The 522,779-nt window shown below is 41.2% G+C and overlaps 4 protein-coding genes and 1 pseudogene across 5 annotated transcripts; 2 read left to right on the forward strand and 3 right to left on the reverse strand.

Moving 5' to 3' along the window:
• The first annotated feature begins 14,636 nt into the window (after positions 1–14,636).
• PLD5 (phospholipase D family member 5) lies at positions 14,637–331,511 on the forward strand. The gene is made up of 10 exons (XM_040967871.1): positions 14,637–14,825; positions 157,825–157,961; positions 201,234–201,402; positions 224,408–224,519; positions 252,873–253,000; positions 311,786–311,983; positions 316,864–317,000; positions 322,459–322,627; positions 325,429–325,543; positions 330,379–331,511. Exons 1-10 carry the CDS (start codon positions 14,637–14,639, stop codon positions 330,636–330,638), a joined length of 1,614 nt encoding a protein of 537 aa, XP_040823805.1. The 3' UTR covers positions 330,639–331,511.
• Positions 331,512–406,147: 74,636 nt separating this feature from the next.
• On the forward strand, positions 406,148–409,258 carry MAP1LC3C (microtubule associated protein 1 light chain 3 gamma). The gene is made up of 4 exons (XM_040968074.1): positions 406,148–406,360; positions 406,465–406,520; positions 406,705–406,811; positions 408,645–409,258. The coding sequence occupies exons 1-4, from the start codon at positions 406,303–406,305 to the stop codon at positions 408,892–408,894; spliced, it is 471 nt and encodes a 156-aa protein (XP_040824008.1). The 5' UTR covers positions 406,148–406,302; the 3' UTR covers positions 408,895–409,258.
• A 33,608-nt stretch (positions 409,259–442,866) lies between these two features.
• On the reverse strand, positions 442,867–444,144 carry BECN2 (beclin 2). The gene has a single exon (XM_040968312.1). It carries the CDS (start codon positions 444,142–444,144, stop codon positions 442,867–442,869), a length of 1,278 nt encoding a protein of 425 aa, XP_040824246.1.
• An 11,616-nt stretch (positions 444,145–455,760) lies between these two features.
• Positions 455,761–457,155, reverse strand: LOC121148041 (annotated as a pseudogene).
• A 32,136-nt stretch (positions 457,156–489,291) lies between these two features.
• EXO1 (exonuclease 1) lies at positions 489,292–512,587 on the reverse strand. Of its 2 annotated transcripts, XM_040967913.1 has the most exons (15): positions 512,435–512,587; positions 511,958–512,175; positions 510,564–510,737; positions 510,239–510,358; positions 509,680–509,803; positions 507,743–507,880; positions 506,182–506,394; positions 504,902–505,089; positions 504,214–504,310; positions 500,641–500,866; positions 497,698–497,941; positions 495,146–495,686; positions 492,915–493,019; positions 492,479–492,672; positions 489,292–489,663 (listed from the first exon to the last, which is right to left on the reverse strand). In XM_040967913.1, the coding sequence occupies exons 3-15, from the start codon at positions 510,722–510,724 to the stop codon at positions 489,531–489,533; spliced, it is 2,484 nt and encodes an 827-aa protein (XP_040823847.1). In that variant the 5' UTR covers positions 510,725–510,737; positions 511,958–512,175; positions 512,435–512,587; the 3' UTR covers positions 489,292–489,530. The 2 variants fall into 2 exon arrangements, with proteins under 2 accessions (XP_040823847.1, XP_040823848.1); XM_040967914.1 differs by lacking the exons at positions 511,958–512,175; positions 512,435–512,587 and having other exon boundaries at positions 510,564–510,795.
• Positions 512,588–522,779: the final 10,192 nt, after the last annotated feature.

The raw sequence follows: 522,779 nt of genomic DNA on the forward strand, positions 1-522,779 counted from the left end.
CTCTAGGCACCTGCTTCCAGCAGGGCCCTATCTGTACAGATGGTCCCTGTTATGATCATCTAAGTCTAAAATGCTCCTAAGTCTGAAACTCTGTGGGACATCAACATGATACCAGAGCAGAATAACCCATAGCTGATCACGTGCCACAGACAAATTATAGGTGTACTAACAATTTTCAGAATGGCTCATATTTAGCATAGTAGCTAAAATGCTATTTGGAATGTTCACATTCCAGATCAGGGTACCTGTCTTGCTCTTGCTTTATGCCCAACTCAAGATCCTACTAATATGCTCTCTGGAAGGCAGCCCGTGACTGCCACCCATGTGGGAGATCCAGATTGAGTTCGGGGCTCCCAGCTAACAAAGGAGTGAACCAGCAGATGGGAGCATCGTTCCTGTCTGTCTCTATCTTTTTCTGCCTTTCAGCCTTGTCATTGCATAAGAATAAATAAAGTGCATAAAATTAACTTTAGGCTGTGTATATAGATGTACATGAAACAAATCAACTTTTCATTTAGATGTGTAAACCTACCCATGAGAGATCTAAGTATATGAAAATATTGCAAAATGTGAAAAAATCTGGAATCTCAAGCTCCTGCGCTCTCCAGCATTTCAGGGAAGGGATGACAACCTAGATCTCGGACTAAAGGAATTAGATTCTACAAATAAAATTTATCCTTATAGTTAGAACTTCTAATATTCTTCATGCCTAGGTCCTGACTTGGCAAATTACTACAAACTAGGATAAATGAGTTATGTACTATGTTGTTATTATAATTAGTATGTGCTGAATATTGAACATGTATTTCCTAGCCAAGTAGACCAAAACATTATCAGTGACTCTAAAAATAAGTGCAGCCACTGAAAGCTGGCTTCACGTTACCTATATTCACACATGGTTCAGTGCTTTCATAGCAAGGCACCAAATTAGATGCTTCATATAGCCTTTCCCTGGTAAATCATAGCAAATGTCTTAGGTGTCAATTGTAGCCCCAGGGAAACTTTGGGATGGAAGTAATAAAATGTAGGGGATTCCTTTTGAAGTATCTTTTACTAGAGGGGTTTTCTTGAAACTTAAAATAATTTTCTCTTTTTGTTTCTCTGATGGCCTGCTGGTAGAGTTCAGATTGCTATACCCAAAGGTCCGAGAAGAGAGGCAAAAGCAAATAAAAGAAAATGATTCATATACCAAGAGAAAAATTATTTTAAGCGGTTAGACTTCAAAAATATAATAAAAGTCTTGAGGTGAAGTCCACTGATTTCCAGGTGGTTCTAATAATACAAAAAAAAAAAGTGCATTGGGAGGTGGTGAAGGCGAGACAGAGAGAGGGAGAGTGAGCATCATGGTGAGCTTATTCCAGCACATAATCTTATCTCTGTTTTCTTCTTGGTTTACCCTCAGACAACCATCTTCATCCCCTGAGCTATTTACAGGAAATAGAAGTAGAATTTATGACACCCTTTGGTCAATGGAACAAGGTGTGTCATATGATATCACACTTAAAATTCCATCACCATTTCATCTCTTCTTCTTTCTTTATATTTTACTGTCTATCAGGAGTACAATATAACACATTTTTGCATTGAGTTATGATTTATGCAGCACGTGAAAGTCAACATACTGCCAGTTCTACCATCTCTATCAGCTGAGAATTTTCACCTCCCTTGGTTTTAACTTGTGAGCTCTCATGATGACTGTTCCTCTTGTTACTCAGCTCTGACAGCACACAGTGTGGAGTAGAACATACTCTGCCAGTACCTGTCCATCTCCTGAGAGGAAAGGAGTGGTGCCGGTAAGGCAAGAAAGCACAATGCCTTGGAAGCATAATTGAGTGAGGAGCTTAGTGTCTTCTAAGAATGGTGATAGCACTCAATTTTTGATCACATTCTGAGACAGCACAGTTCATAAACCTGTATCTTTCACTGCCACCTGTGTAAGCATGGAATATAATTTCCCATTTCGCTGGAGTTTATAGAGCATATTCGCAATTCAGAATTCATTGCGCTACATGAAAGCAAAAACTCCTTCCTTTGGTAGAACACAAAAAGTGATTGTTGTTTTTTCTCCCCTGGTAGGTTCAAACTTTGAAGAAATATAATAATAGGTGAAGTACTTTGAGAAAGAGCCAGAGGAGAAATTCCCAAAGTTTTCTTAGGCAGTGCTTTCCAGAATTTTAAACTAGGTGATGTTATTGGGATCCTGGATAAAGCATCTTGTTTATAAAATAATTATCTCACAAATAAACCAGTGAATGAATGCCCAAAGGCTAAAACATTCTAATCTGAGTTCCGGGAACCAACTTTAGGGCCATATAGAGGTTTCCTCTGCTTCTCTACTAAAATCTGCTTTTCTGTGAATTCTTAGGTGTGATCACTGCTTATGATTGTATTTGCCCTGTGGTCTTATTTTTTGAGAACTGAGAGTATTTGGTAATTGCAAACTGTTGAATTGTTTCTTAACCCTACATGTTTGTTTATCCAAGATGGTTATGCATATCTTTTCTTCATCTTTCCATTGATTTGTTGTTTTCTGATGGTAAAGGAATAAATGACTCAACAACAACAACAAATATTTGTACATTGTAACCAAGGCTAACTCAGCTAACAGCAACTTTAGTCAAGTCAATGAGCACCTCCTTGGGGGAGAGCAAAGCCGCAATAGGGTGGAAATGGGTTCCCCTACTCAGGCTTGTATTTTTGTTACATGGAATTCTCAGTGGGATGGGGTCAGTGAGGACTCTCCCTCCCTTTTCTCCCCTCTCCCTGTCTCTGTCACACTATCTCTCTTCTTCTCTGTCCCTCCCTCCTAGATCACCATGTGATCTTTCTTTTGCATGTTTTCTATTATCTACCACTCTTGTCAGATGCTAGATTTATAGGGCCATCTAATTGGACTGTGATTCTCTAAGACTGTGAATTTTCATAAGCCTCTTCTTTCCTAAGGAGCTTCTCCTAGGTGTTTCAAAATGGGAAAAGGCTGCCACATTTTTCTTGTGTATTTAAAGGAAAAAATGGGGAAAATACCAGTTACATTGCAAGAGGAGACACTGAAGGAGAAAGTAATATGACTTATAGAAGAAGCAGGTGTTGTCGTCCCCATTTTTATGACATACTCACACGAAGTCCTAGCTCCTCATTTTATCAAGCTGGAAATAAAGTATTAGAACAGTTAAAGATGTGGTTTGTGATTAAAAATAGACACTGGTAAGTTTTCTTCCTGCCTTGAGTTAATAAGTCAGAGATGTGAAACCATTTGGGATAGATAAAATAAAGATTGCAGATTCATCCCCAAAGCCAATACACAAGGCCAGTCACTATTTGGATGATGATGTTTTAGAGACTTTTGTCAGACATGTGCTTAAAGCAGATAAGCAAATCTGGGAAGTTTTTGACAGCTGGAATCCAGTCTAAATCTAATAAGTGGTAGCATGGTACAGATGAAAATATTCAGCATGGGGCATCTGGGTCATGTCCTATCAGCTACTATTTTGTCAAGCATCTATTGGCCATGGCATTTAACATCAGCCTTGCCAGAGATAGCACTCGGGGAAATCTGCCTGTTGGGAATAAAATCTCCTTTGCTGCTATGTATATATTCTTGGCTACTGGCTTACCTTCCTCTCTCTCTTCCTCTCTCCTTTTTCTTCTTTTTTCGCCACGTCATGGGTCTCAGATGAGGAAGGACACATTGTATGCTATGCCTGATCTGTCAACACTTCCCCCTGTTCTAGAACCACATAGGATTTTCAGTGTGGGCAGATAAGTGTGAGTGATGGATTCATAAGATTGCATTGAAAGGTCACAGTTTTGGATTTAGAATGTCAATAAGGGCCTCATTACATAATAACGTTATAGATGTCAAGTATTTATCAGTGTTATATTGCCCTTGTCATCATCTATTTCCAAACTAGTTCTCCCATTAATGGCCTATAATCTACTTCCAAGTTATATCTGGAAAAAGCAGAAAATAACTTAAACATTAAAGAGATCTCATGGGGGGCCCAGCACGATAGCATAGTGGTTAAATTCCTTGGCCTGCATCCCATATGGGTGCCGGTTCTAATTCCGGTAGCCCCAGTTCCCATCCAACTTGCTGCTTGTGGCCTGGGAAGGCAGTCGGGGATGTTCTAAAGTCTTGGGACCCTGCACCCATGTGGGAGACCCAAAAATAAGAGCTCCTGGCTTTGGATTGGCTCAGCTCCAGCTGTTGTGGCCACTTGGGGAGTGAACCATTGGACAGAAGATCTTCTTCTGTTTCTCCTCCTCTCTCTATATCTGCCTTTCCAATAAAAATAAATAAATCTTAAAAAAAAAAAAAAAGATCTCACGGGACAGGAAGGATTTGACAGGGGAAGGAAGTTGTCTCTGTCCATCCACTACCCAGAGACACCACTAACATAAGGAGATCTGCAGGAGAGAAAAGCTTAGTGATGGCAAGACCTCCAAAGAGTCTTGAAAGAACCCCTTGAAAGGGGAAAAAATGGGTCTTTCACCTGTGCTGCACGATAAGGGTATCAGGCCAGATAACCTTGTGGTCCAAAAAATTCTTTTTCTTCCCTCATGTCCTCTCCCATGTGGCAGGTGCTATGGTGAACATTAAAGATTGTTCCTCTGGGAAAAGAGGGTGAGTTCCCAGCTTTTAGGAGCTCTGCAGAAAGAGGTTCTGGTCTTTCAGCTTTCTTTGGGGATTGCTTCACCTGAAGAAGAACTCCTTGTTCGCCATCACAGCTCCTTCTAGGGGAGCAGCCCATTCAGTGACTGACCAGAATAAGTTCCAGAGGAATTGTCAGGACCTCACTCCAAGTCAGGACAACTCTGAAAGATCAGCCAGTTTGAGAGTTCCATGGTATCATCTAGGATAGGCTTTACTGGGATTGTTCAACCTCTTCCTCTGCCTCAGCCCCTCTTCAGGCCTTGTTCTCTAGCATTTCTTGCTTATTTATCTCTAATTCCAAGTGTGTTTCCAGGAACATCTAACCTGCAACATTGCTTGTCTTACACCTGACCTGTAGGGACATAGCCCTGAAGAGCAGCATCAAGGATGAAGCCACCTTCCCTTCTCATTACATCTTTCCAATCCTGAAGAAGACTGCAGTGGGAGTGGAGGCAGTACCCGATGCATGTAGTTCTTGGACAAGACTTTTTAAAAAAAACAGAATGTGGCTAGAATAAACTATGAAACCAGTCACGTTCATCCTTCATGAGCAAGAAAGAACCAGTCCACAGAGTTTAACAAAGAGAATTAGCTTTCTGTTCACTTTCATGAATTGATAGCATCTATTTTTAAAGGTATTGGGTTTTGAAATCAGTCCTGGGTTCATTTCCAGATTTTGTCATTTACTCGGCATATGTGACCTTGAGTAGTTCACTCATATTCTTGAAGTCACTGCTTCTAAGATATGAAACACAGGTGATAATAAATTGCTGCGAAGATTAAATGAAAAAGTACATACAGTTCTTCACACAGTGCCTGGCAAGGGATAGGCATCCAGATTTGCAGTTGCTGCCCAGGCAAGGATCTTCTGGGACAGTAAATGTGAAGAAAGTGATGTCTCAGGTCAAATTCTGTCTTTTTCTCATTCTCAGAGTATATGAAGATAAATCCAAAAGAGAGTTATTTCCTGTAACAAAATTGTTCATGGAGGACATGATTCTCTGCAGTTTCAACTGGTATGTTGCTATAATACAGTTTTCTAAAACATTACATGACAACTTGTCTTCAATTTACAAAATCTGCCTGTCAAGAAAATCAGTTTTTATCCCACTGTTGCTTCACAGATTCTTACCTGGCTGCTGGTATCTGACCAGGTTGAGATCTGAAGATTCTATTGACTTTTTCCCACCTGCTCACTTTCCCATCCGAGTCCTTTGTCTGGGAATGTGTGAATCTTCCTGTCTCTTCTGCACAGTAAAGGACTCTCAGCCAGATTTTCTGGTTACATCTAGATTCCATTCCATTGTGTTCTCCTGCTTTCCTTTCTCTATGAATCTTCTACTAGAATTTATAGCTTTGCCTGCCCATCATTCAGAACTGAACTCCATGATTTCTGATAAGGGCAAGTTAGGGAACATCCTTCCTACAAGCCTAAAAGTTTGTTTGTCTTCCTGTCTTGGTACATACGTTAGCATTGACGTTCTATCAAAATCCAGGAAATAGGCTTGCATTGCAGCTCAGTAGGTTAAGCCTGTGGCACTAGCATCCTCATATTGGATCACCTGTTTGTCTCAGCAGCTCCCAATTTCAATTTAGTAATAAAATTCAAGTTAAACAATAATTTCGAATAACCTTAAACACAGAGATGAATTATTTTATTAGGATTTCAATTTATATACAGTCAAATAAGCAATAGAGCAATTGCCTAAGAGAACTGAAAGGGGGGGAAATTTCCTGCACCATTTTCTGCAATGTTAAATATAACAAACTCATTCTGTACCTGTTCATAATAAAGTGAAGTCTGCAATGCTTATGTTAGTACTGTAAGACTGTGGATACTACTAAATCATAATCCTCAACTAGGGGATTATCAGGCCCGGCTGTTATTTTCATAGAAGATGCCCACTGCTTGCATCTCCACCCACCACACAGTGATATCTTAGCTACAACAAGTAAATTAGTATTATAATTTTGAACAAAGCCCTTGCTTAATAGAGTTAAGCAACTCTAAGAAACAACATCCTACTGATTTTTTCTGATCATTTGAACCTACATTCCACATTGTATGCCCAGGATTCTGAGAATGTTTCTTATCCAGCATCATACATTTCTGTCTCATTTGGCAATTCTCAAGTTAGCATTTGTTTGTCATTAATCTTGAATTTTGACCACAATCTTATGCTCTTTGTGGTTCATTAGAGTTTGTCTAGCTATAAAATTTTAAATTCTTTGTCAAGCTTTATCATTTCTCAGAATTTTGATTCCCAGTGATGCTTATCATAATCTAAGTATACACTGGAAACTCCATAAATATTTCCCAAGTTGAAGTTTTGAGTTTGGGCTTGGTAAAGTCAAATGCTATTTCTTTGCTAGCATAACCTAAATGTGTGGCCATATTTTCTTATTGAATTCTATCCTCATTTGGGTAATTATCTTCTACATGTTATCCCCAGTTAGCCCAACACCCAAAGGTATTCCCCGTACAGCTGTAAGTGGGTCACAATATTTGCTTATCTGCTGGTCCCACTACAGTAAGTCAAGTTTAAATCAGTGAGACAGGGAGACACACAGAGAGAAAAAGAGACAGAGATGCAGAATGAATCTTGCTTCTGCAAACTCACTCCCCAAATACCCACAAATATTGAATCTGGGCCAGGTAAGGGCTAGGAGCCAGGTACTCAGCCTGCACCCCCTAGTCTCTCATGGATGTCTGGTAACCATGTAATTGAGCTGTCATCTTCTATCTGCTAGGGTGTTCATGAGCAGAAAGCTAAAACAGGGAAGTGAGCCAGAACATGTATCTAGACACTCATCAACAAGACATGGGCATCGCAAGTGGCAAGCCTCCTGAAATAATTTTTAATCTTATTTTTCTGAGATCTTCATGGACTAGTAGACATAAATCACTAAAATCAGTGCTATTGAAAAGAATAGAACTGACTTGTGCATAAGTGAAGGAGAAATGTTAAAAGTGGGACATGAAAGGGTTTTAGTGTGCTACTCCAACTTGTATATCAGTTTCATTGTTTTTATCACTTGAAACCAATCCATCAGGTTGATATGCTGTCAGGAAGTCTTGGTTCATGACAGATTAAGTCGTTCTTCATCTATTATTTAGACTTTTACTACATTTGAAAAAAAAAGTGCTTACAGTGAAAAGAGATCAGAAGAAAACCACCACCAGCACAAGAGCGAAGAACTAGAACCAAATATCAAGAGGGTCCAGAAAACCTAAGAAGGCAGACTCCAGCAAGTGAGCATAAAGATGAACTCTGAGCTATTTGAACTTCTCTGGTAGGAAACGGGCTTGTTACATTCATATAAAGATAGTATGTAATAGGCAGGAGTTACCAATAGCGAACTCAGAGAAGCACTGAGACAGTACACATTGATTTATAATTGTGTAAGTGATTTACTGCAGAAAAATTGTCTACTGTATGGAAGTTCTAAGGAGTCAGAAAATTTTTATTTAGCATGAGTGATACTTAGAAAACGTTAGCAGTATTAGATAACGTTATGGCATTACCTGATTCTGTATTATTGTTCCCAATCATAGTAACAGGCTTTTTGAAAAGAACGAAAAGTTAAAGAAAGGCATGCCCAATAATGCCTGTAGTTAAAGTCAATTTTTCAGGATGCATAAATATAGTAAATATACATTATTCTCATATTATTTGATTTAAGATTAGATTTCGGTCTCAAGAATATGGAAAGTAGTAACAATCAGAATGCAACTGCATTATCAGTTTTTCTTCTTGAGTTGGGCATGCTTTAAACAATTGAACTTAGACACCCATCAGAGTGATTTGAAGCATTCATTCAATTAATACTTCAGATTTTGTTATAATTACAAGGCTGTGAGCACAAAGACCAAATGAATGGACAGTTTAAGCAATCGCCTGATTAATAAACCTATGCCATAAATTAGAAGAATTAAGATAGTTTTGTTTCATACCAGAAGCTTTTAGTTGTAATAATCTATTTGGTTAGCTATTTCAAATATATTTTATTTACTTCTCAGACGATACAATCGTTGCTTATACAATGAATCTATTCCCAAGCTCATTGCAAAGACAAACTTTATGACCATTTCACAGCAACTTGACAGATTCAATTAAGTAAAGCTGTTTGATTGAGTCTCCCCTGTCAGTCACCAGCTGTGCTGTTACTAGATGTAGGGTTTCTGATCCTCAGGAACACTCTGATGTCATCTGATATGGTTGTCCTTGTGTAGGTTATAACTTTTGTATCACAATATAAGCTTGCTCTATGAGGGTATCACCATCTGGGCTATTCAACCCCTAGCACTATGCTCTGGATTGGTCAAGGTCATTTTGGGGTTCTCAACCCATTGGAGGTGCCTGAAAAGGCACCTTGAATGTTGCAAAAAGGCGTTTAGAGTTGGGTCATCCAGAATTCCAACCAGAGTGTCACCTCTTGTTCCTGGTATTTCTTGAGCAAGTGAGTTGTCTTTCTGAGTCTTTGTTTCCTCCTGTATAATATCCTAGTATGGTTTGCAGGTCTTTCTTCAAATTCATGTACTGGAAATTTGCTCCCCCATGCTGTGATGATGCCAGGACTCCAATGAGAGGTGGATTGCTTCTTGTCACTATTGCAGCAGTGGCCTTGTGACTTCATGTTTCATTGTACCAGCAAGTCTATTGTATGAGCTTTCTGTTTTTTCACACACTTGCTGGAACTTCTGCTAAGTTAACACGTGGCATGAAGGCCCTTGCTGGATGCTGCGGTTCTGTTCATGGGCTTCACACTCTCAGAGATGTAAGCTAGGAAAACTTCTTTTTATTACAAATTCCCATCTGTAGTATTCTAACGACAGGGAACAGACCAGCACACATGGGAATTTTTTGGAAGAGACTTTGTGAGAATTGAATGATAGACCTTTTACCACCTGCCAGCACAGTGACTGGCACAGAAGAGATGCTCAGAAAGTAAGAACTGTTAGTCCAGAAGAAGTTTGTAGACAGATAAATTTACTTCATTAATAATTTAACATATTTAAAATATCCTTGTTATAATCTTCTAGCTAATCAATAGATTCTTGGCTAAAGAAAATAATATAGCATAAAAGATATTTTTTAGAGTAATGTACCATATTAATGCTTATGCATCATTTCAGAACATATTTTAAAGCTGAGACTATTTTCATTTTGTTCTAGTGGTATTATTCAAATTTTCTACAGAAATATTCTAATAGCTTGAGTGGTTGTGAAAGTAACATTATTTTAAGCTGTTGGATCTACTTAGCAACAAAGAAGAGAGTTATTCTTGGGCCAAAGTTTTATTGCTGTTCTTAAAAAAAAAAAAGATTCGCTTACTTAGATAAGTGAAGGCAGAATGATGGTGTGGGAATAGATCTTCTGTGCACTGGTTCGCTTTCCAAATGGCTGTAACAATTGGGACTGGGCCAAAGCCTGGGCCAGGAATTCCATCCAGATATCCCTGACACATGCTTGGCAAGGCCCAAGCACGCATGTCATTTTTTCCAGGCGTATTAGTAGTGAGTTTGATTGGAAGAATAGTAGCTAGGCCTCAAACCAATGCTCATAGAGTTTGTCAGCATCACAGATGGAGGATTAACTAGCTGTGCAACAACACTAATCCCTAATGTGGTTTTGCATAGGTTCAGGTAATTTGGGTGGACATAATGTACAGTGTCAGAAAATACCTATTAATTGAAATGTTTTATTTATTAGCAGTATGTCTTTGATAAAATTTAGTAAAGGGGTCGATGCTGTGGTGTAACAAATTAATTCTCTACCTGTGATGTCTGCATTCCATTGTGAGATGCTCTTTCTATTTCTGACTGCTCCACATCTGATTCAGCTTCCTGCTTCTTGCCTGGGGAAAAGGATGGCTCAAATCATTGCATCCCTGCATCCATGTGGGAGACTCAGAGTAAGCTTTTGGTTCCCAGCCTCAGGTCAGCTTAACTCTAGCTTTGGCAGTCATCTGGGGAGTGAACCAGCAGATGGAAGATGTCTGTCTTTCTTTCTCTCTGTAATTCTGGCTTTTAAGTAAAATAAATAAATCAGAAAGTACCTGAAAATTTGGTAAAATTAGTAAATACCTGATAAAATGTAGAAAGAGTTCATAAAATGCACGTGTGAAAAATACATTCCTTTGAGAGTTTGGATTTGACATTCTAAAAAAAAGTTCTTTGTGTACAGTCATTGCACCTGACTTTGAGACCGCATTCTTGTTGCTTCCTTGGGTTTGAGCAGGTCACTCAGTCTCCATGAGCTGCTTTCCATAAATGGAGCCAGACACAAACACCATGACTATTTTCAGAAAGTTTTTTCTAGGAAGCAAGTGTGATAAAAAAATTAAAATGTGCTACAAATGTAAATAATACAGAAATGTTAGATATTGTTGTTACATTAGAAGGTCAGTCACCAGGAAATATTAATATTGTATCCATAGGCAATTTGTGTGAGCATAAAACCTGAGGCTGAAAGTTTCAGCAAGCAGCCAGGAGAATTTTATTAAGTATTTCATAGCAACAGTATTTTACATGTCCAAGGCACATGCAAAATATATAATTGAGACAATATTAAAAAAATTCCTAATCACTGATTTCTGTCAAGGTTTGAAATCAAGATATTGATTATTGATATTATATATATATATATATATATACACCTGAATGTTCCATAAAGCTTGAATATATTATATGAAATATCCATGGCAACATATTTCTGTGATAAATGTAAACATTAACAAGATGGAAATGTAGCTGAGTATGATTTTATAATTATAAGCAATCAAGATTAATTGATATGACTGATGAAGATAGTTTATCATTACAATTATTCAGGAACATGCTAAGAATAACACAATATTCTATATTTTTATAATATTTTCCCATGTGTGATACTATTTTATTCCTGTAGTGATCATTTGAGCTGGCAATGTTTATTCCTCACTTCTGAGACAAATCTGAAGCTTATGGAAATCCAAAAAAATCTAAGAAAACCATAACTGCTAATTAAAGGAGGAAGGAATAAAATCTGTATATTCCAATGTCAAATCTAATACTCTTGGTGATAAGGAAAAACTATCCAAGTTGCAGAGTGTTAGCACCCATTCAGACATTAATTCATCACTGGTTTACTGGCTACTCTTAGGTCTAAGACACAAATGAGGACAGTATTGGATCAGCATGGCCCCAAGTCTGAGGAAGCCAATGGGACAGTAAGAATTTCATAACACCTGTATTGCATTTGGACATGTGAGGCTTAAGACAATTTGGAGAAGTCCTATGGGAGCTAGTTCAATAATCTTACATAATTCAATACTCATTTTAGTGCACTATTAACTTATAATTGGCTGGGTTCAGTAAAACTATCTTTTGGTTTCATACAATAGATTTAAAAATGGGTTCAATTTTATAGCAAATGTTCTCTTGAAGGTCAGTAAGCAAGTTCCACATTATATAAACAATCAAGCAGACAGGAAAAAAATTGTGAATAAGGCTGGCCCAGGCTTAGTTGAATGTACTGAGATTGGTAATACATCCTAAGTAGCATAACTGTAAAAAAGGGAGGATGTATGTTTTGCCTGATATTTTTGATCATAACAAACTGATTTGTTACAATGTAGATCTCAGTGGTTTATTGTAACATAGGGGCACCAGTTCAATCCTGGTGGCCCCGCTTCCAATCCAGCTCCCTGCTTCCAGCTCCCTGCTTGTGGACTGGGGAAGCAGTTGAGGATGGCCCAAAGCGTTGGGACCCCGAACATGCGTGGGAGACCTGGAAGACGCTCCTGACTCCTGGCTTCAGATAAGCTCAGCTCCGACCTTTGCGGTCACTTGGGGAATGAATCATAGGATGGAAGATCTTCCTTTCTGTCTCTCCTCCTCTCTGTATATCTGACTTTGCAGTAAAACAAACAAACAAACCAAACAAAAACCTTCCACATGAAAAAACTGGGTATAGTAAACAAACAAAACCTGACTATTCCTCTAGTGTAGGACACACCATCATTATTCTGATGTGGATATCTATTATATGTCAAGGTTTGGATGTAGCCGGTGCTCACAGTATAATCTGGTAAAACAAAAGGCAGAAACAGCGTTTGAGGAAGGCCAGGCTTTGCTAACACTCATATCGCCAAGACCACCTACTTGTGTGTAGTTAGATCAATTGTGTATTCATACTTAGGAGCAGCCCAAAGCTATGAAGACTGAATTACCACCATTAAAATGGAGAGGGTGCATAGTAGGGCAAATTGTGCCAGCAAATAGCAGAAGACACTGTGCCATGAAATGAATGGTGTTCATTCTGTAACTGTTATTCATTAAACCTGGTTCAAGGAAATGGCTTGCCGGAGCCTCAGTCTCCTCGCCTGAAAAGTGGGATAGTAACACTTACTTTGCAGGATAACCAGCACACTTAGTGATAGATAACCCACAACCCAGGGTACATCCACGTGTTAGAGCCACAGTTGGGCTCTCACAGAAGCCAACCTAGCAGAGCTGGAAATGGTGTGTTTGTATGCAGCTGTTTCCTTCCCCTCTTGACTGCTTGCAGTGTACTTTCAGCTGCCATTTTTACAATACCGTCTTCTCAAATAGGGAGTCTGAAAAGATGGACCCACCCTTTGTGCTTGTAAAAGTTTGTCAGATAATAACCCGGAATTCCTTTTTCTGAAGCCAGCCCTCAAGCCACACAGGCGAGGGGCCAGTCTGCCAAAGGCTAGCCAGTTCCCTTCGGCCTAGATGGTTCCCCGAAATATTCCTTGTATTGCTTTTAAAGTACCATCCTCTGCCGAAACTTCTAAACCCACCAGGAAAGCCTTAGTTGTGTAGTTTTCAGATGAAGCCAGAAAATGTTTTGGGATGTTAACTCCAATGATAGCAAAAAAAAAAAAAAAAAGAAGAAGAAGAACCACATTTAACATTGACTTGTCATCAAGCCATCTCATTCTTGATAATCACCAGGGTTAGCTGTTTTAGATTGAACCCGGGAGTGGAAGACACAATTTACAACAATCCTTGGGGAGAGTCAAAGTTGGCCCCAGGGACTTAGAAACAGGGAAAACACCTGCAGACCTTGCGCACTCAAGGACTTGGCTCAAAGCTCAGATGCAGCCTCGTAGAGCGGCCTGGGGGTGGGGTGGGGAAGAGGGGCACGGCGTCCAAGGGCTTGGGGCAGTGTAGGCAGCATGGGTTGAGCAGCCGAGAGTCCCCACCATGCCTACCTGCCCAGCTCCTGCAGCCGGGAGGGCTTGCAGCACAGGGGAGAGTGGTTTATGCACCGCTCGGGAAATCACCTGTCCGCATGGCCATTTTGGAGGGGAGGGGGTTGATCATTAGGCCCCGTCTGCTTTATATGCTTTGGACAACACGAAAGGGTACGCAGGTGGAAGTTAGGGAACTTTCAGGAAGCTGGGCAGTGGGAGGCCACGGGGTCACGGGGCGGGGGTGGCTCCCCGAGTTATTTGGCTCCGAAGTCCGCTCTGTGCTTCCTTTTGCAGAGGCGCCCCCTTCTGCACCGGCTGGGTGGCTTTCAGGTGCAAACGCGCCCTGAAGACGGTGAGCCGGCAGGGGAGAGGCGGGTCTGCAGCGGGGGGCCCGGGGCGCGGCCGCGGCTCCTCACTGCGCCAACGGGCCGCGGCCTTCCCACGGCACCCACCGCGCCCACCGCACCCACCGCCGCCGCCCCGGGCCGGGCGCGGGCAGCAGTCGGAGCCGCCGGCAGCCGGCGAGCGGAACCTCGGCTCCGGACCGCAGCAGCCGCCGGCCCTGCCCGCGCACAGGCTGCTCCTCCCCTCGCCTGCCTCGAGTCCCACCCCCTCTCCTCCTCCTCCTCCTGCCCGGCAGCGCGCTCCTCGTGCCCGCTCGTTCCTTCGCCGGCTTCTTCTGCAGCGCCCGCTCCGGGCCTCCCCCTCGCTCGCCCCCCGGCGCCCCGGCGCGCGTCCCGAGCCCGCTGCGCGCTGGCCGCCGCCCGGTCATGTCAGGATGGAGATCCGGCAGCACGAGTGGCTCTCGGCCTCCCCCCACGAGGGCTTCGAGCAGATGAGGCTCAAAAGCCGCCCCAAGGAGCCTTCACCGAGCCTGACCCGAGTGGGCGCGAACTTCTATAGCAGCGTCAAGCAGCAGGACTACAGCGCCAGCGTCTGGCTTCGGAGGAAAGACAAGCTGGAACACGTAAGGGTGACTGGCTCCCTGGGGCCTCGGCGCGCGCAGGGGGGCAGGGTGGGGGCGTGTGGGTCCCCTGTCCTGGCCGGGGGGTCCTCGTTGGGCACTGTCTTGTTTCAGTGACCGGTCTGTCGGAACGGGCTGGGGGGAAGTTCCCGCTCGGGCTCTGCCTGGCCGCTGCACTTTAGGACAGGCTACTCGCTATACTGTGTTTCTGGGGTACACCGGTGGGTTGAGCAAGAAGTGGAGGTGCTACGAGCGTAATTACGAACAACTCGGTGCTGCACAGTAGCAGGTTTTAGGGAGTCGTTTGCCAGTGTCTCGGCATGCGGGGCGAATTTAACCCAGTCGGGAAATTGACAAATTACCGAAACCCTAAAGTTGTCGCTAGCCACCAAGACGGAGTGAGTGCACGCACAAACTAGTTTTCTGCCGGGTGTCCGCTGGGACGAGCAGTTTGGGGATCTTCGCTCTCTCCGCCTGAGCCCAACTAGGGAGAGATTTGTGCGTTTCAAGGAGAGGAAAAGGGGGAGAGGGAGCTGGTTGTTTCTGCGCCGTTAACACCTGCGGCCCTGGAGCGTGGAACCCTGGGGATAGTTGGAACCTGCGCTCCAGCAAAGTACGGCTTCTAGCAAGCCAGGCAGTACTGGTCCTGGGCTTGAGCCTCTAAGGCTTGCTATGCATTCCGCCAAGGAAAATGTCCTTTAAAAGGGGGGTGCTTTAGTTGCTCCACAGTTTCAAATGTAACCCTGCAGCACCTTCCTCCACCAGGTGTTACAGTGAATCTAAGAGAACCATGTCAAGAGCGAAGCACAGGTTAGCTGTGGGGAAAATGCTGTTTCTTCCCCCCAGCGCTGCACAGCCCAGGTTGAGGCTGTTAATGGAATGAGGTTTCCTCATATTGGGTCGCAATGGATGCTAAGACCGCGAACTCCTGGAACGCACGGGTCTCCTACAGCTACACCTGAGTCTCATCTGTCCCGCCTCCCCTCCTCTACCCGCTTCCCCCAAGCTCCTCACCTGGGCTTTGCAACGCTTACAGGCTTCCCAATCAGAAGCTTGCTGAGAGCTGTTTATCAGGATGTGAAAGGAGCTCTCTGCGCCCCCCTTTTTTTTTTCTGGCGGGGGGATGGGGGCAATATGGGAGTCTTATTAAGTCACTGAAAGCTGCATTTTAAAGCTTTAAGTTGGATAGCCAGCTCTGGCTTGTGTGTAATGAGTCGTTTGCTAATATCAAAAGGCTCCTCTTGGATCCTTAGGAAACAGGAAGTAACTTAAGGAAATGTTTAGGATGTCAAGTATTTTTTGTTTGTTTTTCTTGAGAAGTAACAGCATACTTTAAAAAAATGCATGCTGCAAAATTAGTGGAAGGACTGGTGATGTTATTAAAAAGACAAGGTAGCATCTGTGTAATTTGGATCTTGATTTGGGTCGCTGATTTGGGTACCAGGAAAAGTCGTCTGGCCTTAGCATGAAGGTAGGGCACAACTTCGGTTTTGTTCTCCGCTCTGGGTGCTGCTGTGCAGCCTGTGCCCTTAGCTGATCTACTTCCTATATTCTCTTCCTGAAAACCCATAGTGCATCCTTCCATGTCTTCCTGAGTCAGAGACGCTGCTCCCGTTTCCCTGAGCTGCTTTTTCACTTTGAGGTGTTTCATCGAAAGTGTGAAGTCCACCGTGTGAGCTGTGGAGGTCTTACCTTTCTAACCCAGCCTAGGATGCTAGGTGCCCCCCGGGCCGAGAGGCAAGGCAGACCTGGTTGTTTGAAAGCAGAATGTCTGTGCTATCTCCTTCACTCAGATGTTCTGAGAGACAGCCTTGCATTCATGAAAAAAAAATCAATCTCATTTGTTATTTAAATCAGTGTAGCATTTGTTTTGCTTTCTCAAAGCCATTTCCCAAGACATGCTTTTTCTCTGATGTTTTGCTCTCTACCTACTCTCAACTAGATAAAGAACTTCTCTTCAGATGAATTTTTTTTCATGCTATTCTCTTTTTAAAAACATGAGCATTTTCAATGAGTTAAGGTATGAAAAATATTAAGCTCCTATGAAAAATGTAATTTTTATTTGAATCCAAGCACTTAGTTTTTAAAAAGTGTCATCTTTCATATGCTGGGAGGTTGCAGGGAGTTCAAATTCAAATGTGATATTTGAGATTTAATACCCCCTAAAAATGTACCTGATGTGTTGTTGCACTACAATGCTGACTGCAGTATAAACAACATCCCAAACCTGTGTGATGCTTTCTGATGCAGAAGTTGTGTGGACTAGGATGAGCGTGTCTTAGGGATTCTAAGGTGATATATGTGATGGCTTGAAAACACACTTCTGTTTAATCAAATGGATGACTACTTTTTTATTATCTAGAAGAATGAATTAGTAATTATGACAGAGATCATATGCCTAAAAACAGCCTACTCAGTTCTTTTGCTGGTGCTTTTAAAGCCAGTCTTGTATTAAGGGAATAAATAAGTTATGACTTCAAATGACAGTTGTATTCAGTCATCACAATAATGGAATTCCCTGAGATGAAATGTGGCATTGTGTGGACTCTGTCCAGACTTCAGAGGCATGGCTTAATCTGAAAGTCAATAATGTGATATAAAATGACAGTGAAAGAATTTATTTCCACCCTCTTTGGTAAAATTGAGCACAGTTTCTCTCCTTTTCTGGTTTAACAACTACAGAACTAGCATCCAGGTTGGACAAGAGAAAAGTGACGTGAATCGATTGAGGACTGGAATTGTTTGAAATGATCTTTGCATTGGGTTCCTGTCATTGCTTGGTGTGTACTTGAGATGAATGCCTATTGAGACCTATGTGTAGGTAGGGGATTCTTTTATTCCTGTGTCTTGGTTAGATGTCACGAGGAAGCTATGTTCTGCACTGTGAATTTTGCAGCTCCGCTTGGAAAAATCAAGAACAAAGTAAACTTTTTGGCCACATGGAGAATGTTGTCTTACTGTGAAAAAATGCTCTTTGTTCCTTAGAATCTTTCCCTTCCTCAAAATGCCTGTGGCTTTAGAAAGCATAGAATTAGAAGTTTTATTCACTGCAAGATCCTATAGTCACTTGAGTTCTAGTGTAAAAGTGAAGGATTATGGTCTGGAGTTCCCTCTAGGTTTAAGGAGCCACTCCGCCAGTCCCTGATCCATCCTTGTTGCCTCACTTTGAAGCTAGGCATTGAATAGGGTTTGGCTAATTCCAGAGGAAATTGTACCATTAAGTTGGAGTCGTTTGGTGCTGGGTACCCTTTTTGAACTTTACCTTTAGAAAGGGAGAGAGACAGACACTTTTTTGCTCATCTTCAGGGTTTTGTGCCAGTGTGACTACAGAGGCTTCTTGGTTTTATTTGTGACAGTGCGACACCCTGTTTTCTCTACTACTTCATTGGCTGTTACTAAAATAATAATTGTCTCTGGGTAGATACACCTGAGTTTAGATTTTTGACTCTGATAGACCATCTGTTAGGTGTCAGGGGCATCACTCAGTGCTTTTCCCTGATGTTTCTCAGCTGTGCAGGTTGGCTGGGGACTCAGTTTGTGTTGGCTTGCCTGATGGAGTCTCCCTTCTGATTGCCAAGGCTGCTTCAGGGGGTGTTGGGGAATGGGGAAATGGCTCAATGCTTCCATTAGGAATAATTCATCCATACTACATGTTTATTGATCAAAGGTTCATGGCCAAGACTCACTTCGACAGGACTAGAAAAGAGAAAGGTGACCAAGGCCCAGAAAGAAAATGAGCACATTGCCAATCAGTGCTGATTAGAACTAACCCAGCACATGGAGCAGTGTTTGGCCTATGTTAAATGCCCAGCACCTGGTTGTCATTACTTCTCAGGTGTGGTCTGGTTGTCCAGCTCAACCCTCAGAAGCCACCCAGAGAGCTTCCACACTCAAAATTGCCTGTATTTTTCACAACACAGCCTGCATTATTGTCCTGAGCCTTTGGAATATAGCTACTGTGGCCAGCAAGGGCAGCTCAGTATCCTGGGCCTGTTACACTGTGTCTTTATCTGGCTTTCAATCCGGTCTGGGAAATATGACTCTGGGCTCCAGAGGATCTGATTTGCTTGCTGCTTGTCCCTTCTGAAGCTGATTCTTCTGGTATATATCCTACATACTGCACCTTGCTCCATTCCCAATCTATGCCTTCTATCCTACTATGGGCTGGTAAGATTAAGTCAAATGACATTTCACTTACCTGCAAAGTGGCTCAGAAAGCCAATTTAAAAATGGCAAGAGAAAGCAGAAGAGAAAGTCAGTAAAAAGTAAAAGGGCAGAAACTGTAAGGTCACACTTGTAGTGAACCATAATATCTTGGTTTAGTAAATGCCTCAAACATGAAAATTTTCTTCTCCACATGTGAATTTGCATCAACTTGAATAGAGTTTGTTACCAATGAAGATTAAATAAATGCCAGTATACACTGCCTCTTGATATGAATAATTCACAGAATGAGCCGGGAATAAATGGATTAGAGCACACTTGGTCACAGTGGTCTTGGCTCACATTATGTAATGCCATTTGTGTCCCACAGAGCAGATCTGTGAATGTATTATAGTCCACAGAACAGGTCAGCAAAGCACCAGAAGACAAAGTTCAACCTAAAGGAATGAATCTTTAAAACGTTCCATTAAGAATCAGGCAGATAAGCGTACACAGCCTGGCATAACTTAAGAATGTGAACATTTACTAGGATTATAGATAAACAAAACAGACAAACTCTATGCTGAGGCAGGATTCTTTGCTTGTCTAACTGATCAAGAAATCAAAGTTTGGATGTCTGTACATAAGTTCTAATGGGTTTTGGTATTGTGTTCATTGTTACATTTGTCACTACGTAGTGAACACGTAGTAACCCACTAAAGAACTGCTCGCCCTGAGGGTTGACCCTGGGTGCTTCTGAAGGATCTTTAGTTGCTTTGAGCTCTGGTGAGTGTGGCTTGGTGACTTACTTAACATAATCATAGTTTATGACATACTTAATATGTTTAACTTGACAGGATCAAGAATACTGGATTTATATCTTTTTCTACACCTTTATCATGCACATTTGTCTAGAATGATCATTGTTAGAAAATGTTGTATACATGTGAGAATTGAAGAAAAGCTAATATATAGTTGTTAGTGCCACCATATTTATTGAAGCCAATGGAGTCAGTATGCAAATTAGATGAAACAGTTACCATGTAAAACTAAGAACCAATAGCAGTTATAATGGTGTATCAGTGTCAAATACTTGGAATAAATCTCACAAAAGTTGATAAAACCTTTTTTTATCCATCTCCAGATTCATCTATAGAGTAGATATAACTTTGATATCAACAAATTTGTGCATTGAAAAATGATTCTAAAATTTATGTGGTAATGCAAAGTGCAAAGAATTGCTGGGATAAGACTAAAGAATGACAATACTACATGACTGCTTTGGGACCCCAATTTTTTCCCTAAAATCAAAATAGTAAAAGCAGTGTGGTATTGACATAAAGATAAACAAATCAGTTAACAGACTAGAGGGTGCTGAGACTGGTTTCTTTTGTATAGGTACTTGATTCATGACAAAAATAACACTGAAGTGCAGAGAGAGAAAGATAGCCTTCAAAGAAAGTAAAGCAAGATCAGCTGTGTATATTAAAAGTGAATCTTGGGATGTGTGGTATAGCATATAAAGCCACTGCCTGTTAATTTCAGCAATCCCATATGGGTACCAGTTTGAGTCCAATCTGCTCCATTTCCCATCCAACTTCCTGCTAATGCATTTGGGAAAACAGTGGAAGATGGCTCAAGTGCTTGGACACCTGCATCCATGTAGGAGGCCAGAAGTTCCTGGCTTTGGTCTGGTGTACCCTGGCCACTGGAACCATCTGTGCCATGTATCAGCAAATGGAAGAACTATGTGTTTGTCTGTCCTCTTTCAAATGAATAAGACCAATCATTTAAAAAGAAAAAAAAATGTTCCTCAGGAGTATAGACAAGGACTTTAATCAACTCCCAAAATTTCAATTTTGCTCATATACATTGTATCTAAGGAAAAAAAGTGGATCTTGATTTCACTTTTACATCATCCACAAAAACCAGTTAAATGGTTCAGCAGGCTCAGTGTGATAGAGTAGTAGCTGCTAAAGTCCTTGCCTTGAAAGTGCCAGGATCTCATATGGGCACCAATTCTAATCCTGGCAGCCCCATATCCCATCCAGCTCCCTGCTTGTGGCCTGGGAAAGCAGTTGAAGACAGCCCAAAGCCTTGGGACCCTGTATCCACATGTGAGACCTGGAAGAGCACCTGACTCTTGGTTTCAGATTGGCTCAGCTCCAGCCATTGCAGCTGCTTGGGGCGTGAACCATCGGACGGAAGACCTTCCTCGCTGTCTCTCCTTCTCTCTGTATACCTGCCTTTCCAATAAAAAAAAAAATAAATCTTTAAAAAATGTGGTTCAGAAATTAAACTGATGAAATAGTATATTGAAGAAAATAATATGAATGAGCTTGGACTAGGAAAGTTCTAAAAAGCAGAAGTGGTGAAATAATACATTTTAAAGTAGACTGTGTTAAATTTGAATACTGTTTGTCTAAACAGTCCCACTGAAGGGGTAAGCGCAAGTCACACAGTTAAGCAATACCACTTCTGTCCACTATGACAGATTGTTATCCAGAAAATATGAAGAACATCTACAAATCAGTAAGATTATCATGGCCCACTAGAAAAGCCAGTCGGACAGTTGAACAGGAACTTTTCAGAACAGGATAACATCCCAGTGTTATCGCGTGCCTGGCAAGGTATCAGTTGTCATGGAATTGCAAGTTAAACCAAATCAGACCATACAGTCCCCAGAATAGCTGAAGTGAAAATGACTGAACTGAGTGTTGATAGAAATGGAAACATAGATGGCTGTTGTAGATTCTGGAAGGACTATAGTTCATGGAGCTGCTCTAGGAAACTGTAATTTGCTAAATGAAAGTAGGCACCTAGGACCCAGCCATTCAGATTCTGTGTGTCTGTTAAACAAGTACATGTATCAAAGACACAAATGCAAGTGTTTATTGAATTTTTTTCCAGCAGTTCCCAATAGAATGCAGACAGAATATCCAACCACAGTTGGACAGTGCAATGTAACATGAAACAGTTATCTAAAGCTTACATCTGCTTCTCTATTGCATGCAATAATGTGTGCAGTAATGTGTGTGACTCTTGCAAACACAGTAATGAGTCAGAGAGGACAAATAGAATGATTCCATTTATGTGGAAAAAGTAGTCAAAACTAAATTATGGAGCTAGAACTCAAAGTGCTTACTGCTAAAGGTAAAAAGGGCAGGAGAGGGTTTCTAGGAAACCAGTCATTCTCTATCACATATTTTAAGTGATGGTTGCATAGTAAATATTTACAGAACTGTATCCTTAAGATGTGCATACTTTATCTCTTATTTCAGTGAGACTTTGCAGTTTTAGGGAAGTGTGTAGTGTCCTTCATTATGGTTATTGCTTGTCTCCGGCTCCTTGGAGTCTCTGCTTCTCCATCTTCTTTCTGCCCCATAAGCCTTGGGCCATGACTCCCACTGTCACATTTGTCTCAATGTAGGTGACAACTGCTGTCATCTTTCTAGATGGCTCCTCAATCTTTTTCTCTCCTCCCTTTGCCAGCTGTTTTAGGCACCTTCCATGTTATTCTTCTGCACACATTCTACTGTGTTATAAATGAACAACTCCTTCGCTGGATTACTCCTTCTTTAATAAATTCAACTTGAACTTCCTATTGAGGGAGACTGAGGATTTTGGAGATGCCAGGCTTTATTCCTTAAGCAAGAAGCAGACATTTGACTGGGTATGTTATTTGGAAAGTCCAGGTTTCAGTATAACTGATGATATCAGGCAGTGTTGAAGAACAAGAGCATTGAAGTGGGGAGAAAAATGTCAATGTGGTGCCTGTCGCTATTGCCTAGGATGTTATAAGGTGATGGAAGTAGGAAAAATGATGAAACATAAATGCAAGAAGTGTTTTGAAATCAGAGTATGTAGGACTGGACACTAGATTGGATGTGGGGAATATGACAAGTTTATTCAATCAATTGATGCTTATTGAGTGTCACAGATGTGCCAGAAACTATGACTGTTATGATTGATATAGTACGAACAAGGAATATTTGGAAATCCCTTTGAGAATTGAAATTCTGCTCTATTCATCTTTGCATTTTGAACTCAAGCTATTGCTGTTGTCTTGGTCCATGTTATGATTGTTGTAATTAACAAGCATTCTGATGCTTGCTTCCGCAGTGAGCTGAGCTTCAGGGCTTTTAAGATTCAAATGTTTATGATTGGCCTATAAACTCAGGTTATTTATCATCTAGTTTTCTGCAAAACTCAACTGTCATGTCAATACTTCTAAACCTAAAGCTTGTGTGTCATCCCTCTTACTTGGTCCTCTAACAATATGAGCACATTTTTTTTTAATTGCCGGATTGTTGCCTTTAATGTAAAGCTTGAATTCAACCATAGTGTCCTATTCCAATCATTGTTCTCTTTATTCCCGGCATAGTACCTTATAAGCATTCTATATTGATTAATTTGACTATTGAAAGGGTAAGGGAATGAATTAATGAATATGTATGTGTTCAGTGAAGCAGGACGTATGCACTAGAGTGAAAAAGATAAGGTGACCTATGCTACTTGTGAAATATATGCTGTGCATGTTAAACGCAATAAGAAACCAGAGAAAAAGAAAAAAGAAAGACGTGTCATGAGAAACCATCAAAAAAACATTCCCAGAGCTGTGGCTGTCAGATGGAAATGACAGCAAACAACAGTGTGTCTAGGGCCCGGCGCAATAAAGTAGTGGTTAAAGTCCTCTCCTTGCACGCACCTGCATCTCATATGGGTGCCGGTTCTAATCCTGCAGCCATGCTTCCCATCCAGCTCCCTGCTTGTGGCCTGGGAAAGCAGTTGAAGACAGCCCAAAGCCTTGGGACCCTGCACCCGTGTGGGAGACCCAGCAGAGCTCCTGGCTCCTAGCTTTGGACTGACTCAGCTCCAGCCGTTGCGGCCACTTGGGGAGTGAACCTTCCGACGGAAGATCTTCCTCTCTGTCTCTCCTCTCTGTATATCTGCCTTTCCTGTAAAAGTAAATAAATCTTAAAGAATGTGTCTAAGCAATTCTATAGGTTGAGTGTCCATTGATTATTTTTTAAATTACTTGAGAATTGGAGGTTTTGCAGCCACTTTGGTGACCTAGTCCAACATAATAATCTAATGCTATTGTTTATAGTGGACCTTTTTAAAAAATTTTTGTGCATCTGTTTTACCAGTCAAGAAGAGAACAGTATTTTCCTGGAGTACTTTGATCTGACTTACTGCCTAAATATGCTGGTTCATGATGTAGCTGCTGCCCTGCTCACACTTGATCAGACTTGAAAACATTCTACAGCAGAGCATGTGTCAAAACTGCCAAAATCCCCTCTAAGACCTGCCAGTCTTGATCATTAAAAAGCTCCAAAGACTTCCTGACCTGAAAGTTTTCAAGCCTCTTTCATTCCCTAAGTCTTCTTGCTTTTGTTAGTGACAATGTGCACTTCATACTAAAAGTCTGTATACACTTTTACTTCAGAGTAACTCTGGATTTACGGAACAGTTATAAAGGGTAGTACGATCATTTCCTATCCAGAATACCACATTATATTTCAATGCCGTGTCTTCTCAGGCACCTAGGTTTGTGACAGTTTCTCAACCTTTCCTAATGGGTTATGCCATTTTAAAGCATGTTGGGGAAGTATTTTATAGACTATTGCTTACTTTTTGCTTTGCCTGGTTGTGTATGATCAGATTAGGATGCTGATTTCTTGGTTAAATGGCATTTCCCAGGTTTCTCCACTATCAGCTCACTATTTTCCCTTTTCACATTTGAAAGTGTGATGTTAAGTCCCAGGTCCCCACATTCAGCAATTCCTAGTTTAGGAAGAAGTTAAATTTATCTTTCAGAAAGATTGCGTTTCTTCCCCCGATGTGAAAGGATATGGGATTCTGATGAGGGGCTTTAACAGGCACACTAGATTGTTTTCATGTTGTCCGCTAATGAAAATTTTATGAGAATGAACATATTTCTTTATCCTAGAAATCTCTGATGACAAGTTATTTGAATAGACTTTTTGACCTTTGGAAAGAATGTGTTCACTGATAAAATTAGTTAGAAGAAAAAATCTTTTATGGAGAAAGACTAAAAGCATCCATTACGTTTAATTCCTACTAAACTAAGTAGGCTGATCTCTAGCCTGCCACCTCTTCTATTGCTGAATGTGTCTGCTTGAAAACACAACAGGTAAGTGGGATGTAGGATCAGCTGTGGAGTCAGTGTTTGTGTGACTAATCCATAGACATTTCCATTCTAATAGCAGAGTGTGTTTATAGCTGTGTTGTCTTAGCCGAGAAACTTGTTATAGAAAGTGACTTAATATAATCTTTGTCAGATAATTCTAAGATTAGTTGTCAATTTGAATAGAAAATAAATACGAGGTAAGTGGATTTATCCTTGCATTAGGATTGACTTCTACATTTCAAGGTAGTCATCAACAAAGTGTGGATATCCATATGGAAAATTAAGTGCTCTCTTGACTGTCACTGTTTAAAAAGATTGTCATTCTATCAAGCACGGCATCTTCCTAAAAAAAACAGTCAGATGTTGTGGCAAAGTTCCATTGAAATATAGAGGAGTATGACTAGCTAGTTAGTCACTTCTGCTCAACACCCATGATTCAGATCTGTGCCTTGAAATTTTGTACTTTACTACATTGAATACTAGGGCTGCTTGTTAAAATATTTTAAATTCTCCAATGCCAATGGCCTACTGGTTCTTCAGCTCTTCTTAGCCAGAAACAACATTTTCTGAGTGTCTAGATTTGTAGTGATCAGGGATCAAAAGAATTTCTAGACATTAGCTTTGTTGAAGATCCCTCTTCTAAATGACTTAAATGGCTGAAAAAGATAATGAGTCCCAGAGAGAGAGAGTCTCTTGTCTGGGGAATGTTGTCCTTGCCAAGGGCACTCTTCCTGCTGCTGCTGAATGACCTTCCATGCATGGCATGGTCCCTTGCTGCTCCCAAGGATGATGGCTTGCGTTGCGATCACCCTTTGTTCCAGTAATGCTGTCTCTTGGCTTCAAGGGTGTTTGGGGATGCTGAAACTGGGGTGATGCTGAGGATGGTGTTTGTTCATTTGCTGTGCTTATTTGAGGCAGAACTGTGCTGATGCCCTGAAGCTGCTCTTCTAAGTCAGCAGGACCTTCTTCCCACCTAGTAGAAGTGAGCCTCACGCTGATGTCTTGCTTTTGTGATAGAATGGGTAGTGAGTTCAGTGCTCCCAATGTTTTCTGTGAAGTGCAGCATTTTTATGGTTGATCCCCCTGTTTCTTCCTACAGCTTTGACTTTGGAGCATTGGAACTTGAAGGATAGGAATTGTATCTCTGGCAATTTCCCCTCTCCTCTACGGTCTGGGGGCATATCCTGATGTCCTGTTCTCCCTTTGGGAATCAGTTTCCTTTCAGGGAAAATCGTTATTTCTCCTCCTCTTTGTATCTCCCCAGGGGACCTAAAGTCAGCCCAGTTGTCATGGGTTCAGACCTGTGTCCCATTCTCTTGCTTGCAACTGAATCCCTCAACTTCTTCCTTGAGTGACACCTTCATGGGCAGCAGATGTGGATAGTTCAGTGAAATGAGAGAATTACAGTTTGGTTGTATTCATACTTAAGGATCTCTAAACAGAGAATAGATAACACGTGATTTAGAGTTAATTTCTTAGCTATACTTCAATAAGATATACATTGGCCCTATCTTCATCAAAATTCATTTATTCTATATATAGTGAGGAATAGAGGACTCTTAACCTGCTAGAGAAAGCATCAATGTATGTAGAAGCTGGCATTGTACTCAGTTGGCTAATCCTCTTCCTGCTTTATTGGCATTCCTTATGGGTACCAGTTGGTGTACTGGCTACTATACTGATATATATATATATATTTAAGAATTTATATATCTTTATTGGAAAGGCAGATTTACAGAGATAAGAGACAGAAAGATCTTCTGTCTACCAGTTCACTCTCAAGTGGCTGCACTGGTCAGAGCTAATCCAAAACCAGGAGCCAGGAGCCAACACCACCTCCTGGGTCTCCTGCGTGGTACAGGGTTCCAAGGCTTTGGGCCATCCTCTACTGCTTTCCCAGGTCACAAGCAGGGAGCTGGATGGAAAATGGAGCAGCAGGGACATGAACTGGCACTCATCTGGGCTCCTGGTACATGCAAGGTGAGGGGGCCTCTTGCTTTACTTCTAATGTGACTCCCTGAATATGGCCTAGGAAAGCAACAGAGAATGGCTTCATTGTTTGAGGTCCTGTACCCACCCAGGAGACCTGAAAGAGGCTCTGGCTTCAGATAGGCTTAGCTCCACTGTTGCAGCCATGGGAAGGCGAACCAGTGGATAGAAAATCTGTCATTCATGCTCTCTTGTTTCTGTCCCTTCTTTCTGTTTGATTCTGCCTTTCAAATGATATGAAAACAAAACAAAACAAAACAAAACCTCTGTATGTAAATACTTGCCACATTTCATTTGTTGAGCAAATGATTCTGGTATGCACCAGAATTTTACTTCCTTTTATGAATGACTACAGCATCCTCCCAGTTTCCCAAGAGAAAAATGGAAACATGTTTATTGTCTCCAGCAGGTGCGATTTATTTGCTTTATGTTTATTGGTCTTTATGAATGCTTCTATTTCTTTTCATTTCCAGCTCTTACACTTGTGCTTGTATTTGCTTTTATTACACCATCCTTCTGATTTAGAGAAGCTGGTGGCACAGGGTGAGGAAGGTAATGACTTCTCAACAGTCAGGTTGGTCTTCATGGGGACGTGACTGGGCAGCATAACTGCAGAGAGAATCCCCGAATCCATCACCCCCAAGCTCGTTGGGCACCTGGGGGTCAGCCCTTGTCTTTCATCTTGAGCGCCAATGATGCTATATTTAATTCACAGCTGCCATGGTAGCTGTCCTTTTCTCTGGCCCATTGTATGGAACTTAAGCACAAGTGTGATGTTGTAGAACCTGGCGTGATGTCAGTGGGATATATTAAAGCAATAAAGGAAGGAAGTGTCCCCATCACAGCACTACTTTAGAAATGCAACCTTTTAAAAAAATTATTAATGATTCCATAATGTAGCAATTAGGAATAATGCTATCATATGCTTCTGTGTGTATCACATAAATAAATATATGTAATTTTAATATGTCAATACTCAGTTAACACAAAGAAATGTGTCTTTGTTTAGAAACCTCTTCATGATAAACTAAGCCTTCCCGTTACACATCAACCTATTTCTTCATTGTTCCCTCATCTTTAGAATCCAATGAAAACAGCAGCTTCAACACATCAATTTCATTTTACTGCTACTATTCCAAGTACTCAGTTGTATGTATTGCTCTATAATTCAGACATGATGATTTTCTAGAAACTTTAAAAATCAAAATGACTGGAGAAACTTGTTTTAAAAAGGACTTCATGGGAAAAATCATGTTTCATGTAGAGAGAAAACACCTTTGACCTAAATATTCAAAGTGAGTTTCTTGCAGTTATAAATCTTTAAAATACATGTAAATTAACATACATGTCATATAAGCCATACAGTTATTTCATTTTAGATGTCACAATTTAAGAAACGCCTTCATGGATGGAGACTGTAAATGCAAAAGAGCAGCATGTTGATACGTGCTCTGTGATTAAAGATTAAATTGAAAAACTGTTTTGGTTCTGTTTAAGGTTGGTGATGCCTTCATATACTCTGAAGATCAGAGTCCTAGAAGGTACAGTCTCCTGCCATTGGAGAAGTTGAGCCTCGCATGATGCTAGTTGACGCTCATGCTTGCCCATCATCACCATTATTTTTATCAATTTGGGAAAGCCCCAAGAGCAAATAAAGAAAAATCGACCAGTTGCTTTTGACAAAACCCTGAAGTCTGGTGTAATTAGACCACACAAATGGGAAGAATCAGTTATTTCTGCAACTTCACATGGTTAAGGTCCCCATGTTCTTTGCAGCTTCATTCTCTGTACCCCAGCTTGTATCCTCAGGTGCTGAAATAACATCAACCATGTCATAGAACATATCTTCCTTAAAAAAAAAAAATTCAAGGGCCAGAAGAGAGGATTTGATCTTCTGTCTCCTTTTTAATGGTGAAGTACTATCTTTAGCAATATTCTATGTTTTACTATATTCTATTAAGTATTTAAAAATTAGTAGTCTTGATTACCATTAGTCAGTTTGAACATTTGATTGTGTAATTCTATCCTTCATAAATATGAGCCTTTTAAAATACATGCTTTAAAAAAGCCTTTTTAGAGGCGGTGCCTGTGCTTGCTTTCTGGTTAGCTATGGAGAGTTAGCAAGAGGACTGGTCCTGAATCACAGTCTCCTCTCTGCTGACTTCCTGGATGGTGCTCACCAACATGGTAAACCCAGAGATAGTTTGAAGGGAAAGATGATGTGATATGTTTTGAATAAGCTAAATTTGAGGTTCTTGTGGGGCACCAACACAGAGATATCTAATAGAGTTCTGTGATTGTTAGAAATTCAGGAGGTTATCAGAGTTGCAGACATTAGCCTAGGGGCAGTAGCTGCAATGATGAGTATAAATGAGATTAATAACTAAACTGTGACTTACCATCTCAGATTACTGTCAGGCTTGTGTTCTGCCATTTATGTATCTTCAAAGTTAATTTATCTCCCTTTTCCTCTGAACCAGCGAGAATCAGAAAAATGAATCTTGTTTGTCTATGTTGTCACAGCCATATAATGGATTCTGAAGTTTACAAGAAGTACTATTTGGATTTTTTCTTGCTTTGTTTTCCAGCCTTGCATATTTCTGAATTCTAATGAGAGAGCTTTGCTCTAAAAACAAATGTAAATAGATTTGGTTTTACTTCTTTGCTAACATTTCTAAAGAACTTAGAATGGCTCTGTGTTCCTGAAATTGGCAGAGGGCTGTCTTAAAATAGAGTAACCAGTAGCAAAACTAAGAGGGGAGAGAAGTGACCATCGTATGAAAGATAGTGCGGTTTATAATAACAAATTTTGATACAATATGAAGAGAAATGAGTACTATCCTTAGCTCTAATTCTGTCCAGGTGTTTTGCTGTTGGGTCGGATTTCTTGGCCTGAAACTTACAAAAGCACTCGTGGTTAGAGACTTAGGATACCCTAATAGGTCAGTTATTCTTCTGTTCTCTTTGAATCTTGTCTAGGTAGTGAATCTTACTTCAGTGCTAGGGAGTTTTTAGGGAGTGTCTACCACATATATCACCTGGAGACAGTTGGGGATAAAGTGGTATGAGACAGGTACCAATCTTGGAGTACATTGATTAAAAAGTTCATTTATTTTTATATAAATTTTCTCAAGTTTTTAAAGTGAATTTGTTTATATAAAATCTTAATTATTATTCGTCTAGATGGTATTTGGGACCAACTCCTAGTTGCTGTCCCTAACCTTCCATTTCTATTTTACTCTGCAAAGCCCTGACACTTAGTTATTAAAGATTCAGTTATTTAAGTATTTCCCTTCAATTATCATTTTTTCTTATAATTTTTGTTTCTCCATGGAATCTACTTGCTACATTTATTATTATTATTTTGATGATCTTTACATAGCTGATTAGGGCACAAAGGTTCAAGGGCTACAGGAAAGTGGCTAAGACCATTGTTTCCATATTCTGTCTTCCCTATATCTGGGGGTAGGGAGAGAAGAAGGGAGAAATCCTACCCAGCATCCCAGCCATCCAGGGACCCTGATGTGGGGCATGCTCTGGGGGCACTGTTCAAGTGGTTTCAATAGTTCAACTGTTCTGAATTGCTGCCAGTCTTACCATTCCAAGCACGATGAAATCTCTCCAGAATCCACTGGCTGACATAGTCCACCTTAGAGTATCTACTTGCCCAGATTTTCACTGCCAACACTTGGCTGTGGTAGTTGATCAATCCGTCTGTCCTCTGTCAGTACCAAGTCCTCTGAAGGCTCCAATGTACTGCCATATCCTCCATGTGCACTTGGACGTACTGTCTACCATTCCATCTGAGCCTCTGAGGAGGGAAACAGTGGATAGCCTCTTTAAAAGTACCTTATTAATAGAAAACACAAGAGTGTGCTTTTGATGCTGTGGTTGAGATGTCACCATGGTCACATGTGTCCAGTTTTAGAGTGCCTGGGTCAACTATGGGCTCCAAGAGATTTTCCAAATAGTTTTTTTTTCATCCAACCATTTGGGACCAGTGTTGTGGCATAGGTAGTTAAACAGGTGCCTGCAATGCCAGCATCCCAAATGGGTGCCAATTTTTTCCCAGCTGATCTACTTCATCCAGCTTCCTGCTAATGGCATCGGAAAGGCAGTGGAAGATACTTCAAGTATTTGGGCCTCTACCACCCATGGGAGAGTTCTGGATGAAACTTTTGGTTTACACCTGCTCTAGCCTCAGTTGATTTGGGCATTTATATATATGTATAATAGGTATATACATATATATATACACACACATATATATACACACACATATACATATATAAATATGTGTGTGTTTATATATATAATATCCCAATTACAGTTCGTAAGATTTTTTGGGAGAACTGAAAGAACATTACATTTTGTAAAATTTACCTTATGGTTCTCGGCTCAGTTTTTTTATGACATATTTGTACTTTTTTTTTTAAATAGCAGAGTTCCCAAAACAGTAGCTTTTGTGAAAAGGACTTAGTTTCTGTCTTATAGAAGTCCAGATGAAGGCAGCTCTTGGGCTTGGGCGAAGTTTCCAGCTGTTTTCTGTGACTCCTGAAGTGTGTGACTCTTGTCAGAGTCATGCCCAGGTTCCCAGATGCAGGAAGGGTGGGGAGATACGTGCCCCTGCCCCACAGAGAGCCGAGAAGGGACACCACCTGATTCCATATGCACTGTTGTCTGTGTTGCCTATGCTGAATTCCATGTCACACTTAGCTGTAAGGAAGGCTGACACATTTAATCCTCATCTAGGCTGACTAACATCCCAGGGCTGTTTTAAGAAACTGTTACAGGATACTCACAGTCTTTTAATGGTTTTCATATTCTTTGATCCTTTAGAAATCTCTAAAAGCACCAGTTATATAGATTAGTTTGTTGTATGTAAGGGGAGAAAAATGTAAAGGAATTATAAATCACAATAGTGGTAATTTTTAAAACGTTTCATTGATCGTCTTGTAGAAACAGTCTCTCCAAGTTGGGTGAAGTGGAAAGAAAGTGAATCTACCCAAAAACACTGTAAAAAGGAAAAAGACCTGCCATTCAGGAACCCAATCAGGGGATGTTTGATAAGGCTGCAGTAGAAGCTATTAAATCCTTACCTTATATAACATTAAATAGCAAAATCCTCCATTTAAAAAAATTTACTGGAGGGCCCGGCGCGGTGGCGCAAGTGGTTAAAGGTCCTCGCCTTGCACGCCCGGGATCCCATATGGGCGCCGGTTCTAATCCCGGCAGCCCCGCTTCCCTTCCAGCTCCCTGCCTGTGGCCTGGGAAAGCAGTCGAGGACGGCCCAAAGCTTTGGGAACCTGCACCCGCGTGGGAGACCCGGAAGAGGCTCCTGGCTTCGGATCGGCATAGTATCGGCCCGTTGCGCTCACTTGGGGAGTGAATCATCGGACGGAAGATCTTCCTCTCTGTCTCTCCTCTCTGTATATCTGCCTTTCCAATAAAAAAATAATAAAAATAAATCTTAAAAAAAAAATTTACTGGAAAGGGTGTCAATCTGTGCCTACTAAAGTTGAAACTGAGTTTTTCAAGAGTGATTGTATGGAGTATTATTGTCTGAAAAGCTGCCTTCCATCTCAGGAGATCAGAAATTGAAGCAAGACAGATCTTCCCTCCCTCTCTAACCTTATCTCTCTTATGCCATTTAAAAGAAAGTTAAGCTGATTTTAGTTTTCTGATTTTTTCCCCCATTGCAAAAATTTTCTCGTTAATAGATAATTTCCCTTGTTGTGAAATTTTGTGATCTGAGAAGTTTCCTGGCTGTGCCACAGAAACATGAAAGACTAAAGGATTTTCCCTGCTAATGCTCATTACAGAAACAAAGGGGAACATTTAAGTCCTGGCTATAATTTCTTTGTTATTTACATTTTACCAATTTGATGCCAAAAGCTAGTAAAGGCACCATGGTTACATAATTAAACAGAAAACATGACAAAATGTGGAAGGCTAAGACCCCATGCTAGTATTTCATCTACATTTTGTAATAACACATTAAGTTACCCTAGGGGTCTAATTACTAACGACATAATTGGTACTTGGTGGTTTTGAACATCTGAATGAGTAATCCAAACACTGTGGCTTTAAGTCTGTATTCTCTTATGCCACCATTAGAACAGCTTCAGATAAGGTTGTATGTAAATCTTTTTTCAAGATTTATTTATTTTTATTGCAAAGTCAGGTATATATAGGGAGAGAGGAGAGAGAGAGGAAGATCTTCCATCCAATGATTCGCTCCTTACGTGACCGCAATGGCCGGTGCTGTGCCAATCTGAAGCCAGGAGCCCAGATCCTCTTCCAGGTCTCCCACGTTGGCACAGGGGCCCACAGCTTTAGGCCGTCCTCGACTGCTATCCCAGGCCACAAGCAAGGAGCTGAATGGGAAGCATGACCGCCACGATTAGAACTGGTGCTCATATGGGAGGCAGGTGCGTGCAAGGCGAGGACTTTAGCTGCTGGGCCACGGTGCTGGGCCCCTGAGTTAGAATCTGAACCAGTAATTGCTAGGATCAGAAGTCAAACTCCTAACATTTTATCTCTAGACCTTTTCTTGTTCACATTCTCCATCCTCCCCGCCCCCCACATTTTTATTCTTTGCTCACTTATTCAACAATTTTCCTTGGGCACTAATATGTTGCTTACAAAGTTAACTTAAAGACATTCCAAAATAGACATAAGAGCTGAGTAATATTGAGCGTTATTATTTCTCGGCTAATTTTAGAAGGGTTGCCATGTCTTTGCTTGTGTTTTTCCCTGGGATGCTGCTTAGAGCCTGCGTCTTTACTGCTGTTTTCGTTTATGAACTGGTTAGCAATTCATTTCTTCTAAAACTTTTTTGGTCTGCCTAGGAAAAAGATATCAGTGCCCCCCTGCTGGGGGGATTGATGTCTGTGTAGCGGAAACCTTCTGACCTTGCCTGGGGGCACTGGATACTGGGGAACAAGCATTTGTGGAACATCTGCATAGTGCACAGCCAGGGACCAGAGAAAGGGTGATAGGGCAGCGCGGGAAAGCTGGAGGGAGACTTGGAAACTAGATAATGGGGAGATTTGGTGCTTGCTTCCAGAGATAAGAGTCAGCATCCAGTTTGTGTCATTTTCTGCTGATTCTGGGTTTCCATCATACTGGAAATGTTTGACTTGGTTGAGGGATCTGTGTGGGCGTTTTATAAATGTGTTCGGATGAAAGTGCACTTTCCTTTGCCTGTGGTCACTCTTACTTTCAAGACGACTTCATGCAACACAAAACCAAGGGAGAGAAAACTTACATTACAAAGCAAGAGTGTGCATGCACAGCCCAGCAACCCAGCCGTGAGTATGGCAAGAGCTGGCAGCTGAGGGGCCAGCAAGAATGAATTCTTTACCCCAAGACCCTGTTCTCGGGTCAGACCTGGCAGAGCTGCATGGTACATCACTGTGCAGGGAAAGTTAATGTGAAGAATGAGTAAAGATTGAAGAGATAAAAATGTTTTTTATAGTTCATTTGTAAGAGCAGAAAATTAAAGGAAATTTATGGGTGTGTTGGCTGATTTTCAAATATTGATGGGTCTTATTTAGTGATGGAGTTCAGCGATGAACCCATTGTAATTGAAAATGCTCCAAGTTGAAAATACATTGAATGCACCTAGCCTGCAATGCCTTTTAGCATGTGGCACATTATCAAGTAGGCAGCATTTCCCCTGTGAGTGGAGCTGAGGCAGCATGGCACGACCATTGTCCCACACATCGCTAGACTGGGAAAAGGTCAAAATTCAAAATCCAAAGATTTTTCACTGAATGCATTTAGCTTGTTCACCATCTTAGAACTGGAAAATTGAACCAATGTAAGTCAGAGATTGTGTGATAAATGGAACGTTTGCAGGAAGAAAAGGGGTGATGATGAGATGTGGGGATGTTGCTTAGGAATCCTCATTACATAAATCATTAATAATGACGAGGTAACTGAGGTTCTGTGGATGGGAGAGTCGGAAGTGAGGTTAGGACAGCCGATGGTCCTTCTGGAACAGAAAATGAACCTTGGATTGGATTTAGGGTGGCATGCAGAATACAGCTGCACAGCCCATCATTTGTGTTCTGTGAAACCTGTGCAGAGGCAGACTGGCTGGCTGGGGATCTGAAGAATGTAGTTTCAGATGCACATGTTGAACCAGCATGGGTTGTGTGACAGGGATGGACTTGGAGCCTTGAGACAGAGGAGCGATGGGGAACCCATGTCCATGGAGGCTGCAATGCAGTACGTGCTAAAAGCCTGCTACCAGAGTCTCTGCAGACCTGCCCGTGACAGATACAGGGAGTGTTTATATTGGGGCTGTCACATGCATTCAGTGTTTCAAGTATACAGAGTGAGAGCTGCCTGGGCAGTAGATTAGGAATCACAAGCTGTATACCCAGTGAAAAGGTTATGTGAGGGCCATCCTGCCCAAAGTTAGAATAGGGAAGAAACAGACCTAGGGAAGACACATCTAGGCATTGGATGGAGAGAAGGGGAAAGAAGGCGGGGGCAAAGGAAGAAAAGCAGGGATGCATACGATGTACATACAAGTGTGATTATTTTGTCTAATCATCCATAAAAAAATTTCATGTATTTTATAATAAAGTACTTATTAGAGCTAAGGAAAGATCAGAGAGTGAGCTTTTTTGAGATACCTAGAGACCACATTTTAAGGTAGAACTCCCTGCTGGCAGTTTTGCTATGAAAGGAGACTGCAGACAGGAATGTGAAAAAGGCAGCAGTAGAGGGCCACTGTTGTGATAAACTGGGTGAAGCTGCTGCCTGTGATGCCAGCGTTCTGTATAGGCACCCGTCTGAGTCCTGGCCACTCCACCTCCAGTCATGTGCTGGGGAAAGCAGCAGAATATGGTCCAAATACTTAGGAGACCTCGATGTAGTTTCTGGCTCCTGGCCCACTCCTGACAGTTATGGCCATTTAGGGAGTGAAAAGATGAATGAAAGTGCATTCTGGATCTGCCCATCACACTACCCATAGACCATTTCAGGATTGTGCCCTGTGCTCACCTCTGTTCTCTTCTGACTGTTGCACATTCATGCATAGACAGAACTGGGATCTGCCTTCCTCTGTATGTGCGTGTAGCATTGGATGTGAACTTCAGGAAAAGACCATTGGAGGTTTGTCCACTTTCATTTTGCCCTAGTCAGGTCCGTGGACTGATGCTTCTTTTTATTTCAAGAGGAATGTGGAGAGCAAGTGTTGAATCTACTTTTTAGGATGCCAACGTGCCATCTTGGAGTGCCTGAGTTTGAGTCCAGTTTCTTTTTGTTCTACCCTTGGCTGCAGTGGCTTCCTGCTACTTACCTGGGAGATGGGATTGAGTTCCAAGGTCTTGGCTTCAGTCTAACCTGGACCCTACCATTGTGGGCATCTGGGAAATAAAGCAGCTTTTGAGGGCATACTGACTATTTCAAAATAGGGAAAGATATTTTAAACAACAACAGCAACAAAACAGAACAAAACACCTTAAAATACTAGAGTGGTGTGAGCAGAATCGCATTGCATAGACAGCAACAATAACTGGTCAAGGAAGACTTGAATAAAATTTAGGACAATTGCTAACTTTCAGGGTAAACAATAAGTTCCAAGGTAGTAAAAGCACTTTTTTCTAGTTAGCCTGAGGAGATTTATTTAGATCAGATTTCTTTATTTTTTCATCTGCTTATATTATAGGGTTAAAAGTTGAATATTTGTGTCATTTCCCTCCTTTCCCAAATTCAGATAGCAGAATCCCAGCTCAAAGTGTGACATAATTAGGAGACAGGGCTTTGTGAAGAGGATTAGATCATTTGTAAGAAGAAATATGATGGAGGTAATTTTTCTTTCTCTTGGCTGTTTGAGTTTGCAAAGAGATTGCCACCTGCAAACTGGAGAAGAGCTGTTGCCAGATGCCAGTCTCCTGTTTTCTTGCTGTTGTGTTTCCTAGTCTCTGGAAATAAAGACATGAATGTTATGAAAAGCCCTCCCTAGCTGGAATCAAGAAGGTCCTGTTGTAGCAATCTGAGCTAAGACATAGAGGGAATGTAGGTTGCCTTGCAGACTCCTCAGAGTTGAATCCTAATGATACTGGAGCTGTATTAGTATGTGTAACATGTGTGTAATACATTGTGCTCTGTGTTGGTGGCTGTGGAGGAGAGACCATAGGAGAATGGGGGGTTATTTATAGAACTTTGATTGTTGGCATGGATATGTTGTTTGTTGGAACCCTCAGGAGAAGCTAGTTGGTATGCTAGAAATTGCTAGACGATGAGGATGCTAAGTAGACATATTGAGTTCGGTGTGTTACTTCCACAAATAGTAGTAGTGCCTAGTGAAAAGATAGATGGGGAATTTCAAGCTTGCAGTAAATATCTAGAGTTCTTGGGGATGGAGGTACGCAAAATGTTGACAGTTGCAGAGCTACAGGAAAGGAGTTGGGAGGCAATAGCATAATGAACCAAGTTTTGATAATACTGTATGTGTGGCAACTTATTCCAACAATGCCACAGAGACAAACTGTTATTACCATTCAGGGAAGCACTAAAAGATAACCTGACATAAAAATTTTAAGACAGTGTTGTAAAATGAGGATATATAAGACTCTGAAGTTTCATCAAATGGAGTGAGACATAATACTAGGGAATGAGATCAAAGAAAGTAGAGAACAAGATAAGACAATGGATTGTTTAGAAATTTTTCCTTGTGAAATAAAACCCAATTTACAGAATGATTGATATATCTGAAATACTTATATACAATACATAACTGATATTTTCCTTGTGTTCTTCAATGGAGAAGAGAAGAATGAGCTTCCATTTTTTCTCTTCTGGAATGATTAATAACTCAGAGAGCAAAGTACTTTAAAAATAAAGACCTAAAAAGGCTAGTCAGTTTATTTGAAAGGTCTAATTCAGGAAAGGAAGATGTTGTACATAGGATGCTGAGCTAAGAATGTGAAAATGAAGGAATGCTGCAGGTGAGGCAGGTGCCAAGAAGGTTTAAGCATGCAATAGCTCCAGTGGGAAATAGGAATTAAATTCTCATCAGGGGAGCCCTAGGAATATCTTTGTCAAGGTCGAGAAAAACACGTGTCCAAAGGGAAGAAACTACTAGGACCAGGGATGGATGTAGGAAAAATAAGGCCTCATGTGCAAAAAAAAAAAATCTGCTAAGTGTGGATGTTCAATTTTGTATCTTAGAAAGGCAGCAGGAACCTCAGTCTTGGGGTTCTCATTAGAAATGTGGATCTCAGGGGTTCTCTGCTGTTATTAGATCTGGGTTTGCAGGTATCAATTATAATTTGAGGGTACAGTGCAGTTTGGGAAGCATTGTTCTTGGGGCACTAAGTAAGTTTGCTGCATCAAGTCTTGAAGGCATATGGGTAACCTCGAGGTCGAAGCAGAAATAAGCATGCGGGAACCCTACAATGCAGATACGAGATCTAAAGAAAGCATGGCTGCAAACTGAAGCATCAACGGTAGTGACTTTCAGAAATAAAGTTCATGTGGTACATGAGCTGTTGGATGTGATACATGAAGAATCTTTAATATCAGTTGAAGAGAAAGAAAAATATGTGATTAAGATCACATATCAGCAAACAAAACTGGAGAGTCAAGGGTGCCTTTTGGGGGGATGTTAAAGAAAATTAATATGGATGCACATGATTGTGACATGAGGGAAATAACTCTTGGTTTATTGTAGAACGCTTTGGCAGAGCAGGGCTCTCCAGTGAGCCATCAAACAGCTTGCTGGTGTTGAGACTCTGGGCTTATTACAAATGAACACATACAAGCTTCAGGGTGAGTAATGCTTCTCACCCAGGTCGTTACCCACCCCACCCCCACTCCTCATTCCTGGGAGAAGAACTCAGCCACTTCATGGTTGCCATATGCAGGGGCAGCTGTGGGTGGGTCCCTGCCAGAGTTCTGAATCCGAGGACCCTCCATGGTGGATGCACTGAAATGCCTGAATCAATGGGAACGTTTCTTGCTGCATCTGTCACAGGTTCAGGGACAGAGAAGCTTCCTCCTTTCCATTTTACGGTTTAAATATTCTGTATTGTAAAGACTTATTTCCACCTGCTACCAGCATGTGCACCACAGACCACTGGCTAAAGTTGTGTCTGATGTGTGACTTGGTCCCTTTTCTCAGTAATATTTGGCTCAGTCCTATGACATCCTATTTATTCTGAATACAAATGTTGTCTCTGCCAAGAGCTTCTTAACCCTGGTGTCTGGACAAACTGACACAGCTGTCAGCTTTTTTTCCTTCCTTTCTTCTTGCTATAGGAAAGGTAAGGTAGTTTTTAGGGAATATTTTTCATTTAGAGAGGAATATGTTTTATATTAAATAATGGAAACAAAGTCTTAAGCATAAAATAAAAATCATTTATCATATCACTTCCTGAAGAAATGACTACTAATACTTTGTTCTAGCTTAGGTAAGGTCTTGCCTGCCTGTTTCTCAGTCTTTCTCTCCCTTCCCCTTAAGCCCCTTAAGTTTCCTACCTTCTTTTCCTTTCCCTGTCTTCTTGACACTTCTGATTTTTCCCTTTAGTTTTTTAGAACTAAAACGTATATCACAGTGTGACTTACATTCAACAAAATACACTCAGTGTTAGTGCACAGATGGACGAGTATTGAAAATACATACAGTGTAATGCAAGCAATGCATACATACAAGCAATGCCTCCATTGAGAGAGGCGATAACTCTGTCACCTCATAAAGTGATGAATGGTGGGCCTGGATGTTATTCTAAAACCAACCCTCTTCCAGTTTCCTGCCATTTCCACTTCCCATGCCTATTCCCTTCCTTGGAGATGACCTCTGCCTGTTCTAGGTCCATAAATAAATGGTAATAAACAACATCATGTACTCTCATTCCTTTCAATATGCATAACATTTTTTGAAATTGCTCTGTAGTGTGGCAGATATCAGTAGTTCATTTCTTTTGTTTCTTAGAGGGTTACTTTTTCAAATATTTGATTGCTTTCATCTTAGTGCTATTTTTAAAGTTTATTTTCAAACATGTGTCAATACTATTGCATTTTTTGTTAATAGGCTATCTTTTATAACACATTTACAGAATAATTGAGCAGAAAATAGAGAAAGTTCCCACCTGCTCCCTCATTTCCTCCCTGCCATCATACCAGCTACTTTCAGCATTGTTCATTCGTTTGTTATCACGGAGTCTTGTTCATTGAAGTCCATGGTTTACATCAAGGCACACTCACTGTGTTGTATATTCTATGGCTTTTGACAGAGGCAAAATGGTGCATATTCCTCATTACAGGGTGATGCTCATGAGTTTCCCTCTCCTAAAAATCCCTGTGCTTCCCCTGTTCACTTCCATTTCCCCTTAGCCTTTGGGAATCCCTTTATTCTTTCTAGTTTTCCATAATGTGCAATCTTTTCGCTTCTTTTCAGATTGACTTATTCCACTTAACAATTTAGGTGAAGAAGCTTCTGCGTCATTTTGTAGCCTAATAGTTCATTTTGTCTTATCACTGAATAAAGAATGTATGGATATATCTGTTAATTTATCCATTTATCTCTTGAAGGACATCATGGTTGTTTCCAAGTTTGGGCAGATATAAATAAAGCTGCTGTAAATATCTATGTGCATGTTTTTGTGTGAATCTAAGTTTTCTGCTCATTTGGGTTAATTCCCAGAAGTGCAATTGCTGGATGATTTGGTAAATAAATGCTTGGATTTGTAGCAAGCTGCAAGAACATCCTACACAATGGCTGTGCTAGTTTACATCTGCACCAGTAATGGTCAGAGTTACTGTTAATCCACATCTTCTGCACATTTAGTATTGTCAGTATTTTGGATTTAAGTTTTTTAATGGCTGTGGCATTTTTTTGTTTCTTTTAACTTTGGGTTCCTTTGTGTTGTATAATGTTGCACATCTTTTCATGTATTGATTTGCTGTCTGTGAATCTTGGTTTGTTGAAATCTCTTTTAAGATCTTTTGCTTATTCTTGGATTATTGTTTTACGAGTTCTCAAATATTTTGAATGCCAGTCGTTCACCAGGTATGTGCTTTATGTAATGTTTTCACAGCCAGTGGCTCATCTTTTCATTCTGTTGATAATATGATTTCATATGACAGCAGCTTTAAATTTGAATGGCATTTACTGACGGAATGACTTCTTTCATTGATTGCAACTTTGATGTTGGATATGAAACTCTTTGCCAAACCAAAGTTACCTAATTTTCTCTTATGTCATCTTCTGGAAGCCTTATACGTTTGTTTCACGTTAAAATTTATGATGTTTCAAGATCATTTTTTTAAAAAGATGAACACTTGGGTCTGGGTTCTTTGTAGCATATGCTGTGCATCTTGGAAGAGAACCAGCAAGCAGGCAAAGAAAGCTTGCTCACTCTCTGCCTTGCTTAGTGCTTTATTTCTGAGAAATAGTATATTTCATATTTTGCTACATATTACCATTTTATGCATATTCCTTAGTGGTTAATGGCCATTCCCATTGTTTTGTCTGTTGAGAGTAAAGCCATTTTCAACATCCTTGTAAATGTTCTTATTGAACATGTATTTGACTTTTTCTTTTGCTTAATCTTCATGTTTTTTTATATATATTTTTACATTTTATTATTGCTATCATTTTATGATGCAGTTCCATATTCCCTTATCCTCTCCCCCCACACCTAGTTCCTCTATATCATTACTAACATATAGTTCTTCATACTCACTCATATGTCCATCATTGCGGGCATGGACAATGGGAGAGAGTCCAGAATCCTATTGTCAAGATATGGTAAACAGTTTCATTGTTAAGTCCATCATTGTCAGGAAGCAGAAATGAATACCACACTGCATCCTCACATCTGGATGTTAGTCTCCATTTCACAGCTACTGTACATCCCCTTAAATGAAAAGTCATGATACAAAATCAACAATAGAAAGAAAAATAGAAATTTACAATGCCATGAAGTTAAATGACATGTTACTAGATATGACAGTCTCCATTACACAGCTACTATACATCCCCTTAAATGAAGAGCCACAAAACAAACTCAGCATCCGGGAGAAAAAAGAAATTAACACCAAGAAGTTAAACAACACGCTGAAGAAATGAAAATCAAGAACCTTCTTGAAGAAAATGATGCCACTGTATGATCTACAAGTCATTGAATGATTTAATCAGAAGAAGGTGTTTTGAAGAGAAGAAACCCAACAGAAAACAACAAAACCCATGCGATATAGTTTCCGCTTATCTTTGTTGAAGAGTGCCTCCTCCAGAAAATAAACAGATGGGTTTTGTTTTTTAATCCAGTCTACTAATCTATGATGTTTGATTGAGCTTAAGCCATTTACATTCAGAATTACATAAAAATGGATGGTGCTTTGGTCCTATTATTTTAGGAATGGGTTGTTCATTGCTTTAGTCTTCGTTGTCATTTTACTGGGATGTTCTTCCTATTTGCCTTTGGTTTTGGTAGGTGCTATTCCTCTTCTCTGTCAAGAGAACATCTTGGAGTATCATTTGTAGGGCAGGTTTGAAAAAGGCAAATTCTTTTAGCTTTTCTTTACTGTGGAAGAATTTTATTTCATGTTCAAAGATGAAAGAAAGGGCCGACAATTTTTTTCTTCTAGAATCTGGAATATGTCACTCCATTCTTTTCTTGCCTGTAGTTTCCTGTGAGACATCTCCTGTGAGCTTAATTGGCATTCCTTTATAAGTCAATTGATTTTTTTTCACATGCACATTTAAGGATCTTTTCCTTATGTTCAATTGAAGAGAGCTTGATTATCATATGTTTTGGTGAAGATCGTTTTTGATCAAGCCTGTTGGGAGTTCTGTGCCCCTCCTGGATCTTGTTTCCCAATTCTTTCTCCAGATTAGGGAAATTTTCCTTGATTATTTCATTAAATACATTTGCAAACTCAGCTTCTGTTTCTGCACCTTCCGGGACTCCCATAACTCTTATATTAGGCCTCTTAATAGTGTCTTTCAATTCTTGAATACTTTTTTTGGCCTGATCCAGCTCTGCTTCCAGCTTTTTGTTTGCTTCTCCCTGGTGATAGGAAATATCTACCAATTCTGAGATTCTTGCTTCTGCTTGCTTCATTCTGCTTTGGAGGCTCTTCATTGTACTTTTAATTTGCTCTACTGTGTTCTTAATTTCCGATATACTAACCTTGATTTGCTTTACTGCTTCCTTAAATTCTTTGAACTCTTGCATGAGCTTCTCATTTTTTATCAGAATCTTTATAATGAGTCTTATGTGTTCTGTGTCCCCCATTTTTCTCAGTGTCTTCCTCAGTTAACTCTGAGGTTGGCATAGGGTTTTGCTCCTTTGCAGGGGAGTTTTCAGTAATATTCATTGTGCCTTTGTCTCTTCTTTTGATCTTGGTCATTGTACTTCTGGTTAGCAGAGTCTTCTCCTTAGGGCAGGTTTCTAAGCTCTGTCACCCACAGGTCTACAATGCGATTTTACTTACTGCGGTTGGTACACAACTTTTTGCTTGCAGCCACTTGTGCCACAACCTCCAGCGAGTTCCAGGTCTGGGTTCTTATGTCAGATTTCCACCGTGGTCTCCACAGCCCCAGCTCTTGGCTCACCACTCTCCACCTCCTGTGATACCGTGCTGAGGCTGCACTGTTGTTTCTGCAACCTTTCTCTCCAGTTGGAGCAGGTCCCAGGATTAGAGAGATACTAGGTGTCCTATATGATTAGGTTGTTGGTGGTGCTGATCTTGTTGAAACCTGTTGGATGCTAGGTCTGGGTGCCACACGGACCTATTTTGACATGTACAATGTCACAGTCTGTATTATTTTCCTGCGGGACCTCAGCGAGTTCTCGTGAGCTCAGCACATGTGCAGTTCACTGTTGTCTCCTGCAGTCCCAAAGCTATTGCCACAGTGTGCAAAATGGCGCCTGACGTACCACCACTACAGTTCTTGATCTGCTGGCCATCCGATCTGAGGGCTACCCAGACCTGCCCCGGGTGGAACCTGTAGAATGCCATGTTGCTGCAGTTCACTGAGTCAGAAATGAGCTCACTCCCAGCTGAGAGCATGCTAAGTCCTTTCCCTTGCCCCTTCCTCCTTACACAAAATGGTGCCCAATTCAGCTCTAGGGGGCTGACAGGGCTATGTAATCCACTCTGTTCTCGCACTGCCTGTCTGAGATCTGCTGCTCTGTCTCTGCTCCTGGTCAAATTAAACCGGAGCAGCAGGATGGACAGTTCTTTGTCTGGGTTTAACTCCCAAGCTCCCAGTGAAAGTCCCTTTCCACCTGTTTGCTGGTGGAGTTCTGGTTGCTGGTGGAGTTCAGATTGCCGTGCTGGAGTATCAGTCACTGCAACACCACACCGTTGTGTCCGCTGCTTTCCTGTGTCTGACAGTCTCTCCAGGTACCCCTCTGCTGTTGTTCTGTCCTTTCCTATTTCCTGAAATATGTCCTCTCTGCTTAATCCTGATTAAATGTTTCTGCGTCTGATTTAAACGTGTCCTTACCCTATTCCTCTATCTTCATTCTCTCTGAACATGTATTTGACTTTTTCATAGGTAAACAATGAAGATTAGAATGACTGCATTATAAACTAATTATACTTTTCTCAAAACTACAAAAAAAAAAAAAAACCAAAAACCAAAAAACACAAAAACAAAAAACTACCAAACTGTTTTTTCTAAGTGGTAGACGCTCACCATCTATGTCCCAAAGTTGTTTTCTACACATTCTTGCTGACACTTGGCATGCTCAGCCTTCATTAATTTTAATGTTCTAATTGTGTCTAGTTAAATCTCATTGTGGTTTCTCAAAGAATAGTGTACTGTGTTTACAAGGCAAGCAGTGAATGAAGGAGTTACCTTGTAGGCTGGTTCACTTCCCAGATGAACACAACAATCAGAGCTGAGCTAATCAGAAGCAGAAGGTCAAGACCAAGCATTTGGACCATCACCTGCTGCCTCCCAGGTTGCTCATTAGCAGGGAGTGTGGCCAGGACTTGAACCTAGATACTCTGATAGGAGATGCGAACATGCACAGTGCTTAGCATAATCACTGTGGCAGACACCTGTCTCTCCACAGTGAGCTTTCACTGGCCTTTGCCTAATGACTAGTGAGTGTAAGCTTTTTATGTGGTTATTGACTGTTCACGTATCTAGTTTTGTGAAGTGCAGATATTTTGCACATTTTAAGGATTGTCTTTTCATTAATTTTGAAGAATAGTTCTGTAGTTAAATATAATTATTTTGTCAGCTTCATGTAATACAAATACTTTTCCCTAGCTCTGTCATTTGCGTTTTCATTTTATTAATGATATCTTTGCAGAGCAGACGTTTTCAATTTTGATGATGTCCAACATATCTTTTTTTTTTTTCTTTTCTGACTAGTCCTGTTTGTGTCCTCATTAAGAAAACCTTGCCTGTGCCAAAGCTGCTAAGATTATCCTCGGTGTTTTCTTCCAGGACTTTCAGAACTTAGGCTCTTAGGTTTACGTCTGTAACTTATTTCAAGTAAATTCTTACATATAATGTGAGCTAGGGATTCAAAGTTCATTTCTTTTCCACATTTTTATGTATTTATTCTACGCTCAATGAATTTCCTTGGAATGGTTATGTAATACTTAATGGTCATATTATACTTGATGGGTTTCTAGACTCTGTTCTGTTGGTCAGTGAGAGATGTGTGTGCCAGTACCACACTGCCTTAAGTCACTGCAGTTTTGTAGTAAGTCTGAAAAGTCTGTTGCATAATAGTAAAGCTGTTTTGGCCAATATAAATCTTTCATTTTGTAAATATTTTAGAATCAGCTTGTTAATTACTACAGTATGTCTGCTGAGATGTTGATAACAGTTACACTAAATATATAAATTAAAAATGGGAGCATTGAAATCTGAACTGCTCCCCAATCTATGGATATAATATATTTCTCCATTTATTTACATCTTTTTTGGTGTGGTGTTTACAGTAAACCAGTGTTTGATTTATCTTAAATCTTTTGTGCTTGAAAAGTATTCTATTAATTGTGTTCACCACATTTGCATATTGTATATATGAATACAATTCATTTTTACATTGATTTTGTATTTTGTGACTTAGCTCACTTAATAGTTACAGTAGCTTTTCTTTAGCTTCCTTGGAATTCTCTGTATCGATAGTTTTACTTGTCTGCATCTGATCATTATTATGCCTCGTGCACAGCTTGCATGGTTTCTTTTGCAGTCAACAGTCCAGTGTCTGAAAATGCATTTCACATATTTTGTGAAGTTTCCTGTTTGCTGGGGGCCCAAAGATAGTCTTTTGAAATGAATTTTAATGGAATTAATTCCACATATACTGTTTTTTATGCTACTTTTTCATTACACTCAGTTATTAAAAATTCCTAATATGAAAAGCTTCATAAAAAAAATTTCCATTTAATGGATGTTTAATATTCTATCATATGAATATTCTCTAATTTGTTCAGTTAGTCCTTCATTATCAGATTATTAGATTGTTTTCATTCATTTACATATTGCTCTTACAAACCTTTTATGACATCTTTTTATATTTTTGCAACTCTTTTTCTGGCGCAGTGCTACTCTCACTGCAGCATAATTTTCTTCCATGAGCCTCTCCACAGGAATAATGAATTACAATACTTTATATGTGCCCCATGCCTCGGGATATAATAAAAATTAACTCAACATCCCATAGGCAAAGTAGCACCTTTGCTTTCATTAACTTGCCCCCTTAGCTGAAGCACTGTCTCATTTGATTGTCAGATGCTGAGGAGGTGAGTTGGAAGTCTGTATTGCAGTAGGATAAACGAATAAAAAGAGCAGGTTTGGAGAGAGAGACCCAATGGCTGGTGAATTGCAGTGGCAGGAGCAGAGCTGGGGTCTCGGTAATCTTGCTTCTATTCCTGCCTACTCTGGATTCCCTGGTCTAAGTCAGCCACACAGAGTTTTTCTCAATTTCTGAGTAACTGCAGAACACAGCAAGCTTCTTGCAGTAGGCCTTGCTGCAACAGGCATTTCTTCTGGGACTCTGGGATTGTTGAGTCAGAGCCTTCTGAAGATCACTGTCAGTGGTGATTAGTGGAAACAATCTGGCTGCCCTTGACTATCTGCAGACCCACTCTTGTCTTTCATGTCCCATTTGGCACTGTGCCCAGCTTTAATGGTGTTCCACAGGGTTGCTTTGTACGTGTAAGCTTTGAAATGCGCTTTAAAGAACATATTATAATGTAACAGTTTTGCATAGCAAATGTTCGCAGATTCAACATCTGTGGATCCCAATAAGGACACCTTGGTGTTTAAAGCTCAATTTGCAGAGCTCTGTGGATCCATCTGTATAAGAAGGAACTCAAATCAAATTTCACCATTCATGTTATCTTCATGGACTCTTCCTTCAGTTCAGTGCACATGCTCCTGGAGTAGATTGTTCCAAGATTGAATCTATATTCCCTTATTGTTCCACTCATTGCTTGTATCCAGTCGGATGAACTGCACCTAGACTCCCCTTGCCACTTGCCAGGCTCTTGACCACCAGCTAAGGCTGTGTTCACATCATTGCTCAGCCTGGGATGTCTTTCCTCTCTACTTCTTTGTCTCTTCCCATACAACCCCCTTACCTTTGCGCTCCTCTTCCCTCCCATCCTTTCTCATCTGTGGCTTTAAATGCAGTATTTTGTGTCTTGTTGAAATTGAAGTATGCTTCTGTGTGGTGCTGGGAAATTTCTGCTCTGCAATGTTTACTCTAGGGTGGTTCTGTGTCATCTGGTAGGTCTAGAAGTTGTGTAGAATTTTGGAAAGCAGGTTTACCAGTTTAACACTTGTCTTTTTCTCCCTATGGCATGTATTTGATCAGTGCAGAATGCCCTATTTGTGGGACTTGGGTCCCCACCACCAGTAAGTATCCCTTCCCTGTGACTGAACACCTTCCTCAAACATCCCCCACCCTTTCCACAGAGCCTTTCTTCAGTTGCTCCTTCTAGGAGTATCATGTACCAAGTGTATACACCTGCTGTGAGCGAACACCAGTGGAACACAGTTTCCCCCCCCCCTCTGGATGTCCTTCAATTTTGATGTGTACCAAAGGAGAATAATTTTGGAGTAGGGAAGACCAGGACAGGCAAGAGATCCCAGCTTTGGTTTGGTCTTGATCTCGGCCGTCCTGTAATCTGTAAGATGAAGCATAGCTTGAAACATTAGTCATTAGTGAAACTGTTTTGAGCTCTTAAAGGCAGATCTCAGTACTTTCTATAATAAAACCTTCTAGCACTTTTTTTTAATGATAATAGTGTCAGGACTAGAAATACTTTTAAAGTCAGCTAACCCTAATGTTAGTCCTTTTTATTCTGAGCTGGAATACTGGAATCCTGGAGTTCAAGAGTCAAGTATCAAGACACTGGGAAATTGATTTGTCTTAGGGCCTGACAGAAGAGGATTCTGCACCTGTCTGTCTGGCTTGCAAATGCCTCTACCCCATGTCCCTGCCCTGCTGTCTCTTCACTTGGTGGTCCTTCCAGGCATATACTTGTTTGGTGTCTCATTCTCTTATTGTAAAGATGTGAGTCACATGGAGATGCACTCCCTCTTGATGACTTCCTTTTAACTTCATTATCTCTTTAAAATTCTGTATCTCCAAGTATGGAAACATTTCAAGGCATGGGGGTTGGGGAGATCTTTATGAGAATTGAGAATTTTCCTTTGTGAGCATTGAGGCCATGGCAATATGTTCGGCATGCTTTCCCTGTTTTGTTTATTCTCTAGTAAATAGGCACTTGTGTTCTGACCTGAGCAGGAAATTTTCTTATTCCCTCTCCTTTTTGTGTGTGTTGTGTGCATACACATCTGTGCATGCCTACATCTCTGTTACTTAAGTTTAAGGGTAGCTTTCTTTCTTGTTTGATACCCAAGGGAGAAAGCTTCCCCCGCCCCCCGCTTAGTGGCTCAAGCTTTTAAATTGAGCATCCATTGATTCAACACCTTTTTTTTTACCAGACGCTATAGGAGACATGAGAGACAGAAATAAATAACAGCGCTGCTCTCTGAGCTCATAAATTACAGGAGAATGCACAGATAAGTGAATATTTATAATGCAGCATGTTCCACACAGTAAGAGACCTATGGGCAAATGACAGCTGTAACACAGGAGAGTAGCTATCAATGTAGAACAGGCAGAGACTTCACAGAGATGGTGGTTTCAGGTCTGGGCATTGAAAGATGGTTAGTAATGTGTCTAATGGGTGCAGGGCAGCTCTATGAAGTATTTGGAGAACAGCTGTACATACAGATGCACAGGAAAAATGAGAGGTAGCAGAAATGATGATTCTGCAGTGAAAGGAAGGGACCAGATCAAGATGTATGCCATGCTGCTTTCATGTGTGATTTAAAGCAAAGAGGTAGCCTAGCCAGTTCCGTATTGGAAAGATCACTTTTCTGATGGAGAAGTGTTTCCAGAAGAAACTGATGGGGACAGTTGAGACTACTGCAGTATTTCGGATGAGGGACTATGAGAAGGAAAATTAAAACATGGGCGTGAACATTGAGAGGAAGGGATATCATTGAGGAACTGTTCAATAACTTTGGAGAGACTGGCGACATTGAATATGGGGCAGTGAGGGGAAGCAATCCCAGTTTTTGACTTGGGTCACAGTGCCACCACCTGAATGTGTGAAACAGAAAAGTGGTGGTGGTTTCAGGGATAACAGTGACTTTTGTGGCCACCTTGGCTATAAAACTGATAGCAGTCCAGGTGGAGGCAGAGAATGGTGATTGAAGGAGAGAGTGAAGCTTTCATCTCTCATTGCATCCCCGCCTTCCTCCTCCCGCCCCTCAGTCAAACTTAACTTTCCTTCAGGTGCTTATTCTAGAAAGATATCTCCTTGGAATTAATTCTGTTTTGTCTTAGTAATTAGGCTATTATCATGTGGCTTAACAGTGCGTTTGGTACCATGTTTATTTGTGTTTGAAATTCAACAGATTTACAGGTAATTACATTGTATCACATTGCCTTGGGAAATGGAATGATCTTCAGTAGGTGGAAAACTCATTTTTTAAAAAAGCCAAGCAGCTCTCGGTAGTCTCGATGGTTGTCTTTCTCAAGTTCTTAGTGTTTCATGGGGATATTCTCAGCACTTTGATACAATACTGCCTTGTGTTAGCTGAGCCAATCCTTAATGCATACAGCAGCCTTCTTTTTCCCTCTTGATGTTCGCAACAAAAGTGTGTGAATTCTTGTTTGTATCCTAATTACTGGAGCTAATCTATGATGTTCAGAAGCAATCCTTCATGTAGCCTGCAAGAATATTTTACCTTTGGGAAGAAAGCATTGTATCTTCATCTTGTTCAGTGGACTGCATAATATGTTGTAAAACATGTGTATACTGTTGTCTAATGCTGGAGCTACAATTCAATATTTCTTTTCTTAATAACCTCAGCAATAAAACTATATAGTGTTGGTGTACCTTCGCATTTGTTGTACTTGCTGTGCACTGACTCATTTATTTTCAGTTGGCCCTGTTTAAGGGAATAAATGTCACTTCCATTTGGAAGTTGAACCAATGGAGAGGTTGGTCTTGTTCAAGGATGTGCTGAAGATCAGTATTGAGTCAGAGCCCAGACTGTAGTTTCTTTTGTCTTCACAGTTTTGTTTCTGTCCACTTGTTTTTAATCTCTCTACTATTTTTGGGAATTTTTAACCCAGTGGAATGATATGTTAGACTTGCAAACTGATAGCACGGGAATGAATTTTCAAGTGATGTATTCCTTTGAGGACTGTTATTAAATACCACTGTACTGCTGAACGTTAGTATGATATTTTAGACTTACATTTTAGCTTATATTTTAAGTATTCTTACTTTATCTTTTCTCCTGTGCTCTTTCTTGTCTTATAAAAGCTCAAGTGTTTGGAGATTAAGAAAATAGAATGAAATATTTCTACCTCTTTATGAATTTCTTTTAAAAAATTCCTTTGTATGGGAAAGTGTATTTTGTAATAAGATAGCCTTTTGATACCAAAACAATCCAAATGATTTACAAACTCAGAATTTTTAAGTACATAATTTCCATTTTATCATATAGTTTTATAACACTAGTTCACATGCATTTCTGTATAGCTATAGATACTGAGTTCTAAGTTCTTTATGTGATGAACTTCAATAATCCACACACATTTGGAAAATATGTATTTGATAAAGTGATGACTATTAAATAGAAGTAAAATGTTTTAAATGTATGCTGTAGAAGATATTGTTGTGCAGTGGGTTAAGCTGCCAGCTGAGATGCTGGGAACTCAAATTGAGTGTCAGTTTGATAGCTTCATGCCTATGTGCCTATTAAGCAGTAGATGATGGTCCAGATATTTGAGTTCATGGCACACATGGCTGGAGACCCAGCTCTTGCGGCCATCTTGGGAGTGAATCAGTGGATGGACAGTCAGTCTCTTCTCTATCTCCTCATCATTTACCTGATATATATATATATATATAATATATATATATATATTGCATTTATTTCATATATTTACATGTAAATGTTTAAATACATAAATGATTTATTTAAATTTTATTTAGTCCCATCGCCCTCCACCCCAAAATACTCAGAGGTTTAGTTGCTGGAGCAAGTAAAGTTACTGTAAAGGTAACAGTTTCTTTGGCTTGAATAGAATTTAACAGAGTAAAACAATTGTGCCTTTGGATTCCAACAGCCTTGCAAATGCACAGGGAGATGTCAGCAGCCATTGTCCAGCGTTTGCAAGACAGACACTGGGATAATTCTGGGATTCGTCTTCAGACTCCTCACTGGCTGCTCTGGCAGCCCCTGCTGACATTGAACCAGATGCCTGGTCGTTCAGATACACCCAAAAACATGCTAGCAACTAAAATGTGTTCCTTATGTAGCAATCATCTGAAAACATCTTTGGAAACTATGAGATTATTGAGTCCATACATCTTCAGTTGTTCAAAACCCATAATTCCACCTAGCCCCAAGCAGTGCAGCGGTGGGAAATGTGTGCAGGCTTCGCTTTCCAGTTTCTGCTCTGTGAACACATCTAATTTAAGTATGAACACCTGCCCTTCCATGAACAGATCAGTACTTGCTTTTTCTGGGCCTTTTTAAGTTCAATGTTCTTACATTTTTTTGCAACACTAAGAAAAACACATAGTCTTCTGGATTATTGAAATCTATTTTCTGGTCATTCGTGGTTCCTTAAATTAAAAAAAAAAAAAGGAAAAAGATGGTCTGTGAAAACTGTTCAGTAAATGGCTTCAGAAGTTTCCATCACTTCACTGACTAAATGAACACCAGTTTCTTTCAAATATCTCACAAGCTGGACTAGTTAACAGTAGAAACATGGAGGAAACAAAAATCATAGTCTTGGTTTTTTCCTCCAGTTTTTTCTCCATTAAACAAGCTTGTTGACGTCAAAGTTCAGAACACATTTAGTTCCTAATGCGTGCTGCCACCAGCATGGCCATAGTTCTCACATAGAAACTCAGTTCTAGAAATGCAGCCAATGCCATTGGTTATTGTGTTTGAATATCTGGTATTTATGGTACTAAATATAGAGGAATGACTGCACTCGAGAGTTCCAGCAGGTTGTTTATACCTATTTTCTCAGTCATTAACTTCCTAAACTCCAAGGTGAAGAAGCACAGTGGCACATTGCTTTCCTGCTGCCTTGGAGGCAAGTGGAATGGGATAAGGCCCTCAGGAGCTGATTGGATCTGAGGAAGAACTGTTGTAAAGTGAGAAGAGAAAAATGAATCTGGGAGTGACAAAATGTGTTTGTTCCTGGGAGGATTTCCTGCATTCTGTAACAGAAAAAAGAGTGTGGGCTGGGGCAGAGGAAGAGGGGTTTTCAGGCTGAGGGTAAGAATTCAGAGGTTGAAATGGGCGGTGAGCCTGGATCAGGAAGGCGGCAGGTATTCTTCCAGGAGACCTGCCTTGGGAGTGTCTAAGGAGATGAGATGTGGAGAGTCCTGGCCAGCTTCAGGACAGCTCCACCATGAACCCCTTGCAGGAGCTCAAACCTATCCTACAGTGGTAATTACACTGTCATTGCTGGATAAACCACTGTGGCCTGGAGAGAAATCCGAACCATTATCAGTGCCAGAGACCTGACCACACTGGACGATGGGTGGCTGAGGAGCCTGCTAACCTCAGAGAGGAGCAGTCTAGGGCCTGAGCAGTAAGATACCAGCCAGCAGGCCTGGGGCTGTGCAAGCCCAGCTGTGGTGGCTGCACACGGATAAGACAAGGGCAGACAGTGATGCTGGAGTTCTTCATGGGGTAAATCAAGGTAGAAATGAGTTTTCATTTAAAAAGCAAAGTTTTTTTTCATGCCTGACTTTGGAAAGTCATTCATATCAATGATATTTAGCAAGTCAGAGCTTTTGCCTTTCCTTAATCACACTGTCAACAATATGACCCATCTTGTTTTTAACAGCAATAATAGTACTGTTTAGTACTAATCAATAGATACAGTTATGTAGGCAAATGCTAAGAAATGCTTATCAACATCACTAGGTTTTATAATGCTGTATGATAAAGTTTGCTAGGAATGTAGGAAAAGTTAGCCAGCTTTTCCCAAAGCTACCCAGCTGAATAGTTGATGGCTCCAAAATTCAAATTCAGTCCAATGTGGTTTTATAGCCATTCCTGGTGTACCGGGTGGCCATTTGTGTTTGCTTTTCCTGCTGTGTGATGTTGTATCCAAATAAATTTTTACTACAAAGAGAAATTAGTTTATGTGCATAGAGAGAAATAACGTCAGGTTTACACGATGGGGTACCTTTGCTTTGGAGAGCAGTTGTGATTTCTTGGGTTGCATTCTGCCTTTTACCTCTTGACTTTCACAGGAACCTGTTCTGGTTGCTCTGCCACAGTTCCAAGCCCTGGTTGGGAATTCCAACAGTGATCCGTGCAAACTGACAGGGTGACAATGCCAGTAGGGTAGAGATGTTCTACACATCTATAAGACAACTCAATAGAAAAAATGGGCAATTCTACTGCAATTCATACAGGGCTAGCTCTTTGCAAGTTAAAAGAACATTGGGATTCTGTCTTATGTCTGTCAGATATTAAAGGAAAATGATAGCTTCTAAAGTCAATTAGAGGCAGAAAAAAAAAACTGCCCCATTTGGGAGAACGAATGCATTTATAACTTTTCTGCAGGTTGATTTGGTATTATGTGCCAGAAAGAGGAGAGTAGGGAGTATGTATCTAATTATTAATCCTGAGTAATAATCATTATTATCACTATTAGAAACAATGCAAAGCAGGGCCCCCGCATGGATGGCAGTGATTCAACTAAATGAGGTGTCATCTGCTGCCACCCCGGATGCATATTAGCAGGATCTGGAATTGGGTAAAGAGTTGGCACTTGAACCAGCCACTCTGGTGGAGTGGATATCACAACCAGTGTCTTAGTTTTCAAGCCAAATGCTTGACCCCTTGGCATGTTTTTGAATGCCTATACAGATCTAGAATTACATCTGCGAGAAATACTGATGCTTAGATGATATTTGTTGTGATGCTGTTTAAAATAACAAACACACAATCCAGATGTCTCAATTCCAGGAAGATTATCAAATGATGGGATAGTTAGTCTGCTGTGGTGGTTTTTGAACCAGACTTTCTGAGTTTAAATCACGATGCTACCTCTTACAACTCTGTGACCTTGAGAAAGTTTTCTGTGTGCCTCAGTGCTTTTCTCTGTAAATGGAGTGATAACTAGTGCTTCTCCAGTAGTGGTGTTGCGAGGAATGACTGGGTTAAGGATGTGTGCAATCTTGAAGCCTGTCACGTAGTATGCACTCTGTGGTCTCTTACTCATGATGACCGCAAAGGAAAATTCCATAAATAAGTAAAATCAAAATTCTAAAATAACTTTTCTAACAGTAATAATTTCTCTATTTTATTAAAGTTCCTATTATTTTACTATACCTAATTTAAACAGACTATCTCATGTATGTATGTATAGTATAAGAAAAGATTAGCTTGGAGTCCTGTCTAGGTTGTCCACAGTTCCATGCATCTGCCTGGGAATGGACCATGCATGGATTTCTGTTTATTTTCTCCAAGTCCCATTAAGTCACTAAGGGGAGTGAACACACACGTACACACACACACACACATACACACACACACACACACACACACAGGTCTTTAAAAAGGTCTTGGGAATGTGTACTATGAGAAAAATGGTGTATGAATTTCAAGGTTTTTTGGTAGCAGACAAATACCTTTTTGTTTTTAAAGATTTATTTTCATTGGAAAGTCCGATACATAGAGAAGGAGAGGCAGAGAGGAAGATCTTCCGTACAATAATTCACTCCCCAAGTGGCTGCAACACTGGAACTGAGATGATCCAAAGCCAGGAGCCAGAAGTCTCTTCTGGGTTTCCCTTGTGAGTGCAGGGTCCCAAAGCATTGGACCATTCTCGACTGCTTTCGCAGGCCATGGGCAGGGAGCTGGATGGGAAGTGTGGCTGCCAAGATTAGAACAGGCGTCCGTATGGGATCCCGGCTCATGCAAGGTGAGGACTTTAGCTGCTGGACTACCACGCTGGGCCAAAATATCTTTTAATTCAATTTTCTACAAGCTTTTTGAATTTTTTATATTTGTATGTGTATTAGCCTGAGATATTCCACCATAAACATGTTAAATAATGGGCAGAATGTTACTGAGCAGTGCGTATGATAGCATCTTATGATAAAGTGAAAATAAAACCATCGTTACTGGTGATAAGTATATGCACGGAACTCTTCCCAGTAATATTTTTTTGTAAAAGGATAACTTTATTGAACATGCACATTGAATAACATTCAAGTTTTTAAAGAATTTAAGACAGCAGATTCATAGTCATGGCTTATATAAACACTATTGATTGCCAAGTAGACCAGGTACATACACTGACCTAACAGTGCTCAATCAAAATATATCTGTCTCTAAGCTATTTCCATATTGTAAGACTGCTAAATGGGAAACTGGTCAACAGATCACAGTCCTTTAAGAAGTCAGTAATCTTACTTTAGGAGTGGGATGAAAGAGTAGGGCTGCCATATTTTGTTGTATTGGAAATTTCTTTACTCTTGTCCACAATGGCCTTTTATCGCCTCTCATTGTTGGAGGAATGAGTATGTCACATGTAATGAGAAGTGGGTGTTAATCTAATCACACTGCTGGAAAACTTAGTCACAGCTGAAGAGTCGCTCTGTTCAGAGTTTGGTTAAGTTAGAGTCCCCAAGAAATACCCCAAATCTCTAAATCCCCGTGGAAACTCTACCATTTGGGAACGTGAATTGTTTCAAAACTGAAAATACTTTGGCTCAGTTAAAAGACCTTGTTATGAAAATAACAGATTTTCATTTCCTCTCTAATTTTATAACTCTTGGCAATATAACTTTTGTTTGGCTGGGAAATGTTTGAAAAGGAAATGAGCATATACAGAATTTCATTTTCCAAAATAAATACGATTTGATTTCTGCCTAGAGATTGTAGATTCTGAGATATCCTGGGGTGTGGCTAGGATGGGAACTGCAGCTGAACCTTGAGGGAGTGTCGTTCTCCCGGTCTCTAAACATAAGCACCGTTGCCTAAGTCACAGATAAACTGAAAAGATTTCAAAGTCTCTGGCAGAGGACATTTTGAGAAAGGTGGTTCCTGGGGATGCTGGCGAGCCCGGGTTGCAGAGAGGTGATGGATGGCTGTGCACGCACACCACCTGGTGGACCACAGAGGAACTTCATGGATTTTGCCAGCTCCACTGCAGTTTTACACTCCAAAGTTAGTGAAGAAAAGCATCTTTCTGAACTTGTAAGTCTGCAAGGTGTTTCTCTCAGAATAACAGACAGAGAGCAATTACCAAATAACTCTATTTGACCAGGAAAGTAAATTCTTGAAGGAATTTGAAAAAGACCGTTTTCTGTTATGTTTTGAAAAGTGAAAGAATTCTGTACTATAAAAATCATACTTTTCTCCCCTTGCCTTTAAAATTTTGAAAAATTAAAGTAGTACTTAAGATGAGTAGAATACCATGGCCATTAATCACGGAACATTGAGAGTTGACAAATATTGATGTTGTGTGATATTGAAGATTCGTGGTCCTTTTGTTTTTTTAACTAAAACAACACAGTATAATGATCAGGTCTCTTCAAAAGTACGTGTGTGTGTGTGTTTAAGCTCTAAAATTTTGTTTTGTTTAAAAACCTGTTTTACAGGCATGCACACACACACGTGTGCATACACATCTTCCATCCGCAGATTGAATCATCAGATGGATCCAGGGATGGGTCATGATCACATGTTCCATTTGCATCTCCCATCTGGGTGCCAAGGACCTAAGCACTTGATCCATCACTCTGCTAATTTCTAGGCTGCCATCAACAGGAAGCTGAATTTGAACGCAACTTGGACTCAAATCAGCGCTTGGATATGTATCACTAGGGCATCCAAGTGTAGGTTAATCTGGTGTGCCATAATACCTGCCCCTAAAATTTCATATTTAATTTACAAGCGATAACTGTATAATTTTATGTAATGCCATGTGATGTTTCTACTTTGGAAAGTTTACAAGCTAATTATTCCTCCATCGCATTATATGCTTTTCATTTGTTCGTAATGAGAGCATTTAAAATCTATTCCTTCAGTAATTTTGACATGTGCAATATACTAGTCTTAATTATAGTCACCACGCCGTGCAGTAGACCTCTAAAAATTACTCCTTCCAAAGGATCCTTTAAGATATCTCCTCTTCTCTCAACCCCCGGTAATCTCCCATTCTACTTGCTTCTATAAAGGACTTTCTCAAAATCCCCATATGAATGAGGTCATGTAGGATTTGCCTTTCAGGGTCTGGCTTATTTCTTGCAGTTTCATTCATGTTGTCACAAATGATAAAAATCACATTCTTTTATGAAGGCTGAATAGTGTTCAGTACTATTGAATTCAATAGTAACTATCTAGAGTTTCATTTAAAATTGTCTTTATATATTTTAGAGACAGGGCTCTTATGTACTGGTTCACTCCCCACACGTCCACCTTGGCCAGGAGCTAACTTGGTGCAGAACTCTGACCTGCATTACACTCAACGGGACCTGAACTGCTTGAGTCATTTCTTCCTCTTTCCAGGATGCAGATTAATCATAAAACAGAGGGGAGAGCAGAGCCAGGGCTGGGATCCAGACACTCGAATGTGCGATGTGGGCATCCCAGGTGGCCATTGAACTGCTAGGCTAATGCCTGCTGCTACATTTCTTCATACATTCTTGAACCTATTCCTAATTGCATGCTTCTTACTAATCTTTCATACCTTGGAATTTTATTCACTGCGGCTCAGAGTATGTCACTGAATACCTCTTATTGCCAGTCACTGGCCTGTATCGAGATATATAAAAGCAAGCAAAATTATTTCTCCTTCATGCAGCATGCGGCCTAACCAGGGTGACAGATAATGCATTCTCGCTGTTGTGTATTGGGAGAGTTAGCGCCATGCAAAAAAGTACAGAGTAATGTCAGGGGAATCAACATTGTAAATGGGGGTGGTCAGGAAAGGCCCCTTTGAAAAAAATTGAGCAAAGTTCTAGAACAAATTTAAGAGTAACCCACATGGTTGGTTGGCTTGTCCCCTCACCTCAAAAGTGACAGAGCAACAAAGAGAGAAGGGAGGGAGTGAGAGATTGATTTTTCTATCAATTGATTCACTCTCCAAATAGCCATAGTGGCCGAGTCTGGGTTGGGGTGAGTGACAGGGGTCCAAGTGTTTGGAATATCTTTTACTTCCTTTCCAGATGCATTAGCAGGGAGCAGATAGAGGATCTGGGACATAAGTTGGCATCCTGACATCAGATGCTGGCCTTGTAAGTGGTGGCCCCACTCACAGCACCACAGCATCAGTCCCACCCCCGTGGCAAGGCTAGAAGAGGATGTGACTGACATTTCTGATCAAGAGAGAGGCTAGTGTGGCTGCATGGGATTGAACAAGTGGGGAAAAAAAAGTAAAAGAGATGAAGAGGGGAGGAGTTTGTGGTGAAGCCCGAGGGCAGATCATGTAGAACTTTCCAGACCATTGTTAACATTTTGGCTCTTACCTGAGCAAGATGAGAAGCCATTGCAGGATTTGCTTGTTTTTCTGTATTGTCATTGTATTGAAAAAAAAAAGGAGATCAGGATCTCCAACATGCAGGTTCACTTCCCAAATGCCTGTGACAGCCTGGGCTCTGGACCAAGATGAACAACCCGACCCACCTCTCCCATGTGGGCACTAGGGACCTGGTAGTTGACCTGTCATTTGCTCCCTCCTGCAGGGTGCATATCAGCAGGAAGCTGGAACAGAAGCAGAGTAGCTCGCATTCCAATATGAGTACAGGTGTCCCAAGCTGCCAGTTGTCACACTCTATGCATGTCCCCATTGCAACATTTCAGATACACAGATAGCATGGTCAGATCAGCTGCTGTGTTGAAAATCCGTTCTAGGGAGGCAAAAATAGAACAAGGGAGACCAATTAAGATTTTACTGAGTAAACCAAAAGAAAGATGTTGTTCATAGCCTGACTGAATCAGGGTGATGATAAAAGGTGATTTAATTTTGGTTGTATTTTGAAACTAGAGCCAGCATGATTTTCTAGCAAATTAAATTTGGAGTATCCGAGGAAGAAAGGCTGGGGAAATTCTTGAAATCCACATTACCTAAAATGGCTGTTTTAAAGTGTTCAGTGGTATCTAGTACATCCATAGTGATGTTCTGTCATCACCCGCGTCTAGCTCATCCTCCTCGAAGGAAGCGCCGTGCCCATTCACTAGTCCCCGTGCACTCTCTTCTTGCCAAGTCCTCTGTCAGCCATTTATCTACTTCCAGTTTCTGTAGACTTACCTATTCTGGATATTATCATGTGTGTGGACTCCTTCAACACTGGACCTTTTTAAGTCTATTTTCTCTTATTTAAAATACTGTTTGGTTTTTAAAAAATTTATTTTTATTATTTTTTATTGGAAAGGCGGATATACAGAGAGGAGAGACAGAGAGGAAGATCTTCCGACCGATGATTCACTCCCCAAGTGAGCGCAAGGGCAGATGCTATGCCGATCTGAAGCCAGGAGCCTCTTCCAGGTCTCCCATGCGGGTGCAGGGTCCCAAAGCCTTGGGCCGTCCTCGACTGCTTTCCCAGGCCACAGGCAGGGAGCTGGAAGGGAAGCGGGGCTACCGGGATTAGAACCGGCGCCCATATGGGATCCCGGGCGTGCAAGGCGAGGACCTTAACCACTTGCGCCACCGCGCTGGGCCCTAAAATACTGTTTGTAAAGTCCATATATGTTGTAGCACATATCAGAACTTTACTGATTTAGGGTCAAATGTGTTTATTCCTCTATTCATGGACTTTTGAGTGGGCTTCCACCTTGACGGTGGGATAGTATCACTGTGAATATTCCTGTCCCAGCATTTGTTGGAATCTTTAAGTGCTTTGGGGTATATTCTACCTATGAGTAGAATTCTATAATCTTTTTTTTTTTCAGGCGCTGTCAATTTTCCACAGTAACTAGAACATGTAATATTTACACTGGCAGCAAGGGCTGATGCTTGCTATTTTCCGTTATCATTTACAATATAGTCACCCTCATGAGAATGATTTCGAAGTTTTGGGTCTGTAATCACAGAGTAGCCATAAATAGCATAGCAGAATAGGATGTAATAGGAAAGTATAGAATGATGTGTGACAGAATAGGGTATAATAGAATAGGATAGAATAATCTCTATCCAATTTGGTCACACTGATTTTGAGATGTTCAAATAGTAGTGGTGAGTTGGGAGTTAAAGCAGCAAAAGGACCCGGCACAAGAGCCTAGTGGCTAAATCCTTGACTTGCCTCTACCGGAATCCCTTATGGGTACTGGTTCATAACTTGGCTGTATTGTTTCCCATCCAATTCCCTGCTTGTATCCTGGGAAAGCAGTAGAGGCTGGCTCCAAGCCTTGGGACTCTGTACCCTGTGGGAGACTCAAAAGAAGCTCATGGTTCCTGACTTCGGATTGGCTCAGTTCTGGCCATTGTGTTCACTTGAGGAGTGAACCAGCGGATGGAAGATGTTTGTCTTTGCTTCTCTTTGTTTTTCCTTCTCTCTGTAAATCTGCCTTTCCCATAAAAATCAAAATCTCAAAGTGGAGGATGGCTCAAGGATTTGGGCAGGGCACTCATGTAGGAGATCTGGAGGAGGATCCTGGCTCCCAGCTTCAGACTGGCTCAGCACTGGCCATGGCAGACATCTAGGGAGTGAACTAGCTGGTGGAGTATCTCTTTTTCTCCCTGTACCTTCTTTTCCCTCTCTGTAATTCTTCCAAAAACAAAAATGAGAAGAAGAAGAGAAAAACGACGACAAAGGAGGGAAATGAGATGGCAGGGTATGAAAGCTCGACAACCCCCATGATGAGATTGTGGGGTTTATGATCCAACAGTGTTGGATGCAAGGACAGCAAGGGGAAAAGAGTCTGTTGAACTGGAGGTTAGTAAAGAATAATGACCCGAAGGATCATTATTGGGTGATGTGGCCCAAGGAAGCAGATTCAGAGCTAAGGGTTGGGGGGAAGGACAGGAGACTGTTTCAATGTGGCAGTGAGGAGCATGGCAAGCATATCCACAGAACTGGCATCCAGTGATAGAAGGTTGAAAGGACAAAACAGCCTTGACCTGTGGACTTCTTGGAAAGCGGTGGGCGCAGGTGAGAGGCCAGTCTGTTAGAGATGTACAAACGGATGAGGAACAGACAGTAATGCACAAATTATAGGATTGCTTTGTGTCACTTTCAAAAGGACAATGAAATATTTAAAGTCAAATTCTTCCCCCATGATTGCAATCGTTTCCTAAATACCTGATCTGTAACTTACATGACCCGTTCATTTAGAGAAATAACTGCTGCCGGTTACACTGACCTGTTAGGGAAATAACTGCTGGCTGCTACACTGCCACTCCATCAGAGAAGCAGGGCATGGAAGGCTCTTGGTAACTGTTTGCTGAATAAATTAATATAGATATCATTATGTCAGACTGAGATCAGAAAGAATGAGGCAGAAGCTCAGCATCTGTATGGAAATGTTGTGTTCCCTAGTCTGTTAGTACAGTTGACAAGTCTTTATTAAGAACTGAACATCTGCTGCTTGCTGGTACTAGCCAGGACAGGTAAGCTTTGTGCATCGTTCATGGTTCTCAAAGTTAAATTGGTACCATTCGTGGATATAAGATCCGATTTTTGAGAGAAGAGACTTGTGTATGATTTGATATTTTTATATTAGGCTACCAAATGGTCCTTAAAATCTTGCTTAGAACTGGAATCATTCTGCTTGCCGGAAGACCTTTTGTCTGCTCGTGTGTGTGTGTGTGTGTGTGTGTGTGTGTGTGTACGCATGTTGTGCTCATGTCTGGCCACAAGACATGCAAGAGCCTTTTCTCTCTTTGGGTTAATGTCTGGAGTGTGCATTGTGGACATACGGAAAGTGATGAAGTTTTTGTTTTTGTTGTGATTGATTAATTCTGTGGATCAAAGAATACTGGCTGGGTAAGTTGTGATGGGATTTATTTACTCAGAGAAACAGAATCAGTAAAAGTGCCCTGTGTGCCCTTAGTGGTATGTCTTTATGGATATTTCCTTGGTACTTTTCTCTTTCCTTTTTGTGTGGTTTTAATTTTTTATATTTATTTATCATTTTATGATTCAGTTTCATAGACTCTAGAATTTCCCTTCCCCCCTCCAAGACCCCTCCCCCACACTGATTTCCCCAGCGTCACTACAGTAGTATAGTCCTTCATAATCAATCAGCAGTCCATCATTCTGCCATTTCAGTGCATCCTAACATTGTAGGTATGGACAGTGTCTGAGGATCCAGCATCCTAGTGTCAAGATGCATTTAGCAGTTTCACTGGGAGTCCATCTTTGATTTGAAAGTAGAGATGTATACTGCATTGTGTGTTTACATCTGGATGTGATAGTTTCTATTACAGTTGCTCTACATCCCCTTAAATGAAAAGCCATAAAACAAAATCAAAAACAGGAAAATAGAAAATTGATGACAACATGAAGTTATGAAACATGCTATTGAATAACTAATGTGTTACTGAAGAAATGAAAATGAAATTCTACCATTTGCAATCAAACGGTCCCAACTTGAGACCATTATGCTAGTGAAATCCGCAAAGACAAATATCATATGTTCTGTTAGATATAAAGCAACCTTCATTGCAAAATACAAGCTCAATAGCCCTTTCAATATTGTTTTTACTACAATATTTTTTGATAGTTGTTTTATTTTCATTCATTCAAAATGTTTTTCTTAGTTTCCTCACGGATTAATGGGTCACACAGTTGCATTGTTTATTTCAAGAAGGTTTTTGATTATTCCTTTTCATTACTTTTTTTCCTTCTAATGCACATGAGCAGGAATTAGAACATGCTGGCCTGTCCTGCAGGCAGGGGCCGGGAGGGTTTAGGGAAACTGGAGAGCACCCACTCCTGAAAGGACAGCAGTTCCTGCTTCCAGGTCTGTGGATGCAATCCCACGGTGGCGAAATCTTGTGAGGTTTCCAACAAAATCATGATGCTATGTTCAGATCTCACCATGTTTATAACATGGCAGAAACCAATTAAAACATCCACCTTCCATGCATATGATGTACACAATGAGGAAAAAACCGGTATCAGTTAACATCCAGTTGCCATCAAGAACAGTGCTGATTGTAAGTTGGAATGTGTAGCCTTGCTCGCTAACTTGTGCACTCGATGTTTAAACACCCACATGTAGCTAGCAGCTGCCGAGGTTTACCTTCTCATCCCCGTAGGACCTCAACTGCGAGTTACTGAGTTAAACCAAGAAATATCCTCGAGGAAGGAGAGAAGGAAACACGGGTGGGGTCTTGGCAAACTTCTGTTATGTCTAAAAACACGAACTTCTGTATCAAGCTGATACTCTTAAATATGATCTATCTGTTAAGGATGAAATGTTTCTCCAGAATGACCTGAGAAGATCAGGTTCAAATTCAAAATTCTCCTTATGATCTGCCTTGGAACACTGAGGCGTTTCTTGTCACTGCCCAGCTCCTCTCTGCTCCACAGTGATGCCAGTGCATGGCTGAATAGAATGGAACTTCACATGATGAAAGCAGCAGGGACTGCTTCAGGACACTGCTATGGCTCCTCTGGTTGATGCTGATCCCTCATGCCTGGCGCTGCTTTTGACTTTGACACCTTGTGGAACTTTGCAACAGTTCCTGACTTGAGCACAAAGCTTCCCTCTGGGACTAGTACTACTACCTGATGGATGGATGTCTTTTGGGGCGTAGCTTGTATGCACCTACTTTCATTGCCTACACATTGAGGGATAATCACTTTCCTAAATGGGCTGGTGCTGAATTCTTCAGAGGCAAATTAGAACTGAACTTGGCTGCTGCCTTGAAGAGTGTTTAAGAGCTGAAACAAGGAATGGGTGCAGATGGGGCTTTGGCCAAAGGTTAATGGGGGAGAGTTCACTTCCTGAAGCTGCTGCTTCACTGTCACTAAATCCCTTTAAGCAAATGTCTCTTCCTGCTCAGGGCAGTAATTTATGGGAAAACAGCTGAGCAGTAAAAGATAAATCACAGAATGCTTTTGACCCATGTAAAAATCAATCCAGTGAGATCCATGTGATTAAAGCCTTCAGTGAAAAAAAAATACAGTATCTTAGTGCTTAGAATGTGTATTTGGATAATTCTACTCTAATTCATCAAATGAATAAATTCTGGCATTAGGATGAAAGAAAAAGCATAATGTTCACATTCTTGCAAAATGCACACCCACACCACACAAAGCGTGAGCAGTTTTATTTGGCGGGCTTCTGAAGCTTGTTTGGAGCAATCATTTTATCATTCTTTCTGATGGGAGGTATTCAAAACAGTATTGTAACTGATAATGAAAATCCTTTTGTTACCAAGAAAGGGAAACGGTACCCGTATTGTACTGTCACTCCCTCTTGTGGCCAAATAAAAAAGTACAGCGTCCTTGACAGGGAGAAAAGAATCCCAAAAGAATGAACTGCCAAGAATTGGAGCCTTTAGTAGGTTTTCTCTGTAATTCAGGATTGTTTGGTTGACTCCATTCTTTCTGCCAGATGTTTTAGGATTTGCAAAGCACTCTGGGAGATACCTGATCGCCAGCATCCCACTTAAAAGCATTTTTCTGCTGACTCTTCTATTTCCTCCTGATATGTCATGGTTAGATACTATCCTTTGATTTCAAAGATCATAAATAATGCTACAGTTGAATTGAGTATTTTTTTTTTACTACCGAGACATGTTCCTGTCTACACAAATGCTTGGCAATTTGTGAGGATGGTTGTGGGGAGTGATGCTTTCTTTGACTGGGTACCTCGATCAAACTTTTCCTCTGCCAGCATCATTTTAAGTATTGAAAGAGAAGCGTTTGAAACAGTATTAGAAACCAAAAGATGTTCCTATGTGCTTGATGAGTTCCTTCAGTAAATTTGCTGGAGGTTAAACTGGAAAGCCCTAGCTTGCCCATGTGGTTATTTCTAAGATAATTACGTGGCTGTGCTGAACTCTCTGAGCCTTGACACCTGAATTGCTCACCACTGTGGGGCTAGACATGGGTAAATAAGGTTAAACCTCTCCCGTGGTAGACCAAAGTGTAGAAGTGATACTGAGAGGGTGGGATTTGCAGTCCAAACTGCAGATGGAAGAATCGGGGGGAAAAAACCAAGTAGTTCTTGATGCCTTTTTCTACTTTTTTTTTTTTTTACTTTTTGGAAGTTGAGGGAGTGGGAATGGGAGTTGCTGGTGTCGTTCAGCTGCCCTGGAATAACTAGGAGTCTACTTTTCTTCATTTGTACTGGATTCTTGCACACAAAGAATGCCCTTGATTGAGGTTAGCAGGGAGTAGGACTCACAGTAGCCATAGCAAATTTCCAATCTATTGTGAATTCCTTTTGGGAATGACCCAAAAATAGTGTACTAATGCAGAACTGACATTTGGAAATACAGGCATTAAATGGGGGTGAATGGGCACTCTGTGGAAGGAGGTAATAATGTCTTACTGAGCTTCTCCAATGCATTGTAAGTATCTTTTAAAGGTGCAATAAAGATTTCATTTAAGAGAGATGCTTATAAGAAGACACTAAAGTAGATGTTATTAAAATGCATTATGTCTTCATTTGTCCGGGCTACTATAACAAAAAGCATCAATTTGGCTGATCTATATGCTGCAGACATTTATTGCTCAGATGTGAATTTCAGGGATGAGAAAGTGCTTGCAAGTCTGGAGTTGAATGAGGGCTCATTGTCCACTTCATGGTTGGCCCTTTCTCCATGTGCACTTGCTTGGTAGAAGAGGTGAACAAACCCCTTGCGCCTGTCTTCTCAGGGTACTAACTCCATTCCCAAAGACTTTGCTGGCCTGATCCTGTTCTCTTCCCAAAGCCCCACCTGTTAATACCATCCTATTGGGGGATTAGGTTGCCACTTAGGGGCTTTTGAAGGGGACATATACCTGTAGAACATAGGACTTTCATCCAAGGATCTCCCTCTCTCTCTTTGCACCCTCCGATACTCAGAAGGACTAAAGTAGTTCTTCACTCAGTGTTTCATTCCCTTGATCTCAGAAATTGTGTTGCTGTTCCTGGACATCTTAGCTTAAGGCCATGTATGGGGTGAGGCCTGACAGGTGCAGGGGAAAGCACTGGCTTTTTATTTATAAGGACATGTCTTCATTAACAAAAATATACAAACTATTGTTTCACAGAAAATTTCAATCTTGTATTTCTGCTGAAATCCCTGACTTGTCTTACTGGTGGTGTCTTACTAGACATCAACGAGGGCCTTGGACTTTGTGGTTTGGTTATTCTTTAATCTGAGAAGTCTCAACAATTGGACTAAGCATCCAGCCACTTTCTGACATCAATGGATTCCTCATTTGTTCAACAGGCAAATCATTTTCCATGAATCCTTCAACACAGTCCCCTGTTTCTTCTGCTGCATCCTTTTTCATTGAGAAAACCGTTTTAGGAACAGAAGCCAATGAAAGCAGAATCTGTCTGTTTGTGTGAGTGTGGGGCTCTGACATGGGCGTGAGGAAGGCACACCTTGGAGCTGACCGCACCTCCAGCCTGGAGTTTGCCATACAGTCCCCTGGGATGCCTCAGAAGGGATAATGTAGACAGGAGAGACTGAGCCCCCCAGTGACAAGTGACAGAAACATTCCTGAAAGAGAGTGCTTCGTGTCCAGTGCCTGGCAGCATGGGTGAGCACAGTGATTTGCTGCGCTTGCAAAGCTTCTTGGTGACTTGGGAACAAACTACGTGCAGGGCCTGTGGTAGGAGGCAGGATTGTATGGAGCCCTTTCATGAGGAACTAAAATGTCATTTTGAATAGTTACTTTTACCTTTTAGTAAATAAGATAACCCTGGAAGAATTAGGTGCAAAGGAGATGGCCACTGACTTGGGAGGCTAGGATTGCAATATGGGCTCCTGGCTCTGGCCTGACCCACTCTTGGGTGTTGTGGGCATTTTGAGTATGTCCTAGCAGTTGAGGGATTTTGTTTACATGTCTGTCTCTCCTGGTTGACTGCCTTTGTAAACCATAAATCATAAAAATAAATATGAAAGATTAAAATAGCTTAAAAGTAGTTTATAGGAATAGTGTTTGTACTGTGCATGGATGGTAATATATACAGATAACAAAAGCCAAGTCAGGAGCATCCAATGAGTCGGAGTCACACAAGATTACAGTCCTTGTACTGAGGTGAGTGCCAGATGGAGAAGAGAGAATGCCCCAGGTTGAAACCACAGAGGCCATTGTCTTGTAGAGGGAAGGAGTGAGCTTGCACCGTGAAGAAGGGAGCAGGGGGCAAGAATGGATAGGTTTTATTCCTGTTCATGGTATACTGCCTTTACTCTTCTGTTTTTGTTTTGAAGAAATTGGAGTTTATGTTCCATCCAGCTTATTTCCATTTTGCCTTTGAACCCACAAGAAGAGTAACTTAAGCCATTCTGGTTATCCTGTTCATCAGAGGCCTGGTCAGTGGGGTAGGAATGGGTTGAGTACTCCATCTTCAGTAGGAACTGCGAAATAGGCCTTCAGACCATTGTGTGTCTGCAGACTGAGCTGCAGTCCCTTCAGGAGCTGGAGTGGGCCATGCAGCTCACTCTGCACTAGGTGCCACTACTGCATGAATAATTGGGACACAATCTAGGGGACCCTTGAAGTACTCAAAGATGCATCAAATTAGGCAAGGTTGGCTCATGTCAGCTAGCTGCCAAGTGTCTGAGCAGTCATTTATGGAGTCATGTGAATTCACAGTGTCTGGAACCTACTATATGCAAAAAGTGAGGCACGTCTTGGCGAGATGCTGTCCTTCCCGGGGAACTGGTTTGCCGTGGGTTTTCAGAGGCAATTGCCTACAGGGAATGAGAATGTGGGTAATGTTCCTGGACCCTGTGGACTCACAGCTACTTCTTGAATGTTATCCAGCTTAATCCCTGGCCATCACCATACATTTTATTATTTGGGCTGAATTTTCACTGGAACAAATGCTTAGCTTTTCTGGAAGCTAATCCTGCCCTTTCTTGTCTTTTATGAGGGGACTTGAAATCTGTTTTTCTTTTTTTTTTTTAAAGTCATAAAAAAAACCATAGGCTGAGCTCAGAACAATCAGACTGATCAAAAAGGATTTTGCCAGTTTGTGAGACTGTGCCTACATTCTAACAATTGATACAAATAGGCATTTATTCAGCTGGTAATTACCTGGTAGTGGATAATGATCATTGTTTGGAAACTGAATTCTAGAACTCCCCATGAGGACCAAACTATACAGATGCTTAGCCTTCTTTTACAAATTGGCATAGTATTTGCATATTGTCTTACACATCCTTCTGTAAGCTTAGGAATAATAGTAAAATTGCTCATGAAAGACAGCTCCCATAAACTTGTCTACTCCTCAGATGATTAGAGTGGGGCTGGGCTAAGGAGGTCCAGACCAGATCCAATTTAGGAACCCGGGGCCTAATCCAGATCTGCTTCACAGGAGACCCAAACCCCAGGGATGAACCCTCAGTGCAGCCTCAGAATCTGCATTGCTAAAAGCTGGACCTCAAATCAGTGTCCTTGGATGTGTGATGCACGCATCCTAACTGCTGGACTGAATGGCTGTTGCTCTCCTATATACTTCAGATCACATCGAAATCATTGCTAATATCAAATACAATGTACATGCTATTGAAATCATTGTAATGCAGTATTGTTTAGTGAATAGTAACTGGAACCAAAGTTTGTGTTCAGTACAGACACACTTTGCTTCTGCTCTTTTTTTTTCCCAAAATATTTTCTGTCTCTGGTTGAATCCGAGTATTTGGTACCTGTAGACTTAGAGGGCCAATTGTGGATGCTGTACTGGGATACAGAAGTGAGCAAATGGAGTACAGGACCCATTCCACTGCCATTGATATGCAGGGACGGAAGGCCAGGTAAACCACTGTGCAGTCAGTAGATGCTTTGGCTGCTCTGTGCCATTTGTTGTTCTAAGGAGTTGCCCCCCTTACCTTTGGATGTGGTTAAATTGTGCAGTTGAGTTGCTCCAGGATAAATATTTCAGTGATACCCTGTGGTCAAGGCACAGGGAGAGCAAATAATGCAAGGGAGGAATAGGAGTGGGCAGTACAGAGGAGATTTGAAGTTTAGAAGACAAACTACCTGTCTTTCAAGACCTTCAAGTTTATTCTTAAGATAAGGCAATGTGTCATGCACAGACTACATGGTGCACGACATAGTTTTCTTCCCACCTGTTCAGTTGGACAGTCTCACTTTAGCAAGATTTGATTCAGAGTTTGCAAATACCTGCCAATGCCTGGGCTGCTCCAAACCCTGGAGTGCTCAGCAGCAGGTCCCCTCTTCCTGACTCTGCCTCAGGAGCTTGTCCCTTCCCTAGATTGCCATAGCAGCCATTTCTGCTTAAGTTGGAGGTGTGTGGATGTTGGCACGGCGCTTGCCTCCCCTGGGTCAGCCTGAGCTCTTGCTATCATTTCATTCCAAGAGTAACACAACACATGTCGGTTAAAAAGGAGGCAAGAGCGAGCTATGTGATTGAATGTAGCAGTCCTTGAGATGTACTCCAGTGCCGTGTGAGTGGTCCACGTTGCTGAGAACGCATTCCAGGGGGAAATTCTGCAATTGTGAGCTGCAGCCCTTTCTCTTTGCGCTTGGCTTGGCTGATTTCCAAAGGCTTGAGGCCAGCAACCGAGGGACTGAAACATAATCAGTGGCGATACATTTGCACCACATGAAACCTTCACTGCTTCCCAAGGTTCCTGCCGCTGTGGGCAGCAGCGGCACAGCAGCAAGAGCTCCTGGCTGCTGGACTCTGCAGGGAGGGAAGCTTGCATCGGCATGGTAAGAAACTCCTGAGTTTTCTGCAGACCTCATGTGAGACCTGGGAAGGGCTTCTTAGTCCCTGCTGGTGAAAAATGGCTGTGGGAAGTGAGAGGTGCGCTCAGGGCATTGCCATTGCTTCCCGGGGGGGGGAAGGGGGCAGGAACACCCTTGTCAGTAGGGAACACTGATTTTTGAAAAAGGATTCCTCTTGTGTCAAGGGTAATAATGCCTTATAATGAATACTGACTGTTTGCTGGGCTCTTCCAGGGTAGGATGGTCCCTGGTGATCTCAAATGTAAGCCTGGATGTATGCTGCCTTGGAAGTACACTCTTTGCTCTGAAACTAATCTAATGTCTCAATATTTGCAGGTGGGAATGTAAACCCATTTGTACTAAAGCAAGCTTTCTTTTCTGGCTAGCAAGTTGTCACAGCCGTGAGTGTCGCTGTTACTGGAGGCATTAAGTGTTATTAGAGCAAAGTTCTAAGTGATGATCTTTGCTTTTAAAAGTGGCGTATGGAGGCATCTGCAACAGGAGTCTAGGTTTTGAAAGGAAGTGTTGTGTGACTTTTGTGGAAGTTTATTTGACTTTACTCTGGTAAAGCAAACATTGCCTGGGGCAATGCACCTTCATGTAAACATAGGAGTTTTACTAATGCTTTAAAATTTGCCTCGGAAAGGCAATCTCATGTCAGGAGTGCAGTCTTCTCCCTGTGTGTTTTTACAAGGTGTCCCCTCTCAGTCAGCCATGAAACAGCTGGGGATTTGGGGTTGGAGGAGGGGTGAGTAGCCGAATCAATTGCTGTGAAGCGCCTAGACTTGTTCTTTAAAGATTTGTTTTTTTTAAAAAAGAATACTGGTAATAATAATCTTATATAACATTTAGAAGAAAGTAAAACCCATTATATAGAGGAAGTATCTGAAATGCACTCATTTGACTGCAGTTGGCCTGTTGCTAATCCAGATGAATGAAGAGACTGATGATGAGGGAAGGAGGAGGGTTTTGAGAAGTGAGTCTGCTGGCCCAAGAACTCAAAAAAGAAGCCGGAAGTCAGTTTGGGAAGCAGGTTTGTGAAACTGCTTCCTTTCATTTCCTGATCTCACTCCTCATTCCTCAGTTGTCCCTAAGCAAATAGGCCAGGATGTAGCTGCAAAGGCAAGATCTGCCCTTCTTTGTGCTCTGGCAAGCGCTGGCTGCCTTAGCTGTCCTTGGTGGCTCTTCTAACTTGTGAAGAACAAGGCACCACAAGCCACTCACCTACTTCTCTTTGTGACCAGCAAGAAGAGAGAAAAAGCCACCATATGCACCTAGAGGTTTAAATGGGACCCTCAGGGCTTTAAAATGTTGTGCCAGAGTTCTGGGGGCATGATAATTCAATTCTTCTCTCCATTAGCCTGAGAACATTCCTTTAAGGATTACAGAGGACCAGCAGAAACGCTCCTGGAATTCACAGCCACCAGCCTGTTGACCTGCACATTAGCATGGAGCTAGTGCAATCTTGTGCAGATACCAGGGGGCAAAAGAGGGAGCAGGTCAAGGAACCAGTGCCTGGAAATGCCGTTGTCTGGCTTGATGGAACTATTTAGGTATCCAAAGGAGCTGCCTTTCCTTTGGAATTGGGGGAGAATTCTGTAGGGGCTGAGAGGGACTGCAAACTGCATCCAGACCAGCGTGGTCTGATCATTTTGGTTAATTCTTCAGAGAATTGGAAAAAACCGAATCACTCAAATTCACATTAACGTGAAGCTTTGGTCTAAGTGAGCTCTGTAATATGGGAACACGTTTATAGGAGGGACTTCCTAACCAGTTAGCTTTTGCAAAAGGAACCCTATTTCACCTTTTACGGTAGTAAGAACTTTGTGGAAAAAAAAAATCAGTGGTTTGGAAAAAAGCACTGGTCTTTGATTAAAAGGGGAGTGAATTTATAGATTAAATTTTCATTAAGTCCCTTCCATGATGACAAGGAAACCAATCATGGTATTCATCATGCAAATGTGATAAGTTATCCAAGAGAAAAGACACTAAACTGTGTTTAAAATACTCTCCTTGACCTCATTCGAATCAGGTGCATGCCAGAGCTTGCTGGGAGTTATACTAAATTAAGCCTGCACTCCTAGGGCTCTGGCCTCTGTTTATTTGTTTTTGCTTTACTGATAAATTTAAAGGAAATACAAGTAATTAAATTCATGGTACATAATTGCAAACAACTTAAAGTCACCTGAAAACAAGGGAAGCTGTGGGTGTTCTCTAATAATGTTTTCACAAATATCAAGGACTTAATCTGCATGCTAAATGTTATTCTTGTTCTTGCTTTCATGTGTGGTACCCAGTGAGGGTACACAGGGCTAAGGTGCCACACAAAGCACACACAGCTGGAAAGAGCATAGAAGTGTCATTGTGGGAGCAAATGTAGACTGGCTGTAGGGCAGGTGTTCCTGCTCCTTCAGTGACTCATCCTTAGCTTTCCAAGAAGACAGTTGCTTGACAGTAAGTTACAGAAACCTCCAATAACTCAGCCTCAATACTTCAACATGTGTTTTTTCCTCTGTTTTTTCTGTGCCCTCCCCCATCTCCATTGTGGTTTTCAATCATTTGTGTAGCAATCCCATAGTCCAGGACCTTGTATCCATACTCCAGGCATTCTCCCTTAAACAGCTAACTGGGAAATGTCCAGTGTTATAGGCTGAAGGTTTTATTTTTGCTCAGATCTGGAGGTAAATTTCTGTGTTTATCCCTTTATTAGTTGTGTGGTTCTGAATAGTGTATTTCCCAAAACTCTTTATCTCAGTTTTCTTACATGAAAATGGAAGTAGTGACTCTTCTATCCTTTGAGCATTGGAACAGATTAGATCAAGATGTTTGAGTTAAGTGGGTTGTTTTTGTAGTCTGGAGATCCCTGGAATGGAGAAAGTTTAGAGGAAGCATTTGAGAATATTTAGATGCAAGATAATCAAGGATTTCCATTATGGTGGTGGAGAGAAAATGGAGGAACCAAGCCAGGACATATTCAGCTTTGGTATGAAATGTGAAAGACAAAAGCAGACAAAGGGTAAAAATGCATTTGCTGTCATTCTTACTTTATCTGGGTAGTGACTATTCTAGGTTGCTACAACAAAATATTCCAGAATGCACAACTCAGAAACATCAGAATTTTATTTCTTTCAATGCAAGATTGTCCTCAGCAGGTTTGTATTTGGTGATGGTTTGATCTGTGCTTCATGAAGGCGTTTTCCTGCTGTGCCTTCACGTGGCGGAATGAGGCTGGCTGGCTCCCTGGACTCGGTTTGGCAGAAATGCCAGTCATGTTTGTGGGAGCACAACCCTTAGAACTCCATGGCAAATCTCTTATCTTCTAAGATTATCCTACTGGGGAGGGGTTTGAGAGAGGGATGGGCATTGAGAATACAGCAGCGCCTTACACACACTATGTGTTATTCACTGAATAAGTAAATGAAGAAATAAGGAAGAAAAACTCTGGGAATCTGTGATATGTGCACATTTAAATATGTTAGGTATACAGCATATCTACAAATGTGTAATCTATAGAACTGACTAAAAAGCTATAAAACTCTTCTCACATAATTGTATTGATCATGTATTTGTGTGTTAAATATGTATTATATAGATTATATATGACTTCTCTGTATGTAATTATGAGTTTCTATAACTTTAAAGGTTGCTTAAAGTCTAATGAGGTGGCTGCAAGTAGTGACAAGGTTCTGTGTTCTCAGAAGAACACACTGGCTTAAGAGTAATTTCCTGAGGAGAAGGTCTACCCAGGGGATCGAGGAGATTGTATGTCGTATGTTTTTATGTGTACAGGCTTTAGACAGGTGATGTGTAGAGGATATAGCTGGAGATTTGCAATGCTTGCTGTGCTGTTTTTGAGATAGCTGATACCCTGTGTTCATGTTGCTGATTGGGAAGATACGGAAGAGAATGAGTGCAAACAAATGACCACTTGTAATGTTATATACTGAGTTATAGCAACAATATGGAGAATGGTATTATAGTGACAAGTTTCAGGGGATTGAATGTGCTGGCTGCCTTTGAGTTTCTCCTTAAAATGGTGTCAGGAGCTTTAAAAGGTACACATTCCACAAATCCACACTGTGTTGAAGATTAGTCTCTCTCCTTTATTTCTCTGTGGCCTTCTGTGAAGGAACTACTTTTGTTGAGCCAAAGGAAGTTCAGTGAGTGCTAAAAATAAGTAAATATAAGCACAGTTCAAATTTCTGTCCTATTGGTGATTTGCAATAGATCCCACACCGGTTCCATTAGGTAAGAAGACACAAGAGTAGCTGTGTTGAAGAAAATGCCATTGAAGTGGCTGCTGATGAAGGCTAATGTGGATAGTAAAATCAATGTGATAGATGGAAGGCCTAGAGTGAAGAAACTAATTAGTTGGATGTCCTCAGACTTCAAGTTTGTGATGAATGAGGTGTCTGGAGAGTACTCAGCCAATTGCAGGAGAAAAGGTACTGTTTGTGTTGACTTTTGAGTACAACTTTAAATCCCTCTAGAAATTCTTGAGCACAGGCCCACAGCCTGCTCAGATACCCCGGGTTGAGCTTGTGAGAGAGTACACTCTGCCTAGCTTTGGATGTTCTTGCTTCCGCACCCCTCATGCATCAGCAGTAATAACGTTCCCTACTCATGTTTGTCTCTCTACCTCATTTCTAACTTCCTGTCTCACTCTGTGGGTTTAACAGCCTAGTAGGTGGATTATCTCCTGGTTTGCACCCTGATTTGTCAGGTCTGGGCAGTTGCTTCTTGGCTCTGTGAAGTGCTAGTCCATCATAGAGCCTCTGTTTGCCTCTGTTTCGCTGCCAACATATAGCTGAGATGGTTGATTGACCTGTTCTGTCTTCTCTCTTTTCTTAGTTAGGGTTCTGAGTCCAGCATTTCAGTTGGGGAGATCTCCAAAGAAACTTTGTCTGAGGTGTTCTCAAACCAGATTCTTGTATGTGCTAGCAAGTATAGGGCCCAGCACAGTTTGTCGCCCTGATCAGCTGGTGGTTGCAATTGCTGGGTTGGTTCTGTTTTCACTCCCGACTTCCACTGGAACCAATGGGTGTTGTAGTCCAGCCTGGTTCTGCCTAGCACATGCTCGGCCCTCACATAAACCAGTGGGAGCTGCAGCCTAGTTGGAGCGACCCACAATAACCCCTACCAGGCCCACCCCCTACCCTGGTTTACCAGTATGTATAGCAGTGGTCCAGGCTGTCCCACACCCCATTCCACCCCAGCCGCTGTCCTAGTTTTATGCCCTCCCGTGGAAGTGGTAACCCAAGAGGGAGGAGCCCACTATTTCCCTCCCAGTCCTCTCCCACTCCCAGATTATGCACTCTCCAGATAGATCTGTGGTTTGACTTGACAGAATTAGACCCCAGTGCCAGCTTCTGCTTGCTGATGCTGTGGCTAAGCCCAAACAACCCTTACCCACTCTAATTTTGTTTGCACCAGTAGGAATAATCAGCCCAGCCTGGCTTTTCCCTGATCTAGTCCACATGTGGCATACAGGTGTTGCAGCCCTGCCTAGTCTGGTCTGCCCCCATCCCAGCCCAGGCTCTCCAGCAGGAGCTGTCCAGCAAAGGAACCCTCCCTTATTTCCCTGCCGGCTCTGCCCCCTCCCTTCCTTGTTCTCACGCTTGCTGGTTGGGCACTGTGGTCCCTTCCGTAAACTAACCTGTGTTTTGTTCATAGCTGGGATGCTCTTAATGAACTCCATGATGACTTACGCAGTTCATAGACACTTTAAGTGTTTGGCATAGCAAGAATAGCTGTATGAGTACTGCAGTTGGAAACTACACTTAAGGCTTCCCTAGGCTTGGTTATTTGACCTGGGCATTCATTGAAAACTCTGATTGGAGCTTAGGTTTAGGGGTGCATGTTGTGGTAAAGCAGTTTAATCTGCTGGTGTTCCTGGGGTCTTGGTTGAGTTCTGGCTTCTGATCCAGATTCCAGCTTCTTGCTGATGTACTGAGATCATAGCAGCAGGTGGTCCAAGGTTTTTTTGTTTTGCTTTGTTCTTTTCTTTGTTTTGTTTTGTTTTTAAAGAACTTAGATTTAATACTATGGAAGAACAATGAATATCCACTTTAATGATCTAGAACTTAGAAGCATGGCGTATTAAATGTATGTGAAAGTGCACTAGCCAAATATGGATTAATTTTTTTAAGGCACTAAAAATTAAATGCTGTGTAAAATCTACCTCATTTGTTCTAGGGTTATTTATGTTTCTTCTCCCTGTCCCTTTGTTTTGTTTTGTTTTATTTTTGAGTGGAGATTTATTGAATCAGGGGTATTTAAGTAAAAAAAAACTCAAGATCACATAAAAAGTGAAAGAGTGCACAAAATGAACACAGTCCTTTAATTAGCAGTCAAAGAACAGAACAACACTGGCTCCCTACAGCTGTCAGGTGGCACCACGAGCCTGATGGATAACCGCTACGCCGAGATCGACTGATTTTCAAGCTTTAAATCATCAACTTCATTATGATGCTTAAAAAGAAGCAAATAACTCCATTTGTGCAAAATTGAATTAATGTATCACTATCCAAGTGGGATTGCGCTCCCCACACTGCTGCAACCACGGAATTCGGAGAACATTCTCGAACATTTTTCTTAGGTTTTTTTTTTAATATTTAAGCAATTTTTATGACAATGAGTATTCCTATTTACAAGAAGAATATAAACATTTTAAAAATTTAGTAATTTTTATTTTATTTGAAAGACCAGGAGATCTTCCTGGTCTGATGTGTTCAGATACTTACAACACTGGCTTGGGTTAAGCTAGTTGAAAGCCAGGAACCCAGAACTCAATCCAGACCTCCTGTGTGTGTGACAGGGATCCAAGTGTTTGAGCCATCATCTGCTGCGTCCCAGTTATCAGAAAGCTGAATGTAGGAGCTGGGACCCCAAGAAGACACTCCCCTGTGAGATGTGGCGTCCCAAGGGATATTATAACTATTGCACCAAACCTCTGCCCCAGCATGAAAACAGTTTTTATAGGAGCCCTGATGTGTTAGAGTAAGCCCTTGGAATCTTTTAGAGTGAGCTGTGAAAAGGGCATCTTTTGAATCAGCTGGGAATGGAGTCAGTGTGACACTTTAGTGCACTTAGTAGGGAAGCGTTCCTAGCTCCTAGCAGAGTATTTCTCAGTTGTCGGCAAGAAACACAGAACAGGGTTCTTTTTGGCTTCACAGGAACCTGAAGTCTGAGCTTCTGAAAGTTCTGGAAAAACAGAAAATGGCAGAGAAAAATGATAAGTAGAATTAAAATGTGTCTCAGGTTAATTTTCTGGAATTAATTTAAACAGAAAATATTTAATAGTCTCCTGAGGGCTCGCATACTGCAGTGTAACTGATGCTCCAGCATTGAACGGGAGTGAATTATCAGGAGTTGCTGGGTATGTTGTCGGCTCCCTTGGGCCCTGACAGAATGTGAGCTCAGTGGCTCCCCTGCTCTGGGGGGCGAATCATGGCCCTGAGGACTCCTCTCTCAGAGCTTTCTGTTACTGTGACTCCTCAAATAGGAGCAGTCAGGAAATGCTCATTTTATCTTAAAAGAAGATAGAAAAGGCTGATAACTGTAAATGTAAAGGTAGCTTGGCATGGAACTGTGGAAATTAAAGAAGACAAGCTTAGTGACCCAAATTAATTTTTAAAAAGTCTTTTTATGATTACCTAAGAAACACATGGTGAATGCAAAATACATGTGAGATGATGAAAAGAGGGAAAATCGTGTTACTCAGGGCTAGTAGCAATCAGTTGCATGTATATTTAGTTCTAGCCTTTTTTATCGTAGACATGGGTACCTTTATGCACAGGCACAGTTTTTTGCTGATGGCAGTAAGTTAAGCCTTCAGTTATGCGACAGACCTTCAGAAAGCTGATGGAAAATGGAATTAAAATGTTCAGTGTATTTGGGATAAAAAATTGTTTCAATCAGTGCATAGTCCTTTTAGTAATCTATATTTTCCATGAGTGTTTTGAAGATTCCTCATATATTCACAGTATACTACACTGTACTTCACACAACTTAAGATTTTTTAAATTATTTTTTTTTAATTTGTCTTGTCATTTTAATGCTGTCAATAGTCCCAACAGGCAGTACGCTCTGCTAGGTAGGAACTGTGGTCCCTTTTATAATTCAGATGGCTAGGACATGGCATATTTAATATTTGCTGAAAGAACAAAATATTATGTAAGTTATTTATTCATGATTTCTTACTTAATTTATGGTCATGATTCCATGCCAATAAATAGAGCTCTACATCATTACTTTAATGTGCAAGGATGTTTTTTCCAATTTTCTCTCAAAATCATTATTTATGATAATGCTGAACAAGAAGGCTTGTACATACAAGTGTAAGCAATTTCCAGTACAATTCTTATGTTTATATAGCAGCAAAGGGACAGATTGTCATAATTTGCTTAAAAAAGAAAAGATTTATGTAGTGGAAAGGTAGAGAGGGAGGGAGGAAAAGCCAGGTCTGGGCCAGCTGAAGCCAGGAGCCTGGGTCTGCATTGGGTTTCCGGCATTCCAACATGGTGTGCAGAGAACCAAGCCCTTCTGCTTCTTTCCCTGCTGCCTTAGCAAGGAGCTGGATCAGAAGTGGAGCAGCCTGAACTTTACACAGCAATTGGATATTGAATGCCAGAGTTGCAAATGGCAGTTTAAACTGCCACAGAGTGGATAACAGTATCATTATTTTAGCAGTCATAAGCAGGGTAATGGAAACAAGACCAAGAGTGAGAGGAAGGTAGAAGTTTTCCATGGAAGAATATAGTTTTCTATGGTTAGTGTGTGGGTTGTATTTCATCTGTGAGTTGAGAGGCGGACTGGGAAATGGAGGAACAAAAGCATTTGGCTGAGTTCAGCAGTTTGGTGTCTCACACCCCTCATAGCTCAAAATGTTTCTGAACACAGACCATGTTGAAGGGTAAGGACTCCTTATGAGACTTTACTCTTCAAATGGTACAGTTGGTCTGTACTGTAGTTAATTAAATGTGTAGATGTTGCTAAGGGCCTCTCAGTCTGTACCTGGTCAGGTGTAATGATGTCAATCAGCTCATGCATACTGTGCTCACTCTTTAATGACTGCTGTCCCACCTGACACGCTATGTCGTCATTCCAGCCCACTCTTAGCAACAGAATTGAAAAGTTCCAGTTCATTCTTGTGACCAGTGACCCACTTTCAAGCTTCTAGGTGCTTGGCAAAATCAAACCTCATTACCTTTCACCAAGTTAGCTGACAATCAATGCCACTTACTAAAAACAAATAAATAGAAATATCTTCTTAAAAAATTCTTTTAAAAAACATGCTGGCATTGTGTGTGTGCTAAGCCTCCACTTGCAATGCTGGCATCCCATAAGAGCACTTGTTTTAGTTGTTGCTGCTCTACTTCCTATACAGCTATCTTAAAAGACAGTAGGTAATAGCCCAGGTACTTGTACTCCTGCCTCCTGTATGGGACACCAGGATGGAGTTCTTGGCTTCAGCCTAGCCTGTACTGGCTATTGCTGCCATTTAGGGAATGAACCAGCAGTTAGGAGGTTATTCTCTCTCACCCCCGCTCTGTCTGCTGCTCTACCATTCAAATAATTGAACACATACATCTTTTAAAAGTAAGTGGGAAAAAAAAACTTTCTAGAAGGTATCGTGAAATAACTGGGACTTAGCTGTGTGATCTGAGTGGACTTTATTTTCAAATTATTGCTGGCTTATATTTTACAGTTGGATACCATTTAACCCAGTTGTTCCTCACAGTGATATGCAGAGGATTTAAATACCTGCAAAAATACCCAGTCCTGGGCCGAGCACCCAGTAGGTACACAGGTCTGAATTGGGGGTTGGGGATTTCACACTGAACATTGGTTAATGGAGAGCTTCCAGACCTGAGGTTCTACAGTATCCCTGTTTTTCTTTCTCTTAATACTTGTAGAGCAAAAAGATTTTGTTTTTCAAATTTGTGTAGCATTTGTTATAAGCATGACCTTAATCTAGGAAACTGTGTAGCTTAAGAAAATATTGCAATCCATGGCTGTTAGATGGTCAGGGGGCCAGTCATTTCCCTGTAAAGAAATGCTATTGCTGTGGGATAGGACAAGCCAGCTTTTCACTCACTTTGGTTGGTCTTCAACTGGCATGTATGTGTTGCTCATTGATGACCAGCTGCATGCTCTTCATTTTTTCCTGGGCACACAACCAATCCACATTATTCTGTCCAGGCTGTTGCACTTGGCCAGCTGATTGAGATCAGGCCAGTTGAATGTTGACAGAGTGATGTTGGCTGCTTCCAGACCTACCCAGGAACACTCCCATGCATGGGCCTCTGTTTTTCCCCTTTTGCTGGCTGAATGCTTTGGGAAAAGTTCCTCAGAAGCCACATGTCAGAACTATCCTGTTGACCAAAGTCTGCTTCCTCTTCCCTGCTGGCAACTTACTTAGACATGACATGGGCAAGAAATAAGCTTTTGTCTGTTAAAACAATGAGAGTGAGTTGCCCTAATTTTATCAAGTCCTTAACTGAATTTCAGGCATTATGTTGGTGAAGTGAGATGATAAATGTGTAAATAGGAGACTCAAGTATAATACCGTATCTTCACCAATTAATTGAGAGTATGTGATTTGTATTGTCACTGATTGTGCTTTAAATGTACTCAGTTTAACCCAAAATTTTTCAACAGTGGGAACCTTGTATGTCATGAAGTACATTCCATACAGATACTTACATCCCAGAAGGTTAAATAACAAACCAGAAGTCACATGCAACTTTCTAGCAAAGGAATTCCATGAATTGCAGGACTTCTGGCCTAAAATCCCAATAACCTATTTTCTCTTGCTCTTTCTAACCCAATATTTTATAATAGTTCAGCTTTGTAACTCGAAGAAAACTTCTCTCTTTTATTCTTTTTGATTTCTGTACGAAGTTTTGGAAAGTTTCTTAGAATGATGGCTAAGTTTAATAGAAATATTTGACTATGATGCTGGATAGGATGTGATGTAGCCTCCTGATAGTTCAAGTTATAAAACTTTTTTTTTGAAAAATTGGGCATTAAGGCAATAACAAGATATTTTGCCAATTAGAACTTAAAGTAAGTAGCAGCCAAGCTTTTACCAAACTTTCCAAGTCCCCTAAAGACTTCGGCCAGTAGATATCAAATCTGTATTATTTGCTTGTATTCATAGGCTGATTGCATTTAGTTGACTTTATTATTTTTATTTTCTTTTGGATAAAAAGTTTTCTCCATCTGTGCACTTGAGCTGTTGTCTTTATAATTAACATGGTCTCATTGTAAGGATACGTGTGTGTGTGTGTGTGTGTGTGTGTGTGTGTGTGTCCTTAAGTAGGAAAATCAAGAGACCAGTTATATGGGCAGACCGTGACTGCTGGAGATCTTGGTAGATAATCCCTCCCGTGAAATGTTTATGACTGGCCCCTGCTCTCTAGTGGCAACATGTTGGTAATTGTGTTTCTAAATGGAATCTAGAAGAAGACCTACAGGATGGCCTGGTTGTCTGTGTTTCAAAGCAAAACAAGTTATCATTCAGTTGACTAGAGGATGAAAAGAAACCAGATAGAAATGTTTAAATGCACAGGATTATTTTACTTAGAGGGTAGAAGATCACAGAGTGATATAACATGTGTTTGAGTGTTTGAAGATGAGTTATGGTATGAGCTAATGATCAACAGACTTGAGTTACTACCACCAACAGAGAATAGATGGGAGTTCTAACTGCATTGGGGTTTTGGGTAAGACACAAGAATACCTTTGTAACTAGGAAATTTATTAGATGGATAATTTAATGAGTTTCAAGTGTTGTCAGTCAGTGATGTACTTTGAAAGTTAATTCTCCGCAGATCATTGTGCTTGTTGATGGTTTGTTCTTTTTTTTAAAGATTTATTTTTTATTGAAAAGGCAGATATACAGAGAGGAGAGGTAGAGAGGAAGATTTTCCATCTGATGGTTCATTCCCCAAGTGACTACAACAGCTGGAGCTGAGCCAATCCGATTCCAGGAGCCAGGAGCTCTTCTGGGTCTCCCACGCAGGTGTAAGATCCCAAGGCTTTGGACCATCCTCTTTTACTAAACTTGGGTTGCCTCTTGGGTCGACTGCTTTCCCAGGCCACAAGCAGGGAGCTGGATGGGGAGCAAGGTTGCTGGGATTAGAACCGGCGCCCATATGGGATCCTGGCGCATTCAAGTCAAGGACTTTAACTACTAAGCTATTGCACTGGGCCCATGGTTTGTTCTTATCCTTTTAAAAAATAAAGCACTGACTCATATTTCTTGTTTTGGTTTCATTAAGGTTCTATAAGGTACAGTTAAGTAGTAGTAGATTTCTGTAAATAACTTCACTCTTATATTTCTCATGTCAAGGGTGAAAAATATCTAAAATCAAAATAAATGTAGCTTCATTATTTGCAGTAGTTCTGTTATGTTCTATAAAGTCGTCATGAATGGTGAATTGCTTAATGCTGACCCATTGCTCCCAATAGAAATGCAAAGCTCTAGTCATAAGTTTTCTTCAACATGCTAATACGGGACCTTGGTTTTTTTTTTTATTTTTGTATGTTTCTGTTTAAAGACAGATTACATGATATGAATTGTTGATTCATTAATACTGATTCACAGCCATTAACACTATAGCTCAAGCATGAGCAAAGATTATCTGACACAAGTATTTTCTCTGTAAAGGTAAATCACAGTTTTCTTGGATTTAAGAATGCTAGACACCCTTCAAGCTACCCATAGGAGGCATTTTAAACCCACAGAAACCATCAGTGTAAACAGTGTGGCACTAAATAGATTGAAAAAGGGATGCTTCTTTATAATATAGTATAGCTGAAACAAGAAGGTGGAATGGCAGCTCCTGTGACCTTAGCTGAGATCATTTGCATCAGGGATTCCAAATTTTCATCATACTACCCATGACCACAAATGACTGCAGAAGCTTTACAAGCGTCAGTGTTGGGGTTACACATACATTTTAGCAAGTAGGAGAATTTGTGCAAAAATGAAATCCTGAGTAATGAAGATTAACTGGATTATATCTTCCGACTTCCGTTTCCTATGGTGCAGCTGTCTAAGCAGAGCAAGGAAAGTGAGTAGACCATACATGTGAGCACCATGTTTATGGCATCCTACTGTCTCGGGCGTCCTCCATTTGCTGGAACCCACAGATCCACATCTGCTCCTGAGTATCTCTGCTCTCTGCTACTTCTACACTTGCATGTCCTGGGGCTCCATTTGCCATGTCTAAATTCAATACCCATGTCATCTTTCATTTCTCTGCTTTCCCAATTTCAGTAAGAAGCCACTCAATCTAGATGTCAGCCCCGTTGGTTCTTGTTTTCGCTCTTCACATGTAGCCCATCCATGCTTTCTAACAGCTGTGTAGTGAAGAGCGGTGGGATAGAGTCCAGGAAATTAACTTTTAATGGAACACCTAGAAAGATGGAGTGGCTATTTACAAAAAATGGGAAAAAGCTGAGAAGGGAAAGGGAAGAGAATCATGACCCTGGATGTAGAGGTGGCACAGTTGGGCAGGACTGTGAGACATCAAGATTTCTCGAGTGAATGGGTAAGTGTAGGAGGCATTAGAGAAACAGTGCTGTGAATATTTTAAATGGGAAAGTTAAAAGCACAGAACAATATATTAAGATTAGGATATTTGCCTCAAAACAGGGTGGGAAGATGGACACAGCTCTGTCCTGTGATTAAATTATTCCTGGAGGTTCTCAACAAAACATGGCAAGAGCAACTGCTTCCGCAGAAGGAAACTATGTTAAAATGAAAGATCCAGAGATACCTGTTCTTTTCAATTCAGTCAAGCACATAACATCTTCCCTCAGAGCAAACAAGCTGGAAAAAGTTTATGTTGAACCTTCCTTCTGAGCATAAGCAATTGTAAAAAAAAATAATCAGAATTTCGGGGTCGTGCGTGTTGCTTCACTCCTGCAGTCAAAGGACTCTGACAGTTTCTTCTTACTTGTCTTCCCCCACATCTTTTGTGTCTTTTTGATAGCCTCCAAAAAGGGTTGACATTTTTGGGTCAATTTGCACCGTGCCATCTGCCACAGAGATTTTGACATGGGGACAAGACAGGCACTGTGTCAAGTTGGCAGCAGTTTCGACTGTGAGTTTCAGTTGGAACAATTCAAGCCCTGGATTGCAGACTCATTTTAAATGACCATGTTCTCCTGTGAAGGTTGGCGTTTTGCCTCTTTTGGCTTTGTTTCCCCTTCCTGTGGCTTTTCTCCTATGGGTTTCCACTTGGGTTTCCTGAATCACAATCCTAATTGTGGAAAACGGAGGAGGTGGCCTTTGTTAGCTCAGTGCCTGCCTTGTAGGGATGCCCAACCCTGTGCATGGCAAGCGTGCTCCAGCCTGCCAGGAGAATCTTGGACTTGTGTTGAGAAAAAAAACATTCCACTTTCTCTTTTGTGGTTGTGCTTAAACCTGAGTGTTTTGTAGATAAAGTTTTAGAAATCTCTTGGTGATCTTAAGCTTCAACTTGGAAGGATGGGTTTCTGCAGACAAGTCCTTGTTCATGAGCACTGAGTGATGGCTCAGAACACATATGATCCCTGCTGTATTGTGGTGTGGACTCTGTGGCTTCCTGAGCAGTCTCCTACATTGTTGGCATCCATTGTGGCCCTCCCCTACAGTAAGCTAATTTTCTCTCTTGGTTTCTAGTAGAAATATGTAGCTTCCCTGTAATGTGTATTTTGGGTATTGTCAGAATTTCTCACCAATACTATTCCCTTTTTTTCCCTTCTACTCTGCCCATCCTTTCTGTAATCTCTGGGTTTCAATATATAGATGATACAGAACCTGAACCAGAACAAAAATGTTGTAACGTGAAGTAATTGGGTGCCAGGGGGCCAGCCTTGTGGCATAACAAGTTAAGCTGCTCCCTGCAATGGCATTCCATGTGGGCACTGGTTCAAGTCCCAGCTGCTTCCCTTCTGATCCACCTCTCTGCTAATGAACTTGGGAAAGTAGCAGAAGAAAACTCCAGTACTTGAGTCCTTGTTGCACTCACATGGGAGAACCAAATGGAATCCCTAACTCTTGATTTCAGCCTGGCCTAACCCTGGCTGTTGTAGCCTTTTTGATTAGTGAATTGGCAGATAGAAAACTAGTTTATCAGTTTTGGTGTGGTGCTAAGTAAACAGTCTCTCCATGATGTCTTCCACTCTTGCCACTTGCATTATTTCCTGCTCCTGGTGGTCTTAACTCCTTCCTGTTTAGCTGTGGCTGGACAGAATGGTTCGTTTCTTGCCATTGTTTGATTTTTGTAACTGTCATGGGTTGATCTCTGGTGGTGGGATTAGTGATCCTTAAGTGAACCAAAGCGGTCAGGGACAGAGAGCTTTCCTTAGACTGCGGATTTCTGACTCCCTAACTATATGATCTTTATGATCTTCGAATGTATGATAGCTACCACTTAGTAGTTCTCATTGACATCAAATGAAAGTAGTTAAGAGATCTGGATCTCTTCAGCCTTGGGAACCCGTGCTAATGCAGGTGAAGGCACAAAGGTTATCTCCACAATAAGCAGAGGTTCCATTCTGCATACCTGTGGCCTGAATTTCTATAACTCTGTTGACAAAATTGAACTCTCAGGCAGGCGACAGACTTAATAAATTTTACTGTTCTTCCTCTTATATCAGTTTCCTCGTAAAGTAGCTTAAAGAAAAGGCATGTAAACAAAGCATGAATGAGAAATATAGCAGGATTTTGGGGAACCACTAGCACTTGCCACATGCACTCCCAATTTCATCATTTGGGATCCAAATGAGAATGAAGTAGAAGGAACTTTGGAGAGGTGTCATGTTTGGAATATCTGATTACCTTGTGGAACTTAGCTGTTATGAGACCTGCGCAATTCACTCAGGAGCTGAACACAAGGCTCGTGGTCAACTTGAAGGAGGAAGAGGCCAGAGGTGATGCTATATTCCAGATCATTTCTGTTCCTTAAAACAGAAGTGACAAGGAAAAATAAGCACAGAGGTCCAAGATCAGCTTCTCTGTGTGAAGGCAGTATGGGGGCAGGCTTGGGGCATAGGCTGATGGGTGCTGACATTAGAATTCATGAAGACACCATAATGGATGAGAACATGATGATGAAATCAGCAACACACTCAGAACTCTTGAGCAAGCAAGCTAGAAAGTGCCAGTCAGTGGCTACCATGAAGTAGGGGTTAGGGCTGCAAGCTGACCATTGGTGGGTAGGCAGGGCTTTGGGTCCTGACCTTGTAAGCCAGGACAGAATTGTAGAAACGTATACAGAGAAACCAGCAAGCTGCTAAGGACAGCAAAGGGGGCGGGGGGTGGCAAGTGCATGGGTGATTCGTGATCATTTCTGGGTGCAGTGAACTGATGTTTGTGTCCCTACCCCACCCCACCCAAACTGATATGTTATGATGGGATGAGCTCTTTGAGAGGTAATTAGATTTAAATGAGGACAGGGGATTAGTGACCTTTCAAGAGGGGGAGGAGACCTCAGAGCTAGCTTTGTTGTTTAAGCTGCTCAGGTTAGTATTTTGTTATGATGGCCTTAGCTAGAGTACTGCAATTGCTGTTCATGGTGATTCCGGGGCTGTTTCTGAATTCCTGGCTCCTGTTACATTCAAGCATTCTGATGAAGCAAAGAGCTGCTAAGATACTGTCTAAGCAGCCTTGCCTAAGGTCCCTCTAATGCTTTCTGTGGTCCAGTGAGAGTGGACAGCCATTACTTTATGTGTTAGAGATGCCCAGGCAGAGGATGACTTTAAAAAGCTACTTAAAGTGAGTTCTGATTTTTCCATGGAAGAAAATTGTGTTCGTGTCATAAATATTTTCACTTTATAGATTTTCACTTTATAGATCTATAAATGTTACTTGGGTAGAGGAGGAATGAGTCATTGAACATTTTAATTCATGAATTCTCATTTCTCCTTTTACTTGATGGTAATTTAAACATGCAGAAGTAGTGATTAGCTTGGAATATGGAAAGGAAACAATGATTTAGATGCCATGGGGAATATACTCTAGATAAGAAATTAAAATGGTAATTAGAAAACCAATTAAATTATTTTATATAATTTTCCTGAATAGTTATTGGTGTCTGGAACCATGTTGATGAATCCAGGAAGAATTTTTCCATTGTTTGCAATCTCTACATTTAAACTAAGCTGCTGAATTGTTTTTCTGTGGGTTAAATTATTTCTGGAAAGCTTATTTTCTCCCTAGTAAAGTGCAAAAAGTTTTCTGACAAACTGAAGTGAAACTGTTTTGGCAGATTTTCAAGTTGGGTCAGCATCCAGGGAAATTCTGGTTGGCTTGGATTTACTTGAACTTTATCATGAGCAAGTTTTCATTTCCAATTTAATATCATCTGCGCTGTTTACAGCACAATGGCATCATGAAGCGTGAAGGGACCATGGAATGGCATCTAGCTCGACAGAGTTATGCCCAGCTTGAGACAAGAGTGACTGCCGGTGCCCAAGTCAGAGCAGACAGCCTTGGCCTTCAATGCTAATGTGTACACCACCAAGCAGTGTGACCCTGGCCCAACTAAATGAAGACTTTCATTATTTCTTTTGTCGTACTTAACAGTGTTGATAAAGCAGGTGTAGAAATGTTTGTTATAATGCCTTTCCCTCAGCTTTTTCTTCCTCTTTCCTGTTCTAACTATATATTTAGTACAATTAAGTTCTACCAGGTTTCTTTGGGGATGGTAATTTTCAGTGCAGAATTATTGTGGGGACTTACGAAGTACTGGAGAAATGTAAGATAGAAAGTTTAGGGTTATGAAAGCAGCTGCGAAGGTTAAATATAATACTGGATGAATAGACAGTGTGCAGCTGAAAGCTGGGCTAATTGAGGCCATGCATTGTGCTTCTGAATTTTAAAGATAAGCTGACATTTTGCACAGATAGAATTGTCTGGTTAACTAGGTTAAGGAGTTTTTGCATCAGAACTAAGTCCCCTGTCCCCTTTTCTGAGGATTATTCACTGGTAACAATGTATTTCATAAATACGTTTTGTTTCAGAATAAATCCTTAGAGTTAGTTGAGCTGTTTTTCTAGACAGAGAATAAATATTTTCTCACATGGAACAAAACTGTGAGACTGTGATTGGTGTATAAGCCAAAGCAGGCAGAGGCAAAAACAGAAGTGATTTTGGCTTTCGTGTGTCATCCACCAGCTTTCAACAAAGTGCATATCCATTTTAGATGTTCAGTGTATCACATTGTCTAAAATAGTTTCTTAGAGGAAGTTTTGGTGGCATTCTGCTCTTCACCATCAGTCTGCTAGAATTCAGTGTGCCTTTTTAGGTGCCTAAAATGTATCAGAAGGTATTTGGAAGTTTCTGAAATCTTCCTTGGAGAAACTTCCATCCCATTGGCTCTAGGAAGTTCAACTCTACTTCATTCTGACTGTAATCATCTTCCTGCTTAATGCTGTAATCCTTACAACTCATTTTATTGCCATTTAAATTAGAGAAGCATTACCAAGAACACTGAAGAAAATCGGTTAATGATATTTAGCTATTGAAATGGGATGGGGGAAAGAATGGGAAAAATACAGCTTTCTTTGCTGCCACTAATCCAGAGGCCCTCTGCTGTCTGTTGATTCTGGTAGAAAAGATGGAACAGTTTTGCCAGTTAGTCATTCTGCTACAAAGAGTGCACAGAATGGTCTAAGAATAAACCTGTGGAGAAGGAAAACAATTAGCTCCCACCGGGGGTGATGGAGTTTCTGTGTAAGACATAGCAATTCCAAAGTGTTAAGATGAACTAGAGAGCCATTCATGTCTCTGTCTGCCATCCTATGCTTTTCACTTTCCTAGAGTGCACATGAATGACAGCAAGTATTTAATCACTGTGTAACGAACTCCTACAAAATTTCTATGCTTCTTAATAAATATGGCACAAAAAATTGGAATGGTTTCAAACAGGTGGGATGCTTTCCTCCGGTCAAATGTAAAGAAAGGAATACAGGTGGCAGTATTCTTCACTAATCCTAATAATTTAGTTCTTGGTAATAATATTGCCAGATGATATTCTTTGATAGTAACTCTAGAGATTCTTGGTAGCGCTTGAAACTTTTGGGTTTCCCCCCAGATGAATGTTATAATGTGATAGGTAATGACAATAGTAGTTCGCAATTATGTGTCATTTTGGGGGGTTCTAGATGTTGTAACAGCTAAAACTCAAAGAATCAATGAGTTTCTATAGTAGAAGTTATTTGAAATTTGTGGGTGATTGGGAAATGTGTTTCCTCTCCATGGTGAGTTACACACTCAGGCCCCTGCCATTTTGACAGTCTGAGCCTTTAACGTGCAGATCTTCATTAAGTCATACCACGTGAAGGCCGGACGTTCTGGAGGATGGTCCAAGGCACGTTCCTATTGGCGGTTCCTGGTGGTGATACACCTCAGTTAATTCTTCTCACCTTTTATTTTTTAAGACTTACTTATTTTTATTAGAAAGACAGATGTACACAAAAAGGAGAGACAGAAAAAGGTCTTCCATTTGCTGGTTAACTCCCCAAGTTATTGCAGTAGCTGAAGATGAGCTGATCCAAACCCAGGAGCCCCTTCTGGGTCTCCTATGAGGGTGCAGGGTCCAAATATTTCGGGCCATCCTCTGCTGCCAGGAGATAGCATAGCCGGCACACAAACTGGTGCCCATATGGAATCCCAAGGCTTGCAAGGTAAAGATGAACCTAGCAAGCCTTCGTGTTGGACCCTCCTGTCCCCCTCTATTGGCCAGAACTTGGGCATATGGTTGTATATAGCCTTGACCAGGAGAACTGGAAAACAAGCCCATGTTTTCATACACAAACAGTAGAGTTACTCAGTGATCTAAGAATAGATGTACATACGCTATTAAAAAAATGCTTTTTGCCTTTTTTCATTATAGTGGGTAAGTTGAAAATTAAAATAATTTACTCAGATTTATAGTTACTTTAAAAAACTGGGAAATCTACTTGGTGTGGTTGAAGTTTTTATTCTTATAGATGGGAGAGGTCAAAAGAGAGAGATATTTGGGGACTCATCTGAAGCAAGAAGTTTACTCTGTAGATTAAAGTTCTGACCTCCAAACTGAAGCATTTGCGATAAGACTGATAGGGGGAACCAGTTTGTGAGAAATTTCTCAGATAAAATTGGTAGGACTTTTCAGTGGATTTGCAGTATCAAGTAAAAGAATATCAGGGGTCAATATATGTTTTTTCCATCTGAGCCAGAAATTTATGGTTTATTTGGGAAGAGACAGACTAATGAACTCAGTTTTATTTATAGGAAATTTAAGGTGATGAGAGAATGCTCTAGAAACATTTGAAGTTAAAGCCGTAATTCATAGTAGAGAAAAAAAATTTGGGTAATGTGAATTTAGTCAAGTGTTTGAAATCATGTAATCAGCTTAGTTCTCCCAGGAAAAGAAAAGCCTGAGAGGAAAGAAATGCTACAGAGATGTCAGGCTGGCTACTAGCTGGTAACAACTGAAGCTTCTGGGACCATTAGCTGAGCTCCAAGGGGAAAGAATCCATTTAGACTGAGAGGGCTTATAAAATAAGTGCAAACCAAGGAGGATGGAGGGAAGCAGTGACTTTAGAGAGGGAATATAAACATGTCTTCACTCGTGAACCACAGTGAGGAACATTTTAAGTGCAGCTCCTGGTTTCAGCAATGTTGCTAGCAGTATTGTTTATTTCTGTTGTGATTTTTGTATATGATGTGACATTGAGTACGGAGTTGGCTGTGAACACATCAACAGCAGGGATATCAAAAACAGCCTGCCTGAAAGGTTTCAGCAAGCAGCGCTGGCCGTAGGAGAATAAAGCACCCACCTTGTATGCTGAAGGGCCTTTTTCCATTTAGCCACGTGCATTGAAATGCTGTGTTGTGCTCTGAACTCCGCTGACAGTTGAGGTAGAGCAGTGAACATGATCTTGCTCTCCTCCCTGGAGCTAAGGTGTGAGATGAGATTCAGCCAAGTGTGTTCCAGATGTGTCTCCTGGTGAGAGGGCTGGTGGGTTTATTCCTGTTTTGTAAATGAAACTGAAGCCCAAGACATGTCAGTGAGCTGCCGGAGAGTCACTGATGGGTCCTCAAGCATTGAGTAGCAATGAGATAAAGAGTATGTCTGACCACTCGTAGGCCTTGTTGTGGTCCTCTCCTTCCAGATAGGATGTTCCCTGATCTCAGCCCACTTCTGTCCTCCATGTTCCCCAGCACAATACTTTCCTTCTCTGAATGCCACATTTGTCTCACATTATTTCTGATGTGATTGATTTTTATTGTCTGTCGTACACAATAATGTCTTTCTACTTTTTAAATAATATTTGCTTGAAAAGCAGACTTACAGGAAAAAAAGATGAGACAGAAAGATGTTTCATCTACTGGTTCACTTCCCAAAAGGCCACAATGGCCAGACCTGAGCCAATCGGAAGCCAGGAGCCGGGACCTTCTTTCCCTTTCTCCTCTGTGGGCGAAGGGGGCCCACAAACTTCAGCCATTCTCCACTGTTTTCCCAGGATGTTAGCAGGGAACTGGATTAGAAATGAGTAGCTGGGGGTGAATTGGCACCCAGATGGAATGCCAGAGCTACAATTGGAGGATTAGCATGCTACAGCACAGCACCCAGCCCCATTTTTCTACTTTATTAATTCCAGTTTTTAATCTTCTACAAATGGTTTTAATGGTTGGTTATCATATAAGATGTTTCATCTATCTGCTTAGATTGCCACTTTATTGTGGACAGGAACTCTGGCCTTTACTAGTTTTTACCTGTAGTGCTAAGCACAGGAAGGCAGAAATGGGGATGATTGTTTTTTTAAGCAGCTGTGGAATCCAAAGCACTGCTGTAGCCCTGCTTTGTGAGTGTCATGCAGCTGTGCTCTACTGCTCTCTTATTGTGATAATCATTTCCAATAGTATGAAATCACTTAAGAGAAAACTTTTTTTCCCCTAAATAGATATTACTATTACTCAAGTAAGCACTGTGGTTACAATTTTGGGACAAATAGTGTGTGTGATATATAAATTTTATATATTTGAAATACACATTGAATATCTTGCCATTATTGGAAGTGACACCTTGTAATAATGTGCTGTGCTTACCTACCTTTTTTGGAAAATGTTTGAAAATGATCTTGCGTGGAGTCATGAGCTATGTTTTCTCTGCCTGGTTCCAGGAAGGTGAACTGGAAAGCCAGGCAGCACACAGCTTTCCGATAAATGGGCTGCACTGGCCAACTACGACTTGCCATGAATTTGGCATCTTGTGTTGTAGCAGATGTTCCTTTTCTGGGCATGCTCCTCCCCTTCTGTCCTCCTTCCTCATGGGGAACACATCAAGAAAGTACATGTACAGTTAGTGCCTTTCATTTATCTGGGATGAGGCTGAGCTCTTGCGTGAAAACTTAGTGGCCTCAGCAGAAATCAATAGATTTGTTTGTAAAAATACTTCGGAAGAAAAGACAGACAACTGAGGACCATCTAGAACCAGTTTCTTTTGAATATCTTTTGATATCTTTTGAATCAGTGCTATTGCTTTCTTTCATTGAAATAGGATATTATTGTGCCTTTGTACATGAGTTAGATACGTTCTGCTGAAGGAGAACACGGAATTTCTCAGACACATTTAAGAAGAAATTCATGAGGAATTGAATTTCATGAGGAAACCACATCATTTAAAATCATTTAGATTTTTCTTGATTTCTTTAAAGCTGAGCTCCTTTAGTGCATTCAAAAACTTATTTAAATATACTGAAAACAACATCATCCACAACAAAATTGCATATAAATGTCCTCTGAGGAAGTTTATGGTAACACTAATTCAGTAGTAATCAGGACTTAATTTCTAGGTCTCTGCTCTAGACCTCTGAGATCTAGAAGCTTTCAGAATTCCTCACAACTTATATAGAATTTCACGGGCTGCATCTTTCTTCACATTTTTTCACTTCCTGCCCTGTGGTCTCCTGTGTCCTCACTGTGGGACTTGGCTCTTTGACTTGCCCAAACAAGTGGAGCCTCAGTGGTGTATGTGTCATACCCCACTTTTTAGCAAAAGTGTTCATTGTGAGAACAAGCTTTAACTTAGCCACATTTGCTCCTCTTCCGTCTGAGGTTCACATCCCAATAGGGAGCTGTGTTTTCAGTTTCCAGCTCACAGTAACAGATCCAGGTTCAACCAGTTGCCTGGAGCATCAGTTATTTACTTAGGAAATCTTTAGGAAATGTCTAGGCATGGATGCTACAGTAAAGAACAAAAAAAGATACAATCTGTATTCTCATCAGTCTAAAATCCTGTAAGTTAGGCATCCTTAATAATAAAATAACTGAGTGATTTAGAGAAGGCAAGATACATATGCCTGTATTAATAAGAGAAGGATTGGCATGCCCTGTCACAGTTCTAATCATATATTTCAAATAAACTCCAGCGCCCTCTGAGGTGTACATCCGTAAACTCAGTAGGCAAGTTTGGAAAGCCCTGAGTGGAAACTGGATCTGTGAGCTGATATGGGGGCCCAGGAAAGCCAAAGTTGGAAGATAATGGAATTGGAAGCCTGCAGTGCTGAACTAGTTATAGCCATGAAAAGGTAGAAAAGAAGACAAAAAATGGCATTCAAGTTTTCTTGCAGTTATAAGGAGTGAGCTTAGAAGTTGACATTTGTGATGTTATTAAGATGTTTATAATGAACATCATCTTTAAAGAAACACAGGAGTAGGAAGTTGTGGAACATGGGGGTTGTTGTCTAACCTGGCTGTAGAGTTTGGGACTTTGTGAAGTGCTGGTCTTCACCAGGAGAAGTAGTAGGAGATGCAGCATGTTGGCTGAACAAGGTCTGGAGTCAGAGCCTGGAATCCCATCAGGCCTGGTGCTTGGTGACTGCCAGAGCTCAGAGAAGCACGTTAGTCCTTTAGGTCTTGATTTTGTTTGTGTGTCTGATTTATTCACCTCATAAAGGCTTTCTGAACATTGCTGAGATCATGCACCTGAACCACTGGAAATGGTTTTTGGCTTCTTGAAAGAAATAAATGAATGCTAACAGGTCCGTTTACACCTACAAGCAGAAACCCCAAATGTCACTGGTTTTGTAAGTCCTTGAAAAAGCCTGATTTCTGAGCCTGAGGTTTGCAAAGTAGTGCCACTTTGTAAAATGAGACTTGAATTTATCATCAGAGGGCCTCTTAAAGTGACTGAAATCTAAATGTCTTGGATTTAAAGTTAGCTCATGTCGATTCTGATGCAGTGGTGTCAGTTGAGAGACCAGAGCTGTGTGGTTATTTTTTATTCTGTATTTTTAAAGCGCCTATGAACAACTTGTGCCTTGTAAACCCAAGCCCCAAATTTCTGACCGATAGTAATAAAGTTCTCAACTTGCACTGTTAAATGGCTTTATTCCCTAAACTTCAGACATGTATGTATGCAACTGCCTATTCATTTGCTGCTCAGTTTGCATATCTAATGGACACCCCACACATCCAGATCAAAACTGTCGGTCTTCTCCCAAATTAGATTCTCTCGCAGCTATTCCCATCTCATGGCAACTTTCATCATCCAGTTGTGTGAGTCAGAATTCTAACTTTGATCTTTGCTCTCAAAATGTAGGTCCCAGTCTGATGACAAATATTGTGGGAAATGCTGTCAAAACACATTGAAAATCTGACCATTTTTTACTGCTTGTAGTACTACATCTTGGTTGGAAAGACATGGTATTTCCTCTCCAGATTGCGGTAGAAACTTGGTTTCTAGGTGTTCTCTCCCCACACTAGTATCAATTTAGCCGTCTGGTGATGTTTCTGAGTGAGTCACACTGGATCCCTCAGTGGTTGGTTTTCCATTTCACTCTGAGTAAGGGTCAAGTTAGGATTGTCGCCTGTAAAGTCCTGTAGGATATGGCCTCTTTGCTTCCTGCTATCTGCCCTTTGTTCCCCCATTTCATCCCATCGTGCAGACGTGCACAAGCAAGAGTCAAGCATTTTCCAAATCCAGGACTTGTAATGAATTTTCTCTGCCTGTCGTGTTCTTTCCCTGTGTTAGCCCATGGCTAATTTCCTTGCTTGGTTTAGGTCGTTACATGGGTTCTTAGTAACTTTCCCCAGACCACTGTGAACATTGTAGTGGGGCAAGTTAAGAAACGGCTTGGGAGGCTAGCACATATTATGTATGACTGGAGTTGAATTCCATCTCTCTTTTTAAAAATATTTATTTATTTTTATTGCAAAGTCAAATATAAAGAGAGGAGAGACAGAGAGGAAGATCTTCCGTCCAATGATTCACTCCCCAAGTGATTGCAATGATTGGTGCTATGCCGATCCAAAGCCAGGAGCCAGGAGCTCTTCCAGGTCTCCCACATGGATGCAGGGTCCCAAAGCTTTGGGCCGTCCTCAACTGCTTTCCCAGGCCACAGGCAGGGAGCTGGATGGGAAGTGGGGCTACCGGGATTAGAACCAGTGCCCATATGGGATCCTGGTGCATTCAAGGTGAGGACTTTAGCTGCTAGGCCACTGCACTGGGCCACCATCTCTTTTTTAAAATCAGCTCCCTAGTGCACATCCTTGAGATAGTAGATGAGGACTCAGATGCTTGAGTGTCTGCACCCATTTTGGAGACCTGGATGAAGTTCCTGGCCCCTCACTCTTGCATGATTCAGCTTCAGCTCTTGTGGTCATTGGGGAGTTTAAAGAACTCCACACCACCATTCTCTTTTCAAAATAACGTGTGTGTGTGTGTGTGTGTGTGTGTGTGTGCGTGTGTGTGTATTTATAATCCTTAAAAAGGGAATATTTATTTTAAAAGATTATAAAAAGGGAATATTTATGAAAAGGATTATAAAATACTATAAAGATACAAATACTATAAAACTATAAGATTTTTGGAAAATTTATAAGATTATAAAATAATATAAAAAATGCGGCTGTTTGTGGCTGTGAATTAACCATGTGAAATATCATTGATTTGACATTTTCACAATTACATTTTTCATATCCTATAAAGAATCCAAGATGTTTTTGTATACCATGCTCCCTGCTGTATATTCTTTTACCTGCAACAGGGTCCTCAAATAAATGTTTATTGACTGAATTAAAGATTAATTATGAATTTCAGGGTTAGTGTCCATTAATGGAGCAGACTTTTTTAGTTCTAGAGACAACTGTGTATCAAAAAAACGTTATCAGGACAATCAAATAATCAGTGCTTTGTTCACAAATGAGAATTCTTATTTTTGGCCAGTGGAACAAGGTTTTATTTTGTTGTTTTGGTTTTTAAATGGATTTAATTTGGCTAAAGGTGTTTGCTTTCATGACAGTGAGAGCTGTAGCTTATTAAGTACCCACTTAAGAATCCAAGTGAAATGCAAACAGATCCAATTATTGAGTTGTTTCGAATTGTATAGGATACAAATTACCTTGTATAAATACATGAATTTGTCTGTAACTCAGGAATCATTGCATGTTACTAGTTTTTGTAGTGCAGTAAGATAGGTCATTAATGGAAATGGAATAGCTTTTTCAAACAATGGTCAGAAAGCCAAGAATTTGCTCTTTTTACAAAGGATAGTTAGCTTGCCCCTAAAGAACAGTACTAGTCGGGCCCGGCGCGGTGGCGCAGTGGTTAAGGTCCTCGCCTTGCACACCCAGGATCCCATATGGGCGCCTGTTCTAATCCCGGTAGCCCCGCTTCCCTTCCAGCTCCCTGCTTGAGGCCTGGGAAAGCAGTCGTGTGGGAGACCCGGAAGAGGCTCCTGGCTTCGGATCAGCATAGCATCGACCTTTGCGCTCACTTGGGGAGTGAATCATCGGACGGGAGATCTTCCTCTCTGTCTCTCCTCCTTGCTGTATATCTGCCTTTCCAATGAAAAAATAATAAAAATAAATCTTTAAAAAAAAAAAAGAACAGTACTAGTCATTTTTGCTATCCTGTTAGGATCAAGCAGTTAGCTCAGTTTGATAAATTTTTTTTTGCAGTTTTAACTAACTGTATTAATCATGGACTCATAAACCTAAGAGATAATTATCTCCCTTTAGCTTCCACATGGAAGGATTAGATTTATACATTCTGTTATATATCATACTTGATCATTTTCTTAAGAGACTTACAAGGCAATTAGACCACCTGCTTTAGTGGTAATCTTTTTGCTTTGTAAATATGTTATTTAGACATTTTAAACATTTAAAGAAGTAGATGACAAAGTCTCATGAAACTCTAAAGAATCCATAATGCAACTTTGAAATTTATTAGCACATGAAATTTATCAATAATACACTTTCCTTAATATTTTCTTTTTTTCTTTCACACCAAGAATCTCATTTCCCAGAAATAATGAAAGCGATATAATCAGACTATTACATAATCTTTTCAACTCTACACATGATTACTTCAAAATGAAATTAAAATGTATTTTGATGCAAAAAAATTTTAAGTATATACATGAATTTTAAAAAGTATCCTCACCATCATTTGCTGCTATCTTTTAGATAATGATTGTGACAGGAATCCGTGAAAACCAGTTGTGGTTTTTTTTAAGCTGTTTTTTTTTTCCCTAAGATTTATTTATTTTTATTACAAAGTCAGATATACAGAGAGGAAGAGAGACAGAGAGAAAGATCTTCCATCCGATGATTCACTCCCCAAGTGAATGGCCGGTGCTGTGCCGGTCCAAAGCCAGGAGCCAGGAACTTCCTCCAGGTATCCCACACGGGTGCAGGATCCCAAAGCTTTGGGTTGTCCTCAACTGCTTTCCCAGGCCCCAAGCAGGGAGCTGGATGGGAAGTGGAGCTGCCAGGATTAGAATCAGCGCCTATATAGGATCCTAGTAGATTCAAGGCAAGAAGTTTAGCCACTAGGCCACGCCGCAAGACCCTTTTTAAGGAATATTAGATTTATAGATTTGCATTTTTTGATATTAACCTTTTGTCAGATTAGAAATTTGTAAATATTTTCGTTGCTAATGCTGCATTTCTCTTCTCTGTTGCCTTTCATGTGTAGAGGTTTCTGAGTTTGATAGAATCCCGTTTGTCTACCCTTGTTTGTGTTGTCTGTGTTTAGGGGATTTTGTCCGTGATATTATCACCTATCTCAATATCTTTTTTGTATATATGCGTGTGGTGTGTACTTCATTACCTGAATTGCTTGAGTACTGTATGTTCAAAAAGAGGAGTCAGTGTTGCATGTGCACAAAGAAATTAATGACCTTCCCCCCAATCAAAGATCTGCAACTCAGATATAATTGATGAATATTTTGAGCTGACCTACATCAATGTCTTCAAATGTTTCCTCTATATTTTCATTCAGCAATTTCATAGTCTTAGGTTTTACACCTAGGTCTCTCATTGATCTTGAGTTGTAATGAGAGGTAGGGATCTGATTTTATCCATTTATATTTAGAATTCCAGTTTTACCAGCATTTTTTTGAGAGTATTCTTACTCCAGTGTATGATGTAGACACTTTTCTCGTGGATCAGTTGGCTATATTATAGGGATTAATTTCTGGACTGTATTCTGTTCCATTGATGTATGTGTCAGTTTTGATGCCAATACCATGCTGTTTGCATCACTATTGCTTTACAGTAGGCTTTGGACTCCAATATTGGGGTACCTGTAGCTTGATCCTCCACCCACCCCCAAGATTGCCTTGGCTATTCTGGGTCTTTTGTGATTCTGTATGAATTTTAAGATTGTGTTTTCCAGTTCTATAACAAATGTAATTGGTATTTTGATGGGCATCACATTGAATCTGCAGATTGTCTTAAGTATTGTAGAAATTTAAATGATACTGATTTTTCCAACCCATGAGCAAGGGATGTATTTCCATTTTGTGTGTGTCTTCATGGTTTCTTTCACTGATATTTTATAATTTTCATTATGCAGATTTTTCACTTCTCTGGTTAATTTTAATCATAGATGTTAGCTTTTTGGGGTGGAAATCATGAGTGAGATTTCTTCCTTGATTTCTCTTTTAAAAAGTTCCATCGCTGGCATATGAAAAGACACTGTTTTTATATGTTTATTTTATAACCTACAACTTTATTGCATTGGTTTATCAGTTCTGACAGCTTTTTGGTAGAGTGTTTAAGTTTTCCCAAGTGCAGCATTATATCATCTGAATATATTGATATTTTAATTTTCTCTCTTACAGTTCTGATCTCATTTATTATTTTTCTTAATAATTGGTCTTGCTAATATATACAATACTATGTCAAATGAGAGTATGAAAGTGTGAATCCTTACCTTGTTTAGACCTGAGAGGAAATTATTTTAACTTTCTCCCATCCCCCATTCAATTTGATATTGACTATTGGTTTGTCACATATAGCCTTTATGAGATTTTATTTAAAAGTTTCTTGAAAATGTCTTATGAAAACAATTCACATATTTCAAAAAAAATTCTTCACCAGTATCAACTTAATTCTTTTTAAATATTTACTTATTTGAAAGGTAGATTTACAGAAACAGGAGCCAGAGGACATAGAAAGCATGAACATGCTTCTATCTGCTGTTTTACTTCTCAAAAGGCCACAAAGTCAAGGGCTAGGTCTGGCTGAGGCCAGGGACCAGGAGCTTCATTTGGGTCTCCCACAAAGGTGACAGAAGCTCAAGTACTTGGGCCATTTCCCATTGCACTTTGTCATCACATTAACAGCGAGCTGGATCAGCAAAAGAGTTACCAGGACTCAAAACTGTTCTTGAACCAGTGCCCAAATGGCATTCCAATGTTTCCCTAATCAGGGGAACTGCTCAAACCACAAGTGGGAGGCAATGGAACAGCCACAGCACGGGATCACAGGAGGTAGATAGGGATGAGCTGGGAGTTAGGTTTGTGGAGACAGTGGTGTGTCACTATCCTGCAGCAATTGACTTGGTGCACGGAGCCTATAATTACACACATGGACTACTGAATGATGGTCAATAGCCAACATTTTAGTGGCATCAGACTTTTTAGACCAAGGGTCACATAGGGTAAGGGAGGAGGTATTGAGTTTACCTACTGAACCCATCAATTGTTTCTATATCCTTGTGTGGAACTCTTTTGTTGGATATATCCCACCAAATGTTTTCATACAAATGCTATCCACTCAGCTGTTCTCATGTAAAGATATCCCATCATTTATGCGAAAGGTATCTGCTCGATTGTTCTCATACAAATGGTATCCAATCAGTCACACAAATAGCATCCATCCAGTTGTTCTCATACAGATATTATCCTATCAGTAGTAATCCTGTGGTCATTGACTGGGGTCACAACGTCCTTCTACGGTGGTGGAAGCGGAACACCACAATCCAGACCTGAACGTGAAGGGAGTGGTACAAGGGACTGCAAACAAAGAGCCCGGCACCAAACACACTAAGTAAAATTGAATTGTAGATCTGTGGATGACACAGCTTAGAAACCTGCTCTAGGGAGAAGAATCTGATAACCAGTAGAATAGTGACCAAGAGCAAGAGACAGAGGCACAATGACTATTACTGAAGATTCCTCTGCAGAGGAGCAAACAGTACATCGAGGAAATGGGGGATAAAGAACTTTAAAAACTGGTTATAAAGATTCTTATCAACAACGAGAATCACATGCAGGAATTTAAGGAATATGTCATATAGGAAATAGCATTTAATGAAATAGTAAAGGAAAATTTTCTTAATCTGGAGAAAGAATTGGGAAACAACATCCAGGAGAGGCATAGAACATCCAAGATTGCTTTTGGTCAACCCTGTTGGGAGTTCTGTGCTGTTTCCCAGTTCTTTTTCCAGATTAGGGAAATTTTCTTTTATTATTTCATTAAATACATTTTTAAAACCCAGCTTTTCTTTCTGCACCTTCTGGGACTCCTGTAACTCTTACATTTGGCCTTTTCATAGTGTCTTTCAATTCTTGAATACTTTTTTTTAGCTTGACCCAGCTCTGCATCCAGCTTTCTATTTATCCTGGTGTCAGGAAATATCTTTAAATTCTGAGATTCTTTCTTCTGCCTCCTTCATTCTGCTTTGGAGACTCTCCACTGTACTTTTAATTTACTCCACTGTATTCTTCATTTCTGATATATCAGCTTTCATTTGATTCATTTCCAGTGTGACATATTCCTTAAATTCCTTGAATGCCTGCTTTATGTGCTTCTCATTGTTGATAAGAAGTTTTATACTAAGTGTTTTAAATTCTGTATCCCTATTTTCTCAATATCTTCCTCAGTTAACTCTGAGGTTGGCAAAGAGTTTTGTTCCTTTGCAGGGAGTTTGCAGTAATATTCATTGTGCCTCTGTCTCTTCTTTTGCTCTTGGTCGTTGTACGTCTGGTTATCAGGTTGTTCTTCTTGGGGCAGGTTTATAAGCTGAGTCACCCATAGGTGTACAGTTTGATTTTACTTATAGCAGTTGGTACACAGCTCTTTGTTTGTAGTCACTTGTGCCACTCCCTCTAGTGAGTTCCAGATCTGGGTTCTTAAGTTAGATTTCTACCATGGTCTCCATAGCCCCAGCTCCTGGTTCACTACTCTCCACCTCCTGTGATACCATGCTGAGGTTACACTGTTGTTTTTACATACTTTTTCCCACTTCTGTTTTGAGCAAGTCCCAGGATTAGGGATACATCAGGTATCCTAAATAGCTAGGTTGTCATTGGTGCTAATCTGGCTGGAACCTGTTGGCCACTAGGTCTGAGGGCCACTTGGGCCTATTTTAATCCATACAATGCCAAAGTCGGTATGATTTTCACTGTGGGACCAGTGCAATACACTTAACTCAGTGAGTTCACTCCCAGCTCAGAGCATGCACAGCTCACTGTTGTCCATGCCATCCTAAAGCCTTTGCCACACTGTTAGAAATGGCTCTTGACGTGCTACTACTAGAGTTCTTGATTGCTAACAGTCAGGTCTGAGGGCTACCTGGACCTGTCATGGGTGGAACCTGCTGGATGCCACATTGTTGCAGTTCATTGAGCCAGAAATGAGTTCACTCCCAGTTCAATGAGTGTGCAGTCCTGTCACATAGCCTTTGCCTTCTCAAACAAAATGGTGCCTAATATGGCTCTATGGGTTGGACTGGGCTGTGAATTCCACCTTGTTGCTGCACTGCCCATCTGGGATCTGCTGTTTTGTCTCTGCTCCTGGTCAAATCACACTGACCAGCAGGACAAGCAGTTCTTTGTCTGGGTTCACCTCCTGAGCTCCTGGTAAACATCCCTTCCCACCTTGTTGCTGGTGAAGTTCTGACTGCAGGTTCAGTTCAGATCGCCACTTGCTAAATGCTGCTGGGCTGTCTGTCGCTGCAACACCCCACCGTTACCTCTGCTGCCCTGCTGTGTCTATCAGTCTCCAGGTACTCCTCTGTTGTCGTTCTGTCCTCTCCTCCTGGAATATCCCACTGACACATTCATGCTAATGTTTCTCTGTCTGTCTAAATGTGTTCTTACCCTATTCTGCTATCTTGATTCTCCCCCAGAGAAACCTATTTCAAGCACCAAGCTGATCTGCCCTTCTTCCATTGGATGCCCTGCCAAGGAAAATCCAGGTCCTTAACAAGTCTGATGATGCCTCTTTGCTTCCTCTGCCACTTCATCCTCTGCTATTTCTCCTTTATGAATTAGATTTCTGAAATCCCACACCATTAGTAGGTTATCTGGTGCAGCAGATTGCTTCAAATAATTTCTGATACATTTCCTGTGTTCTGCTCATTGCTTACCCTGGGTTGCTAACCTCTGAACACAACCCTTCTTCTTCCTACACAGTTTTTTCCTCCTGTGACTTTAGCCCCACTTCTAACCCCGTAATTCTAACTCTGCCCCATACTCCCATGTTGGCCTCAGATCACACGTGCTGCATTTGTGCTTCCTCTGACTACAAGTCTTGTGGAATGGATAAGGTTTATCCTCAGTAGACAGAAACCACCATAGTCATTGTTTCTTGTCTACATTTCTATAAATAACATTTTTGTAGAATAGAGAGTTGTTTGCGTGTCTGTTAGATCATTGTGAGAAGGAATCTTATTTAATTCCTCTTGTATCTATTTTAAGCCCAGGTGAGGCTGTCCTGCATACAATAGGACCTCAAGAATTTTAAGTTATTGGGTGAAAAAAAGAGATTGGGGATGGCATTGTGGCACAGTGGATTAAGCTGCCAGCTGTACCATCCCACATGAGTGCCAGTTTGAATCTTGGCTATTCTGCTTCCAATACAATTCCCTGCTAGTGCACCTTGCAAGGTTTGGGTCACTTGGGATTTCTAAAAAGATGAGACAGAAACACCAATGAGAAGTTACTATACAGCCATGTAAAAAAAAAAATAGTGAAGGAGAAGATGCAGAGACACTAAGATACTCCAGAATTGCTGATGGGACTATCAAAGGGGACAGCCCCTTTAGAAAAGAGTTTCATGTTTCCTATAAAAATAGCCATGCTATTACCTAATGATCAAGGAATTGTATACTTGGGCATTTATCCCAGAGAGGTGAAGATATGTTCACACAAAAATCTGTATACAAATATTAACAGCATTTTTATTTGTAATCGTCAAAAGCTGAAATAAGTACAGGAGCCAAACAAGTGTATAAATTGTGATACATCCACACTGTAAAATGGAGAGGAATTACTCAGCTATAAAAACATCCTTGAAGAACTAGACAAAATTATGTTAAGAGAATAAGGCTAATCCTCAAAGAGATAGATAATATACTATATGATGTGATTTATATAGAAATAAATATAGTTTATTACTTAACTTGAAAGGCAGAGAGACTATAGTCACAAATCTTCTAATACAGGTTCACTCCCACAGATGCCTGCAATAGCCACATAATTGGTTTGTATCATAGGAATATTCTTTTGTTTAAAAATTGCTTTTATTAGAAAGGTGTATTTACAGAGAGAAGGAAAGACAGAGAAGTATCTTACATCCACTGATTTAGTCCCCAAATGGCCACAATGGCCAGACTTGAGCTGATTCAAAGCCAGGAGCCAGCTTTTTCCAGGTTTCCCATGTGGGTGCAGGGTCCCAAGGCTTTGGGCCATCTTTTGCTGTTTTCCCAGGTTGTAACTAGGGAGCTGGAAGGGAAGTAGACCATCTGGAGCATGAACCAATGCCCATATCGGATGCCAGTGCTTGCATGTAGAGGATTAGCCAGTGGAACCATTGCACTGGCCCTCATAGTGAGCTTGTTGCCTGTGGAAGAAACTGGGCTGTCAGATCTGGGGGCTACCCTGATCTATATTGGGTGGAACTTGTTGGATGCTACATTGTTGCAGTACACTGAGTCAGAAATGAGTTCACTACCAGCTCAGTGCATGCACAGTCCTGTCCTGTCCCATAGCCTTTGCCTCCTTCAACAAAATGGTGCCCGATATGGCTCTATGGGTTGGACTGGGCTGTTCCCTGTTCCCACACTGCTGGTGTGTGACCCTCCTGCTCTGTCTCTGCTCCTGGTCAAATCAATCAGACCAGCAATTTGGGCAGTTCTTCATCTGGGTTCACCTCCTGAGCTCCCAGTGAACATTCCTTCCCACTTTGTAGTTGGTGAAGTTCTGACTGCCGATTCAGTTCAGATTGCTGTTCGATGAATGACGCTGGGATATCAGTCACTGCAACACCCCACTGTTACGTCTGCTGCTCCCCTGTGTCTGTCAGTCTCCAGATACCCCTCTGCTGTTGTTCTGTCCTCTCGTATTTCCTGCAGTGTGCCTTCTCTGCTTCACACTGGCTGATGTTTCTCTGTCTGCTTAAATGTGTCCTTACCCTATTTTGCCATCTTGATTCTCTGAAATGGCCTTTAGTAATTAAAAGAATAAAAACAGCTGTGTGTACTGGCCTAAAAGAATCTCAAAGACCTATTAAGTGAAAAACCAAGCAGCACAGTATGTGTTCTTTGATTCCATTATAGACTAGTGTGTATGCTGTTTGCAGCTTTTCCAAGTATTTGGTTTTTTTTTTATCAAAAATTTACTTGGCACTCAGTAAGAAATCTTGACTATAAATGATTGGATTTTATTTTACTTGACACAGTGTCTAGTGTTAGATCAGCATTTGGGGACTCACAAAATCATTGGTTGCATATATGAAGTAAATTTATCATTAGCCTTAGAAGAGACTGATGATTTTTTTTAAAGATTTATTTTTATTATTTTTTTATTGGAAAGGCAGATATACAGAGAGGAGAGACAGAGAGGAAGATCTTCCATCCGATGATTCACTCCCCAAGTGAGCGCAACGGGCCGATACTATGCCGAACCGAAGCCAGGAGCCTCTTCCGGGTCTCCCACGCAGGTGCAGGGTCCCAAAGCTTTGGGCCGTCCTCGACTGCCTTCCCGGGCCACGGTCAGGGAGCTGGAAGGGAAGTGGGGCTGCCGGGATTAGAACCGGCGCCCATATGGGATCCCGGGCGTGCAAGGCGAGGACCTTTAACCACTTGCGCCACCGCGCTGGGCCCGAGACTGATGATTTTTATTCGGTATAATTACATTGGGAAACATTTCTTAGTGACTAAGCGTAGTTCCCCATCAACTCTGCCAGTGAAGGCATGGGGGAGATGGGAAGAAATGAGGCTGACGAATGAGTCATTCTTTATAGTGTATTTAGAGAGAGGCTTCCAGATGCCAACCCATGCCAGGACTCAGGAGACACCTGGGACATGATACCCTGACAATGAGTCACTTAGTGCTCTGGCCTACAATCAGTCATCTCAGAGAGCATGACACAGAAGGATGGGATGCCATGGGAGAATCAGATGGCCTTATATGTCATTCTTGCAACTCATTGGAGGGATGTTGGAATATTGAGAACTCTCCACACTCTGGAAGATAATCAGGAGAAAGTCGTGAGAGAAGATGCATTTTAGTCATTAGGCATGCAGTTATACTCTCAAAACTACATTTTGTTGAATAGGGTGTAGTTGTGAAACTGAAAGGTTTTAGGTCAAAATTGTTGAATGCTAGCAATTTGATATTGTGCAATCCAACAATTCCATGTGACTGGGCGAGAGGGTTTTGGGCTGAGGTGGCATAGGTATGTTAGAGTGATGAGCAAGAGTGGATGCAGAAGAGCCACCTTCAAATCATAGACACTTTGAGCCACATTCTTCTTTGTTTTGGGGATGTTCTGTACATTTTTGGACATTTAGCAGCAGCCCTGGCCTTTGCCCATGAAAAGCCAGTAGTTTCTTCAACCAGTTGTGACAGCCAAAATGCTTCTGACATTGTCAAATATCCTCTGGTGAGTAAAATCACTTCTGTGACAAACATGGAGATAAGACATTTGAATCAAACCTTGAAGACCATGGAAAAGCACTGAAAAAGTTGATGAATATCAGGATGTGTGTGTGTGTGTGTGTGTGTGTGTGTGTGTGTGTGTGAGAGAGAGAGAGAGAGAGAGAGAGACAGAGAGAGAGAGAGAGAGAGAATGAAATAGAAGGAATTGTACGGGAGATATCGATTTACATGAAGCTATTGCAATCAGACAAAACTGTGAGCAGAATGGAAACACAGAAATATTAGGAAGAATAGAGATTACACAGGTTTGGAACTATGGGAGAGTATGTATGTGGTAAGGGTGAGCATTGGGCAAGCATAAAAGGAAGGAGTCCATGACCTAGAAACGAAAGTGAGTGAGTGAGTGACTATAGTAATGGCTGGCAGTAACCTGGAGGAAGTTATCAGTCACATGAGCATGTATAGAATCTGTTCATGAGGATGGGAAAGTAGGCATTGGAATGCCAACTCGGTCCCCCAACCTTCTGCCTGCCTCTTTCTGAGAGAGTATGAGTAAATGTTATTCTGCAGAAGCCAACTTGAAAAAGTTCATAGTTCACTTTTGACATGGATTCTGTATCTGATGTGTATTGGAAATGATTGGTTTTCCTACTACCTTGTATGTGGCATGCTCTTTCCCATCCCAGGTCGTCTCTTGGGTTGACCTTTTCATCTAAACAACTGTTCTAAGTGCTCATCATTTGTGTTTCTTCTTAAGGTCTTCAGAACAATTTCTTCAGAAAACCTTCCATGTCCTTACCCCACACTTCAAAGCAAGTTGAGCCCTCTCTATTTCATTCTATGATAGCATTTGATATTCCTGTTGTACTTCTTTGAATGCATTGAGTATGTAGTTATAATCATTCGTTTACTGTCTCTCTTGCTGTAGGGTATAATCTCAGTGACGGGAGGGTCCTATTTTTCATGCCCACCCTTCTGTTTCTGCACTTGACATGGTATATACCATTTACATCCAGTCTAAAAGTAGTTCGAACCCCTTATCTAAATTTTGGTGCTTTATAAATTCATATAAGTCTGGAAATAGTTGGTTTTGCAACCTGTGACTTCCATAGTTTTATATCACACAGAGTTGGAAGGAACATCAAAATTCATATTGTTCATACTTAACTCAGGGATTGAGAAGGAGGAAAAGAAAAATTCATCAAGAGTACACTAATGAGATCTTCCTTACAGGCCAGTAGGGCTCACAACCAGCCAGAGGCAAACTGGCTTTGGTAGGAATGATGGGGAATGTCTATACCATTGTCTCCCATCCTGGGTAGAGAACTGTTTCTGGTGGTGTAATGATGCCTCACTTCCGATTGGTGCCTGTGTGTTTGTAGGACACAGAAAACAAATGGCACTGATAGACCTGAGGGGAAATGCTGTCAGTTGGAGGAAAGTCAGAGGCCACAATAGCTTGGCCTCAGCACTACAGCAAGGTGGAAGGGGCCCTGGAAGAAAGGACCCTCTCCCCATGGCCAGTGGTCACCTGATCTGGGATTTATTAGGTGCAGAGCTTGCCAAAGCCACTGCCTTTCCCTAGGGGATTGGTTAAGCATCTTGCACAAAGAGAAATCCGCCTCCACATGTTTCTGTTTCTTCGGCTAGGACTAGAAGGGTTGAATAGGCAAGGTTGGAAGTTTCTACAAGACACCACCCTAGAAACTTTTCTTTTGTTGTTTTTATTTATTAACATGTAACTTATGACTGCGGTAAAATGCTTACAGCAGCTGCCATCATTTTTGCATCATAAAGAGCTCTATTTATATTTGCTAATCATAGTATAGCATTACTTCTTACAACAGGAATCACATTCATTCTCACAATTTATAATCTTTGCCATATTCACTGCTTACTCTATGCAGTGCTATTTTTCACTTTTAATTGGAACAGCCACTTAAATGCTTTCATATTGTAAGGGGGAAAAATGAACTTGGGCATTTAAGAACTTGTACTGGTTTATGGGAAGTATCGCATGTGGGAATAATAAATTAAAACCTGTCTTTCAGAGAAACATTAAGCTCATTTTGTAGAGTAATAAGACTAAAACATACATGTAATTATAGCCAACCAAATAATAATTAGTACTTATTAGTAATACGTAGACTTGCAGTAAATTGGTTAATGTTATATAATAGAAAGTTGGCACCTAAATAGAAGAATTATGGACATGTGACTGTGAATGACTATGCTACTGTGATGATGTAGGGGAAATCATTGATGGGAGGGGATTTGGAAAGAGGGTAGGGAAACCTCAGAGCCTAAGCAACTGCATTGTAAAAATTATATAATAATATAGCGGAAAAAAAATAAAGTTGGCCACCATGTATTTTATGAAAATTTTGTATTATTTTTCTTCCTTTTGTGTACAAAGAACTACCTTGACATCTATAGTCCTATAGCTACTTTTTCTGTCTTTATACAAGGCATAAAAAAGAAATCTCAAAGAAAAAATTCTTCAGAAAGCTAGCACTTAATGCAGCAAAGGTCAATGCAGTGAAGATTTGTACAAAAATATCTTATTTTTTATCATTCTGTTCTTAGTATGGGAGTACTATTGTTTGTTGCTTTCATTCTCTAGTTTATGTAAATTATATCCTCTAGCTTTCCTGTGGCAAACAATTTACCAACCTTATACCTGGAATGTATTTCATGCCGTTTTCCCAGCATGAATAGACTTGAACTGTTTTACTCGTTTTCTCAACAACACTGATGTTAAGAAGCATGCAACAGTATTGCAGAAGAGCAAAAGTGTAATACAGGTTGAAACTGATGCTGGAGAATATTTCATATGGAAAACAAATATGTACTTTCCCTTGACCTTAGAACATGAATTCAGCTTTATTTCTTTATTCAAAAATGTTTACTGATCCCTACTGTGAGCCAGGAACTTCTCTAGCCATTGGAAATACAGAGCTGAACAAAACAGGCAGGGTCTCTTCCCTCAAGTGGTCTGCAAGCAGAAGGATGGGGTAGATGGAACAATAAAAGCACTCAGACCAACTGTAGGCATGGGGGAAACAACAAGAATTGGGGATAGAGAGAGCAGACACAGCATCCTTTTGGATACGATGGTCAAAGGAGGTGATTATTGAGTAGAAATCAGAATGACCTGCAATGGTCTCAAAGGACAGAATTAGACACAGAGGGAACATGGTGAGTGGAGTTTCTGATGAATTTATGTAATATCCAGGTAGATTCTCATCCAAACACATCTGCCAAATGGCTGGAGAGCTATGAGATGGGAAACCTTAGGAGGCTATAAGGCTACGGAGTCCGCAGAGGCTGAATGAGTGGGCTCTCAAAGGCCTCAGGAAGGCAATTTGTGTTTCTCCTATGTCTGGGAAAAATAGAAGAGGAATCAGTGCGATGCTGTTTATGGTTACAGAGACCATTCTAGCTATTGGTTGGACAGTAGACCCAGGGGAGCAGAAGGGTATGTGGAGGATTATTGCAGCTTAGTGGACAAGAAGTGAAAACCTGACAGTGGAATAATATGGGCTGATTTGGGGATCCAGTTTGGAGGTGCTGCTGATTTTGATTAATGACTAAATCAATGTGATTGGAATGGAGAAGAGTCAAGGCTCATACCCAGAGGTGGGTCTTAAACAGAATGGATACTTACCCTGTTTACTGTGCTTTGTCTGTGAGTTTGAGATAGATGTTAGGGTGTTGATGTTGAATGGGCAGTTAAAGATAACAGTTCAGAACTCAAGGCGGAGGGTGGGGGTCTGGTTCAGAGATGAAAATTTAGATGTCATTGATACATACATGATATAGCTACAGTGCTAGCTTCCTTCTCTCTCTTTCTCTCTGTATGTTTTAATGTTTATTTATTTTTATTGGAAAGGCAGATATGCACAGAGAGACACAGAAAGATCTTCCATCTGTTGGTTCACTCTGAAGCAGCCACAGTGGCTGAAGCTGAGCCAATCCAAAGCCAGCAGCCAGGAGCTTCATTCGAACTCCCACACAGGTGCAAGCTCCCAAGGCTTTTGGCCATCTGCAACTGCTTTTCTAGGCTGCAAGCAGGGAGCTGGATGGGAAGTAGAGCAGCTAGAAACATGAACTGGCACCCATATGGGATCCTGGTGCATGCAAGGTCAGGACTTTAGCCAGTAGGCTCTTGTGCCAGGCCATTTGCATAGTTTCTGCAACTTTAGGGTTTATCTGCTCCCTGCAAATGGGCATCTTAGTGGGCAAGAAGTGAGAGCCTGACAGAGTGGAAGAATGTGGACTGCAAGTGGGATGCCTGTTCATCCAATTCTCTTTTCAGAAAAAGGCTTATGCCTATGGAAATACAATTGACAGGAGATTCTTTGGGGGCTAGAAGAGCTAGAAGAGAAGAGTGAACTGTTTCCTGGGATATGGGGTCAGAGAGTCTGTGCTTTAGGTCAATGCTGCATCACTCCTGCCCCACTCCTCAAACTCCTTATCTTAAAGTAATGGTAAGTATTATCCTTTACTTCATGGGATGATGATACTTTGTGTGCTAATATGTAAAAAGACTACATATATACCAGGCATGTTGTAAGTGTACTTAAGACTGAAATTAAATCTTCATACCCTGAATACATGGTCCTTAAGACTAGCAGTTGTGCATTCAATCTGAGAATGAACCAACAGATGCAACATTCTTTCTCTTTCTCTTTCCCTCCCTTGCTCTCTCTCTGATTTTTGAATAATTTTTTTTAAGATTTATTTTTATTATTTTTTCATTGGAAAGGCAGATATACAGAGAGGAGAGACAGAGAGGAAGATCTTCCGTCAGATGATTCACTCCCCAAGTGAGCGCAACAGCCAGTGCTATGCCGGTCCGAAGCCAGGAGCCTCTTCCGGGTCTCCCACGCGGGTGCAGGTTCCCAAAGCTTTGGGCCGTCCTGGACTGCTTTCCCAGGCCACAGGCAGGGAGCTGGAAGGGAAGCGGGGCTGCCGGGATTAGAACCGGCGCCCATATGGGATCCCGGGGCATGCAAGGCGAGGACCTTTAACCACTTGCGCCACTGCGCCAGGCCCTGAATAATTTTTTTTTAAGAAAAAAAGTTTAGTTTTGATTTAAAGCAGATAGCATGTTTCTTAATTTTTCTGTCTTTAATTCACTGATAAACTTTGTTGTAGCAGTAATAATTTTTGTCGCATTTAGCCTTATTGCCCTCCCTTCAAGAGTCAGGCACCATTTAATAATCAAGAAAATTTTTTTTTCTGTTTTATAATTTTTAACAATGCTTTTGAGGCAAAATATGGCTTTATTCTCTAGAAGTGCCACCGCTGCTTCTAGGAGGGAAGGAATGAGCTCAGCTGATTTTACATACCCAGCATTTTCTTGTTTTGTGTGTTATTTGTCCAGAGTACATTTAATTTGTAAGCATTTCAAAGACATGTAAAAGTGAGTGCCAACATCTTTTTCAAGCATAAATTGGATTTGATAGTGTTTGTGTCGAATGCAGGAATTCATTATTTCCTTTTGCACGTTTTCTCTCTGCTCATGCTGAGAAAACCTCTGGTAGAGTTGCACTTACTATAGCTCCTCCTAATCCATCAAGCAGTATTTATTGAGCTCCTACTATGTGTGGTGCACAATGCTATGCATGTGAAGAGTGCAAAGTCCTTGGGTTCTACAGCTTGTGAGTAAACTAATGAGAGAAGCTTTGAGAATGGGAAATACAGACTTAAATCTCACGGAAGGTTTTGGATGTGACCATTCAATCTCTTGCTCAACTCATCTTTTTAAAAATATAGCTTCCCCTAGTGTTGTTTTCTTCCTCACCTTGATGCTTGCCAGAGGGGAGGTTAACTACCTCCTTGGGTTGGAATTTTGTCCAATTTCAACCCTTCAAATTATGTCCTAGTATTACACAGAGATTTGTGTGGCTTCTACTTGATCTGTTGCATGCTGTGTCTATAAAAATGTCAAGATCTCCAAAGTCTTATTACCCTTCAAACACTGACTCTCTTTCTTTCCCAGCCCTTAAAGTCTTGTGCTACTCACAGCAGTTAGTGCTTATTGTTGAGGTGTCCTCCAGTTTCTATCTGTTGACTCTTGCCATTTGTCTCTTCATTTTCTTTCCTAATTCTTTAGTGATTTTTCAAAAAAAAAAATTGAAAGAAGCTATTCATTATGACAAAATTCAATGCGTGTAGGCAGTTAGCTTGTGGTTAACGTGGGTTCCTGCAAGAAAAAAAAACAGGCAGAAAACAAATCTCATGTAGGGGAAGGGAATAAAGAACAGTACATAAATGTCAAGTTGAACACAATGAGGCCAATTGTTCCTGAAAAAGTCACATTTCTTACACTTAAATCAGATTTATATAAATGGAAACCCATATCTCAGTAAACCAAACTCTGTAAAAATATTTTTATTTTGAAAGTATTCCTGTGAAACACATTTTTTAGCCCTTTACAACATGTGTTTAATTTCTTCAGTATAAATATTAAATACAGAAAATAGAAACAAAATATCCCAAATTTGTCTTTTTAAACTTTTCTGAAAGAATTCTTAACTACCAAAAACTGCAAGGTGAATTCTTATTTTGCTCCCTGTCTTCCTGCCCTCCTTTCTGCCTGCCTTTGGGCTTCCAGCTCTGTAAGAAGATGATTGGGCTGGAATGAACCATTCAGGCACAGGCGATCGTTAGTACTCCGAGTCTATGATGTGCCAGAGAGGCCATTTGTGTTGTCCTCTCTGGTCTGACTTCTCCCCTGATGCTGTTGCTGACCAGGCATGGTGCTGTTGATTCTCATTGCAGACAGACTTTTTGCTCTGTGCAACTTCTAACCCGAAAGAGCAGGAGGAAGCACAGTTAGTGCTATCAGGAAGCTGTTGCAAAGTCCGAAGGATGATGTTCACCTGAAGAATGCCTTAGGATTCCCTTTCCTGGCACTGCTCTAAGCAAGGCGTACTCCTTCCTAGATATTCCCTACACTCTCCCCAGGACAGAGATAGTAGCTCATGTTTGCCCCTGCATCGCATCAGTATTTATTTTACTCACATTAACCTTCCCCATGCATAAGGTGGATATCTTGTTTCTATGGTAACCCAAGATGGAGTAGTTATTGGAGAATCATGTGGAAACTTTTTTTTCCATCAAATTGATTTTTTGGCGAATAACTGCCATCATTTGTGTGATTAAAAAAATAAATACCTTTCTTCTTGATGTCTTTCTTTTGAAAACCGAATTTCCTGCAAAATATTTTGCTTTTTATCACTCTCCCGTGGTTTTGCTTTTTAAGAAAAGAACCTCTTTTTTGTCCTGGTTTTTTATTTGTATTTATTTGCTATTGATACTAAAATAATGAGTATGACCCCTTAAAATACATGTTAGTGATCAAGTGTAAATATAAGCAGAAAACTGAACTTCTAATTGAGAAGACCTTCTGTCAGTCTTGACACAAATGACAGACCCACCCTCTCCAGCTGGAGCCGTAATGACACCAAAGCAAATAGCTTTGTTCTCTTGTCATGTCAGGCATGGCCACGTTTCTGCTGTGAACTTGCAGTGTTTTCTGCAGGAGGGGTTGAGGTTGCCTTTTGCTGGGAAGAGCATAGTCACCCTGCAGGCTAAGGCAGGCACCCTTCTGCTGAACCTCACGTAGGACTGATTTCATGATGAACTCCACAGTGAAATAGACACTTCATTTTTTCGCTGTGAATTTACCAGTATTGAACCAGATATTTTGTATTCTGTCAACTTTATCACTCTATTGATCACACATCATCTCTCCAGCCTTTCTATATTTTCAACCTTTCACTAATTGGAGTAAACAATTATACCAGGGTCATTTGGACTGTGGCCATTAAATAAGTAATGCCTTGCAGTGTTTCACTGAAGGAGCATTTTAAAAGAATATTCTTTTACTTGTCACCAGAAGGAAGAAGATACAACAACTAAGTGTAAGAATTCATCAATAGTTGGGAAGAAAGGGAAATTCAAGCTAAAAACAAGGACACAGACAGGATTTCAATGTATTTTTCCTTTCCTTTCTATAGTTCTGGCTCGAGTACTGCCACTTGAGGGTTTTTGTTTGCTTGTTCTGCTTGATCAGGGGTTGTTATCTGCCCTGTTTAAGAAGGACCTTTATGCTTTATATCATTATTTCTCAGTACATCACACCTTTTGTGCACTTGAGCAATCATATACGATAGAAGCTGTGAGTCCTATGCAATGCCAAGATTGCACAACAGAGAAATTCTTATGACCTCTTCTGCTCATGACAAAGGACGGCGCGCCAGCTTTGGTGAGTTTCCATTCATCAGTGCTTGCCTTCTTGGAGCTCTTGAGGGAATGCTTAAGTACACGAGGGATGCCCATATAAACTCATGCTGGTTCATCTCCATGAAATGTTCACTGTAGAGAGACTTCAAGAATCTGTTGGGCCCTTCTTAAATCACTTCATGCTCAGGGAAGGGCATAGAAAGTCTTAGTGGCATATTGATTTCTTGGTCTGCTGCTGAGACCCAGCTCAGAAAATCAGACACTTTTTTTCCTTCAAAGAGTTTTTGAGAGCTGTTTTTCCTAGCACAGTGAGGTATTTATCACTCTTTGTAGTTTTTATTAAACACTGTTTTAGATATTGTGTTTTTCCTGGTAGCATCTTAATAACATAATTCTTTGCAAAAGACATACACACTTATTATGTGATGACTAAGTTATGCAAAGTGTTACAGATGACTAAAATCTTTTGAGAGAAGAAACAATTGTAAGATGTGTATTAAACCATAAGTGCTCTTTTTATTCATTAAAAATTAGCCACAAAGTAACTTGTACACCAGGGAGCTAAGCATTTAAAATTTTTGAATAATTATATTTCCATATTTAACATACTGATTTACATTATTCACAAATAACAGTTAAAAACTGGCTTGCAGTTGCATGCGATTCCTGTTTTTCATATTTATGTTCCTAATCCTAGTGATCCCAACTTCAGATGGAAGTCCCATCCAATACCATAACTTCTCAATGATCTCTTATATTCTTTTCCTCCATCTTATCTTAATAAGTAATTTCTATTATTACCAGCAACAATAATATCAGTAATATCTCTTGTGCATCTGACTTTGCACATGATTCATTACCTCTGTAATACCCTGCTACAGCACCTCAGTAATTCCTAGATTCCACATGGATCTCCATCCATTACTCTTTGACCATTTAGTCTTCTTATTTGATTATTTATTATTCCCCTTTAGTCTTCTGTACCTACCTTGTCAACTCCTGATTCCTTCTTCTCTTTTGAATCCTTGACCAATTTTTAAACCTGGACCTTACCTTCTAAGAACCTTCTGAGGCCAGGTAAATTGGAGAAAATATTATAGTTGTACTGACCGACTGCCATTTCAAGTTGTTGAGCACACATTTCGTAGAGGTGCTCGTTGGAGACACTGAGCCTGCTGTGTTTCCTAAGGCACTGACATGGTTGTTTCTGTAGAAGAGTGTTTCTCATACCTGCTGCTCTTTACCATCCCATCCCCTTCTGCAGTTACTCTTCCCTTAATGGCTGCATCTGTGACTTCACTGAGGAGAGAAAGGCTGTCAAACCAGAGCATCGCTGTCCCTAATGTCTTAGGGGAAACGCTTCCCACTTTCATGACTATATATATATATATATATGTGTGTAGTCTTTTTGGAAATTTCCCTGATATTATCCAAGACAGCCTAACAACACTTTGCTTGATTCCCTTACTCTTTTTTAGGCAAGAACTCTTTTACTTTTGGTTGTTTTTTTCTTCTTCTTTTAAGATTTATTTATTTTTATTGGAAAGGCAGATATATGTGGAGGAAGAAAGACAGATGTTCTTTCCAATGATTCACTCTCCAAGTGGCCACCACAGCCAGAGCTGAGTCAGTCCGAAGCCAGGAGCCCGGAGCCTCTTCTGGATCTGCCATGTGGGTGCCAGGTCCCAAGGCTTTGGGCTGTCCTTGACTGCTTTCCCAAGCCATAAGCAGGGAGCTGGATGGGAAGCAGGGCTGCTGGGATACGAATCGGTGTCCATATGGGATCCTGATGCATGCAAGGCAAGGTCTTTAGGCACTAGGCTACCATGCATGGCCCTGCTTTTTCCTCTTATCAATGATTTTCTTCTTAGGGGTCTCCTAAGACAGTAAACAAGTACAAAACAAGCCCTAACCTTTATGTTTCTATCAGTTGTAGTCCTCATATACTATTTCACTTTATACTAAAGGTTTTTAAGAATTTTCCATGCTTTTATCTGCACCTTTCAATTCATTAATTTTTGTTTCTCTCTTCATTGTACATGTTTTCTTAATACTTATACATGAAAGTAAATGATATGCATTTTTAATAAATTGACTATAGTTTATGAAATATATTTCTAGACATTGTGTCTTTCTAATCACATCTGTGTTTACTCTCTTCCCACCCACCCCTGCCTCAGGATGTAATCATTGTCCTGAGTTTTATGCTTTTAGACATTTAATTCAGTTCCACTGGTATAATTATATGCCCTTGCACTAACACTTTATCATTTTAATCACTCTATCCTTTTTAGCAGTCAAGTCTTGATAGCTCACAGGGACAACTTCATATTGTTAATATTCTTCAAGAAAATCTTGACTGTATTCTTGGCCTTACAAAATTTATATTTAGAATTAAGAATTGGTTTACAAATTACATACAGATAGAAACCTGCTGGGATGTTGATTACCATTCATTTGCATCTAATACATGGAATAATGATAATAATATTAAAGTACTCTTCTCAAGCATGTTATATCTTTGTTTAATTGTGTCATTTTAGGGTGCATTTTTATTGTAAAAATTTTCAAAAACAGTAAAATGAACACTAAGTGATTCCACATTGAAGTCCAACACTTGGTAAAATTTACTTTTCTGCTCTGAGGATATTACTTATCCTAGAAGTCAGGGAAAATGCTTCTCCCCTTCTCCTTCTAATTGTTATTTAAAGCAAGAATTTGATGTAATACTCTCTGTGTAATGATAAATCTATTTAGTTAATTTCATCTGAAAATATGTTGACAACACGATGCTTGCTGTGTTTCCCCTAAAACTAAGGGAAGCTTTGATACAACCTAACACCATCCTTTTACGTCCAGAAACACATATATATGCGCAGATCCAATATCTTGGTTGCCTCCAAGGTATATTACATAACCCTTATTTTTCAAATTAAAATTCAGTTAAGACCTGTCTATGTATTGCATCTTATTAATCTTTTTCCGGCTTACTACATTCTAGAGAAGTTTTGACATATGGTTTTTCATTGTATGTACTCTTCCAGGTCAAATTTATACAGATTGTCTCATATTCTGAATTTGCCTGAATATGGCTTTATGATGTGTGAATGCTGTTTGTCTTGTGAACTGAAGTATGGTTAAGAGGTTGAGTTCAGTTTGGATTCTGCAGATTGTCCTGTGTACCTGGCACTGTGTCATTTCACAAGGGACCTGTGGTCAGGTTGCCCCACTATTGGTGATGGTAATGTGGGTGACCTAATTACACCTGTGGTTACCAACTCTTTCTATTGCAAAAAGTGTGATTTTTCCTCCTTTAACATATAAAAGTACTTTCTGAGAAAATTGTTTTGGGTTGAATTGTGTGTCTCCTCTCCACTATTACCGCAAGAATGTCCTAACACTCTGTACTTCAGAAAGTGACCTTATTTGGAGAAAGGATTTTTAAAGAGGTAATCTTGTTAAAATGAAGTCATTAGGGTAGCATCCTTATAGTAGTGGCATCTTATAAAAATGGGAAATCTGGGGCCCAGCATGATAGCGTAGTGGTTAAAGTCCTCGCCTTAAACGTGCCGGGATCCCATATGGTCACCAGTTCTAATCCCGGCAGACCTACTTCCTATCCAGCTCTCTGCTTGTGGCTTGGGAAAGGGTCCTGCACCTGCGTGGGAGACCTGGAAGAAGCACCTTGCTGCTGGCTTCGGATTGACTCAGCTCCAGCCGTTGTGGCCAGTTGGGGAGTGAATCAATGGACGAAAGATCTTCCTGTCTCTCCTCCTCTCTGTATATTTGCCTTTCCAATAAAAATCAATCAATAAATATTTTTTTTAAAAGGGAATTGTGGATGCAGAGACACAGTGTACAAAGGGAAGATGGTGTGAGGAAGTGACCAAGGGAGAAGAGGGCAATCATGGAGTCAAGATGAAGCCTGGCACAGTCTTCCCATCTGATTCCTTGGCAGGAGCCAGCCCTGCTGATGCCCTGACCGCAGGCTCTGGCTCTCAAACATGAGACAGCATACTCTCGTGGTGTCAGCCCCTCAGTTCATGACACTTGACTACAGCAGCCCTTGAAAACCAGAAAAATATTTGTCACCACAAAAATATATCCTTGATCATGGTTTTCTAATTCTAGTATTCTGTGTTCATTTTATAAGTTTTTTCATTATCCAGGAATAAAATTATTGCTCTTGAAAAGTAGGAGTAAATGCTTGTATCTTTCCCCTTCATTTTAAGAATAGGGAATTGATAAGATAATTATATCTAATGATATAAATGTAGTATTCTCTATTTTATCATAAATAATTAACGTGTTTATAGAGCACAGTGCATTTTCTTGATACATGTATGCAATGCATAATGATTGAATACTACATTTGTTCATTCAAACATTGGTAATTTCTTGTAAGAACATTCCAAATCCATTTGTCCTCTTGACTAACGATTTTGAAGTTCATGGAAAGGACATTATTGTTAACCACAGTTACTCCTCTGTTTCGGAGAGCATCAGAGCCTAGTCCTACCATCTGTAGTTCTGTGCCTTTTTACACTGCCCCTCATTTTCCTAATTACCACTAGCATATTTGTGAATATCGAATATTTTATAGTAAATGATAATTAATCTTCTTCTGCTCAAATGTTCCAAATTTGACCAACAGGAACCTCTGTAAACTGGCTCTTGTATCCTTTTTGATATGCCCTATTGATTGTTGATAGCTTATTTTTTTGACACAAAAATATGTCCCAAACGCATCTTTTATTTTTTTCTTGCCTCACTCCTGAAGTTAGTGACTTGTCTAAAGAACAAGGAGTTACATCTGTTTTAGGCCTTTTCATTGGACCAGGACAGCAACTATGCTACTGCTAAAACATATGATTTCATTTTTATTTTCTTTCTTCAAATGAACAATCTGGTATGAGAATTTTCTTCATTTATTCAGCTTTTTTTAAAGATTTTTTTTTTATTGCAAAGGCAGATATACAGAGAGGAGGAGAGACAGAGAGGATGGTCTTCCATCTGTTGATTCACTCCCCAAGTGATTGCAATAGCCGGTGTTGAGCCGGTCCAAAGCTAGGAGCCAGAAGCCTCTTCCAGGTCTTCCATGTGGGTGCAGGGTTCCAAGGCTTTGGGCCATCCATGACTGCTTTCCCAGGCCACAAGCAGGGAGCTGGATAGGAAGTAGGTCTGCCGGGATATTGGAACTAGCGCCAGTATGGGATCCTGGTGCATTCAAGGTGAGGACTTTAGCTGCTAGGCCACTGTGCTGGGCCCCATTTATTTGATTTTACACTTTCCTCTTTAAAACAAAATTGTATCTTTATTTGCTTTCTTGTGTAATGTATGATAGTACTGAAATTATTGCGGAATATTATGCCTGTGTTAATTCCCTTTTCATATATCAAAGTTACACATACTGTATATTGCATGAAACATCTGGCTCATGGTTTTCTTCAAAGATTTGTTATTTATTTGAAAGGCAGTATTACAGGGTGAAGGAGAGACAGAGGGCGGAAATGTGAGAGACTGATTGCTCTGACTTCCATCTGCTGTCTCCTCAAATGGCTGCCACTAATAGGGTTGGGCCAGGTTGAACCCAGGAGCTAAAGACTCCTTCTGGGTTTCCATGTGGGAGGCAGGGACCCAAACACTTCATCCATCTCTACTGGTTCCTTAGGCCAGTAGCAGGCAGTGGGCTTGTAAGTAGAGCAGCTGGTACACAAGCTGATGCTGATATTGGATGCTGGCGTTGCAGGTGGCTACTTAACATGCTGTACCACAACAGTCAACCTATCATGGATTTTTTTTTATATTATAATATATTCTGTCCATCTCTCCAGTCTAGAGGTTTCTCTCCCCAGATGCACAGTATTATGTGTAAATACCTTATCCTTTATTCCATCATCCCCCTACTGTTGGATATTTCCCCTAGTATTTTGCTACTCAAAGAATCCCTGGCAAACTACCTTTAGCATGAGCGCTTTTCAGAGTGGAAGTGTATCTAAGGCAAATTCATACAGTGAATACTCTGTGTCAACAGAATTCATAATTTTTATTCTCATCCTTGGGATTAATTTAAGAAGAAAAGGATATTAATGAAAAAGTTAGGGACTCCTGTGATCCCATGGAGGGTAGGACAGCTAACTGCATGTCAGTTCTGGTCCTGGCTGTTCCACTTCTACGACAGCTCCTGCTAATGCACCTGGGAAAGCAATGGAAGTTGGTCCGGATACTGAGACCCCAGCCGCTGACATGAGAGTCCAGGATAGAGCTCCAGGCTCCTGGCTTCTGACTGTTCCAACTCAGCCAATGTCATTTTGGGCATCTGGGAAGTGAACCAGTGAATTAAAAGATTTCTTTCTGTCTTTCCCTTACTGTCTATATCACTGTATGTTTCAAATAAATAATTTAATCTTTAAAAGTAAAAGGAAAATAAATTAAATATCAGTTTCTCTTGCTGACAAGAGAACTGACTATTCAGACAGACATGAAGCATGTGCCAGTTTGCTTAAATTTTGTTGGAAGTGGTGAGACTGGGGAGGGCAGTGATAGAATGAAACTAAGTGGCGATTTCAGGCCCCTTGAATACTATGTTTTGAAGAAGAGAGAAATTGGATGTAGCTTGCTGTTGAAACCCTTTGATGTTCTGTTGTTTGATTAAGTAGGTTTTTTAATGTGGGATTTCAATGGATATAGACACCAATCTAGAGATTTCTGCCAGAACAGAGGGTACAAATCCTCCTCCTACCCTCCAGGATCCTGGAAATATTGAATCTAGGTCACTGTGAAGAGAGGGGCAGCAGCCAGCAGAACACAGTAACTGTGCCAGCAGCAAGTTGCACCCTCAGTACAAGGTGTGTACATGAGGAGGGAATGTGGCGTCCTGGTGTGTCTCCTTCATGCTCCCAGCCAGGAAAGTTATCTGGGCATCATTCAGGGGCTTGTTGGAAGGACTTTGGAGTACCTGGAAAGATAGTAAAGGGAAATGAAAGTTCTGCAGATTGTAAACTGGTATCTTAACATGAATACAGTGGTTCAGGATAATGCCATTCCTGAAGTATACTGGGTTTTGTCGCACGTTCCCATGGTGATGCTAAGACTTTTCTGGTGCATTCATGGCACCAGATTGTGCACTTTGACAGTGCAAGTCAAGCACTTGGGGTTTTCATTCTCTGGGAGGAGTTTTGCACCAGTGTCCTTCCTTGTGTTTAAACAAACGAACAAGCAAAACCAGTAGCTGGAGGAAATCTCAGAAAAATGCCCTAGATCTTTTCCAAAGTAACAAGCAATGTGCGGGGCTGGTTGCCAGGAGTGTGTTTGGAAAGTGAATGGTAATTGGAGGATGTGACTGTCGTTTCCTTCCTTAGTTCTACTGCTGTGCCTCTCAGATTTTCCAACATTTCACTTGCTCAAAGTTAAAATTTGCAAACAATTAAGTCTCTAGATTAGCAAGCACTGATGAAGAGAGGTTAGGAAGGTGGAGGATGATTGGGACAGGAGGGACTGAGGGATGTGGGGTTGCCTTCTTGGAGACAGACACAGGATACACAAAATCCATTCTCATATTTAAAATTTTGAAAGATATGAATGAACACTTGCATGTTTAACAAGCCATAAATGTACCCTCCTCTTTAAATTAAAGAATCTTGGTTTTTCTAGTGAGATTTTGCATCCTTCTAAGGATGTCTAAATTGCTACAACCAAGCATAATTTGTAGGTTTTGTGTTTATGGAAATGGACACAGACAGCTTCCGGTGGAAAAATAAAACTGTTGAAGTTTCTGAACAACAAAATAACAGAACAAAACAAACAAGAACCTCCAAACCTAGAGACAGGTGTTTGGTGCAGGACACTGCTTCGAAAGCCCAGTACCCCATATCTGAATTCTGCGTGCAGGTTGCAGCTCAGAATTTTTTTTAAAGATTTATTTATTTTTATTGGAAAGGCAGATATATAGAAAGGAGGAGAGACAGGAACATTTCCTGTCCAACGATTCACTCCCCAAGAGACTGCAACCGCTATAGCTGAACCAATCCGAAGCCAGGAGCTTCTTCCAGTCTCCCATGCAGAAGCAGGAACCCAAGGCTTTCCCAGGACACAAGCGGGGAGCTGGATGGGAAGCAGGACCACCAGGATTAGAACCGGCAACCAAATGGGATCCCTGTGCATTCAGGGTGAGGACTTAAACCGCTATGCTACCACACCAGGCCCATACTTCAGCATTGATCCACATTCCTGCTGTTGTGCTCCCTGAGAGGCACTAGATGATGGGTTAGTACTTGTGTACCTGACACCCATGTGGCTGACCAGGATGGAATTCCTGTCTCCTAGCTTCACCGGGAGTTTCCTGGATCCATGCAGGAGATATGGAAGAACCTGCTGGAATCAGCCTGGCTCACCCCTGACTGTCCTAGGCTTTTGGGAAGTGAACAGTTGGGAAGAAGATCTCTCCATCTGTAACATTTCCATTCAAATAAATAAACTAAATCTTAAAATTAAAGAACAAAGAAACTTATAAAAATCATACTTAAAGTGAAAGCAAAAGAAGTAAAAATAACAGAATGAATAAAGGGAGGTTTGATATTTTCAATGATGGGATAAAGGAAGTTCTTAAAGATACCTAAGTCTTAAATGTTAACAAGAATTTGAATTAATGAAGAAAAAGGTATAATTAGAGGCCAAAGAGAGTAATGCCAAAAGATGTGGGACTCTCAGAACTGAAGGAATTGCTGACTCCCTTTCAGCAGGTGCAAAGCAGGAGAGGAAAGGAAAGCATAGAAAGGTGCTAGACCCACAGTTGGTGAACAGCTGACTCTAGTGGATCCTGCAAATGAAAACTTTTATGAAGAAGATAATTCAGTCCTGACAGCTCTCACTTGAATCCTAAAGGGAAGAATTTTATGCCTGCAAATATTTTGTTAAAAACTTACCGGGGCTTGAAGAAATTTAAGAAATTTAACAGAGGAGTTGTAAAATCTACTTAAATGTGTCTAATGAGCACAAATACCTATTTAGATGAAGTATATGATTAAGACATATGATTAACTATGTATATATATATACACATATAAATAAATATATTAACTAATCTTACATTCTTAAGCAGGAAGACTTCTTGTAACTTTCTCCGTGTCATGAGAAAGATACTTTTGATTTGTGAATGCCCTCCAACCACCCTTAGCACCTCTTTAAGCTCTCCTAACAAGTTCCGTGAAGCCAAGTTTAGGAAGTGCTTTCCTCCCATCTGCTAGCCATGTCAGCAACTTTGGACATGGTTCAGTGTTTCTGCCCACTTGAAACACTCTGTTTCCTTAGTTTCCAAGACTGTCTTCTCTTGCTAATAATATTCCATCTCGCAGTGCTCCCTTATTGGCTAACTATCCCACCCCCATTTTTTAAATCTGCTTTGGGCTTGACCTTTGGCTAGTTTTTCATTATAATCTCCATTCTTTTACAAGGAAGTATCCTTTAGTCTCATAATATTGAGCTCCATCTTTAGTGCTGAGGGTGATGTTAATATCCAGCTGCCAATTTTACATTGTCTGTTGGATATTAGCATATCCAAAATCAAAATTAAAATAAGTCTCGGAGTCCCTAGGGATATTTTAAAGATGACATAAATGCAAACAGAGCTTCTACATACTGCAGAGTAGAATCACAAAGTTCATCCATGTAGTGGCTCAGAAAATAGGTCTTCCTGAAGCAAATAATTTCACTGCTTGTTTTGTTTTTCTGCCAAACTCTTAACCATCTGTCACCTGAGCAAACCCTGAAGATCATTCTGCACTCCTCCTTGCCCTTCACCATGCCATAGGATTTCCTGCAGACCTGCAGCTCTAACTTTAAGATGTATTTTGAATTTTTACATTTATCTCAAGTTATCTGTCATCCAGATTGGTAAAGAGGTGGTCTCCCAACTGTTCTTCTTGAATGCAATGTTTCTTCTTAAAATCCGTTTTTCACCAATAGCCAGAGACATCAGTTTGAAAAGTATAAACAACCTTCGGTTTGTCCTTTCCATAATTATTGAAGGTACCAGCTAAGCAAGGAAGCTCTTTGAAGGGGACCATGGTGATGCAGAGATGGGAAGTTGGATCCATTCAGGGGAATTGAGCAGAGATGGTTGATGATTAAAGATGCTGAGAGCCAGGTTGTTTATTATCAGTGAAGGCAGCTATTACTAAAAAAGAGAAGTGAAAATAAACCTAAGATGTGGATTAGAATTTGTGCATTAGAATGAAGTCATGATTTTAATTATTTAGAAATAGATGACAAAATATAGCAATGTGTGTATTTATTAGTATTGTGCATTAAGAGGGTGCTATAAGCCACATTACAGTAACATTGAACATTATAATGTCAGCTAGAAAGAAGTGGAAATCCCTAGAGGAACAATTAATTTTAGGCTTTGGGCAGAGATGTTAGGAGATACACCTCATTTTGTTGTACCATAACAGAAAGTACAGGAAATGGAGATATGTCAAGAGGATGAAGAATCCAGTGTGAAAGTGCCCTGAGTGGCTGTGGCAGGGGAAATTTAAGCATCAGAATGGTAATAAAGATGGCACAGAATCATACATAGATGCATAATAGGAATCTGAGTCTGTGCTAATACAAGCAAGTAAATAAGTGAATAAGCAAAAAGAGAAAGCTGTGTTTTATGCTAAAATGCCAACTGTTTAAACGTTTCAGGAATGGTGATGCTAGAAACTACCCCCCGGTTTGGGACCACTCCACATAGCAGGGTGACCTATGAGGGAAAGGGCCACTCATGGTACAGATCACTGGGATTTTATACATTTTAGAAGTAGGGGATGTGGAAAGGCAACAGCTCCTCAGCTTGCGCATGCTTGTGGCGTGTCATCGTGGTGGGTGTTGATCTTCCGCACACACTCGGCATTCGAGATGTTCTGGATGGGAATATCTACTTGTCCTCAGCACAGATGGCACTGAGGGTAGTGAAGCTTTCTTTGTTGTTTGTGGCACTGGGACTTGGTCTGCTGCTTGGTGTCCCAGGGTTATCAGGTGTTCCTGGCTTGTGATAAGCTTTCTTGTCCTCTGATGTTCTCAGCCCCTTCAGGCATCACTTCTGCTTGGCCCAACAGTAAACAGCTGCTTAGAGTGTAAATTTTGTTGCAGAGTGTTCCATAGTCTTACTGTGTCACCCATGAAGTGTTTCTTTTGTGGAGGAAATTGTGACTTCTTAGAGGAGAAGAAGGCTGATGAATATAGTCTTTTTTTTTTATTATTATTATTGTTGCTTACATTGTATTATGTAGTACAGCTCCATAGGCGCTGGGGATTCCCCCCACCCCTCCCACACCCCTCCCCCCATGGTGGATTCCTCCACCTTGTTGCATAACCATAGATCAAGTTCAGTTGAGATTCATTGCTTGCAAACACATGCCTAGCATAAAGTTCCGTGTCCTATTGTCCAGATAAGTTCAGTGGCCTCTTGGGGAGACCTTCTATGGTCTGAAGATAGGTCTAACAGAGTAAAGATCCGGTCAGTTAAAAGCCCCAACAAGGCCTCAGTATCATTATACAACATTATGGAATTAATTGACATAGTATTGGGTAAACAATATGTTAAAAATAATGCAAGTTCCATTCTTCGAGACATCTGGGTTGAGACAGTATCAATGACAGGTTCAAAAAATAACAAACAACCAAACAAAAATTACACGTTAAATCAAGGCAAACATGTGGTATCTAATCTTTTGGGATTCACTCATTTCCCTTAGCATTATAGTTTCCAGTTGTGCCCATTTAGCCACAAAGAACTGCATTTTGTTTTTTTTAATAGCTGAGTAGTATTCCATGGAGTAGATGAACCAAAGCTTTCTTATCCAATCTTCTGCTGATGGGCATTTTGGTTGCTTCCATGTTTTTGCAATTACTGATTGTGCTGCAATGAACATAGGGATGCATGTTGGTTTGTCGTAAAACAGGTGTTTTGGATATATTCCTAGGAGTGCTATTGCTGGGTCATATGGTATGCAGATTTTGAGTTGTTTGAGTGTTCTCCAGACTGATTTCCATAGAGGCTGTACCAATTTGCAGCTCCACCAGCAGTGGAGTAGGGTTCCCTTTTCCCCGCATCCTCGCCAGCAGGCGTCGTTGGTGTTCTTGTTTATGTGGGCCAATCTTGCTGGTGTTAGGTGGTACCTCATCGATGTTTTAATTTGGATTTCCCTTATTGCTAGGGAGCTGGAACATTTTTTCATATGTTTGTTTGCCATTTGGATTTGTTCCTTTGTGAAATGTTTGCCCATTTCCCGTGCCCATTTCTTGAGTGGCTTGTTCGTTTTGGTTTTTTGGTTGTTTTGAAGTTCTTTGTATATCCTGGAAATTAGCCCCCTATCGCCTATATCGTGTGCAAAGATCTTCTCCCACTCTGTGGGTTGCTTTTTTACTTTGTTGATTGTTTCCCTTGCTGTACAGAAGCTTCTTAGTTTGATGAGGTCCCATTTGTTTATTCTGTTCTCAACTGCTATTGCTTTTGGTGTCCTTCTTAGAAAGTTGGGACCTACTCCTAGGTCTTGCAGGGTATTTCCTACATTTTCTTGCAAGAGTTTGAAGGTTTCTGGATGTAGGTTTAGGTCTTTTATCCATGTAGATTGGATCTTGGTGTATGGTGATAGATGTGGGTCTATCTTTTTGTTTCTACAGGCTATCAGCCAGTTGTCCCAACAACATTTACTAAAGAGGCCTTCCCACTTGCTTGAGTTGTCATTGGTCTTTTTGTCAAAGATTAATTGGTTGTATTTGTGTGGGTTCCCTTTTGGAGCTTCTATTCTATTCCATTGATCTTCCTTTCTGTCTTTGTGCCAGTACCAGGCTGTTTTGATAACCACTGCTCTATAGTATGTCCAGAGGTCCGGGATTGTGATTCCCCCTGCTAACTTCTTATTTTTCAGGATGGTTCTAGCTATTCGTGGTTTTTTGTGTTTCCAGATGAACTTTTGAATCATTGTATCCAGTTCCGTGAAGAATGTTTTGGGCAATTTGATTGGAATTGCATTGAAAATGTATATTGCTTGTGGCAGTATAGACATTTTAATGATATTGATTTTGCCTATCCAGGAGCACGGGATGTTGTTCCATCTTTTGAGGTTTTGTTCAATTTCCTTTTTAAATAGTTTGTAGTTTTCTTCGAATAGGTCTCCTACGCTTTTGGTTAGATTTATTCCCAAATACTTCATACTTCTCTCAGCTATTTTGAATGGTATCCTGTTGGTTAGATTTTCTTCCATCTTGGTGTTATTTGCGTACACTATGGCTGTTGATTTTCGTTCGTTAATTTTGTACCCCGCCACTCTGCCAAACTCTCGTATAAGTTCTAGCAGTTTCTGTATTGAGTCTCCTGGTTTTTCTATGTATAGGATTATGTCATCTGCATATAGTGAAAGCTTGACTTCTTCGTTTCCTATACGTATGCCTTTGATTTCTTTTTCTTGTCTTATGGCCTCTGCAAGTACCTCTAGGACTATGTTGAATAGCAGTGGTGATAGCGGGCACCCTTGTCTTGTTCCAGATCGCAGTGGGAAGGGTTCTAGCTTTTCTCCATTCAGTATGATACTGGCGTTGGGTTTTTCATAAATTGCTTTGATTATGTTGTGGATTTTCCCGTCTATGCCTACTTTGGCTAGAGTTTTTAGCATGAAGAGGTGTTGGATTTTGTCGAAGGCTTTTTCTGCATCTATTGAAACTATTATGTGGTTCTTGTTTTGCAGTTTTTGGATATGGTTTATAACATTTATGGATTTCCGAATATTGAACCATCCCTGCATTCCAGGGATGAATCCTACTTGATCCGGATGAATGATCTGTCTGATGATTTTTTGAATTCTATTGGCTAGGATTTTGTTGAGAATTTTAGCATCAATGTTCATCAGAGAAATAGGTCTGTAGTTTTCCTTCTCTGATGGTTCTCTGTCCGGTTTTGGGATTAAGGTGATGTTGGCTTCATAGAATGAGTTTGGGAGGGTTGCTTCCTCCTCTATTGTTTTGAAGAGCTTGTAGAGGATTGGGGTTAGTTCTGTTCGGAATGTTTTGTAGAATTCTGTAGTGAAGCCGTCTGGGCCTGGGCTTTTTTTCGTTGGGAGATCCTTGATGACTGTTTCAATCTCTACCTCGGTTATGGGTTTATTTAATTCTGCAGTTGCCTCCGGACTGAGTTTTGGTAGGTGGTGGGAGTCCAAGAACTTTTCTATTTCTTGGTGGTCCTCAAATTTGTGGGAGTACAGTTCTTTGTAGTAATTTCTAATTATTTTCTTAATGATTGCAGTGTCTGTTGTTATGTTGCCTTTTTCATCTTTAATGCTATTGATTCTCACTTTCTCTTGTTTTTTTTTGGTCAATCGGGCCAGTGGAGTGTCTATTTTGTTTATTTTCTCAAAAAACCAACTTTTTGATTTGTTGATTTTATGTATAGTTTTTTTGATTTCTATTTGGTTTATCTCCTCCCTTGTTTTGATGATTTCTTGTTTCCTATTGTGCGTGGGACTCTTCTGCTGCTGTTTTTCCAGATCCTGGAGGTGTGAGGTTAGTTCCTGTATTTGGCGTCTTTCTTGGGCCTTGACATGCGCTCCGATTGCGATGAATCTACCTCGTAGCACTGCTTTGGCAGTGTCCCACAAGTTTTGGAATGTTGTATCAGAGTTTTCATTGGTTTCCATAAATTTTTTGATCTCATCTTTAATTTCTTCTCTGACCCATTGTTCGTTTAATAGCATATTGTTCAATTTCCAAGAGTGCCTATACTTCCTGGGGAGTTTTGAGTTGTTGATTTCCAGTTTCATCCCATGGTGGTCTGAGAGGGTACATGGTATGATACTAATGTTTTGGAAGTTGTTTAGATTCGCTTTATGTCCTATCATGTGGTCGATTCTGGAGAAGGTGCCATGCACCGCTGAGAAGAAGGTATAGTCTGTGGCCTTAGGATAAAAAGTTCTATATATGTCTACTAAGTCCAGTTGTTCTATTGTTTGTGTGAGCTCTGTTGTTTCTTTGTTGAGTTTTTGTTTCGTAGACCGGTCCATTGTTGTTAGAGGTGTGTTGAGATCGCCTACAAGAATTGTGCGGGTGTCTATGTCTTCCCTTAAGTCTGTAAGTAATTGCTTTACGTAAGTAGGTGCATTAAGATTCGGTGCATAAACATTAATGATGGTGATTGCTTCTTGATGGATCTTTCCTTTCACCAGTATAAAATGGCCTTCCCTGTCTCTTTTGATGTTAGTTAGAATGAAATCTATCTCGTCTGAAATTAGGATAGCTACCCCAGCTTTTTTTTCTCGTCTATTGGCGTGAAATATCTTTTTCCATCCCTTCACTTTCAGTTTCTTTGCATCCTTTCTGGTTAGATGCGTTTCTTGTAGGCAACAGATGGTTGGGTCTTGTTTGATGATCCATTCTATTAATCTCTGTCTTTTGATTGGTGAATTTAGACCATTTGTGTTGAGAGTTAAAATTGAGAGGTTGCAATTTTGTCCTGCCATGTGATTGTGTTGTGTGTGTGTTGTTGCCTATGTAATTGTCTTGTTCGTGTGGCCTTTAGTTTGGAGACCTTCTTATTTGCCAACTTTGTTTGTGATTTGCCTCCTTTTTGTCCGGGACTAGCGCATTTCTAAGGAGACTTTGCAGAGCTGGTTTTGTGTAGACATATTCTTCTAGTTTTTCTTTGCTATTGAAGTATCTGATTTCGTTCTCATATACAAATGAGATCTTTGCTGGGTAGATTATTTTTGGTTGACAGTTGTTTTGTTTCAGGACTTGGAAGATCTTTGTCCATTCTCTCCTTGCTTGTAGGGTCTCTTCGGAGAAGTCAGCAGTGATTCTGATGGGTTTTCCCCTGTATGTGATCTTTTCTCTACTTCGTACTTGTCTCAGGATTCCTTCTTTGTCTTCATTGGAGTAGAACTTGAGCACCGTGTGTCTGGGTGAAGATCTCTTTGGATCATATCTGTTGGGAGTTCTCTGTCCATCCTGTATGCGGGGTGGATTCGTGTTCCAAGTGTTTTGGAAGTTTTCCTGTATAATTTCATCAAGCACTGCTTGCATCCCAGATTCTCTTTCTACTCCCTCGGGGAGGCCGATGATCCGAATATTCAATTTTCTAAGGTAATCTTTCATCTCTTGCATCATTTTATTAGTTTTGCTGAGGTTTGTCTCCAGCTGTTTAATTCGCTGGGCACCTTCATTTTGTGTGTCTTCTGTGTCAGAGATCCTTTCCTCTGCCGCATTTATTCTGTTGATGAGGCTTTCAATCTTATTATCTTGGGCATCCAGTTTGGTTTTGATTTGTTGTATTTCGGTGATTATGCGGTTCTGGAAGTCTTCCAGCTTTGTGTCCACGTCTCTGAGAAATTTTAGCATTATTTTCATCAATTCCTTTGCTGGTAACACGTCCATGTCTTCATCTCGTATCGTCGATATTGATAATGGCTTTTGGCCCTTGTTTGGTGGGGTGCTGGCTCTTTCATCTGGAGCACAACTCTTTCTGGTGGTTTTTCCCATTGCGTTGGTGTATTCTGGTGGGGCAAATGGACCCGTGTGTTGAGGGGCCGTCAGGTGCTTTCCTGTAGAGATTGGAGCCTGCAGGCGTGGTGTTGCCAGGCGTGGTAGTTTTCAAGGCACCGTTGGTGCGTTCTCAGGGCCCGGGGCTGTAGAGCACCACCTTGGGGGCCCAGTGGATTCCAGGCACACTCTGGGCACCTCTTCTACAGGTGTGACACCCCAGGGCGTGGAGGGATGGAGGCGCTCTCTGGGTGTGCCCCCTGCACGGGAATCCACAGGGCTTAGAAGGTTTTATGTGCTTTCTCCCTGCGTTCTCCGTGTCAGGGACTGCAGGGTCTTTCAGAGCCCACCTGGTGCGTCTCCCACACACGGGACTGTGGGTGAGGCACTTTCCAGGCGTGGCTCTTGTGCAGTGAATCCACCACTCGTGGTGTGTGGGTGTTCAGAGCCCCTGCTCCCGTGTGGCTCCCCCACACAGGCCCTTAGCGGAGGAGTGGCCCAGGCGCCCTGTTATAATGACTTCACGGCAGGTTCGCACCGTGTGAGTATGGTGCTGGAGTTTTCAGAGCTCTCCTGGTGGGTCGCCCACACTCAGAACTGCGGGATGGTAGGCGAGGAGTGAGCAGTTCACTCTATGGGAGTGGTACCTGCGTGTCAGGGACACACAGCGCTACACTTCCCAAATCTCAGAGGTCTCCTGACACCTGACACCTGCGCTGCGGAGGCGGCTGCTGCAGGCGGGGCCGCCCAGTCCGCTCGGTGCAGCGTTCAGAGTCCTCCCGGTCCTCCACCAGGCGGGGTGTGGGGGACTCCAGACCCTTGCCAGCTGTCTCTGCGCACCGAGCCGCACTGGCCCCCTCAGCGCAAGAACAACCGAGGCGCCTTCCCAGGGCCCCTTCAGCCACCAACACCACTGAGCGTAGTTCCCAAGGCCAAGACCCGACAGTTTCAGGCTGCCTGCCCCGCGATCTCAGGGGCTGTAACCCCAGCAGGGGTCGAGGAATGCGAAGGCTGCCCCGTCAACCCCCCCCCCCCCCCCGCTCACCAAACGTCCGGCCGCTGCAGTCTGCCTCCGCCGCTGTTGAGGGCCTCCCGCCGGGGACGATCCCCCTGATCTCCCCGCCTCCGAGCTGGCCGCGTCTCCCGTCAGGCCGTTTTCAAAAGTGACTCAGCAGGTCTGGCGTGGGATGTCGGTTTCTCTGCCTTTGCCCTGCTCCGTTCTCGTTGTTCTTCCGAGTTGTGTGGATCTTTTTGGCTCCACACTGTCCCAGGGAGCTTCACGGACCTCTCCCTGCGGTTCCCTGCTGTTCCTCTTTGCTGCTTCTGTGAATATAGTCTTAAATGATCAAATTAATATCCTAAGTGATGGGACAAATAAAAATTGGATACTTCTGAGTAGAAGAATTCAGCATCACTTATATGATTCCTACCAGAAATGCATGACCTGGATCTAATTATTGAGGGAACATCAGGAAAAGCCATTGGGGAGTAAGGGGAACATTCTATTGAATAGTAAAATGTTATGTAACAATGTTATCAAAGTAATAATGTTATGAAGGTCAAGGGAGGCCTGAGAAAGTTGTTCTGGATTCAGTGAAATTGAAGAGACATGTCAATTTGGGATGATGGCTGTTCCTGAATTAGATCCATTGGAAAGGGTCTTGTGAATTCGGTTGGTAACATTATATCAAATTTAATCTTTCGACTTTGTGGATTGTGTTAATATGTGTCCTGCTGGTATATGGGAGAATATTCTTGCTCTGCAGATATTTTTGTCAGTCCATTTAAGGGTGATGAGGTACTAGGTCTGTAGTCTGTTCACATACAGCAGAGTAAAAAGTTAAATTGCATTATGCCAGTTTCATACCTTAACTTATTCGGTTTTTCTTTGTTCCCTAAGAATAAAATGTAGGCTCATTATCCATAGCTTGGAAGGCTCATAATCTGCCCAGCTTCATCTTTAGTTTTATCTCCTGAGCTCCAGCCGAGTGTGTTTCCATCTGAAACCCTCTGTGCCTGCTGTAACCATTACTATGTCCCCCTCTGCCTTTACTTAATTTGATGTTTCATTTTGCAGGTAAAATGCCACTTCAAGTAAGTATTCCTTAACTGTGCTGAAAAAATGGCTCAAACCCTACTTATCATTTTGCCAAATGTATGTTGAATGAAATGCTACACACACAGACATACACACACGCGCACGTGCACACACAATGTCTTGCAGTTTCAGATATCATTTACTTTGATAAAAGTTGTTTTCTACTCATGTATTGCTTTTTTTCATTTAGAATGGGAGTTGTAAGAGGACAGACATATATATCTTGTTGCTACTATATCTGGGGCTTGGAATAGTGTCTGAATGTTAGACTCTGAATGAATGTTTCATGAATGCATTTTTATTTCATTCTTGCATTTTAATTATTAGGCAATCAGTCTAATGCAGAACATTCATGATAGAATATAGATATGCCAAAGTCTGCTTTATGTGTGATTTAATTAGTTACTAGTTTGGGGAGCTGAAGTATAGCCAACCATATGCATTATTTCATTCCTTTTTTGAGAAGACAAAACTTATCTAAAGCCTCAAGGCTGATTATGAAATTATAGTGTTATTCAAAGACTTGGTTTTCCTTAAAACAACTGTTTACTGGACCTGGACTTCAGAGGCCAAGTTCCTATCTACAATAACCTCTTCTGTGTCTCATGACTGCCAGAGGCACGTTGCTAGCCTCTGCGGACCAAAGGTAGGCTAAGGGATTTAATGTCAGTTTTTAGAAGAGTATCACTTGTAAACATAATTTTCCAACACGGTGTCATCAGGAAAAATTCAATAGTTTGCCTTTAAATACAGCAGTGATTGTATAAAAACAAAGTAATAAAGAATATTCAGTTGTTTAACAGTATTGTATATAATTCAAACCTCTTACCTTGATCATTCCATCACAGCACTCCATGTCAATTGTATCATAACTTCAGTGTAGCGCTTTATGTTAACAAGGGAAAGCTTTTGGCTTCTTTCAGGTGGACACTGTCCTTTCAAAGGTTTTTGTGCGGTGAGTAGGAGAATGTATTTATACACATGTGTGTGCATGCTGAGCATACAAGGACTGTGGGAACACAGAGGTGATTACTTTTGTTTGGCTGATGCTATTTCTGAAGTTGGTAGCTGTCATAATATTGTATTAACCATGTTTCAATTTTTTCTTTCTGTGATGATGCTTTGATGTGTCAAGGCTCTGCTAATCTCAGAGAGGTTGCCTTTACCAAGACAAATTTCCAAAGAAAAAACCCAGTTTGCTTATAGACATGACTTTCAGGTGCAAGTCTATTCACCCGAAACCATAGCACTGTCTACCTGCTATCCACTAACTCACGCCATGCCAGTATTTCTACTCTGAATTGCTGAAAGACTAGATACCAGACAGTCACACTGTGGCCCTAAACCTGCTAAGATGACCCAAACTGTCCAATCCTAAATGGATTCAGTCCTGGTTCTCCTGCTTTGCCCATTTGCTGCTGTGGAAACCTGAATAAAGGCACTGACTCACACCTTCTTTCTGCCCCCCAGGTGTGTCCTTGTTTGGGGCTGAGTGGCCAGGCATGTGCCTACCCTGTGGGAACTGCAAATAGCCACTGCTTCTCCAAAGGCAGTAATCTCTGGATCTGTCACTTTGCAATAACTAATGAAAACAAATGCTGAGTTAATTTTAAGATCATTTTTTCAGCACAGAAAAAAAAATGCATACTTTCTGTCCCATCTTCCAAATCCCTAAGGACATCTGGTTTTATTATTTGGCACCTTTGGGAGTACTCAAAAATTATTTCATTCTCATTCTTTTTAGTTAGTTATTTTTCTCTCTTTGCGAAAGACCATATAAAGCAATGAACCTTGGATGAAGGTAGGATTTGATTATACTCCAACCCTCAGAGAAAAATTTAATTCACCAGTTCTTAGAAGTCAACAGAGGAGACATACGTTTGCACACAGGCAAGTACCTAATTCACATCACAAGATCATAACAGAAAATTTGTCCTGGAAATAAAGCAAAACCATCAAGATACCGATGTTATATCCTACAAAGTAACAGTCGTTCAGGTCCTAGGGTGATGATGGAAAGCAGATCATTATAATGATTTGAAAATTATTTGAAAAAAAGTTTGAAAATTTTATCAAATATCAGAGAGGAGAAGGGATGGGAGAGGCTGGGATATTTTCCTGTATATTTGAACACAGATGTAAGGTTTGAAAAGGTCAATGGGCTTAAGTGTGATGAGCTTTACTAAGCAATTTTTAGGACTTAATGAAGCAGTGAGTGGACTGGGGTGGGCTAGTGATAGGACAATGCAGAGAAGCCAAAAGAACTTACTGGGACGAGACTCAAAAAGGAGGGAAAGAGCCCTGTGTACCCTGAGGTCATCTGAGGATGTTGCTCCTTAGTTGTGATTCATTGAGTTGCTTTGTTGGATTTGCACTCAACATCTACCTAATCTTTCAGAATGATAGTGGTTCTTAAATTTTGTTAAAAGGGATAACTTTTCTTCTGAAATAACCCATGAGTAGACAAGAAGAGGCTACTGCCAGGGCCTTAATGACTAATCTAGGGAAGCGGGAAATGCCTTCATTGTCTCATTTGCAGGCATACTTCAGGGTTCAGGAAGTCTTTGTAGCACAATGCTGTAGATGCTGCTATGTGTGATCTAGCTCCTGCCTAATGCACCTTGTGCAGCAATGGGTGATGGTTCCAGTACTCATGCTGCTACCCACAATTTGGGACATGCAAATGGAGTTCCAATTTCATAGCTTTTGCCTGTCACATCACTGTCTATTTTGTGCTTTGGAGAAGTGAACTAATAGGTGGACGGTGTCTCTGTCCACCCCAATCCTTTGTCTTTAAATGTTTCAAATAAAAATAAATAAATCTTTAAAATAATAATAATGAGAGGGATACAGCACAGGAGCAGTGGCTAAAGTCCACATCTTGTATGCACCTGGATGCCATATAGGTGCTAGTCCATGTCCTGGCTGCTCCACTTCCCATCCAGCTCTCTACTTGTGACCTGGGAAAGCAGTAGAGGACAGCCCAAAGCCTTGGGACCCTGCACCCATGTGAGAGAGAGACCTGAAAGAAGCTCCTGGATCCTGGCTTTGGATCAGCTCAGCTCCAAACATTGTGGCCACTTGGGAGAGAACCAGCAGATGGCAGATCTTTCTGTTTCCGCTCTGCATATCTGTCTTTCCAATAAAAATAAATATAAATAAATATTAAAAATAAAATAAATGCAGAGTGACAGAGAAATAGAGGGAGCAAGACCTTCAATTTGCTGCTTCATTCCTTCAAATGGCCACAGTGGCCAGAGCTGAGCTGAATCAAAGCCAGGTGTCAGAAATTTCTTCTGGATCTCCCACATGGGTGGAGGGTCCTAAGGACCTAAGCCAACCTTGCTGCTCTCCCAGCATGTAAGCAGGAAGCTGGATTGAAAGTAGAACAGCCATGACCAGAAATGGCTCCCATGTGGGAGGGATGCTGGTGCTGCAGGCATAGGATTAGCATGCACTAGCCTGTATCACTCTGCCTTGAAACTAATGACTCTTTAAAAAAGAAATTTAAGGGCCGGGCATGATAACCGAGTGGCTGAAGTCCTCATGTTGCATCTGCCAGGATCTCATATGAGTGCTGGCTCTAATCCAGGCTGCTCTAATTCCCATCCAGCTCCCTACTGTGGTCTGGGAAAGCAGTGAAGGACAGCCCAAAGCCTTGGGACTCTGCACCTGCTTGAGAGACCCAGAGGAAGTTCTTGGCTCCTGGCTTCTCGCTTCAGATCAGCTCAGCACTGATTACCATGGCCACTTGGGGAGTGAATCAGAGGATGGAAGATCTCTCTCTCTCCTTCTCTTTGTAAATCTGATTTTCCAAAAACACAAAATAAATCATAAATGAATAATAAATAAACTTAGAACATGTTCATTTTGGTGTAAAAGGTTTTGTTAAAAAGTATTTTTACTTGAAATCTTTATAGAGAGAAAAGAAAAGAGATCTTCTGTCCATTGGTTCATCCCCCAAACAGTCCCAGAGGCCAGAGCTGAGCAGGTCTGAAGGTGGGAGCCAGGAGCTTCTTCTGGGTCTCCCTCGTGCGTGTAGTTTCCTAAGGCCTGATCCATCTTCTGCTGCTTTCCCAGGCCATAAGCGAGGAGCTGGATCAGAAGTGGAACCAACTGTCTCTGACATGGAATGTGAGCTCTGCAAGCAGATTAGCTTGCCATACAGTGCCAGCCCTGGTGTGAAAGTTTTTGAAATACATGCATAGTTTCATAATATGCATCTCCATGAACTTTCTGAAGACTGTATATTATTTTCAATGTATATGAAAATTTCAATCTGCATCACATTTGGAACAGTGAAGAATTTCAGTAAATGTCAGCTTGGTCTCTTTTGCCCAGAAATGTCATTCCATTGATTTATCATAGAACTCCTTAAAGCCCCAGTTTTCTAAAATTGCCTCATGAAAGTCACAGATGGCAAATGAAGTATGTTGCTTAAACTTACATCCATTATTAGCATGTTAGTGTAGACATATTTGCATATTTTTCATGAATTGTTGAAAAAATGAAACTATATAAGGTTAAGTTGTATGGTAGACTAAAAGCAATGCCTTAAGTCGTTAAATAGTGTGGAAATGTCTCAACATATGAATAGGAATAAATATGTGGGTGCAGTGGAAAGTGGATGGAGACATACATCCTCCCTTAGGTTTAGAAAAATGATGTAGGAGTTGAAAAGGAATAGAGTTGCTAGGAAAAGAGACAGTAGCTACAAAATAATATAAAACACGAGATGGGCTCCTATTTGACCTGAGACATGAGAGCCGTGCTCTAAGCCACTGTTGACTGTGTGTTTGAAATACTCTTCCTGGATGCTGTTGTGCCCCAAGTCCACATGGAGATTTGCATAGTATTCTTTTCTTGGAACAACATTTTGCTCTTTCTCAGACTTTGATATTTTAACAATAATTTTGTCACTACACAAGCTTATATGCATAGTTTTTTGCTTGTTTGTTTTACACAATCTCTTGGCATTAAGGCGCATGAGCTGAGATTTATTTGAGAAGGAGAAGACAGCAGGTATATGAAGGGGAACAGGCTAACAGTGAAATGGGCCATTGGAAGAGTAGTTTGATCGTTTATTGGAAGAGTAGTTTGATCACATTTCTCCTAGGAACATAACTGCACACGTGAGTGGTCCCAGTGCCCACCACACACATGATGGCAAGCAAAGGGCCAGGCGTACTTACAAGGAGGGGAAATGTGTTTATTGCTGCAGGTCTCAGCCCTGCTGGGCTAAGCTGCCTCCTGGACAGGAGAAGGAACGAGTGGAATTTGGCATTGGTAAATGTTGACTTTTGGACTGAGGAAGAAAGCTTCTAGGGTGTGGGAAATGAAGAACTGAGATGAGAGGAAAACAAACTGTAAGAAAAATTTTGTACTATGTAGAGAGTAATTGGTGGGAACCCAAAATTGTGAATTCTCACCTCACCAGTTAGTGTTAATTATTTCTAATCTAAATGTGTGTTTTTATTGTGGCAAAATATGCATAACTTTACATTTTTAACCACTAAGTGCACAGTACAATGGTATTAAGTATATTCATGTTGTACCACCATCACCAACATGTGTTCACAAAACACTTGTTGGGTTCTGCAAGCCTGAAATTCTGCACACCATTATCTCCTGTTTCTCAACCTCTGATAACCCCTGTTCCAACTTCCAGCTCTGAATTTCGCAGCCCTAATCACCTCATTAAATGGATTCATGCAACATTGATCCTTTTTTTCTTTTGTTAAAGTTTTCTTCACTGAGTATAGTGGCTTTCAAGGTTAATTACTGTAGCATGCATCAAAATTTCCTCCCCTTTTAAGGGTGAATATTTCATTGTATGTGGATGCGACATTTTACTTATCCCTTTGCTCATTTGAGTGGTCTCTGTCTTGTGGCTGTAGTGAAAGATGCTGCTAGGAGTGTTGAACACATATCTGATTCCTTACATTCCATTTTTCTATAAAGTAAGGGAGTTCCTGGATCCTAGGTGATCCTGTTGCTAATTGAGAGAGCACGATCCTAGCACAGTTTTGACTATCCCGTTCTGCACCGTCAGGAGCACACAGGGATCCGTCGTCGCCAGCACTTGCTCTTTCTGATCGCTTGATGCTGATGTCCTGGTGCTGTGAAATACCTCATTGCAGTTTTGATTTGCATTTCCTGTCTTTTCGTGTATTTATTGATCATGGACATATTTCTTTTGAAGGAATGTTAATTACTTTTTTTTTTGGTCATTTTTAAGTTGTTTTTGTTGCCACTGTGTTTGCTTTCTTTTTTCTGGGAGCTGTCCAGGTCTGGGTTATCAAGCCTGCTGTGTGAGCTTGTCATGGGATGAGGTTACCTCTCAATCGAGAGTATAAAATTACATCCTGGTGTGATAGCCTAGCAGCCTTGCATGCAGCACGAATTCCTAGGGGCACTAATTCATGTCCCAGCTGCTCAGCTTCCCATCCAGCTCTGTGCCTGCGGCCTAGGAAAGCAGAAGAGGATGATCCAAAGCCTTAGGACCCTGTACAAATCTGAATGAAGCTCCTGGCTTTGGATTGGCTCAGCTTCAGCCATTGCAGCCACTTGGAAGTGAACCAGTAGATGGAGGATCTTTCTCTCTCTTCTCTCTCTGTATAGCTGCATTAATAAATAATGCTTTTAATTGTATCCTGTTGACTGGAACAGCAGCAGATGTTCTCAGATGATTTTGTGCTAAGAGCCTCTGTTGACTATGAAAGACTTAAAATGTGCTCAGGGAGGCAAGCAGTTCTGAAGACTGATTTGATGACTGTGGAGAGGGTCATGCTGTTCCGATTTTTCAGGAAGCTAGATAGCACAGCTGTGAAGGCTGGACCCACATCACCCTGGGAAGAATGGACGATTATTAGATGCAGACAGACAACCAAAGTTGACTGCACAGTGATGTCTGAGGTAAGGGTTTCAAAACAGCACCATTTTCTGCCCAGATACAGCTGCAATCAAACCTCTTACCTGCTTCCACTCCCTGCAGACTTGGAAGGAAAGGCCAGGAGTGCTCTACAGGACTGGAGTGCATAGTCAGGAAGCGCAGGGATGTAAACCAAAGTAAGAGGTTGGTAAGGGTAAGAGCAGGACGTGGCAGACAGGAAGGAAAAGCAGTTTTTAAAGTGGGGAAGCCCTGTATTAAACAGGGGCTGCTGAAGGCTGGCCTGTGTAGGTGAGGCCTTGCTGGGGTGGAACCCACACCTGAGCCTCTCTGATGAATGGAGTCAATGACAGGTCATTGCTGTGAGATAATAAAGAATGTATCACCCATACTTACTCATTTGCTTTTGATATTGCAGTTTAGGAGTTTAGAAGGCGATTGCTTCTGCTTTGGCATGAGTAATAGGTATACGGTGATGGGGAACAGGAGGAGTGGAGGAGCAATTGCTATTAGTGCTTTTAATGACTCCTCCAATGGAAGATTGATGAGAAGCCTGCATGCGGCTCAGCTCAGCCCAGCCCAGCCCAGCTTTCTCTGAGCCTGAGGCTGTAGTAATCAGGTAAACCTCCAGTAGAGTGACTGCTGTGTGACTGCTGTAACCTGTAGAACTGATTGTACCTGAACCTATAGACTGATTGTAACCTATAGAAAACTGGGGCTCTGTGTGATGGTCAGATATCCTCTCACTCTGCCTGGGTCCACAAAGCAGTGTTTACGTAGATCATCCTGCTGTGCTATGGGCGTGACCATGCCCTGTGTGTGATTTGTGATGGATGGGCTTTTAGTTAGGAAAGGAGATTGATAAATAAAGCAGCACTAAAGAAAAGAGGAATGTTGGCATATGCAAGAGCAGCAAGCAGGCTGCAGTTTATTCCCAAGGAGAGGTTCTACAGACAAGATTCTCTAGATCTTTTAAAACATCCACAAAGATATTTAACCTCTGCCTGTTTTCCTGCAACTGCTAATGATCTCACCTGATTGTATTATAAAATGGCCTTTCTTTTCCTGTTGCCTCAAGAGGTGACCATTTGAAGTATTTTGACCCACTGTAACCAGAGCAAAGTGATGGTATATTTTGTAGGGAAAGCTCACGCAGTTCAGCTAGGGAAAGTGAGTCATTGGTAAGCATTATTCAGGAGGCTCAGAGTTGGGGGATTGATGAGAGATTAAAAGAAGAAAGGAATGGTGGTAGGCGTAGGGAGCAGTGAGGGATAAAGGAGAAAAGCAAGTCTGAAACAGTAAGAAGGGAGACAGAGATGCAGGTGGGCAGGGGAAAGCCTGTAGGGTGTTAGGGCTGAGGTAAGAAAGAAGGGTATGGAGCAGACACGGCAGCTTAGTGGCTGAGGTCCTTTCCTTGCTTGCACCGGGATCCCATATTGTGACCAGTTTGTGTCCCAGTGACCCTGCAAACTATCTAGCTCCCTGCTGTGGCCTGGGAAAGCAGTCGAGGATGGACCAACACCTTGGAACCCTGCACCTGTGTGGGAGACCTGGAAAAAACACCTGGCTCCTGACTTTGGATCATCTCAGCCCCAGCTGTTGTGGCCACTTGGGGAGTTAATCAGTGGACAGAACATGTTTCTCTCTATATATCCGACTTTCCAATAAAAATAAGTAAATCTTTAAAAAAAAAAAAAAAGAAAGGTTTTGTCACAGATTCAATATGCTCCAGTTCACTACAGGTCTCCTGGGTTCAATAGGATGTGCTCTCCTAGGGCTATCTCAGAAAGTAATGAACTGACTGGGTGTGTCCAAGCAAAGAAGAACAATGCTCTGGTCAGATTCTGAAGGAGTATGTGTGTTAATCAGATTAGAGGGGAAATTGAACACTGGAAACACCAAAGATACATTTTTTTTTTCACCTACACTTTTGTTGGACCCAGCATTAATTTGGACTTTGTTTTTCATTTTAATTACCTGAAATATTATTTTGTTTTAACAGCAGTATTTTCTCCCATACCGATGAAATACCAATTTTTACAGAGATCAGGAAGCTAATTAGAAAGGGAAAGAACCTTCAGTATTTGTTTATGTTAGGAGAATTCACTTACTTCTCAGCAACTTAACTTATTATCTTTCAACTAGACCTTACACAATTATTGTAAAAATAACATATACTTGTATCTGCTGTGTAATTGAAATGAATGTGTAATTTAAAATTATAAATCAAGCTATTCCATGGATTACTCAAGTGGAAAAAAAAGAGGAGGGGGAAGAAAACAATACTAGTTGACTGACTTTAGAACAATGCTTCTATCATATTAAATTGAGATTTGCAATTACTTTGTTACATTGAAATATTCAAAAACTTTTTCTGGCTTGTTCAAAGTAGAGCGTAAAACGCAAATTTCCAGAATCGACTTGTCAAGGCTTGCTGGCAATTGCTTGTCATTTTTGTTCATGTTTATATATAATGAATGAGAGGGAGCTAGAGAACCTTGACAGTGTAGCATTTCTCTGTTAAATATTGACTGCTTCCTGCTGACATGGCCTGAGTGTTCTCAATCATTCACTGATATTCAAAATGATTCATTTCACTTTATGGTGGGCACGGAGGAACATTTCTAATTTTTATTGTTGGACCAATGTGCAGGGAAGCCAGAGGGTGGTGAGTGGGAAATCCAGAATGGGCCTGCTCAAGTGGAGCTGTTTAGTCTAGCAAGTCACCATCACACCCACTGTGAGGGTTTTTTTTTTTCTTTAAGGTTAATTTATTTTTATTGGAAGGACAGGTTTACAGAGAGGAGAGACAATCATCTTCCATCTGCTGGTTCACTCCCCAAGTGGCCTCAATAGCCGGAGCTTTGCCAATCCGAAGGCAGGAGCTTCATCCGGGTCTCCCAAGTCGGTACAGGGTCACAAAGCTTTGGGCTACCCTTGACTGCTCTCCCAGGCCACAAGCAGAGAGCTGGATGGTAAACGGGGCCTATGTGACATGAACCTATGTCCATATGGGATCCTGGCGTGTGCAAGGTAAGGACTTTAGTCACTGGGCTACCGTGCCGGGCCCATGTTTCTTTTCATACTTGAGGCTACCAGCAATTACATATAGGAAACAATGGACTGACTTGAGGAGGCTTACTGAGTGTCCTTCCTACCTTAGCTTCACTAAGTATACTGAATGTTTTTGCCCTGGAGTCAGACTGTCTTCAGGTTCGAAGTGCCTTTTTTGTTCCATTTGTCTTTGATTGGCTCTGTTGTTCTTTTTGCTTTCTTGTGCATCGTTCAACTCATTAACCATTGACAGAAGAAACGAATGTGTGGCTAGGTCTCCAGTGTCCTACTCCTTTCAGATTTCTTTCTCAAAAATGGATAAAACAGCAAGTTGAATCCAGCCATCTGTGTTCCATGAGGTTCTGAAGTTCCATGAGTCTCCAAGTGTCCCCTGTAATTTTTGAAACATACATGAAATTTTATGCTTTGCCTAGTAATTGGAAGGACTTTAGGTAAATGTTGAAGGCTATATAAGGGTGCTGTCTGGTGGTGCTCAGCTGTGTCTTAGGAAAATTGACCAGTAATGTTTCCTGGGCTAGAAGCAGTCCAGGAATAGACTTCCTCATCTATCAGAGATGCTTTTGATCTCAACTAATTGAAAACTATAAATGATAACAAATGCAGGATGAACTGTGAATACCTTTAGCCTTACATAACCCACTGAATCTCATAAAACCTTTCTCTTCATGACAGATAAACACTGTGGTAGTTCCATGTGATTCCACTGAATCTTTCTCTATTCATCTACAACCATATATTCATTTTATGTCTATATAATGTCCCTTAGCTATTATAATGTATCAAGTCAAAATATTCCCATTTTTCTTTTTACCAATAATGCTGTAGTGAATATATTTTATTATACATTTGTGCACATGTAAGCAATTCTATGAAATTCTCCTCATGCCAGTGAAATTAAATGTCAAGGATATGCACATTTAAAATTCTTATAAAAGCTGTCTGATTCTTATCCAATCAAGGTCAGCTAGTTTGCATTTTTAACCAATATTGCTTTCCCCAACTCCTCCCATTTATAGCTGTCAATGTTAATTATTGCTAACTCATGTGCAAAGATATGTGATTGTCGGAAGGCATACATTTTTAGCTATTAGAATTCTTTCTCAGTCTTCTTACTGTTCTTTCATCAGAGACATGGATCTGATGTATATTGGCTTTCCAGGATTGATTCCCTGTTTCTTTTGAGATTTCTTTCAGGCGTGTTAGAACTGTTGGAAGATAGAGGACATTAAATATTGAAAGTCTGCTGGAGCAAACAGTAATTCATGAATTATCCAGCTGCAAAACACAGGAGGTTTGGGTTGTACTGAAGGTGAATGAGGGAAAGGCTTTCACAAAGTAAGTGTGGAAACAAGACAAAGTATTTGGTTAATGTGGAGCAACAGCCTTTTTTGGATCATTCTGTGGTGGAACAACACAGCAAGCTGGTTAGGGGTATGAGTGTAGATAGAACCCTCAAACTGGGTCCACTTGGCAGGCCAAGGGCCAATCACTGACATTTCCACTGAAGGTATGAGGAAGTGCATCTTTATTGCAAAGCTCAGGGGAAGGAGCTGGACAGCTATTGCTTAATACCCAGATCCAGCAAAGAGTTACAGGAGAAGTCACTGATTAAAATTGGGATTAAGAGGTACATGATCAGCTCATGTTCAAGTTACTGGATGATCAGTGTTGCTTGTAAATGTACTTTGATGCTTGGTGGTACTGTGCTCCTTAAGGAATTTATGATAGCCAGGTGGACTTTGACCTAGAAGGAGGTTACATGCAAGTTATAGTTGGCCTTTTGCCCCAGTCCTGGAGTTTCCCTGTTTGGCCATAGAATTATCCTGAGCAAACCTCTAGATATCACTGTCTATACCAAGGATTTATCTATTGGAGAAGCAAATGGCTTCTTGATTTGTTGATTAGAGTTTTGTTGGCCATTTACATCATTCCTCCAAGTCAATGAATTCCCTTTAATAGAGGATGCTCACTCGGGTCCTGGAGCCTATACCTGCCCCACTTGTTGCCCGCCCCAGTACTGGTGAGCATCCGTGAGTTCCGTGATCACACATAGCTCAGCCAATCACCATCTAAACTCTTGAGCTTTCCAGCAGGATTTGTAGTTCCTTAGGGTTAGGCCCACATATCCCCCACAGAATCCAACACTGGACATGGTTTGTCTTTTGCGTGCTGGTTAGTGCTATGACCCAGTCGAATATAACCCATCCCCTGATCTGACACTCACTGTCAGATACTGGGATCTAGCCCTGCCAGACAGGCCCCCAGCCATAGCTCGCATTTGTGCTGGCATGTAGTGGTCAGCCATGTTCCATGCTAACTAGTCCAACCCAGGACTTCCATGTGGGCTTGGAGTATCAGCCTGAGCCATACAGATCCTCACATCTCTCCACTCCAAACCACCAGATCTCAGTCCTCTCGCTTACCTGCAAGTTCAGTGGCCCTGATGTTGGGTGTCTCTCAGGATTCATTCCTGACCTACACCACGTACTGTGGCCTTATCCGTGGATGTCCCTAGGCAGTAATTCCATGCCTCCAAGATCCTCGAGCTCTCCAACAGGTGGCCAACAGGCAGAACCATGCTCCAGTTGGTGGTCTGGCTGGCCACAAGCCCAGAACCCTCCCCCTGCCTAGCAGTGGTAGATGTGTAACTAGAATTCCCCAGCAGGAAGCCTGGGCCAGCATGGGTCCTCTCAGCCACAGCCACATGGATGGGGGACCCAGGCACCCATACTGCTGCTCAGACTTTGATAGTCTGTCTTTGATAGTCTTTTTTTTTTTATGTTTTTATTGGATAGGAAGATTTACAGAGACAGAGATACAGACAGAAAGATGTTCCATCCACTGGTTCACTCCCCAAGTGGCTGCAATGGCCAGAGCTGAGCCAGTATGAAGCCAGGTGCCTCTTTCAGGTCTCCTATGCAAGTGCAGGGTCCCAAGGTTATGGGCCATTCTCCACTACTTTCCCAGACTACAAGTAGCAGGGAGCTGAATGAAAAGCCAGGACTTGAACCAGTGCCCATATGAGATCCCAGCTTGTGAAAGGCATGGATTTAGCTACTGGGCCCAGATTATACTCCTTTTAATAGTAAAATATTGTCATAGAATTATCCTCACTATAATAGAGATATCATCTGTACTTCATTTCTAAAAATTTTATAAACTAGGCAATAGCTTTGGAGTTGGTCTTGTGTAGTTGAGTTTTTGCTTGAGTTTTTATTCTGTCTTGCTATTTTGGAAAAGGTAGCTTTAACATTTCACATGTTCTTACTTTTTAGGCTAACTTGAGCTCATAATGTTGAATTTTTGTTTCATTTTGCAAATGTGTTTATGTGATATTAATCAATGAAAAATATTGGCAACTAGTAAACAAGATCCTGAGTTGTAAAATTCATTTGATATATTAACTCTTATTTTAAAAATTGTATTTAGTTATTCATCACTTATTCAACAAATATATATCAGGCATTGTGAAGCTATAAAGATTCTAGAATTCAAGGAACTCAATGACACAGATTTAAAAGTAGAAAAGCAATGTAGGGTCAAATAATGAATTCACATTTTTTTGTAAAGAAAAGAATCAACTAAGATTCTGTAGAAATAATTTTGATCATTGCATCTTTAAAAGTATTAATCATTTTCTGGAGTAGGAGTACTCTTTAGTGGCATTATAAGAAGTTAAACAGGCACAGACAAATAAGAAACCTCATCATGCTTTCATGTTTAATTTACAGTCAGGCTGAGGCATCTATGACCTTTTGCAGCATTTCAGAGGAATCTGAAGTTGAAAATCGAGAAATTCTGGTCTATTGAAGTTATGATTATGACATATCCCCCTTCTATGCACAGAGTACATAATATGCTCTAAACTAATAATAAAAATAGGAATTATATAAACCAGGGACATAGTCATTTATTATTAGTAGTAGTGTGTACGGTACATATTTAGAGGTTGTGTATTTTTATAGAACTGGGGAGCAGTTATATAAATGTGAATAATGTGTTACAGAATGATGTTATGAAGGCTGTGAAATCACTAACAAGAAGTTTTCAGCTGCACTGCAATCTTAGGGGACCGATGTTGTGAATACAGTCTGTCATTGATTGACATGTCATTATCTGGGGTATGTCTGATTACATTTATAGCTAGAAAGAGTTTCTTTAGAGGTATCCTTTCCCTGACTTCATGCATTTTAATATATTGTGTTTTCATTCATTTCATTTATTTATTCATTCATTTATTTCTAATTATCCTTTAAATTTCTTGATTGATCTATTTACCATGTAATTTTGTTTAACTTGCAAATATTTGAGTTTTCCAAAGATTACTCTGTTGCAAGCTGCTAATGTAATTCTGTTGTGGTCAGAGAACATTTTTTGTGTGATTGAAATTCTTTGAACTTTGATGAGTCTGGTTTTATGGCAAAAAATATGTTCCATTTTGGTAGACATCCTAGATGCTCTCAAGTAAAAGAGGGATGCAACTGCTTTTAGTGGAGAGTATATGAGTGGCAGTTTAGTAAAGCTGTTTGATGGTGTTGTTCAAGACAGATGCACACACATATGCACACATTTAAGTTTTCTTTATCTTTTCTACCCATTAATAAGAAAATAATTTTGAAATCAGAGTAGTTCCAAATTTTAAATTTTTCTTTAAGTTCTGTTGCGCTTTGCTCTGTGTATTTTTTTTAAAGATTTATTTTATTTTTATTACAAAGTCAGATATACAGAGAGGAGGAGAGACAGAAAGGAAGATCTTCCGTCCGATGATTCATTCCCCAAGTGATTGCAACGGCCGGTGCTATGCTGATCCAAAGCCGGAAACCAGGAACCTCTTCCGGGTCTCCCACATGAGTGCAGGGTCCCAAGGCTTTGGGCATCTTTGACTGCTTTCCCAGGCCACAAGCAGGGAGCTGGATGGGAAGTGGGGCCGCCGGGATTAGAACTGGCGCCCATATGGGATCCCAGCGCATTCAAGACAAAGACTTTAGCCTCTAGGCCATGGCGCCAAGCCAATTCCTTTATTTTTTGTAATAAGATGTTTTGAATTTACTTTATAATCACAGGCGTAATGCACCACTAAACAAGGTTGAACAAGTAAAAAACAGACAGCTATTCCTTAGGAACTTAGATAAGGGTTATAAAAATAATCAAATCATAAGATGTCAGTTTCACTGTTACACCTTTTTATGCATTCTGTATCAACTACAACAAATTAAAAAATGGTATCTGTTTCTTGAGACTAACTTATTTCACTTAAACATAATGGTTTCCAGTTGCATCCATTGTGTTTTAAATGACAGAATTTCATTCTTTTTGTGGCTAATTCCGTCATGCGTGTGTATAACACAGACACGCATGTGCTTTTATCTAGTTGTCATTTGATGGATATCTGGGTTGGTTCAGTTGTCTTAGCTGTTATGAACTGAACAGTTATACACCTCATTGAGGCACTCATTTGCACTTAATTCATGATAGTTATCCTGGGCATTTTTTCATGTGCGTGTTGGCCATGCGTTATTTTATCCTTTCAAAAATGCCTGTTCATGACTCCTGATATTATGTATGTTTTTTGTTTATTCTGTGATTTTAATATTCTTTTCATCCTAATAATTTTGTGTTTGATTTGCTCTCATTTTTCTTATGCATTGTTAAATCTTTTGCTTGATGCCTTTTCAATTTCTTGATGTAGATGCTGATTGCTCTAAACTTCCCTCTTAACATTGTTTTTGTTGTATCCCATACATAGATATGTTGTGCTGTCATCTTCATTTGCTTCAAGGATTTTAAAAATTTCTTCAATGACCCTCTCTCCTTTCAGGAGTATATTATTCAGTCTCCATGCTTTTACATACATTCTGGAATTTTCAAGTTATTATTTTTCAGTTTGATTTCTTTTTTTCTCAGAAAAGATGTATGGTATGATTTAATTTAAAAGCAAGTTGCTGAGCCTTGCTACATAGCCTAGCAAATGGTCTTTCCTAGAGAATGTTCCATGAAATGTTGAAGAGAATTTTATGTTTTGCACCTGTGGGATGAAGTGTTCTTTGGATCACAGTATCAGTTAGTCAGTAATACAAGTAAGTTGGTTACTTTTTCTTGATTTTTGTTTTTTTGGTCTACTTGGTCTGTCCATTGATGAATATTGAGTGTTATAAAGTCTCCCTTTGTTATTTTGGAGTCTGTGTCTCCCTTAAATCATTAACATTGGTTTTAAGTAGTTGGGAGTTCTAGCATTAGATTCATATGTATTTATTATAGTCACATTTTATGTTGATTTTCTCTCAATAATTACATCATGACATTCTTAGTCTCTTAATGGTCTTAGTCTTAATATCTATTTGGTCTGATACTAAGGTACCTGCTCCTGCTAGTTTTATATTTCCATCCACATAGAGTATCTTCCTCCACCCATTCAATTTGTGTCTGTGTGTTCTTTGGTATGGTGCGTTTCTTCTGGGTGGCAGATTGGTGGATCGTCCTGTTTAATCTGTTCACTCTATATCCTCAGTTGGAGAGTTTAGTTCATTTACTTGCAAAATTATTAGTACTAGGTAATGACCTGAGCTTTTGTTTTTCTACAAATATTCCTTTTGTTTGTTTTGGATGTCCTTTGTGCTATTACTAACAGCTTTTCTTCCTCCTTACTCTTTGACGATGTGGTTATCTTTCTCTGCTTCCATATATTGTGCATCCCTATCTATCATTTATAAGGCTGGCCACATAGTAACGAATTCTTTCAATTTTGGCTTGTTTCAACTTCATTTAGAATTAATAGCTTCACTGGGCCTATATTCTGGGCTGACAGTTTGTTTTTGTTTTTGTTTTAAGGACTTGGGTTTTATATCTCCATCCTCTCTAACTGGAGATTTTTTTTAAGGGTAATCTAGTGTCTTGTGCACATTTTAGGATCTCTCCTTTGTGTTATTTTTGTGCTTCTTGAATATCTATTTATGCAATTTAGGTAAATTTTATGTTATTTCACTGAGTAAGCTTTCTAAGTGGCTGAAGTGGCCACAGCTGAGCTGATCTAAAGCCAGGAGCTTCTTCTGGGGCTTCCCACAGGGATACAGGGTCCCAAGGATTTGGGCCATCCCTTACTGCTTGCCCAGAGCACAAGCAGGGAGCTGGATTGGAAATGTGGCAGCCAGCCCATGGGGTGCCCAGCCCATATGGATCTCAGTGCTTGCAAGGGGAGGATTAGCCAATCAGGCCATTGCACCAAGCCCATTTTTCTGTATGTATTACCCAGGTAATATCTTCCTTGTACTCGCTTGAATCCCCATGTATTGTAAACATTTTTCTATTCTGTGCATTTGTAACAGCAGTTCTTCCTGGCCCTGTGGGTGAGGGTGAGAGATTTATTCAACTTGTTCCTTTCAGGTGTTTATTCTCAGATTATAGGTGGTTTCTTCATATGTGTGTTATGGTGAAGACTCAGGGAGACCTTAAGATTTCTAGAGCTTGCCTTTCCTCTTTCTGATGAACTCCTCTCCCTAGTACTCTATTTTGCTAACTCTAGATGGTTTGATCTTTCTAAAAATTCTGCTTTCTCTTGTCAACTTAAAGGGATTGCTGAACTCATTTAGGATTCTCCTTTTCTGTGACAGGACATTTAAACTCCTCCAGTATGAATCTGCTATTAAGTAGTGTACCTTGAACTGCACTGGGAGCAGAGTCCCTCAAAGAAAGGTGACAAGAAGAGAAAAATCCCAAGGTGGAACCCTAAGAAGTACAAAATATATGTAGGAAATTGAATAATAACTCTGCTACAAGGATTTCCAGGGACAAGATCCTTATGTAGTATGTAGTCTAGATTTTCTGACAAGCTTCTGTAGTGCAGCCAGTATCCAGGAATTTAGTAAGTCACGAGGTAAGATTACTTTGATTCTTCTGTTTGACCTGTTTTCCCTGAGCACATTCCTGACAACCCAAGATACTAGTGCGTCTGAAATCATAGGAAAGTTGGAGGCTCACAAAGCTCAGGGCCAAGTATTCACCCTTAAATTCCACACTAATGACTCACTTGGCATCCCTTAGCTCAAAGGTCATGATGATAATGACGATGATGTTATAAGTAGAAAATTAAGAACTTTTGAAGACCAAAATTAAATACCAAGACTTTCTCCAACTGGATTGGTCACTTTGATCCGCTCACAAAACTGTCTCTGAACCCTAGTTTGTACAACACATATTCTTTGAAAAATATTTGTATCAGAACTTCCAGTTTTGAAAGTATAGAGAACTGTATGCATAAAATGTGTTTTGGAATTTAGTTATGATTTTGTTTTTTTTAATCATCATGATAAATGATGAAAAAGAAATCATTTTAATTTTGGTTACCTTTGCACGTTTACAGTTTATCTTTTAATGGCTTGTTAAATTGAATAAAAACCCAGGTTTGAAATACAGGAGGGGCCTTCCAAGTGTTCATGGGAATGCAATTATGATAAAACTACACATAGACTTTAAAAAGCTTTTTAAATTCTAAAATAACATCTCTTCATTCACTTACATAAACTTTTTTTCCAAAAAATTATTTATTTGAAAAACAGTGTTACAGACAGGGAGAGACAGAGATCTTCATCTGCTGGTTCACTCCCCATATGGCCACGGTGGCCTGAGCTGTGCTGGTCCAAAGCCAGAGTTTCATAGCTTCACTCAGGGATTTGTCAACAGTACAGGAGCTCAATTACGTGGGCCAGTTTCCTTGGCTTTCCTAGGCACATTAGCAGGGAGCTAGATCAGAAGTGAAGCAGCTGTAATATGAACCAACACTGCAGGAGGCAACTTTACTCACTATGCCATAGTGCCAGCCCCTCATTTACATAAGCTTTTTAAAGCTTTTTAAAATTTATTTGACAGTGAGAAGGACTGACGAGAAGAGTTCTCATCTGTTGATCCACTCCCCAAATGTCTGCAACATCTAGGAATTAGGAACTCAATCTTGATTTCCCGTATGAGTGGTGGTGTTCGAACCACCAGAAACATCCCCATTGCTTCCCAAGACTCCCAGGAAGTCGCAGGGACTCAAACCCCAGGATGCTGGGTCAGGAGACAGGCATCCAAACCACCAGGCAAGGCACCTGTCCCTCCACAGAATCTTTGAACTGCCCTTGTGTAGCTCCTCTAACTTTTAAATTTAATTATCTCTCTGTTGGTGAAGATCACTCTGTTGGTGGAAATCTCTCTATTTCTGTACTTGAGATAAAATGTATTCTGGAATGGTATCACATTAAAGTATTTTGAATGTGATCACAATTAAATTTACTTCTTGACCAAAAAAAGCAATTCTTTTTAGACTGTATGTAAATAGAGGTGGAAAATAGTCATTGATTGACACTAGATAATAACATTTCGAATTCTATTTGCTGTTAATAGGCAGAATTCCTATAAGCTTACAGTCAGGTTTATAGGTACTTAAAATCTTATTTCCCTTAATTTAATTCAAGAAAAGCAAAGTGTAGTTTGAACTGCTTTCTGAAATCATCTGTTAAGAATTTGAAATTGAATGGATCTCTTAGTAACCTGGAGATGGGTCTCATTTATGTCTCTGCTATTGTTTGAACAGAATCTCTCTCTCTTGATGAGCTGGAAAGTAAATGAGAATAAAGAAAATGGTGATATGAATTTCTACTGTGGCAGGATGCTGTTTCAAGGAGTCATTTAAAAATGAATAAATTCTAGTTCAGCTATTCATAGCAGAATGTAATAGATAAATTAAGAGAAGTTAATGGAAATATGTGAAAGCTTTTGCATTAAAGTGATTCCAGTAGCACAGAGATTAGCCACAGGTTTCCTTCACTGCTTTATCAAAGTATTCAAAACACTGAGAAACAAATTCATGTGGTTATAGCCTGAGCATTTAGTTTCATTAAAATTCACCCGTTGAGTACCTTGACTACCTGGGATGATACTTTCAAGCTGCTTCTTCAGGATGCTTTTAGGAAACATTGAATGGTGATGCCCTGTTTCTGCTGCACTCACGTATGTGCTTATCATAGTTTGAACCTGTCAAAGTCTTTTTCTTAGTTTCCATTTACAGTTTTTAGTGAAACATGAATAAAACACATGTTTAATCATCTCTTCTGGTTGCCCAAAACTTTTAGAATAAAGGAGACTGTGATGTGATGGAATAGTATGCAAAAATTCAAAAATTTCCTTTTAAAGAATGTTGAATGACTTTAATGATGATTAAGTGAAAAAATAGAATATAGAAACTTATATAAAGGATTATTCAGTTTTATCAGAGTTTTAGGGAGAGAGAGTACAGTAAGGAGCTGGAACAAAAGTTAAGGACGTTGTACCTGAATAGAAGTATGAGTGAACTTTTATGAGTGAACTTTTACATACTCTGTGTGTTTTTTTTAAATACTTAATATTTTCTGATTTTCTAGTAATAAATGCCAGGAGAAAATGCATCCAGGATTAAAATAAAAAAGCACTATTTAAAATTGGTTTTGGATGGACTTCAGGGGACAGCAGGTGGAGGGAGAGGATTCAGTGTGGATGGAAGAGCAGAGCCTTTTTACTCAGTGTCTAGCTTTCCATGGCTTCAATTATGTTTTCAACTTTAGTCCAAAAATATTAAATGGGAAATTTCAAAAAGAAACAATTCACCAGTCTGAAAGTGTGCCCCATTTGTTTAGTGGGATGAAATCTAATGGCCTCTCATTGTCCTACCGAGAACATGACTTAATCCTTTGACTGAAACATCTGTACTGTACATGCCACCCATTCTTACTGTACATGTAGTGGATGTGTTGGTCGTTAGATTGACTGTCATGCTTTCACAAGGTCTGTGTTCTAGTAATCCTGTGTAGAACCCCAACACCATATCACTGTGACTACATCGTTCATTTTACCACTTAGCTAAAGCATCATATCACACTATCACAGAAATGCTGAATATCATACAATAAGATCTTCTGAAAAAGACCAGTTTTGTATTTTGTATTATGAATTTTTATAATTGTCTTTGTTGATTATTTTTGTTACTCATTGTGCCAGATTTATGAAACTTTATCATATGTATGATGCAAAGAAAAGAAAAACCAGTACATAAAGTTTGCTATTGTCCATGGTTTCAGGCATTTCGTGAGGACTGGAACCTGCCTATCCACGGTTAAAGGGAGACTGGGTACTTCAGGGCTCATGTTCTCCAACTGTGGCCCCTAGAACAGTCAAATAAAAAGGTGGTTGGAATTTATCACAGATGTCCTCTCTCGTGCCTCACCGCTGACAGACTGTGTGAATTAGACCCTCGGAAGTGTAATGAGCAAACCCTATGGGGAGCTTGGATGTATAATGACGCTGCAAAAAAACAAAACAACAACAACAAAAAAACTGCTGCTTTACTCTGATGCTGAGCTTAGAGAGCAGTTTTTATTATAACAGAAAATGTCTTACATTTTTTCTGTATAGGACTCTCGTCCTGTGTTTGTGTGCCTCATTCTACCTGTCTTACGCATGCTGTCAGTGTTTGGGTTTTTCATTGGTCTTGTTCTTGTATTCGTCTGGTTTTTCCAAATAATCAAGGCACAGAACTGTTCAAAAAATACAATACTAACAACAGCAAAATTTCATTTAGTGCTGTTTTCCAAATACTCTTCTAAGTGATTATACTATCTCATTTAATTTTTCATAAGAACCCTAAAAATCGGTTATTACTCTTATCTCCACTTTACACAGAAGGAGGCTGAAGCCCAAGACTGAATAACTTGCTCACCTCCCAGCTCCAGGAAGTGGCAGAGTCCAAACAGATCCTGAAGCCTGAATCCTCCATCAGGACACTGGCTGCTTATTTCTCATACATTTAGGGAGGACTAGAGGATGAATGACAACTAAAGGCAAGACAAGTACATGATGTAGTCTGCTGACGTAAAGAAGGCCGCAGAAAGTGGTTACTGAATTTGCCTGTCTCTGGTGTAAGATGAGCTGTGAGAGCTACGGTCACCAAATTTAGAAGCAGACCCATTTTCAGGAAGGTCACAATTGAGTTGTTCGAGAAAAAATTGAGGTGACTGTATCCTGGAAAATTTGCTGCTTTAGTTTTCATTCCATTCATTTTTTGTTCTGTGTATAATAATTGTTTCTTGAACATTTTTGGTTTATCAGGCACTGTGCTGGTTTGCTGGGAGATAAAAACAGTCAAGTATAATTCATGTTTTAGGGATAACGCAGGTTTTTAGATAAAAGAACAAGTGGTTGTGTCTTCCTTTGCTTATACTCTCTTTATTGTGTGAGACAGGAGCGTGATGACAGACAGGAATGGAACTGAGGCTGTAAAGGGGGTTGAAACCTGAGTCAGGATTGGAGGACACAAAAGGAAGCATTCACTTGGGCTAACTGTTCATAATCACAGGAACACTGTTCCTTCCTAACTGATGGTACCTTCCTGTCATTTGCGGTCTGAGGCTTCCCCTTAACCAACCGGAGTCTGAGTTTGGGAGGTTGCTTGAATTTCTTGGGCATGATTTGACTATAGTGAGGAGGAGCAGGAGGATGGTAGGAGTCACTTTAACTGGTTCCATCAAGGTGAACTCTGTGTGTGCATGCATGCGCACATGTGTGCCATTACATGCTCATGCATACATATATATTTTCCATCACTGAGTGCATATGCTTGTTGCTCAGTCAAATCACATTCTTCAGTTTCCCTGAAAGCAACACTTAGCGGGTAGGCATTTAGTCTAGCAGTGAAGGTACCTACATCTTACATCAGAGTGCCTGGGTTCCATACCAGGCTCCAATTTCTGATTCCAGCTTCCTGCTAGTGCATAGGTTGGAAAGCAGTGATGATGGCCCAGTTAACTGAGTTCCTTCCACCCATATGTGAGGCTTGAATTGAAACCTCAATTCTGGGCTTCATCCTTCACCCAGCCCCCAGCCATTATGGCCATTTGAGGAACAATTCAGCAGTTGAGATCTCCACTTTCTATCTTCCTTCCTCCGATAAAATAAAATGAAAGTTGTTCAAATGTGGTTTTTAAAGAGTTATTTATTTTTATTGAAAGAGCAAATTTACAGAGAGAATGAGAGTCAGAAATATCTTCCATCTGCTGGTTGACTCCGAAAGTGGCTGCCAACAGCCAGAGTTGAACCAATCCAAAGCCAAGAGCTTCTTTCAGGTCTCCCATGCAGGTTCATGCCCTAAGGCGTTAGGCCATCCTTGACTGCTTTCCAGGACACAGAGAGCTGGATGGAAAGCGAAGCAACTGGGACATGAACTGGTGTCCATATGGAATACTGGCGTGTGCAAGGCGAGTATTAGCCACTAGGCTATAGTTCCAAGCCCCACACATATGTTTTTTAAATGCTTTTTCTTCTATCTCCATCTTATCTAAAAGAGAGAGAGAGAAAGAGAGAGATGTCTTAGTCCATTCAGTTTGCTATAATAAACTAGGTGACTTATAAAGCAGATATTTATTCCTCACAGTTCTGAAGACCAGGGAACCCACATTCAGAACAAGAGCAGTTTCAGTGTCTGGTAGGCACCCTCTTCCAAGTCCATAAAAGGTATCTTTTTGCTGCATCCTTGCATGGTAGAAGGGATGAGAAGTCTCTCTAGGGCTTCTTTTAAGGTTACCAATTTCATTCATGAGAACTCTACTCTGTGGAGTCTAATTGTTTTTCAAAAGACTCTACCTCTAATGCTGTCACCTTGAGGCTAAGATTTCAGTGTGTGGATCTGGGGGAAGACACCTGCATTTAGATCTTCAGATCCTAGAACAAAGAGACCAGACAAGCTTACTTGTCCCAGAGGTCATGGCTTCTGCCCCATTGTCATAGCCTTGTCTTCTGTCACATCTATCCATGAGCCTATAAGAGACAGGGATGTCTGAATTTCTAACCCATGAGCCTAAAGACAATGGCATTATTCCCCTAGACTTCGGGATTATATTTATAAATAAAAATCCTATCATGGGTATGAATGTTGTTTATGCTTTAAAATGTTTTAGGATGAATGTATCTGTTGATTAATCCATGGTGCTGGCATGTGTGTTTCATTTTCATAATGAACTAATAGATCGTTCCAAACTTCTAGACTTTCTGGATTGCCTTTTATTAGGAAGACGACACTTGTTCAAAAGTCTAGATGCTGCCCTTGAATTATGGAACAGATTCTAGTCTAATTCAGTGGGATTTGATGGCTATATTGAAAGTAGGCAGAAAGGTTTGAGTACTTTTGTGCAGAGAGCATCTCTCCTCTAACAGAGGTAGAAGTAATTGTATTTCAAAGGATTCCTCGTGGAATTTCAGAATGTCGTCAGATCTTGGGTTTCGGACACGACAGCAGTACCACTTACTGTGCTCCCCTTTTCTCTCTTTCCAGTCCCAGCAGAAGTGCATCGTGATCTTTGCCTTGGTCTGCTGCTTTGCCATCCTCGTGGCCTTGATATTTTCAGCCGTGGACATTGTGGGAGAGGATGAGGATGGACTCTCAGAAAAAAATTGTCAAAATAAATGTCGGTAAGAGGTAACAAACAAAACTTCTCTTTTAGGGGGTGGGCAAGAAAGTCAAAGAGGGCGCTGGATAAGGCAGAGAGAAAAGACCATAAACATACGTGACCTTCTGTATTCTCTTTGACTCAAGTCACAGCATGGCTCTGACATACTACTTTTACACCAACGCAATAAATATCACCAGGGATTTGATTTGCTTTACGGTCTGGTCATGCTCTAAGCCTGAGGACCATTTCTGTGGACCTTAGTAGCTTATGGTTGGTTCCTTAAGAACCTGGCCAAGGTGGATATTGAAGTGTGCATAAAACATTGTGCTTATGGATTCATCCAATGGGAATTTTATAGAAGGTCCATTTCCCCTCCAGAGAATTTCCAACTTCAAGTTGGAGATAAAATTTGTCAGCATGTCTGAGAGAAACATGGACCTCCTCTGCCCCAGTTTAGTACAGCTTGGTTTTCAGATGGGACTGGCAACAGCTTTACCATTCTGTGTGCGATTCCCTCAGTCAAACTGATAGCATTACGTTGTGTCATTTCTAGTTAGCAGAGTCTTCCAAGTATGGTGTCAACACCATGCTTCTCTTCAACTCTTTCCTGAGTGGCTACATTTCCTCTCAAGCATGGGGGGGGGGTGGAGATTTGAAAAGTACAAAGGAGAGGGGATACAGATGTCTGTTTTTACATATGAATTGCTACAAAGCTTAAGTGAGACCACCCCATTTTAACAGTAATTATGAACTTGCAGTTGTTGCCTGTGGAAAGCATTCATCTAAGAACCTCACTTTTCTGGCTTGAAATCAATAGCAACCTAGTCACATGCATGTGAATTTTTACTCTGGATGTTTTAACTCAAGACTGAATGCTCTGGCACAGGGAATGCCCTGAAAAGACAATTGACTTTTTCTTTTAACCCATAATACATTATAGTCCAGTTACTAGGCAACAAATATTATCTACAGAATAGAGCATATGAGAACAAAAGCCATGTAGATTTTTATTTCTACCTGTTCTGAAGGTGTTCCATAAATGTATTTACTTCCCAGTCTGAATCTGGGAGAAAAATTATATAGGGGCTTTAGATGGATATAAAAAATGTATTGCTGTCATCTTCTGCCTGTCTCATTTCAAATGTAACTGTCCCTTTGGACGAGGACAGATGACACATATTTATTGAGAGTAAACAATCCATTTCTCTCTGTAACTTTAGCTTGTAATAAAAAAAAAAATGTTGGGAACTTTAAATGCAAACTCTAGCACCTAGAAACTAATTATATGGAGGTTGATCTGTAAAACAACTTCCTTAGGACAAAATATCTCAACTTTTCAATCAGTATTTTCAAGCATCAGTAGATTTCAATGAGAGAGTGAATCAAGTTTAGGATTATATTACTTTTCACTAAGGGGAGCTTCTTGAAGTTTTAGCTAAGTTACACAATTGGAATTTGGGTTTAGGTACTAGTTTCTCATTCAATAGCTAAATTGTGAACACTTAGCACTGCGTCTGTCTATAGGACATTTTAATTACTGTCCATTCTCTTGGTTGCCTTCTTGCTGAGTAATTGGTGCCTAGATGTTATCTCTGTGTTCAGCCACCTTTTCTAGAACTTGCAGCCCTCTGAATCTTTCTTCTGAAGCCTCCTTCCCATGCACTGTGCTTCTGTTCTCCAAGACAGTTCAGCAAGTGCCTCTTGTGCATCTGCATGGAGCTGGTATCTGGCTCCCCTCTTACTTGCAGCCCTAGCAGGTTTCTAGACCTCCTCCTCTCTCTGATGTACAGGGGGAGGGGGCTGGATAATTGGGATGCCTTATTATTCCAACCCAGGTCACAGAGGGTTTTTTTTAAACTGCCTTTTTTGAATTAAAATATGGTGTACAGAGGAAAGTGTGTTCCACTGTCCTTCATTTCTGGGCCCCTCCAGGTAGGAATGTTCCTGACAAAAAATGGAAACTGTTTGAAGATGCACTTGTGGTCCGTGTTGATGTAGACTGGTCGGAAAAGCTGTACTTCTGCCAAAGCTCCAGGGTTTCTCATTTCAATTTTAATATTTACATACAAGATTCCAATCTTTCTTGTCATAACCCCATCTCTTTCCTGGCATTATCCCCTCTACACTCCTTCCCAGACTTGACCTTACTATGGTGATAGCTAGATTGCATGATGCTCAACTGTCAGTTACTAGGTCCTGTACTTTGGTATAATTTTTCTCTTTATATTTTTGTCCTGTGGTGCCATTACCATAAAGAGTGCTTCTTGCTCCATTGGACCTTGCAGTTTACTTTGCAGTTAGGCTGCATTTATGTTTATGGCTCTCCTCACTCCTGAAGGATAAAAGAATATCTGACATTCTGGTGTCAATCTGCATCGTCTCCCTGTTTGACAGCTGATTCCCCTCAAATCTCCTTATCTGTTGTATTCTTTTCTAAAAATACTAACTGAACCCACTTTATTTCTACTAACCTTTCTGTAAAGATTTATTTATCTGAGAGGCAGGGTGATGGGTGAGGTGGGAGGAGTGAGCAAGAGAGCACATCTAGCTGCCCCGTTACTGATTCACCCCCTAAATGACAACTGTGATGTTTCCCATACATTGTAGTTCCAATGACCAACTGGAACATTAGAACTTACCTCCAAGTGAGGCTCACATGAGAACACTTGTGAGGAGTACCCACCCTTTCTGATGAGAAGCTCCAGTTTGGGTGCGTAGCCATGTTTCATTATCCACCCTGGAATGATCTACATTAGTCATTTTGGTTAATTGCCAATTAAGAGAGGCACTACCAGAAATGAACTTTTTTCCACCATACCCTTTCTTTTTTTTTAAAGATTTATTTTTGTTATTTTTTATTGGAAAGGCGGATATACAGAGAGGAGATACAGAGAGGAAGATCTTCCGTCCGATGATTCACTCCCCAAGTGAGCCGCAATGGGCCGATACCCTCTTCCGGGTCTCCCACGCGGGTGCAGGGTCCCAAAGCTTTGGGCCGTCCTCGACTGCTTTCCCGGGCCACAGGCAGGGAGCTGGAAGGGAAGCGGGGCTGCCGGGATTAGAACCGGCGCCCATATGGGATCCCGGGCGTGCAAGGCGAGGACCTTTAACCACTTGCGCCACCGTGCCGGGCCCCACCATACCCTTTCTAGATGCACATAGAATCAATCAGCAACCTGCTCTTTCTCTACCCGAAGCCCGATTTTCGTGACAGTGTGGGAATTCTATAAAATATCATTAAGAGGGATGAGTAAACATACAGTGTTGGGTGAGTTCATGGGCATGTGCTACCTGGTAATTATGGACATTCTCCTGTCCCTTTGCTCCTGAATCAGCCCTAGACCTGAGTCACTGTTGATCTGGTTTGGCTCTCTCTTAACCACAAACCTGCATATCCAGTTTGGTTTGCTCGCCAGGTCTGAAGCATGAAAAATATAGACCAATTCTATCTCTATCCTGTATTTATCCAAATATATCAAGTTCCCACTGTTCATGAACCCAAGAATTTTGAACCCAGTAATTTTCCTTTTCCCTAAAATGAGTGGGCCTATTTAATATTCTAAATTAGGTTGCCAATGCGTTAGTTACTACAAAAGGTTTTTTTTTGTTTGTTTTGTTTTTTTAATAAATAATAGCCCGGATCACCAAACTTTGGTCACTGAAAGTATGGCAGGAACTAAACTTATTTTGTAATATCCTGCCACTTTAAACACAGATGTTTTAAACTTTATTTGAAAGGCAGTAAAATAGGGGTGGATGGGAGCAGAAGCTCCTCATATGCTTTTTCACTTCCTGAGGCCTGAGATAGTAAGTATTGGGCTAGGCTAAAACTGGGAGCCAGGAACTCATGCTAAGCCTCCCCCCAGAGTATTAAGATCCAACTACGTGAGCCATCACCATATACCTCCCAGGATGCATGTTTGCAGGAAGTTGGCAAGGACCAGAACAAGGACTCAAACCAAGGCACAATGATTATAGGATGTGGGTGACCCAACCCATGGCCTAAGTCTATGCCAAGCATCACCCAGTTACAGACTTTATACATGCATTTTTTTTTTAATTTTCAAGTATTTCTTTAAAAAGAGCTGAGTTGTCAACTTTGTACTTTTCACATGTCCTGTTTCTAAATCTATTCCTTGGGTCAACTGTTTTCTTAAAATAAGAAACCAAATCTAAATATATGATCAAATCTGTGTTAGTAATTCAGTTGCAGTTTCAGGGTAGACATACATAATTTGAATTGTCATTACATGACATTCCAAAGAGTGTATTGAGAGATACTTGTATGCATTGATAATAATTTCCTGGTGTTTGTCTTGTTGTATTGTGTTCTCTGTGTTAACAGGCTCAGCCTACTCCACCAGACTTTAATCATTGTTTTCCCTTTTAATCCCCATATTGTCACTGTTTGGCAGGTAGAGCCTTGTCTTGTATTTTCTGACACTGTAGGAGATAGCTTTGAGCAATGTCGCTTTCTGGCAACACTCAATGCTACTTTAAATATTCTTGGTCTGAACATGGTATTATCTACTCTCCTGGAAAGTAGTTTTCAGAACCGGATTCTAAGGTCTTAGCCTGTCCCCTAAGGATAATGATGTTAGACACAATGATAATTAAGAAAGGAACTCTTGGAATTAAAATTGTAGGCAATATTTGATCTCCCTTCTGCCTTCTTTCCAGCATTTTAATATGTAAGAATATCAAGTGTAGGACCAGATTACCTGTGTTTGAATGTGGCAGTATCATTTAGGAGCTAGGCAGTGTTTAGCAGTTTCTCAATGTTAGTGCTATGTTTCCGTCTATATGAAATGAAGAAAATTATGACATATGATTTGAAAGGTTTCTTTAAGGACTATATGCTGTTGTTTAATAGTACCTGACATAATAAATGTTCAGTGCATGTTGACTATTGTTTTTATTAGGGCATATGAATTCAGTGTGTTTGTAGTTTCCCTTTGGCTAGTAATTTCATCTTACTTTGCTCCAAAATGAGGAAGAACTTGTAATGACTTTTCATCCTTTCCCTATTTTGTGATTTTTCCCTTTATATTAACTTTGAGCTTATACTGAGAGACCCAGCCTACTTTAGAGTGTTGCTCTCAAGTTTTTGAAGACTCAGTTTGGTTTTTGGCTGCTGCTTTGATACTTGAGCACATTTTTGACCAATGAGAAGCTCTGACCTATGCTTACTCCCATCCTCAAAGGAATACCAAAAAATTTTGAAAGCCAAGAGCACCCAGTACTACAAATGGATGTCTAATACACTAAAGAACTACTGCTGATGAAAATTAGAAGAAGACAAAACTGGATATTGATTTACATTTTCTGCTGGTTTCATGAGTGAACCGACAGTGAATTCATTTCCTGTCTCATTTTTCTTGGTGTGTTTTTCCTTTTTCCAATGCTGTCTCTTCTACAATGTTCTAGGATCTGATGAAAGAGATGAGCACTTATGTTTAATCCACTACACCGAACAAATAAGCCATCTGATCTTTTTTTTTTTAAGGTTTATTTATTTTTATTGGAAAGGCAGACTTAAAAAATCTTCCATCCACTGTTTTACTCCCTAAGTGGCTGCAACGGCCGGAGCTGAGCCAATCCAAAGCCAGGAGCCAGAAGCTTCTTCCCAGTCTCCCACATGGATAACTGGTCTCTAGGCTTTGGGCCATCCTCTATTGCTTTCTTAGGCCACAAGCAGGGAAACTGTATGGGAAGTGAAGCAGCCAGGACGTGAACCAGCACTCATATGGAATCCCGGTGCGTGCAAGGCAAAAGTTTAGCCACTGAGCAATTGTGCCAGGCCCTTGATCTGCTTCCTAATCTTTCTCTTGTAAATTCCCACTGCCACAGTGTGCATTCCCTGAGTCCCTGTGTTGGGATTACTTCAACTGGGAATATAACATTACCTAATACAACACCTTTGGTTTGCTTTCCAATTCAGAATCCCTAAATCCCTAAATATCTTCACTTGTCTTTCCTTCTCTCATTTTGTTTTGGAGGGAGGGGCTGTCCCTTGATCTTGCCAAACAAACCCTTCTACCTAAATGCTTAGCTCCTGTGAGAGTAAATAAGACTGGCCACATGAGAAAAGCAGAGGGTGTTTTCTGTTTTTGCCATGGCTTAATGTTTCAGCTGTTTCAAGCGCTGATGGAGGCGTGGGAGAGGTGTGCAGTGAAGAAAAATAAACAGAACCTGCTGTCTGCTCTCGATTAACCACTCTTGTAGGGGCTTGGGCTGTGCTGCCTCAGTCTTATTCTATTCTTCATCGTTTCCTCTTTCTACAAATGTGAGACCATTTCCATAACAGTAGTTTCTGGTGGTGCTAAAGCCTTATGTTTCTTTCGTTGGATTCTCCAAGTCCCTAAAAAGAAAGAACTGATCTGTTTTTATGTCTAATATGGCATCTCATACATCACTATATAGCTACTTTTGAAAGTTTACAATCATTTGCAAGTAAAGCAAAGTATAGCACATCGAAATAGTACTATCCAGTGAAATAATATGCATTAGTTAGAACAATTTATTCTTCTACAGGAGAACGTATTTTGGAGGCAGTATCTGGAGATTATGAAAAAAGAGGCTGAGGTTTATAGAGCAGATTCCTAAAAACTCATGGAAAGAAGTTAAAGTTACTGAGAAATTGCTAAAATGAATTTATGATAATCTGACATTATCATTTTCTTTGCAATTAGCATTAGCTTTAAATAATTGTGAATAAAAGATAAAACTGTTTCTACATGTTACCAGAAATGCCCGGTGGGTTCTTTCCTCAGCTTAGTATAGAAATAAAAAGCCAGGAATCTGTTGCAAATAGAAAAGTTTATTTGCGAAGGGACCAGGAGAGCAGGGAAGGGAAGGAAGGGGAAGCACCTCCAGAAAGGAAACCTGAAGGTGGGGGTGCCTCTGGAAAGGGGAGGGAGAGAGAGACACCAAAGGTTTGAGGAAGGGTCTTGGGGTTTTAAGCCTTCCTTGACCCCTCCTTGTTGGGCGGGGAATCTATAGGTGAGATGTTCCCCATTGGTGGTCTCTTAATTAGGAAATGGGTGGGCAGTTGTGGTGCCACCCACCTGAAGGGATGGCCAAGACCTCAGCAGGCCTGGATGGTCTCACTACATATTTATTTTTGTATATTTGAAGGGCAGAGTTACATAGAGAAAGAGAGAGATTCTGCATCTACTGATTTAACCCAAATGGCTTAACAGTCAGGCATTGGCCAGGCTGAAGCCAGGAGCCAGGAGCTTCTTCTGGGTCTCGGGGCCCAAAATCTTGGGCCTAATGCCAGCACCAAATAAAAAATCTGTTTTTATTTGGAAGGCAGATTTAGAGAGAGAAGAGCTAGAAAGAGAAGGTCTTTTATCCGCTGATCTACTCCCAAACTGAGACCATACCTGAATCTGAGCTAATCCAAAGCTGGTTGCCAAGAGCCTCTTCTAGGTCTCCCACATGTGTACAGGGTCCCAAGGACTCGAGTCACCCTTTGCTGCTTTCCCAAGCTGGATTGGAAGTGGAGCAGCTGGAACGAAAGTGGAGCAGCTGGAACATGAACCGGTACCCATATGGGATACTGGCACTGCAGGGATGAGGATTAGCTTGTTGACCCATTGTACCAGCCCCTGAAGGATTAGTTTTAAATGAAGGAAATGAGAAATTTCCAAATAAACATAATTACAGACACTTTTATGCTTCTTGCTGTGATTTCATACAAAATGGCATGTGCTTGTATTTCCATTTCAACATTTTGATGGAATTCAAGTTATCTAAACTATGAAAGATTTAACTAGCCCCAATACACAAAAAATGCAAAGTATATCTCCACAGCCCCAATATCAGATTACTTTTAAAAGAATGTTTAATTTTAACATTTAACGTTTAAAGCAGGGAATCTAAAAGCATGACATGTCCTGATGGTCTATAATTACTACTTGGGGAAGCAGCAGAAGCTAATTATTGCAAAGTTTTGATTTTAATGAAACTTAATATATGATTAATGATGTTGACATTTCCTGTTGCCAGGTTCATTCTCCAAAAAGATTATTTGAATTTGGGATGTATTTTTTTCCAAAAGTTCATTGAACCCTTATAGGGTTCATATCTGATTATCACCAATAGTGCTGGGAGCAGAAAGTGCCAGTGTGTTTACAGCACTTGCTGTAAAAGAGAGTTTTGAGAAAGGGTTGCTGAGAAAGAGGGTTTCTGTGCAACATTATTCTCATTGTATGGACAACAGCTTCACTCTTGACTGCAGGCAAAAGTGATATTCACTAGAGGGGTGGAATGGAGACAAAAATTAAATAAAACCTAGATGTATTTGCCTGATGAACATTCTTACATTTTTGTTTATGTACCAGAACTTAGAAATTCTTTGTCATCAAGGTTTTAAGTTAAAGTATTGCTGTGACAACAAAGGCTATAATGACAAAATGAAGTTAACAGAAAGAAATCGAATGAGTTCAACTTCCAGAACTCTTAGCAGTTTGAAATTGAGAAGAGTTTGCAAATTTGGAGTGTTGTATTTAAGAATGGGGTCATGTTTCAGAGCACACACTTTAAACTGTGAATCTGAAAGATGTGGCTGCGAGCAATAGAGGAACCTTCAAAGCAATCTCCACTGTCAGTCCAAAGCTGGTCTTCAGAAATGACTCACATTTGAGGTTTCAGAACACAAAACTTAGCCTCAGAAGGCTTAGGGTCGACTTCACGTCTGTCCCTTCAAGCCTAGCCTTGATATTCTTATTTATTTATTGGTGACACTTTTCCTTTTATACTGTTATGAGACAAAACTCAGGCAACATACGTGCAGAACTTTGGAAGGTGCTTTCGAAAGTGAGGTATTACGTTAATATGATTTACTCATTTTAACCCAAATTTATAGTATCCAGAGTAATCATGCCATCTTTGATATAATCTACAGACTCATGATGCTGACAGTTTTGTAAAATTTTAGCAGTTGTAACAGAACTGTGCAAGAACCGGTTGAGAGACATTGGGGCCTTGGCCCACGCTAGTCAGTGGGTATCAGGTGCAGTGGAGAACCACATCCCATGGCATGCCCGACTTTGGCATTCAAGAGACCTGGGCATATCTTAGCTTGGTCCTCTGTTATGCCAACTTGGTTATATATACGTTTTTTAAGAGAAAATATTTCTTCATATAAAAATCAGAGTTACGGGCCCAGCACGGTGGCGCAAGTGGTTAAGGTCCTCGCCTTGCATGCCCCGGGATCCCATATGGGCGCCGGTTCTAATCCCGGCAGCCCCTCTTCCCTTCCAGCTCCCTGCCTATGGCTTGGGAAAGCAGTTGAGGACAGCCCGAAGCTTTGGGACCCTGCACCCGCGTGGGAGACCCAGAAGAGGTTCCTGGCTTCAGACCGGCATAGCATGGGCCGTTGCGCTCACTTGGGGAGTGAATCATCAGACTGAAGATCTTCCTCTCTGTCTCTCCTCTCTATATATCTGCCTTTCCAATTAAAAAATAATAAAAATAAATCTTTAAAAAAAATCAGTTACAGAGAGAGTGACAGAAATCTCCTATCCTTTGGTTTACTCCTCAAGAGGCTGCAACAGCCAGGGCTGAGCCAAGCTGAAGTTGCAAGGCAGGCACTTCATCCAGATCTCCCACAGGGATGGGAGGGACCTGAGGACTAGAGCTCTCTAATGCTGCTTTTCCCAGACCTTTAACAGAGAGATGAACCAACAGTGGAGCTTCCAGTACACAAGTGGCCACCAATATGGGATGCTGGTGTTGCATGTGGTGAGTTTACTCACTATGTCGCAAAGCTGGTTTGAAGTTGTCTTATTTCATGGTGGCAATAAGAGTACATATTACATTGTTTTATATTAAAAAATAAAGAGTGCAACTTGTTTGACTAAAAGGGAAAAAACATACGTAGATCAAAAGTCTCCATAAAAGTTAACCCATAAAATTAATCTTATATTTAATTTATCCGACTACACTTGCAGTAATATCCAAATACTCCTAGTACGTTTAAATCAATACTCTAATGTGTATAACTTTAAATGTGTGTCGATATATGTATATTTAGCTCTATTATATATAGATATGTAACCATTTTTTTACAAATGGGAAAATATAGACATGCTTTTATTCAATGAATAGGTTTATGTCTAAGACATGTCTATAATTGCATAATGGTCATTGTATGTATAGAATATAAGTTAAGTCCTGCATTGATTTGAAAAATTTTCCACATGTTTCTGAGCCCCGTCTATTTCTTCATCTGCAGTGTGCCTTTTCATGTTTGCATATGTTAGAGGTATGGTTTAATAGGGAATCAAAACATAGCAAAACATATCTGCAACCATTATAAGAAGCATAACAATAGTAACCAAGTAAATGACATCATAACATGGAAAAAATCTAATGTATTGGGACAGTATAATGATATTTTAGGGCTTTTCTTTTCCATTAAGTTAGAATTACTAAATTGTGAGAGGTATGCATCGGTAATTATTAATGTTTTCTTTTCATGGAACATTGAAAATTGATCACCTTGTGCATCTATAAAATGAACTTTCAGTATGATCACATTGCCTCAACATGGGCCAGGACTGTCCCTTATTATAAATGAAGCACTTTATTCTGAGCACTGTTTTGGAAATATTGCACACTGGGATGTTTAGTTTCCTGGCTATTATAATAGACGTTTGCTTTGCTTTATCATGCAATTCTCAGTGATTCTGACTAGTAACTGAAGTTAGAGGCAGCTGTTGTATCTTAATTTGGTGATGACATTATTCAGTCTCTATGCGCATTCTGGTCGTCAGTTCTTGCTAGGTAATGAATCCAGTGCTAAATTGCTCTGTGAGGATATCAGCTGAGTCACTACAGCCCCTCACAACACCTGCTCACAGAATACTGTGCCTCAGTCCACAGCCCCAGGCTTCTCTCTGGATGTTCCCATCTCAGACCTTTCCTAACAAGTTAGCAGTTGTTCCACTCCTATCCTCCTATCAGGACTGTGGTCCTGTAGACTTGGATGCTTGCCCTAGGACCCAGCAAAACAGAGACCGTTTCAGTGAACATGTCATTGAATATTGGTTATTTCCCTTGATTTTTACTACTCAAATAACAAAATGTCTGTTGCTCGATTTTGCAAAGCCTTTAAAGATATAAATACTTGTATTGCATTCTTCAGCCCAGAATTCCTCAGGACTTTTGGGCTGGGAGATTGTTTTACATATTCTGAGATCTGGAGGGAGTTCCTCTGCACAAACTTCTAGGAACATGAAATTCAAGTCTTTTTTGTTACCACCTCCATTGCCAACGGCTTTCCCGGGCGATTGCTGTCCACACAGCTTTCTTGGGAGTCCACCAGACTCTCCTGGGACTTGGTGCCTACTTATCTGTTGCCTGCTCTGATAGGCAGTCTTCCTTCCTGCCTCCATCCCTGGGATTTCTCCTGAGACATCCTGCAAGAGCAGTGTTCCTGCCGCCGTGAGGATCCCTGTGAGGTTACTGACGTGGGTGTTACCACACTGTGCAGAGCTGACCTCTGGTGGTGAACCCTGAGTATTGATGCGTCTAGTCATTTAACAGGTTTCCAAAGGAGTCTTGTTTACAAAATTTCTGTCTTGTTGCTTATTGAACGTGTAGACCATGACCACTTCCTGGTTTGGCTAAGTCCGTAATATTGTACTAAGCTGTATTGTGTCAGAATTATTTATGAATTTAGTAGTCTTTTCTGCATTGTTACATAAAGTAGGAAGCATAGTAGGAGATATTCTCACCCTCACCCCACCAGTGTTAGCAAATTAGGAATATTGGGCATAGGGCATTTTAGAGTTACAAAAACAACTGGCCTCAAATACCAGCTTGTTCCCAAAATAGTCTTAGATGAATGAGCATTGAGTTTGGACTTTGGTTTAATATTAATGAACGTTGAGTCAAGGGATATTTTAAATAATTCAAATCACTCACTTTATCTGTGAGTCAATATAGCCTGCAAATGTGATATTAAAAATTGACTATAATGTTTGGTATTTACTGTATCTCTTTTCAACTTCAGGCATTGGTAATTATACTCTCAAAGGCCCCAATTTTTAGTTTTCTCTTGGGAGTCGAGGCTTATTGGGAAGCTCCATTCAGAGGGCATGCTTTGGTTGATTTTGTTGTTGGCATCTTCATGATAGATGATATTGGCCAATCCTGCTCATGTCTAATTTTTTTGTTGTCCTTTTATCTGATTGAAGGAATTTGCCTCATTAATAAGACTTTGATAAATCAGGGAGCAATGACATTCATCCTTTTCATATATCGTCACTAAGTTTTCCTTTCGTGTTTAGACTCAAGGATGTCATGGAGCACAAAGTGTTTTTCCTTGAAAAAAATTTACTTATTTATTTTAAAAATGGTGTGACAGAATGAGAGAGAGAGAGAAGGGGGGGAGGGGGCTTCCCTCTGCTGACTCATTCTCCAGTGCCTGCAAAATTAGAGCTGGGCCAGGCCACAGATAGGAGTCCGGGATTCCATTAGGATCATCCGTGCATGTGGCAGAGTGCCCTAGTACTTAGGCCATCAGCTTCTTTCCTCCCAGGTGTATTAGCAGGAAACTGGATTAGAAACTGAATTACGAGTACTTACTCTGGCATTATGTTATGGGATGGGGTATTGCAAGCAGTGACTTAACCTCCTGTGCCACACACTAGGGTGCAGCGTCTTTTGCACCTGTCATTTAGTGCCTGTCAAGTGGTGTTCATTTAATTTGGTACAGTCAGAAACTTAAGCACTGAGACACCACATCTTATTCAGTGCACACTGTCTTCTGCTCTAGAGAATAAACCTGCTGGGATTGACAACTGTGTCTCAATTCTTGTTTATTTGGTAGCTAGCACAGTGCTGGTGCATGGCAAGTGCTGACATCAGGAAAAATGAAGAAATGCAGTGCTGAATGACCATGCCCGGCCTAGTAGCACACCAGACGGGGTAGGTGTTCAAATAAATATTGGACTAGAAAAAAAAGTGATGTGGAAAAGAGAAAACTCAGCCAGGAGGGAAAAGCCTCACATCTGCAGTGTACCTGCGGAGTGAAGCTAGTCAAGTCACTTACTGATTCCATGCTAATATCCGTATTTTCTCATCCCTATGATGAGATCATCCCAAATCCCTCTTTACTATGAAATGCCAAAAGATTGAGATAGTTAATGATCAGTTTCATAGAAAATGTCCAAAACTATCTACAGATTTTTTTAAGCTTTTAAGATTAGATTTCAAAATCCAACAGATTGATTCATTTTCCCATTCTGTCAAATTTAGCATTGCCCTTTACTTAAGGGCTTTGCTTAAGGACTATGCTAAAGCTGATGGATGCAAGGATCAGTTATGCTCTCAGGAATATTCATGTGATCACACAGTAAAGAAACGTGGACACCGCAACACAAAGATTATACACCAGAGATAGTGTTAGCAAATCACAGGAAGGGACCACTAATTCTAGGGCAGTGACATGGCAAGGGACAAGATTTAAATAACTACAGGCTTTCTAAATAAAGACTGTTCTGTGTAAAATCTTAAAGATACAAGAAACATGACTTTAACCCAGAAAAGTGAGCATTTGCTTTCATAAGACTGAATGTAAGTGTGGCAAAGGCAGAAGCTGAGGCAAATACAGCTGTGACCACATGTGAAGGCGCCATCCTCCAAGCTTGGGAATTTGAACTTGATTTTGAAACCAACTTGGAGCTATTGTGTATCATTCTATCTGCTTTTCAGGCAAGACTGTATTACAATTTGTGTAGTTTTTGAAATAGCCAATTTCTTTTCAAAGTATTTATCCAGATGCTAGCTGTGGAGCTGAGTGGTTGCTGAGATACCTGCCCTTGGGTTTGAGTGGAATGCCATAGACTGAGAAATTCTGTGGCTTTTCGTTCAGCAACAACAATAAAAGCCCTGTTAAAATCTATGCAATTTAAGGCATATGAGAACTACTGGATAAGTAAGATATTTGGGGTTCAGATAAACATTGATTCCCACCCCCCCCATAACTCAGTGGCTGTTTTTTTTTTCTTGGTTAGCTTTTTCTTCCATAAAGGGTTTTAAAATACATCCCTAATCCAAAAAATCAAAAATATTACAAAATGTGAAACTTTCTGAGCCACCAGCATGATACCACAAGTAGAAAATTCCACCCCTAACATCATGTGATAGCTCAAATTCATATACAACAGATATACTGCATATAGTTACCTCTCCATGCAAAAGAGGTGTATATATGTAACATAAGTGAATTTTGTGTTTACATTGGGTCCCATCCTAAAAGCATAGAAGTGGCTAAAGTCCTGGCCTTGCTTGCACTGGGATCCCAAATGGGTGCCTGTTCACATCCCAGCAGCTCTGCTTCCCATCCAGCTCCCTGCTTGTGGCCTGGGAAAGCAGTCGGGGATGGCCCAAAGCCTTGGGACCCTGCACTCATGTGGGAGACCTGGAGGAAGAGGCTCCTGGTTTTTGGCTTCAGATCTGCTCAGCTCCTGCAGTTGTGGCCAGTTGGGGAGTGAATCATCAGTTGGAAGATCTTCCTCTCTGTCTCTCCTCCTCTCTGTATATCTTACTTTCTAATAAAAATAAAATAATCTTTTAAAAAAATCTAGTGAGAAATTGAAAAAATAAAGTAGAAATAATGCAGAGAATGTTTTATATATCAAAGACACAAAGGAGATGGTTGGCTGCTCACATGAAATCAAGTCAAAGCAAACATTGGTTCAGAAATGCCGCCTCAGCATTGGTAGGTGTTGCCGCTGTGGTGCTGGCTTGGATTGACCCTGGAGGAATATTGGTATCTTTAGCTTTGTATTTTGACATGAAATATGTGATAAAGTTTCACAAGTAGAAACTGTTTTGTTTAGGATACTTTGTGTGGGAAGAATACTTTCAAGCATTTCCTGTTTTCAAAAGCTGTTTTACAGAGTTGATGTTTGTGCCGGAGCTCAAGGGCTGCCTGGTGACTAGGCCCTTGACTTTGCTTCAAGAAAGAATTCAGGAGTAGGTGGGAGAATAGTGAACAGTAAGCAGCACATAATGTTTGAGATAGCAAAGAAAGCAGGTTGAAAGCTACTTGGAAGGGCGTGATCCTATCACTGAACTGAGTCTGACATTCTATGGATCCATTAGCCAAGGGTGAAGTATGGAGGAGTGCATTGTAACATTAGGGAGGGATACGCACGGTTTCCTGGGAAAAAAATAAGAGATTTCCTGGAATTTAGCTACTGCTTCATTTTACCCCTTCAGTTTCTCCATATCCCTGTCCTAATGGCTGGCGGGAGTATCCTTCAGCTTGTTAGTGTTTTACCAAGCTATTGTGAGCTGTATGTCAATCTTAAACTTCAGCTACCTGAGCCGTTAGGAGCTTGTCCAGAAAGGGGTCTATTTATTCATCTTCAAAGTAAGGGGGCAAACTCTTATTCTGTAGATCTTGAAATAATAGGAATGCCCCTATGTAGCTGAACTGCTGTCTCTCTCTCCTTGCCTAATTGTCTTTGGGAATCTAGAAAAGTTGTGTTCTTCAAAGACTTATGGTAGTTCAACACTCTAATGATTTTCCCTTTAATTAGAAAACTTACCTGTCCAGCTGTATCTTTACTCCATGGTGTAATTTTTAATAGAAAAGGCATTCAGCTCTGGAGTAAGAACATTTGGGGGTAAAGAAATTTACATTGCAGAATTTAATAATCCCAAGGTTGCTGAATGCCAAGTAGCCATTATAACAGTTATGCCATATGCTAAAACTTACTGCTTTGCATTTTAAGAATGATCTCTTTGCCTCCTATTAAATGTGATATTAGTAGTCTTACTGTAACAATCTTAAGGAGTTAGCATATTTGAAATTTCTTGCCTTGGGCTTTATAGTCTGAGTTAGTTGCACTTGAGGCTGTTAACAGGGCTTGCTTTGTGTCATAGAAAGTTAACCCTCTACCTTGGATGCCCTATATGCATTCTGTGTTAGAGAGTTTTGAGTCACAGCTATAGCTATTCTGATCAGAAATGCTGTGTAACTGTATTTGGAGACTTTCTTGATATTCTTTTGGTTCTCACGGTGGTTTCAGAAGCACTCTCAGTAAGGGCTTACAAGATTGGTAGAGAAAAATGCAGCTCCCCCAGTATTTGTTTTGCCTATTGGTCTCTTCCAGGTCACAGGAAATGTGTAAAATCTGACAAGGGCTGGGGCCTGCAGAGGACCAGAATCCATGCTTGCCAGCACGCAATAATTCAAATTCAATTAGAACAAAAATAAATCAAAACATCAAGGAAGCCAAAGTATTCTTGTCTATGGGATCATCCCAGGCCATCTCTTGGACCCCTGTTTGAATGGATAGATCAGTATGTAAAGAGTATTAATGCAAAATATAAAGGTTGTTAGAAAATGATCAACTACATTTTGGACTCACTTTCATGCAGAAATTTTTCTGGAGTTTTATTTTCTGACTCTGCTTGATAAATATTACATTTTCAGCAAGGACTTGATTCAAAAAGTCACTTTGTTTTCAGCAAAGAGTAATTTAAGTGGTTTTGCTTAGCATGCAAATTAGCTTTTTATTTGAAATATGCTACAGTGGGCCATTCATAGCTAAGGGTCCTCCTGCATGTGTAGATTCAACCAGTTGTAGATAAGAGTGTTTATATATACATATACATGTATATGCACACACACATTCATGCTGCATCTGTTGTGAGCTTGTACAGATTTCTGTCATGGTCTTAAAAAAATACAGCCTGGCAGCAATTAGTTGCATTAGGTATTGTAAGTAATCTAAAGATGACTTGAGGTATACAGGAAGTTGGATGTATGTTATGTGAAGGTGTATGATTTACATAAGGAACTTCAGCCTCCATAGATTTTGATACCTGAGGGAGGTTCAGGAACAATTCTCCATGGAATACTAAGGGATAGCTGTGCCATCTGACTTTTCACTTACCTGAAATGGCAGTATCTGGATTTATTCCTGAACCTGGGACTTGGAGTGAGAGCTCCTTTTATGTCTTACCTGACTCGTTGTGCTGAAACTAGTGGTGCAGGGCAGCCGTTTCCAATGCATTCACTGTGAAGAGGAGGATGAAAATGGAATTGGGCATGTTTCCTTCTCTCAAAATTGTATTGTTCATTTTAGGCATCTTTCTTTTCATTTTAGGCATCTGATGAAGATAAAGATTTAGTGGTGGGCTGCAGCGAAGTGCTTATTCTTTGTTGAAAATCTAATGATTTCAAAGTATCCTGCTTAGAGCCCACTGCATTTATCAACTTCATTTCTTTTTTCATCAAGTCATCTATGACTTGTTTGCTTCCTCTTCACTTGCCATAATCGTTTTTGGCCATCTGGGAGCCTCTGATTCTATAATGCTGAGTCCATCTAAACGTTTTAGTTCCACAAGAGTGGAAAGTTGATAAAATTGTCATTTTTTTTCTACTGTTACACCAAGAACAAAGTGTTTTAATGCACTTTCCCACTGAGTAAGAATGTTAGAGTTAACAGGCTTATATGCACAGTTCTGAATGCGGACAACAGTTGCAACACCCCTAGGGGAATTCAAGAGAGAATGCAGACATTGCCAACAAAAGGAAACAGAGCCATCTGTTGTGCTCCCATTATTATCAGAATAACCTCTGATAAATCTTAAGGAGTTATATTAACTCTTCAAGGCAGTGGGACATCTCACATGAGTGTTGGAGAGAGAGTCTGGGAATGGATATCTATTTTAAACACATGTCATCAGCCTTTGGGAAGTCAGATTCCTATTGAGCGATTTTATAAGGTGATAAACAATTGCTGCCTTCGGAAACTACTAAAGAGTGCTCACACAGGAGGGCAGTGGAGATACCTGTGCAACTTCTCAAGCCACACACGTTGACTTTATATTTGCGAGAAGTCAAAAAAAGCCCCAATTCTTTTAATGGCCATCCAAAGATTATATTTCATTTGCTCTTTTTCAGTTTTCTTCTTCATCTGTTTCGTCGTCTTTTTAGTAAATAAATGGATTTGTTAATTTTAAAAAAAAATAGTATTGCCAAATCTTTCTTTTCATTTCACCAGTATGTATAAGCTACTTACAGAATGTTAGGCACATGGTTAGATATTGTTCGGCTTTAGGGAGTGAGGAGAGGGGAGAGAGAGACACCACCCTGTAGAGCTTAGGTTCCAGAGGGCAAGAATATAAACAGTCATAATGGAGAGAGGGAGAGAGAGAGAGAATTAGAGTCAGAGAGTTAGACATTGGTAAGTTGTGGGGGGAACCCTAAACAACCAAATGAAAGCACTAGGGAAACATGGAGAAACAAGAGCTTGTGACATCTTTGAAACAAGTACTTTGGCAGACTTCCCAGAATTGGGGAACTATTCTAGGTTAGACAAAAGACTTGAAGAAGCTAGGTATCAGGAGGAAGAGGGATCTTACAGAAGGAAATGGTAGAAGCGTAGCTGGTGTGGTGAATACAGGCAGGACAGCGTGGCCAGGGCAGAGTAAACCAACCTGTGTATTAATTGAGATGCTTTCTTTCAAGAGAAGCCTAAAACCTGGCATATAATCCTGGCCCCAAGGCTGTGAAGATGACATTTTGCTTTCTGTTAGCCTTCACCCCAAACTACCCATAGCATTGACTGAGAATGTCTAGATGGTCCATGGGATCTTTGTGATGTTATCTGTCACAAGGATGCCCATGGCTCTTGCAGCTCTTCACATTGTATAGGCAACCTCATCAACATGTTAAGAGTGTCTTTCTGCCTGTGAGTCACATGTAGTTTTACAGTGGAAAAAAGAAAATCCCAACAGAGGTCAGGATGGAACATTTTTCCCTTCTCTGGATCATATATAAAATTAATTAGTGGTTGTTTTGTTTTGGTAAGTTCCCCAAAGAAATAGATATCCTGCCCAATTGGCCTGCCTGAAAGTGAGCCACCAAGAACCTTGTAGTTTGCTAAATAAACATACATGTTTATTTTTGTCTCATGATATATTCAGTGGCTTCTGCCTCTTTACCATAATACTTCTGCGATTATCAGAGAACCTTCAAAACTTTCCATCAGTAATACTTCTTGATTTTCCTACTCCAGCTTAATTTACAGCTGTTTCACCAACTTCACATCCTGAACCGAGGCTGGCTCGTGACCAAGCTTTATTCTGTGGAGAGCGTCCTTCTCAGAAGCTGGCATTGCGCAGCAGTCCCTCCACTGTCAATCTGAGGGACTCTTAAAATAGCGTGAGTGCTCTGACATGCCCATGCTTGGGGTCTCAGGGGGCTCTACCTGGCCACCTCCTCTACTTCTTCACAATAGGTCACAGGGATGCTTCTGTTTTCAACATCAGGCTCATAAGTGCCTGTTTAAAATGTGGTTTTAAAAACACGTCCATTAGCACTGTACTTCACAACACACTGTTCAGCGTAAACCTTCAATTAACCCACTTATACGTTAAAAAATAACTTGCAATTTAACGCTATAAATAGGTATTGAAGTTTTGACATTTACATTTTAGGCAAGCATATCCATACTTATCTGTGTGTATACTTCCGCCAGTTGTATATCGACAATGATTATATGTAATGATTACCAACAATCCATCTGCAGGTGAGCTGGGATTATGTTTTTTCTACTTGAGTGAAGAGAGGTTAAAAACATGTTGCATTGATGATGTGATTATTGAAGTGGGATTTTCTCTTCTATTCCTTTTTGTACGTATTTATTTCATTGAAACGTCAACAGAGGGAGGGGAAGAGAAATATTTTTTTAAATTTTTCTTTCTATTTATTATTATCATTTTAGGATACAGTTCCATGGATCGTGGGATTTTCCTTATCCCATTCCCAATTGCCACCTCCTCACTGAGTTCCCCTATAGAATTACTATAGTACAGTTGTTCATACACAAGCATATGACCATCATTGTGGGCATGGACAATGGCAAAGTCCAGGATCCTATTGTCAAGATATAGTGAACAGTTTCATTGGGAGACCATCTTTGGAAGTAGAGATGCATACTGCGTTGTATCTTCACATCTGGATATGATAGTCTCCATTATACAGTTACTATAGATCCCATTAAAAGCTACAACACAGAATCAACAACAGGAAGAAAAATACAACTTTATAATGCCATGAAGTTAAATAACATGCCACTAGATATGATAGTGTCCATTACACAGTTATGATAGATTCCCTTAAATGAAAAGCCACAGAACAAAATCAACAGGAAGGAAAAAAAGGAAATTAATAACACCATGAAGCTAAATAACATGGTACTGAATGACTAATGTGTCACTCAAGAAATGAAAAAGAAAATCAACCTTCTTGAAGAAAAGGATGCTACTGTATGATTTGTGAGTCACTGAAGAATTTAATCAGAAGAAAGTGTTTTGAATAGTTAAACCTAACAAAAAAAAATCGAAAACCATGAGATAAGTTTCCGCTGATCTTATTTGGTGACATATGTCTCCTGCAAGCAACAAATAGAGGGGTTTTGTTTTTTAATCCAGTCTACTAATCTATGACATTTGATTGATGAATTTAAGCCCTTTACATTCAGGGCTAATACAAGTAAGTGGTAATTTAGTTCCATCATTTTAGCAATGGGTTGTTCATTCATTTAGTCTTTTGTTGTTATTTTACTGGGATGTTCTTCACATTTACCTTTGGTTTTGGTGGATACTATAGCTTTTCTCTGTCAAGAGAACATCTTTGAGTATCCTTTTTAGGGCAAGGTTGGAAGAAGCATATTCTTTTTAACTTTTTTTTACGGTGGAAGAATTTTATTTCATTTTCAAAGACAAAAGTTTTGCTGGGTATGTTATCCTAGACTGACAATTTTTTGCTTTTAGAATCTGTAATATGTCACTCCATTCTCTTCTTGCCTGTAGAGTTTCCTGTGAGACATCTCCTGTGAGTTTAATTGGCATTCCTTTATATGTCAGTTGATTTTTTTATATTCGCATTTAAGGATCTTTTCCTTATGTTCAGTTGAAGAGAGCTTCATGATCATGTGTTGTGGTTAAGATTGCATTTGGTCAATCCTGTTGGGAATTCCGTGCCCCTCCTGCATGTTGCTTCCCAATTTTCTAGATTAGGAAAATTTCCCCTTATTATTTCATCAAATGCATTTTTAAAACCCAGGTTTTTTTTTCCCTGCAGCTTCTGGGACTCCTATAACTCTTATATTTGGCCTCTTAATAGTATCTTTCTATTCTTGGATACTTGTTTTGGCCCGATCCAGCTCTGCTTCCAGCTTTTTGTTTGCTTCCTCCTGGTGACAGGAAATATCTTTAAATTCTGAGATTCTTTCTTCTGCCTCCTTCATTCTGCTTTGAAGACTCTCTACTGTACTTTTAATTTACTCCACTGTATTCTTCATTTCTGATATATCAGCTTTCATTTGATTCATTTCCTGCATGACATATTCCTTGAATTCTTTGAATGCCTGCTTTACATGCTTGTTGCTGTTGTTAAGAAGCTTTATAATAAGTGTTTTGAATTCTGTATCCCCGTTTTCTCGATGTCTTCCTTAGTTAACTCTGACGTTGGCAAAGAGTTTTGTTCCTTTGTAGGAGAGTCTTCAGTAATATTCATTGTGCCTCTGTATGTTATTTTGCTCTTAGTCATTGTACTTCTGGTTATTGTATTCTTCTCCTTGGGGCAGGTTTATAAGCTGAGTCACCCACAGGTCTACAGTTTGATTTTACTTATTGCAGTTAGTACCAGCTATTTGTTTGCAGTCATTATGCCATTCCCTCTAGTGAGTTCCAGGTCTGAGTTCTTATGTTAGATTTCCACCATGGTCTCCATAGACCCAGCTCTGGACTCACCAGCCTCCACCTCCTGTGATACGATGCTGAGGCTGTACCATTATCTATACAACCTTTTTCCTACTTTGGGTTTGGGCGGGTCCTAGGGCTAGGGAGACACCAGGTGTCTGTATAGCTTGATTGTTCTTGGTGCTGATATTGCCAGGACTTGTTGGCCATTAGGTCTGAGGGCCATGTGAACCTATTTTGACCCATATGATGCCATAGTTGATATTATTTACCTGCGGGACCAGTGCAATCCACAGAACTCAGTGAGCTCTCACAGAGCTTAGCACATGTGCAGCTCACTATTGTCCATACTATCGTAAAGCCTTTGCCACACTGGGAATGAAACTGGTGTTCAAATGAGATGGCAGTGTTGTAGGCAGCACTGTAATCCAGTTGTACCACAAGTCTGTCTCCGTGGTATTCTTTTTGCCTTGGCAGAATAAAAAAATAATTTTGTTCTTAAATTACTTTACTTAATTTTCTTGAAATATAACCCAAAAGCTTCATGCAAAAATGATATTAAGGGCCTGGCAAATAGCTTAGTGGCTAAGTCTTCACCTTGTACGCCCAGGATCCAATATGGTCACCGATTCATGTCCTGGCGGCTCCACCTTCCATCTTGCACCCTGCTTGAGGCCTGAGAAAGCAGTAGAATTGGCCCATTGCCTTGGAACCCTGCACCTGCATTGAAGTCCTGGAAGAAGTTTCTTACTCCTAGCTTCTGAGGGGTTCAGCTTCCAGCCATTGCAGCCTTTGGGGGGGTGAACTAGTGGAGAGGATATGTTTCTTTCTATCTCTTCTTCTCTTTGTAAATGTAACTTTCCAATAAAAATAGGTAAATCTTTTAAAAACGGTATTAAAAATATGCTTTAGGGTGGGTGTTAGGCATAGTAAAGATTCCATATGAGATGCCACCTACTTTATATTCAGAGTTCCTGGGCTCCAGCAGTCCCTGCTCCTCTTCTGACTTTAGCCTTTTGCCAAACTACACCCTAGGAGGCAGCAGGTAATGGCTCAAGTACTTGGGTCCCTGCCAGGTGCTGGTTTCAGAGTAGTATTGACCTAGCTGCTGCAGGAATTTGTGCTATAAACCAGTGAATAGAAGTCACTCATTCATTCTCATTCTATCTCACCCTCCCTCTATTTCCATTTCTCTCTCCTTTCCTTCCCCCCTTTCATATGTAAAAGCAATTGGCATTTTTTAGAGATAAGCTTTTTTTAAATATGTACCAGAAAAAAAAAAACATTGAAGTCTGTGCAGTTTTATATGGTATGCATTTTCCATGAAGTTTTTGAATACCTATCACATATCCAAACACAGGCACACACTCGCTTATGCATGCATCGCTGGATAAGAACTGGTCTGGAAACTCCCCTAATATAGGAGGTTTACTCCAGAGTTCCTCTGGCTCCTCTTGGGTTCATAGTCCAAGCCCTTCAGTAATATGCAGGAAACTCAGCAAGACTGGTTTATTCCTGTCACAAAGAGGGTGACTTTGTGTTCTTAACCCTCCTCCTTCCTTGCTAGAAACCATTGCTTTTCTCTATTTTCTTGATGTCCAGCTTCTCCCTTCTCTAATCAAGACCAGTTTCCCAACAATTATTCTGAAAAATGATAAGTTCCCTTATCCTTGTTGGTGCCCTGTATGTTTCTGCATACATAGCAAGCTTCCCACAGCTGCACATGGAGATCCATCGTGTATGTAATGGCCTCCATAAACCTGCCCTGAGAAATTATTGGGGCTAGCTTGACATGGAGTTCTGGCCTTGTGGCCTTGAGTATATTTGGTTAGGGTTGCCAAGTGGGCAGCATTTGGCAGGTGTCATTGGTGAGAGGCCTGAAGAAGAGCAAAGCTGAACTCTTCTCCCTTAAGAGAAATTTGGTAGGACTGAAGCTACCAGTGTGTAAAGAATGTACCTCGCAGACCATCTCCCTCATGCCTGGTTTTCAGCTTGGCAAAGCAGTGTTGTTAACCTTAAACTGTACACCACCCTGGCTTCCCTCGCAGTCTCCTTCACAGTTCAATATATCCTTTTGTCTTCCTTTGTACCAACATGACTCCTTTTTGTGTTTCTCTTCATAGGCAATTTACTTTTCCCCAATATTCCAGCCTCCCCATTCCAAAGCTCTCTCCCCCACCCTAATGCTGCACATGAAGACACCAGAATAAGTAGGTATTCAGTGTATTTGATTCAAAATAAAACACCCACCAAGAAATTTAGTCTCTTAGAAATTTAGGCAACTACCTTTTTAAATATTAGATCTTGAGACTTTTATTTCCAAAGATAAATTAAATGCCATTCTTTCTAATATATTTTTAATTTGAATTAACCTGGATTTCACTAATTAGTGGAGTTTTGATGTATACCTACCATACAGTAATTTTGTCTGTGAGAAAGCCTTGCTGTAGTCCTAGTCTAGGTAGCTAAAGGTTTAGTCATTTGCATGAGAGAAGCTCCTCCCTGGGTTTCCAGTCCCCTTCTGCCATGGCAGCAAGACTGGCTGTGGATTTGAATATGGAATTATTATAAGAGGTAAACCAACTGCCAGTTCTTATAGGAACACAGTGAGAAAAGTACTTAGTTCTATTATGTATTGTTTTGCATTACATTAAATGTGTGGAAACTAAACATTTTAGGTTGCAGAGACAAATCATTATCTCATTTGTTAAATTCTTTTGTGTGATAGCTATTCAGCTAGGAAGATACTGGATTGTCTTGACAGCTAGTGATCCTGAACAACTTTTATGTGTGTGTTGTCCCTTGCTATGTGCATTATGTAATTTGCCTTAAAGCAAACACCTGAGAAAAGTAAGCTTGCCTTAAACCCACCAAGGCTAATGCTCTTATTTTTTAAGATTAATTTGTGTACTTGAAAGGCCGAGTTACAGCAATGATCCGACAGCTGATTCACTTCCCCAGGTGGCTACAATGGCAGAGCTGGGCTGTTCCTAGGCCAGGAGCCAGGGACTTCTTCAGATCTCCCTATGGGTTTGGGGGCCCAAGTACTTAGGCCCCTTTCCACTGCTTTCCTAGGCTTATTCGCAGGGAGCTAGCTCAGAAGTGGAGCAGCCAAGACTCAAAACTGGCACCTGTATGGAATGCCAGCACCACAATCCACAGCTTTACCTCCTGTGCCACAATCTGCCTTTTGACAAGGCTTCTTAATATCTGAACTGCTTTCCATCATCAAAACTAAAGTGAATATAGTATTTTAAAATTCTTGAAGGTTCCCCCTTGCCTCTTCCCTATCAGGGAAGTTATAATTATTTAGACTCACAGCACATCATCTACAATCCTGAAAACCTGAACGATTCTGAATACTGTCTCAATCATTTGTGGTGGCAAAATCTCAAGTAAACTGAGTGCCTCTCAGAATACTTATTGATATTGTTAGTGTAAATCTTCATGTTTCCCTGCAAAGACACTGATTTATTTAATGATCAAGTATTGCTCAGAGTCTACTGAGGTTTATGTATTTGTGTACAGCATGTACATTCTGGAAGTCTGAATTTATATTCAGCCCAGCTCTGTTATGTGGTTACTAGCTACTCTGAGAAACAATAGGCTACTTCTTTTCCTTGGGCTCTTCCCTGTAGAAGTAGGCCCTGAAGTAGCCAATCTCCCAATCTTTTTCAGCCCTGCCCAGTACGAGGTGCTCTCCATAAAGCACACATTCATGTCACTTCCTTGATCCTATTATTTCAGCCACTGACAATTCTACCCTTAATATCATTGTGGTTATCCGCTTGCCTCTTCTTTTCTTGGTGCACAGACGTTAAGTGTTCTGACCAGTCTTTAATGCGTGTAGAAAAAAGAAAAGCTCTCCCTTGCTATGCTTTAATCATTATTATTTGTGTTACAGGGGAGTCTAAGCAACAGAAGTGACAATTATTTTTAAAGGTGTTCTCACTGCCCATTATATTAAGGATGATTTGGTTCTGTTATGAATGCTGAGAGAAATGCAAGAATCCTATGGGTCTCTCTGGGAAGATAGCCAAGATTATTGAGTCACACACATCTATTCACAGCATGTAAAAGAAAGGGAGAGGTGCCAAAATTATGGACTGTCTGTTCATGGTATATATGTTCAGAGAACATGACACCAGGCTTAGTGCTGCTTGCAGTCAAGTCTAAATCTTGCCAGCATCTTGCTACAGTAGATGCTGCTGCTGATGTATGTCCCAGCCATAGAATACTTTTAATTTAGAACCCCCTGATGAGGGTGACTTTTTTCTGCCTGAAAAAAAAAAAATCCTAATACCTTTTGGCATTTAAATATAGATGCTAAAGGAACTTTTGAATGACTTCTTATGCTTATTTAAAGTGAGGACCTGGTGCTATGCTCAGTGGCTAAATCCCTACCTTTCATGTGCCAGGATCAAATATGAGCACCAGTTCATGTCTTAGATGTTCGCTTCGCATCCCACTCCCTGCTTGTGGCCTGGGAAAGCAGTTTAGGATTACCCAAAGCCTTGGGACTCTGTGCCCACTTGGGAGACTGGAAAGAGGCTCCTGGCTCCTGGCTTTGGATCACCTTAGTTTGGCCGTTGTGGCCACTTGGGAAGTGAACTAGTGAATGGAAAATCTTTCTGTCTCTATTTCTCTCTGTAAATCTTCCTTTCCAATGAAAATAAAATCTTTTTAAAAAGTTTCAAAGTCAATTTTAACTTTTAATATAGTGACATGTTCTTTTGACCTTCTGCAGGTGAAATGAATAACACCCTATAAATTATTTATTCTATGCAAGCAAGAGCATGCTCAAAATATCCATGTTGAATAATGATAAAAGCCTTGAAAATCTTCATTTTCATCCTTAAACTAGAAATGAGTGATTAAATTCTGATTAAAGAATCATGGAGGGAAAAAAATTGGGGAGTGTGTTTCTTGTGGAAAGTTAAACTATAGCAAGTAATAACAATAATGATAATATCCACATATTCTCTGCCACCACTTTTTCTCAACTGAAAGTTTGCATTTGCTAAATACGGTTCTCCATGCATAGGAAGGATAGTTCTCTCTTATTTCTCATACTTTTATTTTTGCGTAGTTTATTCTTGCCTTAAAGTCATCATCTCTTTCTTTCGCTTTACTTCATACCTTCCTAATACACATCTCCAAATCCCAAAATAACATATAAAGAAGCAAATATCAGCCATGTTTGAAGTTAAGCGTGGTAGTCAGGATTAAATAAAAGGGAATGAAGACTAATCTATTTTCCTACTGAAATGAGTAGTATATTATTATCTCCCTGTTGGATAATGATTAACAGCTGTGTTAAAAGGTTCTTAAATATTTAAAAATGGCAAAGTGAATGACTCCAGGTAGTAATAGGTTAAAATCATTAAGGTTTTTAGAGTTGAATGTTTTTTTTAATTTGATTGGAAATACACTACTTAAACTCAACAGTGGTTTCATTACAAGAATAAATTATTTCTGGTATTATATAAAAATATACACATGTGTGCATATGCACATCAGTCCCATCTGCATAATTTGGTTTATAATATTCAGATTTTATGAGTTTAAAAATTATCATTTACAGCACTGTAAGACCTTAAAAATTGTCTCTGAAATCCTCTGATATTATACAGGAGTCAAGTTTCCTATGTTTTGTTTTCAAAGAAATTATTTGAGTAGGAGAAAGCCTTTGGCCTAGAATCAGCTTTCTATGACTCGTGGTTCAATGTTCCTTTTATTAAACCCTAATGTCTCCCTCACAGATTCTAATTACATCATGAATTTTTAAATTGCCAAGATTAAAGAATTGCAAGACTAAAGATTCTCATAGACTAGTTTTAATGAAAGCAAATATAAATTAGGAGGTGATTGGAAGTGCATCAGGAGCCTAAATTTATAGCTTCTACTTAAATTGAAAAGTTAATTATAGTGTGAATATGAATGAAAGGTTTATTGCTTATTATGTCAAATATTTACATATTTATAAGAAACTTTATAGAAAGTCCTTGAATGTTAATTTTTCTTTTGTCTATAGTATCTAACAACTCTATCATGTTGTTGTATAATGGAGCTCATGAGTTTTAAAATATCAAAATTCATCAAAACCTCAAGTAAGGAAATTATATCCTTCAGAACATAGAATACTGATTTTGAAGAGTTGACAACAGCTGCTGGAGTAAATTGAAGCTAGATTTGACTAATTAATATAATCCTTATAAGATTAAAATTTGTCAATATATTAATGGAGTACAGCAAATCGCTGCTACGTAGAGGCAATATATCTGTTTTATATACAAAAGGAGGACAAGGGAGGATCCTGGCTGGCAAGTGTTCAGCGTTGTTGGGACTTCCTGTTATCTTTATTCATTCTGCATCAAAGCTGTTGTTAGACCTGTATTCTAATACAGTAATGTGTATGCAGGGTAGCTGCTTGGGGGATGAGCTGGATGGATCAGATTTAGTTACCAGACAGAACAAGATTTGATGGCTGGCCTTGGCTTCATCCCATGATACTATTGCCCAAGCATTGTTGTCTTCATCCTAAAAGTGTAAATGTTAACACCTATATCACCGGTAGTACACTCATGTGTGTGAAGTGTGGGCTCATGGAAATACTCAATAGATGACATCATTACTGTCAGCAGCTTCATAGTTTTACTGTTTTTAAACAATGTGGTATATATTCACATTTTTCCATGAATAATTTTTAATGTTCATCATTTTCCTATTAATGAATCTTGCCTTTTTCAAATTTGAGCAGCATTATCCTTCTGGTGGATACAGACCAGATATACAAGCAAGAGGCTTGTGATGCTACATACTGCAAGGAGCTAAAACCTAGAAGTGTCTGATTTAATATTCTGTACCTAAAATCCAAGCCCTTTTAGCATCCAGAGATTTCCCTTCCAGGGATATTTCAAATTAATAAGCCAATGAGTGAAGCTCTGCCCTACAAGCCAACAGGGCGAAAAGAGCAAATGGCAACTCAGCCCAAGACATACATCTCTTCATTTCGATTTCTCCTCTGGAAAGCTTAATGTAATTTCTCTATCAAAAGTTTACGGGAAATGCCACTTCTTCACGAGACAGTAGATGTGCAAATACTATATTCAAAGTTTTAGGAGAGGAATTACATTTTATGTGGATATCTAATTTTCAGTTTGAACTTAAATACTTTTATGGGTATAAATTTGTGTTCTCTTGAGCCAATTCACAATCCTTTTCTCAGTGTGATATTTCTAGGAAATTTGAGAGGGGTAATCTATTTGCTGTGTGGTAGATATAGATTATGTTAGAAATAGCATTGTTTGGAGACCACCATCTCTTGCTTCCTGATATGTTTCTGACCCCTGTGAGAATGAGAACGTTTTCACCGGAGGAGGTTCCATTGGAACCATAGGGAATTCTGGGCCTGGACCCATGGGCATGCTGCCATATCCAGTCAAGGAGGGTCTCTGCTCTCTTTTGGTACTTCTTCAAGGCACCCCTCTGTGCTTTTCTACTCAGGGATACTCAGACCCATCTCTTCAAGAGCTCAGGATTTGGGGAAGATAAAGTGTATCAAGGAAAGTGGCCTGTGGGATGGCTTTGCATTCAGCCCTAGACTTGTTCTGTCCTGAAGCTCTGTCTTCTAGCTTAATGAGCAGTCCCGTCCAGTGTGGGCTTTACTGTGCTGTGAAGTCCACCCTGTTCTCACACTGCCTGTTTCGGATCTGCTGCTCTGTCTCCGCTCCTGGTCAAATCAAACAAACCAGTAGGATGGGCAGTTCTTTGTCTGGGTTCACCTCCTGAGTTCCCGGTGAACTCCCCTTCCCACCTGGTTGCTGGTGGGAACTACAGCAGCTGGAGAAGCTCAGTTCAGATCACCACTGACTGAATGCTGCTGGGCTATCTGGTCACTACAACACCACCTCTTTGTTTCTGCTGCTTTCCGGTGTCGTCAGTCTCCAGGTGCCCCTCTGCTGTCATCGTGTCCTCTTCTATTTCCTGGAAATTGCCCTCTTTGCTTCACCCTGGCTATTGCATCTCTGTCTGTTTAAATGTGTCCTCACCCTGTCCTGCCTGTAGAAACTCTTAATGAAGAAATTTGTTTCTTTAAAATCGTTCATGCTCAGTGCTACCATAAGGGATCTGAAACTGAATCAATACCCAGAATTTATTTGATCATCTAGCAAAATTTAGTCATTTTAAAAATTTCTCATCCCCTCTAGTGGGTCAACTCTGAAAATCTGAAGTCATAGTTATGCTGTGAAAAGACACATTTAGAAAATTATTTTTACCCCCTGGAAATGGCATATGTTCTGTGAGATGCTGCTGATCGCCCCTGTGGTAGACTCGAGATTAACAACCCAGATTGCCTTGTGTGCTGACCAGGTACAGGCCACAGGAAGGGTGCCCACTGTGGATAGCGAGTGGGACAGCTGATGAGCTGCTGGGCCACCTGGTTGACACTTCACCTGTTTTTCAAACATCGTCTTTCTGGTTCTGGACATAGTGTGAGTTATTTACAATTTTCCTAAACAAGAAGCTGTTATGTTCTCCTGGCACTTCCTCCCTGATCTGGTTTCTCTTAAGGTTTTTAGGAATCATGCTGTGATATAGAGAATTTACCAGAACAGGATGCCTGGATCATCAGTGGTTTACAGTCAGCTTCCCTTAGCCATAGTCAGTGGAGTAAATGTCAATCTGGCAGCTAAAAGGAAATTGCCAAATGATGAAATCTGTTCATAGGACCTCACATTCTGAGGATTTCTATGATTTGAAGTGGGAAGAATGAAATCTCATAGAAGCTCCCTCCCGTAGAAAGAAAGATGACTAATCAAGACTGATGATTGGGCAAAGAAATGAGGAACAGGAATTCCCCAGCAATATTCATATTCTAATCTACCTTAACTTCAAATATTTCCATGTATATAAATTTCCTTTCTCCAGCAACCAAGCTATGATTCAAGCAACCACCATCCTCTACTTAGACACTGGACTATACAGGGGTCTTTGGCTGTGACCCTTGTGTTCTCAACCTATTCCTGAGAATGTCAGGGACAAACCTCCTAAAAGGTAATTCAGATCCTGCAACCATTCCTCATCCTACCCAATCCATTTTGTGTCTTCGCATTATACCATACAAAACTATATCACTCAGCAAAGTCACAAAGTCTGTGAGTTTGGCTATTCAACAACCAGCTTGGCTTTTTCTCCCACTCCTCTCCATGAGACTCCCTACAGCCTTATCCATGCTGTGACTTTCTTGAATCATTTCTGCCCTAACCATCTGTACCTGCAGGCTTTTGCATTTCAGCTTGATAGCTTGAGAGAGGCCTTTGCTCAACTGTTAATGTGAGCAAGCAGTCCTGTTTGGGCCCATTGCTTGATCCTGTTTGTTTCTGTTTGCTTACGAGCGCTCGTGTCCTCCCTTATAGAACAAAACCCTACAACAGCAGGTGTTCTGCCTGGCTGCAGCTCACTCATCACAGATTTTGCTGTCCAACAATATTGGTTTAATGGAGAATGAAAACGCAATCCAAAATCATTGGAGAAGTGATTGAAGCATGATTGTGCCTTTTTGTAAAACATAAATAAATAAAAAATGAAAACCTGTGGAGGATGAATCTTAACAGAAAATGATCCTCCTAGTGAATCAGGAATATTTTGCCAGAAATCATGCACTGAGCTGTTTGTGGGCCTAATTCAGTGAACATTTGTTGAGAATTTAGGGTAGGATTAGGGCCAAATGTAGAATTGTGCCATATACATAACCTCTGAAAAGTCTGTTACAATCTGTAGCATTTTTTCTAGCTGTGTGTCCTACTGGTAGCCTAGCTCTCCTTACCTCCAAAGCTTAGAATCAAACCTATATCCCAGGGTTGCTTGTTGAAGATGACATGTAATTTATGACAGTACCTTCACATCGCAGTCGTGAAGAATAATCATTACAATTATTCTGTTGCTATACTCCACAAAAAGAAATAAACTATAATTGTCCTTAATGTGATTAATATACTTCTAGGCCTAGAATTAGTGAGGCTTTCACGTACCTCCATCTAGATTTGTACTAACAGGCTCTGATACAGTCAGCTCACATTGACCATTTTGTTTTCTGTTGTTGCTGTCTTCGCAAGGCACTTTAAAAGTTAATAAAAATGAAGTACCTGGTGCTGCCATTTATGAAAGCATTCAGATTTTGAAAGCCTAAATAAAAAAAGACATAGGATGCAGTTACAGTGATCTTTTCACTGGCCATGTTTGCAACAATTTGAGCATCATAGTAAGTAATGACAATGATAGATTATAACACTTCAAATTAGAAAACAGTAATCAAAGGGCCTATGCTAATAAAACAAAATTTTAAGAAATTGTAAAGAAAGAGAAGCATCTTTTTCTTATATTTATAGCAGCTTGCCAACTAGAAAATAGAGTAATTTGAAATATTGTTAAATTCAGTTAAGACCCAAATAGATACTAAATCACTGGGTATTACACCAGGGAACAGTGTTATTAATACCTTGTAAAAATGCCTCTTGATCAGTTGCTTATTATAATGAGAAAAAATGATTGTATTTAATGAGATGAATTTGTTTAATGAGAAACATGTTTAATGGAAAAATCTAGCAGACATCTGCTTAACCAACACTAGAACTAATAACACTCAAAGACAGAAAAACTATTTCATGTGCTTCTTGATGGTAAGCATATCGATGAACATATGTACCTATGTAGTCTTCCTGCCAGCAATATTTAATCCATATCTAAGCAGGAGTAAAAGTTAAAGAAATCTAAATCTGGCAGTCTTTGTCAAAAAGAACTTTCCTAGGATACTGTAAAATATCAACCTCTAGGAAAAATGTGGTCCGGGAGTCTTCTAGACTAGAGAAGATGGAAACATGACAAGTAAATCTCATGAGCAAACGTTAGTTTAATCTAAAATTCACAAAGTGATTGGAGAAATTTTAACTTTGGATGATAGCACCATGATAATGACAAATTGCTTGTGTATGTATGTACACACTGTCACAATATTTATTCTTGCATAAATATATTCAGTATGCTCTTCTGGAGACTTTTGTGAAATTTTCCAAAAGAAAATTATTGGATTAAATTTCTAATTATTTCCAGATCTAACTACAGTTATGCATATCTCAGGTCAATAATTAGGATGCTGCTGGGAGGTAGCACGGCCGAGCAGTCTAAGGCGCTGGATGAAGGATACTGTTGGCTCATCCATCACATGTTGCGAGCATCATTTTTGCTATTTTTCACAAGCCTCAGAAAAAAAATAATAATAAAATGTTCATTTCAGTTGAATTGAAGCCAGCGCAGTATGTCTGCATCACCTCCTTCCATGTCCAGAGGAAGTTGGTAAATCTGCCGCACAGGTAGCAAGTCATCAATTTCAATATCGGAGATTGCCATTGTCTCCTTGGGAAGGTTAACTTTTGTGTTGCCTGCCTGGGTTTTACGTGTGACAAGATGCCCACAGTGCGGGTATATGAAAAGTGATCACTGGTTCTGGGTGTAAATGTAACTGTGCTGATGATGTGGAGCCTGTCCGCCTGCCAAGCCCCTCTGCGGATTGAGTGCTAGTAACTGATCCGTTGCATCGGATGCTGAAAGAAAGCTGATGCCCGTTTTGAAAATGTCATGGAGGTTCCAGTTCTTGAGATGTAGATAGAATCGTTTTAGGAACTGTTTATTTTGAAATATTGAGAAGATTCGTTTAATTTATAGTTTTCAAACTGTGAGTCACTTTACAAAAAGAGCATCTGCCTTTTAGTTGCTGCTTAATTATAAAGGAGTTACACAGCAAGCACTTCATATGAATCCTGATCTTTGTAATAACCTCTCTTCTCTTTAGAAATGGAAACAGGTTTATGGAGGTTAGTGATCTGTTGAAGGTCACCGAGCTTCCAGCTGTTCTTGCATACCTTTTTCTCTTAAACATTTCTGTACAATGTAAGCAAAATCAAGTGTCAAAATGTATCTTACGGAGTGTAGTGTTGACAAAACCACAGGTGCACACAGGAAGCATTCTAAAGCCAGCAAATGCATGGATCTCATTTTTTTTAATGGTTTGTTAAAGGACGCTATAGCTATTTCTTTGAAAAGGAGCAATTTTGTTCCAATATTAAAAGAGACATATTTATGACCACACCTAGGTTCGGAAAATAAATACTATTAATAACAATACTTAGAATTCTATTTTATAAATCCCTTAATAATACAAAACACTGTAAAAAATATTTACTGTAGCTCTGATCCCTGGCTTCATAACTCAAATCCTTTGTGATTTATCTTGAAGAACCGTGAAAAGAGGCAGAGGGAGATTTTTGCTGTACCGTGTCCCTGTGTATTCAGTTTTTCCCCTTGGTACTAGGTGTCAGAAATAGTGCTACAGCCCCTGGGCAGAGTTCTCTCAGAGATGGTTAGCAGGCATTCTAGGGATTTGCCCAAAGATGAATTTTAATAAGGTCTGGGTACCTCTTTCTTTCTTAGCTTGAAATGTAGTTCAGCAAGGCCTGTGATGGCATGCAAATGAGTTCTGCAGGCATGCTAATTACATTGGCCCCTGGAGAGTAACCAGCTGGTGGTGGTTAAAGGAAATAAAATGATAGGATAAAAAATTCATTTCAATGCTGATTTCTAGAGATCCTTTCTCTTAGGGCTTAAGAAACAAGCCGTGGGCCACCAAAGGAGCAGTGTAGATATCTGGGTGCTATGAGAGAAAGAGAAAGTGAAGAGGCAAGCAGGCAGTGTTCTGGAAATCCCCGCCCTGGAATTCCTTAACAAAAACAAAACTCAAGCCTTTAGTACTGGCTCTATTTCTGTTTCATGTAAAACCATGGCTTATTTTGACATTTAGTAAAAAGCCAAGTAATAGTAGTATACATGTTTTTCTTCCTTAGTTTCCAGGAGATTTGATTCTCCTTTTTATTATCTCTAGCACTTTGCTGTTTTATTTCCATGACCCATTTTGCTTTACTTATCAGAAATGATTAGACCTTGCCCAGATTTAGCTTCCACTGAATTCCCTTGATGATTTTATTCATGTCTTCTGTTTCAATCACTGAAGAAACAGAAAACCTTCTAAGAAAATGTATCAAATAGCAAACAGAAATACACATTTCGTTATCCATCTGTTGAGAACTTATTAACTCTTCTCACACCGTGGAGCCTCTGACAGTGTAAAGAAGCCTGCAGATCCTTCTCTGAATAATATTTTTAATGTGTAACCTAAAATGGGAAAAAAATCATAAAAGAAATAATGTTTAAATTATCCAACTATTAAAACAACAGATTAGCAATGTGGTAATCTAGTCTGTGCTGTGTTCATGAAATAATAAGATCTGTTCACTGCTACAGTTTCAAAGTAGTGGTGAAGTATTTCTGAAACAGGAAATTCTTACTGGAGACAGAAACTGATAAGGGCTGTTGTTATCCTTGTAGTTTGTGGCTATTTTCATCACTGAACGTGATGATGACTTTTTGGTAGCTTTTAGAAATCCAAGTTCATGAGCATCATGGATTCTTTTAGTTGACCTGAGTTTCAGAACATCTGAAGATTCCCAAAGCAGAGTCATGGAACATTGTCTTGAGCTGCTATCTGCATTGACTACACCTCATACGACCATGAGTCTTACCAGCTTCATTTGCAGTCCATCTCCCTGCCATGTGCTATAGTGCCAGAGAGAACAGTTAAAGATAGCTCTAGTGTTTGGACCCTGTACCCACGTGGGACCTGGGCACTTCCAGCCCAAGCCTTGAAAGCTATTGGCATTGGTCTCTCTCGCTCTCTCTCCCCCTCCTTCCCTCCCTTTCTCTTTCTCTCTCTTCCTCCCTCTTTTCCTCCCTCCAACTCTACCTTTTAAATAAATAAAGTAAATTTTTTAAGAAACACTGAAAAATATGGAGAATCCAGACTTATTGATATGCCTAATGAAACCAAACAGAGACAAAATGGAAAAAAAAAAAAAGTGTGCTAGAGACCAGTTACAATTACAGAGCAATTTTTCATTTTTATGTGTTAAAGGTTTTTTTGTATTTTACTCTTTTTTTGCTTTTTTTAGATTCTATGTGATTTGTAGTTACACCGCTATCCTGTATAAAATCATTTCATAGGTTTGGTTTATCTGGACTTTGTCAGACGCCTGTTGTCTTTATCAAAGTCTTTTATATTGAAGTAAAATTAAAACTAATCAGAAATATTTGCTAAAAGTTGCTGGATTTTAATTTGAATCAATTTTGTTGAGGATTCTACTTTTGTTGAATTGTTTTAAAATACATTCATTTTTTTGGAGAGCCCTAATTGCTGATTGTCTTGGGTCATTTATTCATGCTTGTGTAGCTTCTGTTAGCATGCAAAAAAAGGCTTAAAATGTGGATGGAACTAAATATCTAGCTGCACTCCCTGTTGCTGTTAAAGTTTGCCAAGTAGATAAAATATTCTGCTGATTGATTGTTCCACCTTGGCTTCGGAGACCAATGCTTTCACCTCACCTCTATTGCTGCTTTGACGGTTCCTGCTGTTTGTTCTTATCTGTTTGGAGCTTTGCCATCACAAACATTTGGGTATTTCTTTCACATTAAAATTTAGGCCAGCTTTCTCTTCCTCTCTTTCCTTACTAACTTTGAATCCCCAATTTACATTGCATCCCATGTTCCTTTTTCAGGTAGAATGGTCTCCATCTCTCACCACCCAATTCCCTGTTGTCAATACTTTCATGAAACTTAGCAGACCTTCTCTGGGCATTTACCTTGTTAAGCACTGTAACATAATCATGAGTCAACAGAGCAAGCATCCGCCTTCACATACCCTGTAATCTGCTTTATAAAAGATGTTTATGCAAGGTAAAAAAACGTCATGTGCTTCACTGTGCGTGTTTAGGAACACAGTGATACGTCACCGTTTCCTCCATCATGCCTGCATTTCCTACCCATGCTCCTCCTTCCTTCCTTTCTTCCTTCCTTCCACGAAGATATGCTTTCAGTGCACTTCACAAGCACAGGCTTACCACTCCATTAAGTAGGTAATTTAACAAATAGGGGGAAAAAAAAGTGCTCCTCAAGAGTATAGCCAAAGGCTGTAAATGATGCATGGATCTCAAAATTTCAGTTTCACTCATGTAAAATGCATTTTTCAAATCTGTGTTAGTTACCTCATAACAGCGAAAACATATAAAATTGTCTTTTGGGGACTGGTTTATTTCACTAAGCATACAGATTTCTAGTCACACCCATTTTGTTGCAAAAGACAGGATTCTGTTCTTTTTATGGCTCAGTACTAATCCACAGTGTGTATATACTCCATTTTTTTTTATCCAGTCATCCTGTGCTGGGCATCTGGACTGATTCTATGTTTGTGCTTATGAAAATTAAACTGCTATATACATGGAAGTGCAGATGACTCATGCTGATTTCATTTATTTGGGTAAATTGCTAGGAATGAGATGTCTGGATCCTATGGTGGACCTATTTTCAGATTACTGAGAAATCTTAATACATCCCTCTGTAATGGTAGTACTGGTTAGCATTCCCAATCAGCAGTAGAATAGGGTATCTTTTTCCCCATATCCTTACCAGTATTTTTTGTTTTGATTTCTGTAGGATAGTATTTCTAACTGGCAGAGGTGAAAACTCATTATTATTTTTACTTGGATTTCCCCGATCTTACTGATCCTGAATATTTTTTTATGTGTCTGTTGTTCATTTGAATTTCATCATTTAAAAATGCCTGTTGTTGTCCTTTGCCCATTTTTTTAAGCTAAATTGTTTGTTTTCCTGTTCTTGAGTTTCTAGAGCTCTTTATAGTTGTAGGTTTTAATCTTTCATCTGTTGTATAGTTTCTGGATATTTTCTGACATTCTGTCAGTGAACTATCTCTTTCTAGGGGCTTATTTTAGCTTATTTGTCAAAGCTTAGTTAGTTGTAGTTGCACAGGTTGATTTACTTGGTTTCCGTTCTGTTCCGTTAGTCTGCATGTGTTTTTGTACCAGTACCAGGCTGTTTTGATTATTACTATCCAATTGTAAGTCCTGAAATATGAAATTATGGTGTACCTTGCTTTTTTTTTTAAGATAATTTTGGCTACTCAAGAGTTCTTGTATTTCCATATGAATTTTTGCATCTTTTTCTAGATCTGAGAATATTGTTGGAATTTTCTTTGGAATCACATTCAATTTGTCAGCTGATTTGGGTAATATGGACATTTTGATGTTATTAATTTTTCCAATCTGTTGACATAACAAGATTTTCTTTTTTTTTGGTCTTTCACTTCTTTCTTTAATGTTTATAGTTTGCATTATAGAGATTTCTCACATTCTTGGTTACGTGTATTCTGAGGTATTTAAATTTTTGTAGCTTTTTCAAATGATACTGGTCTTATTTCTTTCTCAGCTATGACTTTATATATAAAAGTTGTTTATTTTTTCATGTTGTTATTTCTGCAACTTCACCAAACATCTGATTTTGTGATGGTGGAATCTATTGGTTTCAATGTATATACATATTTGGTCCTATGTATAGATGATTGTACCATCAGCAAACAGTAATTTTGACTTCTTCCTTTCCAATTTGTATCCTTTTGATTTCTTTTTCTTGCCTAATGATTCTGACTAAAATGTCTGTGATTATATTTACTAGCAATGGTGAAAGTAGGCATCTTTGGTTCTAGATCTCAATGGAAATGTTTCCATGTGTTCTCCATTCAATATGATGCTTGCTGTGAATTTGTTATGTACCACCTTTTGTGTTAAGGAATGTTTCTTCTATACCCAGTTTTTTCTAAGTATTTTTTTTATCATGAAAGGGTGTTCTATTTTATCAAAATTTTCTCTGCATCTATTAACGCAGTCATGTTTGTGCTTCAGCTTTTTAATGTGATTATGTATTTTGAACTACCTTGCTACCAAGGATAAATCCCACTTGGCCTGGGTGATTGTTTCTGTTGTACTGTTGGGTTCAATTAGTTTGTATTCATAAGGATGTTTGCATCTATTTTCACCAGGGATTTTACTCTACAGTTCTCTTTCACTTTTTCTGGCTTTGTAATGAAGGCTGGTCTCGTAGAAGGAGTTTATGAGAATCCCATCCCTTTCAGTTATTTTGGATATTTTGAGAAGAATTGGAGTTAGTTACCGTTAATAAGTCCAGTAGAATTCATCAGTAAATTATCTGGTTATGGGTTTTTATTTCTTGGGAAGATTTTTATTACTGATTGAATTGCCATCCTGGTGATTGGCCTACTTAGGTTTTTTGTGTCATAATGACTCAATTTTGGTAAATTGCATGTTTCCAAAAATCTATTTCTTTTTGACTTTCTAATTTGCTGGACGTTAGCTTTTTGTAGTTATTCCAGATGATTGTTTGTATGTCTGTGATGTCCTTAGTAATATCTTTGATTTTATTCATCTGGCTCTTTACCCTTTGTTTTTGCTTAGTTGGCCCAGTGGTATTAAAAAAAAAGTTAATTTCACAGTTCTTTTGTATGTTTTTTTATGGTCTCTTTTGTTTATTCTCTAATTTGTTTTCTAATTTGGGGTTTGCCTATTTTTTCTACATCCTTACAATGCATTCTTAGGTCACTTATTTGGTGCCTTCCCAATGTTTTGATGTAGGCACTAATTGCTTTAACTTCAACATTTTTAATTTGTTCTGACTTACTTTATGGTCTTCTATATGATCTAGAGGAAGTGCTATGACCTGCTGAAAGAAAAAGTGTGCGTTCCGTTGCTATATGATGCAATGTCTCTGTGTCTACCAATTAGGTCTGTTTGGTCTGCAGTATAGATTAGCTTGGTTGATTATTTTGGTCTGGTTGAACTGTCAACTGATAAATGTAGGATTTGAAGTGTCCCATTAGTATTGCATTAGAATCCATGTCTCCCTTTAGATCCATTAGCATCTGGTATTGGGAATATACAGATTGACCAGAGCGCATCTTTCAGTTACACTGATCCCTTATCAATACACAGCAACCTTCTATTTCTGTTTTGGCAGTTTTTATGTTAATGTTCCTTTTCTGTTATACCAAGATGGCTACTCCTACTCATTTTTGCTTTCTTTTAGTAGAGAATCTTTTTCTGTTCTTACACTTTCAGTCTATGTGTCTTTGTTGGTGAGGTGTATCTTTTGCAAGCATTAAATGGATGGGTCCTATTATAATCCATGCTGTCACTTTGTATCTCATTTTCAAATTTTAAAATTGAATACCTAACATTCAAGGTTATTGTTGATAAGTAATGACTTGGCCCTGTTGTTTTCCCCATATATATTCCTATTATTTGCGTTGGATTTCCTTTGAAATTTTGCTAAGAGGTTCTCTGCCGTCATGCTCTCTCTCATCGATGATTATCATTCTCTGTTTCTGTATGCAACACATCATTGAGCAGCATGTAAAGGACTTGACGAGTAGTGACGGATTCTTTCGATTTCTGCTTGCTTTGGGAGATCTTAATTTCACCTTCATTTATAAATAAGAGCTTGGCTGGGGGGCCTTTTCTTTCTTCTTTTTTTAATCTGTTAGGATTTGGACTGTGTCTGCTGATTTTCTTCTAGCCTGTAAGGGTGCTGATGAGAGAGCAAACGTGAGTGTCAGTTGGGGACTCTTTGAAGGTACACACACATTTCTCTCTTGTGCATTTTAGAATGTGTTCTTTAGATTTTACTGTGGAAAGTTTGATTCTTTTGTGGTGAGGATCTTTTCTAGTCACGTTTATTAGGAGTTCTGTGTGCTTCTTGTACCTGAATAATATCCCCTTTCTTTCTCCATATTATCAATTTTTTCAGTTATTATTTCACTTCATATATCATCTAATCCGTTCTCTCTTTCCACACCTCCAGGCATTCCTAAGATATGCATGATAGATTGTTGATAATATCCAATGCATCTTAGATACTGCTTTTGATTTTTCCAATTATTTCTTCTTTTTCTTCTTCCTTTTACTCTTTTTTTACTAAGTTATGTTTGAAGATTTGTCTTCTAGAATGGATAATCTTTATTTTGCTTTGTCAAGTGTAGTAGGGCTTTCTGCTGTGCTTTTTACTTGTCATTTTGTATTTGTCATTTCTAGTATTTCAGTTAGATTTCTCTTCATGCATGTCATGTGTGAATTTTCTTTCTTTTTTTAAGATTTATTTATTTTTATTGCAATGTCAGATATACAGAAAGGAGTAGAGGCAGAGAGGACGATCTTCCGTCCGATGATTCACTCCCCAAGAGACCACAATGGCCAGTGCTGTGCCGCTCCGAAGCCAGGAGCCTGGAGCCAGGAACCTGTTCCAGGTCTCCCACATGGGTGCAGGGTCCTAAGGCTTTGAGGTGTCCTCGACTGCTCTCCCAGGCCACAAGCAGGGTGTTGGATGGGAAGTAGGGCTGCTAGGATTAGAACCAGTGCCCATATGGGATCCCTGTAGGTTCAAGGGGAGGACTTTAGCTGCCAGGCCCATGTGAATTTTCTTAATTCATGCATTTTCTTCTCATTCTTCTCATTTTAAGTAATCTTTTGATCATTTCATATTTTTTTAAAATTCCTTCTCAGGCTTTTTGTCAATCTATAGATTCTAATATTGAAATGCTATGTTCTTGGTGAGAATCATATTGTCTCCCTTGTTCATGTTTCTCAAGGTTATGCATTTAGTTTTAGTCATTTGTGGAGCTACTTGTTGGTTTTTTTCTTCTGCTGGCTTTTGTCTTTGAAATATAGAAGGTCTTTTCCTTCCGTGGGGATTCAAAGGTATGTGCTAGGTTTGGCCAGGAAGCTATGTTTAGTACTCAGGTGTGTTGCAAACACCAAGGTAACAACTACACTGGGGGTGATAGATCTCTTCAGATGTCATCAGGTGGGAGGGAATGACATCATCCCTTAGTGTGATCACTGCTCATCACCTCCCTGTCAAGGTGACCAATGTTTAAGGAGAGTCAGGAGCAGATCCTGCCAATCTGTGACTTTTAATTGGAGAGTTTAGGCCATTTATAGTCAAGGATATTATTGCTAAGTTACACACTCCACCCACCCATCCACAAGAACCAGACAATAATCTGTGCAGTTCTCCATATGAGCAGAGAGCACTTTGCAGTGACCCAATGCATGTCTTTAGGGAAATCTGAGCTGCTGAAGCTGCACACAGTGATTGCCCAGAGCTCCAGTTACACTCCAAGTGTTATATCGTAGTCACGAAATCCCCACTGTTATGGCTAACGAAGCTTCCACAGTCACAGAAAGCAGGAGATCCACTCTGAGTTCTGTGAGGCCATTCCATCCAGAGAGCTGAGGCATTCTGAGAGCCACTGCCTGTTGTTATCCAGCTAAGCAGTTTGAGTATAGGTGCCTGTAATACACAGGAGAGATGAGCAAATGCCAGGATTAAGTGAGTGCCCCACGCCCTTCAACCATCCTAGCCACTCTCCAAGTCATATAGAGCTCTGCTTGTCCTATTTTTAGAAGGCATCAGCAAATGTTACAAAAATCTTGTAGGTAAGTGAAAGGGAAACTGAATCCTGAAAGTGTGTATGTCTCTGGGCCACTTATGGACCATCAGATACACAAAAGCATTTCCCTAGCAGTATTGTTTTTATTTCCAGGTTGGCTAAAGGAAATGTCTACATTTAATAGACTCTCAGAATAATTTGTTGAGAAGTGCAGAAATTTGTTCTATACATATTCACTGATCTTGAACTATATATTTGTTCTGAGCATCCAACTGTGAATAAAGCAACCTAGGCTGAAGGAACTTAGTATCTACACGAAAGTTTGGAGATTTTCTACCAAGAATTGCAGAATAACATGCATTTATTCATCTAGAAAAATTATTCCTTTCTTTATTAAATTGTATATACCCTAAATGAGACATGAAATAAATACAGCCTGAGAAGCTATATGAAGGAAAACCAGTTTCAGTAGACAAGTACTATTTAATACATACACATTATAAGAAGAAAAATCAATTAGGACAGTGCTAGTTACAGTTCATACACTGATTAAATAAGCTTGAATATGATATGTTATACATAGCTTGTCTGTGACTTTGATAAAATTCTGCAAAAGACAGATTTCATATGTTTCTTCTCAGTATCACTTTAACTTTTTTGGCTGGGAAGCACCCAATCACGTGTTAAACAATAATCATCATCTTGATTTAACATCAGTATTTACCTAACATTGTGGGAGAAGCTGTGAATAAGCAAAACATAACTGTAGCAATATCTTCCATGAGAATTACACTGTTGCAATTCTGCAAGAGCAGATATTTGCTTAGGAAGCTCTGAGTACTTTTCAAGGCTTGTTTGGAATTGAACTTTCAAGATATGTACCTTGATCCTCTGAAATAAAAGTCCTCCCTATGGAAAAGCAGAATATTAACTCCTGGACTACAGTATATTAGCACAAGATTCAAGTAAGAGGGCTCTGATGGAAAAATATAAATTAGGAGGGAAGTATATATTCATAAATAGTAAACAGCGTTTTTATTTTGTCTCTGTATGCATGCATTAAGAACAATCTATGACTTCAAATTTGACTAGATTTTGTGTGTTTGTTTTTCAAAAATCTTTTTTAAGAATTGCCCTGGTGGAAAATATTCCTGAAGGCCTTAACTATTCAGAAAATGCACCATTTCACTTATCACTATTCCAAGGCTGGATGAATTTACTCAACATGGCCAAAAAATCTGTTGACATAGTGTCTTCCCATTGGGATCTCAACCACACCCACCCATCAGCATGTCAGGTAAGCTGCATCGCTGCATCCTCTGTATGTGTGATGATGTTACTTATATACATCTTACACTCTTCACTGTTCTTGTGTTGCACTCCTGAAGGTCAAGCTCATCCTTTTAAATCTACCAGTAACGCAGGGTTGTTGCATTTGTGTATTTGAGCTGTTGCTAAGTATCTAAGGGTGAGAAGGGGGAGGTCATATTTTATCTTTACCCACCATAATTTCTCTCTATAGTGTTGCTGTGTTACACAAGTACAGGGTGCTATTCGCATCATGATTTCTGTCAATGGCATGGCCCAATGTCCTGCTTTTTGTTTGTGGCTTGCATGTTTAGAGTTCTCATTTTGTAGCTGCTTGCCAGGTTATTCATTTGGCTAATGTGTATAATAAGTCTCATTGACGCTGCTGAGTTAAGTGCTTTTAGGTAGTGTAGGTAGGCTTCCAAGAATAGTTATTTTTGATCCTGCCACATTTGGGTAAATAGGAAAAAGAAATTGCTTAGTAGAGAATAGCCTGTAGAAAACTGACTAAATAATATAAATAGTTTTTTAATTGAGAGGTCTGTGATACATGAAATGTCATGTAATGTTAAGTTTATTTTTCTTTATGTTGGTGCAATCATAACAGTTTACTTTGAGTTATTATAACCAAGTATGTAACCATTAGCCTATGCTCTATGGTCTTATATAGGTTCAAGGTAAACTCAGTTTGTGTTTGTGTGTGTGTGTGTGTACAAAAACTGTTAGCATTAATTATTACCTCATCAGTACTTAGAAATATTTTATTAAATTATACTGTTTTAAAATCCATATTTATCAGAAATTAAGTTTAAAAAAAGACCAAAACAATAAAGGCTAAAGAACTAAAGAAGAATTTAATATGTTAACGAATTGTGCTTTGCAGTTTACCCCTTATGTTTAAGAAGGTGTTTTGGTGAATTGTTGTGTAATAGCCCAAAATTTGGTGATTTAAAAAATAATAATTACCTCTGACATGATATACCATAGCATACCTCTTAGATCCAGACTTTCATATGTCTTCTACATGTAAAATTCACTTGCCTTCTCTAGAAACCAGTTGAATTATATCAAGACTCAAAGACTAGGATTTCTCTGTATCAGGTCTGACTTTGATGAGGCTTATCATGTGGGCTTCTCTTGATTCAGAAACGTGAGCTACAAAGACTTGTTTCCTGATTCTCAACTCATTAAAATGTGTGACAGTGAGGGAAGGATAAGGCAGTTGTAAATACTTCTGTTCAAAGATTAGGAAATGAGATATATGTTGGTCAATGCTCCAAAGAGATTCTGCATACAATCTGGCATGTGACACCTGGTTCTTGTGGACTGGGAAAGCAGTCGAGGATGGCCCAAAGCCTTGGAAGACCCGGAAGAGGCTCCTGGTTCCTGGCTTTGGATTGGCGCAGCTCTGGCCATTGCGGCCACTTGGGGAGTGAATCAGCAGATGGAAGATCTTCCTGTTTCTCTTCCTCTCTGTATATCTGACTTTCCAGTAAAAATAAATCTTAGAAAAAAAAACAAACAAAACAAAAAAGAACTTCTTAGAACAGGCATTTGACCTAGCAGCCCATTGCAAGTGTGGGACACCCACATTCCACATCAAAGTGCCTGGGTTCGAGGTTTGGTTTCGTTACCAATTTCAGCCTGGGCTGGATACTCAGCTCCACCTTACTGCTGGTGCAGGTAGCAGTGATGGCTCCATTAACTGAGTTCCTGCCATTCATGTAGAGAATCTAGATGAAATTCTAGGCTCCCTGCTCAGCACTAGTTACTGTGTGCATCTGGGGAGTAAATCAGCAGGTGGGAGGGCTTTCTCTTACATTGTCTTCCTTTTTTTGTCTCCCTCTCTCACAGATAAAGATTTTTTAGAAAGAAAAAAAAGTTGAGCTAGGAAAAAATAATTACTCTACAGCCAGAAACATTAATATAGAAAATATTTTAGAAATTAAATGCAATAAGAGCTTTTTTGTCTAATTGAGAGGATATTAGGCTCTCTATTTTTCTCTGAATTCTGCTTATAGGATGCATATTTCCTTACTTCATGTCTTTATTTTTAATGCCATATTATCTTCACGAATACTTTGATGATCTGCTTGGAAAATCTCTCTAAAAAGATACAAACATTCACTGAATTGGGTTTTTGTTTGTTTGTTTGTTTTAATCTTTGACTTTGGGGCAGCACATAGTGTTGAAAAACAGCCATGATTCAGAGACCTTCTTTCAAGACTGCAGAAGACAATTCTTCTACCTTCCTCTCTCCTCCTTGGCAAAGAGACAGAGACAGAGAAGCTCTTACTGATACACTTCGCAGATACCAGAATGACTTGGGACTGGGACCAAAGCCAAAAGCCCAGTTCTCCCATGTGGGTAGCAGGCATACAAGTGGTTGAATCAGTCCCTGCTGCCTTCCCGTGTCTGCACCAGCAGGCAGCTGGAGTCAAAGGGAGCGCCTGGAATTCAACCCAGGCACTCTGATCTGGAGTGTGAGAGTTGGCTAAGTCTTAATGTCCCTAAGCAGACTCTCATCACTCAACAGTTTGTCCCCAGGATCCTGAGAGGATGAAGAGATAACCACATACCTCAGTGCGTGAACTTTCGGCACACTAACTTCATCACATTCTGTTACCGAAGCACATCAGGAGGCCAGAGTATGTTCAAGAGAGGGCAGAGGATTTTAGAGACAGCACATGTATATTTAAGTGATGGGAATTGAGAGCAACTGAATTAAGGGTCAGTATGCACTAGCAGTTTTGATCATAGGAGCAAGAAATGGTTCGAGTTTCCTTTGTCCTAGATAAGATCAGTACATACCCAATGAATGGCCCAGAATTGTGACTTAAAGTCTCATGCAGGTACTTAACCCAGGCCACTGGAATCCCAGCTGTTTTGGCTCAGGTCATTAGCAGCATCCTTCCACCTCATGTGTACGATTAAAGAGCCGTGTGTGTCAGACACACAATGGTAAGATTTGCATGTATGCTTGGACCTGGTACCCTGATTATCTCTCCTGTGTTATGCTGTATCTCAGAAATGCTGATTTTTTTAAATCCAATTTTTTTGTTGTTGTTTTTGTTTGTTTGTTTGCTAGGTGGCTTTAATGGAGTGGTGGTAGAAACTGGCAGATGAATTCATCTATGCAAAGTGCAGAGTTTTCATAGGCCAAGGCTGAGGCCTGGATGAGAAGAGTGCTTAGAAGTCTAGCTAGTGTTTGTTTGAAGAGAAGCTCTGTCCAGTGTGTGACTAAGAATGAATTAAGGTGGATTTTGCTGATATAGAAAGTTGCTAATGCTTAGAAGATCACTTAACTCATATCACTGTGACAACTGTCTTGTTGCTAGCAAATGGAATTCTTCAACCTGTTGCCAATAGCTAGAAAGATAGTAATTAGAAAGATAGTACTTAGAAAGATAGTAATTTGAACTGATGTCTTCCAGTAGGCTCCTAACTACAATAGAAACAGGAGAATAAACAGGAGTTTATTCTCAATTCCTAGTCTCTCAATTCCTAGTCTCTACCTGTTGTTCCTCTAACAATATGAAACACAATTACAGTTTCAAAGCCATAGTTTTTCTGCGGTTTTTTGTCTATCCCACGTTGCTTCTTCATAAGGCAAAGATCTACACTTGGAACAATAAAAGATTCAGAGGCTTTGTCTGCTTTGGAAATTAAGTAGATTCAGGGGCAGGGTGAGACTGATTTCTATGAACATTTCTCCCTACACCTGTCTGTGCATGAGCATGACGGGGAATAGGGAACAACAGAAAAAGGCTAAGCTGAGGACAGTGTTTGGGATGGTGGGGATGGTGGTTAGTGGTGGTGATTTCCAGTCTCACCAAGATGCTGGATGGTCACCTCATTCACTGTTCTATTGTTACTCAAGTGACTGCTCCTGCACAATAAGATACAATTGGTCCTTCCAGCCAAGGACCAGGCCTGGACGGTGGTCTCTAAGGATGGAGCAGGTTGGTTGCAGAACAGAGGGTGTTTGAGTATCTGATTTGGTATGTTTCACCCTTCCCCGTCTTCCTCCTTCAGCACACAGAACACTGTACACAGTAGAGCTTAGCGTGCAAAGGCCTAGGAGGACTTATCTAAATATCATGTCTTTTGGGCACGTAAAGATTATTCTCATTGTTTTATTTTTAAAAGATTTATCTTTATTGGACTGATTTACAGATACAGAGGTGAAAGAAAGAATCTTCCAACCACTGACTTGCTTCCCAAATAACCAAAATGGTTGGAGCTGAAGTTGATCCAAAGCCAGGAAACAGGAGCTTCCTCTGGGTTTCCCATCTGGGTGCAGAGTCTCAAGGACTTGAGCCATTCTCTGTTGCATTTTCTGGCTATAAGCAGAGAGCTGGATCAGTTATGGAGCAGCCAGGACACACACCTGGTGCCCACAGGGGATACCAGTACTACTGATAGAGAATTAGCAAGCTACACCACTGCACCAGCTCCGTAAAGTTTATTTTTTTAAGTTGTTTTCTCTTTTTTTCTCAGCCTCGCTGTGGATGTAGGGCAGGAGATGGATTATTAAGTAATGATCAGGAATGAATGGAAAACCAAGAAAAAGAAAAAGGTCCTGGCTGCCAACCTTTCTCTTTACATGCAGTTCAAAGACTCCCTACATCTAGCTATCTTCAGCTCCCCAAGTTTTACCTACTTGAAGAAAAAAGGCACTGGCTGAAAACTCAGTTTGATTTAAAAATTTGTCTGATGGAATGGAAAAGAAAATTCAGGATTCTATCTAGCAGTTCAGACTTTGCACAGCCAGTCTCTGTTGCTATGTGCATGTTTTTGTTTCATGTTTTGAAGAGTATTTTGAAAGGTACGGTGACGGGGGGGAAGAAGGGAAAGAAAGAAAGAGAGAAGGAGGGAGGAGGGAAAAGAGAAAAGGAGAGAGAGGGGGTGAGAGAAACAAGTGGAACAAAAAGTCTTACATCTGCTGATTCATTCTCCCAACTAGCCAGGGCTTGCTAGGCTGACGCCAAGAGCCAGAAGTGCCATCTGGGTCTCCCAATTGTGTGAGAGCCCTGAGTACTGCAGTTATTATCTACTGCGTGATAACAGGAAGCTGGATTAGAAGTTGAGTAGTCTGAATTCAAACTAGAACTTAACCAATGTGCCCAAATCCCCACGCCTCTTTTATTTGTTTTTTAATTTTATGACACAGTTTAATAGGTATTGGGGGTTTCCCTTCCTTTTCTTCCCTCCCCACCTTGTTCTCCTCTTCTATTTTTTTTTTTAATCAGGATCTTACCAAGAGTGGGAAATAGTAACTGAATGGCTTAATGCAAACACAAACGCACAAAATGCTAGAATAGTCTATACCACAGTTGTTCAAATAAACCTAAATTGTGTTTTCCTGAAGACATTTTGGTACCGAATACTGTCATTGACAAATATGTATGACAACAAAATTTGGCTCAGATGTACAGTTTATTCTCCTGTTTTTAAGGACAGTACTTTTCTATTTGGGAGAGAGGAGTAAACATGACATTTAATTCTAAACCAACAGTGCCTGAAAAGTCTTTAAAAAAAGCCTAAAAGGCACATAAATAGCAGGAAATATAACCAAAAAATGGCCCATCTGTGTTTAACACAGCAGCAAAGAAAACATATCAAGAAATATGTAGTCAGTGGCAGGCAGGCTGAAGTTATAGGACCCACAGTATTAATGTCTGGTCTGGGTGCATAACAGTTTTATAAAAATGACAGATGTCTAAAACAGGGATGCTGAATGCCTGCTTTTCTTTCTTTCTTTCTTTCTTTCTTTCTTTCTTTCTTTCTTTCTTTCTTTCTTTCTTTCTTTTGCAATTTTACGTGGCAACAGACACATTGATAGCAAATGTATTTTTTTGTTGTTATTTGTGCTTTGAAGAGATTGCTATTTTTGTTCTCATTGTGAGAAGCTCCTTTTGTTTTTCTACTTCTCACTGGGTGTCATTAATCCCTGATTGTTTCCTTTCGTGATAAGGAAACTGGACAGTGTCCCAACTCTGAATCACAGCAGGTGAAGGGCTAAGTTCCATGGTAACATTGTTCTAAAATCAAAATTTTTGTTTCTTTCTGTCTAGAAGGTGAATTGAGACCCTGAAATACTAAAATTGTAGGATATTTTGATTGCTAATTTATGGGATAAAATTTCAGGAATTTATGAAATCAGAACTGTTCAGAAAAAAGCTGGGAAATGTGACTTAACAAAGGCTTATTAATAGGACTGCCTAATTCTTGGGCTAAAAAAAGTCCCATGCCTTAGGAGTTCACTGTAAGGAACCAAATAAAGTAATTAATGAGCTGTAATAACTGAATCTTAAAGAGCTGTGTTTATGTGAAATCAATTAATTTATGGTCTACCCATGGGTTATGATTGTGAATGAAAGATACATCTCAGCTGATTGACTTGAAAAAGATTATTTTTTTTAAATGGAGCAGTATTTATACATGTTTGTAAGTGGCATATATGAAAGTCAGCAACGCAAGAGGTCATTTTGGAAAAATTGGATTCTGTCTCTTACACAGTCAGTGGTCAGCAGGGTTTGAAAAACTGGACCAATGAGTCAGGAGAGTGCCTTGGACTTCTTTTTACCTCTTTTGATATGCAAGCTACTGAACCTTCCATCCTCCATTTCCTCATCAGCAAAATCAGGAAACTACTTCATAGCCTTTTGTACATATTCAGTTGATATATGTAGGGTGAAGGCTAGTATTTGATGATTTTAGCACCTGCATGTAAACAGCATGCAAACACTTTTGTTTCACACAATTTGTAGAGATTTTCATTTTTAGTTCATAGCTGTTCTTATCATTTTTTCATAAATGACATTATTATCATTTTCTAGTATAATCACTTGAATGTTGACCTCCTCATGCCTCTTACCTGTCCAGAGAAAGGCTGTGGTTTGGTCAAGTACTCTATAGATCAGTTCTACAAGCACCTGCATGTCCCAACTCCATCATCTTGATTCTCACACTTCAGTGACTCTCTATGCCTACTTCCCCTTTATTGCCTCTCCTTACCATGCTAGGTAGGTCTGCCCTCCCTCCCAACTTCTGAAAGAGATTCTTCACTCTCTCATGTACACAGTCAGCATCTATTTTGCAACATAGGGTGTCACTGGAACCCAAAGGAGTTCTATGGAAGTATGATAAAATATCCAATCATCTCATGGTCTGATCATAAAAGATTTCACTATAAGGAATTTTTGCGAATGTTTTAACTAAGAAAGAGAAAAGCATGCAATTTCTTTTCATTTTGCTTGTAGAAGAGGCGTGAACATTGTAGGCCTAGACTAAATTTTTAAATGAAAACTTTTGAGCCTATTGTAGTTGATAGGTTGGAGTAAGACAATAGGGAGCAGAAGGATATTCTGATGGAGCATGAAAAACATGCATGCTGTCCTTTGTTTTGCTGTAGTTGCTAAAGGCCTATTAAGGCATATGGATCTCTTTGGGGTAATGGATTTGGGACTCAGGAGCAATGATATATTAAAAAGACACAGGGGACTAAGCATCTGGAGTCCCAAGCAACTTTCCTTATGTCAGTCCTACCTGGGACTCTGAACAACCTTCAAGAACAGACAATTCTGGGACTATTTTTGCCTACAACAATACTTGGTCTTCTAGTGAGTGAGACATAGTTTACACAATACAGTGGTTATCAATATGCAAGGCAGTATTCCTTAAGTGCTTCTTAGTTCTCATGGGTTTGCATTCCTTTTCTGTCATAACCTACGGTTGTTTTCTAGGAATAAAAGCAAGCCTAGGAAAGAAGTGGGCCAGAGAGCACTGTGGCAGACACCCGTTACCTAGACAACATTCTGAAGGGGCATTGTGTACCCCTGCCTTCTGGCGCTTGTCTCCAGGCCTTCCCAAAGATAGCGCACCCCAAGGTTCAGAGCCAGTTTATCAGGTCTTGGCATACACTCCTCCAAGCCCCTCAGGGATAGAATGACACATTTCCTATACTTTGTTTTGTCTTTTCTAAAATGCAGATATAGGGGGAAATAAAGCATGTGTAAATTAACAAAAGCGCAATTAGGATATGTTCAGTGCTTTGTTGTCACTTGGCTCAGTTCAGAATTGGTTATTTCGTTCATGTTCAAGTCCAAGAGCCTGGTTTTATGTATAGAAAGGGCAAATTAGTAGTCTTATTCAGGAGAAATGCACTGGAATGGAAAGACTCTGGCAATTGGCTGTGTTAGATACATTTGTTGGGACTAATGCCTCGGTAGACATGATCACATTGAGCAAATATCATAATTCCTTTGCTTCTTCATGTCCTCACCCATTTAATGGGTAAAATAATGCCTGTCTCACTTGACTGTGTCACGAATGTGATGAGACAGTGTTTGTAAACCATAAAATTATGAGTTCTTAAGATAGTTGCAGTTTTCATTTTTATGAAACGGAATGTATGACATTTGCTTTCAAGATTAGTGGACATTAAGTCTGTACATAGAGAGGATTACATAATCTTCGAGCAGTAACTGTTTGCATGAAAAGCAATCAAGGTAGTTCTGTCCAGAATACAAATTCAATTTTTTTTCTCAGGATTTAGGTGAAACACGGAGAAAGTAGAAGATATCTTTAAGGTTGATTCTTGCCCTCCTCTGTCAGTCTGTTCATATTTTACCATGGCTGTCACTGGATCACATGGAAAATTTTTACTACACATGAATGCTTCCCAGATCTGCTAGCTTAGAATGTTTTTAAGAGGTCCCGGGCTTTGGCACCTTTAAAAATAACAAGGGAATTCCACTGGCATCTAGGATAGAAAATCACTGCTCAAACAATCCAATTCCATAAGCATTTTTAAAAATTTATTTTCTTTGGAAAGGCAGATTTACAGAGAGAAGGAGAGAAAAAGAGAAGTCTTCCATCCAGTGGCTCACTCTGCAAGTGATCCCAATGGCCAGAGCAGAGCAGGTGTGAAGCCAGGAGCCAGAGCCTTTTCCCAGTCTCCGCCATGGATGTGGGGCCCAAGGACCTGAGGCATCTTCCGACGCTCTCCAAGCCCACAACCAGAGAGCTGGACATGGAGCAACTGGAATGTGAACTTATACACAGATGGGATCCTGATGACCATGGGCTCAGGATTCGCCTGTATCACCATGGTGCCAGCCACCAGGGTTCACTTTTCATAGATTTCCAGACAGGGTTGGGTTGGTCCCTTCCCTACCTTTTGTCGACCTGATTTTTTTCCCTTTCAGTTTATTCCTGTGTTTATTGCAGTTGTTCTGTCAGTGGTAGTGTAGATGAATAGGAGCTCACATTTGAATGTTCCACCCATTTCTGGATTGGAGTGGGGCAGTGTTATACTTGTTCCTGCGCATTTGTTTTCTAGCAAGTGGCCAGGATGAGAAGGGAGTGCAGTGATTGCTTGTTGAATTGAAAAAGAAGATGAAACTTTAGCTATTTCATCTGCAGAGTAAATACAACTTCAGTCCACATCCTAATGCCATGTCAGCATAAAACTAGCACACTTTTATGGTTAGAAAGAGTATCCCTTGTTTCAAAATAGCATCTTATACCTGCTTGTCAAAATCCATACTCAACAAGTACTAATTTACAAATTGGCATTCTCAGGTTTGAAATGTGGCAACAAAGTGACTTTGAATGTGACTTTGTTGCACAAGCATTTGTTGTGCTGTTTGCTGGGGCATGCAAAATCAAATACGCAATGGTTGCTAAGTCCTTAGAGCTCAAAATATAGTGAAAGAGATGAGAAAAACCGTTCTTGAGAGCAAAAAGAAATGGCAAAATAGCAAGGAAAGAGCTGCCGGTGAAGAGTGCTCCTGGCTGCACGGAGCTCCCAGGCCCCTGTGGACTTTGCATCTCTGCATTCCAGTCCTGTTCTGTCCCAGGAAGGCCTGCTGCTGCTTCTCTATGCTTCCATTTCCCATCTGATGAGTAATTCTCATGATGGTCTTGCTTGCTTTCCAATATATTTCCCAGGAAAATCATTATTGTGATATAAAGTTATAAACACTCTCATTAGCAAGAGTTTAGCCTGTCTGATTCTTTTTAGATCTAATCACATAGATATGAATAAATCATGAACCCAAAATACTCTAATTATTTAAATTAAATAATGATTTTCTTTAAGGTTCTTTTATGTGAGCTTTATTTGGACACTTGAATTCTTTTGCTCTCTAAATTCTGCATTTTCTGCTCCCATGTCATTTGTCTTCTTGATACTTTAAGTAGAAAAAGTAGGATTTTTTTCCTCATTAAAATATTGGTATCCCTGAGGGGTTATCTATTATCATTTCTTTTTAGATTGACTAATGTTTTTTAATGAATACCAATCCACACCAGTCATAAAGATGTCATTCAGTTTTCTATATTTCCCTAACATTTAATCTTTAAGTTAATGGAAATTCTATGAAAATGAAAGGTTTCTGTGCTTTGAATCCAGTTTTAACAGTATTTCTCAAAGATCAACACCCAGTGCTAACTATTTTGTCCATTCTTAACACAGATATTTTACTCAAGTAACATTTTCATTTAAGTTTCAGTTCTTTGCCTTTACTCTTTATTTTAACTTATACTTAGTTATTAACAGATTCCATGTGATATGTAGGTGCACTTATTTTTAAAAACAATTTACTTCTATTGGAAAGGCAGATAAAAGCATGTTTACAGAGAGAAAGATGTTCCATTACTGGTTCACTCTCTAAAATGGCCATAATGGCTAGAGCTGAGCCAATGTGAAGCCAGGAGTTTCTTCCAGGTCTCCCATATGGGTGCAGGGTCCCAAGGCCTTGGGCCATCCTCCTCTGATTTTTTAGGCCACCAACAAGGATCTGGATGGGAAGTGGAGCAGCTGAAACATGAACTGGCACCTAAATAGGATCCTGCACTTGAAGGTGGAGGATTAGGCAATGTACACTATTTAACATACTATATAAAATCACTTTTGGGCTCTGTATTTTATTGGTCATGTGAAAATATAAATGAATTTTATGTTTACACTGGGTCAAATCACTAAGATATCATTCTGTATGCAAGTATTCCAAAATTTTGAAATTCCAAAGTCTGAAACACTTCCAATTCCAAGCACTTAAGTACCATGCAATGTGTATAACCATTTTGGTCTTTTATTTGAGAATTGTTACTTTTTCCTTTTTGTTCCTTATTCTCTAAAAATGCTGCTTCAGCAAATATCTTTGTGAAAAACATATTTTTAAAGGTTTATTTATTTATTTAAAGTACTGGGGTTGGGGGAGAGAATCTTCCATCTGCTGGCTTACTTCCAAGCTGGCAGCAACAGACAGAGCTAGTCCCAGCAGAAGCAAAAACCTGGTATTTATCCTGGTTTCCCACACGGATGGCGGGCGCCCAAGTGCCTAGGCCATCTTTTCTGCCTTTCCAGGCACATTAGCAAGAAGTTCTTGGGGAGCAAGGACTCAAACCGGTGCTCTGAACATGAGATGACCGCATCACAAGCATCAGGCTAGCCCATTGCACCTCAATGTCAGCCCCAAGTACACGTGTTTTTCTCCTTTGCTCAGGATCAATTCTCAGAAGTAGATTTAGAGAACAGCCAAGCCTGAGTTGCCGCCTTCAGCTCCCGGGGTTTGCAGGGTACCTGTGAAGCTTTGGAGATGCCCTCTCTCCAGAGGGAGGTCTGGAAGCTCTGCTAGCTGGGAACATCTGATTATAGAGAGGCAGGTGTAATGCTGGTCTGCCCTGGGGCTCTTTCCTCGCACAGTCACATCCCTTTCCTCAGGAACAAAGCAGTGATACAGGACTGCGTTGCCACCCTCTTCAATACTGCTGAATGACAGGGCCCTAATAATGTTGTCTGCCTACCCTTTGCTGACTGAGTGGATGGCTGAGCCTTCACAAAGCTCCATTCTGACTGCTCCAGGGTTCCAGCTGCAAGGGTCCTATCACAAAGACACTATTGCTGCTCTGAATCCTTTGCTGCTCCACAAACATTATTGGCATAATGAGTTTGTTCATTGCCCTTCATCTGCCGCTGACAGTGTTGGCAATGTTCATGCCTATGGGGGTGCATAAATGAGATAACCATCATTAGTCAAAGCCTTGATGATGAACTCTTCAGTATAATTAAATCCCATAATGAGATAGAGTCTGTTAGTAATGAATGGACCAGCAGCCTGTATTCTTCTATGGCAGATACTATCTGAAGGCATCAGGTAGGTGAGTTCTCCTCAGCAGAGAAGCTAGACCCAAGCCCTGTCTGAACTCCTGAAGCTCTCATGGATCCATGGCTCCAGACACTCATGGAGAGATGAAATAGTCACTGTCCTCTGGTTTCAGAAAGGAAATTTCCACTAAGGCATCCTGGGATCTGGTGGGGAGGTGACGGGGAGGTGGCTGGGAGCTGGCTGCCATCCCCGCTATCTTCTTGAAATCCCAGCTTAAATCCCTTCCAATGCTGCACTGGGCTAGCTCATAAACACCTGCATCCCTTCCAGTTGTTTCCATTGCAAGTGATGCTTCTGCATCTCCAGCCACTTATTCTCTGCCAAGCCATGCACCAACCTTCTTGCCATGTGTCAGTCATCTTCCAGTCTACACTCCAAGTCCTATTTGGAACAAAATGTTGACTGTCTAGGCCTTACTAAAATGCTTCAGAGGGTCCTCACTGCCTGCTACCCTGTCTTATAAGGCCCTACATAATGTGCCCCGTGTTCTCTTTCCATCTCCACTCCTGCCCACTTTCTGGGCTTTTCCAGTGACTACCTGGAACTTTGTCTTTCCCTCTTTCTTTCAGAGAACTTTCCCTGAGTTCCTTCAGCTGAGCAATTAGTGTCTTTCTGTGTTTTTCCCTAGAGCTATACTCCCTTTAGCCTGAAATTTGCCATGTTTGTCTGCATTTATTTATCATCTGGTGCTATGTCTACTGTCTCTAGTACTTCCCAAGTTCCTTGAGACATAGCAGGCAACCAGGAAATGCACTGATGAATGTTTTTCCTTAAAGATTTGTTTGTTTGTTTTGAAGCGTTACAGACAGAGGGGGAGAAACAGAGAGTCACTCCCCAGGTGGCTGCAACAGCCAGGGCTGGGCTAGGCCAAAGCCAGGAAACAGGAGCTTCCTCTAGATCTCCTACATGGGTGACAGTGGCCCCAGCACTTGACCCACCCCACCTGTTGCTTCCCAGGAGCTGGATCATTAACGAGGAGCTGGATCAGGACACAAACTAGCACCCATATGGGATTTCAGCATTGCAGGCAACAGTCTCACCTGCCATGCCACAATGCTGGCTCTGAATGAATTAAAGAAAATTTAAGAAAGTGTCTTCCCTAGTCCTAGGGTATTTGAGAATAAAATTTGATACTAGCAAACACATAAGTAGATAAATGTTAATGTTGACATCCTTGGCCAACTTGATGTATTGTGCAAACTGAAAATTTTGTGAAATATGCATGAATAAATAAAACATCAAGCTTATAGCCAAGTGAGTTAGTTGACTAAATAATAAGTTGATTCTGAAAGGGTCTATCTATGGTTTCATCTCTTAAGTTGTACTTTAGAAAAAAATCAAGTATGTACCTTCACTATGGTTTTCAGTAAATCCTAAATGTTTTCTTGTGACTCTATCAAAAGACGTTTAAAATTTTTAATATTCACATTTCCTTTTTTTCATTTTGATTTGAACATTTATATGCATATATAAGTGAGGATACTTCAAAAGGCTGGTGGAATTAAAAGTTTCTTTTGGTGCAAAAAAATTTGAAATTCACACATAATTTTTAAAAACATGTATTTTACAAGAGCATTTGAAGATCCCTCAAGTGCATGAAAATGTTTTACAATGGATAAGATTATTTTTCATTCCACATTCTGTGATGTTTTTAAAGTATCCTCATATTCAGTTATAGCTTAAGTAGAACAGTTATACAAACATATACAATATACGCTCATTTTTATAATACATCTATTAATTTCTCACCTTTTATTTGTATACATCTACATATTACAAATGTATTGGCTTTTCATTTGTTTTATGGCATTTGGGGCTATGTAATTGTCAGTTTTTATAATGAGTGCCCATATGACTGCCAATACTTTTGGTTAGGTATTTGCTTTCTATGGCCAGTGTTGCAAAACACCACAGGCTTTATTTTAAGCCACAGGAGCTTATTTTTGCTCAGTTCTGAGGATTGAATGTGGAGCAAACCTGAAGGGTCAGTAGGGCAGTGCTCTCTCCAGGAGCTGTGGCAGGAACCCTGCTCTGTGCCTCACCCCACTTCTGCTGGCTGGAGGCGGTCCTTGCTGCTACAGCTTCCACTCTTGGAGGCCAGCATCTTCAAACCTCCTTCCACTTGCTCTGCATGTTGCCTTCTCTTCTAGTTGTGTCAAACCCTCTTTTGTCTCTGCCATATGACTCCCCCGTGATTGCATCCTCAGAGAACTCAGGATTATCTTCTGCCACAGAAACTTTCATCACAAAGATCCTAGGCCCAAGTAATGCAACATGGAGAGTTCTTAGATCGCTGAAGGTCATTATTTAACCCTCTACAGTTTGGTTAATGTTTTTCCTACTCTAAAACATTACCTATAGTGCCTGGACACAATTGAAATTATTAGCATGTATTCTTTCTGACTGGGAACACATTTTCATTTGGGATGTAATATAGAAGTCCTTCCACTTGTCCCAGATGAAACCATTTTATTGTTTCTATTTGCATTAAATTATATCATCTTTGCAATTGAAAAATCTTTTGCATCCCATTTCTGGATGTTATCTGCCTCTTGTCCTTGACCTGATGATTACTGTGATTTTATAGTATGTTTTCTTTATAATGCAAGTATTTATGGTTATAAACATCTCTCAGATCAAATACTGTTTCATGTTATGTTTTTATGATGTATTTACCTATTTGTAGATTTTTAAATGCACATATCTGCATTTAGTTTTTCCCCTTGGGTATATCTAAGAGAAAAGTTTTCAATTTCCAAAAAGCCATGATTTGTTTTATGAGTTACATATTAATGGCCTGCGTCTTACTTTGTGAGATTGTGAGTAGAGAATCAAATTCATAGAAGGTCTTATTATAAATTTTGTTCAGATTTTCTTAATGGTAATCATAGGACAAGCTTTTGTGAATGTCTAAGAAATTTTTTAGATAGTTTGATATGTGCACTGACAAAAATATGTGCATATATATGCATATAATCAAGCTCACTGATAGTATCTAATTTTCAAGTATTCACATTTATTTTGTTCTAAATATACTTGACTTTTAGAGATGTACTTTGAAATATTATATTATGGTCATGTCTTAATTGTATGTCTAGTAATCTATGCTATGTATTTTTGCCTGCTATGCCATTTCCTATGTATGACTCCAGCTATCAAAGCTCCGTAAGTTGTGCCATTATATAATTTTGACTTATCTTTTTTCATTTTTACAGAGGTTGTTTACCCTGTTCATTATAGATAAGTGTTCCTCAGCAGCAGCTGTTTTTTTACTTTTTTCTCCCATAAGCCAGTCTCGTAAATATACTGTATATATTTTGTATCTGTGACTGTGTTTTAAGTAATAAAAGGTAATATCTTTTCACCCTGACCCAAGCACCAGATCTCAACCCTTTGGAGCAATGTCACCACTAGTGGGAAGGCGAGTAGTACATTCTCAGTGTATCTCCTGGAATGTATCTTTTTCTATTTTAAGAGCTGTATTTAGCAGCAATATCAAGCACATAATATATCATGTTCTTTATTTCTTGTATCTTCTGGTCTTTGTATTTTTGGTGATGTTCAGTATCTTTCACTCCAGTTAGCGTCCTTTCTTGGCTATATTTTTCAAATGGGTTAGGGAAGCTAGTAGATTTCTTCAAATGTCCGTTTATTCTCCTGCCCAAAGTGTTTGAGTGTAAACAGGATTCTTGGGCTGCAGTCATTACGCACAAGGGGCCAGCTTAGTGTTAGAAACAGGAGGCACATGCCAGTCTATCTAATCCATTTTCCCTGATTAATAATTGCCCCTTCCCCTTTTTGGGGCATAGATTTTTAAGAATCTCCCCTCCGCCTTTTCCTGATGTGCACTAAGTTTCCATAGTGCCTAACGGTGTCTTCCTGCCTCCAATGTAACTCTACTTGCACGTGGCTCTTGGGCTTGTTGATTTAGATCGTTTGTCAGTTTGGACAATTGTTTCCAACTACTTTTGAATGTATTCTCTTGTTTCCTTGTCTCTACCATTAATCCTATGTTATATTTCCTCAATTTATCAGCCGTTTCCCCTCATAGTTCTCTTGTATTTTCCTCTGTGTGTGCTTACGTATGTGTGAGCTTTGAGTCGGTTCTTCCATTTGACTTTGAGACCAGTGACTTGGGGCTCACCCATGGCCATAGTTTTCTTCAGGTGCATCCTCATGTTGTTCTAATGTGATAGAGCATTAGTGAGAACCACCCTTGACCATCTTTGAGAACCTGTGTTTTGGCTATAATTCTGTCATCTCCCAAGGCCTCTGTTCAACACGTGCTCCTCTCTCTTGTGGTCAAGTCCGTCTGTACAAATGTTGCTATTTACATTTTTTAAGATTCCTGGGGAACCTTTTCTGCTTAGATGAAGGAAGAACAAAACTGTAGTATTATGTTAGAAGGATTACTCGTTCCTCTCTGATACCTCAGATCTAATACCAAACTTCTAGTCCCAGGCCTGGGGATGCTGCCCCAGAGTCTGCCCTGCCTCTTAGAAAACACATGGCTCTGAGACATCAGAATAGGGATAATGATGATTCTACTGGTCCTTGGACTTAACAGAACCCAGCTCTTCTGGCAATTGAGTACTCTGTGGCCCCAGAACTGGTTAGTCTGGGAGAGTCCATATACTTTAGCTGGGAACAACAGGAGTGATGAGAGACAGGCTATCTTTTGGGAACTTCACTTTTTCCCCAACATTAACATAATAAAATGGAAAGAGCTCTGCTGAATCCATAAGAAAGATTTAGGTTAAAGCACTGCTTTTGCCACATGTGACAGTGACATTATTTAATTTTCTTCTGCTTCAGGGATCTTTCTAAAAACTTAGAAAAATGACAGACTGTTGATTTCTAAGGTGTCCTCCAGCTATGACTTCCTTAGTATTTTGAGGGTTGTGCATTATTCCTTAGTTAAATGAGATGTTAAATTGGATGGTCTGCAGCTGGGTTACATGGATCTCTGGGGATTCTATAAAAAGGACAGAGGTAAATTCAAGGCTGTTAAGCTTAAGTTTTTGCTTGAACAGAGAGAGAAAACTATGAAGCAAGTCTGAAACAGCGCTGTATCTTAAATAATCTACAGAATTAATTCTTTGTTTAATTTTAAATTCATATTTTAGATAATATTTGCATAGTTGATTAGGGTGGGAAAGATCAAGGTTAGGGGAAAGTGGGTGTGATCATTGTTTCCAAATTTTCTATTTCTTCTTCCTGTATCTGGGTTAAGGGGAAGGGAGAGGCAAGTAGAGAAGCCATACCCAGCCTCCCAACCACCCCAGTACTCAGGGAAGGAGAACAGCCACCCAGTATCAACCCTAGGTCTCAATGTGGTACACATGCTGAGGGTTCTGCCCTGATGATTTTGATAGTTCTGAAATGCTGTTGATCTCACAGATCCAAGGATGAGGAAACCCATAAGATGTCCATTGGCGGACATAGTCCACCTTAGTCTCCATTTGCCCAGAATTTGTTGTTGTCATCATTTGGCTAGAGTAGTTGTCCAATTTGTTTTGCCCTCATTCCTCTATTATGGTTCCACATATTCCATGCAGGTTCCAGTGGGCTGCCTTATCCTCCATGTACATCAGGGCCTGCTGTTCACTGCTCTGTCTTTTCCACTGAGAAGGACCAGTTCTCACTGGGCTGCTCCTTGCCTTGATTCTGGTACTCACCTGCAGGGACTGCATTCTAACAAAGGAGTTCCCCAAGCTTCCCTATCAGGTCTCCTCTCAGTTTCAGATCTCGTACACACCAGTGGGTCCTTGGCCCAGGTTGGCTTAGTCCATCTCTTGTCCAGGCAGGATCAGTGTCCTTGCCCAACTGGCCCACACCCTTTTTGGTTCTTACTGTTGGGTGTTACAGTCCAGCCATACCTGGTCTACACCCAGGCACAGCTCTTACCAGCAGGAGCCAAGTCCTAGCCAAGCATGTTCTATACCCACCCTGGCTTTCACAAGTATCAGTGGATGCTGGAGTCCAGCCCAGCCTGGCACTCTCCAGACACAGTCCATACACACGCTGAGGAAGACTTCAGCCATGTCCAGTCCAGCCTCAGGTCTTACACATGGCATTGGGGACCATGTTCACAGAGGTGAGCCTACATACATCCCCACAGATTGTGCCCCAGATGTTGCTTGTTGGTTAGTGTCATTGGCCAGCTGCACATTGCACATCCCCTGTTCTGGCTCTCGTTGATGGATACTGTGATACAACCCAGCCCTAGCTTCAGTGTGTACCAGTGAATGGTACTCGGTGGTGGTCAGTGTTAGCTACCTCAGCTCAGGTCTCATATTGTGTGCTGGTGTTTTTGTCTGACATTTAAAGGTCCTCTCATATTCTCCCCACACACACACTCCTAACCCCTCGGTCTCAGCCTGCTCACTTACCTGCCAGTAGAGTGACTTTATTGATGGAAGTTCTTCAGTAATCTTTCCTCACCAGGACATGAGCCCTAAGCTCCCCATTTGCTTTCACCTGTGTGCCACCACACAGCCTAAGGGCTTCAGGTTACATTGGCATCCTGGCAGTCCAACCCAGCGCCCCCTACCACCACACCTGCAGGGGCGGTCCAAGGCTTGCCCACCCCAGCCCTGCCACTGCATGGATAGTTCAGGGCCACCCGAGCTTCACCCTGCTGCCATCGTGGGCTGAATCAATTCTTTCAAATGTGATTTTCTTCTAATTCCTCTTTAATACTTTTACTTTTGCCATTCACATTAACTTTGGGCATTTTAATCTTTCCAGGGGTTCTTTTGGATCAGCAAAATCCAAGCCCCACTCTCTTGACATCAAATTATGCATAACATGACACTCTAAAATATGACACTTTGTCATACACATTATTTTCAGGAAAAGGCAATTGAGAGCCAACAGATTCAGAAAAGTCTCTTTACTTTCCCTCACTACCTAAAAACAGAGTTTCAGTTTCCCCCTTTTGTTTGTTTATTATTTTTTTGTTTAGCTTACATTTTTAAGGATTTTTTTTTGTGGCATATCTCACCCACAGCACCATCATGCCATGTCAGCACTGGTTCAGGATTTGACTTTCGCTTCCCATCCAGCTCTGTGCCTGAGAAAGCAGAAGAATATAAATTAAGTACTTGGGCTCCTCATCCGATAGGAGACCCAGAAGTCTGGGTCCTGGCTTTGGGGATAAAATTTGGACCGTGAACCAACAGATGGAAGACCTCTTTCTTTGCCTCTACCTCTCTCTCTCCCTCTATAGCTTACCTTTTAAAAAGTGGGTTGAGGGCTGGGGAATTTCTCTTTGCAAAATGTATCTCTCTACTAAGAGGAGTGCTATTTCTAGTGACAGCTCTTTACTACTGAGTTGCTTTTGTCTGCAGAACATACAAACCCGTTTACCATATATTTCTCTACCTCATTTCAAACCCTGTTTCCATTGTCTAACCCAAGATGCTCACATTCATTTCTTCCTGGGGCTGTCATATACATATGTGTATGTAGGTAATTAAAATGTAGGATTTCTCCTCTTCAGTTGTCTTTTATCAATTAAGTTTGTGAGCCCTACAAATACACCTCCAACAGTAGAAGAAATGGCTTGTTTTACCTGTCAGGGATCAAAAGTGTCTCCTCTCTTAAGCATTCTCTTTAACACTGTAAGGTCCCCCAAACTGAAACTCTGCAAGTGGAGCACAGCTTCCCCCATTGAACTCTTCAGTTCACCATTAGGTTTTCATAGACTTCATACAAAAAGAATTAGCTTAAAGTAGGTCACCATCGCTGAGCCACTGTCTTTGAGATGATTTATTTAAGTTTGCAATATTGGTTAATATTTTTCACTAGGAAGAGCTGGATTTTAAATTGCTGATGTTTAAAAGTCAAGGGGCTTTTGTTATTTCTCTATTTTAAAAATGATGAGCAAATTTAATATAGGCAGCACTAAACCTTACTGCTGATCTCTGCATAGAATAGGTGTTTAATGCCTTTGAATGTTAATTAAATTTCAAATGTCTTCACACACACAAAATTATTAGACAGGGAGATAACATGGTAAAGACAGGAGATTTAATAGAAACTCAGCCTCTAGCTCAACTTCATTACAGTGAGCACTGGAATTAAAATTTTTAAGATTCCTTTCTGTAAGTAATTAGCATATACTAGTAACAAAAAGTTTTTAGGGTAACCCAGCAGTTTCTGTGGGTCTCAGAGTTTGTTTTCATTCATGTTTGAGGGTTTTAGTCTCCTTTATTTTAAATTGTGTGAAATATACACTGCAAATCAATAATCGGCACAGAGTGAGAAATGTAGTTCATGATGCCTTGTATTCCATTTATGCCGGATATAGCCTGTAAACGTAGAGCAAAAGTAAATGAAATAAATTGTTTTTAAAATTCTGTGCCATGGCTCATGGATCTCAGGAAAACGTGCAGTATATTTCTTAGTGAAAGGGGAAAATGCAAATTTAGGTGAATATGCAATAAATCTAAGTGTAGGCTGTACCAATCTGGGCAATTCTGACATCCCCAAACCTTCCACAGTGTCAGGCAGACGCATAGTCAGTTCCTTGGAGAAGTACCAAAATCAGCCATGAATGAGTCCATCTGTGATGTGCCACAAAGCCCCACCATGTGGGTATTCCCTCTTGTCATGCTTCTATCCAAGCCCTCATGTCTGCATAGTAAATTTGAAGCTGATAAAGACACTGCAAATTGGCATCTATTTCTCCCCTACCCTCTTCCCTCCTGCCTCCTTTTTAGGGAAGTATATAACTCTGATGCACTCCTTCAGCACACTACACAGAAATGCCTTATTTGGGATAAGGTGTCTCCAGGTTCTGGTTTACAGAATAATTTGGTTGCATTTGATGAGTTCTAATTTGGGCAACCTATATTTCTACACTTAGTTCAATTAAAAGAAAGTCTTTCTACGTGACCTGGAGCAAGTGCCTCTCCATCCTCCTGCACCCTAGGGCTGTGGACCTCTGGTTGTTCCAGACAGCTGTACACCAGAGCACACCTGGGTTGTGCCGGATCACCTCTCTGCTGTTGGCTGTCTCCATAGTACAGCCACACCAACCCTCTGTGCCTCCTAGGCCTTAGAGTCTTGACTTTCTTTTTTTTATTTATTTTATTTATTTTTTTTATTGGAAAGGCATATATACAGAGAGGAGAGACAGAGAGGAAGATCTTCCATCCAATGATTCACTCCCCAAGTGAGCCGCAACGGTCGATGCTATGCCGATCCGAAGCCAGGAGCCTCTTCCGGGTCTCCCAAATGGGTGCAGGGTCCCAAAGCTTTGGGCCGTCCTCGACTGCTTTCCTGGGCCACAGGCAGGGAGCTGGATGGGAAGCGGGGCCGCCGGGATTAGAACCGGTGCCCATATGGGATCCCGGGCGTGCAAGGCGAGGACCTTAACCACTTTTGCCACCACGCCGGGCCCAGAGTCTTGACTTTCAACTTGTCTCTTCTAAAACTGAATTTGAGGGATCACTGCTTTGCATTTCCCCCATTCTGACTTCCTCTTTCTGTATAGGCATTATCAAGTGTTTGTTCTTCTCAAAGTAAAATAAGACTTGGCCATTTAGGTGCCATTGAGACCAAAGCCAGTCTGGTCCCTACAGGCATTTGTGTTTATGGACCAGTAGCAAAGAACTGCAAAGTCATTGAAAGAAGACTCGTTGCCTTTTATGATAAGAGAAGTCTGTCCAAACACACAAACGAAAATAAATCAACTCTGTAGTCTGCTCCCATTAGATACTGGGAATGTATAGTTAGCTAGAGGCTCCTGAAGATGGAAACCATAACAATTATGTATTCATTAAAAATTTGTAAGGAAAACCTCTATTTTGGGCCCAGCAGTGTGGCATAGCTGCTAAAGTCCTTGCCTTGAACATACCAGGATCCCATATGGATGCTAGTTTTAATCCTGGCAGCTCCACTTCCCATCCAGCTACCTGCTTGTGGCCTGGGAAACAGTCAAGGACAGCTCAGAGCTTTGGGATCCTGCACCCGTGTGGGAGACCTGGAGAAAGTTCCTGGCTCCTGGCTTCATATCAGCACAGCACCGGCCATTGTGGTCACTTGGGGAGTGAATCATCAGACAGAAGATCTTCTTCTCTGTCTCCCCTCTTCTCTGTATATCTGACTTGTAATAAAAATGAATAAATCTTTAGAAATAAGAAAGCCTCTATTTTGTATTCTAGTTTTTATTTAAGTTATGTTTAGGCACAATGTTAAATTCAGTAAGATAAGTTGCAAACAAGATAACTTCAGGTAATTGCTGATCAATAACCATAATTCCCCATAGTAGCTAATATCTGAAGCATGGTTACTATTATCTCCTTTAATCTCACAAAAGCTTCTTGAAGTAAATGTTAATGTTATGTGTTTTACAAGGAAAAAAGGGGAGATTAGTAAGAGTAAGAAACAGTTTGTAAATTAGAAAACCAGCTGCAATCCAGGTCTCTCTGGCCCCAATGCAACTGTTTAATATTCTCCACTGCCTCTTTTGTAGATAACTACAGATGTTGCCTACAAAAATGACAGTACGATTTACCATGACAGTAAAGTGGTAGATCAGCATTGTAGCATTGAAATAAGTGTTGCAGTGATTGCTAAGTTGCACAATACTGAACAGGATAGAACAAACTGTGTTAGTGCATCTACTTGATATAAACACTTTGGAAAAGAATTTTATAAATCTGGGGTGATTATCAGTTGTTAAAGTGCTTACCTTTTAAAACTTAAATGGATGTTTTAATTTTTAGTGACTGACTTCTCTTTGAAATGGCATACATGTTTAAGTCGGCCTTCCTGTTTTTCTTTGTTTCTGAATATTTTTCCCAGGGTCAACGTCTTTTTGAAAAGTTGCTGCAATTGACCTCTCAAGATATTGAAATCAAGCTAGTGAGTGATGTGACAGCTGATTCAAAGGTATTAGAAGCCTTGAAATTAAAGGGTAAGGCCAAGGTTGATGTTACTTTATCAATGAGTATTCTGTTAAAGTAGCTTTAATTTCTTTTAAGATAATATATGCTTCCTTTATATTATTACATTATACTTGGTATACTTATTACTGCTTTGAAAATAGTTCCATTATAGCTTTTAAATAAACTAGTTAATTAACACCACAGTGATTTAATAATAAGGTATTGTTACATATTAGTTTTATACAAAGAAGTCTACTGATTAGAAAATTATTAACTAGAAGTTTTTTTTCATTTCCTGAATATCCGAGTGTTGTGATTTGAGTCAAAACCTTGTGCTATCAGAACAGACATTAGATTTCTGGGTTTTTCTTTTTTAAATTTTCCATCAAATGAATTTCTATTTGTGCTACCTATTCTTTGGACTAACATAGGAAAGCCCCTTGAGTCTGTGAAGTGCTGCCTCTTTTATGACTCTTAAGGGAGCCTCCACGAGACTGTCAAGTGCATGGTCACTTTACCATTTGTTTCATAAACTCATCAATACAAAAAAAAGTGAAGCAACTTTGTAATATTTTTATTGATTTATATTCATTTAAAAGACAAAGAGAAAGATGCAGAAACAGAGGGAGGGACGGCAAGGAAGGAGAGGGTAAGAGAGAAATACAGAGACCAAGGCATCTGCTATCCGTAGGTTCACCTCCCAAATGCTCACAATAACCAGGCAAAGGTCAAATTGAAACCAATGGCTGGCAGTTCCCATGTGTGGCAGGAACCCAAGTATCTGGGCTATCGTCTTCTGCCTGGCCAGGGTACACATCAGTAGGATCAGAGGTGGAATCTAGATTGAAAGCCAAGCACTTGGACATGAAATATAGGCATCTTTGCAGGACCTTAACTGCTGTCCCAAATGGTCATCCATGAAGTAAGTTATTTTGTTATAATCCTCTCCAACTGAACTGAATTGTTCACTCCCCAGTAGTTTTGATTGCTTTGTATAGATGTTTGCCTGGAATTGACTATCTGACTGGAAGGCTCAAAAAAAATAAGCATGTGGGATCCAGTGAACTGGAGAAGCTTGAGGGGAAGAGTGTCTTCACACAGGTGTCAGTGAGCCTTGGCATTTCACCTGATGACTGCATCTCACATTTGTGCTGTTCAAATGTGCTATGCCTTCTTCTGCTCATCTTGCCTGCATTTGTTAAGTAACAGTAGCCTCTGTAAGATAAGACAAACAAGAAAGCATGTAGATCAGTCCAAATAGCTTTTCCTACTCAGGAAAAATAAGTGGAAAGTGACAAAGTGCAGACAAAGACATAACCAAGTAGAGGACATAATCTTGCCACATACTTGCCCATTATCACACAGGGTATGATCTTTAAGACACAGGGAAGTCAAGAGAACTTCGAAACCATTACTGGGTCTGAAAGCTATTACAATATAGTCCTTTTTGAAAAACTAGAAATTGCTTACTTCAGTGGATTGTTAGATACAATCAGTGTACATTAGATATAGATGTCTATATTGTCATTTCAAACAATCTGAAATTGGTTTCCCACTCTCTGATAATCCATTATCCAACATATTTTTAGAATTGGTTACTTTTGGTTAATGAAGGATGCCTGTGTTTGCAAATTATTTGTCTCATGGAATCAATTTATATCTGCTTTGAGTTTTATTATCCTGCCAGGATGAAAAACAGATGATTTTAAAAAGAAAACAGGGTACCTGAGAATTATAGTACGTACTGACTATGTGTCTGCTGGCCATAGCCTTGTAAACTCAACCAAACTTTAAAGCTACAGAGTATTAAAGGACATAATAGACTTTAATAGGTGTTGCTGTATATTTGTTATTCTAAAAAGATAATACACTCTAGCTTTGAAGCTTGTGGGTAAAAGTCTGACTTTAATTTCTATTATGTATAGTGAATTAAAACTTTATTTTAGTCACTGCTTTTCACAGAGAGGGAGATATTTATATTTCTAAGCGCGCACACACACACACACACACACACACACACGTGTATATACTGCTACTCCTTCATCAGTTGATAATAAATAGTTTTTATTAAAGTGAGAAAACAAGTGGTTTTTTTTCTTTCCCATAGTAATAGGACTCTCATTTCTCATAACCATTTTCTGCTATTTCCTGCGTATTTATAGTAGGCTCATCAGATATTTCATAATATACATAAGATGTACTAGATACACAGCATATATACATTTTTTAAATACAAATACTGTATTTCTCTACTCTCATCCTTGGAATAAATTTATTAAATGCTAACAGTGCATGTTAGAAATAATATGACAGTATTTTTAAGTCTGTGCTTCAATACCTGGCTTAAGGGAAATAATTTAATTTCTTTAAAGAGAATTCTAGTTTTTTACTAATATTTCAGACAGTTTAAAAATAACCCACAGAAAATAGGTAATTGTCAAATTGGCCATGAGGTTTTAGCTGTGAGACAATTACTGGATGTTGAAGCTAATGAAATATACTGTGAAAAATGATAAAAGTGATGCCTCCCAGTAGTTGATAGGATTTTAAAGATTTATTTATTTGAAAGAGGGAATTACAGAGAGATGCGAATGGGAAAGCAAGAGAGACAGAGAGAGAGAGAAAGAGAGAGAGAGAGAGAGACAGAAATATCTTCAATCTGCTGGCTCACTACCCAAATGGCCACAATGGCAGGAACCAATCCAAAGCCGGAAGTTGTTCTGGGTCTCTAAAGTGAGTCCTTGGTGCCCATTCTGAGAGTTGGACCTTCATATTTTAAATCTCAATATTTTGTTACAAAACTACTTAAATTTTTGTTAGAGCTGCATTCACTCTATAGGTAAACATCAGCAGTATTGATTCTTTCAGTTCTTTAAGTGAAAAACTACAATAATCCCTCTTAGCACTGCTTTAGCTGCATCTCACCTTGTTAATAAGACCTAAATTTCTAAGTTGTTTCTTATTACAAGAAAAAATTCTTACTTCTCTAGCAATTTCTAGTTTGGACCATGAGCTATTTAGAATTGTAATCCTTGATTTCCCAACATTTGGATGATTGTTCCATTTGTGTGTGTGTGTGTGTGTGTGTGTGTGTGTGTGTGTGTGTGTGTGTATTAATTTTACTTTAGTCCCAAATATATTCTGTATGATTTTAGCCATTTGAAATTTGTAGAAAATCACTTTGTGAAATTAGCCTGTAGAAATGATTTGCTTTATAGATCTGAAGACTTCTTAATGGCCTTTCTGCAGCTTTTCATTTTTTTACTTTTGCATTTGTCATCTCTTGCAGTAGTCTCATCCAGAGAGTTAGTGTAAAAGCCTCCTCATTAGAGATAACAGTGGAGATAATGAAGTGAGCTTACCTTGGTTCATACATTGTCTTGAGAGGTAAACCTCCAAGTGAAGCTGAATAACATCTCAGGTGGTGGTTGGAATCCTGTGCTTCCTTCTTCCCATCTGCTGCCACCATTTGGCTTGCTAAGAGTAATGGTGACAGTTCTTTTAAGTTGTGTTCTCCTGTTCACGCCTCCCGGTAAATGCCTTTGATACCTCACTTCTCACCAAACCTGGCACTGGTGACATCACAGCAGTATTGCTGAATATATTATGTTACTAATAATGTTTTAAATTTCTGGCTATAAATTTTCATGTTCTTGAAATATTATTTGTCAACAATACCTGTGTCCTTTTTGTCCTTATATTTGTATAATTAAGAGTTATTTTGTCAACTGCTCTGTTAAGGTGCATTCTCTGCGGGTGAGTGCAAGAACCAAGGCAGGGAGCAACCCAGATCAGGCCAGGTTACAGTACCCACTGGTATACATGTGGATCAACTCTGGGGTTGGGCCACCCACTTTCCCCTAACCTCTGTCCTTCCCATCCTGATCAGCTATACAAACACCATAAAAAAATGTTAAAATTAAAATAAAAAAATAAATAAAGTGAGAAAGCCTGGAGGAATGTAAGACAAAGAAAAAAGTGTTTTGTCTATAAAACCATAGCAATTCCATGCATTTTTTGGAATATGACCATGATATTTAAAGTCCATATTTCCTAGCAAAAGATTAAAAATAAAATAATGTAAAATCAGAAAATGTGTTTCTATTTGGGAAAAAACAGGCTTTTATTTATTCATGTCTGGACAATAACCTAATTTAATGAATGATGAAATAAAATTATAAAAAATTTAGAGTTAGTGGCCTGGATATTATGACTACATTAGAAACGTTTGGGTTCTAACATCTTCCCTTTCACTCTGATATACACTATTTACTGTTAGTGATGTTCTAAATAGTTGAAAGTTAGTTGTGATTTCCTAAATGTAACACTCTTTTTTCTGGCTCTGAGTCTGAGAATATACTTTTTTCCGTTCTTGAAGTCCTCTGCCTCCTCCTGTCAATTTGAGAACATCTTTCCATCCTTTAGGGTCTGCGTTTACCCCTTCCCCATAGTTTATGCCTTGCAGCATTTATTGTGTTTGCAAGTGTGGTCTTGTCATCTTCTTTCCCTCCATTGGTCATTATTTTTCATTCCATAAGGAGTCCTTGAACATCTGTGCTGTATCAGCTTCAGAGAGAAAGTGGAGTAGAACATGAGCCCTCACCCAACTACAGAGCTCACAGTGTGCTAGAGAGAAACGGTAAGCTGGCATAAACTGAGGAATGCCTGAAGCATCTACTGAGGTCTAGCTTTTCTGAGTCACCTTTTTCATCGGTGATTGACACTCATCCACTTGACACTTCTGACGGTTTTACGAAGCACAATACTCCTCTATTCTCTCCTTTCCTTTAAACAAAATTTAATTTTTTAGGCTTACTGGAAAATGTCAAAGGAAGCTTTTCAAACAGGATCTTGCTCTTATACACCTGTCTCAAGATCCTTACATGATCTTCTGACTGAACATTAAGCTGTGAGAGTCCTGACATGTGCCCGAAATCACCAGGCAGTAATTGGCTCGACTTGTCTCCAGGTCTAGAGCACTCATACTGTTCAGTGTTGAAATGTAAATCCTGCAGGTTTGGGGATCAATTACAAATGGTAATAAAGCTTCCTGCAAAATATTAAGCAATGAATTAAGAAATTCATCTTGGAAAGTATTACTATTAATAAATTAAAGCTGACCATTCCTGATAGCACACTGAGACAGATTCTAAAACAGATCTGCTGTAACAGTTTCTCTGTATCACAGTCACCATATTCAAGGAAGATTTGGGAGAATTCAGGCTATTCTGGTTTTAAACACAGGGGGATATTTTTAACAGAATTCTTGATGACTAGTGCAATTCAGAAATGGGAGTTGTTCCTATCCAAAATATAAACAATTTCCATATTGCTTTGCAATAGAAAGTAGAATATGTAAATTTTTTTGTATCTACCTGCTACCAGAAAGCAATGTAATCTTCAGAAACCCGAAATATGCTGGAGAGAAGTGTCTGCTTCTGTAGACAGAGACAGTGTCAGAAATCATATTCCCAGGTACACTGCAAATTGCAATCCAAATGAAAAGAGAGTAATGATATGTTGGTCCCAAACAAGAAAGGAACATACAACACTCAGTAGTAGACAGAGCAGAGCATAAGCGGCTTCTCTCTTTTTTCTTTTCTTTGTTAATTACGTTGCATTATGTGACACAATTTCATAAGCTCTGGGATTCCCCCAACCCCTCCCCGTACCCTCCCCGCAGGGTGGATTCCTCCACCTTGTTGCAGTATTACAGTTCAAATTAAGTAAAGATTCTTTTGTTACAAACATATACCAAGCATAAAGTCCAGCATCTTATCGCTCAGGTAAATTCAACAGTTTCTTGGGGAGACCATCTCTGGTCTGACGGTAGAGCTGGCAGAATATCATCCCGATCAATTAGAAGCCCCAGCACAACATCAACAATTTACAACATTATGGAATTAATTGACATGGTATTGAGTAATCAATATGTTAAAACAATGCAAGTTCTTAACCACATCCTGTGACTACTTCATTGACCCTTCAATTTTTGTTTGTACTTATGCAGCTTAAAGTGGCTATAGGGTACTATTCAGCTGTCTTGTGTCTGTTTCCATTTTTGTATTTAGCAGTTTATTGTGTTGACGTATAATTTTGCTGAACTTGGTAGATTTTAGGATAGTCTAAACTGTCTTGTAAATCTAACAAGGCCTTTGTCAACAATTGAGGTGCAGAACAGTTTTAGGAGGGTTGTGCAGAGAAATCTTCAGTACCCTAGTGAGGAGTAACTAATCTTTGTGTCCTATCTAGCAAGGTATATGTGGATCCACACTGATCATTTCCTGTTTGGTTCTAAGCTTTCCTTGTATTTCTCTATCTATTCTATTTGGGAGGGGGGGCCCTCCGGAGTGACCCTGAAGGTCATTGCAAGAGAGGGTGGGGATCCAAAGTTGGAACTAAGTAAGGACCAGAAAAAGCTCCTCTCCCTAGACCCGAAGGAAGTTTGCTATTCTTCTGTTTCTGCAGATGCCTCGGGGCTCCTAGCTGTTGTTCCGATTTCCTTGGATCCTGTGAGGAAGGATTTGGGCTTCTTCCATCCCATGTGGTAGTTCTAAACAGGGCTGGGTGACCTCAGATTTCTCGGCCTCTAAAGGCACTCCAATTCCCCATGTTCTTGTCTGTTGGGATGTAGTCCTTGGTGCCCATACTGATAGTCCTTGGTGAGGATTCGAGTCTTCAGGGTTGGGATACAAGCCTCCTCCTGTCCACCTGCTCCACTCTGGGGTCCTCCCCTGCTCTGTGCATATGACCTCCTGTTAAGAGGTTGTCAGGATTGCTCTTGATTCCCACTGTATGTCTTTGTAGTTTAACTATTGTTTAATGCTGATTCGAGTCTGTTGTCTATGAATTACCTGTTATGTTTCTGATAGGTTATACTTTATGTCTTCCTCACACATTCTAAGGAAATGGAAGATTTCTCTGCTCTCCCGAAAAGTGCTTCTCTTGATATTACCTGCTAAGGGAGAGTGGCCACATAAATAATGATTTGAACACATGGATTAAACTCTGTCACTCGATGTTGTTTGGTAACATATAAGAAAAGAAAGCTTAACATGTATTTTTAATTGAAAAATTTAAAATGTGTGTATCATGGACAAATGTTTAGAAGTAGATGTACATTGTAATATGACTACATGAAGCTAATTAACATGTTGTAGCTCTCTATATTGTTTTCAAGCGCCAAGGATATTTAAAAATCTCTCTCATCAGTTTGAGAGTACAGTGCACTGGTTCACAGCTGTAAAGTTCATGCTAGAGCTTAGGGGACCTCTCCACTGAACATCCAGACAATGCCACTTCCTTCCCATGGTGCATCTCACATGAGTTCAGGAGGGTTACTGTGTTAGAATCTAGGAGCCTTTTCCTCTCTCCCCCTCCCTCCTGCATGCAAACCTACAAGAGGTTCAATCTAGAGCTCAGACTATGTTGCTTAGATATGTTTTATTATGCCTTCTGTGTTGGAAAAAAAAGAAAGAAAAACACAGTTGCTTTATGAATTTTGGGTTGGATGGGTCAGAAGAGTGATATGTTTAGACTTTTTTTTTCCTGTTGGTATCTTTTGGGGATGGGAAGAGAGAGAGATCAGAAGCTTATTTTCTCCTAGTTCTGGGATCTGAAGCTCAGGACCAAAGTTCTTACAGCATGCATGATAACGGTGTGGTCTCTGCTTCCTCCTTGCTGCAGCCTACAGATGGGAGGGATGCCAGGTCCCCACATGGCAGAAGAGAGTGAAGGGCAAAAGGTGGAAGCAGATTTCCTCCAGTGCCCCACCCAAGGAGACACCTATCCTTGATGACTTCATCACTTTGCAAAGACCCCCATCTCTTAATCTCCCTGCAGTGAGAGCTATGTTTCTGCAAGTGAGCTTTCTGGACAGACTATTGGGATGGGGGGGGGAGGTAGAGAAGGATTCTAATCTGCTCCCAATGAGATTTGAGAATTTTGATTTTGCAAAGATGTTACCTTGCAGCTCTGTGCTGAGAAAGTGGCCCCAGAGAATCATGAACATCTCTGATATTTCATCATGGGTAAACAGATCCTTGAGCTTTTAAGGATCAAAGTGACAGGCGCATACTGAACAGAAGATACATGTTATCTTTAGAGTAATTGCAGGAAAGCAATTAAATGTTGTCTTAGAGCCATTACAGGAAAGCAATTACTTAAGCAAAAAAAAAAAAAAAAGTAAAATTCCAGTTTTCTCCAGTTTTTCATGCCTGCTTGTGGAAATAATGCAAAACATGCCCTTGGAGCAAATGTAGCTGTGGCTGTGCCCAGCCGTCTGCGCCACCTCTCATGGCTTCCCTTGTGACCAAGTCAGACATTTGCTGGGTGACTGGCTCACACACAATCTTTGGTTTAAGTTAAACTGACAATTGTGACTTCCCTTAATTAGCAGTACACACTATGCAAATGAGCTAATTAGGCAGGGCCTTACCCATGTGGGCACAGGCTCCTAATGAGCACTGGCTGGGCAGCTTTGAGTCATTTGATTTTTGAATTCCCACAGTGTTGAATATACAGGAGGTTTGTAATGGGCATTTACTTGTGACCCATTTGTGCATTTAAACCAGAATTTTAGTATGTGAAGTAAGACTACAGCCCTTTTACTCTTGTTAGTGATGCTGTACCTTTAATTACTCTGTTTTGCTCTTTTGATGGCATGAATAAAAGAAAGGAAGATACCTTCATCAGATTCTAAACATGATCCTTATCTTTGCTGTTTTCAATTTTAAAAAGGTGTATCCATTCATGAGCCCCATTTTTGTTCTCATGTTCACAGATGAGGTTTAATAATACCTAACAGGAAAATGTATTTATGTATCTGAGCTTAGGAAAGTGTGGAAACATTTAATGCCATCTGCCCCAGTTTCTGATTTGAACATTTCACAAGGTGGTTTTGGAACTACTTACTCCAAATCATTGTGGAGTATTTGAGTTTTTATGCTTATTGAGGGTTTTTCTTTTACTTAGGTCTTACCACTTCGTAATTACTGCAAAATATAATTGTACAAGTAAGTCTGCTTGCGTTAATTTATTGTAAGAATTCATCAGTATGTTTAGATGGTCTCCCTACAGCATGCTTTGTATTATCCTAGCATTCATTTCCATAGTCTAAAAGCTTGCCATTGTTAAGGAACCTGATGGGTTCAGAGGGTCTTTTGTTGTTCCTGGGAAGGATGTACTGATGGCCATCATGAAATGAGAACCTGTGGGCAGGAAGCTGATGAAGCTGCCTTCTATCGAACCAGCTCTGCTAATGGCCCAGACAAAAGCCAAGGTGTCCTTGCTTTCATCCAGGCATGTTTTTTTTCCATCAGACCTTGCTTTGTTTCATAGCTTCTCACAGTGAATGCCGCTTGGACCCGTGTCTGAGTGCCTGCAAGCTGGTTCTGTTCACCACAATCAGGATTCAAGGATTTCTGTCCAGCGTTCCTTTAGACCACATCACAATATTCAGCAACAAGGTGGAAGGTGCTGCTTGACCTATGCTTGTTTGGACAAGGAATGCTTTAATGACGATTAGCCTAACTGATAAAAAATGCAGGGGCGAGTAACTGTGTGTCATAGACAAGAACTATGTTCTGTATGATATAATCTTAGGAAAGTTTCTCATTTCTCTGAGGCTTAGTGTCCTTTTCTGTAGCATGAACTAATAGTGACCTCCATGGGGGCTACGATAACTAAATTAGCTACTGTAAAAGCATTTGGGGGCAGCTATTTGGCACAGGGTTAAGTTGCTGCTTGGGACGTGTATAAGCCTTTTTGGAGTGCCTGATTCAAGTCCTGGTTCTTCTGCCCCTGGTCAAACTTGCTTCTAATGCATCACTGGGGGACAGCAAATATGCCAAAGTGCTTGGTACCTGCCACGCTGTGAAAGATCCAGATTCAGTTCTGGGTCCCAGGCTGCAGCATAGCTCAGCTCTGACTATCCTGGCTGTTGCCAGATTTGGGAAAGTGAAACCAGTAATGCAAGATTCTCTTCCTCCCTTTCACCTTCAAATGAAAATATAAATTTAAAAGGAAGCAAGGTACTGATACTTAGTGAATATTAAACTGTTAATAAATGTCTTTCATTATAGCCATTGTCTTAATTTACCCAGGTTTCTTATTCTAGTGTTCAATCAACTTATCTTAGTCTAGAATGTATTGGTTTCTGCCCCTACAGCACACAAATCCTGTGAGTCATTCATGAGGAAGACCTCAGTTCTAATGCAGCAAGTTCATTTGCCTTTGCTGTTATGCAATAATTCTTTCTGCCTCCATTATGTAGAGGGGCTGATCAAGCTGTTGATGCCCATACTCTTTCATTCATGTATTCAGTCTCTTCAAAGAGCTTTCCGGTTTAGCTTTAGGCCACTTCCCATGTGGCCACAATTTCTGGGACTGGACCAGGCCTAAGTTCAGAGCCTGAAACTCTTTCTGTATCTCCCATGTGGATGACAAGGATCCAAGTACTTGAGACATCACCTGCTGCCTCTCGGGTGCATTAACAGGAAGCGAGATCTGAAGTAGAGGTGGTTCAAATTTCCAAGCTCTCTATGGTTGCATGCAGGTATCCCGTGGTGGCTTAACTCACTGTGCCATAGCTCCCACTCCTTACTTTTATCTTAATATCTAAGAATTGTGCCAAGCACGGCATCTCATGGGAAATTACACACATTACAGAATTTTATTCCATCTGGTGGTGGCTTGTAAGCATTTTTCTGTGTGATTTTTGAATAGATAATTAGCTTAGAAGAGCCATATAGAATCAAAGTTAATAGTAGTTCAGTATGTGCTTTAATAATAACTATACACCTTGGCAAAAAAAAACATCAAGACTTGAGTTGCTCACTGTGAGTCATGGTGGGGTCTGTGCCATTGAATGGTCATGATTAGTGGAGGGAAGAATATAACCAGCCTCTTATTCACCAGGCCCATTGCCCTCAGATTGCTACCGGAGCTATTCAGAGTTAGTGTCACCAAGATTTCACACAAAGATTTTTAGTTCCTAAAATTGGGAAGTGTAAACAATGGGGCATTTACATGTAGAATATCCCCCTACTGTCCTCCACAAGTCATGATGAGGAAATGTACTTGCCAGTCTGGGAGCATGTTCAGATTCTCTCATTAAGTGGAAAGCAGTAGTCTACAAAGCAGAAGCTAAGCTACCTATAGTCTCATTTTTGTTCAAAGATAGTCTATTTTTGTATATGTGAAAGATCTCCCCATGTATTAATAGAGGTTCCCGTTGAATGATGAGATTACAGCTAAATGTTCTGCTTCCTTTGTGTGTGTCCTTTCCATGCAAGTCTAAGTTGTAGACCAAAAGTTCAAACTGGGGAGTGGGAATATGTCCCTGGCTTTACCATCTGTGTGACTGCTGTGAGTTACTTAACCTCCCCAAACTTCACTCTTCTGATTTCTGCAGTGGACTAACAAGAGTAGCTACTGCATAGAGTTGTTCTGAAGATGGATGAAATAATCCATAGTCAGTATGTAACATAGCCCCAGCACATGACAAGTACTTTACTGAAACACTCAAAAAAAAGAGCATATTTATGAAAGGGGAAATGTTGTGAAGAAAAGAAAGGAGGGAGGGAAATTTGCTCTGTAAATGGTGTGTTATGGTACAAGCCGGTAGCCGGAGCTCTGTGGTCATAGACCTCAGTGCTGGGTCGAAGCAGGTCTGCACTTGGGCTGTGTGGCATGTATTCCCATTCCCTTCTATCTCAGAGAGGGCCCCTCCTTTCCCAAAGGACTTCTCAGCTGAAAATACCAGCACATAAATATTTGATGAAAATGAGTTAAGACTACCAGTGGAGACTAAATCTTTCATGTGGTCTGCAGGAAGGGGAGGCATGCCAAGGAAGAACTAGACAGAAAGGCTCTAACTCTGATAGGTTTGAGAGTGGGTCTGTGCTCTCCCAGGGAGTGAGACTTCTGCTCTCCCGGGGAACATGCCCCACTGCATACTGTGTCACAGCACCGCGCTGTGCTCAACAGTCAGGCTTGATTGGAGGCTGTTAGGTTCCACAAAGGGACTGATGAGTGAACAGAATTACTCACAAAGCAAAGCTGATGAAAAGGCAAATGCCAAGCAGTGAAGTACGCTGCTGTGTCTTTTCGGTGGATTTCCTGTGATTAGGACTAAATAAAGGTGGTTCATACTTCACTTTGAGAAGGGCAGTATTGACAAAGCTTCAGTAACACCTTTACTGTGTTTTTATTTCTCTGGGATATAATGTGTACTTATCTTTTACATTAACTTTCTACAAAAGGTTTTTTTTCTTTTTCTAATCCACACAAGTCAATATTTTAGTGGCTCAAAATTTTTTTTAAAAATGGGAGTGCCATATGTTGGAAAAAGAACAGAATAGTAATTTGGAGTAATTTTGAGGCTCCTAGTGTAATCAGTATTGACAAAACTTGCTCATAAGCTGTATGGCATTTTACATGATTTTGCCTGTGATTATAAAATAACTCAGTAGCATTTTCAGAAGTAATGTGAGGTTAATTAAGGTTTTAGGTTCCATTTGAATTTATGTGTTTGGAAATCATAATCTGATTGGAAATTCAGCTTGAATTTTGCTTCTTTGCCAATAAAATTTATATAATAATTGTATATATTTATAGGGGCTGCAATGTGATAATTTAGTACATGTGTGCAATTTGTAATCAAATCAAAGTAATCTCCTTTTTTTTTAAGATTTATTTTTATTATTTTTTCATTGGAAAGGCGGATATACAGAGAGGAGAGACAGAGAGGAAGATCTTCCGTCCGATGATTCACTCCCCAAGTGAGTGCAACGGCCGATACTATGCCGATCCAAAGTCAGGAGCCTCTTCCGGGCCTCCCACGCGGGTGCAGGTTCCCAAAGCTTTGGGCCGTCCTGGACTGCTTTCCCAGGCCACAGGCAGGGAGCTGGAAGGGAAGCGGGGCTGCCGGGATTAGAACTGGCGCCCATATGGGATCCCGGGCATGCAAGGCGAGGACCTTTAACCACTTGCGCCACCGTGCCAGGCCCAGTAATCTCCTTTTTTAAACCTTTCTTAATTCTTTGTGTTAAGAATTTTCAAATTCCTTTCCTTCTGGTTTTTAATCTATAATACGTAATAAGTTACTGTGTAGAAGTTAGTTTTCTGATTGGTTGAGATAAGACATCTTTACCTATAGTTGCCCCTGGCTTAGAGTCTACTGACGTTCAACAAAGAGTGAGAAACTCGGATCCTGACCCTGGAAGTCTCAGAATAGTACTGAGCTATGCGGCGTTTGGGCAGTGCACTCTCTATAAAGAAGCACCAGTCCCTTCCAACACCTCACTTCCCCAGCAGTGGTGCAAATCAAGCACCAGGTATATACATTCCCTCAGCTGCATCCCTACAGGGGACTTATATGCATCTACCCTGATTTGAAGTTAATGCTTCTCTGATTGTCTCTGTTCTCACTTGCTCAAGTACCAGTAAGTTTTTGCCATCTACAAATTCCTGTTCGTATCTAATCTGCCTTACATGTCTAGAATATAATTGTGTGCAAATATGCTTTGCCTCTTCATTGTCTTGGTGCATCTCTCCTCATCCAATAAACAAGGACCAGGTCATCCTGAATTATCTCTGTCAGATCAGAAGTTCTTGGAGGGGGGGAGCAGCTTAAGGCGCTGGTGGGGCTTTCTACAGGGGCATTCATCATACTCAATTATAGGTGATGTAATACATATCCCCTAATTTCCTGTGCTGTCACAAGAAGTAACTTGTATGAGCATTTTCCCTCTTTATTACCTAAAAATGTTAAAAATAACAATAGTGCATGCCCAACCATAGGCTGACATATCAAGTAAAATATGCCTAACACAAACATATTTGCATAATAGAAAATATATTCCATCTGAAGTTATTGTGCGGCTTGAAAAAGGTTTAGAGAGCCTGAGAACTTGCGAAGAGCAGCTTCTGTGACTTGTAAGCTGCATAAGGAGTTGGAGCTATCAGCTGCCATCAAAGCACCATGGTTTTTGAGGACCTTATATATTAGCTGTACAATCCAGGAAGCACATGAAGTGGAATAGAGATGAGATTATAACGTTTCAAGTTAAAAATCATAGGCTCTGTTGTATCTTGAGCAAAAGCAGCATTAGGGTATGCCAAATCCCTCCCTTATTTCTTACTTATTTTATTACTTTTAATCTATGGGAAAGACAGAGAAAGAGAGATACAAAGAATCTTCCATTCTTTGGTTCTCTCCTCAAATGCACACAATCCAAAGCAGGGAATCTAAAACTCAGTGTACGTCTCCCATGTGGTTGATAGGGACCCAAACCTCTTGAGCTATTACATCCTGCCTCCCAGGGTGTACGTAAACAGCAAGTTAGAATCAAAAACCTCTGGGACTTGAGCCCAGGCATTCCAATATGAGATTCAAGCTTTCTAAGTGGTATCTTCAAAACTGCACCAAACACATACCCTAAGTTACCGTAAGCAGCCAGTGAGGCTCAGGCAGAGAAAGAAGTCCCCAGATCTCTGGCATGTGCACTGTAACTTCTGAGGTCACGGGTAGCAGAGAAGCTTCCACCTGTAGGAGATCCAGGATGGATAGGATCTGTTCCAGGAAGTTTCCCACACTCTGTATCCTTCTTCCATCTTCTGTTCCACCGTACTGTGAACTATAAGGCACTGTGTTAGTTGAATTCTACTCTGTCCCATGTATGTGGAAGTGCCAATGCTCAATAAATATTTACTGACTTGAATCTTAGGACAAGAGTGTCCTTTTGCTCTCCTGAACTGAGAGTGGACTCTGTTGGCAATAAGTATCTCTTCTTGAATTATACATTTTCTTGCCCTCTTTGGATGCTCCTTGCTCTCCCCGGCCTATAACAACCAGTATCTCTATAGCCACAGTTAAATCAGCCTTATTTAATTTGCCCTTTAGAAGGCGCTGACAATGTCATATCCATTGTTGGATTCCAGGACAGAGTTATGCACACTGGTCCCTTCTCTGATGCTGGGTCAGAGTCTCCCTAAATTGTCTGTTTCCACTGTCTCTTCCCAGCAGTCTTTACACTCTTGGAAGTCACCATCCGGCACCTGGCATATGTGGTGAAATGTGTGCCAGTCCACCATTGGTTGCACAGCAAGCTGTCTGTCTGGCAACCTCAGATGCCTCCTTTTCTCAAGTTGACTGTTTCAAACTGTTTGGCAACTCAGATAAAATGCCTAAGAACTCTTGTTTTTTCACATATATGCTTAGTCTCTGCTGGATAAAGGATGGGGAAAGGGGTTTTAAAACATTTGAGAGAGAGAAGTGAGGTTCAGACTACCTATTAATTCCTACCTAGAATCATCAAGGAAGAGAAGAGATAATCAAAAGTTCACTTGCTGTACAATCTCCAAATTAAGAAGTCAGACTGAGCAAAATTGACCCCCTCTTGTAGATGCACATGTGTGACATACACATATACACACATCTGCAGCATATTTGCAATGTATTTGTGAAGAATAACAATTACAAGTAATAGATGTTGTTCTATACCCTTTTCTCATTTAACTGTCAGGCATCGTTAAGAGATAGATGTTGCAGTTTTCACTTTATAGACTAAGAAACAGACACAGAATGGTGAAATAATGCACCTGAAGCCTCATGATTAATGGGTGATGAAAGATGCTTGATGTGTTAACATAAATCTTGCAGAGTGGCACCAGCATGTGACTGACTCAACATTATTAAGTCTTTGTCAATTACAGATTTAGCAAAGATGTTAACAAGTGACCAAAAAAAAATTTACATAGTAATGTTCAAATAATATTTAAAAAGCTTAAGAAATCTGCTTATGGCCTTACTATGTACAGAAGATATTTATTTTTGTTTGGAATTTGATGAAAGGCTGAAAAGGAGGGCCTGTTTTCACTCCTGGATCCTAGGAAAAACTTTGCATTGTGAAGAAAAAATACAATTCCAGCTGTGTGATGTTACACACGTTATTCAGTTATTTATCAGTGCAATTTCATTCTTTACACTGTCAAAGTTTCTGTATTCTAATTTGTACAAAATGAATTCTGTAATATCCAACCTGATATCTTTTGTTGTTTTGTTGGAAGAATTAGATAAGTAGCATTTACTCTAATTACTCACATATTCAGATTTAAAACAATCTTTCAATTTTTAATTTATATACCATGCTCATTCTATTGTTATTATAATCATTGTTTTCAGTTACCAGAAATTTTCTTAAATCAGTATTTCTGTTATGTCCTTTACAATGGAAAGCACTTTACATTTCAGATCATTCATTTCCTCTCACTTTTTGTGGTGCCTTTTTTTGTTTATTTTATTCTATATTTCAGAAAACGTGTGATATGGTTGATATGCCCACGCATTTTACCCTTCCTTACTCTGCTTAACATCTAGAATTGTTTTTTTCAACTAAAGCATTAGTTTTGTTATTTGCCCTTTGCATATGAGTCTGCTGCCATAATTCTGTTTTTGAACACATGAAAACTTTTTTTCAAGTTTTTGGGACTGTGTTTAGCCTTGTTCTTCATGCATTGTGTTCTGACCTCTATAGCTTCCACTGAAAAGGCAGCTCTCATTTCATTGCTGGTCTCTTAAACACACTACATCCATTTTCCTCAGGATTTAAAAAGCTTCATCTAGATCCTTGCTTTCCAGCATCATTTACCTGCAATAGGCCTAGATGCGTCTTTCTGTTGGTCTTAGAGTATGGATGACCCACACACCTTTTGTTACTTTTGGAAAGGTTGTAGATAGTATCTCTTCAAATATTTCTTCATCTCATTCTCTCCTTTATACATTTTTCTGAAGGTCAGTTTTCCTTGAATGTCAATTATAATTCAGTTAGACTTCTTAATCATGTATACCATAGCTCTTGATGTTTTTCTATCTTCCATTCTTTTTCTGTAATATTCTTCCATGGATACAGTCTAGCAATTTGCTAATCTTCCTTTTGGCTGTGCCTAATATCCAAATAAAGTTTTTGAATTTCCATCTGAGTGCAGTTTCCTTACCCTAATCAACAGATTTTAGCAGTTCCCCTATTTGTCATTTTTTAACATGCCCATGTAATCATGTTGTCAAGTCTAGAAAGCACCCCATAAGCTTTCTTCTGAGAAGGTTTGAACAAAAAGGTCATTTGTCAGCTGGAAATGACGATCGGTATGAGAAAAGAACATTGTATTCAGGTATTTTTGTCATGTGTGCGCTATTTAATTTTTATGTGTGTTAATTTTATAACCAGGGACTTTCAAAAAAATACGCTAAGTCCTGAGTACACACAATCCAGGGTTTTCTACCCTTTAGAATTATGTCTGGGGTTAAAATTTCCCATGAGATAATATGAAGATAAAGGCTCCAAAAATATGTTTGGATCTGACCAACAACTTCAAAAGAAACCTAAAGCCTTATGTAGAAAATTGCAGGGAAATACAACATTTAATGAGGCTCTAATTCCTGGGTCATGCTCAAGTCATGACCTTCAAATGCTTTTGTTTTTCTTTTCTATGGCGAAATTAATTGAAAATTAGCTATTAAGCTAGTAGTAGTATCCGTCATATTTCTTTGAATTTGTATTCAATTTAGCATTTACCTTATTGTAACTACCGCTTTTATATCTATCTCAGCTTTCCTCATATACTGATTTTTGTGCTGTCTTTTATTAAGCTGAAATGGACCTTAAAGTCTGTGAGGTGCCTCTGATGAAAAGTATCAGCATCCAGAATGAGGAAGGAAGCCAATGCTGTTTTAATCAATTTTTTTCCTTTTGTCTTCATCAGCCAGCCCTTTACGTCATGCTGTCTCAACTCTCACCTTGAGCATTCTTTTGTTTTTCTGGGTCAAATTTTATCCTTTGAGTTTTTCCATTTCCTGTACCTTTGAACCTGGGACTCTCCAGCTTTCCTTACATAGTCAGCTTCTTGAAGAGCACCACATCACAGAGGTGGTGGGTGGAAGGTAGGAGACTGAGGTGGAAGGGAGTTACAATGCTACCTTACAAAAACTAAAGAAAAGAGCTTGAAAATTACTTTAAAAATGCCAACTCCATTCTTAGGTCACTGGGTTCACTCTAGATAATTCATAGCCATTAGCCACTCAGACTACGTCTGTTAAGCACAGCCCTTGAAAGAACTAAATATTATAAATCAGTAATAACATGTGGATGAAACGATGTTAGGTAGTCAGTAAGCCATGTGGATAGAAAATCAAGCTAAATGGTAATGGTGCAGAGCAGGTAAAACAGTTTGATTTAGCTGTTTCCACGCCAGTGGGAAGATAGATATTCCATGGTCTGTCCGGGGAAGGGATGGAGCTGTGAAAACTATGGTAGCCAGTTCAGAAATCTGAAATAGGAAAGAAATGTTCCCAAAGATGGAAGAGTTCCGGCTACTTGGCATGTGCAGTGTGAGATACAGGGTGGACCACTAATGCACAGTCCTGAAGCTGTTGACACTTGCAAATCTTGGAGTGCACATTGATCCTGGGTAGAAAAATCTAAGAAACCTTCTCCTCCATATCCCTTCCTATGGCCATGAACAAGACGGTAGGAAAAACCATAGGTGGCTTCCTGTGAGGCCTTTACCACCCAAGTTTTACCCAAACATACTTTATAAGCACCAAATTGTATTAGTAGCTAATGTTTGTAGAGTATTAGCTGTCCATTATTGCCTCTCTGAACTTTCTCAGCAGCTTTAAGAAAACTCTCCTTTTATCATCTGCATTGTGAAGATGGGGCTTTGAGAGGACGTTAGTGTAGATGCATAGCTTGGATGACTATGACATTCCGCATTTCATCCGAATCCAAGGCTCACAGTCAGTTGGTTGCTGTTGTCTGTTGTTACCTGGAGCTTGTGACGGAGAAAGGAAGAAGGGTTTCTTTGCTCTGTTGGTGTTTAGCCTCAGGTAGTCACTTATAGGTAGGCAGAGTGACCAGATGCAAATACAACACGTTTCTTCAGCCACACAAGCAACAAAAGATGAAAGGATTGTTTTGTAATGCTAATAGTGCCCAAATGAGATGTATTGTCCTGACAGATTCCTTAGAAATTATGCAAAAGAGCATACAAAATGCAAGTAAACACAAGATCAGTTTTATTCCTTTGAGTTACAGCTGCCCAGTCATCTCCATCACTCAGTCCATCAACAAGGGCTGCATTTCTTACTGAGAACCCACAGTGAGTACCAGACCCAGAGGAAGTAATAGTTATTTGACTAATGCTCAAACAGTGTTACACGGAACACAAAGGTTTTATACCTGCGCTGGACCTTGGGAGGGTTTCAAGTGAGTAAAACACAAATCTTTGTTTCCATTTCTGTAAACAAATACAGGCAGATAAGACACATGAATAACTGTCATCCAAAGAAGGATGGAGAAAACTGTTCCTCAGGCTAGGATGGGCTTGGATCATTATTATTTGTTCTGAGATATAACAGAACCAAAGAGCCTGGCAGGCATGCAGGGCAAGCTTATCTGTAGCCCGAGGCAGCTTTAGGTGTGCTTTCTGAACTGGCATTGGTGCCAGCATCTCCCAGTGAGTTAAGCTCCCGGAGTGGGCAGAGCCCTCACAGTGCTCCTGCACCCCTCTTGACAGGAGCCTCCTTCCACTCCTGCCACTCCACCTTGGATCCCTTCCTTGTCCCCCAGATGTTCAAAGCTATTGCTCATTCAAATGTAGCTTTGTCACTTATACACTTTTGCATGTCACAAGGCTTTTATTTTTTCTGCTAAAAGAATTCTTTGACTTGAATAAGTGTAATTTCTTTACTGAATTCTCAAGGGGAATTCCTTGCATATTGATTTCTTATACAACATATTTCCATTATCCGATGCTCTCTCCAGGATTCACATATTTTTAAAGTTCTTTTGATGGATCATGAACTTCCTAACAATGGTAGCATGTTTTGAACACTTTACCATAGCACATTGCAGGTCGGTGTGTCACTAACTGTGGAGGACAATCCCCTTCCTCTGAACAAGGCACACATTTTCAGCCCTCAGTCCATCTGCCAAATGCCACCACGGCCAACAATTAGGAAAGCTGAAGGGGTAATGGGAATCAGAGACTCCATGAAATGCAGGAAGGAAGTGTGGCAAGTTTTTCGTGCCACAGATCCTATACCTGTGACTGCAAAATGCTTCTGGAATTCAGTGCTTTATTATTTTCAGGATTATTCATTGTCCTAAGCAGATGTTTCTTGGTGACCTTTCCTGGATGTGGCTAGCATTTCCTAACCTACATATTACTTTATAAACAGCCTCACCATCCTGGTTTCTCTTTGTTCCTAAATAGGAAGTGCACCAGTCTATGTCTAACCAGACAATAGAAATCACACAATTGTATAAACAAAGGGAAATTTACTATAAAGATTTGCTTCTTTCTTATGAGAAAGTAGTGATTGTGTACAAGAAAATCTGTGTGTTGCTCTTGGGGTGAGGGCTTGGAATTCCTTGGAGACATATCTGGCAAAATGTGGCTGCAGCCCACTGGGTAACAGAGACATTGGCTGGTCTGTGTGGTCTGTAGTCTTTGGGTGAGCAGAAAGCAGCCCTCCAAAATGAAGGCCACCTGCAATTTCTGACCAGCTACATGACCCTGAAGACAGAGTGATGACCTAGTGGACATCCTCCTCTGGGAAACCTGGGCAGTCAGGAAGACTCAAAGCGACAGTGTAGTGTAAGTATGACCCAAATATTGTGTGTGAGGCATTATTGCTACTTATTTGAAATTCTAGTTTAACTGAGAGTCTTATTTTTCTGAACCTGGCAATCTTACCTCTGGGACACAGGCAAGGCACAGATGTGTTGTAGCAGGTAGCCATGTATGAAAGCAAGCAGAAGGAATCCGGGCTATGGCACAGACTGGAGCACTGGAGCAGGAGTTCATTTTCTGGTGTTAGCACCAGGTCAGGTGTGAGCTGACAGACTGCACAGGGAACATATGTTCTAGGCATGTGGTTGTCAAGGAGCACCAGGATATCCCACATCTACCAGTGGGAGACAGTAAGAGCCCCTCCCTCCTGCCTGTCCCTCCAGTTCCTCTACTACCAAAGTTCAACTTGTGCTCCTTGTGGAGGAGAAATGTGTAAAGAAATTTCTTCTATTGTCACAGAGCAAATATAGAAAATGAGTTTGGAACTGAGAGACAGTGAGTTTTTAAATAACACATGAAGCCAAATTCATTGCCTTTCCAACTGCAGAGGGCACTTTAACAGTTTTGAAAGGCAAATGGAGGGAGGGAGAGAAGAAGGGAGACAAAGAAAATCTTTCATCTGCTGGTTGACTTCCTAAATGTCCACAGCAGCCACTGGGTGGTAGGAACCCAAGTACTTGTGCCATCTTCCACTGCCTTCAAGCTTCATTTGCCTGAAAACTGATTGTGAATTGGAAGTTTACCTCAATTCCAGGCTTTCTAATATGGGGTACAAGCATCCCAAGAAGTGGTTTGAACCTTCTGTCTTATAATGCCCACATGGGATTACTTTTATTTCCTCACTGTTTAAGGTCTCCTTGCTTAGGTGTAGACTATGGATTAACTCAGGCCGGGAACACAGTCCAGGTCTCCCCTAACAGGGTGAGGGACATGATCACTTGAGTCACTGCTTGTCTCGCAGAGTCTGCCTTTGCAGAAAGTTGGAGTCAGGAGCAGGAACTTGCATGCAGGCACTATAGTATTAGACAAAGGCATTTTAATCAGGTGTTAACCAACAAGCCAAAAGCTTGTCTCTAGTTTGTAAATGAGGCGTTAAAACTATAAACACAAAGGTTCAGTTGGTTGTGCTGCAGATGCTTGACAAGTTTCACAGCTGTGAGTCCACTTTTCCAACAAGAACTGGAAAAAGAGGAATTCTGCAGCTGAGAAAGGAAAGACCACTGGAACCTGCGTGTAGACAATATCAAGCCAACCTTCTCACTCCATCTTTTCTTGGTAAATCCACACTGGTAGAAGCAGTGATGCTTTATTTTGCCAAAGTATTATATCTGTCATGGAACAGTTAATGAAAATTCTGTTTAAAAACCATTTTGTGGTAGAACAAAAGATTTCTTTTGATGCAAATCTCCCTTTGAATCTCTGAGTAGCATTTAGGTTTGATTGACTTCTAACATAGAGCTTTTAAGCTGTTTTTTTTTTTCCCTCTCACAAAAGCAAATATAATTTCTGCTGTAGACCAGAGAGAAAACCACTCGTGCTGTTGGGCATTTGTCTCAACAGTTAAGGTGCCAGTTGTGAAGTCCAGACCCTATGTGTGAATGCTTAGATTCATCCCAGCCTTGTGCTGGATTCCAGCTTTCTGCCAGTGCGAATCCTGGGAGATAGCTGGCGGTGGCTCCATTAGTTGAGTCCCTCCCATCCACGTGGAGAGACTGGGTCAAGTTTCATGACTTCTCACTTTTGCCTGGCCTGTTCTGAGCTGTTGTGGATCTATGGGGAGTGAAACAGCAGGTGCCAGATCTCTGTTTTTCAAATATAAATAAGCAAGTTTATTTTAGAATGATAAACTAGACAAACATTGATGTGAAAGCAGTTATGTAAAATCTCAGGGAAAATGAGAAATTTGTGAAAATATAGGATGTATTCCTTTTTTCAAAAAAGATCGCGGTTTCCAACAGTTCATATATAGGAATGCAAACCCTTTGAAGCATTTCTTTTAACCCATTTTCCATGTCCATTTGGATTTCTGTGACAAAATATTGTAAGCTTCATGGCTTATAAATAACAGAAGTGTGTTTCTCACCATTCTGGGAGTGAGGAAGTACAAGATTAAGACACCAAAGTGTTCATTATCTGATAAAATACTTCCAGGTTCATAGACGGCTATCTTTTTGCTGTGTCCTGGCATGGTAGAAAAGGTTAGGGTTCTCTCTTGGGTTTCTTTCATAAAGACATAAACCGCTTTCATGAGAGCTCTGCCTCTAAGCCCCCAAATGCACACAGAGCAGAATCCCCACAACCTTTTTGTATGTAGCTTGAGAAATATATCACTTAGAAGTCATAAGGATGAAGAACTGAACCTTCGGGTAGCTACAGCCTCCCATACAAACAGCAGGGCTGTCGGCTGTTCTGAAAACTTGTTCCCACTCCCAGCACTGATAGCCACAAGGGGAACTTAACTAAAATGTTATTCCAAGCAGATGTGTTACGAACAACCTGCTTGCCTCGGAGGTGTGAACAATGATATCTGCATCTCTAAAGCTTTTTATTAAAGGGAAGGTGGACACGGCTTCAGAAATAGGAAGAAATGTAACGAGTTCCTGCACTATGTTCCCAGATAATCTCTGCATGAAGCCTTTTCTTTCATTTGTTGGAGAACCTGCCACTTCTGTGGTACCAGCACTTTCCTTAATAACACACACATGCACAGGCATTCTCTCTCTGCCTAAAACCCTGAGGCTCACATCCTTATTTCCCTTCACCTCCTTTCTGTAGCCTGGGGACATTACCCATTTCAAATTCCCAAGTTCCTCAGGCTGGATGAAGACTTAGGGACCTTACTAGGTTATATAATGATTTTGTTATTGATAATGACGCTGCATACAATGCACCAACATTAATCATGAAGGATATAATTTAAGAACTTGAGAACTTTCCCTAATGACTTGGTCAATGTGCCATTGTTACTGTTAAGTGAGGTTGGTTTCTTGGCAACTTTTGAAGAAAAACCATTATTTTCCAGTGATCCATTGATTCATTCAGCTGATATAGGTATTTACTGAATGTGTGTGCTTGAGTCAGCCCCCCATGATGCTTGTATCCTGAGGCTTGTTAACCTGTACCCTAACGTGAAAGACAAATGCTAACCAGATGACTCTTGAGATGAATGGTCACCAAAGACAACTACAAACAAATTCAGTTTTCTGAGCCCTGCCCCATGCAGGTGTTTCAAACTGCTATCTCATTTGTAGTTTGCAGTACTTCTAACAGGTCTCCTTTTACTACTTCTGCATTTTCTTCAGGACAAAACTGAAGCAAGGAAAGGTGAATGACTCATTCAGAAACACTCAGCTGCTAAGTGGCTCACCAAAGCTCATCACTGGGCCCTTTATTCTATGTCAGAGACTATCTAGAGGTATCTTCTGTAACATTTTTATTCCAGACCTTTCCTCTTATTCTTCTTCATGTCTTTTACTCTCTGTCTTCCCATCCTTAGTTAAGCTTACAGAGGGAGTTTACAGCTGAGAAAGGGACAAACATAAAACAGGCAGGATGCATCAGATGCTAACAAACTTCAGGAGATGAGCAGGAAAACCTGAAGAGGTGAGAGAATTCCCAAAAGGTTGCATCTCGAGGCCTTCATCTGGACCACCTGTACCCCCACCTTACATGGTTGCTGGACTTGGATCCCTCACTCATTCAGCTCTCTGATTCTTGTTGTCCTTGCCTAATATGTGGTCTAAATTTTATCCAGTGTTCCCCCTCAGAATGAATGTCAGTGTTACTGCTGCTGTCCTGCAGCCAGGGCTTGACATGGGTATTCAGAACCATGGCCATGGGTAGCACTGGGGAAGGTATTGGACTCAGGAAGACTGAAGAATTCCTGACAATTCTTAGAGTTGCAGAAAGCAGCCAGTAGAGGAGGTCCATCCAGTCATGGAATACAAAGCTGGATATAGTGAATGTTGAAAAGGAACCCGCCAGTCCTCCCCTCTTCTGGGTTCTGCCACAGCTTGATAAAGTAACAGATTCCATTTCCTTTGGGATGGAAGAAGACAATATTGCCATTTTTTTTTTCTGGAAAAGGCATGAAAAAATTGAAATTCTTAGTTTTCAAAGAAAGGAATGATCAAAATGATAACATTTAGAAGTTTTGTTTAAAATCATGTTAGTTAGACCTGTTTAACTTTTTTTTCATTTTGTTTTGAATTTGGCTTGAAATGGAAATATTTTCAGACTTTAATTTTTTTAATAGAGCCATTTATTCAAAAAGGTGGAGCTGGAGAGAGATGTCTTCCATCCACTAGTTTTTTCCCCAAATAGCCACAGTGGCCACAGCTGGGTTGATAAGAAGCTAGGAGCCATGATATGAAGCAGGGGCCCAAGTGCTTGGGCCATCCTTTGATTTCTTAAATGCTGGGAACTGAATCAAAAGTGGAACAACTGGGACTCAAACCAGAGCTCCTACGGAATGCCAGCACCACAAGTGGCAGCCTTACCTACTGGATTGTTATTCTAGGTTACTTCCTTCACAATTCCAGCTCCTCTGCTGTTTAGTAAGGACTCTGATTACCCTGAAAGCCACTGCTGAAGTGCTCAGTCAGTTCATCAGAGACACAAAGATCACAGATAGGAGAAGAGAGTCATGCACATGGAGAAAAACACACACAGCACATTGCCAATTTTTGTTCATTCATTTATTCCTCCAAATATGACCAACTCTGTGCTAGTAGTTGGAGTTAACGAAGTTCATCCTGTCATTGAGTTCACTTCCTTCCGCCCTTCGCTCCCTTCCTCCCTCCTCTGCTCACTCCTTCTTCCTTTTTCTCTTCCTTCCCCCACTCCTTTCTTTCTCTTTCTCCCTCCCCTTTCTTTCCTCCCTGCTTTGTTTTCTTCCATCCTCAATCTACCCTTTTTTCTTTCTCCTATTTTCCTTTTATCCTCTGTTAAAGAAGAATGTTGAAGACGGCCTCTCTAAAAACCAGTCTCTTCTGGTAGACTTATTTCAAGCATCAGCTTAAGTAACACCCCCATAGAATGCTGGAGTAATTCTGATTGCTGTGTGTCTTTGAGCAAGAAGTGTGAAGAGCCCTGCATTTATAATAAAACCTGAATCTCAGCTACTTCATACTGTAGGCATCAGGAAAATTGGTCCCTTAAACTGACACAAGGCTATTTAACCAGAGAATGAACTCATTTTCTGTCATTTATCATTCTTTATAAAGTAATATACAAGTATAATGAAATGTTTTTAATGATTTTAGTATTTCATCTTAATGGCTAAGCTTGAAGTAAATTGAATATAATTTCTTAAAAACATTAAGAGCTGGGGCCCAGCACAATGGACTAGTGGCTAAAGTCCTCATCTTGAATGCCTTGAATGCACCGGGATCCCATATGGGCACCAGTTCTAATCTTGGCAGCTCCACTTCCCATCCAGCTCCCTGCTTGTAGCCTGGGAAAGCAGTCAAGGACAGCCCAAATGGTTGGGACCCTGCACCCATATGGAAGACCCAGAAAGGCTCCTGGCTTCTAAATGACTCAGCTCTAGCATTGCGGTCACTTGGCGAGTAAATCATCAGATAGAAGATCATCTTCTCTGTCTGTCCTCCTCTCTGTATAGCTGATTTTACAATTAAAAAAATAAGAATTGGTTTTTCCCTTTTAAATTTATTTATTTATTCAAGGAGGGGAATTACTCTCTGTTCTAGAATCACATGTGACCCCATAATAAGATACACAACATCCATAAATTATACATAAGTACAGTTTCTTTCTACTTTTAAAGATTTATTTTTTTTTATTGGAAAGTCAGACCTATAGAGAAGAGGAGAGACAGAGAGGAAAATCTTACATCTGCTGATTCACTCCCCAAGTGTCTGCAATGGTGGGAGCTGAGCTAGTCAGAAGCCAGGAACTTGAAGCTTCTTCCAGCTCTCCTGTGTGGGTGCAGGGTCCCAAGGCTTTGGGCTGTCCTCGACTGCTTTCCCAGACAACAAGCAGGGAGCTAGATTGCAAATGCAGCAGCCAAGATTAGAACTTCCCATCCAGCTCCCTGTGTGTACAATGTGAATGGCTTTGTCATCTCCAAAGTCCAGCAGGTTGGGGTATGGAGCTTTCTGTCAGCATAGAGCATCGGATAACTGAAAAAGATGGAGGTGTGGACTTTGCCATGAAAATAGACCTTATTTATATCTTCTGAGCCCCCATGCTCCCTGGCGCTGCCTCAGCCCCGGAGTCTCAAAGGCAGGCTTCTTTGCATGCATCCTGGCACTGACACATCAACCTTGGAAAAACCCTCATTCTCCACGCAGCATAATGAGGGGCATGACCTGAGCAAGTTTGGGGGAGAGAAGGAAGAAGCAATTCATAAGTGTATGCTCTGGCTGCCAGCCTCCCACACTTTTAAACATAACTGATGAGCCCCTGAAGATAATATTTTTCCTGATCCATTTTGAATATAGAATTATTTTATGCTTAAGCATAATTAAGGGAATATAATTTAGGCAGACTTTGTTCTTAAGCAAGTTTAGGTTTGAAGTTGTTTTGTTTTGTTTTGGTGGGGATAAGTATGTCTTATTTTGAAGCCTGATAGTTCCTGAAATCAGCCGTTTCTACAGGAAGCTTAACTGTTGGACTACGAGATAGTTATCAAAGTGCACTGTCCCTCTGGAAGCTGAATATCCTAGTTGTTAGAACAATATGGGGAGGCCAGAGGGAACAAGAGCGCTCCTAGAAACTAGTCTTGTGATTCCAAAGGCAACCCATGCACAGTTGCACAACATAGTTTTGGCAATATCTGGATGCGTGAAAGTTACAATTACAATGCGGGAAACTAGAAGGAAGCTCCCTGTTCCTGATTCAGATCAGCTTGGCTGCAGCCATTGTGGCTATTTAGTGAGTGAACCAGTAGATGAAAACAATCAATCAATCAATCAATCAATCAATCTGTGTGTGTGTGTTTCTCTGCCCTCAGCAACTCTGCCTTTCAAGTAAAACTTTATTCTAAAAGATGCTTTTAAAAATGTAGTAAGCATATTCAAGGAATTAAAAATTTTCCAAAGCCAGAGAAAGTTTCAATTACCCAGATATAAGAAGATCAGAGGTCATTAGTTATTCAATCCAATTAAGATTACCTAAGCTATAGTATAACCAAGATTGAAGGTAAAGGATGCAAATGATACATAAAGGAGTCCTAAATTCACCTGACAGAATATTTCTCAAAGAAAACCTCAGGAGGGAGTAAGAAGAGATTTTTTTTGTAAAAAAAAAAAAAAAAAAGTAAAGGCAGGTGAAGTGGTGAAATAACGGGTGTGAAGCACAGAAGGTCAGTTTTTTTGTAGGGAGGTGAAATGATGAACAATACTGACATCTTCCTTGATTGCAAAAATTATATTAAGATGAATCCAAATTTTTAAATATAGTGTATGGTACCCCTATCTCATGATAGAGCCAGGGTTTTAATATAAATCTGGGTAACTTGAGAAGTCCTGATCTTGTGACTGTGTTCACAGCCTCCCCCACAAATAAACAAAGAAAATCTTTCTCCCCTCCTTTGTATTTTTTTTTCTTTTGGGGAACAAATGAGTGCCTTAAAGCTGTTCATTCCTTGTACCAACTGTAACTTCAATATTTGACTTCCCTGATGGTTGGTTGATGGCAAGCCAGGAGTGTCACTGCTGCTAGATGACTGGTTGCCAGTTCCATAACTCGAAGCAGAGGCTGACAGGCTCTCCTTGAACTCCTAGGGGCCGAGGTGACGTACATGAACATGACCGCCTACAACAAGGGCCGGCTGCAGTCCTCCTTCTGGATTGTGGACAAACAGCATGTGTATATCGGCAGTGCTGGCTTGGACTGGCAATCTCTGGGACAGGTAATCTTTCCACATTGTCTAAACTCCAAGTTCTGTCAGCATCCAAACGGGGGGCTGAGCCACCTGTGCCGTGCTTGAGGGAACTAAAACCTTCAACCTTGCTGACTTCTCAGTGTGTAGGTTTAAGTGACTCACTTGTGTTGAGTGTTGATAAGATGAACCTTTCCTTGTCAGAGTCAGTGTTGCTAAAAATGAAAGGACAAAACAGAGCAAGAAACAACTGCCCTTGCTTCCTTGCTTTGTGAGTCACGTGCTGTTCCCGCAGGCCTGAGTGCATGTTGATATGTGATTTGTGTTTCCAAAACCTGAATCTTCAAGGTGATGGCTGTAGATTATGTTCATAGCTTCCGTTCGTAACAGCCCAGGGATGTAAAGAATCAGTGCACATGAGAAAGCACTGGGAGGCAGTCCTCTATTTCACATTGGTTCCTTTCCTTAAGCCGGTTAGCACCATGTCACTGTCAATAGCAACGTCAGGTGTTGTAATGTGTTCATATGCTGCTGAAGGTGGCATCAGTTTAGATGTGTCACTGATCTGGGCTCATGCCTTGGTTGATCTGAGATGCTAAGCTGCACAATGAGAAGGAATAAACAGGGTAGATATTTTAGGTTTCTCTCCTTCAGCTCAAATATTACTAACAAAGTTATACTTCAAAAACTTTGGATGAATACAATATTTCTTAGATCTGGAGTAAATGTAATACAGGGATTAAGACAGAAATGTAATTTACAATACACCATGAATTCACAGATAGGAAAGCATGAGTAAGTGCTGACACTCAGAACAGCTTCTTATAAAGAAGAAGGATGAGTGTCTGGCTCACCAGCTGGTGGGTGCAAACTGTGCCTGAGGGAGAGCCACCTTGTGCTGGTTGGAGAAGAGTACCTGACCTGACTATAAGTGTAGGTTGGTGGGACCTTGGCAGGTGTTGATAATCTTAGCCATTTGGGCTTCTCTTGTGGACACTTGCATTTGACTGCTCATTGTAAATTTAAGAGCAGGTTGGATTCCTGGGATCAGAACAAGAGGCAACAAGGAAAATAGAAGAAATCTTTACAGAAAGGCTCTTTGTTTACGTGCCATGTGTGGTACTAATGGGTTTGTAGATTTTTTTTTTCACTTGTCATGACACCTAATTATAATCTCTACCTTCCTAGTAAACGTAATATTGGAAGAGTGCAGACGCAACAAATCTCATTGCCTAGCTTTGTCCTTTTTCTGATAACATAAAATAAAATGCTCATTAATCAGTATAAGAAGCATTTAAAGATGGTTCTCGTGTTCTTTCAGTCAGCAGTTGAGTTGGCAGAGTGGACATTTCAGACCAGCAACTTAAGACCGAGATATAATTGTAACAATTTAAGACTCGGATGTAAATCAATCCAAAGTTCCCATTTTCTCATTTTTCTGTGCTAAACCAAACCCTTACAAACTACAATAGATCTCATTCATATTCTTTTAGCATTTTTTTTAAAAATTTTCATCTTGAAAAGAGGTATTTTTTCATGGAGTTGGATGGGTGAGATAAGCTAGTAAATAGGTAGGATTTAAAACTCTGGCATATGAGCGTCTAGCAGTCCGTTAGCTTTCCTGCCTCCATACGTGAGCTGCCCGCCTTCTTGGGACCTCTGTCACAGCTACACCTCCCCTTTTCTGCCCTTTCACACTTGTGCACAAACACTGCCTGCTGTCTGCCACATCCCATCTGCCCCTTTCCATAGTTCCGGGAATAGTGTTATTGCACTTAGTCATCCACCTTGAACGCATCTGCCTTTCAACTCTACTTGATTATGTGGGACTTTTCTTGATGTGATGAAAGACATTAGTCAGCAAGACCCATATGTTAGAGCAGATTTTAATTTGTGCAAATTTCTGTGCAGGGCTAACAGTTATGGAAGAGTTACAATGCATTTTTCAAGTGTCAGATTCAGCCAGGGTCATTAGCTTTGTATTTTGTGAGGTTATCCAGTGAAATCCACAATCTTTGCTTTCAACTGTTATCTCAGATCTATGATAAGTAAGATAAAACTGGTGGTAACAACAGCTTTAGTGTACTGGGGTCTTTATACTGGGCATTCTTCTAACTGTGCAAATGATATGAATTATTCAAAAATCACAGCAACCTTTCTTGTAAATATTACTGTCACTTTATTGAATCAAAGAAGAATCTGAGCACAAGTTTGTCATGTATCCAAGGTTGCCTTATAGGACGTGGCAATGCTAGGATTTAAACCCAGGCTGTTCAGTTCTGAGTCTCTCACTCTTATTAACCTGTTACTATTTAGTATTTTTCTTTATTTGTTTTAAAAAGTTATTTGTTTTCAGAGAAAGGAAAGATGAGAGAGATCTTCCATCTGTTAGTTCACTGCTTAAATGGCTACAATGACTGGGGCTGGGCCAGTCTGAAGCCAGGAACCTAGAACTCCATCCAAATTTCCCACATGGCTGCCAGGGTCCCAAACACCTGAGCTATCCTTTGCTTCCTTCCTAGAAACACCACAGGGAACTTTTTTCGAAGAGGAAAAGCCAGCACACAAACCAGGCACCCTTTATGGATGTGACAATGCTGGCTTCTATTTATTGATTTGAGAGGCATAGAGAAACAAAGATGGGCAGAAAGAGCCCCCACCTGCTGGTTCCCCCATGGCATCTGGGAACTGAAACCAGTAGCTGGGAACTCAATCCAGGTCTTGGATTGAGGGCATGTGGAACATGGTCATCCTACTGCTAGGCCAAATGCCCACTCCCACTTAGTTTTAAATTCTTTAAGAAAAATAATTCTGTTTTTATATTAAGTTACAGGTTTCTTCTCTCTTTTATATTTCTTGAAGAAAAATCTAACAACATTCATTCACTCACACCTTTCCAGTTGCAATGCCAAGGTGAAGTGGTAGTAGAATGACACCTACTGTTGCTTAATCCTTCAGTTCTGCAGTGACACTTGCTCTCTGAGTAGAATTTCAAAGACCAAGAGGTCAGCATGTGTTGGCTTTTATACTCCCTGCAGCCTCCACACCATCAGGTACTCCCCTAGAATTCTTGACCACTGGGAGTCTTGCAGGAAGAAAGTGAACCCCACCACAGGCCTTCCATGGAGGGACTTGGTTTTATGACTCTCAGAAGTTCCTAAAAACAGTATGGGGGAAACAAAAACCCAGCTCTTAACAAAGCAAACAAAAGACCAAGTGCTAAGTGAAGCTGAAAGAAAAAGGCACAGCAGTCTTCAAACCATAGGGCTGTGGAGGCGTGATGCTGAAATAAGAAAAGCTGGGAAAGAAAATGTGAAAATCATGCTTTTAGAAAAAGTTACATTTATAATTTTTTGGAACAAACTCACTGAAATGAACCACTGGCGTAAAGTTGAAGGTCAGGTTTAATAGGTTCACTGGTCACAGAAATCTGACATCCCTAGAGTGGGGAAATTTTTAACTAGTGTTTTATAATGTAATTCGAATGAATAGGAACAGGTTTATTCAAACTGTGTTAATGTGTGTTTAATCTCAGCTTACCTATAGTGTGAAAGGAGCTGATAGTTAAATATGAAAAGAAGCCAGTTCTTGGTATGCAGGAGCATGTGAGTCCATTGCTAATAATAATAGAGCTCTGTTTCTTAGCAACATACTGGACAACTGGCAAGACAGAGCTTAGACTCTCGTGGTAAAGATAATTAATAGGTATTTATTGTACATTTACTGCATTCAAAGAATTGAAAAAAAAAGGCACTGATCACAATGTTACAGACCAGTTTGCAAATATAGTTTTCAATCATTATTTAAAGTGGACATGATCAGGTAAGGTGTGTGCCCAATAACTGCATTAGCAACTTAATTTGGGGGACCCAGTACAAAATGAAAAGGTGAGGTCTCATGTTTAAAAAAAAATGATGAAAAATTTTCAACATGGTGACGAGAGCATGAAGCCCAACATGGAGCGCTTCTAAAGAGGGGCCCTACCTCAGAGGAAATTAAGGAGTACCACACTAAGTACTCTGGGGCTTGGGAAGAAGAAAATTCCTACAGACTATAAGAGCAAAAGCCACAGACAGAAGGTGGAATTGAAGCTGGTGGGCACAGCCATGTGAGTGAGGTGAACAAGAGAGGAGCATTGGGAGAAAAAAATGTCAAGTTGTAGGCAAATGTGGGATGTTAGATCCAGAAACAACTTCTTGGAAGAGCAAAATGTCCCAAACTGAGAAAGGCAAGAATAATCTAGATGTCCAGGGTAGGGCATAGGTTTGGACTTGCCGGCCCAGTGGCAACCACTGCCGATCTGTAATTGGTGCATGACTGCGCTGGAGCAATTACAGAGAAAAATGTACAGGGAGCGGGGAAGAGGAGGGACTGACTGCTACAAGGGAGGGGACGCAGAGGACTAAATGATAACTGTATAGGTAGATCCTGTGTGACAACTTTGTGAGATGGCAGTGTCCAGTTGTTTGGTCAAACATGGAGCTGGATATTGCTGGGAAGGTGTTTACTAGATGTGATGCCCATTTTTATCGGTAGATTTGAACAAAGCACATCTTTCTGTGGGATGCAGATGGCTTCATGCAGTGAGTTGAAGGGTTTAACAATGAAGAGGTGGGTTAGGTGATGGCTCCTGAAGATGAAGCAAGTCTTTTCAAGACTGCAGCATAGAAACCCTGCCTGAGTTTGCAGTCCACTGCCTGTCCTACAGATGTTAGACTTGCCAATCTCCCAGTTATGTATGGGGCAACAGCTTTTTCTGTGTACACATGCACAAATGTATATGTATGTATATGCACACACACACACAATATACACATGGGTACTTCTCCAAAAAGTTTGTGGAAAATGGGATAAAAGATAAGGTGTTTTAGTGCAAAGCTTTTTGAAATTGATGCATGTGAAGTGTTTTCCAGGGTTTGTACAAAATGCATATGATGAAAAAAACTATGCATGAATTTCAAAAAATATTTGCACCCAGATAAACTTGTCTTTTAATTCCACTTTGCACAAACTCTCTGAAATACCCTCATATGTGTCCTTGTGAGTGTTTATGTGCTGTTGTGTATGTGTAGTCAGCCCACTGCATCTGTGGGTTTTAATCTGTAGATTCAACCAAGCACAGAGAAAATTATTAGGGGAGAAATGCATTTGTCTTGTATAGATTCTGCCTTTCTATTCTGACTTATTCTATAAGCAATACAGGACAATAACCATTCATGATGCATTTACAGTGTATTTGCATTTATATAATTTATACATTCTATAAATAATCTAGAAATAATGTAAATTATACCAGAGGGTATATGCATATCATATGAATCTGCACCATTTTATGTAAAGAAATTGAGTGTCCTTAGATTTTTGTATGAACCAACCACCTGTGAATTTCAAGGGACTTTGGTATGTTTACTGATTCTATTTCTTTGGAGAACCTAGGCTGCTACAGATGGTAGCTACAAGAACTGGAAAGTTGAGACATGGAGACATACCAGGCTGTGTCACTGTGACTGATGGGCTTGAGATAAGAGCCAGAAGGAAGACAGACTGGACATTGCTTCCAGCATCTGGAGCTAGGCCAGCATGGAGGACCATTCTGTGCACAGAAATGCAGACTAGCAGAACAAAGGGGCGTACTGATTGGAGAAACGGCAGAGACAGACCAAGGTGGCTAAATTTAATAGCTCAGGCACCCCAATAGTCCTCACTAACCTTAAAGCTACTGCTTAAGGATAGCTGCTATTTCTCCTATTTCTAGCTAGACAAGCACAAGCCATAGTCCTTATGCCTCACTGAACACTGCCACTTTTTTCAAATATTCCCATGGGTTGAGATTATAGGTAGATAATAACAGTGGGAAAACGCATCAGTGCTTAGCATGTCTTCAGTTCCCTTTCCTTCTCCTTCCTTCTCCCTATTTTTTTCAATTAAAAGAACAAAGGGCTGAGGCAGATTTTGACGATCCAGTGTGCTTGTCAGTTTACAGGAGGAGGTCACTGTGCTGTGGCCCATTATGTTATCCAGTTCCTTGCTGTCACTGAGCTGACGTTTTCCCTGGAGTTGATGAGCTTTGAAAGGCATGTTTTAGCTCCTACGGAAGTGCACATAAGCAATACAGGTAACTAGGTATCAGAACCAAAAAAAAAAAAAAAAAAAAGCAAGTCAACTGCAAATACAGGGGAAAATCATTAATATTCCTTAGGAAGTGGGTAATGAGGGACAACACATGATTAATTCTCCCCATGCTCATTTTAAAGATTACCTGCACTTCTCATAAAGATCATTTTTGTTTGCATATTCATTTAAAAGTAAATGAGGGGATGAAAGTCTCTGTTTTTAGTAAAAGCATACTGCATTTACAATAACTAAATCATGCACATTTTCTACAATTTTAAAATTTGACAAATAATATTGTTCCAAAGGCAAATAAATAGCAGGTTTGGCATGGTGGCTCAATTGGCTAACCCTCCTCCTTGAAGTGCTGGGATCCTGTAAGGGCACTGGTTTGTGTCCTAGCTGCTCCACTTCCGATCCAGCTCCCTGCTTGTGCCCTGGGAAAGCAGCAGAGAATGTCACAAGCGTTTGGGACCCTGTACCCATTTGGGAGACCCGAAGAGCTCTGGCTGTTGTTACAGTCACTTGGATAATGAACCAGCAAGATCTTTCTCTCCTTTTCTCTTTACATCTGCCTGTCCAACAAATAGGAAATTCTTTACCCTGGTCTCCTGTGGGTAACACTCTTTGAAAGTTAGCTTACTCTGCTATAGTCTGCTTATACAATTACATGACAAAATTAAAGCATCATTTGATCTCCTCTGTTTACCTTTTCTGAGCTGAAATGTAGCAAAAAGGCCAATTCTAACTGAACGTTTTTCTTTTCAAACATTTTTGTCTAACCTCTCTTTGTCCCTTTAACCCCTACTTCTTCATTATGTTCTAAATGGCGTGCTAGTCTGACATATCCATACATGGCATGTCTTAAGATCTCGATCTTAATCTCTTTTTTCCAATTGCTTTTAATCCATGTTGAAATGAAATATGTAGAATTCACATATGATGCTTAACATTCCTAGAAGGTGATGGCTCAAATACCATAGAAGATAGCTGTATGGAGTTCTTGGCTCCTGCCTTTGGTCCAGCCTGGGTCTGGTGGGAATTTAGGGAGTAAACTAGTATGAAGAGAATTCTCATCTGACTCCCTCTCCCCTTCCCTATCAGTCTGCCTTCGAAATAAATTGATTATTTTCTTAAGAGGTAGCCTATAGGTCTGTAGAAATTTTTGTCTCCCGTCCTCTTGTCACCATACTTCTAAAAGCAGAGGCTACATCTACATCCACTGTTTTGCCTACTTTATTTGGCTGTTTATAAACTTATTTTGCAGTGTTATATTGTGGTTGGAATTTGGTAGGTCTAAACTTGAATTTTTTTCCATGGCTTTAAGTTGTATTATTCAACTTGGATAAAATAACTTAATCCTGAGTTTCCATTTGTACTTCTCTACAGTTGAGTTAATAATACTGTGCTCCAACAATTGTTAGGGAAATCAAATGCAATACTAAAATGTGCCTAACACTATGTGTTGCAGTATAGTTGCTGCTCAATACATTAGAGTAGGTGATTAGAATTCATTTCCTTTCTGGATTAGAGTGTTCAACCACAATGGATTAGGGGAATTCCTAAGGCACTTACATGCATTTATTATCTTCCTCAAAAATTTCACAGATCTCCCCAGATTTACCCCTAAATACAAGGCCTGGTTAGGGCACGTGTCCCTCTGAAGAGAACAGTCTTCAATGTTTTCTCCATAGAACTTCATCCTACATGTTTTAGGTGTGGTTATCCATTCTGTGTGTAAAACTTGTAGTTTAAGACTGACATTAATGGTAATATCTAGAAAGTAGGTGATGGAATGAATATATGGCACAAATCTGCAGAACAGAAGTACAATCTTAGATTTTAGAAACCTGGTGTAAAGATATTTCAGTATGTCCAAGAGACCATTGTCAAAGACAGAAAGTTGAAGAGGAATGAGGCAAAAGGTGAAGACAACTCAGATGGGGATAAGCAGGGCAAGCACAGGAGTGGGGATGCTTTATAGTGGGAAAAAAAGAAGTGGATTTCCGTTGCTGTTGCACTGGTGGAAACAGGATCTGAATGGGAGAGATTGGCTACCTTGCCCATTTGGGATGGCTTGCCATATGGGCAGGGATCTGACTGTCTGGGATGAATGCTGCATTCCATAGGTTGGCCTCCTGAGCTGGTCATTGCATGTTGCGGGCTTGTGGTTCTAACTTGAACACGTCCTGATTCCTTTTCATATGTGTTTTTCAATTTTATTGCATCATGGCATGAATTAACAAAATCACATCCCGTAATGACGTAATTCTAAGTATCATTTGCAAACTCTCATTGAAAAATTACAAATTAAAGGAAAATGGATTTAAGTCAAGGTAAGGAAGAATTTTTTGACCCTAAAGCCATCCAGCAATGCTCAGGTCAGCCTTACAAACAAATTAGTTCTATGGCCCAGGCATGGAATGGGAATCAGTGAGGGAAATTTTCTAGGTACCAGAAGGGTTTCCATATTACTACGCAGGAAAAGATGACAAGAAGTAGGTGGCTGTGGCTTCTTCCTCTAAGCCTGTAAGCTCAGAAGATGTGAACTAAGCATCATTATTGGCACCAACATCATCAGTCTACTAGCATAATCAGCAGGCATTAGGACACCTCTCGTTTCTCACCAGTGTAAATGTGTCACACCCAGGAGCCTGGCCACAGATACTCAGTCTTTCAGCAGGGCTTGGTGGCAAAGCAGTGGCTGTCCCCAAAAGCTGGTCCACCTCAATGGAGTACCATCCCTGGCATTATCCTCACACTACTTAAAAATATGTTCGTTAGAGGATAATGCAGAAAAAAAAATTTTATGAAAATTCTTAAAAGTAATATTGACATAAAATTCAAAATTCAAATGGCAAAGTTTGCTGAATTTGAACCCACAGATTTTCTTGTGCTCAGTGAATGTTTATTAAAAATGTTTCACAGGATTTCTTTGAGGGCTCAGTCAGACCTAGGAAATGCATTTATTTTAACAACTATATTAACAAAGATTCACTTAGGTGAATTTTATTGCCCATTTTTCTTACTTCATGGCTTTCATAGTTTAATTGGAAAAAAATGGCATACATTATCTTGATACAATGACTTGCAAGAACACTACTCTTAGACCCATAAATCATTCGGCATACTTCAACTGTTACAGCTCAAGCATCTATTATTATAATTAGCTGTCACTTCAGTCTTTTATTGTTGAATTCACTAACACCAATTCTGTCATATTTTTAAAGGCCTTTCTGAAGCTTTAATTCATTCTGCAAACTGTGTGTAGGAAATGAGCTCCATTGCTTTGCACTACTTTTGTACGACCTTCTTAACCCCGCCACCCACAAATTGCTAAATTATGTCTGTGTTGTTTTCATCAAAGTTGAATGTACCATATTTGGAACTTAGGAACTGCCTCAGAATATTCTTCCCCTTCTGAATTGCTTGAGTGCTAATTAAGTTTGTTCTGGAAATGATGGGTCTATATTCCATTCTCAGACTCTTGTGGGTGAAATCTGGCTTCCTAACAGCAAGATTAAGATAAACTAACACATGGATACAATGTTAATAGGGTCATAGTTCTCAGTAAGAACTTTTATACATTTAGAACTCTCCCATGATAAGTGATTCATTTACACTTCACAGCAGGCCTCTGAGACACAAAACAAACTTGAGAATCCTTACTTGCCAGACCAGAAGACTATGTCTTAGCTGCTAGAAGAATGGGGTTATTCAGTCAGTTAACTACACAGTTACAACTTGAATTGAAGCTTCTGGCTTATGCAGCCTTTATTTTCTTGTGCTGCATGGTTTCTCCAAATAATTGGCTAAACCAGTGATTGAAATATAAAATAACATCCTAAATGTACAGTAGCATCCCTAAGTTTTAGAACCTAGGCATCAAAGATGTTTAATTGGAATTCAACAAAGAAACAAACCAGGATAATTCAGCTGGATCTCCCCAAAGTTACCACTTCTACTGGTGGCGCCACTTAGACCCTATTCTGGATCTTTTTATTCTTGGGTTTGCCAACGATCTAATTAATTTCCAACCCATGGCCATTCAAAGAAGAGGAAAATAATGGCAGCCCAGGCAAGTGAATGCAGTCCCACTGATAAGAATAAACACTCTGGCTATTGAAATCAGCACACTAATTCTAGAACTCCAGAATATGTGAGTCTGTAAGTGCCAGTGTGTCCCACATGCCTCACAGCAAGCTGCAAATTGAAAGCAAAAGTCTGTCCTCTTGCCATTTCATGTTCAAGACAAAGGAAACATGTTTCAACATTTTAGAGAGCAGTTCACCAAAGGACGTGAAAATTTAGGGTACAAAGCAGTATACTCTCATCTCTGGGATATGTACATCTCTAAACTACCTCCATCCTATAGAGAAGTGTATGCTCCAAGCCATGCATGTGAGCCATTGTGTTTGGTTTAAATTTCTCCATAACCAAGCAAAAATGTAAAAAAGCATATAAAATTAATTTTAAAGGTATTTTATGTAATGTGGTACATCCAAAGTATTATTTCAGCATGACATCAGTAAAAACACCTAATGGTCTGTTTTTCATATTTTGGTAACAAGTTTTCAGAATCATAGGATTTCACACTCACAGCCCATCTGAACCCTTCGACGATTCTGCAGCCACACGTGACTTGTGGTGATCATATGGGTCAGTCTCTCATTCTCATTAGGAAGCAAAATAGTCTCTTTTCTGATTTCACACACAGTTTAAACCGCAGACAGGTTTTTTTTTTTTTTTAATTTAGAAAACCTAATTTTTTTCAAGCAATTCAAGGAGTTGTTGTTGTTATTGTTGTTAGCTATCAGCTCTAGATGCTAAGCAAGTTTAAGTAAGAATGTTTTGGTGGACCTGTTTTCCAAATATTCAGACTATGTGTTTCCTCGTGTGATCATAGGTTGGAGGATATTATCTAACATTATTCTACCCCCATGTCTGTGCGTATGTGTCTCTCTCTCTCGTTCTCTCTTATCTATCTACTAGCTACCTATCTGCCCATTATCATCTTTCCAGAGGATGAACCTGGAAAAAAAAACATGAAATAAGTAAAGGGAAGGAATAAGAAGAGAGTTTGGGGCATTGCTATTGTAAAATCTTGGGTATTTAGCTACAACTGAAACATGTTTAAATGCACTGAAATTGTATATTTCTTGTTTGTCCCATAGTTTGGGTGTACAACTTGAGATAATCATTTACTGAAACAATAATGACAATGAATAAACAATCACCCAAATTAGCTCTCCGTGTCTATAACACCCCAACCCATTTGATCTCTGAAACACATTCTGGATGCCCTGTCAACACGAACACATCACATCATCAATTTCAATACTGATGTGAAGTTGGGATTGGAGGTCTAGCCTGAAGCAACAGCTATTGCCATAACTTAATAACTTACTTCTATGTTATAGACAAGTACATTTAGTTTACTATTGTGTAAGAAAATGCCGTACACAATCATCGTTGAATGTCATTTTCATACCTATAAATTACAGTTTTGTGTGCTGTGTATTACTTACCATAGATCAGAGAAAAGATAATATTTTGGTGGTTTTTTTTTTTCATAATCTTCATAATTGATTAGAGCACAAAGGGTCAAGTGCTACAGGGAAGTGGATGAGACCATTGTTTCCACATTATTTGTATTTCTGTTTCTGGAGTAAGAGAGGACATAAAGGGAGAAGCCCCATCCAGCCTCCCAACCATCCCAGGGTCCCCAACTTGGGGCTTTTCTCTGGGGGCACTGCTTAAGTGGTTTCAATAGTTCAACAGTTCTGAATTGCTGGCAATCTCACCATTCCAAGCATGATGAAATCTCTCCACAATCCACTGGCTGACATAGTCCAGCTTAGGGTCTCTATTTGCCCAGATCTTCATTGCCAACACTTGGCTGGGGCAAATGATTGATTTTTTTCTGTCCTCTGTCCTCTATTGTGGTACCAAATATCTTCTGCAGATTCCAATGGGCCGCATTTCCTTCATATACACCTTTATACTGTCCACTGTTCCGTCTGAGCCTCTGAGGAGGCTCATCTTTGACACATGCATGCCATGTTCAGACCATGGAACCTGCACTTCTCTTCATGATTGGGGTTCTGGAGATCAGTTCAGTTGGAGGGGTCACCAAAGAAACTCTAGCTGAGGTGATCCCAGACCTGATGCTTGTGTTTGCATGCCAGTACAGGGTCCCCTGTACTGTCGCCCCAATCAGCTTATGCATATGCTGGTGGTTGCAATTGCTGGGTCAGTTCTGTTTCCAGCCCTGTCTTATACACAAACCAATGGGTGTTACAGTCCAGCCTGATTGTGCCTACCTCACACTCAGCACTCACACAAACCAGTGGGAGCTGCAGCCTAGTCAGAGCGACCCAGAATAACCCCCACGAGGCTAGCCCCTGCCCTGGTTTCCATGCTTGCCATTATGTTCAGCAGACTAGTCCAACTGTCCCACTTTCCATTCAGCTCTCAGACATGTCAGTGGGCATTGAAGCCTAGTTCAACCCAACCAGCCCCACTATGCAGCCCACACACATGCTGCTGGGTACTGTTCTGTCCAGCCATGTCTGCCCCGGTCCTGGTTTTCATGCTCACCAGTGGGAGTGGTAACCCATGAGGGAGGCATCCACATTATTTGTCTTTTAAGAACTGCCTTATTTCACTAAGCATGATGATTTCTGCTGGAATCCATTTAGATGCAAAAGACAAGATTTCATTTGTTTTTATTGCTGAGTAGTACACTGTAGTGTATATATACCACATTTGCTTTATCGGGTTATCTATTGATGGGCATGTAGGCTGATTTCATTTCTTCTCCATTGTGAATTGGGCTGGAATAAACATCGGGATACAGATAACTGATATGCCAATTTCATTTCATTTGAACTCCCAATTGTGAGATGACTGGGTCATTGTGTAGATAGATTTTCCTATTTCTGAGGATTCTCCCTAATGTCTTCAATAATCATTGCAATAGTTTACATTTCTTCCAACAGTGCTCTTCATCAGCATTTATAGTGTTTTTGTTGTTTTTCTGGTGATAAACACTCTAACTGGATTGAGGTAAAAGCACATTGTGGTTTTATTTTCATTTCCCTGATGGCTAGTGGACCTGAAAATTCTCTCATAAGTCTGTAGAACATTTGAACTTCATCCTTGGAGAAACTCCCTGTTCATTCTTTTGTCCATATCTAAACTAAATTGCTTGTTTTGTTGTTAAGTTTCTTGGGCTCTTGATAGATCATGGATATTAATCCTGTATCACATGTTTACTTTGTAAATATATTCTACCGTTCTATTGGCTTCATTTTGTTGATGATTTCCTTTGTGGAATAGAAGCGTTTAGTTTGATGCATTTCCATATATTTTTGTTTTGATTGTGCTTTTGGAGTTTTTTTTTAAGAAGTTTGGATTTGTCTGTATTGCAGAGTGTTCATGATGCTTTCCTCTAATAATTTGATGGTATCGTCTCAATGATCTAGAGCTTTGATCCATTTAGAGTTGATTTTTAGAAATGGTGTAAGGTAGGGGACTTTTTTCATACCTCAGCATACATAACACTTGATTTTCCCGGCATCATTTGTTAGAGACTATCCTTTCTCTATGGATTGATTTTGGCTTATTCCTGAAAAATTAGTTGGCAGTAACTTGTGCAGATCCCTAGGAGTTCTGTTCTGTTCCGTTTTTTTACAAGTCTGTGTTTGCTCCAGTACCAGTCTGTTTTGTGTACAGCTGCTCTGTAGGACATTTTGAAGTGATGCCTCCAGATCTGTTTTTGGTTTTGAAGACTATGTTAGCTGTTTTGGGTCTCTTGTTTTCCATATGAGTTTAAGGGTTTTTTCCCTATGTCGGAGAAGTACATCATAGGTGTTTTATTGGGATCAGTGGGATCATATTGAATCTGTAGATTAGTTTCAGTGGTATGGACACTTTAATATTCTAGCAATCCATGAACATGGAAGGCTTTTTTTGTTTTGGTATCTTCTATTTTTTCTTTAATGTTTCATAATTTTCATCATAGAGATCCCTCACATCCTTGATTAAACTTATTCCGAGGTATTTAAATTTTTGTAGCTATTGTGGATGGGATTGATCTTAAAAGTTCTTTCATAAGCCATGGATTGTTTGTGTATACAAAGGCTACTGATTTTGGGGTGTTGAAAGTTCTAACTATACAAGATGTAGAAGCTTGCATTTTCTTCCTTAAAGATTTTGCATTATACTGAGAAGACAGGCTGTAATCATATGTTCATAACACAGTTTGAAGAAAGTGTAACTCACAAAGACCATGAGAAAGTTAGACATGGGTTCTTCCAGGAGGTGATAATAAACTGACCTGGAAGTTGGCACAGAGGAACTGGATCAGTGCAGGTGAGAAAGGTTTTGATTTGCACAAAGACAAAAGGAGGTAATAATGGTTCAAATTAAAGGCAGGTAGTCACCTGTACAGCTGAACAGGCAAAGCCAGCAGGAGTGGAGAAGACAGAAGGGGGTCCTTGAATGTTACGCAGAGTAGAATTGACTTTAGTATATGGGTCAGAGATGGCCTTGAAAGGTTTGAGGCAGAAAAGGGACAGTCCTGGGGTAAAGGATTGAGAGGGACTGAAACTAGAATTGGGGAAACTTCTGTAAACATGGGATGGGTTAGAACCATGAGCTTGGGTGAGTAGATTACTTGGTCTTGAGTTTATCCCTCCTCATTCCACATCTTTTGAAAGAAGCCTGAGAATCTGAGTCAAGGGAACATGAGTCAGATCAGCCCTGTAACTCCTACTAGGGGAAGTGTAACATCATCCCATTTCTGAAAACATGGAAAATCCTCAAATACCTCGGAGTACATGTGTGCATAAGTACCCAGATGCACATGCAACAGTCTGGGACCTGTGTACAGTGATCATTTCTAGAGCAGGGAAGGTGCAGAGTACAAGACTTTCCACTTCCTGTTCTGGAGATATCAAGCACTGCTTGAAGGCTTTTGCCTGTGCCTCGTAAACAGATTTATTCAAGCATAGCTATTGTAATTCTGTCCAGCCTTAGTTCAATATATATTCAAAAAAAAAACAATTAGTGTATAGCAGGATGTGTGTAAGTATATCACACCATGATAGAACAGTATTTGCCAAGGAGAAACATTTGGGGCCATATCATGCTGTTAGAGGTCCCGTCACAAAAACTGAATTGCCTCTCTATGGCTTGGGATCCTCTTCTATAAGATGTGAATGCCTGATGGCTGGACTTGCTGTGAACATTAGCTGAGAGCACACTTGGCAGTGTTTGCACAAGCATGGCACATGGAGTGCTGACTGCATGCACTCTGCTGCCTTCCCTCTGGGGTGGAGAAACAGCTGCACTGCCCTGTCTCCAAAGACCCGGCTGCTGGAGAGTCTGGGCCTCCACCTCTGCTTGGGTGAAAAGCAGATTATTGTTGTGCCAGAGACAGCCCAATGACTTTATGTAAAACCCAGTCTTTGTTTTTTTTCAGTCTAAGCATTGAAAGTTTCTAAACTAAAAAGGAAAAGTAATTTGTTCCAATAAAACCTTTGTAATCTTCTGAGCTCCTAAATAGGAAGTGCTTCCAAAATGCTGTCTGAATCCACTAATGGATATCAGACTGAGGACCAGTGTCCTACCCCTTGGGACTCTATTCCTGACTCTATAACTTACAAACCCTTGCCATGTTTTCACTGTGGATTAACATGGTCACAAAATATTTAGTATGTATTCATTAATAAAGTATAAACATTTTATTCATCTCCTAGCTGTTGTTTGATAAAGGGATGGTCAGGTTAACTTGATTTGTTTTGTCTGGGTGATATTTTCCCATCTTGTGCACCATCAGCAATGGTGAAAGTTGCTCAGACCGTTTCAGCAATCTCTGCCATGTTACTCTCTGTCTCCAAGCCTGTCTGGTCCTTGTTGACTTTATATCTATTCATCTGCCTTATATAAGATGTATTTACACTGCCTGCCTCTCCTTTTTCTGAACTCTAGCCTTTGTATCCTTATTTATCCATTTTTGAACTTAAATTTCAAAGCGAAAGACAGAGTTTATCATGAAATGAGAGCATATTATGGGAGGCATTTTGTGGGGGGAGAAGAATAACAGCAGATTTTCCCTCATCCCTGAGGTCCCCTTCCTGGCAGAGGTCTCCATATGGAATCTTCCATGACATGGAAGAAAACGCAGACATAGGAGGGTGGAGAAGCTGGCCCTGCACCCTTCTCTAACTCTGAAACTGGGCGCCAGACAGTCTCAAAGACTGCGTCTACAACAGATGGAAAACACCAGACTTATGGCAGGCTTAAGTGTTTGTGTTTTCAAGTTATTTTTAGTTGGCATTGTCAGTTTCTTGGTGTCACTTGCATTTATATGCAGCACCAAGAAAAAAGTGAGCGAGATTGCTAAAGGGAAGATGTGTTCCATGGGTTTAAGCCTAGCAAGCTACAAGACAGAGGAGGCAGGCCTAGGGGCATTTTCAGAGCAGAAAAATTCACTGCAGGGAGCTCAGCTCTCCTTGCCTGCTACACCAGGAGCCCCACATAGAATTTCCAGACTCAGTGAGGGGAAGAAAATGTTGCCTCCCCTAGCAGGGACAGGCCTTGGTGGCATACTGCAAGTGACAAGAGACAGCTCTGCCTAATGGTTTATCCCTGAATTTCTTTTCCTCTGCTGTCATCCCAAGTCTGCCTTCCAAGTCATCCAGCCATGATCCAAACTGTGGGACATACATCCTTGCAAGGCTCTGACAAAAGTGATGCTCAGATGCTCTGAGACACTCCGAGTACTCAATGTTCGTCTGTCCATCAAGAACAGAAAAGTGAGAACTGTGGATTCAGGGTCCTTTCCCAGGATGATGCCCCCGTGTCAGGTTATGGTGTTTAGTATTCGATATTGAAGAGATTTATGCTACTTTGTTCTGAGTAATTCCACAGCCTGTTTAGCTGCTCTCAAGATAAAATGTGGGTAAAATGCTTTTACAGCAAATATCCTGACAATGGAGATTTGGGAAGTATAATCCTTCCTGTCATAATCTTTCCTGTGCTTAGTTTAGAAAACACTTTGCTTTCTCCTCAGTCTGTCTCATTTTCCCACGGCCTGGGAAGAAAAATGCAACCTTTATTATTCTGGCTTCACAGACATGGGGCTGCAATCTAGAAATATTAAAAGGTCATCCCAAATACATGCTGCTAAGAAGTGTCTAAAGCCAGGTCACAGCTCCAGCCTTCTCTATGGACAATGACCTTGGCATTGCTGCCACAGCTAACATCCTAAAGAATGACCCTCAGAGTGATGGTTTATTGTTGTGCCTATCACACATGCTCTATGGGGAACCAACAATGAGGCAAAAGCTTCCTTTGGTCCCAATCCCAGAAGCAGTCAGTCTGTGCAGTCTCCCTAGGCTGGGTGACATGGACAAGGTGAGTGAGCCCTTCCGTGGGGACACCAGCCTGACTGTGTTGCCTTCTTCCCTAGGACTCTCTCCTTCCCGGCACCAATTTCAGACTCCCATGTTTTTAATCTTCCCCAAACAATGGCATATTTTAAGAACATTTCTAGAGGGGGAAAAAAGTGAAAAATGTCTCCCTTTTTGTGAGTTGATATGCTGACTCATTTAATCTAGGTTATGCAAGACACCATAACTAATAATATTCAAATTTCAAAAAAAGCATCGCTCCTATCTTCCATGAGTTTACTGATTGGAGGGAGAGTCAAGCTCTACAACAAACAGAAAATAGAAATAGCCAGTGCTAGAAGCTGAGAGAGGAAGTGTTGTGGTGAATGATGCTTGGCAGGTAGTAGTTGGATTTTACCCTATGATTTGGAAAGATTTTTCTGAGGATGATGTGCTACAACCTAGGTGATGAAAAGGGTCAGCATGGGAGATGGGAGGGGGTGTGGGACCAAGAGAAAATTCCAGGAAGAATAAATGACTTGTGGAAGGCCCAGAAATCTTTTTTAGATTTATTTGAGAGTTTGAAAAAGACTGACCACTCATCTGCTGGTTCACTCCCTAACGCCTATAGCAGCCCAAACTGGGCAAAGGCCAAAGCCAGAAGCCAAGAATCCAATCCAGGAGTTCCACATGGAGTTCCATGTGAATGCCCACATGGCTGTTAGGCACCCATGCCATCATTGCTGCCTTTATGTCTGTATTGGCAGGAACCTGGAGCCAGGCATAAAACCCAGATACTACCAGTGTGAGACGCAGTGCCTTAAGTGACATCTTAAACACTTGGCCAAAGGCTTACTCCTAGAGAAATGTACTAACTTGGTGTGTGCTGGAACTGATAGAAGTGACCCATGTGATAGGTCAGCACATTTGGCTGGAGGGTCATAGAGAGACTTCAAGCACCTCCTCTTGGAAATTCTACCTTCTTGACAGTCTATGGCTTGTGTCCTATCCTTTCCTTCCTGTTTAAGGACTTGGGCAACTTCAGGTCTAAAAATAACCTATTTAGCTGCCTTTAATATTCCACCAAATCATTTTTAAGATTTATTTTATGAATTTGAAGGAAGAGTTATAGAGGACGGATAGACAGAGATGGAGGTCTTCTATCTGGTTCACTCCCCAAATAGCCAAATGAGCCCAGGGCTGGGACAGGACAAAACAAAGAACCAGGAGCTTCTTGTGCGTCTCTTTTGTGAGTGCCAGGGACTGAAGCACTTGGAGCAACCAGACACAAACCAGTGTCCTTATGGAATGCCAGCACTTTAGGCCGCAGCATCACTCAAAGAGCTACAGCTGTGGCCCCTACTTTCCTAATATTAACTAGTGTTGTGCCGGTTTTTTGAAACCCCCAGATAATCATCAAGTCTGAAGTCGGTGCTAAGGCAAAAAGGTGGTTTATTCAGGTTAGCCTAGGTAACCCAGCGACCTCCCCCAGCCCAGCATGGCTGGGCGGGGGAGGGGCAGCCGCAGCCGAGGCTGCAAGGATCCACAAGGAGGACAAAAGAAGCGTGAGCCAGAAGAGCCAAGCAAGGGCGAGAGCCCAAGCCCCCCAGTTCTTATACATTTCAGGCTATTAATTATACAGTCATGATTTAGTAGGCTTCTATTGGTGGGTTTGAAACAAGCAACTTTCAAAAAGTACAAATCGATGAGCTATTGGGCTGTGAATCTTATCAAACACCAGGTACCTCCTTCCTGAGGAGTGGTCTGCCTACGTGACCTGCCAGGTGTCCTGCCGGGTGCCACGTAGACTATCAGGCCTGAGGTTCACACAGCCCCCAGCCAAGCCATTAAGGCGGAATCACAAAAGGCAGGAAACGCCTAGGTTCTTCACTAGAAAAAACTAGTGGGTTGAATGTTCACGATACCTCCAAGTTAAAAATTATAGCCATCCCAAACTGCTGATTAAAGCCTAAGGGAGCATCACTGAATGTTAATTCCATCGTTGCTAGTTCACCCTAGCAATTTCTCCCTGGGCTATGTCACTTTATCCCCCTTTTACCTCTTTTAGAAGTTCACAGATTTCAGGTAAAGCCAGATCCAACAGAGCTGTCTCTGGCTGCACCCTGACAAAAATCAAAAGTGAACAAAGTTCCATGATGTCTTATTTCCAAGCTACTAACTCTTTGATTTATGATTTCCCTGTGACTTCTGGAACCAAATAAGCATAAATGGCCATTTTTGCCTTTTAATCTTTAAGAAATTAGAAATTCTATCTAAGTGGATACAGGTAGACTACACATTTGTGCTGTGAGACACTTTTGGCTGGCAGCTAGTAGACATCGGTAGGCCATGGCACTTTGGTTCAGGAGTGCCTGCACACATAGAGCATGTAACAGGAATGAGGACCGAGAGGGAGGGGTCAGGAAGGCCTTCATGGTGGCGCAGCCTTTGAGTTTTGCTTTGAACCTCACCACACCACATCCCTGCTGCCTCTGGCCACCTGCCGTTTTTTTTTACCTGAGTCTATTGCTACTCCCATTCTTCCCCATTGACTATCATCCTATCACACGGACTTACTTCCTGTTTTGTGGTTATACCAAGCTCTTCCCACTTCACAGGACTCATAATTCGCCATCACTCACTTTCTCCTCCCTGTAGGGTCCAGCCTTCCCTGTTCCCCAGTTGTCAGTTTAGCAACTTCCTATCATGTTTTCTTTCTTTCTCCTCTCAGTATGTAGCTGGAGTTGCCTCCAAAGGAAAAGCTTATCCATTTCCTTTTATTTCAGTGATATAACCTCTGTGATATACATTAGAAAATAAAAAGAGAGACCCATAAAAATTCTAATTAAGGTAGCTTAAAGATCCTAGAGGGGTTCATGAGTGTGATTAGATTATCTGAGGGGGCCAGTTTTCCCTCTATAATCTCTCTAAGGAGAGATTGTAGCAGGCAAGCTTTGGGGTACTGTCTTCCTGCTGTTCTTACCTAAAAACAAAACAGGATTTGTGTTTAGCCATCTAGGAAATAGCTTCACTTTAATTTTTCCCCCTCTAGAATTAAATTATACTTTCTGCTGTGCAAAAGTATAGCCCAATTACCTGGAATAGTGGCACACAGAAGGTGCTCACTCAATACATTGCTGAATGATTGGTTGGTAAACATTCCACCCTAATATGTGGAGAATTCTAAACTTTTATCATCACATATTTTCTTTTCTTTTGCTGTTTAGATATCAAAAAATATTCTTTTTGTTTGTAAACAATTTTGCTTTGTTATTTTTTGGGGGGGGTATTTTGGGTTTTTTTACATTGCATTCTCTTGTTATTTAGCAATCTAGCCAGAATCTCCATTTGGAAAAACTCCACAGTGAGTTTCAGAGTTTGTATGTACTTGAGACTTGCATAGTAGATGCTGCTTCACAATTTTGCACCTTCAGTCTGCTGGAGTTTGTTTCTACAACTCTATTTTGAAATAGTAAGACGTGGTTGATGCATCAGTCTGCAGTTGGCTTCAAGCCATTGCCTTCTGAAGGCTTCTGTCAGGCACCAGGCTGCAGGACACCTCCCCATCCCCAGCCACAACTATGACCAGCAGCACTCAGCAGTCCTGCTAACCATTATTGTTCCCAAACTATGTTCTTGAGCCTTTTCTCTCCCTTGAATTCTGCCTCAACCTTTAATCTGCCAGTGATGTCTTACACATATTAAGTATCTTGGTGCTCAAATCCTTTCCCAATTCCAGATTCAACTTATAAAGACAGATTTCGCCCTTCTTCATATCTACTGTCCAACCTTATCTGTGCCTTGAGCATAGCTGTAACTCTCTCTTCTCTGTACTCTTAACAGCCCCTGACCTAGTTGTCTTCAGTGTCTGTAAATTGACTCATCATCATCTAAGCACTTCATTTCAAGATTACAGTACTTTAACTCCGTTCCTCCTTTCTTTCATCTTCACATTTGATGTATCCAGTTGATTCGTGAGTGATATAAATCCATGCATTCAGAAAGTTCACAAATAATTTGTATTAACAAAAAAATACTATACATCAATTTCAAGAAAGGTTTGTACTGAAATAAGCATATATTTTAGTTGTAGACATTTTTTGATAATTTTTACATATTTGATTAGGGTGCAAAGGGTCAAAGGTTAGAGGAAAGTGAGTGAGACCATTGTTTTGACATTCTCTTTTTCCTTCCTATATCTGGGGAGAGGGGAGAGGTAAGGGGAGAAGCAACACCAGTCTTTCGAACCATCCCAGGGTCCCCGATGTGGGGCATGCTCCAAGGGTCCTGCTCCAGTGGTTTTCATAGTGCAGCAGTTCTGAATTGCTGTCGATCTTGCCACAACAATTGTGATGAAATCTCTCCAGACTCCACTGGCTGACATAGTCCACCTTAGAGTCTCCATTTGCCCAGATATTTACTGCCAAAATTTGACTGGGGTAGTTGACCGATTTGTTCTGTCCTCTGTCCTCTGTTGTGGTACCAGGTGTCCTCCGCAGGCTCCCTTGTACTGCCATATCCTCCTTGTACAAATAGATATGCTATCCATTGCTCCATCTAAGCCACTGAGGAGGCCCAGCTCTGACACATGCACGCCACAGTCAGACCATGGAACCTGCAATTTCTTCCATGGTTAGAGTTCTGAGTCCAGCAGTTTAGTTAAGGGAGAAATTTCATCTGAAATGATCCCAGATCTGATTCCTGTGAGTGTCCAGACCAGACCACAGTCCCCACTCTGGCCCCCACACTCACCGGTGGTACTCACAACCCAACCAGGGCTTCCTCTTAGCTTCCCAACCAGGTCTAATGCTAGCCATAGATGTCATGCATGCCAGTGGTTGCTCTGACCCAGCTTGGCATAACCCCTCCCCTGTCTTGTCCTTTGCCTTCAGATGCAATAGCCTGTCTTGGCTTAGCCGGCCCCTAGTCCTGATTCTCACGGGCGGGTACTAGAACCTGGCGGGTACTGAACCAGTTCAGTCTGTTCCTGTCCCTGGCTGATGCAAACCAGAAGGTGTGGCAGCCTAGCCCAGCCTGACCTGCACTCCATCCTGGTTTCTGCACTTGCCAGTGGGCTATGGTTTGCTCAGCTCTGCCTGGTCCACCCTCTTCCAAAACCAGCTCACATACTTGCAAATGGATAGAGCTACCCTTCCTAGCCTGCCCAACACTCATGTCTGGACCATCAGTGGGACCTATGACCCAATAGGGGAGTTTCCCAGGTTCCCCCACTTGGGCCACTCCTATACCCAAATCTCATGCATTCTCAGGGTGCTTGGCCCTTACCTGACATGGCCTGCCCCATTGATCCTGGCCTTTGTATGATCTGATACAGCCCAGTCTGCCCTACACCCTATAGAGGGTGCTCATGTGGGTGCTGCAGCCTGGACCTGCCCCACTTATTCCCAGCCCCAGTACCAGTGAGCATCTATGAGTTCCATGAGTTCTATCTCAGCCCATTACCATCCCAACTCTCAAGCTAACCAGCGGGACTTCTAGTTTCAGAGGGTTAGGTCCACATATCCCCCACAGAATCCAATCCCAGACCTGGTTCTCTTACATGCTGGTTAGTGTCATGGCCCAGTCTAATGTGACCCATCCCTTGATCTGACACTCACTGTCAGGTATTGGGATCCAGCCTGCCATTCAGGCCCCCAGCCATAGCTTGCATGTGTGCTGGCATGTGATAGGCAGCCATGTTCCATGCTAACAAGCCCAACCCAGGACTTCCATGTGGTCTGATATATCAGTCTGAGCCATAAAGATCTTCAAATCTCTCCCCTCCAAACCACCAGGTCTCAGTCTCCTCGCTTACCTGCAAGTACAGTGGCCCTGTCATTGGGTGTCCCTCAGGATTCATTCCTCACCTACATGTACAGTGACCTTAACCATGGATGTGCATAGGCAGTATTTCCTACTCTCAAGACTGCAGAGCTCACCACTGTATGGACAGCTGACAGAACCCAGCTCCAGCTGGTGCTCTGGCTGCCCACAAGCCCAGAACCCTCCCCCTGCTTAGCAGTGGTGGATGGGGAGCTACTATTCCCCCAGAAAGAAGCCTGGGCTGGCATGGGTACCCCCAGCTACAACTGTGTGACAGGGGGATCCAGACACCTGTGCCATTGCTCAGACTTACCTGGACTTTTTTGGGGGGGAGGATGGCGGGGGGGGTTGTTTTGTTTTGTTTTGTTTTGTTTTGTTTTGAGAGACAGAGAATAAGATACCTCATATCTGCTAGTTTACTCCCCAAATGCCCAGAGTAACAATGGTGGGTATTGGAACCAAAGCTTGGACCTAGGAAAACAATCCAGGCCTCACGCGTTGGTGACAGAAATCCCATTACTTGACCCACCACTACTGTCTCCTAGGATGTGCATTAGCAGAAATCTGGAGTCAGGAGGCAGAGTTGGGAATTGAAGCTAGGTAATGTGATATGGAACAAGGATATCTTAACTTCTAGCTGCCTCCTAAAGCACATCAGAAAACCGCAGAGGATGACCCAGATGCTTGGGCCTCTACCAAACACATGCAAGACCCAGGTGGAGTTGTGAGACTCTGACTTTGCCCAGGCCCTTGGCCTTCTTGTCCTTGTGGCCATTTGGGGAGTGATGGAAGATTCTTTTATTTCACTCTGGTTAAATAAGTATATGAGAGAGAAACTCGAGATGGGGGAAGGAAGGAAGGATAGAAGGAAGAACAAGGAGAGGAAGAGGAAAAAGAAATGAGTTTCAAAATCATATATACAGAATGATTTGTGTATGTGCATCATAAGATTATAGAGTATAATCTATAAATATTGTCTAAAAAATGACAACAAAAATTAATATTGGTTTAAAAAGAGTTTGTTGTTTGATACAACCAGAAACCCATGGGTAAACCCTGCAGGACTGAAATCCCGACTCAGTGAAACCATCAAGATCCTTGGTCTGCCTCTCTGCCTTGGTCTTCAGGTTTGGTGTCAGATGGTCCAAAGGTAGCCAAACACTCCTTCATTCTCTTCGTTATGTTCCTGCACACAAGCATTAGGAACAGCAATGGTGGAAAAGGCAGGGAGCAAAAAAACGCCACCCACAGATCCAACTATATTGGATAAGAGCAGTTCCCCAGTTTTCTCTGTTACAGCTCATGGGACCTGTCCCACTGGGGAGGGGAGAAGTGGTCTATGAACACTGGGGAACCCACCAACAATGTGTGCCATTGTAGTTATGTTTGTGGAATTTAACGATCAATTTTAACTTCCTTTGACATTAAAATAATATCTATGTATTACTTTTATGTTAGTGAAAAATTGAGAATTGTAAACAGTATTCTCTCATGTTTTGAGAACAAAGGTATTTCTTCCATAAAGCTATTTCTCGCATTTCTTTGTTTCTTTACTTGACGTAGTATATGAAAAACACTTCAGTTTTAGAGTTGGAAAACCATATGTTCAAATTTCTTATGTGTTTGTGACTAAACTGAATTATCTTTCAAAGCTTCATTTTCCTTTTCTGTTAAAGTGGTTACACTAATATGGATTCCATTGAAGACTACATGAAGTTAAATGAGAAAATACAGAAAAGACTTAGTAGCTTTTCAATAACTAATTTCTTTTCCCTTTTTGAAAACTCACAGAATGCTGCATCTTTCTCCTGGTACCTGTATTTGGCCCTCTATTTTAGCTGTTTCTGTGGTTTTTCATTTCTCAGCATTTTCTTTTTAGAACAATACAGAATAATTCTCACAGTAGGTGACAACCCAATATGTTAAAATTGAATTGCTATTTTCTTAAAAAAAAAAAGAAGAAGAAGAAGAAGAAGGTGGGGTGGGGTGGCAAACCCTGATTCTGTTGCTGCTTCCTGGCTGTTCTGAGTTGCAAGGTGGGCAATGAGTGGGCTGGCAGGCAGCCAGGCTCCTATTTCTGGGTAATCATTCTGGGTTGTGCCGACAGATGCTGGCTCTGCAATAGGTGGCAGGAAGCCACAGGGGTCCGGGGTCTTCTGGAATAATGTCAGCACCCAAGCTGTGAATCTTTCTCATTCTTTCCAAGAAAAGATACAGAGTAAAGCCTCAAGTTAAATTCAAAGTGCCAACCCTAACAAACATATTAGCAAAGAACCTTGTTTTTTAAATTGTATTTCAAGGATAGAGCCCATATAGATTACATTAGAAAATGAAAAGAAAGACCTCTTCAAGTCCCAATGTAGAGATCCCCTTAAAAGAATCTTAAGTATGATTTCCTGGAAAGTAACATTTCCCTTCTATACTGTCTTTTGTCATAGGCAAGCTATGTAACACTGTCTTATCCTTTTCCTTATTATATCTGAAAAATGTATATAATTTGTTTGTGGCCATCTAGAAAATTGCTAGTTACTTTTGGTCTTCCTTCCCTAAATCATAATGATTACAAGAAGATAGAATTTTATTAATGTATCATAACTCTTTTAAAGAATGTATGTATCTGATTATTCCAGTTTAGAAGTTTCCAGACAGATGTGCTAATAGTTGCTGCTGCTCAGCTTTATTCGTCCTTGTTCTCTTTCGTTCCTTGGTTTTGGACACACCCAGCCTGTGGTAGGCTCTCACTGCATTTGGAAAATGAAGCACATTCATTATGCTAGCAATGTGAGCCTGGATTGCTTTGATGACATAAAGCCAGTTGGGATATAACCTCATTCAATTCAAGAACACTCTGTGACAAATGTATGCGTTCCCAGGTGGACTCCGAATGACATAAACACAGGCAGACCATTGTCCTAAGTCACCATTGCCTAAGTCTTCAAACACTGTTGCCAGTGATATGGTGCCAAGTGAGTGAATCAAGCTATGAGGCTTAGCAAGCCTGCTACAAGGTGCAGATGAAAAAGTGTCATTTGGGGGAGAACCTGCCTGGGCTCAGGGGGAAAATTCTGGAGGTCGGCACAGGGTTTGGACTCTAACAAGGCATCTTTTGATCACCTTTCTTCTTGGGAATCTTCTGTCCAGAGGAAGAACAGCTAAGTCTTCCACACTTCCTTCCTTCCGTGTTCAGCCCCTCCCTTCTCTGACTCCTGCTTTTCTCTAACAGTACAGCGCAGTAAGTCTTGAATCTCAACAGTAGACTCTACTGAGTCTCAAGATTCACGTTTCAAATTCCTTTGGATCTTAACTGCCTCAGGGCCAGAGGACATCTTATAAGTAAGGTTCTTAAGCCCTGCACGGTAACATCCCAAAACTGCTGCAGAATCACAGAAGTAACACAGGAAATTTTATATTTCCAAAGCAAACACAATGCAGTTTCTTGCACTGGTCACCACAGAAGCTCCTGTCAGGAAGTAGTTCATCATTGTAATGTTCTTAGTGAAGCTAGACTCTTGATGATCATTTCAATAAAATATAGGTGCTGGGTAAGGTATTTGTTGAACAAGAAATAAGGCCGTGTACAGTCTGATGCCAAGGTTTGAGAAGTTGTGTGGCGTCAGATACACACCTCCCACTAGCAAAAATTGTATTTAATTTTAATTCCTAGGGATTTTTTTCTTTCAATTTATGTGTACAGTTTCTTCAAATAATTACGAAGCTGCAAGAAGTCATGTGGGCCTGCGTAGCTAGGTATTTCTTTTGGTTTGGGGTGCTGGAAAAGAATTATTGAAACTCTAAGGGTTTGATGATAACGCAAACTTTGGACTCCGCTGCCTAGAATTTAGTCCAACCAGTCTGGACAACTTTTTAAAGATTTAACATTTTTAAAAAAAATTTTTTATGATACAGTTCCTTAGGTTCAGGGATTTTCCCTTCCACCTGATGATACTAAAATTATTTTAAAAGAAATTGTGTGAGAATAGAACCCTTAAACTATGGTTAAACAAAGCACGTCATAATTTGTCATGAACTGTACTCATTACGGGAAGATTAAAAATTGCATTTGGATTTTACGTCCCAATTGGGATAAGTGGTAAACAATGCATTGTCAAACATCACAGACTGTACTTGATGTAAATGTGCATGGTGTAGCACATTCAATTGACATGCCCTCTTTTTAAAAAATTGACTTTGATACAGTTCCGTAGGCTCTGGGATCCTGATGGAATTGAGAGATGCGCCAGATATAAGTCTCCTGCTGTCAACAATACAGCTTGTTGTCTTATAGCGAACTTTTAAGCATACTCTTAGATGATGATGTAAGACGCAGTAAATATATAAACAAATGACATTATCATTTATGATTAGCAAGTGTTAAACACCGTGTAGCTGTGTGGTTGTATTTTTATGCAACTGTCAGTACAAATTTGTTTATTCCAGCATCTCCAGAAATATGTTAGGAATCCATTGCGTTTCATTGTTGTTATAATAGCACCAAATGATCAGAATTTTTCAGCTCTATTGTGATTCTATGGGATACTGCCACATGTACAGACTATCATTGAAATATCATCACATGATGATTCACTTGTTTAATATGGGAATAATTGAGTTAGAGATGCAGCTACTGGATACTATATTAACTAAAGTAAAATATAACATCTCTGTTACCTTTTCCCTTTATATGGTATTATGGATGGCATTCATTTAGCCCTTGACTTTCTGTGAGTTTGGAGCCAAAATGAAAGTGATATGCAATCAAAGGGTGCAAATGAAAATAAGCCCCAGACCAAGCCTCGTGGTAGCGCAGTGGCTAAATCCTCACCTTGCATGCCCAGGATCCCATATGGACACAGATTCTAATCCCAGCAGTCCCACTACTCACCCAGCTCCCAGCTTGTCTTCTGGGAAAGCAGTGGAGGATGGACTAAAGGATGGATCTGGAAGAAAGTCCAGGCTCCTGGCTTCAAAATAGCTCAACCCTAGCCATTTTGGCCATTTGGGGAGTGAATCTGTAGATGGAAGATTTTCCTCTCTGTCTCTCCTCTTCTTTGTGTATCTAACTTTCCAATAAAAATACTTTTTAAAAAAAGAATAAGCCCCTAGAGACTATATAGTATACGTGATGACAATCTCAGCATCTTTTCAAAGTGAACTGTTTTCAAAACATTTAAAATTGTATGCATTTGAAGAACACACTTGGGAAATTTCAGTAATCTCCCTGGAGTATTAGAGATAGCTATGAGTCAGCATCAGATATTTCAGGATATTATTCAGGGTTTAACCTGAATAATGGGGTAGCTGCAAGTTATCTGCCACTGGGAGAGACACATTCACTCCCAGAATTTAGAGCTTCCTGGCTTACTGGGAGCAGCTGTGGAGGAGACAGAGATGATTGACTGCCTCCAAGTCTCTTAATGTAAAGACTGATCCTACAGTCAAACTCATTAAATCACAGGGGGGACAATAAAACTCACTGGACATGTGTGCCAACAGTCTCTTTAAATCCTGGTAGAAGGTATTAGCATGTCTCAGACTGAGTAATGATTCAAGCATTTATCCTAAAATGCAAAACTTAGGCAAGGCTGTTTAAAAATCCACCTTTCCAACATTGTTCTGAATTGTGAGAGAAAAAAAATAAGGAGAAACAGCAGATATTTGTGAAGTTTTTCTTTAGAGAAGAGATTACACACAAATTGGAAAGAAGATTGGATAACTACAGATGTCCTTAGAAGCCAAATTTGAAGTTTTAGGCTTAGCTTTTAAAAACTGGAGTGCCATTGAAGATTTGGCCTTGAGTTAATCAGAGTTATCCCGAGAGATGAACTTTAAAACAGCATGAGGGAGGCACTCAGAGAGTGGAGATTGGTACTGTTAAGCCCTTCATTGGAGCTACTTCAAGAGCAGGTTGGACTCTGGAGGCAGAGGATAATGTGATTATAACATTCTCTGTAACAGTGCTGCCTGGTGTAGACATACAGGGAGAACAACATAGGTATTTTGAATTTGCTACATCTTAAAATATTTAAAGAGTAAAAGTAGTGGGGAGATTCAAGATGGTGGAATAGGGTAAGGACACCTTTAAACAGGTGGAGAAATATTTGCAAGTGTGACACAGAGAGGGCACTTTCCAGGAAATAGGAGAAGACAGAACAGCAGCAGAGGGGTACCTGGAGACTGACAGACCCTGGAAAGCAGCAGACACAACAGTGTGGTGTTGCAGTGAATGATATCCCAGCAGCATTCAGCAAACAACAATCTGACCTCCACTGACAGCCGGAACTCCACCAGCAACCAGGTGTCAAGGAACATTCACCAGGAGCTCAGGAGGTGAACTCAAAGAACTGCCCATCCTGCTGGTCCATTTGATTTGACCAGGAGCAGAGACAGAGTGGCAGATTCCAGATGGGCAGCGTGGGAACAGGGTGGATTTCACAGCCCAGTCTGCCTCCTAGAGCCATATTGGGTGCCGTTTTGTTCAAGGAGGCAAGGGATATGAGGCAGCACTGAACGTGAACTGAGCTAGGAGTGACCTCATTCCTGGCTCAGTGAACTGCAAAGACGTGATATCCTACAGGTTCCACCCACGGCAGGTCTGGGTAGCCCTCAGATCTGACAGCCAAGAGATCAAGAACTCCACTAGTGGCACGTCAGGTGCCATTTCTTGCCGTGTGGCAAAGAATTTAAGACTGCAGGGGACAAAAGTGAGCTGAGCAAGAGCTGAGCTTGGTGAGAACTCACTGAGCTCAGTGGATTGCACTGATCCCACAGGAAAATAACGCCGAATATGGCATTGTGTAGGTCAAAATAGGTCCATGTGGTCGTCAAACCTCATGGCCAAACTCATCAAGTAATCATTATGGATTACTAGACTGGATTAAAAACAAAACGCATCTATTTGTTGCCCACAGGAGATACATTTCACCAACAAAGAACAGCAAAAGCTATCTTATGGATTTTGATTTTTTTTGTTAGTTTCGTCTCTTCTAAACACTTTCTTCTGATTAATTCTTCACTGACTCATAGATCATACAGTAGCATCATTTTCTTCAAGAAGGTTCTTGATTTTCTCTCTTCATTTCTTAAGCGACACATTAGTCATTTAGTAGCATGTTACTTAACTTCATGGTGTTATTTTTTTTTTCTTCCTGTTGTTGATTTTGTATTGTGGCTTTTCATTTAAGGGGATCTATAGTAACTGTGTAATGGAGGATATCATATACAGATAGGAGGATGCAATGCAGTACGCATCTCTACTTCCAGACAAAGATGGATTCCCATTGAAACTGTTTACTATATCTTGACAATAGGATGCTGGACTCTTTGCCATTGTCCATGTCTGCAATCATGGACATATGATTGTGTATGAAAAACAATATTATAGTAATCGTATAGGGGAACTCAGTGAGCAGTGAAGGAATTGTGAGGGGATTAGGGAAATCCCAAGGCCTGTGGAACTGTATCAGAAAATGATAATAATAAAAATGAGTAAAATTTTTAAAAATAAATTTAAAAAAAAGTAAAAGTACTCTAATGCACAGTATTGAAAATACTAATATTTGGGCCTGACGCAGTGGCCTAGTGGCTAAAGTCCTCACTTTGAACATGCTGGGATTCCATATGGGCGCCAGTTCTAATCCTGGCAGCCCCGCTTCCCATCCAGCTCCCTGCTTGTGGCCTGGGAAAGCAGTCAAGGATGGTCCAAAGTCTTGGGACCCTGCACCCGTGTGGGAGACCTGGAGGGAGTTCCTGACTCCTGGCTTCAGATCAGTGAGGAACCGGCTGTTGCGCTCACTTGGGGAGTGAATCATCAGACGGAGGATTTTCCTCTGTCTCTCCTCCTCTCTGTATATCTGCCGTTGCAATAAAAATAAATCTTTTTAAAAAGAAAATGCTGACATTTCAATATGTAATTGATAGAAATGATCACCTGGCATTTCTTCCTACTAAGTCCAAATCTGGTGTGTGCTAAACTTGTGAGTATTTCTCAGTTTGGACTCCACATGTTTAAGTGCTGAGGAGCTGTGCGTGACTATTTGCTCTCAGAGCCTTACTGCTCTGTATTCAATCTTTGTATCAGCAGCATTGGTATCTTTTAGAGCTTGCTGGAAAATGTAGACTTCTCATCCTTCACCTTCCAACTACTGAATCTAAATTTTTTTTTATTTTTTTTAAATATTTGTTTTTATTATTTTTTTATTGGAAAGGCGGATATACAGAGAGGAGAGACAGAGAGGAAGATCTTCCATCCGATGATTCACTCCCCAAGTGAGCGCAACGGGCCGATACTATGCCGATCCAAAGCCAGGAGCCTCTTCCGGGTCTCCCACGCGGGTGCAGGTTCCCAAAGCTTTGGGCTGTCCTCGACTGCTTTCCCAGGCCACAGGCAGGGAGCTGGATGGGAAGCGGGGCTGCTGGGATTAGAACCGGCGCCCATATGGGATCCCGGGCGTGCTAGGCGAGGACCTTTAACCACTTGCGCCACCGCTCCGGGCCCACTGAATCTAAATTTTAACAGAATGCCCAAGGAGATCTGCAGGCTGAAGCTTGAGAAGCACTGTCTAGGAGCCGTGGTGCTCTTGCTTCTCAGCGTTTGATCACGGGTCAGCAACAGCAACAGCTGCATGTGGGAAATTCTTGGGCTTCGGCACAGACGCATTGAGCAGAAATTCCAGGACCAGAAATTGAGGATCTTTGTTTTTTAAGATTTATTTTATTTTTTACTGGAAAGGCAGAGTTAGAAGGAGATACAGAGAGAAATATGTTCTGTCTGCTGGTTTACTCCCTAAGTGGCCGCAATGGCCAGGGCTGAGCCAGTCTGAAGCCAAGAGACAGAAGCCCCCGCCCCCCAGGACTCCTATGTGGATACAGGGTCCCAAAGCTTTGGGCTGTCCTCTGCTGCTTTCTCAGGCCACAAGCAGGGAACTGGATGGGAAGTGGAGCAGCTGGAACATGAATGAACCAGCACCCATATGGGATCCCAGGTATGCAAGGTAAGGTTTAACAACTGAGCCATTGTGCCAGGCCCTGGAAGTCAAGGTTCTAACAGGCCATCCAGGCTATTATTATGTAGCAGGTTGGTGAACTCTTATTCTAGGACTTTTTGCTTTGCCAGCTATATTGTTAAGGTTTTCCCTGTGTGCTGTATAATTTAAGAGATTTCTTCTCTAACAAATTCTGTTTCTTAAATAGCAATGTAATATCCCACTATCATTACTTAGAGATGCTTATCTTCATTGATATCAAAATTAGAGGAATGGAAATGCATGTAATATCTCATTAAGTATGTACTGATATACATATATTCAGCTATTGAAATATCTTTAAATACAAACATCTGATCGGTGTGCAGTAAAAACTATTGTTTGCTCAAAGTCCCCATGCTTTCAAACTCTGTATGGATTACTTCACACATTCCCCATCAACTCCTGTTTTAAAGACTTTAGTTATTTATTTGAAAGGCACAGTGAAGGAGTAAGAGTGAGTTACAGAGAGAGGGACAGTCTTCCAGCTGACAGTTCACTTCCCAGCCATCCACAATAGCCAGGGCAGGGCCGAGCCGCAGACAGGGGCCTACAGTTCCATCCAGTGCTCCCAAGGGGTGGTAGAGACCTGGGTCCTGGAGTTTCCATCAGCTGCTTTCCAGGAATGTTAGCAAGAAGCTGAATCAGAAGTGGACCTTGAACTGGCACTGACAACAGAAGCAGGCATCCCAAGTAGTAGCTTTATACTCTGGGCCATATTCCCACCTACCTCCCTTCTGCTCTTTACAATGTAGTCAAAATATCTATGTTGTAAAGATGTGTACCCTTTTCTCCCAGGACCTGCATCTGATCAGGGACCAACTCTGGTCAGTTAGCCAAAGCCTACGTACCTACGACTCACCACGTTACCTCAGCCATTGCTCTACCGTTTAAATGATTTATACTAAGAAGAGAAGTGTTTGAGATTTTGTCTTGCGTTTTTTAAATTTGTGATGGTCTTCGGAACACTAGAAGCAGTTCACAGGTTAGCTATGAACTGTTCCCTCTGTCTCTCTCTGTTTCTCTGTACACACATAGTTCTACCTGTACAAGGTTAGAAGCCACAGACCAGAGTGGAACAGGCTTCAATAGACCCATAGTAATTGCTCACTACCCTCAACAGGGCAACCATGGCTCAGTGCGAGGAAGTATGAGAATGGGGGTGGGGCTACATTGAGTCTCTACCTATCAAGAGACAATTCTCTGACCTTGTTTAAAGTTGTTCGTGTATCATCAACAAACTGAGCTTTCGCTAATATTATCATTTTAATGGTTTTCCATAATACATTTTGTAGGTGAGCGATTCATTCCTCTCCCTTCCCTTCTTTCTTCCTCACCCACCCAACAATTTTTCCCATATTGTCATAGCAGTGGTAGTACCTTAGTGCAAGTTACAAATTTAACTTTCTTACATTTAAACATACCATGAAATGATAAGTACAGGAAAAGGTAGAAAACCTGTATCATATTTTAGAGGTATATATAGAAGCTTCATTGGGACTCCTACCTTTTGGAGGGAAGTAGAGATACATACTGCATAGTAACTTTACTGTCCAGTATGTTTGTCTTCCTTGTACGGTATGTGTATATTAGTAGATATTTATTTTATACATATATATATATACATGTGTGCATATATTGTACTTTGCATTTTGGTTATCTTATGTCAAAGAGAACATATACTATTTATCCTTTTGAGTCTGACTGACTTTACTAAACATAATTTTCCAGCTGGGACCACTTTGTTGCAGATTCATTCCCCTTTACGGCAGAATAGTATTCCATCAAGTAGATGTGCCACAGTTTCTTTATCCATTCCCTACTGGCGGGCATCTGGGTTGCTTCCATGTGTTTGCTATAATAAATTGTGCTACTATAAATATAGGGCTGTAGGTTGCTCTCTCAAATGCAGATTTCATTTCCTTTGGATATAATTCCAGAAGTAGGATAGCTAGCTCATGTGGTAGGTCAGTTCTCAGTACTCTGAGCACTCTCCACATTGACTTCCAAAGTGGCTGTTTTAGTTTATATTCCCACCAACAGTGGATCAGGGTATCTTTTTCCTACATTCTTGCCAACAATTGTTGTTTGCTGATTTCTGTAAGTAGGCCATTCTCACTGGAGTTAGGTGGAACCTGTGGTTTTAATTTGCATTTCTCTAATATCTAGGGAGCCTGAGCTTTTTTTTTTTATATGTGCATTAGCTCTTTGAATTTGTCCTTTTGAAAAATGTCTGCTCATTTCCTCACCCATTTCTTCCCAGAATTGTTTTGCTGTTGTTGAGTTTTTGGAGCTCTGTGTAGATACTGGATATTAGCCCTCTGTCTGTTGTGCAGTGTGAGAAAATTTAATACCATTCTATTGATTGCCTCCTCACTTTATTGACCATTTCCTCTTGCTGTGCAGAAGCTTCTAGGTTTGATATAGTCTCATTTGTTTATTTGGGCTTTACCAGCTTGTGAGTTTTGTGGTTTTTTCCCAAAAAATCTTCACTCACGCCTATGCCTTGTAAGGTGGTACTTAAGTTTTCCTCTAGTAATTTGATGGTATTTGGGTATAGGTTTAGATCCTTGATCCATTTAGAGCTGATTTTTGTGTAAGGTGAAAGTTAGGGTTTTTGCTTCAAGTGGATATTCCATTTTCTCAGTAGCGTTAGCTGAAGAGGTTGTCCTTTCTCCCTGGGTTGTTTTCAATGTCTTTGTTCTTAAAATCTGGCATTGTGATTCCTCCAGGTTTGTTTTTATTGTTTATGATGGCTTTGATCATTTTGGGGTCTTTTGTGTTTCCATATGAATATTTATTTTTAGAACAGATTTATTTTTTATTGAAAAGACAGATCTACAAAGTGAATGAGAGACAGAAAGTTCATCCATCTGCTAGTTCATTCCTCAGATGGCCACGATGGCTGAGCCGAGCCAGTTCGATGCCAAAAGCCAGGAGCTTCTTCCAGGTCTCCCATGTGGGGCAGGAGCCCACGGCTTAGGGCCATCCTCCACTGCTTTCCCACACCATAAGCAGGAAGCAGGATCTGAGGTGGAACAGCCAGAGTGTGAACTGGCACACATTTGGGATGCTGACGCCTGCCAGGGTAGGATTAGTCAGCTGAGCCATTGTGCAGGCCCCTGCATATGAATTTTTGCATCATCTATTCTAGCTCTGAAAAGAATGCTGTTCTTCAGGTTTTTTGGCAGCTTCTTAGTCAATAGGACATTTTGCAGAAGCTCTATGGATTCTTCCCTATGTTATAGACTGTTATATTGATTGAGACTAAGAAAAATCTATCCATTCCCTAAAAATCCAACAGAAAAAATAGCTCCCCTACTTGCATCTTCTCATCACATCCCATATGGTTCTGTGTGAGCAGCTTATCTATATGTGATAGGTTATGAAATTAAATCAAAAGATTATATCAATAATCACATACATTATCTGAAAAATTATCTTTTGGGTCCCCTAAAGTCCTTACCTTGCATGCACCAGAATCCCATATGGGCACCAGTTCTAATCCCAGCAGCCCTGCTTCCCATCCAGCTCCCTGCTCGTGGCCTGGGAATGCGGTCGAGAATGGCCCAAAACCTCGGGACACCATACCCATGTGGGAGACCTGGAGGAAGTTCCTGGCTCCTGGCTTCAGATCGACAGAGCACCAGCTGTTGCGCTCACTTGGGGAGTGAATCATCAGATGGAAGATCTTCCTCTCTGTCTCTCCTCCTCTCTGTAAATCTGACTTTGAAATAAAAATAAATCTTTTTTTTTGAAGAAGAAGAAGAAGTCAGTAGCTATTTGATGGTGCCAAGTTTAGTCCTTTTCTGTAATTAGTCATCATTTTTGCTTCATTCTGTGACAGAATCTGCAGTTTGACAGCAGCCTGTACTTCTGTAAGAATTACACTGTGAGTTGAGTGTTAACTAATACATTCATACCTGGCAACATGGTTTGAATGTCCCATGTTCTAAATAGAATTATTGAAAGCCTATGTTTGAAAGTACTAAGAAATCCAACATCAAAATAGTAATTAGAAAGTCTGTAGCTAGACGATGATCTTAGAACACCCTGCGTGACCTTTTCTTTTAAAGGATTTATTTTATTTGAAAGTCAGAGAGATGGGGTTGGGGTAGGGGGTTGTCTTCCAGGTGCCAGTTCATTCCCCAAGTGTAATAATAGCCTGGGCTGAGCCAGGGTGAAACCAGGAGCTTGTGGATCTGCTGCATGGGTGCAGGTGTCCAAGCACTTGGGTTGTTCTCCACTGCTTTCCCAGGCACATGAGAAGGGAGATGGATTGTAAGGGGAGCAACTGGGCCTGGAACTAGTGGCCACATGAGACACTGGCATCTCAAGCACAGCTTTACCTGCTATACCACCACACTGAATCCCTGTGATGACTTTCATCTCTCTTCTCTCATTTAAAAAAAGTCCATGTTTAATTATTTTAAGGATGGATACCCTGTTAAAGCAGCTCCACATGCAACTGTCAAGCAGATGTGCAGCCACAGATTGCTGCTTTAATTAGCCGATAACTCATTCTTAACCAATGTGGTATTCATAATTACATTGGTGCCCTTAACTAGGTTAGAGAGGTGCCTCCAAAACCTTTAGAATCCTTTCTTCTCATAAACAGAACGAAAGGATACTGTAGGTTGTCATAATCCTGAGTTTGTGGGCTTTAAAATTAATAAGGAGTCATTGTGTTATGGTTTACTTATCGCAGCCTTGGGCTTGACTAAAGCTCTCATCTTCATTTCTCATTTTGGATGATCATTTCTGTCTTCTCGCCTCTGCATAGACAGCAGAGTTATTGCAGCCATGAACTGCTTTGCTTGCCATCTTTTTTAATACATACATAGTTTTGAAACTATCCTTGCAGCAAAAAAAATCATTAAGTGAATAATAAAAACTTGAAGTTCTTTTCATCAATGACATATTCCTATTTCCCTGGCACTATGAAGACATTCATAGCTGATTTATTAGTCTAATTAATTTTCATATTTTCCAAGTTCAACCAAAGCCTTTCTTTAAAGAGTATTGTTTCATTTATCCTGATAATAACATGGGTAAACAAGCCTCTACACAATTATTAAAAGACTAGCTGCTTCATTAAAAATCACATCATTATTCCTGGGTATTTGTTTCCGTAAATACTGGAAATTCCAGCCCCATTGATTTGGGATTGTGCCCTATCACATGATATTTTGAAAAATGTTTGCCCAGTGCATTTTGCTGTGTGACCTGGTGACAAAACCAGATCTCCCCCACAGCATCACCATATGCATGGAGCAACATCAGTGGTGGATTTTACCTCCTGATTCTCAGCAGTGAATGGGTGAATGCTTACTGGAGTGTTTCCAAGGCAAATTGTAAATCAGTGAAAAGATATGACCATGTTACCTCAGTACATCTTTGTAGAAACACAGGTCTAATATGCCCCAGATGACTTCCTTTTGTTTTGATACCATTCGCAGATTGCTTTCACATGGGCTATCCGTGCCCATGGAGGTATCTGCCAGGTATGCACTCTGGGGATAAGCCTTTGCTCTGCTCCGTGTCTTGGTTGCCAGTATCTGTAAACTGGGCATGCAAACCCCGAACCCACCTCATAGTGTTCTTGTGAGGGTTTGAAGAGGTCAAGTATAGGAACTACATAGAACTTGACCAGGCCATTGTTAAAGATTGCACAAAGGTTGGTTACAATTGTCATTGTGAATCCTACTCTCTACTGCTTTCCAGGTCACTGCTGCTTTCCAGGACTCTGCTCTGACCAATGAGCACAACTACCTTTTGACCTCTCACTCTCAAAAGGCTACTGTAAAGCAAGGGAGTGATGTTGAGCTATCCTAGGGATAATCATAAATTCACTCTAATTCAGAAAGCTAAAAATATATCTCAGCTCCCGGCTCTTTGTTTTATCAGCACTAGTCATATGTATAATTCACAACTCAGTGAGACAGGTAAGCACGCCGAACTCCTAGAAACAGCAACTTGCAAAAGTCTATCACTACTCTGTGAATTTTAAACAAGGATGAGTTTTTCCATTTCTCAACATTGGCTCCCTTCCTTAATAACTATTATCCACCAGCAGCTATTTAGTCAATATCTGTGTGTAAAATAGACTCCATTCCTTAAGGGGTCTTATTAAGATTCTCTATTTGAAAATAATTTCTAATATTCTTTAGTAACTAAAGATGCAAAAAAATCACTTGCTAAATAAAATCAGTGTCTCCCTTGACATTTTTGCTATTAATAATCTTAGCATTGGTGTGGGGGTTGAGAATTGAATGCTGCTTCTGTGCCAAGGAGAATAGCCTGGTGAAATTTAGCAACCCCCTGTGGCCCGAGTGTCTGAGTGTGTTTACCTGCCCACCTATGTGAAAGTCAACAGAGGCAAGTGTGTTCCAGGGTGACACCAGCTTTTGTGTTCATTGCGTGCATCTGTCAGATAAGGACCTGAGGGCTGCTCATTAATTCGCAAGTGTTGACTATTGTGGAGGACCACAGTGTGCTTATTTACACTGCTCATGTCTCACAGCTAGCTATTTGGCACCGTCTGCACCTCACAGCCAGCTAGTGACTGGCAGGCATTGGTTTACCGTGAGAGCACACCTAAGCCATTTATGATGAATAGGTGAACAGGCTTTTCTTAATTCTTATGATAAAAGTTACAACTGGTGCTGGAGAAGATTTCGTCCCTTCTTGCAGAGGTCACTGAAGACTCGAAGGAGTGAAAGCAGTTTGTGGTAGAGCCAGGGCTGCCTCCTGAGAAACACAGCTCCAAACGCATCATTTGGTTTTTCTTGTCTAAGTAAAACATTGAGCCCTGTTGGGTTCTCTCTTGAAGATCCCTTTGCTTCCAGGAAAGGATTGTAAGTGAAGAAAATAAAGGAGAGAGGGATGGGAAGCTATTTCCACTGGAGCAGACCGCTCACCCCTTAGTGAACTGCCCCCCCCCCAAGCTTTCCTTCCTCCTTTATAGAGCAGTCCTTTCCAAGATGATACATTTTCCAGGTAGGCTTCGTTGATCCTGGCAGGTGAGAAAAGTCAGACATGTGGCTGTCCACAGGCGGGTAGAAACAGAATTTGCATTTTAGTCAGAGCAGCAGGAAATCAATAAAAGAAAAATATCTTTAACGATTTACAAGTAACATATAAATACCTAAAAGTTAATCGTATAAATACCTGCAAATTATCAAGCCAGTCATAGAATTGCTAATCAGGTGTCTAAGTTGAAGAAATAATTGGAAGTTCATGTGAGATACCTTACTAAGGTCTTCCCAAAAGTGATGCAGTAAAGGATTTAAACGTGAAAAGAATCCTGAAGCAGTGTACAAGTGGGAGGAATCTTTCTGTCCACACACATCATAAATTCATCATGTCTTTGGAGTAGATTTAAGTCACTGAGCACTTGACTCACATTTTGCTTTAAAAAAAATTTGTTTGTTTGAAAGGTAAAGTTAGAGAAAAAAAAATACAGAAATTTATCTTCCATCTGCTGGTCTGCTTCCCAAATAACCATTAATAGCCAGGGCAGGACCATGCTAGGCCAAAAACCTAGAATTCCATCCAGGTCTCCCAGGTAAATAGGTGGCAGGAGCCAAGTACTCTGATCGTCTTCTGCTGCCATCTCCGGTGCATTGGCAGGGAGCTAGATCAGAAGTGGAGCAGCTGGGACTCGATAGGCACCCGCATGAGAAGCTGATATAGCAGGCGGTGGCTGCACCACAATGCTGACCCCCCACTTTTACATTTTAAAAATGAATTTGTATTTTCCAAAAAGACATTTATGAAACTGCCTTTGTCTGTTTCTAGTGTGTTTTTCCTGCCCTGAATTCCATGGCAAGTGAATTGTCTAAACATGGTTCAATGTTTGTAAGACATCAAAGCATTTGGACAGTGTTCATGCCTCAAGAATGATGCTGCAGAGCACTCTTAAGTTTCTAAAACATCTGACAACTCACTGAAAAAATTGATAAATCTTCCAGGCATGCATGGCTCAGTTTGAAGAAAGCTGGCATTTTTATATATGAAATTACTCATTTCCTCCACAATTGCATTATATATGAAAGGCAAGGATATAGAGAACCAGGCAGAGTGACAGATCTTCCATCTGATAGTTCACTGCCTGCTGCCTGCAGAACACATGACTGGACCAGACTAAGATCAGGGGCCTGAAGTCAATCTTGGTCACCCATGTGGGTAACAGCACTGAAGAACTTGAATCATCATATGCTGTCAGCCAGGAATGCGTTACCAAGAAGCTGTGTCAGAAGTAGAATAGCTGGGACCCTAACCAGACTGTCTCTTATGGACTGTGAACAAACTAAGAAGCAACCTAACCACCATACATAAGCTCTCACTTGGGCTTCTGATAGTCCATGAGATTTACAGATATTTGGTTTCCAAAAACTGATGGATTTTCTGTAGAATTCATAATTGTGTGTAACTGAATAACTTCTCTTTTCAGATGCATGACCAATGTCTGCTGATGATAGATAGCTAGAGGCTTGTTTGCAACTGCTTGTCTGAAAGGGAAGAAAAGCAATGGATATTCTTTTTTTAAAAAAACACTTGATGTTATTCTTGCTCTTCTTCCAACTCCTTGGCCATCACATCCACTCTCTTCCTGTCTCTTTCATCTTTTCTACCTCCTTTGCCGAGTGTGGAGAATGCAAATCCAACTCAGTGCAAGTGTTTGAGATACAAAATGATCTGAAAAATCCTGGGGAAAGAATGAATGGGCAGTGGGTTTCTCATTTTGTGCATGGTGAAAGTGATAAAAATGTGCAAAATCAAGATTATGAGAAAGTGTTTCCTTAGTTCTCATGCAGCTTCCACAGCTATCTTTGCCTCTCTCTCTCTCTCCCTTCCTTCCTCCCTCCCTCCCTCCCTCCCTCCCTCCCTGGTTCTCTCTCTGGTTCTCTCTCTCTCATATTCTCTGTCTCTCCCTCTATCTTCCTTCTTCCCCACACCACTCCACCCCATGTGTATGTGTATACAGTTTTTTAATTATAATACAACTGGGATAAATTTCATACAAGATTTTTATCTTTTCAATGATAATTAAAATGGGAAAAATGCTTGCTTCTTTGCTCTTTTTTTTGCTTATATGTCTATGGATTCCTAAATTCTTTGCATAATCCTAAAATGTGTATGGCATCCAGAACCCAAACACATCTGATGAATACCACTGTATCCCAGAGTTGGGATGTACTAACTTGGAAACCTCCAGAGTTTCTGCCTATTATTTTTTTGAAAGCATCATATTAATTATTGATAATGTAATTTTTGGATTTGCTGCACTTGTTTATGCAGAATATTAATGGGGGACCTATATATCTCTTCTTGTAACCATATTAGAGGGTATTTTATGCTCATGCTACCACATACCCTGCTATGAGATATTTTTTATATAAATAAATTGCTTTTTATTTTTTAATTATTGTCACATTATTATCATTTTATGATACAGTTCCATAGGCCCTGGAGTTTCCCTTATCCCCTCCCCTAATACAGCCCATCCCTCTGAGTTCTTCATATCATTAAAACAGCATAGTTCCTCAAAGACGGTCTTAAGTCCATCATTGCTGACATGCACAATGGCAGAGTCCAGCATTTCATTGTCAAGACATATATAACAGTTTCACTGGGGGTCCATCCACAATCCAGAGGTAGAGGTGCATACTGCACTGTATTCTCATATATAGACATGTCAGTGTCCGCTACACAGTTACTATAAATCCCCCCAAGTGAAAAGCCATACAACCAGAAACAGAAAGAAAACCAGAAATTTACAATGCCATAGAGTTAAGCAATATGCCACTGGATATGATGGTCTGCATTACACAGAGGGTATACATCCCCTTAAATGAAAAGCCACAAAACAAAATCAACAATAGGAAGAGAAAAATAGAACCTTGCAAAGATATGAAGTTAAATAACATGCTACTAAATGACTAATGTGTCGCTTAAGAAATGAAAAATCAAGAACCTTCTTAAAGAAAATAATGCTACTATATGATCTATGAGTCAGTGAAGAATTAATCAGAAGGAAGTGTTTAGAAGAGATGAAACTAACAGAAAAATCAAAATCCATGAGATACAATTTCTGCTGCTCTTTGTTGGTGACATATGTTTCCCGTGGTCAACAAATACATAGGTTTTGTTTTTAATCCAGTCTACTAATCCATGATATTTGATTGATGAGTTTAAGCCATTTACATTCAGGGTTTATATGAATGCGTGGTAATTTGGTCCTGTCATTTAGCAATGGGTTGTTCATTGATTTGGTCCCCTGTTGTTATTTTACTGGGATGTTCTTCACATTTGCCTTTGGTTTGGGTGGGTGCCATTCCTTTTCTTTGTCAAGAGAACATCTTTAAGTATCCTTTTTAGGGCAAGGTTGGAAGAGGCATATTCTTTTAACGTTTCTTTACTGTGGAAGAATTTTATTTCATTTTCAAAGGCAAAGGAAAGCTTTGTTGGGTACATTATCCTGGGCTAACAATTTTTTTTGCTTTTAGAATCTGTAATATGTCACTCCATTCTCTTTTGGCCTGTAGAGTTTCCTGTGAGAGGTCTCCTGTGAATTTAATTGGATTCCCTTTATATGACAGTTGATTTTTCTCACGTGCACATTTAAGGATCTTTTCCTTCTTTTCAATTGAAGAGAGTTTGATTATCATGTGTCTTGGTGAAGATCACTTTTTGTCAACCCTGTTGGGAGTTCTGTGCCTCTCCTGGATGTTGTTTCCTAATTCCTTCTCTAGATTAGGGAAATTTTCCCTTATTATTTTATTGAATACACCTTAAATCCCAGCTCCTCTCTCTGCAACTTCTGCAATTCCAGTAACTCTTATGTTTGGTCTCTTAATAGTGTCAATTTTGGAAGACTTTTCTTTAGCTTGACACAGCTCTGCTTCTAACTTTTTATTTATTTTTCTCTATTGACAGGAAATATCTTCCAATCCTAGATTCTTTCTTATGTCCCCTTCATTCTATTTTATAGACTCTTCACTGTACTTTTAATTTGCTCCACTGTTTTCTTAATTTCTGATATCAGCTTTCATTTGATTCATTTCGTATGTGATGTATTCCTTAAGTTCCTTGAACTCCTTAATTATGTGCTTTTCGTTGATGAGAACCACTTATAACAAGTGTTTTGAATTCTGTATCCCCCCAATTTCAGTGTATTCCTCAGTTAACTCTGAGGTTGACAAAGGCTTTTTCTTCTTTACAGGGAAGTCTTCAGTAATATCCATTGTGTCTTTGTCTCCTCTTTTGCTCTTGGTCATTGTACTTCTGGTTAGCAGGTTCTTATCTTTAGGGCAGGTTTCCAAGCTGTGTCACCTACAGGTCTGCACTTCGATTTTACTTATTGTGGTTGGTACACAGCTCTTCGATTGTAGTCACTTGTGCTACTCTTTCCAGCAATTTTCAAATCTGGGCTCTTATGTTAAATTTCCCCCATGGTCTCCATAGCCTAGGTCTTGGCTCAGCACTCCACCTCCAGTGAACCGGCGCTATTGTCACACCATTGTCTATACAGCATTTCTCCCAGTTCTGGTCCGCATAGTTCCCAGGATGATAGTGCATGCACAGCTCACTGTTCTCATGAGCCTTTGCCATGCTGTACAAAATGACATCTGATATGAAACTCATGGAGTTCTGGATCTGCTGGCCAATAGGTCTACGGGCTACCTGGACCTATTTTGGGTGGAACCTGAAGGATTCCACGTTGTTGCAATTCACTTAGCCTGAAATGAGTTTTTTCCCAGCTTCGTTCATGCACAGTTCTGTCCTGTAGCCACTGGATCCCTACACAAGATTCCGCCTGATTTGGTTTTAAGTGGGGATTTGGGCTGTGAAATCCACCCTGTTCCCACACTGCCTGTGTGGGATTTGCTGCTTTGTCTCTGCTCCTGGTCAAATCAAACAAACCAGCAGAATGGGCAGTTTTTTTTTTCTGGATTCACCTCCTGAGTTTCTGGTGAACTCCTCCTCCCACCTGGTTCCTGGTGGAGGTCCGGCCACTGGTGGAGTTCAGATCACCGCTTGCTGAATGCTGCTAGTGAATAGGGTCACTGCAGCACCACATCATTGTCTGCACATCATTCTCCTGGTGACCCTCTGCTGTTGGTCTCTCCTCTCCTCTATCCTGGAATGTGCCCTCTCTGCTTCACCCTGGCTAGTGTTTCTCTGTCTATGTAGACGTGTCCTTGACCTTACCCTATTCTACCATCTTGATTCTCACCAAGATATTTTTATGCTAGGAATAATGTACATGCCTCATGACTCCAGTGTGTGTTATGCTGTTTATTCTTTCTGATTTAGCAGAAGCCTAGTTTGCAAAGCTCATTATTTTAAGTGAGCCAGAACAAAGCTCCTTGTAGCTTTTTAATACTGCAACCTTGATCCCAAAGGACAAACTAGAACTAAATGTTTGCAAGAAATATTCAAAAGTCTCATGCAGTAACATTCTGTGTAACTTACACCCAGGTCTCATCCCTGGGAGATTTTTAACACATTAAAATCCATATGCAAGGCCAAGAAAGAGCTACACATGAGAAAGAAATGCAAGATCCTGGCTTCCTATGTGATGCTGTGCTGTTTTGTTGTTGTTGTTGTTGTTGTTGAGGCTCCTCAGGTACCAGTTGACAACAAGCATGTTGGGCTGCTTCCCAGATAATGGTTATTAGCCATCGTCTTGTGGCTTGTGGGGTGATGAATTAGTCCTCTGCCTAGTTGAGAGGATTGATGGAGTGTGACAATGACAAAGCACTTGTGCAGTGACAAGGCTCAGCAAAAAGGACCTGGTGTTTTCCAAGGGAAAAGACATGCTCCTTCCTACTGAGTGGAACACCAGTGTTTCGACTTCTTTCATGGGGATTTCAGTCTTCATAAATATAAACAGGAAATGTAATTTTATATGAAATTATGAAACCCAAAGGAGAATTTAACTTTCAATCTCAAATTGTTCACTGGACAAATGCCCTCATATTCTTGACTCTTCATTCTTTAGATATTTTTCAAAAACCTTTGCCAAATATTTATTTTTGCCTACAAAGGAGGCAATAGCTAGCCTTTGAAACATGCAAAAGGTGGGCCCAGCACAATAACCTAGTAGTTACATTTCATCTTGCATCCACTGGAATCCCATATGGGTTCCAGTTTTAATCCTGGCTGCTCTGCTTCCTATCCAGTTCCCTGCTTGTTGCTGGGAAGGCAATTGAGGATGGCCTTGGGGCCCTGCACCTACCTGGGAGACCCAGAGGAAGTTCCTGGACTCCTGACTTCAAATCAGCTCTCTCTGGCCGTTGCAGCCACTTGGGAGTGTGAGTCAACAGATGGGAGATCTTTGTTTCTTCTCTCTGTAAATGTACCTTTCCAATTAAAAAATAAAATCTTTTAAAAAAGGAAACATGCACAAAGTGACAACCTGACCATGTCTGCCCCGGTGTGTATATATTCTTGAGCTGTAGAGCTTACAAGCACTTATGGCATAAATCAGAGCAGGACTGTCTTCCTTTGCCATGGTAGCTCCGACTCTCAGGAGGCTGTGTCTCAGGATTCTTTGTCTTGAGATATCACAGGGACTTTTCCATTTAAGTTCCCAATTGCTCCTTCCAGAAATCTATTCTCTTTTATTGATGTATATTATGTCTGGAAAGAATCTTAGCTATGCAAATTAGCAAAGGAAGAGAGGAAGAGAGCTCTTCCCAAGGCCCCACTGCCCCGGATGTGCATATGGCCTCATGCTGCATATCCAATACAAGACCACTGGATACACGATTCAGGATTCACAGTGGTTCCATCCCCCCAGTACATTCCCTTTTATAATGCAGGAAACTGAAAACAGGGAAAAATACAACTCAGATCCTGCCACTTCACTGTCTTTTTTCTGTTTCTACCAATCATTTTCCACAGAAAGACTTCTAAATGATAGCAAATCTGAATATACCTAGAACATATAAAATTATGCATTCAAGTATTTCAAGTAGTCTAGTTTCAATTTTTGTGATATGAAAAGATACACAGTATGAATACAATATTTTTAGATTTACTGAGACTTGAGTTTTGGCCTGATACATAGTCTATCCTAGAAAATATTCCATGCTTGATGAGAGGAATGCATATTCTTTAGCTATTAGGTGAAATGTCCAGTATCTTTTAGGTCTGTTATGGTTTAAATCTGATGTGTCTTTGCTGGTTTTCTGTCTGGATTATTTGCTCATTGATAAAAGTTGGGTGTTGGAATCGCCCACTATTATAGTGTTGGAGTTTGTTTCTTTGGGTCTGTTTTCTATGTATTTCTGGGTGGTTTTGTATCGAATGGGATATAGTTATGATTGCAATATCACTTTGCTATATATTCATTCATAAAAATATAATGTTCTTCTTTTTCTCTTTTTAAATACATGATTTAAAGTCTGTTTTATCTGATGTGAAGATAGCCACTACTGCTAGTTTTTTGTTTACATTTGTCTGGTATATCTTTTATGAACCTGTGTCTTTCAGGCATCAAATAGCTGGGTCTTGGTTTCTATCTATTCAGTCAGACTGAATCTTTTGAATGTGAAATTTAATCCATTCACATTTAAGGTTGATGTTGATAGAGAACTAACTCCTGTCATTTTGTTGATTCATCACCGTTCATGAATTTGATAGTTTTCATAGTATTTACTTCTAATGCAGGATTCCCTTCAGACTTTCTTGTACAGCTTGTCTGAAGGTGCTGAATTCTCTCAGGTTTGTTTTGTTTTGTTTGTTTTTAAAGATTTATTTATTTACTTATTTATTAGAAAGTTAGATACACAGGACGAGAGACAGAGAAGAAGATATTCCATGCAATGATTCATTCCCCAAGTAGCCACAATGGCCAGAGCTGAGCTGGTCTAAAACCAGGAGCCAGTAGCTTCGTCCAAGTCTCCCATACAGGTACAGGTCCCAAGGCTTTGGGTCATTATCTACTGCTTTCTTAGGCCACAAGAGCGAGCTGGATGGGGAGTGGGGCAGCTGGGACATAAACCAAATGGGATCCTGGTGCATTCAAGGTGAGGACTTTAGCCACTAGGCTACTGCGCTGGGCCCTGTTTTGTTTGTTTTTGCGGATTAAGGTAATATATTCCTTTTGCTTCACTTCCAGAGTGAATATGACATTGTTGTCTGCAATTTTTTTAAGACCTTAGAATATCATCCATTCACTTCTGGCCTTTTTCAGTTTCCACTGGAAAGCAGCTATTATTCTAACTGGTTTTCCTTTATATGTAACCTGACAATCTCACTGTCATTAGAACTCTCTCACTGACCTTTGGCCAATTTGACTGCAATATGCCATGGAGATCTGTGTCAGCTGAGTCTGCCTGGGTCCTTTGTACATCTTGATGTCTGTGTTTCTTTCAGGACAAGAAATGCTCAACTATTATTTCATTTAATAGGTTTTCAATGCCCTTTTCCTTCTGTTCTCCCATAATATAAACATTTGGTTGTTGAATGGTAACCCATATTTCATGTGGACTTTCATTATCCTTTTTAAATCTTTTCTCCTTATTTTTATCTAGTTGAGTCATTGTAAAAGTCTTGTCCTCCAGGGCAGAAATTATTTCCTCCTCTTGGTGTATTCTGCTGTTAAATCTTTCATATTCTTTATTTCACTGATTAAACATTTAATCTCGAAAATATGGTTCTTCTTAAAGACTTTTATTTCTTTAGTGAATTTTCCTTCCATGTCACTCATTGATCTCTTCATTTGTTTAAATTATTAATCTGTATGCTCTGGAATTGTCTTGTGTTTTCTTGCAGTCATTACTTTGAATTCTATCTGTGACATTTCATAGATTTTCTTCAGCTCAGGATATGATTCTGATAAAGTATTGCTTTGTTTTGGAGGTGTCATGCTGCCTTGCTTCTTCGAGTCTCCTGTGTGTCCATGTATCTGGTGTGTTAATCATTTCCTCTTAATGGATAGGTTTTATTGAGAGAGCGCCATGGTTTAGCTGAAGGGTAGGCTATCATTTGGCTTGTTGCTTTGGCTTTGGCTCTAGGTAAATCTCTGAATGATTTTTGCTTCAGTGGCAGATGTGTCTAAGTGACACAGTGGCCTAGTCTGCTGCTATTCAGAGGTCAGAAATGTGACTGAGGTAAATGATTCATCAGTGTACACAGTTGAGTGTCAGTGAGACTGGGGATTGTCATGGCCAGGATGGTGATCTCGATGCTAAGAGAAACAAGGGAACTTTCCCCTTATTCCATTGATAAGCCTGGGTGATGACAGGGCTTGTAGCATCAATACACAGTAGAACTGTATGATATGGATGGGCCCTTCCTTAGGTCCTACTGGGAAATGCTGTTGGTGCTGGAACTTAAGAACCAGAAGCCCTAGTCCCAGGACCAGGGAAGGTGAGCTCAGCCATGCCTCAGTGCTACAGAGCAACCACAGGTATAGAGGAAGGTATGGTTCTGGACAGGTAGAAATCAGGCAACTTCTTCTAGTGTGTTTGCCATCCTGGTGTTACAGGATACAATGGGGTGATTACTTAGATCTTTTGGGGTGGAATCCACTTGTCTGGAGCAGAGAGATAGAGATAAGAGCACTTCAGATACAAGACAAGCCTTGGCTCCTGATCCCAACTTCCCATTGATGCAGCCTCTAGGGGGCAAGGAGATGCCTCTGGTCATCAGTTTCCGCCTACGAAGAAAGGACATGGATTGAGTTCCTGGCTCCTGGCTTAGGTCCTGGCGGGATCATTGGTCATTGCACTGGGGAATAAACTGATGAATGACTTCTCTCTTTCTCTCTTATTGTCAAATATTTTAAAATCAAGAAAGAGGAAGCAGCACTTTCATCTATCCTGCAAGTGAATCTCATATAATATTTGATGGACCCCAGGTCCAGAAACCACAGGATATAATTCCATGATCCTGTAATTCCCTTTCCTGATGGGACCCTCAGTTTCCATCATTTTAATGTGAGGCTGGGCTGGCTGTCTTCTAAACATTTTATGTTCTCTTCCATAGCTTCAATCAGTCCTGTCCCTTCTGGCAAACATTGTTACTCCCATTTGGTAGATGTGAAAAATAAGACATCAATAAGTGAAGTTGTATAAGCCACCCACTGTGGTAGTGAAGGGGCAGGAGACTAAGCACATTTGTCTGTACAGAAGGCTGTCTTTGAGCTCCAATGATTCAATTTTTTTTATTTTCTTTATCCCTGGTAACAAAAATTTCACCTTGAGGGCAGACGCAAAATCAAGTTAAAGCTCCTAGTAATTAAATTTCCAGCAGTAACTCAGAATATAAATCAGCAGCTAACTGGGGGCATGTTCACTGTTCACAATCGCAGGTTCTTTTGTCTTCGTCAGGAGAATTAAAGAAATACTTGTTCACATTTCTATAAAAGCCATTTGAAACCACAACCTAGACATCTGTAAATGATGAATTGAGCTGTGGGTAGGCTCACTTGTATTAATTATTCCGAATTACAGCCAAGAATGATGCTAATGTGTCTCCCTTCTCCGTTGTGGTGACGAGAGCATCCATCACACGTCTTCCCTGGCTTGTGCATCACCAGTAAATCCAACCAAACCAAACCTTCCCCCTTTGTGCTGCCCTGTGGCTGCCCAAGCAGTCTCCGCTGAGTTCACCCGTGTGTTCCTTTTGATAACTGCCTTGCATGAATTTTGAGAAAATAGATTGTTTCCACAGTTCCCTTTTTTTAAAAAAAAAATGTTTTAGTTGACACATACTATTTCTACATCTTTATAGCACATAAAATTGTTGATTTGATACATACATAGGATGTGTAACGATCAAATGAGGGTAATTAACTTTTCTTTCTTTTTGAATATTATATCTATATGTAGGAACCTTCTAACTCTATCCTTGAGTACCTTAATCCATGCTTTATTTTGAAACCTAAGACCTCTGTAACAATCAGAATGTGCACGCATAAACAGAAGAGTGTAGTCCTCACTGTTACAGACCATCCTCCATGTACTTCATGTGGTAACTAATGCTTTCTGAAAACAAAACACTAACCTGGACTCTGAGAACTGTAATCCCATGCCGTACTTTCTGCCGTGTACTGCATATGTGCAAGTCTGTTTATCTCTGTGGGCGTCAGTTTCCTTGCCTGTAAAATGGGTTGTTGTGGGGTTTAAAGAATGCAGACATCTAAAGCCTTTAGCACAATACAAGGTATACAGAGAACGCAGTGATAAATTAGTAATCCTGTCATTGAAATTTTTCTCCAGGCAGTGGATGATAAAATCTCTGGGACTTACATAAAACACACTCTTACCAGAGTTTTCTCAAATTTCATAACCTAATGCAGGGAATGGAATGAATCATGGATATAACTCAAATTTTATTACCCTAGGTCAGCTTCTTGGCATGGCACTGCAGCTGGTTGAGGCCTTAAGCCTCTCTTAACTCTATGAATTAATCTGTAACACTATGTTACTTTTTATGTCATTATGCCCATTTTACAGAAAGAAGAATCTCTTCATAATTTTTGTCTAATTTACAGTGAACTGATAGACCTCCAGGTTTATCAGCATAATTTTACTCAAAGAGTTGAACCTTCTTTTTTTTTTAAATGTATTTTTATTAGAAAGGCAGATTTACAGAGAGAAGGAGAAACAGAAGAACAGTTTCCATCTGTTGCTTCACACCCCAAATGGCTGCCACGGCCAGAACCATACTGATCCAACACCAGGAGCCTCTTCTAGATCTCCCATGTGGGTGCGGGGACCCCGCCTTTGGGCCGTCCTCCAAATGTTTCCCAGGCCATAAGCAGGGAGCTGGAACAGAAATAGAGCAGCCAAGGCAAAACCTGGTACCCATATGGAATCCCTAAGCTTGTAAGAGGAAGATTAGCCAATTGAGCCGTTGTACCAGGCCCAGTTAAACTTATTTTTGACTGTAGTGATCAACTGTGAGGTTGAACTGCAAAGCCAGGGCAGTCCATCAGGAAGCCCAGTGACTGGCCAGCTAGCAAGGTTGGCCAGGGATGGACAGGGCCTGTACTCATCACTGGCACTCCAGGTTTGCCTCATTGCTAACATGACATTAAGCAATTGGATCATTTTCCTTTGATCACCTACATGTTAATTTCTCAAAAGCCCACATCTGTTATTTTTTGCAGTGTCAGCATTTTAAGGTTTGTTCCTTTGCATTAATGAAAAATCTGCAAAAACAAAGACCAGCTTCATTTTGTTTTGCTTTGTTTTTCTGTCTTCAACAATAGCCAGAAACAAAAAGTTGAAACCAGATATGGGTTTGAGTCATTCTGAGATTAAGATCCTCTTCAGAGGAAGTTTCATATCCTTTCCACCACTAGAAAGCATGGCTTGCTTCCCTCCATTGCCTTCAGCTGCCCAAGCTATAATGCAGCCCCAGAACAGGGATGGCAGAATCGAGCTCATGGCAAGACAGCTGCTTGGTTTGCACACAGGGCGAAAGGGACTGTAAATCTTGTGTTAGACTTATAAAAATACCATGAGCTGAAGACAATCTAGATGGGCTGCCAGCAGGGAGAGTAGTCACCTGAACCTTGGTGATGATAAATGATACTGGAGGCACGTCTGGGGTGTGATCCATGCTGAGAATGCCTGTGAACGTGCGTCTGTCCTTCTAGTTACACCTAAAGGAGCCAGCATCCCTCGTCTTCATGGTGTCACTAAATAAGCATTTGTATCTTATGCCTCTAGATTTTCCATAGGCTTCGAAACATGTGGCTCACCACAGTTCCAGGTTAAAGTATGTGATGGGATATACTCCACAATGAATATACAAGACACAGTGACTAAAAAACAGGGAAAACACTGAAAATATCTCGAAAGAATTATTTGGACTTAGGTTGTAATGGGTGCAATGTCCCTCACAGCTGCCTCTCCACAGACACACATGGGCTTCCAGTCAGTATGGATAGGGTCAGGTTGAGAGAGAAATTGTGCATGATAAATGTTTCTGTTTTCCCTCCTTTTGGGTGGAGGTGAAGGGGGCCATGGACCACTCCTTGCTGTTGGACTCCATCAGCACCACGGCATGGAGATGGTCATGGAGGGAAGAATGTTCTGAGCGTGGTACTTCAGCAGCCTTGATTGTTTTGAAAAGTGACTGGCTTCATTGCACTGGAGGTGAGATTTTATCTTAGCTGCCCATGTCTACCTTGGAGCATCTGCTTTTCTCTTTCTCAGTGACAAAAACAAGGTTTTGGAACTTTTCCAGAAACATATGGTTAATGAGATGGAGAGCCAAGATGTTAGTAAAATCCAGGTTCCCAAGCCCAGTGCTTTAACAGTGGTTCAGTGTCGGGCTCAGCGCAATAGTGTACTCGTTAAAGTCCTCACCTCGAATGCTGCAGTTTCCCATATAGGTGCCAGTACTTATCCTGGCCACCCTGCTTCCCATCCAGCTCCCTGCTTGTGGCCTGGGAAAGCAGTCGAGGACGGCCCAAAGCCTTGGGACCCTGCACTCACATAGGAGACCTGGAAAAAGGTCCTGGCTCCTGGCTTCTGGCTTCCACTTGGCTCAGCTCCAGCTGTTGTGGCCACCTGGGGAGTGAACCATCAGACAAATCTTCCTCTCTGTCTTTCCTCTCTGTATATCTACCTTTCCAATAAAAATAAATTAATTAAAAAAAATACAGTGGTTCTATCTCACTTGGCTTTCATGAATCATCTTCTTGGATTTCCCAGGGGAATAGAATTAAGCATTGTGGCATGTTCTGTGGAAGAAATTTCACTGAGTCTTAAAAAAAAAAACATATTAATTTGTTTTATTGAAAAGGCAGATATATAGAGAGGAGGAGAGACAGAGAGGAAGATCTTGCATCTCCTGGCCCATTCCTCATGAGGCGTCAGTGGCTGGAGCTGAGCCGATCTGAACCCAGGAACCAGGAGTTTCTTCTGGGTCTCCCACGTGGGTGTAGGGTCCCAAGGATTTGGGCTGTCCTTGACTGCCTTCCCAGGTCACAAGCAGGGAGCTGAAATGAAAGTGGAGCAATTGGGATTAGAACTGGCACCCATATGGGATTCTGGCACTTGCAGGGCAAGGACTTTAGCCACTAGGCTACCATGCCAGGTCCATCACTGTCTTAAAAAAATTGCCATTGACTTGACAGTTCAAGCCTAATATAATGTTGACACACTGTATTTCAGTGACAGCCTTTCCCCCTGCCTTCCATGGGTTTGGGGTTGTTTCCTATCTGCTTATTTGGGGCTAAGTACCATTGTCTTCCAAGTCATCACTTTTATGCCTAAGGAACACTTCTTGTGGGTGATCTCCAGCCTTTAGCTCCAGCCACCCAGTTTGATAGCACAAGTATTCCAGATGGGGCAAGTGACCTCCTATCCAAATTATTTCTCCTGTGCAGTGGCAAAGGCTGGGGACTTTCCCAGTATATGAGGGCACACATAGCCTGAAGTAGATAAATCAGTGGAAAGGAACAGACTAACAAGTAAACACACCATGGGTTCAGATGTGAGCTCTGCTGTAAGTCCACAAACTACCTTGGGAAAGATTAATGACCATCGCCTTAGTACTCTGTATACGCTGAAAACTAGACTGTCCTACTCAAATCACATGGCTCTGTCATTTAAAAAAGCATTGTTTATACCTGCCTGGTGTTTGCTTGCATTCCTGTTATATTCTGTGCTCTAAGGAATCAGGTCTGAATATTCTTTGCCATAGCTCCAAAATGTACCATGGTATTTTGATTCATGGAAAAAGAAGATACAGATGTAGTTATTGATCTGGATATTGATATAAATATGGATTAAAATTTTAGGTCCAGATATGAATAGATGTGGATCTGGACAATGGATCTGGGTATAGATAGAAATATATGGGATATATATGGGTATATATGGATCTAGCTATGGTGGTTCACCTGGATGTGGATAGAAATGTAGCTTTGTAGATGAGATTGTAGGTGTGAACATCAATTTAAATTAAGTTATGATTATGAATTTATGTATATATCTGGACATGATTTTAAATATAGATTGTGTTTCATTGTTACAGTGAAATGAGGCAGAGTAACTTGATAAAGAAGCTTATTGTAACTCATACTTCCAGAAGGTCACGTGCCAGGACTGGGCAGACATCCACTGGCTTCTTCTCTGGTGATAGTGTTTGTACTGACAGAGTCCAAGGTGGCACAGGACTTAAGATGGCAACAGGGAGCATGTGTGTCTGCTGCTGCTTATAGAATCACTAATTCAATCATGGGGTGGATGCCTCACTTTTCTGGTACTAGGAACTCTGGGTTGCAAAGGGAGCTTATTTTTATCTCTGTTTTTATCTGTGTTTATTTCTAAAGCCAGACTTTCATTCAAAAGTAATTTTAGAGTAAGTACTATGAGGCCATCCCTGGAAATAAATATGAACATGTCATAATTATTATATATGTAATTATATATGTATAACCTGCATATTTTAGATGAAACATTCTGTGGGACACGTATGAAAATGGATATTACTGGTTATTTAAGTTTATTCAACAAGTCAGTGAAGTTTAAAAGAAAAAAAGCAGGTTCGAATAGACTAGAATAGACAACTGGCTTTAGTTGTCATTTAGATCAAGCAATTGTAAAACCATTTTTTGTGATTTTTTGTGACAAATGAAGGTTGATGGTGGATTGGATATGAAAAGGAATGCTTGCTGGTTTTTAAAGGTATGGATAATTCAGCGCATACAGCAATATGCGATGTTATCTATAAATATCATAACCTTAGTGAAAATTTCATCTGTTTTTGAATGCATTAGGAAGGTCTGAAGGGATATGCTGTAAGCTGTCAATAGTTTTTGTCTACTTTGTGGGAATATGTTTTTATTCTCGTATTCATCTGTTTTCTAATTTCTACAGCGCATTTATAGTGCGTTTTTTGGTTTCTACAAACATACTTATTTTAACTAAAAAATCCACTGATACACTCCCATCTGAGACAGGAGCTGCATTCAGGTTCCACTTGACTGCCAGGAATTCAGATATTTCAGTCATTACCCTCTGCCTCCCAGTATGTAAATTGTGAAAACTTGGATTGGAGATAGAACAGAAAATCAATCCCATTGAGACACTTGAGTGTGGCAAGTGGACACTCCAAGTGCATCTTAACTGCTGGAGCAAATACTCAAGTAATCTGTTTATTTACTCAGCAGATAGACAGACCATCCAATGAGCATAGCTGGATTGGACTGGACAGAAGCCAAGTCCAGTAATCCACATCTCCCATGTGGGTGGCAGGCACCCACTTACTTGGGCTATGACCATAACTCCCAGATTCTGCACTAACAGAAAGAGCTGGGAATTGAACCTAGGCAGTTCATTATGAGATGCAGTCTCTTAAGTGGTAGCATAAATATCTATTCCCAGACATGTATGTTTTTAATGCAATGTTTTATTTTTACATATTATAAAATAATAGAACATGGTACATCAGAGATATATACCAATTAGGATGATAAAGCAAAGATGAATTGGCTACAAAAGGTTTGCAGAATAATACAATAATATAAATATTATATACTAGTCTTTGCTAAAAGCAATATAGAATAGTGATTATGTATACAAGCTTCTGAGTTACACCAAAACTCACATCCCAGCTGTGTCATTTACCACTGGGAAAATAACTCGAAAGTTTCAATTTCCTCCTGTGTAAAATGAGATAAAATTCTTTCTGCCTGACTTAGTCTTAAGATTAAAGTTGGGCAGGCATACTGAATTAGTTTCCTAGGATTGTCATAAAAAATGACTATGGATTTGGTGGTTTCGGAAAAAAAAAAATTGTCTCCCAGTGCAGGAGACTGAAATTTGAAATCCGGGTATTGGATCTATGATTTGCCTCCTTCTAGCTTCTGGTACTCAGCAGCAGTCCTTGGAAGTTTTTGGTTTGTAAATGAGTAAAGATTTAAGTAAGTTAGCCAAAGAATAAGCAAGGAACTGAGTCAAGATATAAACTTCCTTATCTGGCTTTAACATCTAGGCACAAGTCATCAACAATCATGCAGCAGCTAGAGGGAACTGGTCTTGATGAACAGAAGTTCTCTGGACAGTATCAAAAGGAAGGTCTGTAGGTGAAAAGGGCTGCAAAGTTGGCAGTAAACTTGTGTCTTGAATATGGCTTGTAGCCAGATCCCCTCAGATGCAGATGGTTCAAAGAAACTAAAGAGCTTCTCCTTGCCTTTATGTCTGCTGGATGAAAGATTCTGAGCTTCAGTTCACATCATTGGTCTCAGAATCCAGCAAGTTTGTTTAATTGTATGGCCCTTTCCAATAGTGGTTCCAGGCGAGGGCAGGAGACCATTAGCTCCCAGACTCGTTCCTGTGTCTTGGCTTGTGTTTGGCAGGCATGGAAACATGGTCAGAACACCCTCATCCTGGGGTGCAGCTACTTACCCACAGCCAAGGTTCAGAACTCAAACCTGTAACTGAGGAAACTTGATAAACAGTGGAGTGCTAGAAGTTTCTAGAGGAGAGAATGTGGCAGCATTGATTCAGTCTGGAGAAAGGCACCAATCCCAAAGGATAGATGCAGAGTTTGATAGGCATGGGGCCCTGCTAGCAGCTACTCTGCTGACAGGAGAGTCCTGTCTTCCTCCTCAGTGAGGTGAGTCCTCAATAGCAGTTACTCTGGGCAGTTTCCAAAATATCTGAGACTCAAAAACAAATAAGAACATGTGTCTTCCTGTGCTACTGCTTGGGCTTGGGGATCTGCCATCTTTGCCCTTTTCCCACCACTGCCCTGCACAAATGTCCCCATCCCTTCAGGTCTCTGCCCTGCCATCAGACGCACAGACAAGTCACATGTACACACTCGGGCATTCATTCTCCTCTTTCTAGTCGACTTTCAGCCTCACAGCTCTGAGAATCTCTCTCATGTGCCCTCCTCTGTTTCCTTTCATAGCCTAAGTTTTAATTGTCTTTAAGTACTTAGATATCTAATTCTAGGAATGCATAGTAAAATTCATGTGCACATGACATAGATACACAGCATCTGTGGAGATGGGTTCCAGCACTCTAATCCACAGGTGCTTGAAGCCCTTGTATAATATGGCATTGCAAATGTATAGAACTTATGCATCTCCTCCCTCATATTTAAATCATCTCTCATCTACTTTTATAAGGGTAAATGCTATGTAGGCAGTTGTGTACATACTGCTTAGGGAATAATTACTGCTTAGGGAAAAATGTCTGCAAGTATTCAATACAGACATAAATTTTTCCAATTATTTTTTGACTCCCTTTTAGTTGCATCTACAACATGGAACTTAACATAGTATCAAATATCTGTGTGAGGACCCACACATACAGAGGGATGGTATTACATATAGGAACGTTCATACCTTTGCTGGTTCTGCTTTAGAAGGAGAAATACAAACATGCCTATGCCTGGTAAATAACTTGGGCCGTTTCGTTCTATGCACAATGCAGCTTACAAAATGGTGATACATGTACATAGGTGACAGCAGAAACATCTTCATGCTGCATGATCCTGGGAGCCCTGTGTTGACATGTGTGATCTATCCTGCCACCCTGGGCAAACAATCCTTAGTAGCTGATGGAGGAATGGTTAGGAGGGAAATGTCCAGTTGATTCTGGTTCCCCAGGAAGCCAAGTTTCCTGGCAAACCCCTCACCACCCGACTCACAGAGGTATGACACAATTTTTACAAATGGACTCAGATGCAGCCAGTGTGGCCGTGTTCCTGGGTGTATCTGATGAGGAGTCAGAATACTGGCATCCCCCAGATTCTTGCTTTAAACTCCAACTTTGAGAATGTACTCCTACTTGCCTCTGAAAGCTTTACTCTCTCCTTATTCATGCATTGAGAGAGACAGTGAAAATGATCTCTCTGGTCTCTTTGTTGAGAGAGTTTACTGGTGTTTTATTGAGGTTTGTGGAACATTACTAAGATTCGTGATTGCTAATATATTTTCAGCAATTGCCATTTGATTAACACTGTTCTAAGTGTCCCTTAAGTCTCGTAACAACTATAGGCAATTAATACTATTACTTCCATTTTATGGAGGAAGATGCTGAGGGCCAGATATTTGTTGTTTAAGGTCACACGACTAGGAAGCCATGGGCCTGGAACCTAATTCCGACACCCATGACTGTAGTCTGTGCTCTGCTGCAATTAGAAGTCAGCCTTTCTGTTGCTGCATAATCTAAATGCTCGCGCAAAGTTTAGTTTTAAGAAAATAAAATCTTAAGAATTATGGGAAACTAGAGGTGAATATGAGATAATTACCCATAACAGCCCACATGTAAAAGGCAAGCAAAAGTTCTTGAAATATCTATGCATTTTTAAATATATCACTTCTGTACATCATTATGTGACTATATCTGCATACTCCTGTACAACAAATGCAAGGAGAAAATATATCACTATTGCATTCTTTATGCATCTTTTTCTCTGAACATAGCACCTAGTACACAACCTTGATGCTTTCAATTTTAATTTCACAGATGAAAGAACTTGGTGTCATCTTCTACAACTGCAGCTGCCTGGTCCTAGATTTGCAGAGGATATTTGCTTTGTATAGTTCATTAAAATTCAAGAGCCGAGTACCTCAGACCTGGTCCAAGAGACTCTATGGAGTCTATGACAATGAGAAGAAATTGCAGCTTCAGCTGAATGAGACCAAATCCCAAGCATTTGTATCGGTGAGTTGCCCTCTTTCTTTCCTTCAGAAGCTCTCACTTAAGTCAGAGCATTTCAGCATGGTCCTAACTTGGGCACAAACAAATCAGATAAATTCACCTCCTAGTGGAATTTAAATGTATCCACTCTCGTGTGAATCATTTGCTGTCCCTAATGAGAAATTTGTAGAATCATTTGTAATTTCAGGTATCTTATCTCATTAGACTCCCCCCGCTTCCCACCCCAGCCTCATCCTGGAAGGTAGACACAGGACTATGACTGCTACAGATGAAGACAGTGATGCTTACCTACCAGGACCAAGTCCATCAGATGGACAATGGCAGGAGAGGCACCAGCTCCCAGGTCTCCTGACATCAGAATCTAACAACCTAACAGGAGGTCTTACATCAGTGATGTTCAGACTTGTTTTTAGCTGTAGAAGCCATTGATGAGACAGGTATGAGGGAAGGCCAATGTAAAAAAGAGATGAAACCAGAGCAGTTTTACTCTATTGGGGCTGGTGGGAAAGGTTACAAACCTCCAGCTCACACACAACCTATACATGCTCATCTCCCCAGGCCACCATGTCACTGCCCGCATGACTTAGCTGCCTTGCAGTGTTACTGGGAGTGGGCTGTGTGAGTGTGGGGACCTACATCCCCAAACTTAAGCTTCTGGGAGTCTGTTTGAAAGTAGATTGATAATCCCACCTCTCTCCCATTCCCAGACTCACACTGAATCCAGGAGGGACTTTGAGTCTAATTTGGATCAAGCTTCTGAATTGATCCAGATGCTTAAAGAAACTTCTCGTGGATATGCTCCAATTTAATATTGTTTATCCAGTGATTCTGTAGTACTTTTATGCCAACAGTTCTTACCTAAGAGCATTTTGTCTTCTCAAAGCGCAACCTGAAATTTTAGAAACGTTGTATTAGAGGAAGAACAAGGTAGTCTTAAAATCACATAATTGTGAATAGCAGACAATAGACTATAAGTGAATTTCATCAAAAAGAGCTAAAAGAAAAGGCCTTTTAGTTTTCTGTGAGTGAAGTTCAACGACATAATAACCAGTAAGTGGCATATCGCAACAGGGAATTTTGCTAACAAAATCATTGCAAATACTAATTTTTCTTGCTCTCCTCAAGGTAACCATAGAAGACAAAAAGGCCAGGTAGTATCCCCAGGTTTTGACTAAGTAACATGACACCCAAGCAAGGGGCACATGCTCAGCCCAAACCCAGCAGAACAGATTAGATTCAGATTAGATTTGAGACATTTGCTGGACAAGTGAATACAACTGTTTTATATATGCAACTTCTTGCCCATGAAAAGTTTTGTTCTGCTGATTCTAAAGTTAACATTTATTATACACAGAACAGACCTAAGGCTTTTGATAAAACCTGAAGTGGAAAGCCTTTGTTACATTTTAGGGCAAATTTAGAAATTGCTTTTTAATAAAGAGATTGCCATAAAATGAGCCATGAAACATTTTTTTTTCAGCGAATTTTGTAAATCAAGCAATTTTACAGTTTTAAAATTTGTTATTTACCATTCGTAACATCAAGCCTATATGAATTGAAATTCACTAGATATTGACTGAGCATCATCATTGAAGAGATAAATTACAGGAGCCTTTGAAAGTCATCAAGCCTCTGCCACTGGAAATAGTTTTATTCAGTCACAGCGTCTTGATCTCATGTCTCCTATTACCATTTATCACACTTGCATAACCACTTATTCATGATCATCTTTTCCACTTCTTTATAAGACTTTGAAGTTCACATACAATACTATTCATAGTTAGTATTCCCAGCACCTTACTTGGAACTCTGTGAAGCAATGAATATTGGATTGGTTTTATTAAAAGTAATATTAACAGAAAGTTTCTGAAGCTATACGATTTTTTCAGTAACATAAGTCCAAACAAATGCCAAGACAAATTTAATTAAATTCATTGTACTTGCTGCAAAATATCAAAAAAATAGTACATTTTGTAAGATGACAGTGCCAAGACTAAAGTAAAAATATAAAAATGGAATAAAGACTTTAAGAGAACTCATTCCCCAAATAAGATTTCAGATGATTGATAAAATTTATATGTAACTGTTTAATTAAGTTACAACTACTCATGATGTTTTGATGGCAAACAAATAGATATTTGGCTGCATTTGATTTTGAGTCACATGGGGACAGGTAATTCTAATGAAATCAGAAGAAGTGATGGTCAAGGTTCTCTATTGTAAGCTTTTTTTTTTTTTTTGCTAAGATAAAGACTAGTTCAAGTTCCATTTTTATTATTTTTCATTTTCTTCAGCTGAATATTTTTATTAAGGCCTGTTCTTATCAATATAAGTGTATGACAGACCTAATTTTTTGTTGCTTATTATTCTATTCACTCACTGATTGGTATACTGAGATATTTACTGAGTAAGAGTAGACATTTAGTAGAATTTGATGTTACCATGCAAAAAAAATCTCATATCATATGCCTCTTTAACACTTTCCAGTACCATAAAATTCACTCTTTAATGTACATAAGTCAGTGAGTTCTATTATAGTCAAACTTTTACAGCCATCTCTGCTATTAAATTTTAATTTCTCTTCACCATAAAGAAAAGCCCTTTTACACCTCAGTCGTCATCCAAGTCCTTGGCATCCATTAATCTACTTGTTTATGGACCTGCCTTTTTCTGAACTGACTTCCATTACTCAGCATGTTTTCAAGGTTTATACCGTAATGTGGCCAATGAATTTCCATTGTATGGATATAACACACACTGTTTAACATCTTTTAGCTGATGGACATTTGGTTGTTTCTTTGGAGGCTATTCTGCATAGTCATACTATGAACATTCATGTAAGAATTTTTATTTAATTATGTTTTCCATTATCTAGCGTTGGTACTCAGGAGTGGAGTTGCTGAGCGGTGTAGTAACTCCATTTGAAAACTGAGAAATGGCCAAACTGTTTTTTCAAATTGGCTGTACCATTTTTCTGTCTCACCAACAATAAATGAATATACCATTTGTCCACACCCTTGCTAACATTTGTTACTTTGTACCTTCTTTTAGCTCTTAGTAGATAAGATCTCTAGAGTCTTGATTTTGATTCATAGCTTTAATGTGGATGTTAGCCATATTTTGCATATTAGCCATATGTTGAGAATTATCTAGCAAACTATTTTTAAATTAGGATTTTCTAAAAATAGAGTCTGAAGACATTTTCATATTCCAGATAACAGTGCCTTATCAAGCACTTGGAAATATTTTCTCACCCTGTGAATTCTCTTTTCATTTGTATTTAACATATGCATTCCAGAATTATGATATGGATTTAAAAAAAAAAAAAACAGGGCACGGTGGCGTGGTAACCTAGCAGCTGAAGTCCTCACCTTGAACGCACCAGGATCCCATATGAGTGCCGGTTCTAATCCCAGCAGCTCCACTTCCCATCCAGCTCCCTGCTTGTGGCCTGGTAAAGCAGTGGAGGACGGCTCAAAGCCTTGGGACTCTGCACTGTCTGGGAGACCTGGAAGAGGTTCCTGGCTCCTGGCTTCAGTATGGCATAGCACTAACCGTTGCGCTCACTTGGGGAGTGGATCATCGAACAGAAGATCTTTCTCTCTGTCTCTCCTCCTCTCTGTATATCTGACTTTCCAATTTAAAAAAAACCAGCAAATACTTATGAAACGAGAGACCTACCTTAACAGCTTTATCCTTTACAAAGCAAATACTTAAAATATCCTTATAAAGCAAGTATTAATCTGAGACAGAAACATGGATTAACCTGGGTGTGAAGTGGCACAAGAATGCTTGATAGTAAAAGATTATCACAGACCTAATATATGCAAGAGGGTATATCTTGTCCCTCCCCTTTATTTCATTGTGAAATAAAGGATTATATTGTGCCAGGTTCAGAAAATTTGCTGAGAAGTACTAAGAGGGAAACTCACCAACCTTCTGTAAGAGCTGTTGACGCTAGTTAGGATCCTGTGCCCGAGTTGTCATTGTGTTGTGCATCATTGGTCTGTGTGCTCTTTGTTCATCTCCACCTCAAACAGCGGACAGAGAACTCTGGAACACACTAAGGACAGACAGAATATCAAGGGAACTGATACCTTATGTCTAGACAACCATTATGGAACATGGTCCTCAAAAGTATGACCCTAGATGTGCCAAATGACCCAGCTATCACACTCCTAGAAATTTACTCCAAGAAAATGAAATCAGCATATCAAAGTTATTTGCACCCCAATGTTTATGGCAGCTTAATTCACAATAAGTAGACATCTTGGTTGATTCCCTATCTAATGACTAAGGAAAATTTGTCATTGGTGTATGATGGAGAGCTACTCAACTATAAAAAATGAAATCCTGCCTTTTGCTATAAAGTAGATGCAAAATAGGCTTAGTGAAATAAGCCAATCCCAAAGCAAATATTGTACATTTCTTTGATATAAAATTTTTATATGAGTGAAATTGACATACAAAAGAAAAATTGGGGCAGGCCTGCTGTACGGACCACTTAGATTTTGTGTTTCAGTGCCTGGTTCAAGTCCCAGTAATTCTTCACTTCTAATAGGTTCCTGCTAATGCTCCTGGGAGGCAGCAAATGACGCCCCAAATTCTTGATTTGCTTCATTTGCCTGGGAGACCCAAATGGAGCTCTAGGCTCAGACTCATGTGCTGCACATTTTGGGGGGTAGGGTTGAAAACAAAAACAAACCAGACTTGAGGTCCAACCCAGCATACTTCATTTCCATCATTCCTCATCTTTGACCATACTGAGCCTATCTTTAGTGGAAAGTCAGAAAGCAGACTAAAAGCTCATTAAAAAACACACAATGAAAACACTGGTTTCCAAAAATTAACACTCTAAAAGCTTGGTTTCTGTGTCTTCACAGAATTCTCCCAAACTCTTTTGCCCTAAAAACAGAAGCTTTGACATAGACGCCATCTACAGCGTGATAGACGATGCCAAGCAGTATGTGTACATCGCCGTCATGGACTACCTGCCCATCTCCAGCACAAGCACCAAGAGGTCAGTGAATACCCAGCCTCTCCAGGGCTGCACAGTGAACTAGGGCCCCAGAGGAGAGCAGTCTGCATGCCCAGATGTGATAAGTCTGTGTTGAGTACACCATTCAAACCTGCCTGGGGTGCATTTACAACTTACCCATGAAGCATTTCTCATCCATGCAAGTCTGTTATTTTATTATTTTTTTTCCTAAGATTGTTTGCATAGTTGAGGGATTCACACCAATGTGGGCCTCTGATTATGGTCAGGAAGGTTTGACTGCAGTCATCTTGATGGGAAAGAAACCTTGCCTGGGGTGACCTCAGGCTTTTATATGCACCAGCCAGTGCAGGGTCAGGGGCAGTCCATCACCTGCACCAGCCAACCCACATATCGGGATGCAGGTGCTGTGGTCCAGCCCAGACAGCCCACCGCAGACCCTATCCTTACACATACCAGCAGGTGCCAAGACCTATGAGGTGAGGTGATCCCCAACAACCTCTACCAGGCCTGTCCCTAGCACGTTTTTGTACATGTCTGTCTCAGCTGCAGCCTAGCCCAGACCAGCCTTTATTCCAACCAGTGCTCATGCATACCCAGTGGTGAGGAGTGCTACAGCCCTGCCTGGCCTGGCCCACACCCTGCCCCAACTCTTGTGCCCCAAAGGGGGAGCTGTGGTTTTCTAAGTTCTCTTACCAGGCCTGTTCCCAGCCCTGGATCCCACTCATGCTAGCAGGTGTAGCAGCCCTGGTTGGTATGGTTTGCTCTCAGTCCTGGCCTTTGCATGTGCCAGTGGATGCTGCAGTGTGGTCCTGTCTGACCTCCCCCAGCTGCAGCTCCTTTGAGTGTCAGGTGGGTTCTCTGATTCCTTTGGCTCAGCCTATCGCCACCTGCAGCTCTCCATGCAAACAAGCAGTGCTGCAATCTCAGAGGGAGCTCACAAGCCCCTACAGAATCTGCCCCCAGATCCAGTGGTGCTGGACATGGCCCACCCCCTGTTCCCACAGTTACCGGTGAGTATTGCAGCCTAGCCCAGCCATGCATGCCCTGTAGCCCCAGCTTTTGTGTGTGGCAGGCCACATCTCCCATATGGGTGGTTACTTTGGCCTGATAGACATGCGCTTTGGTTTCCCCTCTCTAAACCACTCCAGCTCAGTGCAGTGGCCTGATCAGTGAAGACCCCAAAAGTCATTCCTCTGTCACATGCCCTCAGCCACTCCTACATGTCCTCCTAACCCCTTCCTCAGACAATCTTCAGCACCTCTGCCTGGGGTCTGGGATAGTGTGACCTGGCCTAGCATTCGCTGTCTTCCTGGCCTAGAGTTCCTTGTTTTCCCCATGTATCTTAAAAAAAGAAAAAAAAAAAAAAAAAGAAACAAGTAACTATGCTGGCCTATTGGCATAGTTTATACCAATTTGGCTTTAACTAGCCCAGAATTCCTGCCAGCAATTGGCTGCTTTTCCCCCTACACTAGTGTAACACTTGCTTAATTACAAGGTAACCTAGGCAGTTGCCTACAGTAAGTCCATTTTCAGAACTCCAAGTTTCACCCTACAGAAAATAATTTTGATAGCTTAGTGTCATGATCATGAGAGCAACTTTAGGTTGTTCTTAGTTTTAGAATTATTTTTAAATATCATTTGAAAATTATCAATGCAGATATCCCTGAAGGGCATATTCCAACAAGACATCTATGGGGAGTTGCCCTAAAGCAGGCATCACTTTCACACGTCATGAAGACTGCTGGGAGTATAAGAAATTCTCATATCTCAATGTCAAGGAGAAGGTAATTTAAAATGTATGTTTTAGGCAATCTATTCCTCTGTGTGAGAAAGACATCATCCCAAAAATGTTTTCTAATACTTTATCACTGTTCAGGCATGCAAATAACATAAAATAAATTCAGAGGCACAGTTTATGACAAGCTTCTTGGAAAATCAGGCAGTGCATAAATCGTCACCATGCATAGGTCGTCCCACTTTTGGTTTCTTGCTGAGAAGGCAAAGATTTGGGTGCTTGCCAAAGTTTTACATAATTAATTTATTCTAGGAAAAGTTTTTGAAGGTTGTATTTCTGGGAGCGAAACAAGTACTATATAATTGAGAAAATCACAATTTTAAAATAATCATTTCCTGAGCTTAAATGTGCCCTGTATTGCTTGAATATTTTCCGTATCACAAATCCCACATACGCATATTATGCAAGTTCTATATGCAGACGACTGCAGGATTGCAAAAAAAAAAAAAAAAACTATTTCTTCAGAAAGTGATTGCCTCTGATGCCAGTCAGTGGAACAGCATTTTTTAAGCTTTAAGATGCAAACTATTCCTAACTTTTGCTTTAATATACTGAGCATACTTTGAACGTTCCTGGATGCTTTCCCCACAGCACCATCCTATTTATTTAGTCCCTCATTGTGTTTTTCTTATTGCGTTGCTTGCCTGGTTTTAGAGTTCGTGTTGGGCGTCGACTTCACCTTAGGAAGATTTTGAAGCAAAAGGTTTTGCTGAGTCTTTCTCTTATGCAGAGGGAGAATGAAATCAAGCCCATGGGGCTGTCAGTCTCAGAATTGAAAGCTTTTGTTCCACGGAGTTCTGTGAGCAAAATTGATGTCCTTTGTGGTGAAGGAAAAGAAAAGGAGTGCAAGGCTCTAAAATATCATAGAAATATAAATGTTAGAGAACACGGACACAAAGTTAGAAAAGCACTAGACAGCTGAATCTGTTTTTTTGTTTTGCTTTCGGTTATTAATTTATCATTCAGTTGTGTTCAAAGAGAACTTAAAAATTAAAGATTTTAAATTTAAGAAATATAAATTTTCTCAGTGAAAACTCATGCAATAATGGTTCAAGCACCTAGGTTATGATTAAATTCTTCTCAAATGAATGAAACCTTCTGAAAGTCAAACTGATTACTCATCTAAATAGTCCCAGAAAAGTTTTTCAGGAGTGAATTCAGTGTTAATAGACAGACAAGTACATAATAACATAATTCAAGATGTTAGCAGAATTAACTAATTTATAGACCTAACTTTGTACACTGCAGAAACTGAGAAAGTCCACACGCTCCCAAATGAGAACTGGTTGACAGCATGTAAAAAAATAAAGTGCACCACTATGTGTACAGCACTAGTGTTAGAGGCAAGCTCTTCTTTCCAAGGTAGAAGCTGAGACAATGATGTGTAACCAAACAAATCCGACAGCAAGAACATCAGACACCCTGTTTCATCCTGAAATAGCAATCAAGCTGTTCAATCAAGCAAATCACCTCTTTTTTTAAGTCTCAGTTTGGGGGAGTTCATTATTATTTATTCAGTCAGAGGAACTATATCTTTCAGAAGCCAGAAAATATATGAAGGACTGATGAAATCATAGGCTGATTTTTCTTTGAAGCTTTGGTAGTCCCCACCAATCTCCATATGCAATTTTGCTATCTACAGTTTCACTGAGTATCAGACTGCTGTGCTCCAAAAATCAGAAATGCAAAATTCAAGGACAAAATAATTCATAAATTTTAAATTTAGCTTCTTAGAGCATATTGTTTGAATTATTCTTATTTTACTAATTATTGGCATTGTTGTTACTATGCCTAATTTATAAGCCAAAGTATCACAGATATGCATTTAGAACAACAGTGTCTAAATAAGTGGTTGGCCATTGTCAGTGATTTCAGGCATGTATTAGGGACTTCAGAAATTACCACTTAGGGATATGGAGAATCATCATCTTGGTATTTTTCATTTATGGATTCAATCAAATATTTGAGCATGGTGATTAGAGATTAAAATGTATGGTTTCAAAAGCTCACCCTAATAAGAATAGATTGACCCAGAATAGATCATTAGAACACAGAGGTGTGGACCAATAGGTTTATATGTGCAGAATATTAAATATGCTCATTAAAATGGTATCTGTGACAGTTTCCATATTAGAGGAAGCTTATTAGAGATGCCACCTGAATGATGCTTAAAAATTCTTAGGAATTAGTTAGCCAAGGATAAGAAAGGTGCATTTCTAAGTAAAAAGGACAGCATGAACAGAAGGAGAAAAATATTCTGGCAGATTTGGTGCTGGGTCATGGAACCCAAGGTAAGGTGGTAAGATCAAATTGGAAATAGGACATGGACCAAGAACTGGGAAGGAGGAGCTGACTTCCAGGTAGTCATGTGACTTTATGCAGTCCCCATCATTTTTTTTTATCTACAGTAATAAGATAACCATGTTGGCTTTTCCATGGGAATCATTTCATGGTCTTGAAAGATGTTCTTGGTACTATAAGACTGGATGCACAAAATCCAATTTGGAGCACAAGCTTAATATGACTTTTCCCAGGTCTCCTCACCTTTACAGAAATGGAGAATTACAGTGCTGATCCATGATTTGGATTTTTCCATGCATGAGAGGAAGGTAGAGGGACAAGTATTCTTCAAGTGATCAAGTGATTCTTCAATAGGAGGAGGAGCAGAAGGGCCAGACACATGGTGGGGATGGGAGACTGGTGGCTTATGAGAGGGGAAGGGAGATTCAGTGTGATTAAGAGAGTGGGGGCTTGAAGAATAGGGGTCAGGGTGCAAGGTTAGGGCAAGTGTTAAATGAGTGGACAAAACACTGATAAATGACACTGAGGCAGATAGTGATAAATACAGCATGAGTCTTAAGACAGGAAATGGTTTTGTTCTTTGTGAGAACTGAATGACAGTTCTGGCAGTGTTACAAGATGAACCACATCCTAACCAAGTAACAGTTGTGAAACTACATGACAAAAGTTGAGGAGAAACTGTGGTGCTAGGATATGGTTACTGCAGAGGGCTAAGAATTCAGGGAAGAAAGCTGAGCTTAGGGGAGAACCTGTGTGCCTGATGGAAGCTATGGTCAGGACAGACCACACAAGAATCATCTGGAAATAAAAGCATGGGAAAGGTCAGATCAGTAAAGTCAAGCCATGCCGAGGGGGTGTGTTATTAATGATGAGAGGCTGGAGTGGCATTGGGGATTGAAGGAGTAAGGGTTCTTGATGGAACGACAACTCATATGGAATGAAGTCCAAGTAGAGCTGGGCATGAGGGGAAGTAGATTCATGATAGTGGTCCAGATGTCTACATAAGACTAGACCCATACAGTTCAAGGTTCTAGTGGATGAAACATAACATTTAGACAGGGATAGCTACTAGTACACATCATCTCTTGAGACTTTACTGAAGAGACTCGTTTTTTTGCAACCTGCCCTATAAATTGGTTTACTCAAAGGGTCTTCCAGAAGTTTAAGGAAAATATATATTATGAAAGTGCTGCATGAAATGTCAAATTTTTATGCCAAAGCAAACTTATCTTTTCATCCCACGACCATGATCTCTTTAGGTATCCTTATATTTTACAGAACAAATAACCAGAGTAACAGAAATGTACTCTGGTATCCTGTGAGTCTTTCTCCTAAAGCTAAATTATTGTCTTATTTTTATTTATATGGATCCCATTTCTTCAGGACATATTGGCCAGACTTGGATGGAAAAATAAGAGAAGCATTAGTTTTACGAAGTGTGAAAGTTCGACTCCTCATAAGCTTCTGGAAGAAAACTGATCCTCTCACATTTAACTTTATTTCATCTCTTAAAGCTATTTGCACTGAAATAGCCAACTGCAGTTTGAAAGTTGTAAGTATTACATTGTAAGTAGTATTGAGCAGAAAGAATGTATACTGTGCAAATCTGTGCAAACTACAGGCATACATGAACATGTGAACTTCCAGTACAAGCCAGGGTGACACTCTTTGGGAGTGAAAAATACTTGCAAAGACAGGATAAATAATGTTTCAAAAGAGTCATACATGGAAAAGGAGACTGGGACCCAAGTTTCCTAATGCCCTCTAGTCTCGGTCTCTCTCTCTCACTCTCCCTCCCCCCCCTCTTTTTCTCCCTCTCCCTCTCTATCACACACACACACATTCTACTGCATACTTTCCACTTTAAATCATCTGTTATTCTTATGTGTAAAACTATAACCAACAGGCCTAGTTAGTACTGGACATAGAACACCAAGATGCCTCTCGCCCTAATAACCCCACATTGGGGCTCCCATGCTAGGGAAGCAAGGAACAGGTGTCTCTAGCTCACCATCATATTTCCACTGCCTAACACGTTGTTTGTCACACAACATGTGAATCACGTGTTGAATTAGTGAGTACCTGGATAAATGAAGTTAAAGAAGAGAGCTAACGAAGGCAGGAAGATTCTATAAGCCAGTGAAGGAGGAAGCAGAGCTCAGAATGAGACCTGAGAACAAGGCCTAGTTAGTCATTTTCTGCCATAGTGTAGCTCAGTGAAGTCATGCATTTCAGAATGTACAAGGTCAGAGGAGCACTGCTGTCAGACTTACCACGTCTAGAGGGAGCAGAGCATGTCTGGGCCTCTGGTACAGTCTGGTGCACTTGTTCTCGCCTTCTTTCTCGGTTTCCCCTTAGGCCATATCAGGGATGCCCACTGCTCTCCCTTCCTGACCCCACAGTACTCCTGCTACTAAGGCCACTAACAGTTGACATCTCTATGGATTGTTAACTGCAAAGTGCTTTTGTTGGAAATTTGCAGGATAACACAAAAGAAGCAGAATACGTCAATACTTTTCAATAGTTTCATTTCCTTTGGACTCAGATGTTCACAATCTTTGAATAAAGCAAACACTAATAATTCACTAGTTCCCATTTTGTAAGAGGCTGTGCCTTGCTATGCATCAATTATAAGACAAGGTAGAAAAGGTAGTTACAGCCCCAATGTATAGAAAACAGGTTATTCTCCTTCAAAGAGTTTTCATAACTCATTTCTTGAGTTGATGTTAGGTTATGCCTTATTCTTTTTCAAATCCAAATTAATTCTATAAATATCTTCCTAAAAATATTTACGTGTATTTATTTGAGAGTTAGAGAGCCCCTATGTGCTCATGCACTCCCCCAAATGCCTAATGGCTGGGACTGAAGCACTCGAAAGCCTGGAACCAGGACCTCATTCTGAGAACTCAACAACTTATGTCATTCAGGGTGAGCATTAGCAGGAAACTGGAATCAGGCATGCAGCAGCCAAGACTCAAACCTTAGAGTCAAACCAGGCACACCAACATCAGACCCGGACATGCTAAACAGCATCCTACGACCTAAGCTAAATGCCAACCCCTATTATAGTACCTTTTTGTAAAGGGAACAGGAAAATATATCAACATGTCCAAATGCTGTGACTCCTCATTTTGAGTGATGACACCCTCAATGCTCATATAAACTCATGAGTTTATTACTTTATCGCAAAAGCTTTTAAGTCAGTTACTAAGTTAGTTTGAAGAGCCTATAAAAGATTTTTGCAGAAAGTAGGAACTGAGGAAATTGGCTGAATTACAGTCCTTGTAACCAGGGTAATGTTGTCTCTGTGCTGAGGCATAGATAATTCTTAGTAGATTCTGAGCTGTGCACTATGGAGCTCAAAAGTTTTATTAACATTCAGAACTTTTAAGGACAGGAAGGGAACTTACTGATTACCTAGCTTCTCATTTCTTCTCTAACCTGGAAGGAAGGTAAGAACCAACTTAGTGTTTTCTCAAACCAAATTTGAATGCTAAACCCTTTGAAAGCTATAAATTGCATTCTTTTCTCCTTGCCTGGTTATTGCTTTCAACACATAGGATATCGCAAGTATAAGGCATTTCAGAAAGATTCCAGGCGTTAAATAGTGAATGTTTTCCAATGCGGAATAGACCTGAGACCTCCAGCATCGACTAGTGTCTTCCTGTGAAATCAGGAGCTTCACTGTGAAAGTTCATCTAAGCACTTACATTCAAAAGTGTAGGCCTGGCCACCCCTGCTGTTAGCAACCCATCTGTTGGATGCCCCATCTCTAGCCTTGGGTGATTTGGGGGTCATTAATGTTGAAGCTAGTATTCATAATCTGAAATTGTGATTTTGTTTTTTGAATTTCCTTTCAAAGTAACTTTTAAACATAGGTGTTTAGACAAAGGTTTGTTCCTGTGGCACAATCTCTTGATCTTTGCAAATCCCTAGTTTATTCAGCTATTCATTAACATAAGGTGTGTGACATGTAAAAATATTCATTCAGTTCATTGGCATGCTTGGCAGAAAGCACCCACAAGCACATGGCAAATGCCAGTGCACCCCACTGAAGAAGACAGTAAGAATTAAATAAGCTTCTGATTCTCACCTTGTTGAAAGAATTTTTTGTTCATTTGATAGCTTTTTTAAAAGTGTTGATTATAGACCTAGTTGAGCATGCTAATTTCCTCTTATTCCTATATAGATTTAGAAAAAAAAAAGCTCCTATTCAAAGCAACAAAATTGTGGTTTTAACAACCCAGTATGAGGTCTATTGTTGATATTTGGATAATACATTCATTTGTGTCCTTGAACAAAACCAAAACCACTCTTTATTCACCTGCTTTTCAAATTTTTTTTTCCTTACAGAAATTTTTTGATCTGGAAAGAGAAAATGCTTGTGCTTCAAAAGAACAAAAGAATCACACCTTTCCTAAATTAAATCGCAACAAGTACATGGTGACAGATGGAGCAGCTTATATTGGTAGGTGTCAGGGCTGGTAGCCTGCTGAGGGTTTACTCTAACAATGGTCATCCAGTTGGTCTGGGTGGGTGGGGGAACGTGGCTGTCGGATCCTTTGCAGGTGAATGGAAGGACCTGGAGGTCCCAGGAGACCATATGTGATATCTTCTCAGTAGTATTTTATAGAAATTCTTTGGTTCACCACCCTCATTCATAGGCAAAGAGGTGAATGGTGACACTAGAGCCAGCATGGTACTTGCCCCCCTGCCCATAGCACCATGCCGGCCTTTTTGAGTCCAGGGAGGCAAGTGTTAGAGCCATTCAGTACCACCAGAATTTACACTACCCAGACATGGATCCCACTCTTGCCATTCTCATCTGTCTTGGGATAGTTTACTTGAGCTCTCTAAAACTTCAGTTTTCTTAACTGCAGAACGAGACGGTTAATAAATTATTACTACTATGTTGGATTAATTTAAGTGGGATAATCTAATAGAATGACATCTGATTAATGTCAGCTATCACTATGCAAGCAATGAGCTAGAAGCAGAAATCATTATGTACTGGTAGAATTATTTGCAAATGTATCAGATTTATTCCTATGTTCCATGATGTATGTGAGATCAGGACAGCACCTTAGCTGATCCTATCATAAGTAGAATTAAAATTGTCTATAAAGAAGAGCCACATAGCAATGAAAAATAGCAGTGAAGTTACTGCATAGTGCAGGTGAAATGGCAGCTTAAGAGCAGAAAAGAGAGGTATCCTCCTTAAATACAGACATGGAATCATAACCAATTTTTCTATTGCAAACTCTGAGTAAAAAAAAATGTTTTTAACTTTGTGAGGCACTTGCTTTATCTTATTTTAGCCTTTTAGACATAATGCCAATAGGGAGGGCAGCCTCTGTTACGCAGTTTGGACATGAGGAAAAACTAGGCCACAAGCTGTATTATTTTATCTTCATATCACTAACAAAGGGTGGGTGCTATTGTTCCTGTTTTACAGACAAGGAAACTGAGATTGATTACAGAACTTTCTACCATTTTCTAGCTACCAGTGCTAAAATTCAAATATAGATTTGTATACTTCGAACCAAAACTTCAAGTGCTAACCATGCGGATATGAGTAAGGAAGTGGCTAGGGCTAGAATCCTTGGCGCATAACTACTGCTATTGGCCATTTGGACAGGTTACTAACTGCCAACTCAATGTGAACATGTTCCATCTTTTCCCACATTTAATGGCTATGGTAACACATTATTAAAGTATTAGAATATTTTAAAATATATGTCATTCTAGTTTTTCTGGAAAAATGATTACCACTGTTTTCTATGTCAGTGACTCAAGATATAATTATTTGAGTTTGCTTTCAGTTTGTATAATGAAACCAACTTTTAACAAAATGCCAAAACACAAACTCAGAATTATTGAATTTTTAAAAAGGAGAGACTTTGAGTTAATTATTGGAAAACTTGGAGGTGGATCAGGTTTCAGAAACAGAAGAGGGTAAAGAGTCAAGGTGTTGAGTATGCATCCATTAGTGACTTGTTCCTGTATCCTCACACTCTTTCAATAGTTCAGTTTTTGGTTTGGAATAGACACAACTGTATTTGAATGATGGCCTTGAGAGTTAAAAACTGAAGAATGGTAGAAAGCTCTGTTTTCATTTAAGTCTCAGTTTCATTGTCTATGAAGTGCAAATAACAGTATCCACCCTTTGATAGTAGTATGAAGATTAAACAAATACATGCAAAGCTCTGAACATTGCACCTATCTAGTTCCCTTGCTCCTTTCCTTCATCTTCCCTACAAAAATACAGCTTTGAATGAATACATTTTACACAGTACATTATACCAAAGCATTCATTCCCACAATATTGATTCCCTAAGCCACATTCCACTAATATAATTCTACTATAGAAAGCATCACAGAATACCAAGAGAAAATTTATTAACAGCATGTTCTGGAAATTGTCACTGTTACTTGTTGAGAATGCATAGTTAGGAAAACCTGCACTATTTTCATGAAACTACAGTTCCTTTAAGTTTTCAGAAGACTTATAGAAGATCTACAGAAGTGTCATCCTTCCAGTTTTAAATTGAGTGAAGTAAGGATTGAACACATGAAGCAGTACCATATAGTTTCCTAGTAAGGCCTTGCATCCGTACCAGAATATCCTTAGGCGTGACACTGCTGGCAGCTGGGGCTTCAACATGCACGTCTGGAAATTAAAAAACTGCATCATCCCAACTGAAAAATGACTCAAGCATGTATAGGATTGTGATGTCCTACCAAATCACTGAGAAATCAGAGATGGAAAAACTGGATCATGGGTGTAGGAATGTCGGCATTTGGAGGCTTTTCAAAGGGCTGTCATTCCCAGGAAGAATCTAATTTAATGAAGCCTTTTGAGAATCCTTAAAAATGCTGGGACCTCAGCTCCATCCAGTGCGTTGAAGGAGAATACCAGTATTTATGGAGACCTGACAGTACTATGTGTTATTTGAAAGATGGGTCACTAACTTACAGCAGAAAGTCATCCAAATGTATGCCTTTCATAGAGCCACTGGCAGCACCATTGTGGTGTTTATTGAGGTGCAAAAAGGTGATAAGTTGAAATGGGGGAAGAAATTATTCTGTGTGTCAGATCTGACTTGGCCCAGTATTCTTATAACAGTGAAGAATAAATTTAAGAGTAGAATGTGAGAAAAAGGAAACATCTTCTAATATTAAACATTTAGAAATGCTTCAGTTCCCTTTACGGAACCGATTCTTAACCAAAGAGAACAAAACTTAGAGTTTAGATCAGACTTTAGCTGACAGTAATTTATGGAATAACTGTCAGTCTTGATCTGGACCAAATTTTTTTATATTATTATTTAAATATATATTTATTTTTATCGCAAAAGCCTGCAACAACCAGCACTAAGCTAAAGCCAGTAGCTAGAAACTTTTTCCAGGTCTCCCACATGGATGCAGGGTCCTAAGACTTTGGGCCATCCTCCGCTGCTTTCCCAGGCCACAAGCAGGGAACTAGACAGAAGAGGAGCAGCCATATGGGATACTGGCAGATGCAAGGCAAGGGCCTAACCACTAGGCTATCGTGCTGGCCCTTAGAATTCTTTAATAAGACTACATCTAGGCTTATGATATTGTAGAGACTCCATGGAGTCAGGAGACGTGCACCCACGACTAGCCACAAGACATTAGGCCAATGTATTCATCTCTGATCTGCTCCTCAGCCTAAGGTGGAGGAAAATCCTATCAACCATATGAAGTAATGATACAATTGCAAAGTATAGTAGTTTGCTTATAGCAGGCACTTTGTGATAATTTTTTCTGCTCTCAAACTCTCACATATTCCAACTTCATCCCCTAATCCTCCCCTTCATGTCCCAATATCCTAACCACATCATGTGACCTTAAGAAGTCTTCCTCCTCTTGGTAGGGAATGGCTTTCCCTCTCCCTAATCAAGTTGCTATGTATCTTTCATTACCCAATGAAACGCTCCTTTCCCAACACTTCTAGCCCGATTTAGAAATTCCTTCTCCCTTGCCCTTATGGTCTGTGTAAATATAGTTCTTACATTATTACATACGCTTTGTATTATACACATTGAATTTTCTTCTTGGACTCCTTGTAAACAACACAACCATCTTTAGTTTCAGTTTATATTCACAATCCCTAATGTATAAACCTTGGGCATGTGGTAACATACATAAAATGATAGACAAACTCAAAAAATGTCCTTGGGAAAGAAACCTTTGCTCGCCCTTTCTCCTCTCTCCCTGTCACCTTCTGTCGGTTACATACCAGAGACAAGAAATTGAGAAATGCATGTGGGAGTTTTGGGTAATCCTGTGCTTAAATTAACTGCCCACGTACAGCAGTGGACTTATTAGCCTTCTCTGGGGCAAGTCCAAGCCTTTCTACCTGATTTGGCTGAATTTTGTCCCCTTAAAACTATGATGTTGAAGTGCTAGCCCTGAGTATGTCCAGATTGTGGCCTGCTTCGTAGATGAGGTCTTTACAAAGATAAACATGGGACTATTAGGCCGGGCCTGATGTTCTTACGAAAAGGAAAAATTTGGACACAGAACATGCATAGAGAGAAAACAAGAGAAGAGAAGGAGAAAATGGCCATGAGCAAGGCAGAGAAAGGGCCCTGGAACTGGCTTTTTTCAGTCCTGAGAAGGAATGAGTCTGCTGATATCATGACTTTTTTTTTTTTTGTAGAATTGTGAATCAGTTAAGTCTCCCAAGGCTGGGTACACTCAGCAACACCAGGCCATCAGTGTGGAAGACCTGTTCCCACAGCCACTGCCTTAGTTCTTGGGCCAAGGTGCCTGTGCCTGCCTGGGAAATGAATTGTAATGTTTTTGTCCTGGTTTAAGTCCGAGTTCTTTACTAGCTTCAGCGTTTTCCTTGATGTGAAGGTTTCTGGGCATTTTAATTAGAATTCTTCCTCTTTATATGGATTATATGTTGTGTCAGACAGTAGTAATTGTTCACAAGATTTTAAAGTGCTTTCCTATATATTTTAAGTGTTACTGTATTTAGTGCATCCTGTGAATGTCAATACGAAATTACATTTGCCAAAAAAGAATAGCAAATTCCCTGGTTTTAGTTTTAATTGCGGCAAAACTGAAGAAAATGCCAAAATAATATGCAAATATTAGTATGCCATATGGAAGATGTCTTGTTATTTTTTTGGACCTGTCAACACAATTCAACCTCTCTCTGTCATTAGTCCTGGATGTTTATGATTTTTTTAAAAAATACAATCTTTGTATTTCGTGACATTGAGAATGCTCCCAGGGGAGCCTAACTCCTACCACTGTTTTTGTTTGCAGGAAATTTTGACTGGGTAGGGAATGACTTTACCCAGAATGCTGGCACTGGCCTTGTTATCAACCAGGCAGATGTGAGGAACAACAGAAGCATCATTAAGCAACTTAAAGACGTGTTTGAAAGGGACTGGTACTCGCCCTATGCTAAAACCTTACAACCAACCAAACAGCCAAACTGCTCGGGCCTGCTCAAACTCAAATTCCCCTCAAACAAAACTGCCAGCTACAACACAAGTGGGAGAGAGCCCTTGAGTGTGCAATGAGAACAAGCAAACTGACCAAACAGCTCTGAATTTCTTATTTATACCTACAGGACCTGAGGAGAGGAGTGAAGAACAATTTAATATGTCTTTTTTTTTTTTTAGGGAAAAAGCACACTTACAAAAAATGTTCTCTGAACATGTGATACCTAACTAACAGTATCTTAGCGCCGTATATACTGCATTGAAGACTTTTGTATTTGTTACTTCAGACAGAGAATGTCATCCTGGTTTAGACGTTAGTTTTTACAATTGCATACAAATTTTAAGACTTGGATACTTGCTTCCTGTTCCTCTTTGGTCATAGGACCCCTTTCCTGCTGACCCACCTGCTCAGTTCTTAGGAAGCCTCGCATGAGGCGAGTGCTTTCTTTAATGCAATTCTGAGATCTGGTTCTGGACGTGAAGGGGGAGATTTAGCAGAAGAGACTGAGGACTCCAAGTCTCTGTCCTCGTGAACCCTCTCCAAGACTCGTACAGTCAGCTAAGCATGAGCAGTTTATATCTCATGCCAGCCTTCAGAACCCTTGAAGAATACCAATTTTACTTCATTTTCATTTTCTCTCAATACCACAATTTTTTTTTGCATCACTTTCTCTTACAGAATGTTCTTATTACATAGCATCCCTGTATCCACCTCAACATTAGTTCCAAGTGTGATAACATCTTTTGAAACTGTATGAATTCCTCAGAATATATAAAGTGGCAGTGTTTCATTTTCAACTTTCAGCTGCATTTTCCCCATATCAAATAGATATTTTCGAACCACAGCCAGCAATATGTATCCTTTCTCTCAAGCTCAGATAAATTATGCAGTCACCTGCTAATATCCAGCAAGCTATTAGTCTGCATTTTGAGAATAAAGTAGTTTTTCACCTTTTTTTTGTTTAGTTTATGGCATTGATAAAGGGAAGGTCTGTATGCTTCAGTGAATTTTAATCTCTTTAGAATCATTATGCTGTTAAGAGTATGCCAGCAAAGGTTTATAGAGCTATTTAATATACCCTCTGCTGTTTACTATACCAAATGCTTTTCAGAGAAATGCAGTTTAAATACTGTGCTTGACATATTTTACTAAGAAACAAATACTAGATTATTGTTCTATAATGTCATTGTGGTGGTGTTTTATATCTATACAACCTATAACCCTGTATTAATGGAGACTGTTGTGAGACAAGAGAGGCATGACCTCCTCCGAGCCCAGAGCAGGTGGCCAGGATGTGGCTCCTGACTCTGTGACTCAGAGTCCCTCACTCCTTGGTTTCCAGTTTTTATTGGTAATGTAGACAGTAATACTCACCTACCTCGCAAGGATTTGTCATGGTAGGAAATATTTATAACTTGTTTTGAAATCAAAAGAACTTATATAAATGCTAAGCATTATAATGTATACTCTTTTTCTTGAAATAATCTTTATGGTATCCTGATAGAATCAACACCTGGTCCAGGAACCCAGGAGGGCAAACAGATCCACAGCTTTCAGTTGCCAATGTGGATAAAAGGATGCAACAACAAAAATGCCAATGGAATCTGGACTGTCAAAATTTAAATGTGACATTTTATTGGGTCATTTGGCAAAAATAGCAGAAAGCTAGGCATTATGTTAAGGATCATTTTTTTCCTAGAAACAACCTGTATATGTATTTTCACAGAAAAGACAAGAAATCTCAGTATTTTTTTTTCTAGAGAGCTTGTTTAGAATTTGCCTAACAATGAAGAGAGGACCTGCAAGTCTTCCTGGTTCAGTTAGCTTAGAATGACTGGTCATCCAGTGATCGCATAGCTTTCCTATTGTTTCTATGTACTGCTTCAGTCAACAGAGCTGGAATAAAGCTCTTTTTAAGGGTAGCCTGTGTTTCTGCCTGACTGAGGAATCCTCAGTGAAATTCTTCATCAGTAACTGCCAGCCACTAGTACTCTATAAATATGTACCATGAACCAATCCTTGTGTGAGCTGACAGTTATCCTGCCAGTCATGCCAACAAAGTAAATGTGGTTTTGGTGATGACTTAGAAAAGAAAACAGAGAGTAACAGCGGAGACAAGCCAAGTTCCCCCATGGAAAAGCAAAAGCAACGTGGGAGGGATTTGTAAAGTTCACATGAAAAGTAGTTGTTTCCTTGTTGTGTCCTGGTGCATTTGTCTTAGGGTCAGGACGAGTGAAGGTTTGGTGTTAAGTGGCCCCATTCACTGTTACTATCTTTCATACATGGCAGGAAAAATGTATGCCACCCTTCACAAAATGAACATCATCACAGTGCGCTGGGAACTATGTTCTTGCCATGCACCAGCAGAGCCCCACTCGACCCAGCCAGCCACCTCATCGGAGCACTCTGGGTGCAGCAACTACTAGGTCACCAGGGAAATGGACCCTGCAGCATGTCAATAAAGGGTCTTTCTCTGCTAAGAGAGCATTTCCTCCTCTAGAACTTTCTCTTCAATCTGGATCATTTTTCTACCCTTCTTCTGGTGGCCTTTCTCGGAGACTTTACGCAGAGTAAATGACCAACTTCCATTTCTCCATTCCCAAATACTCCAGGAATTATTTTTAAAAGAATTTAAAAAAAAACATGAAACAAAACCCCTCTGAGATCATGAGGAATGAACATGCCAGAAATTATGAGCAGAAAGGTGGCTCCTAGCCTCATTTTTTCTTCCATAAACATGCAAGAAACTATTTCCCAAGGGAATAAAGGAATTTTGTTTGAAATTTGAAATTATATTTTGGATTTGTATTTCTGTGTTGCTAAATGTTTATCTAGTGCCTTATTTATTCTTGTGTTAGTTTTAAATAATGTTGCACTGTCCAGAGATATTTCTGCTTATTGTGGAGTCTCATATGATCTTTTGATAAGCCCACCAGTTATAAATCTATATAAGCATGAACCATTTTTATGCATCCTGTGCTTTTCCCACACCACATAACTTATCAACCCCAAAACAAATAACATATACTGTCAAATTAGCATGGATGCTGTTCAAGGCCTTGTCACTGGCCACTAGTATATTGAATAATTGAATCATATTTTCCCATACCATTGGAGAGAGAGAAGTGGAACATTGCAAAGATTGTATCTATACTCTGTAAATGCCATACTTTGCATGAAAAATAATGCAAGTGAGGTATGTAGAAAAGGTCCCCACAGTCTTTGAAGAGCCTTGTAAAGGGATGTTTCATGGACTTCCAAGGTCCCTGGTGATGCAGAATGAAAAACTAATGTCTGAAAAGTAAACAAAAGGCCAGTGGAAAAGCTTCCCAGCTGTGGAGCTCTGGGCACCACGTTTCTCATTTGGGCTGAGTCTGTACTATTGTTTGTCTCACATCTGATTTGGATTTGTGTGAGATGGGTCTGACCCCCTTTACGAATGATCTTACCCTTTGCAAAATGTGCTTTGCTGATGCAGTTATAACAGCGCTTCAGTGAACTTGGAACTGACAAAAGCTCATTTCCCACAAGCCTGTAGCTATTCTCAAGTGACTTCGATTATGTCTGAGTTTTTTTTTTTAATTTCAGAAAGTTTTATTGAGCTAAGTTCCAAGAGAAAACAAATATAAAGATTAAACTGTTCTTGATAAAATCAGAACCAAAGCCCATCTGTCTCAGAAATTCTACCCCAAGATCTTCTCTTTTGTGTTCTCATGTATGGCCATTTATATGTCTAAAATTTTATCATGTTTAACATTTAGGAATGTCTAAGAAATGGCCTTTACTTGCAGTAATACTGGAAAATATACTTCCTGTCATGGAAAATACTTTCTAGTTGTTTATTTATATTCAGTCCCTTGCAAACAGCTCACACATAAAGGACAGATATGCAATTATTTCTTTTTTACCTGTGCTTGCTCCCAATGAACCTCTGCATTTTGTTGTAAATGTTTTAAAGGAGAAATTAGTGTAACTGCCATATGGCTTATGATAGATTGGATAAATTTACTCACATTTAACACTTTGTCATTTGCAAAACAAGCACTTTTCCTTGTCTTTTTATATATGAATAACTGAATAGGCAACTTACCACTTTTACCTTACTGACTAAAGTTTGTGGAGGCTTTTTAATGCCTCTGAGGTCAATTTCAACTCATAGCATGCTTTTCTCACTTGAGAGAATTCCAATCTTTAGCTGAATTCTGAAGGTATTTAAAGAAGTTTCTGAAGAATATCTATCTAAACTGTAAGAACTTGAAGTTTCTCATTTGGGGCCCTTATTAAGTCTTTTTCATGCAGAATTCTGAAAGGTCCCTGGTCTGCTTCTATTGGCATTGTTTTTTTTTTAACTAAAAGTCAGGTGCCATTTAGTAGAAAAGGATGCATTTTCTTTTGCTATGGTCAACTTCTAAACCTCTAATGCTGTTACAAAGGATATCATAAATGTTTAGTGTTCCTTCATTTAATAGGATAAACTTGTACCTGAAAATGTCTATATTAAGATTCCTAAATAAAAGGGGTGTGATCAAGGGCAGAATTTGAGGAGATTATTAAACCTGTCAAAACTTTCACATAACCAAATGCTAAGTTTTTCCAGAAGTAAATCTTGTAAGAATGTTTTTTCCTACAGTAGGAGAAGGCATTCCTTTTCCCCCTCAGCTTGATCTAGAAGCTGTACCCTGACAATAAGTAAGGAAAATGCAGCTGGCCACATGAGCTCTGGGCCCTGGACACAAGGGGGCATCTTTGTGACACTACTTATCTCTATCTAATAATCACTCCTAATGCATATTAATTTTGATTAAATAAGTGATTGTGTTTTGTGAAGAAAAATATTTGTAGAAAGCACACTGTACTCTGTTCTTGGGACAGTAAATGTTTTTGAGAACACGAATCCAGCTACCTCTGTTTACCCACCACCGTCTTCTGGCCCTGCTTAATTCCGTAATCAAATATACCTGGGCTCTTCTCAGAAAACCCATATTGGATCTCAGATTGAAAGCTTAGCTTGGCAGCCATCTAAACCAGTTCCCACTACACAAATGCCACTCCCATTCTGTTGCTCAGAAGTTGGGGAACTACTCAATCCACCCAGGATATAAAAGTTTACTGATTTACTAAGAATTAAGATTTACAGCAAAGCCTTGCCTTGGAAATGTAAGGTGAGTAAGCTTTGTATAAAAAGAAAGGTATAATTTACTTTTGGTCATTTGAGAGTTTAGCAAAGGCTAATTAATAAGGCAGGCTTTGTGAATCTGCAGTAGTCAGGAAACACAACTTGATTTTATCAGTGACTTTCTAAACCCTACAATTTCATGGTTTGGGTCAGCTGATAGTTTGGCAAGAGACACTCAGTTGCAAAGAGTTTAGTGAAATTATAGTAAAGGTGAAGATTGTACTGTATTTCATAGGAGGAAAAACTGAGTAAGGAGAAAAGGAGTCCTTTTGGAAGATGTAGCCACAAACCCATTCCTTTTGGCCTCAGACATGGTTAAATATACATATTTTATACACACACACACATTCCTCTCTCAGCCCTTTTCCAGGGGTGGAAAATTCAAACGAATATTGGAGATATTTTTAGACTCTTACAAGATACAAAAGCACACAAGCTTGTCTTCTAATTTAGAGTTTCCACTTGAGTGGACAACTGATCTTGGGAATAATAACCTCAATTTCCCTGATTGAAAATGTTGAAATTAAATGCAGCTTTCCAATGTAAGTAGGGGATAAAGATCTTTCAGTACAACTCAAAAAATGGAATCTAACAGTCATGTGAATCAGAGCTTACTGTATCAATGTGCTTACTGCCAATGTTTCTTTAGAAAGTTTCTTTAGAAAGAACACATTAAGAAAGGCGAGACCTGTCAAAATGTAATATGACAGACAACAGTGAAGTTCCAGAAAAGTTACAATATTGACAGGGAACCAGAAAAATCCTCCCTGGAAAAGTGTCATTGAGAAATAATACTCCCTGGTAAAGTGTCAGATGTTACTCATATTTGGTGGGTGGATCCACCATTTTCCTAATGTCCTGGGGAAACCATGCCTACAGAAGCAAAACCATGTTTGCTGTATTATGAGCCACTCACAGGAGCCTCACAATTGCACTAAGGAGATTCATTTCCAGGCCAAGTGGAGACCTAAGAAAAGAAGATAGAGATAGTAGTCTTTTGGTTGGACACTACCTGGTTCAAGCCGGCAGAACCCTCCCGTAAGGACTGGACAACAGAAAATAAACCAGGGACAGAGCAGCCAAAATGGGAACAGTCACCAGAACGGGGCCACCTTAGAGCAGAATGATTTCTCTGGTCAAGAGAACTAGAGTTCCTGTGATTCACCATTTCTGCTTTTAGGATACTGGAGATATGATGGATTCCTGAACAGTGAGTCTGGACTTTGTAGCTACTGGGTTGCTTTCTTATCTTCCTTACTTTCTTATGTACTGGCATCAATAAACTCATATTACCTGAAATAACTTATCAGTGTGATGGGATTTTTGCAGTTGGAGGGCAGAAATTTGTCAAAGCCTAACATACACTTAAAACAAAGGGCTTATCTAATTGACTTCAAAATAAAAGAGGAAAGGAAACATTATGGTATATGCTTATTTGGGTTCGACATGAACTCATGGGTGTGGTTAGCTGCATAATAAATAGTGTGGACCTACTTCATAAATGTTAAGTATCAAATCAATACCAAACAAATATCCTGGAGTCATAAGGATTAATTAGTAGCACTAAATGTGGAAACAAAACAAAATCATTTAGGATATGATTATCTGATGGAGAGGGTTGTTAGAGCTGGAATAGAAATTAGAACTTCTGAAGCCCAAGCCCATTATATTTTCATATGAAGAAATGAAACAGAATACATGGTGAGTTAAGTAGAGACAGATGCATTATAAATTTAGATAATGTTTTAAGATATCCTAATGATTGGTTTGATGAATGCAAAGGTGCTACTAATTTGCTGAATGTTTAAGTTGGTTGTTTATGGAGCTTTTTAGAACTTACAGGTAATAACCTTGGAGGTCTGAAAAGGAAGAAGTATCATTAAGATGCTGTAAGGCATACTTTAGCAATAAAAGTTCTCCAGGATATTCACAGAAGCCTCAGTTCTCATCAAGCCATGAAGAAAAATGTTTTTAAGATTAGTGAACGGAAAACTTGCGTGGTAAAGTAAAATATTACACATTAAGAAATGAGTTCATGTGCTTGCCTCAGCAGCGCACATACTAAAATGAGAAGAAATGAATTCATGAACTTCCAACAGGCTTCTTAGGTAGGAAGACTTTGGCATAGCTCAGTTGAGAATGCTTTAGGTATCCATTGTTTTGGACATGGGCAAGAACTGAAGTCTACTTCAAATGAGTGTCTGGACCACCTTTGAGAAAGCTCTCTGAATTCCTTACATTTCTCATAATTTGCCCCTGGCTAAACATAATCAGCTGATTGATATATCTTAGGTTTTTTTTTTTTTTTTTTTTTTTAAGATTTATTTTTATTATTTTGTTATTGGAAAGGCGGATATACAGAGAGGAGAGACAGAGAGGAAGATCTTCCATCCGATGATTCACTCCCCAAGTGAGCGCAACGGGTCGATACTACGCCGATCCGAAGCCAGGAGCCTCTTCCGGGTCTCCCACGCGGGCGCAGGTTCCCAAAGCCTTGGGCCGTCCTCGACTGCTTTCCCAGGCCACAAGCAGGGAGCTGGAAGGGAAGCGGGGCTGCCGGGATTAGAACCGGCGCCCATATGGGATCCCGGGCGTGCAAGGCGAGGACCTTTAACCACTTGCGCCACCGCGCCGGGCCCTATCTTAGGTTTTTAGAGTATATTTTTTAAAATGCAGTTGACACATAAAGTCTTCCATTTCTTTAGGATATGTTGGTCTCTTTTTGAAACAAATACTCTATGCTTTTCTTTGTATCTTGCCAATTTCTCTTGAAAATTTGTGCCCAAAACAGAGGCCTTTCAACAAGATATCATATACTCTAAAATAATTATTTTTCATTTTCATGCATAATGGGTCTCAGAATAAAAATAGCATAAATAATACTTATTTTATTTTTGAAATAACACATCGGAAAGAGTCATCCATTGTAATATATGTTGAGCTGTAATTCCTTCTAATACTGGATTTCTTGATGATGATAATGGGCTAGACATGGTCCTTGCCCTCATGAGAACTTAATCTAAAATGGAAAAGAATCTCAAAAAGCAGAGTCTAGATCAAGTTTTTGTAACGAATTTTGAAACATTTTCCAGCCCTAGTGCCCTGACCAATTCTTCAGGGACATACTTAAAAGATAATCCTAGTCAAGGAGCAGTACATCTGTGTTGCCTAATACAAAGGGGAAATAATAGAACAATGAAATGCCAAAAAACATTGGGAATAACCATGAAAGTTAGATGCTTAATTTTTATTGTATTGAAATAAGCTGCATGGAAAAGAAAAAAATTAGCTATCAGTGTCTAGATAAATGTTTTCCTAGTGTCTGAGTGTAGGGTTTAAGACAAGTAGGAAGAATGAAATGCACCAATAACCAGTTGGCCCATCCACAACAAGTGCACACACATCTGCATAAACCCAGAGGGCCGATCCTCACTGCTTACTGCCATGAAGGGGTAAGGAGATTAAGGATAAAGTGTGAGTAGTGGGAGCAGTCCATCTTAGACTATGGACAACAGGGGCATCTTTTATGATAATTATAAAATAATTTTTTTTTTACTGTCACCATGCAACTCTAAATAATCTCACTGATAGAATTTTCCCAAAGATGACTATTTTATGTTAAAAAATTGTATTGCTTCGAACAATAATGAAGGAAAGTCTGATCAATCCATTTGCAGAAAACAATCCAAAAGTCTGGAGGAAAGATTTAATATTGCAGAGAGTCAAGATGGCAGAATAGGGTAAGGACATGTTAAAACAGAGAAATTTTAGCCAATATAAAGCAAAGAGGGCACATTTCAAGAACAGGAGAGGACAGAACAACAGCACAAGGGTTCCTGGAAACTGACAGACACAGGAAAGCAGCAGACACAACCATGTGGTATTGTAGTGACTGACACCCTAATGGCATTCAGTGAGCCACAATCTAAACTCTACCAGCAGCCAGAACTATACCAGCAACCAGGTGGGAAGGGATGTTTACCGGTAGTTCAGATGGTGAACCCAAAGAACTGGCTGTCTTGCTGGTCTGTTTGATTTGACCAGGAGAAGAGAAAGAGTGGCAGGTCCCAGATAGGCAGTACACAAACAGGGCGAATTTCACAGCCCAGTCCACCACCTAAAGCCGAATGGGCCATTTTGTGCATTGTGGAAAAACTAAGACTATTGACAACAGTGAACTGCACATGCACTGCACTGGGATTCACTGAGCTTAGTGCATTGCACTGGTCCCATAGGGAAGTAATACTGACTTTGGAATTGTATGGGTCAAAATAGGTCTGTGTGACCCTCAGACCTAATGGCCAAAAGATTCTGGCAATATCAGCACCACCAACAACCACATAACTATATAGAACACCTGGTGTCTCCCTAATCCTGGGAACTGCCCCAACCAGAAGTGGGAGAAAGGTTGTACAGACAATGGTGCAGCCTCACACAGTATCATAGGAGGTGGAGACTGGTGAGCCAGGAGCTGGAAGTACGGAGACCATGGTAGAAATCTAACATAAGAATCCAGACATGAAACTCACTGGAGCGAATGGCACAAGTGACTGCAAACAAAGAGCCATGTACCAATTGCAATAAGTAAAATCAAATTGTAGACCTCTAGATGACAGAGCTTAGAAACCTGCCCCCAGGAGAAGAATCTGATAGCCAGAAGTACAATGACCAACAGCAAAAAAGAAAGAGAGACAGAGGCACAATGAATATTACTGAAGACTCCCCTGCAAAGGAGTAAAAGCTTTTGCCAACCTCTGACTTCACTGAGGAAGACATCGAGAAAATGGAGAATACAGAATTCAAAAACACTTGGTATAAAACTTATCAACAATGAGAAGCACATAAAGCAGGCATTCAAGGAATTTACAGAATATGTCACATAGGGAGTGAATCAAATGAATGAGGATATATCAGAAATGAACACAGCGAAGCAAATTAAAAGTACAGTGGAGAGTCTCCAAAATAGAAGCAAGCAAGCAGAGGAAAGAATCTGAAAATGAGATGTTTCATGTCACCAGGGGGAAACAAAAAGCTGGAAGCAGAGCTGGATCAGGCCAAAAAAAAGTATTCAAGAATTGAAAGACACTATTAAAAGGCCAAATATAAGAGTTATGGGAATCCTAGAAGGTGCAAAACGAAAAGCTGGGTTTTAAAATGTATTTGATGAAATAATAAGGGAAAATTTCCCTAATCTAGAGAAAGAATTGGGCAGCAACATCCAGGAGGGGCACAGAGTTCCCAACAGGGTGGACCAAAAACAATCTTCACCACAACACATGATAAGACTGGCAAACTGGGAAGTAGAGATAATTTGCATATGCATTTCCACTCCTGGATAAAGGAGGATTTTTTTGGTAACACAGTTAAAGTGTACATTGACAATATGATACTAGATTTTCTGCCTCTACCTATGCTTACAATGCCATCATGCACTTAAAATGTCAAAATTGTGTACTAGGCCTAGACTAATATACTAAGCCTGACCAGCCTGTACACACTGTGGCTCATGCATAAACCAGTGGATATGGTCACTTAACCTAGACTGGTTCTCCCCCTAATCCAGCTGACATACAGGCCAGTGTATTTTTGTAGCCCCACACAGCCTGGTCCGCCCCAATTCCCAGTTTTCACACTCACCAGAAGGAGCAAATCCCCTTACTGGCCTCACCTCTTTCCCCCAGGTGTTACATGTGCTGTTACATGCTGCAACCCAGTCTAGCATATCGGCATTCACCAGTGGGTGCTGCTGCTTGGCTCAGCCTCACCTGCTCTCAGTCCCCGATCACGCTAGCAGGTGCTACAGCTCAGGACAGTCCAGTGAGCCCCCGTAACGTGAATGGCTGAGGTTGGCAGCCCAGCATAGCCTGTCTTTCTCCCTGTCTTGGTTCTCACATCTGCCGATGGGTGTTAGAACTTGCCCAGCCTATAGCTCTCACCCACCAGTAACAGCTGGAATTGGGGGTGGGCCAGGCCAGGCCCAGCCAGGCTACAGCACCCACTGGCAAATGCCAAGATGAGGGAGGCCATGCCAGACTGTGCCACAGCACCCAACCAGCACATGTGAGAACCAGGGAGGAAAGGGGCAAAGCCAGTAGGCAAAATGTGGAGAGTGTGTTGGGATGGGGGCAGACCAGACCACGCAAGACTACAAAACCTGTGGGCCTCATGTGAGCTGGATCAGGGGAAAACAAAACTGGGCTGACTGTTCCTATTAGTTCAAGCATAAATCAGAGTGGGTGAGGGTTGGTTGGGCTCTGCCAGAGCATCAGCTGGCAGAAGCTGCCACTGGGGGCTAATTATGTCAAGTTAAACTGCAGAACCACCTGGAGAGTGTATATCCCAGGAGTGGGAGTGGCCCAGTAGGGAAATAGTGGGCACCTCCCTTTTGGGTTATCACTCCCACTGTAAGCATGAAAACCAGGACTGGGGCAGACATGGATGGACAGAACAGCATCTGCCAGCATTTGTATGGGCTGGATATTGGGACTGGATGGGCTGAACTAGGCATCTATGCCCATTGACATGTACAAGAGCTAAAAGGGATGCAGGACAGACTGCACAAGTATGCTGTATGTACTGGCAAGCACAGGAACCAGAGCAGGGGCAGGCCTGGTGGGGCATATTGTGGGTCACTCCAACTACGCTGCAGTTCCCACTGGTGTGTGCAAAGGCAAGTGTGTGGTGGGCACGATCAGGCTGGACTGCGACACCCGTTTGTTCTTATGGAACACAGGGCTGGAAACAGAACTGACCCAACCATTACAACTATCAGCATAAGCTGATTGGGGCAACGAATTGTGCCAGATGCTGTACAGGCAAGCACATACAAGAATCTGGTCTGAGATCACCTCAGATGAAGTTTCTTTGGGGATCCCTCCAATAGAACTGCTGATCTCAGAACCCCAACCATGAGGAGAAGTGCAGGTTCCATGGTCTGACCATGGAGTCCATGTGTCAAAGCTGAGCCTCCTCAGAGACTCAGATGTAGCAGTAGACAGCATATCCAGGTGCATATGGAGGATATGGCAGTCCATCGGAAGCTGCCGAGGACATCTGGTACCACAACAGAGAACAGAGGACAGAACAAGTCAATCAACTACCTCAGCCAAGTGTTGGCAGTGAAGATCTGGGAAAAAGGAGACTCTAAGGTGAACTGTGTCAGCCAGTGGATTCTGGAGAGATTCCATCGTGCTTGAAATGGTGAGAATGGCAGAATTCAGAACTGTTGAACTATCAATACCACTTGATCAAGACCTTTGGAACATGCCCCACATCAGGGACCTGGGATGGTTGGGAGACTGGGTGGGGCTTCTCCCTTTATCTCCCCCTTACTCCAGACACAAAACAAATAAAAATAATAATAATGTGGAAACAATGGTCTTACCCACTTCCCTGTAGCCCTTCACCCTTTGTGCCCTAATCAACTATGTAAAGATTATCAACATAAAATAATTATAGGGTCCAGCAGTGTGGGCTACCGGCTAAAAGTCCTCACCTTGAACGTGTCTGGGATCCCAGGTGGGCGCCGGTTCTAATCCCGGCAGCTCCACTTCCCATCCAGCTCCCTGCTTGTGGCCTGGGAAAGCAGTCGAGGATGGCCCAAGGCTTTGGGACCCTGCACCCATGTGGGAGACCCGGAAGAGGCTCCTGGTTCTCAGCTTAAGATTGGTGCAGTACCGGCTGTTGTGCTCACTTGGGGAGTGAATCATCGGACGGAGGATCTTCCTCTCTGTCTTACCTCCTCTCTGTATATCTGACTTTGTAATAAAAAATAAATAAATCTTAAAACGAAAAAATAATTACAAAAAAAAAAATAATAACCTAGCCCAGTCTGGCCTGCTCTCAACCTTGATCCACACATATGCCAGCAGGTACTGTAATGTAATCTGGGCTGAGCTGTTCTCAGCCTTGGTTCTTGCACTCACTTGCATGGACTGAGTCCTGACAGAGGAGTTCCCCAAACTCCTCTATCAAGTAACCTCCCAGAGGCAGACCTCACATATACCAGTGAAACAAGTCAGACCCAGCCTGACTTGGCACACCTTCTGTCCTGGCAGGAACAGTGGCCTCACCTGAAAAGCCCACATCAATTTTGGCTGTTATTGTTGGGTACCAGAGCCGAGCCCAGCCCTGCCTGACCCACCCCCAGACCCAGCTCCCGCGTAGTTCAGAGAGTGCCAAGAACTACCCTAGCCTGTCCTATACCTACCCTGGCTCCTATGAGAACCAGCAGGTGCTAGAGCCTAGCCTAGTCTGACACATTCCAAACCCAGTCCACACCCATCCTGAGATACTACAATCATGTCCAGCCTAGTTCAGTGCCCCCATTCCAGCTGTCACACTCACCAGTGGGAACCACAACCCAGCTGGGGCATTTCCTTAGCTCCTCTACCAAGCCTGTTCCCAGCCACAGATCTAGTGCTTGTAGTAGTTGCCCCAATCCAGCCAGCATATCCCACCCCCATCTTGGCCTTCTCCCATCTAGCATGGCCTGGCCTGCCCCCATTCTCAACTCTCACTTGTGGGTGTTGCATCCAGGTCATACCCAGTCTGCCTTTATCCCAGACTTTCACACAAAATGGTAGATGTGATAACCTAGCCTAGCCCAGCATGGCTATCACCCAATCCTGGCTCCTACACATGCCAGTGTGCTATTGTTTGACCTAGTTCTCCTGCCCTGTCCCCTACAGGGCCAATCCAATACCTGCCAATAAGTGAAGCAGCCCTGTCTGGCCTGACCAAACCCAAACCTGACTCACATGCTCACCAGTGGGACTGAGAGCCCACCAGGGAGTTCCCCAAGTTCCCCTACCAGTTCCACTCCCAGATCCAGATCTCATGCATGTCAGCAGGTGCTAGGCCCTTACCCAGCACAATCTGCCTCCCAGTGTTGGCTTTTGTGTATACTGATGAATATTGCAGCCTGGCCACCCCATACCCAATTCTTGGGTGCACCTGTGGATGCTACAATTTAGCCCAGCCCTGCCTGTTCCCAACTACAGTATTGTTGAGTTCCATGGTCATTCTTAGCTTGACCCATCACCATTCCAGGCCTTGAGCAAGCTGGCTGGTATGGGAGTTCCACAGGGGTGAGCCCACAATTCCGTTATAGAATCTGTTCCCAGTTTTTGGTTCTCTTGCATGCTGGTTAGTGTCACAACTCACTGGCGGATACTGTGCTCCGTCCCTCCAGCCATGAATTTCATGTATGCCTGTAGATAATGATTCATACCAAGAATCCCAGCTCGGGTCATGCCTAGTTCAGCCCGTGACAATTTCCAGCCCTCAAACCAGCTGATATGGCTGGTCCCACAAGGGTGAGCCCAAGATCCCCCACAGTATTTGCTCCTAAACCCAGTTCTTTTGTGCGCTGGTCATGGCCCAGCCTAACATGGTTCAGCCCCTGCCCCAACACTCACTGGCTGGTACTGTGGATAAGCCCTGTCAGGCAGACTCCCCAGCCATGGCTTTTGTGTGCTGGGAGGCAGTTGATAACCAACAACCAGAATTCAGGTCTCCACGTGGGTGACATTGGTTTGCCCCTGAAAGGTTTGCTAGTTTTACTCCTCCAAACCACCCAATCTCAACCCCTTCATTTACTTGGAAGTACAGTAGCCAGGTTGTGAAAATCCCATAGAAGACATTTCTCACCGATCATATTCTCCATCAGCAGTCCTCCCTCCCACACATTCCTAGACCCCTTTTTCTGAGCAATCCACTGCCCCCCATGCCCGCTAGTGTGCAGATCCCCAAGTCCAATTCTGTAGCAGTGTGTCGTGCCTGCCCAGCACGCATACAAGCTCAGGTGTGGGTTCCCAGACCCCATCTACCAGCATACTGGTGCCTGGACTGCACCTATCTTTTAAAAAAAAATAAAATAGGCAACTATGCTGCCACACTGATATAGTTAACAGATATAATTTGGCATTAACTGGGCCCATAATATCTGCCAGCAATTAGTTGCTTTTCCTCCCAGCAATGTAACACTTGCCTAGATACAATGCAACCTAGGCAATTGTTTTTTAGCTGGAATAACATTTTTGGAAGATTTATTTATATTGGAAAGGCAGATATGCAGAGAGAAGACAAAGAGAAATATTTTCCACCCACTGGTTCACTTCCTAAGTGCTGCAATAGCTGGAGCTAAGTCAATCCAAAGCCAGGAGCCAAGAGTCTCTTCCAGGTTTCCATTGTGGGTACAGCTTCCCCATGGCTTTGTGGTGTCCTTGACTGCTTTCCCAGGCCACAAGCAGGAAACCGGAAGGGAAGTGGAGCAGCCAGGATATGAACTTGTGCCTATGTGGAATACTGGTGGATGCAAGGTGAGGACTTAAGCCATTCAGCTACCATGCAAGGCCCTAGAGAGAAACATCTTTATTTTTAAGATTTATTTACTTATTTATTGGAAAGTCAGATATACAGAGAGGAGAGACAGAGAGGAAGATCTTCCATCCGATGATTCACTCCCCTAGTGAGCGCAACAGCCAGTACTTCGCCGATCCAAAGCTGAGAACCAAGAACCTCTTCCGGGTCTCCCACATGGGTGCAGGGTTCCAAGGTTTTCAGCCGTCCTCAACTGCTTTCCCAGGCCACAAGCAGGGAGCTGGATGGGAAGTGGAGCTGCCGGGATTAGAACCAGCGCCCACCTGGGATCCCAGGCACGTTCAAGGCAAGGACTTTTAGCTGCTAGGCCACACCGCCGGGCCTGAAACATCTTTTAAAACCTAATTTTTCAGGCCCTGCGCAGTAGCCTAGTGCCTAAAGTTCTTGTCTTGAATGCTGTGGAAACCTATATGGGTACCAGTTCTAATCCCAGCAGCCTGGCGTCCCATCTAGCTCCCTGCTTGTGGCCAGGGAAAGCAGTCGAGGATGACCCAGTGCCTTGGGACCCTGGACCCATGTGGGAGACCTGAACGAGGTTCTGGGCTCCTGTCTTCAGATCGGCACAGCTTTGTTCATTGCAGTCACTTGGGGAGTGAATAATCAGATAGGAGATCTTCCTCTCTTTCTCTCTTCATCTCTGTATATCTTAGTTTCTAATAAAAATAAATAAATCTTAGAAAAAAAACTAATTTTTCATTGGGATTTTTCCATGCACTGACATACATTAAATTGTCCAATTATATATGTTATGTAAATATCCTCTTATATACATGATATTCTAAAATTCAAAAACTGTTGTAATATAAAAATTTCATTATAACAGATCTTTATACACATGCTGAAGTACTACACATACTTTAATGTTGAAATGCTGTAGTTTGTGGATAATTTTAGTTTCTCAAACATGCTGTAATTTTACAGTATGACATGCCACAGCACTTTTTTTTTTCTTGATGGAACTGAGCCAGTGTTCACACATGTTATTTTAATAGCTTACTATATAATGGCTGCTAAAATCTATTGCTAGGACAGACTGGACTGGTCTGCTACACATACTGGCAAACCAGGGTAAGGGATGGGCCTGGCGGGGGTCATTGCGGGTCGCTCCTACTAGGCTGCAGCTCCCACTGGTTTATGCTAGGGCCGAGTATGTGCTGTTCAGAACCAGGCTGGACTGCAACACCCATTGGTTCCAGTAGAAGGTGGGGCTGAAAACAGAACCAACCCAGCAATTGCAACCACCAGCTGCTCGAGGCAATGGACTGTGCTGGGCCCTGTACTTGCTGGTTCATACAAGAATCTGGCCTGGGAACACCTCAGACAAAGTTTCTTTGGCAATCTCCCCAATTGAAATGCCAGACTCAGAACCCTAACCATGAAAGGACAGAAGATGGAACAAGTTAATCAACCACCTCAGCTGTAGGTTGACAACAAAATACCAGGCAAATAGAGACGCTATGATGGACAATGTTAATCAGTGGATTTTTCAACAACCTCATCGTGTTTGGAGGGGCGAGATTGGCAGCGATTCAATACTGGTGAACTATTTAAGCCACCTGAGCGTATATCTCAGAGCACGCCCCACATGCAGGTGGGTGGGAAACCGGGTGGGGCTTCTCCCTCAATATCCCCCTTTACCTCAGATACATGAAGGAAACAATATGGAAGTAATAGTCTTACCCACTTTCCTGTAGCCCTTGACCCTTTTTACCCAAACTATCTATGTAAAGATTGTCAAAATTTAAAAAATAATAATAAATAAAAAAAATAATAAAATCTATTGCTGGACATGTTCTGATAAAAAGAAATTTAAATGTGTTTCAAAAAAAGATTTCTATTGGCTTTTTTGAGAGGGAATGGAAGACTCTCTTATCATAGCAATGCTTTTGTAATAAGAATTGGAGATCTGCCTCCTCTCTTGGAACCAATGATATTGGAAACAACTCTACCCAAGGTCAGGTAAACAAGTTAAACAACATAAGCTTGCATAGCAAAAAAAAAAAAAAAAAAAAAAAAAAAAAAAAACCACAGAATACTAGAATACTCTTCACAGCTTCAACACAGTATTAGTTTATTTCTTGAACAATGATAATAGAAAGCAGATGATGATATTGGATTCCTTTCACTCTTCTCTAGGTTCTTAGAATTCTTTCCACTCTTACCATACAGAAAAAGAGGTTTCTTTTTAAAGAATCATTTCTGGGTTTGGCAGAGAGCTGACAAATAGGCTATATCAGCTCAGAGAACTAATCTAACGGGCTAGCTGAATGCATCAATCAAACAGGACTCATTTCTATGATGCCTACAAGAAGCAAACCTCACCAAAGATATACAAAGACTGAAAAAGGATAGAGTGGTAACCTTTGCTTCCAAGAAAAAAAATCCATTTCCAAACAAATGTAAATTTTAAAAACATCTACAGAAGCACCCATTTCAGTGTCAGAAAAGATAGACATAAAGAACAAACTGTTGAAAGTATCAAAGCAGGGCGCGATGTAATCTTTAAGAGATCAATCCAATAGGGAAGCATAACTATAGTAAATCTAGATGCACCTGGCTATTAAAGTAAATGTTAGTGAATCTAAGGGGGTACATAAACTGCAAAAACAATAATGGGGGTCATTAATACCCCATCTTCACCAGTGAACAGATCAACTAGAGAAACAAATCAACAAGTAACAGAAGTAGTCAACATGAGAGATCAAATAGACCTAATTGATTCCTGTAGAACATTTCATCCACAACTGCAGTGCATGGACCTTGCCTTTAGAACACATGATAGATTAAATACAAATGTTAAAAAATTCAACCTTAAAGCTTTTAAAATTACACTATTTGTTTTATGCCCAAATAAAGCTGTAAATAAACAACTTAGGAAATTCTAAAAATATACACATGCACCGAAAGTCTGAACAATATGGTCCTGAATGACCATTGGGTCACAGAATAAATCAAAAGGTAAATAACTTGTAGAAATGAATGAAGATGACAACACAACAAAACACGAAAATCTATAGCAATTAGTGCCTGCAACAAAAAATAATAAAGGCATCAAGAAAAAGATCTAACAACACATCAAGAATCTAGAAAAAATATGAGCAAATAAAATCTAAAATCAGGAGAAAAAAAAAACAAAATTAAAATAAAAATACAAAATGCAACCAAAATGAAAAACTAATTTTTTTGAGAAAATAAAATGGATAGAAGACCCAAATAATGAAATTGCTGCTGAAGAAGAAGATATTGCAATGGATACAACAAATACAAACAGAAGCATCATGAATTGCTGCAAATGCCTCCATACCAACAAATTGGGGAGTTCAGAAGAAATGGATACGTTTCTGGACACACATGTAATTTATCAAAATCAAAGACATTAAAAGAATAAACAAGAACAAAGGCAGAGATTGAATCAGTAATTAAAACAAAATCCTAACAGGCAAACACAGGACCAGATGGCTTCAGTGCTGAATTCTACCAACCTTTGCGAAAAGAATTAACTGAAAAGCAACCTAGACAATAAACATAAAGCTGGAGTAATCACAATAACTGATTTCAAGATATATTAAAGGATAATTGTAATCAAGGTAGTACAGTACCAGCACAAGAATAGACATGTCACCCAGTGGAATACAGTAGAGAAACCAAAGATTTGACAGATGAGCTAAACTCGCTCCCTAGAGAAAGGAAAGTCTCTTTAACAAAGAGAAAATTACATCTCCATATGTAGATGTATAAAGCAAGACCCATACCTCACAATGAACCCATACCTCAACTCACAACAAATCTGTGATCTAAAGCTAAGACCTGAAATCATCAAGTTACTAGTAAAATCATGGGGGAAATAATATAAGCCAGGGGCATAAGCATGGATTTCTACCAACAATAAAAGGCAAAAATAGACAAATGTCATCGCATTGAGGCAAGAAATTTCTGCATAGTCAGGGAAGCATTCAACAAACTGATGGAAATGAAGGGTAAACTGACAGAATAGGAGAAAATATATGTAAACTATGTATCTGGTAAAGAATTAACATTTGGAATATATAAGGAGCTCAGTAAAACCCTATGACAAAACAAGTAATCCAGTTAAGAAGTGGTCAAATGGAAATGAACCAGAATTTTTTGTCAAAGGATAAAACACAAATGACCAACAGGTGGAAAGATGCTCAAGCTCACTAGCCACCAGGGAAACGCAAATAAAAACCAAATGAGTACTGTAAGTACTGTAAGCAAAATTAATTTTGGGCAGGGACAATCCACCCAAGTGCGGATTGGAGTAACTAGCAAGGTGACTCCAGCCCCACCCACCGTCTCTGTGTCAAAAGCTGTGCATCAGACACACTTCTCAGAGAACTTTCTGAATTTGCAGCTAATCTTGGGGAAGAGAAAGAAAGATCCAATTTGTGGTTTTTATGGTGTTGATGTTTTGTTTACCTCACTAGCTTGAGAATTTTGTCAGCCTCTGAATTTGCACATTTCATATGGTTAGTTTTCTTTGAGCAGTGTTGATCAAGCCAAGCTAAGTATTTGCCATGAAATTCCAATGAATCTGGAGCTCAAAGCAAATCCTGTGTTTGCTCAGTTAAACATTCAGTGCCCACTCCCGGTACACATATTTTAAAGGTCAAAGTAAATGTTTTTATAACATTGAAGCATATTTCAGACATAAATAGATTGTAAAATAATTTTTACCAAATTTAAAAGGACTTTTTTAGTTAATACTCATGACAATGCTAAAATTATCTGAATAACATTTCAAATACCATTATATAAAAATATTTGTGTATGTGTACAAAAGTGTTGATAAACACTAATCTTTAAAGGTTAGAGTTCCTTTATTTGTAACATATGTGCTCTTAAAAGCAATGGGATGTGAAATCATAGGAGTATTGTGTTGCTGTTAATAAAAATAAAACCTTTGGCTAAAAACAAATGAGATTTCATGTCACCCAAGTTAGAATGGCTCCCATCCTGAAATCAGAAAACAAATGCTGGTGAGGAAGTAGGGGAAAGGTACTCTAATACATGTTTGGTCAGAATGTGAACTAGTAGAGTTATCCTAGAGGACACTGTGGAGATTCTGAAATCTGAAAACAGATCTACCATATGACACAGCCATCCACTCCTGGGAATTTATCCAGACAGTGAAATGGGCATTTGATGAAGTTATCTGTACCCAACTGTGTCTATAGAAATTCAGCTCATAAGAGTGAGGCTATGGAATCAATCCAGAAGTTCATCAGCTGGTAAGTACAGATATACAATGGATACACACACACACACACACACACACGCACACACGCTGCTCAGCCACGAAAAAGAATGAAATCCTGTCTTTCACAACAAAATGGATGCAAATAGAGAATATTATGCTTAGTAAACTAAGACAATCCCAGAAAGACAAATGTTTCCTTTGATGTGTGATAGCTAGTATAGATTTTAAAAAAAGCATATGAATCAAATCTGCATGTTGATAATTGATTGTTGCTTATAGCCCACACATGTATACATATGCTTCTATATTTACTATTTGTTGGATTCTTTAGTGGATGAATAAGTTTTTGATTATAAGGTACACTGAAAGTATGTCATTACAAAAATGGAAAGAAAGCCACAAGGTGTTTAGAATGGAAAGTACTGTGATGCTCTTAAAACTGTATCTTTAAAATGCAGAATGGGATGTGGGACAGACTGGATTGGTCTGCTGCACATACTGGCAAGCATGGGAACCTGGGCAGGGGGTGGGCCCAGTGGGGGTTACTGTGAATTGCTGTGACTGGGCTGCAGCTCCCACTGGTTTATGTGAGGGCCAAGTGTATGGTGGGCAGGATCAGCTGGGCTGCAACACCCATTGATTTGTGTAGAAGACAGGTATAGGGACAGATCTGACCCAGCAATTGCAACTATCAGTGTGTGTGTAGGCAGATTTGGATGATGGACAGTTTCGCACCCTGTACTGGCAAAGCACACACAAGAATTAGGTCTGGGATTACCTCAGACAAAATATCTTTGGGGGTGCCCTCAATCAAACTGCTGGATTTAGAACTCCAAAACATGGGGAAAGTGGCAGGACCCGTGATCTGACAATGGAGTGCATGTGTCTGAACAGGGCCTCCTCAGTTACTGAAGATGGTGCAGTGGACAGCATATCCAGATACACATGGAGAATATGGCAGTACAATGGAGCCTGCGAAGGGCACCTGGTATCGTAACAGAGGATAGAACAAATTGATCAACTACACCAACCAAGTGCTGGCAGTGAAAACCTGGAGACTCTAAGGTGGACTATGTCATCCAGTGAGTTCTGCAGAGATCTCATCATGATTAGAGTGGTAAGATTGGCAGTAATTCAGAACTGTTGAACTATAGAACTATATAAACCCTTGAGCACAATCTTAAAACATGCCTCCACATCAGGGACCCAGGGATGGTTGGGAGGCTGGGTTTGTCTTCTCTCCTTATCTGCCTCCTTCCCCCAAATAAAGGAAGGAAAAGAAAAGAAACAGTGGTCTTACCCACTTTCCTCTAGCCCTTGACCTTTTGTACCCTAATCAACTATGTACAGATCATTAAAATTGAAAAAAAATCTATGAAATGTATTTTTATATGAAATTATTTTTTAAAAACAAAGTCTAATTTTAATAATTGTTTCATTAAAAAAATCTAATCCAAGATTTTTTTGGATAAAAAAAAAAGGTGGATTTGGGGAGACAACTAGTGACTGTCTCAGTGAGTGACAGAAGTGACTAGATATGTGCTCTAATTCAGAAGGAACAAGCTAGATTATAGTCTCCTGGGGTACTACAACAAAATACTCCCAATTGAGTGATTTATGAACAGCACAAATCTGTTTTCCTAGTTTGAGCTTGAGAAGTCCAAAAGATGCTAGCAGACTTGGTGCCTACAAGAGTCCATTTTCTGTTTCCAAGAAATTTGCTTCCTTGCTGCCTCCTTCCCTTGTTGAAAGCACAAGGGAGCTCTCTGGGGCCTCCTTCATATCAACACAAATCCAATTAAAGGAGTGTCACCTATTCACTTACCTGAAAACTTCCTACCTGTTAATACCATCACCTTAAGGTCTGGATTGCAACATAAGAATTTGGGAAACAAATAAATACTCAGAACACAGCAGAAAAAGAGGAGGTCTGGCTCCCACTGCCACAGCCTAATAGTTGTTAGCTGAATTCCAATTCCATAGGGCCATGGCTTGGCTATGTCTTAATTATATCCCCAGAAGACTATCGTGTGCCGGAGTCCAGCTCCAGCTGAGTTCGGAGCTCGAGAAGGGTGCGTGAAATAGGCGTAGAAAGAAGAAAAAAGAGACAGACCACTACAATTCCAACATCATTGTGGACCACGCGAGAAAGCTGTCTGCTTTATTTATACAGAAGCAGTACATGGTTTTCTTTTAGGGCATTTTGACATAGCTCAAAGGAGGGCACAATTTACAACAGCTTGAGAGATGAGTGAGGGAGGACCCCACATTCCTTGCTCATCTCGGCTTGCCAGCCCCCACCTACTCCCCTAAAGTCTGGGTCCCATCCTTGGTGCCGCCTGTGACAACTGGACCCCTACCTTGAATTATGTATGGGAAAAGGGCTGAGACCTTGGTTTATGGGGACTGGGGCATTGACACCAAAGGTCATTAGGCCTGCAGGCTCACACAGTTTGTTAACTAAGCAAGAGTTACAACCACAAAAAGAATTGCAACTAGCAATGAGCCATGTTTACTCCATTTAGGTTTCCACTCTACAATGGGCAAGTAAATGTTTCCAAAGATAACCCTACAAATAGTTTCACCTTAAGACAGGGAATTATCCATTCTGATGTTGCAGCCAACATTTTCTCAGTAGAGGACACATCTTATTCAGTAATACATTCCTACTACAATTCTTATTCTACAATGTATCCATCACTTAATGAGAGAAATACATCAAAAGAGAAAAATCTAAGACAAAAGGTTTCAAACATTAAATCCCTCTACAACTGCAGGTTCTACAACCTCATAAATGATCAAACAATAATCAAAAGTATATATGATGGAAGTAAAATCACCTTATATTTCCTCTAGTTAAAAATTATGAAGGCAGTAAAGCAACTACATTTACTATGTTCTAAAGTAACAGAGTTGAGAGTTGCAAGGACAGGCTAACCGTTAAGGTCACAGTAACTATATTTTTGCCATAGCAGGATAGCCTTTAGGGTCCCAGTAACAGGATAGCTTTTAGGGTCCCAGTAGCTATATTTTTTGTCATAGCAATTTCAGTCCATACTCCCATCACTTCCATTAGTTTGTAAAATTCTAATCAAGCCATTTCCCAGAAAGCATGCTAAATGTTTGGGCCAGATTTCAGAGCAATGGGTAGGCACACAATAAGGTGTCTGGAAACAGCATGGGCTTAATTGTACTCCTGTGTGCAGTTAAAGGCCCACTCACCAAGACATTATCAGTAACATTAACTTTTAAGCTCATGTTGGTTGTAAAAGCCATCTCACAGGGGCAAACTATGCCTAATAGATTGCAAGATTCTTAGTGGGGTGGTTGAGTGTCCATGCGAAAGGGGGTGAAAACTGTGTCAAGGTGGTCAGAGAAATCCGCCAGGCCCTGCCAAACAGCTGGAAGCTCCCCCGGGCCCTGCAAAGCAGGGGAGCTGTTCTCTTCATACCTTGGTGTTATTCACACCTACTGCACGGATCCCAGCAATTGTGATTAGAGGCTTGGTAGCCAGGTCACTGGTACTGGAAAGTAGTACAATCTTTACGAGGTGAGACTACATGGGAGGTTTGTAAACTGCTGGGTGCATGTTCCCAGAATTTAAATACTCTGTGACTCAAGTTCTCGAGAAAAGATTGGGATAAAAGGTGCCAAATTTACCCTATCCAATTCTCTCTGCTTCACTGTGTGAGCCTTCCTCTCCACACACTGTTGGTATCCACCATGAAGTCTTTGTCAGAGTCCCTTTACTTCATAAATGACCTGTATCTCATATTTCATTATTGTGATGACTAAGTGAACAACACACCTAGAGTAATGAGAATTGTGATTCATTGTGGTACTTCCAGTCTACTTACTTTGAGTATTGCTATTCTAGATACCTCATCTAAGCAGGATCACTAAATACATGCCATTTGTGTCTGGCTTATTTCATTTAGCATCATGTTTCACATACATTTTAAAATAGCATGGTTGAGTTGTACCCCTTTACCCAGAGTCAGTAAAATTGTGAGCACAGAACCATCATGTCTTACAAGAGTTCTGACCTCTACTATAAGGAATTAAAAGGCCTGTTTTAGACTAGATTTCTCCCTTCTCCAAGCATAAACTGGAACACAATCGTGCCCAGATGGTTATGTTGGAGACAGATCATTTAAGGATGCAATAAAGGGGGCCCGGAGCGGTGGTGCAAGTGGTTAAAGGTCCTCGCCTTGCACGCCCGGGATCCCATATGGGCGCCGGTTCTAATCCCGGCAGCCCCGCTTCCCTTCCAGCTCCCTGCCTGTGGCCTGGGAAAGCAGTCGAGGACAGCCCAAAGCTTTGGGACCCTGCACCCGTGTGGGAGGCCCAGAAGAGGCTCCTGGCTTCGGATCGGCATAGTATCGGCCCGTTGCGCTCACTTGGGGAGTGAATCATCGGACGGAAGATCTTCCTCTCTGTCTCTCCTCTCTGTATATCCGCCTTTCCAATGAAAAAATAATAAAAATAAATTTAAAAAAAAAAAAAGGATGCAATAAAGGTTAAAAGAGGTTGTAAAAGTAGAACCATGGTTCAATAGAAGTAGGAGACTCAGATGGAATTGCTGTCTCCTGGTTTAAGCCTGGCCCATTCCAGGCTACTATGGGCATTTGGAGGGTGAACCATTATATGAAAAAAACAATCAGTCACTCCATCTCCCTCCTTCTGAGTAAAAAGGTTATTTGAAATTCTGTCACCCTAAGTAAGAGCACTGACGGTTTTCTGAGGGAGTATGACCACTGTCCTTTAGAGCAGACCAGGATTATCTCTAGTCCCTGCAGAAGCAGAGAGATGCTTTCAAAGTCAGGCAAATCATCTCCTTGCTCAGTTTTTAAAAGTAATTCCTGAATCTCACAGGGTTTTTACTTTATATGTACCCATCTGTAGCATCTCAAGTTAAATGTCTCTAGCAAATGTTTTGAATTTCTAATTTTAAGAAAAGGTGATGGATAAGTGAGATGTCCCATATACATCTATGAAAAACCAGATTCTACGCCTTAATGTTTTGGGAAGTTAAATGTACAGCTATCTTCAGATTTAACTAAAATCATACTTACCGATTGCGGTGTTCATTTAATTTTTGCTGTGCAAAAAAATGCTGGTAGTGCTATTTTAGGGACATTGTTATTTATAATTGAGGTCATCAACAAGGTACATTCCTGATTAGATTAGATTAGATTAGATTAGATGATTTGACTTTCTTTAATTTTTTGCCAGTTTAAAACTTACTTGTTCTGGACCAGAGAATGTGACAAAATTAATTGTATAGATCCTGCACACCTAAATGTGCATGCATCTTCTAGGATAATTCTTGGAAACTTTTAAAAGCAAAAACCATTATTCAGATTGCTTTGATTCTAAAAACAAATTCTATCTGGCAGTAGGACTTCAGTTTTAAGGTTGTAAAATCTCCAGAAGCTGTTCATTTGCATTTCTATTTGCAAGCTAACATAGTTCCAAATTTAAAATCTAGCTTAAAGAAGAAACATGGAAGTACCAAAATGTGTGCAATTATGCAAAACTTTTAATTCTATTTTCTGCACTGCTTCTGTTGTCTTAAATTTTAGATATTTTATTTAAAATCTTTATTAACATCTTGTTTATTTAATGTTTTTGTGATAAACCAATTAAAATTCTTATGTTTGCCTATCATTTTCTACAATTGGTTTTATTTTTTGTTGTAAAAATCATATATGCCCTTTGTGAAAAAAAAAGTTGAAACAATGCAGAGATTAATAAAGGAAAAAAGTTTCCCCACAATCCTATTTTGAGTGTATGGCACATATTACTTTAGAATAAATTCATAAACAGTTATTTTGAAAACTTGCTGGTGTCTGAGTAGTGGTATAGTGGATAAAACCACTGATTGCATGCCATATGGGACTGGTTGAAGTCCTAACTGCTCTACTTCCAATCTAGCTCTCTACAACGGCCTGGGAAAGCAGCTAAAGACAGCCCAAGTCCTTGCGCCCATCTGGAAGATGCACTCATGTAGTAGACCAGAAGAAGCTCCTGACTCCTAGATTCAGCCTGGCCCAGCCCTGGCCATTTGGGGAATTCTGTCCATTTAGAGAGTGAAGCAATGGATGGGAAGATCGGTCTCTCTCTTCCCCTTCATCCTTCCCTCATTCTCCGCATTCCTCCTCATTCTCTCCCCTGTACCTCCTCCTAAGTACGTGTGTGTATTCTTCTACTTTCAGATAAACAAATCTTAAGAAATAAAAAGTGAAGCAAGTTCCTTTTTTATAAGACCGTTGTATGCCAACACCTACTCCCACTTTAAAAACATGTCATAATCACCAGTTGATACTGCTTTTCCCCTTTAAAAACATCTAACTGTAATACACAAAGGAAATACACTGAGAAGACTTCATGGCAGTGACATCAGTGAACGCATTTGTATGAGTGCATGAGTGCATACTTTGCACTCAGATCTTGGTTTCTAATACTGTTCTCCCCAAAGAAGAATCAGGCTTTTTGGAAAGATGGTTCATTATAGGGCTGATGCAAGTAACACACAAGATGAGGCGAGAACAACTTGAAAAAAATCAAAAAGCCAAAATAAAACTGCTTTAACATGAAATCCATAGTGACAAAACATTGGCAGGTCACAGAAGCCAACTCAAAGAGCTCTCAAAGGCTAACACTGGAACTTCTGAGAAAGTGACTATTCTATATCGTCCTTAGATTCAGTAACTTTCCACGCTTATTTAATTCAAGTAACTTTTCTCTTGATCTTATAGGCATGCAATTTGATATCATTTTAATATCATACAGCTCACATTTAAACATCTTACTATATCACAATGTCTGGCATCTTCAGCACAGGGTTGAATAATAGTAATTACAGTAGGCATCTTGGCTTCCTTTCAGCTTTCACAGGGAAAACTTTTGATAATTTAGCTACTAAATATGTTTACTTTAAGTTTACAATAGCTTCTTTGTAAATATAAATATGATATCAATACCCATTCTTACTACAAGAAGCTTCCTTCTCTCAACTCCTGGGGTTTCTTTTTCTGTCCCACATTGTCACAGTTATTCTCCCAAATTTCAAAATAAACCATACATATCAAGATCTTAACATAGCTAGGATTTGTTACAAAGTATGATTGTCTACATTGTTGAGATATATACATGGAAAATTACGTTGAAAGATTAATGTCATCTAAAGAAACAAGCAGCACAGTAAACTCAATTGTAACATACTCTTACTACTCCCTGTAATGTACAAAAGAATGAAAAAAATCTTTGCACACTATACAACAGATAGGGGACTAATATCTCTGATTTACAAAGAGCTTCAAAGACTCAATGACAGAAAAAATAAACAATCCTGTGAAGAAGTGGGTGAAGCAAGTGAACAGACAATTTTCAAAGTAACAAATTCAAATGGTTAAATGACATAGGAAAAAATGCTCATTCTCCCTAGCCATTAGAAAAATGCAAATAAAAGCCACGTTGATATTCGCCTAACCTCAATGAGAATGGACTACAGTCTGAAATCTACTGATAACACCTGCTTGCAGGGATGTAAGGGAAATGGTATCCTACTCCACTGTTAGTAGGAGTGAAGGCAAATGCAGGCACTATGGAAGACAGAATGGTGAGTGTTCAGACAACTGAAAATTGCTTTATTGTTTTGACATAGCTGCCCCACTCCTGGGAATATATACAAATCAAGTATTACCTGTATGTAAGGAAGTGACATGCAACCCTATATTTATAGTAGCACAATCCACAATATCAAAGAGATGGAAACAACCTGATGCCCACTGAAAGAGGAATGGATAAGGAAACTGTGGTACATCCATGGAATACTACATGTAATACTCTATGGAATACTATACAGCAATTAAAAATGGAATTCTACAATTTACAACCAAATACTCCCCAATGGAGATCATTATGGTCAGTGAAATAAGCCAGTCCCTAAAGGACAAATATTATACATTCTCTTTGATTTAAGGCAACATTATGCAAAATACAAAACAAATAGATATATGGGTAAACAAACATGCATGTAGTCTCAATGTTGAACTGTATAATGGAGACTAGCACACAAAGAAGTGAAGATATGTTGTAGTAAGTAACTGAGTAACAGGAGGATTACAAGTGAAACAATACATCTTGCTAATATGATTCTAAATTTTCTATCTTTGTCTATCTAGAAGGCCATGATGAAATTAAATGCAGAATGTTAATCCTGTAACTGTTACTAAAGAACTATGATATTGCAATAGTATGTAGGAAAATCATGAGAGAACAGAGATGGAAAGGGGGTAGGCAAAGGAGGGAAAACGTATCACAGAAAATAATAAAGAAGGAAGAGGAAGAGGAGAAGGAGGAACAGAAAGAAGACGAAATAAGACCCCACTTTCACCTTATACAAAAATCAGCTCTAAGTGGATCAAGGATCTAAAGCTGCACCCAAACACCAACCAACCAACTGCTAGGGGAACACATAGGGAACACCATACAAAAACTGGGTATAGGCAAAGACTTCTTGAAAAAGACACCAAATATGCATGGAGTTAAGGCCAGAATAAACAAACAGAAATACAACAAACTAAGAAGCTTCTGTGCAGCAAGGGAAATGGTCAATAAGGTTCAAAGGCAACCAATAGAATGAAATAAAATCTTTATATGCTACACAACAGTTAGGGGACTAATAACCAAGATCTACACAGAGCTTCAGAAACTCAATAATAGCAAAATGAACAAGCCTGTTAATAAATGGGCAAGGAACATGAACAGATATTTCTCAAAAAATGAAAATGAAATCCAAAAAGCCAATAGTCACATGAAAAAATGCTCAGGTTCCCTAGTTATTAGGGAAATACAAAGCAAAACTACAATGAAATTCCAGCTAATTAGAATGAGAATAGCCTACAAACAAATCAGCAAACCATTATTGGCAAGGACGTGGAAAAAGGTATCCTAATCCACTGTTGTTGGGCATGTAAATTGCTGCAGTAACTTTGGAAGTCAGTATGGAAAGTGCTCAGGAAACAGAGTTGATCTACCACATGATCTAGCCAACCCACTCCTGGGAATATATCTAAAAGAAATGAAATCTGCATTTGAGGGAGCAACCTGCAACTCTATTTATAACAGTACAATTCACAACAGTAAAGACAGAGAATAAATCCAGATGCCCATCAACAAACTAATGTATTACTCAGCCATAAAGAGAAATGAAATCTTGCTGTTTGCAAGATTTACTTCTCTATGCTTAGTGAAGTAAGCTGGTCCTTAAAGGACAAATGTATGTTCTCTGTAAGACAACTAATAAGCAATGTAATATATGTGTATGTGTGTTTTATGTGAGTGTGTGTGGTGTGTGTATATATGTATATATGTAATATGCATCTGTACTTCTGAATAAATGTAAGACTCCCAGTGAAACTTTTAAATATATCTCTAAAATAAGATATTAGTTTTTCTACCTTTGCCTGTACTTATTAGGTCATGATACATTTAAAAGCCAGAAAGTTAAACTTGCAACTTGTACTAAAGGACTACACTGTTGTGAAAATAAGGGGAACTGAGAGGGCAGGGCGGGAAGAGGAGGGATGAAATCCTATGCCTACAAAAATGCATTGTGGAAAACACATTTTTAAAAGGCAATTTAGAAATGAACTCAAAGACCTCAGGACATCTCACTAAAGATTCAAAGGAGCTGTCATTTGGCATAGCAGTTGGGATGACTCCATCTGACGTCAGAGTACCGGAGTTCAGTTCCAAACTCTTGACTCCTGCTTTGAGCTACTATAGACACAGGGATGCAGCACTGATGACTCAAGAAAACAGGGTTCCTGCCATTCATGTGAAATTCCTGGTGGAGTTCTTGACTCCTGACTCCTAATTTCAACCAAGTCCCAACCACTGTGAGCATTTGGAAAAAGAAACAGTGTGTAGGAAAGCTCACCATTTCTCTCCTCTCTGTCCTTCTGCTTCTCAAATAAATAATGTACAACTGGCAAAGAATCCAGTGAAAGGATATTCCAAGTATATGCCACCAAAGAAATGCAAATGAAGACTAAAATGAGATGAGATACTATTAATATGCTACTATGTAAATGTCAAAAATTTGGAACACTGATGATTCCAAATTGCTGCTGATATGAAGCAATCTTCTAGTGCAGTGGTGACAATGGACAGCCTAATTTTTGAGATTATATCTAATTTATGGAAGGTTTGTTGAATCCTGACAAATTCTTTATCCGCATCTATTGAGAAGACCACACACCTTTTGTTTTCATTATGTTGTTGTGATTCATGACCTTTATTGGTTTGCAAATGTTGACCTACCCTTGTATTTCTGAGATAAATCTCACTTGTTCATGATGTATGATCTTTCTGGTGTAACTTTGAATTCAGTATTCTACTACTCAGTTGATAATTTCTACAGCTAAGCAGAGACCTGACTATTCTACTTTCAACACAGCTCCTTGCCTGGGACAACAGCAGAGAATGGCTCAAGTACTTGGGCCACTGTACCTGCACAGGAGACTCAGAAGTTCTTGGCTTTTGATTGGCCCAGCTCAGGCAATTACAGCCATTTGGGGAATCATTCAATGAATGCAAGACACTAATTCTTTTTCTCCACCACCCCTGTGTAATTCTGCCTTTCAAGTAAGTAAAAAAATATTTATTTTAAAGGTGGATTTATGAAATATATTCACATTATATATAACAAAGTATTAAAATACAAAAAAATGTTATGCAAAGCTTTAAAAAAAAGTTTGGCAGGCATTGTGGCACAGGCATGGCAAGTTAAACCTGTGCCACCAATGTAAGCATCCCATATGGGTACTGGCTCTTGTCTTGGAAGGTCTACTTTCAATCCATCTCCCTGCTAATGCACATGGGAAAACAATAGAGAATGGTCCAAGTCCTTGGGCCCATGCAATCCATGAGGCAGATCTGGGAAAAGTTCCTGACTCCTAACTTCACCCTCGCCCAGCCCTGGCTGTATGGCCAACAGGGGAGTGAAACAGAAAAAAGAAGCTTGCTTTCTCTCTCTCCCTCTCTCTTCCCCCCATCCTTCCTCCCTTTCTCTCTCCCTCTTACTTTTTCCTTTCTAACTTTGCCTCTCAAATTTTTAAAAAGAAAGGAAGGGAAAAGAAGAAGCAAGAAATACATCAACTCTCAAATTTAAAGATTCTCAATGAAACTGTTAAGCATACCTTGAAAATAGGATACTAGATTTTCTACCATCACTTGTGCCTATGATTCGGTGGTACATTTAAATGCAGGATGCTGGACTTGAGACTATTGCTGGACTATACTATTGGGGAAAACAGTGTGGGGGTGAGAATGAGAAGGGAGAGGAGGTAGGGAGAAAATTCTCCCCATACCTATAAAACTGTATCATGTAAAATAATAGAAAGTAAAAATAAATAGATCAGGCCTGGCATGATAGCATAGTGGTTAAAGTCCTCGCCTTGCAGGCACCGAGATCCCATATGGGCGCCAGTTCTAATCCCAGCTGCTTCACTTCCCATCCAGCTCCCTGCTTGTGGCCTGGGAAAGCAGTGGAGGATGTCCCAAAGCCTTGGGACCCTGCACGTGTGTGGGAGATCCAGAGAGGCTCCTGGCTCCTAGTTTTGGATCAGCCCAGCATTAGCCATTGTGGTCAGTTGGGGAATAAATCATCGGATGGAAGATCTTCCTGTCTCTCCTCTCTGTATATCTGGCTTTCCAATAAAAATAAAAATATCTTAAAAATAAATAAATAAATAGATCTACAAATTTCAAAGAGAAACAAAAAAAAAAGGAAGGGAGGGAGGAAGGGAAGTGGGTGGCTGCTATATTGTGCTGACAATGCTGCATCTCATTTTGGAGCTGAGGTTTGAATCTTGGCTACTATGCTTATGAAGTAGCTCCCTCCTAATGTATCCGAGAAAGCAGCAGAAGATGGCCCAAGTCCTTAGGGCTCTGATACACACAAGAGATACTCTGATGGAATTCCCAGACCTGGTTTCATCCCAGCCTAGCCCTGCCCATTGCAGCCACTTGAGAGTAAACCAACAGATAATCTCTTTTCTCACCCTCTTGTGTTCTCTGTCACTCTACCTTTTATATGAATAAATTTTAAAAATAAATAAGTACAAGGAGAGGCAACCTAAATCTATGACCTGATACTATAAAATTACTACAGGAAAATATACATGACACTCCGCAAGATATAGCATAAAATAAAGCTTCATGGAAAGATTCCAAGAAACACAGGCAATCAAAATTTTTACAATGATATTGCATCAAGTGAAGAAGCTTCTGCATCACTAAGCAAACCATGAAAAAGTAAAGAAGCAGCCAACACAACAGACGAATACATTAGCAAAGTACACAACTAAAGGAGGATTGCTATTCAAGACCTACAAAGAGCTCAGGAAACTTAACAGCATGAGGCCAGCATGGTGGCATAGCAAGCCAGGCTCCACTGTGACGCTGGCATCCCATGTGGGTTCCATATCTAATCCCAGCTGCTCCACTTCTAATCCACTTCCTGTTATGGACCGGTACAAATCAAGCCATTGAGGCCATTTGGGGTGTAAACTCAGTGGATGGAAGATCTGTCTCTTTCTTTCTTTCTTTGTAACTCTGCTTTTCCAATAAAAATAAGTGACATTCTAGGATTTGATTATTGTGTATAACCTTTATTTGAACACCTGAGGGAAAGGGTTTATGCTTTTATTTTTTTAATCTTAGTTTCCAGTTACAAGTTATTGAAATATTTAATCTCCTTGTGATTGTGAAATGAGATGCAAGTTCTAGTTTAAAATCTAGGGAGAGGGGCCCGGCGCGGTGGCGCAGTGGTTAAGGTCCTGGCCTTGCACGCCCAGGATCCCATATGGGCACCGGTTCTATCCCAGCAGCCCTGCTTCCCTTCCAGCTCCCTGCCTGTGGCCCGGGAAAGCAGTCAAGGACGGCCCAAAGCTTTGGGACCCTGCATCCTCATGGGAGACCCAGAAGAGGCTCCTGGCTTCGGATTGGCATAGCATCGGCCATTGGGCTCACTTGGAGAGTGAATCATCGGATGGAAGATCTTCCTCTCTGTCTCTCCTCTCTGTATATCTGCCCTTCCAATAAAATAATAATAATATTTTTTAAAAAATCTAGGGAGAAAAGGAAGATGGAGATAGTGTGGGAGGGTGGGAACAGAGACGGGGAGGGTGGGAACAGAGACGGGGAGGGTGGGAACAGAGACGGGGAGGGTGGGAACAGAGACGGGGGAGGGTGGGAACAGAGACGGGGAGGGTGGGAACAGAGACGGGGAGGGTGGGAACAGAGACGGGGGAGGGTGGGAACAGAGACGGGGGAGGGTGGGAACAGAGACGGGGAGGGTGGGAACAGAGACGGGGGAGGGTGGGAACAGAGACGGGGAGGGTGGGAACAGAGACGGGGGAGGGTGGGAACAGACGGGGGAGGGTGGGGGACCCAGACAGGGGAGGGTGGGGAAACATAAACAGGGGGTGGAAAGTAGAGTGGAAAATATTTGTAAACTGCTCATTTGTGATATGTGAAAACTGTCCACTTGATAATCTTTAAAAAAGGACTGTGCCAAGAGGTTTTCAGAGACAAACTAGACAGGACTGTGACCGGGAATAAGATATCAGGGAATCCTTGTTACTTGATGTTAAATGCTAGTTAGAGATGCAGCAACTTGGGCTCTGTTCCATGGCACGGAACCAAAATCTGTATTTAAACACCACCACAGGTGATCTTTACAGAGTCACAATTTCAGAAACAAGTGTTGCTGTGGATGAATGGATCTCATATACAGGATTCTGTGTATGGTGAGAAATAAAACTGAAAATGGAGATTTGCCTCAGACCAGAAGGACCCTGAAGTCAATGCTAAGGGATAACGTTTTAGGTATAAAAGCATGAAATCATGAACTCATTTTTCCCAACTAAGCAGTGTGCCATGATTATATCTGCCATTATCCTGCACTGTGTGTATCAGTGACTATGACATTGGCAAGTCAATCATTTTCACTCCAATAAACAGATATTAAGCCTTCATTTATCTCCCAGATAGCCTGTTTGTAATTGCCTCGAAGGCAGGAAAACGGCTGGGGCTATTTCTCAAGGATACAGACATTAATCCTCTATCTCCCCCCTCCACTGATGGCTTTTTACTACCCTCATGGCTACAAATCTTACTCATTTCTAGACTAATCCACTCCTGACTGTCTACCTGACTGTATACCTCTGAAAACTCAAAACAAAGAGAAAGAACATTTTGGTATGATTTTACTTGTTATAACAAGGATAGGACACTGCAAAACTTGTACAGTGGTGGTCCCAGAAAGGAGGTAAGCACTGTGCTCCAGTAGATGCTTGCCTGACAACCTCCATTACCAATAAAGAAATGACTTAGTCTCCTGGATGATGTTTACTGCTCAGTGATGTGTAACGGCTACTTACTTAAGTGACTTGAAGACAAATGAGGGAAGAAAGCCTGGTTGTCAAACATAGCAAATTCCTACAAGAAATGCCTCTTGCTGTTCACCCTCTTTACTGTACTGCAGCTTGCTACACTGTATATATGTAAGAAATGTCACATTAGCATTCCAGTAAATTGTCCAGAAATTGGAACTCAAGTACATTAATATTCATTACTGGGGGAAGGAATTCTAGAAACATCACCAAAGGACATTTTTGCATCCTGCGAAGCATTTTCATATTATGTTCTCAGTTACTCTCATGACAATCTCTGATAAACTTAAAACCACATTTTACTACTAGCATTAGTCTTATAGTTTTGTACATTAACAAGAGGATCTCAGAGAAGTTCATTCAGAGGAAGAATGGAGTGGGGGTAAGTTTATGCAACTATTCATTTGACTAATTTATTCACACGTAAAGCAATGAAAAAAGATCTTAACTTGTTTCACTATGAGACAATGCCATAGTATGAAGTGTCAAAATAATTTCTGTTCTCTGTTAAGTATCTACCAGATCTGATTGTGTGGACTGGGCACACGGAGTGGATGAAGCAGCCCACCCCCTGACTGCTTTTTAAGTGGCCGACACCATCTTTATTCCGCGGGCTTTGCCTACTGGCCACCTGCCAATAAGCTCTGGGGAGTTGGGTGATGAAATATTGCCTAGGGACATCCATGGACACCATATGTGAAAGTGAGGAATTAATCCTGGGGACACCCAACAACAGGGCCACTGTACTGGCTCATGAAGGGACTGAGACCTGGTGGTATGGAGGGGAGAGACTGGAAGATCTGTATGGGTCAGACTTATTCACCAGCCTACATGGGAGTCCTGAGATGCGATTGTTAGCACAGAGCATCACTGACCACCACACGCCATACCACATGAAAGCTATGACTGGGGGCCTGTCTAGCAGACCTAGATCCAAGTACCAGATTGAATGTTGGAACAGGTGATAGGTCATATCAGGCAGGGCCATGACACTAACCAGCACGTGAGAGAACCAGGCCCAGGGGTAAATTCTGTGGGGGATAACTGGACCCTACCCTATGGAAATACAAGTCCCACTGGTTAGCTCAAGAGTTGGGGTGGTGACTGGCTGAACTAGGAGTGAACATGGAACCCACCAACACTCACAGGTACTGGAGCTGAGAACAGGCTGGGCAGGTCCAAGCTGCAGCACCTGCATGTGCATCTTAAAATAGGGTGCAGTGCTGGCCAGCCTGCAATATCCACCAGCTCATACAAAGTCCAAGATGGAGGGGAAGGCTATGATGGGCAAGGGCCTGGCACCTGCTGGAGCATGTGAGATCTGGGTCTGGGAGAGTGCTGAGTGGGTAAATTGGGAGACTCCCCTACCACGCCATAGCGTGTGTTCCAGGCCTAGGGGTTGATTTTAGGAGGCGATGGACCGGACAGGGCCGAGTAGATCTTAGCCCAGTAGTGAGTGCAGAAACCAGGCTGAAGTGCAGGTCATGCCAGGCTAGGGTATCATACCTACTGGGTCACATGAGCCAGAGACAGGAGTAGACTGAGCAGGGCCAGGTTGCACCACTCGCCAGTGAGAGTTGGGACTGGGGCTGGCTAGGTCAGGCCAGGCTACAACATCTGAAGGCAAAGGCTAAGACAGATGAGGGCTATACCAGGCCAGGTCAGCGCAACCACTGGCACACGTGAAATCTGTGGAGGCGAGCAGGCCTGCCTGGGGAGCTAGGGGGACACCCTGGCTGGGTTGTGATCCCCATTGGAGAGCACGATGGCTAGGGTAGGGGTTGTGGTCTGATCTGGATATAGCTGCAGAATCCATCAGCATGTGTGTGGGCTGGGTATGGGATGCGCCAGACTGGGTTAGAATCCAGCACCCACTAGGACTCATCAGAACTAGGGTAGGTATAGGACAGGATAGGCTAGGTCTCTGTCCCTACTGAGCCATGTGTGAGCTGTGTCTGGGTACGGAGCAGGCTTGGCTGGGCTGTAGCGCCCAACAACAAGAACCAGAATGGATGAGGGCTGGTGAGGAAAGGCCACTGTTCCTCCTAGGACAGGAGGTGGACTAAGTAGGGCTGGCCCATGGAACCACCGGTGTGAGCGAGATCTGGCATTGGGAAAGATCCAGATGGAGGATCCTGGGGAACTCCTCTGTCGGGACACACTCCCTGCAGGTGAGTGCAAGAACCAAGATGGGGAACAGCCCAGACCAGGCCAAAATATAGTACCCACCAGCATACAATTGGGGCAGGTCAGGGGCAGGCAGACTGGGTCAGTCCATAACACCGTCTGGTGAATCCAAGTACCAGAAAGGAGTGTGGCTTGGGCCAGGCCAGGGTGCAATACCAGCCAGTCCACACAAGGGCTTGGACTGGGGACTGGCATGGTTGGGCTAGAATAGCCCCACCAGCATGAGTTGGAATTGGGGGTGGGCCGGTCCTGGTCCAGCTACAGCACCCACTGGCAAATGCTGAGGTGGAGGGCTGTGCCAGACTGTAAAACATGGGGGAGGGGGGTGGGAATGGCCCCAGTGAGGGGGCTGCAAAGGTTCCCCTGCTGGGTCACTACTCCCACTGACAAGCATGAGAGCTGGGACGGGGGCAGACCAGGCTGGGCAGGGCCACTTCCGATGGCCTGCATGTGAGCTGGATCAGGGAAAAGTCAGGCTGGGCTGACTGTACCTTCTGGTGCATGCATAAGCCAGTGTCAGTGTGGCTGGCAGATGCTGGCACAGGGGCCAAATTCTGTCAGGCGCAGGCATGGCCTAGACAGACAGTGGCACCCTCTGGCACCAGTGTGGACTGGATAGTGGGGTTGGTTGGGATGAATTGGGCTTCAATACCCAGCAACATGTACAAGAGCTGAATGGGATGTGGGACAGACTGCACAAGTCTGCTGTACATACTGGCAAGCACAGGAACCAGGGCAGGAGTGGGGGTTTTTGTGGGTTGCTCTGACTAGCCTGCAGCTCCCAATGGTTTATACGAAGGCCAAGTATGCAGTGGGCAAGATTGGGCTGGGTTGCAAAACCCATCGAGTTTTGTAAAACATGAGGCTGGAGACAGAACTGACCCAGCAATTGCAACTACCAGTGTGTGTAGGCCAATTTGGGTAACAAAAGGTGCCAGACTCTGTATTGGCAAACACACAAGAATCAAGTCTGGGATGGCTTCAGATGAGGTTTCTTGGGTGATTCCCTACCAACTGAACTGCTGAACTCAGAACCCTAACCATGGAGAGAATTGCGGGTTCCATGGGCCAACTGTGGGAGTGGATGTGTCAGATCTGGGTCTCCCTAGTAGCTCAGATGAGGCAGAAGACAGCATATCCATATGTACATGGAGGATATGGGAGTACATCAGAGCCTCCAGAGGACACCTGGTACCATGGCAGAGGATGGAGGACAGAACAAATTGATCAACTACCCCAGCCAATCACTGGCATTGAAGATCTGGGCAGACGGAGACTCTAAAGTGAACTACAGCAGCAAGTGGATTCGGGAAAGATTTCATAGCGTTTGGAGTGGTAGGATCGTCAGCAATTCCCGACTGCTGAACTGTCAAAACCTCTTGAGAAATTCATAGTCTTGTAAACTTCTGGTTTTTTTTTTGTTGATTTTGTATTGTAGCTTTACATTTAAGAGGGGTGTGTGGTGACTGTATAATGGAGACTATCATGTCCAGATGTGAGGATACAGTACAGTGTGCATCTCTACTTCCAGATCAAAGATGAACTACTAATGAAACTATTAGCTCTATCTTGACAATAGGAGGCTGGACTCTCTGCCATTGTCCATGCCTGCAATGATAAACATCTGACTGTTTATGAAGAGCTATGCTATAGTAATAACATAGGAAAATTCGGTGGTGAGAGGGGACTTGGAGACGGGGCAGGAGAAATAAAAACACATAAATAAATAATTTTTTAAAAAGCAAATAATAAAAAGTAGCTACCAGATGCAATAAATACATTATTGCAGAATCTTTAACTTCAGGTTAGACATTATCATCCTCACTATAGAGCTGAAGAAAGTAAAATTCATAGCACTTCAATACTGTTCCTGTGGTTACAATTTGACATCCGATTTTAACTTCAAGGCCCAGGCTTTGTATTCTACAATAGCTTCTCATTACCAGTGCCTTGTAAGTGTCTGACATTGCAAGAGAAAACATCTGGTGTGACTTATTGATCCTCATCCACTTTCAGGGAAATGAAGTAGTCTCAACCTCCATTGTCTGAGATGTCATCTTTTGAACAGAATTGTCAGTTATCTTTCTCTTGTCAATTTCAAAAAGCTGGTATTAAATTTCTTTTCTAACCACAAAATTGGTTCTCCAAGTGGAATTTAAATTGAGACCCGAAGTTTTACTGTATTGATTATTCATCCATCTAATAACCATCCATCCAACCTACTCACAAAATTCTTGTCTGCCTCCATACTCATTAGGTTATGTGAAAAAAAAAGACAAAACAAAACAACAAACAACAGTATTAGAGCAGAAGCAATTTATGACTGTCTTGTCAGATCACTAACAAAGACAGATGCAACAAAAGTCAACACATTAGTGCTGGCAGACAGAGCTTAAGTGAACTTGGCTTATTACTTGCAGTCTCCACTCTGCAGGTGATTACCAGCACTCCAGCAGCTGTCAGAGAGTTAGTCAGCAAAGAAATCCTCTGTTTTATGAGATACAGATTCTAAATTCTGTCACTATGAACCAATGATGTCCCTGAAAATTCATTATTTAGGAAATGAGAACTTAGGGAAGAGCCTGACTACCTATTCCTCTTACCATCCTTGGCCAAGAAGTTAAAGCAGATTCTACAGGATTACTGGTGATCTATTTGCAAACTTCAGATAAGACTTCCAGAAAACACAAATGTCAAATCAGTTCATGAGACCAACCATGACCCATTGCAATCAGGCAGTCAGACATCCTCAGTGTGGCTACAAATGCCACAGTGCATTTGAAATAATCAAAATGAAGCAAAAGCATTAAAAGCCAAAAGCTCCAAAACCAAACAAGCATCCTGTTAGAAGTGGGAAGTCAGAGGTGACCTTGAGAGTAGAAGCCTCCAGAAATCCCTGGAATCTTTGGAGAGAGTTACATCGATTGAGCAAGGTAAAGCAACCCCAGCAGAACCCAAGTTATCTTTCACAGGCTCCTCCCTCCAGCTCAAATCAAACCCACTGCTCTGTCCTACAGACTCAAAGTGTCCTGAACAAAATGAAGAACACATGACTAAAATGTTTCATATTGTATCTTACCCAAGTCCATATATTGAAATCCCCAGTGGGAAAATAGTTGGAGGTGGGGCTTACATGATAAATAACCAGGATTTGATGAGAACAGGAGAGTAGAGTTGCCATGCTGGGATTAACAAACTTGCAAAAAGATAGAGCCATCACTCTGCGTGTGCACATCAAAGAAGGCCATGCAAGCAACCTACCAAGAAATGGGCCTTCCTGCAAACCTGACCTTGCTGACCCCTAGACCTCGGGCTCCTAGCCTACAGAACCATGAAAAACAAACTGTTATGTAAGCTGCCTGGTCTATCGTGTTAGTTTTAACAGTTTAGATTGAGATCCAGAGCCAGAAAGAAGCTAGACAAGGTTTAATTAATGTAACTATGCCCTTTATGATGTTGGTTAAGAGCAGTGATGCATTCTTGATGGTCCTTGGTGTAGGTTTACTGGTATTCTCCTTTCTATTCTCTGAAAACTCCAACCCCCCACTCCTCCTCTCACTCCAAATGAGTCCAAAATGCTTACCAAAGGACTCTGGACTGCCCATTGCCCTGCGTATCTTCCACATTTGCTCATATTCTCTCTCTCTCTCTCCCTCTCCCTCTCTCTTTTCTATCTTTATCCTTTTGCTCTCCACTACCTCCTGCTGCAGCACTGACACAAGCACAAGTATACTGCCTTATTGAATCCCATCTTTTAACTCATTTTTTTAATTTTGAATTTTATGGTACAATTATGTAGGGTTTGGGATCTGCTCCCCCAAATTGTTACAATAGTATACTCCTTCATATAACAAGTTACAATTCCATCAGTCTGTTATTTAAGTGTGCCCCAACATTGCTAGTACAGACAATGTTAGACAGTCCAGTCTAGATATGCCCAACAGCTTCATTGGGAGTCCCATCTGATTTGGAAGTAGGGATGTGTGTTACATTGTATTTTCGCATCTGGGTATGGCAGTTTCTATTACTCCATCCTTATACATTCCCTTAAAGGGGGAGCTACGAAATAAGGTCAACAACAGATATAAATACGAAGTTAAAACAAAAAATACAAAAAAAAAAAAAAACACCATAGAGTCAAATAAACATGCCACTGGATAACCAATGTATGGGTGACGAAAAGAAAACATAAAAGCCTGATTTGCATGATGATTTCCTTATATTCGAGAGAATATAGGGTATTTGTCCTTTTGGGATTGACTTATTTCACTTAGCATGATGGGCTCTAGTTGGGATCATCTAGTTGCAAATTGTACGATTTCATTCTTTTTCATGGCTAAGTAATATTCCATGGAGTAGATGTACCACAGTCTGTTTAGCCACTCCTCTTTGGACAGGCATCAGGATTGTTTCCATGTCTTTGCTATTGTCCTGCTATATAGAGTTACAGATCCCCTTCTCATATCTAGTTTTCATTTCCTCAAGCCCATTTTCTATACACCCATTGATCTAGCATGCGTCTCCTTCATTATCCCTTAGCCTCTCATATCCCAAAGATATGCCTTTCCAATCTCAGTCACTTCTCTGGCACCAATTTCACTAAACATCTCCCAACCTCTTAAATTACTGATGGCAATTGACAAAATCAACTATTTTAAACACTGTTCTGACACTGCAAAATAGTTAAAGTCACTCATTGCCTGAAGTACCAGCATCCTATAGGTGCACTGGTTCAGGTCGTGGCTGTTACACTTCTGATCATGCTCCCAATTAATACTTCCAGGAAAGCAGCAGAGTATGACCTACATGCTTAGTTCCCTGAACCCACATGGCAGATCAGGAATAAGCTCCTGGTTTGGCTCGGCCCAATCCCAGGCCATTGTGGCCCTTTGGGTCTTCTCTCTGTAATCTCTGCCTTTCAAACAAATTCAATAAATAAGACAATCCCTCTATTATGAAACAAACTAGCAAAAAACCCCACTCTGTCCTTTGGGTCTTCCTGGGTATCTGCCTCACACATGCCCCTGCATTTATCCCTTCCATATCAAACTCCTTAGCAAGCTGACCCATGACTTCCTCATTACCCTGTTAATGTTCCCAGGAGTCTTTCCTGAAGCTCTGCCTTCCCCTTTCCTCCTTGTCTCTCCTCTCATCTTCCGTTCTCCTGTTATCCACTCTCTCTACATTTTGGCACACATCCCAGATTCCACTAACATTTCATATTCTTCTTATTAAGCATGGCCTATCTTTGCCTCACACTTCAAAACTTCAAAAGGCAATTCCTCTATCAAAAGGAGTAACTACTCCAGAGAATCAAGATGGTCACATAAGGTGCAGACATGTTCGAGATGATGGAGAATCATTAGGGTAAAGCACAGAGCAGATTACAGAAAAAGATATGGGTCAGTCAACAGAAGGGTAACTACAGACCCCCTGGACACAGGGAAGAGGTTTACAGGCTTATAGGGAACAAAAAACCAACTAGCCACTGGTAAGCAGCAATATGGACTCTATGGACAACCAGGGATCCAGTGACAGTCACAGATCACCTCTTGCAGCAGCCAGGTAGGAGCTTGGTTTCACATGCAGAGCTCAGGAGGTGAAGGCAGGGTGAGACTCACTAATCCTGCCAAATACTTTGGCAAAACAATGAACAGAAGGGGAGCTGCAGACTCCATGGGGCAGACTGGTGGCAGGTCAGATCTCACAGCACAGGGATCAAACACCAGAGCAGGCATGTTTCCAGCTAGTCACACCAGGCTGATCCCATGGGGAGGACAGTGCCAGTTTCGCATCCTGCAGGATCTATGGCCAACAGCCCCAGGCTCTGACAATGCCCAGCCGGGAGCCATCTTGCATGTCTAGACAAGATCAGCACCACTGACAATTAAGAAGCTGACATCTTCCTAATCCAGGACACTGAACATAAAAATTGACTTATAGACCTATAGATAATACATCTTAGAAATCTGCACTAAGGAGAAAAATCAAGCAGGATTGCAATGTCAAAAATTAAAAGAGACAGATGCACAATGAATGTTACTGAAGACTCCCCAGTAAAGGAGCAAAAGCCTCTACCAACCTCAGAGTTAACTGAGGAAGACATTGATAAAACAGAGGACACAGAATTCAGAAAACTCATTATAAAGCTTCTGACCAAAAATGAGAAGCACATAATATAGGAGTTCAAAGAATTTAAAGAACTTATCACACAGGAAATGAATCAAATGAAAGCTGACATTTCAGAAGTGGAGAGTCTCAAAAATAGAATGAATGAAGCAAAAGAAATAATATCAGAATTGGAAGATATTTCCTGTCACCATGAAGAAACAAGCAAAAAAACTGAGAGCAGAGCTAGACCAAGCAAAAAAAAAAAGTAATCAAGAATGTAAAAATATGATTAAAAGGCACAACATAAGAACTCTGGGAGTTCCAGAAGGGACAGAAAAAGAATCTGTGATTAAAGTTTTATTCAATAAAATAATAAATGAAAACTTCCCTGATCTGGAGAAAAAATTGGAAAACAATACACAGGAGGGTCACAGAATTCCCATCAGAGTTCATCAAAAGTGAACCTCACCAAGACATGGGATAATCAAGCTCTCCTCAGTTGAACATAATGAAAAGATCCTTAAATGTGCATGTGAAAAAAATAAAGTGACCTATAAAGGAACCCAAGTCAAACTCACAGCTGACCTCTAAGAGGAAACACTATAGGCCAGGAGAGAATGGAGTGACATATTCCAGACTCTAAAAGGGAAAATTTTTCAGCCCAGAATAACATGTCTGGCAAAGCTCTCCTTTGTCTTTTTTTTTTCTCCTTTGTCTTTGAAAACGAAATAAAATTCTTCTACAATAAAGAAAAACTCCAAGAATTTGCCTCTTCAATCCTACACAAGGTTTTTCAAACAATAGAAAGAGAGGCAATCCTTCCAAACTCTTTTTATGAAGCTAATATCACCTTAATACCAAAGCCAGATAAAGAAATAGAAAACTACAAAAAACTTTAAGAAGATCTTGAAGAAAACTTCAAAAAATGGAGAAACATATCATGTTCCTGGATGGGTAAAATCAATACCATCAAAATGTCTGTACTACCAAAAGCAATATATACATTCAACGCAATCCCAATCAAACTACCCAAAACATTCTTCATAGAACTGAAAAAAAACATACAAAGATTCATCTTAAAACAAAAAACCACGAATAGCTAGAACTGTCCTGAATCTGCATTAGTCATTAGCAAAAACTAGAAAGACATACAGTGGGATCCAAGAGCGATCCTGACAGCCTCTTAAAAGGAAGTCGTATGCACAGAGCTGAAGGGGACCCCAGAGTGGAACAGAGGAGGACAGGAGGAGGCTTGTATCTCAACCCCAGTGACTGCTGGATCCTCACCAAGGACTATCATTATGGGCACTAAGGACTATATCCCAACTGTCAAGGAGATCACAGGGAATTGGAGTGCCCTCATAGGCCAAGAGCTCTGAGGTCAACTATTCCCTATCGGATCTCCCACATGGGATGGAAGAAGCCCAGAACCCTCCTCACAGGGTCTAATGACATCAGAACAATAGCCAGGAGCCCTGAGCGGTCCTCAGAAGAACAGTAAACTTCCTTCAGGACTCAGGAGAGGAGGCTTTTCTGGTCCTTACTTATGTCCAACTTTGGCTCCCCATCCTCTCTTGCAATCATCAGGGTTGCTCCGGAGTCCCCCAAAATTAAATCAGATAGACAGACCAATAAGGAAAGCTTAGAACAAACAAGAAAAAGTCAGACACAAAGATCAGTTATTCCTCACTATGGTATTGAAGATTTCTCTGCACACCCCTCCTAAAATTGTTCTGCTCCTCAATCATTAACATATGACTTGTTAGGGTTATAATCCTGTTTGGACTATCCTAAAATTCACAAAGTTCGATAAAAATCACGCTTGAATACTATAAGCTGCTAAATATAAATATGAAGGAAAAAAAAGACATGAAACAGCTGAATAGTACCTATAACCATTTTAAGGTTTATAGCAGTTGATGATGCATTAACTAATTGAGATGTCAATTAAGTAGTTACAAGATGTGGTTAAGAACTTGAATTTTTGAACACATCGGTCACTCAGTACCATGTCAATTGACTTCATGATGTTGTAAATTTCCATGTTTCTTCATGTTGTTGAATTTGTGTTGTGGCTTTTCATTTGGAGGGGATGATAATCTGCCAGCTCTGCTTTCAGATCAAGGATGGTCTCCCAATGAAACTGCTGGATTTATCTGGACAATAAGATGCTGGACTCCCTGCATGGTCCATGCCCACAATGATGGAATTATGACTGGTTTTAAGCTATACTGATCTAATAATATGGAGGGAATCAATATGGGGGAAAGGCTTGGGAAAAGGTTGGGGGAAATCCCAGAGCCTATGGAACTGTGTAATAAGACGAAACAAAAATATAAAATAAAATAAAACAAAATAGTTGAGAAGAATGTTAAAAACCTAGGAATTAAGCTAACTAAATATACAGAAGACCTCTATGATGAAAACTATAAAACAAACAAACAAACAAACAAACAAACAAAGAAATAGAAGAGCCTGAAAAATGGAGCAACTTATGTACCTGGACTGGGAGGATCATCATAAAAATGTTCATATTACCAAAAGTAATATACAGATTCAATACAATCCCAATCAAAATTCCAACAACATGCTTCTCAGAAATAGAAAATAAGATACAAAAATTCATCTGGAAACACAAGAGACCCCGAATAGCCAAAGTTATCCTGAAGAATAAGAATCAGGGCCAGGCACAGTGGCGTAGCAGCTAAAGTCCTCACCTTGAACATGCCGGGATCCATATAGGCACCAGTTCTAATCCCAGCACCCTGGCTTCCCATCCAGCTCCCTGCTTGTGGCCTGGAAAAGTAGTCGGGGATGGTCCAAGGCCTTGGAATCCTGCACCCACGTTGGAGACCTGGAGGATGTTCCTGGCTCCCTCCTGGCACAGCATCAGCTATTGTGGTCACTTGGGGAATGGATCATCAAACTATAGAACCTCTCTGTCTCGCCTCCTCTCTGTATATCTGACTTTGCAATAAAAATAAACAGAAATCATTAAAAAAAAAAAGAATAAAAATCAAGCTGGAGGAATCACAATTCCAGTCCTCAAGACATACTACAAAGCAGTGGACATCAAAAACAGTCTGTTACTGGTACAGAAACAAAGATCAATGGAACAGAAGGGAGTCTACACATGCATAGCCAACTGATCTGTGACAAGAAAACTGAAAACAATCCAGGCAAAAATCTTGGCCTATTCAAAAATCCTGCTGGGACAACTGGATAGCAGCTCGCAGAATTAAGAAGCAAGACCCGCACCTATCACATTATACAAAAATCAGTTCTAAATGGTTCAAGGACATAAATCTGCACAAAGAAACCATCAAGCTATTAAAGGAAAACATAGAAAGCACTCTCCAAGAAATAGGAACAGGGATGGACTTCTTAGAAAAGACATCAAAAGCACAGGCAGTCAAAGCCAAAATGAGCAAATGGGACTACATCAAATTAAAACGCTTCTGTACAGCAAAGGAAATAATTAACAAAGTGAAGAAGCAACCACCAGAATGGGAGAAAATTTTTGCATACTACTCAAGTGATCCAGGATTTACAAAGGGCTTCAGAAACCTAGGGACAGTAAAAACAAACAAGCAACAACCCTCTTAAAAAAAATGGGCATTAGAAATGAAGATATTATTTAAAAGAACAGATTCAAATGGCTAATACACATCTGAAAAGATGCTCAGCTTCCCTAGCCATCAGAGAGATGCAAATGAAAATCACATTGAGATACCACCTACATTCAGAACTCAACTAACAATACTTGCTGGCGTGGATGTGGGGAGAAAGGCTCCTTCCTTCACTGCTGGTGGGAGTGCAAGCTAGTACAACCAGTATAGAAATCAATATGGAGAGTGCTTGGAGAATTACAAATAAACCTGCTATATGACCCAGCTATCCTGCTCCTAGTTACACACCCAGAAGAAATAGAAACTACTGGATTGTTCTTCGCAGTTTCCTTTGGTTTGGGTGGACACTATTCCTTTTCTCTGTCAAGAGAACATCTTTAAGTATCATTTGTAGGGCAGGTTTGAAAGAGGCATATTCTTTCAACTTTTCTTTACTGTAGAAAGATTTTATTTCATTTTCAAAGACAAAGGAAATCTTTGCTGGGTATGTTATCCTGGGCTGACAATTTTTTTCCTTTTAGAATCTAGAATATATCGCTCCAATTTCTTCAAGCCTGTAGAGTTTCTTGTGAGAGGTCTCCTGTGAGTTTAGTTGGCATTCCTTTATATGTCAGTTGATTTTTTTCCACGTGTGCATTTAAGGATCTTTTCCTTCTGTTCAATTGAAGAGAGCTTGATGATCATGTGTCATGGTGAAGACTGCTTTTGGTCAAGCCTGTTGGGAGTTCTGAGCTCCTCCTGCATGTTGTTTCCCAATTCTTTCTCTAGATTAGAGAAATTTTCCCTTAGTATTTCATTGAATACACATCTAATCCCAGCTACTCTTTCTGCACCTTCTGGGACTCCCATAACTCCTATATTTGGCCTTTCATTGTGTCTTTCAATTCATGAACAACAACAGAAGCCTAAATCAGGGCCCGGTGGCATGGCCTAGCAGCTAAAGTCTTCGCCTTGAATGCACCAGGATCCCATATGGGCGCCAGTTCTAATCCCAGCTGCTCCATTTCCCATCCAGCTTCCTGATTGTGGCATGGGAAAGCCACAAGCCACTGTCCTCTACTAGGACAGCCCAAAGCCTTGGGACCCTGCACCCGTGTGGGAGACCAGGAAGAAGTTCCTGGCTCCTGGCTTTGGATTGGCACAGCACCAGCCGTTGCACTCACTTGGGGAGTGAATCATCAGACGGAAGATCTTTCTCTCTGTCTCTCCTCCTCTCTGTATAACTGACTTTCCAATAAAAATTAAATAAAGTAAAAAAATAAATAAATAAAAAGACTAAATCAATGAACACATTGCTAAAATGACAGGACCAAATTACCACCCATTCATATTAACCCTGAATGTAAATGGTTTAAACTCAATCAAATGTCATAGAATAGTAGACTGGATTAAAAATCGAAACATCTATTTGTTGCCTGCAGGAGAAACATTTCACTAACAAACATCAGTAAGAACTATATCTCAGGGATTTTGATTTTTGTTAGAAGAAAGTGTTTTGAAGAGGTCAAACTAATTAAACTCTTCAATGACTCACAGATCATACAGAAACAGCATTTTCTTCAAGAATTTCTTGATTTTCATTTCTTCACCCACACATTAGTCATTTAGTAGCATGTTATTTAACTTCATGGTGTTGTTAATTTCTTTTTTTCTTCCTGCTGTTTGTTTTGTTTTGTGATTTCTTTTAAGAGGATGCATAGTAACTGTGTAATGGAGGCTATCATATCCAGATGTGAGGATACAATGTAGCATGCATCTCTACTTCTAGACAAAGATGGACTCCCAGTGAAATGATGGACATATGACTGTGTATGAAGAACTATACTATACTATACTATAGCAATGATACAGGGCAACTCCGCGAGGGGGAAGGGAATTGGAGAGGGGATAAGGGAAATCCCAGGGCCTATGGAATTGTATCATAAAATGATAATAAGAAGCAAAAAAAAAAAAAATGAAAGCTACATGTGAGAAGGGGATCTGTAATCCTGTATTTATATAGCAGCACAACCTACAATAGCAAAGACAGGGAAACAACTCAGATGGCCCATCCAAATGGAGTGATTAAAGAAACTGTGGCATATACAATTTGCAACTAGATCATCCCTACTAGAAACCATTATACTCAGTGAAATAAGTCAATCACAAAAAGATAAATACCATATATTCTCTCTAATATAAGGAAACCATCATGCAAATTGGAATTTGTAGTGATGTAGTAATAGAGACTACCATATCCAGATGTGAAGATACAATGCAACATGCATCTCTACTTCCAAAAGATGGACTCCCAGTGAAGGTGTTGGACATATCTAAACAGTGGAATGATGGACTGACATTGTACCAGCAATATGGGGGCATACTTAAATAGTCGGCTGATGAAATTTTAACTCCTTATGAGGAATGTACCATTGTGACAATATGGAAAAAATCAGTCGAGGGGTAAAAACTGGTGGGGAGGGGAATCCCAGACTATAGAGAAAAATGATAAAATTCAAAAATTAAAATAAAAAATTGCTAAAAAGGAATAAATACTCCTCCTTTTAACCTGATCCTTCTCCCAGACTCCCTTTCCGTCATCACCCAATTCTGGAGTAAAACAGAATTTGTATCCTCATTTCCTCTCTTCATCTTCCCCCAAACTTTCAATCAGCATGTCGCATGGTTTCCATTTCTTCAATACCACTCTTACCTTGTCATTTCTTTTCATCGCTGTATCCACAACCATAGTTCATGCCACCATTTTCCTCATGTGGATTCTTCCAGCAGTTTCTTCACTGCTTCCCTTCTAGTCTTTGACCATAAATTAGTAGATTCATTCTTTCTACCATAGTCAGAATAATCTTTCCAAAATATAACTACGTTCTTCCTTTACTTAAAACTCAACAGTCCCATAAGCTTCCCCAAGGCTACATTCTGCACCCTATAAATAAAGCCTGTGAGAATGCCCATGCACATAGTGGTTGACAACAAATGTTAATTCTTATCCCATTCATTTCACTGATGCCAAATATGTACTCAAACATGAGGAATTTGAAATACATGATCTCTTTCAACTTAAAAATATATATATATATATATATATTAACACACAGCAACACCTGAAGTCAAATATAGGCATTCTTCAACTTCTAACAGGGTTCCATACTGATAAACGCCCTTTCAACTTTGGTATTTTCAAGTCAGGATGCATGAAAAACAGCTCACCTTTGAACACCACAGCCTTGTCATGCAGCACACTGTAGTCTCTGCTGTGTTCATTTGTCAACCCCAGGAGCTGCAAGTGCTGCTGTTGCCCTCCTGTCCAGCATCAACACAGGTGGTGCCACACATCATCAGCCTAGGGAAAAACCAAAATTTACACTTAAGGTCTGATTGTTAATGAAGCATATTGTTTCTGTGGCACTGTAAATAAAAAAAAAAAATAATAATCAAGGTAAAACCAGGTGCAGTGTGCACCGATAAAGCTCCAAGTCAAGCACAGCTGATTTATAAGGCTACTGTTCTGGTCCAGTGTAGAAATAACTTTTCGCCATGCATGCACCCTTCAACCTAATGACTTATTTCTAGAAGTTTGAATTTTAGAAACTGTTTGGATTGCTAACTAAGATTCATCTAGGGGGAAAAAAGGTTGGCCATAGTGCTGTCTTAAATTTAAAAAAAGAGAAGCCATTCCACCCATAGGGCAATAGTTAAATAAATTATATAATCTCTGGAATGCCTCGCCTAAAGATATGGTATAAAAAAATTTCACGGAAATTGTGTACAACTTAAGGTTTATCAAAAGGTAAAAGGAAATTAAACATAAAATATACCCTAGGATTTTAGCTTTGAGGTTTTTTTAAAAATGGTATATTTTATAAAAGTAGTTACATACCAAAACATTAATACTGTTATTTCTAGGTAGCAGTGCTAAAGGTTATTTCTATAGTCTTTGTATGGGGCACATATTTTTGGGCCCAGCATGATGGCTTAATGGCTAAATCCTCACCTCACAAGTGCTGGGATCCCATATGGGTGCTCATTCATGTCCCAGATGTCCCATTGCCTGTCTAAGTCCCTGTTTATGGCCTGGGAAAGCAGTAGAGAATGGCCCAAATCCTTGGGACCCTGTACCCACATTGGAGACCTGGAAGAAACTCCTGGCTCCCGGCTTCAGATTGGCTCAGCTCTAGCCATTGCGGCCATTTGAGCAATGAATCAGTGGATGGAAGAGCTTTCTTGCTGTCTCTTCTCTACAAATATGACCTGCCTTTCCAATAAAAAAATCTTTTTTAAAGCACATATTGTATTTATAAAGAGAAAAGTCAGAGATGCTATTTGAGTTTGTGTTACATGACATGGAGAATTACTTAGTGTTCATTAAGACATTGGAGAAGTTAGTGCAGCCTTCCCCACTGCAGTAATGATTATTGCTTCCCAATTTCTTAAACTATCTATGCAAGAGCAAGCTAAGAAATGCTGGTGAATTGCTGCACATCAAAGAATGAACTGTGTGGGCTTTGGTCTATTAGTTCATGGTAGAAAATGCCTCTAAGGGATTTCAGCCAGAGACAGGCTCCATGTATATGTGCCGGATCAAAAGTCACCGTAATAATGGCCCAGCCTAGCTCTGAGAATGGAAAAGTGCTTGCTTTAATCAGAAATGAAAGACTCCTTGCACATTGCCTCTGAATGCCCAGCTTAGGGTGCTGAACTCAAGAAACCAGCAACATCAGAGGGCCCAGAGCTCCCTAGAATTGAGGGTGTGTGGCAGTTTCTAAAGCGGGAGGAGTGGTGCACACTGGAGGGCAGCCACCCCGCTGCTGGGCTCTGTGACTGCTGTCATTCCTGTCAGTGGATAATACAGCCTCGGCCAACAAGTTCATCACTGAAACTTAACTCTCAAACTCCTGGTTGATCCCAGTGTGGGACCCACTGATTCAATGGACAATTGCAGAGCCTATGCATAAGATGCACTTTAGATCATGAGGAAAATAAATAAATAAAAAAGATGGAAGAAGAAATCCGATGACCAGGGAAGCAGCATTATAATTCTTGGCATATATTAGCATTTGTTATCTTCTCAGTTTGGTGGCATGTAATTCCTATTTTAACATAGCTCATTTTGTCCTCAGTACAATCTCAATAACTTTTCTTATGCTGTTAACCAGAAAACACAGACTCCCCCTAAGTTTTTCTCCTCCTGCTCTTGGAGCTAAGAGATGAAGCGAATGGTAGCCCTCAGGACTCCTGAGAGCCTGGCTGCTGTGCATGGCAATAAAAGGGAAAATGCCTAGACCACCAGTTCATTCAACTGAGAGAAAGGGGTAGGGCAGTTGAAGGGAGAAAATAGGATTCATTTTGTTTTAGAAACTGCTGTCCTAGGGTTGAATTGACTAATCTACTGCCTGCAAGTGCCAGCATCTCATATGAGTTCTGGTTTGTGTCCCAGTTGCTCCACTTCCCATCCAGCTCCCTGCGTGTGGCTTGGAAGAACAGTGGAGGATGGCTCAAAGCCTTGGGACCCTGCACCCATGTGAGAGACCTGGAAGAAGCTCCTGGCTTCTCGCTTTGGATTGGCTCAGCTTTGGCCATTGGGGCCATTTGGGAAGTTAAAAAGTGGATAATATTTGTCTGTCTCTTTTTCCCTCTGTAAATCTGAATATTAGTAAGAGATCAAACTCTGGAGTTTACCTTAGTTGAGTATGATAGGCAGAATAACAGCCCCCCAAAGATGTTCAACACCTTGGTAACCAGCTAAGTTATATGGCACCAAGAGGGTGGGAGAGCTAAGGTTTTAGATGGAATTACGGAGGCTAACCTGCTACCACTCACTACAGCAAACTGGTCAAACATTTGCTTATTAGACTGATGGCACCTTCCCCTCATAACATTCTCCACAAGACTGCAGTATCTATTTGCAATTTCTTGGGTCTCCACCCTATGGCACTTTGCTCAAAGGATATGGACCTGTGATTGAGGTAATCATTGCAGCCCTTCAACAAGGAAAGGTCAAGAAAACTAGAAACGGAATGAGAGCGCAGATGCTGCAGCCAAAGGTGAGCTTGATGAAAGGAACCATAAGCCAAGGAATATGGCAGCTGGTAGAAGCAAAGAGGTAAGAGAATGCGCTGCATCCCAGAACTCCAAGAAGCAACAGTGACACCTCAGTTTAACCCCAGTGAGAGCTATATAGAACCTTGCATTCTAGAGCTGAAAGGGAACAAATAGGTGTGGTTTAAACCCACTGCCTTTAAATAATTTTTCATAGCAACCGCAGGAAAATACTGAAGGTAAAAGAAATCCCTGATGCAATTGACCCTGAACTAAGATCTGACATAAACTTCAAAGTTATCTTTGTGAAAGGGGGAGGAAATAATCCAGACCTGAAAGGAGAAGTAAGACAGTGAGAGGAGTGGTGATGCTATAGGTCATAGGAGGGACCAGCAGGTATCCAAGGAGGCAGGGCCAGACAGCCCATGGCCAGCATATTAGTCCTGCTAAATGTAATGGCACTTAAGCGTAAGGATGGCATCATTAAATTTTGCTCGATAAAATTATTAGTTTTAGATTAATCGCCTATCTGACTCCACCCTATGCATCTTACATTTATACTCAGAAATATAAAGTGGCTAGGGCCCAGAGTGATAGCCTAGTGGCTAAATCCTCACCTTGCATGCACTGGGATCCCATATGGGCCCTGATTCATGTTCCAACTGATCCACCTCCCATCCAGTTCCATCTATGCTGCCTGAGAAATCAGTGGCATATGGCCCAAGGCTTTGGGACCCTGCACCCACGTAGGAGCCCCAAAAGAAGCTCCTGGTTCCTGGCTTGGGCTCAGCTCAGCTCCAACCATTGCACCACTTGAGGAGTGAACCAACAGAATACTTTTCTCTCTATTTCCTCTCTGTACATCTGCCTTTCCAATAAAATAAAAATATTTTTTAAAAAGTACAAAGTGACACCAATCAAAGACAATAATTTTTAGAAGCAGGTACTCTGGAAAGTCCAAAACCAACTACAAATTTATTGTGCATTATCCCCATATATTCTCTCATTTCTCATGAATAAGTGATTAGAAGTTGATACAAGAGGCCAGTTTCATGGTGTGGCAAGTTAAGCTGCCATCTGCGTTGCTCCCATAATGGGAGCCAGTTTGAGACCTGTTTGATCTACCTCCAATTCAAGCTCCCTGTTAGTGAACATGGGAAAGCAGCAGAAGCTGGTCCAGGTGCTTGGGTCCCTGCACCTATGTGGGAGACTGGAGCAGCTCTGAGCTCTGGGCTTCAGCCTGGCCCAGCTCTGGCCTTTGTAGCCATTCCACCAGACTGAAGATTTCTGTCTTCCCCTCTCCCATAATTCTGCTGTTCAAATAAAAATAAGTTGATACTAACATTGTAAACAGGCCGATTAATACTGTTTTGAACAGCTGGGATTTATGACTACAGTAGCCTAAGTTTTGCTTTCATATTAAAATCTCAGAGAAATCTGGAGTTAACAGGTCAGGAATTTTCTGTTGACCATTAAGTGTGGTATGACATCTAGTGGCCAAAGTTACTAATTTCATCTTTCTTGGCATGATTTAAACAAGATACAATTAACGTACCTTGAAGCTCTTAAACACTGTGGAATTACTAAGTGTAAAATACTAAACTCAGGGCTGAAGGAAGATTCAAAGAATAAAATTGTGTGATTTCTGTTCTCCTTGGAGCTTATTGACTCAGTAGAGGCCAGAAAGTAAAACAGATGTTTTCATATTTTAGTACCAGGTAGGTGGTCTAGTACTGCCACTACCTGCTCCACCCTCTAGTATGATTTCTTAAAAGCAGCAACACCTATTTTTTTTAAACTTGGGTGTGGGGGGAGGCTCTGTCCCCTAAGCTGGTTCACCTAGTTTACTTCCCAGATGTCTACAATGTCTGGAGCTAGGCTGGGTCAAATCTGGAAGCTAGGAGCTCAATCCAGGCCTCCCACACGAGTGGCAAGACCCAAATACTTTAGCCATCACCATGGTTTCCCAGTGTCTGCATTAGCAGGAAGCTGGAGTCAGGAATCCAGGCTGGGTCTCATCTCTACAGGTCCCTGAACTGTTAGAGCAGTGTCCACTCCAACAGCAGGTGTTTGGCAATTAGATGGTGATGAAGGAGGCCTCAGCTACAGACATATTTGTGGGATCTGTCAGTGAGCTGGTTATTACTGGGATTGGGGGGTGAGGGGGATGATACATGAGAACATTGATAGTAGTTGATATTTACTGAGTGACTACTCTATTAACAAGTATTTGATCGGGCCTGGCGGCGTGGCCTAGCGGCTAAAAGTCCTCACCTTGAAATGTGCCGGGATCCCATATGGGGGCCGGTTCTAATCCCAGCTGCTCCACTTCCCATCCAGCTCCCTGCCTGTGGCCTGGGAAAGCAGTCAAGAACGGCCCAAGGCCTTGGGACTCTGCACCCGTGTGGGATACCCGGAAGAAGTTCCTGGATCCTGGCTTTGGATCAGCATAGCATCGACCGTTGCGCTCACTTGGGGAGTGAATCATTGGACGGAAGATTTTCCTCTCTGTCTCTCCTCCTCTCAGTATATCTGGCTTTCCAATAAATAAATAAATCTTAAAAACAAACAAAAAAAAAACCCAAGTATTTGATCTAAAATGCTCAAGGCTGGGATGGGTATTTGGTGCAACAATTTGCATGTTGCTTGGGATATCTGAACCCTTACCGGGGTGCCCGGGGTCAAGTCCCAGCTGGGTTTAGCCTCAGATGCTGCAGGTATTAGAGGAATATACTAGTGAATAGGAAATAAATATAGATAAAAATTTATTTTTCAAAGTACCAAATGTCTCAGCTGTAGCCAATTGCCTAGGCTGCCTTGTATCTAGGCAAGCGCTACCCTGCTGGGAGAAAAACAGCCAATAGCTGGCAGGCATTCTGGGCCTGGTTAGTGCCAAATTTATATTAACTATTCCAGTATGCCAGCATAATTGCTTATTCCTTTTAAAAAAAAAAAGTGGGGAACTCTGGGCCCAGAAGTGCCACTCGGGCCCCCGGGACGGTCCTTGTAGACTGCCCAGGGAAACGGTCAGGGGAGCGCTGGAGAGGGGGGACTGAGAGCGTGTTTAACAGGGAAGGAATTGTTCTTTTTTGTGGGGTTGGAAGGAATGATTTCTGGGGTCTTCCACAGAGCAGGCCAGTGCACTCACAGGCAGGCAGAGCAACTGAGACAATGGTCTAAAGGGAGGAAACTGGGAAACCTGGACTGAGCAAAACAGCATCACCCACTACCAATTTTGCAAGCCAATGAACTTGCAAAAGCTGAGTCTGTGGTGGCATGGGGAGGGAGGGATGCTTGGCTAGGCTAGGCTAAGCTACAGTACCTGCCTGTGAATTTTGGAACAGGGGTGAGTCATGTCAGGCTGAGCCACGGCACCCACCAGAATGCAAGAGAAGCAGATATGGGGGCCGATTCCATAGGGGGAATTGTAGGCTTGCCTCTGTGGGACTGCAACAACCGCCAGTTTATACAGATAGCTGGAGGTGGTGATGGGCCAAGTCAGCCTAGACCATGGCACTCACCCGAGAGGAATACACCTGACACTCGTGGGGCTGAGAGAGACCGGGGGGGGCCAGGCAGCAGCACCCACTGGTACATAGAAAGGACTGGGACTAAGGGCAGATCTTGCCAAGCAGGGTCAGTGCCCCTACTGGAACACATGAGATCCAGGGTTAGGAGCAGGCCTGGTAGTGGAATCTGGGAAACTCATATACTAGGCCATAGCTGTGGAACAAGAGAAGTGGGACTGGGGAGGACCAGGCAAAGCTGCAGTACTTGTCAGCATTTGCACGGGTTGGGTCTGGGGACAGGTCAGGCTGGACCAGGCCTTAGCACCTGCTGGCAAGTATGAGAGCCAGGAGAGTGTGTGGTCAAGATCAAGTTGGTGGACATAAATACATGCCAGTTTACATGAGAGCTGGTGGCAGGCTGTGTCCGACTGGACTAGACTGCTGCACCCACTTGCAAGAGCTGAGACTGGAAGTGGGACAGGTTAAGCCTGCTGGCAAATGCCAAGATTGGGAATGAGCCATCTCCATTGCTGGGCTGCAGCATCTGATGGCACACACTAGACCTAGGGCTGGTAGCAGGCCTGGTAGGGCAACTCTGGGGATATTCTTGCTAGGTTGCTGTTTCCAATGGTGAGCATGAAAACTGGGACTGAAGGGTGGGCTGCTCTGGGGGCAAGCCAGGTTGGCCTAGGCTGCTGCATCCACTAATGTGCACAAGAGCAAGAATGCGGCAGGCCAGCAAGACCAGGCTGCAGCACCAGCTGGCAAGTGCCCAGACTGGATGCAAGTTATGTCAGACTGGACTGCAATACCCCCGGGTAGGCACAAGAGCCTGATGAGGGAACTTGGGCACTCCCCTAATGGGGCTGTACCTATCACTGGTGAGCACAAGAACCAGGCTGAGGGTAGACCAGGCTGGATAAGGAAGTGCCAGCTGGCAGCAAACTTGAGTGCCTGATCTAACCCACAGCACCCAGGAGTGTGCTTGAGAGCTGGATGGGTAATGGGCTGGGCTGGAATAGGCCACAAAAGAGGTGGGCACATGCGAAAACGAGATCTGCTGGTAGACCTTGTGGAGGTTATTGGGGATTGCCTTGACCAGGTGTTGGTACCTCAGGTGTGCCTGAGGACTGGGTCTTTTGGCACGCTAGCTAGGCTGAGCTACAGTTTGTGTGAGATGTAGGGCTGATGGAACTGCCCAGGCAGCTGCATCCACTAGTGTGTGCATTGGCTGGTGCAAGTGATAGACTGAACTGACCCTGCACTGAGCTGCACAGAAGAATCAAGTCAGGACACTCCAGGCAAGTTTTCTTCTGGGACCCCCAGACTAGACACCAGGACTCAGACTCCAGCCACAAGGAACATCACAGGATGTGTGGTCCAACCTTAAGTGCTTGTGCTGGGACCAGACCTCCTCAGCTGCTGATGCTTCTGCAGTGCACAGCATGTCCAGCTCATCTAGGCCAGCAGGGGACGCTAAGTGCCACATCAGAGAATGGAAGACAAAACAGGCTGGACAACTCTCCTGGCCAGGCTTTGTAGGATATTCCTGGGTCTGTGGATGTACTAAAGGACTCAACCCTGAAGTAATGAAACCAACAACGTTTCAGGGCTGTTGAAACTATTCAAGTAGCACCTTTGGAACACCCTTGCACACACTGGAATCTCTAAGCATCAAAGGACCGTCCCCCATTCCTGGGTGCTGATATAGTTCGATAACAAGGAGTGGTCCTCTCTGCCTTCTCCCCTGCAAACACAGGAGGAAAAAAAGGACTAAAACAAGTGTGCTACCCACCTTCCTCCATACCTGTCCCTCTCCACCCTAACCAGAGGCCCACATGGGCATGCTTCCCTCTCAACTATGTAAACAATATTAAAAATAAATTTTTTAAAAAAGTACCAAATGCTGTGATAGCAAGAAGAGGATCCACAGGAGAGTTCTAAGTTACTGCTCTGGAAATTCCTAAGTTTGATAAAGTGTTAAATCCCAAATGCCAGCAAATTCAAATTTTACTTTAAGTGAATTGTACGCTTTTAGTGTTTCTAACATTATAAGATTCTAAATTGGACACCCTTAGAGAAACTATTCATCTTCTGTGAGATATTTGTCCAATTGTAAAGTAGGATAAAAATGCAACTCACAGAAATGTTCTGCATAGTGACTTACATAATGTGTGAAAGGGGATTTCAAGGCATAAAATATACCCTAGGTTCATATAAAGCATTACTATTAAGTGGGAAGCATGGAGGCATGTTTTGTACAAAGGAACATCTTAGACAGGGCAAATCATATCCAACAATGGATGCAATGAGGCTGCGAGTGAGACCTTAGTCAATTTACCAAGCATGTTAATTTACCAAAACTGGCTTTACTACTGTACGCTTGGTTATAGGCAACAATGGCGTTTCTTGCTCAACTTTTTATATACTTTGTTAACTGAACATTTCAGATAGGAGATTTTAATATTTTCCTTAGTTTACCTTTATGCTACTCTGATTTCCCAGCATTTGCATGGGTATTACACATGTTTCAATTTTTATTACTTGGACCCAGTTCTTAGAATCACATGTAGGTAGCTGTTGCTACACAGATGCGCTCTACAAATTGTGTTATTATAGTTTTCTTCTTTACGTTTCTTTCGACAGTTTTACCAATTCATGAAAACAAGATTAAACTATTCCAAATGCTTCTTCTTTGAAACTAAATATCAGCATTTTATAAATAATGAGATCATTTTAGCAAATTCTCATCTTTTTTCTGACAATTCTGAATTTAACTTAATTAAAATTCTCACTTCTTTGGTATGCTTCCTAATTGAAACTTAACATCTTTCTCGTTTAAATTACATCTAGTTCAAGTAACTAAAATGCATTTAATGTTTTCATTTAAATATATTTCAGAGACTCAAAGTGGCAGAACAGGGAAATGGCAGACTGACTTCGACCACAAAAGACACTGGAAGAACATGGTATCTCCCATGTTCTCAGGGGACAGTTGGAGAGAAGTTTTCATTGGAAATCCTACAAGACAGAAGGGACTCCACTGAAGAACAATGACTGCACAAATACACACAGCTGGCAGATCGTTAGAGACTTCCACAAGTGGCAGCCACATGCCACCTTCCTGGGGTAAAGTGACAGGAACCAAGCCCACACACACCATTAGTGACCTTGTTGGAGGAGAACCCCATGGTTCCCACTAACCGAGTCCCATTTTGAGAGTTGACAGGGGGCAGGGCACTCACTCAGATCCATAAGGGAAGGCAAGATGCTTTCCTCCCATCCCCTTGCCAGAGTGCCTGGTGGCTCCATCTTCTCAGAGCAAGACATGTGACAGGCTGCCACACCAGACACTACTAACGGGCTTTGTCCAAGAGAGAGCTCCACAATCCCCATTTCCTTTCACCAAAGCATCAGACTCAGCTTGCTGAAGCAGAACACCAAACACCTTCAAGTGGGCAGGTGTCTTGCTCCACGGACAGGGAGACCTATGAGACTGTGGATCCACTGCAGCGAGTGATTGTGGAAATCCTGGACTGTACAAGTTACATGGCAAGAAAACTGAGTAGGGCATGGGGTGTGCTGCATCTTTGGGAAATAGCCCAGTCTGAGAGCAAAAGCTTAGAATTGAGTGCTGAGGAGGACACTGTAGAGGGCTCCATGTTCACTCTGCAGGGCGCACAGATCCATCGCATAGTTTGCACACCTGAGTAGAAGGGGTCTACAGATACAATGAGCTCACCTAGGCAGAGAAGGTCTGATGCTATCAACAAGCCATCCAGTGAAATCATCCCCCAACTACCAGCAATCCAGGAGATCTATCTGTACCTTGGGTTTCATTCTGGACTGTTACCACATGACAAGTGTTGGCCAGAGCTCCCTGGACCCACCCAATGCATATCTACCTCAAGAAGTCTGCTCAAGGCTCAGACACACACCTAAGCTACTGAGCAATGCTTCAGGGAGCAGAGCCTTCAAAGGACAACAACAAATGATTCCCCAGATACATAAAAGTAAATGTAGAGGGCACAGTGTGGTATTCTAGTAGCTAAAGTCTTCACCTTGCATGTGCCAGGATCCTATATGGGAACCAGTTCTAATCCTGGCATCCCCACTTCCCTTTCAGCTCCCTGCTTTGGCCTGGGAAAGCAGTTAAGAACAGTTCAAAGCCTTGGGACCCTGCACCCACATGGGAGACCTGGAAGAATTTCCTGGCACCTGGCTTTGTATGGGCTCAGCGCTGACCATTGTGGCCACTTGGGTAGTGAATCAGCAGATGGAAGATCTTCCTCTCTAGCTCTCCTCCTCTCTGTAAATCTACCTTTCCAATAAAAATAAATAAAACTTCTTTAAAAAGTGAATGTAGATCGCTTCTCAGCAAGATCAAGTGTAAAAAGAGAAGGTGGAAAGGGAACTCAAAAAAATGTAAGATTTTGCAAAACTCAGGAAGAAATTGCTTGAGTTAAGAAAATATATACATGACATGGATAAAAATTTCTGAAGGTATATAAAGAAAATCAGAGGTTGGCACTGTGGTATAGCAGATAAAGCCATCACCTTGACACCATCATCCCTGTATGATGTCACTGCTAATTGATGTCCTCACTGCTCAACATCTGATCAAGCTCCCTACTGACAGCCCGATGAAGCTCATGGTTTCAGGCTAGCCCAATCACAGCTGTTGCATTCATTTGGGGAGGGAACCACTGGATGGAAGATGTGTGTATGTTCCTTTCTCTGTATTGCACTCTTTCAAATAAATAATTCGATAGAAAAAATAAAACTTACAAATTGGAAACAAAAAATTAAATAGCTTTGGCAAAATCAAGATGGCAGAATAGGGTAAGAACATGTTTAAACAGAGAAACATTAGCCAGTGTGAAGCAGAGAAGGCACATTCCAGGAAATATGAGAGGGCAAAAACAGCAGAGGGATATCTGCAGGCTGACAGACACAGGAAAGCAGCAGACACAGCTCAGGTGTTGCAGTGACTGAAACACCAGCAGCATTCAGTCAACAGTGATCAGAACTCCACCAGCAACAAGGTGGGAAGGGACATTTATCGGGAGCTCAGGAGGTGAGCCCAAAGACCTGCTCATCCTGCTGGTCTGTTTGATTTGACAAGGAACAGTGAGCAGCAGGTCACAGACAGGTAGTATGGGCACTGGGTGGACTTCAAGGCCCAGTCCACCTACGAGAGCCCAATCGGGCACCATTTTGTTTAACGAGGCAAAGGCTATGGGACAGGATTGTACATGCACTAAGCTAGGAGAAAATTCATTTCTGACTCAGTGAACTGCAACGATGTGGCATCGTACAGGTTCCACCCAAGAAAGGTCCAGGTAGCCCTCAATCCTGATGGACAGCAAATCAACAACTCTAGTAGTGGCACATCAGGAGCCATTCAGTACAGTGTAGCAAAGGTTTTAAGATTGCATGGACAACAGTGAGCTTGCACACGCAGCAAGCTGGGAGCGAACTCACTGAGCTCAGTCTCATAGGGAAAATAATATTGACTTTGGGATCCTATGGGTCAAAATACATCTGTGTGGCCCTCAGACCTAACAGCCAAAAGATGCTAGCAAGATCAGTACCGCCGAGAGCCTAGCTATATAGGACATCTGGTGCCTCCCTAATCCTGGGAACTGCTTGAACCTGAAGTGAGAGAAAGGTTGTAAAACAACAATGCAGCCTCAGCATGTATCACAGGTGGAGCTACGGAGACCATGGTGGGAATCTAACATAAAAATCCAGACCTGGAACTTGCTGGAGAGAGTAACACAAGTGACTACAAACAGCTGTGTACCAACTGCAATAAGTAAAATCGAACTGTAAACCTGTGAGTGACAGAGCTTAAAAAACCTGCCCCAAGAGGAAGAATCTGGTTACCAGAAGTACAGCGACCAACAGCAAAAGAAGAGACAGAGGCACAGTCAATATTACTGAAGACTCCCCTGCAAAGGACCAAAACCCTGTGCCAGCCTCAGACTTCACTGAGGAAGACATCGAGAAAACAGAGGATACAGAATTCAAAAATATTTGTTACAAAGCTTCTTATCAACAACAAGAAGCATGTAAAGCAGGCATTCAAAGAATTTAAAGAATATGTCACACTGGAAATGAATCAAATGAAAGCTGATATATTAGAAACAAAGAATACAGTGGAGCAAATTAAAAGTGCAGTGAAGAGTCTCCAAAATAGAAGGAAGCAAGCAGAAGAATCTCAAAATTAGAAGATATTTCCTGTCACCACGAGGAAGCAAAAAGCTGGAAGCAGAGCTGGGTCAAGCTAAAGAAAGTATGTAAGACTTGAAAGACACGACTAAAAGGCCAAATATAAGAGTTATGGGAATCCCAGAAGGTGCAGAAAGAGAAGCTGAGATTAAAGTTGTGTTTAAAGAAATTTCCCCTTAATATTTCATTGATCTATAGAAAGAATTGGGAAATAACGTCCAGGAGGGGCACAGAACTCCCAACAGGGTGGACCAAAAACAATCTTGACCACAACACATGATAATCAAGCTTTCTTCAATTGAACATAAAAGATCCTTAAATGTGCACATGAAACAAATCAACTGACATATAAAGGGATGCCAATTAAACTTACAAGAGATCTCTCACAGGAAACTCTACAGGCAAAAGGAGAATGGAGCAACATATTCCAGATTCTAAAAACAAAACATTATCAGCCCAGAATCATGTCCCCAGCAGGGTTTTCTTTGTCTTTGAACATGAAATAAAATTCTTCCACAGTAAAGAAAAGTTAAAAGAATTTGCCTCTTCCAAACTTGCCCTAAAATGTTACTTCAAGATGTTCTCTTGCAGAGAAAAGGAATAGCGCCCACCCAAACCAAAGGAAAATGAAGAACATACCAGTAAAATGACATGAGAAGACTAATTCAAAGAACAACCCATTCCTGAAATGACAGGATCAGTTACCACCCATTCATATTAACCCTGAATGTAAAGGGCTTAAACTCGATCAAATGTCATAGATTAGTAGACTGGATTTAAAAAGTCATCTATTTGTTGCCTACAGGAAACATATCTCATCAACAAAGATCAGCGGAAACTATCTCATGGATTTTGATTTTTTGTTTCACCTCTTCAAAACACTTTCTTCTAATTAAATTCTTCAATGACTCATAGATCATACAGAAACACCATTTTCTTCAAGAATTTCTTGAATTTCATTTCTTCACTCAGTCATTTAGTAGCATGTTATTTAACTTTATGATGTTGTTAATTTCTTTTTTCTTCCTGTTTATTTTGTGACTTCTTTTAAGAGGATGTATAGTAACTGTGTAATGGAGGCTATCATATCAGATGTGAGGATACAATGCAGTATGCATCTCTACTTCCAAAGATGGATTTACAATGAAACTGTTTACTATATCTTGACAATAGGATGCTGGACTCTCTGGCATTGTCCATGCCTACAATGTTGGACATATGAATGTGTATGAAAAACTATACTATAGCAATGATATAGGGGAACTCAGTGAGGGGGAGGGAATTGGGGTGGAGATAAGGGAAATCCCAGGGCCTATGGAACTGTATCATAAAATGATAAGAAGTTAAAAAAAAAAAAAACTAAAAAAAATTTTTTTTGAATTTCAATAGCTCAAATGAAAAAGCCAAAAGCCTTAACAGACTTAGTAAGGCAGGAAACATTCAAGTTACAAGGCAAATCTTCATAATTTCTCCTCCATGTGAGATATTTCCACTTAAAAAAACCAAAAGCAGTGCACTTTCACGATCTATGGTATATACCAAAACAAACAACCACATATACCTGTCTCAGGAGTCTTGAAGGGATGGAAAAAATAATCATTTAGAAAATGTACTTAGTAAAATAATAGCAGAGGGTCCGGCTGCGTGGCCTAGCAGCTAAAGTCCTCGCCCTGCACGCATCAGGATCCCATATGGGTGCCGGTTCTAATCCCAGCTGCTCCACTTCCCATCCAACTCCCTGCTTGTGGCCTGGGAAAGCAGTCGAGGACAACCCAATGCTTTGGAATCCTGCACCCGTGTGGGAGACCTGGAGGAAGTTCCTGGCTCCTAGCTTCGGATCGGCACAGCACCAGCCGTTGCGCTCACTTGGGGAGTGAATCATCGGACGGAAGATCTTCCTCTCTGTCTCTCCTCCTCTCTGCATATCTGACTTGGTAATGAAAATAAAATAAATCTTAAAAAAGTAAATAAAATAGCAGAAAAACATTCCCTACATGAAGAAAGATATGGATATCCAAATATAGGAAGTAAAATAAAACCCAAAGACACATAGTGTACCATATGGGCACTGGTTTTGATCCCAGCTGTTCCACTTCCCATCCGGCTCCCTGCTTACGGACTGAGAAAGCAGTGGAGGGTGGCCCAAAGCCTTGGCACCCTGCGCCTACATGGGAAACCAGGAAGAAGTTCCTGGCTTTGGATTCACTCAGTTCTGACTCTTATTGCCATTTGGCAAGTAAACTAGCAGATGAAAGACGTTTCTCTGTCTCTTTCTCCATAAATGTGCATTTCCAATAAAAAATAATAAAGAAAAAAAGGAAATGAGATTTCTGGCACTAATGCTATGATGAAGAATACCAAAATTTAGTTCATAAAATTTAGTGAAAATGCTTTATTTCATACAAGCTTCTGAATATAACTTTTTATTACTTTATGAGCAATCTCGCATGAGCTTTATATAATGTTAACAACTCCATTTAAATTTGTTGAAAATTTAACAATTAGGGCCCAGCGCAGTAGCATAGTGGCTGAATCTTCACCTTGCATGCACCGGGATCCCATACGGGCACTGGTTTGTGTCCTGGGCTGCTCTGCTTCCCATCCAGCTCCCTTCTTGTGACCTGGGAAAGCAGCAGAGGGCAGCCCAAAGCCCTGGCACCCTGCAGCTGCCTAGGAGACCAGTAAGAAGCTCCTGGCTCCCGATTGGCTCAACTCTGGCTGTTGTGACCAGTTGGAGAGAGAGAGCCAGTAGACAGAACATCTTTCTCTGTATCTCTCCTCTCTGTAAATCTGTTTTTCCAATAAAAATAAATATTTCTAAAAACAAAATTTAACATTTAAATAAATGATGTTAAAATCACAGCCTAAATAAGGAGCAAAAACAACGGTCGGTCATTTGTTAATTGGGAAAACTTTCACCAGGACTCTTGGCAACTTCATGTATAGTGTGTATAACAGCAGAGGGCAATAGAGAGCCACTGTCCTCTGTGTGGCCCTGTCAGCTTGCACACCTGGGCAGAGTAGCTTAGTATTCCTGTACCTCATTGGGACCACGAGTATTCATTTTGTAAGTGGATGGTACAATCAAGTTTGAAAGTAATTCAAAGTTACAAGCTAAGATGCGACTCTGAAGTAGATAGCTGTGAATTTCACTGGCTATGAAATATAAACCAAAGCGAAGACTTCAAGGGATTCAGTTAAAGAGGCCTCCCAACTCTCAGACAGCTGTGAGTTCACCCGATGTGAATAATTCTGCAATGCTGTACGCCTGCCAGTGGAACATCCCCAGCTGTGTTCTTGGCTTAGCACCCTGAGGCCTGTCCCCACTGCTGCACAATTGAGGCTGCACACACAGAAGAAATGATTCATTTCGACCTTTCCTGTGCGAGAGCACACTGCATCAGACAATTCTAATTGTTGGCCGAGAACAAGCCTAATCTCTTCAGCTTTATGAAGTTTATGTTCAAGGTTAAATTAAATGTGCTTGGTGGGGAATATCCTAGAAGAAAGAAGTCAGGGGCTGGCATCACAGCATGGTAGATCTGGCCACCACCTGTTTAAGTTCTGCTGCTCTAATCCTGGTCCAACTGCCAGCTAATCTGCCTGTAAAAAGCAGAGGGTGGCCCAAGTCCTTGGACTGCAGCAATCCACTTGGGAGATCCAGTTGAAGCTCTTGTTTCTGTTGTGGGAATTTTGGGGAACCAGTGGATGGAAGAGCTGTCTCACTTCTCACTGTAGGCCCACCTTTTTAATAAACAGATCTTTTTATGGAACAGAAAGCAATCAAGGTTAGAGAGATTGTGCGGGGCAAGGACAAGGATGAGATAGTGTGAGAGGGATTCGGATCTGCCCATGAAGAGGCTTTTGTGGACTTTGTACTAGCCTCTAAGCATTAGGAGCCACAGTTAAGGCTTTTGTTTGTTAGTTTTAAATAGGGTTTCTTTCCCTGCTCTATCATTATACTATTCTTGCGTGTGTGTAGTATGTTGTATGTGTAGTGGATGCCAAGGCCACAGGGATGACCTGGACTTAGCGGCTAGGATATGCGAGTATCTCTGGATCCCTCAGTTCTGTACATTGCATTCTTATCTTGCCTTGGGAAAAGCCTTGGAGGCCGTTAGCCAGAAATAACCAAAGAGAACATGGAGAATATCATCTGTAATGGAAACATTTGCTCACACCCTCTCCTGCCTTCCCCTTTCACCGACTCCTACATAATCTGTAGGTTCAGAGCCTGCAAGTCCTTCTACAAAAGGGGACACAGGAACAGAAGAGCTAGAGCCCAAGTTGCCTGGATCCTTGTCAACAGTGGCAAGAACATTAGATTTACAGTGCTAGCGATCTGCTGCGAATGATACCGAGATCAAGGATCTAAAGCTCCCTTACAAAACAAATGTGCTGTGTCTAAAAATTCTCAGGACTTAAAAAAATGAGTAAATAGTGTTACAAGGCTTTTGCAGTTATCTTTTGTTCTAAAATATGTATTTTTATTGAAAAGGCAGAGTTTAAAGAGAAGTAGAGACCAAGATAAAGATCTTCCATTTGCTGCCTTCACTTCCCAAATGGCCACAATGGTCAGAAGTGAGCCAATCTGCAGCCAGGAACTTCTTCCTGGTCTCCCATGTGAGCGCAGGGCCCCAAGGCTTTGGGGACATTCTCCACTGTTTTCCCAGGCCATAAGCAGTGAGCTGGATGGCAAGTAGAGCAGCGAGGCCATTAACTGGTGCTCATATGGGATGCTGGTGCTTGCAGGTGGAGGATTAACCAGTTCAGCCATTGCACCAGTCCTGCAGATATCCTTAAAGGGCTATACACCCCATTATAAGAAGCTACACCCCATTATAAAAAGGTGGGCATTTTGTATTCCAGTTGTCACTTGGAACACCTGTATGCCGAATCAGAGGGCCTGGTTTCTAGACCTGGTTCTGCTCCTCACTCACACATTGAGTTGTTTAAGGCCGAAACCAAGAGGAATCATTGGTACCTCATTTTCTATCACTTCCAGTTCACCAAGAATTCTCATATTTTCTCCACTGCCCTTCCTAAAGAACTTTCTGAAAGTGACACTTGTGTTATTCTCCCTTGATCTGCTTAAGGCCAATATTTATCTCTCCTTCCCTAAACCAGCACAACAGTCTACCGCCTCCAATCCTACCTGAACACTTGATTCAAACCCCAGCTTGAACCCATTACACGCTCCTTCAGTGGCTTCAGGGATTTGCACAGACTTCCTAGTGCCATGGCTCTGGGGCCCATGGGGCTTTCCTCCTGGTATTCAGAGTTCCCAGAAACAACAGCGTCTAGCACTTCTTAAAATGCAACAGTTTCTGTCCTTTATACCCACCTCTCAGTATCTGCAGGACATCTGCTGTAGAACCCCTGTGAAAATATCAAAATCCTGGGATACTCAAGTCCCTACACAAACACAATGATACAGTGTCTGCATTAAACCTTCATGCATACTCCTGTGTTCTTTAAATCTTCTCCATGTTGCTTAACAATTCAATATAAGGTGCATGGTTGTTGTTATTCTACTTTTAGGGAATAAGAAAAAGTCTACACAGGTTCTATACAGATGAAGTTTTTAAATATATATATTTGGTTGACCTCATGGATGCAGAACTTGCAGCTGGGTATACAACACACAGTTCCTCCTGCCTCAAACACTTCTCTATCCGTATTCCCATGCTTTGTCTCCACCTTGTTCTGTCTGGTTAACAGACTTATGACTTATCCTTCCAATGGAAGCTTAAGCCATCAACCCAATGCAACATCTACTGAATCAAATCTCCAACAAATTCTCTCGCAGTACCATGGACCTTGTCATCACATGCACAGGCAGCTTCGTGTTCCTTTAGGCCTTGTCTGTCCCTCACACCATGAAGTGGCAGACTTTCTGCCTGTTTTTACTTTCTCAGAAATGACGTGGGGAATGGGCATTTGACACAGCAGTTAGAGGTCTCCTGGGACACTTCCATTCTATATTGAAATGTCTGGATTCAATGTTTCTGCTTCCTCCAACCCCACCTTCTCTCTAATGTGTACCCTAGATGGCATTAGTGATGGCTCTACTACTTATATGTCTGCAACCCATATAGTCCATCCCCAGCTGTTGCAAGCATTTAAGGAATAAATCAGTGGGTAGAACGTTCTCTCTGCATTCAAAAAAAGCAATGTGTTAATTGGTTGATGGTAAACAAGAATCTACTAGGTCACCTATGACATGGTAGATATCCAATAAAAGTTTGGGGGAAGAAAAAAAAATGAATAGTTTTGAAGTCCAATTAATTGTCTGCATTTATATATAGAAAGCTGAAGCTTAATGACAAGAAATAACCTCCCAGAAGCCTAAGGCTGACACAGCTGATGAAGATTGTATTAAGAAGTTGCATGGTGGGGGGTCAGACTAGGATGAATTCCCAGGGTTCCAGAGCAGCAGACCTCTGGAGGAGGCCACCTTTGCAGCCTGCTCCAACTCCTAAAGATGCTACAAGCATGTGCTAGCAGACCACAGGACCCACGCTGCTTCCCTTGAGCCAAAAGTCAAGAAACGCCTCTGACTTGGGGAAAACATCTTGGTGCTCTCTATTCTGACCGACTCGAGGGAGGGCTGTGGTTTTTCCCCAGCTGTTCTTGAGACTCTTTCACCTCTCACATGAGCGTTCCTTGGCTCTTTCTACTCGCTGGTTTCTGAGGGATTAGTAAACCCTAGAACATCTGATACCGGCACACCACTTTTCATGTCAAGTGGTGGTGTCAAGTTGGGGGTACACTGAGGCCGAGTCAGGAAAGGGGAGGAGCTGAACTTTCTGGGCAGAGGATAGGATGTATGAAGCAGGACCACAGTTCGTCTGTCCTGGCATAAAGGACCTGGAAACAGCCTGCTCAGCCACAGGCTCACGCAGCCTTTATGTCCAAGGAATATGCTTATGGTTGCAAGCTAGTTATTTGTATTTGGGGAGAATTTCACGCACATGTTTTCTTTTGATCCAAACTAGGAAATTCCTGGAGAAAGAGATAAATATTCTGGGCATGCACAGTCCTAACCCTTGAGCTGCTAGGAGAAGCATATCTAAGACAGCGTGTCCCCATGATAGTGATGGCTCTATTTTTAAGCCAACTTTTTAAATTCTGGAATAGAAAGCATTATATCCTAATCGATCTTAGTGTATGATCATAAGCTCAAATCTCATAAGCTAAAAGATCTTGAGCAAATTACCTCATTTGTCTCAGCTGCAGGTGGGATTTTTCCCCTATGAAGGATTAAATAAGTGAATTAACCACGTCAGTGTCTAATGTGTCTATATGCCCCACAAATGTTAGTTTCCATTCCCAACATAATGACTTACACATGACATATTTTAGGACATGAACAGAATGATGATAAAGACTGTAGCAGATGTTGATTTTCAATGCTCAGATCTGCCCAGGAGTGAAGCATCTATTTTTCCAGGAATCAGACGGACAATGGAAGGAGGAAGTAGCCTGTGGTTTGAGAACTACTGCATAAGCTAAATGTATAAAATGGAATTGCACAGCTATTCCTGGGGACTATGGATATTTTCCAGAAGTAACTGAAAAGCTAAAAGTCATTAATCACCAGGTACTGAGGAAGTATGAAACTTAGTCTCCTTTGCAGAGACTCAGATCCTATAGCCACAGAATAGAAAAAGCTAAGGCTCAAGTCCAGAATGTAAGAGTGATCAAACTTCAGAGAGCGTTCAACTCGGTCTTGGTGTGCTTTTCCAAGATCAGGACCCTCATTGGAAGTACTAGACTCTGATATTTAAGATGGATACATCTGGGCCTGGTGCGATAGCATAGTGGTTAAAGTCCTTGCCTTGCATGCCCGCGATCCCCTATGGTCGCCGGTTCTAATCCTGGTGGCCCTGCTTCCCATCCTGCTCCCTGCTTGTGGCCTGTGAAAGCAGTTGAGGACGGCCCAAAGCCTGAGACCCTGCTCCTGTGTGGAAGACCCGGAAGAGCTCCTGGTTCCTGGCTTTGGATTGGCTCAGCTCCAACCGTCGTGGCCACTTGGGGAGTGAAATCATTGGATGGAAGATCTTCCTCTCTTTCTTTCCTCCTCTCTGTATACCCGCCTTTCAATAAAAATAAATACATCTTAAAAAAAAAAAAAAAGATGGATACATCCAGGTCAATTCAGTTGAAAATATTCTTGTGAAAGAGCTGGTCTACTCTTTTTAGGTAAATACTTCCCACTTGGCTAAAGACCAGCCAGAGATATTTGTTCTAGAATACAATACATACTCTTGAGCAGGATATACTCCACTCTGCTTAAAGGCCACTATGCTAATAACTAGGTTTAGGTTGTACCATAATCCAGCTGGTATAATGGCCAGTAGAACCAGTGGGACATACCCTTCTGTCATGGGAGCTATAGGGCCTAGCCTACAATGTGGACCTCAGGACACAGGAGAGGACAGATGGAACTGGGTTCTGAATATGACCTGTCCCTAAGTCAATGTGACCAGACATAGTTTATAGTACAGAGGTACTGTGGTGAGAAAAGATGTAGTGCTATATCTATGGTGAACTTCAATCAATGAATCACAATGTAGATTTTCAGGATTCGCAAGCATAACTACAATATTTTCTCTAAAGATTTTTGTCATTTTATTTCCTTGATGATACAACGTTCCTAAATACTTTCCACAATAATCACAGCTTGTAGACAGAAGGGATGGACAGGCACCACATTATGCATTTCCCAAGGAACCAACACATCCACTTCCTAACGGCTAGCCCATTGGGACATTCCTTAGGAATGATGAAATTCGGAACACAGAAAGCAAGACCACTAGAGAGAACTAAGGTGATACCAACAGGCAGGGACCAGAAGAGAGACACTGGTGGTTACAAAACCTGTACACAGCAGGACTATGGTAGCAAAGGGTTGGCAAAAAAGAATGATTCTAAGCATCTACCCTTACAACTTCATTTATACACTAAGTATAGTGATTTCATGTAAGATTGCATTCTATGGGTCACAGGTAGAAACATTTTATGGAAGTTTTTATTCACATTACATATGAATGAGCAAATGTCTTAAATTCTCACTCTCCCCCGCCACCTACACACACATTTTGAAATTGGGTTTCCTTTGGAGTAACTAAAGAGAAAATGCCCGCAGGAGAAAAATGGACAGTTTCAAATGCTAAAGGATCAAGAATCACATGAAACAGACTATGGCAGGAGGCTCTTGTATGATTGCTGACACCCCAAAGCATTGCATGAGCACTTGGACAGACTCCAGATTGCAGGAGTTGGGGTGGAGAGGCAGTGAGCTAGTGGAAAGGGTGAGCTTGGCCAGTTCTTCAAAGGTCCAGGAGGTGAGAGCAGAGTGCTTAGGCTATTAGCTACCCAGTACATGGTTAGTATGAAAGAACTCTTGTGTACTAAGCTGCAAATGTGTCATTCCTTATATGTGTGTGCATCATAAATTTCCATTCAGCCCTCATCCAAGTCTATAAGAGAAAAGAAAGCATATTCATTTTGCTAATGGATAATATGCATTTAACAGGTTAACTCTCTTGTAAGAAACACAACCTAAGTCCATTTCTGAAGTTCTGTGCATGAGACAAGTCTAGTAGAGTCGAGGGAAGCTTGACTGGCTGCTATTTCAAGAAAGGGGAGACTTTAACCCTGATTGTAAGTGGGTCGAAACAAATCCTTCCCAGTTCCTACCTCAAGCATCCCACTCTCCAAGCAGCTCTCTCCAGCATATAAACGTTCCGTCATTCTCTCCCGTCCTCCAGTCTGAAACAAGAGATACAGAGCTAGGTGGGGTGATTGCCGGGGTTGATGGGAATCAAAATGATCTCTGTGAGCTTGCTTTGTACGTAGGCCAGATCAGCGTCTAGGAAGCTCACCATTTATCACTGCCTATGTTCAATCTGTCTCATGCACAAAGTTGGCATTTTGTTTAAAATCCCAGCAAGTGCAACTCACCACTGAACATGGGCACTTTTGCTCTAGCTATTTTCCATGGCTTTGTATTTTATCCCTTCCCTCAAAACCATGTTACATTGGAGTGATGTAGCTGGAATCATGCCCCATGTGAAAGGTACCAGTTCACACACAGCCCAGCAAGCACCAGTCAGGAGCCAGACCAGATCGCATAACATCCTGGGCACTTGCTCCCCACAACAAAGAAATTATTCAATGAAAGAAAAATCTTTCAGTCTATGTCTCTGACTAAATCGTGCATAGGAAAACAGGTAAATTTTACTTTTCCCATGTTGTTGATTCTCCTACCTGCACTTCATCCTTGCTAACTCCTGAAAGGCAAGGTGCCTGTTGGAGATAATACGCCCCGTGTCCCAGCTGAGAAAGCGAACGCTCAGCATGTTGGAGACATCTCACGCCCTCGTGGTGATTGACTAGAGGCTGCAGCTGTGGTTCGTTCTCCCCTGCCCTCAGCCCAGTCCTATTTTCTTCTAACTCTGCCTTTGGCCTTCCGATCTGAACTCACATGAAAATTCCTGGGTTTGTGGGAGATAGTGGGAGCTTTGAAGAAAGAAAAATACATACACTGAGAATCAGATTTAGTGCCAGGCACCATGCGGGCTGCTTTACCTAATGCCATTCACCAAGCTGGGATTTCTCCAGCTTGAGAGATAGGCACATTAGATGAGATAGGGAGAAATGTCCAAACCAGAGACAACTCAGGACCTGTACCCCCAACCAGCAGGAAATAGCTACGGGGGCTGAATATATGTCCTTCAGCAACCCTTAAGAAAAATGGTCAGAAGGCCTGGCACAGTGGCCTAGTGGCTAAAGTCCTAACCTTGAACGTACCAGGATCCCATATGGGCACTAGTTCTAATTCCGGCAGTCCCGCTTCCCACCCAGCTCCCTGCCTGTGGCCCTTGAAGGCAGCTGAGGACGGCCCAAAGCCCTGGGACCCTGCACCCGTGTGGGAGACCTGGAGGAAGTTTCTGGGTCCTGGCTTTGGTTCGGCGCAGCACCGGCTGTTGCAGCCACTAGAGGAGTGAACTGATGGATGGAAGAACTTCCTCTCTGTCTCTCCTCCTCTCTGTATATCTGACTTTGCAATAAAAATTTAAAAATAGGTCTTAAAAAAAAAGGTCTGGAATTTCAGAGGGAGGAATGACAGGCAGAAAGTTAGCTTCTAGTCACAAACTGGAAGCTATACCTGTGCAATACTCTCTGTTAACCAAATGACCCTCTCCCCGGGATATACTCCCCCAGGAGACCTGAGACAGCTTCACTTTCCAGGCTCCTAGGAATCCAAGAAACAAGTAGGAGCACTTTTTTCCCTTAGACACAAGATGAGAGTGGATCTCCCACTCTCTCCCTCCTTGCCCACTCTCTGAATATGGCCTAAAATACACTTTACAAAGTTCACAAATAATCATATATCCATTCTACCGAGTTAGGCTTTAACATAATCGTTGGAAGTCATAATTAGTAAAGTGAAATAACTTACGCAAGGTCAGAAATTAAGGTGAATCATGGGAGAGTCAACCTGAAGCCACCTCCTCCTGGTGTTGGAGCCTAAGGCCTGGCCCTGAGAGTCGGACGACGGAGGTTGGATCCCACCTTACTGCAATGAGTCGTCTTACTCTCTGCAAGCAGAGCCTCACACCAACTCTTCCAGCGTGCAGGGCACCTGGGGAGGTATAAGTAATACGCAGACTTGACCTGGTGGGCCTGCACACCTGTTCCAGATGATCCTGCGCACCTGAGGTCATGCCCCTCCTGCAAACGGGAAGAGCAGGGTGCCTCTCTCTCTTCAGTGAAGCACCTGAGGCCTATCCCTGACCCTCGAACTAAAGCCCCAACGATCCACGTTTCCACTCACCCTGCCAGTGGAGAGAATATGCTATTTCCTTCCTGCACTCTGTGAGTTCACTCAAAACCTCTTCATTTTTCTATGACTGCTGGGAAGTCAGAGTATATACAAGCACTCTTCACCACGAAGGAAATGTAAACATGCTCACTCAGAATCTGAAGGGCTCCTTGAAGAGGCATAAGCTTCTGGAAGCAAGTTCTGGGAGCTGACAGAGTCACCTGTTGCCTGTTAATGATTGTGAGCTCCTAGGCAAGTCAATTAGCTTCTGCGTGCTTCTGTTTCTTACCTCTTGAAGAAAGATCCTAGACTTGCCCTTCCTTCCTTCCGTTACGGCATAGAAGCAGCCACATACCCTGTTAAGTACTTGCACCTTATGGCTCAACTGAATTTGAATCCCAACTGCCTCTTACTAGTTGTGTGGCTTACGCTTAACCTTTCTGGATACAGGTTCTGTTCTGTGAAAAGCAGCAAATTACACAGCAGGCTTCAAGCAGAGGTAGCTTGAGCCTGTACTCACCTCAAGCTGGTTCAATATGGAAGTGCAAAAACCACGGCAGCATAAGGCAGTTCCACCTCTCCAAAGTCCTCTGTCCAGACTTAGGCTGTTGGAGTGTGTATCTAATGATTTCATCATGAACCCTAATTTCTTTAGCAAAGAAACATATTGAACTGGTCAAGAGCAAAGTTACCTTCTTTGACCAACAAACAGGTGGCTAATTCCATTTCCATCCTCAGCTCTGACCTCCTGCTGCTGGGGGTGGGGGAAGAGGAATGGAGAGGGGAGGGTTAGAGTCTGGCAAAGGGAGGGTTTGGATTGGTCTGATGTCACTCAGCCCTATTTAAAAGCCTCCTGTAGGCTCCTGAGAGCTGCGTGGATGCAGCTGGGGGAATGAGTTGTGGCTTTTTTTTTTTCCTTCCTTTTACAGACAGACCCAGACACAGCTGTTGCGCAAAATGCCACCTCTACAGAAAAGCCCAAGCCTCAGACCTTTCAAGCAGAGGAAAAGTTTAGGTAAAGCTCTGGGGCAGCTCTGTGGGTAACTTGAAAAAAAAAGATGAGAGGATACAGCCTTCTTTAACTGGCTACTTGTTCTTTCCTACCTGAAATGGTCACAGCAACCAGACAAGAGGAAGTTGCTGGAATTCGGGCCAAGTTCCCAAATAAGATCCCGGTAAGAGGCCACTGTCCTTCCCTAGAGGTGTCTGTGATCCTGTTGTTTGAAGAATACAAGACTAACCAATGGTCTCCTCTCTGTTCCTAGTCCCTAAAGACACTGGATGGGGCTGGGGGGGGGGGGTCTGAGTCCCATTCTAGACGTGTGTCTTAGGAGAGATTCATGCTAACCTTCTTGGCAGGTAATAGTGGAGCGCTACCCAAGAGAGAAGCTCCTGCCTCTGCTGGACAAAACCAAGTTCCTGGTCCCCCAGGAGCTGACCATGACCCAGTTCCTTAGCATAATCCGGTAGGTGGCCCAGTTCCAGTGTGCCTGTGTGCGTGCGTGTGTGTGTGTGTGTGTGTGTACTTGCTTTATGTGCATGTGTACATTCTGCAAGTATCTGGAATTTTGCTGCTTTCTTGGTTGTTTAGGGTATGTGGGCATTCCAGACAAAGAGGGCCAAGACATTTTTTTGTGACTCATCTATTACATTCTGTTGTGCCCTGAAAAGATGCTTTGCGAATTATTCTATTTTAAACAAGTGGGGAGAACCTCTCAGACAACAATCAAGAAACAACAAAAGCTGCCAACATTTCTAACAAGTTTCTAAGAGTGGTTTTGGCTCTGAAACTCGTCCAGACCACTCTTTCAGATACTGTCTGAAAACAGTCTGCATGATGCTGGCAGAGACCAGTGCCTTTCCCCAAGGGTTGTATGTGTATCTGGCAGACAGAGACCTCTTCTTAAAACAAGAGTCCCTGCCCTGCTCAGAACACTGAGAGATAAGGAGGCTCCCCTAAACATGTTTCCACCCTGGGCTGTGATAGAAACACAACAAAATAACTAACCACTTTTAAAATTTCAGAGGGTTAATAGGTGTCACCTGATGCATGAATTCAATTAAAAATTGATTTGTAAGTAACTACAGCCAGTGAATGTCTGCATGGGGTTGGAAGTCTGGAAGCTACTTAACCTCTGCAGCCTGCTGCTTGGCCAGCTCACCCTGATTATTTGTCTTCACTCTATTTTGCTTCAACAAGTTGAAGTTGCCAAGATAGGTTTAGCTCACTGTGAAGGGAGATGCCAAAAGAAAAATCAAAGTTGGGGTGAGATCCCAACGCACTAGTTGATCATTAGATGACCCCATCAGGGGTAGAGAGCCCTTTGAATTCTGAAAGTCATTCTTTTTCCAGTTAGGGGCCCTTATCTCCGCAACCCCTGATCTTCATCCCCATCTCAATGTTTGCAGAGTACCAGCTATATCCTGTGTGCCATGTGTGTTTTGTAGACCCAACAGTGAACAAAATAGACAATAATGCCTGGCCATGGCCTTCTCCCTCACAGAGATGCCCAAATACTTATCAAAAGTGAACTCACAAAATGTCTCAGACAGGTACAACCCCTGGAAGCACAAGCTTTTCTCTCTCAGCCAATAGCAATATCCCCACCTGCTAGTTTCTCACTTTCCCCACCCCATTGCAGAATGATTGGCTTTTACCCAAAGGCACTAGGCATTTGCCAGAGCAAACATCTTTGGGATTCTGTTAGGTGAAAGTATTTGGGAATAAAATAAATCAGAGTCGGGTCACTTCCCATCTCCCTTTAGTGTCTTTGCACCACATCCAGGTGCAAAGCTCTGAGTGAAGTGGGAAATTGTGTATGTTTCACTAGAATAGATGAAAGTGTGTGAAAGGTGAAATGGAACCTTCCCTTGGACCTGTATTGATTCACTGTCATCCTCTCAACTGAATCCGGATTCTTTGCCGCTGACATTCAAAGTGCGTCCAATTAAACCTTGCTGCTTCTCTGTCTCCTTGGTGGAGGGACAGAAATGGCAAGATGAGGAATGAACACACTTCAAGGCAGTAGATGTCCTTTAAGGTTGCTTGTGAGAAGCTGAGGAGACTGTGCATCAGCTTTGCATACCGCCTTGGGGAAATAGCTTCCAAGGCAACCTGGAACTCAGCTGCTTAGCATTTTTGTGCTGTCATGTCCTCTCCCTTTCCCTTTTGATTCAGCTTTGAGGTCCTGGGGTTCTTCAATCTCCAAGGAAACAGCTGGGAGGATTCAATCTTGAACCTACAGATTCCCAGCCTGCTTCCCATGTCAAAGATCCCACCACCCTCCTCTCCTTCCCAGGAGCCGCATGGTCCTGAGGGCCACCGAAGCCTTTTACCTGTTGGTGGACAACAAGAGCCTGGTCAGCATGAACATGACCATGGCAGAGATCTACCGGGACTACAAGGATCAGGACGGCTTTGTCTATATGACCTACGCCTCCCAGGAGATGTTTGGCTGCTTGGAGTCAGCGGTTCCCAGCAGCGGGAGCAACCATGGGAACAGACCTGAAATTCCCTCCAGCCCACCTCGGGAAGAATTTGTCCTCTAATGGCCGCATCGGACACTGTCAGAGGGCTACTGCTGTTCCCCTGTGTACCTGTTGGGCGGGTGGGAAGCAGGGTTGCCTGGGGTAATTGATTCTACCCAGTGACTCCAAAGCTGTGGCCCTTTCTGGTTCACATGCTCTGTGCTTCATGTTCTTCCTTTCAAAATAACATGCACTGCTTGCACAAGCTTTGTAGACAGCCAGTCTCCTCTGAGTATGACATGGGGAGCTGCGGTCTTCAGAGGTGGAGTGGGGAGGCCCTTGAGAAGTTACTTTACTCCCCCCTACCTGTGGGCAGCTGTGGAGCAGCTTGGGCTTGTGGAGTCAAGTGTAGCCAGTGTGAACCATAATAAACTGACCTGGGAGTGTCTTATTTGTGTTATTTGAAAGATTATTCTATGTTTGCAAATAAAGAATCTTGACTGAATTTAAACTGTAATACTGCAACAAGATGGAGGACTCCACCATGGGGGGAGGACATGGAGAGGGGTTGGGGGAATCCCAGAGCCTATGAAATTATGTCACATAATGCAATGTAATTAATAATTTAAAAAAAAATTATTCTATTTCCCTGGCATTTACACTACCTGGTTATTTCCTCACTTCCTTTCTATCTGTGCCACATATATGTGTGCCAAGGTTGGAATTTCTCAATAGAAACTCATTTAAGCCATTAAATGTTTACTAGGTATCAAGCTTCATTGCAAGCATTCTCCTTTTCTCAGTTAACTACTGTTTGCCATCATGTTAAAAAAAAAAAGATTTTAAAATTTTACTTGGAAAATCAGACCTACAAAGACAGAGAGGGAGAGATCCTCCATCTGCTGATTTAATCCCCAAATGGCCACAAGAGCCAGAGCTGGTCTTATCCAAAGCTGAAAACCAGGAGCTCCTAGTTCTCTCATGTGGCTATAGAGGTCCAAGTACTTGGACCATCCTTTACTGCCCTCTCAGTATATAAGCGGGGAGCTGTATAGGAAGTGGAGCAGCCAGGTCTAGAATGGGTACCTACATGGGATAATGGTATCACAGGTGGAGGCCTAACTACACCTCTACACTGGTCCCTATTTTTCATCACTTTACTAATTGGGAAACAGACCCAAAACCAATAATGATTTCCACATTCTCACTTCATAGTCTCCTAGGACTTGACATTGGGGAGTCTGGCTTTAGCAGTCATGTTCCCACGTGGCCTCCCTCAGGTTCCATGGCAGTGCTGACCTTGGGATGTGCTCCCTCCACAGATCTGCTGCTCCCTGCTCCTGGCCACTGTAGGACAGCCTCAGCCCCACTGCCCTGCCAGCTCCAGTCAGTTCCCTTCTCATCTTTCTGGCCACCTTTTCCATATACCAAGTAAAAGCACTGTCTTCCAGACTTGCATTCCAGACATACGCTTGTTGCTTCATTTAACCAATGGATATTCCTCTCCCACAAATATGCACTGTCCTATGGTGGTCGTCCCAGTGTTGCTCCTCTTGCTCTCACCTTCACCAGCCCTTTGAGTCACAGGATCTTATGATTGTCATCATGCTGCAAGTGCAGAGGTCCTCCCCTGCACTGGTAGCTGGGTAAGTTCTTACGTTCAGGGTGGTCTCCAAGATCCCTCTTGATGTAGCTTCCCCCATCTATTAACCTTTCTGGTTAATGAATGTGATGCTAAGGAGGGTTCAGGTGTCTTATTTCGGTTTGGCATTGTGGTAACCAGCCAAAGCTCAGTGTACAAAGCAGCCGTTTCGCTATGCTCATGAAGTCTGTGGTAAGAGGATTTAGGAAAATGCTCCATGACACCTGCAGACTCCACAGAAGACCTGAAAGGCTGGGTGTGACTTAGAGGGCTGGGAACGAGAATCATCTAGAGGCTTCTCAATTACTTTCCTAGACTGGGCTGAGTCATGGCTCGCCCAGCTGGGACTGAAGACTGGCAGGACTCCAAGTGGCTTCTCAGCAGGGCGGCTGGGTTCCAGATGGGAACCTCTTCAGAGGAAGCAGCTGGATCCCAAGTGAGCCAGGAGAGCCAGGCAGAAGCTGGCCTGTCTGTAGGAGGTAGATTTCCATCATTTTCGGATGTTTTGGCATCTATTCCGCTACTTTAATTGGCAATTTATATTTCTATGAATTATCACATTTCTTTAAGGCAATTCATGATTTCTCATTGATTTTATTATAGCAAGTCACATATAAGAATAACCACCTACTTCCTGTTGATAATGTTATGGCAGATTATCTCATGTGGATATTTTTTATGTGATCATTTACTCAGTGGCTTGAGGCTCACAATGTAAAAAGCTCTTCCCTCTGTAACATGATTAAAAATATATTCCCAGGGACAGCAACGGGGATTAGCACATAAAATCACCACCTGCTGTGCTGGCATCCTATATGGGTGCTGGTTTGAATTCTGGCTGTTCCAGCTCTGACCCAGTTCCCTGTGAACAGAGCTGGGTAAACAATGAAGATGGTCCCTGTACCCACATGGGAGACCTGGAAGAAGTCCCTGGCTTTGGAGCAGCCCAGCTCTAGCTCTGAGACCTTTCAAGCCAGCTGATAGAAGATCACTTTCAGTTTCTCACCACCCCAATTTCTATAAATCTGACTTTCAGAAAAATGAATAAATCTTTAAAATGGTTATATTTTCATCCTGAACTTACTTCTACTTTTCTCACTCCTCTTGCATTACTTTTACACTTATTTGAATCAATTAGAATTTATTTTGGTAAGAAAAGAGGTTTGTCCGATTACATGTTTTTCAGGTTGCTACTCATGAATTTATTAAATATTCAAATTATCATGCATGAATTTACTCTTTGAAGCTCCCGAACGCACTTAGGCCATCCTCACTAAGGCTCTTTAAGAACTCTGAAGTGGAACCCAGCACAGTAGCCTAGCAGCTAAAGCCCTCGCATTGCACGTGCTGGGAACCCATACAGGCAAAGATTCTAATCCCAACAGTGCCGCTTCCCATCCAGCTCTCTGCTTGTGGCTTGGGAAGTCAGTCGAGGACAGCCCAGATCCTTGGAATCCTGCACGCATGCGGGAGATCCAGAAGAGGCTCGGGGATCCTGCCTTCAGATCAGTACAGCTCTGGCCATTGCGGCCACTTGGTAGTGAATCAATGGATGGAAGATTTTCCTCTCTGTCTCTCCTTTTTCTGTATATCTGACTTTCCAATATAAGTAAAATAAATCTTTAAAAAAAAAAAAAAAGAACTCTGAAGTGCTTGGGCCCCTTCATCCACATAGGAGATGCAGGTGCAGCTCCTGGCCTCAATCTGGCCCATCCCTGACCGCTGTAGCTGGGTCGGGGTTTCGTACGTAGCAGAGCAGCTCCCCCTGACTGCTGTAGCCATTAGAGAGTGAACCACTGAACAAAAGACTCCCCCCTCCCGACTCTACCTTTCAAATAAATAAAATAAATCTTTCAAAAAAGAAAGAACATGGACTCTTAGCTCCCAGAAATAAATACCTTTAGGTAGACAGGCAGTACTTAATGATAAACTAAAAAAACAAAACAAACAAACAAACAAAAACCCCTATAAACCTACAGCATTGGCCTTAGATGGAGAACACAGAACTATGGAATTTTGGTATAACTGACTGTTTTCACAGACTAGGAAACCATTTATTTATTTATTTTTGGTGGGGTGGAGGTATCTGCGGCAAGGTTTTAGTCATTCTCTCCCCAACTCATAAAAAAGTGAAGGCCAGATGGAAAAATGCAGCTGTTCGGTCACAACCAGCACAGGAGTCGCAGCTAACTCCAGAGTCACTCGAGTGCCTGGACTGGAGGTCAGCAAAGCACTGTTGATGGACTGATGACTGAGGGCTTGTTATTATTATAACTGCTGCAGGAATGTACCCATGCTCACTGGTTTCTTGCTGTCTCTGGAGTCTTCATACCAAAATGACAGAGTTGAGACCAACCCATGGCATAGTACACTAAGCTTCTGCCTACAGCACTGGCATCTCATATGGGCACCGGTTTGTGTTCAGATTGCTCCTCTTCCAACCCAGCTCCCTGCTTATGGCCTGGGAAAGCAGTAGAAAATGGCCCAAGTGTTTGGGCCCCTATACCCTCCCACGCAGGAAACCTAGAAAAAGCTCATAGCTTCTGGCTTTGGATCAGCTAAGCTCCAGCCACTGTGGCCATCTGGGGAGTGAATCAGCAGATGAAAGCTCTCTCTTTTTTTTTTTCTTTGTAAAAATGTGCCTTACTCGCACACAGGAGTCGGGTCTGGGATCACCTCAGATGAGATTTCTTTGAAGGTGCTCCCCTCCCCCAGCTGAATCACCTGACTCAGAACTCCAACCATGGGGAGAGAGACAGAGCCTATGATCTGGCAATGGAGTGCATGTGTCTGAGTGTGGCCTCCTCAGTTACTGAAGACAGTGCATACTCAGATACACATGGAGAACTAGACAGTCCACTAGAGCCTGCTTAGGACATCGGGTACTACAGCAGAGGAAGGAGGGCAGAATAAATTGGTCAACTACCCCCAGTGAAGCTTGATAGCAAATTTCTTTGCGAATGGAGACTGGTGGACTGTGTCAGCCAATGGATCTTGGACGGATTTCCTCATCCTTGGATCTGAGAGATTGACAGCATTTCAGAACTATCGAAATTACTTGAACAGAACCCTCAGAGCATGTTCCACATCGGGGAACCTAGGATGACATCAGGTGGCCTTTCCCCATCCCTGGGTACTGAGACGGTTGGGAGGTTGGGTGTGGCTTCTCCCCTTGTCTCCCTTTCCCCCAGATATAGGAAGATGATAAGGAAGCTGTGGAAATAGTGGTCTCACCCACTTTCCTCTAGTCCTTGACCCTTCCCACCCTAATCAACTATGTGAACATCATAAAAAAAAAAAATCTGCCTTTCAAATAAAAATAAAATGTTTTTAAGAAAAACAAGAATAAATAAAATGACAAAGTTAAGTAGTTGCCAAAAGATCAAATGTGAGGACTTCAAAAAGTTTGTGGAAAAATGGAATTAAAAATTAAGCCAATTTGGTCAAAAATACTTTGAAACCCATACATATAACCCTAAAATATTTACTGTCTAACATTTTATAGAAAAAATGCTGTCCTTGTACTAGGGTTATACTAACAGTTCTATCATCAAGATACCCTGCAGGAGGTGGGAATAAGTCACAGCAGAGTCTTGTTGCTGTTATTTGGGTCATGCATGAAGGTACATCTATTAGACTTACTGATTCTGCACTGCCTACCAAGCCCTTACCTGCAGTAGTTTAACACATACGGGCACATGCAAAGAATCCTTCATAGATCACACATGCTCTTGTTCATGGTCTTACTGTTATAGGTCTCCTCCATGCTCATTTACCTTTTGCTTGCTTCTAAAATATGCCCAAGGTACTTCTAGGTGGATATTGTTTTGTGTTCCAAACAGAAGGCACAAGTTGTACCTAGTTCCCAGCAAACCCTCCAGGTGGGAGCACCTGAGTTGGTCGTGGCAGTTAGACCAAGCGGAGGGTGGAGTCTCCCAATCTGCAGAACTGACACTGGAGCCAAGTATTCTCTGTCATGGGAGGTTGCCATGTGTACTAACAGATGTTTGTTTACAAGTGTCTCTGTCCTTTATGTAACACATGCCAGTAACACATGTCCCATTATAAAGAGACCAAAGGTCTCTCACAACATTGCCAAATATCCCTGAGAGTGAGTTGGGGGAAACGAGACTGCTCTCTGTAAGAACTGTGGGTTTAGAGCTACTCAGTTTCCAAATGTGACTGATGCATCAGCATAACCTGAGGACTTGTACAAAAACCAACCTGATGTTCCTCACCAGAACTACTGAATTCAAATCTGCAACTCTTCCTGCCCCAGTGACTTCTACGCACCTTGACATTTGAGAAGCCCTGCGTCATAATCCTGCTGCTGCCTTCTCCCACCTGCTAGAAAAGTGGCATCATCATGATCCTCTATGTTCACCTGGTTTCTGGCTCAAGTTCAAGTCAGTGTTGGCTCAGCACTGTATTCACAGATAGTATGGTATCCTAGAAAGAGTTGAAATTTTGTCATTAGATAGGGATCATAAAACAGTTCTTCCTTGTGTCTCTGGAGATTATTTAATCTCTGTGCCGATTCGCTCATCTGAAAAAACTCCCAAGTCTACACTTCAAAACGTGAAGATCTTCATGCTCTGCTGATGTGGGCAATTCAATGTGAAAGATGCAAGCAACCTCATTTCTTCTCTCGCATGAAAGAATTTTCATGTGGACAATTTCAGTGTGCAAAGCAAGATTTATTTCATTTTAAGGGAGAGGTCTCCTGCCAAAGTGAGAGGAGAGGGAAGATCCCAGAAAATGCTGTCTTTAACGCACCATCTCAGGGAGGGAGACAAAGGGTAGAAAAAAGGGGAACTCATTCCTGATGGGACATTGGAAGGTGTGACTGGTGGCTTCCTCCTCCCACCCTGATAAGAAGCTGAAAGCTCAGGAACCAACTCTTTGATAGTAACTCAAAGAGAGGATTGGTATGGGCTGTGTCTCCTTGCTTTTGTCATGACAACTCTATGTGATGAGAATTGATATTCTGATTTTTGTCTCTTTGCTCTTCCTCAAGGAGACTGGGGGACAAATCTAGGGAGAATGTGCCCATGGAAGGGTAAAAACTGAAGAAAAGCAAGATTTTGTATCTTAAAAGGTCACTTCACCAGGCACCAGAGACCCTAACTGCCTACTGGCCGATCTGACATGATAACAGACTGATATGGAAAGATCGGCACAATGTAAGTTTCAAAGTTTTTGATCATATATACTTTACTTTTTTAAAGATTTAATTAATTTTAGTATTGGGAAGTGAGATAAACAGATAGGAGGAGAGACGGAGAGGAAGAACTTGTGTCCGCTGATTCACTCCCTAAGTGGCCTCAATGGTTGGAGATGTGCCAATCCGAAGCCAGGAGCCAGGAGCCTCTTCCAAGTCTCCCATGCAGGTGCAGGGTCCCAAAAACTTTGGGCCATCATATACTGCTTTCCTAGGCCAAAAGCAGGGAGTTGGAAGGGAAGTGGGGCTGTCGGGATTAGAACCGGCGCCCATATGGGATCCCAGCACATGCAAGGCAAGAGCTTTAGCCATGCCCAATTATATATACTTTCTTCAGAAATGATGAAATGACAACAGTTGCAGATGATCAACAGGACTGAACATGAGATTCCGTCATCTACCAGAAAACCCTGGTTAATTAAGAAACAGTCTACTAACCTTTCAATCAGAAATCAGAGTTGAAAAATGCCCACAGTGAGTGCAAGTATTGCTTTGGTTTTACTGGTAGCTAAGGAGTCCTCTGCCCATAAATCTGAATCCCCCATGTTTTAAAGTTCCTAATGGGTATCTCTGAAACTTCCAAAAAGGCTACCTCTAGCCAAAAGGTGATCAGATAATGTTATTGGGATAGTAGCGAGAATATGAAACAGGCCTTCTTGACATGAATGCTAACCAACCCATGTTACTGCTGGTTACTTTGCTAAAACTTCGAAAGGAACAGAACACCAGAAACACAGTCCTCCCACTCCTGCACTGGATGGCAACTGGAGCTCACAGATTGTACCGTCATAAAGAGACATTGGGCCAAGAGAAACTCTGGGAGCAGGGATGGGGAGTGAGGACCACAGGCCACTGTAAAGGAGCATGAAGTCAGGAGAGAAATACACAGCGAATCTCCAATAACAGAATTAACGCCTGACTCAGCCATTATTTTGACATTCTATGTCCAGAGGTAAGCACTTCATGAATATCAACTGACCTCCACACACCTGATTTGGAAAGCATAGACACCTTCATTCTTCTGATGCCTTCAACTATGGTATCAGATCATTTGCAGCAATCCAAATTGGATCAACACCTCACAGACAATAGTATAAATCCTTGGATTTATAGTAGTGGGTTGAACTGATTCAGCTTCCAAGTTAACAAGAGGGATGCCCTGGGTCAGGGAAAGATTTTCAGTTACTGAAAAAGACCAACTCCAATTGTAAAATCAAATAGACAGTATTTTGTGAGTTTAAATATCATGGCTTCCTCTAAGAACCATTTTCTTTGAGAATCAACCCTATGCTTTCATCCTCAGAAATGTTGCTTTCTGGGCCCAATGCAGTGTCCTGCATAGTGGCTAAAGTCTTCACCTTGAATGTGACAGGATCCCATATGGGCACCAGTTCTAATCCTGGCAGTCCCACTTCCCAACCAGCTCCCTGCCTGTGGCCTGGAAAAGCAGCCAATAAAGGCCCAAAGCCTTGGGACCCTGCACCCACGTGGGAGACCTGGAAGAAGTTCCTGGCTCCTGGCTTTGGATCGACTCAGCTCCAACCATTACGATCACTTGGGGTGTGAATCAATGGACAAAAGATCTTCCTGTTCTCCTCCTCTCTGTATATCTGTCTTTCCAACAAAATTAATAAATAAATCTTTTTTAAAATGTATTTTTTAAAAATGGTGCTTTTTTTTCCCTTATTCTGTATCTTCGCTGCTACCTCACCTTTCTTGCACTGTTGCTACTTACTGGTTCATTTTGTTTTGGTAAGGCCCCTCCCCATTTTTTTGTTTTGTTTTGTTTTTTCCTTAACATTTCAGCTTCATGGCTCATTTTTCTCCCATGCCTGGAACATCTCTTTAGGAGTGAATTTCTGAATTCCTGATATTTATTTTTTCATGATTAAATAAAGTCATTTGACTAGTTACATATGTCTTTTGTGGGTTTTGTTTGTTTGTTTGTTTGTTTTTAAGATTTATTTCACAGATGGATTTACAGAGAGGGAAAAAGAGAGAAAGGGAGAGGAAAAAATCTTCCATCCACTGGTTCATTCCCCAGATGGCCACAATGGCCCAGAGGTACACTGCTCCAAAGTCAGGAGCCTGAAGTTTCTTCCAGGTTTCCCACATGGGGATGTTGTCAATTGACCACAAAATTCGTCCCCCAAAATGAGTCAGAGGCAGACTCTTAGAAGCTCATGAGTCTTTATTCACTGGCTGGTACCGATTGGTGGACTATCCCATTCCACCACTATCCAATCAGAAAGAGCTGAAGCCCACTTAGTAGGAGCAGCGGGACCAAGCAATACTTCCTTCTAATTTGGCTTACAGAAAAAAAAAAATTGAGTCAATCAGCTTACTGCTTATTGCCTCAACTGGTTTTTGGGTTTGTTTTTTTTTTTTTTTTTGTAAAGATTGGTTTATTTTTATTGCAAAGGCAGATATACAGAGAGGAAGATCTTCCATCCAATGATTCACTCCCCAAGTGACCGCAACAGCCAGAGCTGAGCCAATCCGAAGCCAGGAACCAGGAACCAGGAACAAGGAAATATACATATGTCTCAGGTGACTTTGGAAAATCTCTTTATAGTTGTATAATGGCACAATCAAGTCGAACCAGGAAAATCCTCTGGGTCTCCCACAGGGGTGCAGGGTCCCAGGGCTTTGGGCCTGTCCTTGACTGCCTTCCCAGGCCACAGGCAGGGAGCTGGATGGGAAGTGGAACTGCCGGGACTAAGATCCCATATAGGAAGCCTGTGCGTTCAAGGCGAGGACTCCAGCCGTTGGGCCACTGCGCCATATCACCCTGGACGTGCCCGATCTTGTCTGAGCTGTAAAACAAAATATCTCATTCTGGAATGAGATAAGCACTTTCACTAATCTTTTGGGACTTTCCAAGACCCTAAGTTGTCAGGTTATGGAAATGTCCCAGAAGTGTTTTAGAAGACCTAGCCTAACTGTTGCTGTTTTCTATTGTGTGGGCTGTCACAGGTACAGTGGACCAAGGCCTTGGGCCCTCTTCTGCTGCTTTCTGAGGCCATAGCAAGGAGCTGGATCACAAATTGACAGCCATATATGATCCCGTAGCCTTAGCCTACTGCACCAAAGCGTCAACTCCTTTACCTCTTATTTTAAGTCAGTAATATTTACTTGGAATCAATAATAACCCTAGAATTCTTAGTTATCATTCACTAAGACCTTGAGAGATATTTGTTAATATCACTATCATTACCATTTTAAAAACAAATTTAACTTTCCTAAAAGTGCAAAACCAATAAACCTTAAAGATTAAATACTGCTTTCAATTATCAGTGTCCTAAATAGTGCATAAGATAAACACTAAAATAAAAAAGAAGCAGCCAAACATTTTTAACTGAAATTTTAACTGAATACCCTGTATTTTTATTTTCTATAGCAGACAACTCAAGTTGTAGCTCAAACATGGGTTAAGGATGGCTTTATCCTCTGGGACTCTAACCCTTGCATAGCAAGTTTCAAATAAATAGAACGGGACCCAGCTCTTGGGTCCCTAGACCTTCCAATGACTGTTCCCCACTCTGATTTACTGCAAAACACAAACTCACGCTTCAAAACCAAGGCCCACTGGCTTCTACTCTCCAAGGCAAGCATGGCCTTGTGTACAGCCTTTCTTGTTCTTCCTGCAGGCAATGCACATCTTGTTCACACTTTTATTGCATACTCCATATTGTCTTCATTATTACAAGGTCTGCTCCTTGCCTTCCAGAATATGAAATATGAATTATATTCGCCCGTGTGAACATATGAACTATGTGAATGAATGATCAAATAAACTATTATTAAAATAGTGAGCAAATATTTCTTGAGTTCTTTGTATCGACTTTTCCAAGCACATACCTACTTATAGGAGGGTAACAGGGAACTTGATGAATACAAAAACCACAAGTGAAGAAACCGAAAACCAGTGATGGGTGCAACAGGACTTTGATATTTATAACTCCTTCAGACTGGGGAAGGGACATTGGGGAAGGGCACAGGCAACCACAGAACCTCTGGAACCATATCATAAAGCAAAACAAAATATGTTTTTAAAAATACTCCTTGGGCCCGGCACAATGGCATAGTGGTTAAAGTCCTTGCCTTGCATGCCCTAGATCCCATATGGATGCCGGTTCTAATTCTGGCAGCCCCGCTTCCCTTCCAGCTCCTTGCCTGTGGCCTGGGAGGGCAGTCGAGGATGGCCCAAGGCTTTGGGACCCTGCACCCACGTGGGAGATCTGGAAGAGGCTCCTGGCATCGGATTGGCTCAGCTCCAACCATTTTGGCCACTTGGGGAGTGAATCATTCGGCGGAGGATCTTCCTCTCTGTCTCTCCTCTTTTATTTCCAATAAAAATAAAACAAATCTTACCAAAAAAAAAAAAATACTCCTCAGACACTCTAAAAAATTTAGATCTTGAAATCAAATGAATTAAAGGGAGAAATAATGAATAAATATATTTGGTGATCACATATGCTCAGAGATCCTGTGATAGTTCTGTAAACCTCTAAAAAATACTTTCAAATCTAAATCTGGAAGAATTACCAGATGTTTGGTGTGGGACAAGGGTGTGGTACGACAGTGCAGGGGGATTAGGGTGGATGAGAACAGAAAAGAATGAAGTTACCCCTCCTTATTCTTGAGGACTAATTACATGATAATTGGATTATTGCTGATTTGATTGTGCCTTTATACAACTATAAAGAGATTTTCTAAAATCACCTGAGACTTTATTTATTTATTTATTTTTAAAAAATATGTATTTGGCTCCAGCATTAACCTGCTAGAAGATGTTACGCTTCTATAAAGCACTGTGAAATCTGATTGCTTCAAAATGATGTGTTACAGAGTTGGTGCAAAACAGCAGTGGGGAGGGAAGTCCTGGGGAAAACAATGTATTTATTTATTTGTATTAAAAAGGCAGATACACAGAGAGGAGATATAGAGACAAAGCCGGAACTGAGCCCATCCGAAGCCAGGAGACTTTCCAGGGTCTCCCACATGGGTGCAGGCTCCCAAGGCTTGGGGCCACCTCCACTGCGTTCCCGGGCCACAAGCTGGGAGCTGGATGTGAGGTGGAGCAGCTGTGACAACAAACTGGCGTCCATTTGGAATCCCAGGGTTACAATGTGAAAATTTAACCACTTAGGGTGTTGCATCAGACCCATACCTGAGACTTTTAAAGACTTTCCTCTCAAAAACTAGAGAATAAATTACAGAGTCATTTATGTCCTGTCCTTCAAGTATAGCTTAGATATTTTCTTTTCTTGAAAGCCACTTATGTTTTCATGTAACATAGAAATTAGTCTGTCCCTGACAAGAGATCTTAAGTTGGACCTGTTATTCCCAGAATTCCTTTAAGGTTAAAATATACAACTTTGGGCCCAGTGCCATGGCCTAGTGGCTAAAGTCCTCATCTTGAACACGCAGGGATCTCATATGGGTGCCAGTTCTAACCCCAGCAGTCCTGCTTCCCATCCAGCTCCCTGCTTGTGGCCTGGGAAGGCAGTGGAGAATGGCCCAAAGCCTTGGGACCCTGCACCCCCATGAGAGACCTGAAAAAAGCTCTGGGCTCCTGGCTTCGGACTGGCTCAGTTCTAGCTGTTGAGGGAGTGAAACTTTGGATGGGAGATCTTCCTCTGTGTCTCTCCTTCTCTCTGTAAGTCCAATGGAAAGGCAGTTATACAAACAGAAGAAAACATAGAGAGAAATACCTTCCAACAGCTGGTTTACTCCCCAAGTGGCCACAATGGCCAAGACTAGGCAATCTGAAACCAGGAGCCAGGAGCTTCTTCTGGGTCTCCCACACGGGTGCAGGGTCCCAAGGCTTTGGGCCATGCTCAACTGCTTTCCCAGGCCACAGGCAGGGAGCTGGATGGGAAGTTGGGCAGCCAGGATATGAACCAGCGGCTATATGCAAGGTGAGGATTTAACCATGAGGCTATCGCACTGGGGCCCAGCACATTGGTTTTAAGTAGCAATGGAATTCATGGCTCTTTCAGGAAAATGTTCTTAGATATCCTGGATAAAGTTAGCTTGCCACTGTCTTATTGAAAAAAATATTGCCATGAAATAATTGAATCAATACAGCATGAAATGAAATTTGAGACTCAGTTTTTAATGTGAAACTTATCTTGTAGCTAACATAGTAGGTGCTCAATCCATTAAGTGAATAAATGCATTTTCCATTTTCTGTGACTATCGTGCGGGGTCGTCTAGCTCAAAGAGCATGAAGTCACTGTATTCTGAGCACAGATTCAGGCCTATAAATTGAGTGAGTGGGTGACAGACACAGGACGTGGCCCCATCATTCCGTGCAGCTGTACCATAAGCTGCTGATTCCCACCAGCTTATACAAGCACACAGGTTCTAGAGATTTAACCAGGGGCTGGTGTGGTGGCATAGCAAGCTAACCCTTAGCCTGCAGTACCAAGATCCCATATGGATGCCAATTCAAGTTCCTGCTGCTCCACTTTCATTTCAGCTTCCTGCTAAGAACCTGGGAAGGCAATGGAGGACAGCCTAGGCCAGCTCTGGTCATTTTGGCCATTTGGAGAGTGAGCCAGCAGATGGAAGATGGATCTCATTCTTTCTATTACTCTATAACTCTTTCAAGTAACGTAAATCTTAAGGAATACTTAATCAAGCCAAGGCCCCAGTCATCAGATCCACACTCAGTTGTCAGGGCTGCTGAGGCACACAGGGTCAGGGGCTGAAAGAACGCCTAGGGAGCCGCCAGCAGATGTGCTACCTTGGGCAGTGGCAGCCGGCGTTGCAGGAGTGATCACAACACGGCGGCAGCCCATCGGGATTGGCTCCCTTTATTCAGTGTTACACAATAGCAGCCATTAGCCAAGGAGTTACCTAGCAAAAAATCTGTTACTGGCACCTACCCAGGTGCCATGAAGGTCTAAGTAAGGATATATAGCAACAGGCAGTCTTAATACTCTTCATCAACCTGTTTACCTGGATTTTCTTACAGTTCCAAAGCAGCTGTTTGTTTCTAAATATTAAGTAAATATTTAAGTAAATATTCTGACAATAGTCAGAAATAGCCAAAATCATGACAGTCACCCAGGAATGTGAGAAACATGACTTTAGCTTGGTCTCTCCTTTCACCACTCAAAAAGCAGCTCTTAGTGTAGATAGAATGAGAACTGGGCTTCCCAGAATCCACACATTTACAAGTACAAGCAGTGGATCAGCAATACATGGCTGCACCTTAACTGTTAACACCAATCAGCTTTCTCTGACATATCGCTCCCAACGCAGCTTGTCCCTTCTCCCCAGGAGCAGAGGGCGTCAAGGCACGCCCAGAGCCTGAGGATCCATCACAGAGTAGCATCCTGCATCCAACCCTGGTCCAGCCTCACAAAAAGCAGCTTACCTGCCTGCCTTTCTCCTTCTTTTTTTTTTTTTTTAAAGATTTATTTATTTTTATTGCAAAGTCAAATATACAGAGAGGAGGAGAGACAGAGAGGAAAATCTTCGATCCGTCTGATGATTCACTCCCCAAATGACCACAACGGCTGGCACTGTGCTGTTCCAAAGCCAGGAGCCAGGAACTTCCCTCACGTCTCCCATGCAGATGCAGGGTCCCAGAGCCTTGGGCCGTCCTCCACTGCTTTTCCAGGCCACACGCAGGGAGCTGGATGGGAAGTGGAGCTGCCAGGATTAAAACTGGCACCCATATGGGATCCTGGTGTGTTCAAGGTGAGGACTTTAGCCACTAGGCCATCGCTCCGGGCCCATGGCTTTCTCCCCTCTTGATGATGACGACCTTGTCCACTGCTATCACAACTGTGACAAGCCCAGGATTCCTGGTTACTGAAATCCTTGGGAAGTGCTGCCCAGAAAGGCGTACCCTGTCCCTGGACTTGCTGGGGAGTCAATTTGGCTGTTTTTCCCATACATAGATGTGTTCTTGCCAGACCAAGTCACATGACTTGGAGCCATGCTTTCCAACAGACAAGCTTCCTCTCAATCACATTAAATGTTTCTTTGTCCATAACAGTGACAGATAAATATTATCAACTTATTGAGCCTTCCTTATAACAGTACTTCTCTAGATTCTGCTCTTTTATGTTAGCAGAATACAACTGATTGAAATTCACCTTCCCTATATTAATAAAGCTTTCATTTGGTTTTGTCATAACTGTTATAGATTCATATGCAGAAATGATTGAAAGGTCCTAAGAACTAACCACAATGAGCCAGGCATCATAATAAGCTCTCTCCATGAAAGGCTTTTTTGACCTTCACATCAACTCTATAATGCGGTTCTATCACTGTTCCTTCTCCAGCAGTGAAGAAATCAAGAGGTAGAGAAAGTGATGGGCACCAGGGAAGCAAGGAGAGAGCTGAGAATTGATCACTGTTTGGTCTGGGAACCTTCAATTCCGAGCTCAACTTGCCTTTCCCTCAGCGGATACAGCTTGTAGTCTCCTGGCCTCATCAACACTGACCTTTCTGAGTTGCACTCTTCTCAGGAAGGGATTCCCCTGGGGTAGTCCTAACACCCTCTGCATCAATAACATCCATATGGATGTACCTGCTTAAGACTCTTAAGTTACGTATTTCCAGGAAGTCAGGGGCACGGCATGGAAGACAAAACTACCCTACTGCATTCGCCATAAAGACGTAGGGAAACACCAGGTTCAACAGATCTGGTAAAATTTCTATTAACAAAGGCAGAGGTTCTAGGTTGCAAGGGCGACATTGGTTTCTTTGGATATGAAGCTGCATGCAACTTTAGACATTTTTCCTAATCCAGTACCCCTTTTTAGCTTCTTTTAGAGATACGAAATAATTTCTCTCAATGGAACAGAAAATGGACCTATGGAGTAAAGCCCATGATGACAATGTTCCCTGTGGAACAAGCTGTGTTTGGGGTGCAGCTGACAGCTGCAAAACCTCAGCAAACACTGGCGGGGGGTGGTTCAAAACAGCTTTGCCTAGCGCAAGGATCAATAAACTGTTCCTGCAAAGGGCCAGACAGTAAATATTTTAGGTTCCGTGGTGTCTGTCACCATTCATCAACTCTGCCATGTGATTGGAAAGCAACCAAAGACAACCTGGAAATGAATGCCTGTGGCTGGTTCGTCATAAAATTGGATGTACACTGATTTTCAATTTTAACCTAATTTTCTCATGTCCCCAGATACTATTTTTTTATTTTCCCAAACCTCTTGGGAAAAAGAAAAGGACTATATATGGTAGTGAGTTTGCGGACTCTGGTTGGATCAATGGCTCTGCAACAGCCATATCCCTTGGGAAGCTCGTTAGACAACACTGCTGCAGCTTACCCTAAAAGCTTCTGATTCAGGGCCCTGCGTGACAGCTCAGAGGCTAAACCCTCCTTGTATTTACTAGGATCCATATGGATGTCAGCTCATGTGCTGGCAGCTCCACTTCCCATTTATCTCCCTGCTTGTGGCCTGGGAAAGCAGTTGAGAATGGCCCAAAGCCTTGGAATCCTGTACCCATGTGGGAAATCTAGAAGAGGCTCCTGGCTCCTGGTTTCAGATTGCCTACTGTCACTGCAACCACTTGGGGAGTGAACCAATCGATGGAGGATCTTTGTTGTCTCTGTCTTTCCTTCTTTCTGTAAATTTGCCTTTCTCAATGAAATTAAAATTTCCTAACTTCACAATAAAAAATTTTAAACATTTTCGAAAATTATTTATATTTATATATATAAACTTCTGGGCCCAACATGGCATGGTAGCCTAGCAGCTAAAGTACTATCTTAAACATACCGGCATCCCAAATGGATGCTGGTTTGTATACTGCCTAATCCATTTTCCAGCTCCCTGCTTGTGGCCCAGGAAAGCAGTCGAGGATGGCCCAAAGCTATGGGACCCTGCACCCATGCGGGAGATCCAGAAGAAGCTTCTGGCTCCTGGCTTCAGATCAGCTCAGCTCCGGCCATTGAAGCCACTTGGGGAAGTGAGTCAACAGATGGAAGCTTTTCCTCTCTGTCTCTCCTCCTTTCCATAAATCTGACTTTCCAATAAAAATAATTAAAAAAAAAAAACTTCTGATTCAGATAATTGGTGGTGGGGTATGTCATTTCTAACAAGTTTATAAGAGGTCAATTGTTCTAAGTTTGTTCACCACACGTGGGGAAACAATAGGCCAGAATTTTCTAAAGTCACTATCTTGTAGTTGGGGGTAGGACACCCATGACAGTCTCTATGCAATGAGTTACAGCTGTGATATTCATCATTACTGTGGCTATGTGCAAACTCATTTCCCAGCCAACTCTCCATCTCTGATGATAAAAGTAATTTACTCAGGCTGTCATAATGGCTCAATTGGCTAATCCTCTTGCAAGTGCTGGGATCCCATATGGGCACTAGTTCATGTCCTGGCTGTTCCTTTACCTATGACCAGGGACCATTACCTGTGACTGCTGTTTGGTCCTTTGCATCCATTATGTTAGTGTCCAAGTTTCAAAATAAATCATTCACTAAAGAGTGGGTAGTCCTCCCCTTTGCCTGCCATGGCAGACCTTCAGAAAGTCTGGAGGAACAGTCAGTTAGATGCCCATATCCCACAAGGAAGTGCCTTGACTCCATTCCTAGCTCCAGCTCCTGACTCCAACTTCCTATCAATACAAACTCGCAGAGCCAGGGCTGGTGGCACATGTATTGGTGCTCATATAACAAAACGGCAGACCTGAACTAAATTCCCAACTCCTGGCTCCCACCCTTATTCAGTGCTGATCCTTGTGGGCATTTGGGGAGTGAACTATCAAATGGAAAAGTGTTCTACCCTGCCCGCCTCTCTCTGTCTCAAATAAATATGTATTATAATAAAAAAGAAAATTCCACTGAGCACAGTGGCTCCTCTGAAGGAACACTCAGTGGGCTTCTGGAACCACCCCATCCTGAAAGGTTTTTGACCCTCACAGATGCTTATAGACAAGCTGCATGGTTCCCTATGGAAGAAGCCAAAGGCGCTGGGCCCCTCAGGCCGCCTGGCAGCACGCCCTGTTGGTTTGAGGGGTCTGGATTTACAGGGGGAAGACAGGACCACACAGGTGGTAGTGACGATGACCTGTGGTTTTATGCCCAGGTAAGGAATCACAGCTGAGGGACTTCCATCGATAAATCCGCAACATGTGTATGTAGGTAGGGGGCTGACATCAACTTGGCTTGGATGGGAGAACAAGAGTGAGAGAAGTGGATCTGATAGTAGAATCTGTGGGGGAAATGTGGGCTCAACCTATGAGACTGTAATTTCTGCTTGCTCACCCAAAAACTGTGCATCAGAACAGGCCTGGCTGGGTTGGGCTTCCCACTGCTAAGGATGAGAGTAGGATTGGGAGCAGCAAGCTAGTCTGGACATGCTACAGCCTCAATGGTTGTGGGTGTGCACTGGGCCTGGGGAGTGACACATTGGGCTAGACTCCAGCCCCCACTGGTACTCATGAGAGCCAGGCTGGGTGTAGAATGGGCTGAGCTAGGTCTTTTTTTTTTTTTAAGATTTATTTATTTTTATTGGAAAGGTGGATATACAGAGAAGAGGATAGACAGAGAGGAAGATCTTCATTCCCCAAGCGGCCGCAACGGCTGGAGCTGAGCCAATCTGATGCCAAGAGCCAGGAGCCAGAAGCTCTTCTGGGTCTCCCATGCAGGTGCAGGGTCCCAAGGCTTTGGGCTGTCCTCAACTGCTTTCACAGGCTACAAGCAGGGAGCTGGATGGGAAGTGGGGCAGCCAGGATTAGAACCAGTGTCCACATGGGATCCCGGCGCGTGCAAGGCGAGGACTTTAGCCACTACGCTATCGCACCGGGCCCTAGGTCTTGACTCCCAATGAACCACGTGAAACCGTGTCTGGGTATGGACCGAGTATGCCTGGGCTGTAACTCCCGACAACAAGAACCAGAATGAGTATGGGCCAGTTAAGCAAGGACAGGAGGTGGACAATGTCAACCTGGGCCAACAACCCACTGGTGTGTGTGAGAACAGACACTGGGAGGAGACCCGATTAAGAAGCTTTGGAAATTCCTTCCTCAGGACCCAGTACCTGCAGGTAAGCACAAGAAACAAGGCAAGAAGCAGCCCAGACCACGCCAGTATCTACCAGCATACATGTGGGTCAGGTCTGGGGACAGTCTGGACCAATTCATGACACCCACTAGCAGATCTGAGAACCAGGATAGGAGGCAGGAGGAGCCAGACTGGGCTGCAACACCAGCCAGTTCACATTAGGACGGGGACAGCAATCAGGCTGACCTGGAATAGGCTGCAGTACCCACCAGGAGGAGCTCAAACCGGAAGCAGGCTAGACCAGGCCACCCTGCGCAATAAGATTGTGGATGCTGAGGTGAAGCAAGTCATGCCAGCCTGGAGCCAGCCTGAAGCCAGTGGGGGCCGGGTCGTGAGAACAAGGGGCAGGAGATTTGATAGGGCTCGGGTAGCATGGCTCGGGTCCTGGTGCCCACCTGTGTGGTAGGGGCCAGGTTCATGAGCCCCGGGGATAGGGGATCTGGTGGGGCTTGGGTCACTTGGTCACAGTTCTTGGGCACACTTGCAAGAGCATGTCCTACTTAGTGAGAAAGGTTGAGCAGTAGACACAGGCCCTGTTGTAAGAGGAGAATATGATAGCTCATTTGGTGCCATCGCAGGAGAACAGAACAAACTGGACAACTACCCCAGTCAAACAACGACAGCAAAAAAATCTCAGTGAATGGAGACTTGAGGCTTTGGGACATTGGGAGGACTGCATCATCCTTGGATCAGTGAAACTGACAGCGTTTCAGAACTATCCAAACCACTTGGGCAGAACTCTCAGAATGTGTACACTTTGAGACCCTGGTTTGATAAGAGGTAGCAGTTCTTCATCCCTGGGTACTGGCACGTTTGGAAAGTCGTGTGTGGCTTTCCTCTTTGTCTCTCTCATTCCCCCAGAAACAAAAAGACATAGCAAATTTGGAAACAATGAGTTCACCCAATTTTCCCTAAACCCCAATCCTTCCCACCATGACCAACAATGTAATCATTATAAAAAATAAAATTAAGAAAAAAAAGAAAGTTTGTTCCTGGAAAATAGAATCAAAAGATACTACAGGATCTGCTGTGGCTCCTGCATCTGTTCCCTCATGTTACATCCCCTCTCTCCCTTGCTCAGTACGTATGACTCATTCTTTCTGTTCTTTTTTTTTTTCTCCCTGCTTAGTCTCCCTCATAATCCTATCAGCATTGCAGGTCAATTCCCACGTGTGATTTGTTTGTTTTACTTTGGCTTCTCCCACCACACTAAACTCAATGAGTGCATGTGCTGGGTATTCATTGACCCTGAGTACTGAGGATCCACAACTTCTGGCATGCTGCAGACTTTTGGAAAAATACATGTGGAATAAATGGAATAACATTAGGAAGGAATAAAGTCATCAGAATGCATCATATCACAGCATTCATTGGGGTTGTTGAGTTGGCACATTAGTGAGAAGGCATTGCACGTTATCATTACTGACAGTTGTTACCATACACTGAGGACCTGGTAGCTACTTAGGCTCAAACACTGAGAGCACATCAAGCAGACAGCATCCTGAACTTGGCATTGATGACAGCAAGGGATACAATAGCTGGAATTTCTCTACTTCGAAAGATCCTGGAAAAGATGTTCTAATTATTTTGTTGATAATCTGTGCCTCAACAGGATTTCAAACTTAGAATTAAACTGCTGCATTTGTGTAAAAACTCTCCCTTCTTTAATGTCTTCTTTAGCTGAAATGTATTAGATTCTTTCATTTCACTACCTTATGAGAGAAAATTTTCCTTTTAAAAAACTATTAAACCTCAGATAAATTTTGGTAAAGAAAACGTGGGTTTCAAGTGGGTTTGCACTGTTTGGTACCATAGCCAGTGGCTATGGAATGCTTTATTCATGCAGTTCCTTTTCCTCCCAGTCATGAGTCACACAGTTGGCCATCTTACCTATAAAATGGACTGACTGCACTCAGCATGGTGCTAGAAGATTGAATTAAAGATAGTGAAGTATATTTTAATAATATCTGATCCAAGACATCATGCAAAAGTGAAATATACTCACTGCCTTTTCCCATCTCTTATAGCTCAAAGCAGTGATCGGTTTCATTTCTGTCACCAGGCTTATCACACATTTTCTCTTCCTTGGTTTCCACTTTCCTCATGGTGGGATCTTTCCCTCACCTCTCCTACCCTGAGCCCCAACAGTCCTATGTGCAAGAATCCAGCTGCCTGTACAATTGTGTCATTTGTGGGTTCCAGTTGCTATGGTAGCATGAGGGATTTGGAGGTTGTGTTTTCCTTTATGAAGACTTTTCTGCATTCCTCATCTCAACGTAAGTATTATGAGATCACTACTAATCCAGATGCCCTTTGATTGTGATTTGTGTCTAATGGAAACTCTTGATTTTCCTAGCTATTTTTCGCCTACCTAATCCAGGAATGTTGTGTAACACGGTTGCTGGGCTTTGTGTTCTCATTGTTGTGAGTGGCAGAACAGCCAGTATTATGCAGTCGGTCATCGTGCCTTCTGTACATTACTGCTCTTTCATACCTTATTGCTATCCTTTAACTGAAGTCTTTTCAGATCACCCAGATTCATCCTTTGTTTGTTTGTTTTACGTCTAGTATGTTTCTAAATTCTGTAACTTTCTCTGTCTTCTTCAGGCTCCTGTCCCAGGACAACAGTTGCTTAGAGATCTTTAAGTCTTACAAAGTTGAGTTAAGTGATCTACAATCACATAGAGAGGTACACTGCACCCTGATTCATGCAAACTTACACTTACTACAGGAAATCTTTGAGCTTTCTGTTGAAAAACCAAACACACTTATAACTGGCTGCTTGATTTGTGTTATAGATAATAGTTTCTATTTTTTTTTTTTTAGGATTTGTTTATATAGATGACAGTTTGACACACCCTGGAGCTGTGCTGTGTCCTGTTGAACATAGTCAATTTCATAGAGCATCAGCATCAGAGAAGGTCATTGTGTGACCATCCATGATGATCAAGACAAAAAAAAAATGCTGCTCTGTAATCAGGTTTCAATACAGACAAAACAGGAAATTTATCCAAACCACAAAAATGGCCAGTTTCTATCTTGGCTCATATCAAAGACAGCTGCTGCTTTTTCAATGGAAGTTTTAACCTACTTCCCTCGTTCTCCCTTAGTATAAATGAAGATACCTAGTTATAGAACTATTCCAGCTTCCTTACATCATCCAAACCAAAGCAAAGCTCTCACTTCTTTAATCCACTGTTCAAAATTACCTAATGTAAACGTCAACCATATAACATCTTTGTTTCTCTAACTTACTGAGAGACTTGTGGTTCCCCAGGTGGGCATTCTCTCACAGTATGATGAGTAGGAAATTTGTTCAAGCACACATGTGTTTCTAGAAGTTCTCCCAGTGCAATGGTGAACCACCGCATATTCATTCCAAACATCGGTTGTATTGACAAGAGGAAATCAAAGCCCAGAGAGGAAGAGAGGGTACCTGGAAATGAATGGGTTTCATTAAAATTGAATGAATTCTCAAACTGTCCTTCCACTAGCAGCCTTCCCTGTCACATATGGACTCCCTTCCAGGCTTAGTCTCTCTACCTCTTTCATTCTCCCTTGAATCAGTCTTGTAGCATTAAGCTAACTTCCTTATGCACTTGCCATTTTCCCTTTCTCTAGCTTCCAACACAGGATTCCATTCTTCCAGGACATAGCCTCCACAGAAGCATAAAAAAATTAACTGAGTTGTAATATTCAAAATCAAAATACACATGGTTAAAAGCTCAGATTCACAAGAGTAGAGACCTTTAAAACTTTCGTACCTTATCAGAAACTCCCCCAAGGAAAGAGGGGTGTGGATACTTATTGCTTTTTAAAAATTATTTAGTTATTTGCAGTAGGGTTGGGGATAATATGAAGACAGCACAGAGCAGTGATCTTTACATCGAAATGGCTTATCCTCTAACACTATACAAGAGGAATACCTCTTGGCCAATCTTTGCAATCTTCCAGCCAACCATCCATGCAGGAACTTCACAATGGATTCAAAAACAGTGTTCCACACCTGCCCCTTGCATGCTGTCTTCTGCCTCCTTCTTCCCCCACCCTTTCTGTTATAAATGGTGCCACAGTCTGGATGGCTGATGAAGTCAGAAATCTAGACATCATCCTCCATCCTTGATTTCTCTCTTTCCATACCTCCACTTGAAACCTATCAGCAAAGCCTAACACTTCTTCCAAGATACATCCTGATTTCAGGTCCTCTGTCAGTCTCCAGTTTAGCCTCTATCACCATTTTCCTGTTCTTCCACCAGTTTGTTACCCTTCTACAACCATACTTAGCCTCAATCTGTTATGTACACAACTTAACCTTTATAAGTTCCCTTCTTTCAGAACTCCTCCACTATACTTTCTGTATTTTCTTTCCAAGGACCTCCGAGTCTTAAGAAACCTAATTCCCATCCACCTCATCATTTCCATCTCATCTGTGCTCATGTTCATCTTCTTCTGACCTTATACCTTCCTGACAGTATAAAGCAAGGATCATAAGCTCAGATGTATACAGAGGCAAGGCAGCTGTTGTTGGAGGATGAAGAGGCTACTTTGGTGGGTTAGTATGCCCACACACTTTATCCAATGGGAAGATGTTTCTCCTCTCTAGGAGAGCATCTGTCTTCCACAAGGATTCACACCTGTCACACCTGTCCGATTCCCCGTAAGTCAAAAGTGCAGGCTCTAAAAAGAAATTATTCATGTAAAAATTACTAGCACAAGATTCTAATTTGTTTTTATTCACAATGTAGGCCACTAGGACGTCTGTCAGTGAAAACTGCTCATATATGACTGCCAAGCTTCCATCATCTAGGCTACATGAGGCCGAGTTCTTTCCTGTGACCATTTTGCACTCACCTTGTCTTGTCTGAGCACTGTGTGGGTTCCTTAGGAGGCTACTTCCTCTGCCTTCCTGGTGAGAGCTCTTCAAAGGACAATCCATGGACTTTGAGCACCTCTGACCTAGAGAACAGAGGAATAAAACCAAGATTTCAAGCTTACATGTTAACAATGACAATAAAACAAAACAACACAAAACAAAAGGGAGTAAATTTTGTAGCAATTTGACAGTGAGCATAATGATCTCTTGAGCATAATGATAAAATCATGGGACTTCCATCTGGTTTTATTGTTGTTGTTGTTATTTTTTTAATGAAGTATTTTTTCTAAAAGATCAGACAGCAACTGTGTTAGGCTAATGAGCCACAGTCTGTCATAGCTGTTCAACTTCACCACTGCAGCACAAAAACAAATCCGACAGAGGTAAATGAGAGAGGCTTTGTTCCAATAAAACTTTATTTATGGATGCTGGAATTTGAAATTCACGTAATTTTAATAGGTCATGAAATATTCCTGTATTTCCCAACCAATTAAAAATTAAGCAAAACAAATAATATCTTTAGCTGTTGAGCCATACACAGACTAGGTACTTAATTTGGCCCATGAGCTACCATTTGCCAATACCTACTCTGTAAGTTATAAACATTTTGATTTTGACATTATTTATTCTTATTGCATTTTATAAAGTGCTAATCTGCATTAGGCTGGAAATTTTAAAAGAAAAACTGGTTTTGACCACTGATAGAAAATAGTGTTCTATGTCTCATAGTTAAATCCTTTTTTTTTCTTTTAAAAATTTATTTATTTTTATTACAAAGTCAGATATACAGACAGGAGGAAAGGCAGAGAGCAAGATCTTCCGTCCAATGATTCACTCCCCAAGTGACCACAGCGGTCGGTGCTGCGTCATTCCGAAGCCGGGAGCCAAAAACCTCCTCCAGGTCTCCCACGCAGGTGCAGGGTCCTAAGGCTTTGGGCCGTCCTCGACTGCTCTCCCAGGCCACAAGCAGGGAGCTGGATGGGAAGTGGAGCCGCTGGGATTAGAATATGGGATCCCAGCATGTTCAAGGCGAGGACTTTAGCCACTAGGCCACTGCGCCAGGCCCAATGCTACCTCTTTAAAGAGGCATTCCTAGATCAACTTACCAATTATAGATTGTGTCACTGACTAGACAAAATAGTTCAGTTCCCTTTGTGGATGCTAATGTCCTACTTAAGGATGAAATTATGTAATGTATAATTTCAAATGCAGGTAGAGCCAGGAACTTCATCCAGGACTCCCAGGTACTTGGACCATCTGCTATTGCTTTGCCCAGGCAATTAGCAGGAACCTGGATCAGAAATAGAGCAGCTATGACGTAAATCAGGGACCATAGGGATTGCCAGCATTTCAGGCAAGCAATTTACCCACTATGCTATAATACAATAATAGATAGTCTTGGTCTTTATCTACTTTCCTCAACAAAATGGAAAGCTCAGGAAGGGCAGGCTCCATTTCTAGATATTCACCTTTGCTTCCTTCTCCTTTTTTTAAGGTTTATTTATTTATTTTTATTGGAAAGTTAGATTTAGAGTGAGACAGAGATCTTCCAGCTGCTGGTTTACTCCCCAAGTGGGGCAGCCAGAATACAAACCAGCAACCATAAGGAATCCCTGGCGCATGCAAGGCAAGGACGTTGGCCACTAGGCTACAGCACCTGGCCCATTTCTACTTTTAAATGAATAAATAAGAAAAAAAATTGAGGGCAGTGAAAAAATGGACCTTGGAAAATTTTAAAGTTAGTTGCAAAGGCATTCACTAGAGAGATGGGCTGTGGATAGTTAGTATAGAAAACTGAGTGAGCAAACAGAAGGTTGTGACCAGAGGTTTATTACATGGGACAGGAAGGAGTAAAACATTCTTTGCCCACTATGTTTTTCTTCCTTCCTTCCTTCCTTCCTTCCTTCCTTCCTTCCTTCCTTCCTTCCTCCCTTCCTTCCTTCCTCCCTTCCTTCCTTCCTTCCTTCCTTTTACTTTTTGCAAAAGATTATTTTCATTAGACAAATTTACAGAGAGCAGGAGAGACAGAGAATAACATCTTGCATTCATTGGTTCACTCCCCAAACGGTCAGAACCACCAGAGCTGAGCTGATCCAAAGCCAGCAGACAGGGGCTTCTTCTAGGTTTTCCACATGGGTGTATGGCCCCACGGACTTGGGCTGTCTTCCAGTGTTTTGCCAGGCCATAAGCATGGAGTTGGATGGAAGTGGAACAACCGGGAGCTGAGCCGGTGCCCACAGGGGATGCTGCGCTTGCATGTGCAGGATTAGCCAGTTGAACTATTCAGCCAGCCTCTTGTATTTTATTTTTAATCTATTGTTAAAATGTTATCAATAACTTAAAAAAGAAATATATTTGTCATAGCTTCATTTGAATCCTACTATTCTTTTAATTTATTTTAATCTTTTATAATCACCACAATCCTTCACCTTTTTGAAGGTTCTAAATAATACCTCACAATTATATTTTTTCCAAATGTGGAAATAATTACTCTATTTCCTAAGTAGCTCCTGGAAAATTGTCATACCTATAGCACTTAAAGCAATCTGAGACCACATAGGGCTCTGTGCTCCTCCTCTCCCTACACATTGAGTCCTCGTGAGCAGTAGTATTGCTCTTTCTACTCTGTGTATGTGTGTGTGTTCGTGTAAGTATGAGCCCAGTACTAAGTGTAGCTCAGAGTTGATGCTCTGAAGGTGTCTGACGAATGGATTACTGTATAATCATCACAATTTAAAAAAAAATTATTTCTTTTTATTGGAAAGTCAGATGTACAGAGAGGAGGAGAGACAGAGAGGAAGATCTTCTGTCCAATGATTCACTCCCCAAGTGGCTGCAATGGCCAGACCTGAGCCAATCCGAAGCCTGGAGCCTGAACCTCTTTCGGGTGTCCCATGTGGGTGCAGAGTCCCAAGGCTTTGGGCCGTCCTCAACTGCTTTCCCAGGCCACAAGTAAAGAGCTGGGTGGGAAGCAGGGCCGACGGGATTAGAACCAGCGCCCATATGGGATCCCAGTGAGTTCAAGGCAAGGACTTTAGCCACTAGGCCACTGTGCTGGGCCCTAACCATCACACTTTCAACTTAATATTTCAGGTTTTCTAGAATTAAGGTTAATTTTTAGAAAGTTCATTCAAATTTTGGACAGACAGTGCTAAATTATTCTAAAATGTTCTACTATTTATCTAGTTATTTGGAAGAGTACTGATTCACTCCACTAAATGACTGCAATGACTGGGCTAAAACCAGGAGCCTGAAAGTCTATCTGGATCTTTCACATGGGCACAAGGGCCCAAGCACTTGGGCCATTTTCCATGTCTTCCCAGGTGCATTAACAGGAAGCTGAATTGAAAGTGGAGCCGTCACGGCTCAAACCAACACCCATTTGGAATGTCAATGTCACATGCAGCAGTTAAGCCCAGGGAGACGCAATCCCAGCTCAGTACTTTATTCTGTTTTTATAATGTATAATGCCATCTTTTTTCTACATATCCTGATCAATATCTGTGCCATATATCATTTATCTTTATCTTAACACATTATTTAGGAAATGGTTATTTACACATTGTTACTTGCATTTCTTTAGGTTTTTGTGAAACTGTTTTAAGCATATTATTATTTTGTCATTTATAATTGGCTGGTGCATGCTATCACACCTTTAAAGGAATCTCTTAACCAAAATGTTAACGACTATTTCTCTTCCTGTATTTGTGCACATGCTAATTCCATTATCTAAGACGGAAAAACAGAAATTGAAGGGAAAAAAGAAAGAGTAGTAATTCTTTACTATGTGCCAGTTTAATTACAGGTGCTTTGAGGAAAGAAAAAAAAGGCTTGACTTATGCATGTGAAAGTCAAGAGTTACAGAAAGATCTTGTGTCTGCTGATCTGCTCCCCAGATGGTGAATTCAAGGAGCCAGGAGTTTCATCTAGGTTTCCATGGGTAACAGGGGCCCAAACACGAGGGTCATTTGCTGCTGTTTTTCCAAGGCCATTAGCAGCAAGCTGCATTGGAAGTAGAGCAGCCAGGGCACAAATCTTGCTGTCCACCTGGGACGCCAGCAGCTCAGGCGTAGGCTTTATTCCACAGCACCAACCTTTGCTTATGTATGCTTTATAATCATTCTCTCGCTTAATCCTCTTAATGACTCTTTTTAGTAAATAGCATACAATATCCCTACTTTACAGTTGAGTAAGAAAGCATGGAAAGAAGCGGAATGAGCTTATTGCACAGGATAGGGAGGGCAGATCAAGAGAGAGTAGGGATAGAGCCTATCTGGAGAGGGAAAGGGGTTGAAACTAGGCTTAATTGCATCTGCAGAGCAGCCGGAGTTTCTTCTTAAGCTGCTTGTTAGGGTTAAGTGCCGAGTACGATAGGGACCAGGAGAAGGTGGGTGGGGTATGTTCCTTGCTGAGGCTAAGGAGGTAAGGCTGGAGCTAAGGCTCCTTGCTGAAGTTTGCATTGTACTGTGTTAGCAGTTTGGAATGTCCAATCAGCATTCCACTAGCCTCTAGAAGAACAACCTGCCCCAGTTTCACCAGTGTTCCAAACCCAATCCTACTTTAGTAGAAATGACTGATTGCAATCAATAGTGTGTGGGTCTTTCAGAATCCTGTGAAAGTTTTTACAGATGACATTTAAGTAACTTCCGGGGGTCCACAATCTCAGGCCCATCTTTCAGAGCAGGATCTGCCTGATTACTGCTTGCCTCAGGGATATTCCCACTGCCTGGAATCCTGTGGGGCTAAAGTATTTGTTCAAAAACAAATTTGTGGGCTTGATTTTCTTTCTACCACAGCCAGAAAGGAATTGTCTTAGATCAACCATAATCAGGGAACTTTTCAAATGAATGAGCAGAGAGCACAGAGCTCAGACTTCCCAGCTCCTGCCACCTCAGCCAATCTGCAGAGCCAAAAGCACCATTGCAGCTTTCCCTCCTTCCCGAGAAATCCTCATCTTAATGGTAAACCCAGGAAATTCAAAAACAAACACAAGAGCCTGAGATCAGCTGTGGACACCAAAGCTGGTGTTTCATTTGTGAGCCATTCATTGAGGATGAGCTGCCTTGGACAAAAGGCTGGTATTCAAGTTCGCAAGAAATGAAGGAGCTTCTTGATCAAAGAATAATCATTCTTCTCTTTAATAGGCTACTTTTTTTTTAAGATTTATTTTATTTTCACCACAAAGTCAGATATACAGAGAGGAGGAGAGACAGAGAGAAAGATCCCCCGTCCGATGATTCACTCCCCAAGTGACCGCAACGGCCGGTGCTGTGCCGAACCGAAGCAAGGAGCCAGAAACTTCTTACAGGTCTCCCACACAGGTGCAGGGACCCCAAGCCTTGGGCTGTCATTGACTGCTTTACCAGGCCACAAGCAGGGGGCAGGATGGGAAGTGGAGCTGCTGGGATTAGAACCAGTGACCACATGGGATCCCGATGTGTGCAAGGCAAGGACTTTAGCCACCCCGATGTGTGCAAGGCAAGGACTTTAGCCACTAGGCCACGGCGCTGGGACCCTTTAATAGATTACTTATGCCAACCTTTAAGTACACATGAGATTTAAAAAGAAACTATTGGTTGGGCCCAGCACAGTAGCCTAGTGGCTCACGTCCTCATCTTGCATGTGCCGGGATCCCATATGAGCACCAGTTTGTGTCCCAGCAGCTCCACTTCCCATCCAGCTCCCTGCCTGTGGCCTGGGAAAGCAGTCGAGGATGGCCCAAAGCCTTGGGACCTTGCTCCCATGTGGGATACCCAGAAGAAGTTCCTGGATCCTGGCTTTGAATCGGCATAGCATCGGCCTTTGAGCTCACTTGGGGAGTGAATCACTGGACGGAAGATCTTCCTCTGTGTCTCTCCTCCTCTCTGTATATCTGACTTTCCAATAAATAAATAAATCTTTAAAAAATATATTATGCTAATATTTTTATTATAAGAGTGAAAATGCAGAAAAAGGGGACATTTTTGCAGGTTGAACAATGTTTATGCTTCCTCATATAACGTAATAGAATGTTTTGTCTTGGAGCCAGGAGCAATGGGAATGGATAAATCCTCACCTTGTTCTTCCATTTGTTTTGCTTTTGCTTTTAAGATTTATTTTTATTGCAAAGTCTGATATACAGAGAGAAAGAGAAAACAGAGGAAGAACTTCCATCCAATGATTCACTCCCCAAGTGGCTGCAATGGCCAGAGCAGAGCCAATCCAAAGCCAGGAGCCAGGAGCTTCATCTGTGTCTCCTATGCAGGTGCGGGGTCCCAAGGCTTTGAGTCACTGCTTTCCCAGGCCACAAGCAGGGAGATGGATGGGAAGCAGAGCCACCAGAACACAAATCGTCACCCACGTGGGATTCTGGCGTGGACAAGGTGAGGACTTAAGCAGCTAGGCTACCATGCCAGGCTCTAAATCCTCTGAAAGCATTGGGATTCTGTATGGGTGCCAGTTCATGTCCTGGCTGCTCTACTTCCTACCGAGCTCCCTGCTTGTGGCCTAAGAAGTCAGTAGATGATGGCCCAAAGCCTTGGAATCCTGCGTACATGTGTGAGATCTGAAGGAGATTCCTGCCTCCTGGCTTCAGCTCTGCTCAGGTCTGGCCCTGCCATCACAGGTGAGGGCCAGATCTGGGAACAGGATGGGCTGAGCTAGGCCTTAGCACCCATGAGTGTGCCTGAGAGCTATATGGAATATGGGTTGGACCAGGCTAGGCCAAAGCAGAGGCTGGTATATACAAAATCCAGGGCCAGGGATGGGCCTGATAAAGATTAATGGGATTCACCCTGACTAGGCTGCAGCACTCACCGGTATGCATGAGGTCTGGGTCTGTAATTGGCTGTGTTAAGGGGTGCGAGCAAGATCACACCAGACATGTCTAAGGTTTATTAAAGAGTCTTTACTAACCACTAACCAATCTTAGTGATAATAGAGCACATTAGAAATAGCAAATCACAAGTCCATATGGCAATCCAATCAATAATAATAATCCCAAAGGGAACAAACAGTCATTATCCTTAAGTCCATTTGTTAAGCTGAAGACCTATGTCCCAGCTTCCCCAACAATATAAGCTACCCTAAGAGACATGCCACGAATAACCTGAACACACAAAGCTTCAGACATTTACCGTTCTCTGGCTTCTCTACCCACATTCCATCATTGCTAGGCCTCACCTCTCCTGGAACTCCTGATAGCACACAAACCAGAAGCATTGCCTTATCCATTGTCCCTTCTAAGCAGTACGCAGGAACATGCTCAGGGGATTACCTGTCCTAGGTCAGCCAAGAGTCAAGGTGCCAGGTAACAGAAAAACCTGACCAGAAAAAGAGCAAGCCCCCACTTCACAGTTCATGGGCACTTTAAAGAGGCTTCTGAGGGAAGTGGTTACAAAACAATGCAATACCTTCCCCTCTCAGTGGATAGGTGAGTCACAGGCAGGCAGGAGCAAATACCTAGGTGGTAGGGGAAGTGGCTGAGGATGGAATTAACATTCCATTGCTATCAGGACCCACCTTCAGGACAGAGGGCAGGGGACAGCCCACATTTCATTTGCCCACTGTCAATGGATGTTGGCTATCACTACCTGCACCCCATCATAGCTGGCTGGGCAGGGCCACAACACCTGTCAATTCGTGTGAGATGTGGAACTGGGGCAGAACTGACAAGACAGCTTGCATCCACTGGCATGTGCATTGACTGCTGCAGGTAACAGACCAAACCTTACCCTGCATTGGCTGGTACACACAGGAGTCAAGTCTGTGGTGACCCCAGCCCAGGTTTCTTGGGGGGACTCCTCAACTAGACTACTGGACTCAAACCCTGGCCACAAAGAAAATCACAGGATATACGGTCTGACCTTGCATTGCATGTGTTGGGACTGGGCCTCCTCAGTTGCTGTGCCTCTGTAGTGGACAACATGCCCTGATGAGCATGGGCAACATGACAGCCAGCTCATCTAGAGCAGCAGGGCCTTGCCAGAGGATGGAATGCAGAACAGGTTGGACAGTTCTCCTGGCAAGTATTGCATGTTTCTGGTCTGTGGATGTACTAAAGTAGACTTTGTCAATCAACAGACTGTAGAAAGATTTTCTCAACCCTGGAGCAAAAACTATTAAAACCACTCAAGGTACACCCCAGAACATTCACTAAGAGACTACCATATCCAGATGTGAAGACACAATACAACATGCATCCCTACTTCCAAATAAATGATGGATCCCCAGTGAAAGTGTTAGACATATCTAGACAATGGGATGATGGACTGTCTGACATTGTCTGTACCAGCAATGTTGGGGCACACTTAAATAGCAAGCTGATAAAATTGTAACTCCTTGTTACAATTTTGACAATATGGGGAAATCAGCTGGGGGTGGGAATTGGGGTAGGGGAATCCCAGACTATACAGAATCGTACCATAAAATTCAAAATTTAAAATTTAAAAAAATTTTAAATCATGAAGAGAAATAAAAAATATTCATTGAACCCACATTGGGTGTCTAAGGCTTTGTCAAATGACCATCCCCTCCTCCCTTGCAGACACAGAAGGAAAAACAAAGCTAAAACAAGTGTCCCACCCTCCTTCCTCCCTGCCTGACCCTTCCCGCTTTAGTTATGGGCCCACATGGGCTTGCATCCCTCTCAACTGTGTAAAAATTAAAGCTTTTAAGACATCAATTTTACCCTTATCTTTTAACTAAAATACTCTAGCTAGGACCAAAGGTGCATGTTAAATAGAGGTACTAGTAGCCAGGATTCTGTCTCTTTAATAAATCTTGGGCAGAAAACTATTTACCCTGATGTATAACGGCACCAGCTTCTCAGTTTTGTAACTCAATATTTTTTAAAAGATGTATTTTTATTTGAAAGAAGAGACAGAGATTTTCCATCCACTCATTTATTCCCCAAAAGACCACAGTGGCTAGAGTTGAAAAAAAAGTCAGAAGCCAGGATCTTCTTCCAAGTCTCCCACATGGATTCTGGGTCCCAAGCTGCTGCTTTCCCAGACTGAGCAGAGCCAGGTGCAATGGTGAAGCCGTTAAAGTCCTTGCCCTGAATGCACAGGGATCCCATATGGACGCCGGTTCTAATCCCGGCTGCCCTGCTTCCCACCCATCTCCCTGCTTGTGGCCTGGGAAAGCAGGCAAGGATGGCCCAAAGTTTTAGGACCCTGCACCCACATGGGACACCAGAAGAGATTCAGGCTCCAGGCTTTGGATTGGCTCATCTCCAGCCACTGTGATAGCTTGGAGAGTGAATCATTGGACAGAAGACCTTCCCCTCTGTCTCTTCTCCTCCCTGTATATCTGCCTTTCCAATAAAAATAAATAAAATCTTAGAAAGAACCAGCCTCCAGGATATGAACCAGCACACATATGGGATCCCAGCATTTGCAAGGTGAGGATTTAGCTACTGAGCCATCACACCAGACCCCCTTCATGACATCTTACATGAGCTATTAGCTGATATTAATATATTTGGCCACCCTAACCCCTCACCTCAAAGTGAACCCCAAAATAATGACACAACTTCTCACATTAAGACATAAAAGAATGTGCAGAAATTTATTGAAAGTTCCTCAGAGATTAAGCAAGGATTAACATTTACAAGTCTTTGAATATTCTCACCCTATCCCCCCACACCATCCCCTTAACAATTATATACCAAAGGCTTATCAAAAACGTTGGAAGTCTCCCAGCTTTGTCCTTCCCACACACCCCTCTCTTCCCCAGCCTCAGGTTATTCCCTTGCCTCCCTTTGTCCCTTTGTAAATGGAGAAATAATCTCGTTTTCTTGGAATCCATCTTCTTTGATTTTGAATGTTTATCTGGGCAGAGGAAGGTAGTACAAAGAAGCTAATGCTGTGTTAAAGGTAGTAATGATTTTTGCTCTGAGCAAGACCTTTGTTTTGTTTTTTTTTTTTTTTTTTGTCTTTTTACTTCCCAAATGGCTACAAGAGTTAAACTTGAACCAGACAGAAACTATGAACTCCACCCTTGTCTCCCTCATGAGTGGCAGGGGCCCAATCACTTGGTCCATCTCGTGCTATGCAGCTAGGCACATTAGCTGGGAGCCGAATGGGAAGCAGAGCAGCCAACCAGAACTCAAACTATCACTTTGATATGCCACAGCACTGGTGCCCAATAGTTTATCTTGCTCTCAAATTAATGTCTGCTGTAGTCACTGTTCTCTTGAATTAGAAACACATTGTACTTCTATTAGCTTTACAGATTTACAGCATTTTCACATTTTATGGGGGGAAAAAAATAAAGCTTAATTTTTACCATATCTCAAGGAGGCCCAAGCCAGACTACACTTGAGGTTTACAAGCATGAAACTGAGTGCCTGAGTCCAGCGCTCCCTGGTGTTCAGGTGGGTCCTGAGTTCACAGGAATGGCCGCTGCCTGTGGCATCCTCCAGCACGCCTCTCTCCACACAGATCCTGTAGGGCAGCTGGAGACCCTCGTGGCCCTGCTCTGCCTTTTCCTTGAACTGCTGCAGACAGTCTAGGAAGGCAATCATGGCCCGGTCGTACTCATTGTTCAGAAAAACATTCTGTCTCCCACCAGAGAACAACGGCAGCAAAACCGAGTTACCTGTCAATGCCTTCAGGTACGAGTGGTCTGCGCGGGGCACCAGCTGGTATCTCTGGAACTCCAGGCCAATTGTGTTGCACAGGGCCACGAGCAGCAGGGCCACCTGTCCCCAGGCAGCATTGATCTCATCCCAGTCTATGGGACCGGAGGGAGGGCAACCCAATCGGAGGTTGTTGATGACTCCCACGGGGCCCTCCTGCCAGATGTCAAAGGTGAATTGGAAGATGCCGGCTGAGTTCAGCCTGCTCAGCTGCTGCTGGGCATACCACAGCTGGTTCTCCATGCTGCTTAGCTGCTCACACAGCTCCAGCTGCTGCCATGTGAGCGCACTGTACTCCAAGTGGTACTGGCTCTCCTGCTGCTCCAGCTTCTCTGTCTCGGCCTGGGCCTCCTGGAGGGCCGCTGCTGCCTCCACGCAGCCCTCCTCCACATTCTCCAACTCCCGATCCAGTAGGGCCTCCTCCTGCTCCAGAGCCCGCAGCTCCTCCTTCAGCGCTTCCATCTCATGCTCCACCTGCATCTCCCCAGACTCCATGCAGCGCTTGTATCTCTGAATGTCAAGTTCCGAGAGGGTGATCTGGGAGTCCAGCTGCTCCAGGAGGCTGTCCGTACACTCTACACACAGTGGATGGCCTATTTCTCTCTGGCCTGAAATGATTTCAAAAGTCTGCAGGATGGTCTCCTGGATGCTATCCAAGGTTCTCGCAGAGCTAACACTCCCAGACAAGCAATAGCAGTCTTTGTCCCTGGACTTCCTACCATCAATGAGAACAGCGTCTCTGGAGCCGCCTTCTGACAGTTCTTCCAGTTGTCCCTGTAGTGTCCTGGTTCCGTAGAAGGCCCTGGTCACCCCACTTTCTCCAGGCTCCTCCGGTTCAGAGGTCAGCGTCTCCTGAGGCTCACTCAGTTTTAGAGGCCGTAAGCAGCGCTGGCACATGAAAATGGTGCAATACATGGTGGAGGTCATGACTTTCCGTTTGTATCTAGGCACCAAGGCTGCTTACCCTTCGATGCTTCCTAGCTCTTTCTTGGAGAGTGATTTTTCCCTCTTCTAATTATACCCCACAAACTCTTGTATACACTCCCGGTATACAAGAAGGTCTCTTCTAGCTCTGTAGAACCAGTGATTCTTTCTAGAAGCAAAATCAGATCGCTCCACCTCTTTTAACATTGGCTAGACACACCTTAAGGGCAGCCTTTCTAAAACTAAACTATCATCATGGTTTGCCCCTCCCTTAGGTGTTGAGTACTCTTATCTTACCTTAAAATAAAGCCCATCATGTTTCCTTGATACCAAGGCCCCTGCCCACTTCCCCATTCTCTACTGCCCTCACCCCTGGGCTCCTAAGTTCTGCCTACTGACTGTATTTCAGTTCTTCCAAATTCTACTAGTCCCGCTAATTGAAAAGTGCATATCTTAACTTATCAGGAATGCTCTCCCAAGAGACAAGGGCAACATTAACATATCAATTCCCCACCTGAAGCATCTGCTCAATCCTGTCTCTGGCCAGTGCCAAGGGGGAGGGCTTCAGGCTGGCCTCTTTATCATTAGAAAGGGACCAAGGAAGTTGGCCAGTGACACCTTTCCCCTCTCTATCTCTCCCCCTCTCTATATATCTGACATTGTAATCAAAATAAATAACTTTTTAAGATTTATTTATTTACTCTTTAAAAAAAAAGGGCCCAGTGGCATGGCCTAGGATCCCATATCGGGATCATTGGACTAAAGCTCTTCCTCTCTGTCTTTCTTCCTCTCTGTATATCTGACTTTTCAATAAATACAGATAGAAACTCTTCCTCTCTGTCTCTCCTTCACTCCGTATATCTGCGTTTGCAATAAAAAGAAAATAAAAATAAAAAATTTATTCTGAAATCTAGGAGACAGGTTTTATTGTCTGTTCTGAACTATGACCCCTTATTTCCAGCAATGCCCAATGACTGCTGTATTCCTCCATACACTCCCGAAGCGTTGTCTTTTGGAGCACAAGATACAACTTTGCCAACCATCAGCCTTTTCTTCTCATCATCCTTAAAATCAGTGGCAAGGAGAGAAAAGTCTGTGGGGTTAGATGCCTGAACACTTCCCCTGTGACAACACTAACTGTCCACACACGGGCATGTGTTTGCATCCAGAGCCTAAGTGGCTGTTTACCCACTGTTTACCCACTGCACCTGCCCACTCCTTTCCAACTGCTTCCCCGCCCTCCTACATGCCAGAGGCCCCAGTTAAACCTTCTTTGCCTCTTGTCAAGGCTAATGGCATAACAACATTTTTTCTTGAATTCTGGTCACGGGGTTTATGACACTCAGTCATCTCCTAATTTCTTCCATTCTACTTTGGTGTCATGGAAAATTTCTGGACCAAATCTGGTGATTCCTGGTCATAATTGGTTATAGGTAGTCATCCCTCAGAAATTTGTTTTTCTTTGTAAAAATAAGCAACTGAAGTCATACTTAAAGTCCTCTCACTCTCAATGGTTTCCACTCCTTGTAGCCAGGGTCGCCAACTAGTTTTTGTTCCCTCCTCCACATTGCTTCCAGTCCTCTCCCATAACTATACAATGAGAAACCATTTGAAAACCATTAACATACACAGGTTGAATTTTAGGGAACAATAGTTAAGCTGTGGCTTAACACACCCAATCTCATATCAGAGTGTCTAAAATAAGTCCTGATTCTACCTCTAAGTCTAGCTTTTTGCTAATGACTAACCTAGGACGCAGCAAATATGGGTCAAGTAGTTGGGTTTTTGCCACCTACATAAGAGACCTGGATGGGACCCAGCGTGGTAGCCTAGTGGCTAAAGTTCTTGCCTTGCATGCACCAGGATCCCATATGAAGCCCCACTTCCCATCCAGCTCCCTGCTTGTGGCCTGGGAAAGCAGTCGAGGATGGCCCAAAGCCTTGGGACCCTGCACCCATGTGGGGAGACTCAGAGGAAGCTCCTGGCTCCTGGCTTCAGATCAGCTCAGCACTGGCTGTTGCAGCCGCTTCAGGAGTAAATCAGTGGACACAAGATCTTTCCTCTCTATCTCTCCTCCTCTCTATCAGAGTTTACAATAAAAATAAATAAATCCTAAAAGAAAGAAAAGACTTAGATGTAGTTCCAGGATGCTGACTTTAGACTGCCCAGATGTTATAGAAGAAATCTCTGTTTATATGTCCTTCTCTGTCACTCTTGCAAACAATTTTTTAAAAGATAACCATGTGATGTGCTCATGGACTGTGTTTTCAGTTATTTGGGTAGTTTGGGCTAAGTGTTCACATTTCATATGCTTACTCAGTGGAAAAGGTAGCCACTGTTGTCATACTGTTATCTACAAAGTCACAAATAGCATAACAAAGACCAAGAAGAGCCTAGAAAGGAAGGAGATTCTGCATGGTCTTGTAGATTGCCAGAGTCAAGTGAAAACAGAAAGTGGAAGTGCGCCATTTGGACACAAGGATAACTAAGGAATTAAAAAGGATAGTGAGGGGCCTGGCATGATAGCCTAGTGGCTAAAGTCCTCGCCTTGAATGTGCCAGGATCCCATTATGGGTGCCGGTTCTAATTCCCGCAGCCCCATTTCCCATCCAGCTCCCTGCTTGTGGTCTGGGAAAGTAGTCGAGGACGGCCCAAAGCCTTGGGACCTTGTACTCGTGTGGAATACCTGGAAGAGGCTCTGGGCTCCTGGCTTCAGATCAGCTCAGCACTGGCCATTGAGGTCACTTGGGGAGTGAATCAATGGACAGAAGATCTTCCTCTCTATCTCTCCTCTCTCTGTATCTGACTTTCCAATAAAAATAAATAAATCTTAAAAAAAAAAAAAAAAGGAAAGTGAGGCAACGGAGCAAGAGTGATAAACTCAGGGATGGACCTGGAAATGGTGAGGAAGATGAGGGAGGTGGAATGGCTCCAGGCAATAAGACTATGATTAGGACAAAGGTATTGGGGCCACTGGCTAGCTGGCATCATGGTCAAAGAGCAGCCTGGCAATAGGGCTGGCTTTTCATCATCACCAGTTAAGTATTAAATTCCACTTTACTTATTGGGATCAGGATGCAAGCTAATATCTGTTAAGCACCTAGCATGTGGGATTGGTATCATGGCTCAATAGCCTAATCCCCCTACTTCAAGTGCTAACAAACCATATGGGTACTGGTTTGTGTCCCAGCTGCTAAACCTCAGATCCAGCTTCCTGCTTGTGGCCTCAGAAGGCTGCAGACGATGGCCCAAGTCTTTGGGACCCTGCACTCACGTAGTAGATTTGGAAGAGGCTGCCTGACTCCTGTTCTTGAATCAGTTCAGCTCCAGCCATCATGACCCTTTGGGGAGCCAGCTAAGCAAAGATCTTTTACCTTGTGTCTTTCCTTCCCTCTATAGCTCTGTTCTTCCAATAAAAAATAATTAAATCTTTTTTAAAACATCTAACGTATTCTTGTTCTTAAATGATTTTTGTCCTTTATTGTTTTTTATTGCAGTAAAAATACCCATTTCATCTCCCTCCATTTGAAAACTTATCCTGGATGACGGCCTGGCCCACAGTAACAGTGCTGTAACTCCAAGTTTCAGCTAGCTCTTCTGTGTTCCTGTCATTTGTCATGACAGTAGTCTACCCACATTAGAGTTGTTCCTTCAGCCTGGTCTCCTAAATAGAAGATGTCTAGGACCTAGGCAAGCAGCAACCTGCAAAATTCTATAAAATAAATATTATAATAGCAAATGCAAACTATTCAACATGATTATCTTACATCCATTTTCTCATTTTAATTCTAAAACCAATAAAAGGATATCTGAAAGGACAATATTGGATTGCCAATGTCCTGGCTTTTTTTTTTTTTTTAGATTTATTTATTTTTATTACTAAGTCAGATATACAGAGAGGAGGAGAGAGAGAGAGGAAGATCTTCTGTCCGATGATTCACTCGCCAAATAACCACAACGGCCGGTGTTGCGCCGATCTGAAGCCAGGAACCAGGAATCTTTTCCAGGTATCCCACATGGGTGCAGGGTCCCAAGGCTTTGGGCTGCCCTCGACTGCTTTCCCAGGCCACAAGCAGGGAGCTGGATGGGAAGTGGAGCTGCCGGGATTAGAACTGGCGCCCATAATGGGATCCTGGCACATTCAAGGCCAGGACTTTAGCCACTAGGCTACTTTGCTAGGCCCTGTCCTCGGTTTTGACCCAGGTATTTTTGACATTGAAGATTGTGTTTTCCACTAACACTTGATGAGTCTGGTCTTTATCAATGAAGCAAAAAGTGATCTAGATTAGAAAGTGATCTTAGAAAAGTACTAAATGAATATTATTTCACTGGCCCTAGTACAAAATTCCTAGACCCAATCACTGAAGAGATCCATTAGGATGAACCCTACATCAAGCTGCGGATGGCCAGCTGCTGATAGCCCCTCCTCTCCCAAGCATACACAAAATAGTTAGAAACAGATCAACATCCAAGCGAGTGAAGAGTTAGGCTACTTCCAACAACTTTTTGGGGAGTAAAGAATATTATGGTCTTGTCTCACACTCCTCTGCCGGAAAGCCTGAGCCCCTCTCCTCTCCTGAGTCAGTTCTGCAGGTGTTCCGGAGTGATGCTTGGGGATGGAAAGTGATGCTGCAGCATGGGGAAACAGTGCCAGGGCTTCATCTTCCCTTCACACTGCAGAGTGGGCAGGGGGAGACAGGCAACACATAGGGAAGCTTGGAAACTGGCTTGGCAAAGACAGTCTTCGTGGAGTCACCAGAAAACACACCTCAAACGTATTTATCAAAGACTCTGAGTAAATGTTCTGGTTTTTCTCTTTACAATTATTATCTCAGGGTCAGTCTGATTCTGTAGACAGTGAGCCTAGCTCAGGGGCCTCAGGGACACTCTCGTCCCTAGACCTTGTCTGTTGGTGTGCTGGTGTCTTCCCCTTACATATTAAAAAAACAAAACAAAATAAAACAGAATAGGTGACTCTTCTGGCATATAGTTAACACAAATTTGGATGCCTTCCAGCTGCTCTTCTCCCAGCAGTGTAACACTTGCTCAGGAAAGATGCAACCTTAGCCATTGACTACAATTTAAGTGTCTGGATTTTATCACCTTGATCGTTTCTTAGTTCCAGGACCTTCTGTGAATGCCAAATCCAAAGATGCTTAAGTCTCTTCTAACAAACTGTGCAGGGTCCAGCCGCGTGGCCTAGCAGCTAAAACCCTCGCCTTGAATGCACCAGGATCCCATATGGGTGCCGATTATAATTCCTGCAGCCCCGCTTCCCATCCAGCTCCCTGCTTGTGGCCTGGGAAATCAGTGGAGGACGGCCCAAAGCCTTCAGACCCTACACCCATGTGGGAGACCTGGAAGAAGCTCCTGGCTCCTGGCTCCTGGCTTCAGATCGGCGCAGCACCAGCCATTGCAGTTGCTTAGGGAGTGGAGCATCACTATCCTGCATTGTTTTGGCAGAGAATGACAAGGAAGAAAAGTCCAAACAGTTTCACCGCAGGTGCAATTTTTTGTTTCTTTGTTTTAGAATCTTTCTGAGCTCTGGTTGGCAGAATTCACAGATTTGAAACCTGGAGATCTGGAGGGGCGCCTCTGTGTGAAGATTTGCCCTAAGAATACTCAGGCACACTAGAGGAATGGAGGTGCGTGAGAGTACAACCACCTCCAAAAACAAATCAACAAACAAAAACCCCAAGTAAAACAACAAAAACTCGCAACATATATTTTTTTTCTCCTTGCTTTCTGTTCCTATATGTTCACACATCTGTGTGAATACAGAAGTACTCCACAGTGTAAATCAGTTTTTTCTTTTTAAATAATGACCAGTTTCTTTCCATGTCTCACATAATATTTGCTGTAGATGAACCATAATTTTGTCCAGCAGTCCCTTAAGGAAACCAAATACTTATGATCTCCTTTTTAAAATTCCAGAATATTTTAATTCTTTTTTTATTGAAGTTTTTTTTTATTCATTTGAAAGGCAAAGTTACAGAGAGAGAAAGAGAGGCTGGTGGGCGGTGAGGATAGAGACAGAGAGACAAACTGAGCTCTCCCATCCATTGATTCATTCTCCAAATGGTCACTGAGGCTTGGGCTAGATGACACCAAAGTCAGAAGCGGGGAGCTTCTTCCAGGTGCGAGGTCCCAAACACTGAATAGTCATCTTCCACTGCTTTCCCAGGCACATTAGCAGGAAGAGGGATTGGAAGCGAGCAGCCCATTTCTATTCTTAAGAGCTTTAATAAATAAAAATCTCCACAGTTTCCAAGTAATAGAATTATATACATTTGAGGTGTTAGATACATAAATTGCTCTGATATGATCACTATATATTAAATACTTTAAAAATTGTAAACATTTTATTCAGAAGCAATGAGATAGATTGACTTCCTGTTGGCTGGACTAACCCACCAAGTGTTTCAAATGCTTGGGACTAGGAACTCAATCGAGCACTTCCATGTGGGTAGCAGGAATTCAAGCATTTGCTGCCTCCCAGAAAATACAATAGCAGGATGCTGGAATCCGAAGCAGAGCTGTGGCTCCAATCCTGGCACTCTTACATCAGATAAAAGCATCCCCATGGCTTCACTGCTTATGTCTTAACTGTTGCAGCAAATGTCTCCGTGTACCTATAATGAAAAATTACACAGTAGTCCTGATTCTTGCCCTGACAGCAAGATTTAATTGAATCAGGTGGCACAGAGCACATTCAAGGCATTATACATTAAAAATGAACAAACAAACAAACAAACAACAACAACAACAAACCCACAAGTACCTTGCTCACAATGTAAGGGTTGGAGGCAGGATGAAACCAGTCCCCATTTTGTGAGAGCTGTTGCAGATAAGTGGAGAAAGCATGGAGGAAATATTTCTTTGAGTTTATAAACCCAATGTACAAACTTGTTAAGGACTGTAGCCCGTTCACATCATCAGAATAAAACAGTGCATTTAAATTGGCTGTAGATTAACAATCCCTCAGGGATTTAGCAAATGCAAATGAAAAATCTCAGTGGAGAAAAAAAAATCTATGCTTCTGGCATCACCAACATTGTTTAAGGCTATGAAGAGCATGTGAAGAAAAATACTTTTTCCTTTTTTAAACACAAAATCAGCAAAAACAACAGATGACATCAACTGAACTTCAGGGACTGAAAATTGTCTACTATCAGACATGAATTATTTTAAAAGAATGAATATTCCACAGTATACACTCAAAAACACCTGAGGAAAATTGATCACAGTGAGCCCAGTGTGATGGTTCAACAAGTAAATCCTCACCTTGCTAATGCCAGGATCTATATGGGCTCCAGTCATGTCCCTGCTCCACCTCCCTTCCAGCTCCCTGATTATGACCTGGGTAAGAGTGGAGGGTGGCCTTGGGACCCTGCACCCATGTGGGAGACCTGAAAGAAGCTCCTGGTTCCTGGCTTTGGATTGGCTCAGCTCCAAATGTTGTGGCCATTTGAAGAGTAGAAGATCCTCCTCTCTCTCCTTTTCTCTGTAAATATGATCTAGCTTTACAATGAAATAAATAAATAAATAAATCCTTAAAAATATTTAATCACAGCAATCTTGAAAAAACAAAAATGAGATTTCAACAAAGAAAAGACTCAATAATTCAAACTAAAATTCAATGTAATAAATGAGTTTAGAACAAACTGAAAACAGTAGAAGAGAATGTTACAGAAGTAGAAGTTTAAAGAAACTAAAAAGAATTTTTAAAATGTAGTAAGATTAAGAGATGTGAATGATAGAATCAGATGATCTAACATCCTTTAATTAGAGTCCTAATTGAAAAAAGAGAATTATTAAGAAGCAATATGCAAAAAAAAAGCTAATGGCAGTGAATTCTTCAGAACTGATGAAAGATTCCAAGCTCAAATTCAACAAGTGGTAATAAACCAAAACATTTTTAAATAGTAATTTTTAAAAAAATGTATAAATCCCCACTTCAATAAAATGTTTAAAGCATCATTGATTACATCATAATAAAGTTGTAAAAAGAAAAAAATTGCATTTAATACCTTAAAACTTAATAGCAACAAGGGAAATTAGCAGATTATCTTCAAATGAGCTACAATTAATTGGACTGATAGCTGGTTCCAGCATTGCATTAGAATAAAATGGAAGAAAGTTGTTTATGTGTTCAAAAACCAAACAAAAACCAAAGCTGCCCAATGCCCACCTAAAGCCATGGGAAAACAAGAAAAAAAAGAAAACATTTTCAGAACAAAGAGAAAGTGAAAGAATACATCATATAAATTCCTGGATCCAAGAAAATTGTATTAAAAAGAATGATAATGTAGAGAAATCTAAATATGTTGCAGGCAATTTTTTTTTTTTACATAAAAAGAAGGAAGACCTTCTCTATGTCTCCTTTCTCTGTAAAATTTGGCTTTCGAAGGAAAAATAAATCTTTTTGAAAAAAATCCCTCAGAAGCATGGGAAGGCACTTTGGCATTGTTTCAACGCCTTCCAGGCAGAAGCAGGCATCTTACATAGTTTTAAAAAAACTTCCCCTTTTCTCATTCCAACCAAAACATGACCAACCCTGATGACCTTTTAGGCTATCTAACTACCACAATAGAGACTGATTCCCTGAAACAGGGAAAGCAAGCCATATGGAGTTTTAAGGAAAGCAGATACAAGTAAGAAACATGAAAGGAAGAAACAAAAAGCATCCACATTTCTAATATTACCCTGAGTGAGGGATCAATGAATTTAGACTTTGTGGAATTAGAGGGTTATGCTGTAATTTCTAGGCTCTACGCCAAAAAGAAGAGACATTTAACACATAATTTTTTTCATTGTTAATAAAAACATTTATTTTGTATTTTATACAGAACAACCTGAAGTCAGCATTATGACTTGACAGTCACCCAGGGGGGTTTACAATGTGCCCATATCCACAGTGTGGTTCTGGAGTTTAGGGGTCCACACAAGCACAGGAAGGATAAATAAGGGGGCTCTTTCCTGTGGCAGCAGATGAGGAGGGAGCCTCACACTTTTTAAATGCCCCCAGTCAATCTCAGGGCCAGAGACTTAAAAGACAGTCCTGTCTAATCCTGGTTCATTTCCCTGTTCATAAAGAGCTGGTACCCCTGGGACAGAACATGAAGATTCCATGCAGCTCATTCCTGAGCCCCTGATCTATACCCCAACATATCAAAGAAGGGGGAAGGTCAAGGGGTAGTAGCATTATATTCTATGGAAGTAAGAGATTTAGTTCACATTGTACACTGATAAAAGGCCAAGAGACTTGGAAAGACCACAGATCTGCTGAAGGATGTTCAACTAGGGACCTAGAGATGGGGCTTCAGAGTAACCCATTTTAGGTGCAACAGGTATAAAAAGTCTGGAAGGAGGTTAAGTATTAAAATAGTGGGAAACAGAACACTTCCACATCTTAATTTGAGTGGGACAATTTTAAGAGAACTGAAGTTAAACACTGGTTACCAGTCATAATGTTGTAGAGTTTTTTGACCCCGAATATAGCAGCAACCTCAATTGTTGTCTCACAGGAAAGAACTTTCGTGCAGACACAGTTTTAAAGCAAGATTTATTAGAAAAATTGAGAAGAGAGACTCCCATCTTAGTGACGGGATGGGGCTCTGAGATAGGAAGGACCCTTACCTAACCCTGCCATAGTGGCAGGAGGAAAAGTGGGAAAAAGAGACCCTAGTCCTCTGCCATAGTGTGGCAGGAGGAAAAGGATGAAAAAAACCCCATATCAATGGTGGGGAAAGCATCTTTTGTTTTTTTATTTATTTATTTTGTTTTTTTTTTTAAAGAATTTGTCTCTTTTCTTAAGATTTATTTATTTATTTATTTATTTATTTATTTATTTATTTATTTATTTATTGGAAAGTCAGATATACAGGGAGGAGAGAGAGAGAGGAAGATCTTCTGTCTGATGATTCACTCCCCAAGTGAGTGCAATGGCCGATGGGCCAGGATCCAGAAACTTCTTCCCACATGGCTGCAGGGTCCCAAAGCTTTGGGCTGCCCTCGACTGCTTTCCCAGGCCACAAGCAGGGAGCTGGATGGGAAGTGGAGCTGCCGGGATTAGAACTGGCACCCATATGGGATCCTGGAGTGTTCAAGGTGAGGACTTTAACCTCTAGGCCACTGTGCTGGATCCAGAAAGCATCTTTTAAAGGTTTACCTCAAAGATGTTTCTCCATAAACAAAGAAAATTCCTGGTTTCCATGGTACCTGGCCTTGGGACAAAAGGCCAGAAAGGTGTCACTGGCCAACTTCCTTGGTCCCTTTCTAATGATAAAGAGGCCAGTCTGAAGCCCTCCCCCTTGGCACTGGCCAGAGACAGGATTGAGCTGATGCTTCAGGTGGGGAATTGATATGTTAATGTCGCCCTTGTCTTTTGGGGAAGTACGTTTCTGATAAGATATGCACTTGTCTTGGGAGAGACATGTTCTGGTGAACCCAAGACATGGTGGGGAAAATATCCCTTTATATTTGAGGAAAAATGACTTGGGGATCCAGAATACCCTAACTACCTACTACCCAGTCTTAACTCCTCTCACAATAACAAATGCCATGCCATTACAGTCTTGTGATAGCATTAAAAAATTGTCAAAGCGTGTCCAGCTAATCAGCAGGTTTTGCTAGGAGATGTCTGTGTGTATGGGAGAGGGTTGGGGGCTTGGTACAGATGACAGTCCAACATGATTCCTATGGAAACAAGGGACAGTGTCCTGGTTTGCTGGCCTAGAAAGGACTGGGCAGAGTTGAAGCAAAAACTCCAAACTGACTACAGATTTTCCACAGCCAGCTTTGACCCAAGACAGGAGGACCGTCTTTCTTAGAGATGGTTGGAGGCCAAATGCAACACATGTCACATGCACTTGTCCTGGTCATCAGCCCATACCAGGCAGAGGGAAGGAAGCTGGGTACAGGTGAAAAGGAAAATTTAGGATAGAGGAATTTAATTTGCTTTTTTTGCCTTCTGTACTTTGCTCGCTGAAAAAGACAATGGGTAGCCGAACAAACATCTCATGATTTAGATAGAGCCTGGGAACCACAGAGAGATAAGGGGGCACCTGCAGCTGAATCTGCATTAGGTCATAAAAAAAAGTCTTGGGACAGGCATCTCAGGAAGAAGTGCGATAAGGAATTAAGAGCAGCAGTGGGAAAGACCCTAATTGCATGGCAAGGCAAAGGTCTTTTATGGCCCCCTTTCCTGAGTGTGGTTTTTAGCTTTAAAAAGAATGCTAAACCAAGAATCGGGGCTGGTGTGCCTGGCCTCCTGTGTGGGGACTGGCCCTAGCCCCAGTGTGCTGGTGATTGAATAAAGCCTCCTGCTTTTGCATCAAGTCTCGTCTTCATTGGTCATTGGGGAGACTCATTTTTTGGGGGAACTAAGGTATGGTCGTCCCATTTGGGGGTGCCTTACAGAGGGAATAGGGGCATTATTTTTGATCTTTGAAAATCTTAATTTGTACTGTAACCTCAAATGTTATTTTCAGTGCCTCAGATACAATTTAATCGTAAGTCTTTAAAGGCCCCCTGAAACAAAAAACAAAAAGCATATACGTTTTTTAAGTTTCTTCACTTTCTGGTAGTTTTCCCTCATCTTCCTTTTTATCCTGACTTCGAGTCCACAAACTTCACCAAACCATCCATGCTCATGGATTTGGGCTTCTCGAGAGGAAGGCCCAGGGCCCAGTTCCAGATGAGCTACGCCAGTACACCCAGTGCCCATGACACCCCCAACAGGACTGTGCAGTAGTTCATCTTTGTCATGCTGTAGTCCTGGAGCAGTACACCACTATGAGCATTCACAATGTGCCGAGGATTCTTGGCTTCGCCCTGCTCTAAGAGGATATTGGGCATGATCTTGCACAGCTGAGCCACCAGCTTGAACAAGGGATCATTAGGCAGGTGTTTCAGAGCAAACTCTCTCTGACAGGTATTGTGGATCAGTCTTCCTCAGTACTGCATGGTCATAGCCTGGGACAACCCATCTGGAGTTGTGTGTATTCCAGATGTAATCTCATAACTTCTCATTGGACACATCCTTGCCAACTTCTTTCTGTAGCTGTGTAAGCCACACAAGTACTTCCTGATTTGCCAGTCCGTGTAGAGGGCCTGCCAGGACATTCATGGCTGCCGCAAAGGACAGGTAAGGATCTGAAAGGGCACTGTCCACCAAATGGCTGGTATGGGCACTTACATTGCCACCTTCATGGTCACTGTGGATGGTGAGGTACAAGTTCATGAGCTCAGTGAACTGAGCATCAGTGCAGCCTAACATGTTGGTGAAACTGTGAGACCAGTCCAGTTTAGAGTCAATGGTCCCAACACTGCTTCCCTCCTGGTAAAGATTCTGGTAGTTCTTGGTATTAACACCAGGTAGCTTTGCAATCAGATCCATGGAGTCTTCATAAATTAACTCCCAGTAGTTGGTTCGGTGGACACCCTCTGCATACGCTTGGGCAAAGTTACTTTCACTGTTTAGGGCTGTAATGGCTGCACTGAGCTGAGACACAGGGTGTAGGTCACCTTCCCATGGTGACCACATGAGAAGGCAGGGCTGCCTCTTTGCCCACTCTTTTGAAAGCCAAGAAACTTGTTCCTCTGCCAGGATCTGTCCAATCACCAGCAGCCAAAACAAGCCCTCAGGCAGGGTTTCTTCCCCACCCTTAGCCTTGGGCAGCAGCTTCTGGCATTCGTGAATGCTACGACTTTGGAAACGAATGCCCTCATCAGGATCAAGAACTGATGTTTCATATATCAAGCCCTTCATGCCTCTCATGCCACCATACATCATGTCCACAGTGATCTGGCCCACTACTGTCTTGCCATGCTGCTGTCTGAAGGTCTTGATTCTGGTTAGTTCCTTAGGTATCAGGTAAGCCAACACATCTTTCAAATTTGTGGAGGAACCACTAGCACGCTGGGCAGCAAGAACAAGACAGGAGAATTCTTGGCTCCCAAGAGCTGGGTGGCCGCAGCTCTTGGCGTGGGTAAAGCCATGGTGGGTGAAACCCGGGATCTGGTGGGGGAGGAGAAATGGGACCAACAGCTGGGCAGGTTCCTGAGCCTCCATCGCCCCACCACAGGCCGCACCGACGCTGGACAGGGTTGAAAGGAGGTGGCTGAGGGAAACGGAAACACATAATTTTTTAAAGATGTATTTATTTTTTATTGGAAATGTAGATTCACAGAGAGGAGAGACAAAGAAGAAGATCTTCTATCTGCTGGATCACTCCCCAAGTGGCCACAACAGCTGGAGCTGAGCCAATCTGAAGCCAGAAGCCACAAGCTTCCTTTGTGTCTCCCACGTGGGTACAGAGTCCCAAGGCTTTGAGCCATCACAGACTTTCCCAGGCCACAGGCAGGGAGCTTGAAGTTAAGTGGAACAACCGGGATATGAACCGGTACCCATATGGGATCCCAACAGATGTAAGGTGAGGTCTTTAGCCACCAGGCTACTGCACTGGCCCTAAACACATAATTTTTAATCTGGTAAACAGGAAGATTGACAAACTATATCAATGTAAAATAAAGGTTTTAATCCCAAATGCTTGTTACAAGGCATTTTTGGATGGAAACGTATTAATTTTTATTTTATCCAATCATAAAACACTTGTGGCCCCAGAGCATCAAAGTGGAAAAAGTATATACCAATCCCAATAATGATGTCCTCCAAATCTGCATTCTTATGTTCACATTTGACAAAATTGGCCTCAAGGTAAAACAGCATTATGCCAGGTAAAGGAAGACAAAATAGTTAGACTCATAACAAGAGATAGCCAAGTCAGCTCATGAACAAAAGCAAGGCGGAGTTTGTAAAGCACATCCTAGGGAGCTAGAGTCTTGGTGTCCTACATAGTCTCTTTCTAATGGCAGTGAAAGATGGCCCCTGTCACACACATGGGAGAGCCAGCAGAAGCTCCTGGCTCTGGATTTCAGCCCAACCCAGCACTCACCTGGGCCAATCTAGGGGGTGAACTAGTGGATGAAAGCTATCTTTCTCTCTCCCTCTCGATAACTCTTACAAAATAAATAAAATCCGTTAGCAAAAAGCACATCTGGGAACTGTGAACTAACAAACACTCTCGGTTTGCCCTTGTGTAAATTAACTGGCTTGCCAGCGCCCTCTGGGAACACACCTCTACTTAAAAAAAAATGGGGGTTCTATAACACTTCGCTGTAAGGGGAACCAGGAGGCACCCTGGAACAGGGCTAAGGAGGGACTATTCTAGGAGTGGGCTTGTGATGGGTGGTTTCAGGAGAGCTGCAGGCAGCAGGATCTAAGGATTGATGCCTTTAGGGAGCAGAGTTGATTCCATAACTGAACATCATTCTTACCCAGAAGGCAGGAAGAAAAGATTATGGCTAAAGAAACTCATTCACCAGCATCTGTATGGTCTTAGTTTTTTCTGCACCAAAATGACTGCAGAGTGGATTTGTCTTGGCCTATTTCTGTCTCAGTGTAGACTGTTCTGATGGCAATGTTCCACGAACTTATTTATGCTCAAGACAAGCACATGAAGCCTGGTTGTGCAGGAGGCCAATGCTCAGTTACCAGGGTTCTCATTTTCAGCCAAGTTTGCCCTGAACCAGATGTGACAGAGTCATTACAGAAGGTAAGTTCCCATATCCAATGTGTATATATATATGTATATATATATAAGTATATATATGTAAAGTTTTTTAAAGACTTACATCCATTGAAAAGGTAAATTTTACAGAGAGGAGGAGAGAAAGAGAAAGATCCACTCACTGGTTCATGCCCCAAGTGGCTGCAATGGCCAGGGCTGAGCTAATTTGAAGCCAGGAGCCTCCTCCAGGTCTCCAACACAGGTGTAGGATCCCAAGGCTTGGGCTATTCTCAGCTGCTTTCCTAGGCCATAGGTGGAGAGCTGAATTGGAAATGGAGCCACCAAGACAAGATCTGGCATCCATACGGAATCCTGCACTTTTAGGCAGTCAATTAAGCCAAAGTCAATTAAGCCGAACCACTGCTCCTCTCTGAAGGTTTTCTAGAACTTGACATCTCAGCTGCAGAGTGGACATGACAGCTGCTGAGTGGGCAAGATCTACCTATTTCTGTTTGTACCTTCCCATACTCTTCTCCATTAGGTGAGTCTGCTATGCAGAACCCTCAGAGAATTTTACTATTTTTGGGCCTAGTGGGGTGGCCTAGCAGCAAAAGTCCTCACCTTGCATGCGCTAGGATCCTATATGGGCGCCAGTTTTGATCCCAGTGCACCGCTTCCCAAACAGCTCCCTGCTTATGTCATGGGAAGGCGATCAAGGACGGCCCACAGCCTTGGAACCTTGCAAGCTCGTGGGAGACCCGGAAGAGGCTCCTGGCTCCTGGCTTCGGATTGTGGCTACTTGGGGAGTGAATCAGTGGACAGAGGATCTTCCTCTTTGCCTCTCCTTTTCTCTGTGTATCTGACTTTCCAATAAAAATAAAAATAAAATCTTGGACCCAGTGGCGTGGTCTAGCAGATAAAGTCCTTGCTTTGAACATGCTGGGATCCCATATGGGCGCCAGTTCTTATCCCATCCAGCTCCCTGCCTGGGAAGGCACTTGAGGGTGGTCCAAAGTTTTGGGACCTTGCACCTGTGTGGGAGACCCGGAAGAGGTTCCTGGTTCCTGGCTTTGGATTGGCGCAGCACCGGCTTTGTGGTCACTTGGGGAGTGAGTGATCGGATGGAAGATCTTCCTCTCTGTCTCTCCTCTTCTCTGTATATCTGACTTTGTAATAAAAGTAATTAAATCTTTAAATAAATTAAAAAATAAAAAAATAAAATCTTAAAAATTTTTTTTTACTATTTTGGTTTTTCCACAGTTAATATGGCTTCTAGAGAGGGTGTTTAACTTTAATCATATGTCTTTATTTGTGATGTTACATACAAGTTTAGTAAAAATAGAAAGTTTGATCTTGGGAGCTCCAATAAGTGTGCAAATATTTACTATAAGGGCCAATTCCCATGACTTAATGCTATGCATATATCCTGTGTTCTCCCTTAGCATGAGTCACTGACTCATAAAATTGGAGCAGCTGATCTGAGAACAAGGTGCTTGGTGTGAGCAAAGTGTTTTAGTATCCTCCGATGAAAGACATATGCAAGAATAAAATAAATTTAGTCTTTACTCCTTTTTCAGCCAAAATGTTCAAAATGTTGTGACTGTGGTTTTACAGCTGTGACTAATTTTTTTTCTTTTACCAGAAATGCCTTCCTTTTTGTTGCCCTGGTTTTCATTTCTCCCCTGCTGATTTGAGCCCTCATTGCCAGCCCATATTCCCATGGTTCACCTGGGCCACTGGCCCTTCTGGGATGATCTCATTCCAACCTCCAGTTTCCATGGCAGCCCTCAAGTGTGGAGGACTGGGCTTTCCATTCTGATAGTTTGTTCCTTTCAAGATCTTGGCAGTTCTTTCCTATGGAGTGATTGATTCAGGGACCCTTGGGTTAGCATCCACATCAAAGAGATGCATTTAATTTTCCTAGTTACTATTCCCCAACATCTGTACCTAGCCCATGTTGACGCCTCAGAGATTTCAGATATACTCAGGAGGTTTCAATTTGGAACCTTTGAATGTTTATTGGCCAATAATCCATCACTGTCCTAGTTTTGGATGGTTTGACATCACCTAACTGTGAAGGTCCATTCTAGTTTGCTTCTTCAAAGAAAAAATCTGGGTACTCTGAACTACTGGGATTTCCTGGGCAGCCTCAGTGTCTTGATGGAGACTATGGAAAGCTTTGAGGACTGTGGAGCCCATCATTCCTTGATTCCCCAGACTAGCTGCCTGCCAAAACTTCCTTGTTGTTCCCCAAACTGGGCTGGAAACATATATCCAGCAAGCCATTTAAGGGCAGTTAAGTCACTTGGTGTGGACCTGCCAAGGTAATCACAGGTGGGACTTGAAATTCGATAAATCTATTGCAGGCTAATTTTTGCTAACTTTATTTGGCCCATAAATGATGCTGTAAATATCCAAATAGCCCTCAGGAAAAAAAAAAGGTATCCCACCCTTGTGCCCCTGTACCTGATCAGGAAAAGTTTTAAAGAACTTTAGCCATAATATGCAGGTTAAGAACAAAAAGCAAGGTGACATATTTAATATTCATTTTGGTCCGGTACACCCACCCTGTGGGGAGGTATGCTGCTCGATGAGGCCTTGAACAGTGTTCTCTAAATCAGGACAAGGCCTTGACTTGCTGAGCTGTAAAGGTGGTGCCTCTGTGTGTTTCAGGTGGTTCATGGCAGAGGACAGAAGCCAATCTCCGGGAATAATTTAGAAAACTGTGGATCCCTGTTAGTTTCATTCCTCCCATTTCTTCTGGTTCTCCTGCTATCATTGGAATATAAGTTTGGATGCTAAATATCCCCTAAACATCTATGTGTTAAAGGTTTGATCCACAGGGTGCTATTATTGGTAACTGGAGAACCTTCAGTCTAATTGGTCAAATGAGAGGTCCTTGGATCACTGGGGGCATGAGCTACCCTTTGAGGATAGTTTCTCATAAGAGAGCTGTTAGAAAGCTTGAGCATACTCCATGACTCACCATGGAATCCTTCCTTCCCACACTCTAAGCCATTGCCATCTTCTGCCCTTAGCACAGGCCAAAAAATGGGCTTCTAACCTTGAACTTGGAGCTCTAAAACATGGCCTAAATAACCATTTTCTGTTTGCAAGCTGGCTGTCTCGGGAATTGCATTGCAGTGAAGAAAAACTGAACCATACATGTACCTCTTTATTTTTGGATTCTCATGCAATTACTTGGCCATAATTTCCAGGCTGTGTCTGTACTAGAGACACAATTTAGGCCATACTCCAACATGGATGAGAAGCAACAGTTTCCTGAGCTACAACACAAGGATAACATCCATGCACACAAGTGGGATGTGATGGCTTTCACATAGGCAAGCTCTTGCCCAAGACCCTGGGAGACTGGGATCAACTGTAATCTGCTGTAGTGTGGACACCAGGATGGACAGGTGATACGGGAAGTAAGGTGGAGCTTCCCATAAGCCTTGTAATCTGAAATCTAGCTGCTTGCATGGCAGCGTGTAAATCCAGAAATAGAAATGGTTGGTTTGCCCTCTAAAATGTGGTTTTCAAACCTCCTATATCAGCAGGTCTTTCTTTCTTTCTTTTTCTTTTTTTTTTTTTTTTTGAAATTGAGATTTACTTATTTTTATTAGAAAGTCACATTTCCAATAAAAGAGAGAAGGAGAAATAGAGAGAAAGATCTTCCATCTGCTGGTTCATTCCCCAAATGGCCACAATGGCCAGAGCTGAACTGATCCAAACCCAGGAACCAGGAGCTTCTTCTAGGTCTCCTATGTGGGTACAATATCCCAAAGCTTTGAGCCATCCTCTACTGCTTTCCCAGGCCACAAGCAGAGAGCTCGATGGGAAAGTGTAGCAGAACATGAACTAGTGCCCATATGGGATCCTGGCATATGTAAGGCAATTTAGCCATTAGGCTATTGGTTGGGGCCCAGGTCTTTTCATTTTAGAAAGTGGCAGTGGGTTAGGCTTCACACCAAGCTTTGTCCTGTGGGTCTCTAACCCTTCATCCCGTTTCTCAGCCACCTCTGACAGCACCATCTCCTGGCTGGAATCTGAATTTCCCCACTCTTCTCCATCCCCTGCCATCTACAAGGCTGGACTTCATACTTCCTGTTTACCCTCAGCTCTCCAGTGCTACAGCAATGTCTTAAAGAGCCAGCTGGATCATTCCCCCTCTCTTCACGCTTCTTAGTACTTCTTCTCACAATTAGAATACAATCCCAACAACACTATGGAGAACCCACCTGATCTCTCTAGCTTGCTTCTCTTCTTCTTGTTCTCCTTCCTCCCTGTGCTCCAAACTCCTGGATTTTAGGTGTAAGCAAGATTTACAAGGAGAAGGCGAGACAGAGAGTAAGCTCTTCCATTTGCTGGTTTACTCTTCAAATGGCCAGAGCTAAGCTGAGCCAAAGCCAGGAGCTAGGAGTTTCTTCCGGGTTTCCCATGTGAGTGCAGGGACTCAAGAACTTCAGCCGTCCTTCACTGCTTCCCTGGCCACGAGCAGGGAGCTGGATGGGAAGTGCAGCAGCTGGGATTAGATCTGGTACACACATATGGGTACCAGCACTGTAAGGCATAGGATTAGCCTGTTGAGACATTTTACTGGTTGTAGAATGGATTGGTATTGTGATGTGTGTGACGTATATGTAGGCATATAGATATGGCAACTGCAAAATAAAGGAGAATGGGTAAAAAAAATCACTATGCTGTTGCAGGTTCTGGCTTACTGCTAAGTAGACTTTAAAACTTCTAATTATTTTAGCTACCATAAAAGGTAGTGATGGCTCAACTGGCTAGTCCTCCACGCTATGTAGGCAACAGTCCATGACCTGGCTGCTTCACCTCCCATCCAGGTACATGCATGTGGCTTGGGAAAGCAGTGAATGGCAGCCCAAAGCCCGGAGACACATGAAGGAGACCCAGAGGAGGCTCCTGGCTTCTGACTTCAGATTGGCCCAGCTTCTGCCTTTGTAGCCTCTTGGGAAGTGAACCAGTGGATGAAAGATATTTGTCTCTGACTCTTCTTCTCTCTGTAAATCCGCCTCTCCAATAAAAATAAAAAATATTTTTAAAAATTGCTGTGAAAGATTGACTGTAGCTTTATAGATGCATTTACTGCATATCCTGATTATGTCATTTCTCTTGCGCTTGGTGATTTTGTTCACCATCACCCTAGGAGCTTTGGCTAGGTCAGATGGCCCAGCTGGGTAGCAGGTGACACCATCTAGGTTTATTTGAGTGCACTCTGATGTTAACATAATGAAGTCACCTAACAACCCATTGATTCGAAGACACTCCAGATAAATGATGCATTACTACACTTGTAATTACCTGAATTCATTTCCTTTGATGGACTGATTATTTCCCTCAAGATTCATGAATCAGTGACTTCAGCTGCCACCAAATAGATGCTCAATACATATTTAATGAATGAATAAATGTATTTTTCAACTCCTGCAAGTATTTTTGGTCTGCTTGAATTGGGATTACTGGCACAAAATAAAAACACTGCCATACTTTTCCCTAAAACGATGAAAAAATGTGTGCACCCCCCCCACCCCCAGCAATGTTCTCATATGCCAGCTTCCTACTCAAACCTGCATCCTGGCTGACACGGAATGTTACAATGTCAAAATTCAAAATTTAACCTCAGTGAGAAAATCAAAATAATTATGTCATAGCTATTTTAATTTGAATCATTTTTGTTGCTTGAAATATGAAATAAGCTTTTAAAGTATTCTTAGTCACTCATTTTTTTCCTGTCACCCTCTATTTCTACACTACCAGATTCTGAAACTTTTTTAAAAAGATTTATTTATTTACTTGAAAATCAGATTGTCATAACCAACAGAGGGGGCAATAAGGGAGAAGGAGAAGTGAGAAAGTGAGAGAGAGAGAGAGAGAGAGAGAGATACAAGGAGAGTGAGTTCAATCTTTTATCCACTGTTTCACTCTCCAGATGACTGCCACAGGTAGATCTGGACTGGGCTGAAACCAGGAGTTTCTTCTGGGTGCAGGAGCCCAAGGACTTTAGCCATCCTCTACTGCTTCCCCACGCTGTTAGCAGGCAGTTGGATCAGAGTGGAGCATCTTGGATAGGACCTGGCACCCATATGCGGTTGTTAGCACTGTAGCCAGAGGATTAACTTGATATGCCACCATGCTGGCCCTCCAGGTTCTCAAACATTCTTAATCCAAAAGGTGTAGAAGGCTGTCTGCCTTAGCAGCGCAACACCTCGGTTAAAACACAGCTTGAAATGAATTCATGTGGTGCCAGTACAAAAGCTAGTGGTTAAATCTTCACCTTACACGCATGGGATCCCATATGAGTGCTGGTTCATATCCTGGCTGCTCCACTTCCCATGCAGCTGCCTGCCTGTGGCTGGGAAAGCAGTAGAAGACAGCCTGAAATCTTGGGGCCATATACCCATATAGGAAATCCAGAATCTCCTGACTTCAGATTGGCTCGGCTCTGGCAATTGTAACCACTTGGGAAGTGGACCAGCAGATTGAAAGATCTTTCTCTATTTTTCTCCTTCTCTCTATAAACCTGTCTTTCCAATGAATGAATAAATAAATAAATAAATTTTTAAAATAATTTAAAATATTTAGGTATATGATTAATTTACTATGTGCAGTCCTTGGAAATTTTCATCTTATTTCATTTACTGCTTTCTCAAATCTTGTATCTTAGTCTGTTTGGGGCTATGACAGAAAAATTATAGAACAGGTGGCTTAATCAACATTTTTCCCCCCTCAAAATTCCGGAGCTTTGGGAGTCCAAGATCAAGACAGAATTAGATTTGGTATCTGGCAGGGGATGCATTCCTCGTTCCATAGACAGACATTATCTCCCTGCAACCTCACATTACAGAGGGACTAAGGATCAGGCTTTCCTTACAAGGGGCACCATCCCACTCACAAGAGCTCCACTCTGATGATCTAAATCTCCCCAAGACCTCACCCCTTAACATTACCACCTTAGCTCAGGTTTCAACAAATGAATTTTGAGAAGACACACTCAGATCATAGCACTCAAGTAAATATTTTTGCTTTATACAAATAATGAGCCCAAGGCACCAGAGATAGAGGGGTTTTCCAAGGTTACATGGGTGGCAAAGGGCAGTCTCACCCTTCACCCATGGTCACAGAAGTGGGATGAGTTTGTGTTCCTTCACTTAGAGCCCAGGGTAAGGATCCCATCTCATTCACTTGTAAGTAGCTCTTTCACAACAAGACTTCTTGATAAAACTGATGAATATTTGCAGACTCCCCCTCCAAAAATGAAAACATAGAAATATAGTATTCTCTATACTCTTATTAATAACTCCAGAATCTTCAGTCAGAGCTTTAAATCCAGGGTCCTTTGTCGGTATATGGTCCCAGATCTTCTGCCCAGTAAGCCACACTGGGCTTTAGGTGTTGGAACACCACACAGATTTGACTGACACAGGGATCAACAGAGAGGTTAGGAAGCCCACAGAGGGCACAAAAATAGGTCTAGCATTTCAAACCAGTTCTACTTAATTTCAAAGCATGATAGGCTGATTTTCTGTTTTTGTTTCTAAGATCTATTACTATTATTTTTATTGGAAAGTCAGATGTACAAAAAGGAGAGATCTTCCGTCCAGTGATTCACTCCCCAAGTAGCCACAATGGCCAGAGCTGAGCCAATCCAAAGCCAGGAGCCAGGAACTTCCTCCAGATCTCCTACGTGGGTTCAGGGTCCCAAGGCTTTGGGTCATCCTTGACTTCTTTCCCAGGCCACAAGCAGGAAACTGGATGGAAGTGGAGCAGCTTAGACACAAACCAGAACCCATATGGGATCCTGGTGCATGCAAGGCGAGGATTTAGCTACTAGGACATTGTGCGAGGCCTATGGTGGGTTCTTTGTACAATGCTCATTTACTTACAAGATGCCAAGATATGTACATGTTTAAACCATGTTTGAGAAATTGTTTTTTTTTTTTAAAGACTTGTTTATTTTTATTGGAAAGGCAGATATACAGAAAGGAGGAGAGACAAAGAGGAAGATCTTCCATCTGATGATTCACTCCTCAAGTGGCTGCAATGGCTGGAGCTGAGCCAATCTGAAGCCAAGAGCCTTTTCAGGGTCTCCCACAGGGGTGCAGGGTCCCAAGGCTTTGGGCCATCCTCAACTGCTTTCCCAGGCCACAAGCAGGGAGCTGGATGGGAAGTGGAGCTGTCGGGATTAGAACTGGTGCCCATATGGGATTCTGGTGTATTCAAGGCGAGGACTTTAACTGGTATGCTATCACTTCGTACTCCTAAATTTTTCTTAATTTAAGCTGGAAGCAGGCTGTAAATAAATAAAGGTTAGGGCCCAACACGATGGCCAAGCAGCTAAAATCCTTGCCTTGGATGCGCCAGGATCCCATTTGGGCATATTTGTGAAGTCCCTCATTAATGACAGAATGCATCAATGACAGAATCACATAAATCCAACCTTTGCTGAGGCTGAAGCCAGTTAGTAACCCCAGGTTGGTTGTGAGGAAAGCCCATGTTTTGATGATCTATTTATTGTGTCAGGACTGGTTGGGATGTTAGAGAAGGAGCAAAAGGTGACAGACCCAGGACGGAGTCCAGAGCAAAGCTGACTCCCTTTACAATGCCATCTGTGAAAGCAGGCCCCCTGAGACCGCACTGAGCACTGCCTCATATTCCTGCAGTGACCCCCAAACTCCACTTCACCATCTTGTACTGTGAGCATCTGTGATGTGCTCCACATGCTGCCAGATCAGCAGGGAATAAGAAACAAGTCAAACTTTGGTCTTCTAATGTTTCATGTTGCAGTGGATTTAGGACAGCTGAATACGGCGATTACAGCAGATTCATGAGGGAGAAGGAGGGCATAAGAATTCAACACAAGGCATTGAAAATGTAGCTGTGCAAACATGCATGAGCTGAATTCTTCGTAATACAAAAATAAACTTCAAGTGTATCAAGATTTAAATGTGAAATAAACAAGATCATAACAGATTTAACAAAACACAAAGCATCAATTTAGCATTTTATAATCATGGAATGGTACTATTTTCCAAGCAGGATGTGAATTACAGATGCCATAAAGAAAAAGACTAAAAAGTTTGATCGCATAAAAATTTGAAAGCTTCTATAAGAAAAAACAACTGTAAAAACATTTTTAAATGGAAAACTTTAACAGTGCCCATGGAAGACAAATTTCTCTAAGATATAAACATGCTTTCAAATCAATGCAAAAATGATGAATATTTTTCCATCTCCAAAGAAGCAGAATTCACTAAAAAAAAAAGTACAAATTGCCAATAAACATTTGACAAGATGCGGGAAGACCAAAGGCATGTAGAATAAAACAATATTGGACAATTTTCCACCTCATAAACTGGCAAATATTTTTAATGATTTCTATTTTCAACATGGATGGTGAAGTGGTGGTGGCGGCGGCGGGGCTTTGATATCAGTGTAAGCCAGAACAACTTTGTAGAGAGAAAGGCTGGGATATTTATCATTCTTTAAAAATGTTCATATTCTTTGCCCAGTAATACTACTACTAAAATCTTGTCCCTGGCAGTGCCACAATTGCCCAAATATAGAGAAACAAAGATGTCATTCCTTATAAACACTATTACTATGAGTTGGGACCTGCCACATGCCAGGTGCTATATCCAGTACATTTAAAAATGTATTTTATTTATTTGAAAGGCAGAAAGGGAAATGGAAAGGCAGAGAGATTTTCTATCTGCTACTTCATTTCCAAAATGCTGGCAATAGATAGAGCTGGGCCAGCCCAGGCCAAAGCCAGCAGTCAGGAATTCAGTTCAGGTCTCAAATGTGAAGGGCAGGAACCCAAGCAATTGAGAACACCAAATTTTGTAGCAGCAGGACACTGGAAATAAGAGAAGTGGGACTTAAACCCAGGCCTCACTTGTGGAAAATGGGAGTCCTAGGTGCCATCTTAACTGCCATGTCAAATACCTGTCCCTTTAATACTTTATCATCTTCCAATCCTCACAACCACTAAATCAATGTACAACTACTAGTATTTATTTTATAAATGATAAAACTAAAGCATGGGAAAAACAAAGGGGGGTGGGCAGCACGGAGGCTCAACAGACTAACCGTACATCCGGAAAGTACTGGTGTCTCGTAAGGGTGCTTGTTCATGTCCCAGCTGCTTTACTTCCCATCCAGCTCCCAGCTTATGACCTAGGAAAGCAGCAGAGGATGGCCCAGGACCTTGGGTCTCTGCACCCACATGGCAGACCTGAAGGAAGCTCCTGGTTCCTATCTTGATTACCTCAGCTCTGGCCATTGTGGCAATTTGGGAAGCAAATCAATGATCGAAGTTTTTTTCCTGTCTCTCCTCCTTTTTGTAAATCTCCCTTTCAATTAAAAGAAACAACAACTACTACTAAAGCCTAAGATGGAAAAAGTATTCTCAAGATCTCCCACCAAGGATGAGCAAATTCTAATTAGTGCTTGCTCCAAAGCACATTGGAATGTGGTACCATTCTTTGCAGCTGAAACTAAAAGCAGAACTAAGTTCATGAAAAAGAGGCACATCAAATAAATTAGGGTTCATTCAGAGGCATGTTCCCTGCTGTTCAAGAATAACCCTCACCTCTTAATCAGAGCCTGCCTCACACATCGCTGACCCGCACCATTCCTGCCCTTGCTGTTACTAATGCAGGTTTTTCAGTCAGTTTAAGTTCTTCACTTCCTCACAACTTAGTTTTTAGCTATCACTTTCTATGAAGATCCTTAAAATGACTCACCATCACCCTCCCCAGCTCCACCTCCTCCTTCCTCCCTCTTCAAGCTTCTGCTGCCTATACCAGCCAGCAAGCTCCTTTCCAGCATTCTGCTTGGTGCAAGTTCTTTGGCAAACTCCCCCTTGACCTCCCAATTGCCATTTTTTTCTTCAGAACCCAGTATCAGGGAAGTTGCTCTGAGAGCGCCTGTCCTCTCTAGAATCCCATCAGACACAACTGCACTGTTCTGCTCCTCCAGAGCCTGGCCAGATTGAATAGCAACTGCTCATTTCCCTCCCTGAAATTCTCTCCTCGGTCTGTCCTCAGCATCTGTGCTCCCTGCATTATACCCTTTATTGCTTCTACTGCAATTTCTTCTTGTTGCTCCAAGAAAGAGGCTTCTCTGTGGCACTACCTGTTGTTTTATTTCAATTTATAGTCATAAATCTTCTACAAACTGGAAAATGAGCAGATATTACTGTTTTGTGGTTTACCTGGGAACTATACAGAAAACATTATTGCCTTCGATGTGGCACAATAATTTTGCATAATATATCTCAGTCTGAACAGACTGTGGCAGGTGTTTTTGACATTCGAAAAATGAAAGTAAACAAAATGCAAAACTATCATTTATGGTAGCCTCCTTGTCACCCCAGAGTAAATTAGACAAGAGGGGCCATATGCAGAGTGGTATGGCTACACTCACCCAAGGGTCAGTCTACATGGAAAGCCCTTTCCTGATCCCTATCTTCAGTGCTCTCTCTGCCCTCTTTCCGTACTATCACAGTTTTTCAGCCCTCTCTAGCCAACCTGCTCCTTTATGCTCCTCCCCTGCCCTGGTCACTCCCTCTACCAGAAATCCAACTCTGGACCCTTTATTCTGTGCAGTTACCATCTCGCCTTGGAAAATCCTGCTCAAACATCATGTTCCGCAGGAAGATTCACCTACATCTCCCATCAGTCTCCTGACCATTCTCTCCTGTGTCCCTATGATTCCTTGTCAGGAATTCTGTCTCCAGCACCTACAGCACTATTGCAGTTAGTGGTTTCCAACTATGTCTCTCCCCGCCTAGATACAGGGAATTAGCATGGCTGCTGGATCTGAACCCTCTGCTAGAGTGGCCCCTATTAGGCACTTAGAATACATTACTTGGTAAGTGAATGACAAGGCATTGCCAATAAATAATCCATACCAGGGGTTAGCATTTGGTGCAGGGGCTAAAATGCTGAGACACCAGAATCCCACACCAGAGTTCTTGGTTTGAGTCTCAGCTCCTGTGTTTCTGATTCAGCTTCCTACTTGAGTGTAACTTGGGAGGCTGTGGTGATGTGGTAGGCAGTTGAGTTCCTTTTTTTTTTTTTAAAGACTTATTTATTTTTATTGGAAAGGCAGATATACAGAGAGGAGGAGAGACAGAGAGGAAGATCTTTCATCCATTGATTCATTTTCCAAGTGGCTGCAATGGCTGGAGCTGTGCCAATCCAAAGCCAAGAGCCAGGAGTCTCTTCCGGGTCTCCCATGTGGGTGCAGGGTCCCAGGGCTGTGGGCCATCCTTGACTACTTCCCAGGCCACAAGCAGGGAGCTGGATGGGAAGCAGGGCAGCTGAGATTAGAATCAGCACCCATATGGGATCCTGGTGGGTGCAAGGCGAGGACTTTAGCCTCTAGGTTACCGTGCCAGGGCCAGGTAGTTGAGTGCTTGTCACCCACCTGGGAAATTGAGATTGAGCTGTAGGCTTTTAGCTTCTGCCTGGTCCAGTACTGGCTAGTGTGAATCAAAGGTTGGAAGGTTTCTTTGTCTTTATCTTTCTCTTTCCATCTCTCTCTGCCTTTTCAAGTCCAAAAAATTTCAATAAATTTTTTAAAAAACACAGATTGTTTATTCCAGCCTGCCCTTCCCATGGCTGGTCCCCTCCCTGCTGGCTTTCATCCCCTACTTGGTTGTTGGCAGCTGTGAGGGCAGTTACAAGCATCAGCAGAGAATCAGACTGGCTGTGGTGCTCATGTCCACCTTTTGTCCATCCCCACTTGTTGTCTATTTGGTTTTCAAATTCCACCTTCAGTGCATTTGTGATTTTTTTCCAATGTAACTTTGGAGCACCCCATCTACTTCTGTGGGTTCTTCTTCATATTGGTATAGGACAAAGTTCACAGAATCTGGGGGATTAACCAGACCCAGAGGACAAATGGTGTGGAGTGTGAGCAGTGATGGGAGATACGAAGTAAAGGTTCTGGTACCTGTCATACACAGCTCTCTCAATGTGTACCTTCTGTTGCCTTCCTGGGTTCAGCCATCAGTAATGAGAGCCCCATACTTATTGCCCCTTCTCACTAGGCTTGTGGTTACATACTTCTTTCTTCAAATGGCCACACTACATTTTTCCATTCAACACCACACACACACGTCATGAAAATGAACAACTGAGTCGGCTGGATGTCTGGGTTTGACAGGGTAATGAATCAGAGTTTAATTTCCTCTCTGGTACTCCCAGGACGTCAGGCAGGACCAAGGGGACTCAGCAACAGCATTTCCATGACTTCCAGTCTGACTGAAAGTCTCCTGGAGCTGCCTTAATGGAGGGGAAAGGTTTAGAGCAACAGGAGGACCATGTTTTTTGTTTGTTTGTTTGTTTTTTAGACAAGGAACCATAGAATGTTCTTGGAATAATATAAAATTTCCTGAATCAGCAGAGAGTTGCACATTAAAGGGTAAGGATAGAAGAGTTAAAAGAATTTTGGTTTCTTATTTTATGAAGAAAAAGCTGGCTATTGCCTTAAGGCTGGCTTTTCCTGAGCTCATCTCTCTCTAACCCTCTGCTCTCTCTAAAGTCCAGATTGCTTCTTGGAAGATGGGCACTGGAATGTGAGAGAGCAGATAAATTTAAGGGAATGATGGGTTCTGTTCCAGAGTGATATGGCCAATAAGAGGAAGGATTCAGGAGGTGAGTTGGCTGTGCTTCGCTATGTTGTGAAAGACTCTACCCAGAACTATCATTTTCCATCCGACTCCAAAGGCTGCACCCTAGAGGTTCTGGATACATTGGTCTTGGTGGCACTCACAGTCCTGCGCTTCTGCAGCAACAGGAGAACTATTGTTGTAGGAAAAGTGATTGCCTTCCCATAAGAAAACACAGGGTAACAAGTATGCACGAGTCAAGGAGGGTGTGAAAGTTTGCATTTATAATGGGAAGAGAGGGGGAACAGTCATGCAGATACACACTTGGAATTTCAGAACTGGAAGGAACATAAACACAATCTAATCTCTCGATTCACAACCTCCCACTTGTTCCCTGTGAATGGCACTTGATCATTTATGGGAACTCTTATCTATGGTGTCTTGTTTGACTTTCAGATGACTATGTGGGGTAGCTAGAAATGACTAAGCTTTTGGTAAGGTTGAGAAAACACAGTTTTTTGGTTTTAACTAGTGTACAAGCTTGCAGACACATTATAGAAATGAAGGTGGGGGGCCCGGCGGTGTGGCCTAGCAGCTAAAGTCCTCACCTTGAACGTGCCGGGATCCCATGTAGGCGCCGGTTCTAATCCCGGCAGCTCCCAGATGCTCCACTTCCCATCCAGCTCCCTGCTTGTGGCCTGGGAAAGCAGTGGAGGACGGCCCAAAGCTTTGGGACCCTGCACCCATGTGGGATACCTGGAAGAAGTTCCTGGTTCCTGGCTTCGGATCGTCATAGCATCGCCGTTGCTCTCACTTGGGGAGTGAATCATCGGATGGAAGATCTTCATCTCTGTCTCTCCTCCTCTCTGTATATCTGACCTTCCAATAAATAAATAAATCTTAAAAAAAAAGAAAAAGAAAAAGAAGTGAAGGTGGGTGGACAGGGAAAGCAAAAATGATTAGAGAAGCTTTCATTTTTATTTATAATAGTCTGTTACTTGGAACAAATAAAGACAAAAAGGTAGAATATGAAAAACTATATTTTTGTGTTAAAGATTTTTAAAAATAATTATTTATTTACTTTTAATTATTGTTTTGTATTGACAATCTTTTCATAATTGATGCTGGATTCTCACCTTCACTCCAAACCCCTGCCAGCTCCTCATCTGTTAAGCCTCTTCCATTACTCTAATCCTGAAGTACAAGACTACTTTTATCATTCTCACCCTTAAGCCTTCCAATACCCATTTTCATATGTTCAAGCAGCATCCTTAGTCACTTGCAAACCAGTGACCTTCCTACAAAGGACATAAAAAGCTTTCCACGGCTTTGTGATCTGAAAAGAATCCAGAGCATAGCACTCCAGGCCTCTGAAACATGTACGCTCCCTTCTAATCTTCTCCAGGTGATCTCTCTTCTTCATGTGACCTTAGCCAAAAGGCTGAGATGATGTGACCTCTCTTCCTATCCAGTTCTCATGGTCCTTGCCTCTCTCTAGCCTCCTCTGTGTTTCTTATTTGCTCCATTCAATCCTCAAATTTCGAAACACAGCAAAATACTTTTTTTGTTTAAATATCCCATCTTATCTGCTGTGGCTATGATATTTTTCCTTATCCTCTTTGTCAAACGATGTCTTTCTCACCAAATATGAACCTGAACAGCATTCCCTCTAGAACCTATTTCCTTGGAAATGAGTAGAGTATCATTGTGGCACAGAGCGTTAAGCTATGGCTTCAAGCATCCACATCCCATAATAGAGCACTGGTTCAGATCCAGCTTCCTGCTAATACTATCTCGAAGGTAGCAGGTAATGGCCCAGTGCTTGGGCTCCTGCCATCCACGTGGAAGACTCTGATGAAGTGTTGGACTCCCAACTTTGGCCTGGCCAATCCTGACTACTGCAGGCATTTGGGGAGTGAACCAACAGATGAAAGATCTTCCTATCTGCATTCTTTCTTTGCTTCCTTCTTCCCCCTTGCCTTACTTCCTCTCCTCCCTTCCTTTTTTCATTGTCTTCCTCCTTCTCTCTCTTCCCTCTCTTTTCCTTTCCGTTTCTCTATCCCACGTCCCTTCCCCCTCTCCCTTCCCTCTTGATCTTACTTATTATCACTCTCTTTGCTGCTCTGCTTTTTCAGTGAATAGAAATAAATATCTAAGAAATCATTGCCTGGCAGCGTAGCCCTGGAGCCACCATGTCAGAAGCCTGTCTAATCTGCCAGATGAGAGCCACATGCAGGTCTCCTGCCCTCACACAAACTCCTTAAGAGCCTGCAGGCACCATCACGAATGATGCTTACAATAGATTTCCACCTCCCCAAGTGGCCAGAATGGCCAGAGCTGACCCATTCCGAAGCCAGGAGCCAGGAGCTTCTTCCAGGTCTTCCACACGAGTGCAGGGTCCCAAGGCTTTGGGTTGTCCTCAACTGCTTTCCCAGGCCACAGGCAGGGAGCTAGTGAAGCAACTGGGACACCAACTGGCACCCATATGGGACCCCAGTGTTTGCAAGGCGAGGATCTAGCCACTCAGCCATTGCCCTACACCCCCTCCCTCTGCCCCATAGTATTACAGTAGTATAGTCCTTTATGGAGGGAAATTCTAACACATGCCACAATATGGATGAACCTTGAGGATATTATGCTAAGTGAAATAAGATAATCACAGAAGGACATATTACTATGTGATTCCACTTATATGAGTTTCTTAGTCAAAGCCAAAGCGACAGGAAGTACAATGCTGATTTACAGGGATTAGAGGAAAGGCAATGGGGAGTTTAATGGCTACAGAGTTTTGGTTGGGGAAAACAAAACATCCTGGAGACTGGTGGTGATGTTGCCTAATAATGTAAATGCACTTTATTATCATTTAAAAATATTTATTTATTTTTATTGGGAAATTAGATTTACAGAGAGGAAGACAGAAAGATCTTTTGTTCTCTGGCTCACTCCTCAAGTGGCTGCAATGGTCAGAGATGAGCCCATCCGAAGCCAGGAACCAGGAGCCTCCCCTGGATCTCCCACATGGGTACAAGAGTCCCAAGGCTTTGGGCCATCTTCCACTACTTTCCCAGACCACAAATGCAGAGCTGGATGGAAAGTGGAATGCCCATTTGGGATCCTGGCACGTGTAAGGCAAGGACATTAGCCACTACGCTTCCACACTGGACCCTATAAATACACTTAATCTCACTGAATTGCACATTTCAAAATAGTTAAGATGGTAAATTTATATTAGTATTATTGTATTGTAGTTAAACTCTAACAATGGCTGTTATGTGCCTGAGTGACTATCTCTTTGGGGGCTATAAGATAGACATCAGAAACTGCTAGAAAGACTCCACTCACATTGCTGGACATTAAAAAGGGCGCAGGATTCCACCTGGGTTCAGAGTACAAGGCCTTCATATCTAATTCACTAGCAAACACACAGCTGAAAGATGTTAAACAAATAAGCCTCTGTTTGCTACGAATTTGAAGAATTTCCCAGGTGGTACAGAAGAAACTCATAAATTGGCATGTTCACAGATTATCACACAGCTTTAAGATGACATTTGAGCAGGAATTGCTATGTAAAATGTAAGATCCCTGCCTTTGTGTTAAAGACAGATGAGTAGGCACATTTGGCCGGACTTTGAAGTACTTTCATGGCTGGCAAGTTAAGACCATTGGTAATGGCTAATGTTCTCTTTAACCACCATCCACCTGGACAACCAATCACACACAGTCAGTGTCCTTGGGGGTGTATCAAGGGCACTCTCAGTGCTAACTCTGAGGGGCTGGAGGGGCTGAGGATATAAACAGGAAACAATTTCAGGCCTGGACAATTCAAAGACTGAGCCCTGAGCCTTGCTCTGGTACCTGTGGGAACCAGTGTGGCTCTACCCAAGAAAAGGTGGGTCTTAAGATGGGCTGAAGCAAGCACGGGCTGCTGCTGCGGTGCTCATGTTCAGAAACTGCACAGTCACTTTATTCTCTTCTACCACACTCTTAATCTTATTAAGGTTGGCAAGTTCCAAAGAGTAAAAATGCTGAGGTGGAAGATTTATATATTTTTTTCTATTCTTTTTAAAATTTTTAAACTTTTTTTAATCTTTTGTTTTTAAAAAAGTTTTTTTGTTCTCTCTTTACTTTTTTCCTTTTTTTATCCTCTTTTTTTCTAATTTTTTCTTTTCTTTTTGAAAATGCTGTGAGGTGGATGATATTTATGCATATATCCTAGGTGCCTAGTCATAATGAATGCTTCATATATAAATTTCTAAGTGAAGCAATTGGAACTCCTATTGCTGGGGTATAGAATGGGGAGTACATGTAAACTGGGAGATACCACTGTGTGGGAAAAAGGGAGAAATTGTATCAAAACTCACCTTTTGGTGATGCTGCTTGATTCACTGAAGCATCCTGGAGTCTGAAAGGAACTGGGATCCAAATCTGGTTTTGCATTGTCAGTGGCTGTCCCCAGCTTCTTCTGGATTAATCTGAAGTTACTAGGTCTGAAGAGAAGGTAGGGCATTCTGAAAGATCTCATTGGAGAGTCAGAATAAATACTCTGAAGAATGTGTCAGCCGCAACCAAAACCTTTGAGGGGCTGCTTCCAGCTCTAAGATCCCCACCAGCCAAGTTCATTTACTGAACTCCCATCAGCTATGCTGAATTTTATGCCACTTTTTATTGAATTCAGCTGGCTGGCGACAGTTTTAATTCCTTCAGATTGTTTTGTTCTGTTTGTCAAGTCAGCAGCATTTGCTTGATTTGCCTTTCCTTTCCTTCTCCAGTGTGGGAGAAAGCTGGATTAGGGGAGGCCTGGGTTCCTCCGCTCAGTGATGCCAGGAGGTGCACTAAATAGTTCCCTATCAAAAATCCCACCCCTTCATGCCCACCTTCTGCAAACAAGGCGAGAAAGAAAAATATAAGGGCAAAAAGCTGCCACTGGGCTTTAACAATGTCTGAAAACACAAGGTTTTATAGATTAGTTTTCAAAGCTTCCTTTGGAAACTTATGAGAGAAATTAGTTAATCAAAATACAACAAAAGGACAGGGCATTCACTCAGTGAATAAGGCACATTTGGCATGCCCCATATCAGAGGACCTAGGTTTGAGTCACAGCTCTGCTTCTGATCCCAGCATATCTGGTGAGACTTAGCCATATTCATTCAGTTATAAAAACTGTTCAACTCTTGACTTTTTAAATAGAAAATTTAATGATTGGAAATCTTACGGTTCTGGGAAAAGTATTTTCTGAGACATTCCTCTAAACAATGTCCTCACCAAAGTAATTCCATTTTTTTAAAAGATTTATTTTCTTTTTATTTGAAAGGCAGAATTACAGAGAGGTGAGAGAAAGATCTTCCATCTGCTGTTTCACTCCCCACTTGGCTGCAATGGCCAGAGCTGGGCTGGTCCAAAGCTAGGAGCCAGGAACTTCAGAACTCCCACGTGGGCACAGGGGCCCAACAACTTAGCCCGTCCCCCTCTACTCACGTAGACCATTAGTAGGAAGTTAGATAGGAAGTGGAACAGTCAGAACATGAACTGGTGCTCATATCGGATGCTGGTGCCACAGGGAGAAGCTTAGCCTACTATAAAAATGGTGCTGCCCACCCTGGAGTGATTCTGGAATGGTCAGTTCCAATCTTTATCCACTGAATGGCTTTTTCCAAATTCAGATTAAATGGTGAGTGCACCTTCTGGCCTTTAAACATGGAGACAATTCCTTCTGTATACTGCCAATGTCATCACTGATTGTCTTTGTAGAAATCAAACCATGATGTTCCAAGGTACAAGTGAGCAGGCTGCCTCCAGCTTGGGATGTCAGGGAAGCTGATAAAAGGCCTTGCCTCAGGACACCCCAAATCCACCACTGACCCTCATTTCCTTTCATGAATCAATTTGATAAACATTTGTGTCTTCATAAGTATTGAAAAATATTTTTAGGGATATTAAGCCATCTCTTAGACCCAGAGAATAGAAAGAGAATGATTAAGGTTGGAAAATAGTTTTGAAACTGGATTAGAGAAGGTAGTGAACAAAAAGGGTTCAAAGCTCATTTTTCTAAGATTCTGAGAAAATTCTTGCTTTCTGTACCTCTTGCAATTATCGAAATGCATTTCTAAATATAGTTGGCAACTGGTCTTGTGGCTTCCTAATAGACCTCTATTTTTTAGTCTTAGTTCAGCAGCAGTCAGTCACCATGGCCTGATGTGCTACAGTTTAGATTGTTGCAGTAAGTGTGTTCTCATAGGTCTCAGGTGTTGGGAGCTTGGTCCCCACTACAGCAGTGCTAAGAGACGGTGGGGCCTAACTGTCCCCACGTCATCACACTAGCTACTCTAGAGAAAGAAAAAGTTGGCTCTTGTGAGATCCCAGAGTTCTTGTGACAGCAAGCATTCTAGGAGTAAGCCAGACTGCTGCGTTGCTTTGTCTTCCCATGTGGTGAGGTGATTTCTGCGGTATGACATCTCTTGACACCAGCACTAGACAATTTGGGCTTGCATCCTATAAAATGGTAAGATAAATAAAGCAGGTATTTTATCACAATATTGAAAAACAGACTAATACATTCTGGAACCTTGGCCACTTTTCCAGCCTGAACTTAGCCATAGTACATTATTCAAAGAAGCTTACATTTTTTTTTGTTTTATGGCATTTGTAAACTACATTAATTGCTGAATAGCGTATTATTCCAAAATGTAGTGGCTAAAAGCAATAACAAATTTCTTACCTCTTACTCTTCATGTGGGTCAAGAATTCCAGAGCAGCTTAACGGAACAGACCTGTCACGAGGCTGCTGTGAGGATGTTAGCCAGTGCTGTTATCATCTGAATGATTCATGGGAGCTGGAGGAGCCACTGCCAGGATGGCTCATTTCATTTGGTTGGAACATCTGTGCTGTTCCCTCAGAGCCCTTGCTTTTTTGCCACTTGGAGTTCTTCATGCCTGCTTAAATGTCCTCACACCAGGACAGCTGGATTTCCCTATTACAACTTGTCCTAGAGGGAGAACCAGATGGAAGTCACAAAGTCTTTTCTTTTTTCTTCAAGCTTAAGTATTTATTTAATTTAATTGCATTTTTGACAATCTTTACATAGTTGATTAGGGTAAAAAGGGTCAAGGGCTACAGGAAAGTGGGTAGTCACAAAGTCTTTTATGAGATGGCCTCATAAGTCACATAGTCTCAGTTCTGTGGTATTCTATCATTTTGGCAACTAAACCCTATTTGATGTGGGAAAGCAGCATGCAGAAACATCAGGAGACAGATTATTGGAGACTATCATAAATACTGTCCAGCATAGTTGGTATTTTCTCTGGGCTTCTATTTCCTCTTCTGTAAAAATGAGGGATATTTTACCTCGCATTCATTCAATCACTCAGTTAAAAAAAAAAATTGTTTAATCCTGTCCTGTTACATGCACTGTGAGGCACTGAGGATCCACTGGAGAGCAGGGACCAGCTGTCATGGTCAATATCTTTCTGTCTTCATGGGGCGTATAGTTTACTGCCAAAACAGGCAGTAAACAAGTAAACATAAAGTTGTAAAGGATGATATGAAATGAGGATGGTTAATTGGGGTTTGAGAGAAGATATTTTTAGCTATTAATTCTTAGCCATATGCATTCTTACTCATTGATACATAGTAAGAACTCAATGGAATTTCAGAATTAAGAATGAAGACTGAAAGAGAAACTGAGCACTCAAAGAATCTTCACTGACTCTTTGCCACTTAGAAGTCAAACCTAAATTCTACTTAACACCATTTACAGTATGACTTTTGAATTTCCAATTGTTTTGTTTGTAGTACCACTTACCCCTCTAGTGCAAAGTCTCTGATTTTTTAAATTTTTATTTTTTAAAAAGTACCTTTTTAAAAAAAATTATTTATTTTTATTGCAAAGTCGGCTATACAGAGATGAGGAGAGACAGAGAGGAAGATCTTCTATCCACTGGTTCACTCCCTAACTGGCTGCAATGGGCAGAGCTGAGCCAATCTGAAGCCAGGAGCCAGGAACTTCTTCTGGGTCTCCCAGATATGTGGCAGGGACCCAAGTGTTTGAGCCATCTACTGCCTCCCAGTGTCACATATTAGCAGCTAGCTGGGTTGGATGCAATGCCAGTACTTGGGCTAGGTACTCCTATATGGGATGTGAGTGTCCCAAAAGCAATTTTAAAAATATGTATTTATTTGAGTCACAGAGGAAGGGAGGGAATAATGGAGGGAGATATTTCATCTGCTGATTTGTTCCACAAATGGTTGGGCCAGGTCAAAGCCACGAGCCTGGAATTCCATCTAGGTCTCGCACTTGGAGACCTAGTGTGTCTATGTGTGACAGGGTTCCATGCACTTGGGCCATTTTCCACTGCCTTCCCAGGTGTATTAGCAGGGAACTGGATTGGAAATAGAGTAGCTGAGACTTAAACCAGTGCTTACAGAATATAGTGGCTTCATCCATTGTGATAGTCCTCTCTAAGCAGAAATTTAACCACTATGCCAAATGCCTGATCAGTCTCTTAATGTTTCTGAAAAATTTAGTACATCTCCTCTAAGCTTTGCTCACATAAAGACCCTGCTTATCCAATCTTTAACTGGAATTCCCTGCCTCATATCAATCTCAGTTGCTTAAGTCCAGTGCAAGACTAGTCAGGTTCCAAATCCTTCCCTTTAGGTACAACTAATTAATCTGTCCAGATTAATATATATTTACAATATATATACAACATGTTATAAAAACATATATAAAATATAAAAATTATAATTAACACAATATATTTTTATAATATATAATTATACATTGCTATAATCATTAATAATATATTATTATATATAGTAGTAATTAGCATCCAACCTAGCTAGCTGCTAATATGTGACAGGGGTCATGTTGTTCCAGGGCCGTTTCACTCACCTACCCCTGGCCTATGGGAGGTGGCTTCCACAGGCGTGCTCCTAGTAAATGGCTCCTAGTTTCTCTCCTGGAACCCCTGGCCTGAGGATATCCCTTACCCTATATAAGAATCTGAAATTCCCCAATAAATCGGAACTGCTTAGACAGAACCCTTGTCTGTCTGTTTGGCTCATCCCCTCCAGCAACGGGGTACTAGAGGAGTCTGTGGGAGAGACCCCGCATCAGACCTCACGCTTTTCTTTTTTTTTTTTTTTTAGATTTATTTATTTTTATTGGAAAGGCAAATATACAGAGAAGGAGACAGGAAGATCTTCCATAAGCTGATTCACTTCCCAAATGGCTGCAATGGCCAGTGCTGTGCAGATCCGAAGCCAGGAGCCAGGAGCCAGGAGCCAGGAGCCAGGAGCCAGGAGCCAGGAACCTCTTCCAGGTTTCCCACACAGTTGACCACTCGCAAAGCATTGGGTCATCCTCAACTGCTTTCTCAGGCCACAAGCATGGAGCTGGATGGGAAGAGAGGCTGCTGGGATTAGAATCACTGCGCATATGGGATCCTGGTACATGCAAGGTGAGGACTTTAGCTGCTAGGCTATTATGCCAGATCCTCCTTTTTCATAAGATAGTATGGAAATGTTTAATTCAGAATTGCTTAAATGCCAAAAATTAGAAATTAGTTTAGATGTCAATAAGAAAAATGTAATTTCCAACATATACATTCTAGTTTTGCAAGGTTTTAATCAAAAGGGAGTATGTGTGTGTGTGTGTGTGTGTGAGAGAGAGAGAGATAGAGAGAGGTGCCCACAACAGCTAGGTTCAGGCCAGGCTAAAACCAGGAAGCAGGAACTCTAACTGGGGCCCCTTGTGCATAGCAGGGATGTGGTACTTAAGCCTTCACCTGCTGCTTACAGATGCGCTAACAAGAAACGGAAGTTCACAATAGCTGGAACTTGAGTTTATATCAAATGCTTCCCCGTTGATACATGCATTTTAAAGAATGCCATTAAAGATATGTCAATCTTTAAGTTATCAAGAAAGGTATTTAAGTCATATGTAATTTTTAAAATTCAGTTTTAGGACTCAGTGTGATGGCCCAGTGGCTAAATCCTTAACTTGCATATGCTGGGATTCCCCTATGGGCGCCACTTCCTGTCCTGGCTACTCCACTTCCCATCCGGCTCTCTGCTTGTGGCCCGGAAAGCAGTAGAGGACGGCCAAAGTCTTGGAACCCTGTACCCATGTGGAAGACCCAGAAGAAGCTCCTGGCTTCTGATCAGCTCAGCTCCAGCCACTTGAGGAGTGAACCAGCGGACAAATCTTTCTCTCCTCTCTGTAAGTCATGCATTCCAATAAAAGTAAACAAATCTTTTAAAATTATTTTAGTACTCATGTTTTTAAAAAGTTACAGGAAGCAAATCTTCATAAGTTAAAATGCCAATGAACTTGATAGTGGTTGGGGAATCAGGATTAAGGACACTAGTCAAGGGACTTGAAATTGATCTGGAATGTTGGAATTTAAAAAAATGGAATACATTTGTGCTTCACTTGCATAATTAAAAGGATAAAAATGAAATACTGTACAAAGGTGGTTTCATAACATTCAGAGATGCTCGGTTTCTCTTTAAGACATTAAACTGTGGAGGAGCTGCCCCCTTGTGGAACTTTTCAGGTATTACCATGGTTACTCATAAATCGAAGAACTGTGGTTCACAGAATCTGACAGTGAAAATTTCAGACAATGGAACCCTCATATTTGTTCTTTGAGGAAAAAAAAAGTTTCAGAGGTTTATCAAAGGCCAAGTTCATAATCATAGACCAAGTTTTATGATTCCTACCTGGATTTTTTTCAACTATTTTTCAACATCTCTGAAAACATGAATTCATAAGTGTTAAATAATCACAAATTATTTTTACAAAGTTCTTATGTACTATTCAATCTTCAGAATCAAGTATCTGGAAGTCATTGAATAATAAGAAAGTGGAAATGCCGAGCTAGTTACTAGAAATTTCTGGGAGTTTCAGAGACAAAATTGCATCACAGTTTTGGTGATAGATATAAAAATTACTGCATTTAATAGCATTACTTGCAAGACTTCAACTAATCATTATGCAATACCTTATCTAATAAATTGGGTACTAGAGTGGAATAGGCAATATTTCTAGTCATAACTACTATGTAGTAAGTATGATTTTATTACAACCCAGCTAATCTTTCTGATCATAATTTGGCTCCATTCATAACTTCTCTAGCCTAAGACGGTCAGGGATTAAACAGAGGGTAGGGAAACATCCTCTACTACTGGTTGAAAAAAAGAATTTTGGGGGCTAGATTTCTTCCTAGGATAAAGGAAGAGACACATTCTCACATTAATCATGAGAAAACACCATGAAAAATCTACAAATTCCTAACTCTTATTCAAGTTACGTGTTAAAACTGCAGTTCAACTGAGCTTTCGGGATGGATGGAATCAGCCACTGTCTTAGTGGTTCATTGGGAAACAGCATGAAAGAAAAGTGAGACCTTCATACAAGGAAGAGTTCTACTCTTCAATGCATTGCATTCCCTGGTGAAGGAAATGGAACCTGGAGCTGTATACACAGGGGAGTCTACATTGAGGACTAAAGGGTGGAATGCTAACTGCCCGGAGCCAAACCAGCCAGAATACCAGGCTGTCAGGATACCAGGCAGGCAGGGTCTGTGTGACTTCTCATCAAACCCTTAGAAGCACAGATCAGATTTATGGAGAGAAGGACAAAACAACTGCAGCTGAGCCAATCTTAAGCAGGAGCTTCTTCTGGGTGTCCCAAATAGGTTCAGGGTCCTAATGCATTGGGCCATCTTCCACTACTTCTCCAGGTCACAAACAGGAAGCTAGAAGGGAAATGGAACAACTGGTATACGAACTGGTGCTCATATGGTTCCTGGCACTTGACAAGGTGAGGATTTAGCCATTGAGCCATTGTGCCAGGCACACCTGTTAAAATTTTTTTTTTTAAAGATTTATTATTTATTGGAAATCAGATAAACAGGAGAGAGAAGGATCTTCCAACTGCTGGTTCTCTCCCCAAGTAGCCACAGCAGTTGGAGCTGCACCAATCCAAAGCCAGGAGTTTTTTTCAGGTCCCTTGCATGAGTGCAGGGTCCCAAAGCTTTGGGCCATCCTCGACTGCTTTCCCAGGCCACAAGCAGGGAGCTGGAAGGGAAGCGGGGCTGCAGGACATGAACCAGCACCAGCATGGGATCCTGGAGCAATCAAGTTGAGGACTGCAGCCACTAGTGTATCACACTGGACTCATCCCTGTTGATCTTGAGGAAAAAAATAACAATAGCAGAGTTGTACTGACCATGGGAACAATAAGCTAGCCAGTAGTGGAACAGGCAAGCCCACACCACAAATCAATATTATTTTAATTATCAGTGTTTTACACTAACACATGTAGAACAAAAACTATGTGATATAAAAAATTCAATCTAAAATGTGAAAAGAGAAAGGGAAAAAAGCAAACACTGTCAAGACATGAAATACAGGTCCAGATGTAGAAATAACTCAGTTACAGAGAGTAGAATATTGGAAATATTAGATAAATAATTGAAAGCAATCATGGCCACCAAGCTAAGGACCTTTTTCTACTATAACAGGTGAGGAAAGTTACTGTACTACATTTGCATTACCCATACTAAAGACCCTAGCTTACAAAAGAGAACAGGCCCAGCGTGGTAACCTAGCAGCTAAAGTCCTCGCCTTGCACGCACCTGGATCCCATATGGGTGCCAGTTCTAATCCTGGTGGTCCCGCTTCCCTTCCAGCTCCCTGCTTGTGACCTGGGAAAGCAGTCAAGGATGGCTCTTCGGGCCTTGGGACCTTGCACTCTCGTGGAAGATCCACAAGAGGCACCTAGCTCCTGATCAGCTCAGCTCCAGCTGTTGTGGCCACTTGAAGAATCAACAGATGGAAGATCTTCCTCTCTGTCTCTCCTCCTCTCTGTATACCTGGCTTTCCAATTAAAATAAAATAAATCTTTTTTTTTTTTTTTAGATTTTATTTATTTTTTGGGAAGTCAGCTATACAGAGAGGAGAAACAGAGGAAGATCTTCCGTTTGATGATTCACTCCCCAAGAGAGCGCAAAGGCCGATGCTATGCCGATCCGAAGCCATGAGCCCAAATCCTCTTCAGGGTCTCCCACATGGGTTCAGAGTCCCAAGGCTTTGGGCCATCCTCGACTGCTTTCTCAGGCCACAAGCAGGGAGCTGGATGGGAAGTGGAGCTGCCGGGACTAGAATCGGCGCCCATATGAGATCCCGGGGCATTGAAGGTGAGGACTTTAGCCGCTAGGCCATGCCACCGGGCCCAAAATAAATCTTAAGAAAAGGCAATGCTTTAACTTAAAGCTTCAAAGCACAGGGGCCAACAAAGACAGTAACTTCAAGTTGACGCTACTACTCAGCTACTATTTTGAAAATCATAAAGTCCTTAAAAACTCAATTTCCAAAGACTTGCATTTCACAAATGAAACAAAGCCAAGATGAAAGTTTATCTATTTCTATCATTTTTACTTAATATTTAAGCCCACTGAGGAGATCTGCTCAGATTACAACTGCAACAGGTAAAATCACTGCCTGTGATAGCACTATCTTATATGGGCACAGATTTGAATCCCAGTAAACGACTCTCGTGCCGTCTGGGGAGTAAACCGGTAAATGGAAGATCTCTCTCTTCTATTCTCTATAACTGACTTTCAAATAATAATTTTAAAATTAGGATCTTCTTGTTTTTCATTTTTAAAGGCAGATTTACATAGAGAGGGAAACATTTTTTATCTGCTGGTTCATTCCCCAAATGGCTGCAGCAGCCAAGCTAACACCCGAAACTATCGTTCCTTGACAATACACCTAAGAGCTGTCATATTTTCCTGCCTGACACAACATTCTATTTTGCATGCAGGGATCAAGGAGAGATACATTTTGTTAGGCTACAGCAGTCAGTGAAGGATTTCTTCAATAGATCTGGGCAAACTGAAAACCTGGAAAGGAATCGCTACTCTAGCTGTCATCAGCACTCCCGATCTACAGAAGGTGATGATGCCAACATTAACGGGAATCTGGAAGAAACTGACCCATTCTCACGGATGACTTTGAGGTGTTCAAGAGTTCAGTGAGGGAAATCATTACAGATGTGACAGAAACAGCCAGACAGAATAGGAAGTGGAGCTTGAAGATCTGACTGACAATGCAGTTTCAGGTTAGATCTTTAATCAATGAGGAACTCCTTTTTATGCATGAGCAAAGAAACGGTCTTTTTGAGTTTGAGTCAACTCCTGGTAAACACTGTTAAAATGATGCCAAAGGATTTAGAAAACTAACTACAGTTGTTAAAGCGGTGGCAGACTTTCAAAGTGACTCCAACTTGTAAGACAGCAAAAAGCCATTAAACATCATATGCTACAGAGAAATCTTCCAAAAAGGAGGTCCGGCAAACTATTATTATTATTGGAAAGTTAAACATACAGAGAGGAGAAACAGAGAGGAAGAGCCTCCATCTGCTGGCGAACTCCCCAAGCAGCTGCAATGACTGGAGCTGATCCAACCCAAAGCCAGGAAGCCAGGAACCTCTTCTGGGTCTCCCATATGGGTGCAGGATCCCAAGGCTTTGGGCCATCCTTGACTACTTTCCCAGGCCACAAGCAGAGAGCTGGATGGGAAGCAGGGCTGCCACAATTAGAACCAGTGCCCATATGGGATCCTGGCGCATTCAAGGGGAGGACTTTGTTAGGCTACTGTGCCAGGCCCAGTGCCACATGCTTTCTTATGAAAATTGCTATGGCAACCCCAGCCTTCAGCAATCATTACCCCATACTTCATCAACAATGAGGCAAGACTCTACTAAGCACAAGATGATTTAGTAAAGACCTAACTATGAGGATTTTAAGACAGTGCTATTGTTCACTTAGTAAACTATAAAATAGTGTAAGTGTTAACTTTCATATGTATTGGGAAATCAAAATTTCCTTATCCACACTATAGCAGTAGTCTAGAACTGAATGCCCACTACCTCCAAGACACGCCTGTCCCTCCTACTCCAGTTCCCATTTAGAGACACAACAGTGCTCAAATAACAACTACCCCCAGCTAAACGGAATGTTTTTGCATATGATACTTTCCATTTCAACTGCCACTGTCTCAATTGGAGAAGTTATCATGCTTAAAGCTTACCATGTGTTTATGTCAAAGTTATTGGTTACCTGGAGCTTGCTGCCTGGTATAATCCTGACAAAAGGGCTAAGGAAAAAATATTTCCCAAACTTTTCTATGCTGGATACTCATGTCTTGTGCCCTTTATACTTGAAAGTGAATTTTGTCAGAGAGAAATCTCTGCTCCTCGAGGGAAGATATTACTCCGTACCTTCAAGGATGAAACTGGAAAGGTCTGATCATGAAGTAATTATTTTTTAGATCTTCTTTCTACCCAAGTAATTTTTTCCTTTGAAGTATTATTTACACATTAACTCTTCTGAGTACATAATATTAAATAAGAATGCACTTCTACTTAGTTTTACTTGAAAGGCATAAGATCCGAATCTTTTTCTTATTCACTCTCTAAATGCAAGCAACACCTGGGGCTGGGCTATAGCCAAGACTTCAGAACTCAATCCAGACCTCCCACACAGCAGGCCCATTACATACTGCCTCTCAGGGTACACATTTAGCAGGAAGCTGCACTTAGAAGCAGAGCCCAGTTCAATCCCAAGAACTCAAATAAGGCATGCAGACATTCCAAATGGTGCATTAACCACCACACCAACCCCTCCACCCACTTGCAGCTTTTTATTTGAAAGGCAGAGTGACACACACAAGGAGAGAGCTTCCACCCACTGATTTGCTCCCTAAATGCCTGCAACCGGTAGGGGAAGGCAGATCAGGAATTTCACGCAGGTCTCCCACATGGGTGGCAGGCAGGCAAGTGCTCAGGTCATGTGTTATAGTTCAGATGCATTTCAACATGTAAACAAAGAGATGGCATGGCCACAATAGCATAGTGGCAAAACCCTTGCCTTGCATGTGCTGGGATCCCATATGAACGCCAGTTCATGTCCCAGCTACTCCCCTTCCCATCCAGCTCCCTGTTTGTGGCCTGGGAAAGCAGTTGAAGACAGCCCAGAGCCTTGAGACCCTGCATCTGTGGGAGACCTGGTTGAAGCCCCTGCCTCCTGATTGGCTCAGCTCTGGCCATTGTGGCCACTTGGGGAGCGAACCAGTGGACAGATCTCTTTTCCTCTGTATTTGAATTTGTTCTTTTCCAGATTGTGTCTTTCAAACTTCATGGTTTTTAGTTCTATTCCAATAACTTTCCCATAATAGTCTTCTACTATTCTTCATTTAAAAATGAGAATATTCTGGGTCCTTTTTCTGTATGTAGCATTTTTACAATCCCTCTACTTCCTGCCCTTCAGATATTCACTTTGGTAGCTGGTTACCTTCCAGGTACCTGTCCATTTACTGCAGAGTGTATATATGGCAGACCCTGCAGCTTTAACATCTTCCATAGCATTTACTGTATTAGTCTAAAGTACTGAAACATGTTAAGGAACTTTTCTATTTCAAAAAAGGCATTAGGAAAGAATGAGGTTATTTTAAGTCTATCTCCTTCTCTTTCCCTGCTTTTCAAATAAATAAAAAAAATAAGCAAATACATATACTCAAGACAATTATTTGTGGTAAATGTAGTTTCTTTCACATGCAGCTGAAAAACATGGCCCTGCATGCCAATCTATAATCCAATCATTTTCTTCAAGGATGTTGGCATACTGATCTGTTTGATCTTTAAACCTTTCAACTACCTTTGTCACCCCAATAGTTTTATTTTTAATTTAACCTCAAACGGCAGATTCGAAAGGTAAGTGGAAAAATACAAATCCTGGAGAAATACAGGATTTAGTCTAGGAAAAGATAATCACAGGAATGTAACCTTCCATTTACTATACTTGTATTAGACATTACAGAAATTGCCAGACTTTGATAAGCCCCAGGGCAGCTACTCAATTAAATTAAAACTTCCAAAAAAACTAAGAATTGTTCTATATAGCTTCTTCTAAAAATATAAAAAGCTAAGTAAAACAAAATCATACTGTTAATATACAAAATGTATGCTATTTTTGAAATGGCACAGATTTAAAAACAAATCACTCAAACTGATAATTGCCTTATCCAAAATAAGGACTTAAAATTGGTAAGATTCTCTTGCAAGCAACAGCCTCCTGGCAGTCCGCATTTATTAGAATATTGCTCTCTGAACATGAGCACACTCAGGTTTGTTAAATATTTCCTCTTCCGTTTCTGGAGTTAGCTGAATGTTATCTTTGACTGGAGACAAGGGCTTCTTACAAGAAGGAAGCTTTTCAGAATCTCTGTAAAATAAAATATAATAAAATAAATTAGGTACTTCCAGGGTACTGACCATTACAGAAAAGATAATTTGGACAGAGGAGAGACACATGAAGAGAGTAATGTCTTGTGAACACTCCAACAACTCATGATATAGCACATCCAGCCTGCTAGTGCCCTCTCTACGGTTTTGGCTTTTGCTTCTTAATCTCTTGTGCTATTTCCAAAATTACCTTTGAATACAGGTTGGTAAGCTATTACTACATATATTTCATTAACTAAGGGAAAGTCATTCCAATAAAGAGATTTTAAATTCTTGACTCCTTAGTGCCAGCCTCAAATCCAGGTAAGAATTGATGTAGAAAAACTGGTTAAGCACTTCTTTTTTAAAGAGATTTATTTATTTTTATTGGAAAGGCAGATATTCAGAGAGAAGGAGACACAGATCTTTTGTTTGTTGGTTCCCTCCTCGCATGGCCACAATGGCCGGAACTGAGTCAAACTGAAGCCAGGAGCCAGGAGCTTCACTTGGGGCCATTCACTACAGCTTTCCTAGACCACAGGCAAGGAGCTGGATGGAAAGTGGAGCTGCTCGGATATGAACCGGCAACTATTTGGGATCCTGGCACTTGCTACATTAGGCTATTGCACTGGGCCCAAGCACTATCTTTTAGCTCTTCTATCGTATTTTTTCATTTTTCACCATAAGAAGCTTCTATAGCCATAAAACTTATGTTTAAAGATTTATTTTTATTGGAAAGTCAGATATAAAGAGAGGAGAAACAGAGATAGGTCTTCTGTCTGCTAATTCATTCCCCAAGTAATTGTGCTGTCTGGAGCTGAGCTGATCCGAAGCTAGGAGCCAGGAGCCTCTTCCAGGATCTCATGCTGGTACAGGGTCCTAAGGCTTTGGGCCGTCCTCGACTGCTTTCCCGGGCCACAAGCAGGGAGCTAGATGGGAAGTGGAGCTGCTGGGATTAGAAAAGGTGCCCATATGGGATCCTGGAGCATGCAAGGCAAGGACTTTAGCCTCTATGCTACCACGCCAGGCCCAGCCAAAAGAACGAACAATCAAGATAGAACAATATTTCTATCTCTTGTGAAGTAGGGGATCTGGGGACATGTTGGAGTGGGGGCCTCCAAAGGCATGTTTGACAACTGAGGAATGACTTCAGGAGCTTCCATGGATTGGATCACTGCTCTCACAAGTAGACAAGGGAGCTGAGAAGAGGTGGTTTAGAGCAGGGATAATGGAGCGCACACCTGGTCAGGTCAAGTTGCCGGCTCCTGTGGGAGACCTGGGCTGGGCTAAATAGCATTGCTGACCAGTGCATGCAAAAGCTGGGGTTTAGGGGCATAATGGGTTGTGTTACTTGTCCATGAGTGTTGGGGAAGGGGTGGGCCAAGTCAGGCTGGCCTGCAACCAGAACATGACAGCACTGAATCTAGAGGCAGATTCTATAAGGAACTTATGGGCTTGCCCCTGTAGGACTGCTAGAGTTGGGGTTAGTGACAGGCCAAGCCGGGCTACACTATGTAATTCACCGACTCAGCTGCTGCGGCTGGGAGGTGACCAGGCTGCAGCACACACCAGTACTTACAAAGGCCAGGAATGGGAGTGGACAGTACCAGGCAGAGCCACAGCATCTGCCAGCATGTTGGGGAACTTCCCTTACGGGCTGCAGCTCGTGCTGAGGAGCACAATAGCTGGGGCTGGGGTTGGCTGAGACAGGGGTAGCTGCACTGGCACACCTGAGTGCCAGGACAGGGTGAGGGCCATGCCAGGTTAGGTGCCAGCACCTGTTGGAAGTAGGCTGGGCCAGACCAGACCACAGCATGTGCTAGCAAATGCCAAGAATGGGGGAAGGTCATGCCAGGCTGGTTAGGCCACAGCACCTGTGAGCACATTTAAGATCAATGTCTCATTCGTTAAATGCCTGCAGTGAATGAGGCAGGGTTGAGGTTACCTGAGTCACCAATTCTGTCCCTCAAAGTTTGCACTGGCAGGAGACTGCAAGGAGCTGCGAACCAATCTAGGAATTTTGGTAAGCAGCTATCTTAAATACAGGCTAAATTTTGCCCTCACCAAAGCATTCTTTAGCCTGTCGTTAAATTGCTGCTGCCATATGGTTTAATCCTACACTTCACACAATGTAAAATAAAGAACAATTGTCCAGTAGGCACCAACTACTAACTACTGGGTAATATTTTCATTACGTAAGGTTTAATCTATCATTCTTCCTCTTTTCAATACTTAACAGTGTATTTGCTTTAATTACAACAAGAAAATTAACTTTAAATTGATGTTACTTTGTGGGAAATTACGTGGCCTCACAGAAACGAGTCATGTAGTTAAAACACTGTTGTTGTACAGAGAATCAAACATCTCAACACTGCACTTGCCACATGTATTAGAAATAGTGTACATTCACCATATAAACTTACAACGATTCTCCCTATTTTAGATATGATAATTTAGGAAGTGTGCATAGCAGTACCTCCTAACTATTACCTAAAGCTTTATTCTCATTACAACCCTGCTACACAAAACAAAAGGAGGCTGAGGCACTGGAGGCTTGGAGAGGTAATGCGCTTACTGCAGGCGACTTCAAAGCCCTGCTCACATTGAGCTTCTCAGTTTACCACTATGTCACTAAAACAAATATTTAGGAACTAAATATTTAAAAGAGTTAGGTGAAGGAAACAGGGAAAATAATCTTTTAATAGTTAGAGAAACAAACTGATTCATATGAAACTAAGAAGAGTTGAGAGGGAAAGGGATAGAAATTATGGGGTAAAATCTTATTCTGTTTGAAAATAAATAACAAAACAACTCACTTTTTAAATCCAAAATTCTTCCAGAGCTCATTGATTTTGATCTGCAGTCCTGGAGAGTTCTCCGCGTTAGGATGCTTTCTCTTCTGGGCGCTGGCTGGCTTCTTGCTCAGCCCGCTGGCCCTGGCAGGCACCAGAGCTTTGATCTTGGTGGCAGAGAGGGAATCCACAGAGTTGGATTTATAGAGCCCAGGAGCCTAAAACAGAAATACATTTCAAGACTCTGCCTTTAGTTAATTTCAAACTATTCAACATGCAAAACAAAAACAAAAACAAAAACCAAAACCAAAATCAAAAACCCTCTAAAAATGCCTTTTGTAGAAATTACTATGATTTTAATTTGTAATGCATGCACCCAGTTAGTACGATATAAGTAGACTTTTTGCTAGTAGTACACATAGACTACATCTTTAATTTAATTTCAAAACAAATGCTTTACCTTATTTTTTAGTAGTGTGTTTTTTTTGGGAAAATGAGTTAAACGTAGCTGGGAGTTTCGATTATCTTGATTATCAAGTGGTGATTTAATATTGCAATCAGATTCCTGGATCCCCCAGATAAAAAAAATGCTTAATATTGGATTTTTATAACTAAGCAATATTCAACAAAATGCAAATAAGTAGAAATAAAATCAGTGTAAATAAAGCGCATTTGTAAAAGAAAGATAAAAAAACTCAGAATACAATAAATCATAGGAAATGAGTATTTTCACTTGAGAAACCATAGATGTTTTAGTATGAGAAATAATTTGTTTAAAGGCTCATAAATTGCAGAATTTATGAACCCTTTCTGGAGCCTGTCAAAATGTTGACTAAGAGGAAACAAGACTCTCCTACTGCAATATTATTCCTTATCTCAAGCTGATAGTTCACATACATTAGTAGCTGTAAAATGTGCCACAGTGTTGTAGCTGTTTCTCCCTTCTAACTGATTCTAACGTCTCAGCAATGAAGACCCACAGCATTTACTTTCAAACAGTGAAAGAGTACTGCACGGCGTGCACACATCTGCCCTCAGCAACAGCTTGAAGCCCTATTCTCTGTCACCAATTCCCACTATGTAATACTTTCCCATGGTGGACAGTTCTCTCATACTCCATACTCCTATCCTCATTATGTTAAAAGTTAAAATCCAATTAAAGATAATAAAGAGAAAACTCAGAAGACTTTATATTTATTTTGGAATCCTACAAAGTATATATGCTTAAAAATAGTAGTGAAAAAGAGACTCCATTAATTTATACAATACCTCATGAAGGCACTGCCATTCTTTCTAAGAGGTAATGACATCTTATAATAAATCAACTTACGCTAAAGGTCATGAGTGTGAGCCTAAGATTATCTCAATTCCAATAGGGCTAACAGTTGTTCCCTTATACAGTAAAACATTATCAGACGGTTCTGACACTTCACTCGGAATCTGAAGAAACCAAGACAAAAGAAAGCCCAATGGTATGCTGTCTTTCTGAAGCATTTCTTGAATTAAAAATGACTAAATGGCTTTTTAGTTAACTGTTGGCATCCAATTCTTTGAGAGATGAGAATTTGCCTTTTCTGAAATAAGCTTATACATCTTGTAGCAAAAGATGTAAGTCAATGATGGTTCCTAATTTAGTATGTGTGCTGTGTTCAGTTGTTGGGTGGGGAAGCTCATATTTTGGCAACTGAGAAGTATAAACAATGGGTGGCTCAGAAGAGTGTGTGGAAAACTTGGTCATGAACGGGCCACACAGCCTGTGGGCTGTGAGGCTTCTCTGTTAAACACTGCTGAAAATATTTAATTTATTTCCACTTTTTTAGAATTTATTTTTAATTTGAAAAGCTGTTCTGCAGAGAGAGGAGAAATAAAGATCTTCCATCCGCTGGTTCACTTCTATCCCAGACCACAGGCAGGGAGCTGGATGGAAGTGGAGCAGCCAGGACACAAGCTGTTGCCCAGGAGGGATCCTGGCCCTTGAAAACAGAGGATTAGCCAATTGAGCCATGTGCAGGACTCAATTTCCAAATTTTAATCTGGCCTTTTTTTCCTTTGAATCCAATTGCAGAGGTTCCCTTGGAAATATAAAATATCTTCATTTTGATATTTGATTTAGCAGAAGTTCAGTATTCAGGTTTATTACACATCAAAATTACATCAAGTATTACCAAGGTCACAACTATCCTTACAATTGGTAATCACAATAGGTAAAGACAAAGTGACATAGGTTACGTCAGTAAATTTAAGATATTTTAGATTAAAAAAAAAACTATTTTGTCTTCACGATAGCTGCCAATGAATCTAGTGAGCAGGTATTTGTAACTCATGTCAAAATAAAAGATATTTTATTGTATCATAAAAAAGTTTAAAAAGAATCATGTAAGGAAGTAATAGTTGGGAATTAAAAATTTTAAAAAATGTAAAATTACTTGTATCATTCTCATTTTGTTAAAAGTGAAAATTTAGCAAGAATAATCAGGGCAAACAAAACATTTCCTAAGTATTAAAATTTAAGAGCAACACTATCACAATAGGACCATTTCTTTGGGAAGTCTCAAACACTAACTGAATTCTAGATTATGCTGATGACTTAAATAGTACCTTTATGTTAAATTTTCACTTTACAGATTATCATTTGAACACCTTTTCCTCTATATACAAATTTGAAAACAAAGTCTTTAAGATTTGACTTACCTCTGAATCAGAATCTGTACTGGAAGGCTGTGAAAGCTTTGAGGTATTTAAACTGTGTGGTGACAACTGCATGCTTTCCTGAGTCCGGACAGAGCAATCTTCCTGAGGCAAACGATGGACTCCATCACGTGACTCGTTAGCCTTCAGCTGAGCTGCATCACATGACTTACTGCTCTCAGGCTGAGGAGTGGGGGAACCACTCCTTCTTCGGAACCGCTGCAGCAACGAGCCAGGAGTCGGGTTTGGACTGCTTGAAAACTCTCCAAGGCTTCCAGACCAACTAAAACAACTCCTGAGTGTCCCCAAAGTGGGTGGTGAAATGGTCCTTGTGAATGTGTCGGCCTCCGAAGGCTGAGGAGACTCTTTCTCAGCAGGCACAGTTCCATCACCTGAGCTCCCCGCGTCCGCCTCCTGGCCTCCTGGGTTCAGACACGCAGACCCCTGGGGAGTGCTCTCCTTTCCGCTGACACTCTCACAGAGATTCTGGTTGCTTTCTTTCTTTGACACGCAATCAGCAGAATCCAGAGAACTACAAAAAAACCTAATGGACAAAGCAACAGAAATGATGGATAATTATTTTAGTCTACTTACAAAGCTGCCTAGATTTGAAGTGGATTAATGTTCTAGTTTCCCTGAAGACAAAGCCTCACACACAATTTCATAAACAAAGGCAATACACATCTTCAATTTTATTTATAAAGTTTAAATTCTAGTCATAGCAGCATTCACACATTTAGAAATTGATCTGTGTAATTTTCAGACAGGACTTTCTACAAGTAGTCATCTTCACACACATGCACTCAGAATTTCCATATTTTGCTGATGCTCAGTCACTGTACTGATGTCTTTTCCCCTCCTTGTAAGACCAAGTTTTGGAAGGCATGTTTTCCATGTCTCCACATCCTCTACAGTAGTTTCGATGGTGGCTAACACCTAGCTGGTAATCAAATGGAAAAACACAACAGAAAGGACCATTTCATATTTTGTAGTTAGCAAAAAAGGATAAATTAGAAATTTATCTCAGTTTTCTTTCTGGCCACAAATCAGGGACCTTGGAATAGCTTGTGTACAGTGCTAACCCTAATCCATGTTCAACTGCTCCTTTCATGGAACCCTTCTCTACTTCGACCTTCAAAGTTCTCGTTTGAATATTTGCTACTACTACCAAGATCTGATCTATATTCCTAATCAGATCTCCTATATTCCTAAACAGGTATTACTTAGTTAGTGTAGCAACTTTAAAAAGATTCCTTAAAAATTTTCCAATAAAATTGAACAGCAGCATCATCATTTTTTTTTTTAAAAGATTTATTTTTATTATTTTTTCATTGGAAAGGCGGATATACAGAGAGGAGAGACAGAGAGGAAGATCTTCCGTCCAATGATTCACTCCCCAAGTGAGCGCAACGGGCCGATACTATGCCAATCCAAAGCCAGGAGCCTCTTCCGGGTCTCCCACGCGGGTGCAGGGTCCCAAAGCTTTGGGCTGTCCTCGACTGCTTTCCCAGGCCACAGGCAGGGAGCTGGAAGGGAAGCGGGGCTGCCGGGATTAGAACCGGCGCCCACATGGGATCCCGGGCGTGCAAGGCGAGGACCTTTTAACCACTTGCGCCACCGCGCCGGGCCCAGCATCATCATTTTTTAAAAATTTTATTTTATTTAAGTATCACTACTGAAGAGAATTTATTCAAGGTTTTAGACTTACAAAGAAAATCCTGAGGCATAAGATCAGATAAGTACGAAACTTAGGAGAGAATTTACCTTCTTAGTAAGTATTAACTCAAGCCCAAGGTGATAAATAGATGCCCTAACTGATCTTTTGCAATATATTTATTTTCACAGAATGCTCATGGCAGTTTCTGTGGAACAGAAATGAAATCATCCTTCTGATTTAGGCCCTCAACACTTGATCTTAGCCAAAAGGCAGAGAAGCGACTGTTTTGGGCCCTCTACATGCTTCCAATCTAAAGAATACTGAAGGACTTTGGCCCACAAGCCATAAAGAGGCCTCCTGTTTTTCTCACCAACTTGCATCTTGCCTCAGGCTTTCCCTACGTGTGCTCAGGCTCTTTGATTCTATTGCAAAATAACTGCTGCCTTCCACTTCTTCCTGCTGGCCACTGAAACTTCAAAAGTGACATTAACCACTTGTCCCTTCTAAATGTTTCCAACTGCAGCTCTAGCAAAAGTTTCCTCCAATGACTTCATTGAGCTTACATGTCTCAATCACCATATGAACCATACTTTACTTGAGAGATTTTGCTTGTGCAACCTTTCCCCTACTGGACAGTGAGCAAAATAATGGGAATTTCTGTAGTGCAAAGTGTATCAGCAGTAGGCAGTCTCCTTTATTTGAAATCTGTACACTGAGAAATTACTGAAGAACTAAAAGTCGAAGGGAACAGCAATGCATTCAGGTTGGAACTAAGGTAAAATGTAATTAAACTATAATCAGATGGCAGCAGGTCCTATACCTATGTCCTTTAGATTCACAGCAAAGTATGCTATCAACAGAGCATGTAATAGAAAATATTCTGTAGATAGAACCATACCTGCTTCTGGTCCCTGGAACCACAACTGCACCACTTTCTTCATGTTTTCTCTGCAAAAATGTTGCAAACTTGTTTCTTTTACTAGGTGGGGTACTTAAGCTTTTTTGGCTAATACTTCCATCTGCCAGGTCAGGCATAAGCATTTCAGAAGAGTTTGTTGATTCATTGCCTTCACAGCTATTTTTTTTAGTCTTCTTTGTAAATGAAAAAGAATATTGACTCAATAGATCATCTTCTGACAGCTCTGCCAAATTAAAAAAAAAAAGATCACTGTAAATCTTCGTTTCATTTGTGGTTAGATTTGTTCTTAACTTCAAAGTCAATATCCCAGTGTCCTAAGGATACGTCTTATTTTTATTCATGATGCCTTGCAAAAAGAAATACAAAACAAAAAACTACTGCAGCTATGTTTTACACGATTAGCTAATATTTAATGTCAACTATTTATGCAATTTTGTGTAAAGTTACAGTAATTAAAACAAGATCATAATCTATTTTGTATGGTGAAATAATCAGTATACTAAGGGGTCTAGTTTTTTTCCACCCAAATATCATTTTTTTTTCCCTGAGTCTGGGGTAAGGGCAGAAACAAAGGGAGAAGCCCCACCCAGCCTCCCAACCATCCTAGCTCCCCGATGTGGGGCACGCTGCGAGGGTCCAGCTCAAACAGTTTTGATAGTTCAACAGTTCTGAATTACTGCCAACCTTGTTGTTCCAAGTACAATGAAACCTCTTTTGAATCCACTGGCTGACACAGCCTCTTCATGGTTGGGGTTCTGAGATCAGCAGTTCAATTGGAGGGATCTCCAAAGAAACTTCATCTGAGGTGATCCCAGACCAGATTCTTGTGTGTGCTTGCCTATACAGCATCTGGCACAGTCCATTGCCCCAATCAGCTCATGCCTATGCTGGTGTTTGCATCTGCTGGGTCAGTTCTGTTCCCAGCCCTGTCTTCCACATGAAACACTGGTTGTTGCAGTCCAGGCCGATCCTGCCCACTTCATACTCAGCTCTCTTGCAAACCAGTGGGAGTTGCAGCTTAGTCAGGGTGATTCCCCAAAACCCCCACCAGGCTGCTCCTACCCCGATTCCCATGCTTGCCAGTATGTACCGCATACTTGTTCAGTTTGTCCAACACCCCATTTAGCTCTTGTACATGTCAATGGGCATAGAGGTCTAGTTCAACCCAACCAGCCCTACTCTCCAGCCCACACACATACTGGCGAGTGTCTCTGTCTAGCCACCCTTGCCCCAGTCCTATTTTTCATGCTCTCCTGTGGGAGTGGTAACCCAAGAGGGAGGTGCCCACTATTTCCCTACTAGGCCTCTCCCACTCCCAGATTCTGCACTCTACAGGTGGTTCTGGAGTTTAACTTGACAGATTTAGCCCCCATTGCTAGCTTCTGCCAGCTGATGCTGTGGTAAAGCGCAACTAACCCTCACCCTCTCTAATTCATGCTTGCAACAGTTGGAACAGTCAGCCCTGCCTGGCTTTCCCCTGATCTAGCTCAGATGAGGCCCACAGGTGTTGTAGCCCTGCCTGGTCTGGTCTGCCCCATCCCACTCACACTCTCCAGTGGGAGTGGCTGTCCAGCAGGGTGCCCACAATCCTCCTGCCGGCTTTACCAAGAGGTCTAGTTTTGAATGTAAAAATATCTTAGGGTTCTGGGCCAGGCGTAATAGCATAGTGGTTAAAGTCCTCGCCTTGCACATTCCAGGATCCCATATGGTCGCCGGTTCTAATGCCAGCAGCCTGCTTCTCATCCAGCTCCCTGCTTGTGGCCTGGGAAAGCAGTCGAGGACGGCCCAGGGAATTGGGACCCTGTATCCAGGTGGGAGACCCGGAAGAGCTCCTGGCTCCTGGCTTTGGATTGGCACAGCTCCAGCTGTTGCGCTCACTTGGGGAGTGAATCATCAGACGGAAGATCATCTTCTCTCTCTCCTCCTCTCTGCATATCTGACTTTCCAATAAAAATTAATAAATCTTAAGAAAAAATCTTAGGGCTCTTTGATTTGACATGTAAATACATGATTATTATATATACATCACCTATGTGTTAACTTTTAAAGTATAATTGACATGTAGTCAAAATTTCTGTTTTTGCTCTGATCCTCACTGCCTAGTGAGGACTCAGAAAGACTATTACATATCAAATGCACTTTTAGTAAGAACACAAATTATTAAGATATGAGATCATAGAAATAGCACCGAGAAGCTTTGAGTTAGCTCTGGATAGCATGACCATTTGAAGGATGAATCAGCAGATGGAAGACACCTTTCCTTTCTCTGTAACCCTGCCCTTTCAAATAATAAGAAATAAATCTTAAAAAAAGAAAAGAAAAACCAACATCAGAAGTACGAATTATAAGGTTTTGATAATATGCATGCAACAAACTTATAAAGCACTTTTCACTGAAAACTTAAATGTATCAAAAAAACCAATTATATTAAGATGTTAGCCTTCCTCAAATTGATCTGTAGATCAAGCCAACAGGTTTTGTTTTTCAAAAGAAACTGACAACCTATTTAAAAAATTTGGAAATATGAGGAACATAAATTCATCGAAACAATTTTTCAAAAAGAAGAACCAACTTAGGTGACTTATTATAACTGACTTCAAGATTTGCAGTTATTGAAATCAAGAATATGTTAGATGTAAACATCAGTAGGGAACAACTGAGTAGAATGACAGTGCTCTGAAAAAGACCTAAGCATGCACAGTTAAGTGACTCTTAACCCACGTGCCAAGACAACTACGGGGGCAAGGGAAACTTTCCTACAAATGGTAACACAGGAATTAGACTGCTCTAAGGTAAGGAACTAAGATCTTTACCTCACAGCAAATGAGAAAGCTACCCAAGACGGAGCACAGGTCTAAACATAAGAGACATCTATAAAGCTTCTGAACACTCAGTTCTGTTTCACAAAACAGAAACACATACCACTTCTTTGTCTTTTCACAATGGATAACTTCCTTGGAAGATTCAGTCCTTTGGTACTAACCACTTGCTCAATGCCCACAGTACTTGGTTTTTCTTTCAGTCGTGTAACATCTGAAATAATTTCTGACTCAATTTTAGAGCAGTAATTCCTATGCCAAATGCTATTAACATTAGATGTCTTCTGACATGCTTTGTCATCCCAACTATGACTTCTTGCTTGAGCTGGCTGAAAAATAAAAGGAAAAAGGTCATTTGAAGAAGAGAAATAATTAATATCCCTTTGTAGCAACAAAAACTGCAAGTAAACACAGGGTCTGGCATTCTGGCACAGTAAGTTCAACCTCTGTTTGTGATGCTGCTATCCTGTTAAAAAGAATGTGGGTTCAAGTCCTGTCAACTCTGGCTCCAATTCAGCTTCCTGCTAATGCTCCTGGGAAAACAGCTGCATATGGCCCAGGTACTAGGGTCCCTGCCAGCCATGGTGGAGACCTTGTTGAGGTTTACCTTGTGAATTTACCATGGCCTCTATTTATCTTTTGCAATCATCTGGAGGAATATATCAGATGAAAGAATTTTAATGTGAGTCAAGAGACCTGTTAAAGTTATTTCTAAGAAACAAAATGTTGATCTTCCTAAGGTGAATAATTCAGGGAATGAGACTGTAACTGAGAAATCATGACCATAAAAAAACACTCTAAAACTCAAGTATTATTTCAATACACACTATCAACTGCTTTATTAATAATTAGCAATATGCCTCTGAAGGGTATTTTAAGTACCTTTTAAGACCACTCTGACAAAACTGTTTTTAAAGTCATCATTTAATTCACCTCTAGATCAGCTGAGTTCAAACCAAAACAAAACAATTTATGCCAGAAAATAATGACTATTATTGGACCCACACCTGTTATTTTTACTAGACAATACGCAGAGGTAGAAAGCAACTTGTCTACCTTGAGTCTTTCATGACACTTTCTGAGAGGAAGGGCTTGATGTCGAATAGTATTCCTAAGCAATCAACATGGTAATGTAAATCATTCACAATTATAGAACATTTTGGAAGAAAATGAGCTACCGAGAATATGTGATACTAGCCACTGAGCCATTATGCCAGGCCAGGAAGATTCTGTTTGTTGGCTGTAATCTTTTAATAGTCTCTCTTTGAAGCATCTTCTTTCTTTTTAATCTTCCTGTCTAGCACTCTGCTTGTGGCCTGGGAAAGCAGCAGAGGATGGCCAAAGCCTTGGGACCCTCCTGGGCTCTAGATCGCCCTAGCTGCAGCTGTTCTGGCCACTTGGGGAGAGTGAACCAGCAGAAGGAAAAACTCTCTCTTTGCCATCTCCTCCCTGTAAATCTGCCTTTTCAATAAAAATAAGTGATTTTTTTTTTTTTAAAAAGGGAAGCAATTTTTAAAAAGGGACCTTTAAAGCAGTCCATCAATAAAACTGACTGCGATTTAGCTTTAACTAATTGAAGGAGCTCCTTGTGGGTCCTGACTATTATGCTTGGAACGTTAAGTATAGGATCTACATAAATTGAGTTGATGAACATAAAACTTCCTCTTAGTGTGAGGATAGATGTGTGCTCCTAGTAGGTTAGCCGTATTCCAGCTGAGAGCAACGCAGTGTTCCAGTGGTCACCTGCTTGTTGGTGGTTATCGTGTTGAGGCTCACTTATTCTTTCTCAGAGGTCTGGGTCCTTGCAATAGTAAGCATGTAGGACTAAGTTCTTACTCTAGCTATAACAATTTTAACTATTTAACATGTTCCTCACATGTGATTTTCTTCAGCTTAGCTCCCCCATTTTGGAAATTCCTATTAATGCCGCAAATTGAGCCCTATCATTTTTTTTTAGAGTAGAGAGCTTGGTTTGGCAAGATCAATACCTCATTTACTAAATGTGTAATGTTGAGAAGTTACCTAAGCTTCCTTTTTCCTCATCCTTGAAGAGATTAATAGTTCTGATTTCAGAAGCTTGCTAAAGAAGGAATGAGTTACTAAGTGTGATATTTCTAGAATTCTTGAAACACGGTAAATATGTAAGAATTGTCTGCTATTATTGTTATGAAGCATTGTGAAGCAAAGTTGAAGACATTTTATTTGAATCTATGGATACTAGAACCCATCTTTACTCCAGTACTTATCACACTTCTATTAAGTACATCTCCTTCCTCAGCTAGGAGCCCTAAAGGAAAGGATATTATTTTACTTTATATTCCAGAACCTTAGCTAATACAACTATGCTGTTTGCAGTACTAAAATGCTTAGTGAAGGATTGAATAACTGAGCAACGGTACAAAGATTTGGATTTAGGATCTGGCACAATGGCCTTGTGGCTACATCTCCCCTTGCATGTGCTGGGATCCCATTTGGATGCTGGTTTGTGTCCCAGCTGCTCTGCCTCCCATCTAGCTCCATGCTTGTGGCCTGGGAGAACAGTAGAGGGCATTGGGAGCCTGCCCCCATGTGCGAGGCTCGGAAGAAGTTCCTGGTTCCTGACTTTGGATCAGCTCACCCACGGTTATTGCAGCCGCTTGGGAAGCGAACCAGTGCACAAAAGATCTTTCTGTCTCTGTAAATCTGATCTGCCCTTCCAATACAAATAAATCTTCAAAAAAATTTGGATTTAGAACAAAAGCTAAGGGAAATATCAGTTAGAAATACAATGAAAAGATAGATAGCAGTTGAAAAGAAAGCCATGGTTTATTTCCTTTTTTGTCTAAGACAATGAAAGAGGTAATGTAATAAGTGTGCTAAATACAATAGCACTAAGGATCACAAAATCCTGCCTGTATGAAGACCACATTCTACCTGGAAGAATTGGAAAATAAATGAAATACACATACTGCTATAAAGTAGTAAAAAAAAGAAAAATGTTATTCATGAAAGCTGAAAAACAATAAAGTTTGAATTTTACTTCTGAATATATTTGAGATCACAGGAAATGATTTGTACATATATCTAAGAGACATGGAGAACTATGTGGGTAGTGCACACATGAGAAACTGAGCAAACAGGGAGGATAAAGATGGAGATATGGGAATTCCCTGTGTATTTACACAGAGAATCACTGCAGTCCTAAGAACTTAGGGAAGGAATAAATAGGAACAGAAAGAACAGCGTATAAGCAGAAACACAAAAAAAAGAGAACTTGAGGGACAATTTAATGGGATTTATATGATCAAGAAAAGGTAAGAGACAGCAAAGGAAGGTCCCATGAGTGAGAAAATAGCTTTTACTTCCAGAGGGAGTATTTTTAAGTTTGGGCCATCAACAAAATGAAATGCCAGATGATATGAGAAAAAAAAAGTACCAAATACTTTAATGCAATCTGAATATTTCTGTATTGTTCATTAATTGGAAAAAAAGCAATATATCTATACTCTAACAGTGATAACCTATCCAGGATCAAGTTATTTCCAATGCACACTCTGCACTGTACCTGGATATAGAGATATTTAAAGGATGTTTAGTAAGTTAAACATTTAATCATTTAATCTGTGATTTGCATTTAACCACAGTTCCTGAAGCACAAGTAAGGTGTGCTGTTGTATAGCAGTCATCCCAACGTTACCTTGGCAGTATCTGGACTGTAGTCATCAATCTGCTCCAAAGTATTTATATCCTTATTTCCAAGTGCTATCTGAAGAGCTATGGCATCATCAACATATCTAGGTTAGTAAGTATTAAGGAAAAATACCTTTATCAACAACAGACCTTTAGGTTTACAACCCAAACGGGTCCTTTTACTACTTTCTGCATCAACTGCTGCAATCATATGCAATTTGCCAGGTTCTTTTTGTCCCCTAGGGACCTGCCCATGCTCTGAAAGCAAGCCTCCACATCCTGTTTTCCCCACCTCTCTTTCAAAGGAGTGGGAAAGTCCTACTTCCAACCAGAGGGTGTGTGGCCAGCAGATACAACAAGGCATCATTTCTTAGTGAAGTCATGTGCCCAGAAGGGTCCTATCAGTTAAATCAAGTTGGCCTGTCATAGGTCTCTCAAGAACTGAAAGTGAGTTACCCAGTGAAGTTAGCCTAAGTAACTAGGTTGGCGTGGCATACTGAGCTTCAGGCTTATCTAGAAAACACTGTTTCATATTTCATTAACAAGGTACTCAGAATTAATAAAGTATGAATTTTACTATGAAGACAACAAAAACCATTTTGTAACCTTTTTAACTGAAAGTCTTAACAATGAAAAGAAGCCATAACAATGAAAAGAAACCCCAAACTCAAAAGTTCTGGATCAAAAAAGGATACTGTCCAGCATAGCTTAGTGTCTTAGGATCAACATCATCTTCATAGGCATTCAGAGGGATGAGCTTCCTTTTGATGGGATCAAAAACTAGCTGATAAAGGAACGTATTGTTGGCCCTGATAAATCCTTCAACGTAACCCTCTGGTACTGTTATATTCATCTTGAGATAATGTCCGATTTTCTTGATAACCTAAAACAAATACAAAAATATTTTATCTGCAACCGGAGAATAGGGAATACAATATCCTAAGAACACAGTTTACAGTAGGACTGAACATAAACTGATTTCACATACACATAGACACACAAAATCTCCACGAGGAAACACAACCTTGACATCTCACTTAAAATTTTAAGCCTCATAATTTTTTATTTTTTTCTACTGTTACTCCAAAGGACCAATAATTCAATTGTCCATCAAGATTATATTCCTAGATGTAACTTTAACACATATTATTCGGGCTCTTTCACAAAAAAATAAATAATACATGAAGTCTAAGGATTAGAGAACCTAAATATTCTTAGATTATATTTTAAAAATTACGCTGACCGTCCAGCTTTTGTTAGACAGATAGGCTCTTAAACATAATATACCAAACTCACAGATACAGTCACAGGTTGATTGGAGCACATGGCTCTAGCCCTAGTTGAGCCACTATCTGCCAATCTGTAGACCTTTCCACTATATGGCACCATCAAGAGCCCTGAGGGTATCTTGGTTTACCCCAGGGTGCATGACACCTGGCACTGGACAAAACTGAATGAGGAAGTAGATCAGAGAATTAAGCTGTTTTTACCAAGCCATGTTAAAGAGATTTGCACAAACGATTCTCTCACAGTATTTTTTTGGGGGGGGGGGAAATCCAGTTCTTTCATAACTTTTAGAAATCACTAATTTGGTAAATATCAAGTTATAATCCACACACATACCAATTATAGTCACAAAGAACTTTCTAGAGTGTAAAGGGATCCTAGATCAAAACGTCTGAGAATCATCACTATGAGTAATGGATAGAATCAAAAGATTATGAGTTTCATGTTAATTCTACCCTAGAATGTTTTGCTTCCACATTTCTCCATAGCAATCATTTTAAAAATTACTATTCCTGCTGGAAATATGGCTCTTTCAATGAGTGTTACTTCCGCAATGTACAGTCAGTTTTAGTCATTCAGTAACATAATATAGGCTACCAGCATAAAAGAATATTTAACATTAATATATATTTTATTATTGAAGGGATGGTATAAAAATTGAATCAGACACCCAGGAAATCACTCTTACCTTTACAATGTCAGGATTATTGGCTAGTCTTAATACTTTGCATGCCTTTGCTAAGCCAATCCCACGTAGTGAGGAGAGATAGTCACAGCCAGAAAGAATACACATGTAACGGAACTTCTCTTCTGTGAATACATCCCCAAGCTGTCTACACATTCCCAGGCGAGCCTGATCAATTTCTAGTCCATTTCCAAACTGGTCCATTTTTAAAATCACCTTCAAAGGGAAGAAAGTCATTAATGCCTGGAAAAGTAAATGCTATTTGTCATTATCTGATCTACTGTAATACTTGTAAGAAATATGTCTTCACTGTAACACAGAGACAGGAAAGCAGGTTAAGAATTATTAAACGTGGGTGCCAGCACTGTGGTGTAGCAGGTTCAAGACCCAGCAGTTCCACCACTGATTCATCTTGGAATTCCACCTCTGATTCATCACCTTGGAAAGCAGCGGACATGGATGGTCCAAGTGGCTAGGCCCCTCTACCTATGTGAGAGACCAGGAAGAAGCTGTAGGCTCCTGGCTTTGACCTGGCACAGCCCTGGCCAGTGCAGCCATGTGAGGAGTGAATCAGTAGACAGAAGATCTCTGTCTCCCTCTTTCTCTCTGTAAGTTTACCTTTCAAAAAAAAAAAAAAATCATAAAAAAAGACTGAATCTACACATATAGCCATAATTCAGCTGAGCTATTATAAATCCCTATGTGCACCTCTCTCTTTCCTATCTGTATTATAGGGTTGTAATGACAATCAAATAATGTGATTCAAAAAGGCATTTTAAAATTTATCTTGTACTTTTACATTCTAAAGTAACTTTTTTTTCTTATCATTAAAATAGTGTTTATTTAGTTATTGCAAAAAGCTGGGAAAATAAATTGCAAAAGAGTAACAGTTGCCCATAATCCCTCATTTACTGTTGCCCAGCATTATCCTATTATAAATCCAGTAGTCATCTATGGAACTGTATCTTTAATTTCCACCCTTAGTATCACAAGACTATCCATTAGAAAGCTTTATGCAATTCTAAATAGCTCCATAGCATGCCCTTAGTACAGAAATTAGCTTACTAGAAAAATATAAAGCATGTCACCGTTACTAGTCTACATCCCAGGAAAGAATTCAGATAAAACAGTGGCACATTCCAACCTTAAGGGCTGCTCTGAAAAAGTGCCCAGATTACACAAATGCCAAACATTTTAAATAAAATGCCACATTTATAATAATATAAATCACATGCCATATATTTTACATATCACACATAAAAGTATAACACAACTAGAATACAAACATACTATATTCACATATAATTCATAACACAATCATCACATAATTATATAATACACATGTTGTATATCACACAAAACACATAGCACATATACATATATGACATATAATACTTGAATATATTATATTGTAGGATATAATTATAATAGAATAATAAATCATTAATATGACAAAAATTGGTGTTCTTTTAATTTTAAATACTTCTTCCTGTACAGGAAAACCTTTAGGTTCATGCTTTACACTACCTCCATCAATCAGTATAACATAGTTGCAGATAAGTACCTTTTTACAGCCAAAAGCCAGGAGATCAGAATCCTCCGTGATGATAGCTTGTACAATTCCAGCTTTGTTAAGATAGGCCAACTGCGCATCAGCCTCGTAAGGAGCCACGAGGCAGTCCACTCCCTGCGACCGAGCAGCCTGCAAGCAAGGGTCATAGCAAACACTGAGCTCAGCAACTTCCCCTTTCAAACGCCTTTTATTAACCTCAACACGCACAGACCAATATTATTTTCAGAAATCATTTCCTTAGAAGTAGAGTTTTTCTAGTTTCAGTTCTAGTAAGAGGGTACCTCAAAAAGTTCAAAGATAATGTATATTAGGAAAAAAAAAAAATCACATGAATTCCAAGATTTGGATACTGAAACTTATCTGTTGATCTCATTTTCCATAAGAATTTTGAAGTATCTTTATATGTATTGAATGAATCCCATGGCTACTAACAAATGTTTTAAAACACCAATTCATGAATTTGAAGAAATACACATTCAGATGGAGAAGTGTAAACTACACAATTATTTCAAATTACAGAAAGCATCTATTTTAAGAATGATTATGTTTCAAAAGAATACAAGGAATCACTGTATTTGTCTATTTTCCTTATAAAATTAATGGGTTTGTCCTGTCTGGCTACAAATGTCTTACCTGAAACTATACTGGTTATATTATACATCCTAATCACTTCTGAACCAACCCACTGTGGGAAAATATTTTTAAAAATAATTTTGCCGGGCCCGGCGCAGTGGCACAAGTGGTTAAGGTCCTCGCCTTGCACGCCCGGGATTCCATATGGGCGCCGGTTCTAATCCCGGCAGCCCCGTTTCCCATCCAGCTCCCTGCCTGTGGCCCGGGAAAGCAGTCGAGGACGGCCCAAGGCGTTGGGACCCTGCACCTGTGTGGGAGACACAGAAGAGGCTCCTGGCTTCGGATCGGCATGGCATCGGCCATTGCGCTCACTTGGGGAGTGAATCCTCGAACTAAAGATCTTCCTCTCTGTATATCCGCCTTTCCAATAAAAATAAAAATAAATCTTTTAAAAAAATAATTTTGCCATAGAAAAGCAGTCTCCATGATAGCCTGTTTCAAAAGCTGGGAAAGAGAAATTTTCGTATTCCAGATAGTGGGCCATAGTTTCCAATGCCTGAGGAAGCTGAAAAGAAATGGCGAAGTTCTCATGTTCCTGCTACTATTAACTGTAGTTTCAACGTGCAACTTGCTGTGCTTTTTCTTGCCCAGCAGGTGTCTTCCTCTCTTCCTTTGTAGCGCTATGACTCCAGCAAGTTTTCCCTCCACTTTCACATGCAAACCACAGGCTGCTGCTCCTTGTAATCACAGCCAGCATTGGATTTACCTGATACTTCACAACCTCTCCAGCATCCTAGCCTTGCTTTTCACATGGTCCCACACAGAAAAAATAAAGAAATACCCATACAATTAACAGCCACAAAATGAATTTGCAGGAACTAAGTGGATGGCAGGACCATAAGCAGGAAAAAGCTGTCTCAGCTTTATCACGGAGCCATTACTACAGCTTGAACACAGGGTAAAAAAACGGGAAAGTGAGGGTTGAGAATGTAGGCACACTGACACTCATGGCAAGGACAGCCTTTCAGCCAGAAGAGCAGGAGTCTAGAATTCCTGAGGGAGTCGGGAAGCAGGAAATGCTACACCGCAGCAGGGTGAGACTGCAAGCTCCAGAGAACAAGCCACGGAAGTCTGTGTACAGAAGCCACTCGCATCCAAAGGGAGAACTTCAGTTACTGCTTAGGCTTTCTCCCTTGGAAACTGTGAGTCTCTTCTTAGAATGTTTCCTTTCTCCCCAGTGTCTGCCCTTTACTTGAGATCAGGCCTAGATGCATGCTCCTTCCTTGAGATTCCTGTTCTCTCCTTAATAACACGATCCATCATTAAACGGACACCTTGCATTTCATTTCACTTACTTTAATCACTTTGTGGGCCATAGCGTGTGTGATATTGATGGAACGGGCAAAACATTCTCGGGCTTCCGAGACTTTGCCCTCACGAAGAAGCTGCTTTCCCTTAAGGAGATTGGCTTGTCGTCGTCTACAAAGAAAGAGCAATGTGTATTAAAAAACAAAACAAAGTTTAAGACACTGACTCAACAAACTCTATTAACGCTATAATTAAAAACTTTTCCTAAGACAGAAAAAGCTTGATATTATTGTAAAGTATAATCTAGGTTCTTAGGAATAAAGAGTCAGATCCTTTAGGCGTCCAAGGAAAAGGATTCATAATGCGTACATGCACCTGCCATCCCACACACAGACTGTCATCAGACTTTCCCCAGCAATCTATGACAAAAGAAAACGCAGCAGCTGAAAGTGAGAAAATGACTTAAGCACATGGGACATTTAAGAAAAGCTACTCGTGTATTAGGTTATAAAACAAACCTTAACAATTAAAATTTGTAGAAACTGGTATGATGCAGCATGTAACATTTTGCACAATTAAGTTAGATTAGGTAGAAAATCAACTTACTCTCTTCTAGATCTTTCTACTTCCTTTTTAGAAGGTAAAGTGCATCCATCAAAAACAAGAACAGGTTTGATTCCATGAGATAATAACATATTCACAAATTTCATACAAAATCCCACATACCTACGAGGAACAAAAAGAAAATGCATTTTAAAAGCTTTGCCTCTTTTCAAGTCACACTTGAAAAGCATTTCTTTCTTTTCTCTAAGAAAATGAATTCCCTATAAGCAGAAACTAGTTTGTACCTGGCTCTAAATCCCACCATGTATCTTTTACGGGCAATGTGATACTACTTCTTAATTGCCAAAGAATCAAGGCCCAAACTCACCTATCGGTGGGTTCCCCCTTGGCTAGTTTATCAGCACAAGCAATGGCCCCTTTGTGAAGCCAGCAGTACGTATCCACAGCTACAGCCTGCCCTTTATATTTCCTCACATGGATGGGTTCAGAAGCTTCTTTGATGAACTGTAGCAATCCTTGAATCCCCATGGTGCTGAATCAACTACATGACAGGAAGGCAGAAATGGGAAAAAGCAGTCTTTAGAGCAAAATATACATACCGGAAGTTTTAGGAAAAGAGGATTGGAATACAAAATAAGAATTCATGTTATTTAGGTATTTGAGAGTCGCTGTTCTTTAATATTTTCAATGGACTCCTCACCGACACTGATTTCCATGGTCTACAATTTACACCAACCACCAGTACTATACGTGAGGTCACTTGTCATTTACTGTTGTAAAGAACTTTTGTATTTAGAATCACGACACAGGCTCCAAGCTCCAAACACTACATGAGGTACACAGCGATTAAATTTTTTTTTGGGCCCAGCGGTGTGGCCTAGCGGCTAAAGTCCTCGCCTTGAACGTGCTGGGATCCCATACGGGCACCGGTTCTAATCCCGGCAGCTCCACTTCTCATCCAGCTCCCTGTTTGTGGAAAGCAGTCGAGGATGGCCCAGAGCATTGGGACCCTGCACCTGTGTGGGAGATCTGGAAAAGAGATTCCTGGATCCTGGCTTCAGATCGGCGCAGCACCGGCCATTGTGGTCACTTGGGGAGTGAATCATCAGACGGAAAATCTTCCTCTTTGTGTCTCCTCTTCTCTGTATGTTTGACTTTGTAATAAAAATAAATAAATCTTTAAAAAAAATTTTTTTAAAGTGTGAATCTCTCCTCTCTTCCAAAAAGCATTAACAAAATTCACTCTGTGTGCTCTGGCATCACATTGGTTCCAACAAAGGGATTGGAAAGACCAATGTATATTCATATGAGAGGGAAAAATCACCAACTTTCTAAGAAGGTTGGCTTTACAGCTGAAAAAGAAAAATGAATGAAGAGAAGAAACATCTGTCCTTTCAGGGTGCAAGCAAGATACGCGACAAATGGCAGTGGTGCCTACGGGCACGACCATCAGATTATCTGCAAGCCCCCCAGAGAAGCGGGGAACACCTGCTGCCTGGACACAGCATGACAAGCAGAGGCCAGCAATGAGCACTGGGCAGCGGTGCTCACGTCCTCCGAGCAATCCCCCCCAACAAAAAATCCACTGGGAAGACAAAGCTAGAAAGTAGAGTCAGCTGAGCCTTACCCTGCTGTTCCTCAATTTCATTTTTCTCAGCCCCACTCCCAACAACCTCGAGGGAGGAGTCCGGACAGGGGGCTTGGAATATTACCCAGGCGGGTCACTGGGCGGCAGTTTGGGAAAAGCCACGGGTGTCGTACCTCTCCGACGGATAGGTCTCTAAAGGCAGGCTCGGCTCACTTCGAGGAAAGCGCACAGACGAGCCACAGAGTGACACGTGCGCGAGCGTCTTCTAGGCCTTGGAGCTACCCTGCAGCCAGCATCTCCTCCTTCGCGCGGCCAGGCGCACACCATCCCGCGGCGCCCACTTGAGCTCCTTCTTCCTGCGTCCCGATCCCGATCTCACACTCCCGGGGGCCTGCACAACGGGAGGGACCGACGTGACCACCGGTGGTGCGCGCTGGAGAGGGCGCCGCGTTCGCGTCCCCGCTGCACCTGCAGGCCGCCGGTGTGGACGCGGACCGGCCGAGGTCCCCCCAGCGCTGCGGACCTGCGCAGAGGGCGAGCAGCCGGGATCCCCGTCCTCCCCACCTAGACCCGGCAGTCCCTCGGCACCCACCACGGCACCCTCCCTCGGGCGCAGCGCTCGGCGGCGCGCGGCGTCGGCCCTTCCCTACCTGGGGAATCCTTTGTCCCGGGAAAGGGACACGGGGGATGGAGGACGCGCCGCTAGACCCACGCGTCAGGCTCCGCGCAGACGGCGGCGGCACCGGGGTTCCCAAGCCCGCCTCCGACGCCCCTCGCTCCCTGGGGCCGCGGCAAACGACGCCGGGAACCCGGTAGCCGTCCAGCGCCTCACGGCTGAACCTTTCAATTTGCGCGGGATCCCTCGCGGCCCCGCCCAGCGCACGTGACGTCGGCGCGCCCGCGGTGACGTCAGCTCCGCGTCCGGCCGCCCCCTCTAGTCCAGGTTTGGGCCCCGAACGTGGTGGGCACCACGAGGCCCTGAGGCAATGTCTGTGGCCGCGGTCACTCGCTTGGAACTCCGTGCAGCCTCTTCTAGGTGCGGGATAAGCGGGTACTGCGGGTGCCCCTGGGGAGGCACCCCGGAAGTGGAGCGTTTTGCTGAGACTGCTGGGAGATGTAGTTCTCATCTGACAGCAGCTTTAGGTCTGAAAATGAAGGAGCGCCTCCTGGTGTTTAAGTTTATGTGGAAAGGGAGCTTGTTTGGAATGAGTTCCCCGTCGCCAAGCTCACACACGCTTCATCTTTTAGCCCAATCACTTCTGGACAAATTGGTGCTGGACCCGTTCTTGCCGTGGCCACTTTACTTTCTGGCATTATCTTTGACATGATTCAGGAAAGTTTTACCTTCAAAACCAACCGCTCTTGCTGTATTTAATTTTTCTGGAGGAAGCCGAGTGTCGGAGAGCTCCCACGCGCTGTTTCACTGTGCAAATGGCCACAGTAGCCGGGGTCATTGTCTAGAGCCAGTCATGTTTGCCACGTGGGAGCAGGGTCCTTGCCACTGAGCCACCACTAGAGCCTTCTGGAATCTGCACTGCCTGAAAAGCCGGAATCAGAAAGGGAACCAGGTATGGAACCCTGCCACCCACAGAAGACTCCTAGACCAAAAGTCCGCTCTTCCAAAGAGCCTTTCAGAGGGACCTATGGGCAGTCTCAACTTGCCAGTTCCTGAATCCAATGTGGATGTTGGTTTGTGTCCCAGCTGCCCCACTACCTGTCCCGCTCACTGCTTGTGGCCTGGGAAAACAATGGAGGACGGCCCAAAGCTTTGAGACCCAGCACTTGTGTGGGAGACCCAAGAGGTTCCTGGCATTGGATTGGCTCAGTTCCTGCCTTGGCCATTTGGAGAATAAACTAGGGAGTGGAAGAATCAGTTTTGGGGATTGTAGATTGGAGAGATTTGGCTGCCTGATTTCTGATTCTGGTTTTCACTGGGAGATGACAGGGTGAGAAAAGCTAATTTCCTCAGCTTTTCAGCACTGCAACGAACTCCTTGAGGCAGGCTTTACAGGGGAAGAAATTTGTACTGGGCAATGGTCCTGAGGGTTCAGGGTCCAAGAGGTTCGGTTTCTGGTAATGGTGTTCTTGTCCTAACGGGACATTGAGCATCACATTGCAAGTCTGAACAGCCAAATGAATGACATCCCTTCCTGAAGGTCCCTGCCGTTACATGGCGTAATTGCATCGCATTTCCACTTTCTTTAGTGCCACTAACATAAGACTTTGAGGGCTGACTTTCTGAGTTCAGGAGAGACCAGTATTCAAACCACAGCATTCCTTGGCCCTTCCTCTTCCCATCGCTGAGGCAGGTTGCACTGTGAGCCAGCTTGAAGCTGACTCCATGAGCGGAAGCAGGGACCCCAACTCCGGCTGGTTAAAGAGGATGCAAATATGGTTGACATTTGTAGAGAAGTGAGCCTTTTGTTCATTGGATGACCCTGTTGTAGTAAGTGCTTTAATATCTGCGTCCTTCTAAGAATATGCCACACATAGGTATCTTAAAGAGAACCTCCACATCAAAAAGGTCTCCATTCTGGTCATACTCAATGTTTTATTTGTAAGATTTATTTACATCATCGAAAGAACTTAGAGATTTTTTTTCATTTCTATGTAGAATTTCATTTTGAAAACATAGATTATTCATTTTACTTTTGATATCTGAGGAGTTTCTGGATTTTAGCTCTTTTTATAGTGCTTCTATAAACAGCCTTGTGGCTTCATGTACATGTGATTCCAACACATAGAAAGGTTCTCATTCAAGACTGGATTAGAAAAAAAATGGTTTTAAATGTCCTCTTTTATTTTCTTTTGCCCCCCAAAAATAACTTACCTGCTCAATATTGGTGGTCATGTTAGCATCCCTGTTATATGTTTTTTTTTTTTTCCGAAGCTTTTTATTGGAAAGGCAGATATACGTAGAGGAGGAGAGACTGAGAGGAAGATCTTCCATCCGATGATTCACTCCCCAGGTGGCCACAACGGCCAGAGCTGAGCCAATCCGAAGCCAGGAGCCAGGGGCTTCTTCTGGGTCTCCCATGTGGGTACAGGGTCCCATGGCTGGGCCATCTTCGACTACCATCCCAGGCCACAAGCAAGTGGATGGGAAGTGGGGCGGCCAGGCATGAACCAGCACCAATATGGGATCCTGGCAGATGCAAAGTGAGGACTTTAGCTACTAGGCTACTATGCTGGGCCCCCTGGTATTTCTTGAACATTCTAGGCTGCTACTATCTCCAAGTCTTTGTACATGTTGTTCCTTCCAGCATGTTCTTCCACCGGATATCCACTCAGCTCAGCCCTTTGTTCTCTCAAGTCTGTACTCATTCTCCCTTATATTTTCTCTGCCGATGATACTTTATTTGTTTTCATTTTATTTGGAAGGGAGACAGACACAAAGAGAATAGTACAGAGAGAGAGATAAAAAGAGAGCGAGATCATCCATTTGCTGATTGACTCCACCATTGTCTGCAATATCCAAGGTTGCATCAGGCTGACTCCAGTCCAAGCTGACTGGAACTCCATCTGGGACTTCAGTGTGGGTGGCAGGGACTCAAGTCTTGATCTCTCATCTGCTGCCTCCCATAACATACATTGGCAGGAATCTGAATTGAAAGCAGAGTAGACAAGACTTAAACCAGGCACTATGTTATGCCATGCAGGTAACCTTTCTTTTTTAAGACTTACCTATTGATTTGAAAAAGGCAGATTTAACTTTTTTTTAAAAGGCTTATTTATTGAATTGAAAGACAGACTTACAGAAATGGCTGAGACTGGGCCAGGCTGACGTCAGGAGCCAGAAGCCCATCCACTTGGACAGTCTTCTGCTACTTTCCGGGGCGTGTTAGTAGGGAGCTGGATCAGAAATACACAACCCGGGTCCACATATGGGATGCCGGGGTCAACTTAACCTTCTTTGCACAATGTCAGCCCCAAGGTACAGGCAATTTAAGCCTCTGCACCAAATACCTATCCATAACTCTGCTGCCTTAAATTGCAATTCCTATTTTTACCTGAGGACTCTGTTCTCATTTTTCCTGATTCATTGTTCTCCTTGGTACTCGCCATTATTTGACATATTATGTATCTTAGTCCCCCATTTTCTGTGGCCATCTCTCTTCCCACTGTAATGAGGCTAGAGATCATTGTGTATTATCTGTGATGTTCCCTGACACAAAGCAGACTGCCAGGAAACATGGGGTGAATAACTAAATGAATACTGAAATTTGTTCATAGCATGGCTCTGAAATAGTTTTAGAGCTTACACATTTGACTCATATAGTTATTTGGAAATCTGTTTTAGAGTAGAATTAAGCAACTCAAAAGTTATCAGCATGTGCATCATTTGAACAATGTAGGATGTAGGATACAGAAAGAATGATGAATAGAGGTTCTCATTCAAGACTGAGTTAGAAGAATGGTTTTAAATGTCCTTTTTTATTTTCCTTTGCCAAAAAAAAAAAGTTCCTGAATTTACACAAAGTGGTACTTCTAAAAATTTAACTGACTCTAAAATGCACTTTTAGGGAAACTGACAATTATATTTGACAAAGCTTTTAGGATATTGAAATCTTAGTGTCAGCATTACCTCTTTGTCTGTATAAACAGTAATTTTCTATTAGAGCCCTGTGCTGTAGCATTTAGGAAACATGTAACTTGTTTCAGCTTTGTTAAATGTGTTTTACATACTTCACTTACTTTGTACTCTTAAAAATACTATGAAGTTGGCACATTTAATATCCTCATTTATTCTAAAGATTTCTTATGTAAAAGGCAAGGTTATAGAAAAGGGGGGAGAGAGAGAAGACAAAGAGAATCTGCTATCCACTCGTTCATTCCCCAAATGGCTGCAACAGCTAGAGCTGAGCTGATCCAGAGATAAGAGTCAGGAGCGTCTTCTGGATCTTCCACATGGGTGTAGGTACCCAAGGACTTGAGGCATCTTCTACTGCTTTCCCAGATCATAAACAGGGAGCTGGATAGGAAGTAGACCAGCTGGAACATGAAGTAGACCAGCTGGAACAACATCCATATGGTATGCCAGCACCACAGGTAAAAGCTTACCTTGCTATGCCATGGAACTGACCCCTAATATCCTCATTTTACATAAGAAAATTGAAGTACAGTGGGATCTGAACCCAAGTATTTTGGGTCCAGATTTTGTGCTTTCTTTTTTTTTTTTCCTTAGTTAAAAAATTTTATTTTTTAAATTATATTTTTGAAAATCTTTACATAGTTAATTAGGGTAAAAAGGTTCAAGGACTATAGGGAAGTGGGTAAGACTATTATTTTCATATTGTTTCATTCATGTATTTGAGGTAAATGGGGATATTAAGAGAGAAGCCCCACCCAGTTTCCCATCCATCCCAAGTCCCGGATGTGGGGCATGCTCTGAGATATTTGCTCAGGCGGTTTTGATAGTTCACCAGTTATGAATCACTGCCAATCTCGCCACTCCAAGTACGATGAGGTCATTGAAGAATCCACTGATTGACACAGTCCCTCATAGAGTCTCCATTTGCCCAGTATTTAGCTGCCAACAGGTAGCTGAAGTGGTTGATTGACTTGTTCTGTCTTCTGTATTTTCTTGGTTAGGGTTCTGAGTCCAGCATTTTGATTGGTGAGATTCCCCAAAGAAACTTTGAGGTATTCCCAGACCAGATTCTTGTGTGCTAGCAAGCACAGAGCCCGGCTCAGTCCATGGCCCTGATCAGCTGGTGGTTGCAATCGCTGGGTTGGTTCTGTTTTCAGACCCGACAATCCACTGGAACCAATGGGTGTTGCAGTCCAGCACACACTCGGCCCTCACATAAACCAGTGGGAGCTGCAGCCTAGTTGGAGCGACCCGCAATAACTCCCACCAGGCCCGCCCCCTACCCTGGTTTGCCAGATTTTGTGCTTTCAGTCATCACCTTTGAATGGCCATTATAAGCGGGCACTTTAAAAACTATGTGGAAAGTTCATATTATGAAAAAATTGTGCACGAATTTAATAATATTTTGTATCCAAGTCAACCTTTAAAACTATTTTCCACAAATTTTTGAAATCTTCTAAGTACTTTATTCTTGAAGAAACAGAGCTACTACATTTTCTCTTTTTTTTTGTTTAAAAGATTTATTTATTTTTATTGGAAAGTCATATTTATAGAGAGAAAGAGAGACAGAAATTCTTCCTTTGCTGGCAAACTCCCTAAGTGGCTGCAATGGCCAGAGCTGAGTCAGGAGCCAGAAACTTCCTCTGTGTCTCCCACATGGGTGCAGGGACCCAAGGCCTTGGACCATCCTCAACTGCTTTCCCAGGCCACGAGCAGGGAACTGGGTGGGAAGTGGTGCAACCAGGATTAGAACCAATGCCCATATGGGATCCCTGGCATGCAAGGCAAGAACTTTAACCAGTAGGCTGTCATACTGGCTCCTAGATTGTCTTTCTTTTAAATATTTGTTTATTCTACTTGAAAGTCAGAATTATTGAGACTGACAGGGAGAGATTAAGAGACCTCTTCCACCTACTGGTTCATCCCCCAAATGGCTGAAACAGTTAGAGCTGGGCTGGTCCAAAACTGGGAGCCAGGATCCAGGAGCTTCTTCCAGGTTTCCCATGTGGGTCCAGGGGCCCAAGCACTTAGGTGATCCTTGCTGCTTTTCCAGGCCATAAGCTTGGGAGCTGGATCAGAAGAGAAGCAGGCAAACACAAATTGACACATTATGAGGTACCAGCACCACAGGTGGAGGATTAGCATGCTTTGTCACTGGACTGGTCCCATAACATTCAGTTATCAATTTATTTGATCCTTCCTTGATGCTTTTAGCTTCATTTAAAAAATTAACTCAAATTCGATTAATTTGGAATTCATATGACTCCAAAAGCCTTTATTCTTTGACCTACAGCAGGCCTGGCGCTTGCCTAGTGAACAGTGAAGATGCGGAGAGGAAAGTTTCAGTTGCAGATGGTAGCAGGTGTAATGGGGCTGAGGAATGAAGTAAGCACTAGACACAATCCCAGCTAGAATTTCTGGTCCCCAGCTACCTTCTCCTGACATTCAGAGTTGGCTCTTAGTGAGCTCACAGCTAGTGAGGAAGGCAGATCCTCTGCGTTCACAAACACACTGTTCATTTGTATTTATCGGAGAGCTTCTTTAGTACTTGCACCTTCTGGGCCCTGAGCTCAGACTGAGCTCATCTTGGCCTAATGTTGGGGTAACAACTTCATCTCTAACAATGCCCAATGTTTCACACGTCATGCTTTAATGTTCTGGTTTGTTTGGTTTTTGAAAAACAAGTTAAAAATGCAAAATGTTCTGAGAGTGCTGCCTTCATTTTGGTGAGCTTGGGACTTGGTCATGGGCCTGAAATGGGGAAGTGTTGGAGGACTTTCATTGAACAGATAGCTAATAAACAGGAATCTCTTGAAGATTCAGTGAAACAGAACCTGAATGATGCAGTGGACATCAATTCTGGGTATGAGGAAACAACTTTGGAGTAAGGGCAACAACCAGCAAGAATGCTTAGGGAGGGGAAATGTGAGATGGGGCCGGTCCCTCCAGAGTCCCATGGGGAAAGCAGAGCGGGAGTGGACCTTGGGCAATAAAGGCTAGCTTCAGCATGCTGCAGCCGTTCCCAGGATGAAAGTCATGAATTTTGGGCACTTACTGGTCTTTCAGCCTGCAGGGGACTTACTCAGCCAGCAGTTCTATTTTCAGAAACAGGATAAATGCATGCTTTTATCTCACAGGTTTAAACTGAATATGAATTTTTTTACCAGATATATATAGCCAGTTTTTCCGCAATTCTCTGTATCTGTATTTACAAGGGCACTTAATTAAAAGTAAAATATTTGGTAAAAATATTTATTGAAAAAAATTATTTCATAATACATATGGAATATATATTATAATGATGCTTGTATTTTAAAACATTCTTGCAACAAAATAAACGTATGCTTTGTTTTTTTGCATGAGCCTTTTGAAATTCCTTTGGATATATTTAAAAACATCTTCCATTGTCCTTTATGTACTATCTCATTTGGTTAAGAGTTCAAGCTCTGGACAGATGTTACTTGGACTCAAATATGGGCTGTTATATAATTATCAGCTTTTAATTTGCTGGCTTTTTTAGTTTTTAGTTTTTAAATTTAAAATTTTAAATTACATCAAAGATATGAGATGGGGGAGATTTTTATGCGCATTCACTCCCCAAATGCTTGCTACATACAATCAGACTTGGCTAGACCAAAGCCAGGAGCTGTATACTCAATCTATGTCTTCTATATAGGCAGCAGAGATACAAATGTCTGAGCCATCAATAACTGCCTTGCAGGGTATGTGTAAGTAAGAAGTTGAGTCAGGGGCCCAGAGTGATAGCCTGGCAGCTAAAGTCTTCGTCTTGCACACACCAGGATCCCATATGGGTGCCGGTGCTAATCCTGGCAGCTCCACTTCCCATCCAGCTCCCTGCTTGTGGCCTGGGAAAGCAGTTGAGGATGGCCCAAAGCCTTTGGACCCTGTACCCGCCTGGGAGACCCAGAAAAGGCTCCGGACTCCTGGCTTCAGATTGGCTCAGCTTCAGCCGTAGTGGCGGCTTGGGGAGTGAATCATCAGACAGAAGATCTTCCTCTGTGTCTCTCTCTCTCTTCCTCTCTCTATATCTGACTGCCCAGTATGAATAAATCTTTATAACAAAAAAAGTTGAGTCAGAAGTAGGGTAGCCAAATCTCAAGCCAACACTGCAATACAGAATGCTGACCTCCCAAGTAGGAATTTAACCAGTGCACTAAACAGGCTCCTCCAATTGCTGACTTTAGAAAAAAGTTGTTTATTGCCTTGTTTTTCAATTCCCTTACATGAAAACTGAGATAGACTAGTAATAGACTTAACTGAACTGTTTCAGTAGATGCATAAAATCTTATCATAAGACTGGAAATTACAGGGGATATACATAAGCTGTGTAGTGCGAGTCTGTGACACTCAGAATCAGTTACGTGAAGAAAGGCCACCAGACTTAATGGTATGCAGTGGTTTATAGTTTGTCAAGAGCTTTCACGTACATTTTTTGTTTGTTCTTTACAGTGACTAGTAAGAGTAGGTATACTCTTTGTTCTCAAGGATCAAGATGAAGCCTTCAACATCATTCAAACCAGTATGTCGGAGCAAGTGTAACAGGTAGAGTCCTTTATTTATGTCCTTTTTCACAATGTCATTCTACTTTCCTTTAAAATGAAAGTACTATTCCTTGTATAGTTGATCAGCTTCATTGTTAATTGAAGATGCAGAATTAGAGCTTATGGTCTTTGTTAACATGTAGTCTCTCAAGAATGACCCAAAAAGGACTGAAGTGATTAAATTCATATTGCATCCACTCATGTTATCTTCCATTTCTAAAAAAAACTAGCTGGGATTTAAGACAACTTTCAGTTACCTAGGGGAGGTGAATTGAATTCTGCTGACCCGTAGACATCTTCTGAGTGGAAGTCATCATGGCCGTAAATGACAGAAATCTAGCTAAAATTGGCCCTTGTAAAGAGAGTGTTCATTCTATCTCTATCCGGTTGAATGTGTCCTCTGCCCTCAATTTATTTGTGAGTCCCACATCCTAGGATCCCTGAATCTGACCCTTTTTGAAGAGAGAGTCTTTAGAAATAATCAACTTAAAATGAGGTATTTCATAGAGGAGCCCTAATCCAATAGAACTGATGTCCTTAAAAGAAGGAGAAATTTGGACTTAGCCACAACAGAAGGAAGATGCCCCAGTGGAAGATGGCTGTCTGTAGCCAAGAAGAGGGCCCTGAACAGACTCTTGGCTCACAGCCCCTGGAAGGCGTGTCCGTGTCCTCACTTTGGACTTCCAACCAACAGTGTGGCTGTTAAGTACTTTGTAACAGCAGCCCTAACAAACAGCATTCACTTTGACTCGAAAAGTTCATGAGTAGCTCAAGAATTTAGGAATAAAATAAATCTGAAGAATCAAATAGAATTGTTAAGACCTGTTCTGCCTCTTCATCTCCCTTTCTGTTGTTGTAGTCTTATCATAGTCCATCAATTCTAAAATGTCCGTTTCTTCTCTCCTTTTTTCTATATCTGAAATCAAGATGCAACTGAGAATTCGTTCTTAAATTTCTTTGATCTTCATGCTGTGTAATTTTTGTCATAATTATTAGTAGTTCAGGAAACCATTAGAATATTTCCTGGTCGGTCATTTATGTGTGCATCCCAGCAACTCAAAGCTGTTAGTATTTCAATCTTGGGGGCCTGTATTGTGGTGAAGAGGAGTGCAGTTTTAAGTCCAGCTGCGTCACTTCTGGTCTGACTTCCTGGTAATGCCCCCTGAGACCAGGCGGCAGATGACCCAAGGACCTAGGGGATGGAACGCATCTCTCTCTACCTCTTTTTCTCTTTCATTGTGTCCCTATGACTTTCAAGTAAGTAAATAAATTCTTAAAAACCAAACTGATTTGGGAAATTTTGATAACGGTCTGAGTCCTGGAGTTGCCCCAGTGGAACCAGAGAGCCTTTTCCCAGTTGTTGCAGCAGAAGGCCCAGGTAGTGTTCACTGTTTACAGCCGATCTTCCTCTAGACTTGCCCACTTCAGGAAGCATGTTGGGGAAAGGGGCAATCCCACAGCCCAAGGGTGGCCAAAGGTAAGTTTACCTTTCAAAAACATTTTGATCAGGATGTAACTCCCTATTATTCTGCTAGATTAGTTTCCAGAAATAAAAAATGTGACTTTATAAAATCTGTAAGCTTCTGTAAGTGGATGCGTATTTCCTGTTTCTGATCTGACTTCCATCTGTGAGGTGCATGCAATTCGATTTTACTTTAATGAAGTCTAATCTGCTGAGCCCAGTTGCCTTTAGAGAATGAAGATTGAGTCCATCAACTTTTCAGGGTTCTTTAGGAGTGATATTTCTTTTCTGATCATACCACCTGCAGCTGCTTTGTCTAAATTGAGATATTTTTGATCACCAGGGACTAGATCATTAGCCACAAAATTGTGAGTCAAAAT

Source organism: Ochotona curzoniae, unplaced genomic scaffold (assembly GCF_017591425.1).
Source record: "Ochotona curzoniae isolate NIBS_2020 unplaced genomic scaffold, NIBS_Ocur_1.0 scaffold_4683, whole genome shotgun sequence".
Classification (NCBI taxonomy): domain Eukaryota; kingdom Metazoa; phylum Chordata; class Mammalia; order Lagomorpha; family Ochotonidae; genus Ochotona; species Ochotona curzoniae.

Bases quoted from the DNA above. Each gene is read 5' to 3' on its own strand.
- MAP1LC3C (XM_040968074.1), top strand. From the start codon at position 406,303: ATGCCACCTCTACAGAAAAGCCCAAGCCTCAGACCTTTCAAGCAGAGG. The intron at 406,521-406,704 runs GTAAGAGGCCAC...CCTTCTTGGCAG, and splicing joins AGTTCCCAAATAAGATCCCG to GTAATAGTGGAGCGCTACCC. The intron at 406,812-408,644 runs GTAGGTGGCCCA...TCTCCTTCCCAG, and splicing joins CAGTTCCTTAGCATAATCCG to GAGCCGCATGGTCCTGAGGG.
- PLD5 (XM_040967871.1), top strand. From the start codon at position 14,637: ATGGAGATCCGGCAGCACGAGTGGCTCTCGGCCTCCCCCCACGAGGGC. The intron at 201,403-224,407 runs GTAAGCTGCATC...TATTTTTCCCAG, and splicing joins CCCACCCATCAGCATGTCAG to GGTCAACGTCTTTTTGAAAA. The intron at 325,544-330,378 runs GTAGGTGTCAGG...TTTTGTTTGCAG, and splicing joins AGATGGAGCAGCTTATATTG to GAAATTTTGACTGGGTAGGG.
- BECN2 (XM_040968312.1), bottom strand. From the start codon at position 444,144: ATGTATTGCACCATTTTCATGTGCCAGCGCTGCTTACGGCCTCTAAAA.
- EXO1 (XM_040967913.1), bottom strand. From the start codon at position 510,724: ATGGGGATTCAAGGATTGCTACAGTTCATCAAAGAAGCTTCTGAACCC. The intron at 495,687-497,697 runs GTATGGTTCTAT...TTTGTCCATTAG, and splicing joins GTTCCAGGGACCAGAAGCAG to GTTTTTTTGTAGTTCTCTGG. The intron at 492,673-492,914 runs GTAAAGCATTTG...TTTCTGTTTTAG, and splicing joins ACACACTACTAAAAAATAAG to GCTCCTGGGCTCTATAAATC.